The sequence below is a fragment of the Homo sapiens genome, chromosome 20, assembly GCF_000001405.40.
Source record: "Homo sapiens chromosome 20, GRCh38.p14 Primary Assembly".
Classification (NCBI taxonomy): domain Eukaryota; kingdom Metazoa; phylum Chordata; class Mammalia; order Primates; family Hominidae; genus Homo; species Homo sapiens.
Window position 1 is genome coordinate 25,109,520 of NC_000020.11, and position 486,282 is coordinate 25,595,801.

A 486,282-nucleotide genomic window follows, 5' to 3' on the forward strand; every position below is an offset into this window, starting at 1 on the left:
TAAGTTGATAAGCAACATCAGCAAAGTCTCAGGATACAAAATCAATGTGCAAAAATCACAAGCATTCTTATACACCAATAAACAGACAAACAGAGAGCCAAATCATGAGCGAACTCCCATTCACAATTGCTACAAAGATAATAAAATACCTAGGAATCCAACTTACAAGGGATGTGAAGGACCTCTTCAAGGAGAACTACAAACCACTGCTCAATGAAATAAAAGAGGACACAAACAAACAGAAAAACATTTCATGCTCATGGATAGGAAGAATCAATATCGTGAAAATGACCATACTGCCCAAGGTAATTTATAGATTCAATGCTATCCCCATCAAGCTACCAATGACTTTCTTCACAGAATTGGAAAAAAGCTACTTTAAAGTTCATATGGAACCAAAGAAGAGCCCGCATTGACAAGACAATCCTAAGCCAAAAGAACAAAGCTGGAGGCATCACGCTACCTGACTTCAAACTATACTACAAGGCTACAGTAACCAAAACAGCATGGTACTGGTACCAAAACAAAGATATAGACCAATGGAACAGAACAGAGCCCTCAGAAATAATACATACATCCACAACCATCTGATCTTTGACAAACCTGACAAAAACAAGAAATGGGGAAAGGATTCTCTATTTAATAAATGGTGCTGGGAAAACTGGCTAGCCATATGTAAAATCCTGAAACTGGATCCCTTCCTTACACCTTATACAAAAATTAATTCAAGATGGATTAAAGACTTAAATGTTAGACCTAAAACTATAAAAACCCTAGAAGAAAACCTAGGCAATACCATTCAGGACATAAGCATGGGCAAGGACTTCATGTCTAAAACACCAAAAGCAATGGCAACAAAAGCCAAAATTGACAAATGAGATCTAATTAAACTAAAGAGCTTCTGCACAGCAAAAGAAACTACCATCAGAGTGAACAGGCAACCTACAGAATGGGAGAAAATTTTTGTAATCTACCCATCTGACAAAGGGCTAATATCCAGAATCTACAAAGAACTTAAACTAATTTACAAGAAAAAATCAAACAACCCCATCAAAAAGTGGGCAAAGGCTATGAACAGACACTTCTCAAAAGAAGACATTTATGCAGCCAACAGACATGAAAAAATGCTCATCATCACTGGCCATCAGAGAAATGCAAATCAAAACCACAATGAGACACCACCTCACACCAGTTAGAATGGCGATCATTAAAAAGTCAGGAAACAACAGGTGCTGGAGAGGATGTGGAGGAATAGGAACACTTTTACACTATTGGAGGGACTGTAAACTTGTTCAACCATTGTGGAAGACAGTGTAGCCATTCCTCAAGGATCTAGAACTAGAAATACCATTTGACCCAGCCATCCCATTACTGGGTATATACCCAAAGGATTATAAATCATGCTGCTATAAAGACACATGCACACATATGTTTATTGCAGCACTGTTCACAATAGCAAAGACTTGGAACCAACCTAAATGTCCATCAATGATAGACTGGATTAAGAAAATGTGGCACTTGAATGGTAATGCCCAGGTTTTCTTCTAGGGTTTTTATGGTTTTAGGTCTAACGTTTAAGTCTTTAATCCATCTTGAATTAATTTTTGTGTAAGGTGTAAGGAAGGGATCCAGTTTCAGCTTTCTACATATGACTGGCCAGTTTTCCCAGCATCATTTATTAAATAGGAAATCCTTTCCCCATTTCTTGTTTTTCTCAGGTTTGTCAAAGATCAGATAGCTGTAGATATGCGGTGTTATTTCTGAGGGCTCTGTTCTGTTACATTGATCTATATCTCTGTTTTGGTACCAGTACCATGCTGTTTTGGTTACTGTAGCCTTGTAGTATAGTTTGAAGTCAGGTAGCGTGATGCCTCCAGCTTTGTTCTTTTGGCTTAGGATTGACTTGGCGATGCGGGCTCTTTTTTGGTTCCATATGAACTTTAAAGTAGTTTTTTCCAATTCTGTGAAGAAACTCACTGGTAGCTTGATGGGGATTGCATTGAATCTATAAGTTACCTTGGGCAGTATGGCCATTTTCATGATATTGATTCTTCCTACCCATGAGCATGGAATGTTCTTCCATTTGTTTGTACCCTCTTTTATTTCATTGAGCAGTGGTTTGTAGTTCTCCTTGAAGAGGTCCTTCATGTCCCTTGTAAGTTGGATTCCTAGGTATTTTATTCTCTTTGAAGCAATTGTGAATGGGAGTTCACTCATGATTTAGCTCTCTGTTTGTCTGTTATTGGTGTATAAGAATGCTTGTGATTTTTGTACATTGATTTTGTATCCTGAGACTTTGCTGAAGTTGCTTATCAGCTGAAGGAGATTTTGGGCTGAGACAATGGGGTTTTCTAGATATACGATCATGTCATCTGCAAACAAGCATGGGCAAGCACTTCATGTCTAAAACACCAAAAGCAATGGCAACAAAAGCCAAAATTGACAAATGGGATCTAATTAAACTAAAGAGCTTCTGCACAGCAAAAGAAACTACCATCAGAGTGAACAGGCAACCTACAAAATAGGAGATAATTTTTGCAACCTACTCATCTGACAAAGGGCTAATATCCAGAATCTACAATGAACTCAAACAAATTTACAAGAAAAAAACGAACAACCCCATCAAAAAGTGGGCGAAGGACATGAACAGACACTTCTCAAAAGAAGACATTTATGCAGCCAAAAAACACATGAAAAAATGCTCACCATCACTGGCCATCAGAGAAATGCAAATCAAAACCACAATGAGATACCATCTCACACCAGTTACAATGGCAATCATTAAAAAGTCAGGAAACAACAGGTGCTGGAGAGGATGTGGAGAAATAGGAACACTTTTACACTGTTGGTGGGACTGTAAACTAGTTCAACCACTGTGGAAGTCAGTGTGGCAATTCCTCAGGGATCTAGAACTAGAAATACCATTTGACCCAGCCATCCCATTACTGGGTATATACCCAAAGGACTATAAATCATGCTGCTATAAAGACACATGCACATGTATGTTTATTGTGGCACTATTCACAATAGCAAAGACTTGGAACCAATCCAAATGTCCAACAATGATAGACTGGATTAAGAAAATGTGGCACATATACACCATGGAATACTATGCAGCCATAAAAAATGATGAGTTCATGTCCTTTGTAGGGACATGGATGAAATTGGAAATCATCATTCTCAGTAAACTATCTCAAGGACAAAAAACCAAACACCGCATGTTCTCACTCATAGGTGGGAATTGAACAATGAGAACACATGGACACAGGAAGGGGAACATCACACTCTGGGGACTGTTGTCGGGGGAGGGGGGAGGGATAGCATTAGGAGATATAGCTAATGCTAAATGACGAGTTAATGGGTGCAGCGCACCAGCATGGCACATGTATACATATGTAACTAACCTGCACATTGTGCACATGTACCCTAAAACTTAAAGTATAATAATAATAATAAAAAAGAAAATGTGGCACTTACGTACCATGGAATACTATGCAGCCATAAAAGAAGGATGAGTTTATGTCCTTTGTGGGGACATGGATGAAGCTGGAAACCATCATTCTGAGCAACCTATCGCAAGGACAGAAAACCAAACACTGCATGTTCTCACTTACAGGTGGGAATTGAACAATGAGAACACTTGGACACAGGATGGGGAACGTCATACACTGGGGCCTGTCGTGGGGTGGGGAGAGGGGGGAGGAATAGCATTAGGAGATATATCTAATGTAAATGACGAGTTAATGGGTGCAGTGCACCAACATGGCATGTGTATATATATGTAACAAACCTGCACGTTGTGCACATGTACCCTAGAACTTAAAGTATAATAATAAAATTAAAAATAATAATAAAATAAAATAAAATAAAGTGATAGCACTGAAAAAAAAAGAAATGTCATATATCTGAAGTTGATACTCATGTGCAAGATAAACCTATATTGTAAGTTTTATAGTAAAGTTTAAAAAATGTGATACTTAGATTATACCTGGTACTACTTAAAGTTACTCCAATAAAAAATGAAATTTAGATTTCGATACTCAATATTGTTTAATGAAAATTTATTCTGAAATACATTACTTTTGGAAAATAAAAAAAAAATTCCTTTTCAATGAGAAATTTAACACTGTTCCTTTCACACCTTGAATTTTTATTTATTCCAGTTGCCCCAAAGAATTTGACCCTAACATATATGTTTTGTGCTAGAAGATCCTTCATTGAACAATGTCATATGTCTCTGTAACAAAAATATATCATTTTAACTAATTTTAAAAAATTTCTGGCCAGGCGCTGTGGCTCACGCCTGTAATCCCAGCACTTTGGAAGGCTGAGGCGGGTGGATCACAAGGTCAAGAGTTAGAGACCAGTCTGGCCAACATGGTGAAATCCCATCTCTACTAAAACACAAAAATTAGCTGGGCGTGGCAGTGGGCGCCTGTAATCCCAGCTACTTGGGAGGCTGAGGCAGGATATTTGCTTGAATCTGGGAGGTAGAGCTTGCAGTGGGCCAATATCATGCCACTGCACTCCAGCCTGGGCGTCAGAGTGAGACTCAGTCTCAAAAAATTAAAAATAAAAATTTCCTGCAATCATATGTTTCTATGTATTTAAAATGTCATCTGGGTTGAATTATAACAATTATTATTATGCACAGTTGAGCAATAATAAATATACTTAAAATTTAAAGAATGATTAAACATAAAAACTCCTATTTTATTGGAGGAATGTATCTTTTTTGAAATAGAACTTTTTTGATTGGTTCATCATGCATAGCTGGATGCTGTTTATTGCTAGCCTGACAGTTTCATCACCCATTTCATCTCTTTTCTCAGTTTTACAAATGGAGCATCAAGATACCTGCTCACATGAAATCCATGGGACTGGAAGCAGTTTCTCTATAGCAACATCACTCAAATATTTGGTTTTTTGTTTTTTGTTTTTTTAGACAGAGTCTTGTTCTGTCACTCAGGCTGGAATGCAGTGGCACGATCACAGCTCACTCCAGCCTCTGCCTCCCAGTTTCAAGCGATTCTGGTGCCTCAGTCTCCCTAGTAGCTGGGACTACAGGTGGACGCCACCATACCCAGCTAATTTTTGTATTTTTTGTAGAGATGGGGTTTTGTCATGTTTCCCAGGCTGGTCTCGTACTCCTGAGCTCAAGCAATCCACCCTCCTCAGGCTCCCAAAGTTCTGGGATTACAGGTGTGAGCCACTGCACCTGGCCCACTCAAATATTTGAACCCCTTCCCAGTTACATGCTGCAAACTCCATTTTTGCTCCATTATCAGTTGACAACCTAATCAGGTCCTTTTTAGATTTGATAAAACAAATAACGAGAAAACACCTGACATGCAAGGTTATTTCTTTTCCAGTGTTTAGAGCCTTATTTTTGAGGAATTATAACCAAAAAGGCTTTACTTAGACCTATCAAGTGACAATAAATTGTACCTATTTTTCTCTCACTTAGCGGCACCTGGTTTATTGCCATATATTAAGATCTGTTAGTGATACTTTGCTTAAGGAACAAAACAATGAAACTAAAATGAGGTAAAATTGGAAAAATGTACATTTCAGAAATGTTTCTGGCAGCTCTGAACAAAAATGAATATAAGTCAATCTATTTCCATTTTGTGTGTCACCTTAAAGTGCCTTAAAATGCATGACAGATGGACAGAAAGACAGATACAGCTATATACACATATACATAGGAATTGACTTTATAGTTATGCTTCTGACAGATTTAGCACAGCCTCTCCTGATGCAAGTGGGAGGAATTAATCCTGCTCAAATGAAGCCGGTTTTCTCAAATTCAGGGACTTGATTCCTAGATTATGCTTTAGGAAGATGTTGATCCCGCCCATGTATACAGTATGTGTTTGGAACTGCAGTGTAATCCAGGCTTACAGCATGAGCGTTAATGATTGCTAAGTGCTTTATTTACAGTACATTCCACAGGGCACTTCCTGAGAGAAACTGGGTAGAAATGGCTCCTGACTTATAACAGGATGCTTGTGCCCAAGTTTTTTGTGTTTTTTGTTTGTTTTTGAAACAGAGTCTCACTCTGTCGCCCAGGCTAGAATGCTGTGGCACAATCTTGGCTCACTGCAACCTCTGCCTCCCCGGTTCAAGCAATTCTCCTGCCTCAGCCTCCCGAGTAACTGGGATTACAGGCGCCCACCACTATGCCCAGCTAATTCCAAGTTCTAAAATTCTTTTTTACATCTTATGTTTTATGAATTTCCTCCAGTACACTTTATGCAAAAGTCAGTAAAAATATTTCTCCTATAAGTCTAAACAAATGTTTAAAAATATGTAAGTTAGGAAGTTATTTCCAACACGCATATTCTTTTCACATGCAGAAGTAATGGTGAGAATTTTTCATATCCTTTGCAGCAGACTCCCGGCCCCGGGGCTGGGCCCTCAGCAAGCTCATTCCTGTGGCTGGGAAGGCTGGGGAGGCAGAGCTGGCTTCCTAGCAGCCTGGGGTTTCCTCGGGTGGTTTTTGTGCAAGTTAAATATGCTAAGAAAGTTTGGTTGTAGGATCAGTGCCTGACCAGATGCCTTTGCCTTTTACTGGCTGGTGCTGCCACACACACACACACACACACACACACACACACACACACACCCCTGATGCTGTGAGACTTGGCAGCTACAGGCTCACTGGGCATCCTTCCCTGGAGAACTGCCCGAGGCTGGCAGAACCACCTGGCTCCAAAATGCCTGGAGGCCCAGCTTCCTCCACTCACCCTCAGCTGACCCGATGGGTCCTCCGCTGTGCCCCTTCCTCAAGGCAGGACTTGCTGTGGACAATTCATCCCTCACATCCTTGCTCGGTTCCTTCCACTCTCCTATCCAGCTTTGCTCACTCCCTTCTCCTCAATAACACACAAGCACCAAATCCCTGCCTTAGGATCTGCTTCCAGGAGACCACCTAAGCCAAGTGGTCATTTGGCTTAGTCAACCTCCAAGACTGGCATTTATATGGCTGTAACACGTAGAACTGTACATTTAAAAGGGTGAACTTTATTGCTTTTCAATTATACCTCAATAAACCTGCCCTTAGAAACAAGATGAACTTCATGGAAAAATAGTTACTGCTATTTTGGAGAAAATATCCAAACATGTTAACCAATGAAAAACCTCAGAAAAGCAAAAAGGGAGGCAGGGAAAAGCTATCCTGCATTTAAAATATTCTCCTGGCCCACCGGCTTGCAGCTGCCACAGGTGGAGGACAAGACAAGGGGTGGGTCTTTCCAGGGTGCCCCAGGTGCTGACTGAGCAGCCAGTATGTGATAAAATCTCCTTCTTGAGAGAAAAGGAGGAAGCACAAGACAGGGAAGGGAAGCGCAGCTCCAGGAAAGGGGTGGGCGGAGGGGCTATGGTCTCTGCTGTGCCATTCAAACGCGTGTCGCAGGGACCTCTGAGGGCTGTGCTCTCATCTGCCTGGCTGCCCTGTGCTCACAGGGCCAGCATGTGATTATTTGGGATCTGGTGTGGGTTTTCTCTTGGTTGTTTTATTTTTCACTTACCAGCTGCGTGTTAATAGAAAGTCCCCTGACTGAAGGATTTGCCCGGGATTTCTGTAATAAAAATAGAAGGATTTGTCACAAACGCTGGAAGGACCCTCTGCAAAAGTGGTATTTTTCACGTGATCATGAGCCCCAGAACATATTGTCATCCCGGGCTGCAAGCCTGGCCTCCTCACTGAGTGGCAGTGACAGATGTCCCCTGTTAATGTCCAGTGATTGAATGTCACTGCAGAGGCCCGTCCTCACCCACACAACCTGTTCCTTTCTTTCTGCAGCCACTGTGTCACGCTTGTCACAAAATCCACATTTTCTGCACATTGTTGGCCTTCTCCAGCAGTGAGCCCTTGTGCCAACCCTGCCCTGCTCCCTCCTCGGCCCATCCCCGAGGACACTGGGGGACAAATAGTACCATCACTGCTAAGTGATAATAAAGGCTGGCAGGAACACATCCTCAGCTTGGGGCGGCTACAAGGAAGGAAAGAAATAAAGAAAAAAGCTCATGAAGTTGCTGGAGTCATAGTCTCCTCCTGGGAATTCAGCCCAAGAATACAATTTATCAGAAATAAAAAGCTCTATTTAGATGGAGATTTATTGAAGCACTTGCTATCATAACAAAACACTGAGAACAACTTGAAAATCCTTTTACAGGTAAATAAATGATGATAAATTCTCTTGATTGGTTACGGCAGGACCCTTAATAATTATGGGGCACTGGTTAAACGTGGCAAATTGAGCAGCAGTTTTTGTTTTCATTGCTTCCCCAAGTACTACCAAAATAAAAGCAAAAGGGAAAAGTATACAAATGCACAGAGACAAAGAAAACGGGAGGGGAGAAAAAGGCAAAGGAAACAGTAGACAAGGAAGGTCAACAAAGATGGAAAGAGCGTGAACAGAAAAGGCCCAAGTTCCTGAGGAGGGGACACCACTAAAATGTGGGTCATCGTGTGCCACAGAAACCCAGAAAGGCTCAGGAATTGGACTCCCCAAGTACCAGGGAAAGCAGGATGAGGCTGGAGCTAAGAGGGAAAGTCTGCAGGGGAAACAAGCAGATGCCTAGAAGACACTGTCAGGGCTCCAGTGGCCCCAGAACCATCCTCCCCCAGCCGTCGGGAAGTGGGAGTGTCTTCTCTGGAGAAATGACTTAGATACATTTCCAAGGTGGAGACATCCAGCAGTGGGGGCAGGACTAAGGCACCAGACAGAAAGGAGTGATTATGACAGAAAAATGTGAGATCACTCAGGCCTAGGTCACTAGCCTGGTGCCTAATGACCTGCAGGAAAACCCACAGGTCAGCAAGTGCCCCCACCACACTCACGTGCACATCCTCACATGCACTCATACAGACTCTCATGCACACATACACTCTCACGCACACACACTCACATGCACACACACTCTCACATGCACACACACACTCTCACATGCACACACAGTCACATGCACACACAGACTCTCACATGCACACACAGACTCTCACATGCACACACACTCACATGCACACACAGTCACATGCACACACAGACTCACATGCGCACACACACTCACATGCACACACACTCTCACATGCACACACACTCTCACATGCATACACACACTCTCACATGCACACACACTCTCACGTGCACACACAGACTCTCATGCACACACACTCTCACATGCACACAGACTCTCATGTGCACACACAGACTCTCACATGCACACACAGTCACATGTGCGCACACACTCTCACATGCACACACTGTCACGTGCACACACAGACACACTCTCACGTGCACAGACTCTCATGCACACAGACTCTCACACACTCACGTGCACACACAGACTCTCACATGCACACACACAGTCACATGCACACACAGACTCCCACGTGCACACACACAGTCACATGCACACACACACAGAACTTCCACTTGCTTTTTGTTTACTCATTCTTAAATATGAAAATGTAGCCGAGGAAAGCCTGTAATGTTGGACACAAAGACTAAAACAAATAAACAAAAAATAGGAGACCCAGTGGAAATAGAGACAAAGCATAGAAGAGAAGAAAGCTTTAAAAAGAACTGCAATTAATATCCTAGAAGAGATGAGAGGGCTTGTCTCTATGAAAATAATAGAAATCAGAACTGATCTTTTTTAAAAAGTAACAGAAAGTAAGAATAACCAAACAACCTCTTGGAAATTAAAAGTGTAATAGCCAAAACAAAAATTCAGTGGCAAGAGTTTAAGATAAAGTTGAAGACATCTCTCAGAAAGTGGTGGGGAGAGGCAAGGAGATGAACAATAAGAGAAAAAAGGTAAGAAAGTTAAAGATCACTTCAGAGATATACCTCTGAGAATCACTCTGAAGTGATTCTGTAAGTCTTGGAGAGATGTCTTCAGGTCTTTCACATATGGCTGATCAGAGTTCTAGAAAGTACAGGAAACATGGAGGGAATTTTCAAACGAAGCACAAAAGAAAATGTCCCACAAGAGGAGAACTCGTCCCTCTATCCAAAGGCCCACCAGACACCCAGAAACACAAATGACTGCAGGCCAACATCAAGGAACATCATCAGGAAATTACAGAACACTGGGAACAAAGAAGAGATCCTAAAAGTTTCCAGAGAAAAACACAGGTCAAATACCATGAGTGAAGACTCTGAAAGGACTTCTCAACACAACAGCAGAAGCCATGGGAGCAGTGCTTCCACATCCTCAGGGGAGATTATTTTCCATCTAGAATTCTATCCCCAGCCAAACAGTCAATCCATTGTGGAGTGATGTGAAATGTGAAAATAGTGATAATTTTAGACCTATAAGGTCTCAAAAACATTATCCAAAATCATCCTCTTGGAGGAAGCTACTAGAAGGAGGATCCACCAAGATGAAGGCCACAAACCAAGAAGGAGGAAGACATGGGACCCAGGAAATAGGGGTCCCACAAGAGGGAAGCTGAGGGAGCTGCTGGGATGCTCAAGGGGATGTCCCAAGATGGTTCCTGCACAGAGCCTAGGCTGGAGAGAAGACTGGAGGGCTGCAAGAGATATGTTTGTAGGAAAAATAGATCAATGAATCACAAGATGATCTGATATACTTGGCAGCATTAAAAAATTATAATAGCAGGTGAGGGAGGAATTGGTATGAGATTTCTGGAATGCAAAGAAAATGAAAAAGAAGGCAATGATTAACTCTAGAGAAAAACAAAACTTTCTACAAGAAATGAAATGTAATTATGACATGGTATATAGTCATAATAGTGTAAATATTATCAGTTTAACAAATATAAAGAGGATGTGAGAAAGAGAAGTAAGGAAAGATAGCAAAGTCCTCATACAGCATAATTCTAAAATGGCTAAATAAAGAAATGGCTATATAAAATATTATTCAGTAATAAGAATACACAGTCTAGAAACAGGTAAGAGGATTAAAAGTGATCGCCTCAAAAGTGGGAAGTAGCGAGATATCTTATCCCAGGATCCCCCCAAACAGACCCTGAGACAAGCATTTGGCACAAGTCATTTGTAAGATGATTCCAGGAAACACGGGTAGATGACAGGGGGCAGGGGTGGAATGGGGAAGGGAGGGAGCTAACAGAAGATGAGTCAATGATCAGGATGTCCCTGTGAGCAACTGGGAACTTCCAGGAGACAGTGTAGGGCATACCTGAGAACTGTCACAACTCACTTTCCTCACTAGCTCAGGGCTGCTCTGTGGGCACCAGCTCCTTGGAACTGTGTGCCTCCTCCATGCAGGGGCCAAGCCCACTCCATGGTTGGATAATACCCCCAAGCAGAGGTCTGCAGGTGCTCAAGGTAGGAAGTCATTGGTGTACATGGAATTGTCCACTGAGACTTCAGATAACCTCTGAAGCAAGAAAATAAAAAGAAAGTAGATAGCAATAGGGTACCAAAGGAGTTGCTACATGGACCAAGGTCCTTTTATACATTATAAACTATCTGCTGTGTTTGAGTATTTAAACTACAATGAAAGCTCTCTAAAATGACCACTAGTCAACCAACAGACACTCTCTCCTCCCATCGTTCAATGCCTATCGCACAATGAATGTTCATGGCTACTGTCAAAAATGATGTCATACTTCCATTCCTACCAATCCAGTAGTATGCCTACTAATTGTCAGTAGAAATTCTTCCCAAACCTGTTTATGACAGTTGTAGTTGTTTGCATTATACAACTTAGTTAATAACATGTAAACCAATTAAATAGGAATAATATGTAAATCAATAAGATAGAAATGCAAAAATAGAGTTTATTTTACATTAGATGTTGAGGAAACATTTGTAAAAGATTAGGAGGGAAATGTAAAAATCTAGAAGAGCTATCTTGATTTCTGCTTCTGGCAGTATAGTAAACTCTCCATTCTCCGTCCTGGTCTGAGTGGGAAAAAAAAATAGTCTCTCCTGAAAATTGAAAATCAGATGTGGTGTTCTTACACTACCCTAACCATGAGGGTATCCTGACCAGACCCAAGAGATTGAAATAACACAATTGCAGTTAAATTAAAGTAAAGAATTTCTAGATTGGTAGCATTCTCTGGCACCCAGCTTTGGAAAACACCAATCTTCTACAGAGAAAAACATTCTCAATCCAATCTCCTAAGAATTTCCACAGATCAAACTAAGCTAAGTGGGAACTCAAAATAAAAATTTATCGGTCAGTGGAGAAAATAAACATAGGATTTAGATTCCTTCCCCACAAGACTTCAAATATTGTAATTATTAAATACAGTATATAAAATTGGTATGAAAAGTTTGAAGTTATAAACCATGAAGTTAAAAAATCAGCAAGACTGAAAGTACTACCAAAATTGAACAATCAAGAAATGTTTTGTTGATTTATTTATTTTTTATAGAGACAGGGTCTCGCTATGTTACCCAGGTGGTCTTGAACTCCTAGACTCAAGCAATCCTCCTGCCTCAGCCTCTCAAGGTGCTGGGACTATGGGCATGAGCCACCATTCCCAGCCCAATCAAGATTTTTTTTAAGTAACAGTCATGGTTTAAAAATAGAACTCTTGGGCAAAACAAAATAATCACTAAAGTAAAAATCTCATTGTCTAGGTCAACGGCAGCTAAAGATGGAAATCATGAGCAAGAAGACAGAGCTGAAGAAGATGCTCAGACTGCAGCACAGGAGAGCAGTGAGGTGGAAAATATAAGAAGGAGATAACAAGGAAGACTGAAGAAGATCTAACTTGTGTCTAATCAGAGCTCCTAATGGAGATAATAGAGCACACAGAGAAAATGTTTGCTCTGATAATGGTAAGCATTTTTCAGAATTAAGGAAAGGCTTGAATCCCACAGATCAAAAAGTGTAATATTTACCCAGCAGGCTTATAAAAAGACAAAGAAAATATCTTAAACAGCAAGTAGAGACAAAACACAATTACCTACAAAGAAACAAGAGCTAGACTTCTCTAGAGCAACAATGAAAGCCTGAAGACAGTGGAGTAATATCTTCAAAAGCTGAGAAAAAATAACTATCAGCTTAGAATTCTATACAACTGCTATAATATTTCAAGAGTGAGAGCTAGTTTGCAGACGATATATATATGTGTGTGTGTATATATACACACACACTCACACACACACATCCTAAAAGTTTTACACAGAATACTACAAGAAATAATAAATGATTTCGGCAGAGTAGCGTGATACAAAATCAGCACACACAAGAAATTAGCTGACGAGCACAGTGGCTCATGCCTGTAATCCCAGCATTTTGGAAGGCCGGGGCAGGTGGAACTTTTGAGCTCAGGAGATCAAGACCTGCATGGGCAACATGGCAAAACCCCACTTCTACCAAAAGAAATACAAAAATTTGCTAGGCCTGGTGGCATGCATCTATAGTCCTAGCTACTTGGGAGGATCACTTGAGCCCAGGAGGTAGAGGCTGCAGTGAGCCATTGCCCTCCAACCTGGGCAACAGTGTGAGACCCGGCCTCGAAAAAAAATTAGCTGCATTTCTGTTAACTAAAAATGAACACTCTGAAAAGGAAATTAAGAAACAAATCCATTTAAAATAACATCTAACGTCAAAAAGAATAAAATACTTGGAATTAACTTTAGGAAGCTAAGAATTTTACACTAAAAACTACAAAGTATTGCTGAAAGAAAGAAGACATTAATAAATAGAAAGACACCCAGTGTTTATGGCTTGAAAGACTTAATATTGTCAGGATTTCCATACTACCCAAAGTGATTGACAAATTAAATGCAATCCCTATCAAAATTCCAATGACATTTATGGCAGAAATTTTAAAAATTCATCCTAAAATTTATAATGGAATCTCAAGGGACCTGGAATAGCCAAGACAATCTTGAAAAAGAATAAAGTTGGAGGCCACATCCCAATTTCAAACTTACTGCAAAGCTACACTAATCAAAACAATGTGAAACTGGTGTAAAGACAGACATAGAAACCAATGTAATAGAATAGAGAATCCAGAAATAATTTCTTGTACACATGGTGGAATGATTTTTGACAAGTGTGCCAAGAACATTCAATGGGGAAAAGACAAACTTTTCAACAAATGGTGTTGAGAAAACTGAATATCCACAAGCAAAAGATATGCAACATTACCTTACACCATACGTAAAAATTAACTTGAAATGGATCAAAGACCTACATATAAGACCTAAAACATAAAACTCTTAGAAGAAGATAAAGAGAAAGCCTTCATGACATCGGACTTAGCAACAATTTATTGGATATGACATCAAAAGCACAGGGAAAAGAAAAATAGGGAGATTGGATTACATCAAACTGTAAAAATTTTATCCCCAAAGGACTCTGTCTAAACAGAGTGAAAAGATAACCCATTGAATGGGAGAAAATATTTCTAAATTACATATCTGATAAGGGGTTAATGTCAAGATTATATTTTTTAAAACTCCTATATCTCAGCAACAACAACAACAAATGCAAACCAGTTCAAAAGTGACAAAGGACTTGAACAGACATTTCTCCAAAGAGATATACAAATGGTCCATAAGCATCTGAAAAGATGCCAAAAATCACTAATCATTAAGGAAATGCAAATCAAAATTACAATGAAATAGCATTTAATACCCATTTTAAAAATGACCCAAAAAACAGAAAATAACAAGGGTCTTGAGGATGTGGAGAAACTGGAACACTTGCATGCTGCTGGTGGGAATGTAAAATGGTGCAGTCACTATGGAAACCAGTGTGATGGCTCCTCAAAAACCTTTTACCATGGTGACTCTGCATTGAGGAAAAAGAGATCTTCAGGCCTTCAGAGACCAACAGACACTGACTCTGAGGTAACACTAATTCCAGGAGACCAAAACATCACTGTGACCCACAACTCAGAGGTCAGGTGATCAATGCAGCCTTAGCTCAGATTCATCCCACAGTGGGCTCAGTGGGTCCACGAACACATCCTGGGGTTATTTCCCAGTCATGGAACAGACCATTGGAATAGACATACTCAGCACCTGGGTAGAATTCCCACATTGGCTCCCTGACCTGTGGAGCAGAGCTACTATGATGAGAAAGGCCAAGTGGAAGCCACTAGGACTGCCTCTGCCTAAAAAAATAGTAAACTAAAAGCAATGCCGCATTCCTGGAGGGATAGCAGAGATTAGTGCCACCATCAAAAGATAGTTGGGGGCTGGGCAAGGTGGTTCACACCTGTAATCCCAGCACTTTGGGAGACTGAAGCAAAAGGATTGCTTGAGGCCAGTTCAAGACCAGCCTAGGCAAAAGAGTGAGACCCCATTTCAACAAAAAATTAAAAAATTAGCCAGGCAGTGTGGCATTTGCCTGTGGTCCCAGCTACTCGGGAGGCTGAAGTGGGCAGATCCCTTGAGCCCAGCAGTTCAAGGCTGCAGTGAGCTATGATGGCACCACTACACTCCAGCCTGGGTGACAAAAAAATGAGACCTTGTCTCTTAAAAAAAAAAAAAAAGTAGGATGGGGTGAAAGATGCAGGGGTGATGATTCCCACCATATCCTACAACCCCATTCAACTCACCTATTTGACATGCGCTAAAAACAAATAAATATTGGAAAATGACAGTGGCTTATCATAAGATTAACCAGGTGGTGACTGCAATTGCAGCTGTTGGACCAGATGTGGTTTCATTGCTTGAGCGAATCAACACATCTCCTGGTACCTGGTATGCAGCCATTGATCTAGCAAATGTTTTTTCTCCCTCTCTGTTAATAAAGCCCACCAGAAGCAGTTTGCTTTTAAGTGGGAAGGCCAGCAGTACACCTGCACTGTCCTGCCTCAGGGTATATCAGTGCTCCAGCCCCCTGCTACACTTTATTTCACAAGTGAACTGAAGGATCTTGATTGCCTTCCCCTGCCAGAAGATGCCACACTGGTCTGTTACATGGATGGCATGCTGATTGGTCCTTAAGAGCAAGAAGGAGCAACTACTCCAGACTTATTTCTAAGACTCTGTCAGAGGGTGGGAAATAAAGCCAACAAAAATTCAGGAGGCTTCTACCTTAGTGAAATTTCTGTGGCCCTAGTGGCCTTTCTAAAGTGAAGGATGCATTGTTTCTTCTGGCCCCTCCTGTAACAAAAAAAAAAAAGCACAATGCTTCGTGGGTCTCTTTGGATTTAGGGGGTAACATATTCCTGACTTGGGCGGCTACTCCAGCCCAGGTACCAAGCAACTAAAAGAGCTGCTAGTTTTGAGTGGGGCCCAGAACAAGACAAGGCTCTGAAACAGGTCCCAGCTGCTGCGCAAGTTGCTCTGCCAGGTGGGCCATGCAACCCAGCAGATCCGATGCTGCTGGAGGTATCAGTGGCAGATGGGGATGCTGTGTGGAGCCTTTGGCAAGCCCCTCTATGTGAATCACAGGGAAGGCCCTTGGGATTTTGGAGTGAAGTCCTGCCATCTTCCTCAGATGACTACTCTCACTTTGAGGAGCAGCTCTTGGCCTGCCACTGGGCCTTAGTACAGGCTGAACACTTAATTAACCATGGGCCACCAAGTCACCATGTGCCCTGAGCTGCCTATCATGAGCTGGGTGTTATCTGACCCAGAAAGCCATAAACTTGGGCATGCACAGCTGCACTCCATCACAAATGGAAGTGGTCTATACAAGATCAGGCCTCAGCAGGCTCTGAAGACATAAGTAAGTTACATGAAGAAGTGGACCAGATGCCCAAGGTTCCCACTCCTGTTATGCTGCCTTCCTTCTTCCAGACACACTAATGGCCTCATGGGGAATTCCCTGCAATCAAATGACAGAGAAAGAGAAAACTCTGGCCTGGTTTACAGACGGCTCTGCATGATAGGCAGGCACCACCTGAAACTGGAGGCTGCAGCACCACAGCCCCTTTCGGGGACATCCCTGAAGGACAGTGGTGAAGGGAAATCCTCCCTGTGGGCAGAACTCCGGACAGTGCAAGTGGTTGTGCACTCTGCTTGGAAGGAGAAATGGCCAGATGTGTGATTATATACATATTCATGGGCTGTAGCTAATGGCTTGACTGATGGTCAGGGACTTGGAAGTAGCCTAATTGGAAAATTAGTGACAAGGAAATTGGGGAAGAGGCATGTGGATAGACCTCTGAATCAGCAGAAAGCATGAAGATAGTTGTATTCCATATGAATGCTCATCAAAGGATGACCTCAGCACAGGAGGAAGTTAATAATCAACTGGATAGGATGACCCTGTCTGTGGATGCCAGTCAGCTTCTTTCCCAGAACCCCCTGCCATCGCCAATGGATTCATGAACAAGGTGGCCATGGTGGCAGGGATGGAGCTTACACATGGGCTCAGCAACATGGACTTCCACTCACCAAGGCCAAGCTGGCTACAGCCACTGCTGAGTGCCCAATCTGCCAGCAGCAGAGACTGACACTGAGCCCCCAGTATGATACCATGCCCTGGGGTGATCAGCCAGCTACCTGTGGCAGGTTGATTACAGTGAACAGCTTCCATCATGGAAGGGGCAGGGCAGTGCTTTGATCTTATTGGAATAGACACTTACTCTGAATGTGGATTTATCTTTCCTAAATGTAATGTTTCTGCCCAAACTATCATCAGTACTATGGAATGCCTCATCCATCACCATGGTAGTCCACACAGCATTGCTTCTGATCAAGGGACTCATTTCACAGCAATGAAGTGTGGCAAGGGTCCATGCTCATGGAATTTACTAGTCTTATCATGTTCCCTACCATCCTGAAGAGCTGACTTGAGAGAATGGTGCAATGGCCTTTTAAAGACTCAGTTACAATACCAGCTAGGTGGCAATACCTTGCAGGGCTAGGACAAGGTTCTCCATGAGGCTGTATATGTTTTGAATCAGCATTCAATATATAGTGCTGTTTCTCCCATAACCAGGATTCCCAGGTCCAGGAATCTAGGGGTAGAAATGGGAGTGGCACCACTCACTATTATCCCCAATAACCCATTAGCAACATTTTTGTTTCCTGTTCCAGCAACTTATGCTCCACTGGCCTAGAAGTCCTAGTTTCAGAGGGAGGACTGCTTCCACCAGGAGACACAGTGATGATTCCATTGAACTGGAAGTTAAGATTGCAACCCTGCCACCTGGGGCTCCTCATGCCTCTAAATCAACAAGCAAAGAAGGGAGTTACTCTGCTGATTGATCCAGACCACCAAGGAGAAATTAGACTGCTACTTCACAATGGAGTCAAGAAAGAGAATGTCTGGAATACATGCAATCCCTTAGGAAATCTCTTAGTGTTACCGTGTTCTGTGATCAAAGTCATTGGAAAACTACAACAACCCAAGCCAGGCAGGACTACTAATGGCCCAGACCCTCAGAAATAAAGGTTTCAGTCACTGCACCAGATAAAGCGTCACCAGCTGAGATACTTGCTGAGGGCAAAGGGAATACAGAATGGGTAGTGAAAGCAGTTAGCTATGAATACCAGCTATAACCACATGACAGTTACAGAAATAAGGGCTGTAATTGTTGTATTTCTCCCTCATTGTATGTTATGAACAGATCTGTGTGTGTGTGTATACGTGTGTGTGAAGCAAATGTCTGTTTTATTACCCTTCTTATCCCCTTATCATGTAAACAAGCTGTATTGATTTTATATCATAGTGTTTAAGTATTGTTAACTTTTTATCTTAGATTGGGCTGCATAACAAATTATAGCTGAGTGACTTAAATAACATTTTATAAACCATCGGCTGAGTGACTTAAGAAACATTTATTCCTCACAGTTCTGGAGGCTAAGTCCAAGATCCAGGCACCAGCAGATCTGGCATCCGGTGAGGGCCTGCTTCCTGGTTTGCAGCTGACCATCTTCACATTGTATCCTCCCTGGCTGAGAGCAGAGAGGAAGTGAGTTCTCTCATGTCTGTTCTTGTAGGGCACTAATCACATTCACAAGGGCTCCACCCTCATGATCTAATCACCTCCTAATTCCATTACATTGGAGGTTAGGACTTCAACCTATAGATTTTGGGGGGACACATTCAGTCCATAACAACTAAGTTACAGAATATCAAGAAATCCTGCCTTGATCTTTCCATGACCAGCCCCGCTCTGAAGTGCTCAGTCAACGTTAGCATACAAAAAGACATCACTTTGGAGATTCCAAGGATTTTAGGAGTTGTATGCCAGGAAATAGGACAAAGACCAAATATATATATATTTCACAATATCACATGTACACTTATAATAAATTTTATGGTATGTGGATTATACCTCAATTAAGCTGTTTTTTCTTTTAAAGGCCAAAACATGTTTGGATGTAACCCAAAACGTCAGGACTTCAGGTGCCTCCTGACCCTGACCACGGCTGGCACCTTTTCTTCCTCCTGCGTCGTGTCCTGCGCTCTGTGTTGAAACTGGGTTCCCATTAATTATTAATTTTTCTCCAGAGAATACTTGTTAAAGAAGAATTAATGCTATTGTTTTAGAGCAAATGCTGCCCAAATACTGTCTTTAGTAGAATTGTAATCAGCTTTACCCACTTTCCATCTAATCTGATTGAATCAGATTTTCTACAAAATCTTTTTTTTATTTTGTTGCTATTAAAAGGTCACCTATTTGATCTGCCTCAAACTCTAAGTTCTTGGGATTCATTTATAATTACAAGTTCACAGATGACCTAACCAGGGATTGAATTACAATACTTTTAATTAAAATAGAAAAAAGGGAGGGGAGAGAGGTGGACATTCGCCATAGTGGAATTTGGGGGAATGCTGGGTGCTGCTTGGCTGAATCTATTTTAGCCTGTCTTCTCTAGCCCCTGGTTAGAAGTCTGTTCACCATAATGCCTTCTGACCCTCTGCACTTACTCCATCATAATTATCCTTTAATACTCTTATAAATGAACTTTTAGCTTATCTTCCATTAATTCTCCAGAATAAGCAAAGCCATCTAAATAAAGTGTTTAACCCTTTCCTGGCCTTCCCTTTCCCAGGGATCTGTGGAAAGTTGCTAGGAAGGGAAATTCATTACCCTCCTGTGTAGAAGTGAACTTGAATCAGTCACCTGTCTCTTCTCCCGACCACAAGTGAGGCTCACAGGTTGCATGTGGAGTGAAGTGGGTACCCCAAGGCCTCTTGGCATCAGGCATGGGAAGAACACAGCTGCCCCAAGGATGAGAAACACCCAGGGCACCGTAGGAGTCCAGGTGCTTGGCGTGGAGCACTCGTGGCCTTTGCGGCATTGTGTGGTCCCCAGGACGCACTGGCCAGGAATGGTGGTCCACAGAGGACTGGGGCCTGCTCTCATCCTCATACTGTGTGGGGAAGCTCCACCTTGGGAGCCAAGCAGCTCAGTGGGGGCAGGACAAGAGCTCCAGGCCAGGCCGATGTGAGGGTCCAATCTCCACCCTGCCACTTCGTGGCTGTGTCCTTGGGCAACTAACTTGGCCCCCTCAGTCAGTTTCCTTGTCTGTAAAATGGAAATGGGCTTAGTGCATATTCCACAGGGGTGCGGTGAGACCTAAAGGAACAAAGGCAGCTAGAGCTCAGTACAAGACCAGTAAAATCCCCTGCATGGTGCTATCGGGCCGAGCCTTGCCTGCCCTACTCACCTGCACGCCCTGGTGGTGCTTCCTGCAAACGCCTGTAAATGGGATTTTTGGCCTGAGAGCCCACAAGCTCACGTGGCAGCTAGGAGTGCCAGAGAGTGAATGCCTGGCCCTCAGGTGCACATCCCTCATCCCTCAGGTGGACGCCCCTCAGAGGGACAACCTTCAGGTGGGACTCCCCTCAGGTGGATTCCCCTCAGATGGATTCTCCTCAGGTGGATGCCCCTCAGGTGGATTCCCCTCAGGTGGATGCCCCTCAGGTGGATTCCCCTCAGGTGGATTCCCCTCAGGTGGATGCCCCTCAGGTGGATTCCCCTCAGGTGGATGCCCCTCAGGTGGATTCCCCTCAGGTGAATGCTCCTCAGGTGTGTGTCCCTCAGGTGGATGCCCCTCAGGTGGACTCCCCTCAGGTGGACTCCCCTCAGGTGGATTCCCCTCAGGTGGATTCCCCTCAGGTGGACTCCCATCAGGTGGACACCCCTCAGGTGGATTCCCCTCAGGTCTGTGCCCCTCAGGTGGATTCCCCTCAGGTGGAGTCCCCTCAGGTGGAGTCCCCTCAGGTGGACACTCATCAGGTGGATTCCCATCAGGTGTCTGTCCCTCAGGTGGACGCCCCTCAGGTGGACACTCATCAGGTGGACACCCCTCAGGTGAGATTCCCCTTAGGTGGATGCCCCTCACGTGGGATTCCCCTTGGGTTTGTGCTCAGTCTCCAGAGTCCCCAGAGCTCCCTGTTGGGATGAGGCCCTGGTCGCCTACCACAGTCACTTGCAGAATGATGCTGGTATTGGTTCCTCCTCCCCTGCCTGCCTCAGTTTCCAGTCCCTTATTAGAGTTTCCTGCAGTCACCAAGAAATGATTAGCTATGTCCGTTTTGTCCCTACCCCATCCCCACTTAGCACCAAAGCTGGGCTGTGGTCAGCTGCCTCCACTCTGTTTTCCAGCTTCATGTTTGGGTTGCAGCTCCCTTCCCGGCCACCAGTCGACCACCTCTGGTCAAACCATACCAACAGGTGAGCTGCCCTGCACATTGGGAAGACTGCAATCATCACCAACCATCTTATTCAGGTGGGCTTTTCCCAAGTAGATGCAGCCACTGTCTAACCAGTGTCTTCACCACCTCTGAACTCCACGGAGCTCCCACACCGTGCTCAACCTTCAGGAGTTTTTTTAATGCCAGTTCATATTCCCTGCCCCCAGGAAGTTGGAGAAACAAAAATGAGTTGCATCTCTGTAGGGTCAGCCAGAATGGACATCATGGTTTGGAGTCCACAGAAGCAAAGCCAAGTCGGGGATTCATGTGCATGTGGTTTATTGGAGGGTGCTCACCAGAAGAGAGGGAAAGGAGGAGGCAGGGACTTTGTATCCCACCCACGCACCTCTCCACCCACCCCTCCTGGCACTCAGAGGCCACAGGCAGTTGGAGAGGTAGAAATTGCAGCTCTGGGCCAGGCAGTTTCTGCTCCCAGAGGGGTCCAGAAGCAGGTGGCAGGAGTGAGGCCTGAGCCCCCACAGCACCTGGGAAGGACACACCCTTACATGAAAAGGGGATAGCAGGGTGTCAGAGCAGGGACCAAAGGCACGTGCCATAATGGCCTAAAGATTCAGAGTGTGTCTTAGTCTGTTCAGACTGCTATAACAAATACCTTAGCCTGGGTAATTTACAGACAATACGAATTTATTGCTCACAGTTCTGGAGACTGGGAAAGCCAAGATCAAAGCACGAGCAGATTCAATGTTGGGTGACAGCCTGTTCCTCATAAATGGTAACTTCTAAGTGTCCTCACATGGTGGAAGGGGCCAGAGGCTCCTTGGAGCCTCCTTTATAAGGGCACTACTCCCACTCATGGGGGAGGGGGGAATCCTTATAACCTAATCACCTCCTAAAGTTCCACCTTCTATACCATCACATTGAGTATTAGGTTCCAACATATGAATTTGGGGGGTGGGGGTGTATCTGAGTCCAAACTCACTCTGCTCACCACACGACAGCCAATAAGTCACGAGCAAGGAGCTGGGGCAAAGAAAATCACTTATTTCAGAAAGTCAGCAAACCAGGAAGATGGTGACTAGTGTCCTAAAGCACCATCCTAAAAGGCATGAATCCCAAGCTTCTTTTTATATTGGGAAAGGGGGAACAAGAAGGGGTTTGAGATCAGGAGATGACTGATGACCACAGACATCTTGGAAGCAATGAGGATCTGAGGAGGTTGTGAAACATCTGTCCTTGGTGAGGTTACAATCCTCCTATAAATCCTTAACACAAAATTGTTACTTGTGTGTGCACCCTATTTATCTCCTTGGGGGTTAGTTTTGTAAAGAAACTATTGTCATCCTTGCTTTAGTAGTTAGCTTGGCCCATGTGCAAGAATGAGCAAAGACAGTTAATTGGTGAGGGTAGAAGGCAGACGGAGTCAGCTATGTTCCATTTCTCTCACTGTTACGGGGGCACCAACACTCAGACCAGAGCACAAGCAAAGGTGTGTCTAGAACTCCAGGGCCAGAGGTCCCAAAGGATCTAGAAGGTGTAGAAGGACCAATACTCAAGGTCAACACATAATCCAGACAAGGAGAGCTTCTGGTTCAGTCATGTTGGTTAACATAAAAACATTGTGTACAAAGTGTTACGTAGAAATAGAAATGCATCACATTTAGTTATACAGCTGATGAAGCCAATCCTACAGAAAAATGTAAAATGTTATGAAAGTCGGGCTGTTCCAGGAAAGCCAGAGCATCGGTGACTACCCGTGCCCATGAGAGGCTTCCCTAAGAAACCGGAGTGTTCACAAGAGGGCAGGCGCCGCTGGAGGGCTGGGGCTCGGGAGGCCTTTAACGCTTTTGCCTGCTGACCTTGGAAGCAGCCCCCACAGCCAAGGCTCTCCGTCCCCACAGCTGACTCTCATCTGGGCCCTCCCTGGCAGGAAACTCTTGTCTCTGTAGGGTCGGCCAGTTTCCCCCATGTTTCTACTACAGGAGAGCAAAGCAGAAAAGTCCCCATCCTTGGTAAGTAGAGTCCCTCTTGGTCTTGGGTCCCGCCCTGGCCATGCACTTTCCTTCCTTCAGTCTGAACTGCCCTTGCCCCACTCAGTCCCCGGGCTTCAAGCTTCCTGCAGCTGAAGCTGCACGATGAGATCCCAACAGTTGGCACTACCTGAGCCTGCCCTGGGCCTGTTTCTCTCTTGACCCTCTGAACATTCTCTTGGGCATATTCATCCATTCCAAAAGGTTCAGCCAGTCTCACCACACCTGCCAGTGACTCCCAAACCCAGACCAGCAGTCTGGTTTCTGTCCTGAGTCCCGACTGGAATCCAGATGCCTGCTCAGCACAGACAGCTCAGCTCAGTGGTCAAGCCCGCCCGCCACCTCTGCTGGGTCACTTCTCCCCACGTACACCAGGAATGCAGTGCCTACCTGAACTTTCCCTGAACCCCACATGCAATTAGTCCCCACATCCCCTCCTAACCAGCTCTTGGGGCCATGCCTCCTCCCAGACCAGGGTTACCACCCATTGCAGGCCCCGTCCTCTCCCTTGGATTCCATGGTGCCTCCTACAGTCTCCCTGCACTTGGTCATTGCCTGCTGGGACCATCTCAAGACCAGCTGACCCCTTTATTCCCCTACTGAAAACCCTCCATGGCTCCCACTTGTCTTTGGATGAAACACATTTCTTAGCTCCTCTCTTTGTTATTTCCCCCATTCCAGCCTCACCTAACCCCACAGAGGCCACAATCTCTGCCCCCTCCAGCCTGCCCTCCTGGAAGCCCCCTCCTCTTTCCTTCCTTCCCAACTCCTGTGCATGGTTCCAGCCTTGGCCAAGAGTCCTCTCCTCCAGGAAGCCCCTGCATCCCCGCTGAGCCAGGCACCTTCCTTTGAGGTCCTTTGCACTCTGAGAGGCCTCCAGCCAGGTGCGTGGGAAACAGGAAGAGCCTCCGTGCATGCCGGTGGAGCGGCTGAGGCCTTGGCGATCGTGGGCATATGCTGCTTGCACGCTGTGTGTTCCATGAGCAAACCATTCAGCCTTTCTGAGCTTCAGTTTCCCTCTCTGTGAAATAGAGATGGTAAATGTGCTTTAAAAAAATAATAATAAGGTTGTTGTTAGTGTAACTGCACAGTGCCTAGCATATAACAAATGCCTGATAAACATCATGAAATGGAGTAAAAGTCATTACAGATACCTAAACCCTCCATCTTAGAAAAGCTGAAAACACAGACCTGAGAAGAAGGAAGTAGTTAGAAAAGTCTATAAATGGGTCTCTGTAACAATGGCTCAGGTAGCCATGTTACTTACTGTGTTTTTCAGGCCGTGCAGATAATGGCTTCAAAAGAAGGAGGCACCTAGAGGGAGAGACCAGAGGGCCAAGTTGATGCCCAAAGAGATAAAAGCAAGAAATGGTCAGCAAGGGAGACAGCATCTGAATTTATGAAATAGCAGTTACCTCACTGGGTCTGGAAAGAGAATGGAAAGCATGTAAAGCACCACCAGATGGAAATGGCGTGGGCTCCAAAAATGTCCCCACTGCACACAACCCCCGAAACCCCTCTCAGGAGCACAGTCAGGTCTGACCTCTGCAGAGCAAGACTGGCTTTTTGTGTGAGTTCAGGCCTCATGCTTCAGGCCTACCCCTCCTAATGGACTGCCACGCACACATTCATGAAGTCTTAGCAGCCCAAATGGGGAGCTTCAGAGAGCCCCCCTCCCAGCTCAGCTTGTGTGCGCCCCCTCCTCATTCTACCACCCAGGTCATCCCCATGGAACACGGGGTGCAAGGAGCCAGCAGACACCCCAGAAGGTCCTGACAAGTGACGACAAAGAGAGAGGAAGTTGGAAGACCCGGATTCCAGTGCCAACCCCGTGGCTCACCATCGGCCGTCCTCCAGTCTCCATTTCAATCATCAAGAAAATGGGAGGGTACAGTAGATAGATTTATGTATTGCGTGTTTCAACTTTATTCTTGGAAAAGAAATACATGCAGATGGTTCAACTTTAAAATTACAAAAGGATATTCGGCAGCGAGTATCCCTCCCACCCCTGCCCCTGCCTGCATCACCCCTCCTGGAGGCAGCCAGCCTGTGCGCACTTCAGAGGTAGTTCATGCATTTACTAACAAGTGCATCCTTTGCTTTGTTTACACAAATGGCAGTTCCCACACACACCTCCCACACTTTGCATCATTTACTCAACACTGCGCCTTGGAGACTGTCCAGTGCACACACACAAGTGCTATCTCGTTTCCTTTTCTTGAGACTGTCGTCCACTCCCTGGAGGCACTGAAATTCTGGGTAGCTTCTCAGGGTCCCTTCCAGCTCTGAGATTCCACGTTGTCCATTCAAATGTGTCTTTCAGCTGCCCACAGTGGGCTGAGGTGGGCACCCCTGCCACAGAGGAGGCTTCGCCTCTCCTCCCCTAGAGGTGCTCTGGAGAGGAACCCCTCCCATAAACCAGGCCACTCCTCACAGCAGACCTGGGACAGTCACTTTCTAGCCAGGTGGCAGACTGGCAGGCAAACTGAACCTGAACATCTTTGTTTCTAGGCTGTGAGGGACAAGGTTTCCATGACTACATGGGAGATTCCCAGCAAATTCACCCCACAAAATACCCAAACACATTTTAGGAAATGCCTGGCCAGAAAGGACAGCCCTCACCTTTCGCCAGAGCTGGTCTGGTCCCTGTGTCAGGATAACATCCCACTAGCCTGGTTTGTCTCTTAGAAAAGGAAAAGAGAATTAGGACAAAAGAGGCCGCATCCTCATCTGGTGCCGGGGTTCCCTTTTCCAGCTACAAAAAAAGCACTGGGGTCAGCCTACAGAACTGCCGAGAGCCCCACGGAAGTCTCAGGCAGACCACACGCTTGCTGGCGACCCTCGTCATCCAGCAGGGATCCAGGAGGAGAGAGGGGGAGCGAGCACCACAAAGTGTAGAGGAGAGAGGTGGGCAAGCAGGCAGAGACAGAGGGAGCAGACCGAGCCAGGGAAGTGGGCGTCTGAGGCCGAGCAGGAAGATGGGGAGCACAGAGACTGTTAAAGACACCAGAGGCCCCAGACCTGAGAAACAATGGCACAGAAAGGGTATCTGGAGCAGAGAAAGACTGATTAGTAAGCCAGTAATTAGCAGTTACCTAATGCTGCATAGCTAAATATCCATGACTTAGTGGTCTCAAACTGCAATCACAGTTTCTGTGGGCCAAGAATTCACTAATAGTCTGGCCGGGTGGTTCTGGCTTGGAGTCTGCTACAGACTGAATGTGGCCCCTGGAAAGCATGTGCTGGAAACATAATCCCCAGTGCAACAGTGCTGGGAGGGGGCTGCTGAGTGGTGATTAGACTGTGAGGGCTGTGCCCTCTTGAATGGATTAATTCTGTTATCATGAGAATGGGTTTGTTATCTCAGTAGTGGATTCATTATAAAAGAACAAGTTTGATCCTCCCTCTCTCTGTCTCTCTCCCTCCCCCTCCCTCCTTTTGCCCTTCCACCATGGGATGATGCAGCAAGAAGGCCCTTGACAGATGCTGGGACCCTAATCTTGGACTTCCCAGCCTCCAGAACCATGAGCCAATAAATTTCTGTTCATTATAAATTGCCCAGTCTATGGAATTCTGTTATAGCAGCACAAAGCAGACTAACAGGGCTGCAGTCAGATGTCAGCCTGGGCTGCATCATTTGAAGGCTCTGCTGTGGCCAGGGGATCCACTGCCAAGGCAGCCCTCACTGGCTGCCGAGCTGGTGCTGGCTGCTGGCAGGAGGCCTTAGCATCTCTCTGTGTGGGCCTCCCCAGGGCTGCTTGGGCGTCCTTTTGGCATGTGGCTGGCTTCCCCCAGCATGAGTCACCCAAGAGAGCAAGGCGGGAGCTGTAGTGCCTTTTCTGACCCATCAACATTCTGCTGGACACAGAGGCCAGCCCTGATTGAATGTGGAAAGGACTGCATGAGAGTGTGGCTCGAGGAGGCCAGAACCATTGGCAGCCACCTGGGAGACTTGGCGATCACAGAGAGAGGGAGACAAGACATTGTATGGAAACTGTGAGTGGCTGTGTCAAGCTCATAATATTCCATAAACATGGGTGGGGAAGATAAGGATGAATGATTAGCAAGGAAAGGAGAAAAAATAAAAAGCAAACCTTGTGCTTCCACTGGACAGTGGTACCTGAAACTTTTTCTTTTCTCACCTTCCTTGTTATTTTAAATGATTTTAAATAATATCAGTAATGCATGCATGTATCTTCACAATAAGAATGTCCAACAAAGCTCTCCTTAACCAAACCACCTTGAATGCCACCCCTCCCCAGAGGTCATCACTGTAATCATGCTGAGTCACATCCCAGGACTTGCCTTCACAGCTTTCCTTGTATATTGCAGTGTTTGTGTGTGTGTGTGTGTAGGAAATGAATTTCATTTCATGAAAAATGTAATTCCATTTTGTATTTTTTTACATAAATTGTATCATATCATATCATTGCTCTTAGAATTTTTTCCACTTAATTGATACGTCTTGGACATCATTGTGTGCAGATACGTAAGTCGATCTCATTCTTTTTGACCACTGCATGGCATTCCACAGTGTGGCTGCACCATGATCGTAACCATTTCCCTAATGAAAAATATTTAGGTGGTTTGCATTTCTTCTATTACTAGCAGTAAATGTTGTATGTGCATCTTTGTATACTTACTTCTAGACTATTATTTCTGAATATATATGTATCTTCAGTTGTCAATTCTTAATTTTATTATGTTGTAATCAGTAAGTGTGACCTATATCATGATTTCTATTTTTTGGAGTTTGTTGATCATTTCTTTATGGCTTAACACATGACCAATTTCTGTGACTGTGCTGTGTATACTTGAAATAATATACACTCTCTGGTGGGTAAAAAGACCCATTAGCTATTATATGATGTTTTTCTCTGTTATTTAAGAGTTTTGTTTATTTTTATCTTCTTGATCTCTGTCAATTTCAAGAGCTGTGCATTAAAAATCTCACACGATAGTGGATTTTTCAATTTATCTTTGTATTTCCATCAGTTTCAATAAAAGTTGCTAATATTTATTCACCACCTGCTGTGTGTCAGGCCCTGTGATAAGGACTTAGCATATATTATCTCATCTGATCCTTACAACAGCCTATAAGGGAGGCATTATTATTATCCTTGTTTTTCAGATGAAAAACCCAAAACAAAGAGGAACCTGATATCACATACCTAAAAAGTAGCAGAGTTGAGACTTAACCTACTCTTGGCTCTAAGTATGCAGCATGGACCACACATCACAATTGCTTTTCCTGGAGCCCTGCTCTTATTTTATGTAGCCCTGAGAAAGAAAGAAAAAAGCTTTCAATTTCTATGACACGATGTTTTCTTATATATGAGAGTTTTTATACTTATCGAAAAAGTTCTTTTAGACTTTTTTTTGAGACAGGATCTCGCTATGTCGCTCAGGCTGGAATGCAAGTGGTGCAATCACGGCTCACTGCAGCCTCAACCTCCTAGGCTCAAGAAATCCTCCTACCTCAGCCTCCTGAGCAGCTGGCACTACAGGTGCACATCACCATGCCCAGCTAATTTTTTAAATTTTTTTTTGTAGAGAAGAGGTCTCACTACCAGTTTGTCCAAGCTGGTCTCAAACTCCTGGGCTCAAGCAATCCTCCCACCTCAGCCTCCCAAAGTGCTGGGATTACAAGTGTGAGCCAATGAGTCACCACACCTGGCCTTTTAGACTTATTGATAAAACATTTTGTCATAGATTTCTCTTGAGCATATACGAAAAGGACACACATGTGCCTTAAGACTTGCTTCCTCCCAGAACCCAATGCCTTTGTGTCACTTTTGAATTAGAGCCGACTCTGTCCCCTGAAGAGCACTGGGGACACAGGATTTATTTGAACATGCTCCAGTATTGTCTCCGAGGTTTTCTTCCAAGGCATTCACATCCATTCACATTGGCACTGCTGCTTTATTGATGTTACCAAGAAATGTCAACAGAAATTAGGAATCACGGACACATGCTGTTTTGCTCTCGCTCTCAGCTGTGTGTTGAGAACGCAGTCGTAGGACAGCAGGGTGATGCAGGGGAGCTGCTGGCATCGGCAGAGAGAAATGGGAAGACAGCCACATCTTCAACGGAAGGCAAGCTGCCCGATGCATGGAGACCCTGGGGCTGCCTGCACTTACACTAGCTGTTCAGACGCCATGGACACCAAGGGTATTTGAGTGGCTGAAAGGTTGACGAGGATTCCACAGGGTGGCAGCAGAACCAGGACCAGGACCAGGGGAGCACTACCAAGGAAAACCTGGACACAGCCACCTGGGGGCAGGAGCCACACCTACTTCAGTTTATGAGAAACAAGTTCACTCATCCAAACCCAAAGAATGGACTCAGAGACCCGGAGAACTGCAAAAGTGAGACTTTTAACGACAGTCTTGCAAGATAGGGTATCTGATGGACAGGCACACCCAGCACAGTTTCAACAAGCAATTTATCCCCTAGTGCACAGGTCCCTCCCCCAGTTCCTCAAATGCTGAGTACTATGGAGGTCACAGTCTTCCTGGACATCGCCTATGGGTTGGTGGGTAGGGGTTTTAGGCATTTTCTTTACAGTTGTCTTGCTGCATCTTGTTGCAGCCACAATGCATTGCAATCCTAGTTAGCTCAGGGGCTCTTCAAGTATTTCACTTATGACCTAAGTAGCTGGGCAGGCTGATAAGAACAGACAAAGTGAGCTATTTTGCAGGCTAGTAAACTTTCATCTTAGACTAAACTCCTTTGGTTCTGGTAAGGGCAACTAAGGGGGTGAGGGGCAACAAACAGGCATCAGCTCTCCAAGCAGGGGCCTAGTATATCCTGTTTCTTCTGTAGTTTGCTGACCTAAACTGATTCAAGGCACTATGTCTTGGAAATGAACCACCGTACACATTATTTCCTTCAAGTTCATCGTCATGTTCCCAGCACCCAGCACAGTGTGGGAAACAGAAACAAGAGACAGCAATGGATCCCTCAGTGCTCTAATGGCCCCCAGATCGCTGTGTAAACTCCTCCTGCCCGTCTGCCCTGATGTGGAGAGTGCCTCACAGAACTGTGTCGGGACTGGAATTTGGTGAGCAGGTCCATGGCGTCCCCACTCTTTTATGGAAGAAACCGCACCAGGACAACTGTCTTTAGAGCTTCCCAAACCACACTGTTACTCTGCCTTCCGTTTAAAATCTCTTGAAATCCACACTGCAATGGCACAGTCCCTCAATTCTCTCCAAAAAAAAACTGGGGTACTTATCCCCCCGTGATGGCAAGTGAAGAAGAATCCAACGTGTTCATGGGCAAATTATCCAAGCATTCATCAACCCCTAGCTTGGAAATTCTTTGGCTGACTAGTTTCTGCCCCCTAGTCTGTCCACGTTAGGAGAGGACTGGGCGGGGGCTTGGCCAAGGTGAGACAGCTCCAGGAACGCTAGCAGAGACAAATACTTTGTCCTTTTCTGTCCTCTTTCCTGCCAACACCCCATATGGGTATTTTGCTGAGGAATGAGCATGCCTCCACCAACACGGGGATGCCCAGCATCTGTCAGCACATGTTTTCCGAGTGTTCCCAGTCCCACCCTGGTTCCAGAGGGGGTCATACAAAGCACAGAAAACCCTATCTGTCTCAAGACAGTGTAGCAAGCAAGTCAAAACCAGCACCACTCATTAGTTAGTGAGCAATTCGGTGCTAATTGGCAGAAAATAGGTGAAAAAAGGTTCACAATCATATTTTAAAGTAGTTTTATGAAAGTATAATATTCATACAAAGTCATAAATGTACCAGTCATAAATGTACAGCTCATTGAATTTTCACAAAATGTTTACACCCAGATCAAGAAGAGGAAATTACCAGAACCTACCAGCACCATCACCCCCATGCAAGGATCCCACTGTCCTGGCTTCCAGCACCACAGCCTAGCTCTGCCCATATTTAAACATAGTGTAGCTGGAATCACAGAATGTGAATGCCCTTCCTCCTGGCTTCTTCCACCCAATATTACACTGGTGAGCTCACGGGTGCTGGGGCTCACTCATCGCCGTTGCTGTGCAGCATCCATTTATCCATGCTGCCCCATTGGCGGGCGTTTGCCATCTCTCCCATTTGGGACTATTACAAATAGCACTGCCCTGGAGGGCTTGGTGGCCACACATCCCCATGCCTGTTGTGTGACTGCCCAGCCAAGGACTTGCTGGGCACAGGGGGCACCTGTGGTCAGCTCTTGTGGATATCACCAGGCAGGTGCCCAGAGTGGTTGCCTCATGGTTCTATTTAGTGATCCTTTTGACTTCACATTTAAATAAAATTACCTCCCAGGAGGGAAAACATACTACTATAGAGCACCTCATGTATCCTGGCATGAGACACGGCTGTCACCAAAGGACGGCATTGAGTAAAGGAAAGGAAAGCAGCCATGCAGTCACAGGTGCCCTTGAATTTCCCCTGGGAAGCCACTCCAGGGGGCAGGGGGCAGGGGAGACTGAAACTTCAGCTTTCAATAGACACAGCTGTGAAGACGATCCCATGTCCAAGAATCCTGGAGTGCCCCCAGAACATCTCTCATCATTAAGAAGTCAACGACAGGCTTCCATGCGGAGGCTGCCAATAGCCAGGAGGGAAGGCTCTCTGGGCTCACCCTTGCCAGGCTGGGCGTTGGTCTACACCCCACTGTTGTTTAAATTGTTTATCATTCATTCTCTCTCTCTCTCTCTCTCATTTCTCTTTCCCCAACTCTCTCTTCCCATCCCCACAACTTGTGTAATTGTGTAAGTGTATTTATAAAAGTCAAATAAGGTGACTCCATTTTATCATCCTGTTTTTCAAAGCTGATGCAGCTAAGGCTCAGAGAGGCTAAGTAGTTTGCCCAAGTTCACAGAGCATTCACACACACACAACTCCCTGGCCCCACAGGACATGATCTGTCAGCTGTACCATCTCTCTACAAAGCCACCAGGATCATATAATAAAGAATGTAAAGAGACTCTCTTCCTACCAGAAAGTCCCTTATATGTGAGCAAACCCCTAGGACGCCAGAAGGACTCTGTGAGATTTGTGTAGAAATCTCCTGGTATTTCAGTTCTCCCGGTGAGTGGACACGTATTTCTCATCAGGAGGCTTCGATGTCTCTAAATTCATCCCCAGTGTTCTGAAGGGGTAGATTACGCTCAGGAGTGACCAGCCAATTGTTAGAGAAGATTTCAGTCGAGGCTTTGCTTGTGAAGGTGCACTGCTCACAACTTGGCTTCTCCTGTGTGGAACACAAATGTGAAGGACCAAGCGGAGCATTTATGAGCACCAAGGCTGGGGCTTGCTCTCAGGTCAGAGTTCGAATTGTCCACTGTCTGCATCTCAGTTAAGATGCACCCGTCAGTCCTAACATGGAACCCAGAGTAGTCTTTCTCCCCTGAGTAGGTCTTGATCCAGAGATCCAGTTAGGGCCCCCTAGAAACAAGCATGAATGCCCCTGGTCCTTCCTACCTCCCCAGAAGCAGAGAGAGGGCATGCAGCTGGACTGGATTGCCTTAGCTGAGCTGTGGCTCATGGATAGGAGTGCCTGCTGGCTGCCTCAACCAGGAAGGAGGGGCTGCTGTTCCTGAAAATCATGGTCATCTCCTCTGGCAAGTCCACCATCATATTCCAACAGGGTAAGCACAGTGGAACTCGGCAAGGGGAATAACCCAGTATCACAGGCAGCCCCAAAGAAACGGCAGTGGGACGGGTGAGTGTGGTCTCCAGTTTTCTCACTGGAAGCCTACAGGCCTGGGCCACCTGGAAGTAACAGACCTTTTAGTTTACATCACTAAAAACCAATCACACCCTTACATTTCAAAGAACTTGCACTTAAATCAAACTGCCAAAATATAATCAAGTTGCATGACTCTGATTTTAATTTAGGCCTAAATTTCTCCAGTAGTGTAGGGAACACTGAGGTGGCCAGTGCTGGGAGCCATATCACCAAGTGGCATTTGCTTGTGGAGCCAAAGTCCCCCAAAAAGAATTGGGCCTGGAGAACCTTACCGATATGTCATCAGTAACATTAACTGGCCCTTGATCAACCTTTTCCTCTTTGTAATTATTTTTCCTCCAAGACTCCTGTGACATTCTTTCCCATGGTTTTGAAGACAAAGGAAAGTGTGCTGCCAAGCCTTGGGCATAGACAAGCCACACAACATTTACTGCAACTTTAAGAAATTGTTTAATAGGAAAGGAATCTTCCTAAAAGCATTTTCTGATCATCATTAAAGAAGTCAATCCCCTCTTTTAGCTTAGAGATAAATAAAGTCCTGATTACTGGAGCAAAGTACCTTGAGAATTTCCCATTTATTCCCCGATGACATAATCCTCATGCCAATAAATTGACCATGTGATGTACATGCTCCTGTAATGCCGTGTGTTAATGTCAGGGAATAAATTCACAATCTGATTTGATTTTTTCTGGAGTGGGGAGAACCTGAAACAACATAATGCAGACACATAATCAGCAGACACAAAATAAGCTGTTCATCCGATTTCAAACACACTCACAACCAAACCTCACTTCTGAAATCACCATAATTACTTTTTTAAATAATTCATTTTTAATGATTATAAAAGTCTACATTCCTGTGGTGGAAAATATAGGAAATAAGAAAATAACAATCACCGCTAAGCCTATGATCCACAAATAAGCCCTGTCAACATTTTTGGTCTATTGTATTTTAATACTTTTCAAAACATACATAATTTCACAACCCAATATCACATTGTAGGTGCAACTTGAACTGACTTTTTTTTCACTTTGCATGCAACATTGTCAAAGTATGTCAAAATGTGGAAGGACATTTAGTGATAACCTCTGGGTGGCAGAAATATTGTTATTTTCTTATTTTCTTTATGCTTTATTACCTATATTTTCTAATTTTCTACAATGCACATTCATTATTATGAAAAGATTATTTTTAAATTCAGAAAGATTATTTTCCATGGCTGCATACCATTACATCTTATGGATACACCCTGATCTACTTAATCTTTATCAAAATGGTGGACAGCTGCCCTTTCCAAGGTCTTAGGAGGGGCCCTTGGAATGTGTTCATGTGGTCATATGTTTTTGTGAAATTTGCAACAGTAAACTATAAACACAGTTATTTGAGACCATTCTAACTTCCCTCCTGCACATCTTTGCTATCAGGTTGTACTCAGAGGAAGTCGAATTGAGGGCATTTATGGGACTCACCATCATTTCTCATTGTACCTGTTACTGCAGCCACCCTAGCATGGGGACTCTTTCAGGATGCTCCCAATGTCAGCAAATCCATGAGGATTTAAAGGGATTCTAGGAAGATGGCAGCAGTGACACGGGTTTTGAATCTCCTTGAATCCTACACAAAAATAACATGGAAATTAGATAGTAAAACCAAAAACACATGGGCAAATGGCCAAAAACAACAAAACTAGATGATACAGTCCCCACCCTCTAGGCCCTACGTAAAAGCAAGTGGAGGTGACCACCATGGCCACGGCCCTGCGTGATACCAGCGTCTGTGTGGAGGGAGAAGAGAGAAGCAAGGGAAACCTGGAAAAAAGATGACTTGGGAAAGAATTCAGGACAAATGAAAATCATCTCAGAAATGAGGGCTAAACTGGAAGGAACACAAGGGCAAATAACAGGCAGTCAATGCATTGAGAGAAATAGGAGAAATTTGTTTTAGTCATAAAGACATAAAGGAAAAAATAAAAAGAAAAAATAAAAAATGACAAATAGGCAAAAAAGATTCAGCATATAGGTAATAAAGTATCTAGAGAAAAAACCTGAAGTAAAATAGCAGAACAAATACTGAACTCTGCAATGGCAAAAAAAAAAAAAAACTTTCCCATAATTTAGAATTTAGAAAACAAAACAACAACAACAAAAAAAGTTGAAACTACATTCTGAAAGAGCACAGTGAGTACCTGAGAATATCAACCCAAAAGGACCAGCACCAAGACATAGGCTAGGAACATTACTGAACTCTAAAGACAAATAAATAATTCCTTTGCGAATCTGGGTGGAACAAACACGAATGAACATAAAATCAAAGGGAGAGAAAATCTGATTATCATCCACGTGGAGAGCAACACTTACTCCAAAAGGAGATAGAGGAATCGATTCTGCAACCCAAAGAGCTGCTCTCGGTCAGTGCCACAGGGCTACATCTGTGCAGGGGGCACAGGCAGGCCTGGACACCCGTGTATGGCAGAGTGATAAGGCCCAGAAGGGAACATCGCACACAGCCCAGACTGGCATGGAGCCACTAGTTGGACATCTGCAGGGGAGCGTAAGCCGAGAGGGAATCCTCTAGGAGGAGATGGGCCAAGCCACACAAGTGCAGGGAAGAGAGAGGAGGGAGGAGGGAGAGCCACATTGTGTCATGCTGGAGTGAGTAGGTTTGTGGGGACTCAAATGTGCCCTTTTTACCAAAGCACAAGTATTCAGGACAACCATCACCAAGTTCAGCTGCAGTCCTAGCACCCCACTGCTGTCTGTTTTCACAGGAGCACCAGTCCAACAAGAAGTGCATCGAGGCACGTGTACATACAACTGTGACACGCAGTTTGGCTTTGGAAATCTTGAGCACTGCACCATGCCCAGGAAAACCGTAGATGTCCATTCCTGTACCAGAATGACCAAATCATTGCTGTGTCTGCACAGTCCCAGAAATAAAACCACCAACCTAGTTTTCAGCCAACTCAGTTTTTTAGTAAATGTACAGTTGTAAAGTTCAAAGTCATGAAAAACAAGGAAAGACTGAGTGACAAATGAAAGACTAAGGAGAGAGACATGATGACTAAATATGCAGGGCATCCTGGATTCAATTCTGAAATAGAAGAATTACATTCGTGGAAAAACTGGTGAAACCCAACTGAAGTCTGTCATTTAGTAAATGGCATTGCACAACGGTGAATTCTTAGTTTGGATCAATGTCACATAGCTATATAAGTTGCTAACATTTGAGGAAACTAGGTAAAGGGTATTTGGGAACTTTGTACTATGCCTGCAACTCATCTATAAATCTAAAATTATTTCAAAATATGAAGTTTAAAAAATAGTTAACACTTTGCAATAATAGCACAGAAAAAAACAACTAGTTATTTGGCTGAATCTGTTTCCTTTTTACCTTTTCGATGGTACTTAGAACATCACAAGGTACTGTAGGTGGATCCCAAGTGTTCTGCCCCTGTGTTGAGGTCAGAGCCCTCCCTGGAGTTGCCCCCATGATCCCCTTAGCAAGGAACTGCTGGGGATACCCAGGAGCTCTGGCACTGGTCCCTACTGTGGCCATGAACCCCAGCATGGAGAGAAGAAATCAGTGGGTGACACCTTCCTGGACTTTCCCTGTGCCTGTCCAGCCACTGTCCTCGACAGTTTTGCTCTCTGACTACAACTGGATGTGGGGATGTTGTTGATGCACTTGAAGGGTTGGATGCCTCGCCCATCCTTTCTCACCCTGCAGCACAGTGCTGATGCAGCTAAGACCATGGCCCTGCCTTGCATGCCCACAAAGCCACACCCACACTGTTCCAGAAGGTCTCCCTTAGTCTGGCACCAATGCAAACAGCTCAGCACTGTCATCACGGCAGCCCGTCCCCAGAGAGCAGAGCCTGACCCCAGCCAGATGCAGGCTGTCAACCCTGGAGGGACCCCAGGGGGCAGGAGTAAGGCTGGGGAGGCAGAGCTGACAAAGCTGGGGTGGGATATTGAGTCAGCCCCTCTGTGTGCCTTTGGGAGTGTGTCTGAGAATGGTCCCGGGGAGGAAGGGGAGCATTCCCTCATTGGCCCCCATGCATCACTGGTCCAGGCCCCTACGCGCTGGCTCACCACCGGCAATGCACACTCCACGACCAGGGAGCCCCACGCAGGAAGGCAGAGGCCACGCCAGGCCACATTACCCCTGGGCAAAGCTCTCAGAATCCTGCCAGCATGCAAGGAGAAACTGAGAGGATGGGCAGTGGGGGAGGCAGGGTCCAGGGCAGCTGCCCCATCCTCCCAACCGTGCAATTGCGAGTCTCTGAGGCATACTCTGCCCAGGAACCCAACCAAGCCCACATGAGGGCAGGTGGGAGTGCCAAGGGGCTAACACCACCGGGGCAGACTCAGCCGCTTAGTGCTAGTGGATCAAGACCCCAGCTTCCCCACCTGCCAGCCAAGACAATGCTGAGGCGTGATCCGCACAAGGTCCTGGGGGGTCCCCAGCAGGTGTGAGCCCCTGTTGCCCACAGTGGAAACCTGTGTCAATGCACACTCCCGGTCTGGCTTCCCTCCCTCTCACATCCCCTCCCCGCAGCTGCCTCCCAGGACCACATTCACCACTTGCACCCAGTCCTACCCATCGGGACTGCTTTGCAGAGAATCCATTTAAAACTGACCAAGTGGGCGTTGGAACCCTGCACTGTCTGATTCAGGCCCAAAACGTTTAAACACAATGCTAATACCCTCAGTTGTTGGGAATGTTGGGTTACTTGTGGGTTCCATTTGGATACTGGCCCCTGTGACGGCTACAGGACATGGGACGCCACCCATCCACTGATGCCACCTTTCTACCTCCTGCCCCAACAACGCCTCATGGGCACCAGAGACTCCGGGCACATTTCATGCTTCTCCAGATCCAGGGACCACGGAGGAGGGAGACTGTCTTCACCTCTCTGCTCTGCAGCTTTAGATCCTGCATGCTACTCACCGTCCCTGTGGCTCCAGACCCCATCCATGGGTTTATCTCCCCCAAGGAAAAATCATCACGGGGTTCTTCCATTTACACGCACTGGCTGCAGCCACAGCCTGGGGGACCAGGGCTGGACGGCGCCACAGGTAGAAGAGGGCCCGGATTCCCGAGTCACCTCCCAAGTCACCGTGGGAGGCTAATCAGGCCGCGCTGACCTTTGCCTCCAGCAGGGCCTCCGCTTCACTCCCTTCAGGGGTCTGGACATCATCTCTGGGCCTGGGCACACCCTGGGACAGTCAGATGCGGCGGCTTCCATGCGCCTCCCTCCCTCAGGCCTCACCCCCTTCATTCTCTCACTCTAAAACCTCCCGGACAAACCACTAAAAACGATGCGGCTGTCGTGGTGGTGGGTCATTTGGTTTTGGGTCGCGTGACCTCAGTGAGTGTGTCCCCATGGGGAAGCCGAGAGTGCTGACGTCCCCCTGGATGCGGGAGAGTCCACTCCGGGATCGCTGTTCCTGGAAAACCGCGTGCGGGTGCAGCCAAGCCCCTCAGTTGGGGAGGGAAGGCACTGGAGGACGAGGCCCGGAGGTGAGTCCGCAAAGCCAGGCTGCCAGGCTAACCACGCCCAGCTTCCCCCAGCCACCGACCAGGCTGCGGGGACGCTTTCAGAACATCATGCGGGTGCGCCGGCTGGCCCTGGGTGTCTGGGCCGGGGCCCCTCCAAGCCCACCTGGGAGAGCACTCCCGCCTCCCCCCACCCCGGGGCGCCCACCACCCCGGCCTCCGCCGCCGCCCTGCGACAGCGCCCCCAGGGCCCGGCGTCCTGGGCCTCTGACTCTGCCCGGTTTGCTAACCCGGACCCTCGCCGCGTCTTCCGGCTCCAGTATCCTCGGGAACCTCCTCCCTTTCATCACTCGCCTCGACAAGACCTTCTGAGGCCACACATCTCGAGGCAACAGCTCTGTGCCCCGCCTTTGTTTGGCTCTCAAAATTGTGCTGTGCCCTCTCATCTCCAACAGCGTTACGCTGATTTTCGAGCTTTTCCTGGCTCCCCCTGGCTCTTTGCTGTCGTCACTCGGTTCTCCGCCCATCCCCGTGCGCACGTGTTCGCTGTGCTAGCCCCGTGCGAGCTGAGCTGCCGTTAGAGTCGGTAGATTACAGCGAAGCTGCAGTCAGCAGCTCGTCTGCCTGGCCCTGCACACCGTGAGACTCGAGGCAGTGCCCGGGACGGGACCACCTGGGGAAGAGAGGAGGGAAAAGCCAAACCCCGCAGAGGAAGGACGAGAGCTGGCAGCCAGGTCGGCTGCGAAAGGGGAGAGAGGTGGGCAGTCCAGGTCTGGGATGGGCCAGCCTAAGCTCGAATCGCTGTGTCAGTGGGTTGGTCACTTAGCCCTTTTAAGCCTCAGTTTCCTCATCTCTAAAATGTGGATAATGACAGAACCCTCACAGGGCATCCAGAGATGGAGGCTGTGCGATGAGCCGAGCCCAGGCCTGTGGAGTTTTCTGTGCTCAGTGCTGTTGCTGTTGTCATCATTAGCCACCGTTTTTCAAATCTCGGAAGCCTCTTAGAAAACCAGCTGTTCTTGATGGCCACTTGTGAAAGGAGAAGCAGATTTCTTAATCAGAATGATTCAAAGAACTTTCTCCCAGCAACAGTTGTTAAATCAAGGCCTTGGAATTTTCTCTGAAAGAGAATTCTGCTGGGTGCTGTGCCTCACACCTGTAATCCCAGCACTTTGGGAAGCCGAGGTGGGAGGATTACTTGAGGCCAGGAATTCAAGACCTGCCTGGGCAACATAGTGAGACCCGTATCTACAAAAAATAAAAATAAATTAGCTGAGTAAGGGAGAGCACACCTGTAGCCCCAGCTACTCAGGAGGCTAAGGCGAGAGGATTGCTTAAGCCTAGGAGGTCAAGGCTGCAGTGCGCTATGATTGCACCACCGCACTGCAGCTCGGCAACAGAGTGAGACCCCGTCTCTAAAGAAAATAGTAAGTACAAATAAATAAAAGAGGATTCAGTATCATCAGGCTTGAGTGGTTCCTGAGAGAGAAAAGACCTAGATCATTCCTTAAGTTCCCCCTGGAGCCCCAATATCTTGATTCTGTGACTCTTCACATCTCCCTAATTAAATTGTCTGGTTTAATCCTCTCCTTGAGCCCTCTCCTCGGCCTCTGTCCTCCCCAGCCTTGCATCCATTCCATGCCCACCTTCCATGCTGGGGATGACTTACAAACTGCAGGCTTGCAGATTCACAATCACTCAACAATATGCTGCACAGACAGACTGCCCTCCTCCATGGACACCCTCCTTTGTGCGAAGGCCAACTGCTTATGGGCAGTTGGAATGTCTTCTAAGCAGACAAAAGGCCTGCTCAAGTGTGCAACTATTTGGGGGCAGGGGCCACTCCCTCCGCGGGTGGTTAAGGGCTGTGCTGCTTGGAGCCAGCTGCTGAGTCCTGGAGAAGAATAGAGCAGGCATGTGGACGCGACAAAAGCTGCCTGGCCCTGTGCCCCAGGCCAGCCCAGGACGCAGCACATCCTCAACATATGGGTCCCTGGGGGGGTCCCCTCATTTAACAATCATGATTTCCCTCTTCAGGAGACAACAAGGTTTGGAAACCTTAAATGGGCTGTGTGACTAAATTAAGTTCCCAAGGCAGCCAGAACCAAGACGCTAATTGCCTTGGCTTATGGTTCTTACCCTCCACGAGACAGATTGGCTCATTTTTCAGGCTACTAATTATTAATTTGAAGCCATGAATAGAAAGAGATGGGAAGGACCTGTCACCTCCTGCTTGGTGAATGCTAAAGCTTTGTCATTTGCAGGCACAGGAGAGTGCCGACGGGCCTTTGAGTGAGCCAGGCAACAAGTCAGGGGTCCCATATGTACAAACTGCATCTTGGCATTGCTTCTGCTCTGTGCAACGTGGTGGGAGCCCACTTACAATCAACTGCCAACATCAGAGCTCATGGGACACAAGGGCCATGTTATCTGAGGCCTCAAAAAATTCAGACTTCGGAGAGATCTCCAAAGTTTGTATAAAAGTCTCTGCTGGTATAAAACAGTGCAATTCTGAGTTACACTGTCAGAATTTTAAAATGTTAAAGTCCTTTATACAACTTTAAACTTGTGTCTTAGCTGGGTGCGGTGGCTCACACCTGTAATCCCAGCACTTTGGGAGGCCGAGGTGGGTGCATCACCTGAGGTCAGGAGTTCAAGACCAGCCTGGCCAACATGGTGAAATCCCTGCCTCTACTAAAAATACAAAAATTAGCCAGGCGTGGTGGCAGACATCTGTAATCCCAGCTACTCAGGAGGCTGAGGCAGGAGAATTGCTTGAACCCAGGAGGTGGAGGTTGCAATGAGCCGAGATCGCGCCACTGCACTCTAGCTTGGGTGACAGAGTGAGACTGTCTCAAAAAAAAAAAAAAAAAAAAAAAAAAACTTGTGTCCCATGAATAAACCACACCTTTGACACTATTAATATTTTTAATAAACTCAACAATTATCTTGGGAATGGTACAACTTCTTTGCACTGTATTTTGGTATATTAAAGGCATTCATTACTCATTAAATGCAAACAACTAGACCAGACATGGTGGCTCACGCCTGTAATCCCAGTACTTTGGGAGGCTGAGGCGGGTGGATCACCTGAAGTCAGGAGTTCGAGATGGGCCTAGCCAACATGGTGAAACCCCATCTCTACTAAAAATATAAAAAATTATCTGGGCCTGGTGGTGCATGCCTGAGTCAGGAGAATCGCTTGAACCCAGGAGGCAGAGGCTTCAGTAAGCAGAGATCATGCCTTTACATTCCAGCCTGCACAAAAAGAGCAAAAACCCCATCTCAAAAAATAAATAAAATAAATGCAAACTACTAAAATTTACCATAACTTTTGGTAACTCATTTTCTCCCCAGCTTTCTTTTATTTAAAATTTCAAATATATACAATTGATAGTATTTACAATGAATCCCCATAGATCTACCACAAACATTCTACAATTAATGCTATCAATTGTAAATCAAAGAACATGACTGAGGCCAGCCTCAATCTTTTTAGGAAGTTTATTTGCCAAGGTTAAGGACATGCCCAGGAAAGACCACAGATCCATAGGAAAAATTGTGGTCCATACCTTTCCTGAAGAGGGTCTGGGGATCTCAATATTTAAAAGGAAAAGAGTGGGTATTGGAGAAAGAGGAGGAAATTTTTTAAAGGTGTGGGTAGGTAAGAGGCAAATGGTTGTATTCTTCTGAGCCTTTGATCAGCCTTACATGTGAGAGGGGGACAGAGAAACAGGAGAAACAGGCACTTATGCATTCATGTAGCTCAGTGATTCTACACTTTTACATGAAATAAAATAGACATAGGGCAGAGGAAGCAATCAGATATGCATTTGTATCGGTGAGCAGCAAAATGAACTTGAGTTCTGTCCTTTGTACCACACCTGTGAAGATAAGCCATCAATTTACATTGCCAGGGGGAAATTCAACAGAACTGTTTTAGGGTAAAGATCTTGGGGAACACAAGGAATTTCCTAGTGGGCAAATTGTAAGGGAGGCATGTCGCTTTGTTTTATCTTCATTGCTGTCTTATTTAGGAACGAAACGGGAGGCAGGTTTGCATGATCCAGATTCCAGCTTCACTCTTCTCTTTGGCATTGTGAATTTGGGATCTCAAGATTCATTTTCCTTTCACACAGTCTATCACATTTGTGGTGCATTTCACATGAAGTTGCTGGCATCGGGGTGCTTTGCCTCCAAACACCTCAGCGTGCATACCATTACCAGCCACGTTTATGGGGATTTGGGGGTAAAACGTATATAGAATGTCACATCCACTCAAAAGCTCACCTTCTGTGAGTTTGGAAATGCATACCCCTGTCAAGATGCACAGGATTCATGCCCTCAGAAGCCCAGAGGCCCTTCCCAGTCAATCCTGTCCCACCCCCAACTCACCCCCAGTCCAGCCCCACAGGAAACCACAGTTCATTTTTTTCACCATAGTTATAACTCATTTTTGCTATAATATTTATATCCTAATATACCTGGAACCTCAATAAGTAAAAGTGGTCCAGGGCCCTGTCATCTTCCATGAGGTTCAGAGAGCCTCCTTACTATTCTTTTTATTTTTTTTTTTTTATTTTTGAGATGGAGTCTCACTCTGTCGCCCAGGCTGGGGTGCAGTAGCACGATCTCGGCTCACTGTAGGCTCCACCCACTGGGTTCACACCATTCTCCTGCCTCAGCCTCCCGAATAGCTGGGACTACAGGTGCCCGCCACCGCGCCTGGCTAATTTTTTGTATTTTTAGTAGAGACAGGATTTCACCGTGTTAGCCAAGATGGTCTCGATCTCCTGACCTCATGATCCACCCGCCTCGGCCTCCCAAAGTGCTGGGATTACAGGTGTGAGCCACTGCACCCGGCCCTTTTTTATTTTTTAAATCACCAAATCATCAGTGTGCCCCTCCAGGTATAAGAAGGTGAAGGGCAAATTACAAAACACAAGCTGGCTTTAAGCCCATGAGTCTGCAAGATGTGTTTTTCTTTTCTGCAAACAGGGAATATTAAACCTGGCTGCTTTGCCTGTTCTCATGGGACACTTTAAAATAAGCAAAGGCTGCACTGTACACTTTGTTGGAGAACACAGAGCTCTTTGAATCTTTTGAATTGGAAAGACAACCTGAAAAAAAAAAAACAGAATTAGAGATTGATGTAAAAATCCCATTTTTTAGGCAAAAATCAACAATGGATGCGAAAATTAATGGGTGGAAGGTTGAGTAAGAAGATATTTACATAGTCTCAAAGTATCTCCAATGAGATACTTAGCAATTTCAAAAGGAAATATAGTAACATGGCAGTGGAGAGGCCTGGCAGACGCCTTCTAAACCAGGGATGAATTCCAGCATCATCAGTGATCGGACAAACTCAAACCCACGCCTTCTCACAGGATGCGCAGAACAGGTACATCACTGCGGTGATATTCTTGATGAAACCATGTCATCTGAATCTATCAGATGAACCCCAAATTAAGTGCCATTTAATAAAATAATTTACTCTCAAAAACAGTCAAGGTCGTGGGAAAAAAAGACTGAGGAATTGTTTCAGATTAAAGGACATGAGACGTGACGGCTGATTGCTAGACATGATCAAAGACTTTCTTTTGCTATAAAGGACATTAAAGGGAACAACAGCAAAATCTAATGGAGATACATAAATTATAAAGAGTATTATATCAAGGTGTGTTAATTTCCTAATTTTAATAACTGTACTGTTGTTGTGAAGAGAAGATACTTGTCATTTTTGTAACAGCTTTGCTGAGATATAATTTATATACCATAAAATTCATCCTATTAACAATTTATTCCATGGTTTTAGCATATTCATAGTTATGCAATTATCACTTAGATTGTTTTAGAATATTTTCTTTCCTTCAAAAAGAAAACCATTAGCAGCCATTTAGCCACTGTTCCTTCCTTCCTTCCTCCTTCCAGCCTCTGGCAACCACGAATCTACTTTTTATCTCTGTGGATTTGCCTATTTGAACAGTCCATGTAAATGGAAACATCCAATATGTGGCCTTTGTGTCTGACTTCCCTCACTTAGCAGAATGTCTTCAAGGTTCATCTGGGTTGCGGCATGTCAGAACATCACTCTTGTTGTGGCTGAGTAGTATTCCACTGTGTGGGTCTACCGCCTTGTGTTTATCCATTTATCAGTGGATGGACATTCAGGTTGTGAATAGTGCTTCTATGAACGTTTGTGAATAAGTATTTATAAGTATTTGTTAGAATATCTGTCTTCAATCATGTAGGGCATATATATCCAGAAGTTTAACTGCTATATGGTATTTTTATTTTTAACTTTTTTTTTTTTTCTGAGTTAGGGTCTTACTCTGTCACCCAGGCTAGGGTGCAGTGGCATTATCTCAGCTTACTGCAAACTTGATCTCCTGGGCTCAAGCAATCCTCCCATCTCAGCCTCCCAAGTAGCTGGGACTATGGGCATCCACCATCACGCACTGCTGATTTTCGTATTTTTTTTAGAGATGGGGTCTCACTGTGTATCCCAGGCTGGTCTTGAACTCCTGGCCTCAAGCAATCCAACTGCCTTGGCCTCCCAAAGTGTGATTACAATAACGAGCCACTGTACCAGGCCTATTTTTAACTTTTTGAGGAATTCTCAAACTGTTTTCCAGAACAACTGCTCCATTTTACATTCCCACCAGCAATGCATGAGAGTTCTAATTTCTTTCTTTTTTTTTTTTTTTTTTTTTTGAGACAGAGTCTCACTGTCACCCAGGCTGGAGTGCAGTGGCATGATCTCGGCTCACTGCAACCTCTGTTTCCCAGGTTCAAGTGATTCTCCTGCCTCAGCCTCCCGAGTAACTGGAATTACGGGCCTGTACCACCACGCCTGGCTAGTTTTTTTGTATTTTCAATAGAGATAGAGTTTCGCTATGTTGGCCAGGGTGGTCTCGAACACCTGACTTCAAGTGATCTGCCCACATTGGCCTCCCAAAGTGCCAGGATCACAGGCTTGAGCCACTGCACCCAGCTGAGAGTTCTAATTTCTTCACATCCTCACCAACACTTGTTTTCCTCTCCTTTTTTTAAATCATAGACAACCTAATGAAAGTGAAGTGGTATCTCATAGTTCTGATTTTCATTTCCATGATGTCTAATGATGTTGAGCATCTTTTCATATCCTTGTTGGACCTTTGTATGTTTTCTTTGGAGAAAAGTCTATTCAAGGCCTTTCACCATTTTTAATTGGGTTAAGTTCTGAGAGTTATTTCTATGTTCTGGAAAGTAAGCCCTTCTTACATATATAATTTGCAAATATTTTCTCTCATCCTGCAGATTTTCTTTTCGCTTCTTGAAAGTGTTCTTTGATGCACAAAAGTTTTTAATTTTGATGGGTTGCAGTTTATCTAGCTTTTCTTTTGTCATCTATGTCATAGCTAAGATTATATTGCCAAATTCAAAGTTATGAAGATTTATCCCTACATTTTTCTCTTAAAAGTTTTACAGTCTTAGCTCTTGTGTTTAGGTCTTTGATCCACTTTGAGTTAATCTTTGTATACAGTATGCAGCATAGTCATTCTTTTACATGTGGATATACAGTTGCCCCAGAATTATTTGTCGAAGAGACTTTTGTCCAATTAATAAACTTGGCACCCTTGTTGAAAATTAATTGATCATAGATGTATTGGTTTATTTCTGGACTCTCAGTTCCATTTCACTGGTCCATCCTTATGCCACAACCATGATTCTTTGATTACTGTAGCTTTGTAGTCAAGCTTTGAAATTGGAAAGTGTGTGTCTTCAAACTTTATTTTTTTTTCAACATCGTTTTGGCTGTTTGGGGTCTCATAATTCCAGATGAATTTTAGAATCAGCTTTTTCATTTCTGCAAAAAAGACCATTGGTATTTTGAAAGACATTGCCATGCATCTGTAGGTCACTTTCAGGAGCACTGCCATTCTAACAACTCTACGTCTCCCAATCCACAAACACAAAGTGGCTTCCCATTTGGATCTTTATAAGTTTCTTTCTGTAATGTTTTATAATTTTCAGTGCACAAATCTTGCACCTCTTGGTTTAAATTTATTCCTATGTATTTTATTATTTTTTATGCTATTATAAATAGAATTGTTTTCTTTTTTGACTTTTTTTTTTTTTTTTTTTTTTTGAGACGGAGTCTCGCTCTGTCGCCCAGGCTGGAGTGCAGTGGCGCGATCTCGGCTCACTGCAAGCTCCGCCTCCCGGGTTCACGCCATTCTCCTGCCTCAGCCTCCCGAGTAGCTGGGACTACAGGCGCCCGCTACCACGCCCGGCTAATTTTTTGTATTTTTAGTAGAGACGGGGTCTCGATCTCCTGACCTCGTGATCCGCCCGCCTCGGCCTCCCAAAGTGCTGGGATTACAGGCGTGAGCCACCGCGCCCGGCCCTTTTTTGACTTTTTAAATAGAGTCAGGATCTTGCTCTGTTGCTCAGGCTGGAGTACAATGGTGATCCTATCTCTCTGTAGTCTCAAACTCCTGGGCTCAAGTGATCCTCCTACCTCAGCCTGCTGAGTAACTGGGACTACAAGCAACGCCACCACAACTGGCAATTTTTTTTAAAGAGACTGGGTCTTGCTCTGTTGCCTAGGCTGGTTTTGTACTCCTGGCCTCAAGCAATCCTCCCACCTCAGTCTCCAGAAGTGCTGGGATTACAGGCATGAGCCACCACACCCGGACAGGATTGTTTTCTTAATTTCTTTCTCAGATTGTTCATTGCTAGTATATAGAAGTGCAGCTGATTTAATGTATTGACCTTGTACCCTGCAAATTTGCTGAACTTGTTTATTAGTGCTTATGGATTTTTTATGAATTCTTTAAATTTTTTATATGTAAAATTAAGTCATGTGCAATAGAGATAATTTTACTTCTTGCTTTCCAATTTAGATGCCTTTTTTTCTTGTCTAATTTCTTTGGCTAGAACTTCTAGTGCAATATTGAATGGAAATGGCAAAAGTGGGTATCCATTCCTTATTTCTGAGTTTATAAGGAATGATGTCAGTCTTTCACCTTTGATGGTGGGATGTTAGTTGTGGGATTTGCACAAATGTTCTTTTTTTTGTTTTATACTTTAAGTTTTAGGGTACATGTGCACAACCTGCAGGTTAGTTACATATGTATACATGTGCCATGTTGGTGTGCTGCACCCCTTAACTCATCATTGAACATTAGGTATATCTCCTAATGCTATCCTTCCCCCCTCCCCCCGCCCCACAACAGGCCCCGGTGTGTGATATTCCCCTTCCTGTGTCCATGTGTTCTCATTATTCAATTCCCACCAAATGTTCTTTATGATATTGAAGAAGTTTCCTCCTACTACTAGTTTGTCAATTACTTTTATCATAAAAAGGTGTTCAATTTTGTTAAATGCTTTTTCTGCATTGATGGAGGTGATCGTGTTTCTTTCCTTCATTCTATTAACGTAGTATATAAAACAGATTGATTTTCATATACTGAACCACCCTTGCATTCCTGGAATAAGTCCCACTTGGTTATGATGTGTACTCCTCTAAAGGTGTTGAATTAGATTTGCTAGTTTTTTGTATTTATACTGCTATGGACTGAATTGTGTTCCCCAAAAATTTATAGATTAAATTCCTAACGCCTAATGTGGCTGATTTAGAGATAGGGTCTTTAGAAGGTAATTAAGATTATTAAGTTCATAAGGCCTAATTCAACAGGATTGGTGGCCTTATAAGAAGAGGAAGAGAGAAATATCTCTCCCTCTCTCTTTTGTCACATGCACTCAGAGCTAAGGCCATCTGAGGACCGCAGTGACAAGGTGGCCATCTGCAAATCAGGAAAGAGCCCCCTCCAGACAACCTCACTGGGCCTTCATCTGGGACTTCCAGCCTCCAGTACTGTGAGAAATAAATGTCTGTTGTTTAAACCACCCAATCTATAGCATTTTGTTATGGCAACCCAACCTGACTAATATGTGTACTCACAAGGGATATGATCTATATTTTTCTTTTCTTGTGATGTCTGTATCTGGCTTTGGTATCAGGGTAATGCTGGCCTCAGAGAATTAGTTAGAAAGCTTTCCCTCCTCTTCTACTTTTTGGAAGAGTTTGAGAAGGATTGTTGTTAATTCTTGTGTGAGCACTACTTTGTAATCCTTAATGACACACATGCAGATATTCATATAATAAATCTTAAGATATCTACGTGATGACAAAGTATTGAAATACATACATAAACTACCAGGTAAGATTAACAGTCTGAATATAGGGGTTCAGCATTTTATTCTTCCTTAGACAATATCTTCTGTTTGGGAAAATAATTTTAGTGTTAAATTTGCAATAACATATTGTTTTTTAATGCATATGCCCAACAGTGATTTTTATATAGACAGTTTTCAATATTTCATTGTTTCTCCGCATACCCCAACTCATTAAGTCGTTCCCAGTCTTCCTCCTGGGCATGCATATATGTCAACACCAGTTCATTTTCCCATCCAGGGTACACACTGAGCCTTGTGTTTCAGGAACCTTTGACCTGAGCATAACATACCAAGGGCAAAATCTTTGTAACAGGTGACACAAATAAATATCTAAAACTTAAATTCACAGAGAACCACCACAGTTTCAGGTTGGATGTCAAGAAAACTGCCATTAATTTCCTCACCAAGAAGATGTCCTAGAGAAATCAATAAAGCTCTTAATACTAAAAGAAAAAAAATTAAATAATTTCTGCAGTTTTCAAATGCTATGTTTTCAGAAGATACTTTCACAACTCAGCCTCCTGACATAGCTGGGACTCCAGGTGCACACCACCACACTCAGTTGATATTTCTTACTTTCTTTTTTAGTGATGGGGTCTTGCAATGCCCAGGCTGGTCTGAAACTACTCCTGGGATCTAGTAATCCTCCCACCTCGGCCTCCCAAAATGTTGGGATTACAGGTGTGAGCCACCACCCAGCCAGAAGATACTTTTCCTACAAACTTGTGTTCATAGCTTATATGTCTGATATACAACTAAAGTGAAACAGCAATGAACGGAGTAAACACATATTTGATCTGAGGTATAATTCCATGGACCTTCCATGGATCATCAATTTTCAAAAATTTAGAATGCATGGAATCGTACTCAACACTACACTGTGCTGAAAGACTACAATGGCACATTAGGGCCTTGCAGCCATCTCAGGTTGTCATTGTGAACATTGGTCATAGTTTAATAAAACTGGGGAAAAGCTGAAGTCAGCTTAAAAGAATTCTGAAGAATAAGATTTACTATTATTACCTTGGGAAGACTTGAGCTACCTTAGAAACAAGAAACAAAACCTAATAACATTTAAAGTTACAGCAGAAAAAATCCAGTCAACCTGAAATTTTTTTTAATGACAACTTTTCAGTTAGAATTTTTGTTTTGAGAAAAATAAGCTTAGTATAGAAATAAGATAAGAAAAAGACATAAGAGATAAGAAATAAGATAAGAAAAATAAGTTTAGTATAGAAATAAGATAGCCAATTCCTTTTCCATAAAATCAGTAAGTGATAGTAAATCTGTCCATTATGTTAAAGACCACCAAAAATGGAATTGCTGCCATGCATTTGAAATAGGAAATTGTTACGGACATTTTAATGTGCAAAAGGTTTTGTCCTGCAGTAGCCCCTGAGGCATTAATATTTTGTTTTGCAGGAAGTTGACTCTCTATTAGGATATACCTATTTTTAAAGATTAGTAACTAATCATAATTTCCTTAATAAGGGAGGAAGTACCAAATTTCAAGACAGCCGTTAAGATAATTCATTCAGATTTTTCACAAAGAATTTTCTAGCTGTTTCCACACAGTCTATGGAAAACTCACCCTTTAGGGATAAAACACTTGAGAACAATTGAAGTGTACAGTATAATCCTGAAATAACCCAGTGATTATTTTACAAAAAAATCTCTATGTCAACAAGAAAAATAACCTTTGGGATAATAGTAAAATAAAGGAACAAAATGAACATAAGTGACTCCAAAGCTGAATTTACCTGAACTTCTTCAGAAACTTCATTTTATGTCATCCAGGTCTGAGTTAATTAAAGGGACCTGTGAAAACAATAGCATGTGTGTTGTTTTTGTGAAAAGAAAAAAACAGTTTCCTTTATTTGAGGTCTAAAGTATTTTTCTCTTCCTCCATTCTTCCTCTTTAATGGGTAGTAAATTCTTACGATATGTCAGTAAGTTACAATTCATAAGCTCTTCACGGGTGGGTATGTCTTGTGTATTCTAGCCCATTAAGGAATAAATTTCCACAGCAGGCTTGTTTTTCCCTTAAGATAATTAATTAGCTAACCAGTTTAGGAAGAAAGAAGTTGCAGAAGGGAGGACAAAGCACCGGTGATCTCACTTCTCAGTTTCAATAATTTGAAATTATGACTCATCAGAGAAAATGACTGATACTCTGCTTATCAGAACACTGCTAACTTTCTATTGATGAATGTAAGTCATAGCCACCAAGGAAAAAATGAAGAGCCACCTGGCAGAGACAAATATATTGTGGCCAGAAGAAAGAGACTATTCTGAGACACACATAGCTCTTTGACTTCTTTGATCCCTAGGGAATACTTCAAAATTTGCAGAAATGAAAAGCAGCAGACGTCTTCTGGAGGAGAATCAATCTGATTTTCAAATTTAATGGCCAAAAAGATGGCATTCGTACTTGGCCTCACATCTAAATTAGTTAGAACTTCAAAAATGCTAACTTTCCTAGTTCCAAGAAGCAAGCATTCATTTTCCTCTTTGACTGTCTCATACTGGTTAAAATTCAGTGTTTCTAGAGACTTCAATCATCAGTTCTGCTAAACAAGGTAACGTTATCATTGTATCCAGGGCTGAACACTCCAAGTTCTCTAGTAAAACAGGACTGCTCTCATTGCCATTCAGAGAGATGACTTCTTTCTTAGCAGTGGATGTCAGCTTACTCCAGGTAATGTCAGTATTTTTAAAAGCATGTAGAAGAAAGATGCCAAGGATAATAGTGAAGAATCCATTCAGGGTCTCGATGATATCTCCAGTTTTCATGCCATACCACTCTTGGAGTAAGATGGCAGAGCAAGTCACTACCATGGATGTGAAGAACGCAAAATAAATGGGAGTCACAGGAGATGTATTCACGGTGTCTGGTGCCTTGAGATAGTTAATCTGTGTAGTCACCAAAAACACAAGTATAGCCAGCAAAACAATGACCAGGGGATGCTTCTAAACTGGCTTCCATTCTAGTAATTCCTTAATGGCAATACCCAGGCCTTTGGCAGGAGAAATTGAAAATGCTGCAGCCAAAGAACAGATTGAAATATAGACCAATATATTGGTCTGTCCTTTCTTGGGAGCCACAATCAAAATCAGCACCAAGATCACAATTATGATCACAGCAAAGGAAATAAATCCTGGGTCTCTCAATTTCATTTCCATTTCATGCAAAGAAGTGACTTCCTCTTCTTCTGGGGCATGGATAACCATCACAGTTGACCCCAATATGCAGCCTGTTTTCCCATAAATGTTCAAGTGCTCGTTTAAAAAATAGGAAGATAATATTGCACTTATGAGAACACTCAGAGGGCCGGGGGGGTGAGGGTGACCAAGATGGCAGGTGCAAAAGCATAAGCAGCAAAATGTGCAGCCTCTCCTGCTCCCATGGCCAGCACTCCTGTCCCCCAGAGCCATCCTTCAGGTCAGAATGTCCACCTTGTCCAGCTCCAGTGATGCTTTTGTTGGCCAGTTGCAAAAGACCCTTCTTTTTCAATATGAAGCTGGAGCCATATCCTTCTCGGCAGGGCTCTCTGTGCCACAGCCTCACATGTGCCCCCATGTCCCCAGACGGGGCTCCAGGATGCAGACGCTCTTTCCTCAGCCACCTGGGCCTCTCCTCCCCATGGACCTGCCAGATTGTTGTTAATTCTTTTTTTAAAGAAAACCACTCTATTGAGGTAAAATGAACATACAAAAAGCTGTATATATTTAATGTATACATTTCGATAAGTTTGGGGATACGTATGTACCTGTGAAATCATCACCACCATCAAGGCCATAAACACATCCATCACCTCCCAAAGTTTTCTCCCACCCCTTTATTATTATTATTATTATTATTATTATTATTATTATTATTATTGAGACAGTCTTGCTCTGTCACACACGCTGGAGTGCAGTGGCACGATCATGGCTCACTGCAACCTCTGCCTCCCAGGCTCAAGTGATCCTCCCACAGCAGCCTCCTGAGCAGCTGGGATCACAGGCACAGGCCACTATGCCCAGCTAATTTTTGTATTTTTAGTAGAGACACGGTTTCACCATGTTGGCCAGGATGGTCTCAAACTCCTGACCTCAAGTGATCCACCTACCTTGGCCTCCCAAAGTGCTGGGATTACAGCTGTGAACCACTGCACCCAGCCCCTTTATTATTTGTATTTGGATTTTGTTTTCATCACTGTTTTGATAATAACACTTACCATAAGATCAACTTGCCTTAGTAAATTTTAGGTATACAATGCAGTATTGTTACCTATAGGCATCATGCCACACAAATCTCCAGAGCTCATTCATCCTGGATAACTGAAGCTTCGTACCTTCTGATCATCATCTCCTCATTTCCCCCTCCCCACAGCCCATGAAAACCACCATTCTACTCTCTGCTTTTGAGTTTGATTATTTTAGAGTCCACATTGCTATGGTTTGAATGATGGCATCCCCTCCAAAATTTATGTTGAAGCCATCCCCAGTGCAGTAGTATTAAGAGGTATGGTCTTTGGGATGTGATTAAGTCATGAGGGCTCTACTTTTATGGATGGGATTAGCACCCTTATTAAAAGGCTCAAGGTCAAAAGGAGTGCTCTTTCACCCTTCTATCTTCCTCCATGTGAGGACACATGCATCCCTCTGGAGGAAGCAGCAACAAGACACCATCTTGGAAGCAGGGAGCAGCCTTCATCAGACACCAATGCTAGTGTCTTGATCTTGGACTTCCCAGCCTCCAGAAACATAAGAAATAAATTTTTGTTGCTTATAAGTTACCCAGTCCCAGATATTTTGTTATAGCAGCACAAATGGACTAAGATACATCCATAAATGAGATCCTGCCGCATTTGTCTTTCTGTGCCTGGCTTACTTTGCTTAACATAATGTCCTCTGGGTCAATCTATGTTGTCACAAATGGCAGGATTTCCTTCTTTTTAAGGACTAAATAATATTCCTTTGCATGTGTATACTATAATTTCTTTTTATTAAGTGAAATCAAGTCTATTAAGGAAGTAAAGGAATATAAGAATGGCTACTCCATAGGCAGAGCAGCCCTGAGGCTGCTGGTTGGCTGTTTTTATGGTTATTTCCTGATTATAGGCTAAACAAGGGATGGATTATTCATGAGTTTTTGAGGAAAGGGGTGGGCAATTACCAGAACTGAGGGTTCCTCCCGTTTTTAGACCATATAGGGAAACTTCCTGACATTGTCATGGCATTTATAAACTGTTGTGGTGTTGGTGGGATGTCTCTTAGCATGCTAACACATTATAATTAGTGTATAATGAGCCAGAGGTCACTTTCATTGCCCTCTTGGTTTTGGTAGGTTTTGGCCAGCTTCTTTACTGCACTCTTTTATCAGCAAAGTTTTTGTAACCTGTATCTTGTGCCAACCCCCTATCTCATCCTGTGACTTAGAATGCCCCACCTCCTGGGAATGCAGCTCCATGGGTCTCAGCCTTATTTTACCCAACCCCTATTCAAGATTGAGTTGCTCTGGTTCAAACACCTCTGGCATATTTCCCCCCTCCCTTTTACAAGGGAACCTTTAATCCTAAAGGCTGTAAGCAGATGAAGATCTATCTTCTTTAACTTCTTCAGGCTGAATAGGGGCAATGATATTCCTGCCTAACTATTAGGGCATCTCATACCCAGGGTAGAGAGGAGCTGAGTCAGAAAGCATCGGTATGGTGAAAAACAGTTCAAAAACAACTGATAAGACTAGAATCTGATAACAAGTGTACCACAGTTTTTGAAACATAATTTTTCTCTCCCCTGTCTCACATTTTTACTAAAGACAAATCATGGTAGAATGAATTTGTTTGCAAAAATAAGCTTTAGTCTTATACTTGGCCAGATTATTTGTAAAGTGCAGCAAGAATAATTTTCACATAGGCTTTTTTAATTGGCTTTGATGGAACATTGTTCCATAAAATGAATCTCAGATAAGACTTTTTACGAAGCCAAGCGCAGCCTTGAGTTTGTACCCTCAAATACCTATAAGTTGGGAAATTCCTTTTCTCTTGTGGTCACAAGGTAATTTGGGGCTCCTGGGCCTGTTAGAAAGTGACATACTTGGCCAGGCATGGTGGCTCATGCCTGTAATCCCAGCACTTTGGGACGCCAAGGAAGGCACATCATGAGGTCAGGAGTTTGAGACCAGCCTGGCCAATATGGTGAAACCCTATCTCTACTAAAAATACAAAAATTAGTTGGGCATGGTGGTGTGCACCTGTAGTCCCAGCTACTTGGGAGGCTGAAAGAGCAGAATCGCTTGAACCTGGGAGGCAGAGGTTGCAGTGAGCTGATATTGCACCACTGCACTCCAGGCTGGGTGACAGAGTGAGACTCCATCTCAAAAAAAAAAATAGTGACATTCTTTACTTACCACAGGTTGGAAACCCTGTACAGGGACTATGCAGACAATGTATGAGGCCAATTTTCCAAGGGGCTTTTATTGGCTCTATAAGTCAATTTTGATTCTTAAAAGGAAAACATGCCATTCCAGTCAAAGCCTTGGTAAATTAAGTAGTTTCTCCAATTGCATCCTGTTACAAAAGAAAACAGATTATTATTGCACTTATGCAAATAACTATATTGCCACAAGTTAAGAATACTCAGAAATAGTTTTCAAATTCTGGAGAAGTCAGGTAGAGAGAAACAAATATGCTCCAAATTTTGTTCACAGGAGTATACCTTTCTCAATTGTTAAAAGCTGTATATAGCTCAAAAGAAAAGTTTCTTTGACTCTGGAAAACAAAACAAAGGATCCTCAGCATTTCAAGTAAAAATTTTCAAAAAGATTACTTCAGTTTTCTATTAGATCAGTCCATGCAGTTACCTCTTGTTCTGTTTGATATTCATGAACATTTCAGCTCTCCAGGAGAGTTCTAAAAGTTTTTTTCCCCTATTTTAATGTCACAGTCTCCAAAGTTATCAGAAACCTGCATACAGGAACATCTGTCAAAGTCCTATAGCTGATTATAAACCACATTTTAAAGAGGATCAAAACAAGACAATTGTCTGTGAGTGACAAAAAAATCTTAGGACAGTCACTATTAAAGCCAAAATTGACTAAGAAATTTGGTTACTTCTTGCTGGCTGTCAAGATGGCTGAATAGGAATAGCTCCAGTCTGTAGCTCCCAGTGAGATCAATGCAGGAAGTGGGTGATTTCTGCATTTCCAACTGAGGTACCCAGCTCATCTCATTGGGACTGGTTAGACAGTTGGGCGCAGCCCACAGAAGGCAAGCCAAAGCACGATGGGGCATCGCCTCACCTGGGAAGCGCAAGGGGTCAGGGAACTCCCTCCCCTAGCCAAGGGAAGCTGTGAGAGACTATGATGTGAGGAATGGTGCATTCTGGCCCAGATACTATGCTTTTCCCACAGTATTGGCAATGCGCAGACCAGGAGATTCCCTTCGGTGCCTATACCACCAGGGCCCTGGGTTTCAAGCACGAAACTGAGCAGCTGTTTGGGCAGACACTAAACTAGCTGCAGGATTTTTTTTTCATACCCCAGTGGCACCTGGAATGCCAGTGAGACAGAAATGTTCACTACCCTGGAAAGGGGCTGAAGCCAGGGAGCCAAGTGGTCTAGCTCCACGGATCCCACCCCCATGGAGCCCAGCAAGCTAAGATCCACTGGCTTGAAATTCTCACTGCCAGCATAGCAGTCTGAAGTCCACCTGGGATGCTCGAGCTTGGTAGGGGGAGGGGTGTCTGCCATTACTGAGGCCTGAGCAGGTGGTTTTCCCCTCACAGTGTAAACAAAGCCACCAGGAAGTAAACAAAGCCACTGAATTTGGCAGAGCCCACCAGAGCTCAGCAAAGCCACTGTAGCCAGACTGCCTCTCTAGATTCCTCCTCTCTGGGCAGGGCATCTCTGAAAGAAAGGCAGTAGCCCCAGTCAGGGGCTTATAGATAAAACTTCCATCTCCCTGGGACAGAGCACCTGGGAGAAGGGGTGGCTATGGGCTCAGCTTCAGCAGAGAAACCTTCCTGCCTGCCAGCTCTGAAAAGAGCAGCAGATCTCCCAGCACAGTGCTCAAGCTCTGCTAAGGGGCAGACTGCCTCCTAAAGTGGGTCCCTGACCCCCATGCCTCCTGACTGGGAGACACCTCCCAGCAGGGATTGACAGACACCTCATACAAGAGAGCTCCAGCTGGCATCTGGAGGGTGCCCCTCTGGGATGAAGCTTCCAGAAGAAGGAACAGCCAACAATCTTTCCTGTTCTGCAGCCTCCACTAGTGATACCCAGACAGGGTCTGGAGTGGACCTCCAGCAAACTCCAGCAGACCTGCAGCAAAGGGGCCTGACTGTTAGAAGGAAAACTAACAGAATGGAATAGCATCAACATCGACAAAAAGAATGCCCACACAAAAACCCCATCCAAAGGTCACCAACATCAAAGAACAAAGGTAGATAAAGCCATGAAGGTGAGGAAAAACCAGTACAAAAAGGCTGAAAATTCCAAAAACCAGAATGCCTCTTCACCTCCAAAGGATCACAACTCCTCACCAGCAAGGGAACAAAACTGGATGGAGAATGAGTTTGACAGAAGTAGGCTTCAGAAGGTGGGTAATAACAAACTCCTCTGAGCTAAAGGAATGTGTTCTAACCCAATGCAAAGAAGCTAAGAACCTTGAAAAAAGGTTAAAGGAATTGCTAACTAGAATAACCAGTTTGGAGAAGAACATAAATGACCTGATGGAGCTGAAAAACTCATGAAAAACTTCGTGAAGCATATACAAGTATCAATAGCTGAACTGATCAAGTGGAAGAAAGGATGTCAGACATTGAAGATCAACTTAATGAAATAAAGTGTGAAAATGAGATTAGAGAAAAAGAATGAAAAGGAACAAACAAAGACTCCAAGAAATATGGGACTATGTGGAAAGACCAAACTTACGTTTGATTGGTGTGCCTCATAGTGACAGGAAGAATGGAACCAAGTTGGAAAACACTCTTCAGGATACTATCCAGGAGAACTTCCCCAGCCTAGCAAGACAGGCCAACATTCAAATTCAGGAAATACAGAGAACACCACAAAGATACTCCTCGAGAAGAGCAACCCCAAGACATATAATCAGATTCACCAAGGTTGAAATGAAGGAAAAAATGTTAAGGGCATTCAGAAAGGTCGAGTTACCCACAAAGGGAAGCCCATCAGACTAACAGCAGAACTCTCTGCAGAAATCTTACAAACCAGAAGAAAGTGGGGCCAATATTCAACATTCTTAAAGAAAAGAATTTTCAATCCAGAATTGCATATCCAGCCAAACTAAGCTTCACAAGTGAAGGATAAATAAAATCCTTTACAGACAAGAAAATGCTGAAAGATTTTGCCACCACCAGGCCTGCCTTACAAGAGCTCCTGAAGGAAGCACTAAATATGGAAAGGAAAAACCGGTACCAGCCACTGCAAAAACATATCAAATTGTAAAGACCATTGACACTATGAAGAAACTGCATCAACTAATGGGCAAAATAACCAGCTAGCATCATAATGACGGGATCAAATTCACACATAGCAATATTAACCTTAAATGTAAATGGGCTAAATGCCCCAGTTAAAAGACACAGACTGGCAAATTGGATAAAGAGTCCAGACCCATCGGTGTGCTGTATTCAGGAGACCCATCACACATGCAAAGATACACATAGGCTCAAAATAAAGGGATGGAGGACTATTTACCAAGCAAGTGGAAAGCAAAAAAAAAAAAAAAAAAAAAGCAGGGGTTGCAATCCTAGTCTATGATAAAACAGTCTTTAAACCAACAACGATCAAAAAGGACAAAAAGGGCATTACATAATGGTAAAGGAATCAATTTAACAGGAAGAGCTAACTATCCTAAACATACAAGCACCCAATACAGGAGCACTCAAATTCATAAAGCAAGTTGTTAAAGACCTACAAAGAGACTTAGACTCCCACACATTAATAGTCGGAGACCTTAACACCCCACTGTCAATATTAGACAGACCAACGAGACAGAAAATTAACAAGGATATTCAGGACTTGAACTCAGCTCTGGACCAAGCAGACCTAATAGACATCTACAGAATTCTCCACCCCAAATCAAGAGAATATACATTCTTCTCAGCACTGCATCAAACTTATTCTAAAATCGACCACATAATTGGAAGTAAAACACTCCTCAGCCAATGCAAAAGAATGGGAATCATAACAAACAGTCTCTCAGATCACAGTGCAATCAAATTAGAACTGAGGATTCAGAAACTCACTCAAAACCATACAACTACATGGAAACTGAACAACCTGCTCCTGAATGACTACTTGGTAAATAATGAAATTAAGGCAGGGATAAATAAGTTCTTTGAAACCAATGAGAACGAAGACACAACATACCAGAATCTTTGGCACAGCTAAAGCGGTGTTTACAGGGAAATCTATAGCATTAAATGCCCACAGGAGAAAGCAGGAAAGGTCTAAAATCAACACCCTAACATCACAATTAAAAGAACTAGAGAGGCAAGAGCAAATAAATTCAAAAGCTAGCAGAAGACAAGAAATAACTAAGATCAGAGCAGCACTGAAGGAGACAGAGACACAAAAAACCCTCCAAAAAATCCATGAATCCAGAAGCTGGTTTTTTGAAAAGATTAACAAAATAGATAGACCACTAGCAAGACTAATAAAAAAAGAAAAGAGAGAAGAATCAAATAGACACAATAAAAAATAATAAAGGGGATATCACCACTGATCCCACAGAAATACAAACTACCATCAGAGAATACTATAAACACCTATGCAAATAAACTAGAAAATCTAGAAGAAATGGATAAATTCCTGGAGACATACACCCTCCCAAGAGTAAACCAGGAAGAAGTCAAATCCCTGAATAGACCAATAACAAGTTCTGAAATTGAGGCAGTAATTAATATCCTACCAACGAAAAAAAGTCCAGGACCAGACGGATTCCCAGCCAAATTCTACCAGAGGTACAAAGAGGAGCTGGTATACCATTCCTTCTGAAACTATTCCAAATAATAGAAAAAGAGGAACTCCTCCCTAACTCATTTTATGAGGCCAGCATCAGCCTGATACCAAAACCTGGCAGAGACCCAAAAAAGGAAAATTTCAGGCCAATATCCCTGATGAACATCAATGCAAAAATCCTCAATAAAACACTGGCAAACCAAATCCAGCAGCACACCAAAAAGCTTATCCACCATGATGAAGTCAGCTTCATCCCTGGGATGCAAGGCTGGTTTGACATATGCAAATGAATAAATGTAATCCATCACATAAACAGAACCAATGACAAAAACCACTTGATTATCTCAATAGATGCAGAAAGGGCCTTCAATCAAATTCAACACCCATTCATGCTAAAAACTCTCAATAAACTAGGTATTGATGGAATATATCTCAAAATAATAAGAGCTATTTATGACAATAAATATGACAGCCAATATCATACTGAATAGGCAAAACCTGGAAGCATTCCCTTTGAAAACCAGCACAAGACAAGGATGCCCTCTCTCACCACTCTTATTCAACATAGTATTGGAAGTTCTGGCCAGGGCAATCAGGCAAGAGAAAAAAATAAAGTGTATTCAAATAGGAAGAGAGGAAGTCAAATTGTCTCTTTGCAGATGACATGATTGTATATTTAGAAAACCCCATCATCGCCAGGCACGGTGGCTCACACCTGTAATCCCAGCACTTTGGGAGGCCAAGGTGGGCAGATCACCTGAGGTCGGCAGTTTGAGACCAGCCTGACCAACATGGAGAAACCTCATCTCTACTAAAAATAAAAAATTAACCGGGCGTGGTGGCACAAGCCTGTAATCCCAGCTACTCAGGAGGCTGAGGCAGGAGAATTGCTTGAGTCCGGGAGGGAGAGGTTGCAGTGAGCCAAGATCACACCATTGCACTCCAGCCTGGGCAACAAGAGTGAGACTCCATCTCCAAAAAAACAAAAAGGAAGAAAGAAAGAAAAGAAAACCCCATCTTCTCAGCCCAAAATCTCCTTAAGCTGATAAGCAACTTCAGCAAAGTCTCAGGATACAAAATCAATGTGCAAAAATCACAAGCATTCCTATACAACAATAACAGACAAACAGACAGCCAAATTATGAGTGAACTCCCATTCATAATTGCTACAAAGAGAATAAAGTACTTAGGAATACAACTTACAAGGGATGTGAAGGACCTCTTCAAGGAGAACTGCAAACCCCTGCTCAAGGAAATAAGAGAGGACACAAACGAATGGAAGAACATTCCACGCTCATGGATAGGAAGAAACAATATCATGAAAATGGCCATACTGTCTGTCCAAAGTAATTTATAGACTCAATGATATCCCCATCAAACTACCACTGACTTTCTTCACAGAATTAGAAAAAACTACTTTAAATTTCATATGGAACCAAAAAAGAGCCCTTATAGCCAAGAAAATCCTAAGCAAAAAGAGCAAAGCTGGAGGCATCACGCTACCTGACTTCAAACTGTACTACAAGGCTACAGTAACCAAAACAGCATGGTACTGGTACCAAAACAGAGATATAAACCAATGGAACAGAACAGAGGCCTCAGAAATAATGCCACACATCTACAATCATCTGATCTTTGACAAACCTGACAAAAACAAGCAATGGGGAAAGGATTCCCTATTTAATAAATGGTGTTGGGAAAACTGGCTAGCCATATGCAGAAAACTGAAACTGGACCCCTTCCTTATACCATATACAAAAATTAACTCAAGGTAAATTAAAGACTTGAACATAAAACCTAAAACCATAAAAACCATAAAAGAAAACCTAGGTGATACCATTCAGGGCACAGGCATGGGCAAAGACTTCATGACACAAAAAGCATAGCAACAAAAGCCAAAATTGATAAATGGCATCTAATTAAACTAAAGAGCTTCTGCACAGCAAAAGAAACTATCATCAGAATGAACAGGCAACCTACAGAATGGGAGAAAATTTTTGCAATCTATCCATCTGGCAAAGGGCTAATATCCAGAATCTAAAGGAACTTAAATAAATTGACAAGAAAAAAACAAACAACCTCATCAAAAAGTGGGAAAAGGATATGAACAGACACTTCTCAAAAGAAGACATTTATGCAGCCAACAAACATGAAAAAAAGCTCATCATCACTGGTCATTACAGAAATGCAAATCAAAACCACAATGAGATACCATCTGACTCCAGTTAGAATGGTGATCATTAAAAAGTTAGGAAACAACAGATGCTGGAGAGGATGTAGAGAAATAGGAATGTTTTTACACTGTTGGTGGGAATGTATATTAGCTCAACCATTGTGGAAGACAGTGTGGCAATTCCTCAAGGATCTAGAACCAGAAATATCATTTGACCCAGCAATCCCATCACTTGGTATGCACCCAAAAAATTATAAATCATTCTACTATAAAGATACGTGCCCATGTATGTTTATTGCAGCACTATTCATGATAACAAAGACTTGGAACCAACCCAAATGCCCATCAAAGATAGACTGGATAAAGAAAATGTGGCACATATACACCATGTAATACTATGCAGTTATAAAAAAGGATGAGTTCATGTCCTTTGCAAGGACAGGAATTAAGCTGGAAACCATCATTCTCAGCAAACTAACACAGGAACAGAAAACCAAACACCGCATGTTCTCACTCATAAGTGGGAGTTGAACAATGAGAACCCATGGACCCAGAGAGGGGAACATCACACACTGGGGCCTGTCAGGAGGTGGGGGGCTAGAGGAGGGATAGCATTAGGAGAAATACCCAATGTAGATGACAGGTTGATGGGTGCAGCAAACCACCATGCCACATGTATACCTAAGTAACAAACCTGCACATTCTGCACATGTACCCCAGAACTTAAAGTATAATAAATTTTTTTAAAAGGAATTTGGTTACTTCTATGGCATACAACAATTTTACATAACAATTATAACTATTAATAACATACACTAAGTCATATCAGAATTATAGGAGTTTCCCATAATTTTGGAACACATACCAATAATATATTTATACAAATATAGCCCAAAGAAAGCCAAACAGCACTTCATATTTGAGAATAGTTTTTGTATGACTTTTATACCAAATAAGTCAAATTTCACCTTTAGATTAGTGTACTCTTATGTTAAATCCAATTCTTAATAAAACCTTATAGATAAATCTACCTAATTTTAATATTTGACGATAAAGTAAGATTCTCATAAACCTTTTATAATCCATTACAAATTTTTGTGAAAGAACAGATAAGTGCTCTAAGAAAAACCTGTTGTGTTCAATTTATGGAAAAACTAAATAATAACCCTTTTACTTTGGCCAATATGTTCATACAGAGAATTTTTTACAAGATTAATTTTTCACAAGCTTTCCACAACTTGTTCAAACTTTCAGCTTTATACTACCTAACTTAAAACAATCCTTTAGCCATCTAAACTAGGCCCAAGAAAACCCACAGTCCATTGCCTTCTTATAATCTCTTACCAAAAACACATTTCACTTTGCATGTAAAACTGTTTCTTTAGTAACCTACTAAAAGTCATTACAATTTTTATTTGTCTGACAAAATATTTGATTAAAGCACTTATTATTTTTAAGCCAATTAATCAGAGCTCTTTCATATATAAACATCACACACAGCACATATAAATACACAGACAGACAGAAGATCCAGTAGTTGTAGGGTTTTTCATTTTCCAGTTTCTTATTTAGATTACTGGTTTCAGGGTGGAGCCCTTGGAGGAACAGGGCCAGGAAAGCATGCAGTTTCTACAGCCTAATAATTAGGCACAACTGGAAGGCAAAAAAATCCCCAAAATTAAAGGTCCTATTTTTCATATTGGATCCTAGATCCCCAAAAGAGAAACACTACAGAACAACGTGCAAAGATTTTACCATGCATTTCATTGCAAAGCAATCCAAAGACAATCAGCACATTCTATGATTAGCCCATCCCCCTGTGAGTCTTATCTCTCACTGTGGGGGTGGGGAGATTTTCATACCTTCTAGGTAGCCAAGAGCATGCTCCTCTGATCCAAACGTACAAAGAGCTGAGTATCTCCCCATAACTGCAATTAGCCACCCCTAAAAGTATATTTCCTACCTAGTCATTACACACCAAAGCTCTCTCACAATGTGAAGTAATATCTGGTACCCCCAGAAGTCAAAAATGTTGGCTAACACAATGCAAAACAGAACAGAGCTTTAGATTTTGAGAGAGATCTATCCACTTTCAGTTCCTGGGGTTTCATGAGGAAAACAGAGGTTTTTCCCAAAACAGGGTCTGTGGCACCTCCTATTTTTCTCAAGGAGTTCCAGGCTGTTAGAGCTTTAATATGTGGTTTTAATTAAGCTGACTTTTAACCACAGTGCTCTCTTTAGAAATCCTTTTAAACCTCTTATTACCCAACATTAGTCATGCCAAATCACCAGTATTTCTGGCTTTTGAACTTTACCAAACATAACCTCCCAGGTGCTCAGAGAAAGGAAAATTCAAGATGGTTCATGGAGGGGAGGAGAATCAACAAATGGTAAAGGTCATGTAGATATCAAACAAGGAGTGACTCATTCCCTAAGCCAGGAATTGAACCCTGAACCCAGGCTGCCATTGGAAACACACAAAGCCTTAGCCACAAAGATTCAGCATTGGGCAGTTTCCACTGCTATTCCCAGAAGGGGCCTAGAGTAGCCAGTTTTGAGCTTGCAATGACTTTTAACTGCTTAGGATAATTTTTAGAGCCAACTATGACATGAATTCCAAAATTCCTGTTCTCTGGATGGTGGAGAGCAAGAGAAAATACTGCCACGTGGTTACAAGGTCAAGCTCCCAAGGACATGAAACAAGATGAGAGGGAAACTTCATCCAGTATTTTTTTTTTCAGAGACCTGCATCAAGGTTTGTAACTGACCAGTTTGCTGGGCTGGCTTGTACAGCAGTCTTATGGGGTCCTAAGCCTGTGTTCAATCCTAAGTTACTCCTCTTTATGACAGGACAATACAGAAAGACAAATTTATAGCACAAAGTACACCAGATTTGCCACTCCACTTAGCACCCAATATCAAACTGGCAAGGCTCAAACTTGCCCCCAGATGGGCCCTGTCAGGTTTAATCCACTGCACTCCAGTGGTGCTCATATGTGTAGGAAAAGAGCCATGGATCTCTTGGCCACACTTGTCTGTAATAGAGCTTCTGCAACATGGAGCTGGGGAGAGATGTGAGATGCCATCTACTATGGTGAATCCATAGCCCAAAGTCAGGAGCTCAGGTAGGGAGGGAGTCCATCTCGTTGACCACATCCACCTGGAGTCAAACTTCAAGGAGGGAAAGGAAGGAGATCATGGATCAGTGCCACATACCCCACCATTCTTACCAATATTTAGTAATAGTCTTGAATAAATGCTTTTCCATTTGCAGTATGCCCTTAGGAGAATTTCCAGAGATTTTATGTGGCTGTTTCTTTTCAATAATTTTCACCAATGATGGTTGTTTTGCTTGGGAGAGGGTCTACAGAGCCCTTCATGCCACCATTCCAGAAGTGCACCTCCAGGGGGCAATGAGTTGGGGCTGGTATAGCACTGTTTTGGCAATGGCTGACTAGTACAACAAGCCTACTTCCTTCTCCTAAACTACCATCTAGCATTCACTGTTTACTCTTTGCTACTCATGGGGTAGATATTGTTTTTAATCCCCATTTTGCACATGATAAAAGTAAAGCTCAGAGAAATTGAGCTTCATCTCACCATCAAAGAGCTGCTAAAGCACAGTGGTAGAACATGAAGCAGAGCACATTTAAGTACATATCCTACTGAAAGAGCCGTGTTATTCACATGTTAGTGTGTGTGTGTGTGTGTGTGTGTGTACATGCTGATATTTATTACATATGAGGAGAGTCACCTTCTTCCTGAATTTGAAGTATTTTTTAAAACATATTATTTGGGGTCATAATGGAGTATGAGTAAATAGTTAAGATATATTGGCCGGGCATGGCAGCTCACACCTATAATCACTTTGGGAGACTGAGGCAGGAGGATTGCTTGAGTCCAGGAGTTCAAGAGCAGCCTGGGCAACATAGCAAGACCCCTATCTACAAAAAATGAAAAAAATTAGCCAGGCATAGTGGCATGTGCCTGTGGTCCTATCTATTAATACTTGGGAGGCTGAGGTGAGAGGATTCCTTGAGCCCAGGAGTTCAAGGTTGCAGTGAGCTGTGATTCCACCACTATACTCCAGCCTGGGTGACAGAGAAAACCCTATCTCAAAACAAACAAAACAAACAAACAAAAAGATCTATCAATTATAATAATAACTTTTCTGCATTTAATTCATAAACAAGAGGCTTCCAAACTTACCTAATAAAATGCACTTATGTCAGGGTCTCTCCCTCTTGACAGATTTGGAGGGAAAATGGGGGCTGCGGGATGTTCTCCTGTCTGAGCCTCCTCTTCATGATGGGAATGCAGTGCTCAGCAAAGCACATCCTGGCCGATGGGAGAAGGGAGGGAGTAGGATAGAATAGCTCTGAGCTCCCTTTCTGCTCCAAAACTTTAAGATTCCATGAGCTAGGATGTCAGTGACTCTTTGCCCTACGGCCTTCGGACCCTAGTTTTCCAGCACCAACTTCAATCAGCTCCAACCACCAGCATCTCATCTCTGTGCCAGAACCTGCAAATGCAGCAGGTCAGACATGCAGAGGGATTCACACTCAACAATGACTGACAGGACCCCGTGTATAAATACCCCAGCTCCCTCCTGCCTCAGGCTCCACATCCAAACCAAGGCAGTGTGAATCCAGAAGTGTTTATGTGAAGCAGAGGAAATGTGACTGAGCAGAAAGCAGGAGCAGAGTTGTGTGAAGCCAGGAAGAGGAGGGCACAGCCAAGGGCAGCCCCTGTCTGGGCAAACTGTGGGGTCAGCAGTGCAGGAAGAGCAGGGGACTCCAGTCGGAGGCTCAAGGGTCAGCTCTTATTACATGACATTCCGAAATACAGATCATCCCTTTTTGTTCATGATCTAAGGTGTGGCAAAGCTCAAAATTGGGGGCACATCATGACCTTTCAAAAGTTACAAGGAACTTTGACACAAAATGGGACCTCGGAGCTGTAGTAACCTCAAGCCAACCCAGCCCTGGCTCTCCAGAGGGAGAGGGCCAGGCCCAGGTCAGCACCAGCCACATCTCACACCCATCCTCAGCAGAAGTCACCCCTGTGGGAATGCCAGGGTCCAGGGTACACCATGCCCAAGCAGACATGACAGAGGAACTCCAGGCTTAGCAGCTCCGCATTGACATTTCTGCCTACCCACTGTTAACCCTCTTTCAAAGCCAACCTCCTCCAGGCCCAGCCACAGCACTCTCCCTCCTATGCGGTCACTAGGAGTACTTGCCTGGAACCAGGCCCACTGGGTTAGGATCCTGGCTTGTGAGTATGACTTTCAGCAAGTCTTTTTTTTTTTTTTTTTTTTTTTTTGAGACGGTCTCACTTTGTCACCCAGGCTAAAGTATAGTTGTGCGATCTCGGCTCACTGCAGCCTCGACTTCCAAGGCTTAAGCAATCCTCCCACCTCAGCCTCCCAAGTAGCAGGGACCTCAGCCTCCCACGTAGCACCACCACACCTAGCTAATTTTTTATATTTTTGGTAGAGAAAGGGTTTCACCGTGTTGTCCAGACTAGTATCAAACTCCTGAGCTCAGGCGATCTGCTTGCCTCGGCCTCCCAAAGTGCTGGAATTACAGGCATGAGACACCGTGTCCAGCCCTGGCAAGTCTTTTGTGCCTCAGTCTTCTCATCTGTAAAATGAAGATAATAATAATTATCTCAGGAATTGATTTAAATAGTGCAGTTACCAAAGTCAAGAAACCTGGCAGACACTGTCTTAACTAAGTGATCAAAGTTAACATCACCAACAAGGAGACATATTGACATCACAGGCCTCCTGACAAGATGCATTACTTCTGTGGCATTACCACCGAAAATGTATAATCTGAATTTAATCATGAATAAACATCAAACAGACTCAAACTGAGAGGAATTCTACAAAGTAACTGGCTCGTACTCTTCAAAAATGGCAAGGCCGTGACATATACAGAAAACCCGAGGAACTCTTCCACGTTGTAGACAACTAAATGCAGCGTGGGATCCAGAAGGCAGTCCTGGGGCAGAAAGGATGGGGGAAAAGGAAAGAAATTTTTGGTTCTGTTTTGTTTTTGCTCTGAAAGACAGGACTGGTACAGTCAGTGAAACTTTGGATGCATCGATTGGATGGCTGTGTTGTGTCAGTGCTAAATTTCTGGTTTTGATGAGGGGACTGTGGCTGTGTAGGGGAGTGTAGGAGCCTAGGAAGAAGACGGACTCTCCAGAGGGAGAGGGCCAGGCCCAGTTAATAACTGTAGTTATTAAACTCTGGAGCAATTGCTGTCTGCCCCACACAGTCTATGATTATAGATAGTCTTGTTGCTTAACTGCTCAGCAGACAGATGCTTGATTCCTGGGGCCATTGCATATTTGTAACACCTAGGAGGTCTAAAATATTGGCAGGCAAGTTTGTTTATCCAACACTGAATGAGATCTGGATTTGCCAGTCACTGTGCCAAGCACAGGGAAGCAAAGGGACCTGAGGCCCAGACCCAGGCCTTTGTAGAATGTGCCCATTCCAGCAGGAGTGGCTGGAGGGCTCCCCACAGATAAGGACAGGATGGGGTGCTCTGTGCCAACTGGTGAAATGAGAACAACCGCAGGAATGCAGAGGAGGAAAAGGAATGTGTGTGGAAAAAAGACAAATGACACGGAGAAGTAGTAAGAGCAGAAAGACCCTGTTTAACGTGACCTTCAATGCATTTTCTTTGAGATGAGTGTGGGCTTGCCTGAAAAGGTGAGAAGACAAGATATGTTCAAGGCATTCAGCCATGATGGCACCATTACACTCCAACCTGGGCAACAGAGCAAGACCCGATCTCTGAGGGAAAAGAAAAAAAAAGAAAAAAGAAAAAAAAAAAATATATATATATATAATAATGACTTTTCTGTATTTAATTCATAAGTGAGAGGCTTCCAAACTTACCTTAAAAATGCACTATGTCAAGGCACAGTCTCTCACTTTTGACAGAACTTGTGAGGAAAATGCGAGCTGCAAAATGTTTTCCTGTCTGAGCCTCCTCTTCACGATGGGAATGCAGTGCTCAGGGAAACACATCCCAGCTCCATGAGAGAAGGGAGGGAGTAGACTAGTATGCTCTGAGCTCCCTTTCTGCTCCAAAACTCTAAGATTCCATGAGTTAGGGTGTCAGTGACCCTCCCCCAGTGGCCCTCAGACCCTAGCTTTCCAGCACCAACTCCAGTCAGCTCCAACTGCCTGTATCTCATCTCTGGGCCCGAAGGCTCTTTCAAGAACTTGAGTGTGCAGCAGGTCAGATATGCAGAGGGAATAGCACTCAACAATAACTGACAGGACCCAGTGTATAAACACTCCAGCACCCTCCTGCCTCAGGCTCAAAGCATTATGACTTATGACTCAAGGCATTGAGTCATCATTTGTAATAGAAAAACTTGGAAATATATGGCAAGATATGTAATAGCCACACAACACCTCTCTCTTCCTTTGGAGTGCAGTGGTGCAATCACAGCTCATTGCAGCTTCTCCAGCCTCAGCCTCTCCAGTAGCTAGAGGTCTTGCTATGTTGCCCAGCCGGTCTTGAAATCCTAGGCTCATGTGAACCTCCTCCTTGACCTCCCAAACTTCTGGGATTACAGGCGTGAGCCATGGTGCCAGGCCAAAAAAAAAATGTGTAGACAGCCCCAGCCTCCTCCTTGTGATACTATACTGCCGCCTAATGTCCTCTCAACAAATGACACCAAATACATTCTCCACGTGGATTCAGAAATTGTATAAACAAGGTTGAAGTTGAAACATTTTATTGTGATAGGAAAACATTTTGGAAACCAGTCTGCACATATGCACGTATGCTTGTGCATTTATGAAGTATATCTGGAGAACACAAATAAGCTGTTAACAGCAGATGCCTCCAGGAAAGGGAACTGGCAGGCTGAGAAATCTACCAAAATCATGGTGATGACGATGGTGATGACGTTATTTTGTATCTTTTAAATTTTGAGGCATACAATGTCCTGCTAATTGAAAAAAATTTTTAACTTAAAAAAACATTTATTAAATGTTGACGCTATGATGACTAAGGGGCCATCTTTTCTTCATTCATTGATTAGTGTTCTTAACAAATACTTACTGAATGCTTCCTGTGAGGGGGGCACTGTTTGGAGGAAAAACAGTGAGGAAGACACGCTCCCACCCTCCTGGAGCAGAGATGCTCAGAGGACTGCCCGGGACACCGCATGGTGAAGGTGGCCGAGCCCACGGCCTGGGTCTTAGGCTGGCCGGCCACGTGGAGCGGCACCCACCCAGCCCTGCTGCCGTGAGTCAGTGCCGTGGGGAGCAATCGCATGCATGGGCTTCAGACCTGCATTGGGCCTCTTTATTTGGGCACTTCAGCCTTATCCTAATTAATATGACACTTCACAAGCAGCATATAAGGGACATTTTATTCACCCAGCAGGTGCAGCACACACATTCTTCTCCAGTACCATGGAAAACTTGCAAAAAGTTACAAAGAGGGATACAAAGCTCATGTCAACAACCTCCACAGAGTGGATATCAGAGATGACACTCCCTGGCCCACAGCTCAATCAAGTGAGAATTCACTGATTAAAAGGTAAATTTAGAAATTAATTCAAAAATTTAAAAATGTTTCTTTTTTAATCTTTTTTTAAAGTTTATTAGCAATCTAAAAAAATACTGGTTATTTTTTTGACTTAAAGAAACCACTAACTTGCTAATCTCTAGGACATACAAGTTCCATTTATGGTCATGAACTTCATAGTAGGCCAAATGTAGGATTTAAAATCCAAGAAACAAAAAAAAAATTATAGAATTTTAACCTCACAATTATTTGAATGTCATTTTGGAAAAGTGCTACCTGAGACGCAGACACTGAGGACATACCTGTATGTACATGTTGGTCCTGACCTCCACCTCCCTTTGTACTCACACTAAGAAGTACCCCAGTTACTAGAGTAAACAGAATAGAAGGAAAGAAGCTGTGAATAATTACTTATGAGAAAGGGGACACGACCATGGCACAGGTGCTTCCTAACTCGTACTGTGACATACTCTCTCTTCAAAAACTGTCCTTAAATGTTTGAGGTGATGTATATCCTAGTTACCCTGATCTGATCATTACACATTGTACATATGTATCAAAATATCACATGTACCTCAAAAATACATAAAACTATGATATAGCAAGTTTTTTTAATACGTTAAGTTCTAGGGTACATGTGCACAACGTGCAGGTTTGTTACATAGGTATACATGTGTCATGTTGGTTTGCTGCACCCATTAACTTGTCATTTATATTAGGTATTTCTCCTAATGCTATCCCTCTCCCTGCCCCCTTCCCCACAACAGGTCCCAGTGTGTGATGTTCCCCACCCTGTATCCAAGTGTTCTCATTGTTCACTTCCCACCTATGAGTGAGAACATGCGGTGTTTGGTTTTCTGTGCTTGCAATAGTTTGCTCAGAATGATGGTTTCCAGCTTCATCCATGTGCCTGCAAAGGACATGAACTCATCATTTTTTATGGCTGCGTAGTATTCCATGGTGTACATGTGCCACATTTTCTTAATCCAGTCTATCATTGATGGACATTTGGGTTAGATCCAAGTCTTTGCTATTGTGAATAGTGCCTCAATAAACATAAGTGTGCATGTGTCTTTATAGTAGCATGATTTATAATCCTTTGGGTATATACCCAGTAATGGGATCGCTGAGTCAAATGGTATTTCTAGTTCTAGATCCTTGAGGAATTGCCACACTGTCTTCCACAATGGTTGAACTAGCTTACACTCCTACCAACAGTGTAAGTGTTCCTAGTTCTCCACATCCTCTCCAGCATCTGTTGTTTCCTGACTTTTTAATGATCGCCATTCTAACAGGTGTGAGATGTTATCTCATTGTGGTTTTGATTTGCATTTCTCTGATGACCAGTGATGATGAGCATTTTTTCATGTGTCTGTTGGTTGCATAAATGTCTTCTTTTGAGAAGTGTCTGTTCATATCCTTTGCCCACTTTTTGATAAGTTTGTTTTTATTCTTGTAAATTTGTTTAAGTTATTTGTAGATTCTGGATATTAGCCATATGTCAGATGGGTAGATTACAAAAATTTTCTCCCATTTTGTAGGTTGCCTGTTCACTCTGATAATAGTTTCTTTTGCTGTGCAGAAGCTCTTTAGTTTAATTAGATCCCATTTGTCAATTTTGGCTTTTGTTGTCATTGCTTTTGGTGTTTTAGTCATGAAGTCCTTGCCCATGCCTATGTCCTGAATGGTATTGCCTAGGTTTTCTTCTAGGGTTTTTATGGTTTTAGGTCTAACATTTAAGTCTTTAATCCATCTTGAATTAATTTTTTGTATAAGGTGTAAGGAAGGGACCCAGTTTCAGCTTTCTACATATGGCTAGCCAGTTTTCCCAGCACCATTTATTAAATAGAGAATCTTTTCCCCATTTCTTGTTTTTGTCAGGTTTGTCAAAGATCATATGGCTGTAGATGTGTGGTGTTATTTCTGAGGCCTCTGTTCTGTTCCATTGATCTATATCTCTGTTTTGGTACCAGTACCATGCTGTTTTGGTTACTGTAGCCCTGTAGTATAGTTTGAAGTCAGGTAGTGTGATGCCTCCAGCTTTGTTCTTTTTGCTTAGTATTCTCTTGGCTATGCAGGCTCTTTTTTGGTTCCATATGAACTTTAGTTTTTTCCAATTCTGTGAAGAAAGTCATTGGTAGCTTGATGGGGATGGCATTGAATCTATAAATTACCTTGGGCAGTATAGCCATTTTCATTATATTGATTATTTCTATCCATGAGCATGGAAAGTTCTTCCATTTGTCCTCTTTTATTTCTTTGAGCAGTGGTTTGTAGTTCTCCTTGAAGAGGTCCTTCATATCCCTTATAAGTTGGATTCCTAGGTTTTTTATTCTCTTTGTAGTAACTGTCAATGGGACTTCACTCATGATTTGGCTCTCTGTTTGTCTGTTTATTGGTGTATAGGAATGCTTGTGATTTTTGCACATTGATTTTGTATCCTGAGACTTTGCTGAAGTTGCTTATGAGCTTAAGGAGATTTTGGGCTGAGACAATGGGGTTTTCTAAATATACCATCATGTCATCTGCAAACAGGGACAATTTGACTTCCTCTTTTCCTCACTGAATACCCTTTATTTCTTTCTCTTGCCTGATTGCCCTGGCCAGAACTTCCAACACTATGTTGAATAGGAGTGGTGAGAGAGGGCATCCCTGTCTTGTGCCAGTTTTCAAAGGGAATGCTTCCAGTTTTTGCCCACTCAGTATGATATTGGCTGTGGGTTTGTCAAAAATAGCTCTTATTATTTTGAGATACGCTCCATCAATACCTAGTTTACTGAGAGTTTTTGGCATGAAGCACTGTTGAATTTTGTTGAAGGCCTTTTCTGCACCTATTGAGATAATCACGTGGTTTTTGTCATTGGTTCTATTTATGTGATGGATTATGTTTATTGATTTGCATATGTTGAACCAGCCTTGCATTCCAGGTATGAAGCTGACTTTATCATGGAGGATAAGCTTTTTGATGTGCTGCTGGATTTGGTTTGCCAGTATTTTATTGATGATTTTCACATCTACATTCATCAGGGATATTGGTCTAAAATTCTCTGTTTTTTGTTGTGTCTCTGCCAGGCTTTGGTATCAGGATGATGCTGGCCTCATAAAATGAGTTACGGAGGATTCCCTCTTTTTCTATTGATTGGAATAGTTTCAAAAGGAAGGGTAGCAGCTCCTCTTTGTCCCTCTGTTAGAATTCAGCCTTGAATCCATCTGTTCCTGGACTTTTTTTGGTTGGTAGGCTATTAATTAGTGCCTCAATTTCACAGCCTGTTATTGGTCTACTCAGAGATTCAACTTCTTCCTGGTTTAGTCTTGGGATGGTGTATGTATCCAGGAATTTATCCATTTCTTCTAGATTTTCTAGTTTATTTGCATAGAGGTGTTTATAGTATTCTCTGATGATAGTTTGTATTTCTGTGGGATCAGTAGTAATATCCCCTTTATCACTTTTTATTGCGTCTATTTGATTCTTCTCTCTTTTCTTCTTTGTTAATCTTGCTAGTGATCTATCAGTTTTGTTGATCTTTTCAAAAAACCCGCTCCTGGATTCATTGATTTTTTGAAGGGTTTTTTGTGTCTCTATCTCCTTCAGTTCTGCTCTGATCTTAGTTATTTCTTGCTTTCTGCTAGCTTTTGAATTTGTTTGCTCTTGCTTCTCTAGTTCTTTTAATTGTGATGTTAAGGTGTTGATTTTAGTTCTTTCCTGCTTTCTCTTGTGGGCATTTAGTGCTATAAATTTCCCTCTACACATTGCTTTAAATGTGTCCTGGAGATTCTGGTATGTTGTGTCTTTGTTCTCATTGGTTTCAAAGAACATCTTTATTTCTGCCTTCATTTCTTTATTTACCCAGTAGTCACTCAGGAGCAGGTTGTTCAGTTTCCATGTAGTTGTGCGGTTTTGAGTAAGTTTCTTAATCCTGAGTTCTAATTTGATTGCACTGTGGTCTGATAGACAGTTTGTTCTGATTTCTTTTCTTTTACATTTGCTGAGGAGTGCTTTACTTCCAACTGTGTGGTCAATTTTGGAATAAGTGCTATGTGGTGTTGAGAAGAATGTATATTCTGTTGATTTGGGGTGGAGAGTTCTGTAGATGTCTATTAGGTCTGCTTGGTGCAGAGCTGAGTTCAAGTCCTGGATATCCTTGTTAACCTTCTGTCTTGTTAATCTGTCTAATATTGACAGTGGGTGTTAAAGTCTCCCATTATTATTGTGTGGGAGTCCAAGTCTCTTTGTAGGTCTCTAAGGACTTGCTGTATGAATCTGGGTGCTCCTGTATTGTTGCATATATATTTAGGATAGTTAGCTCTTCTTGTTGCATTGATCTCTTTACCATTACGTAATGGCCTTCCTTGTCTCTTTTGATCTTTTGTTGGTTTAAAGTCTGTTTCATCAGAGACTAGGATTACAACCCCTGCTTTTTTTTTTTGCTTTCAATTTGCTTGGTAGATCTCCCTCCATCCCTTTATTTTGAGCCTATGTGTGTCTCTGCACATGAGATGGGTCTCCTGAATACAGCACACTAATGGGTCTTGACTCTTTATCCAATTTGCCAGTCTGTGTCTTTTAATTCGCGCATTTAGCCCATTTACTTTTAAGGTTAATATTATTATATGTGAATTTGATCCTGTCATTATGATGTTAACTGGTTATTTTGCCCGTTAGTTGATATAGTTTCTTCCTAGCATCGATGGTCTTTACAATTTGGCATGATTTTGCAGTGGCTGGTACTGGTTGTTCCTTTCCATGTTTAGTGCTTCTTTCAGGAGCTCTTGTAAGGTAGGCCTGGTGGTGACAAAATCTCTCAGCATTTGCTTGTCTGTAAAGGATTTTATTTCTCCTTCACTTATGAAACTTAGTTTGGCTGGATATGTGATTCTGGGTTGAAAATTCTTTTCTTTAAGAATGTTAAATATCGGCCCCCACTCTCTTCTGGCTTGTAGAGTTTCTGCTGAGAGATCTCCTGTTAATCTGATGGGCTTCCCTTTGTGGGTAACCCGACCTTTCTCTCTGGCTGGCCTTAACATTTTTTCCTTCATTTCAACCTTGGTGAATCTGATGATTATGTGTCTTGAGGCTGCTCTTCTCAAGGAGTATCTTTGTGGTGTTCTCTGTATTTCCTGAATTTGAATGTTGACCTGCCTTGCTAGGTTGGGGAAGTTCTCCTGGATAATATCCTGAAGAGTGTTTTCCAACTTGGTTCCATTCTCCCCATCACTTTCAGGTATACCAATCAAATGTAGATTTGGTCTTTTCACGTAGTCTTGTATTTCTTGGAGGCTTTGTTCATTTCTTTTTACTCTTTTTTCTCTAAACTTCTCTTCACCCTTTATTTCATTAATTTGATCATCAATCACTGATACCCTTTGTTCCACTTGATCGAATTGGCTATTGAAACTTGTGCATGCAACACATAGTTCTCATGCCATGGTTTTCAGCTCCATCACGTCATTTAAGGTCTTCTCTACACTGCTTATTCTAGTTAGCCCTTCGTCTAATCTTTTTTCAAGGTGTTTAGCTTCCTTGTAATGGTTTCAAACATCCTCCTCCTTTAGCTCAGAGAAGTTTGTTATTACCAACCTTCTGAAGCCTTCAGCTCATCAAAATCATTCTCCATCCAGCTTTGTTCCATTGCTGGTGAGGAGCTGCGATCCTTTGAAGGAGAAGAGGTGCTCTGGTTTTTAGAATTTTCAGCTTTTCTGCTCTGGTTTCTCCCCACCTTTGTGGTTTTATCTCTCTTTGGTCTTTGATGTTAGTGACCTACAGATGGGGTTTTGGTGTGGATGTCCTTTCTGTTGATGTTGATGCTATTCCTTTCTGTTTGTTAGTTTTCCTTCTAACAGGTCCCTCAGCTGCAGGTCGGTTGGAGTTTGCTGAAGGTCCATGCCAGACCCTGTTTGCCTGGGTATCACCAGCGGAGGCTGCAAAACAGCAAATATTGCAGAACAGTAAATATTGCTGCCTGATCCTTCCTCTGGAAGCTTCATCCCAGAGGGGCACCCACCTGTATGAGATGTCAGTTGGCCCCTACTGGGAGATGTCTCCCAGTCAGGCTACACGGGGGTGAGAGACCCACTTGAGGAGTCAGTCTGTTCATTCTCAGAGCTCAAACACCATGCTGGGAGAACCACTGCTCTCTTCAGAGCTGTCAGACAGGGATGTTTAAGTCTGCAGAAGTTTCTGCTGCCTTTTGTTCTGCTATGCCCTGCCCCCAGCAGTAGAGACTACAAAGGCAGCAGGCCTTGCTGAGCTGCAGTGGGCTCTGCCCAGTTCAAGCTTCCCCAGCCGCTTTGTTTACCTACTCAAGCTGCAGCAATGGCAGACGCCCCTTCCCCTGCTAGGCTGCTGCCTCACAGGTTGATCTCAGACTGCTGCACTAGCAGTGAGCAAGACTCCATAGGCGTGGGATCCACCGAGCCATGTGCGGGATATAATCTCCTGGTGTGCCATTTGCTAAGACCTTTGGAAAAGCACAGTATTTGGGGGAGAGTGTCCCGTTTTTCCAGGTACAGTCTGTCACGGCTTCCTTTGGCTAGGAAAGGGAAATCCCCCAACCCCTTGTTGTTCCCAGGTGAGGCAATGCCCCACCCTGCTTTGGCTCGCCCTCTGTGGGCTGCACCCACTGTCCAACCAGTCCCAATGAGAAGAACCAGGTACCTCAGTTGGAAATGCAGAAATCACCCATCTTCTGCGTGGATCATGCTGGGAGCTGCAGACTGGAGCTATTCTTATCTGGCCATCTTGGAATGGAGAGAGCAAAAATATTTCTAAATAACACATGGACAGAGAAACACTGTAATAGTGGACTTTAGAAAATGTTCCAAACTGACAATTACAAAAATACAATACAGCCAAATGTGTGGGACAGAGCTACAAGGGTGCTTATAGGAAATGCAAAGCTCTAACTGCATTTCTTATAAGATAGGCTGAAAGTTGACTTCGAGTAAGACAGCAGCACATAGCTCCCACTGGGCAGCCTGGCTTGGGGCTCCCTAGTAGGGATGGTTTTTGAGGGGGACCTTGTCATAGTTCTGGGGTCATGTGGAGGACACTCTGGTGTTACTGTTTCCAGTGCACCAAGGGTGAGTGTCTTCTGGTTACCTAGCTACCTTGGCCCAAGCATTCTGGAGCCTGGGAGACTGGGAGCCAGGAGATAGGTGGGAGGAGGGGCAGGCCCCAGGTAATAGGAGAGCAGGGCTAAGGAACAAAGATAGCCAGCCTGAGGCAGCTCCCTCAGCCTCTGTGCTGAGAAATCTCGTACTCCACTTCTCCGCCCTGAGAAAGCTTGCTGTCTGGAATCCTGTCGCCTGCAGATGCTCAGCCATGCAGGCCACTCCACACAGAGAAGCAGCCTGGAGCTCTCACCTTGGCTCACAGCCTCAGATAAGGGGCTTCCAGATACAACATGGTGCATTTGTCTTGAGCTCGGGCCCCCAAGTCAGCCTCTCAGCCCAGTGTGATGTGTCACCCTGTGACCCACAGCCCTGCTTTCAGCCTGTCAGAAACGGCTTCATTTTAAACTTCACCTGAACTCCTCCCTTCTCCGCAATCCTGTCTATCCCATGCTGAAGGCAGGAGGCCTCTGATGTGGCTTCCTCGCTGCAGTTACTAACCCTCACTTTGTCGTGGACAGCTGTGCCCTGGCGCCATTCACTGAAGGGGCTTTATCAGTCTTCAGAAACACCCTTCCTGAGCGTGAGGTGCTGGGCTGTAAAATATACATACATTCTTTAAAAAGGCAAATGCTTGATGATACAGTGCTATTTGGACTTCATTTTTTTGAACCTTTGCAATGCCCTTTCTCAACAAAACAAAACAAAATTTGACTTGGATTCTTAGATAATGGAATTGGCTGCAGGAAGCATTTGTTTTATCACCCCTTGAATGTTAACAATAACCCTGAGAGAGCTATCTGTACTGAGCATGAAGGAAATAATATATACAGTGGTCCATTTCCAAGACAAAGTGCCTTGAATTGGTTTAGGTCAGCAAACTACAGAAGAAACAGGATACACTAGGCCCCTGCTTGGATAGCCAATGCCTGCTTGTCGCCTCCCCACCCTCCACCCTACCCCACTGCCTTAGTTGCCCTCACCCAAACCAAAGGAGTTTAGTCTAAGATGAAAGTTTACTAGCTTGCAAAATAGCTCACTTTGTCTGTTCTTATCAGCCTGCCCAGATACTTAGGTCATAAGTCAAGTACTTGAAGAGCCCTTGAGCTAACTAGGATTGCAATGTATTATGGCTGCAACAAAATGCAGCAGAACAATCCTAAAGAAAATGCCTAAAACCCCTACCCAACAACCAATAGGCAATGTCCAGGAAGACTGTGACCCCATAGTACTCAGCCTATGAGGAACCAAGGGAGGGACCTGCACACTAGGGGATAAATTGCTTTTGAAACTGTACTGGGTGTGCCTGCCCATCAGACACCCGATCTTGCAAGATTGTCATTAAAGTCTCGCTTCCACTGTTCTCTGGGTCTCTGAGCCCAAACTTTGGGTTTGGACCAGTGAGTTTGTTTCTCACAGCATGACCTACTCTCCACCATGATGTGCAGCATTGCAGTGAGCAGAGAACAGCCTCCCTTCCCACTCACCCACCTGCCTCTTGGTTAGACATAAGTTCTCTTGTAACTTCTTTTGCTTCATTTATTTTAAATAAGAATAATAAAGTTTTAGTCTTTAATTTAAAAAAAGAAGATAGGCTAAAAATTAATATGTGTTCAGCTTAAACTAGAAAATTTTAAAAAACAACACACTCTAAGTACAAAGAAAGAAATAATAAAGATGAAATAAATTTAAAAATATTAAACAAAGATACAGAGGAGTTCCACAAAGCCAAAAGTTAGCTCTTGGGGAAGAGAAGTAATAAAACTTAGGCATTTCTGGAGATGCTGACCAAGAAAAAAAGGAAAATTTACAAATTAATTATTATGAGTGAAATGGAGGCTATCGCTGCAAATGCTAAGAAGATGTGAATAATGTTATACCAGTAACACTGAAAACTTAGGTGAAATGTGATGATTCCTTTAGAAAGATGCCAAAACTGCCTGCGAAAGAAGTAGAAAGCTTGATTAGAAATAGAATCAGCAGTTTAAAATATTTCACACAGAAAACAGAAATATTCCATCAAATATTCAAGAAATAGAAACTTCAAAACTTAAACCCATTTAGAAGATTTAAAGGCAGAAAATCTCCAACTCATTCTGTAAGGCTAATTTAATCTTGATAGTTTCTAAACAAGTACTATATTAGAAAGAACATTAGAAGCCAATCTTTTTGTGAATGTAGGAGCAAAGAACCTAAACACAATGTTAGCAAGTCAAATCCAGCAATGTATTTTAAAAGTATGCTTATTTGGGAATGCGGGAATGATTCAACGTTAGAACTTATCATATTAACAAATTAGTGGGCCGGCGCGGTGGCTCACGCCTGTAATCCCAGCACTTTGGAAGGTTGAGGCAGGTGGATTGCCTGAGGTCAGGAGTTCGAGACCAGTCTGGCCAACATGGTGAAACCCCGTCTCTACTAAAAATACAAAAGAATTAGCTGGGCATGCCAGCGTGTGCCTGTAATCCCAGCTACTTGGGAGGCTGAGGCAGGGGAATTGCTTGAACCAGGGAGGTGGAGGTTGCAGTGAGCCAAGATCATGCCACTGCACTCCAGCCTGGGTGACAGAGCGAAACTCCATCTCAAACAAAAAAGAAAATTAGTGGAGAAAAATAATAATATCATGTATAGATGAAGGAAATGCACAAAATAAAACTGAACATTCATTAATGATTTTTTAAAACTCTTAAACTAGAAATAGAAGAACATTTTCTTAATCTGGTAGACGACAACCTATACAATGTAAAATGCTAAAGGCCCTCATGGAGAGAAGACAGTCCATTAACAGCTACTCTAAATGGGACAATCTGTTCACACCAGTCTCCCCCTACCAGGACAGTCGACCAATTGCCAAGAACAGTATTACCTGTTTTACAGCTGCACTTCATGTGGTCCCAACAAGACTATCACTACAGTGCAAGATGACATCTGTTGGATCATCCATCGGGAAGCTAAAAGAGACCACACAATGGCCCATGTGGCAGGCAGGAATCATAAATGCCAAGTTCTCTTGGGGAAGAGTAGGGTTTCCCTCACATTTTTTCTTGTTTGTAGTAGATTTTGGAAAATGGAAGGCTAGCCATGAGCAGGGAAGATCTGACTTTTTTGGTGAGTTACAGGAAAAATATTTGGTAGAGAAAGCAGTGATTTGTGGTTATAGATTTCAGGGAACCAAAGGAAGAAATCAGAGCAGTGGCTAAGATGTTTTGTTTGATATTATTAACAAATGACCTATGAGTGATGGTATCTTAGGTTGAATTCTTCCAAAACAAATTCTAAAGAATGATTTGAGTGCAAGTAGTTTATTTAGGAGGTGACACCAGGAAAAACCAGTAGAGGAGTGGGGCAGTGAGACAGGGAAGGGAGGAAAGCCAGTGTGGGTTACCGCTCTGGACCACTGTGTTCAATGCCAAGTAGACATGCCGGAGAGTTGTCCTGAGTGGAAAGGGAGCCAGGGTCTTTGCACCTGACATGGGCTGAAACTGCTCTCAGAAGCATTACCTCCTGGCACTTCCTCTGCCAAAAGAAGGCCCTGCTGTGGAGAGTCACGGGAGCACACAGTGGGACAGACACAGGCAGGAGGCCTGGCAGCCTCTGCTACAGAGACACTGCACAGTCCATGTTCTGTTCCTTCACTGAGCAGACAGCTTTGCAGCTGTCCTCCTGGACTTTTGTGAGTAGGTGGACACATGTGAGCAAGCCACACACAATAGAGGGCTTCCTCCACTATTACTCAAGTTAGGTAAATTGAGGCAGCTTGGTAACTCACCAACCTCTTCTAAAACATTCTCACCCCCAAAAAGCAGGGCCAGGCACTCCCCCCTGCTGTCAGAACACTTGCATACATGTTCTGCTGGAGCCCATGTCTCAGTTATCTGCTCCTGCATTCCTAGGGCGGGTGCCAATTGGCTTCCTTCACCTTCTGCCTGCAGGGCTGAGCTGCTTCTGGCTGACAAGTGAAAACATTAGAAGCACCCTCATCAATCCATCCATTTCTTCAAGAAATATTTTATATGTTGACTTCATTTGAGTTTACCCAAAGGCAGTTTGAGTCAAGAGCTTAGATGCAGGTAGTTGACCTGGGAGGTGATTCCCAGAAGCAGGAGAGAGAGAGAGAGAGAGAACCGAGAAAGATCGGAGGACCAACCCAAGGGGGCATTACTGAGCTGATCACCACTAAGGGTCACTGAGGCTCACTTCTACTGAGGACTCAGAATTGGTCCTCTGGGGACAGAAGGCTGAGGTATATATCCCCAGTTAATTAAGGGTTGCTGTGAAGGAGGTTCACTGTGCATTGGTTACCAACATGTCTGTGTCCAGTGAGAGAGAACGCATTCATACTCAATAAGTTATATGAAGCAAATTTATTACTTACAGACAGGCAGCAAGGGACAAGAGGAGCATTCATTGCAAGCTGGTTGCCTGAGGCTCAGGAAATCTGCTCAGGGCAAATGGAGTCTCAACTGGGCATGCCCCACTTGCACCACAGACGAGGAATGCCAGAGAGCAGCCTGCCCTGGGTTTAACATCCCAGGGTAATGTGATTTGCTGGGCAGTGTTGAAGGACATCCTATTTTCAGCAGGAGACTGGAACTGACCTTGGGCTGTTCAGCCAGTTCTCCCTTATCTCAAGATGCTGCAATCCTAGCACATTCTGCAGTTATTCCTGAGAACTACATGGTAAAAAGGGGACTGGGTCTGTCCAAGGCCACCCAAACTGCCCTGCAGTTGCCCCGGGGATGTTAAATTTCCCTGAATTCCAGGCTGCGCCTGCTCCCAAGGCTTCCGGAGAAAGTCGTAAGATAAGCCCTAAAGAGGACAGCAACGAGATGCTTGAGGTGGCAGCATTCAGGGGAACTCTCCACAACAATCAGAGAGCTGACGGCAGAGGCAGGCAAGGGACATTAGCACCAATAATGTATGCTACAGGCACCTACCATGTTCTAGACAGAGTGCCAGACATGCAGCAGTGAGCAGGACAGACCAACTTATTTGTTCTCATGGAGCTTCATTTCAGTAGTGGAACAAAGAATTTACCAATAAACAAGTCAGCAAACAAGTAATGACGGGTGTTGTGTCTTTGCAAAAATTATGACAATAAGAAAAATATGACATAGGAAAATTACAACAGTGAAAGAAAGCTGGCCTAACCGACTCCATCTTCTAACCTCCAATCTGCCTTTGCACATTCCTGGGCATAGGCCAAACAAATCTGTGGAGAAACTTAGTTTATAATTTCACTTTAAACCAAATATAACAGCCCCCCCCTGAAACAAACCTCCTTCTTGCTTGGGGACCAGACCACCTTTGTGAAACTAACAAATTAGCCACAAGATTAAAATTTATGGGCCGGGCGCGATGGCTCACACCTGTAATCCCAGCACTTTGGGAGGCCAGGGTGGGCAGATCACCTGAGGTCAGTAGTTCAAGACCAGCCTGGCCAACATGGTGAAACCCTGTCTCTACTAAAAATATAAAAATTAGCCGGGCGTGGTGGCAGGTGCCTGTAATCCCAGCTACTCAGGAGGCTGAGGCAGGATAATTGCTTGAACCCGGGAGGCAGAGGTTGCAGCGAGCCGAGATCACACCATTGCACTCCAGCCTGGGGGACAAGAGCAAGACTTCATCTCAAAAAAAAAAAAAAAAAAAAATTATGGCTTAGGAGTCATGCAGCCCGAAGCCACAAGATTCCTAACCTCCATAATTGCTCCAATAGATAATATTACTATTATATAACATAAGATTGGTGTTCAAGGTATTTTTCAGACCCCACATTGTGATGGACTAGCCACCCAGACTGGTAAACTGGCTATCTCGTCTTGTGACCCCAACCCAGGAACTAACCCAGAGCAAGACGAAAGCTTCATCTCTTCAGGATTTCATCCCTAACCCAACCAATCAGCACTCACCATTCCCTAGCCCCCTGACTGCTAAACTATCTTTTAAAAACCCTAGCCTCCAGACTGGCACAATCCCAGCACTTTGGGAGGCCAAGGAGGGCAAATCACTTGAGAGCAGGAGTTCGAGACCAGCCTGGCCAACACGGTGAAACCCCGTCTCTACTAAAAATACAAATAATTAGCTGGGCATGGTGGTGTGCGCTTGTAATCCCAGCTACTTGTAAGGCTGAGGCATGAGAATCGCTTGAACAGGAGGTGGAGGTTGCAGTAAGCCTAGACTGCACCACTGCACTCCAGCCTGGACAACAAAGCAAGACACTGTCTCAAAAACAAACCCCCCCCAAAAAATTCCTTAGACTCCGAATTTGAGGAGAGGCTGATTTGAGGAGTAATAAGCCTCTGCTCTCCTGGTTAGCCAGCTCTATGTGTATCGAACTCTTTATTGCAATTCCCATCTTGAAAAATTGGCTCTATCTGGGCGACAGGCAAGAAGAAGCTGTTGGGTGGTTACAGTGTGATGAGTGCTATGAAGGAAATAACATAAAAGGTGACAGAGAATAACTAGAGGAGGCCATTCTAGATAAAATGGTCTGAGGAGGTGACATTTGAGCTGAGTATTAAACATTGAGAAACAATCTACGAAGGGAAGATGTGGTGCAAGACCTTTCCAAGCAGTGTATAATACACACAAAAGCCCATGCCAGCAAAAAGATTTTACTTTCACAAATTCTAGAAACTCTAAGAGTAAAAAGTGGTGAAAAGAAAGGAAGTGATAACACATGTTGCCAAGTGCAGCAGGCAGAAACAGGGCCATCACCACTTCACGACAGGATCTCAAAATACTAGGAAGTGTAAATTAAAACCATGAGATATAGTTTTGTCATTATTGGATTGGGAAAGATCCAAAAGTTTGGAAAGACCCCACTGGTGAAGATGTGTGGAAACCCACAGTCTTACACATTATTTGCCAGAGTGTAAATTAGTACAGTGTCTAAGGGGGGCAATTTAGCCACGTTTGGCTAATATATTATTTTAAAGGACATATCCCACCATAGCCAATTCCACCTCTAAGAATATTTCTGACAGATATACCCACATGCATGCACAAAGACAATCCACGGGATCCAGTCACATTATTCCTAACCCAAAGCAACTGGGAAACACTTCAAGGTCCATCAGTGAAGGCCCGCATAGGCTAACCTCTGTAATAACCAAATCTCAGTGGCAGTGTCCAACCAGGTGCTTGTGGGCGACCTTCCAACAGGCACCGCATTGCCCGGCTGCCAGGCCGGGCCTGTGTACTGTCCCCGCATCCCATACAGCTAGCACTTATTCACCCTCAAAAGCGTCCCATCCTGAAAATAAACTCTTGCCCACTTGGTGCTTCAGGAACCTGGGCTTCTTCCACTAATAGCTCTCCCAGATGCCCCAGTGCGCAGGTGGGGCCGTCCTCTAGGACCAGGCCTGGCTGGGGCGCACCCACACCTCCTTGGCCAGACGCCATGGGCCGGGAAGGGGCTCTGGCCCTTGCGGGAATGAGGGCGCCTAGCATAGGTGTGCAAGTGGGCAGCCCCCACCGTGGGGTCCTTAAGTAAGCTGGAGCCTGTGAGCCAGGACAGTCAGGAGTTGCAACCTTGGTGATTTCTAGGAAGACAGAAAATGGGGTCAAGGGCCGGGTGTGGTGGCTTATGCCTATAGACCCAGCACTTTGGGAGGCCGAGGCAGGCGGATCACCTTAGGTCAGGAGTTCGAGACCAGCCTGACCAACAGGGCGAAACCTCGTCACTACTAAAGGTACAAAAATTAGCCAGGCGTGGTGGCGCACACCTGTAATCCCAGCTACTCAGGAAGCTGAGGCAACAGAATCGCTTGAACCCGGGAGGCAGAGGTTGCAGTGAGCTGAGACCACATCACTGCACTCCAGCCTGGGTGAGAACCTGTTAAAAAAAAAAATAAGAAAATGGGGTCAAGAAACGGTGGGAGGAGGGCAGATTTCATGAACCTGCCTGCTATGATGTGGCTGCATTTCCATCATGCATTGTCCTAAAAAAAGAAAAAGAAAAAAATAAAATGTAGACGTGGAGGGATGGGGGAAATTGCACAGGCCGGTCCAGGCTGTGAGGCTGCCCCCTACCAGGGACGACGAGGGCCAGCTCCGCCGCGCCGTAAGGAAACTGGCCAAGGGAACCCCTTGAATCTGGCGAGGGCCCGCCATGAGACGCTCGGGGAACCAGACTGCCGAGCCCCCCTCTCTGGGCCGACGCCAGCCCGGCTGTGGACTGGAGAAAACCGCAAGGCCACCTGCAGAAAGAAAAGAAGGCCATCGCGCCTACGCAGCTGAGCACCCATACTCCGCCCGCGCCTGCGCAACTGGGTCCCCCGACCCCCACCTCCTCTCCCGCCTGCGCATGCGCGGCTGGGTGCGCCCCCCCGCCCAGCCTGTGACGCCACGTGCATGGGGCGGAGCCCAGGCCCTAGGGAATCGTGGGGTCGTATCCCGCGGGTGGAGGCCGGGGTGGCGCCGGCCGGGGCGGGGGAGCCCAAAAGACCGGCTGCCGCCTGCTCCCCGGAAAAGGGCACTCGTCTCCGTGGGTGTGGCGGAGCGCGCGGTGCATGGTAAGCGGCGGGCCGGGGCGCTGGCGGGGGCGGCCGGGGATCACCGACTGTAGGCGGGCCTCCCCCACGCGGGCGCGCTGCGCTCCGGAGGACGGCCTCGGGGTCACTCGCACCCCGGGTCCCACCTCCTGCTGCCTTCCTGTCCAGGCTCCATTAGGGCTCCCTGGATGTCTGGGCTCCGCTGACCGGTGGGGGGCAAGTCCAGTGTTTTGGGCCACAGGGCGGGCCAAATAGCAGGGGCCTGTAGCCCCAGGGGGCCCCAGCCCTGCTGCGTTCATTCATTCAGCCCGCTTTTGCGGACCCGCCCCCAGTCTGCGTCAGGGACAGACCCCTCCGCCCTGGATGAGCCCGGCGGGGAAGCTTCGCGTAGCAGTTTCTGGGAAACAGGTAGGATCAGGCCGCTCGGACAGGACTGAGGGTGTAAGGACGATTCACCCTGGCATTGGGGTGGTGTCCCGAGGAGCTCATAGGTGGTCAGGGCGGTTCTGCCCGAGCTGACCTGTGAGCCGCGAATGCCCTGGACCGAGGGAGGGAGAGCCCCCTAGGTGGACAGACTAGACTCCTTCAGTGGAAAACATTCAACAGCCAGGAGAGCGTGGAAGAGGAAGGAGAGATGGGAGGGCCCAGGGGAGCGTGGAAGGGAGGGTGTTTTTATTATAAGTGCACCTGTAAGTGCAAAGTGCAAAGGAAGCAGCCGCCGGGAAGTGCCTGGGCAGCTCTGGGTGTCCCTCCAGGCACCTGTATTCCAGCCTTACCTGCGCGAAGCCACACATCCCACGTCACACAGGATACGGGGAAGTCAGCCATAGCCTGCAGGCGGGGAATCTGAAACCTCGCGCAGGAGTTCCTTGGGAGAGGTGGATTACAAGGACTCTTCCTCCCACCCGCTGTGCAAGAGCCATGGGCGGCCGGTAGTCATTTTTGAAGGACCTGGCAAGCACTGTACAAATCTCAAAATTGCTTTTTGTCCCCCTCCCCTTGCCTTGGAGAGAGTGGCTGGCTAGTGTGTGTGTCGTCTGCCTCCTGAAGGTTCGGGTAAAGGACCAGGGAGGTGGGCAGCCCTTTGTGTCAGGAGATCTGGAAGCGCCTCCCCTCCCACCGCCTCCTGTGTAAAGGAAACAGCAGGTGGTGTTGACGGGCGGTTCACGCACCGGTTTTTGCCAAGGAGAGAAAAACCTACTGAAACCCACCAGGAGGATGAGTGGAAGTTTCTAATGTGCTTCATTTTTTGATACAGCGTGCATGGCAGGCATTTGCATTCATGACCCTTCCGTGTACTTGAACTGAAAACCTGAAGAAACTGGCCAACAGATTAGGCAGCCATCAATCCACATCAGATGGCCCCTGTATTTCCAAGAGGTGACCTGCCATCCCCATCTAGAAAGCCAACCAGGGGACAGGGTAGCTCCTACCACCAACAACACTGCTCTACCCTCAGATTCTCTTCTCTGACTCCTGCCTCCACCTGCTGGAGGGTGGCCTCAGCAGGAGCCACACCTCTCTGTTTGCCTGTGTGCACCCTACTTCCTACCCCTGCCTTCCCTCAGTCCCCACCCGCTACCTTCCTTACAGCCTCATCCCACCCTGTCTCTCCTTTAAAGAACAGACTGAGATGGCATTGTTTTCCTCAAAGAGTCTGTCAGGGAGAACCTGATCAACACATTCACGCTGTGGTGTTAGTGGTTCCCACAGAAACCCCATTTCCTCTCCGGCAGGTGTCTCAGCCATGGGCAAACACCTTAACCTAGTGGAATGAAATTGCTGTTTAGATCTGGGACACAGGTACATGGAGATGACCTGTTCCTTGGGGAGAGGGGATGGTGAACATGATTATAAGAACTCTTCTTCCCACCCTTGTGCAAGAGCAAGGCTGTTCCTGGTTCTGTGCTCTCTCAGTACTGTGTTCTAGTTGGACTCTTGCTTTTGTCTTCCTGAACTTGGTGTGTAACTTCAGTAATTATGTCTATGTAAGGTATGTCTATGTATGTGAGTGTTTTTTGGATCTCTAAAGTCGTGATAAAGCACGTTCAATTTGGGGACTGAAGCCAGGGACTCTTGTGTGCTCCACCACACACTGACTGCAATCTCAGACAGTTCCGTTTACACACATTCCCAGGGCCTTGGTGCTGTCTTAGGGAAACCCAGGGCTGTGAGGCAGGCTTTGTGGGGTGCTGGACACAGGGCATGGCACATAAAGGGTTTTTTTAAATGGGTAGACAGTAAATAAGGAGCAACTTTGCCTCTAGATTTAATATACCACCTGTGAATCTGATCATGTAGAATATGGTTCTTAGACTAACATAGGACATGATAAGATTTGATTATGGGCCAGGTGCGGTGTCTCACACCTGTAATTTCAGCACTTTGGGAGGCCGAGGTGGGCAGATCATTTGAGGTCAGGAGTTCGAGACCAGCCTGGCCAACATGGTGAAATACCGTCTGTACTAAAAATACAAAAATTAGCTGGGCGTGGTGGTGCATGCCTGTAATCTCAGGTACTTGGGAGGCTGAGGCAGGAGAATTGCTTAACCTGGGAGGCAGAGGTTGCAGTAAGCTGAGATTGTGCTACTTCACTCCAGCCTAGGTGATAGGTGAGAGAGTGAGACTCTGTCTCAAAAAAAAAAAAGTCTTGATTACATAAAGAGGATTTTATTAAACGTATTCACAGTTGTAGGGTGTTACTATTGCTTTTTGTCCTCATTATTCATCCCTGGAGTGTTTCAGAACTTTCTCTAGAAATATTGTAATTTAATTAAACATTTGATGATTACTTAGAAACCTGAAACTTTGGGTTATAGTCTGCTAAGGAAGGGAGGGCTGTTGTGGTATGGGAGGTGCTACTTTGGAACGGACATTCCTAGTGCCACGTCTCTTCTCCCAGTCTCAGCTGACGTTGCCTTAATGTGCATCATTCCCAGCCCCAAGCCTGTCACCTCTCATAGGGTCCGTCCTATTTCTGGACCAGCCCCAAACCTGTCACCTCTCATAGGGCCTGTCCTGTTTCCCACTGATGTCCCGCTGGCATATCAAACTCAGCATGTCAAAAACCTGATCACTGCTGCCTCCTGCCAAATGGCCCCTTCCCAGATGACCTGTTTCAGTTCATGGCCATCACCCAGTCCTGTGGCATCTATGATGCCTGCATCTTCCTCCTACTGCCCGTTTTCCCCCTCAGTACACTGCTGAGCCATCAGCAGACCCCCTTCAACAGGTGCTGGCTGAGCAGCTGCTGGGATCTGGTTTTGTGTTGGGTGCTGGAGGTTCTGGGATGGGGGCTGGTCCCTACTCCTGGAGTAGGCGTCATCTAACCAGAGCCAGAGGGGCCTAGAAGAACTGCACATGTCATGTGCTGTGGAAATGGCAGAGCAGCCAGCAGCACAAGGGAGGAGCTCCGCCAGCACATTTCAGCAGGAAGAACCTTAGTCAGGCATGATCTGTCTCCTTCGTTGAGAGAGTAGGGCGTGAGTGTGATCAGAATTGTAAAACGTTTTGTATTTGACACAGTGGGTGGGCCCTGCCCTCTTTATCCCCATCCCTCACCCCACAGAGTGCCTTAAGTCCGATACCCACAGAACTTATTTCTGTTACCTGCCTGGCCTAGCCATTGAAGGATTTTAGAAGTTGCCATAAAATACACATAACACAAAAATTAGCAACATAATCCTTTTTAAATGTACAGTTCTGTGGCATTAAGTACATTCACAACCACCATCACCATCCGTCTCCAGAACTTTTTCATGTTCCCTGACTGAAACTCTTTACCCAATAAGTCCTCCTCACCCACTGCCCTCAGCACCTGCCCTTCTACTCTCTGTCTGTGTGATTTGACAGCTCTGTAACTCATGTAAGTGGAATCCTACAATATTTGTCTTTTTGTGACTGGCTTATTTCACTTAGTGAAATGCCTTTAAGGCTCATCCATGTTGTAGCACATGTCAGAATTTACTTCCTTTTTAAAACTGAATAATATTTCATTCAAAATTCAGTTCAGCTCTAAATTGAATTTTGTGTATCCATCTGTCGATGGATGTTTGGATTATTTCTCTCCTGTCTGTTGTGAATAATGCTTCAGTGAATGTGAGTGTGTAGATATCTCTTTAAGATCCTGATTTCAACTCTTTTAGAAGTGGGATTGCTGAACCATATGGTAGTTCCAGCTTTGATTTTCGGAGGAAGCTCCATGCTGTTTTCCAAGGCAGCTGCACCATCTGACTTTCCCACCAGCAGCGCACAAGGGTTCCAGTTTCTCCACATCCTCACTAATACTTGTTATTTTCTGTTTGTTTGATAGTGGCTGTCCTAATATATGATGTGATAGCTCATTGCAATTTTGCATTTTGCTAACGATTCATGATGTTGAGCCTCTTTTTGTATGCTTTTTATCTGTTATTTTTTAAACAGATTGCTATTTTTGTGGTTGACTTTTAAGAGTTCTTTATATATTCTAATTATTAACCCCTTTCAGAGCAGATGTACTATTTACCTGTTTTCTCCTGTTCTGTAGGTTGTGTTTTCATTTTGTTGATTGTTTCTTTTGCTGGGTAGAAGCCATTTAGTTAATGTAATTCCATTTGTTTATTTTTGCTTTTATTGCCTGTGCTTTTGGTGTCGTATCTAAGAAATCATTGCCAAATTCTTTATTATTTATCTTGGTGGATTTTGTGTTCAAGAATTTGTCCATTTCATCTAGGTTATCCAGTTTGTAGGCATACAGTTGTTCGTAGTACTCTCTTATAATCATTTTTATTCTGTAAAATAGGTAGTAATGTCCCCTCTTTCATTCCAGATTACAGCTATTTGAGTCTTCTTTCTTTATTCCTTAGTCAGTCTAGCTAAAGGTTTGACAGTTTTGTTGATTTTTGAAGAATCAAATTTTAGTTTCATTTATTTTCTCTATTTTTCTATTCTCTATCCTCCTGTAATCTTTATTATTTTCCTCCTCCTTTTTTACTTTTTTCCTCCTCCTTTTTTCCTCCTCCTTTTTCTAGCTTTATGTTTAGTTTGTTCTTTTACTAGTTACTTAAGGTGTACAGTTAGGTTGTTTGAGCCCTTTCTTCTTTTCTAAAGCAAGTGTTTACAGCTGTACATTTCCCTATTGGCACTGTTTTTGCTGCATCCCATAAGTTTTGGAAGGTTGTGTTTTTGTTTTCACTTATCTCAAGGTATTTTCTAATTTTCATTATGACTTCTTCTTTGACTCTTCAGTTGTTTAAGATTGGGCTGTGCTGAATTTCCACATAATTGTGAATTATCCAGTTTTCCTTCTGCTGTTGATTTCTGGTGTCACCCCATTGTGACTGGAAAAGATGCTTTGTATGGTTTGGATTGTTTAAAATGCATTAAGGCCTGTTTTGTAGCCCACCGTCTGGCGTTGCATGCAGGGCGCTCCGTTACACTCTTGCTCTGTAGTGTCGTTTGAGTCCTCTGTTTCTATATTGATCTTCTGTCTAATTTTTCTGTCCATTATTCAAAGTGGGACATTTCAGTCTCCTAGTATAATAATATTACTATTATTGATAGTTGTCTATTTCTCTTCAATTTTATCAGTGTCTGGTTCATATATTTAGGGGTTTTGATGTTTACTGTGTATATGTTTATAATTGTTTTATATTCCTGGTGAATTGACTATTTTATCATGATATAATGTACTTCTTTGTCTCTTGTGACAGTTTTTGACTTAAAGTCTCTTTTGTCTGATATTGGTACAGCAACCCCTGCTCTCCTTTGGTCACTCTTTGAATTGACTCTTTTCCATTCTTTTACTTTCAGCCCATATGTGTTCTTAGATCAAAAGTGAGCTTCTTGTAGATAGAATATACAGCTGACCTTTGAACAACATGGGTTAGGGATACCAACCCCTCACCTGCAGTTGAAAATCCAAGTGTAACTTCAGTCTAGAATGCAGTGGTGTAATCATGGCTTACTGCAGCCTTGAACTCCAAGGCTCAAGTGATCCTCCCACCTCAGCCTCCCCAAGGAGCTTGGGACTACAGGCGCACACCACCATGTCCAGCTAATTTTTTTATTTTTTGTAGAGACAGTGTCTCCCTATGCTGCCCAGGCTGGTCTCAAACTCCTGGGCTCAAGATATCCTCTCGCCTCCGCCTCCCAAACTAGTAGCCTACTGTTGAAGAAGCCTTACTGATAACATAAATAGTTGATTAACACATAGTTTGTATGTTATATTACTATAAGGTAAGCTAATGAACAGAAAATGTTATTATAATAAGAAATCATAAGAAAGAGAAAATGTATTTGCTATTTATTAAGTGGAAGTGGATTATCATAAAGGTCTTCATCTTCATTGTCTTCATGTTGAGTAAGCTAAGGAGGAGGTGAAAGAGGAAAGGTTGATCTTGCTGTCTCAGAGGTGGCAGGAGTGGAAGAAAATCTGGATATAAGTAGACCTGTGCAGTTCAAACCCATGTTGTTTGAGGGTCAGCTGTAGTCAGGTCTTGTTTTTTAATCTATTCTGTCAATCTGTGTCTCTTGATTAAGGAGTTAATCCATTTATATTTAAAGTAATTACTCATAGGGAAGGACTTGTTTTTGATGTTTTGTTATTTATATATATTTTATAGCTTTTTTTGTCCTTCATTACTACCTTATTTTGTATTTAGTTGATTATTTGTAGTTTCCGTTTTTGATTCCCTTCTCAGTTCCTTTTGTGTATATGCTACAGACATTTCCATTGTGGTTACAACCATAGGGATTACATACATAACAGCCTGAAGTTATAGCAATCTATTTTAAATTGATATCAACTTAATTTCAGTCAGACACAGTAACCTCTCCTTTACAATTCCATCTACCCCCACTTTGTTATTGATGTCACAGATTACATCTATATATATTGGGTATGTACCCATTAACATAAACCTGTAATTATTTTTATGCATATATCTTTTAAATCCTGAAGAAAATATTAAGTAGTGTTGCAGACCAATTGTACACTAATACTAGTTTCTATATTTGTCCCTCCATTTGCCTTTGCTGGAAATGTTTGTATTTTCTTACAGCTTTTAGCTGCTGTCTAGTGCCCTTTTGTTTTAACTTTCAGGACTCCCTTTAGTAGTCTGGTAGGGCAGATCTAGTGGCAATGAACACGCACATCTTTTATTAATCTGGAAGTGTCTTAATTTCTCCCTCATTTGTGAAGGACAGTTTTGCTGAATGTAGAATTCTCTGTTGACAGATTTTTTTGTTTGTTTGTTTTAGCAGTTTGGGGGTATCTTCCCACTGCCTCTGGCCTCTGAGGTTTCTGCTAAGACATTGGCTAACAGTGTTATTGAGGATTCTTTGTACATCATGAGCCATTCTTTTGCTGCTTTCAATATTCTGCCTTTGTCTTTACACAGTTTGATTATATTGTGTCTTCATGTTGGTCTCTTTGGGTTTATCTTACGTGGGGTTTACTGAGCTTCTTGGATGTTTATATTCATGTCTTTAGTCAAATTTGGGAGGTTTTTAGCTATTCTTTCTTCACATAATTTCTCTGCCCCATTCTCTCTTCTCTTTCTTAGATTTCCATAATGTGCATGGTGCACGTGAGGGAGGCCCCTAAGTCCCTGAGGCTCTGCTCACTTTCCTCATTCTTTTTGTTCCTCTGACTTGATATTTTCAAATGTGCTATGTTGAAGTTTGCTGATTCTTCTACCGACTCAAATCCCTCTGGTCAGAGTTTTCAGTTCAGTTTTGTATTTCTCAGCTCCACAATTTCTGTTTGATTCCTTTTTATAATTTCTCATTTTGTTGTCATATGTTATTTTCTTGATTTCTTTTCATTCTTTATCTGTTTTCCTTCAGCTCTTTTAGCATATTTAAGACAGTCATTTTTAGTCTTGGTCAAGTACATCCAGTGCCTGCATTTCTTCAGGGATGGGTTCTGCCACTTCATTTTCTTCCTCTGAATGAGCTGTGTTTTCCTGTTTCTTTGTATGCCGTGTGATTTTTTTGCTGAACATTGGGCATTTGAAAAACAGCTCCTTGTCCCAGTCTTTGAAGACTAACTCTGTATTGGGAATGGCCCCCACCAAATAGCAGGATCTGCCTAAGTGTGGGGATCAGCTCTGGATGAAGGCCAAAGTTTCCTCTGGTTTCTTCTGAGGATGCATCTTCCCTGGGCCTGTGTATGTGTTTTTTTCAATTTCCCCATATTCGTGGCTGTTTCAAAATCTCTTACTTTCATTATGAATACTTTCAAGCTTCCCTTTGGAATATACCAAGAAATGCATTTGGAGTAACCTTTGTTTTTCTATCATTGTAAATTTAGATTCTGGAATTGGGGTTTGGTGGTGTGATGTGTTGCTCACATGTGGCCAGAACTCCTGCTCCTAAAAGGACTTTGAGATCAAGGAACACATATTTAATCTCCCCTTTATGCCTTGGTTTTAGTTCCTCTTTCCAAGTTGAATAACCAATTTTTCATTGCTGTTTGGTTTAAGTTGGTGCTTTGAAGCTTAATCTCAGTACCCTTAACTCTGAATTATCGAATTTTGATAAAAATGTGTGCCCTTATTTTTTGGTAAGAGAAAGCAGGTCTTAATGTCTGCCGGAACACAATTTATTTGCCTTGTTGGCTCCATTAAACTTTTACAAAGCTTTATATATATATATATATATCTTACTTTCTCAAAGTCTCCCCCAGTCCCTCCTTGGGCCTCAGATGTTCTACTGTATTTCTCACCTGTCATTCTTGCCCCAGGTATGCGTGGGGCTATAGTCATCCTACAGCTTTGCCTAGCAGTGCCCATAACCATTTCCCTGACTTCCTATCTGGGCTCTGAGCTCAGAGTCAGGTGAAACAGAGATCTGTTCCTCAGGCAGCCCAAGACAGATTAGGATGTTGCAGAAAGGTCCGCTCTGCTCCCTCCAGTTCAAGGGAAGGAATTGGGAACCGGGCTGCCGCATTCATCAGGTGGTGCCATGCTGGGGAGGCCTGGGGCAGGGGTGAGTGAAACACCTCAGAGTTCCTGACATCCTGAATGTGGCTGCTTCTGGGCTGGGCATTCTCTTGGTTGCTGTAGATCGTTGCCTGTTTTGCAGAGCTCCTATGCAATATTTTAACCAGTCTCTAGTTGTTTTTAGTGTTTCTCTGTGGGGGAACAAGGGCCTTTGAGCTTCCTCTTTTGCCGTCTTGCTGTGTCCTCTCCCTGTTTATGGATTTTCTACAGGACTCTGTTGTGTGTCTGGTGACGTTATAGAAGGTGCGGGGGTAGAGGAGCAGCCTCTTCCATTCTAGAGAAGGGCTTGGATGCCATGCTGGGCAGCAGCAGCACAAGACAAGCTGAGTCCCTGCCCTGGGGGCTCATGGCCTAGTGGGGAGACACAGACCTACAGGAATCAGGTCTATGAATACTGGTTTCATCACTGCTGGTGGTGGGTAAAGGGAGCTCAGAGAGTGCGTGATGGGGCATGTGCAGGTTGGGGGCATCCGGGAAGGGGGTGGCAGTGACATTTCAGTGGAGGTTTCAGAATGAAGACACGGTGCCAGTGTGGTGGGACAAGTATTCTGGGAATGCGTATCAGTCTGTGCCAGGGGCCTGAGGCAGGGAGAGGCTGAGTTCTAGGGGCAGAAGAAGGCACTGTTCTCAGAGCACTGTGGGCAAGGACGAAAGAGGAGTGCGATGAAGCCACAGGGGCCAGCAGGGACAGGGGCCGGCAGGGACAGGCCCAGGCAGAGGCTGCAACATGATCCTGAGAGCTGTGGGAAGCCCCCGAGTGTGGTGGGACCCAGGCCCAGAATAGGGCTGGGGAGGGGCTGCACGTTGGCACCTGCCAGGAGAGGCTTTTTGCAGCCCTGCCCGTGGCAGATGCTCAGGGAAGGGTGGTTTTTCCTGTCTCCTGCTCCAGTGTGGGTGGCCAGGCCACTGGTGAGGCCTCTCCCCTCGGCACGGGGCACTGTGGCAGTGCTTGTCTTACCTCTCTGGGCCTGAGGATATCCAGCTGTGGCCACAGGCGGGACCTCAGGAAGGAGGGGCCAGGAATGGCCTGCTCCCCGTGCTTTGCCCCGCGGGCCCTGTCCTTCCGTTCTGCTGTGCCCAAACAGCCTCAGGTAGCGCAGGTCGCTGCGGGCTTGCTCCTTTGACTGCTACTGCCCCCTCCTCAGCAGTGCAGCCATGCTGTCCTTGGTTCCACAGAGATGTCACCTCCTGCTGCCCTTCTGTAAAGCCCGCATGTGGCACGTGCTTTCCCTGCAGCCTGTTCTGAGCACATTGAATCCCCACAGTCACGAGGGGCTCTCCAATGAGCAGCCCCACCTTGCAGATGAAACTGGCCCCCTTGAGGGGCATGTTGCCCACTGTCACACGTAGCTGCGGGCAGAGCCGGTGCCACTTCCAGCCCGGCATCCTCCTGATCCCTGCTCCCCTAGGAGTGGCCACTCACCAGGACCGACTGAGAGAGTGAGGGAGGGACAGGCTGATGGACGTTCCCCAAGGTTGGGGGCCCTAGAGTCGGCCCACACTTCTTGTCCTTTGAAGCCTCAGGTTCCCACATGCTGCCTCGCACTGGAGCAGCCAATGAAACTTGAACAAATGCTTTCATTTTGGGTATATCGAACCAAAAACAATGGCACCCAGTGAATTTATTTTGCTACTCTAGTAGAATTTTTGTAGGCTTTGGAAGTACACAGACATTATTTTCTCCTTGGCAGGAATGGGCTATGTGAATGAAAAAAGGTATCCGTTATGAAACTTCCAGAAAAACGAGCTACATTTTTCAGGTTTGTCTGGGGCTCTCAGTAGTTGCCCAAGGGACGGAGTTTAAACCTTTCGAAAAGTAAATTGCCTGAATAGAAGTATAACTGAGGATTGAAAGACTGAATCAGATACGCGCTTCTGTTCCCATGAACAGTTTGGGAACACCATTTACATGTGGCTTCTTTTACATAAATCGCCATGTGTCCCAAGCTGGTGGGACCCTCCCTTAGAGGAGCCAGCCACTGTGGTCTGTGCACCAGGTCAGCAGCTGCAATGTGTGCGACCTTGAGCAGGCTGTCCTGCCTTTATAAACCTCAGTTCCTCTTCTGTAGGATGGGGATCACACCTTCTGGAATAATTATGAGGCTCAAATGAAGCTTCTGATTCCTGGGGGGAACACGGAGCAGTTTCAGGTTGAACATTTTGTCCCTGGGCCTGGGGACGTCTGACTCTCCTTGGATCCTAGCACCCTAACGTGCTTTTCCTGCCTCTCCCCCCTTCCCACCAGCAGCCGCAGCACGGTCCTTGGCAAACAAGGATGAGAAAAATATCCAACCACGGGAGCCTGCGGGTGGCGAAGGTGGCATACCCCCTGGGGCTGTGTGTGGGCGTGTTCATCTATGTTGCCTACATCAAGTGGCACCGGGCCACCGCCACCCAGGCCTTCTTCAGCATCACCAGGGCAGCCCCGGGGGCCCGGTGGGGTCAGCAGGCCCACAGCCCCCTGGGGACAGCTGCAGACGGGCACGAGGTCTTCTACGGGATCATGTTTGATGCAGGAAGCACTGGCACCCGAGTACACGTCTTCCAGTTCACCCGGCCCCCCAGAGGTACCCGCCTCTCATGGCAGGGCTCTCGGGATCTCCTCCCCTGTGCTACAGTGTTGGCCGGGTCCCCTGCCACAGACTCACCTGGGAGCTTGTCTAAATGCAGTTTCCCAGAGATGCTGACGCTGGTATGGGCTGGGGTCCAAGCATCTGAATTTCCCGGGAGTCCCAGATCACTCTTACACTAGTGAGTGGTGACCATGCTGAAGGGCAGCTGAGACCTTGAGGTGTTTGGTGGCCTGTCCCCTCCCCACATTCACCAGCAGGTCAGGTGGCTAGGACCATGATTTAGGCCAGTGGTTGTGTTTGGGGCTTTGTGGGGAGTTCAGGCAGGAAGTATCCCCAGATTCAGTCCCATGGGAGCCAGAAAATCAGGAAAGTCAGATAAATAATAAAGGCTCCTGGGCTTGACCGGGAGCTGCCAGGTGGGCCAAGATGGCCAGGGGCAACAGCCGAGAGGGGTCTCAGCTGGATAAGGGAGCTGGAGCCTGGGCTTCGTTGGCTATGCTTCTAGGGTGGGCCTCAGGCCGGGGTGGGCGGCTTCTCTTGAGGGGTCCCCCTCGCCACCCGGTTCCTCTGCTCTCCAACCACCCTCTTCCCTTGGTTCCCTGATGCCCCTCTCGTGCCCGTGACCCTGAGGTTCGCCCTCCATGTCTCTCTAGCTGTAGCCAGTGAGAGTTTGCAGCCCCTGTCAGGCAGGTCCCCTGGGTGTCCCATGCTCTTCTTGGCTGACCTGGAACCTGTGGGGTAGACACCATCCTGGCATTGCACGGTTCTGCTGGTGCTGGACATTTCTAGCTGCTGTCTCCAAAGCTGAGTGGTGTATTTTATTTACTTTTGACTCCATCTGCGTTATTTTTTAACTTATTACAGTAGTGAAATATTTAGATGCCATATCTGCTTATCTCTAAAAGTGGCTTCGAAGCCTGTAATCCCAGCTATGTGGGAGGCTAAGGCAGGAGAATCGCTTGAACCTGGTAGGCGGAGTTTGCAGTGAGCCAAGATCACACCATTGCACTGCAGCCTGGGCAACAAGAGTGAAACTTGATCTCAAAAAATTTTTTTTTAAGTGGAACTTTTTAAAAATTAATAATTAAAAAGTAAAGCTTCTTCAAAGCTAAGTGTGCAACAGACATCAGCCTGCGATGCTTTTGGAGCCATGTCCCAGGGTTTTCTCTTTGGAGAGAAAAGACTTTGCAAAAAGTTTTGTCCCTGATTTTTTCTGGTCCAGTCTTCGCGTCTGAATTTAGTATGCCTCCTTATTGTAAGCACAAGTTCATACCACTCCTAATAATTTAAAACACTCCATTTTTTAAAATGAAGAAAATACCCTAATCTTGAGAACCCTTTAATAAATTCATTTCAGAATCAAGGAAATGGTGTTCCTATTTTCAGTTTGGAGTCACTTATCCTATTCCGCTGTTTATTGAATTGGCAAGAATTAACTATGTTAAAATTTAACACTGATGCAGTTGTTTTGTGTGTAAATTATCTTCAGTAAAGTTGGATTTTTATTTTTTATTTTATTTTTATTTTTTTTGAGACGGAGTCTCGCTCTGCTGCCCAGGCTGGAGTACAGTGGTGCGATCTTGGCTCACTGCAACCTCCGCCTCCTGGGTTCAAGCGATTCTCCTGCCTCAGCCTCCTGAGTAGCTGGGACTACAGATGCCCATCACCACACCTGGCTACTTTTTTTTTCTTTTTTATTTATTTTTATTTAATTTTTTTTTTTTGAGATGGAGTCTCGCTCTGTCGCCCAGGCTGGAGTGCAGTGGTGCAATCTCCGCTCACTGCAAGCTCCGCCCCCCGGGTTCATGCCATTCTCCTGCCTCAGCCTCCCGAGTAGCTGGGACTACAGGCGCCCGCCACCACGCCCAGCTAGTTTTTTTGTATTTTTAGTAGAGATGGGGTTTCACCATATTCGCCAGGATGGTCTCGAACTCCTGACCTCGTGATCTGCTCACCTTGGCCTCCCAAAGTGCTGGGATTACAGGCGTGAGCCACCGTGCCTGGCCGTAAAGTTGGATTCTTAAAAGGTAAAATGCAGGGCACATAGCTTGCACCTGTAGTCCCAGCTACTCAGGAGGCTGAGATGGGAGGATTGCTTGAGCCCAAAAGTTCAAGACCAGCCTGGGCAACATAGCAAGAGCCCTTCTCTTTAAAAAAAAATAATTATAATAAATATAATCTTTAAAAAATAATTATAATAAATAATAATTTTAAAAAAATAATTAATTAAGAAGTAATGTTCTGGCCAAGACATTAGGTATTATACTCATCTTGTTCTGATGAACAAAGAGTCAGAATTTAGACAAGGAATAGCTGAAGGGCCCCTGCCACTTGGGGATTGGTCTGTGTTAGTGTCTGTCTTTAAAAAGTGTGGCTAGTCATGATTGTATGTGTTCTCCTGTGTGTATTCATAGTTGTACCCTTTTCAACATGTTTTCCCCTTAGAAACTCCCACGTTAACCCACGAAACCTTCAAAGCACTGAAGCCAGGTCTTTCTGCCTATGCTGATGATGTTGAAAAGGTAAGGATCCTCTCCCGTGTCTCCCTGTTCAACTGCAGAATGTGTTCAAGCCAGTTCTTTTCCTTTGAATGTGGTAGGCTGTCTTCACAAAGGAAGGGGGCTTTGACAGTGCTGCCTGGGCATTTCATGCCATTTGGGATGGTCAGAAGAGAGAAGGTGTGCAGCGCGCGAGCCCAGAGGAGAACGCGCCCCCACCCGGCCCCATCCTCTGACTCCACCGTGCCAGCGCTCACTTCTCCAACGTGGGGGTCCCGAGGTCTTGGTACAGGTCAGAAGCACAAATCCTGCAAACTTACAAAAATCATTATTTGATAGTTTGCTTATTCAAATTTTTACGCTAATTTAGTCTTGTGAATTTTGCATAATACATTTTTAATTTTTTGTTGTGGTTTCTGATCGAAGATAGCAAACATTGACTGAAAAAAAAAAATTAGTGTTGGCCAGGCATGGTGGCTCACACTTGCAATCCCAGCACTTTGGGAGGCTGGGGCAAGAGGATCTCTTGAGCCCAGGAGTTGAAGACCAGCCTGGGCAACAGAGTGAGAACCCTATTTCTACAAAATTTAAAAATTAGCTAGGCATGGTGGTACACACCTGTCATCCCAGCTACTTGGGAGACTGAGGTGGGAGGATCACTTGGGCCTGGGAGGTCAAGGCTACAGTGAGCCATGATTGTGCCACAGGTGACAGAGTGAGACCTTATATTTAAAGAAAAAAGTTAAAAACGTATTACAGGCCAGGCACAGTGGCTCACGCCTGTAATCCCAGCACTTTGGGAGGCTGACGCGGGTGGATCACCTGAGGTCAGGAGTTCGAGACCAAGCTGGTCAACATGGTGAAACCTTGTCTCTACTAAAAATACAAAAATTAGCCAGGCATGGTGGCGCACGCCTGAAATTCCAGCTACTCAGGAGGCTGAGGCAGGAGAATCACTTGAACATGGGAAGCAGAGGTTGCAGTAAGCTGAGATTGCGCCACTGTACTCCAGCCTGGGGGACAGAGTGAGACTCTGACCCCATCCAAAAGAAATGTATTATGCAAAATCCACAAAACCAAATAAATCGAAATTTAATTAAAATTGTCAAATAATGATTTATGTAAGTTTGTAGCATTGCTACTTCTATCTAAAGTCCTTAAAGCTTACAGCTGCACTAATACAGGATGCCTGGTTTTCTACCAAGGCACTCACAAAATGGGCTATGGAGAGAGTTGTAACTTCCATTTGGTTCAAGCATTTCTTAAGTCATGAGCTAGTACATTGCTCTTGTCCACAAACGTGTCATGGTCTCAGACAATGTAGTTCAAGCCTTGCTTTCCTGTAGCTTAGTTAAAAAAGAAATTGAAATTAGTGATTCTAGAGTGACCTTACAGTTAAACCTGATTAAATTAGATAAATTTAGAATAAGCTCCTAGGATTTTTAAGGCCTTACTTGTTTGAGTAGGTGACACACATTCAAGTGGGACAAATGTCCACGCTCCCCAGGGTAGTAGCACAGATGTCCCTCCTACTCCAGGCTGCCTCGGAGGCCCACGTCCTGGCTCTCTTAGCATCCTTTGAGGCTGGTTGATGTGTATGTAAACAGAGTCATCTGTATTCTTCTCCCCATTTTTACTTCACACCCACGGTGGTGTCCACACCGAGGCCTTTGGCTTTGCTGCTGAGCAGGATAATTAGAGAGCGTTTATGTCGGCATGTGCAGAGCCTCCTTAGTTTTTTTGGCTGAATGTTATTGCATGGATGCTGCACACTTACCTCATGGAACCAGTCCTCTTCTGAAGGACATTTAGATAATGTCCAATCTTTCTCTCTTGACAGTAGAAAAAGGCTGCACCTGACACATACTTCATTACCCACACATGCAAGGGGCATCGCTCAGATGAAGTCTCTATTTTTTTTCCCCGAGATGAGGTCTCTCTCTATCACCCAGGCTGGAGTGCAGTGGCACAATCACAGCTCACTGCAACCTCTGCCTCCCAGGCTCAAATGATCCTGCCACCTCAGCCTCCCAAGTAACCGGGACCATAGATGCACACCGCAATGCCCAGCTAATGTTTAAATGTTTTGTAGAGATGGACATCTTGCTGTGTTGCCCAGGGTGGTCTTGACCTCCTGGGCTCAAGTAATCCTGCCACCTCGGCCTCCCAAGATGAATTACTGGAGTGGAATTTCTGGATAGGAGGAACGTGTTTTTCCCTTGGACAGATGCAACCCACGTGTCCCCACAGAATCACACCTGTCTACAACAACCAGCCACATTCCCAGACCTTCACTTTCATGCACACACTGACATAGGACCTTATCCAGCCTTGGGTTCTGGATCCAGCACTCTGGCAGGTGAAGTGGCTCCTCGTTGTAGTTATCATGGGGTTTAGTGCCAGGAGGGACCCCAGAATTGCCTAGTGCCACACCTTTGCAATGTCCAGCGGAGCTGAGGCGCACCTGAGATCGCCCGTGAGGATTGGCACAGGTCTGGATGTGGGCTTGGGTCACCAGGCTGCAGTAGAACAGCAGGCTTATTCTCCTGACCTGTCCTCCCCCTGCCATGTTTCACCTGGTCCCTGTGTTCCCACACACCTGCCAGTACCACTTGCATCACTGTTTCCTGCAGATTTTGAAAATCAGAAAAAAAATATTTATAGAAGCAAAGGCCAGGGATGGTGGCTGACACCTCTAATCATAGCACTTTGGGAGGCTGAGGCAGGAAATGGCTTGAGGCCAGGAGTTCAAGACCAACATGGGTAACACAGAGACACAGCGTCTCTATAAGAAGTTTTTTTTTGTTTTGATTTGTTTTTTTGGGATGGAGTCTCACTCTGTCACCCAGGCTGGAGTGCAGTGGTGCCATCTCGGCTCACTGCAAGCTCCACCTCCTGGGTTCATGCCATTCTCCTGCCTCAGCCTCCCGAGTAGCTGGGACTATAGGCTCCCACCACCACGCCCGGCTAATTTTTTGTATTTTTAGTAGAAACGTGGTTTCACCCTGTTAGCCAAGATGGTCTTGATCTCCTGACCTTGTGATCCGCCTGCCTTGGCCTCCCAAAGTGCTGAGATTACAGGCGTAAGCCACCGTGCCCGGCCAGAAGTTTTTAAAAATTAGTCGGGCATGGTGGCTCACGCCCTTGTCCCAGCTACTTGGGAGGCTGAGGAAGGAGGATCACTTGAGCCCAGGAATTCAAGGCTGCAAATGAGCTGTGATCAAGCCACTTCACTCTAGCCTGGGCAACACAGTGAGACTCTGTCTCCAGAAACCAAAAAAACCCAAAAGGGTGGAAGCAGCACGTGTGACCCTGTATGCTGCACTTGACAGACCCTGCTTTGCTCTTACCACGTTCACAGAGCGCTCAGGGAATCCGGGAACTACTGGATGTTGCTAAACAGGACATTCCGTTCGACTTCTGGAAGGCCACCCCTCTGGTCCTCAAGGCCACAGCTGGCTTACGCCTGTTACCTGGAGAAAAGGCCCAGAAGTTACTGCAGAAGGTGAGCCTGGCCATTCCCCAGTGCCATTAGCCAGCCCTCAGGGGCAACTGATGACTGAAAACAACTGCTGTCTCACCAGTGCCGCACCATCAGGCAGGACACAGATGCTTCTGAAGAAAAGTTTGCAGCATCACTTTTAGGTGGAGGGATGGTGGGCAGATGATGCTTTGTTCCTTGTGACATTTAAGGTTATTCATGTTTTCTGGAGTGAATCTGTGTTTTATAATAAGGAAAGCAACTTGATTTTAGAAGTGTACTGTGGGCCGGGCATGGTGGCTCATGCCTGTACTCCCAGTAATCTGGGAGGCCAAGGCGGGCGAATCATTTGAGCCCAGGAGTTCAAGGCCAGCCTGGCCAACATAGCAAGACCCCATCTCTACCAAAAACACAAAAATTAGCTGGGCATTGTGGCGCATGCCTGTCATCCCAGTTACTTAGGAAGCTGAGGCGGGAGGATCGATTGAGCCCAGGAGGTCAAAGCTGCACTGAACTGTGATTATGCCACTGAACTCTAGCCTGGGCAGCAGAACAAGACCTTGTCTCAAAAAAATAAATAAAAGCGCATGGTGCCTTCAAGGGACTTGATCCTGGTCAGAAGTTTGTGTGTGCTGAGCCCCGGTGCTGCAGCTGAAGCCCGTTTGTTCCCCATGGCAGCTGCTCATCCTGCTCCTGGTCCGATGCTCAGACGTGACTGTCGAAGGGACCCTGTGGCCTCTCCCAGTCCCAGCACGTCAGGGCCAATGTGTCTCCAGCTGCCCAGCATTCCGCAGTGGGTCCTCCTCACCCTCCGTGCTGCCTCCACTCATTTACCTGCAGGAGGAGGGCACAGGGCACGCCTGTCAGGGTCCCTCACAGGGTTGGATTGTGCACGCGTGCAGGTGGGGTGTGCAGAGGTGCTGAAGCTTCTGTGGGTAGATCTTGCTGAAAGGTGGGCAAGGAAATACCCCCCGAGGCCAGGGCCCTGGTGAAGGTGGCCGTCTGCCTTAGAGGGCTTCCGGCTCCTTTATCTCACATCCCAAAGCAGGGCAGTGTTTGGAGCCCAGCAGGCCCAGTGTGCCCCAGCTTCCCCCAGTCTATGCAGCCCCCAGAGCCCTTCTAAGCCCCAGCGGGCTTAGGACAGGGTCTCCAGGGCAGCATGGGCCTCAACGAGCCCGGGCGGTGGATTAACTTGCAATGGATTAGAGAGGCCTGAACACACTCACAGAACATGGCAGGTGCCCCTGGGGTTTCGTTACTGCCTGCCAATAGCATGATGCAAAACCCTTAACCATAAATTCTAAAGGATGAAGAAAGCCGGTCTGAGTGCAGTGGTATTTACAACTAATTGATCACAACCAGTTACAGATTTTTTCGTTCTTCTCCACCCACACTGCTTCACTTGACTAGCTAGCTAGCTAAATAAATAAATATATTCATTCATTCATTCTAAAGGATGAAGTAACATCTCTCTTTACATTTAGGTGAAAAAAGTATTTAAAGCATCGCCTTTCCTTGTAGGGGATGACTGTGTTTCCATCATGAACGGAACAGATGAAGGTAAATGGCTGGAAGCACCTCTGTACAGTGGGGCTGTGCAGTGAGGTGGGTGGGAGCAATCCTGCTGCTTCTAACCATCCGCCACCCCTCCCCGCCCCATGTGGGAGCCTCCTCCCCCGTCCGATGCTCAAGTAAAGAATCATGGCTGTTACAGCCCCGTTCTGATTCACAATTGACATGTCACAAAAGGATCTTTTTGGGGTCAGTGTCAGAGACAGATTATCATCTTGACCAACCCCAAACCTGGCATGAATGAAGCTTCTAAAAACATTGTGTTTTTAGTTTTAAGAACATTTGGAGAGAATCTCCAGTTGCCACCACATTTAGAATGTTGTTGCGTTGTTAATTCTAAGAGACATTTAAGGTTCCTCACTAGCTCCTGATAGGTCTTCAGTATGACCTTGAGAGTGAGTGTGTATGGAGGAGGAAGGGGAGCACTGGGTTCTTTTTCTGCTTCTTCCAAAAAGAGGAGGCCAGTAATAACCAGAGGAGAGACGCAGCATTTGGTGAAGTACTTTAGGATTCAGCATGCTGTGTCTCAGGACAGTCGGCCATAGCTGCTGGATTCATTTATGAGAAATGCTCCTCTCTGCCGATGATCTGAAGGCTGGGTGTAGTGCGGAAGTGATCCCTTTATGCTCCCCAGATCTGCAAATAGTCATTTAACGGTCCTGTGTGTTATGCTTTCAGCATCTCAAGTGATTAAAATAATGCCTGTGACACTCTCTTGCAGGCGTTTCGGCGTGGATCACCATCAACTTCCTGACAGGTGTGTGCACACTGCATCACAGAGGCTAGCCGATCACAGACACCTGCGGAGGGCTCGACTGGGCCTTTCGAGAGCAGGAGCCTCATTTCTGCTCTTTAAGATAACCCCTCAGGGTTTGGCAGTGTTGCTGACTGACCATAGGGTGTTGGGGATGGGTGGGGTCACCCACCTGTCTCACAGGTGTAGATGCTAGGAGTGGGGTGCTTCTCTGCAGGTCTGGGGCATTTTTCTCCCAGCACAGCCCCTGCCCTGTCCCCTGCAGAACATCCACCAGGACCCCCATCCTCTCATTTCTAAGAGAAGTAACGAATCAAACCAGTCATATCTTCCAATATTGAATGTGATGTGAATGCTATTCACCTTCTAATTGGATTCCTCTGCTGTAGGTGGAACAGGGAACAGAAACATCTGTTTTTAGAAACAAGTGACAAGGAGTCATTTTTCTTAGTGCATGTGGATTTTTTGTCCCTTTGCTGGAATTATGGGAAAGAGCAGTGTTTCTGATGTACAGACAAAAAAGGAAAGAAGTTTCCTGTCAGGTTTGCCCATTTGCCACTTTGGGGGATAGAAATGTTAGGAGATGGGTTGGGAGCCTCCGCCTGAGATGCTCTGGGGAGTGGAGATGGGCTGATCAGAGCAGGGCCCAGCTCTTCCTGGGAGCTAAGCCAGCGGCCTCCCTCCCAGCTGATACGGCAGTTTCAGTATCTCCCCTGAAGGTTCATGCTGTCCCATCAGGATCCAAATTAAACCACAGCTGGTGGAGCCATTACTCTTGTCCCTTAGATATATAGTGTACCCTTAAATGGAGATTTGTCAATAGCTGAGCTACTTCTCTGTCTTTTCTTTCCCCTGAGGGCCTGGCTTTCACCCTGGCTTTTCTGCTGTTCTCGCGATCTTACTAATGCCCCTGTGCTGTTTTTGCTTGCTGTGCTCCAGGCAGCTTGAAAACTCCAGGAGGGAGCAGCGTGGGCATGCTGGACTTGGGCGGAGGATCCACTCAGATCGCCTTCCTGCCACGCGTGGAGGTAACAAGCCCTGCCGACCACAGCGCTCTTTCCACCCCGAGGCCACACCGCCATGGGGGTGCAGGGTGGGGCCTGCTGAGGTGCTGCGGGGTGGGGTGGGGGGTGGGGTTGGCCAGGTCTCTGGACCCCTGCGGTCATTTCCTCTTCTGAGAGCTGGACTCACTCACAGATGATGCTTCTGGCTTGGAGTTTTAATTCCACCAGGAAAAAAGCCAAAAACAGAAATTTGGTCTTTAGAGGGGTGATAAATTAGGGAATAACTGGAAACGTTTGGGCCAGAGGATATGAAGTGCTGCCTCTCTCCCCTTCAGGGTTCCGAAAGGAACAAGAGCAGAAAGATTTTGTCCAGTTCATAGGTTGGGAGGAAGCTTCCAGCCTTTTCAAGATAAATATCCTAAAGGAGATGAAAACACTTCCCATTGAGGCACCTGCTGCTTTAAAAACAGTTCCCTCCTCACCCACTCATCCTCCTGTTATGGGTAGTTTTCCATGGAAGGGTGGGCTCATAGGTACTGATATGATCGTCGTCATGTCTGGGCCGTGTTTGTCAGCATGGGAGAGGTTGCCTGTGGGAACGAAGCACCGTTCTTCACTGGGATATTGGCTCCTTATTGCCTGCTCCTGTCTCGCAGCCAGCGACCTAGTGAACAGCTCATTTAATTGGCTGCACCTGACCATCCCCTTTCTTTCAAATGAATTCAGTGGGTGGAGGAGAATTTTCTAGAAAGACCAGCAGGAAACATAGTTACCCTCGTTCTTCTCCAGGGCACCCTGCAGGCCTCCCCACCCGGCTACCTGACGGCACTGCGGATGTTTAACAGGACCTACAAGCTCTATTCCTACAGGTCTGCTTTCGGGAACAGGCGTGGGGAGGCGCCATGGGGTGGGTATGCAGCTCCCAGGGCCTCGCATGGCCCTCTTGAGGTCATGGATGGCAGATCTGGGAATCCCTGTGCTGGGAATCCACCCAGACCTCTCTCTCCTCCTCCTCCTTCTCCCGCCTCCTCTGCCCTCCTCCTTCATCCTTTAATGTGTCTACAGTATACGCACATTCACCCAGACCTCTCTCTCCTCCTCCTCCTCCCACCTCCTCTGGTCCTTCTCCTTCATCCTTTATCTATAGTATACGCACATTAACCCAGACCTCTCTCTCCTCCTCCTCCTCCCGCCTCCTCTGTCCTCCTCCTTCATCCTTTAATGTGTCTACAGTATACACACATTAACCCAGACCTCTCTCTCCTCCTCCTCCTCCCACCTCCTCTGTCCTCCTCCTTCATCCTTTAATGTGTCTACAGTATACGCACATTCACCCAGACCTCTCTCTCCTCCTCCTCCTCCCGCCTCCTCTGTCCTTCTCCTTCATCCTTTAATGTGTCTACAGTATACGCACATTCCTCCTTGTGCACATTCCTCCATGTGTGCTTATTCTGCTCTACTTTGGAGAAGGTTTGAGAAGTGGGAGGGACCATGGGCCACACAGGAGTGTTCCGGGCCACCTATTGCCACGTGCAGTCTTCAGTCGATTCTTGTTATAAAGCAGGAGCATCCCAGACTGGTGTCGAGTCGGTCCCACTCACCACAGTGTCTGCAGCTCCTGGATGAGCTCCTGCCATATGATAGGCCCTCGTGTGTTGAATTAATTAGCTAAGTTTCCTCAACTCTACAGAAACAGGCTTTTAGAAGGAGCAGAGAAGCTCACTAACTGCCTTGCTGCAAGCTCCCCCTTCCCCACTCGGGCTGGGTCTCAGAGGTGAGCCTGCCATGACCTGTACCTGCCATGGCAGCTGCCCTCACTGAGGTGTCATTCCCACAGCTACCTCGGGCTCGGGCTGATGTCGGCACGCCTGGCGATCCTGGGCGGCGTGGAGGGGCAGCCTGGTGAGTGGACATGTTGCCCCGGGCCCACTTTCACAGCCTCTGCCCTCCATTCTCAGTGGGAACGAGGAGCCCCTCGGGAGGGCACCAGCTTGGCCCTGCAGGAGAGGTCCCTCTGCCCCTCCCACCCCACTGCTGTCCCGCTGCATGCTGGGCACCCAGCCAGGCCAGGGCATGCGAGTGGAGGGGTGTGCTGCAGATCTTGTTGGTGGCACCCTGATGGGGCAGGAACCCAGGGTGGTGTTGTACCTGTCCACCTTCCAAGGTATTTCTTTCTTTATTTTGAGACAGTGTCTCACTTGCTCTGTCACCCAGGCTGGAGTGCACTAGCATGATCCCAGCTCACTGCAGCCTCTGCCTGCCGGGTTCCAGCAATTTTCATACCTCCGCCTCCCCAGTAGCTGGGACTACAGATGTGTACCACCACGCCCAGCTAATTTTTGTGTTTTTAGTAGAGACGGGGTTTCACCATGTTGGCCAGTATGGTCTCGAAATCCTACCTTCAAATGATTGCCTGCCTTGGCCTTCCAAAGTGCTGGGATTACAGGCATGAGCCATGACACCCAGCCCCAAGTTATTTTTTAAAAGATGCTGATGAAATCCCTTCTGAAGCACTGAGCTGAAACTGAGGGAACCAGGGAACTGCACACTCATCCCCTACATTGGGAGCTGGCTTTAGGGATGTGAAGACAGAACCTTGTACAGACAGCACAGGAGGGCTGTGGGGGGTGCTGGGTTCTTGCCGTCAGGGAAAGGTTTTCTCTCTCGCTCATGATTCCAGCCTTGCAAGAACATCCCTCCTCCCTTGCTCTGCGAAGGGTCATGAAATGTGGGCTTGGCCCTTCCTGAGACATGGAGTTGACCTGGGGACACAGCCTGCATCAGGGCCAGGGCCTCTGCTCCTTATAATGGGCATCACAGCGGGCATGGACTCTTAGGAGATCTCAGGATTGCCATGGTCTGCTTCAGGGGCTGGGGCACGGCCCTGAGGCTGGTGGTGCCTCTCTTCCCTGATGGAACTGGCCAGGCCACAGAGGCCTTCCCAAGGCCTTAGTGTCTGATGTGTGTATGAGGCGCTCACCAGCACCTACGTGTGCTCCAGCCAAATGCCCTTACCTCAGCCCCCAGCGCCCCATTGGCCCAGCACCCCTGCCCACTTCTTCCGAGGGCCTGGTATCTGACAGGGTAGGATGTTCAACTGGAATTTTCATTCTCCTGTGCATGCCCTACTTCAGTTCTTTCTTTCAAATCCTGGTGTTTATCTTCATAATGGTATTCCTTTTGTTGCAAACAAAAACCATGTCTATGTCTCAGAAACAGCTGCAGCCCTTATTCTGGGGCCAAAAAACACCTATTATTTAGCCAATGAGAAAAGGCAGGTACCTCTTTGCCCTTTGTGGTTCCCAGGGAGTCGTGGCTCAGACCCTGAGTCCTCTCACACCCAGCAGAGCAGCAAGAAGGTCTCATGGTCTCCTCGTCAGGCTGTACAAAGTGCCTGTTTTAGACATTTGGGGGCTGTGAGGACCCAGGAGAATGAGTCTCTGTTTTGTTACCGGTTATTGCGTAACAGACCCCCCAAGTAGAGTGAAAGAACAGCAAACAGCAGTCGCGGCTGGAATCTCACAGCAGACCACACAGGCTCATCTGGGCAGCACCTCCGCTGGGGTCCTGGGGATCTGTGCAGCTGCATGTGGCTGTGGCAGCTGTCTAGACCCTCCCGCTGGGGTCCTGGGGTTCTGTGCAGGTGCATGTGGCTGTGGCAGCTGTCTAGACGCCCCCTGCTGGGGTTCTGGGGGTCTGTGCAGGTGCATATGGCTGGGGCAGCTGTCTAGACTCCCTGCTGGGGTCCTGGGGGTCTGTGCACATGCCTGTGGCTGTGGCAGCTGTCTAAATCCCCCGCTGGGGTCCTGAGGGTCTGTGCACGTGCCTGTCGCTGGGCGGCTGTCTAGACCTGGGCGCTCTTCCACATGGCCTCGCCCCAGCAGAGCAGCCTGGGACACTTTTGTGGTGGCTTCAAAAAAGGAAGGCTACCCTGATGCCACCATTTCCTGCCCATTCCATCAAGGAAAGCAGGTCCAGGCCAGAGTCCAGGGATGGGACCAGCACCTTTCGGTGGGACAGCAGCCTGCCATCCTCGAAAGGTGATACTGGGGCCAGCCCTGGGACCAATACGCTTCCTTTGCTGGTTTTGAGCCCCCAGCTTGTGTGTATTGGAGCAGCAGATTCCATTCAAGGCATGGTGGCACCTGGTGGCACTTGTTCTGGCCCTGCCACCAACCTACCAGCTACTCACAGCCTCAGTCACCTATAAAACTGGGTAATGATGGCTCCCCTCCTAAAAGGACTGTCGTCACACTTCACTGAACAGCCCTTGGCCCAGTGCCTGGCACCCGGCGTGCCCAGGGCCGTGAGCTGGGCATGGTCCTGGTAGCGGTGTGCTTCCTGGCCAACGAGGCTTTGCTGCCACTTCCCAGGGAGGTGTTGCCTTCCCAGTGGACCTGGAAGCCACTCAGCTTCCCCCATCCTGTGTCAAGCCAGGGCCTCCGCGACTCCTAGCTCAGCCCTAGTCCATGGCGGTGATATACCTTCCTTTCTCTTTCCTTTTTAATCTCTGTTTCAGCTAAGGATGGAAAGGAGTTGGTCAGCCCTTGCTTGTCTCCCAGTTTCAAAGGAGAGTGGGAACACGCAGAAGTCACGTACAGGGTTTCAGGGCAGAAAGCAGGTACGGGGAGGGTTGCTGCCTGTTGGTTTCTGCGGGTGAGAGTGGTGGCCTCCTCTCCCCCTTGCCTTTCCCACATCCCATGGGACGTTCCACGGGAGGCTCCTGACCTCTCTTTGAAGAGCCTGTACCTGCCCTGGAAGTGAAGGTGGTTTGGCTGCAGGGGCCTGTGTCTGTGCTGAGAGCCAGCTCCTTCCCTCTGCCTCTGTTCAACATTCCCCTGACTGTCACCAGAAGCTTCCTCCTGAGGGCTGATTTCCTAACAGGCCTGCAGGGAGGAAGGACTGGACCAGCTTGGGGCTGAGATGCAGGGCTGGGACTGGGAGCCCAGGCACTCTGTGCTGTGCTGGGCGGGAATAGAGGGAGGGTCTGCTTCCACCCATCCTGCTCGAGGCTATGGAGCCCGCTGGCCCTGGGCAGGCTCTAGTGCTCTGCACCCTTGCAGTTTCTTCTGAGAGAAATGTTCAAACGCCATTCCCAGACTGGGCACTCGGCATGAGGGGTGCATGCCTTCGCGAACCGTTCAGGTCCTTCCAAGTCAATCACCCACTGGTGCGTGTACCGGGGGGCCGCATCAGGCACAGCAGGACTGCACAGCTGTGTCCCACAGGAGGAGCCAGACAGTGAAGCTCATCGGGAAAGCCTTCCAAGAGAAATAACACGGGGCGGGGATCTGAGAGGGCGATCGCAGCTGTAACTAGGACAGCCAAGGACGGCCTCGTGGGGTAACATGGGATCTAAGACAGGAGGAGGTTTCAAGAAACTGCGCAGATCTGAAGCAGCAGCACCCCAGGCCGCACAAGCAGCACACACCGGGGCCCTCTGTCAGCTGCTGTGTTTAATGAACGAGGAGGAGGTGGTGTGGCTTGGTGGGGGACACCAGGAGGAAATGAGATCGAAGGGTTGGAGCATGGGTCTGTGGACCGTGGGAACCCTGGAAGCACTCGGAAGGATGGGGCCTGGTGGAGGAGGACTGGGAAAGCCGGGAAGCTGGGTCAAGGTGTGGGGTGTAGAGGCGCCCTCAGATGTCCACACGGTCCATTGGCCTCCGGGGTCCTCTGTTCCTGTTCTCCCTCAAGCCATGGGAGCTTGGCAAGTGAGCTGGGCCTCCACTTCCTTATCTATGACATAGGGAGGGTGCAGGCCCCCTGAGGAGGTGGGACTCCGGGCTGGCGGAGGGGGAATGTAGGGCAGATGGTCCCAACAGGCCAGAGGCCACTGGTGTCAGGCATCAGCAGCTTCCTCCTCAGAGTCCAGGTCTGCCGCTGCCTTCGTGCCCACGGTCTTCACTCCCTGCGCCGGGACCAACAATGCCCTGGCTCCTGAGGGCTGCTTTTGACCTGTGCGGGGAGCAGCCCCAACTTGGGGTGGGGTCTTACAGGCTTCTGGACCTGCCTTTTCCTGACAATTCAGGTCAGAGTCTCAAGTCCCCTGGGAGGGGCCCCAAGCAGCTGTGAGGCCTGGGTGCTCGGAGCCCACTGACCGCTAGCCTTGTGCTTGTCCCCAGCGGCAAGCCTGCACGAGCTGTGTGCTGCCAGAGTGTCAGAGGTCCTTCAAAACAGAGTGCACAGGACGGAGGAAGTGAAGCATGTGGACTTCTATGCTTTCTCCTACTATTACGACCTTGCAGCTGGTGTGGGCCTCATAGGTAAGGGGGCCCGGATGGGCTGAGCAGGAAGGTCGGGGCGGCAGGGGGCGGGGGTGGAGGGCGTGTGCTCCCCGAGGCAGAGGGCTGGTGGCAGGCAAGCAACCCTGTTGTCACATCCCTGCAGGAGGCCAGAAGCAGATTTGAGAAGGCGTCTCATCCTGAGTAGGAAAAGATCAGTTCTTTGAGCCCTTCAGTAAAACCTCGTGGCTGGTGACTTGCTGTTGATTCCAGTTCCTGCTGGAAGGCAGGTCCTGCCTTGCACTGGCCCACGTTGTCTCAGACTCAGCCACTCTGCCCTACCCTGCAGCCCTGGCTACAGGAGGCCTCCTGTGACCTGCAGGTGGCTGCCCTGTACCCATGGGAGGGATCAGCTCACTGAATGTGGAGTCTCTCTGACTCACCCTGCACAGCCCAGGAAGCCAGATTAGGGCGGAAAAAGGTATTCAGAGTTTGCTGAGGCTAGTGGTGGTCAGGCTGTGTGGGAACTCTGGAGGGGGTTGCAGAGTCACTATCATGGTGAGATCATCAGAATGTATGGCCTGTGGTACGGATAAGAACACTACTGTTTTAAATAAGCTGACACGGTGCCGGCTCTCTGGGCCCTGCAGCCTCCGGCGGGTCTCTGTGCTGACAAAGCTACCACTGACTGGGCCTGGGTGGAAGGTGGGTGGTCAAGGTGGAAGGCCACCAATAAACCACCCCTCAGTGTATTTTTCAAGAACTTTTTTTTTTTTTTTTTTACATTTAGGAAACTGATACCAGAATACTGTTGCTGAGCTCAGTTCTATGGCTTCAGGAAACATTTCAATTTCTCTACTTTTATTTTTCTTAACTTAAAATTTTACTCAATTTGGGGTCCTGGGTTCCTGGTGAGCTTTCTCGGGGGACACTGCAGGGTTGGGTTGTGGGGTGACCCTCTCAGCCCCCAAACCCACCCCACACCACATCACCCAGAAGCCGTCCTCAGAGCACGTGAGTGCCGCCTACAGCTGGAGGGCCTGCCTCAGAAGCCAGTCAGTGCCTTGGGGCTCTTGGGCTGGCGTTCCCCGTGCCAGCCTCACGTCTCAGTGGCATCGCCAACCTCACAGTGCTCCTGCAGACTGGGTGTTGTGTCTCCCACAGATGCGGAGAAGGGAGGCAGCCTGGTGGTGGGGGACTTCGAGATCGCAGCCAAGTACGGTGAGTGATGCTGCAGGGGCCATCTCAGCAGGGGCAGGCGCCCCGTGATGCTCGTGACGCAGGCGCTGGCCCTGACTCTCCTGGGTGTAGCCCCTCCTAAACAATGGCCACAGGCAGGGGCCTCGGCCCCAGCTGAGAAAGGACCACCGTCCTTGTCCCACCCTCATGGGGTCGTGAGGAACTGGGTCCCTCGATTCCACTTCCTCAGATGCCATTTTACTGCTACTAGGGTAACCCCAAGAGTGATTTCCCCTGGGATGTCCCAGTAAGTTCATGATTGTCACACAACCCTTAAGAAGCCAAGGCCCTACAGAATGGAGCCTGGGATGTGGGGTGGAGGGCTGTCCCCGGGGTCGCAGGTGACCAGCCCAGCAGACCCTGTGCCACACACTATGCCTCTCCACTGTCTCCTTCACGCCTGGCCCAGCAGCCAAGCCTTGGTGAACATGTCCTGCTCTTGGTTGCCCTTCCCAATGTGTGGGTCCAAAGAGCTCAAATTTGTACATCTTTCCAGAAAAAGTACTACCCTTCCCCTCCCCCAAAAGTGGCTTTTTTAAAGCTTTTGTGTCATTTTCCCATTTGTGCCCATGGACACTGGGTATCCACAACTACAGCAGGAAAAGGCTTTGAGCAGAATCCCAGGACAGCTCTTGGTGGATTTGTCCTTCCTCAAGAGCAGGAGTGGATTGTTCTGAGCTGGCTTTGGTGTTTTCTTTCCCCAGAAAGCTTAGGTTTTATGCAGCTTGACACCTGGGAGAGGTGTCCAGGGTCTTAGATGTAGAAATGTGGCTTGGGAGACATTGGCCCATGACCCTAACACCAGGCGTGCAAATCCCCTTGGAGCCCAGACCCAGTGGCAGCCGGGGTTGCCGCCCACCTGCCTGTGCTGTGCACTGGGTGCCTTCTGCGCTCAGCTGCGGCCTTGTCTGTGAATCCGGAGTGCGGAGCCAGCGGGTGCCTGTAGTGGGTGGAATTGGGGTCTGCACTTGCCCCTCCGCCCCCAGGTGGGAGTCACCTGGAGCGTGAAGGGACGTGTCTCATCCCCAGTGTGTCGGACCCTGGAGACACAGCCGCAGAGCAGCCCCTTCTCATGCATGGACCTCACCTACGTCAGCCTGCTACTCCAGGAGTTCGGCTTTCCCAGGAGCAAAGTGCTGAAGGTAAGGGTGCCCTCAGGTCACGCCCCAGCCCCTTTATGGAGTGAGGGGCCTAGAACCACTTCTCCAGTTGCTGGGGTCATGTCCCCCAGCCCATCCCTGGCTTCCAAGGAGCCACAGCCTCCTGATGCACAAGGCTTTCCTGTCTGTGTGATGGTCCCCTCTCCCTCTCTGTCTTTTCAAGCTCACTCGGAAAATTGACAATGTTGAGACCAGCTGGGCTCTGGGGGCCATTTTTCATTACATCGACTCCCTGAACAGACAGAAGAGTCCAGCCTCATAGTGGCCGAGCCATCCCTGTCCCCGTCAGCAGTGTCTGTGTGTCTGCATAAACCCTCCTGTCCTGGACGTGACTTCATCCTGAGGAGCCACAGCACAGGCCGTGCTGGCACTTTCTGCACACTGGCTCTGGGACTTGCAGAAGGCCTGGTGCTGCCCTGGCATCAGCCTCTTCCAGTCACATCTGGCCAGAGGGCTGTCTGGACCTGGGCCCTGCTCAATGCCACCTGTCTGCCTGGGCTCCAAGTGGGCAGGACCAGGACAGAACCACAGGCACACACTGAGGGGGCAGTGTGGCTCCCTGCCTGTCCCATCCCCATGCCCCGTCCGCGGGGCTGTGGCTGCTGCTGTGCATGTCCCTGCGATGGGAGTCTTGTCTCCCAGCCTGTCAGTTTCCTCCCCAGGGCAGAGCTCCCCTTCCTGCAAGAGTCTGGGAGGCGGTGCAGGCTGTCCTGGCTGCTCTGGGGAAGCCGAGGGACAGCCATAACACCCCCGGGACAGTAGGTCTGGGCGGCACCACTGGGAACTCTGGACTTGAGTGTGTTTGCCTCTTCCTTGGGTATGAATGTGTGAGTTCACCCAGAGGCCTGCTCTCCTCACACATTGTGTGGTTTGGGGTTAATGATGGAGGGAGACACCTCCTCATAGACGGCAGGTGCCCACCTTTCAGGGAGTCTCCCAGCATGGGCGGATGCCGGGCATGAGCTGCTGTAAACTATTTGTGGCTGTGCTGCTTGAGTGACGTCTCTGTCGTGTGGGTGCCAAGTGCTTGTGTAGAAACTGTGTTCTGAGCCCCCTTTTCTGGACACCAACTGTGTCCTGTGAATGTATCGCTACTGTGAGCTGTTCCCGCCTAGCCAGGGCCATGTCTTAGGTGCAGCTGTGCCACGGGTCAGCTGAGCCACAGTCCCAGAACCAAGCTCTCGGTGTCTCGGGCCACCATCCGCCCACCTCGGGCTGACCCCACCTCCTCCATGGACAGTGTGAGCCCCGGGCCGTGCATCCTGCTCAGTGTGGCGTCAGTGTCGGGGCTGAGCCCCTTGAGCTGCTTCAGTGAATGTACAGTGCCCGGCACGAGCTGAACCTCATGTGTTCCACTCCCAATAAAAGGTTGACAGGGGCTTCTCCTTCTCTGGGATTCCTCTCGTTGAGCGACAGTAGCATTTGCCCACCTGGCACCTGAGATCCCTGTTTACTAAACCTTAGAAAAGCTGCCAAAGGGGGTGGCGTATTTCCAGTCCTGTCGACATCCCTCTCGAGGACACAGCAGTGGAGGGCCCCTGGGGGCTGGGGCTGGTGAAGGGTCTGGCTGGTGGCCCCGGCCCTCCCAGCGTCTGTTGAGCACAGCTCCTCCTGTGCCAGGCCAGCAGCCCACAGCACGGCCAGGTGAGGCCTGGGCACATAACCTCGAGTGAGCTGCAAGTCCCCATGTCATTCTGTTCAGCAAGGATCTGGTTTTGGTCTGGAAGCGTCCCAAAGGTGTCGCATGCCAGGGAAACTGCAGACCAGCCCACATCCCGAGTGCTTGTGCCTGAAGCCCCCCCCAACCAACTGTCACAGGAGGACAGGATCTGGCCCTAGGGCCTCCCAGGGCTGCAGCGAATGCTGATGGAGCCACGTGGTGGAGGCCTGCACAGAGCAGGAAAGGACAAAAGACAAAAAGAGGAACAGTTTCCTCCCTCCCGCCTGGGCTGGGTCCCCACCAGCGCCTTTACTTCCATAATATCCACCAGCTTAAATATTTAAAGAACTCCGGAGGCTGAGAATCAGACGCATGAAGGTAAAGCCAAAATCAATTTGGTCCATTTAAAGAAGGTCGGTGACCTCATGCCTGAAAAAGGCAAACAACTGGAAGTTTTCCAAAAGTGCACCAAATAAGTCATGGAATATTTCTGGGCCCGGCAAAGTATGCAAGTCATTTCTCTCTGAGTGTCTTTTGTGATAATGAAGTAGGCTCTCATTTGTCAAAAATAGCTACACGTGCACATCGTAAAAGAAGCAAACTAGGGTTGCTTGAAAATTCTGTTCCCTCAGGATGTGTGCATTGACAAGCTCAGACAGGTCTCACACGCCCCACATGCCACCCCAGCCCGCGTACCCCACATCACTTAGCACCCATTGCTGCCCACTGAGCTGCCTCAGTCCTGCAGTCCCCGTGTTTGGATGGCAGGATCCCAGGGCAGTGAGTTTCAGGGCATAAGCAGACGTTGCCACGTTGCCTTCAATCCTACTGGACAAGCATCGGTGCTGGCCTCCCCCATGTCCTAACAGCTACAGCCAGTTTAATCTTTGCCATTCTGGCAGATTTAAAAAAATGATAACTGGTAGTTTTAATATGCATGGATCTAATTCATCGGGTATATCTAAGTTGTATTTCCGTGAAACATCTGTTCATATCCCTTGCCGATTTTCTATAAGATTGTCATCATTTTTTTGTTAATTGTAGATCTTTATTTATTAAGGAAATTATCCCATTATGATAGAACGTGTCCAAAAATTTATCTTTTTGTGACTTCTAGGTTTCATGTCATAATTAGGAAGGCTTCTCCACAGAGATAGTTTTAAAAGTTAACCAAAAGGTATTTTTATATTTTAGTTTCTTAACTTTTGTTAAGAAACTAAACGTGCCTGGCCTTGTTTTTTAATTAATTAATTACTTTATTTATTTATTTTTGAGATAGAATCTCCCTTTGTCACCCAGGCTGGAGTGCAGTGGTGCAATCTGGGCTCACTGCAGCCTCCACCTCCCAGGTTCAAGCAGTTGTCCTGCATCATCCTCCTGAGTAGCTGGGATTACAGGCACCCGCTACTGTGCCCGGCTGATTTTTGTATCTTTAGTAGAGATGGGGTTTTGCCATCTTGGCCAGGCTGGTTTTGAACTCCTGACCAGGTGATCTGCCCATCTGGGCCTCCCAAAGTGCTAGGATTACAGGTATGAGCCACCATGCCCTACCTTAACATTTTTAAATACGTTCAGGCACAACAAATCATTGTTGCAGGGTGAATTTTATTTTTAGAACCATTTCAGAGTCATCAGAAGGCAAATGTGGCCAGGCATGGTGGCTCACGCCTGTAATCCCAACACTTTGGAGACCGAGGCAAGTGGATCACTTGAGGTCAGGAGTACGAGACCACCCTGGCCAACATGGCGAAACCCCGTCTCTAATAAACATACCAAAAAAAGAAAGAAAAAAAAAGCCGGGCATAGTGGTAGGCTTCTATAATCCCAGCTACTAGGGAGGCTGAGGTACGAGAGTTGCTTGAACCCAGGAGGCAGAGGTTGCAGTGAGCCGAGATCGCGCCACTGCACTCCAGCCTGGGCAACAGTGAGACTCCATCTCATTAAAAAAAAAAAAGGTAAATGTGATATTCAGACTAGGGTAATACCATTTTTGGATAAAATCAAGGATGATGGCCGGGTGTGGTGGCTCATGCCTGTAATCCCAGCACTTTGGGAGGCTGAGGCGGGTGGATCACGAGGTCAGGAGTTCGAGACCAGCCCTACCAACATGGTGAAACCTCGTCTCTACTAAAAATACAAAAAATTAGCTGGGCCTGGTGGTGCATGCCTGTAGTCCCAGCTACTCCAGAGGCTGAGGCAGGAGAATCACTTGAACCCGGGAGGTGAAGGTTGCAGTGAGCAGAGATCGCACCACTGCACTCCAGCCTGGGTGACAGAGCAAGACTGAGACTCCATCTCAAAAAATCAAGGATGATGAGAGAAATGAGGCAGTTCCAGGAAGGAGCTCTCAGGAGTGTGCAGGTCGCAGCCATCAGTGGCAGAGTCCCCAGGCAAGGTCTTTGAGGAGCCACACTTGGCGTGCAGTCTCTGTTAGAGGTGTTTAATACGACCTGTGTGGAGGCCATGAGATGTGGGGCATGTTTGAAACAACTGGGGCTGTTCATCCTGCAACAAGGAGCTTTTGGCTGGACAGCAATATAACAGGTGTCTTCACTATTACTGAAGGATTGTCAGACGCTGGCTTTTGCCGGGTGGCTCCAGAGGCGGTGGAAGTTATGGGGACACCGCTGTCAGGTTTCTCACTCAAGCATTGCTCACTCGCGCGATGAACGATGTCCAGGGCTGAGGCGGGCTTGTCCTTGGCATGTGCCCCTTCACCTGCGGGCATCGGGGTGCTTGAGAAAGGAGCCTGCGTGATCAGGTTCTTCCAGTGTCTTCACACTCATCAGATTCTTGGATTCGGCTTGAAAATGATTTTGAAAATCATGGTCAGGTAAGCATACTTACCTCTTTCTTCCTTAATTGTAAATGAATAACGGTAGTCGTGTTTATGGAGTGCTTGCTGTGTGTCAGGCATGATGCGGACTGGACTGTGCGTTGTGTGGTCAGAGATTGAATCCTCAGCCTCAAAGTAGGTACCGTGCATCTCCGCCCTGCCGCCGAGAGAGAAGCAGGCCTGCAGGAGCTTGGGGACTTACCTGGACCCACTCAGATGCGGTTCTGCAGGCTTCCTACACCCAAACAGTGGGCTGCCTTACCTCCCAAAGTGGCAAGTGTTTCCAGAGGAATGTTTACTGATCACATCAGGCCGTGTGCTCATTATCAAAGGCAGGTCTCTCCACTGAAGAATCAGCCATCTCCATAACAGTGTGCTTGTAATGCTTACAAAAATAGTTACACAGTTGAGAGAAATAATAATTCCCTCTAGGCCTCACTGCTGCTTTATCATTTTGACAGCCTCTGATTATTTTCCTGTTATTGATTCAGTGGATAAAGGTTTCCGTTTAAGAGCTTAAGTGCAGCCTTGTGAATCTTAGTACCTGCCACATGATTTACATAGTTCAGAAGCAGACATCCCCCTATAAGGCCTCCTGTTTCAAGAAGCCTCTCTAGAGGTCAGAAGAGCCCACAGCCAAGTTTTATGGCACAGCACAGGGTGGTAGGATGGCTCTAAATACGGCTTCCGAGAGGGTCGAGTGCTCAGCTGGCACAGAGCTGTAGTTCCTGCAGACCTACCAGGGAGGACAGCCAGGGATCGCATGGTTTTGTAAATTAAAATGCCCAAGCTCAGAGGCCTGCAAGGACTTACCTTAAAGCAACAGGCAGGCCAGGTGCGGTGGCTCACAACTATAATCCCAGCACTTTGGAAGGCTGAGGTTGGCAGATCACAAGGTCAGGAGTTCGAGACCAGCCTGGCCAATATGGTGAAACCCCATCTCTACTAAAAATACAAATATTAGCCAGGCATGGTGGCAGGCGCCTGTAGTCCCAGCTACCTGGGAGGCTGAGGCAGGAGAATGGCTTGAACCCAGGAGGCGGAGGTTGCAGTGAGCCGAGATCAAGCCACTGCACTCCAGCCTGGGCGACAGAGCGAGACTGCGTCTCAAATAAATAAGGCAACAAGGAGAGTCTGGATGCAGTGGCTCATGCTTGTAATCCCAGCACTTTAGGAGGCCAAGGCAGGCAGATCACAAGGTCAGGAGTTCAAGACCAACCTGGCCAACATAGTGAAACCATGTCTCCATTAAAAATATAAAAATTAGCCAGGCATGATGGCCCATGCCTGTAATCCCAGCTACTTGAGAGGCTGAGGCACAAGAATCACTTGAACCTGGGAGGCGGAGGTTGCAGTAAGCCAAGATTGTGCTGCTGCACTCCAACCTAGGGGGCAAAGCAAGACTCTCAAAAAAACAAAAAAACAGGGAGAGTTTTCCTGTTGATAGTCACCTGGGCTGTTTCCTGTTTGGAGCTTTATGAATAAGGCTTCTGTGAACATTCTTGTGCAAGTCTTTTTATAGGCATAGGTTTTTATTTCATTTGGATGAATATCTAAAGGCAGAATGGCTGGGTCATATGGCATGTGAATGTTTAACTTTATAAGAACCTACTGGGCTCGGCGCGGTGGCTCGCGCCTGTAATCCCAGCACTTTGGGAGGCCGAGGCAGGCAGATCACGAGTGTCAGGCCTCTGAGCCCAAGCCAAGCCATCGCATCCCCTGTGACTTGCACGTATACATCCAGATGGCCTGAAGTAACTGAAGATCCACAAAAGAAGTAAAAATAGCCTTAACTGATGACATTCCACCATTGTGATTTGTTTCTGCCCCACCCTCACTGATCAATGTACTTTGTAATCTCCACCACCCTTAAGAAGATTCTTTATAATTTCCCCCACCCTTAAGAAGGTTCTTTGTAATTCTCCCAACCCTTGAGAATGTACTTTGTGAGATCCACCCCAGCCCGCAAAACATTGCTCTTAACTTCACCGCCTATCCCAAAACCTATAAGAACTAATGATAATCCACCACCCTTTGCTGACTCTCTTTTCGGGCTCAGCCCGCCTGCACCCAGGTGAAATAAACAGCCATGTTGCTCACACAAAGCCTGTTTGGTGATCTCTTCACAGGGACGCGCATGAAAACGAGGTAAAGAGATCAAGACCATCCTGGCCAACATGGTGAAACCCTGTCTCTACTAAAAATACAAAAATTGGCTGGGTGTGGTGACGTGTGCCTGTAGCCCCAGCTACTCAGGAGGCTGAGGCAGGATAATCGCTTGAACCCGGGAGGCGGAGGTTGCAGTGAGCCAAGATTGTGCCACTGCACTCCATCCTGGCAACAGAGTGAGACTCCATCTCAAAAAAAAAAAAAAAAACCTACCAAACCATTTTCCAACACGCCTGTAACATTTTACACTCCCATTAGCAGTGTGTGAGAGTTCCTGTATAATATAAACTAGGGTTTTCAGCTTTCTATAAATTAAGAGATTTCAGAGGACTTTTTTTACTGACTCTCCAGACATTGGCATAGTATTCAGCCTTAAAAAGAACTGAATTTCTAGCCAGGTGCCATGGCTCACACCTGTAATCCCAGCACTTTGGGAGGCTGAGGTGGGTGGATCACAAGGTCAGGAGTTCAAGACCAGCCTGGCCAACATGGTGAAACCACGTCTCTACTAAAAATACAAAAATAAAATTAGCTGGGTATGGTGGTGAGCACCTGTAATCCTAGCTACTCGGGAAACTGAGTCAGCAGAATCACTTGAACCCGGGATGCAGATGTTGCAGTGAGCTGAGATTGCGCCATTGCACTCCAGCCTAGACAACAGGGCGAGACTCCGTCATAAAAAAAAAAAAAAAAAAAAAATTAGCTGGGCGTGGTGGCACACGCCTGTAGTCCCAGCTACTTGGGAGGCTGAGGCAGGAGAATCGCTTGAACCCAGTAGGCGGAGGTAGTGGTGAGCCGAGATTGCGCCACCACACTCCAGCCTGGGCGACAGAGCGAGACTCAGAAAAAAAGAATTGAATTTCTGACCCATGCTGCAACATGGTGAACCTTGGAAACATTATGCTAAGGTGAAAAAAGCTAGACACAAAGGACTCTGTAGTCTATGATTCCATTTATGTGAAATGGCCCGTCCACAGAGACAGATTGGTGGTTGCCAGGAGCTGGGGTTGGGAGAAGGAAGAGTAACTGACTGACTGGTGCGCAGGGCTTTTGAAAAAGTTTAACACTTAGATTATGGTGCTGCTCACACAACTCCATAAATATACTGTAAACCATGGACTTGTGCACTTAAACAGGCAGCTTTCTGGTATAAAAATTACATCTCAGTAAAGCAGTTTGAAAAATGAAGACTCGAACTCTAGAAGGCAACAGTCTGAAAACAATAGGTTTCCTCCAGAAAGTTCCGCTGAGGTAAAGCTCATTCTAGTCTGAGAGCAGATGACCTTCTCTTGTCTTTTCAAACCTTAGACTTCAGTGTTGTCCTTGCCTCACCTTAGACCCTGAGAGGAGCATCAGACCTGCTCGTTCGCTGGTGAACCCAAGTCCAGCAGGTGCTGCCCTGGTGCGGGGGTCCCTCAGCCACCTGTTGAGTGACGGGAGGTTGCCTCTAAAAAGGAGAGGAATTGAAATCCTCACACTGGGGATATTGGTCCTCCTCCACACCCCCACCCCGGCATTTCCTAGTGCAGCCAGCGATCCTCCTGTTTTCTCAGTGGGTGTGCCTGGCCTGGACTCCACCCAAGCCAAACAGCCGAGGTGAAATGGTTGGGCAGAGCAAACAGGCTTTTGCCAGGAGCCTTGCTTTACTTCCCCTTGGACAAATCACACTGGGCTTAAAGCCTCCACTGGAATTCCTCCTGCTGCTGTGAGGCCCAGAGTGGCCACATCCCCTGCCTGATGGGGTCTTGAGTCACTAGCTCTCTCTGGGTTTTACCTTGACCTAGTGAATGTTTTTCTAAGAATATTTTATTATTGAGGTATCATTTTCATATAATAGTGAAGGGGTGGGTTGCCCCTCCACACCTGTGGGTGTTTCTCATTAGGTGGAACAAGAGACTTGGAAAAGAAAGAGACACAGAGACAAAGTAGAGAGAAAGAAAAAAGGGGGCCCAGGGGACCAGCGTTCAGCATACGGAAGATCCCACCAGCCTCTGAGTTCCCTTAGTATTTATTGATCATTCTTGGGTGTTTCTCGGAGAGGGGGATGTGGCAGGGTCATAGGATAATAGTGGAGAGAAGGTCAGCAGGTAAACACGTGAACAATGGTCTCTGCATCATGAACAAGGTAAAGAATTAAGTGCTGTGCTTTAGATATACATACACATAAACATCTCAATGCCTTAAAAAGCAGTATTGCTGCCCTCATGTCCCACCTCCAGCCCTAAGGCGGTTTTCCCCTATCTCAGTAGATGGACTATACAATCGGGTTTTACACCAAGACATTCCATTGCCCAGGGACGAGCAGGAGACAGATGCCTTCCTCTTGTCTCAACTGCAAAGAGGCGTTCTTTCCTCTTTTACTAATCCTCCTCAGCACAGACCCTTTATGGGTGTCGGGCTGGGGGATGGTCAGGTCTTTCCCTTCCCATGAGGCCATATCTCAGGCTATCACATGGGGAGAAACCTTGGACAATACCTGGCTTTCCTAGGCAGAGGTCCCTGCGGCCTTCCCCAGTGTTTTGTGTCCCTGGATACTTGAGATTAGGGAGTGGTGATGACTCTTAAGGAGCATGCTGCCTTCAAGCATCTGTTTAACAAAGCACATCTTGCACAGCCCTTAATCCATTTAACCCTGAGTTGACACAGCACATGTTTCAAGGAGCACAGAGTTGGGGGTAAGGTTACAGATTAACAGAATCTCAAGGCAGAAGAATTTTTCTTAGTACAGAACAAAATGGAGTCTCCTATGTCTACTTCTTTCTACACAGACACAGTAACAATCTGATCTCTCTTTTCCTCACATAATAGGACACACAGATCTTAGGTGTACAGTTCAAATCATTTTGGCAAATGCATGCACCCATGTGGCTCACACCCCCATCAAAATAGAGAACATTGCTATTACCCCAGAAAACTCTGAGAGTACCCTGCCCCTGGACTCTAGCAGCCCCTATCTGATGTCCGTCATGACGTATTACTGTCACCCGTTCTGGAACATTATGTAAATGGCATCATCCAGTGTCTGCTCTTGTGTGTCTGGTCTTCAGCTAAGCATGATGTTTGTGAGATTCATGCAGGTGGATGCATGCAGCTCATTCCTTTTCATTGTTGAATAGTAATCAATTATTTCAACATACCACACTTTGTTTCTTCATTTGCCTGTTGATATTCCCCTGGGCCGTTTCCTCTTTGGAGCTTTAATGAATAAGTCTTCTGTGTCCATTCTTGTGCAAGGCTTTTATAGGCATATATTTTTATTTCTTTTGGATGAATATCTAAAGGCAGAATGGCTGGGTCATATGTCATGTGAATGTTTAACTTTATAAGAACCTACCAACCAGTTATAACCGGTTATAAGAACCTACTAATGGCCGGGCGCGGTGCCTCACGCCTGTAATCCCAGCACTTTGGGAGGCTGAGGTGGGCGGATCACGAGGTCAGCATATCGAGACCATCCTGGCTAACACAGTGAAACCACGTCTCTACTAAAAATACAAAAAAATTAGCTGGGCGTGGTGGCGGGCGCCTGTAGTCCGAGCTGCTCGGGAGGCTGAGGCAGGAGAATGGTGTGAACCTGGTAAGCAGAGCTTGCAGTGAGCTGAGATGGTGCCACTGCACTCCAGCCTGGGCGACAGAGCGAAACTCCGTCTCCAAAAAAAAAAAACCTACCAACATGGCTGTAACATTTTACTCTCCCATTAGCAGTGTGTGAGGATTCCAGTTGCTCCACATCCATGCTAGCACTTGGTACTGTCCGTAATTTTAATATTAACTGTTCTGGGGGGAGTACTGCTGTCCTATTATGCTGTTGTCATTTTTTGAACAGATAGGGTCTCACTAAGTTGCCCAGGCTGGACTCAAACTCCTGAGCTCAAGTGATTCTCCCACCTCAGCTTCGGAGTAGCTGGAACTACAGGTGCATGCCACCACACCTGGCTCCATGGAGTTTTAATGTGCATCACCCTGAGTGAGGCAGTGAATTTTAAAGGAGCCTCCAAGAATCCTCCTGCCCAGGCCAGCCTGCCTCCCCTCCCAAGCACCCTGTTGCCTGGCATGCTGCATAGAGAACCAACGGGACTCCTTCCTGAGGACTCACCTGTGAGCCTGGACGTGCAAGGCAGCGCTACGGATACAGGTTCCTCGCCCAGAGGTCCACACTCCAGGGTAGTGAACGGCCAACTCTTTCTGTAAAGAGCAGCCGGTAAATATTTCAGGCTTTGCAGGCCATGCAGTCTCTGTTTTGGCTGCTCACCTCTGCTGCCGAAGAGTGACAGAAACTTAGACAACTGTAAATGAATGAGAGAAGCTGTGTCCCAACTTGATTTATGGACACTGAAATTCAAATTTCATATCATTTTAACACCATGATTACTTGGATTTTTTTTTCAATCATTTAAAAATGTAAAAGGTATTCCTAGCTTGAGAGCCGTACAAAAACAGGCAGGGGATCAGATCCAGAGGCTCCTGTGCTCAGTGCCCCGTTTTAGGCAGGAAGAGCAGCCAGCTCGGGGCACTTCTGCACTAGGCAGGCTCTCAGGAGCGGCTTCGCAGAGAACCAGGGCCGGCCACACGGAGCTCCAGCATCCTGCCTGCTCCAGGAGGCAGCTTCCTCAGGATGAGTCCAGGTAGGGACCCACACCACTCCCAAGGGAAACACCGAAGGGCCAGAGGAGGGAGACAGCCAGGCTGGGAAGGGCTTGAGAGTGCCCGATTGGTGTCCACAGCTCCTCCCTGCCCAGCAGGCAGCTCCCAAGCTCCCTGATTACGGGCTTCCTCTGTCTCCCTCCGGCCTCCCTGACATCAGTACTGCTCCCTGCTCGCCTGGTCCCTTTGGAATCCACACATCAGGATGCCCACTGGTTTTGGCCCAGTGTTTGCCTTCACCCTGGTTACCTCCTCAAGTCTGTCTTTGCTCTGCCCATGCCCAGCCTGAGGACCTGCCAGGAAGGGGTCTGGGTTGGGGGTGTAGGATTCTTGTCTTTTTTGTGAGGTAGTGGTTTGCAGGAAGGGTGCCGGGCTCAGACCTCCATCTGGGGAGTGGAGTCTGCAGCCTGTGGAGGCTCTGAGGAGGGCCCAGGAGGCAGGAGGACCTGTGTGGAGTCTACTGCAGGGCCCCCAGCAACAGGACCCCAAGAGCAGTAGCCACAGGTTGGAAGAGGGATGTGCATCCCCACAAGGAACAAAACACAATGGCTGGGCGCGGTGGCTCATGCCTGTAATCCCTGCACTTTGGGAGGCTGAGGTGGGTGGATCACCTGAGGTCAGGAGTTTGAGACCAGCCTGGCCAACATGATGAAACCCCGTCTCTACTAAAAATACAAAAAATTAGCCAGGTGCAGTGGTGGGTGCCTGCAATTCCAGCTACTCAGGAAGCTGAGGCAGGAGAACCGCTTGAACCTGGGAGGTGGAGGTCGCAATGAGCCTAGATCATGCCAAAAAAAAAAAAAATGCAAGGCAAGTCCTGAGCCGGTGGCCCCCGGCCTCCTCCTGGGAAGACTGGCTGCTGGGCAGATTCCTTGTAGCTTGTGGAGAAGGCCTGGGTGTCGCTGGTACCACTGGCCTTAACGAAGGACCTAGAGCCCTGTTGGGTGTGGGGAGGGCCAGGAGGCATTAGATAAGGTAGGGAGGAAGATGGTGGACGGCCCATGACCGTGGGATGTGGGACCCCGCAGGCCCATGGCCCAGGTCCAGGGAGGTCTGTCACACCCACAGATGCTGCCCACAGGTGGTGGTTGCCAAGTGTGCCCATAGTACACTGTCACACTTGCATACACCAGACTGCAATGAAGAGCTTCTCCAGACCCCACTCCTCACAGCCCCTCCAGTTGCATGCAGCGGGAGGTTCAGCCACTGTCCTTCCTAACAGGGTAGAGGTCTGACGCCTGAGGGCTTTGGGGAACAGGATGTGCTCTTTTGGGCTGGTCCCTCACACAGCATTACTCATCCATGTGGGAGAGCGAAGTCGTAGGTGACTCATCCTTGTGTTGGTGTGAATATGCCACAGTGTATTTATCCATTCCAGTGATGACAGACGTTTGCATCATTTCCAGTTTGGGACTGTTCTGAATAGGGCTGTTCTGAACGTTCTTGTACTTGCCTTGGGGTGAGCATAAGTATTCATTTCTGTTGGGTGTTTTCTTTGGAGTAGAATTGCTGGGTCATAGGGAGGCATTTGTTCAGTGAACACTGCCAGTTTTTCAAAGGGATTGTACTAACCTATAAGGAGTTGTGTTGATGTGGAAACTGAAGGCGCTGAGAAGCACATTAGGGTTAGTGGGTGACATCAGGGACACCCCCAAACTGATATTGAGGGGGTCCAACTTGAGGTGTTCAGGACCATTTCACAGGTGTCCCAAAGGACAGGGGCTCCAGCTGACACTGTCAGTCCTGACAAGAAAGGACTGAAATAGAATCTCCGGCATTTGCTGTAGGATTTGGATTTGAGGGGCTGTGAAAGGGGAGAATATTGGAAATGCCAGGCTGGGAGTCTGGAGATGGAGAGCAGCATGCTTTGATGCAACTGTGGGCCGTAGTGACACAGGCTGAGGAAGGAGTCAGAGCCCAGGCAGTCTGGCATGCTGGGCAAGTCCCACCGGTTCAGAGAAGGGGCAAGGGTTTGAATGCCTTCCCCTCCAGAACTCGTGTTGAATTTCGATTGCTGGTGTAATGGTATTGGGAGGTGGCGCCTTTAAGAGGCGATTAAGCCATGAGAGCTGCACCCTTATGGTGGGTTTAATGCCTTACTGAGAGGGCTTTGGGAGTGGGTTCTCTCTTGGCTTTTCACCTTCTGCCATGTAAGCATGCAGCCTTCCTCCCCTCCGGAGGACGCACCGTGCAAAAGACACCATGGAAGAAGCAAAGAGCCTCACCAGGCCCCAAACCTGCCGGCATCTTGACTGCACACTGAGAAGGACACTCCATCCTTAGACTTTTCAGCCTCCAGAACCGTGAGGTTGTAGTAGTCCATTTTTGCATTGCTCTAAATACTTGAGACTGGGTAATTTATAAAGAAAAGAGGTTTAATTGGCTCATAGTTCTGCAGGCTGTATAGCAAGCGTAGTACCGATATCTGCTCAGCCTCTGGGGAGGCCTCAGGAATCTTACAATCATGGTGGAAGGCGAAGGGGAAGGCAGGCAGATCACATGGCCAGAGCAGAAGCAAGGGGTGGGGCGCACACTTTTAAACAACCAGATTTCGTGAAAACTCACTATCTTAAGAACAGCATCAAGGAGATGGTGCTAAACCATTCATGAGAAATCCACCCCATCATCGAGTCACTTCTCACCAGGCCCTACCTCCAAAACAACTCAACATAATCACAATTCACCACGAGGTTTAGGTGGGAACACAGACCCAAACCGTATCAGAGGTCTTTGTGTTTTGTGCGGATGTGAAGCTCAGTGCCTGGCTGGCAGTAGGTGCAGTGCAGATGGAGCCAGTGTGTGATGAATGAAGGAAGGGTCCTTTGCTGGTGGGGTCCGGGTCTCACCAACCTGGTGTCCCCTCGGGGCCTAACGGGTGGGAAGTGGCCAGATGGAGGACTCCTCCTGGGTTGTCTGAGAACACTGGGCCGGCGCACTTCGGTGGCCCAGAGGCAGTTCCTAGGTACACTTGCTTTCCAGCGCCATTTCCACAGGTGCTGTGCTCATCCTTCTCACTTTAATTCAGGCTAGCTGGAGAGAGCCAGGCTTTCTCAGTGTGAACTTAACCTGTCCTCTGGAGAGGCCGGACATTTTAACAGCCAGGCCTGTGGGTGCACTGGAACCTTCCACTCAGTGCTATGCTGGCAGGTTTGTGTTGGCCAGATGGGTGGGAGGACCCCTGAGCGTCTAAGTGACGATTTCATCCCGGGCCTGATACAGACTGAGCAGGAAGTGGTGGGGTGCAGACATGCATATCGGTGGCTCAGCCTGGCCTTCTGAGCCCTGCCTCTTGGATGAAACCACCCACCTGGTCACTCTGGGGCAGCGAGGAGTGCAGCCCAGTGCTCAGCTCCACAGTGACCACTACAGCTCCCAGGGTGGGCCCGTTTAACATATACCCTCTCCCCCAAAGTCAGGACATGTTTCTGACTTGTAAGACAGAAGGGTGGTGGCCCTAGGCTGTGACCAGCTTGCTATCTCTTTAGCATGCTAACCTGTCCCTTACTAACTCCTGTCAGGGGAGGGCTGGGGCAGGGTACCAGGCCCACTCTCGTCCCAGCTCTGGGACTCATCTCGCAGTCATTCAGTAGCGGTGGTTAGGCCTAGCTCACAGATGCCTTGAGGCCCCCCCAAGAGTCCCTGTGCCCCCATCCACATACTGGGGAAGTCCTGCTAGAACCGGGCCACTGGGTTAGAAAGGCAGCCCACCCTATGGCAGAGATTCCCACATTGCACAGTAAAAATATGCCCTAGAGATGGCCGAGCGCAGTGGCTCGTGCCTGTAATCCTAGCACTTTGGGAGGCCAAGGTGGGTGGATCACCTGAGGTTGGGAGTTCAAGACCAGCCTGACCAACATGGTGAAACTCCATCTCTACTAAAAATACAAAAATTAGGTGGGTGCCTGTAATCCCAGCTGCTCAGGAGGCTGAGGCACGAGAATCGCTTGAACCTGGGAGGTGGAGGTTGCAGTGAGCCGAGATCCTGCCATTGCACTCCAGCCTGGGCAACAAGAGCAAAACTCCGTCTCAAAAAAAAAAAAAAAAAAAAGTGCTCTGGAGGTGCTCACTAAGCAGGTGGAATTCTGGGTTTGGGGCTTTGGGAATGTGCTAGTCACAAGCCCTGTGGAGAGTTTTTATTTGCAAGTTTGGGAAACTGCCTCAAGTATTATCTGCACTTCTATAAACTGTGTCCTAGAAGCCTGTACTATGTTATTATGTAATGTAATATACTACATATGTTAGTGTATAATATACTGCGTTATGTTATAGCAGAGTAAGTGATGTTTGTCCTTCTTGGTGCACTGAATCAGACTCATAGTGTGGGTTTGTCCCCTGGGTGGCAATGCTAAGTTGTGTCACTTCATGAGGCTGGAGTCTGCCATAACTCTCCATTGCAAATCCCTTTTCCCTTTTATAGCTAATAAAGATAATGTGTAGGGTGAGGCTTTGAGATGGAATGAATCCCCTGTTCCCCTGTGGCCGTTGTCCAGTAGTTCTCAGAATCTCCTCCTGCATTGATTTGGCATCCTGTAGAGAGGAGCGGCTTCCTTCTTCCCTATCTCCATTTCATTTCTTCTCAGTATCACTCTGGTCTCATAGATTGTGGGGAAAAGAAAGAGAGATCAGATTGTTACTGTGTCTGTGTAGAAAGAAGTAGACATAGGAGACTCCATTTTGTTCTGTACTAAGAAAAATTCTTCTGCCTTGAGATGCTGTTAATCTATAACCTTACCCCCAACCCTATGCTCTCTGAAACATGTGCTGTGTCAACTCAGGGTTAAATGGATTAAGGGCTGTGTAAGATGTGCTTTGTTAAACAGATGCTTGAAGGCAGCATGCTCATTAAGAGTCATCACCACTCCCTAATCTCAAGTACCCAGGGACACAAACACTGCGGAAGGCCGCCGCAGGGACGTCCACCTAGGAAAGTCAGGTATTGTCCAAAGTTTCTCCCCATGTGATAGTCTGAAATATGGCCTCGTGGGAAGGGAAAGACCTGACCGTCCCCCAGCCCGACGCCCATAAAGGGTCTGTGCTGAGGAGGATTAGTAAAAGAGGAAGGAATGCTTCTTTGCAGTTGAGACAAGAGGAAGGCATCTGTCTCCTGCCCCTCCCTGGGCAATGGAATGTCTCGGTATAAAACCCGATTGTATGTTCCATCTACTGAGATGGGGTAAACTGCCTTAGGGCTGGAGGTGGGACATGCGGGCAACAATACTGCTCTGTAAGACATTGAGATGTTTATGTGTATGCATATCTAAAGCACAGCACTTAATTCTTTACCTTGTCTATGATGCAGAGACCTTTGTTCATGTGTTTATCTGCTGACCTTCTCTCCACTATTATCCTGTGACCCTGCCACATCCCCCTCTCCGAGAAACACCCAATAATGATCAATAAATACTAAGGGAACTCAGAGGCTGGCAGGATCCTCCATATGCTGAACGCTGGTCCCCTGGGCCCCCTTATTTCTTTCTCTATACTTTGTCTCTGTGTCTTTTTCTTTTCCAAGTCTCTCGTTCCACCTAACGAGAAATACCCACAGGTGTGGAGGGGCAACCCAGCCCTTCAATAGATTCTTTTTCCTTTAATGTCAGTGTGTTAAAATCATTAATGTCACTAAGAATATCTGTTGACACACCCCAGTGGAGGGAGGGCATCAGTTCCACAGTGTCATTCCAGCTGGTGGGCTCTTTATTCCCTCGAGCTTTATAATTACCAGCCTCTCAAAAATAATGCATTTGTTATTTATCTCTGTTTCCTGAAAGCCTGGGTCTGTGTTCATTTGCAAACACGAAATTGACCAGCACAGATCTGCCAGTGGCGTTGCTGGGATCCCAGAGAGATTTTCCCTCCGCACCTGCGGTCTCAAGGGCCGGCGGTGCTTCTGAGTCACTCATTTCACCAGCGATCAATGAGACACTCTTCAGGTCCTCAAGAAGCTTAAGCCTAGCCGACCAAAAATGTCTGTTTTCCACACCCCGCTTCTAAGTCCCACAGCATCTTCTTCCATTCACAAGACATCTTTCATCTCTTTTTCTGAGGCAGATGACAGGGGACTTGCTACAGACAGAATCTTAAATACCTATTTAAAGAACTTCAGGCTGGGCACAGTGGCTCATGCCTGTAATCCCAACACTTTAGGGAGACCGAGTTGGGTGGATGGCTTGAGCCTATGAGTTCAAGACCAGCCTAGGCAACATAGAGAAAGCTCATCTCTATAATAAATACAAAAATTAGCTGGGCGTGGTGGCATGCACCTGTAGTTCCAACTACTTGGGAGGCTGGGGTGGGAGGATAACCTGAGCCTGGGAGATCGAGGCTGCAGTGAGCCGTGATCACACCATGGCATTCCAGCCTGGGCAACACCATGAAACCCTGTCTCAAAAACAAAAAGATAAAAGAACTTTAAAGGTAATGTATTATCTCCAGCAACACAGAATAGCTCCCTACAACAGTAACGAAACCAGAACCAGCATCCATCCCTTCTTAGTGATTTTTTAAAAATTACCTCCCAAAAGGAGAAGACAGAGACGTAGAGGACAGTCTAAAACAGGGATTCCCTGATGCTGAGGTTAGCAGATGCTCTGGCCTGATCACTGCTCTGATCCAGGCTGCCAGAACAATCCTTTCTCTTAGAAGGGCAAAACTGCTTTTCAGCTTTATATAAAATAAAAGCATAGCCCAATTTCTTTCCATTTTGCCTGTTCTGAAGCCTGGCAGTTTTGTTGCTAAAATGGAAGATGAAGCTGAATCCAACTCTTGGTTATTTACAGAAGGAAAAAAATCTTTTCCCCAGCCCATGTTAGGGTCTCCAGCTAGGGGGCCTCTAATTACACCAGCCAAAGACAATTCAATCAGGCAAGAAAAAAACAAGTTTATTGGCATGTGCATTGCACTTACATGTGGCAGTACCTGGCAATGAATAACCCAAAGTGTGGTCAGGACTTGGGTTCATCTATCATCTTAGGCTGACATAAAGGAAAAGGCCTGGAGCTTCTGGGCAGGGGAGGCATGTAGTGGGAAGGTGTCTTGGTCTATTTGTGCTGCTGTAACAGAATGCCACAGACTGTGTAATTTATAAAGAAAAGTGGCTTATCTGGCTCATGGTTCTGAAGACTGGGAAGTCCAAGAGCATGGCATTGGCATCTGGTGAGGGCCTTTATGCTACATTGTCCCATGGAAGGAGGGTGGAAGTACAAGAGAGGGTGAAAGAGACAGAACAAGAGAGGGTCAAACTCATTTTTATAACAACCCACTCCCACAATGGCATTAATCTATCCTTGAGGGTGGAGGCCTCATGGCCTAATCACCTCTGAACAGTCCTACCTCTTATACAATGGCAATTAAATTTCAACATGAGTTTTGGAGGGTATATTCAAACCTCAGCAGAAGGTGCCCAGGAAAAGTATGGTAAACAAGGGTTGTTTAGGAAGGTTTGTTATGCAGACTTAAGTCAGTACTTTCTTCCACTGATAAGAGTTGTTACAAGATATCCTCTTCCTTGCATGGAAGAGGGAGACGTGGAAATTTCCTTTATAATAAATGTGAATTTTTTTTACAAAATGAAAATGGTTTTTAGAGCCTTTCCTGTGGTCTGCTGGTTCTTAATGGCCTTTAATTCAAAATAATCCACATGCGAAGAGGCATATTTTGGGGTGGTGTATCCCAATGCCCCTCAGATGCCTCTTTTGTGAACTGTCCAAGTGGATGCCCACCTCAGGACCTTTGCATTTGCTATTCCCCCAGATTCATTCATGCCTTTTTTTTTTTTTAGATGGAGTCTTGCCCTGTCGCCCAGACTGCAATCTCGGCTCACTGCAACCTCCACCTCCGGGTTCAAGCGATTCTCATACCTCAGACTCCCAAGTGCTGGGATTACAGGCATGCGCCACCACGCCCAGCTAACTTTTGTATTTTTGGTAGAGACGGGGTTTCATCATGTTGGCCAGGCCGGTCTTGAACTCGTGACTTCAAGTGATCCACCCACCCTGGCCTCCCAAAGTGCTGAGATTACAGGTGTGAGCCACTGCACCTGGTCCATTCTTTCATTTTTTTTTTTTAGTCTCAGCTGAGATATCACCTCCTGTAACTAACAGCTCAACCTGCTTTTCTTTACAACACTTAAAACTATCTAAAAATTATTTATTTGAAAATGATGGCCAGGTGCGGTGGCTTACGCCTGTAATCCCAGCACTTTGGGGGGCTGAGGCGGGCGGATCACCTGAGGTCAGGAGTTAAAGACCAGCCCAGAAACATGGTGAAATCCTGTCTCCACTAAAAATACAAAAATTAGCTGGGCATGGTAGTGAGTGCCTATAATCCCAGCTACATGGGAGGCTGAGGCAGGAGAATTGCTTGAACCCAGGAGGCGGAGGTTGCAGTGAGCGGAGATTGCACCACTGCACTCCAGCCTGGGTGACAGAGCAAGACTCCATCTCAAAAACATTAATAATAAATAAATAAATAAATTACCTGAAAATGGCTGAGATAATTAATACTGGGACTCATTTAGCCACTTCAGCAATATTAGCGGCCAGAGGAGGTGAGGAGACATGATGGTGAGAGGGCTCCTTCCTGCGTCAACCATGCGCATTATGAAGAGTCACATCATGAAGATTCAGTATTGGACTAAGTGCTGCAGGAGAGGGGAAGGACCATGGCAGCTCCCAGGAAGAGGAAATGACATCTGGGTAAGATAACTGTTAAAGAAAAAAAATAATCAATAGCATTTGTTAAAGCATGGTACCAGACTTTATTCACAACCATCATGATAGGTACAGGGACCACTGCAACGGGATCTTGCAGCAGGGGAGAGAGATTGGGCTCAACTCCGAAAACAGCATGGGCAAGTGGGCATTTATAGCCAAGGACTGGGGGAGGGGTCAGTGGATGGACAGTTACTAAGAGGACACTTCAGGGGTCCAGGTGATTGTGTCTAAACCACCTCATAGGATTCCTGTTGAAGGCAGGCCAGGGTGATTGGACAGCATGGGGGATGGTGGAGCATGGGGAGCCTGATCAGATGTCACCAAGGGGGATCAGACATCAGGGGCAGGGAATCCTGCTAAATTGACAAAGCAGGGATTGCTAAAACAGATGTCACAGGGAAGTGTATGATGGCCCTACAAGGCTCAGAAGCCTGACTAGAGTTTGGTCAAAGAATTTTTGTCAGGATCATGGAAAATTTAATAAAGTGTAGCTATGAAAGAAAGGACTTAAAATTTATTTAACCAGAGTAACAAAGAATTAAAAGTCAATCCAGTAAGAGAATATATAGGCCTTAAATCAGCATCCATTAGTGAAGTCTGTGGCCTCTAGTTTTTCTTACTAAAACTTACTCCACTTACAAAAGAAATATTGTGGAAAAAACAGGAAATACAAAATGTATGGAGAAAATAAGATAACCCCCCTGATAATTCTTCCATTCAGAAATAACCAGTGTTTAGGTTTGGATATACACCTGTGTTTCTAACACAGTAGTCCCTAGCCACATGTGGTTATTTAATTTAAATTTAAATTGACTAAATGAAAGTAATATTCAAATCATTACTGTCATTTCTGCATTACATCCTTATTTTTGTGTTTCATTTATCAGTATTGTGTCATCAATCACACCTTCCTAGCTAGCTATTAAAACAGTCATTCCTTTTAGCAGCACAATGGTTTATGATATTAACTTTGAGCACAGATACATTTTTCTGGGCTTGTGCAGTGGAGCAGGGCTTGGCTGGGGTGAACCTTGGCTGTTTCCCTTATTAGCTGTGTGGGCTTAGGGAAGAGTTAACTTCTCTGTGGCTCACCTTCTCCATTGTCAAGCGGGGGTAATAGCAGGCTATTTGCAGGGATCAGGAGTTAATACGTGTACACTGCAAGTAATGATCAATAAGTGTCAGCGCCTCCATTCTTTGCCAGGTGTGCACCACAGCTGGGGGATTAAACTTTACCACACCACAGCAGATAACATATTTGCATAACTTGCTTTTTGTCTTCTTAAGCTTTCCTTGAACTCAATTCCCCAGAGTGGTAGAAGTGGTCATAGGGCACTATCATTTTTATGACTTCTGAATTGCCAGATCACCCTCAGAGAGATTGCATCAGTGTTCGGAGCTTGCAGCCAAGCTCGACCCCACAGCCCTGCCATCTGTGCCCGAAGTTCGATCTTGTTGGCTCCAGAATCCCTAGGACATAGTGCAGGAGTGAATCCCGAGCTGGAGCTGGGTGGGCTGTGGGGTCATTCCAGATTGATTAACCTCCGACCTCTGAAGTCTGCAGCTGGAAGGGGCTCCAGGTAAGAAGATAACTTTGAAGCATCACACCAGGAAACCTACTGCACCTGGACTTTCATGACATTTCCTGCGGGCAATTTTTACCTCCACGAAATTCAGTAACCTTTGCAGCCCCTTCAGCCCAAGACCACCAGGAGCAAACCTGTGGTCCACAAAATCGGGTGTACTGACCCACTGCAATGAGGGAGCGCCTCCCAAGAACGAAGGGAAAGGCAGAGTTTGAAGGGGTTGAGGGAAGGCAGAGTTTAGGTGACCTTTACATGAAGCAGGGTTCCCACAGGCTGAGGCCAGCAGGACTGTGTTCCGCGGGGCCAAGTGTGGGAAGCTGTGTGCAGACGCCCCCTATCTGGAGCTGCAGCCTGGATTGGGATGACAGAGGCTAAGTCTCGGTTAGTGGCTGAGCTCCCCGGCCAGACGGGCATGTTTCCTTCTCCCTGCTGTAATCTCAAAGCGGACAGCGTCTGCCAGGTGGTTTCGGGAACAGGGTTTCTCCGAGGGCTAGGGGGCTGCGGTCCCTCCGAGGCGGGGTCGTGGTGGCATTTGGCTGTGGCTGCCTCGCGCCCTCGGGAACGGGCGTCTCCAGCTCGCTGGCAGCTGGTTTTCTCCACGTCTGTCATCGGCCTGGAGTGGCAAGCAAATAGCTGGTATTTTCAGAGCCGCCCTGCCCCGGACAGAGAAGACCGGGCCCAGCAGGCGTTGGTGGATGCCTTTCAAGCTGTAATCAGTTTCCCCGAACGTGTACCAGGTCTCGGCCACAGCCCGAGCCCAGCGCGCTCCCGCGGGGCACCTGGTGACCCGGTGCAGGGCGGGAGGGCCGGTCCCAGGAACCCGAGGGCCGGAGGGCAGGGCCCCCTTCCCGCACCGTCCCCGGGCTGGCAGGAGCGGCCACGACGGCACGCTCCGAGGCCCCGGGTCCCTTGCCCCCTCCAGTCGCTCCCACTTTCTGCCGGGCTTGCCCAACGAGGGGGCAAACACCACGCTCAGGTGGCGTGGACAGGTCGCTGCCGCCTCGGACTACACCAGAGATCTCAGCTATGAGCCTGGACGCCCGCCCCGCCCTCCCGAGGCCCCGCCCCGCCCCCCGAGGCCCCGCCCCGGCGCGGCGCGCAGGCGCGGTCCATCCCGCCCGCAGAGCCGCAGTGCCGGGCGCCAGAGCAGCGGCGCCAGAGCAGCTGCACCATCCCGGCGTTCGCGTGTGCCGCCGCTTTCCTCCTCCATCTCTTTTCCTCCGCCTCCGCCGGCGCGATGGCGAAGCCGCTGACGGACAGCGAGAAGCGGAAGCAGATCAGCGTGCGCGGCCTGGCGGGGCTAGGCGACGTGGCCGAGGTGCGGAAGAGCTTCAACCGGCACTTGCACTTCACGCTGGTCAAGGACCGCAATGTGGCCACGCCCCGCGACTACTTCTTCGCGCTGGCGCACACGGTGCGCGACCACCTCGTGGGCCGCTGGATCCGCACGCAGCAGCACTACTACGAGCGCGACCCCAAGGTGAGGCGCTGCCCCGCCCTGTGCGCCCGTGCCCGCTGAGAGGGCGCCGGTCCCGGAGCCGCGCCAGCGGGGGTCTCTGCGGGGCGGCCCGTCGGGCGTTACCTGCGCCCCTAGCCGGCCGGCGGCCAGGCACAGCCGACTGGGGAGTCGCCTGGAAGCCGCAGTCGGCGGGGCCCGGGCGTCCCCTGCGCAGGGCCGCGGCCACGGGTCCGCCCCACTGGGAGCCCGCGCCTGGCGGGGTCCGCCGTCCCCCGCAGATGATGCTGAGCCCGGGAGCCTGGCGGACGTTCCCGGTCTCTTTCTGGCCGTGCGCTTCCGCGCTGGCTGCAGAGCCGGTGCTCCCCGCCCCTGCCTCCAGCCACTCTTTGTTTTCCTGCAGCAGCCTGTGGGAGAAAATGGGACTGGAACCAGGCCTGGGCAGCCTTGTGGGTTGGAATGGGGTGAGCTCGGTAATCTGCAGGGAATTGTGAGACTTTTTTTTGTGTACGCTGCTTAGAAGAAAATCACTGAAGATGCCTGCTTCACGCAGGGAGGGGTACGAAGCTCAGAGATGGAGATGGAGCCCTCGAAGAAGGCTCTGTCTTAGAGGTTCCCACACCTCCCTTGGAGAAATTTGCTTGGGTTGAAGTTGACAGAGATCATCTTACTAATTGTTACTTTTTATATCTTGCAAAAATTTGTTTGAGTAGTGAAACAAAGTCACTGATTGTCCCCGTTACTCTTAACCATGTTTACTATGGGCCTGTGTTCTTGCTGTGTTTTTGGTATTCCTAAATATACATACACATTTTTAAAAAGTATAATGCACATACAGTTTTTTAGATTTTCTGTTTCATTCGTAAACATTTGTAACTTTTTCACTGATAAACAGCTTTGCAGGTCAATGGATAGGATGGTAGTTTTCAGTTTGATAGGTACATGGTAGTCTTGCACAGCCCCCTGTTGCCAGTTTTTTGTTGTTGTCGTTTGCTTTTAAACTCTTGACCATGGAGAATTGTCTTTCTACTACACTAACGTAGAGGGAGAACTGGTGAGGAAAAGACACACTTCCAGACCTGAAGCCACTTGGCAAAGATTTTACTTGCAGTGTACATCTAGGCAGTGAGCACTTGCTTTATGGATGGTATTTTAGAATATTTTTGTAGGGCATTAAGATATGTTTAATACGGTAATTGCTAAGAGATTGACTGCTTTTCCAAACTTATTCTGGGACATTCTTTTTTCTAAAATGGAGATGGTAAAAGGGACAGATTTGTTAGAATACCAACTGGGGCTCTTCATATTTGGTATGCAAAACATAGAAGTGGCAACGAATGGCCAAAACAGGTTATAACAAGGGCTTGGGATGACTTTGCCAGGAAAAGCAGCCAAGAAGCAGTGGCTCCCCCAGAATTCCCTGCTGTTGGGAGAGTTCTGATGCACAGCACCATTTTTTTTTTTTTTTTAATTCTGAGTCTTGCCCTGTAGCGTGAAGCTAGAGTGCAGTGGCGCGATCTCGGCTCAGTGCAACCTCCGCCTCCCGGGTTCAAGCAATTCTCCTGCCTTAGCCTCCCAAGTAGCTGGGATTACAGGCGCCTACCACCACGCCCGGCTAATTTTTTGTATCTTTAGTAGAGACGGGGTTTCACCATGTTGGCCAGGCTGGTCTCAAACTCCTGACCTCGTGATCCGCCCGCCTCGGCCTCCCAAAGTGCAGGAGTTACAGGCGTGAGCCAACGCACCCGACCCGCAACATCATTTTTATTGTCTAAGTGGCGGATGGCAAGGACATAGCTCTGCCTTCACATTCAAGGGCATTTCCTTGGAGCTGGACCAGGACTCAGCTCTACACCTTAGGGTGCCCATTGGAGTATTTATGTATAATCACATCCTGGAGAGGCCAGCGATGGGCTCAGGGATTACGGAAATGACCTTCATGAACAAGATAGTCCCTGCAACAAAACAGGTTTTTTGATCCTCCGTGAGATCTCTTTTGATTGTCTACGTGTGGTGGCTCTGGGTGGAAACCTTTCTCTTAAACCGCACAGTCTGTAAGTCGTAAAGTTGTAAACTTTTAGATCTCACAGTGTGTAAATAAGCTGTGTGCCTATTCTGAATAGGAAGGACATGGAAAATTGGGATTTAACTGCTTCTTTCGCTAATTCATGATGAAAATAAGCTTGCAATCCTTTCTTTGGAAAAGTTACATGCTTGCTGGTGATGGACCAGCAACCAGTCCCACCAGAGCCAATGAGAGGAGGTGTGCTCCCAAGAAAATAACTGCTGTGCCTCCCCCTCAGCCAGAAATGACCTCAGACATTCACCGGCACACTGCAGACTGTGGTAATGTGACACTCTAGAGCTCCTAAATAGAACGCTTTTATTGTTATTTTTGTCTTTTTTTAAATTATGCAAGTCCTGAAGGAAAAATTATTACTGGAGGAAAAATTAGAAAATATAGATAAGCCAGAAGGAAAAAAATTAACTGTAATCCTGTAACCCACTTCTATCGCCCACTTTGTGCTGTAAATATTTTGTGTTCTACATTGTTTTTTCCGTATTGGCAGAAACTTGTTTTTAATACATAAAATAACATTATACTGAACCTATTGTTTCATAACTCTTAGCACTTTATTTGTGGTACATAGCGAAAGAGTAGAAGTTGGGGTGTTCAGAGGAAGATTTGTCAAGCTTTGCCATGCTTGGCAAATCAGCACGTCAAAACATCTGGCTAACATGGAGAGCTTTGTGCTTGGCAAGAGGTGGCGGTTGGTCATGAAGACATTTAATGGATTCTCTGAAGTGGTGGCAAGGTGGCAAGGAGAGTCCAACCTGAAGCTGCAGAGCCTGGGATTGCGCTGCATGGAGAAGAAAGGGTGTGCGTGATTCCACGCTCCTTTTCATCCTGGCCTTTCCATTCGGTCTGTGCAACTGTGGGCTTGGGCGGATTTCTTTGCCATTATTGGCCTCAGTTTTCTCATCTTTAAAATGAGGGGAATCAAGCTGGTGATGTTTCCGAAGTCTGTTGCCATTCTGAAATGTTAGAGTTAAAATGTTTCTATTTCATATTGAATTGACATTCCATCTCTATCCAGAGAGAATTTGAGGATGCTTATGCTAGATACAGCACAAAAGGTTCACATTAGAAGGCCTCAGAGTGAGGGTTGGGGTGGGACAGTGAGGGTCAGGACACAAAACACAGACCAGGATCCTGGCAGTGAAAGCAGCCCATGCCCAGTTATGAGAGTCACGGGATCCCTTCTATAACATCCTGAAAGGACAGTTGCACGGTTTATTCTGTGGGCCTTTGTGAAGCTGTGTTGTCGATGTGCTGAGCCACTGACCTGCAGCACCCCTGCAGTGGATGTAACAATCAGTTTTTGAGACTCTTCCCATAAGCTCCTGGCATGACTACAACACAGATTAAGGAAAAGCAGCTCTACCTTGGGGCCCACACTGCTGTCCTAAATATTCCTAATGAGATAAACACAATGAAATACGATTAATCTTTTGGTTTGGCTGGACCCAGGAGTTAAAGAAGATGATCTAGAGAAGTGTTTTGCAGACCCTTCTGCTCTGTGATCCCCACTTCTGGGATTTGTTTTAATTAGTCAGTTGTGGTACCAGCCTCCGGAATCCTAACACTCCCAATTTTTCTGATGTATTTCCACTTTTATGTGTGAAGTTGAGCTTGCATCTCCTGGGCAGGCTTCCCTGACAGCAGATCGCTCAAAGTCATTTTCTCTGACCAGTAGCTGATGGTGGGTGCTGTTTTGTGTTGCTGACAGCTAGCCACTTGGAAGGTAGGCCTCAGCTGTCATTTTAGCAGATGGAGAAGCCTACAGTGTGTGCCTTCATTTTCTGCAGAAGACAGCCTGGCCTCTGCCCTTGCAGGCTGTGGTGGCTGGTTTTATGTGTCAACTTGGCTGTTGTGCCTAGATAGTAACGTGGATGTCCCTCTGGGGGGGTCGGGGGGTGGTGTTTCCCACACTGACTGAGCATCTTACAATTCAGTTCCGTTCTGATGCTGTCTACCTAGATGTAGCCTCGGATCCCACAGGCTAAAGGCTCAGTCCCACAAGACTTCTCCACCCCAGATGTCAGTTGCACATCAGGACCTCCCTTCTGACCTCTGACCGACAGCCTCCTCAGGTTTGATGATTTGCCAGAATGGCTCATGAAACTCAGGGAAACACTTCACTTGCGTTTACCAATTACTTACAAGGAATACAACCCAGGAACAGCCAGATAGAAGATATGCAGAGGGCAGGTCTGAGGGAGGGTGCAGGGGCTTCCATTCCCTCTGCAGGTGCCACTGTCCCAGCACCTCCAGGATTCACTGAACTGGAAGGAAGCTCTTCCATCCCCTTCAGTTGGGGATTTTATGGAGGCCGCAGTTACCTAGTGTGATTATTGGCCATTGGTGATGAGCTCAGCCTTTAGCCCCTCTCCCTTCACTGGAGGTTGGGGCTGGCGGGAGGGGTGGGCCTGAAACTTCCAACCCTCTAATTAGAGCTGGTTCCCCTGGCAGCCAGCCTCTGCCCTGAGGGGCTTGCCAAAAGTCACCTTTTGGTGACCACATCAGGCGTGGTTGAAAGGGACTTGTTATGAATAACAAAAGACACTTCTTTCATTTTTATTGCTCTTATCACTTAGGAAATTACAAGGGTGTTAGGAGCACAGGCCAGGAAGAACAAATAAGTATATCTCATTACATCACAGTTTCACAGCCTCCCATGGGGGAAGGCCTTGCAGAACAAACCCTGCCACCAGCTACCTTGCACCAGAGCTGCAGCTTGCCTGGGTCTCCAGCCTGCTGGCCCACCCCACTCTGTAGGTTGTGGCCTTGCACTTCAGAATCACTTGAGCCAATTTCTTAAATCTGTCTCTCTCTACACATACCTTACTGTTCTGTGTCTCTGGAGAACCCTGACTAATCCACAGGGGCCGTGGTGGCTTTATAAAATATGGCCGGGCGTGGTGACTCACACCTGTAATCCCAGCACTTTGGGAGGCTGAGGCAGGTGGATCACCTGAGGTCAAAAGTTCGAGACCAGCCTGACCAATATGGTGAAACCTGGTCTCTATTAAAAATACAAAAATTAGCCGGGCGTGGTGGTGGACATCTGCAGTCCCAGCTATTCGGGAGGCTGAGACAGGAGAATTGCTTGAACCAGGGAGCCAAGACTGCGCCATTGCACTCCAGCCTGGGCAACTCTGCCTAAATAAAATAAAATAAAATAAAATAAAATAAAATAAGGTAACCGACCTCACCTCCACATCTCAGCCATATTTCCTTTTAAACTTTATGTGATTTCAGACCCTTAAAAAGTTGCAAGAATAATACAGAGATTTCTTGTAATTCCTGTTGACGCTTCATCCGGATTCCCCAGATGTTAAACATTGCAACACACTTGTTAGGTCATTTTGTCGCTGTAAGTTCATTTTTCTCCGAATCATTTGAAAGTAAGAACCAGCCTGACCAACAAGGTGAAACCCCTTCTTTACTAAAAATACAAAAATTAGCCAGGCATGGTGGTGGGCGCCTGTAGTCCCAGGTACTTGGGGGACTGAGGCAGGAGGATTGCTTGAACCTGGGAGGAGCAGGTTGCAGTGAGCTGAGATCACGCCACTGCATTCCAGCCTGGGCAACGGAGCGAGACTCTGTCTCAAAAAAAAAAAAAAAAACTGAGTCATAGCCTTGTTGCCCCTTCACCCCCAAAAACGGCAGTGAGTACTCCGGAAAAACAGGGAAGCTCTCCTACACACCCACAGTAGAGCAGTTAAACTCTGGACATTTTAATCAACACAGTGCTGTTGTCTGCAAATCTTTTCAGTGTCACCAGCTGTCCTGCTTAATAAATACAAATAAAATGCAATAATACAATTGTAAAAAATACAAATAAATAATTGGGAGAACTTTAGAAGTCTTTTCAGATTATATCTTTTATTATTATTATTATTAAACGGATCAAAGCTTTAAGCCATTTGGAAATTCAAAGCATCCTAAGACATGCAGCAAATAACCGCAGGAGATAGGAGCTGGCTTTTTCTCACCCATGCAGAATGGCATTCTTAGGATACGGTGAAGGGAAGAGAAGTGAACACAGATTTAGAAAGGTAATTGGACAGTAAGAGAAGTTCGGTTAACAGTGTCTTCAACAGTACCTTGAGTAGGAATGACATGTAATTTTAGGTATAGGTAAGTGGCATTTCTCGGCCTACAAACAGTTAAAATGAAAGATTAAAGTAGTGTTTAAAAACGATGACTGGTAGCTCACTAGGTATAAATATAGTTTGACACGGTCCAGATCACTTAGTGTAAGTTGATTAGGCTCTGTCAGTGATAAGGAGAAGGCTCCCATCGCTTTCTGGCTCTGGATTAGTACTGAATAGACTTTTTGTGGAGCTTAATTGCATAGAAGGCGGGAGACAGTGACTTGTGGCAATGTGTGTCATGGAGTGTAGAAGGAATTTGTTTACTACAGAACCAAGTGATCTCTTAAGATCCCCATAAGTTCTAAAGTTCTATAATTCTTTTACATTTGACATTTTCAAAATTGAGCAAACAGACCTGTGTTTGAGTCGTAGGTACTGGAGTGAGAAGGAAATCCACGATCCACGTTGAGAAGCCTGCCCACTGTTCATGGGAAGCCAAGTTTCCCTGGCAGTTAATTCATTAAGAAAGTACCGTGTGACATCACAGGCTGGGAGCTTGAGAGATGTGCTAGCTAATCCTCACATCCTTACAGCAGATACAGTAGTGGATTATCAGATTGCTCTGTGAGCAACTCCCCAGAAGCCCCCTCAGACACAGTGGAGTGGACACTGTGACACTGTCAAGGAAACCAAAGACCAACCTCAGCGTCTGGCAGGTGGGAGGCCCCTCAACATCTCTCCTCCCACAGGACCTCGGTTCCCCTGGATGGTATCTGAGACTGCTCAGCTCACCAGCAGGAGCCAGCAGGTCCAGCCCAGGGAGGTGGCCCCTTTGTGTCTGGAGGGGCTGGGAGCCCCCGCTCCAAGGCCTGGCTGGTGGAACGTGGTGCCCACTGGCCTCTGGCTGGCTCAGTGGCCTGTGTTCCTGTGTCTTATCAGGGCCAGCTCTGTCCATAGTGCCTGGGTGGCAGGGAGGGACACTCTGCCCTGTGAGTCACTCTGTGCCCATGTAGGAACCAGTAGAGGGCGGCTGGTCTGAGGCATGCTGGCACCGACAGAATCGAATACACAAAAGGAGAGTTGCTGTGCTTTCCTGGGGACAGGAGGGGACCGGTTTCAGACCAGATCTGCCTGTAGAATGAGGCTCTTCATCTTGGTGAAAGCAGCCGCCCAACTCTTTTTTTTTTTTTTGAGGTGGAGTTTTGCTCTTGTTGCCCAGGCTGGAGTGCAGTGGCGCGATCTCTACTCACTGCAACCTCCGCCTCCCGGGTTCAGGCGATTCTCCTGCCTCAGCCTTCCGAATAGGTGGGATTACAGGTGTGCACCACCACGCCCAGCTAGTTTTGTATTTTTAGTAGAGACGGGGTTTCATCATGTTGGCCAGGCTGGTCTTGAGCTCCTGACCTCAAGTGATATACCTGCCTCAGCCTCCCAAAGTGCTGGGATTATAGGCATGAGCCATCACACCTGGCTCCAGCTCTTTCTTTTGTTTCCCTGAATGTTGGGAAAGTTCTTTCTTTTTCCACCAGAGTATTAAGACACTAACGTTAAATGAAGACTCTAGTTAAAAATCCCTTCAGAAAAGGGAGAAAAAATTGGTGGTCTCCACAGGCCCAATTCTGTGAATCTCTGTCTGTAAAGAACAAAATGAGGCTCTGCCAGTTGGTGTTACACTCTCTTTTCAGAGTCTGTTAACTCCTAAGGTGTCTTTAGGTGATTGGTATTTGGTGTACTGTTCGTGTTGATCATATTTTCATCTATTTTTGAGCTTTATGTTTTTCTATTATTTGCCTGGTTGTGTAGGCTTTGCATGTGATAAACTCTGTTAAAAAAAAAAAAGTGGAGGGCCTGGCTTGAACCCAGGAGGTGGAGGTTGCAGTGAGCCAAGATTGCACCATTGCATTCCAGCCTGGGCAACAGAGCGAAACTCTGTCTCAAAAAAAAAAAAACAAAAACAAAAACAAAAAACAGGCTGGCTTTAGGCTACTTAACACTTGTTATGTCATATTGCAAGAAGGGACCATGGTAGAAAGATCAATGGCCCAGTTCAATCCCAGGCGGCAGGGCCTCCTTAGAGCAGAGCTGCTGAGCAGGGAGGTTAAGGGATCGTGTTGGCATTTTCAGGCTGAAGCAGGTGAGTCCAGTTCTCCAACCAGCGCTCCCTGAGCAGGGAAGCCCTGTTCATGGTTGCACAAGAGGAGCCAGAGGGGAGTGAGTGGAAAGAGGCTGTCCTGCAGCAGCAGGATTTGGGGTCATGGAAGAGCTAGGTCCCTAGGCTGTTGCTTGGACAAAGCCTATGCCTTTACATGGTTTTTTTCAGAACTGCCACTTGGCAACTTTCTAGGCTTTGCATTTCTCCTTGAAAAGTCTGGTATGGTGAGGGGAACCAGCCTTGCCTGAGTCCTAGCCTAGCCCTGTGCGAGCCCACAGGTGAATGTGGTCCTCTCAGAGGCTGAGTGACTTGCCCAGGTCACCCAGCTAGCCAGGGCAGGGAGCTGGGATGAGACCCCAGCCTGTACCATTCAAGTCTGCATTTTCTTGGCCAGCTCCTCCAGCAAGCCTCTTTTCAGTTTCATGGTTTTCACTCTGAACCATATTAAGGTAAAAGCAAAATAGACACATCTCAGCAAATGATGAAAGTTCTTAAATTGAAACAAGTTGCAGAAAAACCTCAAAGCAGCAAAACACATTGCAGTCCCCAAGGACAGAGCCTGTGGCCCGGCAGGCCCTGGGCAGTGCCTTGGGGGCTGTGCTTCAGCAGGAGGCTGCAGAACCCTCGATGTCTGCATGCAACCTGGACAATTGGAGACGCACAGGCTTCGAGTCTAGGCCCAGCACTTCCCGTGTCAGTCCTGTCCCTTACAAACAGAGATAATCAAGCTCTTGGGACATAACTGGTAAACTTTTTCCCCACAGTAGAAAAGTTCTAAGTAGAAGTTAGGAACTTTTGCAGAGAGAGCAAACTACAACCTAAAAATCCACATTTTAGCCAGGTGTGGTGGCATGCACCTGTAGTGCCAGCTGCTTGGGAGGCTGAGACGCGAGGATCACTTGAGGCCAGGAGTTTGCAGCCAGCCTGGGCAACATAGTGAGACCGTCATCTCTTAAAAAAAAATATACATTTTTAGTTAAAGGCAAAGTAAAAACATTCTGGTCATGTTCCTGGCCTGTCAGCTTTTTATAAAACCTCTTGTTAATACTTGACCCACAGTATTTTCTCAGATAGCCAGGGTCTAGTTGGGCTCAGTATGATTTCGCACTGGTTAATAAACCCTGCCTGGACAGTGCCTGTGGCTTCCTCTGCCAGAGGGGGGAGGCAGGTGCTATGGAAACCCCATAGAATATTAAGTTCGTTCAAATGTAGTGTAAATAAAATCCAGCATGATGAAAGTCCACAAGAGGCCTGACTGTGAGTGACAGCAGCAGTAGTTGTACTTATAGCGGCTATGAGGACTCATTAATTATGCTGCTGTAATTCCTGTGACGTAAAGGACTTTGGAATTTATACAGTAATGTAGAAGCCTATATTCAAATGATCAAAAAAGTAAAAACAGGCCATTGAAGACAGAGCTATCATTTGTGTGTGTGTGTTCTTTCAATTTGTAGATTTAGGTATTTATAGAGTATTCTTAAGTTATGTATTAAAAACTTTATGGACCTCACCGACGACCCATGTAGAATTCCAGGGAATCACTACATGGTGCCGGTCAGCGTGGTCAGCTATCTCCACTGTCAAGTTGCTGCCGTTTCCTTTCTGTGCTCCTCAGCAGGGTGTCGCTACATCCACCCCACCCTCAAGGTGGCAGACAGGGAAGTAAGCTCCTCCTCCTGGAGTGAAGAATATCAGAAAGTGTTTGGCCCCTGGTTAAAACCACCAAAGCAATTAGTAAATATTTCAGGGGAGATGTTGGCTGTGCACATATCCTGTTAGTCCTTGGAGTTGTGCCCACTGATCTTAGCATTCAGCCCTGGCCGCTGCAGGCCCGTGGATGGCCATGAGAAGTACTCGGTAGAGAAAGTAGGGCACCTAGAACCCCGCTCAGGGCCCAGGAGGCACTGCATGGGTGGCCGTCCTTGATACAGCACCTCACTGGCATAGAGCTGGCTCATGTGGCAACCCCAAGCCAGCCAGCCAGCAGGCATCAGCCAAGAGACTTCTGCTGGGGAACATGGATGCATCCATTCAGCCGTCTGTGCTGCGTTCATTGGTGCTTCACGTGGGTGCTAGAAGTTGTGCTCAGGGCTTTCCATTGAGTACTTGAAGACATGGCCTGTGTTACATCTGTGTTAGAGATGTGAAGTAACTTGCCCAAGGGCACATGGCTGGTAAGAGGCTGAGCTAAGTGCAGACCTGGGTCTGTCCAGTTCTGGGTGCCTTGGCCCCAACCACCAACCTGCCCTGCCTCCCCACACATCATGGAAAGTTAGTGTGTGTTCATCCAGGGACTGGAGGGTCAGGGAAGAGAAGGCCGTGTTGAGGAGGGGTCTCCTGGGTGGGCTGCTTTTGGGGGCTGCGGTCAGCAGGCTGCCTGACAGAGCAAGCCCAGTTTTTGTGCATGGGGTTGACATAAATGAAATCCCGAGTGGGGGCTTGGCTTCATGGGTCGTGTCATCTCTGTAACCTTCCTAAAGTGTAGAATGGAATGAGAAATCTTATTCTTTCTTCTGCTTCCTCAGCGCATTTATTATCTTTCCCTGGAATTCTACATGGGTCGCACGCTGCAGAACACGATGGTGAACCTGGGCCTTCAGAATGCCTGCGATGAAGCCATCTATCAGGTACAGAGCCTCATGGCCGGGCTTCTGGGTGGCCCCTCGTGGTGCTTTGAGGTCTGAATCCATTTTCCCACAGAGGTGAGCCCTGATGTTAAGACTAGCAGCTATCTGGGAATCGGGAGATTTACGGCCTGTTCTCCCCTCCTGGAAGGAATGGGTTGGCGGGGCTGCTCTCTGTTTTTGAGAGTAGAAAGTAAGAATCGAACGGACCGCAAGCGTGGGGTTGAATTGGGATGCGAAGGTGTGGAGGTTCTAGAGGCCATCCCACACCCCACCCCACCTCCGGGGCGGATTTAGAGCACTGCACCAGTGGTTGGTATTATTCCATTTTGACTTCATCAAACTGCTAACCCATGTCTGGTTTCCCTCCCTCCACCCCTGAGATGACCTCCGGAGCTCACCCTAGTTGTCTAGTTGTAAAAGCACTATTTCTCCCCTAAAAACAAAACCTGCCTTTTCTTGAGAGTTCTTCATTAGCACTTGTTCACTTTGAACTTAATCCTTTCACAGTTCCTTTGTGGTTTTAGAGCAGAGCAGCCATTGGCTTTTTGGTCTGTCTTCGCTTCCCTTCCCAGCTGAGTCTCTAGAGTATAACCTTTTACCTGCGCATAGATGGGTGCCTTCATGGTGGGGCCCCTCCACCTCAGCGCCCTGCCACCGCCTTTGCTTTGCTTGGGTTTGGATGTGTGTGGGAGGAGTGGGGGTGTTTTGTTGGGGGCAAATGTCTTGCATGGCTGGGAGGCGGCTCAACATTGCCTGGGGCTCCGTCTCCCCCTGCAGGACCTCATAGCAGTGTCTGTGCTCAACAAAATGCAACAAAAACTTCACTCCGCATGTTCGAAATTAGCTAATGGTGCTAAAGGTTACCCTGGCAGGTGACTTGTCATTTACGTCTGTTTACTGAGTGTTAACATTAGGGCATGTCTGTAAGAAGTACAGAACATGTAATATCTTAGTCTTGTCTTTGGATTTTACCATTATAGAATGCATTTTCTTTTTTGAAACACTTTCTGCAGTTCTTACATATAGTAAAAATTTTAGGGAATAGTTTGCCTCATAAACATGCAATATGTTTCTAATTTTTATTCACAGAAAATGAATGTTAATTATAAAAATTTAGAAATTGCGGGCAAGCATGTATCCTTTTAAACTTTGTATACTTGATGGGAGGTTCCAAGATGGCTGAATAGGAACAGCTCCAGTCTACAGCTCTCAGCGTGAGTGATGCAGAAGATGGGTGATTTCTGCATTTCCAACTGAGGTACTGGGTTCATCTCACTGGGGCTTGTCGGACTGTGGGTGTAGCCCACCGAGCGTGAGAGCATGAGCTAAAGCAGGGCGAGGCATTGCCTCACCCGGGAAGCACAAGGGATCAGGGAATTCCCTTTCCTAGCCAAGGGAAGCTGTGACCAATGGCACCTGGAGAATCAGATCACTCCCACCCTAATATTCCACTTTTCCAACGGTCTTAGCAAACGGCACACGAGGAAATTATATCCCGCACCAGGCTCAGAGGGTCCCACGCCCACGGAGCCTCACTCATTGCTAGCACAACAGTATGAGATTGAACTGCAAGGCGGCAGTGAGGCTTGGGGAGGGGCGTCCGCCATTGCTGAGGCTTGAGTAGGTAAACAGAGCAGCCGGGAAGCTTGAACTGGGTGGAGCCCACCACAGCTCAAGTAGGCCTGCCTGCCTCTGTAGACTCCACCTCTGGGGGCAGGGCATAGCTGAACAAAAGGCAGCAGAAACTTCTGCAGACAAATGTCTCTGTGTGACATCTTTGAAGAGAGTAGTGTTTCTCCCAGTACAGAGTTTGAGATCTGAGAATGGACAGACTGCTTCCACAAGTGGGTCCCTGACCCCCGAGTAGCCTACCTAACTGGGAGGCACCTCCCAGTAGGGGCCGACTGACACCTCACACAGCCGGGTGCCCCTCTGAGACGAAGCTTCCAGAGGAACGATCAGGCAGCAACGTTTGCTGTTCTGCAGTATTCACTGTTCTGCAGCCTCTGCTGGTGATACCCAGGCAAACAGGGTCTGGAGTGGACCTCCAGCAAACTCCAGCAGACCTGCAGCTGAAGGTCCTGACTGTTAGAAGGAAAACTAACAAACAGAAAGGACATCCACACCAAAACCCCGTCTGTACGTCACCATCATCAAAGACCAAAGGTAGATAAAACCACAAAGATGGGGAGAAACCAGAGCAGAAAAGCTGAAAATTCTAAAAATCAGAGTGCCTCTTCTCCTCCAAAGGAACGCAGCTCCTCGCCAGCAATAGAACAAAGCTGGACGGAGGATGACTTTGATGAGTTGAGAGGAGAAGGCTTCAGACGATCAAACTTCTCCGAGCTAAAGGAGGATGATCGAACCCATCACAAAGAAGCTAAAAACCTTGAAAAAAGATTAGACGAATGGCTAACTAGAATAACCAGTGCAGAGAAGTCCTTAAATGACCTGACGGAGCTGAAAACCATGGCACGAGAACTACATGATGCATGCACAAGCTTCAGTAGCCAATTCGATCAACTGGAAAAAAGGGTATCAGTGATTGAAGATCAAATGAATGACATGAAGTGAGAAGAGAAGTTCAGAGAAAACAGAGTAAAAAGAAATGAACAAAGCCTCCAAGAAATATGGGACTATGTGAAGAGACCAATCTACGGCTGATTGATGTATCTGAAAGTGATGGGGAGAATGGCACCAAGTTGGAAAACACTCTTCAGGATATTATCCAGGAGAACTTCCCCAACCTAGCAAGGCAGGCCAACACTCAAATACAGGAAATACAGAAAACGCCACAAAGATACTCCTCGAGAAGAGCAACTCCAAGGCTCATAATTGTCAGATTCACCAAAGTTGAAATGAAGGAGAAAATGTTAAGGGCAACCAGAGAGAAAGGTTGGATTACCCGCAAAGGGAAGCCCATCAGATTAACAGCGGATCTCTTCGCAGAAACTGCAAGCCAGAAGAGAGTGGGGGCCAATGTTCAGCATTCTTAAAGAAAAGAATTTTCAACCCAGAATTTCATATCCAGCCAAACTAAGCTTCATAAGTGAAGGAGAAATAAAATCCTTTACAGACCAGCAAATGCTGAGAGATTTTGTCACCACCAGGCCTGCTCTAAAAGAGCTCCTGAAGGAAGCACTAAACATGGAAAGGAACAGCCGGTACCAGCCACTGCAAAAACATGCCAAATTGTAAAGACCATCAAAGCTAGGAAGAAACTGTATCAGCTACCGGGCAGAATAACCAGCTAACATCATAATGACAGGATCAAATTCACATATAACAATATTAACCTTAAATGTAAATGGGCAAAATGCTCCATTTTGACTTGACTGGATAAAGAGTCAAGACCCATCAGTGTGCTGTATTCAGGAGACCCATCTCACATGCGGAGACACACATAGGCTCAAAATAAAGGGATGGAGGAAGATCTACCAAGCAAATGGAAAACAAAAAAAAGCAGGGGTTGCAATCCTAGTCTCTGATAAAACAGACTTTAAACCAACAAAGATCAAAAGAGACAAAGAAGGCCATTACTTAATGGTAAAGGGATCAATTCAACAAGAAGAGCTAACTATTCTAAATACATATGCACCCAATACAGGAGCACCCAGATTCATAAAGCAAGTCCTTAGAGACCTACAAAGAGACTTAGACTCCCACACAATAATAATGGGAGACTTTAACACCCCACTGTCAACATTAGACAGATCAACGAGACAGAAAGTTAACAAGGATACCCAGGAATTGAACTCAGCTCTGCACCAAGCGGACCTAATAGATATCTACAGAACTCTCCACCCCAAATCAACAAAATATACATTCTTCTCAGCACCACATCGCACTTATTCCAAAATTGACCACATAGTTGGAAGTAAAGCACTCCTCAGCAAATGTAAAAGAACAGAAATTATAACAAACTGTCTCTCAGACCACAGTGCAATCAAACTAGAACTCAGGATTAAGACACTCACTCAAAACCACACAACTACATGGAAACTGAACAACCTGCTCCTGAATAATCACAAAAGAACTAGAGAAGCAAGAGCAAACATTCAAAAGCTAGCAGAAGGCAAGAAATAGTAACTAAGAGCAGAACTGAAGGAGATAGAGACACAAAAAACTCTTAAAAAAATCGAAGACTCCAGGAGCTGGTTTTTTGAAAAGATCAACAAAATTGATAGACCGGTAGCAAGACTAATAAAGAGGAAAAGAGAGAAGAATCAAATAGATGCAATAAAATATGATAAAGGGGATGTCACCACTGATGCCACAGAAATACAAACTACCATCAGAGAATACTATAAACACCTCTATGCAAATAAACTAGAAAATCTAGAGGAAATGGATAAATTCCTGGACACATACACCCTCCCAAGACTAAACCAGGAAGAAGTTGAATTCCTGAATAGACCAATAACAGGCTTTGAAATTGAGGCAATAATTAATAGCCTAGCAACCAAAAAAAGTCCAGGACCAGAGGGATTCACAGCTGAATTCTACCAGAGGTACAAGGAGGAGCTGCTACCATTCCTTCTGAAACTATTCCAATCAATAGAAAAAGAGAGAATCCTCCCTAACTCATTTTATGAGTCCAGCATCATCCTGATACCAAAGCCTGGCAGAGACAACCAAAAAAGAGAATTTTAGACCAATATCCCTGATGAACATTGATGCAAAAATCATAGTAAAATACTGGCAAACCAAATCCAGCAGCACATCAAAAAGCTTATCCACCATGATCAAGTGGGGTTCATCCCTGGGATGCAAGGCTGGTTCAACATATGCAAATCAACAAACGTAATCCATCATATAAACAGAATCAAAGACAAACCATATGATTATCTCAATTGATGCAGAAAAGGCCTTCAACAAAATTCAACAGCACTTCATGCCAAAAACTCTCAATAAACTAGGTATTGATGGAACATATCTCAAAATAATAAGAGCTATTTATGACATACCCACAGCCAATATCATAGTGAATGGGCAAAAACTGCAAGCATCCCCTTTGAAAACTGGCAGAAGACGGATGCCCTCTCTCACTACTCCTATTCAACATAGTGTTGGAAGTTCGGGCCAGGGCATTCAGGCAGGAGAAAGAAATAAAGGGTATTCAGTGAGGAAAAGAGGAAGTCAAATTGTCCCTGTTTGCTGATGACATATTTGTATATTTAGAAAACCCCATCATCTCAGCCCCAAATCTCCTTAAGCTGATAAGCAACTTCAGCAAAGTCTCAGGATACAAAATCAATGTGCAAAAATCACAAGCATTCCTATACACCAATAAACAGACAAACAGAGGGCCAAATCATGAGTGAACTCCCATTCACAATTGCTTCAAAGAGAATAAAATACCTAGGAATCCAACTTACAAGGGATGTGAAGGACCTCTTCAAGGAGAACTACAAACCACTGTTCAGGGAAATAAAGGACGACACAAACAAATGGAAGAACATTCCATGCTCATGGATAGGAAGAATCAATATCTTGAAAATGGTCCTACTGCCCAAGGTAATTTATAGATTCAACGCCATCCCCATCAAGCTACCAATGACTTTCTTCACAGAACTGGAAAAAACTACTTTAAAGTTCATATGGAACCAAAAAAGAGCCCGCATCGCCAAGACAATCCTAAGCCAAAAGAAGAAAGCTGGAGGCATCATGCTACCTGACTTCAAACTATACTACAAGGCTACAGTAACCAAAACAGCATGGTACTGGTACCAAAACAGAGATATAGACCAATGGAACAGAGTAGAGCCCTCAGAAATAATACCACACATCTACAACCATCTGATCTTTGACAAACCTGACAAAAGCAAGCAATGGGGAAAGGAGTCCCTATTTAATAAATGGTGCTGGGAAAACTGGCTAGCCATATGTAGAAAGCTGAGATACCTAGAAATGGAATTGCTGGATCATATGGCAGTTCCATTCTTAATTTTTTTTTTGGAACCACCAAAATGTTTGCCACAGCAGTAGCACCATTTTACATTCCTACCAAAAGGACACAAGAGTTCCAGTTTCTCTACATCCTCACCAATGCTTCTTCTCTGTTTTTTGACAGTAGTCATTCTAAATGGGTGTAAAATGGTATGTTATAGTTTTTATTTGCATGTTCCTGATAACTAATGATGCTGAGCATCTTTTCACGTGCTTGTGGGCCATTTGTATATCTTGTTTGAAGAAAAGCCTATTCAATTCATTTACTCATTTTAAATCAGGTTGTTTGTTTTCTTGTTGTTGAATTTTTTTTTTTTTTTTTTTTGAAATGGAGTCTTGCTCTGTCGCCCAGGCTGGAGGGCAGTGGCGTGATCTCGGCTCACTGCAGGCTTCACCTCCCGGGTTCACACCATTCTCTTACCTCAGTCTCCCGAGTAGCTGGGACTGCAGGCACCTGCCACCACGCCCGGCTAATTTTTTTGTATTTTTAGTAGAGACAGGGTTTCACCATGTTAGCCAGGATGGTCTTGATCTCCTGACCTTGTGATCCACCCGCCTTGGCCTTCCAAAGTGCTGGGATTACAGGCGTGAGCCACCATGCCCGGCCGATTTTTGTTGTTGAATTTTAAGAATTCTCTATTTGTCCTAGATATTAATAGCGTATCAGATATGTGATTTGTGGATATTTTCTCCCATTCTATGGCTTGTCTTTTTACTGTGTTGATAGTATATATTACTCTATATATAAAGATGAGGTTTCACCATGTTGGTCAGGCTGTTCTCAAACTCCTGACCTCAAGTTATCTGCCTGCCTTGGCCTCCCAAAGTGCTGGGATTTCAGGCGTGTGCCACTGCGCCTGGCTGATAGTATCTTTTGATTCACAAAAGTTTTTAATTTTATTAAGTCTAGTTTGTCTATTTTTCCTTTTGTTGCCTGTAAGTTTGGTGTCATATAGATCAATTGATTTTTTTTTTTTTAAAGGAAATAGGTACCAAAACAATTCAGTGGAGAACGATGTCTTTTCAACAAATGGTATTGGGATATTTGGATATCTACATGCAAATAAATGAAATCGAACCCCTACCTCACATTACATACAAAAATTAGCTCAAAATGGCTCAAAGACCTAAATATAAGAGCTAAAAGAATACAACTTTTAGAAAAATATATAGGGATCAATCTTCATGACCTTGGATTAGAATGATTTCTTAGATATGACACCAAAAACCCAAGCAACGAAAGAAAAAATAGATACATTGGACTTCATCAAAATTAAAAACTTTTGTGCATTAAATAAAGACAACCTACAAAATGAGAGAAAATATTTATAAATCCTAAATCTGATAAGAGTCTAGTATCCAGAATATATGTAAAGAACTCTGACAACCACAAAAAGACAACCCAATTGAAAAATGGACAAAAAGACTTGGATGTTTCTCCAAAGATGATATCCACATAGCACAAAAAGATGCTAAATGTGATTAGCTATGAGGGAAATGCAAATCAAAACCACAATGAGACGCCGCTGTATTCCCACAAGAATGGCTATAATCATAAACACAGAGAACAAGTGTTGGTGAGGATATAGAGCAGTTGGTGTGACTGTCAAATCTTGCAGTCACTTTGGAAAATAGTCTGCTAGTTACTAAAAAAGTTAAGCATAGAATTCTCATGTAGCCTAGCAATTCCATTCCACGGTACAGGTCTCAGAGAAATGAAAACATATGTCTACATGAAAAGCTGTATATGAATTTCACAGCAGCATTATTCATAACAGCCAAAAGTGGAAACATCCAAATGTTTATCAATTGATAGGGTAGGTAAACAAAATGTGGGCTAGCCATACAATGGAATAGTACACAGCAGTACAAAGACGGGAAGGGCTGACACATGGCACAACATGGATGAAGCTTGAAAACATGCTTATTGGAAGAAGCCATGAAATATCCAAAATAGGTAGATCCATAGAGATGGAGAGTAGATCAGTGATTGACAGAGGTGGGGGAAATAGGTTATGACTGCTGATGGGCACGGGGCTGCTTTTTGGTATGATGGTTTGGAATTAGTGGTGATGGTTGCACAACTCTGTGAACATACACTTCTAAAAGGCGAATTTTACGGTTAATGAATTATATCTCAATAAAGAGATAAAGGTTATTGGGTGTACTGCAGTGCTCTTTTTCTGTCTTCAGTTCAGAAGCCCACTGCAGCAGAGTTTTGGACTTTGTCAGCTACTTTTTGTGTCATTGTTGTTGTTGTTGAGACAGGGTCTTGCTCTGTCACCCAGGCTGGAGTGCAATGATACGATCACGGCTCACTGTAGCCTCAACCTCCCGGGCTCAAGCCATCCTTCCGCCTCAGCCTCCCGAGTAGCTGGGACTGTAGGCGTGCACCACCGTACCCAGCTAATTTATTTTTTATTTTTAGTAGAGACATCTCATTATGTTGCCCAGGCTGGTCTTGAACTTCTAAGCTCAAACGATCCTCCCACCTTGGCCTCCTAAAGTGTTGGGATGACAGGCTTGAGCCACCGCACCCAGCCTTTTTATGTCTTTCTCGAATGCTCACAAAATCAAGGTGACATTTGCCCTCCTAGGTAGGAAGAGTGTGCTGTAGGCACTCAATTTAAAAACAGGAAGGAACTAAACATCTTTGATTATGTTGACTCGTAGCCTATCTTTAGAAAAATATGTAGAGATTTTTTAAAAATTTAATGGATTTTTGAATTTAATAGATTTTTTATGAACAAGAGGTTTTATGGTTGGTTAAGTTTAGACCATAAACTTAGAAGTTTTCTGGTCGGTTATGTTGTAGTTAAACTTATTTCTTAACTTTGAGCCAGTAATGCATTATTGAGTAAATCCTAGCACCCGCCCCCCCCCCATATCCAAAATATTGTTGGTGGAATGTACCCTTTGAAATTGCTTTACGAATTAAGTTCAAGTCACAGTAATTTGAAATTTTACCCTGAATCAAATTACTGTATGTGTCAATATCATTCAGTTGACTTAGTGTATACTAAATCATTTGTAACTTTGCTGTTGTTATTTAAAACACTACCACTCTTCTCAATGGATATTTTTTTGGTTTCAAAAATGTCCTTTTTTTTTTTAATTAAACTTTGTTGTTTATGTTCATAAACATGTATTGGGTTTATTATTTTTAAATGAATTCATATGTATACTTTAAAAAGGTCTGCATTTTAATTTGTAATTTGATAAATATCAATATATGTAATTCAAATCAACAAAAGCTCTTTGGATCCTTCTGAGACCAAAAAGTTTAAAGTCTACCAGTCCAGGTAATGTGAGCAATTTGTCAAGTTCGTGCACTAAAGCCAGATTAATGGAATATTTATCCATATGCCATAATGAGAGTACTGAGTTTGGCTTCTGGAATGGCTTTAAGTGTCAATCGTGATTTTATTGCTTTTTCTCTAATTTTTAGCATAACGTATCTGTTTCACAACATTGTTTGAATACAATTGGAATCACCACAGGAAAAGTGCTTTTAGGTTTTAGTTTAAAAATATGTCACGTAAATATCGCCCATGTGAAATTAGAGAATGACAGAACCATTAGTTTCATTTTTAGGATACATGTTATAATTTGTTCACTGTTAATAGGTTAACTACCTGGCAATAAATGTTTTTGAAATATTTGGAAACTTTCATTTCCATGCATTGATTTAACATCAAATTTTAACATTGAATTTTCAAGTCTAACAGAACCCAGACTCTAACTTTTAGCATAAGCTCACAAGACTTACACATCTTTCAGCCTGTCATTCAAGGGAAAATATTGAGTAACATTAAAATGCTGCCTGTGTTTTTGTTTGCAGTTGGGGTTAGACTTGGAGGAACTCGAGGAGATAGAAGAAGATGCTGGCCTTGGGAATGGAGGCCTGGGGAGGCTGGCAGGTAAGTTGCCCCATCCAGGAGGAGCTCTCTCGGACCCGTTGGCTTGGTTGGAGGCCACGTGGTGAGGCCAGGGTCAGGTAAATTGGCCTCAGGGTAAATTGGCTTTGAGTGGATGGGCCAGTGTGTTCTTCAGATTGAAATCTTGCCACTAGTGGGGGGAAAGGGGGAAAATGTATGTTTTCTTTCACACAAGGGACGTGTCATCATTATCACGAAGACCAATCTTGCCAGCATGGAGTAAGCTGGTGCTGGGAGGGGCTCCCGATATGCTGACCACTTTCCAGGGCACAAGAGCCAGTGATTGGCAGACAGCCCAAAGGATGGAAAGATGATTTCTGAACGTGGCCCTGCTTGCAGCAGGCAGTTTCAACTCTGATACAGTCAGCAGATTGCCTTGAAATAACAGGGCTTTGAGGGTCTTCAGCCCTCTCCACCTCCCGGCCTTTGTGACATGTGATGGGTCACCACTGTCTTCCTGTGAGGTCCCTTTTCATCAAATGCAAAACTGGGCTTCCTACGCTCAAGGGAAGCTCCAGCCTCTTTTGTCCCCATCTCCTGACAGCCCCAGGGGTGGCCATTCACCGCACATCTCATCTCCAAGCTGGAGACTGTGGACTGCTCCCTCCCCGGCCCCGAGACCTGCTTCCTTTTGGGGTGTTCCAGGTCCTTGGGCTTTCCCAGTCACCTTGCCTGCCCCTTGCCTTCTCCCTCCATCCTTCTCCATGGCCAGATATGAGTAGAGCCTTTGCCTTCTGCCCACAGGGTCCTGTACCCACAGACCCAGGCAGCACTGAGCCCGCCATGGCTTGATGTGCTTCCCTGCTGCAGGCGAGTCCCCAGAACAAGAGTCCGCGAGGCTCCATCATCCCTCTCCCTCAGCAGAGGGCCTGACAGGCATCTGTGTGTTCCCTGGATTGGGCATTTTATTTTAGTTACTAGTGTTCCAGGTGGGTGTTTTTTTGATTTTTTTAATCCTGAAGTTTTTTTTGTTTTGTTTTGTTTTTTTTTTTTTTGAGATGGAGTCTCACTCCGTCGGCCAGGCTGGAGTGCAGTGGGTGATCTCGGCTCACTGCAAGCTCCGCCTCCCGGTTTCACGCCATTCTCCTGCCTCAGCCTCCCCAAGTAGCTGGGACTACAGGTGCCCGCCACCATGCCTGGCTAATTTTTTGTATTTTTAGTAGAGACGGGGTTTCACCGTATTAGCCAGGATGGTCTCAATCTCCTGACCTCGTGATCTGCCCGCCTCAGCCTCCTAAAGTGTTGGGATTACAGGCATGAGCCACCACGCCCAGCCAATCCTGAAGTTTTAATAAGGTTGCATCTCACTGTGCCCAGGCTGGAGTGCACTGGCACAATCTTGGCTCACTGCAGCCTCAACCTCTTGGGCTCAAGCAATCCCCCAACCCCAGCCTCCCGAGTAGCTGGGACCACAGGCATGCGTCACTATGCACAGCTAATTGTATTTTTTATAGAGACAGGGTCTCACTATGTTGCCCAGGCTGGTCTCAAACTCCTGGACTCAAGCGATCCTCCCACCTCGGCTTCCCAAAGTGCTGGGATCACAGGTGTGAGCCACCACTCCTGGCCTCTAAATCTTTATTCAAAACATTGTTTTGTTTTGTTTTTCTTTCAAGACGTTTTGATTGGAACAAGGGCTGGATTTAATGACACGTGCTATAGCGCCTTGGGGCCCCTGGTACTGCGGTGTTTGCACAGGTGGACATTGATTTGTATGCAGCCAGCTGCCACTGCTGTGCCGGCTTCACTCAGGAGTAGGGTGAGGCTTGATGTGTTGATGTGTCCCTGCTGTCAGAACAGCCTGGGTTTCAGTGGAACGTGCAAGGGATTGGCGAGGCCTCAGCCTCAACTGGGATGTCTGAGAGTGGGGCAGTGGGGGGCTTCGTGCTTGGAGAGGTTCCAGGCCTGGCCGAGTTCTCTAGGATTCTTCATCCCCCCCCATCCTCCCACGCCCTTCGAGTAGCCACCACGTTGATGTCTTCTGCCTGTGGCCCCAGGCTCTCATGGAGAGGCTGAGGGCTCCAGTTTTCCTCTCAGTGAAGCCTGAAGTCAGTGTGATCCCCTCTGAATTTCTGCCTTGCGCCCTGTGGGCTGCCTCCGCATGGGACCTTGGTGCCGTGCCTTTGATTCTGACTGATTTGTGATTGATTTTTTCAGCGTGTTTCCTTGACTCAATGGCTACCTTGGGCCTGGCAGCATACGGCTATGGAATCCGCTATGAATTTGGGATTTTTAACCAGAAGATTGTCAATGGCTGGCAGGTGGGTGAGATTTCATTTCTTCACTGGTTTCCAGCTCTCGTTCACACAATAAAATGGCAGCACTTGCAGTTTGTCTTTTTATACTTCCCACGCCCCCGCCAGGGGACTGCAGGCCGGCCAGGGCAATGTGGAGCAGGTCAGGGTAGCATCCTTGCTCCGGCTTCTTGGTCCACATGGCCTGGGAGAGCCTGGGCCCTGTGTGAGCTTTTTGCCAGCTGCCTCTGCCTGGTGACAGGGAAGTTGGGGCGTGCAGGACACAGAATCCTGGGTGAGCCTTACAGCAGCTCCCAGACAGGGCCAGTAGCAGCCGGGCAGTGAGGGTCACTCTGGTGACCCTCTGCACCAAAATGCAGAGTGCAGGGTGGTACTTTCGGGGTCAGCCTCAGTGGGATGTTGGCCCTAAGTAGTTAGAAGAGCAGTTGTAGCTTTTGCTCCCACCTTCTCCCTTCACTCCCTGACCCCAGTGAGGGGACAGTGTCCTTGGGGTTAGAGGCTGGACTCTGCATAGTACAGTGGCCCTTGGAAGGAGTGAGCCTCGATCTTGAAGCCTCACACTACAGCTAAGTGAGATGGTTGAGACCATGGCCGGGAGGAGGGCGTGGTCTTAAAATGCAACCTCCTCCTCCCTGGCGAGCAGCTCCCTTCCCATGTGCCTCAGAATGAAAGTCACCACTATTCCATTCGGTTAGAAAATGGTTTATTTAATATCATTTGGGGCCTAAAAGTCACAAATAAAGCTGGTCTGGGATTAGAATCAAAAGATTTGTAGCATCAGAATGTACAACCCCAATGAATGTGTGCATGACGGGTAGTAGAGATATCCTTGGGGTGGGAGTGGCAAGGGGGGTTGGGCCTCAACGGCAGGTGCAGCCTCCAGGGCTCGTCCATGGCGTCTGTAAGACTCATGTATCTCACCATGGAGAAATTAACCCAAAACATAAACGCAAGGAGCTGCTGTCCATGACACGCACAGCGATGCGTTTAGTGGGAATGTGGACTCATATCTGCAGCTTGCTTTAAATGCACCCCAAAATCAATGGATTGGTGGACGGAGAAACAACAGACCATTTACAGCACCTAGGTGTGGGTGCATAATGTTTCTGCATGTTTGAAAACGCTCATAATAAAATGTTGGTAAAGAAAAGAAATGGCTAAAAGTAACCTAAAACGGACTCGGATCCATTGCTTGATTTGTGGAGATGCCCTCTGCAACCTTAGAAAGGCGCCTTTCTCCACTGCCTCCGGACAGCTCTGCCCCAGCCCTCCGCGTGCCTGAGCTCCAGGGCAGTCCAGTCCATGCACATGTTGATGCTCTGATTCATTCTGGCCCCCAGCAGTCCCCATGTCACGTGTGGGTTTATAAGGCAGAAGCTCAGAGGCTCCCCTTCGCCTAGCTGGTGTTAGGGTTTCCAGCAGGAAGGTATTGGTGGTGGTTTTTGTTTTACCAGGGAGACATTTTTCCTTCTGGTGGTCCTCGTTCCTGTAACTCTTGCAACTTTGTGTGATAGTTTAGGATGATCAGTAAGTGAAGCTCACCCCTCCTCCCATCCCCTTTTCATGGGAACTGTTCAGATTCAGTGGGTTTTTAGTTGGCTTTAGCCATGGAAGAAGTAAATACAGGCAGGGTTGGCCAGCAGCATGTGGCCAGAGGGGCCGCAGGCCAGCCTGCTTGGCACCCTGGCCAAGGGGGCAGGGAGGCCCTGCAAGGGAGACTCAGGCTGCCTTTGTATGTGGGAAGCTGTTGCTTCTGCCGACGACTCCTGGACTAACTCTGCAGATGGCCAGGCCCTGGTGTTGGGGAATCTCACAGCGGACAAGGAGACGCCACCAGAAGGGTCTTGCTGGGAGTACCATGGGGAGGTGCCTGCTGTGCGGAGGGGCCTGCTGTGCGGAGGGGCCTCCGGAAGAGCACAGCCCAGACAGTCTTGCTCGTGACTCTTGGCGTCTGTGTAGGAACCATGAAGAGGAAATCCCTCAGTGTAGCATACTAGGGCTGCCTGTTCATTCTGAAGAGAAGAGACTTGATCTCATTTCAGTTTTAGTAATTGAGACTTCAGAATCCGCCCTTGCTGCTGTACCAGATGGAGTTACTCTGTCACGTGGTGGTAAAGCAGCCCCCTAGTGCTTCTGTGCAAGGGTGGCTCGAATCTGCAGGGCCGCTTTTAGTGTGGGGGTTGGTTTCATGTAGTTACTCGTCTCTAGTGCCACTGGGCACAGATTCTGGGAATAAGCTTCTTCTTGGAAGCCCTCCCGGAACAGCTTGTCTTCCTGGGTGCATCCAGGGCGTCCTCACTGCCAGCTGCCAACTTGGCCCCAGCACTTGCGGATTTGCAGTGTCACTTTCTTTCTTTTTTAATTTTAATTTAATAATTTTTTTTTAGAGATAGGTCCTGCCCTGTCGCCCAGGCTGGAGTGCAGTGGTACAGTCATAGCTCACTGCAGCTTCGACCTTGTGGGCTGAAGCGATCCTCCCACCCTGGCTTCCCAGAGTGCTGGGACTGTAGGCGTGAGCCTCCGCCTGGCCAGTGTGTCCCCGTCAAAGCAATGTCTTCTAGTGATTCTTCTATAACAGCTTTATTGAAATAGAGAGTCGATTTCAGTATATTCAGAGTTGGATAACCGTCCCCACTGTCTATCTTGAGAACATTTTCATCCCTCCAGAAAGAAGCCCTGCACCAATTTGCAGTCACACCCAGCCCCTGACAGCCTCTCACCCGCTTTCTGTCTCTGTGCAGGTGCTTGTTCTGAACATTTTCCTGTAAATAGCCTCGTGTGATGCGTGGTATTTTTGTCTGTCCTCTTTCACTGAGTGTAGGTTTTTCAAGCTCCATCCAGATCGGAGCATGTGTCAGTCAGTGGTTCTTAGTGTCTTTCTTTTTGGGCACGTGTTTCTAAATTTTGAGTTTGTTACTTTAGTGTCCACTGTGTTCATTTTACCCACGTGGGCTTCGCCAGAAGTGGGAATCCCGACCTGGTAAGTGGCTGTAGGTAAATTTCAGTGCCAGGCACTGTGTGATCTCGACCGCACGGTCTGCTGGGTCCAGGACAGGGCGGTGGCCTGGGACATCTGCGCTGAGGGTGCCCTCACAGCTGGCTTCTTTCCAGGTAGAGGAGGCCGATGACTGGCTGCGCTACGGCAACCCCTGGGAGAAAGCGCGGCCTGAGTATATGCTTCCCGTGCACTTCTACGGACGCGTGGAGCACACCCCCGACGGCGTGAAGTGGCTGGACACACAGGTACCTGGGCTGAAATGTCTGCGGGCAAGGCTGGAGCCAGGTGAGGGGGCTGCTGCGGCTCATTTGTAGACAGCTCAGCTTCTTTTGGCTTGGGGGGCTTGCTGCCTCCCTGGAGGACTTAAGGTAAAAGCCGGGGGAGGTTTATTCTCCTCACTCCCCAGTCTCTTACACTTTGATGGGAGCTTCCCAAACAGTGGAAGCGCTGAGCACAGCAGCGAGACTCCATGGGGGAAGCCCCGCTGGGCAGGAGCTGTGTGTTGGGGCTAAGAATGCAGCTGGGCGTCCACTCACAGCCAGATGCTCACGAGAACCCCGCTGCTTAAGGGCAGGCAGGAGGGTGTTCTGATGGGATGGGGGCACGGACCCCCAGGGTGGGCGAAAACAGCTCCCACTATCTCTGTGGAGCACACGACAAGCTCGCTTGGCCTCCTGGCGCCATACGTGGCCCATGGCTCTCAAAGCGTCAACTGTCAGAGCCCCTGGAGTGTGTGCGAGGCCTGGGTGACATCCGGGGATGGGGCCAGGCCCTCCTGCCCAGCAGGGTGCTGATGGGGAATCAGGGCAAGAGCCTAGAGTGCTCGGCAGCGACGGGTGCCAGGCACGCAGAGGCCACGTGAGGGAGCACCCAGTCCAGGCTCCGGGCAGCTGTAAGCCGGGATGACTGGGGCAGGGCAGGGGCTGGCAGGAGAGGCTGCAGGAGAACGTGGGGGCATCGGTGAGACTCAGCCACCTGTGATGGAGAAGGACGGGCAATAACAGGAGAGCCTGGAGGCTGGGTGGTCACTGGTGTGCAGAGGGAGTTGTCTTGACTTTGTAGGACACAGTTTTAAATCAAATACATGGGCTTCGAGTGGCTGGGGCCATGCCATGGAGGCTGAAAATGCCCTGAAAAGTTGTATTTAACTTGCAAGAGCAGGGTAGGGGACCGGCGCTGTAGATGTGTTTGTGGATGAGCATGTCAGTGTGAGTGGGGATGCTGGAGAACCGGGACATTCCAGGCAGGCTGTGAAGATGGGCTTAGCCCCGAGGCCTGGCCAGGATGGAAGGGGCTAGAATGCCTTGGCGGGGACTTGTCGCTCACTTGGGTGTCGCCTTGTGGGGCAGGGGCAAGGGTTGACAGGAGAGAGGAAGGGAAAGGGATACTGGGGTTTTAGTCTTGGTGGCCCCGGTGCGCCGCCTGTGTGGCTGTCAGAGCTGACTGGCAGTGCCACAGGCACGTGTGTGCCGGGATGAACCCAAGCATCCCTGAGTGCGCCTGCCGGGGAGCTGGGACCACAGGTGAGCCTCAGCTTTGTGAGCCCCCTCCTGCCCTTGGTGGTAGCGGAGCTGATGTCTCTGGATGCAGGGGAACCTGGGGGCTTGTCAAGGAGAGAGGGAGCCAGGCTGGGGTGGAGGGAGCGCAGCTGGGCTTGTGCTGGGGGGCTGGGAACATGGAGGGTAGCAGGCAAGGCAGCTGCAGGAGCAACCTTCCCGCAGGTGGAGCTGAGAGAGGTGATCTGCGGGGCAAGCATCTGCGTGTTGGAGTTGCTAGAGCAGAGTTGACTGAGGAGGGGAGGCGCGGAGGGCAGAGGGTAAGGAGGGAGGTGGGGGTTGGTGCTGCAGCACCTCAGGGAGTCGGGATGGGGATGATTCTTCAGTCAAAGCCATTCCTGAGGAAGGTCAAGTGAGAAGATAGGTCTGGTCTGGGGAGGGTGGTGGGACGGGTGGTCCTCTCAGGATGACAATGTGGGCACCACAGGGGAGGGCGTGGACGGAGACTGTGGTGCCGAGCATGGGCTGGGTGGATGTGTTTGGGCAGAAGGGGGAGACGGTGGGGGGCCAGCAGGGCGCCAGGTGCCCAGGAGGAGGCTGGGCCGGGGAGAGGCACAGGGGCCGGCGGGGGCCCTTGCCACTCCGTCCTGAGCAACCCGTTTTGTGGCCAGGTGGTGCTGGCCATGCCCTACGACACCCCAGTGCCCGGCTACAAGAACAACACCGTCAACACCATGCGGCTGTGGTCCGCCAAGGCTCCCAACGACTTCAAGCTGCAGGACTGTACGTTCCGTGGTTCTTGGCACCCTTGTGTCCATGTGGGTGGCTGGTCCCAGACACCCTCGCCCACAGCCTTTACCGCGCCCTGTGGCTCACTGTCCTGGAGGCCGCGCGGCCCTCCTCTAGGGTGTCCCTGCGTCCCAGTGAAGAGCGAGGCTGGTGCAGCTTACCTGTGTGTGGGGCCTGCCCGGGAAGGGCCTACAGGCAGAGCGACCAAGACACCTGGGCCCTGGGCACCCAGGGTCACCTTGTGCAGATCATGTGCCCCTGGGGAGGAGTGAGGGGGATGGAGTTGTGTGCGGTACATAGGGGAGCTGCAGGAGGGATCACGTTTACCTCCAGGGATGGGGGTGAGGGGAAGTAATGCAGCGGCTGGGGGAGTCCTGTGCTCGAGCGAGTTTCCTTGGCCTTTGCAAGTAGGCCCCTGAGCGGTTGCAGTGCTGGTGCCAGGAGGCATGTGTGTGTTGACCCCGCTCCATTTCTTCTTAGTCAACGTGGGAGACTACATCGAGGCGGTCCTGGACCGGAACTTGGCTGAGAACATCTCCAGGGTCCTGTATCCAAATGATAACGTGAGTAGCTGGCCTGGGCACTCTTGCTCAGGCCGTATCGCTTTCTGGCATAGAGAGGTGGGCTGGCTGGCCGGGCTCCCCAGTGGGGCCTGCTGTTGGCCTTGGCAAGCAGCCACCTGGTGGCCCTCTCGCCTTAGGTGCACACACGATGCCCTTGGGGAGGAGAGGGTGCACTGTCCTCCATAAAGCCCAAGCGGCTCTTCGTGTGCCTCTTGGCAGCTCTGTGGTCCTCTCTCCGAGGACACTCTCTGCCACCTTCCCCTCTTATCCACTCCCCTCATAAACACACAGCCGCTCCTTGGGGCCAGCTGGAGCCCGTCAGCCCTCCAGTCTGTGTGCTGTTCTAGCCTGCAGTGCCACTTCCCCAAGCAGGTGATCTGTCTGTCCAGGGGACCGTAGCGCCTACTTGGCATTGATGCCTGGGGACATTTGAAAGGTCCTTGGCACATGCCCTTCCCATACTAGGTGATGGTGTCGCAGCCATGTTCCCCACTGCCACCTGCATTTAGTGCCCAGTGGCTTTCTTTTTGTTGTTGTTGCCTGACAAGTCCTTAGAAGATGCCCTAGTGGGCAGAGCATGTTTAAAAGTGAGCTTTTTGTTTTATGAAAGTAACCTGTGCACACAGGAGCAAAGGCCTGGGTGCCGGAAGGCTCATCAAAGAGTGCACTCCCCTGTCCCCATGAGACTGTTGGCAGACCCCAAGCCCCAGGTACAGAATGTTCCAGAAGGCCTGTGCTTGGACAGTGCAGCTCCTGAGCAGCGCTGGCACTGTACTTCTGACGGATGGACACTGTGTCCCGGGGTGTGTCCCACAGGCGGGGTTACCTTCCTCAGTGACCTGAGGGCACACAGGCAGGCCCCAGTGTCAGGCAGCTGGGCTGGGCTCCTCTCGGCCTTCTGCCTGCACCTTTGAGCCAGGTCGCTGACCTGGGCTTCCTGGGGGAGGAGAATGGCCCAGCCTGCACCCTCCAGCTTGCTCTGCTGTGTGCAGTTCTTTGAGGGGAAGGAGCTGCGGCTGAAGCAGGAGTACTTCGTGGTGGCCGCCACGCTCCAGGACATCATCCGCCGCTTCAAGTCGTCCAAGTTCGGCTGCCGGGACCCTGTGAGAACCTGTTTCGAGACGTTCCCAGACAAGGTGCATGGTGGCCCTGGGAGGGATCTCAGTGCCAGGGGCTGGGCGCCTTCAGGCTCTTGAGGTTGCTTTCTCATGTCCCAAAAGGGGCTAGAGTGGAATGGTACATGCCCCTTGTCTTGGGGTCTCGTCATTCTGGGCCAGGATCCCACCTGGGCCCTCCCTTCCAGAACAAGGGCCACCGGCCTTGTTAGGAGTCAGGTCAGCAAGGGACATGGTGAAAGGCTCCTGTGCAAAGTCAGATGTGCTGGGCAGGCTAAATGGGGTTATTCCAAACAAAGCCCTATAGTTCCAGTGAGAGAGCCCCCAGCCCCGGTGGCCACGGCTCCTCCCCTCCGGCTGCAGCACATACCCGCAGCAGAGCACACAGCTGTAGGGCACTCACCAGCAGGCACATCGGGCACAGCGCACACCTGCCACAGTGCGAGCCCGACTGTCCTCCCTGCTCCCTCCACAGAACCCCTCCCTGTTCTCCAGGCTTCTCGGGGGTGGGGTGGGCTGGGCTGGCTCCTTCACTTGGGGAGCTTCGTATGCCAACAACCGTGGGTGCCCACGTGGGATGAAATGACTGAATGGCACCCCTTGTGCGACCTTCAGGTGGCCATCCAGCTGAACGACACCCACCCCGCCCTCTCCATCCCTGAGCTCATGCGGATCCTGGTGGACGTGGAGAAGGTGGACTGGGACAAGGTGAGCATGGAGGAAAAGGGCGGCACCTCCCCAGAGCCTGGAGCCCGTGCAGACCAGGGCTACAAGGAGCTGAGCTGGGGGGCCTCTTCCCTGGCCTTGGGAGAGCTGTGTGGTCATCATGCCCAGGAGAGACGCGAGCTGTGGGAGGGGTCTGGTTCCAGGAGACGGAGGTTCCGGGGGCCAGAGTATGGGGTCAGGGCGCGGGGGAGATGATAAGGATAGGGCTGTGACACTTCTCAGGGTTTCCCGTTGGTGCATTCTCATCTTGAAATTTGGTGACAGCTCCCCAAAGCGTTAAGTGTTTAGAGGTCTGTGCTCTATTCATGCACCTGCCCTCGCGATTCAGTGTATTTTGGACTTAAATATGTTTGTGTGGTAGGATTTTCTTAATCTAACCGTTACCAAATCAACATGTGGAACCATAAAACAGGCCAATGTGGTGACTCACACCCGTAATCCTAGTGCTTCGGGAAGCCAAGGCAGGAGGGTTGCTTGAGGCCGGAAGTTAGAGACCAGCCTGGGCAATACAGCAAGACCCCACCTCTAAAAAAAAAGCCAGGTGTGGCAGCACACACCCAGAAAAATAAAACCAAAAGAAACCATAAAACGATTTTTTTTAACTCCGTTTTGTAGAAACCCAAGCCCCTCTCTGGTCTTGGGGTGTGTGCACTCCAGGTGAGGCTGTACCTGTTGTGGGTACCCCAGTTCTGGCCAGCATAGGGCAGGTCTGTGTAGTAACCAGTGTCCTCCCCACCATGTCTGGCCACTTTAGTGGAAATAAATAGAAAACTGCTCAATGGTCTGTCCGTTTACCAGTGACGGCAGAGTGTGAAGGTGACTCCAGGTAGCAGGCGATTGTGTCTTATTTGTGTGTGTGTCACGCACTGGACCATAATGTCACACTTCAGTGGGTTGCGTCAGCAGAGTGAGGGCTCTGGGCTGCGTGTCAGGCTTTCAGAGGGCTCCAGATCCACCTTGGAGAGCAGAGGGGACGGTGGCCCTTCCTGGGGTACCCAGCATCTGCCTGGGATCCTGGACGCTCACCCTGCCTAGGCAACTGGCCAGAGAGCTGCTTGTTTCTAAACAAACACATGGGAACATTCTCTAATGGCCTAGGCCTGGGAAATCACGAAGAAGACCTGTGCATACACCAACCACACTGTGCTGCCTGAGGCCTTGGAGCGCTGGCCCGTGTCCATGTTTGAGAAGCTGCTGCCGCGGCACCTGGAGATAATCTATGCCATCAACCAGCGGCACCTGGACGTGAGTGTGGGCCCAGCTGGCCGTGTAGGGTGGCGGCTACACCCATGCCAACGGCCCCCCACCTGGCCTGGGAGAGGAGGTGCTTTGCTCCTTGAACGAGGCACCCTCTGTTCAGCAGAGGATGCTTGGGGCTGGGGGCTGTCCCTTGGCAGAGCTATTGGCTGATCCCCACGCCTGGCCCACAGCCTCAGGTTCCTCTTTGTAAATTAAATTGCACGTCCTCTCCCTCAGACCCATCTTCCTCAGACAGCAGCCCTGTGGGTCCCTGGGCCGGGCTGGGCCCTTTCCTGGGCTGGGGAGTTGGGTGAGCGAGAGCCTCCTCCTCAAGCTGGGCCTGGGCTCTTGTGAGATGCCTTGGAGGTGCCTGCTGGGTCTGGGAGCACTTGAGGGAGGTCTGGCTGTCACAGCCCCAGAACTTCCCTGGAGGCAGCAGAGCTTCCCATGGGTGGTCATGGAGTGTCCCCTGGTCATGGGGAGTGCTGGGTCTCCGTGGGGCCTCCTGTGCCCACCCACCTGCCTCTGTGTTTTGGCACCAGCACGTGGCCGCGCTGTTTCCCGGCGATGTGGACCGCCTGCGCAGGATGTCTGTGATCGAGGAGGGGGACTGCAAGCGGATCAACATGGCCCACCTGTGTGTGATTGGGTCCCATGCTGTCAATGGTGTGGCGAGGATCCACTCGGAGATCGTGAAACAGTCGGTGTGAGTGGGGCGCTTGCCCGAGCGGGGCCAGCTCTGTCTGACACCCAGGCCTGCGTCTAGGACCATCCACCAAACACATGGACCCAGCTATATAGCATACAACCTGTGCCACTAGGCCCCTGCCTCCATAGGAATGACAGAGCTGCCCAGAACACCCTGTCAGGGTCACGCCTTGTTGTGCGTTCACCGACCAGCACACGGGGGCCTCTGGAGGGCTCTGGCTCTGCGGGCAACGGGGAGACGGCTTTGTCTCCTGTTGCTCTCCTGCGCCCCTGCCTTCCTGGGGGTCCAGTCGGAGGCTCTGCACCACTGGTCCACCTGCCGCTGGCAGGGCTTGGACAGGGCTTGAAGGTGGGATTCTTAGGTCAGATCTTGTTCTTGCCCCTCTTAGGTGGGGCGTGATCTAGGAATTACTCCCACTCTTTCACGTAGCATGTGCTGAGCACCTACTGTGAGTACTGAGCAGGCAGCAGCCGGCGGGAGCGGAGGCTGTGCCCGGGGCTGGGCTGCAGGCTCTGTGCGTGGCGCCCGCAGCAAGCTTCGTGTCGGGCCCCTCCCCAGTAGCTATGAGGAAACCGAGCGCAGCTTCTCAAGCCCTGAAGTCCTGCGGTCTCGGCTGTCATGACTTGGACACCTGTTTCCGCACGGACCGCTCTGGAGAATGGCCAGGCTCTAATGCCTGCAAGGTTGTGGTTGGGCAAACCGCACAGCCAGCCACAGATGCCCCGGGGTGCAGGTGCTGCCTTCGTATGGCTCCCAGAGCCTGCAGCTGCCGCGGTCACTCTGTTCTCCTTAGAAAACAGAACAGAACCACTGAGCTTGAGGGCTCCTGGGACCTCCTTAAAAGGACTTTAAGGTCTGTTGCTCACCTGGTGCAGGGCACAGCATTTGTGACAGTTCCCTGTTCTCTGTGTTTGCAGCTTTAAGGATTTTTATGAACTGGAGCCAGAGAAGTTCCAGAATAAGACCAATGGCATCACCCCCCGCCGGTGGCTGCTGCTGTGCAACCCGGGGCTGGCCGATACCATCGTGGAGGTGAGTCCCGGGCCCCACCCGTGCCTGTGGAGATGCCTGGGCTGAGAACCGCGGGCCATGTCATCAGCCCCTGCTGAGCGGTTGCTGAGTAGGCAGGAGTCTGTCCCTCACGTGTTGACCTGCAGGCTTCTGGACATGAGGGCTGAGCCCCTGAACATGGGCGCTGAGCTGGGCAGTCACCCATTGGGCCTGGCGGGTCCTGTGTGCGAGTTCAGAAGCCGAGCTTTAGGGAGGGCTGGGGTGTGGCTGAGTGCAGCCACGGGGCCACTGCAAAAGAGTCAAGAGGCAGCTGACTGCCAGCTAGGCTGGGCACCTATTTCCTGTTTGTATGTTGGCTCCTATGCAAGCTCCCTGAGGAAATGAGTGCTGAGGTGTCAGGCCCTGCGCTACAGGCAAGGACCAGCCGCTGGGAGGGTGGGACCGCCCACCTGGGGCTATGGTCAGGGAAGCCTTCCCAGGAAAGCTGAGGTCTGAAGAGGGAATGAAGAGAGAGTGAGCAGTGCTCTGGGGCAAACTGGTTCAATGCCCTGTGCTGGGGGACGGGCCCCTGGGACCTGGAAAGCAGCGTGGCTCCTGTGCAGTCTGAGATGGGCCTGGGTACAGTGAGGAGAGGTGGCCGAGTGTTTGCAGGCAGCACCTGGGTGAGGTGCTGGCTTTGAGGGGACCGCCTGCTTCAGGCAGGGAAGGTGCTGGTGGAGGGCAGCGGGAGGATGGCTTTGGGTTTTGGGTGGTGATGGGATGTTCAATGTCAGAGAACCCTGGGATCGGTGGCTGAGGGAGGGTCGTGTGTTTCCTGTGGACGTTTGAACTGGTGGGACTGGGCCATCTCGCAGAGCCCTCTCAGAAGAGGAAGGAGGGGCTGCTGGGGTAACCCTGTGGCCTGAGAGGTGGGATGCCCGGAGGGGCCGGACAAGCAGATCCCAGGGGAAAGCAGGGGCGTGGGCAACAATGGGAGGAGGGCAGGTGGCTAGGGGGCCCAGCCTCAGGAGGCTGAGGCCCACAGTGAGCGGAACCTTTACGTTCTCCAGAAAATTGGGGAGGAGTTCCTGACTGACCTGAGCCAGCTGAAGAAGCTGCTGCCGCTGGTCAGTGACGAGGTGTTCATCAGGGACGTGGCCAAGGTCAAACAGGTAGGCATGGCCCTGGCCCCAGCCCCGACCCCAGCCCTCCCACAACCAGGCAGGTAGGCCCTGGCCCTAGCCCTCCTACAGGCCCAGCACAGGTCCTGGGGTACCCACTGGGGCTTTAGTGGGGACTCAGAACAGGACTGAGGGTGAGGCTGTTAGGGTTGCCTGAGGTCTCTCCACCCCACTCAGCCTTTCAGATGAGGGCCCCGAGGAGGACAGGTCACATGGCAGATAGGTGAGTGCAGACCCCAGGCCAGCCCTGCCCGTGCCTCGACCCTCTGCCACAGGTCAGTTCTGTATGGAAGCCTCTAGAAGCCGATTCCAGCGTGGTACCCTCTTTGCCCCTGGAGAGCTGTGCAGGTGCACGAGCTGTCTGCACCGGCAGCAGCCTCTCGGCTAGACCAGGGCCAGTCACGGCAGCCTTCAAACCTCAGCGGGCTGGAGGCCCATCTACACAGCCTGTCGAGCTTGGCCTCCTCATAGAGGCCAGAACTAGTTCTCCTTGTAGTCCTTTCAGCCGTCCCGCTCCCGCGCTGCTCCGCCGCCTGCACGCCTGGCTCTGCAGTGTCTTCTGCTTGGCTCCAGGCGTGCTCCTGGGCCGGCTCCTCACTTATCCCCTACTCTTGGTGTGGACCCACCTTCAGCATCCCCCTCTCCCCTTTTCCCATGAGAAGACCCCTGGTGCAATCTCTGCCCCTCAGCTCCAGCCTGTATACCCCTGCCCCCTCCCTGCGGCACTCTTCACAGGGCACTTGAAGCAGGAAGCCGCAGGGTCAGTGGATGGAGTCCTGGTGAAGTCTCCAGCCATCTTTCCCTTTCACCCTCCCAGGAGAACAAGCTCAAGTTCTCGGCCTTCCTGGAGAAGGAGTACAAGGTGAAGATCAACCCCTCCTCCATGTTCGATGTGCATGTGAAGAGGATCCACGAGTACAAGCGGCAGCTGCTCAACTGCCTGCACGTCGTCACCCTGTACAATCGTGAGTGCCGGCATCACCTGCATGACCGCGCTGTGGGGCCCAAGGCTTGCCCTTGCCCGCCAGCTGTGCACAGACCCTGGGCCTCTGTCATGGTGGGGGCTGTGTGTGTATAGGCGTGTGCATGTGTGATGTGGCACGTTTATTTTAAGCAAAAGCCATGTTTTTCTGTGTGCCCCATGCCAGGCCTCACGTGAGCAGGTGAACAGTTAGACACCCGAAAGGCCCAGGCTGGAGTGCAGTGGTGCCATCACGGCTCACTGCAGTCTTGACCTCCAAGGGCCCAGGAAATCCTCCCACCTCAGTCCCCCAAGTAGCTGGGACTACAGGCGCACGCCACTATGCCCTTGTATTTTTTGTAGAGACAGGGTTTCACTATGTTGCCAAGGCTGGTCTCGAACTCCTGGCCTCAAGTGATCTACCCACTTCTGCCTCCCAAAAGGCTGGGGTTATAGGCATGAGCCACTGTACCGGGCCTTCAGTTTTTATTTTAAATTTAGTTATTATCTTTGTGAGACTAATCTTATTTAGAAAGATTATGCTTATTAGAGGCATTTAAAGTATACTTACAAAAATTAAGATAGTATGTGTTAAATTTACACATGCATCTTATATGTCTAAGGACATTTAATTATGAGACAAACATGAAACAGAGACCCCCAAAGGTCAATGTGAATATTTGCTAGGTTTAATAGATAATGAAACCTTAAGGAAAAACTAGGTTTCTAAAATTTTGTAATTTAATAAAGTAGGTATTTTAAAAACCAAAGGAACCACACATCCTCCTTTCCGATACAAAGCTCCTCCCGGGAATAGATCTCCTATTCCCAATGAGTAAGCCTCGATGGGGTGGAGGATCTGGGTGCGTTTGAGACACACATGGTAGGACAGAGGCTAGAGGCCACCCCCGCTGAGGACCCCTCTGCCGTGTGGGCACCACGGGAGGTGCTTCCCGGGGCTGTGGCTTCCCGGCTCCGAGATGGTGCACGGGAACTTTGCATCATCTTTCCTTGCCCCATTTTCCTCCTGCAGTTGTGATGCTCTGTGTTCCCCTGGTGGTGACCCGGAGTCCTCCGCTTGCACAACGCTTGGTCCTATTGATGAGCGGCAGTGAGACTCGCGGGTCACCCCCTCCCTTCCTCCCGCTCCACCACCCCCACAGTCAGTTGCTGCATCGTCTTTTAGTGTTGGCCTTCAGGCTTTCCTCCTCCCGCTCCGCCACCCCCAGTCGTCAGTTGTTGCATCGTCTTCTATTGTTGGCCTTCAGGCTTTCCAGATGCTCCACTTCTGCTTGGTTGGTTCATTCGTTTTGAACGACACGCTGTGATTTCCAGCCGTTCACAGGAGGCAGCCAACAGGCTGGTGCTCGCTCCCACTGGTCTTCCCCCTTGCTCCATGTCTGTGTGTGCACGCATAAATGTATATGTGTGCATGCCTGTAAACATGTGTGCTTGTGTCTGTGCATGTACCTGTGGTGGACCTGCGTCTCCTTCCCCCACTGTCAGAGCTCACAGCATCAATACTTTGCCCTTCCTCCTGTCCCCAGCTGTATCAGTTTGAGTCTGGTGGTGAGTATGTTCACTGCTTCTCACGGTCCTTCTGCAAAGTGCTGCCCAGCCCTGCTGGCCACTTTGTGTCTAGTTCATGACTGGCTCATGGGAACAACCTTCCCGAGTTCTTGCTTGTTCAAAACGGCCTGGACCCTTCACCATGAAGGTCGGTTTGGCTGAAGATGCCAGTCTTAACTCCACTTCCTTCCCCCAGTGCTTTTTAGGGCCCTACCGGGCACTGTCTGGAGGGTGGGTGTGTGTGCAGAAGTCTGGCGATGTCTGAGTTCTCGATCTCATCAGTGACTCACTGTCATTGCCGTGTCTTGGTGTTGGCCGTTACAGGGCATTTTCGCCAATACTCCGGGTGCTTGTTGAACGTGTTGCTGGACTTCAGGGAAGTTGTCTGTTTGAAACGTGTGTTTGGTTCTGTTTGGTTTTCTGCTTCTGGGCTGCAGTGTGGCGTGAGGTGGCTTTCTCTGGCCTTCTTCCTTGGTGCCTACTTCTCTCAGGACTTGGTTTGTCCTTGTCCTGTGGAGTGGCACTGCTCTCTGGAGTCTCTGCCGGCTGCACTCTCCTCCCGTGCCCTCTGCTCCTCTCCTCTGCTCTCTGCCCCCCTCCCTGAGGACTTGGCATTTGGCTCCATGTCTTTCCAAGTTGGTGGTCACCAAGGGTATGTGATTTGCGAAGGGGTTCACTCCCCTCCTGTGGCCTGTGGCGGGGCTGGGTGCTGACTTCCATTGCTACGTTGGTGTGAGCTGGATCACCTGGGGCTATTCGGAATAGGCTTCTCAGCCCTCCAAGGCAGCTCCTCTGCTGGGCCAAGGCCATGCTTCCCCAGCCTGTGGCTGCGCCTCTGCTGTCTCTCCGGGTCTCACCTGGGCGGGAGGCTCCTCTGGAGGCCAGGACCTGCCTTGTGAGGGTGCCCTTGTGGGAGAGGCGCTTGCCCAAACCTGCTGTTCCCCGGGGGCTCCTTGGTGGCCCCCAGGACTGGAGCTCTCTGCCCAGAGTGCCCCTCCCCAGAGGTTAGGACTCCCATGACCCTGTCCCCTGCCCACTGTGACCTGGGGTTTGCATGGTTTCCTTCTTTCCTAGTTGTGGTGAAATCATCACTTGTGTGTTTCGTTTTTCCTGTTCTCTGCTGATTTCCAGAAGTGACAAGATCCAGCATTTAAGGGGCAGCTGCATTCCTCCTGGAGCCTGGGGCTGGGTGGTACACATCAGCCCGACTCCCTGCTGCCTCACCCAGGCCCGGCTCGCTGGTGAACGCCTGTCCAGGGTGGCCGCTCATCCCCTTTTTGTAGGAACCTCCCGTGAAATCTGCAAACAAATGACCTGGCGAGGACAGCCTGTTTGCTGGGCTGGCAGTGAGCCGGCCGTCATGGCTTGACCCTCCATCCACTTCTGTGAAGAACTTTGGGGGCCCTCACCCGCTGTCCCAGTGAGGCAGAGGGGAGACACAAGGTCTCACCCAGCGCCCCTGCAGGCTGATGGCACCACAGCCACAAGGCTGAGGTTGCCACTTTTTCTTTGTGTCATCCAAACAATGTGTTTAAAACACAATTTAAGGCCAGTGTGGTGGCTCACCCCTGTAATCCCAGTGATTTGGGAGGCTGAGGCCTGATGACTGTTTGATGCCAGGAGTTTGAGACTGGTCTGGGCAAAAAAGTGAAACCCCATCTGTACTAAAAGTGAAAAAATTAGCTGCATGTGGTAACCTGTCGGTGCCTGTAGTCGCATCTACTTGGGAGGCTAAGGAGGGGAAGATCACTTGAGTCCAGGAGTCTGTGGCTGCTGTGAACCCGGATTACACCACAGTACTCCAGCCTGGGTGGCAGAGCTAAACCTTAACTCTTAAAAACAAAAACAAACAACAACAAAAAAAACCCAAGAGTGGTAGAGTGCGAGGCGCGGTAGCTCACGCCTATAATCCCTGCACTTTGGGAGGCTGAGGCGGAAGGGTTGCTTGAGCGTGGGAGTTTGAAACCAGCCTGGGCAATGTAGAGAAACCCTCATCTCTACAAAAAATTAAAAAATTAGCTGGGCGCAGTGGCACGTGCCTAGGATCCCAGCTACTCAGGAGGCTGAGGTGGGAGGATTGCTTGAACCTGGAAGGTAGAGGCTGCAGTGAGCTACGCTTACACCACCGCACTCCAGCCTGGGCGACAGAGTGAGCTGCTGTCTCAAGAAACAAAACCAAACAAAACCCACAAGTGTGCCCTTCATGTACAGGGGCCTTGAACACTGGTGACCAGACCCAAGGAGGCTCCTGTGTTGGGCTTTTCTGGAAACTGAGGTGCAGCTTTTCCTCTGAGCCCCGGGGAATAGCATCTTTGCTCGAGTCAGCTGCTGGGTTCGTCCATGGTCCTGGCTGGCCTTCCTCACCAGCGGGGAACCTAAGTGCAGACCTCAGGGTGGCCTCACTCCCTTGTAAGTGGCAGGTTCCTGGTGGGTGGGCAGGTGGGTGGCCAGTGGCCCTGTGCCACTGTCACCCGTGTCTCTGGGGCTTGAAGTACATGGCGGAGCGTGCCTGTCCTGCCTCAGGGTCGGCCTCTGATGCTGCTGGGCCCCAGCAGGGGCTCGTCCGGCTCGCGGTGCCTTGTGTGAGTCTCTTCCGTGTGTCCTGCAGGAATCAAGAGAGACCCGGCCAAGGCTTTTGTGCCCAGGACTGTTATGATTGGGGGCAAGGTGAGTGACTTCCTCTGCAGTCCTCTCTGTGGTGTTTGGTCTGGGGATAGTGGGTGGGCAGCCTGCACGCTTCTCATGGTGCCACCACATCCATACTCGGGAACCGGATGCCCAGCGGTCACCGGCCCCTCTGGTATGCCTGTGGGGGTGGGGACCCTGTAGAGAGTCAGAATGGGATGGAAGCCTCCTGCCTGCCCAGCTCACTGGAGGGGTCCCCAGCCTAGAGGGCCAGTCCCCAGTGGGCTTGCTGGTGCCCACCTCAGAGAGGGCAGTGTCCTTTCTCTTTGTGCCCAGTGGGCACAGGGCGTTGTGGCTGCTTCATCACCTGCACATGCCCTGAGCATTGCCTGGTTTCAGTTCACTTTATTTACTATGACACATACTTTCAGAGTCCTAGATGTGCTGTCATCGAGTCCCAGGTCACATCGTCACACTCATCAGCCCTCTGCGGCCAGTGTCCCCACCTCCTGCCATGTTTCCCTAGTAGCTTGGTCTTTATCCAGAACTGTGAGGCTGCTGTGGGGTGCAGCGTCCTTAGGAGGGTCCTGCTGGAGCAGTGGCCCTAAGTGAGTCTGGACTGTGTGAGGCACCCCAGCCCTCCACGGCAAGGCCGGGGCCTGGGGGTGCTGGTGCCTGTGTGCAGCCTGAAGGCTGCCCTCTTGCTGCCTTCAGCGAGTGGGAAGCTGGTCAGAGGGGTGGGCACTCCTCTGGGCTCCGCCACCTCCTGGCACACCCCATTTGGTCTCTGTCCACTCCTGTCACCTGCTGTTTTTGAAGCAAATTTTGGAATTGTGTCATTTTATTTGTCAGTATTTCAGTATGTAAAGTCCATAGAGATACGGAGTTCGAAAAAGTTTTAAATGTTATTATGAAAATTTTAGGCTGGGCACGGTGTCTCACGTCTGTAATCCCAGCACTTTGGGAGCCAAGGCGGGTGGATCGCATGAGCCCAGGAGTTCGAGACCAGCCTGAGCAGTGTGGTGAAACCCCATCTCTACAAAAAAGTGCAAAAATTAGCTGGGCGTGGTGGTTCATGTCTGTAGTCCCAGTTACTTGGGAGGCTGAGTAGGAGGATCGATTGTCCTGGGTGATTGAGGCTATAGTGAGCTGTGATTGCACTACTGCACTCCAGTGTGGGCAGCAGAGCCAGACCCTGTCTCAGCAAAAAAAAGAAAAAAAAAAGAAGGAAACATTTGAACCTGGAGAAAAGCAGGAAGAATTGTAGCAAAACCATAAACCTGTCACCCAGACTAGCTGAAGCATTTCACAGTAAACTGCAGACACTCTAGCTCTTCACTCTTACATACGTCAGCATTCCTTTTCATAAAATGATGTTTTCCACCAGAACCACAATGGGAGTAGACTGAAACATCACCACACAGTACCACCATCCGTCACACCTAAAGCATTGGACAGGAGTCCTCCGTGTCCTGAAATGTTCACTCGGGTACTTCATGGGTCCCCTGCCCAGTTGTCTTTGTAAAGTAACAGACATTTCTAAAAGTTGGTCTGAGTGAGGGCCCAGTGAGTCCTCACCTTGGACTGGCCGTGGTGTCTCAGTTCTCTGTAGGTTTTCCCCACAGTCTGTCTGTTACAGACATCGGGTTGTCTGTCCGCCGTAGCCTGGCTCTTTCCGAATGTGTCCCTCCAGTGTGTCCCAGTATGTCCCTAGGGACAGTTCTCTGTTTCCTGTCAGTCGGCAGCTCTAGAAATCCTGGTCTCTTTTACCTTGTAATTTCTGAAAACCTAACAACAACCAGAAAACCAGACTTGAGGCGGACACGTTTCTGGATGTGGCGAGGTGGCCACCATCGTGAGTGCGCAGCAGAGCTGGGGCCTTGGGGCCGGGGAGCCTCCCTAGCTCCTCTACTGACCGTCCCGACGGCAGGTTCCTGTGGCTCTAGCCTCACCCCCCTACAGACCCCAGGAACCAGGAGCGCCTCCAAGGGCCTGAACAAGGCATTTTTGTGCTAAAAACCTTCACCCTCTCCTTCCAGGCAGCGCCCGGTTACCACATGGCCAAGCTGATCATCAAGTTGGTCACCTCCATCGGCGACGTCGTCAATCATGACCCAGTTGTGGGTGACAGGTTGAAAGTGATCTTCCTGGAGAACTACCGTGTGTCCTTGGCTGAGAAAGGTAACCCTGGAAGCCTGTGTTGGACAGAAAACTCACTCCTGCCGGGGAACGGGCGTTGTACTGGCCCCGGGCCTTTCATCCTCAGCCAGTTCAGCTCTGCCTGGACACCCAGACCTAGCCAGCCGGGCTGCAGGCGAGCAGGGAACGGCTTTAGGGAGTGCTCCCCGTGCAGTGCGGAGGACTCACAGTGCGTCCCGGGGCGCCTTGCATGTCACAGGCAGTGTCATCCCCCAACAGGGCACCCTTACTGCCGCGCCTGCCTGGCCTGCCCTCTGTATCCTCCCTCCCCTGCCCTCTCCTCCTGCCCCTCAGCCGTGCCTTCTGCCCTGGGCCCCTCTGCTGGCAGGACCTGCCTGGCCTGCCCTCTGTACCCTCCCTCCCCTGCCCTCTCCTCCTGCCCCTCAGCCGTGTCTTCTGCCCTGGGCCCCTCTGCTGGCAGGACATGCACCAGGCCAGTGGGGTTGTGGGCCCCCAGCTTCCCCCAACTCCACTGCCCCTCCTCCGCCCACATCCTTGCTCCTCACTGCCTGCCTGCTCTTGGGCCCACCAGTGATCTCAGGTGGCAGCACCTGCCTCATCTGTGCTTCCTGAGGGCAGCCTGGGCCAGTCCTGGGGAGACCCTGGGATGTGCTGCCATGTGCCCTGGAGCCCATCAGTTCCCACCCCTGTGGGCTCTACTGGGCAGGAAAGTGATTTGCCCACCAGATGGTGGGAGATCTGAGCCTGGCCTTCTCGTGCTCCCCTCCTGCCGCCGAGGGCCAAGGGCCCCCCCTAGTTCAGGCCGCCTGGGCTTCCCAGGCTGCCGCAGGTGAGAGGGCTGATCTGCTGTTGTTCTGCAAGCTCCGTGGTGCAGGGGGGGATCCCTGGGCACCGTCCCTGTGGCCTGGCTGCTGCCTTGGTGTCCATGTCGCTCCCCCTCTTTAGTGGTGCCTGGCAGGCGAGGTCCCTTGAGGCACTCACGGGCCGGCTTGCCTCCGGCTTGGCCAGGAACTGTGGCTCGTCCTTCCCTGCTCCTCTGACCGAAGCATCTCCTCTCCCCCGTGCTGCCTGAGGCTCCCCTCCTCCTATGTGTTTTGGGGCCAGCTGACTCCTGCTCATCTTTAGAGCAGGCCTTCAGGCACCTGGTCTGGAGTCTCGGTGCTGGCGTCAGGGCCCCGTTCTCCCCGGCAGTGTTGCTGTGGCTGACTGGGCTGCAGCCTGAGGTGAGGGTGGAGAGCAGGTTGTATAGTCAGTGTGTGCACTCACAGCGTGTCTGGGAGCGGTGACCAGTCCTGAGGGACAGGCACAGAGAAAGCGCAGGGCCGTGGCATCTGGCAGCTGCTGGCGCCCAGGAGGTCGCCACCCCTCAGCCGCTCCAGCCTTCTGGCTCTATTCTGGTCTACATTCCTCCTGAAAGGATCCAGGGAGCCGCTGGGGCTGATCAAGGTCGCGGTGATCCAGGGAACGACATTGTCAGCGAGCCAGGACTGGCTCCTTGGCTAGGCCTGGTTTTGGGGAAGGTTTTGGTGCACAGATCCTATGCCACCTGGCTCCTGAGGAGCCCCCATCTTGGACCTTCTGCCTCAAGGATGCCCCAGTCACGAAGGGGAGCCCTGCAGAGGCGGGTGGCCGTGTCCAGCCTGGGCCCCTGTGGGAGCGGGAGTGGGGGCTGGAGCGGGGCCACAGCATTGGTCCCTCCACGACCCAGCCCCGGGTGGATGGGCCGGCTTGTCCTGCAGTGAGCCTTGCGGCTGAGGACATTGGGGTCCTCACAGTGATCCCCTCCACGGGCTCCCCTCCACAGTGATCCCGGCCGCTGATCTGTCGCAGCAGATCTCCACTGCAGGCACCGAGGCCTCAGGCACAGGCAACATGAAGTTCATGCTCAACGGGGCCCTCACCATCGGCACCATGGACGGCGCCAACGTGGAGATGGCCGAGGAGGCCGGGGCCGAGAACCTCTTCATCTTCGGCCTGCGGGTGGAGGATGTCGAGGCCTTGGACCGGAAAGGGTGCGAGCCTGTGCCCCTGGGCACCTGGCACCGTGAGGATGGAGAATGAAGGGTGTTGGGCTGGGGGCATTGGCTGGACTGGGCTCTTGGGGCCAGGCCACTGTGTGCTAGGGTCAGTGCCCACCCAGGGCTGTGTGCCTGCCTGCAGGGGTGACCATTTCCAGGTGCATGGAATGGACGGGGTCCGGGCTGCGGGCGAGGCCCACGTGGGGGTGCTGGGCTGCTCCTGTCTCGGCTCTGAGGCTGAATCTGCGGAGTCCAGACCAGGGGCTCCTCCTCCAGGAAAGGCCTTTTCCCCTGGGGAGGGTCTCCTAGAGGGACACCCCCTGGGCACAGGCAGCCCCACAGAAATGGGCTGGGGCTGGGCAGGACCCCACTGCCAGGGGCGCTCTGCCGGGAGCACTCTGCTGATTTGGGGCTTGCCTGCTGTTGAGGTTCCCTGGTCTAAGTTGTAACTGTTAAAATTGTTTAAAAATAGTATTTTGGAAACATTTTAAATGTGTAGGCCAGGGTCGGGGGGGGTGGGGGAGTGGGGGGGATGGGGGGGTTGGGGGGTGGCAGAGGGGAGGAGGGAATCCTGAAGACAGCACCCAGAGCTTCATCCACCTTATCCCCGCGCCCCTCCGTTGGCTGCACTGAGCTCAGAGCACTGGCCCTCCTGCAGCCCACACTCCATTCCAACTCCACCGGGGTTCTGTTACTGTCTTTCCCATCCCAGGATCCCATCAGGGCACTCCACTGTGTGTGGCCGTCAGGTCTCCCCAGTGTCATTTGGTCTGTGACAGCTTCTCAGTTTTTCCTTGTTCTTCATGATCTGGACGTCATGAGGAATCCAGCACGGGCCTGATTCCAAGCGATAATTACAAAGAAAAGGCAGTGTTGCCTGATTGCCTTGAAGCACTGGGGAGCCTGTGAGGCCTTAAGTAGGGTCAGGTGAAACCACACATGCCATCTGAAGTCAGAGCTGTGCCTTGCTGGCCCGAGCACAGAGGCCTGTGCTCCCTTTCTGCGCCCTCACACAGCTTCTTCTGCCCGGGCCCCGTCCTGGGATGCCCATGTCTGCCCGTCCGTCCCTCTCCCACTTAGCTCTGCCTTGTCCTGTCTGGTCTTGCTTGCGTTTTTCCTTTTCCATCTTCGAGGTCCCAGCCAAGGTGCTCCATTTCACTTCCTGCCCCTCCGGCCGTCTGTTTTTCAAAAGCTCTGCCCAGGATTTCACAGTGAGCCAAGTTCTGAGTGGCCCTCTCCACTAGGAATGTGGCATCAGCCACTATGTCCTAGCAGATCTGCTAGTGATGACATTTCTTTAACAGTCAAAGGAGCAGGTGGGATTGGCTTTAGACTGACTTCACATCTCTGCTCGAGCAGGTCCCTGCTCAAGGGCCTCGTAACCACCCATGGCCACTGGCTGCTGCCCTGGACCGTGCAGGCCTTGAGCTCCCAGGGCCATCCTGGGGCAGGGGCTGTGCCAGGCACCAACATGGCTTGTTCTCCAAGGTGGCCCACCTGGGGCGCTGGCTGCTGACTCCTGGCCCATCGCCTCACAGGTACAATGCCAGGGAGTACTACGACCACCTGCCCGAGCTGAAGCAGGCCGTGGACCAGATCAGCAGTGGCTTTTTTTCTCCCAAGGAGCCAGACTGCTTCAAGGACATCGTGAACATGCTGATGCACCATGACAGGTGGGACCGACTTCCCTGGTTGGGTGGCTGGGAGGGAGGGAGGGAGGGAGGGGTCCTCTTCGTGGGTTGGATATTCCACCTTGTTTGGAGAGCAAAACCCGTGCTTTCAGGACGTCTTCTCCACTGTGCCCATGAGACCTTACTGGGCAGAGCCTTAGACCCCAGCTGGGAGTTTGCGATGGCCTCTGGCAATGCCAGGGGGCCCTGGGCAGCGAGACACAGCAGCACAGTCCAGCCCCCAGGCCTTGTGGACCAATGTGCTGAGCAGGAGGGGGTGTCCTCTGCTGGTTGGAGGTCCCAGGGGCAGCCGTGTCCCAGCAGGCCAGTAGAGGGAGCATGGGCCCAAAACTCCCTGGGGTGGGGTAGGGGGCGCACAAGGGCTGCGGAACCGCGGCAGGCGTCAGTGCCAGTGACAGGCAGTGGTGAAAATGGATTTCACTTGCAACGATGTGACATTATAATGTAGTTAGTGTTTTATTTCAGTGCAGTTAGCACATGGTATGGTTTATCTAGAGTTACAGACTTTGTAAGGTTTGCAGCTCAGGGCAGTTCTTCACCGTTGGCAAAAGTTGAATCCGGCGAGGGCTGGGAATTCACCTGCCCTCCACTTTCAGCTGCCTTTGGGTTAGTTTTAGTTTTGTCTGCTGCTCTTCGATGACCGTGTCACCTGTTGGCTTCAGTCACACCAGCTCTGACCACATGCTGGGATCTGGGCTGGAACCTGGGCCCTGCTGAGGTCTGTGATAAAGGAAGTGCTTTTAAAATTGTGAACTCTGCATTTCGTGAAGTGTGCTTCTGACTCGATAGTGAACAGAAATGCATTTGTAGATTCATAAATCTGGCATTTTTGTTCAGCACATCAGGAACTGCAAGTCAGTATTTCCTGTGTAGGCAAATCCCAGTTAGACTTAAGACGGCAAATGGAGATGCCGTTCCCCAGCAAGTGCCCCCTGCCCTGAGGCGGCGCCATGGGCTCTCCACTGTCTGCCCAGGAGGCCTCTCCCATGTGCAGCTCTAACTGCCCTGCGTGTGGAAGACACGTTTTAAATGCCAGTTTATTTAAAGGAGTGTTGGGTTGAAATAAGGTTTTTCTAAAATATTGTCCCAGGACATAAGTGTTGCTCACAGAGAAGCCCTGTGGCCAAATGGGCCTGGTGCAGCCTGGCTCTGACCAGCTGCGTGGGTGGGCCCCTTCGCTCCAGACAGGACCAGGTGGATGGTGCCTGGCCTCCTGCCCTGGGACTCTCCCCTCGGGACAGTGTGGGCAGGGCTCCCTGCTGCCCTGGCCCAGCCTCCTTTCTCCCATTCCAGGTTCAAGGTGTTTGCAGACTATGAAGCCTACATGCAGTGCCAGGCACAGGTGGACCAGCTGTACCGGGTGAGGCTCCTGGGTCCAGAGGCTAGGGGAGCAGCTGGGTGGGTCCATGTAGACGTGTTGGGTCAGATTGTTTATTTCCCAAGCTGAGTAGATTCTTGGCCTGGGCCAGAGGGGTTTGTGATTCTGATCTGTCATCAGTCGGCTGTGCCTGCCTTTAGGGAAGCTGTCACTGTCAATGTCACTCCCTCCGTTGAAAAAAACAGCTCCTAATGGCCAAGAAAGGAATGTGCGGCCTGGAAACTGAGTGACGGGCAGGGCCCTGGGAGGGACCTTCTCTTCCCTCAGTCAGGGCTGGCCTCGAGGAAAGGCTGGCCTGGTGTGACCTGCAGCTTGTGGCAGCTGTGAGGCTCCCTGGTGGAAGGAGACTGCCTGGGCATGTCCCCTGGCACTGGATCTGCCTGGGCAGTTCTTACCTGGTGCTATCCCTATCGTCGTCCTGGGGGCCATGCCCTAGCAGGAATTTTCGAGGCTGGGACCTTCTCTCCAGCTCCTTGCTCCCTAGATCTAGAATGCGGTAGCTTTCCTGGTCCGTGGGGTCCCCTTTTCAACGAACAAGTGATTGTAATGTCCTCCTCTTCCAGCGGATGGCCCCAAGGCTCGGAGCTCATTTGGAAACAGTCCTAAAGTTCTGGAATCCCATGTTTTTAGCAGCCCCAAGCCCTGTGACGCCAGAGACTAATTTCATCTCCTTCCCTGCAGAACCCCAAGGAGTGGACCAAGAAGGTCATCAGGAACATCGCCTGCTCGGGCAAGTTCTCCAGTGACCGGACCATCACGGAGTATGCACGGGAGATCTGGGGTGTGGAGCCCTCCGACCTGCAGATCCCGCCCCCCAACATCCCCCGGGACTAGGCACACCCTGCCTTGGCGGGACCAGCGGGCATTTGTTTTCTTGCTGACTTTGCACCTCCTTTTTTCCCCAAACACTTTGCCAGCCACTGGTGGTCCCTGCTTTTCTGAGTACCATGTTTCCAGGAGGGGCCATGGGGGTCAGGGTGGTTTTGAGAGAGCAGGGTAAGGAAGGAATGTGCTAGAAGTGCTCCTAGTTTCTTGTAAAGGAAGCCAGAGTTGACAGTACAAAGGGTCGTGGCCAGCCCTGCAGCTTCAGCACCTGCCCCACCCAGAGTGGGAGTCAGGTGGAGCCACCTGCTGGGCTCCCCCAGAACTTTGCACACATCTTGCTATGTATTAGCCGATGTCTTTAGTGTTGAGCCTCTGGATTCTGGGGTCTGGGCCAGTGGCCATAGTGAAGCCTGGGAATGAGTGTTACTGCAGCATCTGGGCTGCCAGCCACAGGGAAGGGCCAAGCCCCATGTAGCCCCAGTCATCCTGCCCAGCCCTGCCTCCTGGCCATGCCGGGAGGGGTCGGATCCTCTAGGCATCGCCTTCACAGCCCCCTGCCCCCTGCCCTCTGTCCTGGCTCTGCACCTGGTATATGGGTCATGGACCCAGATGGGGCTTTCCCTTTGTAGCCATCCAATGGGCATTGTGTGGGTGCTTGGAACCCGGGATGACTGAGGGGGACACTGGAGTGGGTGCTTGTGTCTGCTGTCTCAGAGGCCTTGGTCAGGATGAAGTTGGCTGACACAGCTTAGCTTGGTTTTGCTTATTCAAAAGAGAAAATAACTACACATGGAAATGAAACTAGCTGAAGCCTTTTCTTGTTTTAGCAACTGAAAATTGTACTTGGTCACTTTTGTGCTTGAGGAGGCCCATTTTCTGCCTGGCAGGGGGCAGGTCTGTGCCCTCCCGCTGACTCCTGCTGTGTCCTGAGGTGCATTTCCTGTTGTACACACAAGGGCCAGGCTCCATTCTCCCTCCCTTTCCACCAGTGCCACAGCCTCGTCTGGAAAAAGGACCAGGGGTCCCGGAGGAACCCATTTGTGCTCTGCTTGGACAGCAGGCCTGGCACTGGGAGGTGGGGGTGAGCCCCTCACAGCCTTGCCCCTCCCCAAGGCTGGCAACCTGCCTCCCATTGCCCAAGAGAGAGGGCAGGGAACAGGCTACTGTCCTTCCCTGTGGAATTGCCGAGAAATCTAGCACCTTGCATGCTGGATCTGGGCTGCGGGGAGGCTCTTTTTCTCCCTGGCCTCCAGTGCCCACCAGGAGGATCTGCGCACGGTGCACAGCCCACCAGAGCACTACAGCCTTTTATTGAGTGGGGCAAGTGCTGGGCTGTGGTCGTGCCCTGACAGCATCTTCCCCAGGCAGCGGCTCTGTGGAGGAGGCCATACTCCCCTAGTTGGCCACTGGGGCCACCACCCTGACCACCACTGTGCCCCTCATTGTTACTGCCTTGTGAGATAAAAACTGATTAAACCTTTGTGGCTGTGGTTGGCTGACATGGGGTCTGTGTTTCACTAACTAACTAACTAACTGCAGGTGGTGGTATGAGACTGTGGGAAGCAGAGAACACAGGCCTGAGGCCCAGGGTGGTGCCAGTGCAGGGATGAGACCTGCAAGTGGGCCACAGGTCCCCCGTCTGAAACTAGAGCCGGGGCTGAATTACACCCCATCATTCTGGGATTGAGGGCAGAAAAGTTTGCATCTCCACTAGGTGTGGAACCCGGGGTCATGTGTGCCTGAACGGCTAGTTTTGTTTTTTTGTTTTTGAGATGGAGTTTTGCTTTTGTTGCCCAGGCTGGAGTGCAGTGGCACGGTCTTGGCTCGCTGCAACCTCCGCCTCCTGGGTTCAAGCAATTCTCCTGCCTCAGCCTCCCGAGTAGCTGGCATTACAGGCGCCCACCACCACACCCGGCTAATTTGTGTATTTTTAGTTTTGCCATGTTGGCCAGGCTGGTCTCAAACTCCTGACCTCAGGTGATCCGCCCGCCTCAGCCTCCGAAAGTGCTGAGATTACAGTTGTGAACCACTGTTCCTGGCCAAGCTAGCTATTTTCTAAAAATTCTATCAATCAATCAAATCCAGCCATTACTAAACATGCTATCTGGGGATAAGAAACACACACACCTTTCTGGTGTGACTTGTGCTGGTCCCTTTGCACCTGCAACTTTTGTCTCCCACTCCTGGCCCTGGGGACCAAAGCATCGCCCATCAATTGTACAGTTGCAGATTAAGAAATCAGGAGAAATGAGCCTAGGGCTCTGTGCTACCCTGAAGACCCAAGAACTGGGATGCTGGAGTGCCATGGGCCTCCTTGGCCTCAGACCTGGTCGTGCAGGGGTTGGTGCTGCCAGGTTGTCCTCATCCCCACACCCACCATGCATCTGGGCGGGCGGCACCAAGGTGGTGCCCTGGGAGTCTCTGCCTCCCCAGGTCTGTGGGGTGCCCTCCCAGGGATTAGTTGCTTGGACAACTGAGCTCAGCACCCTGGGTAGGGCACTTGGATGTAATGAGCTGACAGGTGATGGTGGAGCAGCTGCCACACAGTGCACCCTTCTCGCTCTTATCTGCATCATCTCAGTTTTGTAAAAAAGACACTAGTAGCTTGGCTGAGTGCAATGGCTCATGCCTATAATCCCAGCACTTTGAGAGGCCAAGGCAGGAGGATTGCTCAGGAGTTCGAGACCAGCCTGGGCAACATGGCAAAACCCCATCTTTACAAAACATACAAGAATTAGCTGGGCGTGGTGGCACGTGCCTGTAGTCCCACCTACTTGGGAGGCAGGCTGAGGTGGGAGAACTGCTTGAGCCCAGGAGGTGAAGTTGCTGTGAGCTATGATTGTGCCACTGCACTCCAGCCTGGGCAACAGAGTGAGACTGTCTCAAAAAAACAAAAAACCCACCAGGAGCTTGTATTTTTAGTTTGTATCTATCTTGCCTCAGTCCCCCAGCCAAGTATCCCAAGTAGCTTACATAGACCAAAAAAAAAAAAAATGAGGAAAAGATGAAGGCCAGCCCAGGTAGAGTGGGTCACCTCTGCTTCGTGGTCAGGAGCTGAAGTGTGCGACGAGGCCAGGAGACCAGCCTTGGGCTCTGTGCTGGAGTAAACCTATGTCCTAAAGAAGGGGCTGCCTGGCTCCCCTAGGGGTTCCTATAGCCTCACAAAGACATTCTAGGATGCCACGTGGGTCCCCGGCTCAGATGGCCATGCAAGGAGATCCCAACCCTGGGGCAGGTGGTGTCTCTGGGGCCGTGGGTGGGTGGAACAGAAATGACACCCTAATTAGGGACCAGGAGCTGGGGCACACCCTGGCCAGGAGGGGGACCAGTGTTCTCATGAACTGACCTCAGAAGTAATGTCTACTCAGCTGCTCCCCTGCGTAGGAAAAGTGTTTTGTAGATCTGAGAACCGCTATAGGTAGCTCAGGGTACCCCAGTGAAGGAGTGTAACCGCGAGGACCTCTGGGCTCCCTGCCAGCCCACAGCTGCTGATGCTGGGACTGCAACTTGGAGAAAGGGGCGAGCAGGTGAACAAAACTTCCTACTCCTGGCAAATTTCTGAGCTGCTGGGACTAGAAAATTTCATAGTCTGAGGCTGAGTCATGGAGTGGCTCCAAAGCGGCTAGAGGCTAGGCTGTGGGCGGCTCTGGGGCATGGAGGAGGCAACATTGACCCTTCTCGCGCTGCAGAGAGACAAAAGGACCACCACCACGATTTTATTCTTAAATAAAGCTCAGTCTAAGGCCAGGTTAGGTGTACAGGTAGGTGAAAGGGGAGGAAGTGCAGATCCCGGGCACTTCCACTGTGGGTGAGTGGGCCAGCCCAGGGGAGGTGGGGCAGCTGAGAAAGGCAAGCAGGTACACAGGGCAGGAGGGGACGATGGAACCACTGGAGTCATTCTGCATGTGCTGGGAAGGTGCAGAAAGAACCTGGACCCCACGTTCTCTGTGGGTGGTGCCAAAAAGCTCAGCATGGTCCCGAGCCCCAAGAGTCCCCTGCCCGGACTCCCCCTGTCCAGCTCAGTGCAGCATCAAGCAGGCAGTGATGGCTGCCTGCTGCCATTAAGTCTCCCAACAAGATCTCAGGTTGAGGGGCGGCAAGGAGAGCCACATGCCTGCCACCCACGCTTTCCACACAGCCATGCTCAGGCCTCCGGGCACTGCAGGCCTGCAGGGGCCTCCCCGCCTGGGATCTGAGGTGCTCTCCAGGTGCGAGCTGGGCTCCTGAGCATTGCAGGTGCCGGCCCCCCGGGGCTTCAGGATACCGGGCTGCTGACTGGAGGAAAACGGGAGGAGGGCAGAGGTCTTCATGCTTCCTTCCCACGGCCAGGCTCAGTGCTGGTGCTCAGGCTCCGACTTCCCCAGGAATTCCCTAGACCACAGGACAATCAGGAGCCAATCATTTGAGCTCAGACCAAAGATCCTTCTCCACAGTCCTCACACTGCTATCTAAGGAAGCAGAGGCTGTGCAGAGAGGAGGCAGCCAAGAGCCCCATGAGGATGCGCTGTAGCCCAGAGCAGCACTCAGTGAGTTAGGCAGGGAACAAGCAGTGTGGTGCCAAGTCAAAGCCCAACACACAGGCATGGAGACAAGGTCTCTGATTCTTGACCCTCAACTTCAGAGCTATTCTCTGGTCTAAATTTTCTACACATATCTTCCTTTTATAATGGGGAAAATTATAACCGCAAAGCAAACCCATACTCTGAGCCCACTGCCCCCTTAGCAACCCAGGTACCTGTGCTAAAGGGACACAGTTTTGCCTCTGGAACTTCCAAAGGCAACTGGAGAAAAGCAGAAGTTTGCAGTAGAATTACTCACGGGATATACAGCACTGGGAGGCAATTCAGGCCACCAATTTCAGTCCCCTGCAGGGAGAAACTGGCACCTTGACCTACTTTTTGGAGCTGACTGGCACAACACAACAAAAAACTCTATCACCATTAGCAGCAGCCCCTCCGTGGGTCCAGTGCTTAGGGTCGAAGTACCACATGCCCTCCTCGGCTCAGAAGCCTTGTCCCATGCACAGGGAGGGTTAGCATCTTGCCCAAGGCCACACAGCCAGGCAGTGGGGTGGGGGCCTGTGTCCTCTGACAGGCAGGTAGGCGAGTCTGGGCAGCAACCTGCATAGGGCCCAGGGCAGTACAGAGGAGGCCGGGGGTTGGTCCATTCCACACACTGCCCTTGTCACTACTGCCAAGGCCTCACCCTCAGGCTTGGGCTCTGCACTCAGGCCCAGGTGGGTACTCATGGCTCTCTGGGCTGGCGCCCATGTCCTGCCAGTGCAGGGCAGTCAGGAGCACCACGTCCCTTCAAGAAGCAGCTGGGGACAAAGAGGCTTTTGAGGAGCTGTGTACGTCTTGAGAGGTGTGTGGAAGAGATCCGAGGCCTGCAAGTGGCTGGGGTGTCTGTGTCTGAGTGTTCCCAAACATGGCCACCTGTGAGCGTGTGTGCCCCCCCGTGTGGGTCTGTACATCCTTTACAACATGGAGGCGGCTCACCCTGCATGATCATGTGAACAGTCCTGGAGCAGGAGAGAGGCACTCCCTCAAACCCCTCTGCCAAGGAAATGGAAGGCTCCCAAATCACTGTGACTCTTGGCCCCACTGAGGCCCCCTGAGCAGCTTCAGCAGCTGCCACCTGCTGCACGTTAGGTGTGAGCCAGTGCTGCCCAGACGAAGCCCCTGGGTGGGAAGAGAATGTCTCACCTCAGTATCCGTGGCAGCTCAGGGCTCTTGTAAATGTATTTGTGCCTGTAGCCAAGGTCTGAATGAAAGGGCACAAACTGAACTTTGAAATCTCGGAAGCTTCGAGCTGGTGCGGCGATGCTATAGAGCTGGGGAGAGAGGGGTCAGAGCCTGAGGCAGTGGCCTGGCATGGGGGTCCCAGCCTGAGGAACACCAGCTTGGCAGCCTCCCCTTCAATAGAAACCAGTCCAGAGTCCCACATACACTGCTTGTTGCCACAGCCGGTCACGACCAGGAGGCCCGGGGGTGGGCTGGGAGGAGCCAGGCCCCAGGCTTGGCTCCTGGGCACACACCACTCAAGATACTGTCCTCACACCTTATAGACTACCCTTCCTCTGGGGAGTGGCTAGGTGGATGAGCCAGACCAGGTGCCTGGGAGGCTCTGATGGCAGGGATGGCACAGTCTTGGGGAGCTGGGACAAAAGGTATGTGCCTCAGGCTTAGCTAAGATGGGCTTGATGTACCCATCTCAGCCCCCTCCCCCTCTCATTTCGGCAAGGGTAGGTGGGCCTGAGCTGTGCGCTGCTGGGCGGCTCTGCATTCTGCCCCTGCCCTGTGTGGCTCCGTCATCTGTGTGCCTTATGGAGCCTGACTGCATGGGGGCTGTCAGAGCAGGAAGTGCTCCCAGCCCTGGGCTGAATCCGTGGACGAGGCCTGCACACACCCAACTAGTTTGCCCTGCCATTACCAAGACCCAGGCTGCCTTCTCTTACCCTACTCTGAGCCACAAATCCAATCCAACTTGCTGACAGTCAAAGCAAATTCAGCAAAAGCAAACACTGAGGCCCCACAGACAGCATGGTCTGGTTCTGGTATCAGCGCAATTCCAAAGGCAAGGAAACAGGCTAGAAGTTTCTCTATCAATTTTGACTGTGACCCCTGCAATGGGCTTGGGAGATCCTCATCAAGGGGTTCTTTGCCTTCAGCCCATAACTGATGAGCCCTTCCAGCTGAGTTCCCAGGTTGGCCTGGGCTCTGATAACATAGGCAGCCCACTCTGATAACCCCTGTGTGAGGACTGGGAACTATCTGCTTATTTTTCATATTCTTGGAGACAGCATCAGTGGGCCCCTGCCCCAACCTTTACACCAGACCTCCCATGTCCTTCCGAAGCAGCCTGGAGGTGACGCAGGGAGGATGAGGTGGCCTCCTGAGCCTGACGTGGCTGGTGCGCAGCCCGTGATGCAGCATGCAGGGGCTGCCTTCCCGCCTGCCCACTCCCAGCCTGGTCCACCCACACTGGCTGAGTGTGCAAGATGCCAGCTACACCAGAGGCAGAGGCCAGGACCCACCTTTCTGCCAAGCTGGAAGGGCACCACCGGGTCGTCCTCAGCGTGCAGGATGAGCAGGGGACAGGAGATGTGCTTCACGCTGTAGGAGGGAGAAGGGGCTAGACCAAGACCAGGGAAAGGGCAGAGTTGCCCAGACCCTCTGTCCATGGCAGGGATCTGGGTTCAGGGTGTGTTTTGGGAAACAGCCTGATTTCTGCTGGATTTCTTTTTACTAGACAACTGAAAGTTAACTCTTCATTATCTCTATGAACATCTATTACAGCTAGATGACAGGTGTCAATCACAGCTATATAACTGGCCCTCGGAATGTCTTCTGAAAATTGAAAATGATTATTTTTCCACCAGATATATATATTTTTAAGCGGAATAATTCAGGTGGGCCAAGAAACTTAGTGTAAATGAATGTTACTAGGAATCTGTTGGTAAAAAAAGTCAATGTTCTCTAATTTATCTGTGTAAGTGACATTTATGGTCACTCCAACTCTAAACACTTAGAAGTGATTTAGGATTTTCAGTAGGTTTGATAGATCCAAATCCTTCAGCAAACCACATAACAGAAGCATGGGCTGCCAGGACCGGCGGAGCCTGGGCTCTCCTGTGCGGCCCTCACTGAGGTGGTGCCTGACCCAAGTCTCCTTTATCCCCAACAGGGCTGTGTGCTCCGTGAGGGCAGCGCTGGTGCACTCCTGGCACCTGGAGCAGGACCCGGTGGGGAGCCCCCGCCCTGTCTGTGCTGCTGGCAGGAGGCACACACTCTTGCTTCCCAGTAAGGCTTGTCTGATGTGCGAGTCCCTCTCACCAGAGGCTCTGGAGGAAGCGGCAGTACTTGGGATTTCCCAGACCACGGCCCACCTGAGCTCAGGAAAGCCCCTCCTGCCCTCAGAGCTGTGCCCCTGACTTCCAATGAGCTGAGGGTGGGGGTCTCACCCAGGGTCACCTGTACTCCATCTGGCTCAGCTGGGAGGGTCAAGGCCAAAGGCAGCTTCAGGGGCACGGTACTCAAACTTGCTTTTTTTGTTTGTTTTTATTTTTTATTTTGAGATGAGTCTTGCTCTTTCACCAGGCTGGAGTGCAGTGGTGCGATCTCAGCTCACTGCAACCTCTGCCTCCTGGGTTCAAGTGATTCTCCTGCTTCAGCCTCCCGAGTAGCTGGGACTACAGGCGTGCACCACCACGCCTGGCTAATTGTTTTGTATTTTAGTAGAGACAGGGTTTCACCATATTGGCCAGGATGGTCTCAAACTCCTGACCTCGTGATCTGCCTGCCTCAGCCTCCCAAAATGTTGGGATTACAGTGGTGAGCCACCACACCCAGTCACAACCTTGCTTTTTAAGAAGGAATCCAGTTCATTCAGATAATTCTTTTTTTCTTTTCTTTGTTGCCCAGGCTGGAGTGCAATGGCATGATCTTGGCTCACTGCAACCTCCGCCTCCTGCCTCAGCCTCCCGAGTAGCTGGGATTACAGGCATGTGCCACCACACCTGGCTAATTTTGCATTTTCAGTTGAGACGGGGTTCACCATGTTAGGGTGATCTTGAACTCCTGACCTCAGGTAATCCACCTGCCTCAGCCTCTCAAAGTGCTGGGATTACAGGCGTGAGCCACTGCACCCAGCCCAGATAATTCTTTTTCAAGTTCCAAAACAGTAGTATTTACAAACAAGCAGGGTTTGTTGCTTAAAATATTTGTTCAACTTTTAATTTGTTCTATTTTTATTTTTAGAACCAAAACATACTTGATGGGAAAAAATACTCCATTTTTTTTCATATTCTGTTTCAAATTAAATTAAATATTTATAGGGTGTTTTACTTTCCCTCTTTTTTTTTTTTTGAGACGGAGTCTCGCTCTGTCGCCCAGGCTGGAGTGCAGTGGCGCGATCTCGGCCCACTACAACCTCTGCCTCCCGGGTTCAAGCGATTCTCCTGCCTCAGCCTCCTGATTAGCTGGGACTACAGGCACGAGCCACCACACCCGGCTAATTTTTGTATTTTTAGTAGAGACAGGGTTTCACTGTGTTAGCCAGGATGGTCTCGATCTCCTGACCATGTGATCTGCCCACCTCAACTTCCCAAAGTGCTGGGATTACAGGCATGAGCCACCACGCCCAGCCTACTTCCCTCTTTTTTTAAAGAAATCAAAATTCATGATATAAAAATGTCACAAAGACAATATCAATACAATCTGAAAAAGGTTTAAAAAAAGAACCCTTAACTAGAATACTTAACTTTTGGTTTACCTAATAGATTTTTAACAATAAACTTTGTAATATATTTCTATAACCAAACACAAATCAAATGGCTGAGGCAAAGTCATTTTCTGATTAAGTCAGTATCAGCAGGGCTCAGTGGCTCACGCCTGTAATCCCAGCACTTTGGGAGGCCAAGGCGAGCAGATCACCCGAGATCAGGAGTTCGAGACCAGCCCGGCCAACATGGTGAAACCCCGTCTCTACAAAAATACAAAAAAATTAGTGGGGCATGATGGCGGGTACCTGTAATCCCAGGTACTCGGGAGGCTGAGGTGGGATAATCACTTGAATCCAGGAGGCAGAGGTTGCAGTGAGCTGAGATCACGCCACTGCACTACAACCTGGGTGACAGAGCAAGACTCCGTCTCAAAAAAACAAAAACAAAAAAAAAAAAAAGAAGAAAAATCAACCAGTTAATATCACTGTTTTAATATGTGTTTTGGTTTTCACAAACCATTTTGAAATAAAACAACTCTATGGACAAAAACTATGTTATTTTAATATTGCTTTACTTCTATAATCTTTTCAGATTTCTTATTTCTTTCTGTTACAGTTCTTTACTTGCCCCCTGGCCCACAATTTTTTTTGTTTTGTTTTGAGACAAGGTCTCACTCTGTCACCCAGGCTGGAGTGCAGTGGTGCAATCACGGTTCACTGCAGTCTTGACCTCCCCAGGCTCAGGTGATCCTCCTAACTCAGCCTCCCATGTAGCTGGGACCACAGGTACACGATGCCACCATACCTGGTCAATTTTTGGATTTTTTGTAGAGACAGGGCCCTGCTATGTTGCCCAGGCTGGTCTCAAACTCCTAGGATCAAGCGATCTGCCTTCCTCAGCTTCCCAAAGTGCTGGGATTACAGGTGTGAACCACGGTCCCTAGCAGGCTTTCCCTTTTTAAAGACCTGTTTGCTAGAGAATGACCCTAAATACACTGAATTCCATCCTATTTGATTACTGTGACTAAAGAGGCTCATCCAGAGGTTCTCAGAGTTTTTCTAAATAGGAAAATTAGTTCCTGTCCCATAATACTCACTTTTCATCATTTGCAAATTTAATTCCACTACTTGTAATAGGATCAAGGAAGAACCAGTCAAACCCAGGGAAGTATCGATATATCTGGAGACAAGATGGAAACCATTTTCAGAAGCGTTGGTTAAGATATCCAGGCACAGGTCAAGGGTGCAGACAGTTTAAGTTCAGAAATCTATAAGGCGTTGCCCATAACTACCCTACCTAAGGGAGCAGGGGTGACATTGCCAAGGGGCCACCAGAGCTGTGCCCTGGCACCTTCTGCCCTGGCCGTGTCCTGGCTTTGCTGCTAGGAACAGAAGAATCACCCGCCAGGCCCCACAGACTGGCATGGCAGGGGCTGCCCTGCAAATGGGGCTCCCGCACCTCCCAGCCAGGCCAGAATCCACCCCAGAAACCAGTCTTCCCGCAGACACCAGGGCCGCCACCCCTGAGAAAGTGGGGTCTATGGACAGTTTCCTCACACAATTTAAGAAAAGCAGCACCAAAAAGTAAGATAAGATAAAAGGCTCTTCTGGTTGGTAACAGAACAGCATGAGGCCAGCATGGGCTGACACAGGCCCGAGAATCCATGGCCAGTGGGGAGCACAGGGATCACAAACCAGAGTGAGAAGGAGGGGAAAATAACTGGCTAGGTTTTAAGGGAAGGTCCAAGGTTCCATTCCCAGCTGGGGAGGGCACAGGTTGGGTGGGGCCTGGCTTACCCAGAATTCCCACTGGGGTTCACCTGGGCCTTTCCCCAAGATAAAACTGGAAGGCCAGACTCCCTGGTCCACACAGTCCAGCCCCCCAAGCACTGTCTCATACACAGAGAGGGGGGCACCCCCAGCTCCACTCCTGAACAGGAAGGCAGGGCTGTCAATACAATGCAGTCGATGACACCACGTGAGCCCGGCCTCCACTGTGTCCAGCTGCCCTCAAATGACCCAATTATGACCTGTCATTTCACCTGGCTGCAGGTTATACTTCTTGGGCAGCTCTGTGGCCAAAACTAGTATTAATTTTTAATGAAATCTGTATTCATTAGAATATTTAAATAACAATTTTTAATAATTATTATAATGTATCCTGTAATTAGTTATTTCTATAATTTATCTTAATAATGAAAAGTTAATTTTTAATAAAATCTGTACTTGCCACTGAAAATGGATGGCTCTTAGCTTCTTCGCGGATATTAGTGAATGGAGATTCCAATATAAGGGCATCTGGAGGCGTCTCTAGATAAACAAACAGGGAACTGAGAGGTAGGCAGGAAGCCAGCGACATACATGTGGCCTGTGGGGCTCTGAGGGGCCCCCAGAAAGCACAAGGAGACCACAGCGCCTCCCACCAGGCAACCACCTCGGCAGGCCTCAGATAGCACCAGGGGTGCCCGCCAGGGGAACAGAGATGGCTCTGGTCACTCCTAAAAAGCAGACTTGCTGATGCGGCTCTGGGGCCAGACCTGTGTGTGTGAGGCTCCCCAGCTCCTCAGGTGTATCATGGGAAGGGTGGCTGGTCAGCCCCGGGCCCCCCAGAATGTGCAGCTCATGCTGCTCCATGAGGACGCTGAGCACTTGCAGCAGGGCCGGGACTGGGGAGCACCCTGAATGCTCACTGCCACGGCTGGGGCCCAACAAGGCACTCACCTCGCTCACAGAGGCGCCGCACCAGATTTGTCGCCACGCTAGGAAAAAAGAAAAACAGCTTAGTTGAGTTATGATAAAATTGTTTGAGATGATATGGGCCTTATGCTGGAAAGTGCTCAGAGGAGCCATGGGGTCTGTGAAGCTACTGGAGTTTCAGGACAGAGTGGGGGAAATGGAGATCCCTCTAGCACTGGGGGTGACCTGGCTGCCCCACCATCAGCTGACCCCTGCAATGAGGGCTGTACCCACAGCCAGTCAGCTTGTCCCCGAGGTGTGTCCTGCTGCCTCTCACTGCCCGTACACTCCCATTGGCCGGGCCGCCTGTCGGCTGGGGGTGGCCAGCGTCTGCCTGCACCTCTCCTGGAGCCCACCACACCCAGGGCCTCTTGCCATCCCAGGACCACACCTGGTGGACCACGCAGACGGCCAAAGGGATGGCTGGTGCCCCCCACCCACTCCTCTCCTGATGCTTCCCAGCCTACAAGAGGCCATTCAGGTGTTGGGAGAAGGGCTGCCCCGAAGGGAAAGGCAGCAGAAAGGGAATGGCAGTGAAGGTCTGGGGACTGGGGCCCTGAGAGCAGAGGTTCCCGCAGAGACGTGGACCTCGCATCAGCAGAGATGACTCAGGCTGCCCACAAAGGGAGTGTGGAAGTACCTCCTGTCCTGGCCTCTGTGAGAAGCAAACCACCCACTGTGCCCTCCCTCAGCTCTGAAGACGCTTCTTCCTCAGAGCCAAGTCTCCCTAGGGAGACCCCTCGACCTCCACTGCCTATGTCTGTCCTGAGCCACTTCCTGGACGAGGAGCTCAGATCCTTTGGAGTCTCTTTGTAACTTCCCCTCCTGCCTCTGCCATGGGGATGGGAGCGAGGCTGGTCGGGACTAATGGTGCCACAGGGTTTGCAGGGATGGTGGACTCTCTAGATCCAGGCATGGGAGTCACCAGGAATACTGACTCCCACTAAAGGCTGCCTCCTGCTGGGGTCCCTTACCCAGTGCCCAGAGAGTGGCCCCAGATGTACACGGGGTTGTCACCACTTCTTGCTTTGATCCAGTCAAAAACGTGGAGTGCGTCATAGGTCATGCCCCGCTCAGATGGCGTTCCCACTGAGTCACCCCAACCTGGGAGGGAGAAACGGCAGGACGGGGAGGTCAAAGGCAGCTCACAAAACCTGGACAAACACACCTCCCCAAGGGGGCCCAGGGCCAGGAGGAGACAGGGAGGGGCCCGCTTGGCCCACCCTTCCAGAGTCCACAGACCCACCCAGGCCACTGGGCAGAGCAAGCAGTGGGGAGAACGGGCACAACCCCACATCCCCACCAGCCCTGGGGAAGGCAGCCCAGCAGCAACCCTGCCCTGCCCCTGCTGACTGCACAAACCAGACATCCCCTCACAGGGTCACTCTAAGTTGGTGAGCTGCACATTTGAATGGCAACTAACAGCAAGCTGAGTTAACAGAACAGATCACAGAGCTTCAGAGCTGGCACCGGCATCCTCAGGCCAGGGCTGGGACTTGCCCCACCCTCTTGGGCAGGGGAGTGAGCTCACTTCTCCCTCTCTCTTTCTTAACAGGCAAGCTAGTGAGGTCTAAGGCAGTGAAAGCCTCTGCCACCACCATCCTCAGCTCTACACTTCTCCCCCATCCCCCAGCAGCATCCATGTGTCCCACTCCGAGCCCTGACGAGCAGCAGTGCAGATGGCGTGGTCAGATGAGCAGCCCCCGGGGCCGCTGGCTGGACACCAACCTCCTCAACGCCGAAGGCTTGGTCAGGGGCAGGACAGGGAGTGGAGTCCGGAGGCTCCCAGAACAGGGAGGGCATTTCTGGGTTCAAGGCAACCATGACCCAGGAAGGGGAAAGGGGCTGTTTCCCCTTAGGGTCTAATTAGCATCTTGTTTCCATAACAGAAAACACTACCATCTCTGCCCCCCAAAATTACAACCTCCCAAGGGTCCCTCCCCCAGTCTCCAGCAAAGGTGGAGTGCAATTATCTTTCCAGCAGCCCAGCAGTGAGTCATCATCAGATGATCTGAAAGCACCACAAAGGTCAGAAAGAGCAGGTTGTGCAGTGTAAGCAAACAGTTAGTGCAGAACTTGCTGTTTCCCGACTCAGACACTAGAGGAGGGAGGAGGCCATGCAGAGGGCTAGGGCCAGGCTGGGAGGCAGGGGTATGGGGACATGAGACAGAAAGAAAAGAACAGAGACAGGGACAGGAGACAGAGACAGACAGGAAGACTGAGAGACAGGAACAGAGAGGCACAGAGACAGGCAAGAAGACTGACAGGGACAGACAGACAGGCACAGAGACAGGGACAGGAGGCAGAAGGATGCGGACAAAGAGGCAGATGCAGTGAGAGAGACAGAGGGACAGTCGGAGATGGAGCTGGCAGTCTTGGTGCCAATTAGAAACGTAGACTCCACGAGAACTGAAACAGAAAGTGCTGCGTGGGATTTCATTTCCTGACAGAAGTGCGGGGAGATGAATGGGAAGAAGCCACTCATTCTCCCTCTCCTAAGGTCTCTAGCATGCAGCAGAAGAGAACCAGTGTCAACATGGAGAGAAGGAGAGGGCAAACCACTTCCTTGCTCCTCATTCTGGAGTTTTTCCCAGCCCACAACTGTCATCCTGATGGAACTTTCTTCCCTGTGGTTGGCAGCATGGTGGCCCCCAAAAGTGTCCATGACCTAATCCCTGGAACTTGTGAACGCGTTGGGTCACATGGCTGGGGAATGAAAGGTATGGAAGGAATGAAAGCTACTAACTGCTTGCCTTGAGATGGGGGTGATCCTGGACAAGCTGGGTGGGCCCAAAATAACCACAAGGGTCCTCATCAGAGAAAAAGGGAGAGGAGTCAGGGTCAGAGCCAGATGACCTGGGACTCAATCACAGAAGGGCTGTGAGCCAAGGAACACAGGTGGCTGGAAAGGGCAGCCAGGCATTCTCCCTGAGAGCCCTGCTCCCACCCTGATTCCAGCCTGGGGGCTGCAGATTCTGAATTTCTGACCTCCAGAACTGCAAGACGCTACATGTGTGCTGGTTTAAAGCACTGTTTGTGGTAACATGTTATAGCAGCAAGAGAGAATTAACACAACCCCCACATCCAGGTGACAGCCTCTCTCCTTTGTCCCTCCCATATCTCCTCTTGGTCTGAGGATAGACACGCCACCTGCCCCCACAAGAAGGTGAAGGCAGCCAGCCACGTTGCCATCAACTCTTTAATCTCTCCAGCTGAGGACTACATGGTGGAATACACTTTTTGAAATTTTTGAGACAGGGTCTCGCTCTGTCACTCAGGCTGGAGTGCGGTGGCATGATCTTGGCTCACTGCAACCTCCGCCTCCTGGGCTCAAGCTTTCCTCCCACCTCAGCCTCCTGAGTAGCTGGGATTACAGGCACCTGCCACCAGGCTCAGCTACTTTTTTTTGTATTTTTAGTAGAGGCGGGGTTTTGCCACGCTGCCCAGGCTTATCTCGAACTCCTGGTTTCAAGCAATCTGCCCACCTCAGCCTCCCAAAGTGCTGGGATTACAGGCGTGAGCCACCGTGCCCAGCCAGAATACACTTTAAAACAGTCTCGCAGTCAGTTGCAATGGCTCACTCACACCTGTAATCCCAACACTTCGGGAGGCCAAGGTGGGCAGACTGCTTGAACCCAGTAGTTCAAGACCAGCCTGGGCAACATGGCGAAACCCTCTCTTAAAAAAAATAAAATAGCTCTCCCTCTCCCCACGGTCTCCCTCTCCCTCTCTTTCCACGGTCTCTCTCTGATGCCAAGCCGAAGCTGGACTGTACTGCCGCCATCTCGGCTCACTGCAACCTCCCTGCCTGATTCTCCTGCCTCAGCCTGCCGAGTGCCTGTGATTGCAGCAGCGCGCTGCCATGCCTGACTGGTTTTCGTATTTTTTTGGTGGAGACGGGGTTTCGCTGTGTTGGCCAGGCTGGTCTTCAGCTCCTAACCGCGAGTGATCTGCCAGCATCGGCCTCCACAGGTGCCGGGATTGCAGACGGAGTCTCGTTCACTCAGTGCTCAATGTTGCCCAGGCTGGAGTGCAGTGGCGTGATCTCGGCTCACTACAACCTCCACCTCCCAGCCGCCTGCTTTGGCCTCCCAAAGTGCCGAGATTGCAGCCTCTGCCCGGCCGCCACCCCGTCTGGGAAGTGAGGAGCGTCTCCGCCTGGCCGCCCATCGTCTGGGATGTGAGGAGCCCCTCTGCCTGGCTGCCCAGTCTGGGAAGTGAGGAGCGCCTCTTCCCGGCCGCCATCCCATCTAGGAAGTGAGAAGCGTCTCTGCCCGGCCGCCCATCGTCTGAGATGTGGGGAGCGCCTCTGCCCCGCCGCCCCGTCTGGGATGTGAGGAGCGCCTCTGCCCGGCCGCGACCCCGTCTGGGAGGTGAGGAGCGTCTCCGCCCGGCAGCCGCCCCGTCTGAGAAGTGCGGAGCCCCTCCGCCCGGCAGCCGCCCCATCTGGGAAGTGAGGAGCGTCTCCACCCGCCCCATCCGGGAGGGAGGTGGGGGCCAGCCCCCGACCGGCCAGCCACCCCGTCTGGGAGGTGGGGGGCGCCTCTGCCCGGCTGCCCCTTCTGGGAAGTGAGGAGCCCCTCTGCCCGGCTGCCACCCCGTCTGGGAGGTGTACCCAACAGCTCATTGAGAACGGGCCATGATGACGATGGCGGTTTTGTCGAATAGAAAAGGGGGAAATGTGGGGAAAAGATAGAGAAATCAGATTGTTGCTGTGTCTGTGTAGAAAGAAGTAGACATAGGAGACTCCATTTTGTTCTGTACTAAGAAAAATTCTTCTGCCTTGGGATGCTGTTGATCTATGACCTTACCCCCAACCTGGTGCTCTCTGAAACATGTGCTGTGTCCACTCAGGGTTAAATGGATTAAGGGCGGTGCAAGATGTGCTTTGTTAAACAGATGCTTGAAGGCAGCATGCTCATTAAGAGTCATCACCACTCCCTAATCTCAAGTACCCAGGGACACAAACACTGCGGAAGGCCGCAGGGTCCTCTGCCTAGGAAAACCAGAGACCTTTGTTCACTTGTTTATCTGCTGACCTTCCCTCCACTATTGTCCTATGACCCTGCCAAATCCCCCTCAGAGGAACACCCAAGAATGATCAATAAAAATAAAATAAAATAAAATAAAATAAAATAAAATAAAATAAAATAAAATAACATTAGCCAGGTGTAGTGGTGTGTGCCTGTGGTCCCAGCTACTAGGGAGGCTGAGTTGGGAAGATCACTTGAACCCGGGAGGCAGAGGTTGCAGTGAGCTGAGATCACATCACTGCAATCCAGCTGGGTGACAGAGTGAGACCCTGTCTCAAAGCAAAACCAAAACCAAAACCAAAACAAACCAGTCGCTCATTGTTAACACCAAGTATTTCTGTTGCCTATTAAGCCACAGTGTCCTTGGTATATATCAAACTATGGATTCTTGATTTGTTCAGTGGCAAGCCCTGGTTCATTCAAAAAAGCAGAAATGCTGAGGTGCAGAAGAATCTATCTTCTCTCTTAACAGTTCTTTTTTTTTTTTGACATGGAGTCTTGCTTGTCGCCAAGGCTGGAGTACAGTGGTGCAGTCTCGGCTCACTGCAAGCTCTGCCTCCCAGGTTCAAGCGCTTCTCCTGCCTCAGCCTCTCGAATAGCTGGGACTACAGGTGCGAGCCATTACGCCCGGTTAATTTTTGTATTTTCAGTAGAGATGGGGTTTCACCATGTTGGCCAGGCTGGTCACGAACTCCTGACCTCAAGTGATCCGCCTGCCTCAGCCTCCCAAAGTGCTGGGATTACAGGTGTGAACCACCATGCTCAGCCTCTCTTAACACTTCTTACTGTCTTCGTAACTTTAACAAGACAAGCTTTGATGAGCATAAACCATGTCTGACGTCCAGCTCTGCAGTCTAAAAAAGACAGTATCTTCTAATTTAAAATGCTGCAGGTTGGGTGCAGTGACTCCTGCCTGTAATCCCAACACTCTGGAAGGCTGAGGCAGGAGGATCGCTTGAGGCCAGGAGTCTGAGACTAGCCTAGGCAACACAGCGATACCCCATTTCTACTAAAAACAAAAACAAAACAGCGGGTGTGGTGTCGCATTCCTGCAGTCACAGCTACTCGAGAGCCTAAGGCAGAAGGATCCCTTGAGCCAAGGAGTTCAAGGCTGCAGTGAGCTACAATCATGCTACTGTACTCCAGGTTGGGTGACAAAGTGAGATCCTATCTTAAAAAAAAAAAAAAAAAAGTTGCTGACAGGGCATCTGCTGGGGGCTCCAGGTGCTGAGCCTCCCCTACCAGAAGGGGCTCTCCTGACAGCTCCATCAGGGTCTTTGTCAGGACCCAGGACACCATCACAGCACAGGCAAAGCAGGCGCTGGCCTTGCTCCGAGCCTCTTCGAGTGAGGCCTGCCCATGGGATACCGCCAGCAAGCAGTGGAATTGTGCTCAGATGCTCTTGCAAAAGAAATCTCACCTCTGTAGTCAAAGGTGACCACATGGTAACCAAGGGAACTCAGCACCTGTAAAGTGAAAAATAAACATCTTTGGCAACAAATCCAAGCATCTGTATTGAGGGCAGCTTGCCGCTTACTAAACTCATCCAACTTTCTCTCCTCTGCCTTGTACGTAGTGGCAGCTTCATAAAGACTGTGACATGCTGCCTGACTCCTGGCTGGGTTTTATGAAACCAAGATGCCAACTGCCACTGCAGGACTTGCTGACATCCCTGCCTGGGAGCGCAGGAAGGCTCTCCCTTCCTCCTGCTTAGACGCTAGGGGGCCAGGAGCAGTGTCCGGCCGCAGCTCCACTCGTGCTGCAGGGCAGCCTCTGGGGCGGCCTCCTCTGGAGGCAGACAGCTCTCGGTGCTGCAGTGTGATGGTAGACCCCCAGGAGGAGGGCTACACTGTGCAGAGACCCCATCTGGGGACCCTTGCTGCAACCCAGTATTTCTTGGATTTTAAGCTCTTGTCAATTTTTTTTTCTGTTATTTTTTTTTAATCCCTACAGACTAGCTGACCTCTTTCATTTAGCTCACTCCTCAAACACCCACCCCTGTGCCCTTGCTGGGGTGTGCCCAGAGCAACATGGGAGGCTGCCGCACCATCATGTCACCCAGAATCACAGCTCCCTTCTTTGGGGGGGTTGTTGGGTGCTTCCCCAGGGCAGCCTGCACTTCCTTGCCAGCTCCTAGCCACCGCAGAGGCTATAACCAGAGCCAACCTGCTCCAGCCCTGTTGACCTCAGCAGGATGAATCATTTCTTTTAACAGAAAACTGAAAAAAGGACCAATCACTTCTCAAACTCTCCCCACCTTTCCTGACTTAATGCAATGTACTCCACGGGTAAAATCCTCCAATAGCTCAGAGCTGGGTGTGCCCCCGCCTCTGTCTGTGCCCCTGCCTCTGTCTGTGTTCCCTTCTGCCCTGTGGGCCAGTGCAGATGGCCCTCTGAGGGGAGGAGAGTGAGGCTGTTTCAACAGTATCTCTTGGGCTCCAAGACCCAGACAACCAGATGAAGAACAAAACCAAGCAACCAAGCACAAGTGAAGGTCTGCACGCCCTGCCCTAGGCACCCCCTGCATGTGGGGAGACCTGCAGGCGCTCCCACTGTGTGCCTGGAAGCTGATTCAAGTCCCACCTGCAGCCCTTGCTGGGGTGAGCCTACGACCTGGCAGTCAGTGTAGCACCTGGAGCACCTGGTTTCTCTTTTCCTTTTTTTTTGTTTTTTGAGACGGAGTCTTGCTCTGTTGCCCAGGCTAGAGTGCAGTGGTGCCATCTTGGCTCACTGCAACCTCCGCCTCCCAGGTTTAAGCAATTCTCTGCCTCAGCCTCCTGAGTAGCTGGGATTACAGGCGCCCGCCACCACGCCTGGCTAATTTTTTTTGTATTTTTAGTAGAGACGGGGTTTCACCATCCTGGCCGGCTGGTCTTGAACTCCTGACCTTGTGATCCACCCATCTTGGCCTCCCAAAGTGCTGGGATTACAGGCGTGAGCCACCACACCCAGCCGTCTCTTTTCATTTTATACACAAGTAACGTAACATTGAAAAACAATTTCCAGTGCTGCTTATGTAGTCTGCCAATATCTGCACTTGGTCTACAAAGCCCATACATTCTGATGTTGGGGCCCAGGCCTAGAAGCAGTGTGATGGGCAGTCACAGCAGAGGCAGCCAAGGCCCTACCTTCCAGCACGCCCATCCAAAGGCAGTGTTAAAAAGCTCAACACGCCTGTCATCCCAACACTTTGGGAGGCCAAGGTGGGAGGCCCAGGAGTTCGAGACCAGCCTGAGCAACATAGGGAGACCTCATTTCTACAAAAAAACAAACAAAAATTAGCTGGGCGTGGTGGCGGCATGCACCTGCAGTCTCAGGAGGCTGAAGCAGGAGGATAGTTTGAGCCCAGGAGGTCGACGCTGCAGTGCGCTGTGACTGTACCACTGCACTCCAGCCTGGGCAACAGAGGAGGAGGACCCTGTCTCACACACACAAACAGCCCAGCAATAGTTAACTCTCAAGCTGTGAGTCTGGTGACTCCCTTCACTTCCTGCCCTGGAAAGAACAGCCCAGGGAACAGGTGTGGGTGCTGCCTGCACTCACCTTGTAAAGCTCCACGCGGTGGTCGCCTCCTCTGGAGAAGAAAACAGGACATGGTGTGAGCACATCTTCTCAGAGTTGGGCCCCAGGTCAACTTGTCCTCCATACCCCAAACCAGGGGGAGGCCAATGAAAGAGGGCAGAACCTCTTCCTTGGGTCCCCCTAAGTAGCCCCACACTCGCCTCTGGCAGTGCTGTGCCAAGGGGGAGATGGTCTTAGCACTTTGGGGGAGATTTCTTAATGACTGCTTTTATTTTTCAGTAGGTAATGCACACCTACAGCCCCAAACTAGAAAGACACTAAAGGAAACACAGCAAGGCCTCATCCACCACACCCCAGACCCTCCCAGCTTCCCTGTGCCAAGGACACCCTGTGTAGACAGAGGCTGTGCTCCAACAGGACCCGTATGGGCGACTTCTGCCCTCACTTCTTGCTCCGCACGTCTCAGCCGACCTTCAGAACTCTGCTTAGCCACACCACCCTGGCCTCTCATGGTCATCTTGACTGTTTCCCACCTGGCACTAACTTCTGTTTGCTGCTGTGGCCACCCTGCCTTACAGCCCTTCACATGTGTGTGCTCTGCACATGGGATATGCTCCTAGAATCTCCCCAGGGAGGCCCTGAAGTGCCGGAACGGCTGCCTCCCGCCCCTCACAGCCAACTACAGCTTCACCGTGCATGTCGCTACTGAGACTAAGTGGGCTCGGCACACACCCTCCCATTTGTACTTCCTTGTCTGAGGCCTGTCTAGGCTCCCTTCCCTCTTTCTTTCCAGTTGTTGGCCAGCTGTTAACCTGGACCGACCCCACAGCAGGGACATGGGCCACCTGGGAGGAGGGCGGGTCCACACTCTCCACACTCCCTAGCCGTGCTCCTCCTTCCTCAGGAGCGGTCTCAACATTTCAGGTATGGGGGCGGGAGTGTTGCTGGTTGGACACCAGGATGAGATGGAGGAGGAAGCCAATAAAGTACAGAAACAAAAATATAAAGGGTCAGGTGCGGTGGTTCACACCTGTAATCCCAGCACTTTGGGAGGCCGAGGTGAGCAGATCACTTGAGCTCAGGAGTTTGAGACCAGCCTGGTCAAATGGTGAAACCCGTCTCTACTAAAAATACAAAAATTAGCTGGCCATGGTGGTGGGTGACTGTAATCCCAGCTACTCGGGAGACCGAGGCAGGAGAGTCACTTGAACTCAGGAGGCTGAGGTTGCAGTGAGTCAGGATTGTGCCACTGCACTCCAGCCTGGGCAACAGAGTGAGACTCTGTCTCAAAAATTAAAATAAAAAATAAAGGAATGAGTTTCAAGGCAAGGAGGAAACACTGCAAAATATTTTCAGTTATCATTGTAAGAGTTCACAGTGGCTCTAAGTTTCTAAAATTTCCTACATTAAGCAAAAAAGGAACAGTTGCTGGGAATCCAGGGGGTCTGGACCTCAGGGGGACCCGGGTGGTGGATCCCGCAGACCAGCGAAACCCCAGTGGGATGCACAGGACAAAGAAAGCAGGCAACGTGGGGGTGGCGAGGACTGCAGCCAGGCAGTCTCTGCAGGATTGGGAGGGGGCAGCAAACACTGAAAGTCACGGCATCCCTTTCTAACCTAAAGTTATAGGCAGGATCTTTTTTTTTTTTTTTTAACCATGTGATGGGCACTGCAGAACTGAACCTTATTCACAGCCAACCACAGTTCTGTCATTTATAAAAAGATGCTGCAAGAGCTGTTTGTAGCCACTTGCTCTTTGAAAAGCAGAAGAGAAACCCTCTGCAGCTTGTCCCAGACAAAGAAGAAAGGAAACTGTGCAGCACATGCATGATTCTGTAGCTAGACACGCCATCCCTGACACAGAAACCGCTTCACGGGCCATGCCGCCAGGCTCTTTCAGCAATGCTCTCTGCAGGGTTCCACCATGCAGACCCCACCTAGGCCTGCTTTCCCTTCCAGAAGGGCCCAGCACAGCTCTCCTTGCTGGCTCTGCCTATAAAATGTTTGCCCCCAGCCCTGACATACCCTGGTGCCACACGGGACCTCGGCCCTGGCCCCGCAGCAGCCCTGTCTCCGTGCTGGGTCTGCCTCTGTGCTGGCTCCTGGCTGCCTCTCTCACACACGAAGACCTTGGTGGTTTTCAAACAATGCTTTGTTCAGAAAATGTATCCCCTCCGCACCCACCCTGGGTTCTCCCACAGAGGCTCTTCTGAACAGCAATCACATGGTGTGGAAGGAGCACCCTTTTAAGGCAGGGAGGCCAACTCCAGGGCAGCCAGTGGAAAGGACAAGCCATTAGACCCACTCAGGAAAAGCATCTGAGATAAAACTGGGCAGGGCTGATTAACCAAAGAGTGCATGAACTTCAGCAACAGCCCGTTAGGGTGAGCAGAGAGCTCACACTGTAGGGTGGCCTGCAAAGACCCCAGCACCTGGTGCTTTCAGCCTCTCCCTCCTGCCCCTTCTCAGCACCTGCCACTTTTTTCCAGGAAGTGTGCCACCTCCTCCAGGGCTGCCCTGGCTCCGGCTTCACCTGTCTGCCACCTGGAGCTATCTTACAGGTAACAAAGATCTGCCTGCCACTTCAGGCAGCATGACAGATATAGAGAAAACAAGCTGCCAGTGAGCTGAAGCCGCCCATTCCCAAGAGCGCGAGGCACCCACAGCCAAGTGCCACTATGACCCCTCCTCGGAGGGACCCCAAAGCCCTCACTCTCCAAGAAACCCTGCTCCCCAAATCACATACCAGCAGATGCTGTGACCTTTGAGATTACAACAAGGAGAAAAAAACATGCCCCTCTGGCTGGGGAGCTCAGCTCCTGACTGAGACTCAGCCTCCTTCATCCCAATCCAGGCTGCAGCTCCAGATAGGGGACGGTCTGCACACAGCTTCCCACACTTGGTCCCCACGGAACACAGCCGTGCTGGCCTCAGCCTGTGGGAACCCTGCTTCATGTAAACGTCACCTAAACTCCGCCTTCCCTCAACCCCTTCAGAACTCTGCCTTTCCCTTCGTTCTTGGGAGGCTCTCCCTCATTGCAGTGGGTCAGTACACCCAATTTTGTGGGACCGCAGGTTGCTCCTGCTGGTTTCCGGCAGACCGGGCCAGGACATTCCCACCCCAAAAAGGAGCCATGCTCCACAGCAAAGATGATGGGCTCCTCTCCCTCACCTGGTACCTGCGTTCCCATGCAGGTACAGAATGATAGGGTGGCTGGAAGCCAAGGCATCCTCATACCACATCTGGTCTTTGCCTTGGGCGTTCTTCCACCAGACTGCAGGGACGGTGTGCCTGCAGACAGAAGCAGAGGGGAGCGCAGGATCAGATGTCCCTTCTGTCCTCATCCTGGCGACTGCACGTGGTGTTACTTAATCAGCTCAAGTCCAGACAGCAGGGAGCTGCAGACCCCATCTAACTACAGGGGAACAGATGGGGGTGGGTGGTAGAAAACTATCCCCATCACTAGAATCAATAACCACGGAACTGCAGGCTGTGTGGATGGCACTGACAGCTTCAGCAGGAGCGTTCCCTGACTGGCAGGCCAGCCTCCTCTGGGCCACAAAGGCTTGCAATGTGCCAGTTACCACTGGGGCCTGGCAGAGAAGCAGCACTTAGTCCATCTTGAGTAATAGCATTTTCCTCATACGTGCCCCACATCCCAGTTAACCCCATGCTTAAATTGTCCACAGTTTAACTCACAATGGATTTTAAACAGTACATGCTGTCACATTTGCTAATTCAGCAACACCAATGTTTGTGAGCCAGACTAGAAACCGGGCCATCGCTGACGCCATTTCTAATGTCAAGTATGCACCACCTTCCCAGTCTGCTCATGGTCCACACCTGGCTGGGCACTCTGAAGCTGCTGGTCTATCTAGCCAAACCCTCCTTCAGAGAGATACTGAGGTTAATTTTAACTCAGGCCACATCGAATACTGTTAATCACTGGGGAGGGTCCAAATTAATCACTTTTCTGTAAAGCTTATTCAAATTCATTCTGGATACCAGTGACAAGAATCTTTAAAAAAATTTAATGGCCAACTTCTTATTTTCTAGATCTTAAGCTTCAGCATCTCATTTCTAACGTCTCTCTCTGATCCGTTCAAAAGGATCACTTTTGGGATGGTTCTAGTCACTATGATCATCACTCCCATACAGTTATAAATTTGAGGGATAGGACGTCACATTTTGAAGGTGCTGGGAGCAGATGTGCTTCCAGTAGCCAGCCGCCCCAAACCTGGGCTCCTGACAAAGAGCCAGGGAACTCCTAGCCAGCAGAGAAACCCATTCCTGGGCCTCTCCTCTCAGCAGACAGGCGATGGCCAGGCATGGCCAGGAATGGCCCCCAGGCTCCACTCTAGGCCTTGAGGCCCTCCTTTCAGGAAGCTGGTGGGAGGGTCTGATGAAGCGATGGTGGGGGCAGTTGGTGAGCTGGGCCTGCTGCTGCCTGAGGGCCCAATGTCATTGTGACTGCCTAGGGCATGAGAGTGGGCAGCAGCCGCACTCACCAACACGCACCCACCAACACACAGCAACACACAGCGTGGCTGTCACTGCCTTGACACTTGCCACTGACATCACTAAACAAAACCTTTTCTGGTAGCTGATAATGTATGCAGGAGTTGTTAGTACTTCCAGCCTAAGTCTCACCACCATAAACACCCTCCTGCAATAGGACAGACTCATGTTAACCAAGAAGAGGGCTGACCAAGTCCCACTCAGCAGCTCTGTGCAAAACAAGTCATGCTTCAGACAGAAACCTGAGGAGTCCCACAGTCACACATTGGTCAGTAAATGCTAGATTAAATCAAATCAGGAAGTGACAAAAGACTTTAATCCCAGCACCAACTACTAAGAACAAAAATCTCCCTTCTTGTTTTATGTTCTTTACCAAGGACCACTGTTAGAAATGTCTGAATGTTCTCTCATCCACACTGGGAAGCTACTCACAGCATTTCATTTAGAAGCTTCTCACATACACAGTGGTTTTCTGAGACAGTGGAAAGCGACGTTATGGCTACTGAAAAATAAATTCAGCTAGATAAAAGGGCTGTGATTCAGGCTCACTTCTCAGAGAAAAACGGAAATGCTACAGTGAGGTTGGTCAATTTTAATTCAGCTGTTCAGAAGCACCACTTGTGTACAGAAGAAAACATTAAAATGTATTCCAAGGAGACACAGAGAAGTCACAAGGCTTATGTCCAGTGTAAACTTATGGCTTAAAAAAGTAAATACTCAGAAGACAGCCAACACCATCATCATCAGCTGGTGCGAAGCTATATGTGAAAAGAAATCAAGCTGTTTTCAGTATCTAGATGTTCACCTCTTGGAAAAGATATATATATATATATATATTTTTTTTTTTTTTTGAGACAAGAGTCTCGCTCTGTTGCCCAGGCTGGAGTGCAGTGGCATAATCTCAGCTCACTGCAGCCTCTGCCTCCTGCGTTCAAGCAATTCTCTTGCCTCAAACTCCCGGGTAGCTGGGACTACAGGCGCGTGCCACCATGCCCAGCTAATTTTTGTATTTTTTTTTCAGTAGAGACGGGGTTTCACCATGTTGTTTAGGGTGGTCTCGAACTCCTGATCTCAAGTGATCCACCCGTCTCGGCCTCCCAAAGTGCTGGGATTACAGGCGTGAGCCACCGCGCCTGGATGGAAGATATATTCAAACCAGTGTTTGTGATTCTTCCCTTATATTCTCTTTTTTTTGGACACAGAGTCTTGCTCTGTCATCCAGGCTGGAGTGCAGTGGCGTGAACTCAGCTCACTGCAACTTCTGCCTCCTGGAGTCAAGTGATCCTCCTGCCTCAGCCTCCCAAGTAGCTGGGATTACAGGTGTGCACCACCATGCCTGGCTAATTTTTGTATTTTTAGTAGAGATGGGGTTTCACCTTGTCGCCAAGGCTGGTCTCAAACTCCTGGACTCAAGTGATCCACTTGCCTCAGCCTCCCAAAGTGCTGGGATTACAGGTGTGAGCCACTGTGCCGGCCACTTATATCCTGTTTCTAGCTTCTTTGTTTGCTTTTCGTTTTTCCTAGAAACAAGTCTCTCTAAAAATAATAATCTGTTCACAAAGCCTTTGCTGTTTTGAAAGGCTGGGAATAGAGTTTAAAGCCATTGAATCCCTCAACATTAGGATGGATCAAATGTACTGAGATCTTTCCTTTAGGAAAGGAAGAGGTGAAGATAAAAATGAACAACATTTCAGAGGCCAATGTCAAAGACAGCACCAGCTCAGTCATGTAGGGTCCTTTCCTGCTGCTGGAGGGGCTGCAGAGCTCACTGGCACTCACCAGACTCCAATGGTCACGTCTTCCTCTGGCTGCAGGTAGTAGTTACACGTGTGATTCAAACCTTGATCCTGTGGTTTTTTCAAATCAATGAAATAGGGAACTCTTACTGTAGGAAATAAAGAGATGGAAATTAGGATTACTGGTGGATGAATACACACATGTACACACAAACATGCATACTCACACACGTGCACAGATATGCATCCACACGTGCACACACACACATGCACACCCACATGCACACACTGCAGAAGCTCTCAGAAAGCACCAAGTCCTTTTCCTGTGCAATCTTACAATGGTGCCAGACCTGCAGGCCCAGCCTCAGGCAGGGTATGGGCTGAGGCCAGCCAGCATGGGCAGGGACAGAGACTGCAGTGAGGGCAAGGTCTGTGTAGAGACTGGAACGCTAAGGTCTAAGGTCATTCTAGGTGTGAGAAGATGCAAATGAGGGAAGGAAAGATCCCCAACAGGTCTGAAGGATGGGCCAGCCAGGAGGGAGGCTGGGGAGGCTGAGCCTGCGAATAACTCAGGTGCCTGGTGGAGTGGGAAGGACAGCAGGAAAGGGGATGGCGCTGCAGGACCTGATGACCAACGGAACGTTGGGTGGCAAACAAGGTAAAGGGGATTCCAAAGTTTCCAGGACTGCTGCCTAACACAGAAAAGACAGCAGAAGGTGAGGTGTGGGGCAGCGAGGGGGATGAATCCATAGGACCCATGCAGAGCAGAATGAAGTCAGTGCAATGGCCCAGCAGAAGTCCTGCATCTACCAGGTCATCTGCCAGCAGGACAGCGAGTGAATTAACCAGCACCTCACACTGTGGAAGACCATGGGGCCCTTAGACCTGGAGGAACCTCCAGGACCTGCGGGCAGATGAGAGGAGCAAGGTGACTGTGGGTGCGGGTGCGGTAGCCCCACTTTGTTATTGTAAAAACATGCAAATGAAACACGACCTCCACATGTGGCTGGGAGGATATACAGAAAGACAGAAGCCAGGCTGCTCACACAGCTTCAAAGTGTGTGTGTGGGGAGAATGGGGGCAATTTTTTCCTTATATACCATTGTAGTCTTACTGCTTTTGGTGAACACAACTTTAAAATAAGTTTAACTGAAAAACAAAAAATTTAAAATAAACGCATGAACCCTGAGGTGGGATTTGCCTGCTTTATAAAATGGCAACTCCCAAAAGAGGCAATGACAGAGAGCAGTGTGGGCCTGGCTTCCCTCTGGTGGGTCCTGCCCCCGGGGAAGCTCTGCTGCTGACAGCTGTCTCTGGTGAAGACAGGGGTTGCGTGACTCCCATGTCCATGTGGCACATTGCACATCTAGCCTCACTTCCTCAAATGTCACCAGGCTGGACTCACGAGGACATGGGGACATACACACTCCTTCCCAGAAACTCCCTGAGCGTCTGTCCCAGACCATGTGGGGAGACAGTTCCTACCACCAGGGCTGCTGTTCATACCCCACCTTCTTACTCCATCTCTTTCCCAGGAAGCAGATACATCTTCAAAATTTTAGTAAGAAGTTTCTCTCAAAATAAAAAATGGCAAAGGAGATGATCCACATCCCCATTAGCTCCAGCTGAGCCAGGCTGCACAGTCTCTGAGGCAAGCCACCACCATCACCATCTGATGGCTCCTATTAGATTGCCAGCTCACATGACGGAGCTGGATTTTTTGATACCAGCCTGGGCAACACGGCAAAACCCCACCTCTACAAAAAATATAAAAATTACCCAGGTAAGGTGACATGCACCTGTGATCCCAGCCACTTGTGAGGCTGAGGAGGGAGAATCACTTGAGCCCAGGAGGTCAAGGCTGCAGTAAGCCAAGGTTGTACCACTGTACTCCAGCCTGAGTGACAGAGAGACCCTGTTTCAAAAAAAAAAAAAAAAAAAAAAAAAAAGAACTGGCTTTGAACCCGGCAGCCCGGCTGCACAGCCCTGCCTCCTGGCTGGCTGGACAGGAAGTCAGGGAGGTAATGAGCCTGGCCCCTGAGAGGCCTGGGAGGCCCGCCTGCCCTGTTATGGGCTGAGTTGTGCTCCCCAAAAAAGACTATGTTCAAGGCCTCACCCCCAGTACCTAAGAGTGTGACCTTACTTGGAAACAGTGTCTTTATGGAGGTAATCAAGCTCAAATGAGGTCACTGGGTGGATACTAACCCAACATGACTGGTATCCTTATAAAATGGGGACATTTAGACACAGAGACAGAGGGAAGACCATGAGAAGATGACCAAGAAGATGGAGAAGATGGAGGCAGAGATTTGAGGGAAGCTTCTCCAAGCCGGGAATGCTGCCAGACAGACAGGCAAGAAGGGTCCACCTCAGCATCTCAGGAGGAGCTGGGCCCACCCACACCTCGACCTCAGACTCCCAGCCTCCACAACCATGAGAGGATACATTTATTTTAAGCCACTCAGTTTGCAGGTTTGTTTGAGCGGCCCTAAGAAATAAATGCAGCCAGCCAGGCGTGGTGACTCATGCCTGTAAACCTAGCACTTTGGGAGGCCGAGGCAGGTGGATCACCTGAGGTCAGGAGTTCGAGACCAGCCTGGCCAACATGGCAAAACCCCGTCTCTACTAAAAATATAAAAATTAGCCAGGCGTGGTGGTGTGCACCTATAATCCCAGCTACTTGGGAGCCTGAGGCAGGAGAATGGCTTGAACCCGGGAAGAGGAGGTTGCAGTGAGCTGAGATCATGCCACTTCACTCCAGCCTTGATGAAAGAGTGAGACTCTGTCCAAAAAAAAAAAAAGAAAAGAAAAAAGAAAGGAAAGAAGTGAAGGGGAGGGGAGGGGAGGGAAGGGAAGGGAAGAAAGAGAAGAGAGAGGAAGGAAGGAAGGGAGAGAGGTAGGGAGGGAGTGGGGGGAGGGAAAGAAAGGAAAGAAAGGAAAGCAAGGAAGGCTCTTCTGCAACAGGAAACAATTGAAGAAACTGGTTATTTTACCAAGGCTTTGACTGGAATGGCCTGCTTTCCTTTAAGGATTCAAAGGACTTATAGCGCCAATAAAAGCCCCGTGGGTAAAACTGGCCTCATAACTTGTCTATACAGTCCCCATACAGGGCTCCTGACCTGTGGTAAAGAATGTCACTTTCTAATAGGCCCAGGAGGCCCAAGTTATTTTAGGACCTCAAGAGGAGAGGAATTTACCAAACTCATAGGTATTTGAGGATAGAAACCCATGGCTGGACTCAGCTTTTAAAAAGTCTTATCTGAGATTCCTTATGGAACAGAGTTCTATCAAAGCCAATTCTAGAAGCCTATGTAAAAAATAATTACTTGTGTTGCACTTTATGCAAATAATCAGGCCAAGTATATAATAAGACTAAAGTTTATTTTGCAAACAAATCAGTCCTATAATGATTTGTTTTTTAATAAACATGGGGACTGGAGAGAGAAAAATTATGCTTCAAAAAAAAACAACAACAACAACTATGGTATACCTGTTGTTAGCTGTTCTTGTATTTTTCCTGCAGTTTGGAAGGACTAAATCTTAAATTCTTTGTGGGCTACAAGTCACCAAACTAATGCATTCCAATTTTTACTTTTAAAATTGGGAATTGCACTCCTTACCTTAGTCCCCATTATTAACCTTATAGTACACTGTTCCCTTAAATGCAGTGCTAAAACTATAGATGACAATAGTAATGCCTTTGCCATGCAAGCCGTGGATCCCCAGCCATGCCTGTGTGAGTATGCCCAGAATGTTGCAAAGTGGTTCCATTCCTTTCACCTTGGGGTAAACACCTACCCCCACTACACCCCTGGCCAGCAGGAAGAAGTTAGAGCTGTCTTTGCCCTTTCTCCATCTTCATTAGCTAATGCCTTAAGATTAAGGTGTTATGAAACCCAAAGGGGTGCCAGGCGCGGTGGCGCATGCCTATAATCCCAGCACTTTGGGAGGCCGAGGTGGGCAGATCACGAGGTCAGGAGTTTGAGACCAGCCTGGCCAACATAGTGAAACCCTGTCTCTACTAAAAATACAAAAATTAGCCGGGCATGGTGGTGAGTGCCTGTAGTCCCAGCTACTCGGGAGCCTGAGGCAAGAGAATTGCTTGAACCCGGGAGTCAGAGATTGCAGTGAGCTGAGATCACGCCATTGCACTTCAGTCCGGGCGACAGAACAAGACTCCGTCTCAAAAAAAAAAAAAAAGAAAGGGAGGGATTGAAACTACCATTGCAAAACTATAACTGAGACAGTGAAAGAGATCTGACCTAACTGACTCCATCTAGCTTCTAACCTCCATGCTGTCCTTGTTTACTCCTGGGCATAGGCTAAACTAATTTTGGGAGGAACTTAGTTTATAGTTTAAAGCGAAGATGATACCCTTTTCTGGAAACAAACCTCCTTGCCTGGGGACTAGACTGCCTTTATAGGACTAACATTTTGGCCACAAGATTGGAAATTGTTGTGGTTTAGGAGTCATGAAGCTGGAGGCTACAAGATTCTGACCCTCCCCAAATTGCTCCTGGTGATAAAATCACTATTGTAAAACCTAAGACCAGTGCTTGAGATATTTTGCAGACCCTCAACTTGATGGACCAGCTGGCACCATCCAGATTGATAAACTAGCTCATCTGATCTTGTGGCCCCCACCCAAGAACCGACTCAGCGCAAGAAGACAGCTTTGACTCCCTATGATTTCATCTCTGACCTGACCATCAGCACTTCCAGCTCACTGGCTTCCCCACACCCACCAAGTTGTCCTTAAAAACTCTGATCCCTGAATGCTACGGGAGAGTGATTTGAGTAATAACAAAACGCCAGTCTCCTGGAAAAAAAAAAAAAAGAACACAGCCATACAAGAATTTAGATTTTATCCTGGCAATGGGACCCGGAGAAGGCTCCCGACCAGAGGAATGCCTGGAAAGTGGGTCCACTTCAGGATCTGGAGTGGGAAAGTGAGTCCACTTCAGACTCTAGGGCCCACTCCTGCCACCTCATCCTGGGAATTCACCACACACTTTGGGAGCCTGAGAGCTGCAGCCCAGGGTGCAAGTCTATAATCTGACAGCTGGGAGCGGGGGTAGCCTCCTCAATACAACTCTGAATATCCACACCTGGGGCCCAGTGCCCATCCCACATCTAGACCCACTCAGCCAAATCCTGCCTCTGACGCTGGAACCAGCCCTGACTCTGACAGATGGGGAGTGGGCACCACTGAGGGCCGAGGACACTGGGCTTCCACTGGCTCCGCTTCAGGCCTCACTCAGTTCTGTGTCTGCAGAAGAATGCCAAGCTCTTGGAACACAAACTGTCCAAGAGTTCTGAGAGCATTCCCTGGCCACTGAAAAGTATTTTACAAGGATTAGCAGCTAATCCAGAAAACTTCCAAGCCCAAGAAATCTAAGAACTAGGAACCCAAATTCTACTCCAGGATGGCCTCATTCCAGGAAGCCAGTCTTCCAGTTCACTTTTACTCATTTTAGAAACAACCATGAAAAGGAGGCACAGTGACTACTCTCCATGAAAAGCATCCCCCAGATGCTGCCTGGCACCTTCTCTTCCACAGCAGCACCTCCAACCAGCATCAAGTGGCATGGGAGGCATGGAGCTTGGTTGGTCCCAGGGATCACACAGCCCCAGAGCGGGGTGGCTGTAGGAACCCCGTGGCCAGTATTACTCTAAATGAGCAGAAATGCCTCAAAGTGAGATGAGTGGTGAGACGGGTTGGCGTGCGCAGGGTCACAGGATCCACCCAGGGCCAGAAGCACTGCTGGCTCACTCCTGCAGGCCAGTGCCAGGCGAGTGCCAGGACCCTCTGGCCTCCCACGTGGTCAGATCACCCTTGGCCACTGACTCTTTGTGGCCCCCGTGACTCCAGCATGCTGGCTGGAGTCCACCCTGCCCAGGCCCCTGCTTCATCCACAGGCCTGGGGTGGGGACAGAGTGCTAAGCCCTGTGGCAGCCCCACAGGAGTGGCCTGGGCGGTGCGCCCCTTCATGCTCCACCATTGAGGTCCAACTCTCTCATGGCTCCCTCTCGCAGGCTCTTCTGAACCGGGAGCTCCTCATACAGGCCCCCGCACCATGGGCAAACAAGGCCCACAGGGCTGCTGGGACTGAGGCCTCTGGCTGCTCCTGCTTCCCCCAGTTTTCACTGTCCACCCCCCAGTTTTCATTGTCCACCCTCCAGTCACGTCATCATGTACCAGCAACCACAAACATCAACGGGCAGGATGGAGAATGGATCCTGCACACATGGGTGCCGTGGAGGGTGAAGAAGTGAGAATGTGAGTGAATGGAAAACGACCTGCTCTGTCATACTTCTTTTAGCTCACCTGCAAAATATTTGTTGCGGGAAAGGCTGAAACTTACTGAGCTGTGATGGTCTTTGAGTGCTGAGGGTCTGAACAGGGGGCTAAGTCTCATTCCAATCACTGTGAGTAACAGAGCAGCCTTGATACCGGCAGCCATAAGAGGTGTGGTGTCAAGGGAAAGCCTGGGTTGGTTATTTGGGTTTTATCAAATTCCAATTACCTGATGCAGGCTTACAGGACCTTCCGTATGAAAAAAGGGGATAAGAAAAGAAAGGTAACAGGAGTCAACAGGGACTGCTCAGGGGAAGGAAAAAGAGGAAGCTGGCCCTTTGCTTTAAAAACAAATGCATGGAATTGTGTTGAGGGAGGAGCCAAGATGGCCAAATAGGAACAGCTCCAGTCTACAGCTCCCAGCGTGAGCGACACAGAAGACGGGTGATTTCTGCATTTCCATCTGAGGTACCAGGTTCATCTCACTAGGGAGTGCCAGACAGTGGGCGCAGGTCAGTGGGTACGCGCACCGTGCGCAAGCCAAAGCAGGGCAAGGCATTGCCTCACTCGGGAAGCGCAAGGGGTCAGGGAGTTCCCTTTCCTAGTCAAAGAAAGTGGTGACAGACGGCACCTGGAAAATCGGGTCACTCCCACCCGAATACTGTGCTTTTCCGACTGGCTTAAAAAACGGCACAACAGGAGATTATATCCCGCACATGGCTCGGAGGGTCCTACGCCCACGGAGTCTCGCTGATTGCTAGCACAGCAGTCTGAGATCAAACTGCAAGGCAGCAGCGAGGCTTGGGGAGGGGCGCCCGCCATTGCCCAGGCTTGCTTAGGTAAACAAAGCAGCCAGGAAGCTCAAACTGGGTGGAGCCCACCACAGCTCAAGGAGGTCTGCCTGCCTCTGTAGGCTCCACCTCTGGGGGCAGGGCACAGACAAAGAAAAAGACAGCAGTAACCTCTGCAGACTTAAATGTCCCTGTCTGACAGCTCTGAAGAGAGCGGTGGTTCTCCCAGCACGCACCTGGAGATCTGAGAACGGGCAGAATGCCTCCTCAAGCGGGTCCCTGACCCCTGACCCCCGAGCAGCCTAACTGGGAGGCAACCCCCAGCAAGGGCAGACTGACACCTCACACGGCTGGGTACTCCAACAGACCTGCAGCTGAGGGTCCTGTCTGTTAGAAGGAAAACTAACAAACAGAAAGGACATCCACACCAAAAACCCATCTGTACATCACCATCATCAAAGACCAAAAGTAGATAAAACCACAAAGATGGGGAAAAAAAAGAGCAGAAAAACTGGAAACTCTATAAAGCAGAGCGCCTCTCCTCCTCCAAAGGAACGCAGTTCCTCACCAGCAACGGAACAAAGCTGGACGGAGAATGACTTTGACTAGCTGAGAGAAGAAGGCTTCAGACGATCAAATTACTCCAAGCTACGGGAGGACATTCAAACCAAAGGCAAAGAAGTTGAAAACTTGGAAAAAAATTTAGAAGAATGTATAACTAGAATAACCAATACAGAGAAGTGCTTAAAGGAGCTGATGGAGCTGAAAACCAAGGCTCGAGAACTACGTGAAGAATGCAGAAACCTCAGGAGCCAATGCGATCAACTGGAAGAAAGGGTATCAGTGATGGAAGATGAAATGAAGCAAGAAGGGAAGTTTAGAGAAAAAAGAATAAAAAGAAACGAGTAAAGCCTCCAAGAAATATGGGACTATGTGAAAAGACCAAATCTACGTCTGATTGGTGTACCTGAAAGTGACGGGGAGAATGGAACCAAGTTGGAAAACACTCTGCAGGATATTACCCAGGAGAACTTCCCCAATCTAGCAAGGCAGGCCAACATTCAGATTCAGGAAATACAGAGAACGCCACAAAGATACTCCTCGAGAAGAGCAACACCAAGACACATAATTGTCAGATTCACGAAAGTTGAAATGAAGGAAAAAATGTTAAGGGCAGCAAGAGAGAAAGGTCAGGTTACCCTCAAAGGGAAGCCCATCAGACTAAAAGCAGACCTCTCGGCAGAAACTCTACAAGCCAGAAGAGAGTGGGGGCCAATATTCAACATTCTTAAAGAAAAGAATTTTCAACCCAGAATTTCACATCCAGCCAAACTAAGCTTCATAAGTGAAGGAAAAATAAAATACTTTACAGACAAGCAAATGCTGAGAGATTGTGTCACCACCAGGCCTGCCCTAAAAGACCTCCTGAAGGATGCGCTAAACATGGAAAGGAAAAACCGGTACCAGCCACTGCAAAATCATGCCAAAATGTAAAGACCATCGAGACTAGGAAGAAACTGCATCAACTAATGAGCAAAATAACCAGCTAACATCATAATGACAGGATCAAATTCACATATAACAATATTAACTTTGAATGTAAATGGACTAAATGCTCCAATTAAAAGACACAGACTGGCAAATTGGATAAAGAGTCAAGACCCATCAGTGTGCTGTATTCAGGAAACCCATCTCACGTGCAGAGACACACATAGGTTCAAAATAAAAGGATGGAGGAAGATCTACCAAGCAAATGGAAAACAAAAAAAGGCAGGGGTTGCAATCCTAGTCTCTGATAAAACAGACTTTAAACCAACAAAGATCAAAAGAGACAAAGAAGGCCATTACTTAATGGTAAAGGGATCAATTCAACAAGAAGAGCTAACTATCCTAAATATATATGCACCCAATACAGGAGCACCCAGATTCATAAAGCAAGTCCTGAGTGACCTACAAAGAGACTTAGACTCCCACACATTAATAATGGGAGACTTTAACAACCCACTGTCAACATTAGACAGATCAACGAGACAGAAAGTCAACAAGGATACCCAGGAATTGAACTCAGCTCTGCACCAAGAAGACCTAATAGACATCTACAGAACTCTCCACCCCAAATCAACAGAATATACATTTTTTTCAGCACCACACCACACCTATTCCAAAATTGACCACATCCTTGGAAGTAAAGCTCTCCTCAGCAAATGTAAAAGAACAGAAATTATAATAAACTATCTCTCAGACCACAGTGCAATCAAACTAGAACTCAGGATTAAGAAACTCACTCAAAACAGCTCAACTACATGGAAACTGAACAACCTGCTCCTGAATGACTACTGGGTACATAACAAAATGAAGGCAGAAATAAAGATGTTCTTTGAAACCAACGAGAACAAAGACACAACATACCAGAATCTCTGGGACACATTCAAAGCAGTGTGTAGAGGGAAATTTATAGCACTAAATACCCACAAGAGAAAGCAGGAAAGATCCAAAATTGACACCCTAACATCACAATTAAAAGAACTAGAAAAGCAAGAGCAAACACATTCAAAAGCTAGCAGAAGGCAAGAAATAACTAAAATCAGAGCAGAACTGCAGGAAATAGAGACACAAACAACCCTTCAAAAAATTAATGAATCCAGGAGCTGGTTTTTCGAAAGGATCAACAAAATTGATAGACCACTAGCAAGACTAATAAAGAAGAAAAGAGAGAAGAATCAAATAGACGCAATAAAAAACGATAAAGGGGATATCACCACTGATCCCACAGAAATACAAACTACCATCAGAGAACATTACAAACACCTCTATGAAAATAAACTAGAAAATCTAGAAGAAATGGATATATTCCTCGACACATACACCCTCCGAAGACTAAACCAGGAAGAAATTCAATCTCTGAATAGACCAATAACAGGAGCTGAAATTGTGGCAATAATCAATAGCTTACCAACCTAACAGAGTCCAGGACCAGATGGATTCACAGCTGAATTCTACCAGAGGTACAAGGAGGAACTGGTACCATTCCTTCTGAAACTATTCCAATCAACAGAAAAAGAGGGAATCCTCCCTAACTCATTTTATGAGGCCAGCATCATCCTGATACCAAAGCCGGGCAGAGACACAACCAAAAAAGAGAATTTTAGACCAATATCCTTGATGAACATTGATGCAAAAATCCTCAATAAAATACTGGCAAACCTAATCCAGCAGCACATCAAAAAGCATATCCACCATGATCAAGTGGGTTTCATCCCTGGGATGCAAGGTTGGTTCAATATACGCAAATCAATAAATGTAATCCAGCATATAAACAGAACCAAAGACAAAAACCACATGATTATCTCAATAGATGCAGAAAAGGCCTCTGACAAAATTCAACAACCCTTCATGCTAAAAACTCTCAATAAATTCGGTATTGATGGGACACATCTCAAAATAATAAGAGCTATCTATGACAAACCCACAGCCAATATCATACTGAATGGGCAAAAACTGGAAGCATTCCCTTTGAAAACTGGCAGAAGACAGGGATGCCCTCTCTCACCACTCATATTCAACACAGTGTTGGAAGTGCTGGCCGGGGCAATTAGGCAGGAGAAGGAAATAAAGGGTATTCAATTAGGAAAAGAGGAAGTCAAATTGTCCCTGTTTGCAGATGACATGATGGTATATCTAGAAAACCCCATTGTCTCAGCCCAAAATCTCCTTAAGCTGATAAGCAACTTCAGCAAAGTCTCAGGATACAAAATCAATGTACAAAAATCACAAGCATTCTTATACACCAACAACAGACAGAGAGCCAAATCATGAGTGAACTCCCATTCACAATTGCTTCAAAGAGAATAAAATACTTAGGAATCCAACTTACAAGGGATGTGAAGGACCTCTTCAAGGAGAACTACAAACCACTACTCAAGGAAATAAAAGAGGATACAAACAAATGGAAGAACATTCCATGCTCATGGGTAGGAAGAATCAATATCGTGAAAATGGCCATACTGCCCAAGGTAATTTACAGATTCAATGCCATCCCCATCAAGCTACCAATGACTTTCTTCACAGAATTGGAAAAAACTACTTTAAAGTTCATACGGAACCAAAAAAGAGCCTGCATCGCCAAGTCAATCCTAAGCCAAAAGAACAAAGCTGGAGGCATCACACTACCTGGTTTCAAACTATACTACAAGGCTACAGTAACCAAAACAGCATGGTACTGGTACCAAAACAGAGATATAGATCAATGGAACAGAACAGAGCCCTCAGAAATAACACCGCATATCTGCAACTATCTGATCTTTGACAAACCTGAGAAAAACAAGCAATGGGGAAAGGATTCCCTATTTAATAAATGGTGCTGGGAAAACTGGCTAGCCATATGTAGAAAGCTGAAACTGGATCCCTTCCTTACACCTTATACAAAAATCAATTCAAGATGGATTAAAGACTTAAACGTTAGACCTAAAACCATAAAAACCCTAGAAGAAAACCTAGGCATTACCATTCAGGACATAGGCATGGGCAAGGACTTCATGTCTAAAACACCAAAAGCAATGGCAACAAAAGCCAAAATTGACAAATGGGATCTAATTTAACTAAAGAGCTTCTGCACAGCAAAAGAAACTACCATCAGAGTGAATAGGCAACCTACAAAATGGGAGAAAATTTTCACAACCTACTCATCTGACAAAGGGCTAATATCCAGAATCTACAATGAACTCAAACAAATTTACAAGAAAAAAACAAACAACCCCATCAAAAAGTGGGCGAAGGACATGAACAGACACTTCTCAAAAGAAGACAGTTATGTAGCCAAAAAAACACATGAAAAAATGCTCACCATCACTGGCCATTGGAGAAATGCAAATCAAAACCACAATGAGATACCATTTCACACCAGTTAGAATGGCAATCATTAAAAAGTCAGGAAACAACAGGTGCTGGAGAGGATGTGGAGAAATAGGAACACTTTTACACTGTTGGTGGGACTGTAAACTAGTTCAACCATTGTGGAAGTCAGTGTGGGGATTCCTCAGGGATCTAGAACTAGAAATACCATTTGACCCAGCCATCCCATTACTGGGTATATACCCAAAGGACTATAAATCATGCTGCTATAAAGACACATGCACACGTATGTTTATTGCGGCATTATTCACAATAGCAAAGACTTGGAACCAACCCAAATGTCCAACAATGATAGACTGGATTAAGAAAATGTGGCACATATACACCATGGAATACTATGCAGCCATAAAAAATGATGAGTTCATGTCCTTTGTAGGGACATGGATGAAATTGGAAATCATCATTCTCAGTAAACTATTGCAAGATCAAAAAACCAAACACCGCATATTCTCACTCATAGGTGGGAATCGAACAATGAGAACACATGGACACAGGAAGGGGAACATCACACTCTGGGAACTGTTGTGGGGTGGGGGGAGGGGGGAGGGATAGCATTGGGAGATATACCTAATGCTAGATGACGAGTTAGTGGGTGCAGCACACCAGCATGGCACATGTATACATATGTAACTAACCTGCACATTGTGCACATGTACCCTAGAATTTAAAGTATAATAATAATAAATAAAAAAAAAACAAAAAACAAATGCATGATGATAGATCTGACCTATTTCCAAAAAAGCCCTCCCTAGCCTCTGAACCAAGACATGACTTTCACTAAGAGATACCTTCTTGATCTGAAGGCAAATAACGGCTGGGAAGATATTCTAGGCTTCATAAATGCTGAGTCTCATCCAAACATCTTTTGGATGGAATCAGACTGTGCATACAAGTATTGAAAAGCACATATATTTATGTGCATGTAAACAGACACATATAAAAAAGGTCAGTAGGAAATAAACTACGGTGTTAACAAGCATTTTCTCAGAGTAATGTTCATTTTCTTATTTATACTATTCAGGGTTCTTTTTTTTTTTAGCTAATTCTTTGTTTTTAGAATAATCATGATGTTTTGCTTATGAAAATGTATTTAAAGTAGAATAATGCCTTACATTGTAGGTGCTATGTTTCTTTAAAAGCTTATTTATCTAATTTATAAATTTGGTTTCAGATAGATTTGCTGTGAAGAATATTTTAACCACATTCTGGGGCCCAAGAGATTGCTACTTTTCCTGTAATGTTGAATGGATGCCCAGGTCAGGCTTCTTGTCTGGGCACAAGAGCAGAGGCACCTCCCCAACAAAATTCCAAATCACTGCAGGGCCACGCCACAGACCCCACCTCCTCGGCGACGCAGACAGGCACAGACCTGTAAACCTTGGACGCACATTACAACTGGAAAACCAACAAGCTCCATGCTGCTCCTCTGAAGACTGCCTTTCCTCCCAAAGGGGGAGACAGAGAACCACACTTGGAAGGGCCTCATGTGCTGATAAAACACTGTGGCTTCCCGGGGAGGACAGCGGGGCCTGGAGATGAGGGTCGCTCATCATGGAGAGGCAGGAGGAGTGGGGTGTGGGGGCCAGGCAGATGCCCAGGGGGGTGAGGCGAAAGGAATGTCCAATCGCTGCTCCCAGGGACACTGTTTCTTGGTGCTAGACCTTTGGCAACTAAAAATCTCTTTCAGAAACACCACAGGGCTGGGTGCAATGGCTCACGCCTGTAATCCCAGCACGTTGGGAGGCCAAGGCAGGAGGATTGTTTGAGCCCAGGAGTTTGAGGCCAGCCTGGGCAACATGGCAAAACCCCATCTCTACTAAAAATATAAAAAATTAGCCAGACGTTGTGGTGGTGGGTGCCTGGAGTCCCAGCAACTCAGGAGGCTAAGGTGGGAGGATCACCTGAACCTGGGAGGTCGAGGCTGCAGTGAGCCGTGATCATACCCCTGCAGTCCAGCTGGGGCAACAGAGCCACGCCCTGTCTCAGAACAAAACAAAACAACAAAACAAAATGCCACTGTAGGCTCACCTAACTCCAGTGTGGCAAACAGGTGGAAGGAAATCGTTAAGGATGGGCAACACCTTGGGAGGCTCAGCCTCCCCTTGCCCAAGCCCAGCCCTCCTCTCCCATGCCATGGGGCTGGACCAGGAGAACCCAAAGTTCTCCTCCCTCAGAGCAGTCTACCACCTCCTTAGGAAACCCACAGAACAAAATCTGTAGGCTGTGTGTCTACAGTAGCCCAAACAATCAAGCTAAAGAAAATCTATTCAATTCAAACATTTGCTGGGAGCCCACAATGTACCAGGCCACGCAGGGCAATGCACCCCACACCCTCCCTTCAAGAACCAGCTCATGTGCCTGGCAGCAAAGGCACCTGCCCAAGGGGGCCAGCAAAGGTAGAAAAGCCATGAGGGTCAAGTCTGAGGTCTGCTGATGGTGAATCTGCAGCCCTTGTAGCTTCGTGTTTATACCTAAGCCCCAAATGCTTTCTGGGCTGTACTGTGTACATTTAAGGAACATTAAAGTCAGAAAAACAAAACTCCCATCATTTTGGTATACTGTTAGTTTCTTTTTGAGTTTGTGCTTCTCACAAGTGACAAAACTTAGAGATGAAAAATTCCTAGAAGTTCTACTTTTCCATTAGAAAAATCAAATGCCTCTTAGTATACTACATGTGTTTTACAGTTATTTTAAGACACCCAAATAAAAACTCAGATTTACAAAGTATTAAATAGCCTTATAATTTATGTTCTTCTTACCGGCATTAAAAAAAACAAAAACAAAGAAACAGAAATTCCTTTTTTAGCCAGTCATCTCCTAAGTTTCTGTGATTAAGTCTATTATAGACTGAACACCCAAACTCATAAGCCCAGATGCCTGCAGAGGGAGTCCGGCACCTCTCAGTACCTCCTGTGTTCCTCTGCGGCCTCCTCCTTTCCTCCTCCTCCCACTCCACCAGCTTACCTGCTGCCTCAGCAATATCAGGCCCAGCTTTCCAAGCCTCAAACTCCCAAACGCATAAGGCCAGACTCACTATGTGCAAACCAATCTAGCCACAGAGTGACCCCAGAGCCCCTGCCTCATCCTGTTCTAATGCTGTCAGCACCTGCCTCTCAGGCTGTCCTTCACAGAACACCCACCGTGTGCGAGCCCCGTTGTTCTCAAACCTCGAACCCACAGATGCGGCCCTTTCCTTGGAGCCTCGCTTGTAGGACTGTTCCCAGGGCCATGTGCCCAGAGCCTCTGCCTTTGACCTCATGGGCTTGATACTTCTGCACCTTTCTCCTCCCACATCTCCAAAAGTAAATACACAGCGTGAAAAAACACACAAGGTCCAAGTTCACTCAAGGAGACTACAATACCTACAAGGCCAGCACAAAATTCCACAGAAACCAAAGTACTGTGTATCTGGATTTTTTTAAGGGTATAAAAAACTAATTTGTTTTAAAAAAGAAAAAAGGCCTCATTTTTTTTTAAAGGTACTATATTTTTCAGTGGTCATCTTTTCCAAGGGCAGCTAGGCTCCTGGAATGCACAACTGACAAGGCATCTCCAACATGATGGCTTCAGCTGACTTCTCATGTTGTCAACATTTTTACTCACCTCAGCTGAAGACAGATACGCTGGTCCCCCAGGGCAGTGTAGTCTTCTGTGGACAGAAATCCAGTGCTGGGGAGCAACACTAGCACAGAAAGTCCTCCAGCTGGGAAGGGGCACAGGGACCTTTTTGGGTAATAAAAGCATTCTAGTTCTCAATCTGGGTGGTAGCTCTACCTATCTATCTCTAAAGATATAGGTATATAAACTGTACACTTAAGATATGTACCCTTCACTGTATGTAAACTAAATCTCCATTAAAGTAAAAAGACTACCCCTAAAATCAGACATCACCATGAAAATGAACCCTTACTAAAATTAAAGGAAAAATGGACACATACCACTTACCGAAATTCAAGAAAATCAGTTTGGCCTGTATTCCAGGACATAGTTTGATGAGAAATGGAATGGCAATGTACAACCCCAAAACACAGAAAAGTATCTTCCTCAGGCGCAACCACACGCCCTTTCGCCTGCAAGAGAAAAGCAATGAATAGGTCAGAAGGCAGTAGGTGCCATTTTGCTGTAGTTTGTTAATAGTGTTATCAAAATCCCTAAACAAGAGCCACACATATTTTTTTTTCCACAAGGATACTGCCAATAATAAAAGTAGCCTCCCACCTGCCTTCACTCAAGTAATTATTTTACATAGTCTTTTAATTTGGGCTTAGAACTCTACTGGGGGTAAGAGGAACTTTTTTTCTTGAAAGACATAGAAATAGCTAATGATTTCTTACACTCACCCTTGCAGAAGAATACAGCAGAGAAAGCAGACCCCACCATGCCCCCCACCTGACATCAGACCCCAGCTGTAACCTCGTATCAGGAAAGAGCGGCCTCCTCAGGCCTCCCGATCCGTCTTCTGTGAGACAACTGCAGGCAGGCGTAGGTTACTTATTAGCTCCTGGTAGGAAGCACGTAGACCAAGGACATCAACAGAACCTGCCTGACCAGGTCCTCAGAGAGCAGGAGGCTAAGAACTGGCACGGTGTGTCCTTGCATTTACGCGTGGGCGAGCCCCTCTGTACCCACCCAACAGAGGACCCTTTTCCAGGCCCGTCAAGCCAGGTCGCCAGCCCAGGGTCTCATGACCCTCTTCTAATTCCTCTCCAGCTCCAGAGTTCTTATCTTGTTCCCAAACCCCCTTTCAAAACTATCTCTAACCCGGTGATTCTCAAATTCCTTGGTCTCAGGACTTCTCTACAGTACAAAATTGAGGACCCTACAGAGCTTCTGCTCAAAGAGCTTCTTTACTTCTTATTTGACAGACAGTCATAAACAGTTTATATTTATGATGATCTGTCATATGAGAAATCAAAGATATTTAAAAATGTCTATTAATTCATCTAATAATAACAATCCATTACATGTTGCTATAAACAATATTTGTTATGAAAAATAATTTTCCAATACAAAAAATTTTAGTGAGAAGAAAAAAAATTTTAGTGAGGAGTGACATTAACATTTTTATAAATTTCTTTAAGCCAGAGAGTTTAACAGAAAGATTGACTCTCCTATCTGCTTCTGCATGCAATCTGCTGTGAATCCACATATCATGTGTCATCTGGAAAACCTCACTGCACACCCATGAGAGGAGTGTGAAAAAAGGCAAATCACACCTTGGCATTATTATGGAAATCAGTCTGACCTTACTGACCCTCTGCAAGGATCTGGGAACAGAAAGAGTGCCAGGGGCACACCTGCAGGACCACTGCTCTAACTTGCCATATGACTCTAAACCTAGTGGGACAAGCTATCTCTGGACAATTTCCAAACAGTCTTAAAACCACATATTGAACTGCTGATACAAGCAACAATACAGATGAATCTCAAAAGGACTGTTATGTTAAATAAGACATCCACAAAAGACTGTATACTATATAATTCCACGTCTAAAATTCTAGAAAAGGCAGAACTCTAAGGACAGAAAAACAGAACAGAGGTTGCTGAGGCTGGGGGTGGAGCAGGAGATTGACTGCAAGGGCCAGGAGAGGGTCTTGGAGTGATGGAACATACTTTACCTTGATGTGGCTGTGGTCACATGATGGCACACATTTATCAAGACTCACTGAACTGTATACTTAGAATCCATGAACTTTGCTATATGTAAATAATCTCAATAAAACTGATGTAAATAAGTTAATAAAGCTGACAAACACCTCAATAAAGCTGATGACAAATATGCACATCCGATAATGTAACTCATTCACTCATTTTCCTGGTTCATTCAGAGATCATCATCGAGCGCCTGGCACTCTGAAGTGGTGGACAGTCAGGGCAGCAAAGGATGGCGCCCGCACTTGTGCTGTGCTCACAGCCCAGTGGGCGTTAATCAAGCACAAGGGCCATGGCAGGCTTGGTGAGAGGTACCTGCTGCTGGGGATACTGCTGCTGGGGTTACTGCCCAGGGTGATCTGAGCTAGCTGGGCTACCAGGGACAAGGCCATTGGACTGACACAGTAAGTCAGGAATACAAGAGTTAACTAGATGATGGGGAAAACAGTTTAAAATGTCATCTTAAACGCCATACATGATCTAGCTTTTCAATGAGGGTACATTAATCACAATATTGAGGTTCAAAGTGCCACCTCTGAAGTCTGGTTCAACATCTAACCCATCACTTACTAGCTGTGCAATCTTGAATGAGTTATTTAACCTCTCTGAGCCTTGTTCTCCTTAATGCTTGGTGGGGATGATAATGGTACCTCCTTTGTGTAGGTTCCTGGAAGGATTACACACAGTAACACATGTAGACTGCACATGTGAGTCCTTGCACCAAACCTGCAACACATCTTAGCTTCCATCACCAACTCTTTATTCTTGTTAGAGAAAAGAGCAGGGTCTGACACAGCTAACGGCCCTGGCAGGGAGAAACTGGGTATAATGTGAGAGGCGGGAAGAGGACCAGAAAGACTCAGGACGTTATCCTGAGAGAAAACGAAAAGCCCATTAAAAAGAAAAAAGCCTGCAATCAAGTGTGCCACCACTTCAATGCCTGGCGCCTATGCTTGGATCATCTGCTCTGGCACCTGCAGTTACTTCTGTGTCCCTCCCACAATCTACTTACTCATCCTTCAGCACCTGCACAGATCTCTGCCTTACTGTAAGGCATCAAGTGGTTTGCAATTTTGTGCCTCAAGAGAAAGGAAAGCCTATGTCCACAGAAAGACTTGTTCAAAAATGTTCACAGCTTCAGCCTGGGCAACAACAGTGAAACTCTGTCTCAAAAAAAAAAAAAAAAAAAAAAAAGTTCACAGCTTTACTCACAGTAGCCAAAAACAGAAACAACCCAAATGGCCATCAATGAGTGAATGGATAAACAAACCATGGTATGCCCTTAGAATGGAATACAATGCAGCAATAAAATGGAATAAACTATTGATACATGCAACCACGTAGATGAATCTCAAAATAATTCACTAAGCAATAGAAACCACCTGAAAGATGGCCAGGTCACTGGCAGATTTTCACTGATACATGATTTCACCCAAAAGGTATCTCTATTCATTAGCAAAACCAGTACAGACACACCACATTTTATTGCACTTCACTTTACTGCACTTTGCAGATACCACATTTTTTTTTTTTTTTTTTTACAAATTCAAGGTTTGTGGCAACTCTGCACTGAGCAAGTCTGTCAGTGCCATTTTTCCAACATTCCAACAGCATGTGCTCACTTTGTATCTTTGGGTCAGTATTTTTTACCGGTAAAGTTTTTTTGTTGTTGTTGTTTGCTTTGAGATGAGGTCTCGTTCTGTCACCCAAGCTGGAGTGCGGTGGCACAATTATAGCTCACTGCAGCCTCAACCTCCCAGGTCCAAGCCATCCTCCCACCTTGGCCTCCCAAGTAGCTCAGACCACCATACCCAGCCAGGTTTATTTTTTATTTTGTAGATACGAGGTCTCCCTATATTGCCCAGGCTGGTCTTGAACTCCTGGGCTCAAGTGATCCTACCATCTTGGCCTTCCAAAGGGTTGGGGTTATAGGTGTGAGCCACAACCTCCCAGACTCAAGTGATCCTCCCACCTGAGTCCCCTGAGTAGCTGGGGCTGTTATAGGCATGTGCCACTATGCCCAGCTAATTTTTAAATTTTTCGTAGGGACAGTGTCTCCCTATGTTGCCCAGGCTGGTCTCAAACTCCTGGGCTAGGGCAATCCACCTACCTTGGCCTCCCAAAGTGCTGGGATTACAGGCATGAGCCACCACACCTGGCCTAAAGTATTTTTAAATTAAGGTATGTACACTGTTGTCTTAGACAAAACCTGCCAAAACTCACGTAAGAAATAGACAATCTGAACATGCCTGTTTCTATTAAATACATTCAATCAATAATTAACAACCTTCCAAAACAGAAATCACTGGGCCCAGATGGGTTCACTGGGGAATTCTACCAAACATTTAAGGAAGAAATTACACCAATTATCCGCAATCTCTTCCAAAAGATAGAAACAATCTCTTTTTAACTTATCCTATAAGCTCAGCATTACCCTAAATCAGACAAAGACATTACAAAAAAGAAGACTAAGCTGAGCCTAGTGGTATGTGCCTGTGATCACAGCTTCTTGGGAGGCTGAGGCAGCAGGATGGCTCCAGCCTAGGAGTTCAAGGCCAGCCTGGGCAACATCTTCAAAAAAAAGAATGAGGCCAGGCGTGGTGGCTCACGCCTGTAATTCCAGCACTTTGGGAGGCCAAGACGGGTGGATGACCTAAGGTCAGGAGTTCAAGACCACCTGGCCAACATGGGGAAATCCTGTCTCTACTGAAAATACAGCAATTAGCTGGGTGTGGTGGCAGGCATCTGTAATCCCAGCTACTTGGGAAGCTGAAGCAGGAGAACCTGGGAGGCGGAGGTTGCAGTGAGCTGAGATCGCACCACTGCACTCCAGCCTGAGCAACAAAGGAAGACTCTGTGTCAAAAAATAAAATTAATTAAAAAATAAAGAAAACTAAAGACCCATATTCTCATGAACATAAATGCAAAAATCCTCTAAAAAATATTAGCAAAGCAAATCCAACAATGTATAAAAAGAATTATACACTACGGCCAAGTGGGATTTGTCCCAGGTATGCAAGGCTAGTTCAACATATGAAAATCAATTAATGTAATACATCACATCAACAGGCTAAAAAAGAAAAATCACATGATCATATAAATAGATGCACAAAAAGCATGTGACAAAATCAACAACCATTCATGATTAAAAAGCCTCAGCACACTAGGAATAAAGGGGAACTTCCTCAACTTGATAATATCTACAAAAAACAGTTAACATCTTACTTAATGATGAAAAGCTTGAAGCTTTCCTGCTAAGATTAGGAACAAAGCAAGATTACACAATAAGATAAGAAAAGGAGATAACAGGTATAGAGACCCGGGAAGGAAAAATAAAACTTTGCAGATCACATGACTGTCTATGTATGTAGAAGATCTAAAACTTGGAACTAATTAGTGATTATAGCAAGGTTCCAGGATACGAGGTTAATATACATAAGCCAATAGTTTTCATATATACCAGCAATGTGAATCCAAAACATATTGCCATTTACATTAGCAACCCCCAAAATGAACTACTTAGATACAAATCTAACAAAATATGTACAAGATCTAATGAGGAAAACGATAAACTCTGATGAAACGTATAAAGGAAGAACTAAATAGATATTCCATCTTCATGGACAGGAAGGCCCAATATTGTCAATATGTCAGTTCTTCCCAACTTTATAGATTCAATATAATCCCAATCAGATCCCAGCAAGTTATTTCCCGGATATTGACAAACTGATCCTAAAGTTTATATGGAAAGGCAAAAGACTCAGGATAGACAGCATTAAAGGAGAAGAACAAACTTGGAGGACTGACACAAGCTGGCTTGAATACTTACAATAAAGCCACAGTAATCAAGACAGTGGTGTACTGTCAAAAATACCAACAGACCAAAGAGCCTAGAAATAGACCCACATAACTATAGTCGACTCATCTGTGACAAAGGAGCAAGGGCAATACAATGGAGCAAAGATGATCTTTTCCACAAATGGTGCTGTAACAACTGTACATTCGTATGGAAAAAAATGAAAGTAGACCTGATACCCTTCACAAAAATAAAACTCAAAATGAGTCATAGACCTAAATGTAAAAACAGAAAACTATAAAACTCCTAGGAGATAACAGAGAAAAAAATTTAGGTGAACTTGGGTATGACGAAGACTTTTTTTTTTTTTTCTGGAGATGGAGTCTCGCTCTGTCACCCAGGCTGAAGTGCAGTGGTGCCATCTCAGCTCACTGCAACCTTTGCCTCCCAGGTTCAAGCTATTCTCCTGCCTCAGCCTCCTGAGCAGCTGAGACTACAGGTGAGCGCCACCACATCCAGCTGATTTTTTGTATTTTTAGTAGAGACGGGGTTTCACCGTGTTAGCTAGGATGGTCTTGATCTCCTGATCTCATGATCCGCCCACCTCAGCCTCCCAAAGTGCTGGGATTACAGGCTTGAGCCACCGCGCCTGGCCGATGAAGACTTCTTAGATACAAAACCACCAAGGTATGATCCATGAAAGAAATATTAACAAGCTAGGTTTCATTAAAATTGAAATCTTCTGCTCTGTAAAAGACAATGTCAACAGAATGAGAAGATAAGCCACAGACTCGGAAAAACATATTAACAAAAGTATATCTGATGAAAGACAGTTATACAAAATATACAAAGAACTCTTAAAACTTGATAAGAAAATAAATAACTGGATTTTAAAAGGAGCAAAGGACCTGAACAGACACCTCTCCAAAGAAGATACACAGATGGCAAGTAAGCATATGAAAAGGTGTTCACATATGTAATCAGAGAAAGGCAAATTAAAACAATATACCACTACACACTATTAGAATGGCCAAAATGCAAAACACTGATAACACTAAATGCTAGGAGAATGTGGAGCAACAGGAATTCTCATTCATTCCCAGTGGGAATGCAAACATGGTACACAGACACTTGGGAAGACAGTTTGGCAACTCCTCACAAAACTACACATATTCTTACTATATGATCCAGCAGTCAGGCTCCTTGGTACTTACTCAAATAAATGAAAAATATATGTCCACACAAAAACTTGTAAACAGACATTTACAGCAGCTTTATTAATAACTGCCAAGAGTCTGGCAGTTATTAATAAATATAAGATAACCAAGGTAAGATGTCCTTTGATAGGTGAGTGAATAAATAAACTGGTACATCCGGACAATGGAATATTATTCAGTGCTAAACAGAAATCAGCAATCAAGCCATGAAAAGAACATGGCAGAAACTTAATATTATTTAGTGAAGCTTATTACTAAGTGAAAGAAGCTCATCTCAAAAGGCTACATACTATATGACTCCAACTATATGACATTCTGTAAAAGGTCAAACTATGGAGATGGCAAAAAGATTAGTGGTCATCCAGGGATGGGGTAGGGAGGGATGATCAGGAAGAACACAGATTTCTAGGGCAGTGAAACTATTGTGTATGATACTACAATGGTAAATAAGTATTATACATTTGTCGAAATCTCATAAAATGCACAACATCAAGAGTGAACCCTACTTAATGCAAACTATGGATTTGGGGTGATGATGTGTCAATGCAGGTTCACTGATTCTAGCAAATATGCCATTGCAGTGCAGGATGTGGATAGTGTGGCATACCATGTGTGGTAGGGGCGGGGCAGGAGTGTATGGGAAATTCTGTACTTTCCACTCAATTCTGCTGCAGACCTAAAACTGCTCTAAAAAATAAAGTTTATTTATTTATTTTGAGACGGAGCCTTGCTCTGTCGCCCAGGCTAGAGTGCAGTGGCGTGATCTCGGCTCACTGTAAGCTCTGCCTCCTGGGTTCACACCATTCTCCTGCCCTCAGCCTCCCGAGCAGCTGGGACTACAGGCGCCTGCCACCAAGCCCAGCTAATTTTTTGTGTTTTTAGTAGAGACAAGTTTCACTATGTTAGCCAGGATGGTCTCGATCTCCTGACCTTGTGATCCACCCGCCTCGGCCTCCCAAAGTGCTGGGATTACAGGTGTAAGCCACTGCGCCCGGCCAAGTTTATTAATTTTTTAAAAAGTCAACAACAATAAAATGTTACTCATAGCTGTCAAGTGTCTTTGGACTCCACAGAAAACCTGAAGCACAGGATGAGAGATGAGGGTGGTACGAGAATGGCAGTTAGTGTTCAGAGACTTGAGATGGAAACAAAAGTAAATATTACACGAAGAAATCCACAGAACCAGAAAGAGAAAACTACCTAATTTTGAAACCTTCACAGCTTACATATTAGAAGTTTTATATCATTATTTTTACCAGACAGACATATATTCCTGTAAATAATTAAGTTTTGCAAGAGTCTCATAAGGGACAGGAGTTTGTCATCTGGAAATACTGCCAGCATGCTGTTTTCAGCAGGGTACTCCCCAGCACCCTTCTCTCTCCTGGACTGCAACCATTATCTGTCTTTAAAACTGTACCAGGATGTGTGATTGGGGTATGCTTCTTTCTTTCTCTCTCATCCTGTGAGTTTTTTCTTCATTTAATTATGAACTACTAACTATATTATTTTAATACCTAAGAGTATAGTTCCCATAATAAAATTTATTTTTTCTAGATTCCATTTCAGTCAGTGTTATGGTCAAGGATAAATCTTGGCCAGGTGTGGTGGTTCACACCTGTAATCCCAGCACTTTGAGTGGCCAAGGCAGCAGGACGCCTTGAGCACCTTGAGTTTGAAACTGGCCTGGGCAAAACAGGGAGACTCTGTCTCTATAAAAAAAAAAATTAAAAATTAGCTGGGCACAGTGTGCATGCCTGTGGTCCCAGCTACTTAGGAGGCTAAGATTGGAGGATCACTTGAGCCCAGAAGGAAAGATAAATCTCTTCAGCAAGTCTGAAAATCTCTTGGAAAGGCAAATTCTGTAAGTCTATATTATACTTGAAAGGCATATCAGAAAAATAAAAATGTTTTCATGTTTTTAAAAAAAGTTCACATATGATGTTGGCTGTGGGTTTAGAAAAAAAAAAAAAAAGGAAAAAAGCCTGGGCGCAGGGTCTCACGCCTGGAATCCCAGCACTTTGGGAGGCCTAGGTGGGCAGATCACGAGGTCAGGAGATCAAGATCATCCTGGCCAACGTGGTGAAAACCCGTCTCTATCAAAAATACAAAAATTAGCTGGGCGTGGTGGCACACGCCTGTAGTCCCAGCTACTCGGGAGGCTGAGGCAGGAGAATCGCTTGAATCTGGGAGGCAGAGGTTGCAGTAAGCCGAGATGGCGCCACTGCACTCCAGCATGGGCAACAGAGCAAGACTCTGTCTCAAAAAAAAAAAGGAAAAAAGTTCACAGATAAAAACAACAAATACAAGAGCTAGTTCTTCGAGAAAAGGCAAGAAATAGACTAATAAGTTTTGGGCTAGAAAGAGAATATGAATATACAAAATCAGGGATCAAAAAGGTCAGATGGCCATAGAAGAGATTTTTATTTTTAATAAAGAATACTATGTACTTTGCTAAGCCAATACAATTTTGATAATTCAATGACACAAACCATTTGGTAAAAAAAAAAAAAAAAAAAAACAAATGCGCTGGGTGTGCTGACTTGAGCCTGTGGTCCCAGCTACCCGGGAGGCTGAGATGGGAGGATTACTTGAGCCTGGGAGGTTGAGGCTGCAATGAGCTGTGACTGAGCCTGTGACTAGCCATGACACTCCAGTCTGGGCAACAAAGCAAGGCTCCATCTCAATAAATAAGCAAGTAGCGACAACTCACTCAAATTGTGCGGAAAAAAACTAATTAAACCTTTCTCCAAAGGAGGTATTAGACAAAGCTATCAAAGAATTACATCCCTGAAAGCCACTAATCCCAGAAGGACTGACAAGCATTTCCCCCTAAATTCTAACAAATAGATATTGGCGGTTGCGGTGGCTCACGTCTGTAATCCCAGCACTTTGGGAGGCCGAGATGGGCGGATCACGAGGTCAGGAGATTGAGACCACCCTGGCTAACACGGTGAAACCCCGTCTCTACTAAAAATACAAAAAAAATTAGCCGGGCATGGTGGCAGGCGCCTGTAGTCCCAGCCACTCGGGAGGCTGAGGCAGGAGAATGGTGTGATCCTGGGAGGCGGAGCTTGCAGTGAGCCGAGATCGCGCCACTGCACTCCAGCCTGGGCAACAGAGCGAGACTCCGTCTCAAAAAAAAAAAAAAAAGAAAAAAAGAAACAGATATTGTATCATACAATCTGGCAAAACGGGGAAAATAAGAGAGCACATTAAAAATCAAAGCTGGCTTTAGTATAATGTGAAAATGGAATCAATATAGCACCACAAAGCAAACTACCAAGAGTTTCAAATATGAAGAGATACACACATGCTGGGAGTATAAAAACGAATCAGGTAGGAATATAAAATAGTCCAGCTGCTATGGAAAACAGTTTGGCCATTCCTCAAAAAGTTAAGCCTAGAATTACTATATAATCTAGCAATTCCACTCCTCGATATATACTCCAAAGAACTGATATCAAGGACTGAAATAGATACTTGTAGACCAATGTTCATAGCAGCATTATTCATAATAGTCAAAAGGTGGAAGTAACCCAAGTGTCCATCAGCAGATGAATAAATTGACAAATGAACAGATGAATGGATACACATGCAATGGAGTATTATGTAGCCATAAAAAGAATGAAATTTGGATGCATGCTACAACATGGATGAACTTTTAAAACATTATGCTAAGTGAAATAAGCCAGACACAAAGGATAAATATTATATGATTCCATTTATGTGATGTACCTAGAATAGGCAAATTCATACAGACAGAAAGTCTAACAGTGCTTACCAGGAGTTGTGGGAAGGGGAAAATGGGGAGGTATTGCTTAACGGTTTCAGAGTTTCTATTTGGGATGGTGAAAAGTTCTGGAAATGAATGGTGGTGATGTTTGCACAACAATGTGAAAGTATTTAATGCCACTAAATTATACACCTCAAAATGGTTAAAATGGTAAGTTTTATGTTATATATATTTCATCCCAATAAAAAATGAAATCTAGGGAACATAATGAAAGGCTAACATAATATCACCAAATAGGTTTTATTTCAGGAGCAAACATATCAGCTGCATCAATAGTGAGGATAAAAGAGGGGCTTACAAAGTTAGTAAAATTCAACATGTAGTCCCAATAATAAAACCCCTAGTGAAATAGGAATACAGGACATTCCCTTAGGATGATCAAGTTTATACCTGCTTCAAACCAGTAATCAAACCAAAGCAAAACATAGCAGTAAAATACTAGACAGAGATAGGATATTCACTAGCATCACTGTTATTAACACTATTCTGGAAGTGCAAGTTAAAACAATAAGGCAAGAGAAAATACAAAGTATAACCATAAAAACTGGAAGATAAAAAAATAGTTGTCGTGTTATGATTTGGCTGTGTCCCCACCTAAATCTCATCTTGAATTGTAATGATCCCCATGTGTCAAAAGTGGGGCCAGGTACAGATAACTGAATCATGGGGACAGTTTCCCCCATACTGTTTCTCATGGTAGTAAGTCTCACAAGATCTGGTGGTTTTATAAATGGGAGTTCCACTGCACAAGCTCTCCTGTGTGCCGCCATGTAAGATGTGACTTTGCTTCTCCTTTGCCTTCCACCATGATAGTGAGGGCTCCCCAGCCATGTGGAACTGTGAGTCCATTAAATCTTTTTCCTTTATAAATTACCCAGTCTCAGGTATGTGTTTATTAGCAGCGTGAGAACAGACTAATACAGTAAATTAGTACCCCAAGAGTACTAAAAATAAAATCCTAAGCCCCTCAACAGACTCAATGGACCCCCTTTGGGGATCCCAGAGAAACCTGTTAACAGAATTACAGCAAATGCAGAAAGACATCTTATCTGAACTTCCCTTACCTGACTAGAGCAGAACTTTATGACAGTCAGCTGCCACAAACCTCCTGCTCTGGGAAGATCTCCAGTCAGGCTGATGATTGACCTTGGATACCAGAGCATTTAAAAAAAAGCTGTAGAAAAGCCTCATCAGAGGCTTCCATCCTACGAATCCTTCACACACACACACACACACACACACACACACACACACACACACACACACACCCTTATTAAGCTGGTATATAAACCTTCACCTCTTCTTCAGAGAGCTACTCTCTCTTAGAGTATTGCCATATGCATAATAAACATTTCTTCTGTTGATCTGTCTATTGTCATTTAATTCACAGTCCCCCTAACAATTTGGATCTAAGTTGGTGGAAGAAAGGTTTTTTTCTTCCCAACAGTGACATCATTGGATCTGGTTGTCTTTCTTCTCCAATATGATGGATTCCTGCCAGCAAAGACTTTGTCTTTCACCTTTGTCTCCAAGGCACTTAACTCAATGCCAGGCTCATAGTTTGTGCTTGATGAACCCATAATCAAAGAATTACTGTCCCATGATTAGTGCAAAAAAAGGATCAGAACCACCATCACTTTCTTTGGGCTTCCACTGTACTTAAGAGTTTCACACCTTTTTCTGTTTCACAGTGTGTGTCTTGTTCCCATTGAAATAACTGCATTGGAAGTCACTTTGCTTGACAGTCACTTGGCTGTGTACTGCAGCCTCCTATAACATTTACAAAATACTGATGCTTGGGACTTGCCCTGGAAAGTCTAATTTTATTGGCCTCAAGTTGACCCTGGCCCTTAGGCTCTAGACTAGGACTTTTATTATCATTTAAAATAAACTGGACAGCACGGTGGTTCGCCTATAATCCCAGCACTTTGGGAGGCCAGGCGGGTGGATCACCTGAGGTTGGGACCTGACCAACATGGAGAAACCCTGTCTCTACTAAAAATACAAAATTAGCAGGGGGTGGTGGCACATGCCTGTAATCCCACCTACTCGGGAGGCTGAGGCAGGAGAACTGCTTGAACTCAGGGGGTGGAGGTTGAGGTGAGCTGAGATTGCACCGTTGCATCCCAGCCTGGGCAACAAGAGAGAAACTGTGTCTCAAAACAAAAAAACAAAACAAAACAAAAAAACTACACACTGTATCTAACATGGTGCTAGGCACAGTAAACAACCACATTTGATTATTTTTTATTTTATTTTTATTTTTTGAGACAGAGTCTCTCTCTGAAGCCCAGGCTGGAGTGCAATGGCATGATCTCGGCTCACCGCAACCTCCACCTCCTGGGTTCAAGAGATTCTCTAGCCTCAGCCTCCCAAGTAGCTGGGATTACAGGTGCCTGCCACCATTCCTGGCTAATTTTTGTATTTTTAGTAGAGATGAGGTTTCACCACATTGGCCAGGCTGGTCTCAAACTCTTGACCTCATGTGATCCACTCGCCTTGGCCTCCCAAAGTGTTAGGATTACAGACATGAGCCACCGCACCTGGCCTTTTATATTATTTTTGAGACGGAGTCTCGCTCTGTTGCCCAGGCTGGAGTACAGTGGCAGGATCCCAGCTCACTGCAACCCCCACCTCATGGATTCAAGCGATTCTCCTGCCTCAGCCTCCCAAGTAGCTGGGACTACAGGCACGTGCCACCACACCTGGCTAATTTTTGTATTTTTTAGTAGAGACAGGGTTTCACCATGTTGGCCAGGCTGGTCTCGAACTCCTGACCTCAGGTGATCTACCCACCTCGGCCTCCCAAAGTGCTGGGATTACAGGCATGAGTCACCATGCCTGGCACAACCACATTTGTTTATTAAAGTGATAGGCTAAATGAAGGGACTGCTAATTAAGTGACTATCTGTATCTCTCAAGCTCAGGACAGTGTTCTTGAAAAGCGTATCTATTTATTGTACATATCTATCAAAAAGATTTCTCAAAATTAAAATGAATTCTAATTAAAATACATACAGGCCAGGCATGGTAGCTGATGCCTATAATTCCAGCACTTTGGGAGGCCAAAGCAAGAGAATAGCTTGAGGACAGGAGTTCAGGACCAGCCTGGGCAACACAGTGAGACCAGGTGTCTTAATTTAAAAAAAAAATTAACGAGATGTGGTGGTGTGTACCCATAGTCCCAGCTACTCTGAAGGCTGAGTCTGTAGTGAGCTATGATCACGTCACTGCACTCAAGCCTGGGCAAGAGTGAGACTCTGTCTCTATTTTTATAAATAAACAAACAGAGCCTCCAAAATTGGTGATTTTAAATTAGCAGCTCTATCGCCACCACAGTTCTGTCATCTAATTATGAAGGACACATACAAATAATCTGTAAATGAAAATTAGCTAGTTTAAAAATTGAATCTCTAAGTAATACCAAAATAACAGACAAAATAAATCAGAAATCTCATATAATGCTTTTTCCAAATTCTAGAGCTGAGGGCAAGCCATAGGTGTTTTTTTTGTTTGTTTCTGTTTTTTTTTTTCCTGGCAAACATGCCATGTTTAATATACCTTTAAAGTTAATTCCCAAAGTGTGAACAAGTATCTGTAAATGAAAGTAAATAACTCAAACAAAAAATTTAAAGAATAAGCAAATTTATAAGCAGAATATGTAAATATTTAAGCAGAATATGCAGCATTACCTTCTAACTCTTCCAAAAGACAATGCTCTCAAAACATGTGTTTGGGAATATGGTTATTTATGCAGCACTCAGGAGGGCACACAGATAAAGGCCCCAAAGGGAAAAACACAGCTGAACCTAAGCCTGACCCAGCTGTATTCTGTACAGGCTGGGCTGCTGCTGGGTTCACTTTAGAGCAGGACTGAGAATGTTAGCTTCTACCCCCGGCAGGCAGACCCTTGGCTCTTACGGGAGAGTTGCTGTGATCCTTCCAAGGTCCAGGAAATAAGCAAGCACCCGAGGCATAGAGAAATTAAAATTTGTCTTGGGCCTAGAGACCATAGCCTGCCTGGGCCAACGGCTGTCTGCACACCTTGGGACACACTGCTCACTTCGCCTTCCTGGCCTTTCCTTCTGTCCTCTGCAGAACCAAACTCAACGTCAGGCCGTGGTTTCTGCTCATCAAAGAATGACTGCTGCGTGATCACTAACGTGCCACCACCTGCACTTCAGTGTCTCAAGGTCTCCCCTGCCGCTGACATTTGGAACAGGCTGGTCAGGATACTGAGGATGCTGGACTCTCCTTCGCAGTGGTCTTTGTATAAACCCAAGGGGAATGGGAATTTGGAGACAAAGGAAGCCATCCTGGAGCGGCCAAATAAAGCCTTTAATCTTTAAGGACGGGGAGGTTCTTATTTCAAGACCTAAAGCAAATTCCTAAGTGAATAAACAAATGGGTAGGAATTTATAGCCTCAATAAATCAACTAAGTTGAATGTAGCACTAGATCATATTTGGCAGTAAAGCAAAAACCAAAAACCAGAATCTGGCCTGAAGGGCTGTTCCCACCTGTGGTGCCAGTTCACAGGTGTAGCGGCAGAAGACGGACACAGGGTGCACACTGTCCTGGAGGCAGGAAACAGGCAGGCAGGAAGGTCTGGGGAGAACTGGGGGGCAGGGAGGCAGGGAGGGGGTCACCCCACTGACCCCAGCTCTGGTGACAGAATACGTTCTACATTTTTATGGCCCAGTTTTTAAACATTCTGGTTTTTCAGCATCGATTGCCACTGTTTGCTATTCATGCCTCATAGTCTAAAAGGCTGTACATAAGCCACGTGTTACAGATGAAAAGCTGAGGCTTGTGTACAAGATGCACTGTCCATTGGAACTGGACACAGCCCATCTTTCCTGATGGCCATGATGAGGACCCTTTTGGTTCCCCATTTACACAACCACAGGATCCCAAATGGATGGTGAAAGACAGTGACACCAAAAGAAATCTGACAAGCCAAACTATTAAGTGCAATAAAATCCTAAGATAGAATTGTTATAATTAGAAAAAAAAATTACTATTTTAGAAAAAAAAAATTAACTTGTCTGGTTTCCTCAGCTTTTGACTGTCGTATTTTCTTAGAATGACAGTGTTTGGCCTCCCTCCAGCAGTTCAGAATTAGAAACCTACCCCAATCACATCTATCCCTTCTTTTACCTGACTTTGCTTTCTCTTTCCTATCTCTTTCTTCTCTTTCTGTACTTTCTGAACAGATACTCAAGCATAATTAGACTACTTTGAAGAACAAAGACATTATTTCCTAAGAGGTCTGAGCTGTCAATGATTTTGTATTTGGATCAGGAAACAGGAAAAGTAAAGGTACAATCACTCCAGAGGGCCCCCACTCTCAAATAATGCAGCACATTCCTGCTAAGCTACAGTGGGGTGTTCTGGGCACCACTGGATTCACTGGTGCCACATCATGCATGTACACAACTGATGTTTTCCATCCTGACGACCTGCAGGCTGGACGACACTTAATGCAGCCCCTCCAGACTACAAGAAGAGCACTTCCATTCCCTGCTGCTGCCTATCAAAGAGAAATATGCAGAAAACAAAGATTTTAAAAAACAGACCCTGTCCCCAGTTTTAAGGGCAATATAGAAAAAAAAAGCTGAGCTCATCATGCTTAAGAAGAAATGCTGTGTCCCTGAACTCAATCTAGAAAGCTTTCTGTTGCCACTTCCCCCTTTTTGTTTTTACCATTTCCTGCTAAAAGAGTAAAACATTTTCTTTGGGAAATTTAAAGGGTTTTTTTGTTGTTTTGTACTTTGATTTCCCATACTGCATTTGACAAAGTATAAACGGTTTTTTTTTTGTTGTTTGTTTGTTTTTGAGACAGTCTTGCTCTGTCACCAGGCTGGAGTGCAGTGGCACGATCCCAGCTCACTGCAACCTCCGCCTCCCGGGTTCAAGCCATTCTCCTACCTCAGCCTCCCGAGTAGCTGGGATTACAGGCACCCACCACCATGCCCAGGTAATTTTTGTATTTTTAGTAGAGACGGGGTTTCACCATGTTGGCCAGGATGGTCTCAATCTCCTGATCTCGTGATCCACCGGCCTCAGCCTCCCAAAGTGCTGGGATTACAGGCGTGAGCCACTGCGCCCAGCCCATAAAGGGTATTTTTAAGAAAAAAAAGTTTCACTGCATGCCACCAAATAAAAGTTGTCATTTATATTTCAGGAGGCTGACTTCCTTTTGCATGCTTTGAGCTGTGAAACTGGGCCAATAATAGGAGGTACTGATGGACAGACACAGAGTCCTTTCCTGAGAGAACAAAAGCCATTCTAACAACCAGGGGAGCCCACAAGATCATCTGTGTTGATGAAGCCTGTTTCTATTGATGCAGTTTCTGCGCTTGGTGGTGATGAAGAAGGGCATACCCTGAGTGTACTATGTAAAGCCTTCCCATCAAACAGCATCTGTAAAACTGCAAGGGAAAAAACACATCCAGGGTCAGACATTTATGGTAGCTCCTCTAGGTCTCCACTCTTGCACCTGAGACTGCGGAGGTTTTGCTTCCCACGGGGGCACAGGGCTCCTTAGGTTGCCACATATCAATAAACACTCAGTGCCTGCAAGAGGCTTTTCTATCAGCTCAGCCAGGCAGATGGCCACCTGTCTGCTTTCAGAGGTGGCAGATGGCTTTCCCAGGCGCTGCTCTTGCACACTTTCCTTGCAGGGTGCAGGTCCCTCTGTGGATATCCCTTAGATTACAGGACTGGGAGGTGTGGGCCTTCAGGGCCTTGCTGAACAGCAGCTGGGCAGGGAGTGTGGCAGAGGTGCCAGCGTTCCCTCTGCCAGTTTGACAGTGATTTCCTTTTCCTCCTACTGTCCAGGGTAACTGTTTGAACAACCTGCCCTGGTTCCTTTGACGGGGGAGGAAGAGAGGGCTGGGCCCTCAGTCTGAGGACTTTAAAAGCCCTGCGGAGCACCAGGAGCACTGTGGCAGAGTGGCAGGTGGCAGAGTGGTAGGAGAGGGGTCTCCAGAGCCTCTGACTGTGATGGAATCTGCCCTAATGGGCTGCTGTGCATATGAATGAGGCAGGAAGGGAAATGCTTAGCGAGGCAGGCATCTCGAATGAGGACTGGGCAGTGAGCAGCACAATGAGGCCGCACAGTGCACGCACCTGTAATCCCAGCACGTTGGGAGGCCAAAGTAGGAGAACTACCTGGGACAGGAGCTCAAGGCCAGCCTGGGCAATATAACAAGACTCTGCTCTCTACAAATGAACAAAGAAAGACACAGTAAACTGAACTAAATAGGTCTCCTCAGAGGTTGGGGAAATATAACTAGAAGGCCCGATATTTCCTTCCCAGACTCCAGAGACTATGTCTGGGGTCAATGCCCCCTTAATCCTGCCAAGGGCCTCTAAAACTGGTCCAGGACCCTGTGCCCCATGCTGCTGTCCCCTCTCTAGCACTTCCTCACCCAACCCCTGACTCTCCAGCGCCTTTCAGTCTCTCGCAGGGGCCCCAAATCTTCTGCCTCCTCCAAACATATGCTTCACTGCTATTCTCGAAAGTCCCCTGGCCATCCAGCCTAATCAGGCTCTCTCACCATGTTGTGTCAGACTCACTCCTTTCCCTTCTGTCTGCAACAAAACATTTATCTCTAACATGATGGACAGAATCTCTCCCCACGAATAAGTAGCGTAGCTCTTGTTGTCAATACTCTATCACCAGTGCCCAGAATTTGGATGCTCAAGAAGTATTGGTGGGATGAAGCTAATGAATGAGGTCTGCAGTTTCTATCGTGAACCACTTTCTCATTAGGTAGAAAAATTGGTTCTGTAGGATAAGATGAGTTTCTTAAACACAACTTGGACCATTCAAAATATGTTCAAGGGAAAGTAAGAATTTATAAAAAATTTAAGATTCAAGTGATATAAATATTATGCAACATATATATAAAAGGCAAACATCACACAAATTTCAATCTCACCCATCAACTGACAGACATTCATAATAATATCACCTAATGGCCAGGTGCAGTGGCTCACACCTGTAATCCCAGCACTTTGGAAGGACAAGGCAGGAGGATCACTGGAGCCCAAGAGTTCAAGACCAGCCTGGACAACATGGCAAAACCCTGCCTCTACAAACAACACAAAAATTAGCTGGGTGTCATGACACGTGCTTGTAGTTCCAGTTACTCAGGAAGCTGAGGTGGGAGGATTGTTTGAGCCTGGGAGGTCGAGACTACAATGAGCCAAGACCATGCCACTGCAGTCCAGCCTGGGTGACAGAGTGAGACCCTGTCTCAAAAACAGTAATAATAATAATACCATCTAATGACAGCAGGGGTGGGGGAAATGGGCACTGAGGCTCTCTTGGTAGGAAGGCAAACTTTCCTAATCATGTTGGAAGTCACATTGGCAACAGTTTCAAAATTTTAAATATTCATACTCTTTGACCCATCAAATCTCAAATTACGCTAAATAATTGGACACTAACAAAGGAACAAAAGTTAGACATATGAAAGTTGCTAATAATAGCAGGAAGAACTAGGAAGAAGCCAATTGTCCATCAATAGGAAGCTAATTAAATAAACGATGAGCCCATTTAGCACAAGGATGCTGGGTGCACATCATATAGGATCTTTACTGGCAAAGTCAGTGACTATTCTTCTAAAATTTCCCTGAAGTCATGATATGCTGCAGGCAGGAGTTTCTTCCAGCTACCATTCCACCAACTGTTGGTCTATCCTCATGGGCAACAGTGAAGTTTGTGAAGGCCTCCTAACATTACTGCCTGTTTCCTCACTGGTCTGCATTTTATCCCTCTTTCTTTGCTTCTGTACAAGCAAACTAGCACCATCACCTGCACACCCTCTTCAGTATGTGTCAAAACACAGCAAGTACCCAGAAGAGGCAACAAAGGTACAAACTCCACATCTGCAGGCCTCAGGCTAGGAGGTGGCAGGAGACCTATGCAGACCTATGCAGAGTGCATAGGGTGGCACTCCGGGCACACGTGAACTTGGACCCCTTGTCCATATCGGCCACCCCCCAGAACACCTTTCAGGGTCAGACAGCACTGTGCCACACCAGTGCCAAGGGAGGCTGGCATCCATGGGATAAGGAGGTGCTATGTAGTCATTCAAAGCAATGCCATCTCTATGTGAAGACCTGGATGAAAATCCAGAATATAGTGGTTTTACAGCTTATAAAATCATATGTGAAAATGCAAAAATATAGGTGTATGAACAGTGTGAAAAGTTATAACCAAAATGTTAACAATAGTTACTGTTAAATTAATCTGGAATTATTTTAGCATATACGAGATGACAAAACTATTTTCTCCCAAACAAGTATACAATTACCCTAGCATGCATTAATGATGCCTCCTTTGTAAAAAAAAAAAAAAAAAAATTGCATATAACATTTCTATTGGCCGGGCGTGGTGGCTCACGCTTGTAATCCCAGCACTTTGGGAGGCCGAGGCGGGTGGATCACGAGGTCAGGAGATCGAGACCATCCTGGCTAACACGGTGAAACCCCGTCTCTACTAAAAATACAAAAAAAAATTAGCCGGGCGTGATGGCGGGCGCCTGTAGTCCCAGCTACTCGGGAGGCTGAGGCAAGAGAATGGCGTGAACCCGGGAGGCGGAGCTTGCAGTGAGCCGAGATTGCGCCACTGCACTCCCGCCTGGGCCACAGAGCGAGACTCCGTCTCAAAAAAAAAAAAAAAAAAAAAACATTTCTATTTCACTGTTTCTTCTATACATTTTTAAAAATCAGAATAACATGCTGCTCTAATCACTGTGGTTAATGACAAAATATCTCATATTATCTTCTCATTACTGATGTATAATAACTTTGTCTAGGTGGGGGTAAGCAGGGAAAGAATTTTGCTCTGTCGCCCAGACTGGAGTGCAGTGGTGCGATCTCGGCTCACTGCAACCTCCATCTCCCAGGTTCAAGCAATTCTCATGCCATAGCCTCCCAAGTAGCTGGGACTACAAGCATGTACCACCATGCCTGCTGAGTTTTTTTATTTTTAGTAGAAACAGGGTTTCACCATGTTGGCCAGACTGGTCTTGAACTCCTGGCCTCAAGTGATCCTCCCACCTCAGCCTCCAAAAAGTGCTAGGATTATAGGCGTGAGCCACTGTGCCTGGCCAAGAACTTTTTATATTAAGGATGCTAAATCTTTGTCTGACATTATAGAAGTGTACGTTAAAAATATTTCCCTCTATCATTTGTCTCTTTTATTTAGGATTTTTTAAATTAAGGACCATTTTAAATTTTTATGTATTTCTACTCTATTCATCTTTTTCTTTATGGTTTCTTGATGTTCTCCTCTGTCCTTGAGAGTGGGTAAATATTCTTTTTATTTTAGGGCTTTACACTTTACATTCAGTCTCTCTGGAATTTATTTTGGTATATAGTGGGACGTAGGATTCTAAATTTCTGTATCTCTAAATAGTTACCCAAGCAATTCTTCACTGTGTTTAAATTGCCACCTTGAACACGTTACTTTTTTTTTTTTTTTTTTTTTTTTTTTTTTTGAGATGGAGTCTCACTCTGTCACCCAGCCTGGAGTGCAGTGGTGCGATCTCGGCTCACTGCAACTTCCGCCTCCCAGGTTCAGGCAATTCTCCTGCCTCAGCCTCCCAAGTAGCTGGGATTACAGGCATGCACCACCACGCCCGACTAATTTTTGTATTTTTAGTAGAGACAGGGTTTCACCATATTGGCCAGGCTGGTCTTGAACTCCTGACCTCGTGATCTACCCGCCTTGGCCTCCTAAAGTGCTGGGATTACAGGTGTGAGCCACCATGCCCCGGCCACACATGTTACAGTCTTATGTTTGAGGCTAAAGATGGTAGATTTAACTATTTCCTCTTAAAATGCCACTAAAATGACAGTAAAATTTTAAAAGGATATAAAACCATAGTGGTCAGAATGAGAGGAGAGACACCAATACCACATTAGAAGCTGGAAAACAGAAGGACAGGAATTAAGGTGACAGATCCAGAAAAGTCCAAAACCAGCACAGGGGAAGACAAGGCACATGAACCAACAGCACCAGGTACCCGTGGCGGGAGGATCAGGTGGAGGCCAGGATCAGGCGGACAACTGGAAAAACCCGTCTGGGCTTCTACCTCACTGAACAGAGTGGGGCCACTGCCCCAATTCATCAAGAGACTGAAGATTTATTCTCTGCAGAGGGTAAACCATAGAAGGTTTGGACTACGAAGGCCAGATACACTAAAAGCAGAAGTATGTTAAAGTTTAGAAAACAGTGTGGAGAACCCCCAGCCATCTTCCGCAGCTCTCAGAGAGCTGGAAGCTGGACACAGGCCAAGGTGAGCTTAGCAACAAAAGATACAGGGCCCACCGCCCCTGCAATCCCACGCTAAGCGGCTGCTGAACCTCCAGTCCCTGGTCCACACTGAAGCTTGCCGTCTGCAACCACAGAATCCCCATGTTGCCAGACTCACTCAGGCCCCTGCACTCTGACTTCCCTAGACAGGAAGCTGAGTCTGACCAATCCCAGCCAGAACTGCATGAAATCTATTTGAAAAAGGAACAGTATCTTTTCAATATTGTATGTTCTCATCTAAAAACAAACTGTATCTTTCCACTTAAATATTATGTCTCTCAGTAAAGTTTAATGATTTTCTTGATAAACAGTCTATGCGTGTTTTTTGTTTTTTTTTGAGACAGAGTCTCACTTGCTCACCCAGGCTGGAGTGCAGTGGTGCGATCTCAGCTCACTGGAATTACAGACATGCGCCACCTCGCCTAGGTAACATTCTATGTATTTCTTATGTAATTCTTAGATGTGTATTTTGTTGTTGCTATTGCTACTGTGAAATAAAAGTTTATCCTGTTCCATCTTTCCAGCCAGCTGGTTACTGGTATATAAGAAAGCTATCAGTTGGTATATTTATTTTGCATTTGAAAATCTTACACCTGGGACCGGGCGTGGTGGCTCACGCCTGTAATCCTAGCACTTTGGGAGGCCGAGACGGGTGGATCACGAGGTCAGGAGATCGAGACCATTCTGGCTAACACGGTGAAACCTCGTCTCTACTAAAAATACAAAAAAATAGCTGGGCGTGGTGGCGGGCGCCTGTAGTCCCAGCTACTCGGGAGGTTGAGGCAGGAGAAGAGCGTGAACCCAGGAGGCGGAGCTTGCAGTGAGCCAAGATCCCGCCACTGCACTCCAGCCTGGGGGACAGAGCGACACTCCGTCTCAAAACACACACACACAAAAAAAGAAAAGAAAATCTTACACCCGGGCACGGTGGCTCATGCCTGTAATCCCAGCACGTTTGGAGATCGAGGCGGGTGGATCACATGAGGTCAGGATTTTGAGACTAGCCTGGCCAACATGGTGAAAACCCGTCTCTACTAAAAATACACAGAAAAAATTAGCTGGGCGTGGTGGCACATGCCTGTAATTCCAGCTACTCAGGAGGCTAAGGCAGGAGAAGCACTTGAACCCAGCAGGCGGAGGTTGTGGTGAGCCAACATTGTGCCATTGCACTCCAGCCTGGGCAACAGAGCAAGACTCTGTCAAAAAAGAAAGAAAAGGCCGGGCACAGTGGCTTACAATCCCAGCACTTTGGGAGGCCCAGCTGGGTGGATAACGAGGTCAGGAGTTCAAAACCAGTCTGGCCAAGATGGTGAAACCCCGTGTCTACTAAAAATACAAAAATCAGCCGGGCGTGGTGGCGGGTGCCTATAATCCTATCTACTCGGGAGGCTGAGGCAGAGAATTGCTTGAACCCCGGAAATGGAGGTTGCAGTGAGCTGAGATCGCGCCACTGCACTCCAGCCTAGGTCACAGAGCGAGACTCTGTCTCAAAAAGAGACAGAAGGGCAGGGGAGGACAGGGGAGGGGAGGGGAGGGAAGGACAGGGGAGGGGAGGGGAGGGGACTCCATGAGTTTTGAGAATTTTTACTTGTTTTTTTTTTTGTCGTTGTTTTTTGAGACGGAGTTTCGCTCTTGTTGCCCAGGCTAGAGTGCAATGGCGCGATCTTGGCTCACCACAACTTCCAACTCCCGGGTTCAAGCAATTCTCCTGCCTCAGCCTCCCGAGTAGATGGGATTGCAGGCGTGCACCACCACCCCCGGCTAATTTTGTATTTTTACTAGAGACAGGTTTCTCCATGTTGGTCAGGCTACTCTCGAAGTCCCAACCTCAGGTGATCTGCCCACCTCGGCCTCCCAAAGTGCTGGGATTACAGGCGTGAACCACTGTGCCCAGCCTTTTACTTGATTTTTTTTTTGGAGTTTTTCAAGTAGAAAGTCACTGCAATCAATGGCAATTTTGACTCCTCCTTTTTATAAGGGTTATCTATTTCTCATCTTCCAATAATGTCTAGAACATTCAGAGTATTTTATAGTAGAGGTGAGAACAAATAAAAAGTATTATTTATTTGAATTTCCATTCATTTAACAAATATTTATCAAGTGTTCACCAGGTGCCAGCAGTAAATAAAATGATTGACATTTTACTTTTTTTTTTTTTTTTTTGAGACAGTCTCGCTCTGTTGCCAGGCTGGAGTGCAGTGGTGCAATCTTGGCTCACCACAACCTCCGCCTCCCAGGTTCAAATGATTCTCCTGCCTCAGCCTCCCGAGTAGCTGGTATTACAGGTACACGCACCCACGCCCAGCTAATTTTTGTATTTTTAGTAGAGACGGGGTTTCACCATGTTGGCCAGGATGGTGTGCATCTCCTGACCTCGTGATCCACTCGCCTCGGCCTCCCAAAGTGCTGGGAGAGCAGGCGTGAGTCACCGCACCTGGCTGACATTTACTTTTCATTATAATGTTGGTTGATGAGATGGATGCCTTTAATCAATATTTAATTTTAAGGGGGCAGGCACGGTGGCTCATTCCTGTAATCTCAGCGTTTTGGGAGGCCAAGGCAGGTGGATTACCTGAGGTCAGGAGTTTGAGACCAGCCTGACCAACATGGTGAAACCCCATCTCCACTAAAATACAAAATTAGCTGGGCATGGTGGCACATGCCCGTAATCTCAGATACTTGGGAGGCTGAGGCAGCAGAATCGCTTGAACCCAGGAGGCGGAGGTTGCAGTGAGTTGAGATTGCGCCATTGCACTCCAGCCTGGGCAATAAGGGAGAAACTCTGTCTCAAAAAAACAACAAAAAAAAGAAATTAATTTTAAATGCAGTATGTGGGCAACTTATCAATGAAGAATTAGAAATGAAGGTGCAAAAAAAAGCTTTAGAATAAACAAACACAAGCATCTGCATTTTCATCCAGTTGAAAATCTCTAAGCCCTAAGGCTCCTTGTGCTGAGAATGGAGCAGGAAAACCTCCTCCCCACTACTGTATCCCACAGGCCTGATCATCAGGACAGGTCACAGGCCCCAGGACCCTGCCTTTCAGCCTTCCGGGTCAAGGCCATACTAAGACTCTCCTAAACTAGCTCTCAAAATCATTCGCCTTCACTTTTTATTCAAACAAAACAAAAACTCATGATAAGACAATATTCTAGAAATTTATCTTCAGATGACAAAGGTGCCTTAGTCCATTTTTGTGTTGCTATATTAGGAATACCTGAGGCTAGGTAATTTATAAAGAAAAGAGGTTTATTTGGCTCACAGTTCTGCAGGCTAGACAAGAAGCATGGTGCCCACATCCACATCTGGTGATGGCTTCAGGTTGCTTCCACTCAGGGTGGAAAGCAAGGGGATGTGGTGGGCAGAGATCGCAGAGCAGAGGGGAGGGAAGGTGCCAGGCTCCTTTTACAGGAACTCAGAGTCAGAACTCACTCATTCCCATAAGAGTGGACCCAGCCATTCATAAGGAATCTTCCCCCTGGGTGACCCAGACACCTCCTACCTCCTGCCAGATCAAATTTCAACATGAGACTTGGCAGGGCCAAACAAACCATATCTAAACCATACCTAACGGCCTACAGAGCTATTTTGTTATATTTCCTGTTCCCAAAACATACGTCACTAAATTAAGATGACACATAGAAATGCAAATTAAACCATGAGGTTCCATTTTCACCTAAATCACTGGCAAAGAATAAGAATATAAGAATACTGACAATATCAAAAGAGTAACTCTGGGCAAACACTCTCACACCGCCAATGGGAGCTGCTCTCTGGCCCTCTGAAGAGGTGACCATACAGATCAGGGGCCCAAGTCCTGAGGTGGAGATGGCTAGGAGACCACCAAAACCTTGTACTGTCCCTTCCCTACGGAGTGTAGAGTTGGGCATGGGAATGGCTGCCTAGCTGGGGGCTACATTTCCCAGCTCAACATGGAGGCAGGTGTAGCCAGGTAAGTAGTTCTCACCTATGCAACGTGAGTAAGGCCTCATGTGGCTGGCTGCTGGTACAGCACCAAGTGTTATCCTAACTAATTCTTAAAGATTAATACTCTACATGCTCATTTTTGTTTCTAGCTTAACAATAGCTTTTTTGAAAAAGGTCATATGTTTACATAGTTCAAAAATTAAAACAAAGTCTCACTGCCAACTTGTCACCATGTATCCTGTCCCCATCATGCCCACAGATAAGCATTTTTATTTGCTACTTATTTATCCTTCCAGTGTTTCCTTACACAAATACAGGTGCATGTTCTCATTCCTTTTTCTCATAAAAAGGTAGTATTGTAAACTGTTTTACACCTTGATTTTTTTTTCTATCAACAAGATATCCAAGAAATTTCTCCACATCAATGCTTACCTATTTTACAGCTCCTAACTGGGTTGGCATAACATAGGTTATTAAGCCAGTTTCCCACTGCTGGACAATCAGGTGGTTTCCAGCAATCAGTGCTACAATGAATCACTCTGTACATACCTAATTTTGTATGTACAGATAGGACACTCTTAGAATGGAAATTACTGGATCAAAGAGTAAGTGCATCTATATTATTAAAAGATTATCCTCCCAAATCCTTGCTTCCCTCAGCCCTCACTAACAAAGTGGTTGTCAAAGATGCATTTTCTCCAATCTGATAGGTGAGAAATGGCATCTTGGTGTAGTTTTGACTTTCATTAATTAATAAAGTGTTCACCAGGTGCAGGGCCTCACACCTATAATCCCAGCAATTTGAGAGGCTGAGGTGGGAGGATTGCTTGAGGCCAGGAGTTCAAGACCAGCCTGGACAACATAGGTTTCTACAAAAAATTTAAACATTAGCTAAGCATGGTGGTGTGTGCCTATACTCCCAGCTACTCAGGAGGCTGAGTTGGGAGGACTGCTTGAGCCCGGGAGGTCAAGGCTGTAGTGAGCTGAGATCGCACCACTGCACTCCAGCCTGGCTGACATAGTAAGACCCTTAAAAATCAAATAAATATTGTTAATTCTTTCACATATTGAAGGGTTATATTTCCTTTTCAATGAATTATGCTATCTTTCGCATATTTTTCATTGGGCCTTGAACTTTTTTCTTTTCAATTCCTAGAAGTTCTTTATTATTACACCTCTTTACCTATGAGTTGCAAATATTTGTATTTTGTCATTATTTACATCATGCAAATTTTTTTCATATTACAAAGTCAAATTTATTCTAAGTCTTTTCTTTTCTTTTTTTTTTTAAGAAGGAGTTTCACTCTTGTTGCCCAGGCTGGAGTGCAATGGTGTGATCTCGGCTTACCGCAACCTCCACCTCCCAGGTTCTCCTGCCTCAGCCTCCCTAGTAGCTAGGATTACAGGCATGTGCCAACATGCCTGGCTAGTTTTGTATTTTTAGTAGAGATGGGGTTTCTCCATGTTGGTCAGGCTGGTCTCGAACTCCCGACCTCAGTTGATCCGCCTGCCTCAGCTTCCCAAAGTGCTGGGATTACAGGCATGAACCACTGCACCCATTTTTCTTTTCAGCCATCTTAATAGAATTTGGACTCTTGAGTTATAGTTAGAAAGCCCTCCTCCATTTCAAGACTTTAGAATTTCACTCCTGTTTTCTTCTAGTACTTCTTGGTTTCTTGTTTACAGAGTAAGATATGGATCCAGATTTATTTTATTTCAAATGGCTACCCAATTGTCCCAAAAACCTTTATTAACAATCAAAATCAACCTTGACTCCACTCAACTATTATTCCAACTTCACCTAAAACTAAATTCACAAGTGTATTTGGGTCTATTTGGGAATCTCTGTCCTGTCACACTGGCCTGTTATTCCTGAGCTGAGCACTGTAGCATGGACCAGACCCCACACACCTCTCTTCTTTTTCCAGAGGCTCATGGCACTTCTGTAGGTCATTTTTTTTCTTTTTTGAATATACCCTTGGTACGAGATCTCTGTATATTTTTTCATCTGAACTTCAGAATCAGCTTGTATTGAACAAGAGAGAAACGGATGGGCATTTTAAAATTTGGGATTCTGTTAGATGAATAATCTGAGGAATGTTTTTTGAATTTGTCTTCTCTTCCTTTATATCTTACAACCAACTACTGTTGTTTGTATACAAGAAAGCTACAGATTACAGCACACTAATTTTACATCTCTTTAATAGGGGATAGTGTGTCCATACACTGAGATGACATGTAGTCATTAAAAAACAAAGAATGAGTGTTCATACGGTGACATGGAGGGAGGGCTTACAGTTTTGTGGGAGGAGGGACCATTCATATTAAGAAAGGGGAAATGGGGGGCAGAGAATTTGCCACATATACTTCAGCAATTTAAGAAATTTTACACATTTTTCCAATTTTTTTACACGTAACAAAATTTACCATCATAACCATTTTCACGTGTACAGTTCAGTGGTAATATGTTCATATGTTCATACTGTTGTGTAATCACCACTACCATCCATCTCTGTAACTCTTTCCATCTGTAAAGCTGAAACTCTGTACCCATTAAACAGTAACTCCCATTCTCCATCCCCCAGCCCATGGCAACCACCCTTCCACTTTCTGCTACTAGTACCTTGACGACTCTAGTGCCTCACGTAAGTGGAATCATACAGTACTTGTCTTTTTGTGACTGGCTTACTTCATTTAGCATAATGTCTTCAAGGTTCATTCATGTTGTAGCATATTTCAGAAATTCTTTCCATTGTACAGATATACCACATTTTGCTTATCCATTCATCCATGGGTGGACATCTGGGTTGCTTCCATGTTTTAGCTATTGTGAATAGTGCTGCTATGAACATGGGTGTACAAATAAATGGCTCTTAGAGACCCTGTTTTCAATTATTTTTGGTAGATACCCAGAAGCGCAGCTGCTGCATTATACAGTAATTCTATGTTCAATTTTTAAAGAGACAGCCATATTGTTTTCCACAGTTTCTGTACCATTTTTATTCCCACTAACAGTGTGCAAGGGTTCCAATTTCTCATATCATTGCCAACATTTACTATTTTTTGTTATTTTGTTTTTATTCATAATCATAAACTTAACACTGCAATCCAGCTAGGCACGGAAGGGAACAAGGAAAACATGGAACCCAAAGGGAACTGCAGCAAGAGCACAAAGATTCTAGGATACTGAGAGCAAATGGGGTGGAGGGGTGCTCTCCTGAGCTACAGAAGGAATGGTCTGGTGGTTAAGATAAAACACAAGTCAAACTTATTAGAGTTGTTCACAGTCAGCAATGGTGATCTTCTTGCTGGTCTTGCCATTCCTGGAACCACAGCGCTCCATGGCCTCCACAATATTCTTGCCTTCTTTCGCCTTGCCACAGACCACATGCTTGCCATCCAACCACTCAGTCTTGGCAGTGCAGATGAAAAACTGGGAACCGTTTGTGTTGGGTCCAGCATTTGCCATGGACAAGATGCTAGGACCTGTATGCTTTAGGATGAAGTTTTCATCACCAAATTTCTCCCCGTAAATGGACTTGCCACCAGTGCCATTATGGGTGTGAAGTCACCACCCTGATACATAAACCCTGGAATAATTCTGTGAAAGCGGAAACCCTTAAAACCAAATCCTTTCTCGCCAGTGCTCAGAGCATGAAAGTTTTCTGCTGTCTTTGGAATCTTGTCTGCAAACAGGTTGAAGGAGACGCGGCCCAAGGGCTTGCCTTCGTCAGCAATGTTGAAGAACAGTGGGGTTGACCATGGCTGATAGTACAGGGCTCCCAGCGGCGGTGGCATCTGCAAAGCCTACTTTCTTTTAAAAAAATTATTAGCCATCCTCAGACAGGCGCAGTGGCTCATGCCTGTAATTCCAGTGCTTTGGGAGGCTGCGGCAGGATTGCTTAATTCATGAGTTTGGGACCAGCTTGGGCAACATATTTAGACCCTCTTTCTATCAAAAATTAAAAACCTAGCCAGGTGTAGTGGCATGCACCTATAGTCCCAGCTACTCGGGAGGCTGAAGTGGGAAGACCGCTTGAGCCAGGGAGATCAAGGGTAAGCCATGATTGCACCACTGTAGTCCAGCCTGGGTGACAGAGAAGGACCACATTTCAAAAGTAAAAAAAAAAAATTAGCCATCCTAATTGGTGTGAGGTGGTATCTCATTGTGGTTTTGATTTCCATTTCCCCAATGGATTAGTAATGTTGGGCATCTATTCATGTGCTTATAAGTCATCTATCCGTCTTTAGAGAAATGTCTCTTCGAGTTCTAGGCCCATTTTTGAATTGGTGTTTTGTTGCGGAGTTTTAAAATTTCTCTATATATTCTAGATAAAGTTAAAATGCAGCAACAGCTACCAAATCTAAGAGGCCTAAAGAACCACAGCTTATTTCTTCCTCTAGCTGTGGGTCCAGCACAGGTCAGCTGGAGTTCTACTAAACACATTACTCAGGAACCTGTCTTGCAGAAACTCCATCACTTTGCGACACTGCCACCTCCACACAAGGCTTTAGGGTTTGCTGCAGCAGGAGCAGAGGGCACGAAGGATCACGTACCTGCTCTTAACCACTTCTGCCTACCGAAGTGACACGTCACTTCCATTCAGATTGTGAGACCGCGTCTCAGTTCAAGAGGGTAAGATCCCAAACCAGGAGTGCCAGTGAGCACTGATGTTGTGTCCACAGGTTTAAATAGCTACACATGCATGCACAACACATTAAGTAAGCTATTTTATAACTTCACACTGGAAAAACTTGCTCTTTAAAGGAGCTCTGGCCAGGCATGGTGGCTCGCCCCTGTAATGCCAGCACTCTGCTGTAATGCAGCACTCTGTGGGGGCTGAGGCGAGAGGATTGCATAAGGCCAGGAGAATGAGACCAGTGTGGGCAGCACAGCAAGACCCTGTTTCTCTGTCTCTGTTATAAAAAAAAAAAAAAAAAAAAAAGCCCTTTGTAGATTTTTTGTTAACAAAGGACACTTTTAGATATAAGTGGGTCCTTGCCCTTTGTTTTTTCCTATCTGGAAAGACTGGGCTTCCAGGTTATTTTCTTAAAGAAATGCACAAAACCACTGCGGGAATTCCTACTTAAATTGATTACAGTGGACCCAAACACACTCATCCTTCAAAGCTTTCAATGCCTTGGGGCGCTGACTGTGGGGGGTCCCCTTGAGTCACAGTGATGCATCAGATCTCTCATGCATCCCAGTGATTACTGGGGTACACAGGTCTCCCTGGAGGTCTTGCTTCCCTACTCCCTCAGCTGGCACCCAGAGCTTCCCAGTCACAACCAAAGCACTGGAGGTTGAAGGTGCCAAGACAATAAGGGGGCCACAGAGAAGGTCACCAACTCCAAGAGAAGGCTCTGTGGAAGACTCAGAGGCCACCAACTCCAAGAAAAGACTTCTGTGCCCTCAGAAGCCCACCCCTCAGGCACAGCCGCAGAGTCACCAATGCTGTCAGAGAAGGAAAGCAATATGCTGATGAATAAACTATTTCTCTCAAGTGACACTGGCTCAATATTTTCAACCCATAATAATTTCCCCTTGTAATAGTCAGGATGTATAAGAGAGACAGCCCTAAGCAGGGGCAGGAGAGCACAGCGATTAGAGCATGAGTAGTGGAGATGGCAGGTCTGCCACTTGGATGGGTGTGCGACCCTGGGCAAGCTACTTAACCATCCATGCCTTGGCTTCCTCATCTGTGAAGAGGGCGACCCACCAATCTCATGAGGCAGCTGTGAGCATTCCATGAATTCACACACGTAAAGCGCTTAAGGAAACGGTATCTGGTACACAGTTCTCAATCAATGTTATTTTTATTAATTCTTCTTGTGCCTTTATTGACTTTTTTTTTTTTTTTTGGTAGAGACAGGTTTCACCATGTTTCCTAGGCTGGTCTCAAACTCCTGAGCTCAAGCAATCCTCCTTCCTCAGCCTCCCAAAGTACTGGGATTACAGGTGTGAGCCACACACCAGGCCCTTCACCATTTATTTTTAATTGTTCTGCCTCTACTGTTCTACTTCCTCTTCCTTCCCTCCCATCATGAGCAAGCTGCAACTTACCAGAAGCTATTTCTGAAAGACACTGGGGAGTCCAGGAAGAACGAGAGTGATCAGCTAATTAGGAAGATTCCTACTTTAAAGGAGAGACCACAGACTGAGACACTGGACTGGTGGTCACGGTTCCTACACAAAAGGCCCCCAAGGAGTGTCTATGTCCCCTCTCGTCCCCATGGGCAATGCCTACATTGGGGTGTGGGACACTGGTACCAAGCCGCTCTATCAGGATGGTAGCCCTGCACTGGATTTCACTGTGGCTGGCCCTTAGAACACTGTTTACAACCTGGAGGCAGCAGCAGGCTCTAATGCACAGAAATGCCTGATTTTTTAAAAACCAAAACACCTGGTTATAAAACGCTTAGTAACCATCTTGACTGCTTCATCTTCAACCCTATTCATCTCTCTTCAGAAGTGATTCCTCCCAACATAACCCTCCCCGCTTCCTGACACTCCCCAAAGAACTGGTTCCTAGATTTTTGTTTCATGAACTAATAAAATGTTCTATAAAATGGGGACTGACCTAATATTGCCGGGTTTTTATTTTGCCAAGTAAGGATCTCAGAAACTTGATAGAAAGGCCACTGTCTCAGGGTTCAATCATTATACAAAGTTAGCTTCATGCCAGTTCTCTACATTTATTTTCTCATTTCCCTTCCTCACAGTAAAAAAGTAGTCCAAAATACTGTGGATCCCAAGCTGGTCTCGAACTCCTTGGACTCAAGTGACCTGCCTGCCCCAGTCTCCCAAACTGCTGGGCTTGCAGGCATAAGCCACAGTGCCTGGTCCCCTAGATTTTTAATGTGAAAGCTAAAGTCATCAATTGAAGATCTTTCTTTTTTACTATAGGCATTCAGTGCTATATTTTCACTTTCCTCAAGCATGCTTTCGGGGCATACGTGTGTCTTCCTTTTCATTCCATGTGAGCTACTTTGTAATTTCACTTGTTGTTTTTTTAGAGAGGGGATCTTTCTCTGTCACCTAGGCTGGAGTGCAGTGGCATGCTCATAGCTCTCTGAAGCCCCAAATTCCTGGGTTCAAGCGATCCCACCATCTTGATCTCCCAAAGTGCTGGGATTATAGGTATGAGCCAGCACACCTGGGTGTTAACATTTCTTAAAGCATGGGTCTGCTGATGATGAATTATCTCAGCCTCTTCTTTTTTTTTTTTTAAGAAACAAGATCTTACTCTGTCACCTGCGCTTAAGTGCAGTCTCCACCTCCTGGCCTTAAGTGATCCTCCTGCCTCCCAAGTAGCTAGGACCACAGGTGCACACCACCATGCTCAGCTAATCTTTGACTTTTCGTAAAGATGGAGTCTATAAAACATAGCCAGTTTGGCTATGTTTCCCAGGCTGGACTGGAACTCCTGGGCTCAAGTGATCCTTCCATCTTGGCCTCCCAAAGTGTTTGGATTACAGGCGTGAGCCACCACACCTGGCCCTCTTTCAGCTTTTTTATATCTGAAAACTTCACTATTTTGCCTTTGAAGATATTTGGGGTGGGAGGAATGACAACATAAAAAGTTATTTTCACCTGGTCAAGAATTTTGGACGGATAGCTTTTTCTTTCAGTACAGTCATGCAAACTGCATAATAGCATTTCAGCCAACAGTGGACCACTTATACAATGGTTGTCCCATATGATTATAATAGAACTAAAAAATTCCTATTGCCTAATGTCATGGCTGTAGCGTCACAGTGAAAAGCATTACTCACATTTGTGGTGATGTGGTATAAACAAACCACTGCAAGTTGTATAAAAATGTATATTCATGTCCTAAGCCTTCACATTCACTCACCACTCACTCACTGACTCACCCAGAGCAACCTCCAGTCCTGCAGGCTCCAATCATGGTAAGTGCCCTATACTGTACTGTTTTTTATCTTTTATATTGTATTTTCACTGTACCTTTTCTATGTGTAGATACACAAATACTTAACATTGTGTCACAACTGCCTACAGGACTCAGTACAGTATCATGCTGTGCAGGTTTGCAGCCTAGGAGCAATAGGCCTTACCACATAGCCCAGGCGTGTAATAGGCCGTACCATCTATGTTTGTGTAAATACACTCTGATCTTCGCGTGACAATGCACTTGCCTAACACCACATTGCTCAGAAGGTGTACCTGTTATTGAGTGACATTACTATATTGAGTGACATTACTACATGGCATGACAGCGTCAAAGATGTTGCTTCAAGGCCAGGCGCAGTGACTCAAACCTGTAATCCCAGCATTTTGGGAAGCCGGGGCGGGTGGATCACCTGAGGTCAGGAGTTCAAGACCGGCCTGGCCAACATGGTAAAACTCTGTATCTACTAAAAATACAAAAATCAGCCGGGTGTGGTGGCGGGCACCTGTAATCCTGGCTACTTGGGGGGCTGAGGCAGGAGAATTGCTTGAATCCGGAAGATGAAGGTTGCAGTGAGCAGAGATTGTGCCACTGTGCTCCAGCCTGGGATACAGACTGAGACACCGTCTCAAAAAAAAAAATTAAAAAAATAAAGACGTTGCTTCACTGAATTCTTACTTACTTTTCTTTTAAGAAAACTTCTTTGCCCATATCTTTGTTCCTGTGTGCACAGTATGTCTTTTTTCCTCTGGTTGGTTTGAAGGTTTTTTTTTTCTTTATCACTGATTTTGAGCAATTTGATTACGAAGTGCCTTGGTATACTGCTTCATGTTTCTTATGCAGGAGATTAATTAAGCTTCTTAGCAGTGGGTTTACAGTTTTCACCAAGCTTGTAAAGTTTCTGGCCACTATTTCTTCAAATATTTTTTCTCTCCTTTCTCCTCTTCTTTGAGGACTTTAATTATCAGTATAATAGGCTACCTGAAGTTGTCCCATAGCATAGTGATGCATTTATTTATTTATTTATTGACAGGGTCTCACTCTGTTGCCCAGACCAGAGTGTAGTGGCTTGATCATGGCTCATGCAGTCTTGACCTCCCAGGCTCAAGCAATCCTCCCACCTTAGCCTCCCAATTAGTTGTAATCAAAGGCATGCACACCACGCCTGGCTAATTGTTCAATTTTTTTCTTTTTTGATGAGGTCTCCCTTTGTTGCCCAGGCTGGTCTCAGATTCCTGGGCTCAAGTGATCCTCCTTCTTTATCCTCCCAAAGTGCTAGGATTACAGGTGTGCTGGGATTACACACATGGTCGGAGTACAGGTGTGTGCCACCACACCTGGCCTAGTAATGATGCTTTTGAAAATCTGTTTGGTTCTCTTTTCCCCAGGTTTCATGTTGAATAGTTGAGCTCTTTCTTTAGCAGTGTTTAATCTGCCCTTCAATGTAATTCCCTTCAGTGTAAACTTTACCTCACACATTATGGTTTTCATCTTCAGAAATTCAATTTGGGTAATTTTCAGATTTTCCATGACTCTCCACTTAACTTCTAGAACATATGGAATACAATTACAGTAAGTTTGTTTGTTTGTTTTTGAGATGGAATTTCGCTCTTGTTGCCCAGGCTGGAGTGCAGTGGCACGATCTCAGCTCACTGCAACCTCCGCCTCCCAGGTTCAAGTGATTCTCCTGCCTCAGCCTCCCGAGTAGCTGGGATTACAGGCATGTGCCACCACACCCGGCTAATTTTGTAATTTTAGTAGAGACAGGACACAGGGTTTCTCCATGTTGGTCAGGCTGGTCTCAAACTCCTTACCTCAGGTGATCCTCCCGCCTCGGCCTCCCAAAGTGCTGGGATTACAGGTGTGAGCCACCACGCCCAGCCTACAGTGTTTTAATGTGCTTCTCTTCAACACTAACGTGCGTGTCAGTACTCAGTCGGTTTTCATTGATTATTCTCTTCATTATATACACATCATAGTTTCCTCCCACTCTGCATGCCTGTGCTATGGGCTGAATAATGTCCCCTCAAAATTTGTATGTTGAAGTCTTAACCCCTAGCACTTCAGAATATGACTGTATTTAGAGAGAGGGTCTTAAGGAGGTAATTATGCTAAAATGAGGTCATCAGGGTGGACCCTAATCCACTATGACTCAGCTTTGTAAGAAGAAATGCAGAAAGAGCCACACACAGAGGTTAGACCATATGAAGACACATGGAGAAGGTGGTCATCTACAGGCAAAGCAGAGGGGCCTCATGAGAAACCAGCCCTGCTGACACCTCCATCTTGGACTTCTGGCCTCTGGAATCGAGAGAAAATAAACTTCTGCCATTTAAGTCACCTGGTCTGTGTTACTTTGTTATGGTAGCCCTCACAAACCCATACACCTGGAATTTCCCACTACTGAAGCATGCTGTTCCTGAATGTTCTACCAGTAAATTATAATCTTGCTCTAAGTAGCAGGGACTGTATCTTCTGATCTTTTCAGACAGTTCTTTCCCCAGCCACAGAGAGTTTCCTCACACACGTGTGCTGATCAAGGGGACCCTCTGCAGACCCCAGGGTCTCTCTCTGTGTTGCTCTCTCCTCTCTGGTACTCTGTCCTATAAACTCTAGCCACATTGGTCTCTCCAGATTCTCAGCTCCACACCCACAACCCTGGGAGTCCACGTGGCTCCCCTCCCTGTGCCATGGCGTGGAAGCTCTCTCAAGGAGATCAGCTAGGGTACTGTAGGGCTCACTTCCTTTGTCTGTCACTTCTCCGAGTTTACTGTCCTTTGTTGCTTGGTGCCCAGTGTTTTAAAAATTGTTTCGTGTATGTTGTCGTTTTTGTTGTGGCTGCTATTTGGGTTATTTCCGGGTAAATTCAGCCACCTTGGTCAGTAGTGGAAGTTCTATGTTTCTTTTAAAATATGTCTATAATTAGCTGGGTGCAGTGGCTCACACCTGTAATCCCAGCACTTTGGGAGGCCAAGGCAGGTGGATCACGAGGTCAGGAGATCGAGACCATCCTGGCTAACACGGTGAAACCCCGTCTCTACTAAAAATACAAAAATATTAGCTGGGCGTGGTGGTGGGCGCCTGTAGTCCCAGCCACTTGGGAGGCTGAGGCAGGAGAATGGCATGAGCTGGGAGGCGGAGATTGTAGTGAGCCCAGATCGCACCACTGCACTCCAGCCTGGGCGACAGAGTGAGACTCTGTCTCAAAAAATAATAATAATAATAATAATGTCTACAATTAGTTTTCATCAACTCCTTCATTAATGTAACCATCAAAATTGTTGAGGAAAAGTGTTTTATCATTTAATTCCATGGTATTCTCTTAGAAGGAACAAGAGAGTAACGCCAAATCTCATTCCCCAAGACTAACAGATTAAATTCTTCTTAGCTTTTAGGCGGAAATCTTAACAACAATCTCCATAATCATATTCAAAAGCAGTCAGTGTTGAGAGCAATTTCACTCTACTGAATTGAAAACTTTAAGGCCTTAATAAAACACACAAGAGCAGTCCATAAATGTCTCTTTGTTCCCAAAGAAGAAAACAAAAAATCATGAGGATTCAGTCGGCAGAACTGAACAACTGGGTATCCTACTGTGAGAAGGCCTTATTTTCCTGGCAGAAACAAAAATATTTCACCACTGTGGTACGGCATGTTTTCAGGTGCTTTACACACAGCCACATAACCTTACCTTGCTTTATTTTTCTTTATAGCACTTTATCACCCTTTGAAATTTTACTGTATACTTATGTGCTATCTTTGTTGCCGTGTTTCTCCTTCATGAGAACAGAAGTCCCACAAGGACTGGGATTTGTCCCACTCTTGTGCAGCATTTTATCCACTCTAGCCTTCAGTGAAGGCTAGGTCAACGAAAAAGACATACTTGCTAAATGGATGGAAGAACACAGGAGCAATACTCTCAACACAGGCCACACTGTTCACAGCAATTATCCAGAGGGAGTTTCACTTTCTCTGTTTTAAATTTTTATTAAGAACTCTTTATTACTTTGGAATCAGAAAAAAAAATCAAACTGTTTGAGAGAGGAACAGAGTGAGAGAGAGAGGGCCCCTCAGAGGCCGCCCTTCACCACAGCTATGACATCTCCCAGGCGACCTCATACCTGGAGATGCTTCCCTGGGCCCTGGCAGAATCTCCTTCAGCTTTTTCCTGAGGCTCTGGGGCTGCACTGGCAGCCTCCCAGCTGGCCTGTACTGGCCTAACAGTCCCTTCCTCCTGGAACCCTAAGCCAGATATTGAATGTCCTAGAATGGCAGTCTTTTTTGCTTGCCTTCTTGTAGGTTATGCCATGATGTGCCTTGTCAAGGTGTCCTGTGTCCCCAAACTGAGAATTTTTCTCATGTCTTTAGATGGCTCTATTGGCCAGCAATGCATTTTGCATTACATCCTGTCAAGCAAGAGGCTAAGAGACCTATTCTTAGTCAGTTTTTTGTTTCTATAATTAAATAACTGAGGTCAGTAATTTATAAAGAAGGAAATTTATTTCTTAGCATTCTGGAGGCTGGGAAGTCCAAGGTCAAGGGGCCATATCTGGTGAGGACCTTCTTGCTGGTGGGGACTCCGAAGAGTCCCAAGGTGGCTCAGGGCATCACATGGTAATGGGGATCAGAGGAGATGGCCACACTGCCTTTTACAACAGTGATAACTCTCATGATAACTAACCCAAACCCTCAATAAACCATTAATCTATGAATGGATTCATCCACTCATGAGAGCAAAGCCCTCATGACCCAATCACCTCCCAAAGGTCCCACCTCTAGTTTTTTTGTTTGTTTGTTTTGAGATGGAATCTTGCTCTGTCACCCAGGCTGGAGTACAGTGGCGTGATCTCGGCTCACTGCAACTTCTGCCTTCCAGGTTCAAGCGATTCTCCTGCCTCAGCCTCCCAAGTAGCTGGGATTACAGGCGTGTGCCACCACACCCAGCTAATTTTTGTATTTTTAGGATAGACGGGGTTTCACCATGTTGGCCAGGATGGTCTTGATCTCTTGATCTCGTGTTCCGCCCACCTCAGCCTCCCAAAGTGCTGGGATGACAGGCGTGGGCCACCGCGTCCGGCCAGGTCCCACTTCTTATATGTAGTTAGTACTACATTGAGGACCAAGATTCCAATACTTTCCAACACATGAAATTTTCGGGGACACATTTAAACCATTAAACCATCAAGCCATAGCAGATACCCTGAAGATAAATCAGTACATAAAAATGTCAGAGCAACACAGGAGTCTTTAAGAAAGGATAAATGTGAATGAAGGTAGACTAACCTTCTCCAGCCATCCCTGTATTTTCTCTTTGCCAAAGGCATCATCAAAGCCTGAGTATGCAAGAGCTGATGGTTGCCAAGCATAAAACATGACAGACAACTAGCTCCCTGAGGACAGGTACTATCTCCTTGTATCCCCAGGGCCTGGCACAACATCTGGCAAACAGCAGGAATACAGTAGCTACTGAATAAAATGACCTATGGGCACTTGGCATTGACAGGGCCACTTTCAGGTAGGAGCAATGTGGTTATCCAGGACCAGGAGTGGCAAAGGTCAAGGATGAAGGGGTAGGGCATATATGATGTACACATTATGAGGAGAAAAAAATAGTTGAAAGTTAAAAGCCATATCTATTCTAGTGATCTGAACTACCACATCAAAATGACCGGCATTGACCCTGAACATTCTTACCTTCCCATTACGAACAGTTCAGTCAATATACCCCAAGCTTTGTTTGAAGACTCCACCAGCCTGATAAGAACTGAAGATAATTTGAACTTTTTTTTTTTTTTTTTTTTACCATGAAGCTCAGGACAACTTCAGGCTTCAAGAACAAACCCTAAGTTTCAGCACCCCTGAGGTATGCGTGTATTCCCTCACTGACAGCCGTGTCCACGTTCACCTTTACAAACCCAAAAGTCCTGGCTTTCTCAGCCTTTCCCACACCAACACCCATCTGCCCTCTGCTCTCATTATGTCAGGACATTTTCTTATCCGCTAAACTTATCACAAGTGAATGAGGCAACTCAGCCCACAACTACCATATGAAGATTAATTCTATTTAACAATGAAGACACTTAGCAATCTGTGTACCAGCAAGCCCTGGGGGCCGAGAGTTCTGCCTGGTCCCACCTGATCACTCTGTCATGACCTCAGTTCATGTGAACCTTTCGCCCACCTTCGTCTCAAACCCAGCCCTGAGACCCTCCATGCTGGGATGTGTGCAGGGACCCCGTGCAGGCTTCCCAGAGCAGGGGAGCACTCAACTATGCAGAACATGTCAACTCCACAGATACACAGCAGGTCGTGACTGAAATGACTTCCCAAGGGAACTGTCCTTGTCATCCTTTTTAAAAACATTAAATGTCAGAAAGACGATATGAGAGCTCAGACTGCGCCCACGTGGGGAACTGAGAGAGAGAGGCCCAGTACCTCCTTTTCCCTCTGCCCTCCTAGCAGATGGCCTTGCTGCTTATTTCCTAAGGACAGCACAAGCACTCAGAAGAGAACTGGCAGATTCCTTCACCCACAAATAGATCAACTTACCCATGTCTTTCCCCACAGCCTTGGCCTTCCTTCCTATCTGAGGGGAACTCCTCTGCTCAGCCTCAGAACACTGGGTCCCATCCCTTCTCACAGGCCCAGAGACATCACTGCACCTACTCTGTCCCATGCCGTCCATCTTCTCCTCTCCCCTGGATTATTCCCATGCACACTCCAGACTGCTCTAATATTGCACAATTATGATATCATAATTATCAATATAATAGGCTGCTTGAAGTTATCCTATAGCATAGTGATGCTTTTATTTATTTATATATTTTTTTGAGACAGGGTGTCACTCTGTTGCCCAGACCAGAGTGCAGTGGCTTGATCATGGCTCACACAGTCTTGACCTCCCGGGCTCAAGCAATCATGCACGCCATGCCTGGCTAATTCTTTTTTTTTTTGGTCTAGATGAGGTCTCCCTTCATTGCCCAGGCTGGTCTCAGATTCCTGGGCTCAAGTGATCCTCCTTCTTTATCCTCCCAAAGTGCTAGGATTACAGGTATGCTGGGATTACAGGCATGGCAGGAGTACAGGTGTGTGCCACCGCACCTGGCCTTGTAACGATGCTTTTGAAAATTTGTTTGGTTCTCTTTTCCCCAGGTTTCACATTGAATAGTTGAGCCCTTTCTTTAGCAGTGTTTAATCTGCCCTTCAGTGTAATTCCCTTCAGTGTAACCTTTATCTCACACATTGTGGTTTTCATCTTTAGAAATTCCATTTCAGTAATTTTCAGGTTTTCCATAACTCCACTTAACTTCTGGAACACATGGAATACAATTACCATTGAGTGGTTTCTTTTGTTGTTTTTTTGAGATGGAGTTTCGCTCTTGTTGCCCAGGCTGGAATGCAATGGCGCGATTTTGGCTAATATATCACATAACTATCATAATATCATAATTATCAATATAGTGGGCTGCCTGAAGTTGTCCTATGGCATAGTGATGCTTTTATTATTTATTTATTTTTTGATATCTAATATCACTGCTAAGAAAACTCACCCCCTCCAGCCATCCCTCCCTGTCTTTCCCCCTTTACTGCACAGCTCCCTGGAAAAGCTACCTGCATTTCCTCTCTCCACTTCTTCCTTGAGCCCTCACCATTAGGCTTTTGCTCCCACCACTGCAGTAAGCCACTCCTGTCAATACTGATCTCGTGTCACCAAATCCAATTGCAGATCAGGCTTTCTTCTGCAACAGGCCTTCTTTAGGTGGCTGCCTTGACACCTTTTCCCAGCAATCCTTCTAACTCATTGCCCAGGTCCTGACTCCTCTGTCCTGACTTGTCTGCTGGGAGAGTCTGCTGCAAGGGTCTAGGTACCACCTGTCACAGCCATGGTCAGGTACAGGCCCTAACCTCCCCCTTGAACTCTATCCCCTATCCACCTGGATGTTTAACAGGCACCTCAATATGTCCAAAACCAAACATTACTTCTCCTGCCCCAAAGCACTTGCTCTTTCCACATCTGTCCCCATCTCAGTATCTGGCAACTCCATTCTTCCTGTTGCTCAGAAAGTAGTTTGTGAATCCAGAATCACATGCCTCTTCTTATCTCCACAGCTGCTGTCCCGGCCTGAGCCCCTGTCATCTCTTGCCTGGATGACCCTGGCAGCCCCTAGCCGGTCTCCCTGCTTGCCCACCGCAGTCTGTGCTTGTCACACAGTCAGAGTGACATGATGACACACACCATGCCATTTCTCTAGCAGCCAGTGGCATCCATTCACATGTCTCCTTGTCAGAAACATCCCCTGTACACCCAGACTGTGCACACACAGCCACAGGGCCTCATCTGCGGCTATTCCCTCACTGGCACCATTTTCCTCCTTAGTGCCCTAAGCACATGACATCATGTGTTTCTTCATGTTTTATCTGCCTCCCCTACCAGAATGTAAAGGCCAGGAGAACTGCAACGGCCTCAGCATTCACAGGTGTTACTGGGCGTAACAGGTACTCAAACTGTTAAATGAGTGGCTGGAAAAAAGTGTTAAATAAGCAAATAGTATTGCTACAAATGCTCTAATACCAACAGACACATTAACTGATCAGGATGGACCCTATATGCACGACTGGCTGAGAAGCCAGACTCTTAATTGTTTGGGGCAGAAAAGGGTAGAAGAAAATCCTTCTAGACATGAGCTAACAGATCTTTCTCAGTACCCTCTTTTTTTTTTTTTTTCCTTGTTTTGTTTTTGAGACAAAGTCTCGCTCTGTCACCCAAGCTGGAGTGCAGTGGTGCAATCTCGGCTCACTGCAGCCTCCACCTCCTGGGTTCAAGCGATTCTCCTGCCTCAGCCTCCCAGGATTACAGGAGATAATCCCTCACCTGGGATTACAGGTGCTCACAACCTCACCTGGCTAATTTTTGTCTTTTTAGTAGAGATGGTGTTTCACCACGTTGGCCAGGCTGGTCCTGAACTCCTGAACTCAAGTGATCTGCCTGCCTCGGCCTCCCAAAGTGCTGGGATTACAGGCATGAGCCACCACACTGGCCAGTACCCTGAGCTCTTAATATTATAATCATCATGGGGCTAGTCATCTAGAAGATGTCACTGACCAAGCACTCACCATGTGCCAGGAACATTCCACACACCTGGGCCTCACCACAATCCTACAGGGAAGACACTCTTATCCCTACATCACAGATGAAGAAACAAACTCAGAGTGTTACACAACTCACCCAAGCCAGAGAATCTGAAAACTCACCTGAGACCTGGGTCTCTATGAAGGCTATCCTCTGAAGCAGTAAATCACAATACAAAGGGGCTGAGGCCTAAATGAGAAGTCTTGCTGGTAATGGGACAGTTTGGTTCCGGCATCCTGGCTCTTGGCCCCTGTTCACTGACTGACACTCTAGACGCTGGCTCTCGGTGTGGCACGAGATAGATGGCTTACCCACTCTCATGCTGAAAGGGCCCCTGCCAAAGCACAAGCACACTGAGACCAAAGTCCTGTGGCGTCATCTCTGGGTGAAGAGCATTGACTTCATCTGTCAGCTTTTGAGGTTATATTTCAATAAACATTTTCCCTGCAGATTTCACTCTGGAAGGACAAGTGTTCTAATGGAAGAGGAGAGAAAGGAGGGGAACGAAGAGGAGGAGAAGTTGCAGCAGCGGGAGTCTGAAATGAGGTCCTGTCTCCATCGCTGTTAGCACAAACCTGACAAGATGACCCATCTTCCATGCCTCTCTCCAAGGCTTCCTCCATGAAAGTGCCTCAGGTGCTTTCAGCCTGCCCAAAGATACCCCTCACAGTTCAGGCCTGTCTGCCAAAGTCACCATAGAAGGCGGACACTCCCTTGGGAAGGGTCACTGTGGCTGAAAGGAACTAGGAACCAAGCAGAGATACAGGATGCAGAGTCCTAATAAAGCAGAAGGCAGTGGCAAAGCACCAAGTCCCAGTGTGGCCAGTCCCTGGCTGGAGTGCAGCATTGATAAGGTACACTGAGTTAGGAAGAGGAAAACCAGTACCAGTTGAGGGGGGGGGCCAGCTATGGCGCCATAAACAAAGCCAGCCCCATGCCTTGTCACAGTCCTGGCCCAGACTGTACTGAGGGTGGAGCAAAAGGAAAAAGGAGATGGATGAAGCAGACTTTAACCACAAAAGCTAGCTCAGAACTCGCTCCCATCTTCCTAATCTGTAAAGAAAAGATGAAGAGATACCATACAGGGACACTTAGAGGGTGAGGTTGATACTGAACCTCGGGAAGGCTGACACTGAAGAAGACAGATGTTAACCTCAGCCACCCACTCTTCTGGGTTAGGGGGAAGCCATTAGCAACCTTGGATAAAGTATCTTCTTTGGGTAAAGGAAGAAATAGGTGTGATGACTATGTTCTTTGGCATTTACGTATGAGGGTGATCTGGCTATGAAACCTCCCATGCAGCCCACTGATCTCTGTCAATCCAGCAGATCTGGCCTGTCGGTTGGGAGTTGGAGGATAAAGACTAGGTAACACACAGACCGTGTACATCTCATGACTGCCTTCTCAGGGTCCAAATTAGACCAGTCATGCCTTCAATGCACATTCCCAACAATTCCAGGGCTAATGAAAGGCCCACAAAATCCCTCATTTGGGCTGGGCGCGGTGGCTCACGCCTGTAATCCCAGCACTTTGGGAAGCCGAGGCAGGCGGATCACAAGGTCAGGAGTTCAAGACCAGCCTGGCCAATATGGTGAAACCCCGTCTCTACTAAAAATATAAAAATTAAGGCCGGGCACAGTGGCTCACCCCTGTAATCCCAGTACTTTGGGAGGCCAAGGTGGGCGGATCATGAGGTCAGGAGTTCAAGATCAGCCTGACCAACATGGTGAAACCTCGTCCCTACTAAAAATACAAAAAATTAGCCAGGTATGGTGGCGTGCACCTGTAATCCCAGCTACTCGGGAGGTTGAGGCGGGAGAATCACTTGAACCTGGCACACGGAGGTTGCAGTGAGCCGAGATCACGCCACTGCCCTCCAGCCTGGGCAACAGAGGGAGACTCTTTCTCAAAAAAAAAAAAAAAAAAAAGAAAAAAAAGAAAAAAAATTAGCCGGGCATGGTGGCGGGCGCCCATAGTCCCAGCTACTCAGGAGGCTGAGGCAGGAGAATCGCTTGAATCTGGGAGGCAGAGGTTGCAGTGAGCCGAGATCACGCCACTGCACTCCAGCCTGGGTGACAGAGTGAGACTCTGTCTCAAAAAAAAAAAAAAGAAAAAAAAAAATCACTCATTTGCCCAGTACCTCCTCACACCAGATACCATGCAAAGCAAAACTGATCTAGTTCCTCGTCTCAAGGAGTACAGAGTTGACCTATGAATGAGATAAATATTTACCTTTAAAAATTATCTTTTGGCCCAGAATTTAAAAACAAAAAAAACTGGTTTGGGGTTTTTTTTTTAACCTCCAAAATTGTTCTCATCTGAGTTACTTACCAATGTTAAAAAAGTTGGCAATACTACACACACACACACAAGCACACACACTAAGACAAAAAAAAAACTATATAAACAAACAAAAGGCCGGGTGCACTGGCTCATGCCTGTAATCCCAGCACTTTGGGAGGCTTAGGCGGGTGGATCACTTGAGCTCAGGAGTTCAAGTCCAGCCTGGGCAACATGGCAAAACTCTGTCTCTACAAAAAATACAAAAATTAGCTAGGCATGGTGGTGGGTGCCTGTAGTCCCAGCTACTTGTAAGGCTGAGGTGCGAAGACCATTTGACCCTGAGAGGCAGAGGCTGCAGTGAGCCATGACTGCACTGCAGCACTCCAGTCCGGGTGTAGAGCCAAACCCGATCTCAAACACAAAACAAAACAAACTAAAAAAAACACCAGCTAGTCTTTTCCAGAAAGACTGGACAATCTGGCCACTCTGGGACCACATTCCTGCCAGGCAGCAACAGGACAGGGTGTGGTAGCTGCTGTCCCCTTCAGAAAGAACCTGTTCTCTCCACTTCTCAGCATCCCCCAGAACTAAAAAGAGATATTTTCTTTGATGGAGCACAAAACATGTGTGTGTGTGTATGTGTGTGTGTATATATATTTCCCCACTTCAGTGTATGTATGGATATTAGATATATTACTGACTAGCCTAAATCAGGAGGAAAAAGCAGGCCAGGCGCGGTGGCTCACGCCTGTAATCCCAACACTTTGGGAGGCCAAGGCGGGTGGAACATCTGAGGTTGGGAGTTTGAGACCAGCCTGACCAACATGGAGAAACCCTGTCTCTACTAAAAATACAAAATTAGCTGGGTGTGGTGGCACATACCTGTAATCCCAGCTACTCGGGAGGCGGAGGCAGGAAAATCGCTTGAAACTGGGAGGCGGAGGTTGCAATGAGCCAAGATCATGCCATTGCACTCCAACCTGGACAACAAGAGTGAGACTCAAAAAAAAAAAAAAAAAAAAAAAAGAGGAAAACGGAGGAAAAACCCTAATTACAAAAAACAGGGAAGAAAACTAGGGAAATGGCCATAGCTACAGAGGAGAAAAGGTGAATTAAATTGGTAATTTTATAAGAATACATAAACCACCAAAACTGAAACCAGGACATAGCAAATTCTAAACAGACGTAGAAGACACTGTAGTAGTTACCGAAGTGCTATATTCTGAAACAGCACTGGCTAGGGTGGTGGCTCATGCCTATAATCCCAATACTTTGGGGGACAGAGGTGGAAGGACTGCTTGAGAGAGAAGTTCAAGACCAGCCTAGGCAACGTGGCAAGACCTGCCTGTACCAAAAAATTTAAATAAATAAATAAATAAATAAATAGAAAGGCACCAGGCTTAGACAGTTTTACAAGAGAATTTCTACCAAATTTTAAACAAATAATTTAAAAAATTCTTAAGCTGGCTAAAAGTTTAGAATAAAATGGCCGGGTGCGGTGGCTGACACCTGTAATCCCAGCACTTTCGGAGTCCAAGGCAGGCGGATCACGAGGTCAGGAGATTGAGACCATCCTGGCTAACACGGTGAAACCCCGTCTCTACTAAAAAAAATACAAAAAATTAGCCAGGTGTGTTGGTGGGCACCTGTAGTCCCAGCTACTTGGGAGGCTGAGGCAGGAGAATGGCGTGAACCCGGGAGGCAAAGCTTGCAGTGAGCCAAGATCGCGCCACTGCACTCCAGCCTGGGTGATGCAGCGAGACTCCGTCTCAAAAAAATAATAATAATAATAATAAAAATAAAAGTTTAGAATAAAATGTTATGTAAGAAACTTTTTACAAAGCTATAGAAAACACTAAAACAACTTGATAAAGGTTGCATAAGAGAAAATTACAGACTATTCTCACAAATGATGTAAAATTTCTTTTTCTTTCTTTTTTTTTTTTTGAGATGGAGTCTTGCTCTGTCGCCCAGGCTGGAGTGCAGTGGTGCAATCTGGGCTCGCTGCAAGCTCCACCTCCCGGATTCATGCCATTCTCCTACCTCAGCCTCCTGAGTAGCTGGGACTACAGGCGCCCGCCACCACGCCTGGCTAATTTTTTTTGTATTTTTTAGTAGAGACGGGGTTTCACCCGTCAGCCAGGATGGTCTCGATCTCCTGACCTCGTGATCAGCCTGCCTCGGCCTCCCAAAGTGCTGGGATTACAGGCGTGAGCCACCGAGCCCGGCCTCATGATGTAAAATTTCAAAATAAAATATTAATAAATAGGCCAGGTGCGGTGGCTCACGCCTTATAATCCCAGCATTTTGGGAGGCTGAGGCAGGCAGATTATCTGAGGTCAGTAGGTCGAGTCCAGCCTGGTCAACATGGCAAAATCCCGTCTCCATTAAAAATACAAAAATTAGCCGGGCATGGTGGCAGGTGCCTGTAATCCCAGCTACCCGGGAGGCTGAGGCCAGAGAATTGCTTGAACCTGGGAGGCAGAAGTTGCAGTGACCCGAGATCGTGCCACTGCACTCCAGCCTGGGCAACAGAGTGAAACCCCGCCTCAAAAAATAAAAATAAAAAATAAATGAATAAATAGAATCTGGCTATACAATAAGAGAGTTTATCCCAGGAATACAATGATGATTCAATAATATAAATCCATTACTATAACTCATTATGTTAACAGATAAAAGAAGAAAATCTCTATGATCATTCCACAGATGTACACTGGCATTTGAGAAAACTCAATCACCATTTTTTATTTTAAAAACATCAGTGAGGGAGCAGGAACAAAAACAAAAAGCTCCCCACAACATTAGCAACACACCCCAGCATGGCACTTAAATGGCAAAAACACTAACAGCATTCTCATTAAAGTCAGGAATGAAACAAGTTACTCAGTGTCATCCCTATTATTTAACTTTGTTCTAGAAATACAATGCAATCAGAAAAGAAAAAGAGGTCAGACATGGTGGCTCACACCTGTAATCCCAACACTTTGGGAGGCCGTGACAGGGAGATCACTTGAAGTCACGAGTTGGAGACCAGTCTGGCCAACATGGTGAAACCCCATCTCTACAAAAAATACAAAAATTAGCCATGTGTGGTGGCACATGCCTGTAATCCCACCTTCTCGGGAGGCTGAGGCAGGAGAATTTAGGCCTGGCACGGTATTTCATACCTAACACTTTGGGAGGCCAGGAAGAAGGATCGCTTGAAGCCAGAAATTCAAGACCAGCCTGGGGGCAACATAGTGAGACTTCATCTCTATTAAAAAAAAAAAAAAAAAATTAACCAGGAGTGGTGGCATACACCCAGCATCGATATGGGAGGATCGCCTGAGCCCAGGAGGTCTGGGCTGCAGTGGGCCATGATCATGCCACTGTGCTCCAGCCTGGGTGACGGAACTTTCTTAAAAAAAAAATTGTTTAAAAATATTCCAGGCCGGGCGCTGTGGCTCACGCCTGTAATCCCAGCAATTTGGGAGGCCGAGGTGGGTGGATCACGAGGTCACGAGTTCGAGACCAGCCTGGCCAACATGGTGAAACCCCGTCTCTACTAAAACTACAAAAGTTAGCCAGGCACGGTGACGGGCGCCTGTAATCCCAGCTACTCAGGAGGCTGGGGCAGGAGAATTGCTTGAACCTGGGAGGTGGAGGTTGCAGTGAGCCGAGATTGCCACTGCACTCCAGCCTGGGCGACAAAGCGAGACTCCTTCTCAAAAAAAAAAAAAAAAAAAAATCCAATCCTTCATCCTACAAAAAAAAAGAGAAGAGGGATGGATGATTCAAAATTGGCTAAACACTGAAAACTTTTAAGTGATGGACACATGAAGAAGGCTCATTAGATTGTCTTCTCTACTTCCACGTATGTCGACAATAAAGAGTTTAAAAAATGTGCGGAAGGATCCAAAGAAGGATCATAAAAGACACAAACGAGCCGGCTCTGTGGCGCAATGGATATCTGTTCTATGGATATTTGTTCATTCAACAAGTATTTTCTGCTACCTACTACGTGCCAGGTACTGGAGATACTTAAGTGGAGAAAACAAAGCTCCTGTTCTCATGGCGCTTCCATTCTGGTTGCGGGGGAGGCACACGAGCAAAAATTACAATCTCGAGTGATAACAAGGTCGACAGGAGTGGGCTGGTCTAAGAAGGCCTCAGTGAGGAGGAGGTGATGGTGGCGCAGAGCCTGAGCGAGGAAGAGAAGAAAGCTCAAGGATGTCTGAGACAGCCAGCTGGGAAGGAAGACAACCTAACAAATTTGGTCTTCTTTCCCTTTGTTTTGCTTTTTACCCCTAACAGCCTTTTGCTTATCCAAAGGATATGGACACCACTGGAATGTCTCTCTTTGTCCTGACACGAAAATAAAAATTAATCGGGTAATTTTAATACAGTACATTCTTCAAGAAGGTGCCAGGTCGCCGCTGTTTCCCCAAACGTTGTGTAAAACAATTTGATTTTTTCTTTTTTTTTTTTTTTTTTGAGACGGAGTTCCGTTCTTGTTGTCCAGGCTGGAGTGCACTGGTGCGATCTCGGTTCGGCGAGATCTTGGCTCACCGCAACCTCCGCCTCCCAGATTCAAGCGATTCTCCCGCCTCAGCCTCCCGAGTAGCTGGGATTACAGGCATATGCGCCACCACGCCCGGCTAATTTTGTATTTTTAGTACAGACGGGGTTTCTCCATGTTGGTCAAGCTGGTCTCGAACTCCTGACCTCTGATAATCTGCCCGCCTCGGTCTCCCAGAGTGCTGGCATTACAGGCGTGAGCCACCGCGCCCGGCAATTTGATTTTTTCGAAGGAAGAATTTTCCAATTTATCTAAGCGTTATGCCATGTCTGTTAATAAAATTGTATTAAAGTTAAATCATGAGTTTTTAATGCAGATAAATCTTTCCATAGCAAAGAGAACAGATTAGTTTCACAAAAGATATTGATCAGATGCTACATAATTTTACACATAAAGACACAAAACTATCAGTCTCCGCCCTTCTGTCAAACCATCGACTTAGAAGTGTCTATAGTTTAATTTCATGATTTTTTTAAGCAATGAAGTTGAAATTCTACTTTTCCTTAGGAGCGATACGCATATTTTACACTCAAGTGGCCAGCGTCAACTAAGGGCATTCCAGATGGTCAAAAAAGAAGTGCCTCTGCTACAACGCCTGAGATCATCATATAGTAACTTCTTCAAACCACCACGAAGTAGCAAGGCTTCAAAGCTGTCAGGAATGCTACGTTCTACAACAGCCAGATAATTAGGAAACCAGCAGATGGGAGGAGAAATCTGTCCCTATGAAACACGTTCCCATCTCAGTTTTGAAAGTGGCTTTATATAAACGCATTCATCTTCTACCCAATAACCCAAAGGTTATTGAACGCCAATAACCAAACGACTCAGGACTGCGAGATGATTCCCAAGGAGGCGAACTTGTGCGGACAGATTTCAAGTACCACGAACCATCACCAGCAGAGCGAAGGGCAGGTTTCCCTCCGACGGCTGCGATGCTCCGAGTCCCTCCTTCCCCTAGCACCCCGCCGCCCACTGAGCCCTTCCCCAAAGGTCCCCGAGTTCTGAGCGACGCACGCCCCCGACCCTAGTTACCGGGGAGAGCCGCCGAGGGCCCAAGGCGCCAGTAAGGCTCCGCGCACGCAGCCCAGCCCGAGGGGCGCCCGCCCGGGCGCTCGGTGTGGGGCCTGATGCAGAGCAGGAGGAGGAGGTCCGAGTGGGCCCCAGCGCTCTCAGGGTCTGGCGCCGGCCCCTCTGCCTCCCGCCTCTGCTGTGCCTGGCGTCCAGGGATCTTCCAAGGACTCCCCACCCCCTACCCTGCTCTCCCACGCGGGGTCATGACTTCGGGCGGCGCCAAGCCCCCAGCGTAAGGGTCCCCCCGGCTTCCCCGGGAAAGGGTCGGGGTGCAAGGCTAGGCCAGGAGTGCCTGGCGAGAGGGCCGGAGCAGGACACAGGGGGTCAGCGGCAGGGCAGGGCGCTCCCGCCGCGGTGCCTGGGGAAGGGAGCGGGGGTGGGGCTGCCGCGGGCCAAATGCGGGACACAGGCGCGGACGGGGGCGGCCGCGGATCGGGCGGACGGCCACTCTGGGAGGGGCTGGGAGGTACCGCGGCCCCCTGCGGGACGCACCTGCGCAAAGTGAGGGACCGGCCCCCCCCCCCCCCCCGCTCCGCGCGAAGCCTCACCTGCCCAGCGCCCGCTTCATTCCCGCGTCGGCTGCGCAGCGCGGCTCAGCCGCCGCCGGGCCCGTCAGGCGTAGGTTCTGCTTCAGGCGGCAGTCGGCGTCCAGCGCCGCGGCGGCCGAGCCGGAGGAGGACGAGCCCGCGGCGGCGCAGCGCTCATGCTCCAAGGCGACGGGCTCGGTCCGCTTCCTCATCCCGCGGCCGACAGGGCCAGCCGCCGACGGCGCCCGCTGGCCTGCGCCGCAGTGCCGCCGCTCACAGCCGCCGCCACCCAGAGCCCGGAGCCCGGAACCCGCCGCTCCTCACATCCCAGCCCAGGCCGCTGCGCCGGCTACGAACCAGCGGCGGGGGCCCGCCAGCCAGGCCGGCCAATCAGCGCCGGGCTCCCGCCGGCTCTGCCCTACCCCCCTCCCCCGGCCCCGCCCCGGCCACCTCCTCTCTAGTTCCAAGGAGCGCGCGCCCAGCATCCCTGGCGCCACCCGCAGCCATTTTGTGGGAGGGTGGGCGAAGCTGCAGCGGCGCGTCATCTGCAGGGCAGGGCTCTGGGCTCCATCCGCAGGCTGCAGCTGTGCTCGCCCGGGCGCTCGGTGTGAGGAGCACCCGCTCCCGGTCGTGCCCGAAAGGGGTGGCCCAGCGAGGCAGAGCCGCAGCGCTGGGCTCCTCGTGCTTCTGTGAACGGAAAACCAGAGGTAGCAAATAGCAGTTCCGTTCTCGTGATTCTTAATTCTTTTTCCACAAGGACATTACCTTTAAAAGTATGCTTTCCGGTCGTCAGTTTTTAATTTGAAGTAAATGTATATACTCAGTGTTTACTTTTGGGCCGAACATCAGGAAATGAACTGCTTGAAAAATTTACTTTTTAAAAACCTGTGTTAGATTTTAGATTTTTATAAAGCAATTAAGACTACCTGATGGGAGGAAAATCCATTTCAAAGATAAATTCGCCCTTATGAAACCCAAATTTAGTACTAATTCAACCCATCCTAGAAAGAGAAAAGGAAAGAATAAAGGGCTGTTTCACAAATTTAGTTTTATAACTTTGGCTTTCTTCAATATGGCATTAGTTTTACAGATGATCTATAACAAAGAGAGATATTTGCTTATTCCAAAGTAACGTTAGAAATTTCAGCATTTGTCACTTTGAAAACTATTGGCAATTGATAAAGGTCAATTGGAAATGCGTTTAGAAATTCAACAGCTTTTTATATTAGTTTTTTCTTTTTTTTTTTTTTTTTTTTTGAGACGGAGTCTCGCTCTCGCCCAGGCTGGAGTGCAGTGGCGCGATCTCGGCTCACTGCAAACTCCGCCTCCCAGGTTCACGCCAGTCTCCTGCCTCAGCCTCCCAAGTAGCTGGGACTACAGGCGCCGGCTACCATGCCCGGCTAATTTTTTTGTATTTTTAGTAGAGACAGGGTTTCACTGTGTAGCCAGGATGGTCTCGATCTCTCGATCCCGTGATCCGCCCGCCTCGGCCTCCCAAAGTGCTGGGATTACAGGCATGAGCCACCGCGCCCGGCTGCTTTTTAAATTAGTTTTGTAATGATACTTTGAAATTGCAAAATAATTTATTGACCATATTACTAAGTGTTACAGCCTGCATTCATAATTGTGTCAATATCTCCAGATATACTTTTTAAAAACATTATGGGCCGAGCTCAGTGGCTCATGCCTGTAATCTCAGCACTTTGGGAGGCGGAGGTGGGTGGATCATTTAAGCACAGGAGATGGAGGCCAGATCAGCCTGGCCAGCATGGTGAAACTCCGTCTCTACTAAAAATACAAAAATTAGCCGGGTGTGGTGGCACAAGCCTGGGTGACAGAGCAAGACTCTGTTTAAAAAAAAAAAAAAAAAAAAGGCTGGGCGAGGTGTCTCACGCCTGTGAGCCCAGCACTTTGGGAGGCCGAGGCGGGCGGATCACGAGGTCAGGAGATTGAGGCTATCCTGGCCAATGTAGTGAAACCCCGTCTCTACTAAAAACACAAAAATTAGCCAGGTATGGTGGCACAACCCTATAATCCCAGCTAATTGGGAGGCTGAGGCAGGAGAATCGCTTGAACTTGGGAGGCGGAGGTTGCAGTGAGCTGAGATCACACCATTGCACCCCAGTCTTGGGGACAAAAGCAAACTTCTGTCTCAAAAAAAAAAAAAAAAATTAGCTGGGCATGGTGGCGCGTGCCTGTATTCCCAGCTACTTGGGAAGCTGAGGCAGGAGAATCGCTTGAACCAGGGAGTCGGAGGTTGTGGTGAGCCGAAATTGTGCCACTGCACTCCAGCCTGGCGACAGAGGGAGACTCCTCTCAAAAACAAACAAACAAAAAAATTAGCTGGGTGTGGTGGCGCACGCCTGTAATCCCATCTACTTGGGAGGCTGAGGCAGGAGAATTGCTTGAACCCGGGATGCTGGGATTCGGAGGTTGCAGTGAGCCGAGATTGCACCACTGCACTCTAGCCTGGGTGACAGAGCAGGACTCCATCTCAAAATAAACAAACAAACATACTATGGAATGTAAATTATAAATTCTTTATAGTGATGTAGTAACACATCCTGGAGAGATTGGAAATCTAGGAAATAACTAAAACGTAAAAAAAAAAAAAGAGGTTTTGACTCTATCGCTCACTTCAATTAAAAAAACAACAACAACAAAAAAAAAACAGCCAGGCGCGGTGGCTCATGCCTGTAATCCCAGCACATTGGGAGGCCGAGGCGGGCGGATCACAAGGTCAGGAGATCATGACCATCCTGGCTAACACGGTTTCACACCCCGTCTCTCTAATAACAATATAAAAAATTAGCCGGGCATGGTGGCGGGCGCCTGTAGTCCCAGCTACTTGGGAGGCTGAAGCAGGAGAATGGCGTGAACCCGGGAGGCGGAGCTTGCAGTGAGCGGAGATCGCACCACTGCACTCCATCCTGGGCGACAGAGTGAGACTCCGACTCAAAAAAACCAAACAAACAAACCAAAAAAAAAAAAAAAAAAAAACAAGGAAGGAAGAGCTGGAGAGGAAAAATCTGTACCGTGTATTGAATCTTTCTTACAGGCACGAGGCCCTGCCCACACAGTGCTCAACTCTTGGTGGTTGAGCCCATGCTAGTGATGCCCACATTTTTATCATTGGTCCACACCTCTCCTTGACCCTTAGGCTCCTCATCATTTCTGCTCTGATTTCTGACAAGCACCACTTCAATGCTGAGCTCCCAACTCTTCTCCCACCCCCAACTCCATCCATGACCTTCTCTGGTAATTCTATTGCAGTTCCTGGGGCCACAATTCTGGGGTCATCCTTGACTTCTCCTTTCTTGTGCTATAGCATGTCTATCACCAAGCCTTGTCAGCTGTGCTTTCAAAATCTATGAGAATTTAACCATTAAATTTTACCGCCTCCATGGTCCCCACCCTGGGCCAAACTGCTGTTATCTCTCACCTCCATTATTTGAATAGCCTAACTGGTCTCCTGCCTCCACTTTGCCTCACTTCTGTCCACTTAATTCAGCTGCCACATAGGGTTTTCTTGTTGTTACAAGGTCTAATTCTGTCATTTATTTGCTCACAACACCTAAGTGGCTCCCCATCTCACTCAAAACCCAAGGCTTACAAAAGGGTTTAACATGGCCCTCCCTGACTGTAGAGCACCCGATTCTGTCGTTGATCAGGGGTGCCACTTGCAACCTGCATGGACTTAGGGTAACAACAAAGGGTGGTGAACGTGAGAATAAAAGACAAGAGACAAGAGTATGTTTGGAAGAAGGGGTCAGGGGGCACCTTGCCTCTAGTGGACAAGGGCCCTGAGCTTTACACAGCCCTCCATATTTATTAGGCAAAACAGATAGGGATAAATGGGGGGTGATTGTGGGGTAATTGTCAGTCGGCTGGTTGGTTCACAGCAGGCTTGCCAGACTGCATCGTTTGAACAATAGACACTAGATTTCTCAGTAGATAACTTCAAGGAGCCCCGTGCCAGGGAGTGAGGCCCTCAGCCAACCTTTTGGTGGCAGGCGCAGTGTGAGTTTGCTCACATCCTGCATTCGTGATAGTGATAAACAGTTTGCTATTTGATCATATAGCCTCCAGTGGAATGCTGAGTTGATCATGATCCCTTTGGCCTTTTTGGCTCCCAACATCTCTCCCTTTGTGTTTATGTATTAATTGAAAGAATGTAAGGCCAGGCTGGGCATCTCTCATTCTCTGATTGGCAGTCCGTCCGATTTTACAGACTATGAGCAGAAGACAGAGACAAAACAACATTATTCCAAGAACTACATATAAATTGTTAATGTGGTGCTTTAGATAGGTCCAAGGGTTGAGGCTTGCCAGGCGTTGCTGGAATTTGGTCCAGTCTTCTAAAGCAGGTTGAAATTTTTGAGTTTGCTTATTTAAAACAAGAATTTTGTTTTGTAATTCACCAATATCAAAGGTGATGTTGGATGTGAACGCTCCCTGTAAATGGGCTTTCACAAGGTCCCATGGATAGTCACTTTGGTTATATTCTTAGTTGTTTACACAAATATGAGTGTGGTTAAAATGACAATGCAACTGATGCTGCAACTGCAAGCTCTGTACTTTTTCTCCTAACCAAAGGACCGTGGATTTTAACATTGCCACTTCAGTTTGTAACTCAGTGTTAATTTTATTCTGAAGTAGCCACGGTTGGTCAGCTGTGCGCGTCCAGTTCTCCAGGTACTGAGCTGTTTGAATAGAATTATGCAAAGCTACAGAGGACATCACAACAGAAGTTATTAGTGTGACTAAGGAAACAATAGCAAAAATTATGCCTAAGTCTCTACAGACACGATGCGTAAGCTGAGTTAGAAGAAGTTTCACAAAATGCAAAGCAGGCATGGCAGCCCAAGGTTCAGACAGATTAACAGGAATCCATAGCCCAGGGATGTGACCCAGAATCATCAAGGTAGAAATACTATGTGTTTGCAATGTGCTGTGATTAATGCAGTGATAAAACTGGCAAGATTTACAGGTCAATTGGGTATTGTTTACCTGGAGCTGGTTCTTCTTAGCTGCCAAAAAGACATAAGAATTAAAAACAAAAACTGTAAATTGAGTGGTGATATTCTTTACAAATGCAACATTAAGATTGTGTTGCTTACTATTGCTATTATTGGATAGTATTCCAGTCCAGATGTTGCCATTCATACATGGGAGTGCTGCCTTCCATATAGTCTCTTGAATTGGTCCTTTCCTCCCTAGATAATGCCACTGAGGAAGAGGTGGGCTAAAGCCTGCTCCATGCCAAGCAATCTGGGTGGCAGACTGGGATTGGATCCCAGTACTGTATAAAGAAGAAGCATTAAAAGCTTGCCACCAATGCCAATGAAGTTTGTGCCATGATTTCTGATTTTCATCTTTTCGATCTAATTGACCTTTAGGTTCCCAATCCACAATGTCTCCAGTTAACATAGATTGTTTTCTAGCCAGTGGACCAAGACACTGGGTCCACGGAGGGGGGTAGGAACTACTGAATGGAATCCATTCCATATAATCAGCACAATTAGGGCGATTGGGCCGGGAAAGGTTGGTTAATAGAACCAAGACTTAATAAGTACATAATTTTTCCATAATGATTCAACCATGTTTGAGCTTGAATTGTAAGACAGCTATGGCTGAGCGACATCTTTGTGTTGATTCACAAAGGAAGTCCTTCCAGTGGAGCAGTATAATTAATGACATTATTCTGAGAGTCTAACTGTTCTATGTCAGGGGGAGTTAGGGGTCCTGGAGCCTACTCTCCCTGATCATGATAAATCTCAGGAGGAGTGTCGCTCCAAAGTATAGGTCGTACTGCTGGGAGATTGAGAACGTATGCCCAATGTTTTTGCCTCTGCACAGCGAAAACATACCACATGGGACACTATGGCTAACATGGCCAAGAACATGGAATCAGGGGTTTTTGCCTGTCACTGATGCTCCAGTAGTTTCTCAGCTTCCCACGTGGTTTTCTTGAGTTCTCCCCAGGTTGTGGGGATTGATGTCATCATCACTCTGCTTGGCCTTCTCTCCATCTTTGGAGTCAGGCTCAGCTGGCTCATGGCTCGTATCGGAGGGGCCGGGCCCATGGTTGGCCACCCTGGGTTCCTCCAGTCTCCTATTCCATGGTCGCGTGCACCTTGAGGACACCCACACAGTTTGTCCATCTCCTGTAAAAACACAAGTATACCCTCTTCTCCATGTCAGTAAATCCACCGGACCTTTCCATTTTCCTTCTTCCAGGGGTTTCCATAACACTTTCAGATAAACTTTCCTCTTTTCCTCTAACACTTGCCAATGTCTTTCTGCTGGAGTCTTACCATCCGTACCAGGAGTCAAAAAATTTAAATAAGGCTAAATGTAGTTTTGATTGAGGTGGTAGTTGGCCTCCTATACCCCCTTTTTGTATTTTCAACATGCATTGTAATGTTCGATGTGCCCGCTCTACAATGCCTTGTCCTCTAGGATTATAAGGAATTCCCGTTTTATGGATTATAGCCCAAAGCTATAAGAAATTTTGAAAAGCATGACTAGTATAAGTGGGTTCATTGTCAGTTTTTAATAGCTTAGGTATCCCCATGTGAGCAAATGATGACAATGTCACTGTACATGACCAGCTGTCTCACATGTTTGGCATGTAGCATGCAGCATATGAGAATAAGTGTCTATAGTTACATGAACATAGCTAAGCTTACCAAAGGTTGCTATGTGTGTAATATCCATTGGCGAAATATCATTTGGAGCCAAACCTCGTGGGTTACAGCCTTCTACAGGTGTGGCTCTAGGGACATGCTGGCAAGTAGGACGGGCTTGTATTATAGCCCTAGTTTGGCTGCGAGATAAAGGTAACATGCGAGTAAGGGCGGCAGTATTTTGGTGCAGAAGCATGTGAGACACTTGAGCTTGCTGAAACACAGAACCAATCAGCTTGTCTGCTTTCTCATTACCTAGAGATAGTGGCCCAGGAAGTTGTGTGTGAAAGTGAATATGAGAAATATGAAAAAGAGCTTCAGGAGAGCGAATAGCTTGTTGAAGTCTTACAAATAAATTAAGCCGGCTGGGCGTGGTGGTTCACGCCTCTAATCCCAGCATTTTGGGAGGTCGAGGTGGGAGGATCACAAGGTCAGGAGTTGGAGACCAGCCTGGCCAATATGGTGAAACCCGTCTCTACTAAAAATACAAAAAAATTAGCCAGGCGTGGTGGTGGAGGCTGAGGCAGGAGAATTGCTTGAACCCAGAAGGCGGAGGTTGCAGTGAGCCAAGATCATGCCACTGCACTCCAGCCTGGGCAACAGAGCGAGATTCTGTCTCAAAAATGAAAGAAAAAAAAAGTGAAAAGGGAAGGGAAAGGGGAAGGGGGAAGGGGGAGGGGAAGGGAGAGGGAAAGGGGGAGGGGGGAGGGGAAAGGAAGGGAAGGGAAGGGAAGAGAAGCGAAGCAGTTCTGGGTCTAGTGTACTTTTAATTGTAGCAGTTCCTATGCAACTGGCTACATTTACAACATAAGCTGAATCACAGACAATGTTGATGGGATCTGAGCTGTGAGCTGTAAAACCTGAATGACTGCAATTAGCTCTGAGTGTTGAGCTGAAACCCCAGAGGTCATTATTGTTTGAGTATGTTTTGGTCCATAGATAGCAGCACAACCTTTGGAAGAGCCATCACTAAAATAAGTCTGTCCACCTAGAATAGGCTTGTGATGAGTAATCACAGGAAGAATGAAAGAATGGATTTTATAAAACTGTAAAATTTTGTCTGAGAGGTAGTGGTTATCTATAGCACCCACGAAGTCTGCAAAAGCAGTTTGCCAGGCAGTCAACATTTCCCAAGCTTTGGCTTGTTGCTGGGAGTCTAAAGGAACAATAATTTTGTCGGGGTCATATCCCATAAGCATTTTTGACCTATGCCTGCCCATAGTCACAATTTGTGTAATTAAAGAAAAATAAACTTGCAAGGTTTTGACTGTTTGATTAGGTAAAAAGAGCCATTCTATTGTTACAGACTTGTCTATGAACTGTCCCAAAAGTCCTGTTGGAGAGTGGGGGGGTAGGAAGAATAAACAAAAGCAAGGGTTTTTGCAGCTGTAGCCTTGAGGCATGTCTCTGCTGTAACCTTTGCTCTACAAGCCATAATTCAGCTTCTGCCTCTTTAGTTAATTGCTGCAGGGAATTTAAAGAAGAATCTCCTTGCAGGGTTTGGTAAAGATGTGTAAGTTGATAGGTAACAATACCTAACATTGGCCATAGCCAATTAATATCTCCTAATAATTGCTGAACATCCTTTAAAGTTTGTAACCTGTCTTTATGGAGAACTACTTCCTGAGGCCGTAAACTTCTCTCTAACAATAGTTCCTAAGTATTGGAATGGGGAAGTTGTTTGTACCATTTCTGGAGCTATTTGGAGACTCCATTTAGTCAAAGCCTTCTTTGTTTCTCTGAATAACTGTTGTAGGATTTGATCTGTAGGAGCAGCCAAAAGAATATCATCCATAAAATGAATGATGTAAGCAGTAGGAAACGTATTCCGAGGCTCTAATGCCTGCCCTACGAAAGGCTGACATAGCATAGGACTGTTAAGCATGCCTTGGGGTAAAACTCTCCATTGATAATGAGAAACAGATTCTCTTTGATTAATAGAAGGCACAGAGAAGGTAAACCGAGGCTCGTCCTTGCCGTGTAAGGGCATAGTAAAGAAACAATCCTTAAGATCTATTGCTGCAAGAGGCCTGTCTCTTGGAATAGCCACTGGAGATGGTAAACCTTTTTGTAAGGCACCCATCAGTTTTATATGTGCATTAATAGCTCTTAAATCATGTAGCAGTCGCCATCTTCTGGACTTTTTTGTAATAACAAACACTGGAGAATTCCAGGGGCTGACTCCTCTCTGAGTCCGGCATCCCATTGTTCTTTCACTAGCTGCTGAAGTTGTGTCAGCTTCTCCTGAGATAGGGACCATTGATCTACCCATATGGGTTTGTCACTGAGCCATTCTAATGGTAAGGTAGTGGGTGGAGGAGAAATATCAATGACCCCCATCAGAAATCCTGATGTCCTAGCCCTTTTCTGTTTTTCCAGTTACTGATATCGGGTTAGGATTTCCTTGAAATTTTCCTAAACCTTTTCCCCTCTGATATCCCGTGTTCTTCAACATTTTAAATCCTGGGTTATCGAAGTTTTCATTTGTAAGTCTCATATCCCATGCTGTAAGTAAGTCTTGACCCCATAAATTGATAGCTATATTTGCAACATAAGGCTGAAAAGTACATGACTGTCCATCTGGACCAAGACAAGACAAAATCTCAGGGCTCTGTTGAACACTTTGAGCTGTGCCTACTCCCACTAGGGACATAGAAGTTAATTGCAAGGGCCAGGATGGGGGCCAGTTGTCTTTAGAGATTAGTGATACATCAGCTCCTGTATCCATAAGCCCATAAAATTTTTTTCCTTTAATTTGTACTACACAAGCAGGTCTGTTAGAGGCTATGGGTTGGGATACATAGATTTCCCATGTAGTTGTGCTCCCAAACCCTTTATTTCCTTGTTTCTCCTTTCGTGGAGAAGGGTGTAATTTGCAGGGAATAAGCAATAATTAGCAATATATTCTCCCGGTTCAAAAACCCAAAGATCTTGTGACATTAAAACTACTTGAATTTCTCCTTCATAATCAGAGTCAATCCCTCCTGGGACTACAGTGATGCCTTGCAAGTTAAGATGGCTTTTGCCTAAAATTAGTCCCATGTATCCTGTTGGTAAAGGTCCCCAAATACCAGTGGGAACTTTGATAGGTCTGTCTCCCCCTACTAACGTGATTCTTTCTCTGGCGGGTAGATCTAATCCTGCACTTTGTGGTGTTCCTGGGGTGAGGGAATCAAGTGCCTCTGGGAACTCATCCCTGAAACGGGGTTGAAGTCTGGGCTGGGAATGCCCTCATTGTTTGTGGGGCCCGGGTCCAGGCCCCGTCTCGTTTCCTGGCATGGGGGTCCCATTCTGATGAAATTTTGAGCGACACTGATTAGCCCAGTGATTTCCTTTGTTACAGCAAGGACAAAGTCCTGGCGTTTTTTCCGCTCGGTGGGGCACTGTATTGTAAGGTCCTTTCTGTCCTGAGATCTGGCGGCATTCCTTTTTAAAATGTCCAGTTTTTCCACAATCATAACATTTTCCCATTTTAGGGTTTGACCCTTGGCTCCTTTTAGATTTGTCAACTGCTAAATTAGCCATTGCTTGCGCTAACATTTCAGAGTGATGAAGCTCAGTTCCCACGTCCTGACAAGCTCTGAGAAAATTTCCCAAGTTTTTTGTACACCTCACCGGTGCCAGTGCATGTTTATAATCCGTGTTTGCGTTCTCAAAAGCTAGAGTTAAGATTAGCATTTCTGCAGCTGCGGTATGAGGAATTTGGCGCTTCACTGCTTCTCGCAGTCTTGCAAGAAAATGTGCATAGGGTGGCCAGGTGCAGTGGCTCACGCCTGTAATCCCAGCACTTTGGGAGGCCGAGACGGTCAGATCACGAGGTCAGGAGATCGAGACCATCCTGGCTAACACGGTGAAACTCCATCTCTACTAAAAATACAAAAAATTAGCCAATTGTGGTGGTGGGTGCCTGTAGTCCCAGCTACTCCGGAGGCTGAGGCAGGAGAATGGCGTGAACCCGGGAGGTGGAGCTTGCAGTGAGCCGAGATTGCGCCACTGCACTCCAGCCTGGGCAACAGAGCAAGACTCTGTCTCAAAAAAAAAAAAAAGAAAAAGAAAAAAAGAAAAAAGAAAATGTTCATAGGGCTCTTGCAACCCTTGCATGATATGTAAAAAGGATTGTACTGGGACTCCGTCTTCAGGAATTGTGGCCCAGGCACCTTTAGCGGCCTGTGTTCACTGCTGATAAGCAGCGTCTGGGAGTGCCATTTGATGTTCCAGGTCTGAATAAGGGCCATTACTTAATAGCATATCCTCTGTAATGTCTCCATGTCCAGCAACATGATTCTGTCTAGCCTGGTCTGCACACATTTCTTGCTAATTTAAATTCCATGTCAGATATGTGCTAGTGGACAAGCAAGCTCGCACCAAGTGTTTTACATCAAAGGGTAAAAGACTCATAGCACCAAACACGGATTCTAGCAATCCTAAGGTAAATGGGCTCTGTATGCCATCATTTACCACACTTGCTTTTAATTCCTTTAACAACTTAAACTCTAGTGGAGTGTGTTCATGAATAACCTGCTGTGGATTATTTGGATCAGACCTTACAAAAATAGGAAAAGCACAGGGTTCTAAGGGCTCTCCAGCTATGGCAGCAGAGTGTAAAAATCTTTGTATTGGGGTCTCTATTTCTGCTACTGAAGGAGGCAGTACAGATGTTTCTGCAACTGGAGGAGGCAGTATAGGCCAATTTTTATCCTCCTCCGTTTTTTATTTTCAATTGGCGCTGTGGGTGGGACAACAGATTCTTTCAGATTTTTAGATTCAGCCTGCTCCCCCACAGAATAATAAGGAGATAATGGCAGAAGTACAGTACGAATTAAACTCCAAGTGGAAAAAACAGAAGAATCAACTTTAGGACCTTTTTGATGAGTCTGTTTTAATCCTTCTCCTGCTTTAGCCCAATTTTCCACATCAAGAGTGCCTGCCTGGTGGCTGGGCGCGGTGGCTCATGCCTGTAATCCCAGCACTTTGGGAGGCCGAGGCAGGCAGATCATGAGGTCAGGAGATCGAGACCATCCTGGCCAACATGGTGAAACCCCATCTCTACTAAAATACAAAAAATTAGCCAGGTGTGGTGGTGCACGCCTGTAGTCCCAGCTACTGGGAGGCCGAGGCAGTGGAATCACTTGAACCCAGGCAGCAGAGATTGCAGTGAGCCGAGATCACGCCACTGCACTCCAGCCTGGCAACAAAGCAAGATTCTGTCTCAAAAAAAAAAAAAAAAAAAAAGAGTGCCTACCTGTAGAAACCATGGGTTATGTGTAATACCTTTTGTGGCTTCTGCAGGAGGTTAGTTAGTGCCTGCGAATTAACCTGAGCTCCAGACTGTCTCAACCGAACTTTAAGCAACTGCACATAATGTTTTTCTTTAATAGACAAATTCTGCCCCTTGTTACCCTGAATTCAGAAAACTTCCCATTCCCAGTACTTCTTTAAAGCACTGCTCCCAGTACCTCTTTAGGGCACTAACCTTATATCCGCTACCGGCAGACTCACCCTGGGATCCCCGTTCACCTTGTCAATTTCAGTTCCTCTGCTCCAGCAGACCTTCTTCTTCATGTCCTTGAAGTCCCTGTTTGGGCGCCACTTTGTAGAGTACCTGATTCTGTCGCTGATCGGGGGTGCCACCTGTAACCTGCATGAACCTAGGGGGACTGAACAAAGGGGGCGGTGAATGTGAGAATAAAAGACAAGAGACAAAAGAGTATATTTGAAAGAAGGGGTCAAGGGGCACCTTGCCTCTAGTGGACAAGGGCCCTGAGCTTTACACAGCCCTCCATATTTATTAGGCAAAACAGATAGTGATAAATGGGGGGGGTGATTGTCGGGTAATTGTCAGTCAGCTGTTTGGTTCACAGCAGGCTTGCGAGACTGCATCCTTTGAACAATAGGCACTAGATTTCTCCGTAGATAACTTCAAGGAGCCCGGCACCAGGGAGCGCGGCCCTCAGCCAACCTTTTGGTGGCAGGCACAGTGTGAGTTTGCTCACATCCTGCATTCTTGATAAACAGTTTGCTGTTTGATAATATAGCCTCCAGTGGAATGCTGAGTTGGTCACAATCCCTTTGGCCTTTTCAGCTCCCAACATCTGACCTGACTGCTGGCCTCTCCTATCATCAACCTGCTCCAGCATCACTGCCTCTTTGCTCATCCTCAGCCGACCTTCCTGGGGCCTTTGCAGCTTGATTCCTCTGCCTGGAATTTCCTGCCTTCCCTAAGGCCCATAACCACTTGGGTTATTTTCTCCCTGTTCAGGTCTGTGCCTTCTCTGAACACTTGAACTCAAAACCCTGACTCTTTCACCTTCACTCTATTCATCTTCTTTGGGTTATTCTTAGTGCTTTTTCACCAATATATTTCTTATCAGTGTATCTGTGTATTGCGTTTTCCCACACTGGAATGTAGACTCTGTAGAAAGGACTTTGTTTACTGCTTTATTTTCAGTATCTAGGTCAATGCCAGGCTAATACTAGTGTAAACCAAAAATAAAATCCCAAACCCTCCATCCCCTGCTGACTGGATGGACCCCTTCTGGGCCAAGGGGACCCCAGGGAAACCTGAAAAAAAACAAAAATGGAATTATCGGCTATGACAAGAAGCAAGATGGGATGCACCTTGTTGTACCCCCTCCCTTTTGGAGTATAGGTGCAACTGGCCAGCATTAACATTAAAATAAAGATCCTAAGACTCACAAACACACTCTTTGTGGCAATAAGGTCCAAACTCCAACCTGACTGATGTAGCATCACATGACAGATAGCAGACTCTGAAGGAAATCAAGATGTTTTACCCCAAAATATATTTCTTTGAAATATTTTGAAATGGCCCTGGAAAGCCATCTTTTGTGTGGGGAATTTGCATCTGTTAAGAATCTCCGTTAATGCAGCCAGGTCTTTCCTGAATCTAGGAGAGGTTAAACAAGAGTTTAACACACCTTTTAAGATCCAAAAAGAGACATTTACCATCAATTCTTTCAGAAGGCTGCTGCCTATGAGGCTTCATCCACATAACAAGAAACTTGGTCTCCACAACCTCCCCCTTAACTCAATAATTTCCTTCTATTGACAGTCTTTAGACAAAACTTGACTCAACCAATTGCTAATCAGAAAATCTGTAAGCTCCCTGCTTCAAGATATCCCACCTTTTTAGGCTGAACAAAAGTACACCTTCCATGTGTTGATTTATGATTTTACCTATAATTCCTGTCTCCCTAAAATACATAAAACCAACCTGTAACCTGTAACTGCACTGCCTCAGGCACGCTTTCTCAGGACCTCTTGAGGCTGTTCCTGGGCCATGGTCACTCATTGGCTCAGAATAAATCTCTTTAAATATTTTAGAGTTTGGTTTTAACTTCAACACTAGGCATTTCATAAATATTTGCAGAAGGTATGACTGAATCATCTTAACTCCTTAGAGGTGGTTCCACTGTTCTCATTCTACTGTTAAGGAAGTGAGTCTTGGGGTCATTAATGAACTTTGCCTCTGGGCTGAAATTAAAAAGGCCTATGGCTGAGGAGGGTAGTGCATGCTGGTCTTTGATTCAGTCCTGCAGCATAGTCCAGTCTAGAGTTGTGTATTTGGGAAAAACACCTAGATAAACTATTCCTTACTGTAGAGATGAAAATATAATTGCCCAAGGGATTCTCCTTGTCCACTGCCCAGACAGAGCTGATTTATCAAGACAGGGGAGTTGCAATAGAGAAAGAGTTTTTTGGTTTTTTGTTTGTTTGTTTGTTTGTTTGTTTTTTGAGACAGAGTCTTGCTCTGTCGCTCAGGCTGGAGCTCAATGGCACAATCTCAGCTCATTGCAACCTCCGCCTCCAGTGTTCAAGTGATTCTCCTGCCTCAGCCTCCCAAGTAGCTGGGATTACAGGCATGTGCCACCAGGCCCAGCTAATTTTTTTTTTTTTTTTTTTGAGACAGAGTCTCACTCTGTCACCCAGGCTGGAGTGCAGTGGTGAGATCTCGGCCCACTGCAACCTCCACCTCCTGGGTTCAAGCAATTCTCCTTCCTCAGCCTCCTGAGTAGCTGGGATTACAGGCGTGTGCCACCATGTTCAGCTAATTTTTTTGTATTTTTAGTAGAGATGGGGTTTCGCTGTGTTGGCCAGGCTGGTTTTGAACTTCTGACCTCAGGTCATCCACCTTGGCCTCCCAAAGTGCTGGGATTACAGGTGTGAGCCACCATGCCCGGACAGGCTAATTTTTGCATTTTTAGTATAGATGGGGTTTCACCATGTTGGCCAGACTGGTCTCGAACTCCTGACCTCAGGTGATCCACCCGCCTCAGTCTCCCAGTGTGCTGGGATTACAGGCGTGAGCCACTGGGCCTGGCTGAGAAAGAGTTTAATTCACGCAGACCCAGCTGTACAGGAGACTGGAGTTTTATTATCGCTCAAATCAGTCTCCTAGAAAACTCCAAGATAGGGATTTTAAAGGATAATTTAGTGGGTAGGGGGTCACAAAGTGAGGGGTGCTGATTGGTTGGATGAGAGATAAAATCATAGAGAGTCAAAGCTGTCCTCTTGGGCTGAGTCAGTTCTTGGGTGGGGACCACAAGACCAGATGAGCCAGTTTATCGATCTGGGTGGTGCCAGCTGATCCCATCAAGTGCAGGGTCTACAAAATATCTCAAGCACTGGTCTTAGGTTTTATAATAGTGCTGCTATCCCTAGGAGCACTTGGGGAGGTTTTAGAATCTTGTAGCCTCCCGCTGCGAGACTCGTAAATTTCTAGTCTTGTGGCTACTCTGTTACTCCTGCAAAGGCAATCTAGTCCCCAGACAAAAAGGGTTTCGCTTTGGTAAAGGGCTAAGTATTTGTTTCAAAATTAAACTATAAACTAAGTTTCTCCCCAAGTTAATTCGCCCTAAGCCCAGGAATGAACAAGGATGGCTTGGCGGTTAGAAGCAAGATGGAGCCAGTTAGGTCAGATCTCTTTCACTGTAATAATTTTCTCTATTATAATTTTTTCAAAGGCGGTTTCAAAAAGGCAATGTTTGCTGGGTGCGGTGGCTCACGCTGTAATTCCAGCACTTTGGGAGGCCCAGGCGGACGGATCCCTTGAGCTCAAGAGTTGTCGACCAGACTGGCCAACATGGTGAAACCCTGTCTCTACTTAAAATACAAAATAGCCAGGTGTGGTGGCCTGAGCCTGTAGTCCCAGCTACTCAGAGGGCTGAGGGGGGAAAATTACCTCAGCCCGGGAAGTGGAGGCTGCAGTGAGCTGAGATGGCGCCACTGCACTCCACCTGGGTAACGGGAGTTAAGACCCTGTCTCCAAAAAAAAAAGGCAATGTCATTATTCAACATAAGCCTGAGTAGGCCATTCCCATGCCCATTCCTTAGATGACATATCTACTGTATATTTGCAAAAGATCAACATAGTTTCTAGGGTTAGCTAGAATTAATCCAAGATTGCGCCGGTTGCGGTGGCTCATGCCTGTAATCCCAGCACTTTGGGAGGCCGAGGTGGGCGGATCACGAGGTCAGGAAATTGAGACCGTCCTGGCTAACACGGTGAAACCCCGTCTATACTTAAAAAATTCAAAAAATTAGCTGGGCGTGGTGGCGGGCGCCTGTAGTCCCAGCTACTCGGGAGGCTGAGGCAGGAGAATGGCGTGAACCCGGGAGGCGGAGCTTACAGTGAGCCGAGTTCGCGCCACTGCACTCCAGCCTGGGCGACAGAGCGAGACTCCATCTCAAAAAAAAAAAAATCCAAGATTGCTTGTTAGAAATTAACATTGCTTTTTGAAAAATTGCCTAATAAAACAATTCTTTAGCAGTGATTCCCATCTTCCATATGCTTAAGAAATATTCCATAACCATCTAGCCAAGAAAATTCCTAGTGAATTCGTATTAATCTAGGGCAGATATTACAAATATTTTTAAAAGACTATTTTAAAATCAAAGGGTGGTACTGTGGTGTTGGAAATGGAAAGCCTAAATAACAGTCTAATCACTCTGGAGCTGTGTGACCTTGGGCAAGTTACCTAACTTCTGTTTCCTTATTAATCCCGGGTCTTAAAACACTTCAGAGATAATTGTGGGAATGAAATACACACTGCAGTCCCTACCAGCACTAGGTACCCAATAAAAGAGAGTTTCATTTTAATATCAAACAGAAAACCCGCACTGCAAAACTGAAACCCTTGCGTCCTACCAATGCACACCAAGTTTTTGGGCCTTTCCTCTTAACCTCAAAGTGCTCTTTTCTTGAACCTAAACGAGAATGAATGAATCAAAAGGAAAATGACAAGGAAGCTGCGGGGCGTGCATTTATTTCCAGCTCTGCTGCCCGTAGAGTCCCCCGGCCCACTGCCTGAGAACTGGAAAAGCCGTCTCTGCTCAGCCGAGGGGTTCTGCCATCTCCGGGGCGGGGACCTCACCTTGGAAAGACCCCTCCCACTCCGCCCCTCTTGGAATGCGGCTGAGCGGTGGATGTCCCTTTTCGGGCGCCGTAGGCGCGTTCCTATTGGCTAGCTTTGTTCGGCGCCAAAGCGCGGAGCGGAGGCCGAGGCGAGAGCCTGGCGCTGTAGGACTAGAACGAAAGGAGTGAGGCGCCGAGAGCCCAGATACCATTTTGGCGTGAGAGCTGGTGGTTGGCAAGGCCGCGGGAGTGGGAAGCGTCCGCCATGTTCTGCGAAAAAGCCATGGAACTGATCCGCGAGCTGCATCGCGCGCCCGAAGGGCAACTGCCTGCCTTCAACGTGAGGGGCGGGTAGACTTGGACGGGGCATGCCGGCGTTGGGCCCTGGGCTCTGGGGCGGGGCGGCTCCCCGTCAGGGTTCACTTTCGCACCTTGTTCCCTCCGAGCTCCGGAAAACTTGGGAAGCAGCAAAACAAAATTCAGGAGGAAAGAGAAAGCATTCATGCTTACGCTACCCAGCGATTTGGTGAATTTCCTCATCTGAGCAAATTTTGCATTTTAGCAGTTTTCCTTGGACAGATTTGTTCCGGTCCCTTAAAATATTTACAGGTTGCCTGATAATTTAGCATTTCTTGCTCACTCAGGCATCTAATCGTGGTCAGTAAAAGCTAGGCCTCTGGAACCTGGCTGAGATTCTGGTTCTGTAGTGTGACTTTGGGGCAGTTACTCAAGCTTTCTGTGCTCTCAGTTTTCTCATACGCAAAAATGGGGATGGTGACAATAATAGTACCCAACGCATGATGTAGTGGACGCAAAATGAGTGGCATGTGTAAGGGTCTCTGCATATGCCTCACATACAGTAAGGGCTGAGTCAGTGTTAGCTATTAATATTACTTTTCTCCTGCTGCTGCTGTTACTATTAATATTATGATTATTTGTATTTTTCTATCACTGCTACCCCAGGGAGAGTGCTAAGCACTTCATGTACATTATCTTTTGTCTTTCTAATAACCCTTTGAGGGCCCGGTACCATGGCTCCTGCCTGTAATCCCAGCACTTTGGGAGGCTGAGGCGGGAGGATCGCTTGATCCTGCCACTGCATTCCAGCCTGAGTGACAGGGAGACCCTGTCCCAAACAAAACAAAAATAACTTTTTGATGTTTAAACTATTGTTTTCTACTTTTTTCAGCTATATATGCATAGGATTGGGGAGATTTAAGTATATTGCCTAAGGTGACACAGCAAGAAAGCTAGGATTTGAACCCTGGCACTCTGGCTCCAGAGCCTGCACTCTAAATTGTATATTTCACTTACGTCATAGAGCAGGCATTATGTGGATGTCAGGACACATTCTGCTGGAAGATGGGCACAAAAACAGATAATAGAATTCACCACGCTAAGTGATACTAAGGAGGTATAGCAAGGAGCACGAAGGAGAAACACCAGTATGAGCTGGGGTAGAAGAGGTGATATATGAGCCTTTCCATCCTCAAGGATGAGGTTACTGATCTGAGAAGGAAGCGAGGCATCCCAGCCAAAGGATGCTGCAGCACAAAGTCACGTGGTCACACTGGAGAGGGTGACCAATAGGGCCTGTGGGGAGTCTAGGAAGGTGGCTCACAGCCTACATGAATTTGTTGTTCACTTATAAGGCATGCTGGGAGCTGGTAGAGGATTTTAGACAAGGAAGTGATAGGGTAATTTTTGTGTTTTGAAGGTAACTGCGGCAGCAATATGGGGAATGGATTGAAGAGAGGAAAGAATGGGACAGGGAGATGGCTACTGGGTGGCTGATAGAGCAGGTGAGAGGTGTGTGGTCTGAACTGTGTCAGGTCAGTGGCACTGAGATCAGTGTTTGGGTTTTAGAGACATGAAGCAAACATGACTTGTAGCTATTAGAGCAGGGGCAGAGATGGGGTCCATAATGAATAAGAGGGAGGAATTGGGATCTTGGAGGATCCTTAGGAAACTGGGTAAACAACATCAGAGTTCAGGAGATAGAGTGTGTTGGGAAAGGTAATGAGTTTTGTTTTGAACACTAAAGAGCACCTAGCCAGACAATTAGATTGTCTTACAAATGAAGAAACTGAGCTGACACAAATTATGGGTCAAGTTAAGGAACTCGTCTGAATTTACAGCATATTGGAGGTAGAGCTTCAACTTGAACACAGGTTTTCCAGTTTCTAGTCAATTGTTTTTTCAACTTCAGAGCAGTTACCTCATTTAAAAAGTTAGGCAGCAGTCTGCAGCTCAGTAGAGATGCTTGAATGCAGAAGTGTGTAAATGCTAAAATGTGGCCTGAGAACTAGGAACTTTAGAGGTCATTGTACATATCAGGACACAGGCCTAGAGAACAGAGAGACTGTGCAAACAGGTGCGGCCAAGCTGGATTTTGGACCTGACTCTGACACTTAGTTTAGCTCTCTGTTTTACTCAAATTTTAAGTTAAGTGTTGGGTTATCACTTTGTGGGGCTAGGGGCTGGTCTTAGAAGTTGTAGAATCAGGCCAGGAGTGGTGGCTCACGCCTGTAATCCCCCCACTTTGGGAGGCTGAGGCGGGCGGATTACAGGGTCCTGAGATTGAGACCATCCTGGCTAACATGGTGAAACCCCGTATCTACTAAAAATACAAAAAATTAGCCAGGCGTGGTGGGATGTGCCTGTAGTCCCAGCTACTCGGAAGGCTGAGGCAGGAGAATGGCTTGAATCTGGGAGGCGGAGGTTGCAGTGAGCCAAGATCGGGTCACTGCACTACAGCCTGGGCGACAGAGAGAGACTCCGCCTCAAAAAAAAAAAAAAGTTGTAGAATCACTGTCTTGTAGGTCTTAATTTGGTGGAGCACCTTTTGTCTCACTAGTGCCTTCCACTGACAAACCCACCTGATACTCAAGGTGATCCAGCAGCCTGGAACACTTAGTCAGCCTGCAGAGGCTGGCCTCCGACTCAGCGGCACAGAGGAAGGCTGACAGTGGATCTGAGAGGCCCAAGGACCACACAGGCTTTTCTCTTTTTTTTATTGTTTTGAGATGGGAGTTTCGCTCCTGTGGCCCAGGCTGGAGTGCAATGGTGTGATCTCGGCTCACTGCAACCTCCGCCTTCTGGGTTAAGCAATTCTCCTGCCTCAGCTTCCCTAGTAGCTGGGATTACAGGCGCCTGCCACCATGCCCAGATAATTTTATGTATTTTTAGTAGAGATGGGGTTTCACTATTTTGGCCGGGCTGGTCTCGAACTCCTGACCTCAGGCGATCCACCCACCTCAGCCTCCCAAAGTGCTGGGATTATAGGCGTGAGCCACCGTGCCCGGCCCAACACACAGGCTTTTCTTCTGGAATCACTCATGGTTAAGCGCTGTGTTCAGCAAACAGAAAAGTGATTACACCCTTTCTATATGCAGAATTGATACTTTTTTTAAAAAGTACATTTTTAAGAAAGTTAGGCCAAGCATGGTGGCTCATGCCTGTAATCCCAGCCACCACTTTGGGAGGTCAAGGTGGAAGGAACACTTGAGCCCAGGAGTTCGAGACTAGCCTGGGCAACATAGTGAGACCCCATTTTTACAAAAAATAGAATTAGCTGGGTGTGGTGGCACACACCTGTAGTCCCAGCAACTTAGGAGGCTGAAGTGAGAGGATTGCATGGCTCCAGGAAGTTGAAACTGCAGTGAACTGTGGTCACGCTATTACACTCCAGCCTGGGTGACAGACTGAATCCCTGTCTCAAAAAGGAAAAGGTAAGAAAATTACCTTGGGCTCAGGTAGAAGTCATGCTTGCATTTTCCATCAGGAATTACATCTTTTGAGCAGAGTTGAGTAGTTGATTTTGGAATTGTGCCATTTGTATATGCCACAGCATTTTTGCCAACACATATATTTTGGCCCTAAAAATAGACAGTGAAAAAGAGATGGGATTGCTTCTCTTTCGATTGTTGGCAGACCTATTGGGTAACATTTAATCATTTTGGGCTGGACACGGTGGCTCCTGCCTGTACTCGCAGCACTTTGGGAGACCATGGCAGGCGGATCACTTGAGGTCAGGAGTTTGAGAGCAGTGTGGCCAACATGGCGAAACCCTGTCTCTACCAAAAAAAAAAAGATTACAAAAATTAGCCAGACTTGGTGGCTTACACCTGTAATCCTAGCACTTTGGGAGGCTGAGGTGGGTGGATTGCCTGAGGTCAGGAGTTCGAGACCAACCTGGTGAACATGGTGAAACCCTGTCTCTACTAAAAATACAAAAATTAGCTGGACGTGATGGGCACCTGTAATCCCAGCTACTTGAGAGGCTAAGGCAGGAGAATCATTGCTTGGACCCGGGAGACGGAGGTTGCAGTGAGCCAAGATTGCACCATTGTACTCCAGCCTGGGTGACAAGAACAAAACTCCGTCTCAAAAAAAAAAAAAATTAGCTGGGCATTGCTGGTGCACACCTGTAGTCCCAGCTACTCGAGAGGCTGAGGCAAGAGAATCACTTAAACCTGGGAGGCAGAGGTTGCAGTGAGCTGAGATCGCACTACTGCACTCCAACCTGGGCCACAGAGTGAGACTTCATCTCAACAACAACGAAAAAAATCAGAATTCTAATGTTTTATTTTTCCAAGGGAAAATTTGCCCGAAACTGGATACTAGAAAAACTCCTATGGCCGGTTTTTGCAGTGCAAACCAAAAACACTATTCCTTTTTCTTTCTTTTGGTATTAACCTTTTAAGATCACTTTTAAGCTGGGCCCAGTGGCTCATCCCTGTAATCCCAGCACTTTGGGAGGCTGAGGCGGGTGGATCACCCGAGGTCAGGAGTTCAAGACCAGCCTGGCCAATATAGTGAAACCCCGTCTCTACTAAAAATACAAAAAATTAGCCAGGCGTGGTGGTGGGCGCCTGTAATCCCAGCTACTCGGGAGGCTGAGACAGGAGAATTGCTTGAACCCAGGAGGCAGAGGTTGCAGTGAGCCGAGATTGCACCATTGCACTCCAGCCCAGGCGACAGTGTGAGACTCCATCTAAAAAAAAAGACCATTTTTTAGTAAATTATGAATTATTTACATATTTTTCTTTATACCTCATGCTTCAGTAGGACGATTGATATCTTTGTTCGTCAATTTTATTGATGTATAATTTACATACAACATGTGTATTTTAATAGATTTTTGAATTTTGACTAATATGTACATCTTTATAACCAGCACCCTGATCAAGATTTCTGTAATTATCAAAATATCTCATATAACCCATAAATATACATACCTACTGTGTACCCACAAAAATAAAAAAATTAAAAAAGATTTCTGTAACTTTGCCCCCCTTTTGTAGCTACCTCCCACCTATAGCCTTAGGCAACCATGAATTTGCTTTCTCTGACTACAGATGATATTATTCTTTTTGGCAAACTTTTCCTGTGAAGGGCCAGAGGGAATCATTTCATGTAAACTCTTGTGTCAGGCATCTCTTGCTCAGTATAACGTATTTCAGATTATCCTCATTGTTGTGTATGTTGTCAGTAGTTCATTTTTTTTTTTTTTTTCTTTGAGACGAAGTTTCGCTCTTGTTGCTCAGGCTGGAGTGCAATGGCATGATCTTGGCTCATTGCAACCCGGGTTCAAGCGATTTCCCCTGCCTCAGCCTCCTGAATAGCTGGGATTACAGCCTGTCACCACGCCTGGCTAATTTTTGTATATTTAGGAGAGACGGGGTTTCACCATGTTGACCAGGCTGGTTTTGAACTTCTGACCTCAGGTGATCCACCCGCCTCAGCCTTCCAAAGCGCTGGGATTACAGGCATGAGCCACCACCCTTGACCCATTCTTTTTATTATATTAGATTTTTCAGATAAGTGGAAGGTTTATCCATCTATCATTTGATGGACGTTTGGGTTGTTTCTACATTTTTATTGTTATGAATAATGCTGCAAAAAACATGTGTTTTCTGTTTTCTTGAGTATATATATACACCTAGGAGTAAAATTACTGAGTCATATGGTAATTCTGTGTGTAGCTTTTGAGGAACTGTCAAGTTTTTGCCCACAGGGCTATACCGTTTTACATTCCCACCAGCAATGTACGAGGGTTCCAGTTTCTCCGCATCTCACCAACACTTGTTATAACCATGCTAGTGGGGTGTGAAAGGACTATTGCTTTTTGCTAAAGTATATAAATGAAAGATACAGTTCAGTATTGATAGCATATTGCCACAGAATTGGTGGGGAAATCAGTGGATTTCAATATCGGTTTATATGTTCTAGGAGGATGGACTCAGACAAGTTCTGGAGGAGATGAAAGCTTTGTATGAACAAAACCAGTCTGATGTGTAAGTTTCATAAGATGATATTCTAAAACAATTCAATAATTAAGATGTTGAAATTGGCCGGGCGCGGTGGCTCACGCCTGTAATCCCAGCACTTTGGGAGGCTGAGGCGGGCGGATTACGAGGTCAGGAGTTTGAGATCAGCTTGGCCAACATGGTGAAACCTTGTCTCTACTAAAAATACAAAAATTAACCGGGTGTGGTAGTGGGTGCCTGTAATCCCAGCTACTCAGGAGGCTGAGGCAGGAGAACTGTTTGTACCCGGGAGGTGGAGGTTGCAGTGAGCTGAGATTGCACCACTTCACTCCAGCCTGGCGATAGGGCAAGACTCTGTCTCCAAAAAAAAAAAAAAAAAAAAAAAGATGTTGAAATCAGATAACCTTGCATTAGTTTTGGGATGCGATTTTTAAAAATTATCTGTAAAATTATCTGCTCTAGCTGTACAAATTAGCAAAAGTCTGAAGAAATTTGTGCTGATCACTGCTTAATAAATATCTGTTGTTTGGCTGATAAGAGTTGAAAGGAATTAGAGTGGACCTAAAATAAATGACATACCCTAAAATAAAAAATAAAAATAGGCTGGACACGGTGGCTCATGGCTATAAATCCCTGTGCTTTGGGAGGCCAAGGCAAAAGGATCAGTTGAGGCCAGGAGCCTGGACATATAGCAGGACTCTGTCTCTATTAAAAAAATAAAAATTAGCTGGGTGTGGTGGCACACACCTGGAGTCTTAGCTACTCAGCAGGGTAAGGTGAGAGGCTTGCTTGAGTGCAGGGGTTTGAGGCTGCAGTGAGCTATGATCACGTTACTGCACCCTAGCCTGGGTGACAGAAGGAGATCTCCATCTTTAAAAATAATAAATAAAAATAAAAACCTAACAAAGTGAAATACATGGTTCCCACTGTTTATATTTTTATCAACAGTTGCCTTAGTGAGTTTGTTAAAGGAAGAATAGGCAGTTTATTAAATGGATATAAATAGGAGCAGCAGTGATTTCTGATAGTTTGAGTGGAGTTCTCTGAGAACTAGCTATAAAAGGTTTCAGTGTAGTAGGTCCAGAGAGGTGACTAGATTTATTGACTCTTTAGAACTGAGCATGGTAGCTGGCACAGTGGAGAATTTGGGCGTATGACAAACTTCGTATGTTCCTGTGCGACACCAAAGGGAGTCAAGTACTGGATCAAAGTTGAAGTATTCAGGGTCTCAACTGTCTGTGACATGAGGTTTCCTCTTTGGGCTTGTTCGCTACAGTGTTTTTATCAGTTACTTGAATATAGAAATCAGTGTTATGGCTGGTAAGATTTGTGAGGCACATAAAATGATAGGAGCATTTCCAACTCCTGTGTATAAGGAGAGATACAGAAAAATCTTTACAGGTGGACTGAGGAAGTGAACCTCAACAGATTTGCAGTAAATATAAGGCAGATTTAAAGTCCTGAACTCAAGTCCCTAAGCCATTCATTGATTTACTCAAATATGTACTAAACAAATATGTATCAATAAGTGGCTGTGCTATTTCAGTGGTAAACAACAGTCAAGATGGCTTTCCCGGGCTGGGCACAGTGTGGCCCATGCCTGTAGTCCCAGCACTTTGGGAGGCCGAGGCGGGTGGATCATCTGAGGTCAGGAGCTCGAGACCAGCCTGACCAACATGGTGAAACCCTGTCTACGAAAAATACAAAATTAGCCATGCGTGGTGGCGCATGCCTGTAATCCCAGCTACTCCGGAGGTTGAGGCAGGAGAATCGCTTGAACCTGGGAGGCGGAGGTTGTGGTGAGTCGAGATCGCGTCATTGCACTCCAGCTTGGGCAACAATAGCGAAACTCCATCTCAAAAAAAAAAAAAAAAAAAAGATGCCTGTCCCTGGCGCTCACTGTCTAGTGCAGAAGACAGACATGAAATATAGATATGCCAAATTGGGATTCATGCTATGAAGGAAATCAGAAGAGTGCAAGGAGAAAGAAAAATGAATAGAAGGTCTAGCTTAAATTGAGGAATCAGGGAACTTCTCTCCAAAGAGGAGACATTTCAGCTGAGGCCTGCAGGAGATGCAAGTCTTAGGGAGGCAGTGACTGTGGGCATAGAACATTCTAGGTGGAGGGAACAGCATATGCAAAAGCCCCTGAATCATGGAAGAGAATGGGGCACTCAAGAAACTGACACTTAAAGAAGACCTATGTGGCTGGAGTTTGGCAAGTGGCAAAGGATGACACCAGATGAGGTGTAAGTGTGGACAGGTGGTGGTGTGTTTGTGTCTTAAAAGATAATGCTGGTTGCTGTGTGGAGGGGCTGAGAGGTGGGGGAAGCTGGTCACCAGGTTACTAGAGAGGTGACCCAGACTTGGTAGAAAGTGAGAAGGTTATAAATGTTTTGGAGGAGACCCTATAGGCCTTGGTTCAGTAAGGGAATGATTTTCTTGTATTCTCTGTGTTTATGCCATTCGCAAATTCATGATCCAAAATTCTTTATTCCACCTTCCTAGTTTCATCAGACTTTCATAGGGTGGCAGAAGTATATAGAACAGCCCTAGAAGACATGACAGGATGGGACATGTATTTTGCCTGTATTATCAGGGCCTAGCACAGTGCCTGGCATAGAGGCAGGCACTACATGAATGAATTCTTTTTATATGCATATGGTTGCTTAAAAACTCCAAAGTAGATTCTTATTCATTCAAAAGTTACATGTACTTTTTATAGGGTAAAACCAAAATTTTCAGTGTGAGAAATACTGAAGTATAGTACGTACACGTATTTGGAGATCAACAGATATTTGTAAGATGAGTGAAAGACCATTTTGACTCCATTTTACCTCACTTTGTTATAATGAGGATTTGGAAGCTCCACTGGAAGGGAGGTACTATGTAGAATAGCGACATGACGTAAGACCATAACCTCATGTCCATCATGTTAGCTTTGTCTCTTATCTCAGCGTGATAATGGAATCCTGAAAAGTGAATAACACAGTGTCTTTTAGAAAGAATAGAGATTAATCAGTGTGCAAAAATGCAAAGTACCAAATGCCTAAACAAAATGTATCTGGTAGCATGATCTTAGGCAAGTTGTTTAGGTTTTGGCTTTTTAACATATTAATAAAAGCTCTGATGTACAAATAGTTATTATTTGCTTAGGTTAACTGCTAATCACAAATGGATTAAAAACAAGCATGTAACTCAGTTGTTAGTTGGCTTTGAAAATTTTACTTATCCTGAAAAGTACATATTTTTTTTCTTTTTAAATGCTCCTATCAGGAATGAAGCAAAGTCAGGTGGACGAAGTGATTTGATACCAACTATCAAATTTCGACACTGTTCTCTGTTAAGAAATCGACGCTGCACTGTAGCATACCTGTAAGCTTCTCAGTTTTTGCTTGGGGTGGCAGGATTTTCTGTGTGGCTTCCCAGTTGACCATCTCAAATGGGTAACATGAAATCTTAGATCTCTCTCTCTTTGTAAGCATTCTAAATTTTTCCTCTGTGTTTTCATTTTTTTAATTTTTTATTATGAAAAATCACAACACTTTTAAAAGTAGGGAGAATAATACTATAATGAACCCCAGTGGAGCTATCATATGGTTTTAACAATTTTTATTATTTTGCCATATTTTTTTCATCGTGTTTCACTTGTTGGTGCCACACTATTTAAGTGCATCACGGTCTTTCACTACTGAATACGGTAGTGTTCTTACTATTTTTTCTTTGTCTTAGAAATAAGGACCTTTGGCCAGGCACAGTGGCTCATGCCTATAATCCCAGCAATTTTGGAGGCCAAGGCGGGTGGATCATCTGGGATCAGGAGTTCGAGACCAGCCTGGCCAACATGGTGAAACCCTGTCTCTACTAAAAATACAAAAATTAGCTGGGAGTGGTAGCGGGTGCCTAATCTCAGCTACTTGGGAGGCTGAGGCAGGAGAATTGCTTGAATCTGGGAGCCAGAGGTTGTAGTGAACGGAGATCGTGCCATTGCACTCCAGGCTGGGTGACAAGAGCAAAACTCTGTCTCAAACAAAAAAAGGCGGGGGAAAGAAAGAAATAAGGACCTTAGGGACCTTTTTCCCAGGACTACTGTGCTGCTGTCACACGTGGAGGAGTGGACAGTGCCTTCAGGTCGACTCTCAGACTGTGTTCATGTTCTTCTTGTTTTCCCTAAGATGTCTGTTTAGAGCTGGTGTGTTTGCATCAGGGGCCAAATGAAGTCCACACGTGATCCCCCGTTTATTCTTATGCCACCCAATACCTTCTTGATGTCCTAGGTATGACCGCTTGCTTCGGATCAGAGCACTCAGATGGGAATATGGTAGCGTCTTGCCAAATGCATTACGATTTCACATGGCTGCTGAAGAAGTGAGTTAGCATTGTTCAAGTTTATAAATTTTGAAAATGCTAAAGTTCTGGCATTGTTCTATAATAGTGTTTATTGGTATTCCTCTTTTTGTGTTTAATGTCTGTTTTTCCCCAATTTTTGGCTGGTATTTAGTATATAATGTGAGGGGAACTATGTGGTGAGGAGTAATTCTAAATCATATGTGGAAAATTCTATTATTACTTAACAAAATAGAGTCCCATGATGTTACTTATTAGTGATCCATCAGTGGGATTAAAAAACTGGCATTATTATTTGGTGATATTCCATGAAATGTTTACATGTGTATATATACTTTCCTAATCAAAATTCATATTTGCCTAGTCACTGAGGCAAAGAACTAGCCCATTATTTAAGGACATAGGATTGGAGTCAGGTGGGCTTAGGTTCAAATCTCTGCTGTCTAATATTGAGCAAGTCACTTGACCTGTTGCTGTGCCTAAATTTCCTTGTTACAGGATGAAGATCATATTACCTATCTATTACAGGTTGCAATGACTTTTGACACTAACTACCTGCAGTTATTGTCAACTAAGGAAGCTCACACAAGCTTTGATGTCCAGAGTGTTTATTGGGGCTTCATTACATAGACATGACTGATTAAATTGCTGGCCCTGTGATTGAGTTCAATCTTCATCCCTCTTCCCCTCCCTGGAGGTCAGACTGACATCAGGAGGGCCAAAGGCCCAATACTTTAATCACATGGTTGGTCTTTCTGGGGTAGCCAGTCCCAACTCTGAGTCATCTTGTTAGCACAGACTATGTAGGGGTTCACCACGAGTCACCTGAGTAGCACATACTCTCAGGGCACATCATAAATAACAAGACACTCCTATTACTTGAGAAAGTACAAGAATTTAGAAGCTACCTCCCAGGAATGAGGGAGAGAGGCCCACCAAATTCTTTATTCTACAACAGTGTTATTACAAGGCCTATCACAGGGTTACTTCAGGTGGTCCATGTGGAGCACAGCATAGGATGGCACTCAATAAATGTTAACAGTTACTACATTACAGTTGCATAGCACAGAGCTTAAGAAAGAAAATATTCAGTGCAGCAAACCACCATGGCACATGTATACCTATGTAACAAACCTGCACGTTCAGCACATGTATCCCAGAACTTAAAGAAAAAAAAAAAACAAATATTCAATGTGTTTGCCATTAGATTCTGCACATTTTTGAAAGTGATCTATTTGTTGTCATAGCTTCATTTTCATTCTGTTCATTTTCTGCATAAATAAATGAGTAATCTCTACCTCAGATTTACCAGTGACTACGAAATTGGTAACATGTTAGTACCTCACTTTATGCTCTTTGTGTTCAAATCTACTTATATTAATTGAACTTTGGGGTACTTACTGTGTATTATGGTGAGATGAACAGAACATTATGTTTCTCTAACGACAGTAGCTTTAATGATTTTTCTCATACAATATTTTAGATTAATTTTTTTGTGTATTTTTTGAGATGGAATCTCGCTCTGTTGCCCAGGCTGGAGTACAGTGGTGCATTCTCTGCTCACTGCAACTTCCGCCTCCTGGCTTCAAGCAATTCTCCTGCCTCAGCCTGCCAAGTAGCTGTGATTACAGGTGCGTGCCTCCATGCCTGGCTAATTTTTGTATTTTAGTAGAGACAGGGTTTCACTATGTTGGCTAGGCTGGTCTCGAACTCCTGACCTTGTGATCTGCCCCTCTTGGCCTCCCAAAGTGCTGGGATTCCAGGTGTGAGCCACAGCGCCTGGCGATTAATATGTTTCTTACAATTTAGTAAATGATTACAAGCTGCATTTATTCAAGCACATCAATTAGATTTCATATTGGGCATTGTTTCTGTAAGGGTGGCACTTTTCTGTGATTACTGAGTTCCCAAAGTCAGTTTCTATTTTAATGAAATATAACAATGTTAACAGCAAATAAAATATATATATATTTTTTTGAGATGGAGTCTCGCTCTGTTGCTCCAGCTGGAGTGCAGTGGCACGATCTTGGCTCACTGAAACCTCTGCCTCCCGGGTTCAAGCGATTCTCCTGCCTCAGCATCCCGAGTAACTGGGATTACAGGTGCCCACCACTACACCCAGCTAATTTTTGTATTTTTAGTAGAGACGGGGTTTCACTGTATTGGCCAGGCTGGTCCTGAGCTCCTGACCTGATGATCTGCCCACCTCAGCCTCCCAAAGTGCTGGGATTACAAGTGTGAGCCACAGTGCCTGGCCTTATATAAAATAATATTAATGGGTCTAGAGATTAAGTTGTTTGAGAATAGTGAAACCTGAGATAGTTTCTTGGAAGAGTTTGTGAATTACTGCAAAACTGGCAAATGACTTCCTTCTACCCCAGTGACCTCATCTATAAAAAGGAATATACCAGCCTGGCCAACATGGTGAAACCCTGTTTCTACTAAAAATACAAAGATTAGCTGGGTGTGGTGGTGTGCACCTGTAATCCCAGCTGGTCAGGGAGGCTGAGGGCAGGACAATTGCTTGAGCCTGGGAGGTGGAGGTTGCGATGAGCTGAGATCGCACCACTGCACTCTGGTCTGGGAGAGAGAGTGAGACCCTGTCTCAAAAAAAAAAAAAAAGAAAAAAAGAAAAAGAATAAAAGGAATATACATGGTCTCGTTCTCTTAGTAGTGATGTTTTGGAAACACTGAAGGATGAGAAGAGATTAATACAGATAAACTCTGTAGTAGACCACAGACATCTCTGCTTGAGCAATTGCATCGTGGCAACTGCATCAGCCATTTTGGACCAGTAACAAAGAATATTTCCAGGTATCCCTGACAGCTTATAGGAGCCTATGAGGTCTGAATGTCATCATAGGTATCTGTATTACCCAAGGATAGTGCTTCAATGGGTGACTGAAGCACATGGGCTTGAGTCTGCCACCTAAATTCAGATCCCTGCCTTGTTAACTCTGAGCCCTTTGGTAAATTATCTAATCTCTCAAAGCTTCAGTCCTTCATGAATAAAAAGAAAATAATAATAGTAGTTACATCATGGGGCAATGAAAAAGAGAAAATAATGCATATTAAAATTTTAGCAAATTCCTGGTATATAGTAAGCACTTTATTACTGGGAGTGATGATTTCAATATTGTTGACTCAGGCTAGCAATAAAAGTAAAAGCAGAGCTAAAATAAGGTTACTAACATGAAACAGATGATCATGTGTTAATGTTTAGAGAAAACACCATTGAAAGAATATGAAAGCACACTGATGATAAGTAAAAATCTTATTATCTGATTTCAAAGTAGTAACATCTTTTGTTTTCAAAGTAGTAACATCCTTTATGTTTTTAAAATAATAACATCTTTTGTTTTCAAAGTAGTAACATCTTTTATGTTTTTAAAATAGTAACATCTTTTGTTTTTTGATTTCCTAAGTTTCTGTTTAGAATCTTTAAGCCACTAACATGAGAGATAGTGAAAATAGGTATTTTTTTCTTTCCTATTAATATTTTTCCATAAGGAAAACTAAAAAATTTGTGACTATATCAGTATGTTCTTTTGTGGAAGTAACGTGCTTATTCTACATTTCCCTTTTATCTGTGAATGAGACTGAATGAGGGTAACACCCTCATTGTCAAAACAGCTTCTGATTTTTCTTCCACTTCATCTTCTCTTTGGGGTCTGTTACACTCTTCTCAGTGGAGACAAAGTAGAAAAGACCACAGTGGAAACACCCATGTTTGACTCATTTGGCAAGATCTCTCTCAGAGAACTTTTCTTCATACTTATCAATACAAAATATCATTTTTTATCCTTTATATTATAAAAAACAATGCAGTTTTTACCACCTTGGCATACATACCTTTTAAATCTTTTAAAATCACTTAATTTAACCATTTGCATTGTGAAATCTAACATAAAAACAGGCACATGCAAACACATCTGAAAAGGTGCAGAAAACGAAGATGTACAGCCCAATGATGTGTCACTGAGGAATTCCCATGTATCCATCACCCTGTTCAAGAAAGAACATTGCTCCGGAACCTTTGTGTCCCTCCTCCCAGTGATCACTACCCTCCTGACTTTTGTGCAGACTAATCACTTCCTTATTTTTAAAAATCTTATTGCTCTGGATGCAGTGGCTCACACCCGCAACCCCAGCACTTTGAGAGGCCAAGGTGGATGGATTGCCTGAGCTCACGAGTTTGAGACCAGCCTGAGCAACAGGGTGAAACCCTATCTCTACCAAAAAAAGAAAAAAAAAAACAAAAAAAAACTTAGCTAAGTGTGGTGGCATGCGCCTGTGGTCCCAGCTACTCAGAAGGCTGAGGTGGGAGGATCACTTGAGCTTTGGAGGTAGAGGTTGTAGTAAGCTGAGATTGCGCCACTGCACTCCAGCCTGGGTGACAGTGAGACCCTGTCTTAAAACAGCAACAAAAAAACTTGCCATTTACCACCTAAGCATGCATTTCTAAACACTATAATTTAGTGTTGCCCATTTTTTGAACTTTATATAGATTCATGCAGTATCCTTTAATGATTGATGACTTTCACTAAATGTAATATTTTTGAGATTCTAATCTGTTGATATATTAGCAAGAGCTCATTCCTTGTTTTTTATTTTGTTTAGACGGAGTTTTTTGCTCTTGTTGCCCAGGCTGGAGTGCTGTGGCGTGATCTTGGCTGACCGCAACCCCCGCCTCCCGGGTTCAAGCGATTCTCTTGCCTCAGCCTCCCAGCTATCTGGGATTACAGGCATGCACCACCACGCCTGGCTAATTTTTTGTATTTTTAGCAGAGATGGGTTTCTCCATGTTGGTCAGGCTGGTCTTGAACTCCCGACCTCAGGTGGTCCACCTGCCCCAGCCTCCCAAAGTGCTGGGATTACAGGTGTGAGCCACCACACCTGGCCGAGCTTATTCCTTTTTAATGCTGAATAGTATTTCTGGTTTTTTTTTTGTTTTTTTTGAGAGACAGTTTGACTCTGTCGCACAGGCTGGAGTGCAGTGGCATAGCTCGGCTCACTGCAACCTCCGCCTCCCTGGTTCAAGCAATCCTCCTGCTTCAGCCTCTGGAGTAGCTGGGACTACAGGTGTGTGCCACCATGCCCGGCTAATTTTTGTATTATTAGTGGAGGTGGGGTTTCACCATGTTCACCAGGCTGGTCTTGAACTCCTGGCCTCAAGAGATATGCCCACCTTGGTCTCCCAAAGCTGGGATTACAGGAGTGAGCCACCGTGCCTGGCCTACCCAGAGGTTATTAAGGTTATTAAGATATTTTTCTTTTCTTTTTTTTTTTTTTTTTTTTTTTTTTTTTTTTTTGAGACGGCATCTCACTCTGTCGCCCAGGCTGGAGTGCAGTGGCTCAATCTTGGCTCACTGCAAGCTCCACCTCCCGGGTTCAAGCCATTCTCCTACCTCAGCCTCCCAAGATATTTTTCTTCTCTCTTTTTTTTTTTTTTTTTCCGAGACGGAGTCTCTCTGTTGCCCCCAGGCTGGAGTGCAGTGGCATGATCTCAGCTCACTGCAAGCTCTACCTCCCGGGTTCATGCCATTCTTCTTCCTCAGCCTCCCGAGTAGCTGGGACTACTGGCGCCCGCCACCACGCCTGGCTAATTTTTTTGTATTTTTAGTAGAGACGGGGTTTCACCATGTTAGCCAGGATGGTCTCAATCTCCTGACCTCATGATCCACCCGCCTCGGCCTCTCAAAGTTCTGGGATTACAGGCGTGAGCCACCGTGCCCGGCCTTTTTTCTATGTAATCTTTTAGGAGCTATATTTTACCTTTTACAAAGAGATCTACAGTATTGGGATTAAGTTTTGTGTATACTACAGGAGGCATGCTTCATTTTGAATATAGATATTGAGATGACCCAGCACCATGTATTGAACAGATCTGCCTCTCCCATCACTGTGTGCATGGTGCCACCTTTGTCATACATTGAGTGTCAGTATTCCTGTGGATTCTGAATGGGAGGACTTTTTCTTCTGTTATGCTAGTCTATCTGTTCTTATACCAATTCCACTGTTGTAATTACTGTAACTATATAGTATAGTTGGAGCAAGTTCCCATCTTGTTCTTTTTTGAGAGCATTTCAACTATTAGCCCTTTGCACTTCCATGTAAATTTTAGACTCAGTTTGTCAGGTTCCATTTTAAAGAAAGTTAAGATTTTGATTGAGATTGAATTGAATCTATAGATTGTTGACGTTATTACAATATTGAATCATCCAATCTGTGAATATGGTATTATTTAGGTCTTTCATTGTTTTCAACTTTTTTTTTAAAATAGCAGATTTACTGAGATATGATTCATACACTGTGAAGTTTACCATCTTAAATTGTACAGTGCAGTGGTTTTTAGTATATTCAGAGTTGTTGTGCATCCAATACCACATTCTTATTTGAGAATATTTTCATCACCCTACAAAGAAGCCCTGTCCCCTTTATAGTTACTCTATATTTTCTTCCCTCCTCCCAGCTCCTGGAAATCCCGAATCTACTTTCTGTCTCTATAGATTTACCTATTACAGGTTTTTCATATGAGTAGAATCATGCAATATGTGGCCTTCTGTCTTTCATGTGGTAATGGCAATACGTTTCAGAACTTCATTGTTACTTATGGTTAAATAATGTTCCATCATATGGGCACATATCCATTCATCAGCTGGTGGACATTTGGGTTTTCTTAACAATGTTTTATAGTTTTCAGAAATAGCATCAATGCAGAGTTTGAAGATATAATTCTGAAATGGCGTCTTTTTCATGGTTCTGTTTCTGGTCAAAGATTCCTAAGGTTTATTATTAAGTATGCTGAAATGTAAGCTCTCTGAGAACAGAGATTTTTGTTCACTTTATTGAATGATTCATTGTAAGTACCCAGACCAATGCCTATATCATAGGAGGCAATTAATATTTTAGCATTAATGAATGAATGGTCACAACAGTGATTTGTGTTGGGATGTGTACTGTTTTCGAATGGATGATATTCAGTGTGTGCAAGTTTTCTTAGAATTTTGTCAAATGATCATCTCTATGTTTGCAGATGGAGTGGTTTAATAATTATAAAAGATCTCTTGCTACTTATATGAGGTCACTGGGAGGAGATGAAGGTTTGGACATTACACAGGATATGAAACCACCAAAAAGCCTATATATTGAAGTATGTATATCTTTTTAAAATGCATTTTTCTTTAATGTGTAAATTGTGCTACCTTTTAAGAAGAGAGGAGTATATGAATATGTGTTAGCTTCTATTAAAATAGAAAAGAAGCATAGACCAAATCAAACAAGCTACCTGTAGGGGGATGACAGAATACGATGGAACAGCTATAATTTTCTGAATATACCTGTTTTAATAGTTTTGAGTATGGAACCCTATAAATGTTTTAGCTATTACTAAAACAAAGTTAAATCAAAATGGAAAATCAGTCCCTAAATTTTGAAAGTAAAATGAAACAAATGTCAAAACAAAGTTAAATCAAAATGGAAAATCAGTCCCTAAATTTTGAAAGTAAAATGAAACAAATGTCAAAACAAAGTTAAATCAAAATGGAAAATCAATGCTAAATTTTGAAAGTAAAAAAAGCAAATGTCTTTCAAGTTGGTGGATTAGTCAAAACAAGAGGTATTTTTGTTTCATTTTGTTTATTTTTTCTATTTTTTAAATAATAAAATACATATAAAATCTACCATCTTAGCTATTTTTAAATGTACATTTAAGTGGTATTAAATATTGTTTAACATTCCATATTGTTTTGCAACTTTCATATTGTTTTGCAGCTGTCACCACCATTCCATATCCAGATTTTTTTCATCTTATAAAACTGAAACTCTACCCATTAAACAATAACTTCTCAATACCCCTGCCTCCCATCCCCCAGCAACCACCATTCTACTGTCTGTCTCTGATTTTGACTACTGTAACTACCTCATGTGAGTGGAATCATATAGTATTTGTCTTTTTGTTTTCTTTTGTTCTCGTTAGAGAATAATTTCTGAGAAGCTACAAATGACAAGTTATTTGTCTTTTTGTGACTGGCTTATTTCACTTAGCGTAATATCTTCAGGGTTCATTTCTGTGGTATCTGTGGTAAGAATTTGTGTCAGAATTTCCGGCTGGGCACGGTGGCTCATGCTTGTAATCCTAGCGCTTTGGGAGGCTGAGGAAGGAGGATCACCTGAGGTCGGGAGTTCAAGACTAGCCTGACCAACATGGAGAAACCCCGTCTCTACTAAAAATACAAAATTAGCCGGGCACATGCCTGTAATCCCAGCTACTTGGGAGGCTGAGGCAGGATAATCGCTAGAACCGGGGAGAAGGAGGTTGCGGTGAGCTGAGATTGCACCATTGCACAATTTTTTTTTTCTTTTTTTTGAGATGGAGTTTCACTCTTGTTGCCCAGGCTGGAGTCTAGTGGTGCGATCTTGGCTCACCGCAACCTCCGCCTCCTGGGTTCAAGTGATTCTCTGGCCTCAGCCTCCCAAACAGCTGGGATTACAGGCATGTGCCACCACCCCTGGCTAATTTTGTATCTTTAGTAGAGACTGGGTTTCTCCATGTTGGTCAGGCTGGTCTCGAACTCCCGAGCTCAGGTGATCCTCCCTCCTCGGCCTCCCAAAGTGCTGCGATTACAGGTGTGAGCCACTGCGCCTGGCCCAGAATTTCCTTCCTTTTTAAGGATGAGTAATATTCCTTTTTCTGGCTATACCACATTTTGCTTATCCATTTATCCATCTATGGACACTGGGTTGCTTCTTTATTTTAGCTATCATTTTATGATCAATGCTGCTATGAACGTGGATATATAAATCTCTTTGAGACTCTGCTTTTAATTTTGGGGGGCATATATCCAGAGTGGAATTACTAGATCATATGGTAATACTATGTTTGAGGAATTGTCATACTGCTTTCCACAGCAGCCATACCATTTTACATTCCAACATTACGCAAGGGTTCCATTTTCTCCACATCCTCACCAACACTAAATATTTTGGGGTTATTTTGTTTCGTTTTTGAGACAGAGTTTTGCTCTTGTCACCCAGGCTGGATGCAGTGGCGCGATCTCGGCTCAACCTGCAACCTCCACCTCCCAGGTTCACCTCAACTGCAACCTCCACCTCCCAGGTTCAAGTGATTCTCCTGCCTCAGCCTCCCAAGTAGCTGGGATTACAGGTGCCCACCACCACACCTGGCTAATTTTTGTATTTTTAGTAGAGACACGGTTTCACCATTTTGGCCAGGCTGGTCTTGAACTCCTGACCTCAGGTGATCCTCCCGCCTCAGCCTCCCAAAGGCATGAGTCACCATGCCTGGCCTTGTTCTGTTTTTTAATCATAGCCATCCTAAAGGATGTAAAACGTGGTTTTGACTTTTATTTCCCTAATGATTAGTGATGTTGAGCATCTTTTCATATGCTTATTAGCTATTCCTGTGTCTTCTTTGGAGAAATGTTTATTCAAATAATTGGCCCCCTTTATGGGGCCCATTTTCAAATAGGGTTTTGTTGTTGTGGAGATTTAGAAATCCTTTATGTATTCAGTATGTTAATTTGTTATCAGATATATGATTTGCAAATATTTTCTCCCATTCTCTGGGTTGCCTTTTTATGCTGTTGATAGTGTCTTTTTTTTTCTTTTTTTTCTGTTTTCTTCCTTCAGTATCATGTTGATATTTTAAAATTTTCATGCAGCCCAGTTCGTCATTTTTTTTTTTTTTTTTTTGAGATGGAATTTTGCTCTTGTTGCCCAGGCTAGAATGCAGTGGTGTGATCTCGGCTCACTGCAACCCCTGCTTCCTGGGTTCAAGCGATTCTCCTGCCTCAGCCTCCTGAGTAGCTGGGATTACAGGCATGCACCACCACACCCAGCTAATTTTTTGTATTGTTAGCAGAGATAGGGTTTCATCATGTTGGCCAGGCTGGTCTTGAAATCCTGACTTCAGGTGATCCACCCACCTTGGCCTCCCAAAGTGCAGGGATTACAGGCGTGAGCCATCGCACCCGGCCAATTTTTTTTGTTTTGTTGGTTGTGCCTTAGGAGTCATATCCCAGAAATCATTGCTAAATACAATGTCATAAAACTTTTGACCTGTATTTCCTTCTAAGTATTATGTTGTTTTACATTTGCATTTCGGTCTTTGATCCATTTCAAGTTAATTTTTGTATGGTGTTAGGTGATGGTCCAACTTTATTTTTTTGCATGTGGAAATCTAGCTTTCCAAGCATAATTTCTTTTTTTTTTTTTTTTTTTTTTTTGAGACAGAGTCTCTGTCTGTCGCCCAGGCTGGAGTGCAGTGGCACAATCTCGGCTCACTGCAAGCTCTGCCTCCTGGGTTCACGCCATTCTCCTGCCTCAGCCTCCCGAGTAGCTGGGACCACAGGTGCCCACCACGACGCCCAGCTAATTTTTTGTATTTTTTAGTAGAGACGGGGTTTCACCGTGTTAGCCAGGATGGTCTGGATCTCCTAACCTTGTGATCCGCCCACCTCGGCCTCCCAAAGTGCTGGGATTACAGGTGTGAGCCACCGCACCCGGCCTCCAAGCATAATTTCTTAATAAGACTGCCCTTTCCCCATTGTGAATGGTTTTGACACTCTTGTCAAAAATCATTTGACTATGTAGGCAAGGGTTTATTTTTTATCTCTTTATCCTATTCCATTGTTCTGTACATCTGTCGTAAAAAAAGTTTTTTTAATATATATATACATCTGTCTTTATGCCAGAACTGTAGTATTTCGATTGTTGTAGCTTTGCAGTAAGTTTAAATTAGGGATTTTGGGTCCTCCACCTTCATTCCTCTCTCTTTTTTTTTTTTTTTTTTTTTTTTTTTTTTTTTTTTTGAAACGAAGTCTTGCTCTGTCGCCCAGGCTGGAGTACAGTGGTGCACTCTTGGCTCACTGCAACCTCCACCTCCTGGGTTCAAGTGATTCTCCTTTCTCAGCCTCCCAAGTAGCTGAGACTAAAGGCGCCTACCACCATGCCCGGCTAATTTTTTATAGTTTTAGTAGAGATGGGGTTTCACCATGTTGGCTAGGCTGGTCTCGAACTCCTGACCTCAGGTGATCCGCCCACCTCAGCCTCCCAGAGTGCCGGATTACAGGCATGAGCCACCACGCCCGGCCCCATTCCTCTTTTTAAAGGTTGTTTTCACTATTTGAGATTTTATATGGATTGTGGGATGGGTTTTTCTGTTTCTCCAAAAGACACTTTTGGGATTATAGTAGGGATTGTGTAGGTCACTTAGGGTGCATTGACATCTTAATATTAAATCTTCCAATCCATGAACATGGGATGTGTTTCCAATTGTTGATGTCATCTTTAATTTTCTTCAGCAGTGTTTTTTAGTTTTCATTGTTCAAATCTTTCTCCTCTTTCGTTAATTTAATTTCTATATATTTTATTCTTTTCGCACTGATAAACTGAATTATTTTCATAATTTTTATTTTCAGATTGTTCGTTGTTAGTGTATAGAAATGCAACTGATTTTTGTGTGTTGACTTTGCATCCTGTTACTGTGCTGAATTCATTTATTAGTTCTAAAAGTTTTTTGTGGAATCATTAAAATTTTCTACATGTAAGATCATATCATCTGCAAACAGATAATTTTAGTTTTTCCTTTTTAATTTAGAATCCTATTTCTTTTTCTTGTCTAATTACTCTGACTGTAACTCCAGTTTTATGTTGAATAGAAGTGGCAAAAGCAGAAATCTTTTGCCTTCTTAGTGAACTTAGAGGAAAAGCTTTCAGTCTTTCTTTTTCTTTTTGAGACAGAGTCTTGCTCTGTTGCCCAGGTTGGAGTGCAGTGGCACAATCTCAGCTCACTTCAACGTCCGCCTCCTAGGTTCAAGCGATTCTCCTGCCACAGCCTCCTAAGTAGCTAGGACTACAGGCACATGCCATCACGCCCAGCTAATTTTTGTATTTTTATTAGAGACAGGGTTTTACCATAGAGGCCAGGCTGGTTTTGAACTCCTGACCTCATCATCCACCCGCCTTGGCCTCCCAAAGTGCTGGGATTATAGGCGTGAGCCACCGTGCCTGGCCAGCTTTCAGTCTTTCACCATTGAATATGATGTTTGCTGTAGAGTTTCCATATATGGCTTTTATTATGTTGATGTATAGTTATCTTCTGTTCCTAGTTTGTTGAGTATTTTTATGAAAGGAAGTTGAATTTTGTCAAACGCTTTTTCTGTATCAATTGAAATGATCATGTTTTTTTCCCTTCGTTCTGTTAATGACTTATATTGATTGATTTTCATATCTTGAACTGTCCTTGCATTCCAAAAATAAATCTCAATTGATTTATGATGAACTCTTTTACTATGCTGCTGAATTTGATTTGATACTATTGTGGTGATAATTTTTTTAATTTTTATTTTTCAAGACGGAGTTTTGGTCTGGTTGCCCAGGCTGGAGTGCAATGGCACGATCTTGACTCACCGCAACCTCTGCCTCCTGGGTTCAAGCGATTCTCCTGCCTCAGCCTCCCAAGTAGCTGCGATTACAGGCATGTGCCACCACACCCGGCTAATTTTGTGTTTTTAGTAGAGATGGGGTTTCTCCATGTTGGTCAGGCTGGTCTCGAACTCCCGACCTCAGGTGATCCTCCCGCCTTGGCCTCCCAAAGTGCTGGGATTACAGGCGTGAGCCACCATGCCTGGCCTGTGTTGAGAATTTTTGCATCAGTGTTCATAAGGGACATTGGTCTATAGTTTTCTTGGAGTATCTTTTCTGGCTTTGGTATTAGGGTAATGCTGGCCTCATAAAATGAGTTAGGGAGGTGTTCCCTCCTTTTATATTTTTTAGAAAAGTTTGAGAAGGATTGGTGTTCTTGAAATGTTTGATAGAGTTACCCAGTGAAGCCATCAGCTCTAGGGTTTTCTTTATTGAGAGATTTTTGATTAGTGATTGAGTCCCCTTACTAGCTATAGGTCTATTCCAATTTACTAGTTCTTAATCATTCAGTCTTTGTAGGTTTGTGTTTCTGGGAATTTGTCCATTTCATCTAGGTTTTCCAATTTGTTGGTGTACAATTGTTCATAGGACTCTTAGAACTCTTTTTATTTCTGTAGGATTGGTAGTAATGTCCTCACTTTCATTTTTGATTTTAGTAATTTGAGCCTTCTTTTATTCTTAGTCTGTCTAGCTAAAGGTTTGTAAATTTTGTTGACCTTTTAAAATAACCAAATTTTAGTTTTATTGGTTTTCTCTATGAGTGTTTCTGTTCTTCATTTTATTAATGTCTGCTCTAATCATTATTTCCTCCTTCTAGCTTTAGGTTTAGCTTGCTTTTCTTTTTCTGGTTCCTTAAGATGTAAAGTTAGGTGGTTGGCTTGAAATTTGTCTTCTTTCGTTTTTGTTTTTGTTTCTTTTTTCTTTTTCTTTTTCTTTTTCCTTTTTTCTTTTTTCTTTTTTTTTTTTTGAGACAGGATCTCACTCTGTTACCCAGGCTGTAGTGCAGTGTCACAATCTCAGCTCACTTCATCCTCCGCCTCCAGGGTTCAAGTGATTCCCATGCCTCAGCCTCCCGAGTAGCTGGGACTGTAGGGGTGCGCCACCACGCCCGGCTAATTTTTGTATTTTTTGCTAGAGACAGGATTTTACTGTATTGTCCAGGCTGGTCTTGAACTCCTTACCTCAAGTGATCCACCCACCTTGGCCTCACAAAGTACTGGGATTACAGGTGTGAGCCACCATGCCTGGCCTTGTTTTTGTTTTTGAGACAGAGTCTCACTGTATTTTCCAGGCTGGAGTGCAGTGGTGCGATCTCGGCTTACTGCAACCTCCATTTCCCGGGTTCAAGTGATCCTTCCACCACAGCCTCCCAAGTAGAGTACCTGGGACTACAGGCATGTGCCTCCATGCCCAGCTAATTTTTGTATTTTTAGTAGAGACGGGGTTTCACCATGTTGGCCAGGCTGGTCTTGAACTCCTGACCTCAAATGATCTGCTGCCTCAGCCTCCCAAAGTGCTGGAATTGCAGGCGTGAGCCACCGCGCCTGGCCATGAAATCTGTCTTATTTTTTAATGTAGGTGTTTATGTTTGTAACTATAAATTTCTCAGTACTGCTTTTGCTGCATTCCATACATTTTGATGTGTTATGTTTTTGTTTTTTCACCTTTAAGTATTTTCAAAATTTCCTTTCTTTCTTTTTTTTTTTTGAGACGGAGTCTCACTCTGTTGCCCAGGCAGTGGCACAATCTCGGCTCACTGCAACCTCCGCCTCCCGAGTTCAAATGATTCTCCTACCTTAGCCTCCCAAGTGGCTGGGATTATAGGAGTGCACCACCACGCCCGGCTAATTTTCTTCTTTTTTTTAGACAGAGTCTTGCTCTGTTGTCCAGGATGGAGTGCAGTGGTGCGATCTTGGCTCACTACAACCTCCATCTCCCGAGTTCAAGCGATTCTCCTGCCTCAGCCTCCCGAGTAGCTGGGATTACAGGCACGTGCCACCATGCCTGGCTAATTTTTGTATTTTTAGTAGAGATGGGATTTCGCCATGTTGGCCAGGCTGGTCTGGAATTCCTGACCTCAGGTGATCTGCCCACCTCGGCCTCCCAAAGTGCTGGGATTACAGGCGTGAGCCACCACAACTGGCAGATGAATTGTTATTAGATGTGTCTATACTTGTTATATCTTCTTGTATGTATTATATATTTATCATATATTATGTTATATAGTATATGTTTATTATATATTAACTTATATAATAACATTATATATTAATATATATTCTATAATATATAATAGTCTTTTTTGTCTCTGGTAAGCTTTTTAAATTTAAAGTCCATTATAGCTAATATTAGTACAGCCACCCTGGTTCTCTTTTGGCAGGTATTCGCATAGAATATCTTCTTCTACCCTTTCACTTTCAATCTATTAATGTTTGTGTCTTTGGGTCTATAGTGAGTCTCTTGTAGACAACATGTGATTGGATCGTTTTGTTTAATCCATTCTGCTAATCTCTGTCTTTTGCTTAAAGAGTTTAATCCATCCCCTTTAACATAATTACTGATAAGGAAGGACTTCTGTCATTTTGCTGTTTTTCTATATGCCTTATAACTTTTTTTTTCTTGCAATGGACTGGGGAATAATAACTTTTTTGTCTCTCATTTCCTTCATTATTGCCTTCTTCAGTATTTAGTTGATTTTTTGAAACATTTAGATTTCTTTCTCATTTCCTCATTACCCCCCACAGATACCAAGATCCATGGATGCTCAAGTCCCTTATATAAAGTAGTATGGTATTTGAATAGTACCTAGGTACATGCTGTTATATACTTTAAATAATCTCTAGATTACTTACAATACCTTATACAATATAAATGCCATAGATATAGTTGTTATACCATATCATTTTTAGGGAATAACAATAAGGAAAAAAAGTCTGTACATGTTCAGTACAGACACAACCATCCATTTGTTTAAAAAAATTTTTGATTTGCAGATACGGAACCTACAGAGACAGAGGACCAACTATATTCTATAGCTGTTTTCCTTGTGGTTAGTGATAGCTAGTACATTTAATATCTTAAAATTATAACACTTTAATTTCAACTTACAGCAGCTTGACTTCAGTAACATACCAAAATTCTGATCCCTCAAATCAAAAGCTCCATCCTTATTTCTATTGTTGATGTCACAAAACTACATCTTTATATGTTGTGAGCCCCAAAACATAAACTAATAAATCTTTTAAATGCATTAGTTTCTTAAATTGTGTAGAAAACAAAATTTAGGGTTGCAAAGTTACAATAATACTAGCTTTTAGACTAATCAATGTTTTTTTAAATGTGTTAGTCACTGAAATCATGTTAAAAACAAAAAATAGGGGCTGGGGGTGGTGGCTCTTATGCCTGTAATCCTAGCACTTTGGGAGTCCGAGGTGGGTGGATTGCGTGAGCTCAGAAATTTGAGACCAGCCTGGGCAACATGGCAAAACCCCATCTCTACTAAAAATAAAAAAAATTAACTGGTGTGGTGGCACGAGCTTGTAGTTTCAGCTACTCAGGAGGCTGAGGCAGGAGAATCACTTGAACCAGGAGGTGGGGATTGCAGTGAACTGAGATCGCACCATTGCACTCCAGCCTGGGCGACAGAATGAGTCTCCACACCTCCCCGCTGCCCAGAAAAAAAAAACCCAACAAAAAATAGAGTTATAAAATGTTACAATATTGCTAGGTTTTAGAATTTTCCATGTATTCACTGTCTTAGTCCATTTGAGCAGCTAAAACAAAATACCTGAGACTAGGTAATTTCTAACGAACAGTAATTTTTTTTCTTTTTTTTTTAAAGAGACAAGGTCTTGCTCTGTTTGTCATCCAGGCTGGGGTGTGGTGGTACAATCATAGTTCACTACAGCCTTGAACGCCTGGGCTCAATCAATCTCCTGCCTCGGCCTCCTAAGTAGCTATGACTACGGGCATGCACTACTGTGCCTGGCTAATGTTTACATTTTTTGTAGAGATGTGACCTTGCTATGTTGCCAAGGGTAGTCTTGAACTCCTAGCCTCAAGCAGTGCTCCTGCCTCAGCCTCTCAGTGTTGGGATTATAGGCTTGAGCCACTGTGCCCAGCCAGCCTGTCTCAATTAATTCTGGAGGCCTGGATGTCCAAGATCAAAGTGCCAGCAGATTCATTTGTCTTCTGTGGGCTACACTCTGCTTCCAATGTGGCGCCTTGAATGCTGCATCCTCTGGAGGGATGAAATGCAGTGTCCTTGCATAGCAGAAGGTGGAAGGACAAAAAGGACCAAACTCCTTCCATCAAGTCATTTTATAATGGCATAAATCCATTTATGAAGGCAGAGCCCTTATGCCCTGACCACCTCACCAAAGTCCTCACCTCCCAACACTGTTGAATTGAGGATTAAATTTCTACCACATTGATTTTTGGGGATGCATTCAGACATAGCATTTACCTATATTGAGATCTTTATTTCTTCACATGGGTTCAAGTTACTATCTTGTGATAGTTACCATATATAGGATTCTTGGTTGGTGATGTTGTTCTTTTAGTACTTTGAATATATTGGCCCACTGCCTTCTAGCCTCCAAAGTTTGTAATAAGAAATTTGGTGAAAATCTTATTGAGGATCCCAGGTATGTGATGACTTACTTATCTTTTGCTGCTTTCTTTTTGAATTTTTTAGAGACAGGGTCTCACTGTGTCAAGCAGGATAAACCGCAGTGGCACAATCATAGCTCACTGTAATCTCAAACTCCTGGGCTGAAGCAATCCACCTCAGCCTCCCAAGTGGCTAGGACTAGTGGCGCATACCTCCAAGCCTGGCTAATTTTTAAAGTTTTTGGGGCCAGGTGTGGTGGCTCACGCCTGTAATCCCAGCACTTTTGGAGGCCGAGGCAGGCAGATCACAAGGTCAGGAGTTTGAGACCAGCCTGAGCAAAACGATGAAACCCCATCTCTACTAAAAATACAAAAATTAGCCGGGTGTGGTGGTGCACGCCTGTAATCCTAGCTACTCGGAAGGCTGAGGGAGGAGAATTGCGAATTGCTTGAACCTGGGAGGCAGAGGTTGCAGTGAGCCGAGATCACACCACTGCACTCCAGCACGGGCAACAGAGTGAGATTCCGTCTCAAAAAAAAAAAAAAAAAAAAAAAACCAACTTTTTGTAGAGTTACACTTTTTTTTTTTTTTTTTTTTGAGACGGAGTCTCACACTGTCACCCAGGCTGGAGTGCAGTGGCGCAATCTCAGCTCACTGCATCCTCCACCTCCCGGGTTCATGCCATTCTCCTGCCTCAGCCTCTCAAGTAGCTGGGATTACAGGCACCTGCCACCATGCCCAGCTAATTTTTTTTTTTTTTTTGTATTTTTAGTAGAGACGGGGTTTCACCATGTTAGCCAGGATGGTCTCGATCTCCTGACCTTGTGATCTCACCTTGGCCTCCCAAAGTCCTGGGATTACAGGCGTGAGCCACTGTGCCCGGCCGAATTAAACTTTTTCTAGATAACAGGGTCTCCCTATGTTGCCTAGGCTGGTCTCAACCTCTTGGCTTCAAGTGATGCTCCCACCTTGGCCTCCCAAAATGCTGAGATTATAGGTGTGAGCCACCCTGCCCAGCCCTCTCTTGCTGCTTTCAAGATTCTTTGTCTTTTGAAAGTTTGATTATAATGTGTCTCATTGCGAGTCTGAGATCATCTTGTAGTTTGTTGAGCTTCTTTGATGTTTATATTTATGTCTTTTATCAAATTTAAGGAGTTTTCAGTTACTATTTCTTCAAAAATTCTCTCTGCCCCTTTGTCTTTCTCTTCTTGGTTTGCTTGATGGTGCCCTTCAGGTCTCTCAGGCTCTGTCCTTTTCTTCGGTCTTTTTTTATTTTTGTTCTTCAGACTTAGTCATTTCTGTTATCCTGTCTTTAGGTTTGCTTGTTCTTCTGCCTGCTCCAATCTGTCTTTGAATCCCTCAAGTGAATTTTTCATTTCGGTTTTTATAGTTCTCAGCTCCGGAATATCTTTTTGGTCTTTTTAGGTTTTCTATTTCTCTACTATTTCCATTTTGTTCATACATTGTTTCCATAACTTTCTCCCCATCTTCCTGTAGTTCTTAGAGCATCTTTAAAACTCTTGTTGTAAAGTCTTTGTGTAATAGATCTACCATCAAGTCTTTTTCAGGGACCATTTCTTATTTTTCTTTTTCCTTTGAATGGACCATACTTTTATGTTTCTTTGTATGTCTTGTGATTTGATTGTTTTTGCTGAAAACCAGACATTTCAGTCTAATAATGTTATAACTCTATAAATCAGATTCTCCCCTTTCCCCCAGGGTTTGCTGGTTTTGTTACTGTTTTTGTTTTTTTGGTTGTTGTAAGCTGTCGCTGTGCTTAGAATCAACCTGAGGTATAACCTTAAGGTTTTCTCAAATCTTTATTGAACCTGTGCCTTTCCTTGGTCACTTTCTAATTTTTCCTGTATACACAGTTGCTTTTCACTGCCCTAGTCTTTAATGTCTGGCTCCTGAAAGGGGGAAAAAAGAAAAATGAATAGAGGTGGGAAAACGGTGCTAGCCCTTTAAATCCCCTGGAATTCACTTCAGTGGAATGCGGGAGGGGCTTGCAGCCTTTGAGAAGGTGTGACAAAAATGTCTGCCAGCCTCATCATTTGCACCTCTGTGATCAGAAACAGCAATCAGCAGTGAGGAGCAGGGTGCTTTTTGCACACTCTGCACCAGCAACCTGTGTACAAGCTACTCCAAGAACACATGCACTGTGGCCTGCCACAAAGCTAGGAACAGGGGATGGTTAGCTGCTGCTATGCTAAGAGGCAAAATGGACAGTAAATTGCAGTGAATGTTTGTCAAAGCTCCAACCTCAAGCCTTCAGTAGACTCCAGAGTTCCAAAATACTGACGTCAGACAGAGTCTGCCCGTGCAGTTGTTGTGGAGGTAGGCAGACAGATTCCTGATGTTTCCTACTCCACCATTTTACCTGAATCCAGGAGTTATTTACATTACTTTAAAACACATAAATTGTATATTCCTGGTATATATGTTCTGAGGACAAAAGAATTACAAAGAGTTCTTAACCTGTTTTTACTAATCATATTATTAGTAATAATTTTGTTACTGTTATTTTGAAACAGTTTTCATATTGAAGAATAGAGCAAAAGGGTAATTGACATTACCAACAGTTTTCAGAATAAGAGAAAAGGGGCCGGGCACAGTGGCTTACGCTTGTAATCCCAGCACTTTGGGAGGCCGAGGCGGGTGGATCACCTGAGGTCAGGAGTTTGAGACCAGCCTGGCCAACATGGTGAAACCCCATCTCTACTAAAAATACAAAATTTAGCCAGGCGTGGTGGCGGGCACCCGTAATCCCATCTACTCAGGAATTTGAGGCGGGAGAATCGCTTGAACCCATGAGAAGGAGGTTGCAGTGAGCTGAGATTGTGGCATTGCACTCCAGCCTGGGCAACAAGAGCAAAACTCCGTCTCAAAAAAAAAAAAAAAAAAGTATTGATTAGCTCTGCCTACCGAAAAGGCCTAGAAACAATGACCAAGCCAATTAGCCATGAGTGTCCAGAGTCTATACCTAAATGCCATTTCCCACTAAAGTAAACCAGGACTCCTTGCACAAAAATAGCTGATTCCAGGTTCTGAATTAAAAATGTACGAACTGAGCATGAAACATCTTGTCTTCCCAGAAAGGAAGGAAGGTGTCAAGGACTAAGCGGGGACTACTGGAAGGATATGGGGGCCAATTTGAAGGAGCTCTTGCTAACCAAAAAATGGACAATTTTAGCATCAACATGACTAATAACTGCGGTGAATTGGATCACATCAATTACGTTAGAAGTATGAATGCATAATGACACCAAAGAACAACACTTTTTTTTTTTTTTTTTTTTTTTTTTGAGGCAGTATCTGGGTCTGTTGTTCAGGCTGGAGTACAGTGGTACAATCTCGGCTCATTTGTTATTTAGGACCTGGAATCAGCTATTTTAGTGCAAGGAGTCCTGGTTTACTAAAACCTCCACCTCCCAGGCTCAAGCCATCCTCCCACCTCAGCTTCCACAGTAGCTGTAACTACAGGTGCTCACAACCACACCCAGCTAATTTTTGTATTTTTTGTACCGATGGTATTTCACCATGTTGCCCAGGCTCGTCTTGAACTCCTAAGCTCAAGCAATCCTCTTGCCTCTCCCTCCCAAAGTGCTGGGAATACGGGCATGAGCCACTGTGCCTGGCCAACAAAAATTTTAAAAAATAAAACATTTTTGAGGTTTCCTTGGAGAATGTGAGGGATCCAACTCATTTGAAAAGTGGCAAGTTAGAGAATGGAATAAAAGCATCCATTGTCTTTACTATACAAACTCTATCTTAAGGTAGCCCAATAGTTTACAAAGGAAATTTGTTTTTATAGAAGAATTCCAGCTAACAAATGTAGCAGGAATATAAGAATTAGATTAATGCTTGTAACCCTTTATTTACTAAAACCTTTCAGTAGATAATGGAGATCTTTATAATGCATGAGTATGGATGACACTTGGGCCCACTGATTAATCTCAACATCCAAAAAGAGACAGCCAGGCACTTTGTGTTTTATGGGGTCTTGTAACAGAAAGTACATAACACCATTTGCCACAAAATCACCTTATCTGATGTAGACCTAACTTCCATTTTATAGGAAACTCAGGGACAAAGGAACAATGTTAAATGACCCCAAAGAAATCCACAACAAAATCTTGATTGTGAAAAGTTGTACTGACCCTGTGCAGTGACTCACGTCTGTAATCCCAACACTTTGGGAGGCCAAAGCAGGAGTATTGCTTGAGACCAGGTGTTCAAGCCTGCAGTGACAAACTACTCACCCAATTTTTTCAACAAATAAAATACCAAGAGGAAGGAAAAAATAAAGAGGAAGTGAAACCTATAGATTAAAAGAGACTTACAAGACATTTAAAAAAAAAGTAATGTGTGGCTTTGTTGGATTCTGATTTCAACGTGGAAACCTTAAAAAAAATTCATGAGACAAGTGGGAAATTTGGATACTAACTAGATAGTTCATGATACTAAAAATTATTAATTAAGGCTGGGCACGGTGGCTCATGCCTGTAATCCTAGCACTTTGGGAAGCTGCAGGTGGATCATTTGAGGTCAGGATTTGAGAGCAGCCTGGCCAACATGGTGAAACCCCGTCCCTACTAAAAATACAAAAAAATTAGTTGGGCGTGGTGGCTCCCTCCTGTAATCCCAGCTACTAGGGAGGCTGAGGCAGGAGAATTGCTTGAACCTGGGAAGCGGAGGTTCCAGTGAGCCAAGATCACACCACTGCACTCTAGCCTGGGTGACAGAGTGAGACTCTGTCTCAAAAAAAAAAAAAAATGCCAATACTATCTCATCTTAATAATTTTTATTTATTTATTTGAGACGGAGTCTCATTCTGTCACCCAGTCTGGAGTGCACTGGTGTGATCTCGCTCACTGCAACCTCAGCCTCCTGAGTAGCTGGGATTACAGGCACGCACCACCACACCCAGCTAAATTTTGTATTTTTGGTAGAGGCGGGGTTTCACCATGTTGACCAGGCTGGTCTTAAATTCCTGACTTCAGGTGATCCACCTGCCTCAGCCTCCCAAAATGCTGGGATTATAGGCATGAGCTGCCATGTACAGTCAGTATTGGGATTTTTAAAATTATCTGGTTTTATAGAAGTAGACAATAGAATATTTACAGATGAGGTGAAATGATGTCTAAGATTTGCTTCAGAATAACCCACAAATGGGTGAGGGGAATAAACTTGGCCATGTGTTGATGTCAGTTGATGGGGACATGGAGTAGTCTTTTTACTTTTGAATGTGTTTGAGATTTCCCAAAATAAAAGTTTATTTAGAGAAGCAAATGCGGCCAGGCGTGGTGGCTCATGCCTGTAATCCCAGCACTTTGGGAAGCGGGGACAGGCAGATCACTTGAGGTCAGGAGTTCGAAACCAGCCTGGCCAACATGGTGAAACCCCATCTCTACTAAAAATACAAAAATTAGTTGGGTATGGTGGTGAGCGCCTGTAATCCCAGCTACCCAGGAGGCTGAGGCAGGAGAACCGCTTGAGCCTGGGAGGCAGAGGTTGTAGTGCGTGGAGATCACACCACTGCACTCTGGCCTGGGCAACAGAGCAAGACTCTGTCTCAAAAAAAAAAAAAAAAAAAAAAGAAAGAAAAAACAGCAAATGCAAAGGACTCAGGGGATTTTTCTGGAGTGGTATTTCTCATATTTAATTAAAATACTTTGGGTGTCTTGGTAAGGTTCCGGAGGGATGGTAGGACATGATAAAATTATCTGGAAAAGTGGAAGACATAGTCGTTGCTGGCGTTGACTCTCCTGGCAACAACAGCAGTTCATCACTAGTACTCGTGAGAGTAAACTTCAGTCTGAATTCTCCTAGAAGAGGAAAAGTGCCCCCTTACTTCCTGTGGCAGCACTTAGTGCTGTAGCAGGTCTATAACCTGTACCTGGGAACACCTTTGTAGTTGCAGAGGTAGATATCAGAATGCTACCACTCCTGAATCCTGTCACGTGAGGTGGCATCTGCTCCTCCATGGTGTACTTGTAAGTATTCCTGGGAAATTATCTGAATTTTGAATGGGATTGGAAGAATTGCTTCCAAAAACGAATACTGCAGACTTACCTGTGTCCCATTCTCAGATACTGATATTTTATGGGAGGGATCTATAAGAAGCAGGTTGGAGCAGATCTAAAACATTCCTTGTGGATAGATATTTCACCTGCTTAATTTTTCAGGATTTCAGAGGGGAAGGAGGCAACATCGTTGTCTCCCTGCATCGCCTTGCTGTCAGCGCTGACATTTACTAGCAGAGATTTTGCGGTTCTTCTTCCTCCCTGTCAAAACTGGACACTTGGAACTATTAGAATACCACAATAGTAGTACTAGGCCTAAGTACATGGAGAGGAAACAAACAAAGTCCTTATTGTCTGTGTATTTGTATAATGCTGATTTATTTTTTGGTCACTGCATATTAAAAACTAATTTAGATAAAACATCTCTCATTTTTTCTTTCAGGTCCGGTGTCTAAAAGACTATGGAGAATTTGAAGTTGATGATGGCACTTCAGTCCTATTAAAAAAAAATAGCCAGGTATTTCTTATCTTCAGATTCTTTACTTTAAATCTTATGAGTGTTGTATGGTGGAAAAGTTGGAATAGCAAAATAAATATCAACTTTTGATGATCGTTTATATATTAGGCATTATCTTTTAGTATAATATACCCTGTTCTGTACTTTTTCTGAATATTAAGACTGGAAGCAAATGTTGCATATAATAAAAGATTCATTAATTTAGTAGGATATTGCTTATATTTAAAACTAGGTGTTTTCTAGGGGAATTACCATAATCAGCCTTATTCTGGGTAAGTGATAGATTATTATCTGGAGGCTATTGAACTGTTGGATTTAGCTCCTTTGTTCATATAATTTATTCTAAAAGTTCCTAAGCAGTTTTTTTAGCTTACACTTTGCCTTATAAATCCTAGTTCTTTAGCAAGCAAATAGTGATACAGATTTTTCTGTTTTCAAAAGAAGAATTTTCAAGTATTTGGTATATAAACATAACAATTTAATAGAGGAAGATTAAAATTGTAAAGTTGTAACTTAAGCTAAATTTGTCCTTATAAGGAATCTTTATCCATCTATCTATCTATCTGTCTGTCTGTCTGTCTGTCTGTCTGTCTGTCTATCTATCTATCTATCTTTAAAGAAAATAGAGATGGGGCCTTGCTATGTTGACCATGCTAGTCTCAAACTCTCCTGGGCTCAAGCAATCCACCTTCCTTAGTATCCTAAAGTGCGAGGATTACAGGTGTGAACCACCATGCCTTAAGTAATCTCAGTATATTAATTATTTCCCTAGAAATCTTCATATTCACATTAGATGAATTCACGTTAACTATATTATTACTATTATTATTATTATTTTTTTTTTTTTTTGAGACGGAGTCTTGCTCTGTTCCCCAGGCTGGAGTGCAGTGGCGGGATCTCCACTCATTGCAACCTCTGCCTCCTGGGCTCAAGTGATCCCCCACCTCAGCCTCCCCAAGTAGCTGGACCACAGGCACACGCCACTACACCCAGTTAATTTTTGTAATTTTTGTAGAGACGGAGTTTCACCAGTTGGCCAGGCTGGTCTTGAACTCCTGAGCTCAAGCAATCCACCCACCTCAGCCTCCCAAAGTGCTGGGATTACAGGCTTAAGCCACTGTGCCCGGCCACTAAATTTTTTATCCTATCCCAATTTTCTGAAGTCGTGAGGAGGAAAAATGACCTAATAAAAGCTGTTCTCTTTCTTTCCTTGCCTGCTGTCTTGGGGTCAGCCATTTAGGATCTGTTGACCCTAAGGATTTGGTGTTCACTTTGTTCATGCCAGGGAGCAAAAGAATGTTTCAGGTCATGTGGTTCTTGAGCTTATTTTCCTAACAGGGTGAGTTGATCTCTTATTTTACTAATACCCTTGGATCTTTAAAACTATTTTACTAATAGTTGACTAAAATTATTTTACTAATACCCTTGGAGCTTCTAAAACAAAGGTTGAATATTTTTAAAAAAGATTTTGAGGGTTCCCTAAAGTCTTCAGTTGTTAAGGCAACAATTTCTGTCCCAAGTATTCTCTTAGGACACTAATGAATTTAAAGCAGATAATGAATTAATGCTCTGATAAGCAGCTATATTTCTGGAGGGCCCAGGAGGAAGCTCTGGCACAAGAACAAGAAAAAAGCCATCCTCATAAAGCAAGATATGTGAAATGTCCCTTCATCCCAAATGCTGTCCTGTGGTTGAATTTCTTTTTTTTTTTTTTTTTTTGAGACAAAGTCTCGCTCTTGTCCCCCAGGCTGGAGTACAGTGGCATGATCTTGGCTCACTGCAACCTCTGCCTCCCATGTTCAAGCTTTTCTCCTGCCTCAGCCTCTCAAATAGCTGGGATTACAGGCGCCTGCCACCACGCCTGGCTAATTTTTGTATATTTTTTAGTAGAGGCGGCGTTTCACCATGTTGGCCAGGCTGGTTTCAAATTCCTGACCTTAGGTAATCCGCCCACCTCAGCCTCCCAAAGTGCTGGGATTACAGGTGTGAGCCACCGCACCTGGCCTGGTGGTTGAATTTTTTAACTCTGTTTCTCAGCTGTGACCCTACCCTCAATTATAAAAATGGAGGCATGAAAAAGAAACAATATCAGCCACAGTTGATGGTTGGTATTAGGGGCTTCTAATGTTCAACCACATCCAAACTTTCTGTAGAATCTGTGGTGTAGATCATTCACATACTCTAAAATATTAGTAGGAAACATTTATCTATCTATCTATCTATCTATCTATCTATCTATCTATGGTTTTTTTCGAGATGGACTCTCGCTCTGTCACCCAGGCTGTAGTGCAGTGGCGTGATCTTGGCTCACTGCAACCTCTGCCTTCTGGGTTCAAGCAATTCTCCTGCCTCAGCCTCTCGAGTAGCTGGGATTGCAGGCGTGTGTCACCATGCCTGGCTAATTTTTGTATTTTTTTTAGTAGAGGCGGGGTTTCACCATGTTGATCAGGCTGGTCTCAAACTCCTGACCTCGTGATCCACCTGCCTTGGCCTCCCAAAGTGCTGGGATTACAGGCGTGAGCCACTGCGCCTGGCTGGGAAACATTTTCTAATATACATTCTTTTATATTTGTCACTATGGCAAGCACTGTTACTTTTTATCCAGAAATCAATACTCTCCATCTGTTTAATACCAGCATTAGTATGGACATTAAATGAACAACTCAGTTATTTTGTTTTTGTTGTGTTTTTTTACATTTTTCTTGGCTCATGTATCTTCAAGATTGGTTTAGAAGAATTTGGTCATGGGTCTCTTGCCAGGCCTTTGAGTTTGTGAGGCAGGACCTTCAGGTGCACATGGCTACTGAGGTTACATTTTGCTTCCTTGAGATCTTCCTTTGAGATTTCTTTGACCACCTATGAATTGAAAAGCCTTCCTGCCTTGCTTCCTTAACCTCCCTCCTCCAAGGCAGTCAGTGTTTTCTGTAAGTCCTGGTATTTGAGAGGGAAGGAGACATCTTTCCACCTGCCCCTGGTTCCCTCAGAGCAAGAGCGATGTCCTCTTAGGAAGACACAGGACAAGCAATACCTGGGTACCGGCATCTTCCCATGTACCATGTGAATAGCACCCACGCGGTGGGTCATGAATACTTTTCAACCTTGAGACATACAGGAGGAAAGTTGTCACTTGTTATTAGAAGAATGTTCAGACTCTGAAATCCAAGAACAGGTTTTATGGAGAAATGAGCGTTTCATGGGTCTTCTTGATAGGCTGTTGAGCCAGTGATAATCCAAATCGCACCTATCTGGATTTCTCTGTGCATAAATTTTAAAAATATAAACACTAAGTACAATACCTACTAGAATTCAGAAGTCTTAGTTGAATTGAACTTAAGCAAACTGAATTCATTTGTAAAAGTCAGAATTCCATACAGCTCTAAATGGAATCAATTTCAATGGATTAAAACAGCAAATATAGTTTAACTTTTTTTTTTTGAGATGGAGTTTTGCTCTTGTTGCCCAGGCTGGAGTGCAATGGCACAATCTCGGCTCACCCCCAGGTTCAAGTGATTCTCCTGCCTCAGCCTCCTGTGTAGCTGGGATTACAGGCATGCGCCACCACGCCTGGCTAATTTTTTTTTTTTTTTTGTGACAGAGTCTCACTCTGTTGCCCAAGCTGGAGTGCAGTGGCACGGTCTCGGCTCACTGCAAGCTCTGCCTCCCGGGTTCACGCCATTCTCCTGCCTCAGCCTCCTGAGTAGCTGGGACTACAGGTGCCCGCCACCATGCCTGGCTAATTTTTTTGCATTTTTAGTAGAGACGGGGTTTCACCGTGTTAGCCAGGATGGTCTTGATCTCCTGACCTCGTGATCCACCCGCCTCGGCCTCCCAAAGTGCTGGGATTATAGGCGTGATCCACTGCCCCTGGGCCAACTTTGTATTTTTTAGTAGAGACGCGGTTTCTCCATGTTGGTTAGGCTGGTCTTGAACCCCCGACCTCAGGTGATCCGCCTACCTTGGTGTCCTAAAGTGCTGGGATTTCAGGCATGAGCCACCGTACCCAGCCCCTTAAGTTTAACTTTCAACTACTTACTTGTTGGAGTTTGAAAACTAATCAGTGCTACTTTTTAATGATACAAGAAATAATTTCAAATTCTTTCCCAATCATTTATTTTACTCTTTCTCCATCCCTTCTTGTCCCCTCAGCACTTTTTACCTCGATGGAAATGTGAGCAGCTGATCAGACAAGGAGTCCTGGAGCACATCCTGTCATGACCATGCGCCGAGGCACTTCCAGGCTTCACTCAACTCATGGACTCCTCTGTACTCACTCTCTCCACCACTCCCTTCACCTCCCTCTTTGATTTTAGAAGCTATAGACATTGTTTAAGATAACTAAGAATACTTGGCTAAGAAGTATAATTTGCTAACTATTAAGGACTTTCTTTTTTTAATGTTGTACACTATTCTTCCTACTCTTTTTTGGTTTTGGTTTTGTTTTGTAGAGACTGTCTCACTATGTTGCCCAAGCTGGTCTCAAACTCCTGGCCTCAAGCAGTCCTCCCACCTTAGCTTCTCAAAGTGTTGAGATCACAGGCGTGAGCCACTGCACCCGGCCCCTACTCCTTTTTCTAATAAGCTGTATCTGTAATCACAGCATTCCTACAGTTGTTACAGTGTGTTTTTTAAATGAAAGTAAACATGGTTACATTTGAATCTCTTAAATAAGCAGTCACTTGGCTGGACAGGAAGAAGGTAGATCCTGTGTGTCTTGTTTTCTGGTCATGTGTATTGTACAAGCTAGAGAGCTGAATTTCTGAGATACACATTTTCAAATCACATGCAAGTGAAGATGATGGTCTGTAGAAATTTTCAGTATATATAATGTTTAATGACATACTAATTTATCATCTGGCTATTTGGGAAGGAAGGACACACATGGATTTTGCACATTTCCACCATGGTGGCTGGTGTGGCTTGTGGCTATGGGGTGATCACCAGTATCACCACTTTGGAAGGGGACAGTGAAATTGGGGCTAGAGAAGGAACTTTGTACAGTTTTCCCTGAGATTCAGATTGACTGAAAAGTCACATGAAGAGTTGATTGTCTTTTAATGGTATGTTTTAAACAGCTGACATTTTAAATTTTGATGAAATCCAGTTTATTCGTTTGTTCTTTTATGCTTTGGGTGTTGCATCCGAGAAATCTTTTCCCATCCCAAGATCACAATTTTTTTTCCTTTTTACTTCTAGAAGTGTTATAATTTTAAGCTTTATACTTTGGTCTATGACCCGTTTTTTTTTTTGTTTTGTTTTGTTTTTTCGTTTGTTTCTTTGTTTTGAGATGGAGTCTTGTTCTGTCACCCAGGCTGGGGTGCAGTGGCGTGATCTTGGCTCACTGCAATCTCTATCCCCTGGGTTCAAGTGATTCTCTTGTCTCAGCCTCCCAAGTAGCTGGGATTACAGGCACAGGCCGCCACGCCTGGCTAATTTTTGTATTTTTAGTAGAGACAGAGTTTTACCATGTTGGCCAGGCTGGTTTCAAACTCCTGACCTCAAGTGACCCACCTTGGCCTCCCAAAGTTTTGGGATTACAAGTGTGGGCCACCGCGGCCAGCCTATGATCCATTTTGAATGAATTTTTTATATGGTGCAAGGTGTCAATCCACCTTCACTTTTTCTTGGGAATATAGATATCCAGCTGTTTCACTACCATTTTTTGAAAGGACTGCCCTTTGCTCTATCACCTTTGCATTTTTGTTAAAAAGTAGTTGTCAATGTATATGTGGGTTTATTTCAGGACTCTGTTTTGTTCCATTGACCTGTTTTTCTCTCCTGAATGCCAATACCATATTTGTATGTAGTGTATGTAATTTTCTAATAATTCTTGAAACAGATAGTATTAATGTGTCATATTTTTGCTGTTGTTTGTATTTTTTGTAGAGATGGGGTTTCACCGTGTTGGCCAGGCTGTGTTGAACTCCTGAGCTAAAGCAATACACTTGCCTCGTCCTCCCCATGTGCTGGGATTACAGGCGTGAGCCTTGGTGCTGGCCCAGTGTACCACATTTCTTTTTGAGATTTGTTTTGGCTATGTTAAGTCCTTTGCTTTTGATGTGAAATTTGGGAACAGGCAGGGTGTGGTGGCTTATGCCTGTAATCCTAGAACTTTGGGAGGCCTAGATGGGTGGATCACTTGAGCTCAGGAGTTCCAGACCAGCCCGGGCCTATGGCAAAACTCCGTCTCTACAAAAAATAGAAAAAATTAGCCAGGTGTGGTGGTGCATGCCTGTAGTCACAGTTACACGGCAGGCTGAGGTGGGAGGATCACTTGAACCCCAGAGGTCAAGACTGCAGTGAGCTGAGATCACACCACTGTACTCCAGCCTGGGTGACAAAGTGAGACTCTATCTCAAAAAGAAATTAGGATCAATTTGTCAATTTCTACAACAACAACAACAAAAACCCCTGTTGGGCACCTTGATTGAGATTGCATTGAATTTATATAAAACTGTTGGGAGAATTGACATCTTAATAATATTGAGTCTTCTGGCCTATAAACAAGGTCTGTCTTCCTAGGTATTAATGTTTTGTCTTCTATTTCTCTTAATAATCTTTTGTAGTTTTCAGTGTACAGGTCTACCATGTCAGCATTTCATAGTTTTGATGCTAAATGGTATTTTAAAATTTCAAATTCTAACCACTTGTTGCTAGTAAATAGAAATACAATTGATGTTGAACTTGTATCCTTCAGCCTTGCTAAACTGTGAGTTCTCATGGTGTTTTTGTAAATTACATCAACAGTCATGTGTTCTATGAATAAAGAGTTTTACTCCTTCCTTTCTAATCTGAATGCCTTTTATTTCTTTTTCTTGCCTGATGGCATTGGTTAGAACTTCCAGTAGAGTACTAAATATATGTGGTCAAAGACACCCCTATCTTGTTCCTGATCTAAGAAGGAAAACAGTCTTTCACTATTATGATGTTTGTTAGCTCTTAAGTTGTTTGTAGATGCCCTTTATTGGGGTAGGAAGTTCCTTCCTATTCCTAGTGATATGGTTTGGCTGTGTCCCTACCCAAATCTCAACTTGAACTGTAATAATTCCCATGTGTCAAGGGCAGGGCCAGGTGAAATAATTGAATCAAGGGGGTAGTTTTCCCCATACTTTTCTGGTGTTAGTCAATAAGTCTCACGAGATCTGATGGTTTTATAAATGGGAGTTCCCCTGGACATGCTCTTTTGCCTGCCACCATGTAAGACGTGACTTTGGTCCCTATCCATTTGCCTTATGCTGTGATTGTGAGGCCTCCCCAGCCATGTGGAACTGTCAATTAAATCTCTTTCCTTTATAAATTACCCACTCTCCAGTATGTCTTTATTAGCAGCATAAGACGACTAATACACCTAGTTTACTGAGAATTTTTTTAAAAGTCAGAAATGGATGCTGGATTTTGTCATATCTTTTTTCTGCATCTGTTGAGATGGTTTTGTCTTTTAGTTTGTTAGTCTGGTGAATTACAGTGGCTGATTGATCGATTGAGTTTTCAATGTTAAACCTACCCTGGATTCCTGGCATAAACCACACCTGGTCATGATATATTCTCCTTTTTGTAAGATTTTATTTGAAATTTTTTTGTAGAATTTTTGCATCAGTGTGCATGAGAAATACTGGTCTGGTGTTCTTGGGAAAATAATCCCTCCTATTCAGTTTTTTGGAAGAGTTTTCTAAATAGAAAAAAAAAACTGTTCTGTCACTTAACAACAACAACACAGAAGACTGTGACCAAATGCATGGGGGTTTTTCCCACATACCAAGCTCTGCAGTGGAGAGCAGGTGTGTCCTCTACTTCTATTTCAGTTCCGACACTACCTGGAGATAGCGTCAGATCCCACAGGGTCAGGGCTCAGTCCAAGACTGCCCTCCCTTGAGACACCAGCCACAAGTGTGGGCCTCTGAGATTCTGACCAACTAGCTTCAAGTTGGAGTTCCCATGCCCCACTCTTTGGATTCAATTAATTTGCTTGAGCAGCTCACAGAACTCAGAAACACTTAAGCTTACTGGTTTATTGTAAAGGATATGGTAAAATACGCAGATGAAAGGACCCAAATGGAAGCGATGCATAGGGTAAGGTATGGGGAAAGGATATGGAGCTTCGATGCTCACCACCCTCCAGGAGCCTCCATATGTTCAGCAATCCGGAAGCTCTCCACACCCTGTCCTTTTGGGCCTTTTATAGAAATCTCATTAGATAGGCATTATCAACAACCAAGCAGAGAGACGATTGGACTAAGAGGGTATGATCTAATGCTCACAGTCTGAGTGGCGCCATTCAGCCAGGCCCGTCTGCTCTGGTTCTTAGCCTCTGCTGCATTTCTTCTTTCAGAGTATGAGGCAGTGCCCCTTCTGATCACAGAGAATTTCTTTATGGCCAGCTCCAAGACAGAAAGGCGGGAAAAGGAGCAGGTGAAAGGAGGGCAGAAGGGCAGAAAGAGAATGTCTTCTGAGGCCTAAAATGCCCAAGCATTACAAGACTGCAACGAAGGCCATGGGAGTTAGTTACAGACAAGGAGCCATGGATGAAATCAATATATCTATCATACGTTTTATATACTTGGTATTATTTATTTCTTAAATGTTTATAGAGTTCATATTTAAGCCATCTAGGCCCGAAGTTTCTTTGTGGGAAGCTTAACCACAGTTTTGGCTTAATAAATACATGGCTATTTTGGTTATCCATTTTTTTTCTCGAATGAGCTTTGGCAATTTATGTATTCTCCATTTTATCTAAGTTACCAAATTTATTTATATAAAGTTGTTCATGGGCTGGGCACGGTGGCTCACGCCTGCAATCCCAGCACTTTGGGAGGCCAAGTCAGAAGGATCGCTTGAGCTCAGGAGTTTGAGACCAGCCCGGGCAACATAGCGAGACGTCAGGAAAAAAAAAAAATTGCCAGGTGTGGTGCTGTGCACCTGTAGTCTCAGCTACTCGGGAGGCTGAAGCGGGAGTTGGAGGCTGCAGTGAGCTATAATCATGCCACTGCACTCCAGCCTGGGCAACAGTGAGACCCTGTCTCAAAAAATAAAAATGTTCTTCATAATATTGCCTTATGATGCTTGTATATCTGTAGACTATAGTGGTATTACCTGTAGTGATATCACTTCTCATTTTTGGTATTAGTTTTTCTTTTCTTTTATTCTGACTGGACTAGAAGTTTATCAGTTTTACTAATCTTCTGAAAGAACATGTCTTTGGTTTACTTTCTCTATTCTTTGTTTTCTATTTCAAGGGTCAACAAATGTTTTCTGTGTATTAGGCTTTGTGGGCCACATGACCTGTTAACAGCCGCTCCGTGCTGCTGCTGGAGCACGAAGCAGGCGTAGGGAATCTGTGGACGTAGGGAATCTGTAACTGAGTGTGGCCGTGCCAACCAAACTTAACACAGCAGCTCTAGCCTGCAGCATGGCACAGCCAATCTGTTCCGTTCCTTGGTTTCTGCTGTGATCATCATCATTTTCTTTTCTTTTGACTTTAGGTTTAATTTGCTCTTCTTTGTCTAATTATTTAAGGTAGAAGCTCAAGTCGTTGATTTGAGACCTTTCTTCTAACCTGGGTGTTTGGTGCTAAGACTTTTCCCCTAAGTAATGCTTTCACTCTACCCCACAAATTTTGATATATTGTGTTTTCATTTCCATTCAATCCAGGATATTTCCCAACTTCCCCTCTTATCTCTTCTTTGCCTCATGCGTTATTCAGCAGTATGTTGTTCAGTTTCCAAATATTGGGGGATATATATATATTTTTTTTCAGGGCACAGGTAATTATTTATTTATTTCACTTTACCTCATTTTTTATTTTTTTATTATACTTTAAGTTCTAGGGTACATGTGCACAATGTGCAGTTTTGTTACATATGTATCCATGTGCCACGTTGGTGTGCTGCACCCATTAACTCATCATTTACATTAGGTATAGCTCCTAATGCTATCCCTCCCCCCTCCCCCTACCCCAGGACAGGCCCCGGTGTGTGATGTTCCCCTTCCTGTGTCCAAGTGTTCTCATTTTTCAATTCCCACCTATGAGTGAGAACATGCGGTGTTTGGTTTTCTGTCCTTGTGACAGTTTGCTGAGAATGATGGTTTCCAGCTTCGTATTGGGGGACAGATTTCTAATTTAGTTCCATTGTGGTCACAGTACATACATTGTATGGCTTGAATCTTCGTAATTTTTTGAGATTTGTTGGCCCAAGATATGGTCTGTCTTGGTAAGTGTTTGGCTGCATTTGCTTCTACTGGTGTCGTGTGGTGGGTTCTAGATGTCAGTAGATTGATAATGTTGTTCAGGTCTCCTGGTTACTCCAATCTCGTTACTCCAGTCTCAGACAGAAGCCCAAAGTGAATGAAGAAGTGTACTCCTCAATGAGTTTTGACAAATGCATACACCCATGTAACATAAACTGTATTAGGACTTACATATTAATAACTGGTAGAACTAGTCCCCATACATTGCTCTTCTTTCTTCAGAGTTTTCCTAATTGTTTTGTTTGCTTATTTAGTTGTATGTAAAAACTTTAGAATGTCTTGTCCAATTCTGGGGTTGATTGGGGCATGTAACATCTGTATTTATATTGGGATTAATTACATTTATCATCAGTAAACTTTGAAGAACCAGTCAACTTCATGTTGCCGAATCTTCCAAAGAACCGACCTTTCCATCTGTTCCAGGCTTTGTTATCTTTCCACGGTGCTGTGACATTTTTCTCCTGCAGAAAGGAGAAGACATGCCAGCTTTGGGATGGCGGCTGCCCCGGGAAGAGGGAGGAGGCTGAGAACAGAACAGGCTCCCGCCCTCCACAGTGCTGTGGCAGGATATTATTCTTACTAGATATGTTGATGGGCACATGGGTGTTTCTTACATAACTATTTTCCTCTATGTTTGAAATATTTTATAGTTTAAAAAATTAAAAACAAACTTAGAAGTCAATTTTAATAGAAAAGAATTTATTGCAAATACAGTGACTTTTTATATTACAGTAGTACATTCCAATCAGCCATATGGCCATAATTTGCATACATTTCAAATATAAAACTATACTTTTTTTTTTTTTTACATATAGTACAATTTCCAGTGTGATGACATTTCAATGGGAAAAAGATTGTGCATTTGCAATAAACACCATCATTCCTGAGTCCACAGATAAGGTCCCCGGAGAAGGGGCTTCCCCTCCTTTCTCGCTGGGTTGACGTTCCCAGCGAGTGAAGCCTTTTCTGGAATGTGTGTACGCACCCTCCACCAAGAGTTCTAATAAGCTAAGCTTAAAGCAGAACAGTGAAATGGCAAAACTGTACAGAGCCCTGACTTTACATTTCACTCTGACAGCCAGGGTCGGAAGCACCACATGGAAAGTGCTGTCCATAACTGCTCACTTACCTGCTCCTTGCTGACAGCTCCCAGGATCTGGCTCCAGAGAGTGGCAAAACTGGGAATTTTGCCAAGGGAAATTACTCAGGACCGCTAATAAAAACGCCGGCTTCTGCAACATGCATATTCCCCCAGCCCCCACCTCCATCTTGCCCAGGGCAGACCATTCATTAACTATCTGCGGGGTGAACAAAGAATCCCAATCCTCAGATGTCCCAGGACTCATGGCTCATGACCCACGGAATCTAAGGCAGCACAGTGGCTTAATTTAAAAGATGTGCTTTCGAATGAATCCTAGAAAATAATCTGTCTTTACACAGAGAGGGCTGCGGGGGCAATCCTACTGACGAGTTTGTTGAGAGCGCGAACTTTTTCTTCCAAGAGGCGGCTTTGTTTCTCGGCGCCTCGCTGCTTCTCCTCGGTGGCCTGAAGTGCTCTCACCAGGTGGGCGTTCTCCACGTACAGCTCCTTCAGCAGCAGGTCGGACTTCGTGTTCTTTTCAAACTAGAGAGGGGAGGAAGCCATGCTTTGCATGAGGCCGGTGGAGAAACGCTACAGATCAGCCTGCTCTCTTTTATCCTCCCAGGTTTACGCAAACCACAGTTTTGGGCTCTTAGAAATCTGACCCAAGGCCGGGGGCAGTGGTTCACGCCTGTAATCCCAGCACTTTGGGAGGCTGAGGTGGGCAGATCCCAAGGTCAGGAGATCGAGACCATCCTGGCGAACACGGTGAAACCCCATCTCTACTAAAAAATACAAAAAAATTAGCTGGGCGTGGTGGCGGGCGCCTGTAGTCCCAGCTACCCGGGAGGCTGAGGCAGGAGAATGGTGTGAACCCGGGAGGTGGAGCTTGCAGTGAGCAGAGATCGCACCACTGCACTCCATCCAGCCTAGGCGACAGAGCAAGACTCTGTCTCCAAAAAAAAAAGAAATCTGACACAAATACTGGATTATAATGACAAGTTTTGTTACCCTGGCATGAGAGGAAATTGAGAATCTGCTGGGCTATGTGATGGAGAAAACTTGAGGCAGCTTTGTGCCGTGAAACAAGGACTTCAGGCAAAAGTGGCCAGTCCTCAAAAGGCCCTGGGACGGTCAGAGTGTGGAACAGGTTCATCTGCGTATGCGCTACTGGCTGTGATGTCAGCAAGGCCAGGAGCCAAGAGAAGCAGGGGAGGGAGCAGGCGCAGGACAGGCAGTACTGAGGCCCTGGGCTGTGGCCTGTGCTCAGGGCCAGGGCAGGTATGCAGGAGCCACAGGATTGAACCAGAAGTCAGGTGTTGCTGGCGAGACGGGCAACTGAGGACTGTGGGTGTGTGCCAGGGAGAAAGGGTGAGAGGGACCGGGGGCACCAGTAGGGGAGGAAGCTGGGCAAGGACGGGTGGCCCCAGGGAGGGACTGGGAACCTTCCACAAATGCCTTGTCTAGCTTGGGCTGAGCTCAGGATCCCTCATGTAGACCAAACCATACTGGATCACGATGGAGCAAAAATACTTCTCCAGGTTTTCATATTTCTCTTAATCCTAACACTGAATGTGGTCCGTGGCCGGGCCTCTTCTGTGTGTGCACCCCACACCCGTGGGGTCCACCCACACCCTGTGCCATCAGCCCTCAGGGCACAGCACTGCTGCACGTCAGTTCCCACCTGCTGAGTTGGACTTCGAACATCTACAGACCAGGTGAGTTATGGCACCTCATTTTTGGTCTTTGCTCCTTACAGTAGCCCAAGTGACTTTTTCCCTAGTATGGTTTCTTTTAAAAGATAGATCCTGTCATGCTTTTACTTAAAATCTCCCTATGCCTTCTAACTGCCATTATGATAAAACCCAAACCCCTGACCTTGGCTTCTAGGATACACACGACAGGCACTGCCTACCTGAGCCCTACCAGTTCACACCAGCCATGGCGGCCTCCTCCATGGCTGTCCGCTGCCTGGAATGCACCCTCCTCGGAGTCCCCCAGACACGAGGAGATGTGTGCATCTCCCACCCACTGAGCCTTCCAAATGCCACCTGGCCTCTGCTGGGGACACAGCTGGACGTTCCTGTGCTGGTCACTGGGCATCTGACCAAATGCTGGCTCTTCAAAGTGGCCTTGACCACCCCACCGGCTCCTTCCACCTCTATTCTCTCATTTTCAGAGCACTCATCATGGCCCGAGGTCATGTATGCTCTATGGAAGCATCTGCCTCTGTCTCCAGAGGGTCAGGTCTGGGATGCAGGCTCAGCCCTGCTCATCTCAGGTCTACCTGGGAAAGCTTAGACCAGAGGTGCTTGGGGATGCCTGAATGACTACATGAACAAATGAACGGATGAGTCCTTTCTGAGTGTATGTGAACACCCAAAGGACAGATCTTAAAACCATTCCCGGAGGAAAATAAATGAATGTGCACCTGCAGTGTAGGGTATACATTTAGTTCCCTGGAATTCTGTGACAAGACAGCCTTTTCCTGTATTAGCTACCTGCACACCCATAAAAGTGGAGAGCGTTCAGAAGAGGACGTGAACACGAAAGCAGCAGCGCCCATCACTCACCTGCTCCTTCAGCTTATCCACTTTCTCTTGGAGGAGCATTTCCATATTCTTCAGAATCATCTCCGCCTCTTCCACCCGCTCTTCTGTGGCTTTCAGCTGTTTCTCATGTTCTTCCTGCCATAAAAGAAGGTTGCAGGTGGCCGGGCATGGTGGCTCACGCCTCTAATCCCAGCACTTTGGGAGGCCGAGGCGGGCGGATCACCTGAGGTCAGGAGTTTGAGACCAACCTGGCCAACATGGTGAAACCCCATCTCTACTAAAAAAAATAGAAAAATTAGCCGTGTGTGGTGGTGCGTACCTGTAATCCCAGCTACTTGGGAGGCTGAGGCAGGAGAATCACTTGAACCCAGGAGGTGGAGGTTGCAGTGGCACTCCAGCCTAGGTGACAGAGCAAGACTCAGTCTCAAAAAAAAAAGAAAAATTAGCTGGGCGTGGTAGCGTGCACCTGTAGTCCCAGCTACTTGGGAGGCTGAGGCAGGAGAATCACTTGAACCCAAGAGGCAGAGGTTGCTGTGAGCCGAAATAGCACCACTGCATTCCAGCCTGGTGACAGAGTGAGACTCCATCTCAAAAAAAAAAAAAAAAAAAAAAAAAGCCAGGTGCAGTGGTTCACAACTGTAATCCTAGCACTTTGGGAGTCTGAGGCGGGCGGATTACCTGAGCTCAGGAGTTCGAGACCAGCCTGGGCAGCACAGTGAAACCCTATCTCTACTAAAATACAAAAAATCAGCCGGGCATGGTAGCGGGCGCCTGTAGTCCCAGCTACTCGGGAGGCCGAGGCAGAATAATTGCTTGAACCCAGGAGGCGGAGGTTGCAGTGAGCCAAGATTGTGCCATTGCACTCCAGTCTGGGTGACAGAGCAAGACTCCGTCTCAAAAAAAAAACACAAAAAACAAAAACAAAAAGGTTACAGGCAATATTTTACATTTTAAAAAGAATCAGCTCAAGGCTATTTATTTTAAAATGGAAATTAGTGGCCTAGTGAGGTGGTTTACACCTGTAATCCCAGCACTTTGGGAGGCCAAGGCGGGTAGATCACCTGAGGTCAGGAGTTCAGGACCAGCCTGGCCAGCATGGTGAAATCCCGTCTCTACCAAAAATACAAAAAATTAACCAGGCATGGTGGCAGGCACCTGTAGTCCCAGCTACTCAGGAGGCTGAGGCAGGAGAATTGCTTGAACCCAGGAGGTGGAGGCTGCAGTGAGCCGAGATCGCACCATTGCACTCCAGCCTGGGTGACAGAGTAAGACTCTATCTCAAAAATAAATAAATACATAAAATGGAAATCAGCTCAAATGTACACATCTGACAGTGACTGTGGGTAACCTTTCATCTGTCCAGAGCAAGGGTTTAAAAATGTTCTGGCCCAGGGCCGGGCGCAGTGGCTCACACCTATAATCCCAGCACTTTGGGAGACCGAGGCGGGTGGATCACGAGGTCAGGAGATCAAGACCATCCTGGCCAACACGGTGAAACCCCATCTCTACTAAAATACAAAAAATTAGCTGGGCATGGTGATGCGTGCCTGTAGTCCCAGCTACTCAGGAGGCTGAGGGAGGGGAATTGCTTGAACACAGGAGGCGAAGGTTGCAGTAAGCCAAGATTACGCCACTGCACTCCAGCCTGGCAACAGAGTCAGACTCTGTCTCAAAAAACAAAACAAAACAAAACAAAAATATGTTCTGGCCCAAACCACACAGCTTTCCTTTCTCTTTGCAGTTCAGGGAGAATCAGCAGACTCATTTGTCCTCAGAGAACTGGTCCTAAGATTTTAACCATAAATAACTCCAAAGCGAGCTTCCCTCGCTGTGTTAGTGTATTCTTCTAGGGGGATTCTCCTTAACTTTGTCAATAATGTAGCATCACTTAACTTTAGCTTGACCCCTTTGTGTGATGTTACAAGGTTGTTCTTCATTAGAACTTACACTTTACAAACATCAAATGTTACCCACTTTTCAAGTCGTGCGCCAATTCCTTTCTCATGAGGGTGTCCCCTGCCCTCTGGTTCCTGATCTCTCCTGAAGTCTGTCCCTGATGAACTATGAACTATGTTGGGAATTTCAGGAGTGAGTTATTCTCTCAGACTTTTGAATTAAACTCCTGCATAGGGCACAGCTGTGCTGGGGACCCTTCAAGTGCTTTAAAGTCGCCAACCCATTGATGCCTCCCAATAAGCCTTTTAGGTGGACACTACTGCTAGCAGGACTTTACAGATGAGGAAACTGAGGCACAGAGAGGTTCACTTGCCCAAGTTCACTCAGCTGGGAGGTAGTGGGCGGGATCCCACCCTCCACAGTCTGTGCTCCGAGCTACTGTCTCCCATCTCCCACCACCTGCACTGCCCACGGCACCTGCCGGGCCCAATCTGTCACCCTCTGCTCTCTGCCCTCGGCCTCTGGTCCCTGTTCCCCTGGAACATGCCAAATACCCCCTACCCCAGGGCCTCTGCTGCTCCCCTGCCACATGGCGCCACCGCTCCTTCACCCCATTCAGGTCTCACCATCTCAGGGGCCACCTGTGAGGCCTTGTCTGGCCACCCTGTTTAAAACCACACTGCCTCTCTCCCTACAGCCTTCCTTACCATCTGACATGCTACATACGTGACTCATGTATTCACAGTTGTGCAGCTTCTGGGTAACTGAGGACCGGTGGGCCCGCCTCACCCTCCTCCTCATCTCGTCAGCCATCTCTCGCTGCATCCCCACTTACCCGCTGTGCATCCAGGCGCCTCCTGGCCTGCTCTCCCTGAAGGCTGAGCAGGCGATGCAGCTCGGCCACACGGTCCTGGGGCACCAGCCGGACCTCCTGCAAGTGCTGGGCCTGGGCCTGCCTCAGCCTCAGGTGAGCTCCCTGCACCTGCATGGGGAAGGGGAGACAGCTCTGGTGGGGCTGCTGAGACGCGGCACAGAGGAGCACCCTCTCCATCCAAGGACACCCCCACCTGCAAGGGCAAGGAAAGCGTGTGCTCCCGAGTATGCAGCAGCACCTGAATATTTAGAAGGAGCCCATTTCTTTGGAATTCGGACAGCCAGGCTGCTGTCAGCCAGCGCTTCCACACAGTGCTAGAGTGCAGAAAACATGTCCATCACCCTCAAAATGGTGACGCTGACCTCCTGTCAGACCCAGACTCTGCTGCGTCCAGTGTTAGCTTCCAGTGAACCTTGCTGGGGCCTGATTCTTTTCAAACAACGACCACGCCAGTTCTCCTTTCAGCGGAGACCTCACTCTGCAACAGGGCTACACTGGCCACAGACTACCCAGACAACACGGACTGCTGAAGGGAAGGTGGGGCCAGGGCTGGAATTCCTGGCAGCGCCTGGTTTCCTGGATGGCACTGTCTGCTGGAGGTGGGCTGAGCTGTTACAGTAAACTGTGCACCACTATGCCAGCCACTTTAATGAAGCAGCTCGAAGCAAGATCCAAATACAATTTACATCCAGTTGACTGGAGGCTTCACCAGGATTTCTTTGGCACCCTATAAGAACTGGCCACGCCACCCCTTACTCACCTGAGACCCCAAGACGGAGTGGGAATCACGCACGCTCCATCGGGGTCATATTTGGGCTGGGCCTGACATCACCACATGGTGGAGGAAGAGGGAAGGCAACACCCTGCGCCACACTGCCAGGTCCGGCTTCCCTTCAGTAGTCCCTGCACTGACTCAGCCGAGCTGGGGGCCTGTCTTGGGGGGGCCAGGTCATCACTGTAAAGCTCACCCTTCTTCAGGACGGGGGTCACCCCAGAGAGACACACCTGCACCCCACATTTTCCAGGCCCTGGAAGGCAGCTTATGGTTTGAGACAGAAAAGGAGGGAAGAACCAGTTCTAAATAGCATCTCCACCAAACGCAGCCTTCTCCCGAAGGCTCGTCTCAAGACGGTCACTCTGGCTGCCGCCGCCCAGGCCTGCGGGACTCCCACGCATCAAGCACATCTACCCACCCAGGAAGGCTCTGGCCCGGCACCCCAACTCCCTGGGCTCTGATGCTTGCAGGTCCTTGGACTGCACCACCCCCCACAGCCATCCTGGGACCGAACCCCCACTAATTAAGCCGCTCCACAGCATGGCCAGGGTCCAGCCCAAGGGGGATCTCTGCCCATGGTGGGCAGCCTGTAAACATCTACTGAATGGAGAGCCATCCAGTCCTCTTCATCTCCTTCCTTGGCAACGCGAGACGGGCCACATCTACAGACCTTGACAGTCACAGGGACAGGGAAAGACGTCCCCAGGGGAGCACTGGAAACAAGGACATTTGTGTTCTGGGTGCTGGAGTGAGGCAGAGCGGCAGATGGGGCATCATCTCCCATCCTGAGTGCAGCCACCCTTCCTGTCCTTCCCGTGGAGAGGGCCCTGTGAGTCCCCATCCCTTTGCCCTCTGAGCTCCCCTGGGAGACCCTCCGCCCTCTGAGCTCCTCTACGAGGCCCCATCCCTCTTGTCTGCTCTGGCCTCTGGGGCCTTCCTCCTGAACCACACATGGGCATGACAGTGACTGCCCTAGCTTCCCTCCCACATGGAAACGGCAACCACATCAGCTTCAGGCCCAGCCTCTCGTGGCCACTCTTAGGGAGCCCCATCTGCCTTTTCCAGAGTGTCCTGAGCTACCCTGGAAGCCCCCAGCTTCCTGATGCTGACTGGAAGCCACGTGCTTTGGGGGAGCGTCTTCCTCTAAATCACGAGGAAGAAGGGGTGACCCACATGGCTGCAAGGACAGACTTGGTGAGGTGCTTCCCAACTGAGAGGCTGGTGGCAGGCGTGGCCCCAGGGGTGTGGAATGCTCTCCCTTGGCCCCAGCGGTGCCTCCCAGCGCCAGGTGCTGAGGAAGTGCTGGCCTTTTCAGGTGGCCTTACTCCTCACCTCAAAGGACTCGAACTGGCCCAGGCAATTTTCCAGGGTTCCTTTTAGACTCAAAAGTAGAGAAGGGTGCCTCAAATAGGCAGAGCACCTCTGGAAAACTGACAGCCTGTAGCTGCAAGGCCAAGAGCCTATGGGAGCCCCAACAGCGCCTCAGAAAGCTCTGGGGTCCATGCCCAGCTGACCCCTCTGTGCCTCAGGACGTCTAGGGGGAGCCTCTGCACAGGGCGCCAGGGCCAGCGCCGGGGGGGACCAGGTGCAGAGGCTCAGCCGAGCCTCACAGGCAGGTGGGGAGAGACCCTTTCCCACAGCCCCCTTTCCTCTCTGTAGCCAAGCTTCCAAGTGTGCCCCGCACCTGTGTCCACACTGGGCACTCGCCCTCTGGGCACCTTTGGCCGTTACACACCTGCTCTTCTCCTCTCCCTTGAGCCACCCCCTCCACAAGCATCCCCTGAGCCGGCTCCCCTCCCTGAGGCCCCTGCTCGGCTGCCCCTGCACACACCTGTCTGTCCCGGACCACGAGCCCCTGCCACCATAGCCCAGCCTCCTGTGTCTGCACCTCCCGCGCCTCTCACCTGCGGGGCCAGCAGATGTGGCACCCGGAGGCGTGTACAGAGGCCAGTGTCATGCATGCCCATGAGTGCCCATGTCACCCCACTCCCAGGGCTGGAGCCTGCTGCCTTGGTTCTGACGACACAGTCCCCAGGCTTGCCTCTGGCTCCTCCATTCTGTGGAGGGCTCACCCACAGGCATGGTGCCCGCACTCCTTCCCTCGGGAGTAAACAGTCACTACTCTTCACGGGGCTTGCTGACAGTCAAACCAACCCTGCACTGGGAGCAGCTTCGGTCCTGGCCCGGTAAGCACCTGGACAGCTGTGCCCAGCAGCGCAACTACTTCTTTGGGCTGGAGGAGGCCTGGCAACACCGTTGGCACTGCGGTGATGCTGCTCCCAGGTGGGACTGGACCCAGTGCCTCCAGCCATCGCTCACACCCACCTGGTCTTGACTTTCCTCAAGGGTCTGGGTCAGCTCTGACCATGGCAGCTGCAGGCTCTGATGTTCCTGATTCAGGCATTCAAGTTCAACTCTAAGTTTTTGGATTTGGTCACTCTGTTTTTAAAAAATCAATTGCACAAGTCAAGAAGTATCTGAAGAGTCTGGTATGTAATTCGTGCAAAAACCTCAGAAAATTACAGAAAAGAAAAAAAGTACAAAATTTAAATCCCTGTGAACCCACCAACCAAGGCCGGCCCTGTGTCCTGCAGTCACTCCCCGGCCCCTCCTCTACACACACGCATCTCCCTGGTGAGACAGTGTCAGGTGCGCCACGCACTGCAGGAAGTGCCTTCTCCTCACTGCAGTGGGAGCGTTTCCTGGGGCATTAGTTATGATTTGAAAACATGGTTTTCAGTGGCTGTGCTGTGATCCAGTGACTCCCTCAGCTTCTGTTGGTGACTCGGCCGATTTCAGTTCTGCTTTGCTATTATAAACAGCACAGCAAGGAAAATGCTGCAGCTGCATCCTTCCACAAGGCTCTCGGGAACATCCCCATCGGAATCGTGAAGTCAAGGCATGTGGACTTTCTTCAGCCTCTAAGTGTGTATTTTGCCAAACTGCCCTCGGGGAACTTTGTACCAATTCACTCCTCTGTCAGCAGCATATAAAGCTATTCTGCTATTTTCTTTAGATACTGGGATTTGCCAACACAGCACAGTCCACCTACTTCTCCAAGGCATGCTTGGGAAGTCCCTCACTTCCCTCCAGGCTCCTCAGCGCGTGTCCTGACCTATTTGCAGCCGCCTCCCCACCCTGAGCTCCCAGCCTCCAGCTCAGCTCCCTGCGGCTGAGGCCACCCACCTGCTGCTGCCCACTGCGAACCACCTCCTCCAGGCTCTGTGTTAACATCTGAATGGTCACACGATGCTCCTCGTTTTGGGCCTGGTGGGTAGAAGCCTCCTGTCCCAGTTGAAGAACCCTGACATTGAGCTGGGATAATTGATCCTTGTAGTTCTGATTCTGGGGGAAAAAGTTTTTAAATACATAAGAAAAAAATGTTTTTAATTTTCATGTTATATATACATTTGCCCATCATTGGCTATATTTTTATTAAGTAGTCATTTGTTTTGTTTTGTTTTGTTTTGTTTTTCAAGACAGGCTCTCGCTCTGTTGCCCTGGCTGGAGTGCGGTGGCACATTCATGGTTCACTGCAGCCGTGACCTCCTAGGCTCAGGCGATCCTCCCACCTCAGCCTCCCAAGTAGCTGGGACCACAGGCACACGTCACCACTCCCACCTAGTTTTGTTTTTTGGTCGAGACAGGGTCTCTAGCTGTGTTGCCAAAGCTGGTCCCGAACTCCTAGCCTCAAGGGATCTTCCCATCTCAGCCTCCCAAAGTGCTGGGATTATAGGTGTGGGCCACTGAGCCCAGCCCCACCTTGCCCCCTAAAATACTTTTAAGCCAGCAGCTCAATTCATATCATTGTAATTGCTCTCAACCAGGTACAACTTTGCTCCTGAGGAAATGTCTGGCAATGTCTCCAGGTATTTTTGGTAATCACAGCTGGAGATGGAGGCATGGGGGCACTTGACACCCTACAACACAGATGATTTGGCCCCAAACGTCACCAGTGCCGAGGACAGAAAGCCCTGCTCCAGCCCCTAGGAAAAACACACACACATCTAGGCCACCAGAAGGGAGTATATGCCATGACCGTCCAAACCACTGTTTGGAAGACCTTTCACGTTTTTCTCATTTCCTCCACGATTATTTTAATATATTTAAAAATATATGGCAATTTTAACAAAAAAGCAACCTATTTAAACTTGAGGTACATGAATCTCTTAAGTCTCCTCTGATCTCAGTCATTGAACACACAAGCGTAGCTCTTGGCAGGGTACATAGGTTCATCAAATTGTATGTTTTGCTTTTTCTCAATAGCACCTCCCACAGACAAAGGATTTCAGCAAACGTTCATGAGGGGAACCTGTGAGGGCGCAGTGCAGTGACAGCGGCAGGAAAGTGGCCCTGCGGTCTGGACCACGGAGGCTCTGCTGTCTGCAGCCACCTGTCAGGAACATCTTCATGCAACCATATTTCTGCTTACTTGCTTTTTCCCACCGCAGCTCCTGGGGGTTTGGAGTGATGTCCTCTGACCCGCTCTCAGCACAATCGACCACGCACACGTCACCTTCCCAGAGTGACGCCCACAACCACTGCCTTTGCTTCTATAGGTTTTACAGGCATGTAAGAAAACTGGGACGTTTTTCCATTTGGATTTACTCAAGATTAGGGAGTCCACGCATTTTTCTCATGCAATTCCTTGCAAATTAACCTCACCTCATCCCTTCCCTAGAACCTCAAGCCTCAGGTTAAGAGAAGCTTCCACCACGACATAAGCGTGTGGCAGTTGTGTATGGTATAGAGCTCATGTGTTTTATGACATTTTATTGTGAAAATTAGAATTGTTTTAATACTGACACACATTCACCTTGTCCTCTAAAGACAGCCTTGATTTCATGAGTAGAAATGGAATCTTCCTTCAGTTCTTGAGATAAACACAATAGTGGATTTTCTTCTATTCACCTTTAACATTTAAACTCTTCATTTGGTGGCTGGGCGTGGTGGCTCATGCCTGTAATACCAGTGCTTTGGGAGGCCGAAGTGGAAGGATCACCTGAGGTCAGGAGTTTGAGACCAGCCTGGCCAACATGGCGAAACCCCATCTCCACTAAAAATACAAAAATTAGCCGGGCTTGGTGGCACATGCCTGTAGTCCCAGCTACTTGGGAGGCTGAGGCAGGAGAATCGATTGAACCCGGGAGGCAGAGGTTGCAGTGAGCTGATATTGCACCACTGCACTCCAGCCAGAGTGACAGAACAAGACTCCATCTCAAAACAAACAAACAAACAAACAAACAAACACACAACAAACTCTTCATTTGGAAATAATTTCAGACTTGAACAGTTGCAAGACTAGAACATCACCAGGGAAACCAACCTGCCTTCCATCCCAGCTCCTAGCCGACAACACTCCCCCAATCTGCTTTGCCCCCTACACACACAGGCGCACACATGATGTCTTCCCTTCTCCACAGCCGCCTGCCTCCCGGGGACAGCAGCTCTCACGCGGCTGCTGTGCAGCTACTGCTTCAGGACAGTGGCCTTGATGTCCCCACACTTCATTTTGTCAACGAGCCTGGCAGCATCCTTCCCGGCACAGGATCAGCTGGGCCCTGTCCAGCTGTTTCAGCCTCCTCAAATGTGGAATGTCTCCTCAGCTTCTGTGTCTCATGACTTTGACATTTTTTGACAAATACAGTTCCACCCCCTCCCATTTGGGGTTTGTCTGGTGCTTCCTTGTGACTCGAGTGACAAGTTCCTGGGCAGACACTGTGCAGGGAGCTGCATCAGGAGGCAGAGATGCTATCTGTTCCTGGTGGCGTTCACGCTGGCCACCTCTTAATTTTGAACTTGCATTCATCTGGCTTTCACTGCAGAAGCCAACATGAGATGTCAGCAGCTGTCTCCTGGGTGTGTGTTAAAACAAATGACATCTGTGTCAAAATATGTTCACTCTGCATCTGCTCCAGCCTTTAGGCCTAATTTCCAGTTTACAAGGCAGACAAGTGACATACGACCAGAGTAGCCTACACTCTCAGAAAACAACTGGACAGATCCAGAATGTGGGATGGCCCACGGGACCACTACTGGGGCTCTTCCAAAAGCCAGTGTCATGGGGAAAAACAGGTCTTCTAGATCAAAACACCAAAGGGACCATGCAGGGGATGTGTTGTCCAAAGAAGCCTCCAGAAGCCTCTTCCATCCCACATCCTCTTCTGAAATGTGACCTGAACACTTGCCCATCAGAGAAGCCTCCCCCGCGGCTCCAGGGACTCAGTGGGAATAACGTAGAGTGTGACTTCCGAGGAGGGCTTGGGAGCCATGCGCCTCCCACCAGCTGCCCTGGAACACTAGCTCCCTGACACCCCCCACGACACTCCTTCCAGGTCCAGCCCCATGAGGAGAGGCCCCAGACAGACACAAGCAGAAGGGGTCCCCGACGACTCCAACCCTGGCCATTAGGTCACCCCAACTGTCCAGCCTTCCCAGCCGAGACCCCACATCACAGAGCAGGGACGGCCGTCAACGCTGTGTTTGTCTGAATGCCTGACCCACAGGTGCCATGAATGCACTCAAGTGGCTGGTTTATGCCAGCAAGTTGATCTGATAGCTAAACATGGCTGAACAGAGTCATAGTTACACACAATGTGGCACCCCCAGCTGCACCCTACTGCCAGCAACCTTGTTGTGCAGGACACTTTTTAATAACTGAAAAAATGAGAATATGGTCTGAATACTGATATGAGGTAACTACTGCTAAGTTTCTTAAGTGTGACAGCACTCCTTCAGTGTGGCGAGGCGGGAGATGCACTTCCTTTTAAGAGATGCCTGTTGAAATATTGAGAAGTGGAGTATCATGACATCTGGAACTTATTTTCTATTATTATTATTATTATGAGAGACAGGGTCTCACTCTGTCAGGCTGGAGTGCAGTGGTACGATCTCTACTCACTGTAGCCTCAACCTCCCAGGCTCAAGCCATCCTCCCACCTCAACCTCCTGAGTAGCTGGGACTATAGGCACATGGCAGCATACTCAGCTGATTTTTCTTTTTTTTGTAGAGATGGGGTTTTGTCATGTTGCCCAGGCTGGTCTTGAACTCCTGGGCTCAAGTGATCCGCCCACCTTGGCCTCCCAAAATGCAGGGATTATAGGTATGAGGCACTGCACCCGGCCTGTAACTTGTCTTCAAATGGTTCAGAACACACACATACACATGCACACGTGAAATATATAGATATGAACAGAACTAAAGTGCAGGTGGCAATGCGGATAACAGTTGCATTAATGTTGTGGATGTATGTGGATGATCACTCTATATTGTTTCAACTTTCCTGTGTTTAAAGTTTTTCATGGTAAAATTTTTGGGGTAAGCCGGGTACAGTGGCTCACACCTATAATCCCAGCAATTTGGGAGGCCAAGGCCAGCGGATAGCTTGAGGTCAGGAGTTCGAGACCGGCCTGGCCAACATGGTGAAACCCTGTCTCTACTAATAATATAAAAATTAGCCACGCATGGTGGTACACACCTGCAATCCCAGCTACCCTGGAGGCTGAGGCAGAAGAATTGCTTGAACCTGGGAGGTGGAGGTTGCAGTGAGCCAAGATCGCACCACTGCACTCCAGCCTGGGTGACAGAGTGATAATGTGTCTCAAAAAAAACCCCCAAAATTTGGGGAGTGTCCAGGCAGTGTTTGACACCTATAATCCCAGCATTTTGGGAGGCCAAAGCTGGAGGATTGCTTGAGGCCAGGAGTTTGAGAGCAGCCTTGGCAACATAGTGAGACCCTGTCTCTACTAAAAACACAAAAGATGGGCTGAGCATGCTGGCGTGCGGCTCCCCAGGCAGGTCATCTCCACAAGCAGCTGGGCCTCGGGCCAGTGCAGAGCCTCAGGCACTCACAACACAGACAGTGCCTGCCTGCCAGCGTCTATGAGAAGCTGCTCACAGTTTCTAGATCAAAACACCAAAGGGACCCTGCAGGGGATGCCTGTGGTCCCAACTACTGCGTGCCACATGATTCTGAACATCCTTGGGACCACCGGCAGATTTGACTGGGGCAGGGGTCTTCACAGCCGTGTTTAGTGTCTGACTTTGATGGGGCCTGGGGGCCAGTCAGCAACTCACTGTCAAGTCTTTTAGAAGAATATTCTCTACTTCCTTTTGTAAGTTTAAAATGATTTCAAAATAATGAAAAAAAGGAATGGTGGCATGAGCTCCATGCCAGGCGTCGATACGTCACCTGTCTGTTGAGCACCTCCATCTCAGAGCAGGCCTTTTCCTTGTCTTTCTTTAAAACCTCAATTTCCTTCCTGTTGAAGAAGCACAATTAACAGTGATACCACTTGTGACCAACCAGTGCCTTCTTTCCTGGTCAGCACCCAGGGTAAGAGCAGCATGGGGGTTTGTAGCCACAGCAGAGACGCCCACACCTGCCCCTGGCATTCTCCAGCCCCTCTCAGTCCCTGCTGTTGCCACTACTAATGAAGACGACGATCCCGTCTTCCATGGTTTATCCCAAACCACGAAGACTTTAGGAATGTGAAACTGTCGGATTACTAGAGAGCCTCTAGTAATCTACACTGCCAGCACTGTAAGAACGCACACCCTGCATGACATTCCTCAATCAAATACATGAATATTTCTTTTGTAAAACACATAACACTTCACACTCAGCAGAGTGAATAGAGACCGAAACAGCCTGCATCTCCGGAGGTATGCCATCAGCAGGGTCCTCACAGACTCAAGAAAACCAGAGAAAAAATGGTTTCTAAAGGAAAACTAGCTTTGAGATTTCGGAAGTGCTGTCATGGAAGGGCAATCCCTGGGTACCTGCTTGGGACTCGCTACTTTAATCACCATGGCAATTCCATCATTTCAGAATTACTGTCTATGAGAACTAAGCTCACCTTGAGATGCATAATTGGGAAAAAAAAAGGCCAAACAATTGTCCTTGGATATGGCTACAGTAGTGACAGCAGAAAGCCACCCTCCCCAGAACACACATTCTCCCTTCCTCAGTCCCAGCCCTTCCCCAGCTTGCACTGAGGGGACACTCCTGCTCTGTCCCCTGACTCTCGCTGATGGATGCCCCCTGCTCTGTCCCCGCCAACTCTCACTGACAGGCACCCCCCTGCTCAGTCCCTTGACTCTCACTGATGGGTGGCCCCCCGTCTGGTCCCCCAACTCTCACTGGTGGCCTCCCTGTCCCCACTGACTCTCACTGGTGGCCTCCCTGCTCTGTCCCCCGACTCTCACTGGTGGGTGCCCCCCTGTCCTGTCCCCTGACTCTCACTGGTGGGCACCCCCCTGCCCTGTCCCCCGACTGTCACTGGGGGGCACCCCCCTGCCCTGTCCCCCGACTCTCACTGGTTGGCACTGCCCTGCCCTGTCCCCCGACTCTCACTGGTGCGCACCCCCCTGCCCTGTCCCCTGTCACTGGTCTGTGCCCCTCTGTCCTGTCCCCTGACTCTCACTGGTGGGCGCCCCCCTGCCCTGTCCCCCAATTCTCACTGGTGGGTGCCCCTCTGCCCTGTCCCCTGTCACTGGTGGGCGCCTCTCTGCCCTGTCCCCTGACTGTCACTGGTAGGCGCCCCCCTGCCCTGTCCCCCGACTCTCACTGGTGGGCGCCCGCTTGCCCTGTCCCCCTGACTCTCACTGGTGGGCACCCCCCTACCCTGTCCCAACTCTCACTGGTGGGCGCCCCACCGCCCTGTCCCCCGACTCTCACTGGTGGGTGCCCCACTGTCCTGTCCCTTGACTCTCACTGGTGGGTGCCCCACTGTCCTGTCCCTTGACTCTCACTGGTGGGTGCCCCACTGCCCTGTCCCCTGACTCTCACTGGTGAGTCCCCCCTTGCCCTGTCTCCCGACTCTCACTGGTGGGTGCCCCACTGCCCTGTCCCCCAACTCTCACTGGTGGGTGCCCCACTGCCCTGTCCCCTGACTCTCACTGGTGGGTGCCCCACTGCCCTGTCCCCTGACTCTCACTGGTGGGTGCCCCACTGCCCTGTCCCTCGACTCTCACTGGTGAGTGTCCCCTTGCCCTGTCCCCCGACTCTCACTGGTGGGCGCCCGCCTGCCCTGTCCCCCTGACTCTCATTGGTGGGCACCCCCCTACCCTGTCCCAACTCTCACTGGTGGGCGCCCCACTGCCCTGTCCCCCGACTCTCACTGGTGAGTACCCCCTTGCCCTGTCCCCCGACTTTCACTGGTGGCCGCCCTGCCCTGCCCCCCTGACTCTCACTGGTGGCCCCCTGCCCTGTCTTGACTCTCATTGGTGGGCGGCCCACTGCCCTGTCCCCTGACTCTCACTGGTGCCCCCACCCCCATCCTCTCTTGCCTCAGTGCTCAGGTTCCTGACCCTCCCCACGCCCATCCCCTCCCCCAGCTCTTGTTCACTGAAACTGATAAACCAGCAATGACCCTCTGAGGAAGGCAGAGCTGAAGCTGTTATCAGGAGAGGATCCTAGGAGCACCTCTGACCCCTACAGACACTGTTGTGGCCTCCCCCAACCCCTAAGTGCGACGTGCATCATCTCTGTGGGGTGAACGGCGCCTGTGCTAGGGCTCTGCTCGCAGTCCCGACCATGCTGTGGGCACTCTGCCTCACTTCCCACACCAAGGAGCTGGGGCGTTCAGGTGCCGCCCACACGAGGAAGGAGGCCAGAGCCTCCCACATCTGCCGAGTCGTTCAGAAGTTAACAAGGCTCATGGTTTAGGGTTTTCTGGAATGCAGGGCTAATCTGAGAACACTTCCCACTGTCTATATGGAGACTGCATAAGGTCACTCTACGGAGGGCAAAACGCACCCCCAGAAGGTCTGGGTAGGGGCGTGGCCCTTACCTCTGTGCATCGTGAGTACTTTCTGCAGCTTCAAGCTCTTGCCGAACCCTTCCCAGATCGTTTTTCAACAAAGTGTTTTCTTCAGAAAGTCTATGGAACTCCAGTCTGCGTAAAAATTGAGAAAAGACCGGTGAGCACTTGGGGAGCCACATGTGGTCACGGAGGCTGGCTCTGCAGCGGGGAGTCCTGAGAACTGTGCGTCCCCATCTCCCCGTCCCTGGAGGTGGCGCCAGACACCATTCCTTTCCCTCTTCCTGCACCAGGTGTTAACGTCTTACATCTCCCATGAGCCAAGCCACAGAAAACGGAACTTTCTTAGCTTCTACACTGCCACGCCATCAAGTCACAAATGCACTCAGAACCTTGGGTTTTGCTTATGCTGAGTTTATAGCTGAACTGCTCCTGCATCTATGGCCTCTCACCAAACGTGTGTCCTGGTTGCCAGTGCTGGGCGTGAGTCCTCAGGTACTGCAGGGTACTCATGCCCTGGCAGTGAACTCAGTGTGGAGCTAAGAAACACAGGAATCAGAAGGCCAAGATATATGGGAAACCTCTGCTAGGTGAATCTCAAAGTGGGAAAAGGCAGGGATAGACAGCCACTATGTGAACCAAGTCTGCCTGGGCCGTCTTTGTTCTCTGACAACTCAGGGAGTCCCTGCTTGGGTAATGCCATTGATTTGATAGATGAAGATGGCAATTTACCAATGAAGATCACTAATGGGAGCCAGGAGTGGCGGCATGCATCTGTAATCCCAGCTACTGGGGAGGCTGAGGCAGGAAGACTGCTTGAGCCCAGGAGTTTGAGACCCTCCTGGGCAACATAGTGAGACCTTGTCTGTGAAAAAACAAAAAAGATCACCAGTGAAGTAGCTTAAGACCCATACTTGCTACCCAGAGAATGCATTCTTAATACTGACTGGTAAGGCTAACGTGTATTCCCCAAATAGGTCTCCATATGGTACTAGCTTCTTATTTTTTCAGTCTGAAAATACTGAAAGCCACATGATCTCACCATGTTCACTTCATGTATTTTTTTGTTTTTTCTTTGAGATGGGGTCTCATTCTGTCACCCAGGCTGGAGTACTGTGGCACGATCATGGCTCACTGCAGCCTTGAACTCCCAGGCCCAGGAGCTGGGACTACAGTAGGCATGCGCCACCACGCCTGGATAATTTTTGTTGTGGTGGAGATGGGGTCTCGATAGGTTGCCCAGGCTGGTCTCGAATTCCTGGTGATCCTCTCACCTAGGCCTCCCAAAGTGCTGGGATCACAGATGTGAGCCACCACGCCCAGCCCGCTTTATGTATTATACTTATAATAGTAAACATAAGTATCTTCTTCATATGCCTTCATTTTATCTCATGAGGAACTAAAGACAAAAATAAATAGTCACTGGAATTAAAGGCAGCAAAGGGTTTCAAGCAGGAGAGTTCTGTGTTTTTAAACTATCACTCTGGCTCTAGAATGGAGAACAAGTTGATGCAAGGCCGAAAGCTGAGGGGTGCCCTACCCCATCCCCCACATGACCACCAAACAACTAGATCCTGCGCAAAGCTGATCGCAACCTCTGTGACTGTCCTCATGGAAAGAAAAGAAAACCTGCAAGAATCTCCAAACAAAACAAAATCCTGGAAGCTGAAACCAACGCGTGAGCACTATGCAACACAAAGCTGGGGGGACCTTGCAACCAATGCCTATGTGTCAGCACTGCTATTAGCAGAATGGAGAAGCTGCACTGTGGACACCTGCACCAGACAGGGCCCTGGAAGGAGGTTCAGACAGTCCCAGATTAGCACCTTCTCACTTCTCTGCAAAAGCAATAGCATCCCATATAAGGCTCTTTATATTCCCAGAGATTAACATCAAGCAAATATGAGCTCACAATCAAAGATCACCATAACATACATGGAGCAAAGCCACCCATAAATGACAGCAGAAGCCAGAAGCCAGAATTCAATCCTCTAGAAACTGCAGGTATTGGACTTATTAGACACAAACTAAAAATAAGTGTTATGAAATGTTTACATAAATAAAAGACAGCAACAAACAATGAACAAGCAACAAGAAACTATTGACAATGATCAGACAGGACCAAACAGAATTTTTAGAAATGAACAAAAAGTCAATGTCAAAATAAAAACTCATGGGATGGTTTAAATAGCAGATTACACAGAGCTGAAAGAAAGAGATACTGACCTGGAACACATAGGTATGTAAAAAATACCCCAAATGTGATACAGACAGAAGATGGAAAATATAAAAGAGAGGTTGAGACATAAAGTGAAATGCTCTAACAGTCACATATCTAATTGAAGAAAATAGTGGGAGGAGAGGATATATATATATATATATATATATATATATATATATATATATACTTTTTTTTTGTTTTTGAGACGGAGTTTTGCTCTTGTTGCCCTGGCTGGAGTGCAATGGCGCGATCTTGGCTCACTGCAACCTCCGGAGAGGCAATATTTTAATAGTAATGGCTGAGAGATTTTCATGAGACACCAATGCAATCCATACATTCAACAGGGAAAATATTTCTTTTTTTTTTTTTTTTCCCTTTTGCTCTGCCGCCCAGGCTGGAGTGCAGTGGTGCAATCTCAGCTCACTGCAGCCTCAACCTCCCAGGCTCAAGTGATCCTCCCATCTAGCCTCCCAAATAGCTGGGACCAAAGGTGCGTGCCACCATGTGTGACTAATTTTTCTTAAGTTTTTGTAGAAAACAGTCTCCTTATGTTGCCCAGACTGATCTTGAACTCCTGGGCTCCCAGAGTCCTGGGATTATAGGTGTGAGCCACTGTGCCTGGCTGGGACAATGTTTTCTAAGTAGGATGAACAAAAAGAAAACTATGCCTATACCCACAACATAACAATCCCATTTCTAGGTACAGCCCAACATAATGCTCCAAAAGACAAATGCAAGAACGTTCAGTGCAGTTCCATTTGTGAGAGCCAAAAACTAGGAACTACCCAAATGCCCATCAACAGGAGAAAAGAATAAACTGTGGTATGTTCACACAACAGAATACCACACAGCAATGCAAATGTATGAACTACAGCAACAACACAGATCAATCGCACAACCAGGTTGAGCCAAGAAAGTCAGACACAGAAGAGTACACACTGCATGATTCCTCTCCATAAAGTACAAAAACAAGCAAACTGAATCTATGCTGTAAGAAGTGGTTACCCCGGGGACTCTGGTGAATTCCATCTCTTGTTCTGGGCGCTGGTAACACAGACGTGTTCAATTTGTTGACAATTCTCCTAATTGTACAAATATATACATTTTCTTATGTGTATCACACTTTAATAAAAAGTTAAAAAGAGGCTGGGCATGGTGGCTCACACCTGTAATTTCAAGGAGGATCCACTTTGGGAGGCTGAGGCAGAAGGATCGCTTGAGGCCAGGAGTTTGAGACCAGCCTGGGCAAAATAGTGAGAGACTATCTCTACAATGAATAAAATAAAATAAAATATAAAATAAAATAATAAAATAAATAAAATAAAATAAAATAAAATAAAATAAAATAAAACAAAGTGGCCAGGCCTGGTGGCTCAGGCCTTATGTAATCCCAGCACTTTGTGAGGATGAGGCAGGCAAATCACTTGAGGCCAGGAGTTCAAGACCAGCCTGGCCAACATGGTGAAACCCCGTCTGTAGTAAAAATACACACATACACACACACACACACACACACACACACACACACACACACACATCAGCTGGGCATGGTGGTGGGCACATGTAATCCCAGCTACTTGGGAGGCTGATGCAGGACAATTGCTTGAACTTGGGAGGCAAAGGTTGCAGTGAGCTGAGGTTGTACCACTGCACTCCAGTCTGGGCAACAGAGTGAGACTCCGTCTCAAAAAAATAAATAAATAAATAAATAAAAAGTTAAAAAGAAAGAAATGCACACAGCAAATAAAAACCACTAAAGATACAGGTCTCAGAAGTAACCAGAGCACAAAAGTCAGATACCTACTGTGGATGGCACAATACTGGCCTCTAACAGAGACTATGTGACATTACACAGCAGGGGGAATGAAGGCTGCTCGTTCTCTGACTGTAGATTATTCTGGATTCTCCAGAGGAACCCAACGTAATCACAAGTGTCCTTAGAGGTAGAAAGTGGAGGCAGAAGAGTCAGTGTTGGAGTAAGGTGACATGAGGAGGACTCGGCCATCCAGGGCTGGCTTCCAGGATGGAAGGACGCCTCAAGTCAAGGCCACTGGAGAAGGTGAGGCAGGGAGCTCCCCTCGGGGCCTCTGGATGGCCCTGCAGCCCTGCCAGCACCTCATTCCTAGCCCAAGGAGACCCTTTCCTCTTCCAACCTCTAAAACTAAAACATCGCACTTTTGTGCCTTGTTAAGCCACCAAGTCCGTGGAAATGCACACGAAGGAAGAACAGACGGACCAAGGGCCAACCATGCAGTGTCAGCAACCGGGTCTCTGACACGGACAGCAGACATTCCAAGGGTGGAGAGGCGGCCATTTAATGGCTAGATGTGCGTTCCTAAGAATACTGTCTTACAAAAATGAAGGAACATTTAAGATACTTTTCAGATAAGCAAAAACAGGAAATTTACTCTAAACAGAGTTTCACTAAAGGAACTTTTTTTTTTTTTGAGATGGAATCTTGCTCTGTCACCCAGGCTGGAGTGCAGTGAGTGGTGTGATCTCGGCTCACTGAAACCTCTGCCTCTCAGGTTCAAGCGATTCTCCTGCCTCAGCCTCCCAAGTAGCTGGGACTACAAGCGCATGCCACCATGCCCGGCTAATTTTTGTATTTTTTTTTTTTGGAGACAGAGTTTCGCTCTTGTTGCCCAGGCTGAAGTGCAGTGGCGCGATCTCAAAACTCACTGCAACTTCCACCTCCTGGGTTCAAGCGATTCTCCTGCCTTAGCCTCCCGAGTAGCTGGGATTACAGGCGCACGCCACCACACTAATTTTTGTATTTTTAGTAGAGATGGGGTTTCACCACGCTGGCCAGGCTGGTCTTGAACTCCTGACCTCAGGTGATCCACCCACCTTGGCCTCCCAAAGTGCTGAGATTACAGGCATGAACCACCGTGCCCTAGTTGTTACGAGGTTTTAAATTCCTGATTCCTGGTGGTGCACGCCTGTAATCCCAGCTACTCAGGAGGCTGAGGCAGGAGAATCGCTTGAACCTGGGAGGCAGAGGTTGCAGTGAGCCCAGACAGCACCACTGCACTCCAGCCTGGGCCACACAGCGAGACTCTGTCTCAAAAAAAACAAAAAACAAAAAACAAAAAAACCTCCTAACAAAGCCCAGGAGCTGATGGCTTCACTGGTGAATTCTACCACTTAAAAAAGAACTTCCACCACCTCTTCTCAAACTCTTCCAAGAATTGAAGAGAAGGGAACACTTCCAAACTCATTCTATGAGGCATTACTTGATACCAAAGCCAGACAAGGACACTACAGTCCAGAAAAGAAAACTGCAGACCAATCCCTTATGATGCAAAAATTGATGCTAAAATCCTCAACAAAATACTAGCAAAAGTTATTGTTTAATGGGTATACAGCCTCTTCTGGGAACAACAATGAAAAATCTTTGGAAGCGAGGGCCGGGCGCAGTGGCTCACGCCTGTAATCCCAGCACTTTGTGAGGCCAAGGCGGGCAGATCACCTTTGAGGACAGCCTGGCTAACATGGTGAAACCCCGTCTCTACTAAAAATACAAAAATTAGTCAGGCGTGGTGGCAGGTGCCTGTAATCCCAGCTACTTGGGAGGCTGATGCACAAGAATATCTTGAACCCGGAAGGTGGGTTCAGGACCCCGAAAGGCAGTCCTGCCCTCCCTCTGCCCAGTGGTAGAGCACCAGATGACCGTGGCATTCCGGGACGGGGCTGGGCTCACAACCCCTACTCAGGCTGAAGGGCTACACAGCCCCCATCAGGGGCTGCGAGCTTGTCGGCAGGAAGGGCCACATAGCACCATTAGCAACAGGGGTCAGTGGGTTAGTTCTGCATTTTTAGTTTGAAGTGTTTAGTTTTAAGAATGAGTAGAAGGCAAACCTGTCGTTCTCTCTCAAATCTACATGTTTCTCCAGAGCCCGGACGACGTCTTCCAGATGTAGAAGTTTGGTTTCCATGTCATCCTTCTCTCTCTCCAGCGCTATTTTGGTCTCCCCCTCTTCTGGGGCAGCAAGCTGCTCCTGCCAGGAACCCTGCGGGTCTGCGAGCTGGAGGTGGGATGGCAAGGACCCTCTCCTGGCAACCTCCACACTGTGCTTGTGACACCCAGGCTCCAGGGCGCCCTCGGCCCGGGCCTGCTGCTCCGAGGCCTGCTCCTGGGTGCCCCTGCTCCAGCTTCGTGCTCGCTCTTCCTGAATGGCCTGTAGCCTCTCAGCCTGTCCCCTGCACGAAGCGGCCGGCCTCAGGGGTGGCTCCCACATCCGTGGCTGGGTTTGCGAGGCGTCTCTCTCTGTTCCCAGCAGAGGCAGCTCCCGGGCTCCAGGCTGCTCCAGCCCCGCTGCGCTCGCGCCGAAAGGCTCTGGCTCCTTTGGGACAATATCCCCATCCACTCCACAGGGCTGCATGCGTGACCACCTCTCTGAGGGGCCGTGGGATGCCGGGGCAGGGGCGGGGGCCGGGCTCTGCGTAGCTTCTGTGTCCTGGGCTTGCCTGCGGCGAGGCCCGGCTCCTGCCGCCTCCTCAGACTCTCTGCCATCACCTGGGGCCAGCCAGGCCAGTGGCCGCTCCCCACAGCCCGGACGCAGTGGTAGGAGGCCACGTGTGCCCTCCTGGCCACTTCCTGCCACCAGCCCATCTTTCGGCAGGGCCTGCATCTCTGCTTCCAGGGAGGGCCCGTCCACTCGCTTCCCGCGGGCAAGCTCCAACTCCTCCTCCTCGAGGGCCAACGATACGCACATCTGGGCGCGCTTCTCGCTCGCACAGGGCTGCAGCTTCAGTGCCCTCTCCAGCTCCAGCTGCTCCGACCTCTGGCTCCCGCGTGGCAGGGGTCCCTGCGGCGGCTCCTCCAGCTCCAAGGTCAGGTCTCTGCGAGCGGGCAGGGCTCCCAGCCCCGACAGCTCTCCACTCAGCTCCGCCTCAGCCTCTCTCCTGTGGAAGTAGAACCGTCACACACCACAGCCCTGCCGCCCCCAGCCCCTCTCTCGGGTTTGAAGTCTGCCCAGCTGTTGCAACGGCTGCGACCTCCTCTCTGTGGTTGGCTTTCTTTATCCCTCCTCGCCTCCCTCAGCCCTGGCTTCAACCTATACCCTGGGCCCTACTTCAGAGTCCAGACGAGGATCCGCCCCACGGAGCGAGGTTCTGCACATGGAAGCCCAAGCACGAACCCTTTCCATGTGGAGTGTTCACATGGAAGATGGCCGCCACCATGCAGGACCTGGTTGCAGCCCCTCGGCCGTGCAGGCCACGTTCCAAGCCCTCAAGGCTCCCAACTGGACAGGGCAGACATACGACGTGGCCCACACTGCAGTGGGTTCTACACGATAGCGCTGGAGACCCAGAGCCAAAACTGTCCCCTAATTCCCTGAAGCTGCTGGGCCTTGGGACCTCTGGTGGCCCGCAGGAGAGTCCAGTGGAAGTGAAGTGAGAGCTGGCAAGACCACAGCACCAGAAGGGGTATGTGGTCCATGCCTGGCCAGGGCAAGGGGAGCAAGGAAGTGGTTGGAGGGCCTCCACCTCCAAGCATTGGCAGATCGGGAGCCCTGCAGAGCGGGGACAGCAGCTCCCCAGGAGCAGGCTGCTAGAGACAGCTCCGGGTGGGGGCCAGGTGCACAAGGGCCTGGATGCTGAGAGGAGAGGGGCTGCTTGTGCCTGCCCCTCTGTTCCCACTGGGGTCTGCAGGGACTCTGACCCAATCTCTTACCACACGCTCTTGGCTTTAAGGGGAAATAGCTGAAAGCCTGGGGAGGCACAGGATGGACAGACGACTTTTTTTTTTTTTTGAGACGAGTCTCACTTTTTTTTTTTTTTAGACGAGTCTCACTTTGTGGCTCAGGCTGGAGTGCAATGGCGAGATCTCGGCTCACTGCAACCTCCGCCTCCTGAATTCAAGTGATTCTCCTGCCTCAGCTTCCCGAGTAGCTGGGATTACAGGCGCCTGCTACCATGCTCAGCTAATTTTTTGTGTTTTTAGTAGAGACAGGGTTTCACCATGTTGGCCAGGCTGGTCTCGAACTCCTGAGCTCAAGTGATTTACCCGCCTTGGCCTCCCAAAGTGCTGATTACAGGTGTGAGCCACCGCATCCGGCCGGAAAGATGACTTTCTGTCAGGCTGGGGGTGGCCTGGCCAGTGTGGTGGGAGGGCCCGTCCTCTTCTAAGCCGGGGCCAATGCTCTCCACAGGACAGTGGGTGCCAGCTGAGCAGCAGCCTGTCTGCGATGACCAGGCACTTCCTCTCCTACCTCAGATGCCCCCAACAAGAACAGACGTGGTCACTTCACATGTACCTCACACCAGAACACATAAAACACCAGCACAGGCTTTCTGTAAGCCTTCTCTCTCGCTTGCACACTTGAGCCTTTTTGGGAACCTCACTAACCCCAGCTGGCCATCTTTCCCATTGTTCAGGGCTTCAGGCCTTTCTCCATCTCCCCACATGCTACCCTGCCTGGCCCTGGAGAAGCGGGTGTCTCTGAGCGATGGAGGCAATGTTGCTGCCGGGCACGGCTGAGGCAGAGGGTACAGAACACTGGGCTGTTTCTACACAGTGAACAGCTTCATGGCCCATGATCCAATGTATATTTTAAATTCAGAGCCAGAATCCTCATGCCAGGACCTGTTCTTTTGGCACTCACCCATCTGCCCAGAGGAAAACCACCCAGTCGGGAGGCACAGCAATTCTGAGTTGTTTCCTAAGTCTAATTTCAAATTTTGGTTCTTGGCAAGAAACCCCAGACTTGAAATCTCAAAAGAAGCTGGCTGGACCTGATCTGCTGCAGGTGGCTGTGATGCCGCAGGGCCAGGCCACACAGTGCCTGGGTGCAGCAGGGTGCCAGGCCCATCTGCTCAGGCTCGGGGCCGCGGGCTGTGTCCTGCAGCTGCTCCTGCAGGCCCCAGATGACCTCCTGAGACTTCTCGTGGAGCTCCTCCAGGTCGGCCTTCTGACCCTCCAGCACGCTGACCTCGCGCCTGCGAGCCTGCTCCATGTCCTTCCTCTCCTTCTCAAAGTTCCTTTTCAGTGCCGCAATTTCCCTTTCGTAGTAATTTACCTAAAACGAGAAACATGAGCCCCGTGGACCAGGAGACCCTAAGAATGATCTTGCTGCTGACGTAACACAGAAACACGAAGCTGCCTGGCACAACGTGCAAAGACCGGCATCCTGGCCTGCCGAGGTGCCAGGGTGTGCAGAAGGGGACAGTGACATGAATGTTGGTGGTGCTCCCCAGGGCCTAGTGAGGTGTGAGTCACCTATCCCCCCTGAGGCAGGGCGGCAGGCAAGACAGGCAGGAAGCTCGGGGCTCACTGGAGCATTTGGCCAAGCACTGCAAGGGACGCAGAGGGTGGAATCTTTACAGGACCTCGGGGTGGCTCTGAACAGCGTGGAGGCCCTCAGTGGAAGGAATACCATTCAACTATGGGTGGGCAGGGCTCGCCGGAGCTTCCAGTTAATCCTTCAGGGATCCCCAGGGCATGGCCACAGGCAGCTCCACCTAGCTGGTACCCTGACGGAGGAACTGGACACACAACAAGTCATGGACACTGTCCCTCAAAAGCCACCACAGTCTAGGAACAGAACAGGGCTAAGTTCATCCTGACAGTTTCATCCAGGGTGGCCCTGGCCTCAAAGCCACTGAGCTACCCAGGGGGCAAATGCCAGGTCGCTCAGGCTTGGAGCACAGCCAGTAACTGATTCCCACCCACAGACCAGCAAGGAGGGCTGGCCACGGCGCTGCGCTGCCTCAAGTATCCCCTTGTGACACTCCAGAGTATCACACCATTCCCTCCCCATCAGTCATCCTATGTCCTGTGTCCTTCCAAAGAGGGTTTGGGCAGCATGTCAGTTTTATTGCATTTCTCTACAAACTTTCCTCCCCAAAGGGGCTCACAATGAGACAAAGGATTCCAGGGCAGACGCATGTGGAAATGTCAGCGTGCCCAAGTAAAGCTGCCCAACACACAGCAGCTACTCCCCCAGGGCCCCACAGCCCCATAATCCCCTCACCTTGGTCTCCAGCTGGGTCCTGAGGTCTTGGTAATGCTCCTTTACCTGCTCCATCATCAGCTCCGTTTCTATACTCACTGGAGCAGAATTACCCAGGAATGAAATGCCTGCAAACAAGAGGCCACTTCCGTTTGTCACACTGAGGATGCCACGGGGGCCCCTTCCAAACCTTCCAATCTGATATTTTGGCATTGGCATCCATGAGGGGCAGGTGGTGCTGGCTGTGAGGATGACGCTGCGTCCTTAAAGTCAGCACTCGTCAGTACATAGCATTCCGTTATTTATCAGAACACTCAGAGATGAGACTAGGTGGCTCCCCACATGATTCACAGGAGCCCCTTTAGTCCCTAAAATATGCTGTGCTATGGTACATTTACTGCACCCTAAATCCTGTTCCCTGAAGATGCCAGGGTCACGGAGGAAATGGAAGGACATAATGGCCTGTGGCACAGCAGATGCCCGGTGGTGCAGAGCTTTAGATGATGTGCCGATGACCACAGCTGTGTGCACGGAGGTTATCTATCTATTTAGATAACCTTTCCTTGGTGGCCCTACATTATTATTTCATCACATAAACGATGCCAAGTTCTGAGAGGCAGTTCTGGCACACTAACCCCTGCTGGAATTAGCGCTCTGAGACTGACGGGCAGGGAGGTGTGACAGCCAGCGGCATCCAGGTGGGACGTCAATGGGGCTACGGACCCACAGGCACCACCCTGGGTGCAGGCAATCCTGGATATGTGCGTTTCTGGGATGGGTGGCCGGTGGGGTCTTGCACCTCCCTGCAGCTTCCTGAGAGTCTGCCAGCTGTTGGGGTGGCGCCTCAGGAGCCTGACTCCAATCCAGGAGCCAGCAGGGGAGGGGGTGCCTTAGGGGTCCCAGGAGGTCAGTCTCACATGCACAAAAGCCCCGACTAGGCTCCCCTATGAGGTTCCCATATTGGCCTATTTTTTTTTATTTCATTGAGTAAACAGTTTCAGGGCAACAGGAGAACTCTGAAGTTCTCCCGGGGTTACAGATGGCAGCAAAATCTTCTCTGAGGGGCTGAGGTTGCCATGACGGGGGAGCGAGGGGAGCAGGTGGGGCTGCTGGGTCCCCATGGGCCCCTGTCACAGCAGTGGACACGGAGCCATGTGCATTGTATGCTGCTATTGAGTGGGCAGAGGCCACCCCATCCTCCAAAGGGAGCACCACAGACCTCAAGGGCGGCTGCAGCACCTGGACCCCCATTCTCTCTGCAGAGGAGCCAGAGACACTTCGATGTGGGTTCCGGGGACCCTGGGTCCTTGGAGCTTGTCCTAATCCCATTGGCTGCGAGCACAGGGGCAGTTGGCCAGGTGGGGCCGCTCCCTTAGTGCTTGGTGCCTCCCTGCCTCAGTCAGACTTGGGGGGTGGTGCCAGCTACCACATCACCCAGAAGCAGCAAGGGTAAGCCCCGACAGCCTCTGTCTGAACAGGCCTGAGTACTGGGAGGCCCCAATGCATTCTCCGGGATTTAGCTCTTCTCAGTCTCAGCAAGTACCGTGTCACTGAAACAGCTCTGAGATGTGGGAACAGCCTGGGCCAGCCCTGGGGCTGCCCACCTTCAGCGTCCCTTCCTCCTCCCTCTGCAGGTGACCTTCCGTGTTGCAAGGTCACCCTGTGGCATCCCTGGATCCTCCTTGGAAAGTCCCTGCAGAGCAGACCACCTCCCTTCAGGTCACAGCAACATCATCATCTTCATCATCTCCACTCTCTTTTCCTGGCTCTGGGCCTTGTTGTCAACAGCAGGCCTTGGGTCAGCCCCCTCCCAGGGACGGGCTCCTACCTGCTGGGCCGAGTCCAGGGAGCTGCCGTCTGCGCCCATCCGGGCTCCATGAGGGGCTGTGCCGGTTCTTGGGCAGCCGCGCCCACAGGCCTTCCAGCTCAGCTTGCAGCTCATCGTTGCGGTCCTGCAGGTCCTGTGGGGACAGAGCCAGCCACCTCCTCTAGCAGCTGCAGCCATTCAGCCCAGCGAGCTGGCCGAGCTGGCCTCCAGGGGGGTCCCTTGCAGGTGAGGTGCACTGTGAGGTGAGGGCCTGTTGCTTCCCAGCTTCCAGCAGGAAACCATCTGGATTTTAAGTCGCTAACATCATGGTGAGATAAGCCAAAACAAAGGTCCTTTCTTGACTTTCTCACTTTTAAAAACTTTTATTTTTACTGTATTTTATTTATTTAGAGACAGAATCTTGCTCTCTTGCCCAGGCTGGAGTGCACTGGTGCAATCTCAGCTCACTTCAGCCTCCTTCTCCCAGGTTCAAGTGATTCTCCTGCCTCTGCCTCCCAAGTAGCTGGGATTACAGGTGTGCGCCACTACGCCTGGTTAATTAATTTATTTATTTTTCTATTTTTAGTAGAGATGGGGTTTCACCATGTTGGCCAGGCTGGTCTCGAACTCCTGGCCTCAAGTGATATACCCATCTCAGCCTCCCAAAGTGCTGGGGTTACAGGCGTGAGCCACCATGCCTGGCCCTTACATCACTTTCTATCACTGTTATATGGGAGGGGCTCAAAGAAAAAAGTGAGGCAGCTCCTGGGGAGAAATGTAGAAAATGCAGAGTATGGCCGGGCATGGTGGCTCACGCCTGTAATCCCAACATTCTGGGAGGCCCAGATGAGCAGATCACCTGAGGTCAGGAGTTTGAGACCAGCCTGGTCAACATGGTGAAACTCCATCTCTACTAAAAATACAAAAATTAGCCGGGCATGGTGGCATGCGCCTGTAATCTCAGCTACTTGGGAGGCTGAGGCAGGAGAGTCGCTTGAACCCAGGAGGCAGAGATTGCAGTGAGCCAAGATCATGCCATTCATTGCACTCCAGCCTGAGCAAAAAGAGCAAACTCCATCTCAAGAAAAAAATAAATAAAGAAAAGAGGCCAGGTGTGGTGGCTCATGCCTGTAATCCCAGCACTTTGGGAGGCTGAGGTGGGCAGATCACGAGGTCAAGAGATCGAGACCATCCTGGCCAACATGGCGAAACCCCGGTCTCTACTAAAAATACAAAAACTAGCCAGGCGTGGTGGTGGGCACCTGTAATCCCAGCTACTCAGGAGGCTGAGGCAGGAGAATCGCTTGAACCCAGGAGGCAGAGGTTGCAGTGAGCCGAGATTGTGCCACTCCACTCCAGCCTGGTGACAGAACAAGACTCTGTCTCAACAAAAAAAAAAAAAGAAAAGAAAAGAAAAGAAAATGCAGAATACTGTCACCACCAGAAACTACAGTCTTTGTTGGAACTGCAGTGGTGCTGCAATGTGCATGTCAGGCAGTGCCCTGGGTAAGGATAGGATTCCTTCCTCAGCGGCCACTGAATTTGCAAAGGGTTCTGCAGCTTTAACTACCAAAGAGGAAACCATTTGCTTCAGATCATATGCTGCAAAGCAGAGAACATGTCAGAAAGAAAGGATGATGTTGGTAAGGAGACACTGGAGCAGGTGGAGGCCGCGTGGGCGGCGGGAAGGCTAGGACACCATGGCAGGGTGGGTGGAAGCTTCAGGGGAGGCATCTGCATTTGTGGCCAGCTTAATTGTGCTCCCACTTTAATGAACTACGTCCTAACCAGTATGCTCAGTCACTTGCTCTTTAAAGGGACAGGAAGGGCAGAGTTTCTAGCCCACTTTCTTAGACACCTCCCAGGGTCCTGCAGACCTTCAGGAAGCAGACATAAACCAGGCTGTGCATGCTTCCCCATTCACACGTGGCTGGGGCCTCGGTCCCCAGCCCTGCAGCCTGAGTGGGACTTGTGACTGCTTCGACCTAGGAGACAGCAGAAGTGATGCCACGGGACTTCCAGGAACACGACATCCACCCACTTCTGCTGGGACATTTGCTCTGGGGCAGCTGCCGCCACCATGCTGTGATGAAGCCCAAAGTAGCCCTGCAGAGGCCACGTGGAGAGGCCCAGATGGAGAAGGGAGGCCCCAGCCCACACGGCACATCATGCAATATACCCAGGTAACAAACCTGCACAGGTACCCCCAAATCTAAAATAAAAGTTGAAAGAAAAAAAGTTTTTAAAAACACCAATATCCTTGTTACAAAATACAAAGAAACCCCAAAAGTGAGTTTGCAGAGATCAGGTGACATACAGTGGGGAGGGCTCAGGGTGATCCTTCTGGAATCTGGAGACCGACCAGAAAGATGCCCTCAGTCAAGACACAGCGACCCCTAGGAGCGAGCAGCATGCCAGGCACCCAGATCCTGTCTCTAAAACCATTCCCTCAGGAAAGGAACCAAGACTCCTTGGAGAAATGGCAGATTGTGGGCAGGTGCTGGGGCATCTCATTATGCCAGCAAGTGTGGAAACATTTGACAAAACAAGGCAGCAGCCAACACTGCGGGGCATGCCGCGGCACAGCAAGCAGCCGAGGACTCTCACTTGCCAAATCTTGCACAATTTGGGCACGAAAATAATTAAAAACCATAGGGAGGAAATGGGAATTCATGAGTCCATACCAGTGATTGGTACATGTATGGCTAGATCTGGACGGACAGGATTTCTCTAGCTTGAGTAGAATGCCAATGGCATGGACAGATGTGGAGGGGCTGCTAAGCAGGAAAATCATTTTGCAACCATCATAGTAAAGACTGAATCAGGCAAGAATCACCAGTGATGCTAAATCCAGGGAAGATTCTGATGAAGGCAGTATATTTGCATGGTCTTAAAGTGTCTTTCCACTGACTGTGTAATATTAATAGTTGCAGGGGAGAAAAAATGGTGATTACCGAGCAGAGAAACCAGGCGACACCTCGGTTGGGAGATCAGAAGCAACACCAGCGAGCGGGGCACAACATCACCCATGTGCTGTGCCAGCTGAGGATGCACAGCCTCAGTGCTGTGAACAGGAAACATCAGAAACACACAAAACGGGAACGTTGCTATGAAAAAGCGAGGAGGACAACATTCCTCAAAAATATCAATGTCATAAAGACAAAGAAAGGAAATGAGTCAGAATAAAGGATATTAAAGAAACAATCTGGCCCTGGGTAGATGCACTGAGGGAAGCAGAACTCGGCCAGCAGGTAACATGTTGCTTCGATGGCAGTTCATCAAGCATGCCTCAGTCATGAGAAAATATTCTCATTCAGTCAGGTGCTGGGAAACTTACTCTCCAGGAAATAAAAGCCCTCGCTTGTGGCTTTTACAAATTTCTGTGGTTTAAAGCCTGTATCAATTTGAAGCCTATCAAAGGCTTAATAAGCAATCTGCAAATCCTTGAACTCTGCATGATCACCTGCAGGAGCAGGAAGCTGCACAGCACTGCCAGCAGAACGGGAGGAAGTGTTTCTTAGGAAGTGCACACAAGCACTGGGCCGTGAAGGGTCAGGATGTGCATATATGACCCTCGGATGCTAAATCATGTTGTTTAGCATCTTTATGGGTACTTATACACCTTTTTCTTATTAGGTTATGTATTCATATTTGGAGAGAGTTTTTATATATTCTGGATCCAAGTCTTTTATCAGATAAATACATAATCACAAACATTTACTCCCATTTGTGTCTTTTGATCAGTGGGTCTTAATTTTTATTAAATCAAATGTTATTATTGTAAAAATCTATTATGAACTAGGCTTTAGAAGGTATAGTAAATAAAACTTGGATGTCATGAAGATCACAGAATTTTCTCCTTTTCTCAGTGGATTCTACAGTGTTCTGTCCAGGGCCAGGTGCTGCCTTCAGTTGTCCTGTTCCTTTAACATCCTTGACTCTGAAACATTCCCACAGTCTTTCTTTGTCTTTTATGACATTGATAATTTTGAAGAACACTGTTGTTCCTGCCCATTTTTCATAGAAATGGTCTCATGTTGTGGTTTGCTGATGTTTCCTTTGGATTGAGGCTGTGGTTCAGAAATAACAATGTCTACACGTTCACATCCACACCAACACAGCCAGTGAGCAGGTATGCTAAGGCAGAGGCAACAGGGTGAAATGTGAACAGTTGCATGTGGGTAAAGGGTACACAGACACGTGCTCTGTGCACTAGTTTTGTTTGTAACTATGAAAGTTTGAAATTGTTTTCATATAAAAAGTTTTTAAATATTCTAAATGTTAGCTTGAAACAGACAAAAAAATCCAAAAAAAGGAAAGGGGAAATATCTGAATAAATAGGTTAGCATTTAAATATAAAATATCTCTGCTGTTTCAAAAAATAAAATTGAAAGAACCCCAGATGAAAAGAATAGCATGTCTTTAAGTAACAGAATCATGTTAAAGAAAGAAGGGTTTTAAATTTGAAAAATCCAGGGCACTAAAGGAATCTATTAATGGAAGGTTATCTCTAGGTTCTGAGTCTGCTCCAGCAGCTACCAGAGGAGGAAGCCAGCAGCCCACATGCAGCTGCAGTCCTAGCAGCACACCATCTGGACCCCATCCGCATGGCAGGCCCCACCCACCCCACACACACCAGTCGAGGCAGAAGGAAGGCGACACCGCTCATCACACATAGGATTTCAAAAGGAGAATGAGACGTGCAGGGAACAACGGCAGGGTGCCCAGATGGAGGCAAACCACAGACAGGAAGGGGTAATCACAGCCACTGAGAACACAAGCTTGGGCTCACCTCGATCCTCTGGGGTTGCAAAGCAACGTGCGGCAGGGACAAAGTCAGGGTCACTTTACATGGGAGGGAAATCATTCAGAGTGAATCGAGAATAGACCCTTAAAATCGAACAACAATGCTTTATCTGGTTCTCTGGCTATAGGGCAGCCCATGAATTACCAGCTTAACAGACACATATTTTCCCTATAATACCTGCTCAAATTTCAAATCCTGTGAAATTACTTCACATCGATTGCTCACTTAACAATGACCATCACAGTATCCCCAGAAACAATCACAGATTTTCAGCACAGGGTGATGTGGCCTTAAGATTCACACACGGAAAGAATGAGCTGTAACTAAAACCAGTTGTGCTGTGGCATCACCACCCAAGGTAACTAAAGATTATCCACCGGGTAAAATTAAGTCAGTTTCAGATCATCACCCGTTCATATAGCTATAAACTATGGTTGCCCAACTTGAAAATTTTTATTAAAATTATTATTAAAGCTAACTTGCAGGAGAAATGAATGAGTGAACAGTAAGCAAGCTCTACTGATATCTTTAGGTTTTTTTCTCATTTTTGCTGGGTGGGGGGATTATACAGGGTCTTAAATGGCTGTTATTTGTGGATGCATATGACTTATCTGTTCACCTGGCAATGCTGCCTGGAAAGAATTCCATGCCTAAAATCATCCACTTCCATGTTATTTTCAAGCCTATACAGGGTTCTGTTAGAATAACAGTCATAACATGCCCAGCCGTTCCTGATGCTGACAGCTTGGCTGGGTTCAGTGTCTATTGTTACAACTTGTTTGGACCTAACCCTCTGTATGCCAGGATGTAAGAGGGGCAGGTGGGTCAAGGACTGGGGTTTTTGATGGTGAAAAAAATGTTTCTGTACAAGTTTTACATAAATTAACTTTTGGTAAATTAAAACCTAACCAGGAGCTGCCTATGAAAGAACCATGTGGTGAACGACCTTAGAGATAAAGTAACTTTTCTGTATTGTTAATAATCGACCCAACTCAACTCTAGTTTGTTTTCTTCTACACAGAATTTTCTTCCGCACAGAATTTCTTCTGCGGGCCAGAGCAGGGTGGGGTGAGACCATGGGGAGCTGGCTGGGCCAGCCATCAGCTCGTCTGCAAGGCGGCCTTCAAGGCACTGGAACCAGGCTTTCCTCACAGAACCACTCTTGCAGATCTAGAGAAACACCCGAGCTTTAAAACATTCCACGGTCTCTGCGTGCTCAGGTGAGCAGGGAGGGGAAGAAATGGAGGCTTTGCAATGCCCCAGAACCTGGCAGCTTGCATTTAAAATGTGCCAAGGAGGGTGGTGGTCCAACCGCAGGCTCTGAACCTGAACAATCAATCACTCTGTGTCATACAGCACCAGAAACACAGGCTGTGAGGGTGGGCATCCAGGCCTCCCAGCAGCCCACATGTGGCCCAGCGGGGCAGGTGAATGTGTGGCACGCCGAGGTGTGAAGTGACTTCCTTGCGCTCATTCTCTTTTTTTGGGGAGGGATGGAGTCTCGCTCTGTGGCCCAGGCTGGAGTACAGTGGTGCGATCTCGGCTCACTGCAACCTCCGCCGCTTGGGTTCAAGTGATTCTCCTGCCTCAGCTTCCTGAGTAGCTGGGACTACAGGCGTGCAGCACCACACCCAGCTGATTTTTGTATTTTTAGTAGAGATGGGGTTTCACCATCTTGGCCAGGCTGGTCTTGAACTCCTGACCGCATGATCCACCCGCCTCGGCCTCCCAAAGTGCTGGGATTACAGGTGTGAGCCACCGCACCCGGCCTCCTTCACTCATTCTCTTTCGGGGCACGTGGCAGTTCCAGATGCTCTGTGTCATGTGATATCATGATGGACTGACGCAGCAGCAGGTTTGAGCATCCCGTCCTCTGTTTGGCCAGCCAGTGAGGAGGCTGGCGAGAATGCAACACCACGGCACATTCCTGGCTAGTTTTTATTTCTTTTGGAAAACAGCTATGTTCCCCAAAATAGGCTATTTATGTTAACCTGTTATTACATTATTATTCTTAAATAAATTAATAAATTTAAAAAATTTCCACTTTAATTTTTACCATGGTAAATATTAAATTTAATCCATATAACCTACATCAACAAAAGCTCTTTGGGGTCCTTGAGAACATTAAGCGTGTACGGGGGTCCTCCTGGGTTTAAGTTTCATTCACTGCGTCCACTGCGCCCTGCACTCCTATGTCTCCAACTGACAGACGGACACGCATGGCAGGTTTGGCCCAGGAAAGCTAAACATGAACAACAGAAGACAACAATGCCCTGCATGGTCCCTGGACACACAGAGGCGGCCTTCAGGATAGGTGGCAACGAGAGCCAGGGAACCCTAAGTCTAGGAGTGTGGCAAGGCCATGGTCAAGCATGGCCGCAAGCAGAGGCTCTCCCTGGAGCAGACACTCCTGCGTTACTGTGGACCACCTGCGTGTGGAGACCCAGAGCCTGGACATGAGACTAAAAGGCAGACAGAGCAGGCACGTACCCGGCACTTGAGCTCGTATTCCTTCAGGACTGCTGCGAACCGCTCCTCCTGGGCCAGGAGCTCTGCACTCTGTGGCTCCAGCTGAAAGGCAGACACAAAGGAAGTCACGGGTGGGCCTCGGGCCAGAGGGGGACCTGCTTCTCCAGCCCCTGGGCTCCAAGAACCTGCCCAGCTTCTGCCAACACCAGGCGCTGCATCTCCAGGTATAGCCGCCATCCCCCCTCCTTCTCCTTACTCCCCCGTCTAGAAGGTCACAAGACAGAAGGATTTTCCAGACTTAGATCTAAGGTGGCCACACTCATCCCTGGAGCCCAGACCCTGACCCTGGGCAGCCCCTCTCCCCATCCTCCTCCCTAGGTGACACCCAGGGAAGGCCCTGCCCTCCCTCCACGCCCCCCACCACTGAGGGCTGTCACTAGTGAGCAGTTGTGCTGTGTGGGCAGACGGCCCCCCACATTGTCATGCAGAGGAAGCAGAGGGAAGGCCTCATGCTGACTTTCTCTTCATTCTAAATTTTAGGAGAATACCGCATTCTGTGACCTGCCGCATCTCTCCCTGGCCACCCCCGCCACCCCCACTCTGCCCAGCAGGCCCTCCCCTCTGGAGGCAGACTGTCAGCAAAGGGACTCGCCTTGTCCTTCAGCACAAACTCCAGGTCCTTCTGCAGCTTCAGGGCCAGCCTCTCCGAATCCGAAAGCTTTTCCACCACTTCCACAATCTCCTTCTGTAGGCGACTGTTTTCCTAGGAGACACAGGCCAGTGGCTCATCAGGCTCCTGCAGGACGGAGGGGATGTGTGCAGGATGGAGGTGAGAGGCTTGCTTCTCATAGGACTGGGCATCAGGAAAGAACCCCCACCCACCGCAGGCGAGGCACCTGGTGCTGTGCAGGCGGCTGTGCCGGGGATGTCCCCCACCCTCCCAGGACAGACGCCAGAGCCCACCCAGACTGTGGCTACCCCATCGTCTTCACTTCTCTTGTCCCCTCCCTTACCCTGTGCTCAGAAAGGCCATGAGTCATACGAGAAAGGGTGGAGAGCCGGGCACGGTGGCTCACGCCTGTAATCCCAGCACTTTGGGAGGCCGAGGCGGGCGGATCACAAGGTCAGGAGATCAAGACCATCCTGGCTAACATGGTGAAACCCCATCTCTACTAAAAATACAAAAAATTAGCCAGGCGTGGTGGCGGGAGCCTGTAGTTCCAGCTACTCAGGAGGCTGAGGCAGGAGAATGGTGGGAACCTGGGAGGCGGGGCTTGCAGTGAGTGGAGATCATGCCACTGCACTCTAGCCTGGGCGACAGAGCGAGACTCCATCTCAAGGAAAAAAAAAAAAAAAAAAAGAAAGGGTGGGGAATACAAAAGCATTGCAAAAGTATTATAGAAAAGGCATCCTTCCAGAGCCATTCCTGAACCAGGGATCAGATATCGTACCAGGACAGCTCAGACAGCCATTGCCAGGGGAGGAGGCAGCATCTGTAGACGGTGGGGGACTGCAGTGAGAAGGGTGGAGAGCAAGGCTGTTGGGGGGCTCAGGCTGCCCAGCCTCTCCTCCCGGGAGGTGGGGCAGGTGTGGGGAGTTAGGAGAGGAGGACACAGGCAGGAGCAGAGCAGGGACCAGCACAGCAAGGGCCAGCACCTCTGTCCCGCTGCGATGCCTCACTGGAGTCAGTATCAGGGGACAGTTGTGAGACACTCACCAAAGCCCATCAAACCCCATCAGCTCCAGGCCACAAAGCCAGCCTCGGGCAGGCTGGGCTTTAGGTTCTGGTCTCTTTGCTGCCCCCATGGGTGTTCCTGGTTTCTGGGGTTGAAGCAGTGCTGGCTGCGGGTGCTGGCCCTCCCTGACCTCAGGTCCACCTGGCCCAGAGCAGAAAGTGGGAGTGGTGGGGAAGGAGGGGCAATGTCCTGCTGGCAAGCCAGGACCCCTTCTGCTCTGCAGCAAGTGGGACACCTCCTCACTGCAGCAGGTGCTCCCTCGGGCCCTGCCCTGAAACATAAGCTTGAGGGCACTGGCAGGTGTGGATCTGGATCCTCAACCAGGATGACGTGGGTGTGGGGAATGCTCAGGCACCCCCCCAGCTTCCTGGATGCCCTGGGGATGCCCCTACCTTCAGGGCCAGGGTCAGCTTCTCGCGGAGGCCAGCCTCCTCAGCCTGCAGGCGCCCCACGTCCCACTCCAGCGCGGCCCTCTGCCTGTGGGCCTGCTCCCAGAACAGCTCTCGCTCCGCCTCCACCTCAGACCGCAGGAGGCTCAGCCTTTCCCGGTACCCCTGCTCCAGATGCCTGTAACATGTCACACATCACACGTCAGACATGTCATGTCAGGGCTGCCCAGGCCCACGCCACCCCCTTCCTAGCCTCCTCCCTCTTAGAAACGCCCCTGTCCTCAGCACGTGCAGGGCCGCCCTGCCTTGGCTGAGCTGCCCATGCTGGGAGGCAAATCTGAGGGTGGGTGCTCCTCCCTCACAGGCTGCTGGAGGTGACCCCAGACAAGGGGATCTGGTGGGTCACATGGCAAATGCCACCAGCTGCCCCCTCACAGCGAGGAGCACAGCTCCCTGGGGTGAGTCCCAAGGTGGCCCCTCCACCCGGTGTGCATGGCAGGTAACAGCCCTTTGATAAAGACTTTCGATACCAAATGCACATGAAAATCACCTCCCTCCCAAGGAGGGAGGCAGCATGAAACCCATGGACAGTGAATTCCCAAAGCAATCTGAGGAAGAGGTGGGGGATATTTTTTTCTCAGCTGCTACATTCATCTTTTACAATAACTGTTTCCATTAGCAGGAAAAACAGTGTTCAACGCTCAGTCTCATCTCTTTCTGAAACAGCAGCTTCACTGGAATTCTCAAACCACGTCTACCCAGACTGAAGACCAGCGAGGCTCCTACTTCTGCAGAAGCCTGGTGACGCCCATAACCAAGTCCGAGACACCTAAGCCCCAGAGCCCGGGCTTTTAATCTTGGCTTAGAACTTTAAAGAAACAACACTCAAAAGGGAAGAGTATGAAGGAAGTACAATAATCTGACTAATTTAATACTCCATAAATCTTTTGGGGTAGTGTTAAAGCTACATATTTCCTATCAGCCTACTCTTTAAAAACTTTTGAAATATACAAAAATAGGGAAATGGTTAAATAAATTATGGCAGATCCACACAAAGACCCAGGTGAGATGCTCTGTGGCCATCAGAAAAGCATATGCAACATGGTGTCATTTTTTTTTTTGGAGACAGAGTCTTGCTCTGTCGCCCAGGCTGGAGTGCAGTGGCGGGATCTCAGCTCACTGCAAACTCTGCCTCCCAGGTTCACACCATTCTCCTGCCTCAGCCTCCCGAGTAGCTGGGACTACAGGCACCCACCACCATGCCCGGCTAATTTTTTGTATTTTTTAGTAGAGACGGGGTTTCACCATGTTAGCCAGGATGGTCTCAATCTCCTGACCTCGTGATCTGCCTCCCAAAGTGCTGGGATTACAGGTGTGAGCCACCACACCCGGCCACAACATGGTATCATTTTTTTAAGAATTATGTGCATAGAAAAAAAAGGTGAAAGATATATAGGCAATGTAAAGAGTGATACCCCCGGGAAAGTGAGATTTCTGGTTTTATTTTTCCTTTAATTGTACTTTCTAAAATGTGTGCAATAAACATGTATCACTCATTACATTTATAATAAGGAAAACCTAATGCAATAATAAAAGCTACTTACAGAAACCTACTCATAACTCCCATTGCTCATGGGACAAAACCCAAGCTCTCAGGGCCACGTGGGTTCTGAGGCTGCAGCTTAGCACCTCGAATGCATCCCTCCACCAGGTTCCAGGACAGAGTGTTTCCAATCCTCTAACCCTGGGAAAGACAATTCACACAAGTCTTTCCAAATGGCTGGGAGAGAATCAAGGTATACACGTGTGGACAGAAGCAAATCAGTTCTCAGTTACTCAAACTGAGTATGAGTCAACTTACTTCCAGCTTTGAACACAAGTGTCTCACAAGGAGCACTCTTGTCTAGGGGCCCTGCTAACCCCAAGGCTGGGATGAGGCTGTGCTCGGGAGAACGAAGTCGCTGGAGGTCAGAACCCAGCCCCTCAGGTCCTGAGAGGCAGCACCAAGATCCCTGTGGCACCAACAGGGATAGGTGGATCCCGATACTCAGGATGAAAGTGAGAGGTGGACGAACCGAGCTTACAACAGAGCCGTCAGGAGAAAGGAGGGGGCGTCCAGGGAGAGGAAATGAGTTCCTGGAGCTCCCCGTGGGTCTCCCTGACATACTTTCAGCTCCTAAATGTTAGCAATTGTCTCCTCTGGAGATCCAAGCTGGCCTCATGTGCGCTCCGGAAGGCAGGGAGCTATGAGAACGTCTTAAGCAACAAAGTCAAGGTCACCTCCCCCAGGGGCCGGGGGGCATCTTTTGGTCCCTCCTCTAGGAATTCCCCAGCCAGGTGGGAATGATAACGCTACAAGGCTGGCCCAGAATAGTTCAGCTGACGGAGACCACAGAGACCCTCCCTGCCCACAGGAGCAGGGATACCGCTTCCTAACAAAATGCCTTCCAGGCTCAGGGCAGGGAACTCGGGCCTTGAGGCCTGGCCCAGCACCTCCATGTGGAGGGCAAGGGCCCCAGCCACTGCCTGCACCTGTCCCTGTACCTGGCTTTTCGCCTCACCAGACACCTCCTCATGTTTGGTTAAAGGAGACTTGACTTTTAGCTTCCCTGAAAATGACCACAGTCCCACAGGGGCTTCCCACCACCACCACAGCCACAGGAGCCAGTGGCACCAAGAACGTACACTCCAGGGGGCCCACAGGCCGCACAGGCCCCATGCATGTACACAGCACCCCCCACTGCACCCCATGGGTCCCATGCACACAGTACCCCCACTACACCCCACAGGCCCCACACACACTCACAGCACCCACATAGCACCACACAGGCCCCACGCACACTCAGCAACCCCACTCAGCACCCCCAATGCACCCCACAGGCCCCATACATGCACACAGCACTTTCCACTGCACCCCTCTAGTCCCGGAACACTCACAGCACCCCCACTGCACCCTACAGGCCCCAAGCATGCTCAAAGCACTGACATGGCACCACATGAGTCCCACATACACTCACAGCACCCACATGGCACCCCATGGGCCCCATGTACACGTACTGCACCACCGCTGTACCCCACATACCTGAGGTCCCATGAACGCTCACAGCACCCTCATTGCATCCCACATGCCCTTGCACTCCACAGGCCCCATGCACTCACACTAACTCCCCACACCATGTAGAGGCACATGTAGATCTGGACCTGCTGTGTACAGCCGTCCCCAGCCAGCCCTGGAAGGAAAGGGCACTTGGGAGGTGCAGGCGAACAGAGGCGGGGTGAGGCCCCGCCCTGTCCCAGCCACCCCCTATGGACTGAACCATGTGGAGGTGGCGGCTGCAGGAGGTGCAGCGGGGACCCCCTTCTGCCCAGCACAGATCCGTGGAAACCCTGAGGACATGGGTTATGGAGATGGGGGGCGCCCACTGGCCTTAGAGCTGGCCCCGGACTGTGCCTGGCTCTGGAAGGCCTGAAGGAGAGTGGCTGGGCTCTGCCCTCATGCTTCTCCCACCTGAGGCTCTTGCTCCCCAGAAAGCTGACCAGTGGCCTTCGGCTGACCCAGAAACAGTGTAAGGCCAGGAGAAGGGAGACCTGGGTGTCAGCTTCACACACGCACGCTCACTGCTGCGGGACTGGGCCAGTTACTGAGCTGCTCCAGGACTCAGTTTGTTTGGCTGAACAATGGGGATAAATGGCCTATTTGGTCCCAGTGGCTGTTACGTGAGGCGACCCCTGGTGCACACAGGAGACACACCACAGCTGTCTTCACCAACCAAACTCACTTCTCCAGAGGCCACGGACCCATCAGTAGCCCCTCAACCCCTGGAGCCCCAGGTTCACGACAAAGATGCTCAGGGCTTCTTTGGTAAAGGAGCAGCAGCTTCAGGCTTCAGCCCGCAGTGCAGCTGGCACAATTCCAACATGCGATGTGGCCAGCAGCCAGGCTCCCATCTGCAGGCTCACCCTGGGGACTCCGCAGCACCCCAAGCAAACCGCCCGCATCCCTGGAGGGTGCCACACCACGTGGCTCCATCGCGCATAGCTCTTCTTTGCTAGCCACGCTCAGCTGAGCCACCACCACCAGGACCATGGCAGCGAGTGCTGTGTCTGTGTTGTGCAATGCAGAGGGTGGGCCGACCTGCAGACCAAGAACCCAAGGGCGTGGGGACAACAGGGCCAGGACTGCAGCCTCGGGCAGACCTCCCGAGCCAGCAGAGGACCCACTGACAAGGGAGAATGGCAGGGAGGCCAGCCATGTCTTGCTGCCCCTGCCCAAGAGCTGTGACTCAGAGCCAGGAAAGCCTGTCCTGAGCTACCCCGGAGGACCCTCCAGGCATGCGCAAACTTCAGGTGAAAAACAGCAGCTCAGCCCAGGCAGACATGTGCCCCACCAATGACGTAGAGAAGCCCCTCTCCCTGCCTGAGCCTGGGACACCCTCTTGGGCGGAATTTCCTCAGATGTTCTGTTTGTGAACCAGTGCGGTGGTTGTATCCTTAAACAAAACAAATCGGAAATCTAAGGCCAGGCGTGGTGGCTCACACCTGTATTCCCAGCACTTTGGGAGGCTGATGGGGGTGGATTACTTGAAGTCAGGAGTTGGTCATCCTGGCCAAAATGGTGACACCCCATCTCTACTAAAAATACAAAAATTAGCTGGGTGTGGTGGCAGGCGCCTGTTTAATCCCTGCTACTTGGGAGGCTGATGCAGGAGAATTGCTTGAACCTGGGAGGCGGAGGTTGCAGTGAGCCAAGATGGCACCACTGCACTCCAGCCTGGGATACAGAGGGAGACTCCATCTCAAAAACAAAAACAAAAATAAAAACAAATCAGAAATCCTTTTCTCTGGTCTATCCAGCCACTGTTCCACACAACTGTCCCCGCATCGGGGTCACTACAGCTGTGATACCTGGAGTTGGGTTCCTTCTCTGGGCTCCTTCTACCTGCTGGGCCAAAAGGAAACCATTGCCAGTCCTTGCAACATAGCCACCTGCCTCTTGCATCACAGGCACGCAGCTAGGGGCCGAAAGGCTTGGCTTATGTGAGAAGAGCCCAGCAAAGCGAGGGCAGGAGGCAGGACCTCCTCGGCCCATGGGGACGTAGCCAGGGCCAGGCACTGCACCAACCCCAGGAAGAGCAGGGCTCTGCTGCTTTCTCAAGGCTGTGCCCCCTGGATTCCCCCTGACTCAGGTGAAATAGGGGGGTCTCCACTGAGCCACACCCGCAGCTCTGGCCCCTGGCAGCCCTGTGTCCACTACCTGCCCTCAAAGGGGCTGGGGAGGCCCAGGTAAGAATCCACCACCTGGGCCCAGAACCCACTTGATTTTCTTCTCCGTGAGCTGCTCCAGGGTGGAGTGGCAGTCGTCCATCTCTTTCACAAACTCCAGGTTCCTCTTCTCGGCCCTCTCCAGGTCCTGCCTTGCCTTGTCACGCTCCCTTGCCAGCTGCTCCACCTGCCCTCTGCCACAGGAAGGAGACAGGGTCAGATGGGACCCCACTGCTGGCCTGACCCGCCATGCCAGGTGGCTCTGGGCCCCATATCTGCATCAATGATAGAAACTAGCACACCAACTATACAGCGGGCACTGCTCCACCAGCCTGCTCCTAAGGCAGTTTCTACAACTGCTATGCTCATTTTATAGATGTGTACACTGAGAGAGAGGGGCCACGTGACTTGGCAAGGAAAGTTTCTAGGTGGTTTCTAACCCAGGAAGACTGAGCCTGGAGTCCCACAGCATGCCATATCACTTATGCAGCCCCAGGGCATGTGGGAGTTGGTTTGTGAGCCCTCTCATCGGCAGCTGGGCGTGGATCGCAAGTACCTAATTCAGTAACGGGCATGTGGCGGGGAGGATGGCCACCTGTTAGCCCTGCATGGGCATCCCAGCACGCTAGTGAGCACACAGTGAGTCACCAGAGCACAACGCAGTGGTTGTATGTGGTCTCAGCTCTGCCTGGCCACCCTGACCCAGCTGAGGCACTGTGTAAATCATTGGTGGCACCTGCTATTCCAGTGACTGTTTCCCCACGAAAGGAGCTTTTCTCCCTCCCTGTCCCAAGGCCAGGGGAGGGACCTGGGCAAGCCTTTCTCCAGTTCTATCTGCAGAGCTGCCTGAGGCCAGAGGCGGCTCCGCTGTCTGCACCTGGACAGATGCAGTCTTTAGGATTGAGATTGTGGTTTCTGCCAATCTTTTCTGCAGCTTCAGAACATTGACAAAAACACCACGACAATCTTTTTGCAAATCTGCTTAGCAGACGGATGGCCTGAATGGTCAGCCAAACCAAACAGACACAATTAAAAGGGAATGGGTTCTCAGCCCAACGTCACGGGGCATTTTGTGACCACGTTTGAAAAGCGCCTTTCCTTCCTCCTGCTGACAGCCCAGCCTGGGAGCCCCCTGGCGCGAGAGGCAGCGGCAGGACCCCACCTGGCGCTGGCAAGCGCCTGCACCAGCATGAGGGGGGACCTCATGTCTGTCCCTTCGAAACCTCAATGAAAAGGGCTCAGTGGGGGCCCCCAACATACAGATCCCAAGCACCTCAACAAGTGGGAGGAAAGCCAGCGAGCCTTAAATTGTGTAGACTCAGACGGCACAGGTCCTCAGGCCCCACCCAGCCCAGAAACACGGATGAGCGGCTGCCATTCACCTGTCCATGCTCCGTGGCTAGATTCTGCTCCTGTCCCTCTGCGAGCGCCGGCTTGAGGGGCCAGAGAGCACGGGACAGACAGTGTGCAGAGCCCTGCCCCAGGACTGGCCATGTGGGGTGGATAAGAGCTGACTGGTGTCCTTTGTGTCCCAGACCCCCCTCCAGGCCCACCTGGCCAGCCACACTGCCACGTTCCCCAGTCCCCTGTGGCCTCTTACTGCTGGTAGCTCAGCTCCTGGTGGTAGCAGGCCAGGGCTGCCTGCTGGACGGCACTGTCCACTGTCATGAGCTCGTTGTCAAGGGCCCAGGTCAGCTCCAGAAGGTTCACCTTCTCGTCCACGCTGAAGTCCAGGCTCTGGAAGCAGCAAGCCTGGTAAGCAGGAGAGGCTGAGGGACTTCCCCAAGCAGACACCTCTTTGCTCCCTCCCTGATCCAGGGCCTAGCCCAGCATGGCTGTCCCAGGCAGCACCTGCCCCTCCTGTCTGCCAAGGTCTCTGCGTCTTGAGGGGTGCTCCTCCTCCATCCCACGCAACTCTGGTGGGCTGTCAATGGCCTGGTCCTCCTGCCTCTGCCTCAGGGGTGCGTAGGCCCAGGCTAGACAGAACCCCTCTTCCTGGACAAAGTGTCAGACACAGGCAGGGGCAAGTCCCCTGCAGGCCCTTCATGGGGACTGCTGTGGAGGCCAGGGCACAAGGCCCTTTTCCCTCTGAAATAATCTATTTTAAGGATGTGAGCCTTGGGATTCCCTGCGATGAGGCCTGACCTGCAGCTCATGCCACCAAGAAGAGCGTGGAGAGATGGAGGGGGTCCCCACAGCAGCCCTCAGGCTTAAAGCCAAAAAGCTTTCCAGAGCGGGGTGTTCCTCCCCACAGAAATGTGAAGAATACACTAATAAACTTCAAAGCACAGAACAGCCGGCATTTTACTGAAACAACAAAAAATAGAGTCACACACACCCTAAGACCCTCAGCTCAAGGGAGCGGCAGCTAACGTTCTGTCGTGTTTGCTTTTTCCGCCTTGGGTATTCCTGGCTCTGCTTTCCACTTGTGGCTACAAACGCCCTGCTCAGGCCGGCGGCAGGCACCATGGCAGGGCGGCTGAAGCAGGTGCCAGGACGTGCCTGGCCCAGAGTCTCCTGTGAAGTAGGGGCTGACTTTCCACACTGCCCACTTCCCAGCAGCTCCTGAGGAGCAATGGCATCTTGGGAGAGGCTGGGGAGCCGCCTGGAAAGCTGTCCCTACACAAGCACACGCTCCCCACCACGTCACTGGATGGCGTAGAGGGACAGAACCGCCACAGCAGCCTGAGGTCAGAAATGCTGACTGAGTTGCAAGGCAGAATTTGGCAATAATCTATCATGAAGCGAGGGAGAAGCCACCCAGGGCGTCTTTGCAGAGCAGCACCAGCAGCTCTAGCGCAAATGGGAAAGAGAATAAGTTCTGAAAGGGCAGAGGCAACATGCACTCATCAGAGCCAGCGCACAGCAGCAGCCAGGGCACCCCCAGGGCTGTGGAGTCAGGTGTCGGGCATCTTGGAACCGAGAGACTTGTGCTCTCTGCCCTTCCTGCAAGCGATTTTTGGTGATCCTGCCTCCGCCTCTGGCTCTCAGGACAATTGTGAGGCCAGCTGTCCAGGTCTGGCTTTGCCATCTTGGGGGACTCGGTAACAGATGAGGTTGCGCCAATGAGGGTCTTGGTCTGTGGAGTAGGGTGGACTGTTTCAAGGGCTGTCTGGGCTCCTTCCTGTATTGTCTATCTGTGCCAACAGGACATTTTCTGAGGGAATATGACAGAGCCTCCAAGAGTTACAGGGTGCAACTTCAGGAGTCCAGCCTCAGAGAAATGCTGGCACAGCAGCAAGAGGACATCGTTGCATTATAAATGCCCAGATTTATCATAGGAAAAGCGAAGGGTCGCACAAATTAGCAAGACAAACAGTATGACACCAATTTCGCAAAAAAAAAAAAAAAAAAAAAAAAAATTTAGCCAGAATGTATATATACATCTCTCATGTGCCAGGGAAAAGCTCTGCAGTACACCCACTACACCAACAGCTGTCGCCCCCTCCAGGGAATAGGGAGAGGGGGGCAGGTAGGCTTTCTTTCTTATTTAATAGGTTTTTGTTCAGTTGAGTTCACTGCACCTCGTGAGGCTGTCTTCCATCATCCATGCTGGGCCCCTGCACACCTCTGCCCCTGCACAGTTGTTGCCAAATTGTGCCCAGGGCAGAGCTCCTTCCAAATCTCCAGGGCTGGCCTGCATCCCTCTGGGAAGCCTGAGCCTGTAAGGAGCTGTGTCCCATGCAAGGACCACATCTTCCCTCCCAGGCAGCCCCAGCAGAACACGGAGGGAAGGGTGCACCTCCTGACACCTGGCCCATGGTGGGAAGGGCCTGGGGTAAGTGGGCGCCATGGGGGAGAACAGCTCAACCAGCCAGGCAGGGGCTCCAGGAGAGTCCGGGCTCACTCTGAGATCATCAGTAACTGCTGTAACAGTGGTGCCCAACAGAAATCGTCATCATCACAACAGGCAATTTCTTTCCATTCATCTAACCTCCTTGGCCCAACATTCAGGGGAAATGTCTAAGCCACTAAAGGCTACCTTCAAATGGACTTTTTCACACTAACTTTGTGTTTTATTTCTTATCTTTTTAAATTATAATGTCCTATATTTTAGTAACAAAAATTAAAAGAGATAGGTTTCTACCTGGACTTCCTTGCATGGCATTCTCTGCACAGAGCACACACCCCTGCTGGGTCCCCTGGCTTGGGACGCTCCATCCATCCTCCTCTGCAGCAGACGGGCCCCCCAGGTCCCCTGTCCAGCTTAGGCATCACCCAGTTCCAAACCTGCAAGATCTCCCTGCCATTCTGAATCCCCTCCTGGGTCCACATGGCCAGGACCTGATCAGGAAAAGCGAAGCCAGAACCATCGTCAATGCTGGAGAAGAGGCGCAGGCTGGAGCACAGGGACACGAGGGATGAGGTTGTGGTGGTGTGGCAGCCGCTCTCCTCTGGGACCTGCATGTCAGGAAGACTTCCATAGCGCCCAGCGTCCAAAGCCTCACGCCTGTGTGCTGCTGATGTGCTCTCCACCCTCCCCAGCCTGTGCTCAGAGGGCCTCACAGGAACAGCTCATGAGACCATCCTCAGCTCTCAGAGGGGTCAGAGGTGCAGCCCCATCACATGACCTCTCCAAGGTCACATGGCTGTGCAGGTAAGAAAGTCGGGACATGCAACCAAGGCCCCCAACACCCAGGACTCTGAGGCCTTGCACCCACGTGGCCCAACCGGCCAGCCCCAGTCAGCACACTCATCACTTGGAGAGGGACGACAAAGGAGTTTTAACGTTCCACCCTTGAATTCACAAAGGCGGGAGCCTGGCCTCGCAGAGGCAGGGGCCCATAGAGTCCATGCCAGCACCAGGAAAGTCTCAGCTGTGAAAAGAAACCCAAGGCAGGCTGGAAGGGCAGAAGTGCGCTGGCCCAGGCAGAGGCGCACACACCCCCAGACCCTCAGAATGCAGCATGAGTGGCTCATGGCCACTCATGGGGTTCGACAATGAAGGCAAGCCAGCTCAGGAGGCATCTCCCCAACCCACACTAAGCATGACCTGTGGGACCTCATGTTGATCATTCTGGCCTTACATGGCTGCCTGACCCTTCCTCAGTGCTGGCTTCTGAGTTTCTTCTTTGTCGTTCTCACTGATGTTAGCCTCACTGCAGCCTCCACCTCCTGGACTCAAGTGATCCTCCTGCTCAGCCTCCCAAGTAGCTGGGACCATAGGCATGTGCAACCGCACCTAGATAATTTTCAAATCTTTGAGATGGGGTCTCACAATGTTGTCTCATCTTCTCTCAAACTCCTGGGCTCAAGTGATCTGCTTGCCTTGGCCTCCCAGACTGCTGGGACTACAGGCATGAGCACTGTGCCGGGTCCTCATTGATTTTTTTCACCAGGTTTCTAAATTATTTAGGTTTTTAAATTAAATTAAATTTATTTATTTATTTGAGCCAGAGTCTCACTCTGTCACCCACGCTGGAGTGCAGTGATGCGATCTCAGCTCACTGAAACTTCTGCCTCCTAGGTTCAAGTGATTCTCCTGCCTCAGCCTCCTGAGTAGCTGGGATTACACATGTGTACCACCACAAGTGGCTAATTTTTGTAGTTTCACTAGAGACAGGGTTTTACCATGTTAGCCAGGCTGGTCTCCAACTCCTGACCTCAAATGATCCGCCCGCCTTGGCCTCCCAAAGTGCTGGTATTACAGACGTGAGCCACCATGCCCGGCCCTCATTGACTTTAGAGTCAGAAACCTAGATTCTCAGGTGTACCTACCCCCAGTGCAGAACAGCACTACTGGTCCTACAACACCACTCACCAAATTCAGGACCAATTGCAGCAGCAAGGAAGTATCCAGCCCCTGAGCAGCCATGCCCTGGTCTCCTCAAACTGCAGAGAGACCCGGTATTTGTGCAAGAGATAGAGCACAGGTTAAGGGATACTATCAGGACCAATCTTAGACAGACTCGATGGATCCTTTGGCAACTGATATGGCTTAGATCTGTGTTCCTGCTCAAATCTCATATTAAAATGTAATCCCCGATGTTGGAGGTGGGGCCTGGTGGGAGGTGACTGGATCTTGGAGGCAGATTTCTCACAAATGGTTTAGCACCATCCCTCTTAGTACTGACCTCATGATAGTGAGTGAATTCTCATGAGACCTGGTTGTTTAAAAGTGTGTCACACCTCCCCCCTCGCTTTCTTGCTCCTGCTCTGGCCATGTGACCTGCCTGCACCCCTTCACCTTCTGCCATGATTGTAAGCTTCCTGAGGCCTCCCCAGAAGCAGCCGAGCAGACACTGGCACCATGCTTCCTGCACAGCCTGCAGAATCGTGAGTTAATTAAACCTCTTTTCTTTATAAATTGCCCAGTCTCAAGTATTCCTTTAGCAATGCGAGAACAGACTAACACAGAAACATTGCCCTCACCATTCCACAATGGGGAGGACGGGAGGGAGTTTTCTTGCTGGGGCATATCACAGCACAGGCTGAGGAGCTGCCACATTCCTCACCTGAGCACTACCTTCTGTAGCCCTGGGAAGTGGGCACCTGAGCAGCATGTTCCTCACCTTAACACTGCCTCCTGTAATCCCAGCAGGTGGGCACCTGAGCAGCAAGTTCCTCACCTGAGCACTGCCTCCTGTAACCCCAGCAGGTGGGCACCTGAGCAGCACGTTCCTCACCTGAGCACTGCCTCCTGTAACCCCAGCAGGTGGGCACCTGAGCAGCCATGTTCCTCACCTGAGCACTGCCTCCTGTAACCCCAGGAGGTGGGCACCTGAGCAGCCATGTTCCTCACCTGAGCACTGCCTCCTGTAACCCCAGGAGGTGGGCACCTGAGCAGCACGTTCCTCACCTGAGCACTGCCTCCTGTAACCCCAGGAGGTGGGCACCTGAGCAGCACGTTCCTCACCTGAGCACTGCCTCCTGTAACCCCAGGAGGTGGGCACCTGAGCAGCACGTTCCTCACCTGAGCACTGCCTTCTGTAGCCCCAGGAGGTGGGCACCTGAGCAGCACGTTCCTCACCTGAGCACTGCCTTCTGTTGCATCGGGTGGGCACCTGAGCTGCCATGTTCCTCAGCTGAGCATTGCCTTCTGTAGTCCCAGGAGGTGTGCACCCGAACCACCCCCATCTTACACGTGAGCCTGAGGCTTGGAGAAGGTAACTCCCCTAGTGACACACAGCCAGGGAAGAGCAACACTGGACCCACCCCAAATCTATGTGGCTCCAGAATCTACGTCACGTGGCCTCCCATATACATGCGTGTGTGCATGGCCTGTCCAGTTCTTGGACAGCTTGTTGTGTGGTGACACAGGCAGGGAGGGAGTCAGCAGTTTTAGTCACCAGAGAGTGACAGCAGTGGTTGCTGGGTTCAGGATTTAACTGTTGCATTTTACCTGGTAATGAGACCAAGCCTTGCTCGGTTTAACCCGAGTGGAAGACTCTAGAAGTAGCGCGGGCTCATGACTGAAGAGGCCAAGCTGGAATTCCTCAAGACTCACTTTGCCGTCTCCGTCTTGATCCAGTTTGTTAAACAGGTCTTCGAGTTCCTAAACAAAAGCCGTCATATCTCAGGCCCACCCACAAGAGCTCCACCCAACCGCCCTCACCAGGGCCTCCCTCCCTCCCTCCCTCTGGTTCCAAGTACCCAACAAGGGCCGTTTCCTAGTCTTATCCAGCCTTAAAACTGTGTAGACCATGCGGGCTATATTTTCCCAAGCCGACCCCTCCCTCTATCTTGTAAAACCCACAGGCCTTGGTTTCCATTTCACTGTGAGTGGGTGTCACCTGAACTTCCCAGTTCTACAAATGCTTATTCAGTGTCTGCTGGGGCTGGATCCTGCGGGATGCTGAGCAAGGCCAGGCCCTGCAGTGTGAGGCCCAGCAAGGACACAGGGCTGAGAAGAACTCCAGCAAGGCAGACTGGCCTCCCACCCAGGAGGAGAAGGAACATGGCCACTGGAGAGTGAGGACAGGCTTGGGGGCCTTGTCTTGGAGGCCTTGTCTTGGCTGCGCAGTGGAACCCGGCCACACAGAGAAGGGGGAAAGGCATCCAGGCAGAGGAAGGATGTCAGTGAAGGAACAGGAAGTGCCTGCTACACCTGAGCGTGGCAGGGAGTCGGTGAGACTGGGCAACTCCATCAGAGACGGGCTTTCAAAGGTGTCTGGAGATTTTAGCCTTTGGCAGAAATGCCAAGAGCCACCAAAGGATTTTAGATTAGAAAGTGATGCACCTACATGAGTGGCTGAAGGGTAGAGGGGTTTCCAGACCCAACACTAAACCGTGACCATGGCCAGGAATATGTGGCTGGGTGGCCTGCTGTGCCCCTCACCTCTTTCTCGAGTCCCTGGAGCCCGACGCTCTGGCAGACCACAGCCAGCTCCTGCTCGCTCAGGTGTCCGCTGCTGCCCACCCCCAGCTCTTCCCACACGCCCCGGATCTGGCTCTCTGGGGTGTCAAAGGAGGGGCTGCAGGACTTCTGGGGGCTCCCAAAGTCCTCAGAATCCCAGGTCTGCAGCTGTCCTGAAGCAAGGGAGGAGTCACAGTTACACCCTGATACATACACAATGGAGCACGACTCAGCCTTAGAAAGAAGGACGTTCTGCCCTTTCCAACAGCGTGAATGAATGTGGAGGACATTACGCTAAGTGAAATTAGCAGACACAGAAAGACAAACACCGTGAGATCTCACTCACATGTGGGATCTAAGGAAAGGGGAACTCACAGGAGCAGGGTGTAGAAGGGTGGCTACAGAGCTGGGTGGTGGGGGAGATGCTGGTTGGGGGGGGGTCACTTTCAGTTACAAGATGAGTAAGTTCTGGAGTCACCTAATGTACAGCACGGTGACTACAGTTAATAAGATCCGATTGCTTCCTTGAAGTTTGCTAAGAGAGTCTATCTCAAGTGTTCTCAGCACACACACATAACTAGGTGAGATGGACGTGTTAACTGGCTGGACTGTGGTCATCATTTCACAATGTACACATGTCTCAGATCATCACATTGTACACCTTAAATATATACAATTTTTATTTGTCAATCACACCTCAATAAGGCTGGGGAGAAAAACCAGCAACAGTTAAGTCCTGTGCTCCAGGCTGAAGCATTTCGGGGAAGCACAGCAATGCTGGTCAGTGACTCTGAAATCAGATGGATTGATGGATAGAGGGCTGGATGGATGGACAGATAGCAGGATGGATGGACAGACAGAGGGATGGATGGACGGACAAAGGGGAGCTGCAAAGCACCAAAGGTGGAATTAGGTGGTTGGTACATGGGTTTTCATGCCACAGTTGTTTGCACTTCACTCTGTTTACAAATTTTCAAAATAAATCTTGGGGGAAAATATCTGCCTGTAATGGGGAAAATTCTTTCTGAAGAGAACCTTCTATGGTCAGCCATGCAAGCACTTAAAAGAGGCAGAGGGGCTGGGCGCGGTGGCTTACGCCTGTAATCCCAGCACTTTGGGAGACCAAGGCGGGTAGATCACGAGGTCAGGAGTTCAAGACCAGCCTGGCCAAATTGGTGAAACCCCGTCTCTACTAAAAATACAAAAATTAGCCGGGTGTGATGGCAGCCGCCTGGAATCCCAGCTACTCGGGAGGCTGAGGCAGAGAACTGCATGGACCCAAGAGGCGGACATTGCAGTGAGCCGAGGTCACATCACTGCACTCCAGCCTGGGCTACAGAAGAATACTCTGTCTCAGAAAAAAAAGAGGGTGAGGGCTCTATTATTTGTATTTACAATAAAAAGACCAGTCTTTCAATAGCTTAATTTTTGAAAACTTTTCTAACTTACACAGAGCAAAGAGTAAAGTGAAGCCCACAGCACCTGCTGCTCAGACTGCACTATGACAGCAGCCTGCCACAGGCTTCTTCTCTACCCGCTTTTCTTACGGCTGAAGTGTTTAGAAGTACAGATGCTCCCCGACTTATGATGGAGCTACAGCCCAGCAACCCCACCATAAGCTGAAAATGTCAAGTCAAAGATGTGCTGAATATACCTAACCCACCAACATCGTAACTGGGCCTGGCCTACCTTACACATCTCAGAACACATTAACCAACAGTGGGGCAAAATTCTCTAACACAAAGCCTATTTTAGACTAATGTGTTCAATGTCTCATGTAATCTACTGAACACTGTACTGAAAGTGAAGATCACAACGGTCCCATGGACACTGAAGGACGGCTTCTACTGAATGCATATTGACCTCACACCATCAAGAAGTTGAAAAATCGTTGAGTCAAAACATCATGAGTCTGGATCCATCTGGGGTATCTGAAATCGCAGATCTCATGTTACTTCTGCCCCACATATTTGATTCATATCTCTAGAAAAAATATATATATTCTTACATCACCGCAATGCCACTATCATACCTAACAAAATCAACAGGATTTTCCCAAGTGTCTCAAACATATATTCTTACAGTTGATTTGTTTGAACCAGCATCCAAACTGTTCAGGATGCCCTTGGCTGTTATTCCTCTCACATCTTTCAACCACAAACACCTCTCCCAAATCCCCATAGCCCATGCCTTTTTAAAGAAATCAGACCCACTGTTTTGTGGAATGTTCCACATCCGGATCTATCTGCTTGCTTCCCCAGGGTGTCATCTAATGAGCTCCTCCATCCTTAACATTTCCTGAAAACCTGAGTTAGCATCAAAGTCTAGTTTGCTGCAGCCTCAACATTTTTTTTTTTTGCAGGTGGTGCTGTGTCCTCCGCACACCTCACTCAGGAGGCACTGGTGTCTTTAGGACTCATCAGCGGGCTCAGGTGGTGGATGGCCACTTTTCCTAACCTTTGTCTTCAGCCGCTTATCTTCTTGATGTGTTTGAAGCTGTGGAAACAGCTTGAGAATGAGGACAGACACTGGGTGTCCAGCAGAAAGTGTCCATGGTGAGTTATATGTCCAGCCAGACATGTTCCTATGGTGAGCTATGTGTCCAGCCAGACATGTTCCTCTATGCCTCATCCACACCACCTAGCCCAGAGCAGGGACATGGCTGCTTCCACCCAACACAGACTTTAGTGTTGCAGTTCTGCTTCAGCAGTCTGGATCCTTCAGGTAGATGAGCCATGTGGGTGTGAATTACTGATAACCCTGCTGGTAACGGGAAAGCCACCATCCCCCAAAGGAAGCCAGACTGTGTGCTCACAAATGACACTGTGGGTTGGGTTGAGGAAAACAAGAGGAAAGGGATGGGTAAGAAAAGGCCACCTTCGAGGTCCCTTCCGGCCTAAGATGCCTGAAATCTCCAAGGAAAAATGTGAAAGCAATCCTGATACTGGGTTATTTCTTAGGCTGGCAGAAGAGGTCGGGCAAGTCCTCTGAGCTTGACACGAGTGTGTGTGCACTACCGTCTGTCAGCTCTGATCCTGTACAAAGGTTTCTGTAAACTGCTGGAAGGAACCCCAACCTGGTTGGGGCAGAGAACACTGAAATTGCTGGGTGAAAAACAGCCTCCTGCGAGCCCTTCCCTTCGCTGCTCTAGATCTAGACATCAAGTTCAAGGATGTAAGACACGGCAGCTTGGCTGACTTTTCTCAGCACACAGGAATCTGCCTGCTTTGTCCAGCACCACAGCTGGAAGCTCAGGTCAGTTTCCCTGACATTTACTGAGACAAAAGTTGAACAAAAAATGGCCCTGGCATTCAAGGATCATGGTCCAAGGGGTGCTGTTTACTTTGGCAGAAATCCCAGGGCAATGCCCTCTATCCAAGCTATGTTTCTGCACAGTCAGCCCACGTAACCGCCTGTGTGGGGAGGCCTCATTAGGGCATCCACTGACTCACACAGAAAAGCCTGGAAAGACAGTAAAACTGCTCACAGGACTAAGGAATACAGACCAGTGCTACTCCCTGCCCTGCATGGTCAGCGGCCTGCCTGGCCTGCAGCCCAGCCCAGGGCAAAGGGAATGGCGGGGCACCCTGTCTGGAGTTGGGGGTTCCCGGGGTACAGGGCACTGACTGGGAGCCACTGACCCTGCCCACACCTCACCAGTGGGATCCAGTGCAGCCTGATGACTTCCTGGGATGGCTTCATGCCTCCTACAAGGGGACACACGCAATGCTGCCACCCTGGTCCTTCTACAACAGGGGGAGCTGGGGGGCGCTGGCAGCCTGAAGAGGGCTCTCGGCATTCAGCCGGGCTCCAGCCTCTCCTCCCCAGTCACCTGCATCCCTGCACCCTGAAACACTAGCTCCTTTCATCACTGCCTCCTCAAAGGCCATGGCAGCATCCTGCACTCCCTACACCTGCACCGTACATGCCTGGCTGCTAAGGATCCCGCAGTTTGCTCCCTACACGTCCATCAATGCCTCCGGCCTTCCTCTTTCCTGAAGCACATGACACCCCCCTGTTCTAACTTTGCCCCTCTTTGCCTTCCCTCTTCCTTTCAGCCTGCCCATGTGAGGCAGTTTGGAAATGTGGCTTCAAATTTCTTTGACACTCTTCCCTTCAGGTCTGTGTCCCTTCTCCTTGAATCTGGTAGGCTTGTGACAGCTCTGATCAATAGAATGTGGTGGAAGGGATGCTTTGTGACTTTGAGGCTGGCCTGAACTCAGTGAGGAAATCCCAGCCCTGTTTTTGGGACCACATGTCCTTAGTGCCCTAAGCCACCAGGTGAGACAGTTGACTATCTTCAGCCGCCATGCTGTAAGGAAGCCCAGCCACGCTGAGGCCTGCTGCAACCCCTCCGAGACTGTCCTCAGCTGAGCTCCTCCAGCCCAGACGCATCAGTGACGCTTCATATGATTTCAGACCCAGCCTTCAAGTGTCCCAACAGAGGCCCCAGATGCAATGCAGTCCATCCTAAGTCTCTCACCTTCTCCAATCCTTCCTTGAGCACTGCAGCCCTGCTCCTTGGAGAAGCTCTGCAGCAGCAGTGTAAAAGCTTGTGCTGTGATTGTAAGGGCCTGGTGTGAACCTCAGCTCTTGTTCCCAAGCTCGGCAAGACCTCACTCCTGAGCCCCAAGCTGCTCTGAGAGGAGGGATGCTCAGATTATGCCAAGCCTGCTGCAAGGGTTAGCCAGGCTGCCAGCTTCACACCTGGGTAGTTCCTTAGAGCTCAGCGTCTGGCCACCACACTGATCCTCTCACACCCACCTTTCTGTGGGGCCCCTTTCTTCACTCTTGCAGGCATCATGTAAGTCAGCAGTAACTTCCACAGAATCTTCTGTTTTCACATTGTTTGCATAGGTGTTGGTCTTTTCTATCCAAAATACTCTAGGATTCATAATTAATATATTTGTTTGCTTTTTAATGTCAAGGAAGTATTATAGGCAAACACAAGATAATTAAAATTAAAAAGAAGTCCTCCCTTCCCAGAGCCTTTGTTCCTCTCCCCAGGGGGATCCACTGGGAAGTTTTTTTGCCTAGCTTTCTGTCCCCATGACATATGTAATGCATGTCCCTCCAGAAATGCGGTGAGGGAGCTGAAGTCTCAATCATGCTCCTGCATGTAGCTTATCTTCCCAAAATGCCAGATCTTGCAGAGGGCACCACGGCAGCATGGATGGTCAGCCTCCCCTTGCACGCTGCACAGCGCTGTGAGGCTGCATGCTATGATTTGCTTATGTGTACCAGCTGCTGGCCTTCTGGCTGCTATGTAAGGCTCTGAGCTCCAGGACCAGGTATTACACTCCATTTGTGAGACAGATAAAACCCTGGTGGGTGCTGAGACTGCCCCTGCACAGCAAGGGAGAGGCTGTATCTAGCCCAGCGTGCCAGGAAGGAGGTGCAGGGGCAGTCTGAGGTGACAGGGCCAAGCAAGGCCCTCCTGCCTGAAACCACAGGGCCACACCTGCCAGCTGGGGTCACATCAGTACTTGCAGACCATAAAGTGTGACGAACCACGATGCTCCCTCGGCCACGGGCCTCTGCCCCTGGGTCTGACCTTGGGAGGATGAGGACCGAGTGACGGCCTCACTGCTGTGATGATGACATTCTGACCACTCCTGCAGGAGGAAGAATCCAGCGGGACACAACCCACCCCATGCATTTCCCAGGAAATTAAACTTGTGGTTGCACACTGCCCAATGACCCGGCTGTTCAGCTTTCAAAGCTCTGGGCAAAGGCAGAGAGCACTGAATGCGAGGCTGAGGCTTTACCTTGTGCTTCAAATAATTCATTCTGAGCTTCTTTAGTGCTCTCGGCCTCTTCATCTGACTTGGGACTCTGTAGAAAGATGCAGAGAGAAGGCTGTGAGTTCCAGGGGGTGCTGCTGGGGACGGAGCACCGGGAACAAATAGAGCAGGATGTTTGGGGAAGTGGGGGATGGCTGAGTATGGAGTCAATCCCTCAGAGGAAAAGCCCACCCCCACCTTGGGGCTGCCCTGCATGCCAGCTAGCAGACCCAGGTGAGCCCCGCCTAGCAGCAGCAAGGGGCTGGGCCGGGGAGACAGGGGACATGCCTTGTTCTGCACGCTCGGGGCTCCTCAATATAAACCCAGTCATCAACAGTTGACACTGAAAATACAATCAAACACTCGTGTCATAGCAGCACAGAAGCTGTCCCCCTCTGCATGGTGATGGCTTCAGACCCAGCACTTGAAAGAAGCCAGCCCTGCAGCCACAGCCAATCATTCAGTCTCAGGACACGCTCGCCATACAAGGCTTGCAACACGCCTCTCTGCACCTTTCCCTCACCAACCATATCAGTTCAGCAAACAGTCGCAAGGTGAGAGCAGGTTTCTGTATCCCTCCAAGGGCTCCGGGATAGCACAGCGCCTGGTAACCACCTCACACTCCAGCAGCCTTTGCAAATCTGTACCCAAGACAAGAGCCCGGGCCATCAAGAAACACGCGACTTAAGTAAAAACCTCGTGCTGCAGTGACTGCGTCAGCCAACTGGAATCAAAGTCTGATTTGTCCAGGTGTTGTGTGTCCCCACAACTGACTGTGGAATGGATGCCTGGTGACCAAGACTCTGTATGCTTCAAAGCTGGCACTGGCTCTGATCAGGGAGAATCTGTGAGTTGGTGATAAATACGCAACCCCATTTTTTTAATGAGTTCAACTCCACTGACAACCCTAAAGGCGGCTTTCCCCGTGTTCAGGTTTTGAGAATCAAAGATGATTTAAGAAGCAGAATGGCACCAATGAAGATCCACCACAAGGAGGAGATTCACTATCTCTCCATCCCTGAGGTCCAAATTTTTAAAAAAGAACAAAAAAGGAATGTTCTGGATTTACTGGCATCGCCTAGATGTCACATGCCCCTGAGAAAAAAGACTCTAAGATTTAAATATATTTTGGTTGTTTTCCCTCTTTGTCTCCACAAATGTTGAAAACAAATGGTAAACAAGTCCACCTGGGGGCCCGACCTGTCTAAGAAGGATGTGCTCCTGATCGAGACCCACCTGGCAGAAGCTGAGAGCACAGAGAGCAGGAACCAGGAACCTTTTGGAATCCTTGAAAATGGTTCGACCCAATCCATGATTAACTTACAAGCTGTGGACCTGCCCCATGGACATATTTCTTAACGTGAAGCCCCACGAGACTCTGGCAGCCATCTCCTGGGCCCATCCCCCTCTCCTTGGGTGATCCCTGCATCCCAGGCACCTGCAGCAAATGACCCAGGGAGCCTGGGGGACAGGGAAGCAACTTCCAAGGCCCCAGGACGCATTGGCTCATACAGGCCAGTTGTAAGTGCTGGGCCTCAGTATAACTAAGTGTTCAAGATAAGTAGGGCTGGGAGTTGACACACTCACACTCCTAACCTCGAGGCTGTTTCAAAAAGGCTTCTTCCCTTTTCTACTCTTAGCACATTGACGCTTCACTCCCATGAAGCCATAAACATTGCCTCCTAGAGTTGGTGGTAGTATCGGGAAAGAGAGATGTTGTATACAAAGGATTCATGATAGTGAGTTCTCATGAGATCTGGTTGTTTAAAAGTGTGTAGCACCTCTCCCTGCTCTCTATTCCTCCTTCTCCAGTCATGTAAGACATGCCTGCTTCCCCTTTGCCTTCCGCCACGATTGTGAGTTTCCTGAGGCATCCCCAGCCATGCCTCCTGCACAGTCTGAGGAAATTCTCTATTGCACTAATTCAGGAGAGAACCCTGTGTCCAGGACTGTCCTGAAGACAACCAGACCCAATTTAAATGAAATGGCACTCCCCAAAGTGACCAAGCTTCTGGCGACTCAGGGTGCCTGAGACGGTGGCTGCCCTCCCCATATCTTGTGATTATGTGCTACAAAAAGGGATGAAGGGAAGCATTTGTTATTCCCAACACTGGGCAGCTGGGGTGGGAGAGGGGCCTGACCCACCTCCACGCTCTCCAGAGACGCTGAGCGCCAGAGGTGACTTTTCAGGCTGGCCTGGGTTTGCTGCTCCGGCACGCGTCTGGCTTCTGTGGCAGCGTCACATAGCTCAGGCCGGCTCCGACGGCCATACCACTTAGAACCATTCACATACTTTGGAGGGATGGCACTGGAGGCAGCTGGAAAGGAAACAGGAAATTTGGTGGGGGTCCTTTATAGCAGTTCTGGGCCCATGCAGGCCAGCAGGTACCCTCTGAGAAGGTGCACACTCAGCACCGAGTGTGCCCCTCAAACACGTACTGCTCTGCACACAGAAGCATCTGGAAAGACACGAGAAACAGTGAACAATGGCAATTCTATGACCTTGGGTGGGAGACTGAGAAAGCAAGGGTGGGGAGAGGAGGACTTTCCCCTAAACTCTGTATGCTATTTACACTTTTTCAAGCATATTTTGCTTTTATGTAATGAAAAACTAATACGAAACCTAGCTATCTATGCAAAGGAGCAATAAAACCTCCAATAATCCAACAACATATAGCCGATGATCACCTGACTCTCAGTATACTGAGTGAACACGCTAAATGTCAAGTGACATTCCAGGCAGCTGACAATAACACAGGGTGACCAGAATATCTCTCACCCCACTGGGACAGAGTCATCATGAGCCTTATTAACAATCATCCCAAGACAGCAGGCACCATCAAGGACTGGCCTAGCACACTCTCACCAGAAGGGTCTGAGCATATGGGAAGTTAATATAGTTTGACTTTGTGTCCCCACCCAAATCTCATGTCAAATTGTAACCCTCAGTGTTGGAGGAGGGGCCTGGTGGGAGGTGATTGGATCATGCAGGTGGATTTCCCAATTGCTGTTCTCATCATACTGAGTTCTCATGAGATCTGGTTGTTTAAAAGTGTGTAGCACCTCCCTCTGCTCTCTCTTCCTCCTTCTCCAGTCATGTAAGACATGCCTGCTTCCCCTTTGCCTTCCGCCATGATTCTGAGTTTCCTGAGGCATCTCCAGCCATGCCTCCTGTACAGTCTGAGGAACTGTGAGTCAATTAAAACTCTTCTTTAAAAATAAATTACCCAGTCTCAGGTAGTTCCTTATAGCAATGTGAAAACAGACTAATACAGAAAATTGGCACCAGGAGTGGAGCATTGCTACAAAGATACATGAAAATGTGGAAACAGCTTTGGAATTGGATAACAGGCAGAAGTTGGGACGGTTTAGAGGGCTCAGAAGAAGACAGAAAGACGTGGGAAAGTTTGTAACCTTCTAGAGACTTGTTAAACTGATGTGACCAAAATGCTAATAGTGATATGGACAATGAAGTCCAGACTGCAGTGGTCTCAAATGGAGATAAGGAGCATATTGGGAACTGAAAAAAGGTCACACTTGCTACGCTTTAGCAAAGAGCCTGGTGGCTTGCACCCTCTGGAACAAGCCACCTCTACCCTAGAGATCTGTGCAACTTTGAACTTGAGAGAAATGATTTGGAGTATCTGATGGAAGAAATTTTTAAGCAGCAAGGCATTCAAGATGTGCCCTGGCTGCTTCTAACAGCATAAGCTTATATTCATGAGCAAAGAGATGATCTGAAACTAAAACATATTTAAAAGGGAAGCAAAGTGTGAAAGTTTGGAAAATTTGCAGCCTGGCCATGTGGTAGAGAAGAAAAATCCATTTTCAGGGGAGGAAGGAACTCAACTCAACTGCAGAAATTTGTAATAGTAAAGAGGAGCCGGATGTTAATATCTAAGACAATGGAAGAAATGCCTGGAAGGCATTTCAGAGAGCTTCATGGCAGTCCCTCCCATCACCAGCTCACAGGCCAAGGAGGAAAGAATGGTTTCATGGGCTGGAGATAGAGCACCGCTGCCCTGTGCAACCTTGGGACACTGCTCCCTACGTCCCAGCTGCTCCAGCTCCAGCCATGGCTAAAAGGGGCCAAAAATATCTCAGGCTGCTGTTCCAGAGGGTGCAAGCCATAAGCCTTGGTGACTACCATGTTGTGTTGAGCCTGCAGGTGGACGGAGGGCAAGAGTTGAGGCTTGGGAGCTTCCACTTAGATTTCAGAGGATATATGAAGACATCTGATGTCCAGGCAGAAGTCTGCTGCAGGGACGGAGCCCTCATGGAGAACCTCTATTAGGGCTGTGTAGAGGGGAAATATGGGGTTGGGGCCCACCCAGAGTCCCCACTGGGCACTGCCTAGTGGAGCTGTGAGAAAAGGGTCACTGTCCTCCAGACCCTAGAATGGTAGATCCACTGATAGCTTGCACTATGCACCTGGAAAAACCACAGGCACTCAACATCAGCCCATGAAAGCAACCACAGGGCCTGTATCCTGCAGAGACACAGGATGGGAGCCCACCCCTTGCATTGGTGTGGCCTGGATGTAAGACATGGAGTCAAAGGAAATTATTTTAGAGCTTTAATATTTAATGACTGCCCTGCTGGGTTTCAGACTTGCATGGGGCCTGTAGCCCCTTTGTTTTGGCCAATTTCTCCCTTTTGGAACAGGAACATTTACCCAATGCCTGTATCCCCATTGTATCTTGGAAGTACCTATCTAGTTTTTTATTCTACAGGCTCATAGGCGGAAGGGACTTGCCTTGTCTCAGATGAGACTTTGGACTTGGGTTTTTGAGTTAATGCTGGAATGAGTTAAGACTCTGGGAGACTTGTTACAAGGCATGATTGTGTTTTGAAATGTGAGAAGGACATGCATGAGATTTTGCGGGGGGTGTGCAGGGTGAAATGATATGGTTTGGCTGTGTGTCCCCACCCAAATCTCATGTTGAATTTAATTCCCAATGGTGGAGGAAGGGCCTGGTAGGAGGTGATTGAATCATGGAGGCAGAACTTCCCCCTTGCTGTTTTTGTGACAGTGAGTGAGTTCTCATGAGATCTGGTTATTTTTTTATTGTTGTTTGTTTGTTTTTGTTTTGTTTTTTTGAGACAGAGTCTCTCTCTGTCACCCAGGCTGGAATGCAGTGGTGCAATCTCGGCTCACTGCAAGCTCCACGTCCCAGGTTCACACCATTCTCCTGCCTCGGCCTCCCAAGTGTCTGGGACAACAGGCAACTGCCACCATGCCCGGCTAATTTTTTTGTATTTTTTTTTAGTAGAGACGGGGTTTCACCATGTTACCAGGATGGTCTCGATCTCCTGACCTCGTGATCTGCCCGCCTCAGCCTCCCAAAGTGCTGGGATTACAGGTGTAAGCCACCACACCCAGCCCAAGATCTGGTTGTTTAAAAGTGTGTAGCACCTCCCGCTTCACTCTATTCCTCCTGCTCTGCCATGTGAAGACGTGCCTGCTTCCCCTTTGCCTTCCACCATGATTGTTCCTGAGGCCTCCCCAGCCATGGTTTCTGTACAGCCTGCAGAACTGTGAGTCAATTAAACCTCTTTTCTTCATGAATTACCCAGTCTCAGGTAGTTTCTTATAGCAATATGAGAACAAACTAATACAGAAGTGTTGATAAGGAATAGGACCATTTAGTTGAGGAACACTTTAAAATTCTAATTGGAAAAGAAAGAAAAAGAAAAAGAAAGAAAAAATAGAATTGAAACAGGTGAGAAAAAGCACAAGTTCCGAACAGTTTGTTGTTTCTTTGGAAGCACTGACAACATGTCCCACAGGTTGAGACAATTTTAAGCTTAGATGCGCCCACCATGCACCAAGGAGAAGGACCTTCTGTGTTCTCCAGCACAGATGGGAAAATACAACATCAGAGGACCAGGCTGTCACCTCCTTGAGGTGCTTTGATATCTTTGATCATACCTCCAAGCTCCTGTGCCTTAGGGAGAGTAGGGAGCCCTTTCACATCTTAAAGAAGGAAAGTGTGAATTGGAGCAACTTACACCTCACCCAGGTCATGCATATGGCTAGTGGGGGGCTGACTCTGAACCCAAGGCTTCTCCTCCCATCCCAGGGCTCCTTACCAGCACCTCTGCAACCAGCAAGAGGAAGTGGGAAGGGGCAACCACCAGCACACAGCAGAAGGAGCGGGGTCTGGCAACAGTGCACACACAAGGGCCCAGGACTTCAAGCTGGAGAACCGGGACCCAAATCCTGGCCATCGCTTACTAACTGTGGAATGGTGAATGAATCTCTTCTCACCTGGGGCCTCAGTTTCCTCATCTGAATAATGGGTATGGTAAGTAATACCACAGGATTTCTATGAGGGTTAAATGGACTCTTTGTAAACGTACACAAAGCTCAATGCCATACGCTCACACAGAAAACCTCTGTGTGAGCCTGGTCCCTTCCGCTTTCCCGTCCTCTGTCCCAAACCCTGTGACAGCCTTGTCTACTGCCACACACCCCTCCTGACCAGGACATCCTGCTGTGAGACACGAGGGAAGTGCTCCCTATGTGACACACTAAATAATACCACAAACACAACACCCCTGCAAAAGGGAAAGAGCCACCCCCATTTCACACCCTCCTGACACGGGGCCATCTGCAACCAAGAAGCAGGCCACCACTACCTCACCACTCCAGGCCTGGGCAGCCCTCCCTCTGACCTTGCCCACAGCCTGTTACCATCCCAGCACCTTGAGGCTGAAACCAAGGCCAGGTGGCTTTCTCCAAGGATGCCACTTCCACTTAGGGACATAGCCTGTGTCCCAGCAGCCCTGTCCCTGTAACAGGATTCCGATCAGTCACATTAGCACAGTGCAGTGTCATCATCCATGGCGGGCACAGTGCACGTTATTATATGACACTATTTCACAAATAAACCAAGGAAGAGAAAACATCAAGTGTTTTTTCCAAGTCCATATACCTTGGGGGTGACAGAAAGTAAGGTAGAATTCAGTTTTCAGAACTGCTGGATTCTTTCATTAGAATATTACACTCCAAAAGTTAACAAACAAATAATGAAAAGAAAACACAGAGGAAATCCTCTTACCTGATTCCAAAGAACTACTGTCTTCATCTGAGGGGCGAACACCAGCATTTGAAGACAACACAGCCACAAAACCTTCCTTAAATTCCTCAAAGTTAACCTGGGTGAATTGAAGGTGAGAGAGGACAATGTCACTTTCAACAGATCACACAATTCAAAAGTGACTCTTTTGGATTTTCTCTCAGATAGAAATATATTATTACTGCCTTTTAGAATGAGAACATTCACGTTTTCAAATATTTACTTAAGATTTTTAAAAACAGAAGAGCATGATAAGGAAAGTAGAAGTGGACCATAATCCTACCACCAAATAAACACTATCAACAATTTTGTAAATCAAACAACATAATTAGGAAAGAGGGATCTGATGACCACGAAACGTTACACATAAGGTGAACGCCCATGGCATCCCCAACGCCACCAGCACTGCAGAAGGCGTCTCCGCCACGACCCTTCCCCCTACATCTCCTGAACCCTACCCTGACTTTTATGGTGACAGCTTCCTCGCTTTTCTAGACCTCATTTGCATGCATGCCTAAAGCTTGGTTTCATTTGGCTTCTCTGTGTCCTCAGAAGCTTTGCTATAGTACCCACCTGAGGAGGGGATTGCTGGGCCATAGAATGTGCCCTATTGGCACATTCCCTTGGTGAACTGAACCTTTTATTATAACAAAATGCTCACACTCTTTAATACAGTAAAGCTTTTCACCTTAAGGTCCATTTTCTCTTTTAACAAGAAACTACCCCAGCTTTCTTTTGGAAAGTATTTACATGATATTATCTTTTTATTGAATTTTTCATTCCAATTTTTAATATCCTTATGTTTTAGCTATGTCTCTTAAGAATAGTAACAGTTGGATTTTGTCCAATCTGACAAACTTTATCCTTTAACTTAAATATGTAATCTAATTACATTTAATGTGATTACTGATTTACTGGATTTAAACTGACTATTTCGCTTTCTGCTTTCAATTTGACTTGCTTGTTTTTTCTCTCCCCTCCCCCACCCTGCTTTTGGATTTACTATTTTAGGATTTCACTTTTCTCTTATTAATTTAGACGTTATGGCCAGGCATGGTTGCTCATGCCTGTAATCCCAGCACTTTGGGAGGCCGAGGCAGGTGGATCACTTGAGGTCAGGAGTTCAAGACCAGCCTGGCCAATATGGTGAAACCCCATCTCTGCTAAAAATTCAAAAATTAGCCGGGCATGCTGGCGTGTGCCTGTAATCCCACTACTTGGGAGGCTGAGGCAGAAGAATCACTTGAACCCAGGAGGCGGAGGTTGCAGTGAGCCGAGATAGCGCCATTGCACTCCAGCCTAGGCAACAGAGCGAGACTCTGTCTCAAAAAAAAAAAAAAAAAAAGGAAGTTATATAGTCTATTTCCACTTTTGTACTGATTACCCTAAAATTACAACATCCATTCTTAGCTTACCAAAGTTGAGTATTAATAATACTTTTACTGTCTTCTATGACAATACAAAGCCAGTGAAATATATTAGCTCCAGTTACCACACTCCTGACTTCAATGCCTTTGTTATCATGTATTTTATATGTTTTAAACCCTCACAAAATACTATTTTTGGTTTTGTATAATGTTCATTTTAGAATTATCCCATAGTTATTCTGTTTTTCATTTCTTCTTGCAATTCTGACTTTCCATCTGGAATAATTTTCCAACTATTTAAAATACATCTTTAGAACTTTGTTTTTCTTGAATATGCCAGTGCCAAATATTTTGTCTAACATGTTTTTATTTTACATTAATTCTTTTTTTACAAAGAAATAATTTATAACTTATAAATTATCCTTTTAGAATAGTGGAAATGACTCTGCTGTCCATTTAAACAGAATGGATAAACAAATTGATACAGGCATAGTCATACAATGAAATACCTGACAATGAAAAAGAACAAACCACTAATAGACACAGTAACACGAATGTATCTCAGAGACATACTATGGAGTAAAGAAGCCAGAGAATGGCCGGGTGCGGTGGCTCTTGCCTGTAATCCCAGCACTTCGGGAGGCAGAGGCAGGGTGATTGCTTGAGCTCAGGAGTTGGAAACCAGCCTGGGCAACATGGTGAAAAAAAATACAGTAATTAGCCGGGCATGGCGGCATGTGCCTGTAGACCCAGCTACCTGGGGGGCTGAGGCAGGAGGATTGCTTAAGCCCAGGAGGTCGAGGCTACAGTGAGCCAAGATCATGCCTGGGTGACGAAGTGAGACCCCGTCTCAAAAAAAAAAAAAAAAAAAAAAAAAAAAAGGCCAGAGAGTATGTATTGTGTATTAAAATGCAGAATTTAAAATTCAGAAACAGGAAAAAAAAATCTCTGATGTTGGTGTCCAGGCAGTGGTTGACCTTTGGTAGTAGAGGAACCAAAAAGAGACATGATGAGGGATAAGGGTGTGATGGTTACACAGGTGCGCTCAGTTTGGAATATTCACTGACCTGTACACTTGGACACATGGCTCTTTTCTCTAGGTACGCTTCAGTGAAAGTCACACAGAAAGAAATCAACAGAAGGGCTATTAGGCTGGTCAAAATATCACCACTAAGTGTTGGAGAAGAAGGTTTGGGGCCATAGGTCCAAGCATGCTTCCAAAATCTGACCAAGAATTTGCATGAGCACACCTCTGTTGCTGCCATTGAATGCAAAATGTGGCTGTTTCTTTGCAGACACCTCTGCCTGGGACACACATGTATTACTATCTGACATTAAATTATACATGCATTTGCTTATTTTCTGCCCCCCAGTTAAAATGTGAGCTCACTTTTGGCATATAGTAGGGACTCAACAAATATTTATTGGGTGTCTTTGCCTCTGTATCCTTTCACTGCTAACCAGAACTCTCCTTCTCACAGAGGCATTCTTTCACCTTTATTCTTAAAGGATATTTTTACTCGGTATGAAATTCAGGTTGACAGTTATTTTCTTCTAGCATATTGAAGATATCTTTCCACCGTCTTCTGACTTCTACTGTTGCATTACAGAAAGCAACGGTCAATCTAACTATGGCTCACTTTTAGGATATGTCTTTTCTCTAGCTTCCCTTTTAAAATTATTAAACTTTTCATCTTGAGATCATTATAGATCCATATGCAGTTATAAGAAAAATACAAAGAGATCCTGTGTACCCACTTCTGGCTGTTTTTAAGATATTCTCTCTGGCTTTGTTTTCCTTCAGTTTCACATAATACGCCAGGTATAGATGTCTCTTTATCCTGCTTGGAATTCCATGGGCTTTTGGAATCCCAAGAAGTATGTTTCTGTCCTGAAAATGTTTTAGCTATTACTTCTTCACATAATGCCCCTCCAGCATTCACTTGTTTCCTCCCAGGACTCCAGTTAAAGGGATGCTGGACTTTCTCACTCCATCTGTACCACCTCTTTTTATATCTTCATGCTGCATTCTGGATGACTCCAGTTAATGAATGGTCTCTTCAGCTGTGTCTAATCTGCTGTTAAATGCTTCTATTTAGTTTTAAATTTTGGTGATCATACTTTTCAGTTCTAGACATTTTATTTGGTTCATTGTTCAGATTTGTTACTTCACTTTTCAGAGTTCTTTTAGATATTTTTTAAGCTCTAAAAAAATCTCTAATATAGTAACCATAGTTGTTTTATATTTTGTGTCTAACAATTCTAATATCTCACATATTTGCGGGTGTGCTTCCATTGTCAGTTGTTTCTGCTAGTTCTTGCTCATCTGTCTTGTTTGTTTGCCCAGCTTTCCTTTATCATATGCTGGTCATTGTATTTGGCTATTATTTAGGAAAAATTTCAGATTTGGGATGGTGGCACTTTTATTGTTTGCTTTGGCTAGGTGCCTATCCATGCAGTGCCAGTAATCTAAGTGCAGGATTTGAGATTATCTAGTGTACTGAGGGATATAAGACCAGACCACAAAGCAGTATAATGACTGACTGCAATTCATCTTTACCCTACAGGTCTTACCCTTCAGGATTCTTCCTTAAATTTGGGGTTGGTTTGTCAACCCTGGGTTTCTACCTTGAATGACTCCGGGTTTTGACATATGTTTCTGGGGCTCTTTGAGGCCCCCAAGGTCACAGATCAATTTCTCAGTTGCTTACTTAAAATCACAAAATATTCTCAGGGAAAATGGGCTTTTGTGTGCTAAGCTTACCTCTCTGGGTACTTAATTTACTACACTTTTTTTTTGTTTGTTTCTGAGACAAGATCTCACTCAGGCTCAATCACAGCTCACTGCAGCTTCAATCTCCCAAGCTCAAGTGATCCTCCACCTTGGCCTCCTGAGTAGGTGGGTCTACATGTGTGTACCACCACCCCCAGCTAATTGTTTTTTATTTTTAGTAGAGACAAGGTCTGGCTATGTTGCCCAGACTGGTCTTGAACTCCTGAGCTCAAGTGATTCTCCTGCCTTGGCCTACCAAAGTACTGGGATTACAGACCTGAGCCACCATGCCAAGCCTATCGCAGATTTTTTGACTGGCAATTTCTCACTGATTTATTTGCTCTTTACTGTTTTCAAAATATTTGTTTTTATTATTTTGTTCAGTTTTTCTAGTAGTCCTCCTTGAAAGCTTGGCCTGAGTTAGCTCACTTGCCACTATCAGAACATCTGAACTGCTTCTTCCTTTTTTTAGGGCTGCAAAAAGATTTCAACAAATGGAGCTACCAGGATTATTTAACCAATCCCATACTGAAAAAGCTGTTTCCACATTTTTCCTATCTGAATCAATGCTAGAATGCATACCTTGAATGCATGTCCTTTCACATGAAGATAGAAACTGTGAGTCTTTCCTCCTTGCATCCCTAGCATCTGGTGTTGCCTAGCACATAATAAGTCCCTCAAAAATAGTTGTCAAATACTAAACGAATGATGAAATTGCAATTTTGCTCATTCTAATCACAGATTCTTTTGTGTTGTTGGTAATAATTGCCAGCTGACTTTCTTCCATCCATCAAAGAGCAGTGGGATCAGATGGCCCAGTCTGGTGCCATTTCAGTCTGATACCATCTTGACCACACTTGTCTGTTTTCTTGTGTCCTTCTTTACAGTTCACAAAAGGCGAGCGGCAACCCCATATATTCAGGTATTTTACCAATAAGATACACCATCCCATCTCTGCATGATCTTAGACTCATTCATCACAAAGTAAAGAGGCTGCAATGTGTGATCTAGAGGTACTTTCAACTTCAAATTACAATTGTCTCTCAGTATCCCTGGGGGATTGGTTCCGGGACCCTTGGCAGATACCAAACTCCACAGATACTCAAGTCCTTTGTATAAAATGTAGTATTTGCATATAACCTATGCTCATCCTCCTGTATGTTTTAAATTAGCTCTAGATTACTTATAATAGCCAATACAATGTAAATACTATGTAAATAGTTTTAGGCTGCATTGTTTAGGAAATAGTGAGAAGAAAAAGGTCCATACCTGTTCAATAGAGATGTGACCATCCTTTCTTTTTCTGAATATATATATATGAGAGAATATATATATATGAGAGAATATATATATATATATGAGACAAGGTCTCATGCTGTTGCCCAGGCTGGAGTGCAGTGACACAATCACACCTCACTACAGCCTCAAACTCCTGGGCTCAAGCAATCCTCCCAGCTCAGCCTCACAAGTAGCTGGAATTACAGGTGCATGCCACCACATCCAGCTACCTTTAAGATTCTTCTGTAGAGACGAGGTCTCACTCTGTTGCCCAGGCTAATCTTGAACTCCTAGACTTAAGCAATCCTCTCACATTGGCCTCCCAAAGTGCTGGGATTACATGTGTGAGCCACCGCACCTGGCCTGTTTCATTTTTATGAGATTTCTGTATCAGTAACGTTTATATAATATCATATATGATAGTTACTACAAGGACTGGATATGTAGTATTTGTTTGTTTGCTTGTTTTTTTGAGATGGAGTCTTGCTCTGTCGCCCAGGCTGGAGTGCAATGGCGCGATCTTGGCTCACCGCAACCTCCACCTCCCGGGTTCAAGTGATTCTCCTGCCTCAGCCTCCTGAGTAGCTGGGATTACAGGTGCGTGCCACCACGCCGGCTAATTTTGTATTTTTATTAGAGATGGGGTTTCACCACATTGGTCAGGCTGATCTCCACCTCCCGAACTTGTGATCCACCTGCCTTGGCCTCCCAAAGTGCTGGGACTACAGGTGTGAGCCACTGCGCCTGACCCAGATATGTAGTATTTGAACTGAAAAGCCAATCCATTCTCCTGGATAAAGGGTTTATCTTGGTTTTGAGACTCCCTGAAATCTCTACCATTGGGTTTCTTGTAGAAAAACTGGGACACCTATACGGATATTTCTGACTTGATACCGCTTCCCTTAAATCTCTGTATGACGTTCCACCTATAGGGGCTGTGGGAGCTCTGCCCTGTCTGTGGTATGAAGCAGAGAAGCAAGCAGAGCCTGAAAAGAAAAATGGTCCACCATGACCAACCATCTCCGAGGAGACAGGATGAAGGGACAGGCAGGGAGAGGTGAACGCTAGGCATCTGCAGCACCAGCAGGGTGCTCTCGAAATGTTACAGAGAGAAGAGAAAGGATAACGTCAGAGCAGAGTCGAGAGCACTAGTGCAAACAAAGTGACTTCTTAGTTTATCTAACATCTGACTTGCTTTCTGGGAAGCATGGCTGTAGGAGGGGATGGAGCTGGGACAGACGGAAGGACGATGGCTGGACACGCATGGCTATCCCAGGGGGAGCTGAGTCAGAAAGGGCCCGGCTCCTGCCACTGCTTGTGGTACCCAACTTTCTTCTCATCCCCTCCCCACACACATATGAGAAGCCTCAGGCCTCCTGAAAGGAAATTCCATCTCAGATGAGCCGCTTTTCAGGGTGCGTGTGACAGGGTTCCAGTCAGAAATCTCATGTAACCCAAGCGAATTTCTCTCCTTGCTGATGCTCTAATACCAATCATGGTTATTCTATCAGAATTGGATGTTTCTGTCTTGTATCATTCCTGTAAACATAAAGTGAAGAAATCCTTGGGAATGACGTGGCTTATTCAATCAGCAGAGCCTGCAATCTGAACGTGGACCCAAAGTTACTCTTTTGGTTTTGAATTTTCCAAAGTTTGATTTCTAAATTCTTGATTTTTCAAAAATATCAATTCAGCAAGAGACAGACTCAAATTAAAATATATATATATATATATATGTGTGTGTATATATATATATATAAATAAATAAACGGGACCATCTGTCTGTATTGCTTAAATAACCAGAGCGTTGATTTTTCATAAATGTGCCTTTTGCTCATCTATGTCCCAAACACACTTCCAGGTGATATCAAGAGAGGCTAGATCATTATCTATCAATAACACATTTGCCTTCTTAAGCGCATTGAAAAATGCAGGAATAGAAACCAAAGTCAGAGAAAGGGCATGAGTTTGCCTGAGGAGAGTTCCTTATGAGGGAGGCACAGTGCCCTGCTGACAGGGCAGGTGAGGCTTCTTTGAGGAACTAACAAGAAGTCGGATTCAACCAGACTCTCTACTAGGCCAGCAGTGAGTGGTTCTTTTCTTCATTTGTTTTGGCCCAAGGGCCATTTCAGGAAAATTTACTGGCTGGGTTTCTTTTCCCCAATTCAAAATAAAAATACTGGCTGGGTGCAGTGGCTCATACTTGTAATCATAGCACTTTGGGAGGCCAAGGCACGTGGATTGCTAGAGCTCAGGCATTCGAGACCAGCCTGGGTAACATGGCAAAACCCCATCTCTACAAAAAAAATACAAAAATTAGGCCGGTGTGGTGGTGCAGGCCTGTAGTCCCAGCTACTTGGGGGACTGAGGCGGGAGGATTGCTTGAGTCTGGGAGTTGAAGGTTGCAGTGAGCTGAGACGGCTCCACTACACTCCAGCCTGGATGACAAAGTGAGACTGTCTCAAAAAAACAAACGAAAAGAAAATACTGAGTCTTGTGGAAAAAATATTATTCCTTCAAAGTTAAGATGACCAACAAGATAAGGCACTGCTGTTAGCAGTAACATCCAGGCATGTTTAAGAAGTAGGAATGGGGAGGTGCTTTTTAGTGTTTTGATCATGAAAGCAGGTTGCAGTCTAGGACCAAGATCCCCATTCTAGATGATCTTGACCTTCTGATAGAAAAGAACCCTCTAATTTCACGTTTTCTATCTGGCCTAGATGAAATTATGGGATACTTTTGGACATGGGTATCCTTTGTTCTTTCAACAGTAGCTTGCAATTGTTTTGTCCAACTCCTAGATGGACTTCAAACTGTGAAATTGTGTAAGACAATCTGCCTTCAAGGGACTGTGACGCTCTCTCTGATTACCAGTGTGAGCTGCTCACAGGTCCAACCCATGTGGTCTTTGTGAATCACACACCACTGGCCTATACCAAACTCCTTCCCCATTCTGCCCCTGTGACAAACCACTAAAATATCTCTCTGGAAAAACAAAACCAAACCTCTGGAAGTTACCACATTAAAAACAAGTAATCTTAAGAAACCACTTTCTACAATGTAGAATTTCCATAGAGGGAAAAACTAGGACACTGTTCCATTTGCTAATAACTTTCCTTTGACACTTGAATCCTTATTCAGCTGATATTTATCAAATGCCCATAAGAGCCAACTATAGACCCCGTGCTTTCCTTTATGACAATGAAGTCCAACACTCACCCTGGCGAAATGGTCGTTTCCGAGAAGCGTCTGCAGGAGGACGGGCAGCTGCTGCTCCAGGTGAAGCTTAAGGCAGAGCTGGGTCAGCTCCTGGCGGTCCAGAAAGCCAGTCCCCGTGGTGTCGCAGCTGCTGTAGACTTCCCTGAGCTGCGAGACATAGTGGTTCTCTTCTTCATCCATCCCATAGCAGGCTGGCAGTGTGCAAGGGAAGAAGAAAACATCAGGACACTTTCCCACCTCCCCTCCCATTCCCACACTGCCGGTGAGCACCGAGCTACATGGTCCAAGCAGACGCAGGAGCTGGCATGTGGGGAAGGCACCAGGGACCCTTGCAGGGCCAAGCACACAGTGGGAGGACTCAGCTCCACCCTTGCAGGAGAGGCCAGAGCAGGTTAACAGGGAGTGAGGATAAATAGTCCTTCAGTCGTCAGTCACAAGAACCAGAATTTCTTTGTTGTATGAAAAATATCCATTAGGCCAGGTATGGGTGACTCACGCTTGTAATCCCAACACTTTGGGAGAAAAAGGCGGGAGGACTGCTTGAACCCAGGAGTTCAAGGCTGCAGGGGCCTTGACAGTGCCACTGTTCTTCAGCCTGGGCAGCAGAGTGAAACCCTATCTCAAAAAGGAAACTATTCTAGAATAATTAGAAAATAGAGATATGTAGTATAAAGAAAACTAAAACCATCAAAAATTCCACTACCATATAAAAACACTACTATTAATATTTTGACCAGCATACAATCTGATTTTTTTTTTTTTGGGAGACAGGGTCTTGCTCTATTGCCCAGGCTGGAGTGCAGTAGCGTAATCTCAGCTCACTGCAACCTCTGTCTCCTGGGTTCAAGTGATTCTCCTGCCACAGCCTCACAAGTAGCTGGGACTACAGGTGCACGCCACCACTCCCAGCTAATTTTTCTATTTTTACTAGAGACGAGGTTTCACCATGTTGGACAGGCTGGTCTTGAACTCTTGACCTCAAGTGATCGCCTGCCTTGGCCTCTCAAAGTGCTGGGATTACAGGTGTGAACCACCGCACGCAGCCCAGATTAATTTTTCTGTACACACGTACAAATGTAGTTTTTTTCCTTACAAGGGTTTCTGTTTTTTTTTCAAATAATAGGTAGTAAAAATTTTACTGAATTGTACTAAATGAAAGTGCTTACAATAAGGAAAAAAAGGAAACTCCAATAAAAATACACAGAGGATGTTAATAAATCACAAAAGATATATATATATAATTAATAACCATCTAAAAATGCTCAAATTAAAACCAAGATATGCTATTTGTAACTGTCAAATTATCAAGACTAAAAATCCTGGATGCCTCTTGTAAGCAAGGGATCTCGTCCACTGCTGGAGGAAGGAATTGGCAAACATTTCTGGGGGGTACTTTGTCTTTATATCAAGAATACTTAAAATATTAACTGGCCTAGTATCTACTTACATGAAATTCCTTATATTTAAGAAAATAGTTACAGACAAAGATATGAGTTCATCAGAATATTATTTATATAAGGACAGGAAAGAAAATAACCTAAAATATCCAACAGAAGAATAGTTTGTCAAATTACTGTGTATTTATATGACAGAATATTAAACAGTCTTGAAATTCACATTTATTTATTTTTGACTGTTTAGAGACAGGTTCTCACTCTGTCACCCAGACTGGAGTGCAGTGGCACAATCATAGCTCACTGTAACCTTGAACTCTTGGGCTCAAGAGATCCTCTTGCCTCAGCCTCTCAAGTAGCTGGGACTATGGATGCATACCACCGTGCCCAGCTAATTTATTTAAAATTTTTTTACCAAGATAGGAGTCTCACTATGTTACCCAGGCTGGTCTCAAACTTCTGGACTCAAGTGATTTCCTGCTGCGGCCTCCCAAAGTGCTGGGATTACAAGGTGTAAGCCACTGCACCCAGCCAAAATCACATTTCTGAAAAATATTTAATAGAATGGGCAGTGTAGAAGAATAAAAACTTTATAATAATAGTAATAACTAATCTACTTACTGGTCACTTTACATATAATAATTCATTTATGCCTTATAACAATTCTACCAGGAAGCTTCTGCAACTTTCTGGAGGAAAATATATTTAAAAAAAGGGAAAAAAGAAACAAATACATCAAAATGGTAAGAAATGCTTTCATGGTATTACACATTTATATTTCCTATTTTATATATTTTTATATCTCTCAAAAATTTTAGAACAAGTAGAACACTTTTGTAAGTAGAAAATGTTACTAAAACACAAAAAACATTAAAGCCCTAAAGATATTCAGATAAACCACATAAAACCACCAATATTAGGCCATCATTCTGACCCACAAAAACGGCAATTTCATATGGTTCAGCCTATAAGGTAGGCACAAGAACTAAGGAACAATTCTAAAAAAGAGGAAATATAAGGAAACAACAACATGAAAAGTCAATCAAGCTCATTCATAATCAAGTAATTCGTAAACATGAAACAATGAAGCAACATCTCTTTCCAGCAAGGCACAGCACAGTAAATGCCAGTTCTATATAGATGTCGCTTTAATGTGGCGGGAGGCGTTTACTTGCCATCATCCACACAGGGTACGGAAGTTGGAGTCAGAAAAAGAATGTATGAGGAGTTGAAAATCTGTTCAGATCAACTCCCCAATGGAAAATGTGCATGCTCCTCATCTTACTCAGGAAAACAATATAATCAGTGATATAAAAATTAATGTTGGCCAGGTATGGTGGTGTGAGCCTGTAGTCTCAGATTCTCAGGAGGCTGAGGCAGGAGGATAGCTTGAGCCCAGGATTCAAGGCTACAGTGAGCCATGATCACACCATTGCACTCTAGCCTGGGTGACAGAGCAAGATCTTGTCTCTTAAAAAAAAAAATTAAGTAGAATCTTCATGGTGACATTAAACTGATTGTAGAAGGTGAACACATCTGACCTTTTAATTAAACACCTGTTGATAAGCTGTTAAAAACAGCCAGTATCTACACTGAGAATGAACAAACCGGTTCATAGTCTCAGAGGTGCAGGTGAAAATGATAATCTGCTCAGCATCTGCAAGGGCCTGCCCTATTTGCTAATCAAATTACTCAACCCTTCTCAGACAGGAGTAGACAGAGGTTCAGACAGGGCGAAGACGAGTGAACTGTGAACATCTGCCTCCTCTTTCAGACTGTTTTGAGATGGTAACAATGAAAATGGACAGAAAACCATAAACAATAAATCGGAAAGCAAACTAAGCCTGGGCAACATGGTGAGACCCCGTCTCTACAAAAAACAGAAAGAACTAGCTGGGCGTGGTGGTGCATGCCTGTAGTCCCAGCTACTTGGGAGACTTAGGTAGGAGGATCACCTAGAGGCCAGGAAGTCGAGGCTGCAGTGAGCTGTGATAGCGCCACTGCACTCCAGCCTCAGCAACAGAGCCAGACCTCGTCTCAAAATAAATAAATAAATACAAATGAAAAAGAAAGACAAGTGGTAAAATTCAGAATGTGAAAGGCAAGGAATGGGGACAGAGGGCAGAGTGGCTGGTGGAAGGACCCCAGGCAAAGGGGAGCAGGATGCCTCCAGGGCTCACCCAGCCCACCAGGGCCCAATTTCCAGCCCTTTCCCGTGTCTCCAAGAATCATGAAAAAATCTGTTTTGAAAATTCCTCTACTTTTTTTCTCTTTTATGTTTAGTTGTAACCAATTCAACCATTTAAAGCATATAAAATAAAGAACATAAAATAAGCCTGTCCCTTTATCCTCCCTGCTTCCCAGAAGAATCACTGCTTGGAACACAGGCTTTGAGATCATTTCTAAGTCTCTAGAACAGATGGGCGGTGAGGCACACGCACGTACATAACACATAGACACACATGTATTTTCACATAAGTATAATAAGTATAACACTGAACACATTATTTTCCAACTTGTTTTTAAACTTGCACTGAGAGATTGTTCCCTGCCTCCCTCATTTTAAAAAATACAACGTGCTCTTGTGTGCAGGGCTGTAACATCATGTATCTAAGTATTCTCAGAGAGAGACGTTGGGCAAATCCAGGGTTTTCTCTTACATCACCTCCTGCTTGTATGGGCATATGTAATCTGAGGGGCAGGGGAGTATCGGGGAAAATTCAGCCAGATATTGGGCAAAATTCACCCCCGATATTTCACATAGGTTCTTTTCTATTTTCCCTAAGCATCGGCCGGTTTGAGAAATAAAGGGACAGAGTACAAAAGAGAGAAATTTTAAAGCTGGGTGTCTGGGGAGGCATCACATGTTGGTAGGTTCCGTGATGCCCCCCAAGCTGCAAAACCAGCAAGTTTTTATTAGTGATTTTCAAAAGGGGAGGGAGTGAGCGAATAGGTGTGGGTCACAGAGATCACGTGCTTCATAAGGTAATAGAATATCACAAGGCAAATGGAGGCAGGGCAAGATCACAGGACCACAGGACTGGGACGAAATTAAAATTGCTAATGAAGTTTCAGGCACACATTGTCATTGATAACATCTTATCAGGAGACAGGGTTTGAGAGCAGACAACCGGTCTGACGAAAATTTTATTAGGTGGGCATTTCCTCGTCCTAATAAGCCTGGGAGCGCTACGGGAGACTGGAGCTTATTTCATCCCTACAGCTCAGCCACAAAAGACGGCTGCACTCAAGGGGGCCATTTTAGAGGCCCACCCTCAGGGACGCATTCTCTTTCTCAGGGATGTTCCTTGCTGAGAAAAAGAATTCAGCGATATTTCTCCCATTTGCTTTTGAAAGAAGAGAAATATGGCTCTGTTCTGCCCAGCTCACAGGTGGTCAGAGTTTAAGGTTATCTCTCTTGTTCCCTGAACATTGCTGTTATCCTGTTCTTTTTTCACGGTGCCCAGATTTCATATTGTTCAAACACACATGCTCTACAAACAATTTGTGCAGTTAATGCAATCATCACAGGGTCCTGAGGCGACATACACCCTCCTCAGCTTACGAAAATGATGATGAGATTAAGAGATTAAAGTAAAGACAGGCATAGGAAATCACAAGGGTATTGACTGGGGAAGTGATAAGTGTCCATGAAATCTTCACAATTTATGTTCAGAGATTACAGTAAAGACAGGCGTAAGAAATTATAAAAGTATTAATTTGGGGATCTAATAAATGTCCATGAAATCTTCACAATTTATGTTCTTCCACCATGACTTCAGCCGGTCCCTCCGTTTGGGGTCCCTGACTTCCCGCAACAGGGGAGAAGACAAAACCTCCTGCATCGAACATCCCTGCTCCTTCCTCTTCGTGAGCTCTGAAAGGTATGAACCAACCACTGTTTCCTCCTGACCATGCCCCAAAAGCTGTGCCTTTGGGAAGGTCCAGGAGGGCTTCCCAGACAGCGAGGCTTGGAGGAAACGCGGCTGAGCTGTTTTCCCAATGTCAGAGGGTAAAAAAGGGATCTCTTCATCTCCCGGCTGTGGGCAAGTCCTGCACCTAAGCCAGCTGGGGGTGCCTGGCCTTGGCTCTCAGCTCTCCCTACACCACAGCTATTTTTACTACACAGGGGAAGGCACAAAATGGGGACTCAAAGTTCTTTCTCAGGGGCATCTTTCCCTTTCTAAACAAGATGGGGAAAGTCTCTAACTGGGGCCTGCAGAGCCCTGGCTGCCCTTAGAAGGACAGCTCTGTGTGTGGCCAGGCCTGGCCCACGACACTGCAAACCCTCTGTGGAACTAAGAGAGGCACAAAAAAGGAAAGACCCTGCCATGGCTGGGACTGCAGGGGCAGCAAGGCTGGAGAATGAGCTCCTTCCCTGCCACTCACAGCAGCTGGGCCTACCAGTCCCTTCCATGCGTGGGGCTCTCAGGAGGCCCCAGCCACACCGCTTCCCTTCCTCCCAGAGCCCCAGATTCACGTTTTCGAGGCTGGGCTAGGATTTCCAGAAGAGGGAAGGAGCTTCAATTCCCGTATGACTACGAATAAAGCATCCACAGGAGGGCTGGCCAGCAGGGCTGGCGTCTGGCAAACAGCGGTCCCCTCTGGCCCTGTCTTTGCAGGCTCATGGCATAGGCAGTAGGGGGAGCCCACCCATCTGACCAGCCAGCCCCCAAGGGGATCTGCAGCTCTGCTCCACTGTCCCCATGTGAGCAGGGAAATACAGGCAGCCCCCACCACTTCTCAAGGCTGCACTGAGCCTTCTCAAAGCCCATGGCTGAGTTACTGAGCATTCAGAGCCGCTCCTCTCCTCTCCTCTCCCTAACTCCTGCGTCTCAGACTCTGCCCAGAGAGCAGCTGCTTCACCTATTGGTGAGTCAGGTGCGGGCAAGCAGGTGAGTCAGACACAGCAGGTCTACAAGCCAGTCAAAGACCTTTCTGTGACAATTTGCCAGCATATGGCCTAACCCCTATCCAAGACAATATCCAGCCACATTTTCAAAATAAAGGAAACGAGGAGGTACTGTCTCCTCCCATACACCCGATAGAACCTGTCCTCCCCTCACCCCAGGAAGAGGGGCAAAGCGTCTTTCCGTAACCTCTCAAATACCCCATGACCAACCTTAGCAAATGGAGGCAGTTGGAAACCCTGGCCAGGAAGGCTTAGAAAAACTCCAAGGCTCCACAGAAGACTGCATTCACCTGGAAAGCGGCCCGGCTCAGCCACATAGGAACCCCGCTGCAGAGAGGCTGGCCGCTTCAAGTGGCTGCCCTGGGATCCAAGAGCCCCAGAACACAGCCCAGGCAACACGACAGCAGACAAACCATGAACCCCGCAGAACTGTGGAGGGTCTCAGAAGCAGTGGAGCAGCCTGAAGATGGGGCTTAGAATTCCAATGTTCACACACACTCCAATCCCTGGAGTCTGGAGCCGATGATGCCAGGCGGATGTGGGAGAGGAGAATAATGAAGGGGCTGAGCCCAAAACACACACACGCGCACACAGAAAAATTGCACTACCCAGAGAAGGAAAGAGGAAAGCCATTTCAGCCAGGAAACAAAACAGACTGCTGGGCAAAAAGAACGATCCGAGACCAAGGGAAGTTTCCTGGACACTGACATGTTACAGTGGCAAAACAAACGTCAACAGCAGAATCGGAAGACAAGGAAAGCTCCTATAAAGTGTATCTAAACAATAAAGATAAAAAATGAGAGAGAAAAAAAGGGAAATTAAAAATCAATTCCATACAGTAGTCAAATCAGTGTGGTCTCAGCACAGGCAGACATAGACCCATGGAACAGAATACAGACCCCAGAAATCAACCCCCATGCATACAAATGATCTTCAACAAGGGTGTCAAGACCACAAAACGGGAAAAAGACTGTCTCTCCAATAAATGCTGCAGGGAAAACTGCAGATATCCACAAGCAAAAGAACTCAGTTTAACCCTTGCTTTCTACAATATACAAAAATTAACTTTTGTAAAATTTACCAAAAATGGATCAAAGACCTTAAATGTAAGACCTAAAACTATAAAGCTTTTTATAGTTTTAACTAAAATAGTGTAATAGTTTTATAAACAGAGAGAAAGCTTCATGATGTTGGATTTGGCAGTGATTTCTTAGATATGTCACTAAAAGCACAGGCAACAAAAGCAAAGATACACAAAGGGGACTACATCAAACTTGAAAACTTGAAGGCACTGCGGGGCCAGGATGGTGGGAGCAGGGGAAGCCAAAAGAAAAGTAGGTAAACTCTAAGTCTGTCCTTCTTCCTGGCCCAGGATACACAGTCCTCCTGTGCCCAACTTCTCACCAGACACCTGCACGTTAGCTCACTGCAACCTTGGCCTTATCAGTACTGCACAAAGCCCTCTTCAGCATGCAGCATAAACACTATTCTATAAAATCCCCAACAAAGCTTTGTCTCTTTGCAGTCAGCTCCTCTCTTCCTGCTGTGCCTGTTACTCCCTTGCAATGTATTTTTCTCCTTTCTCTCTGCCTTTCTTGGTAAATTCTTCTTACCCCTGCACTGCCAGCCCCAGACAGTTGCCGCTCACTTGTGACAATAACCAAAAGAACTGAAAACAGCATCTCAAAGAGATACAGTCATGTATCACTTAACAATGGTGATAAGTTCTGAAAATGTGTTGTTAGGTGATTTTGTTGTTATGCAAACATCACAGAGTGTACTTACACAAACCAAGATAGCATGGCCTACCACAAACCTAGGCCACAAGCAGGTTCGTGTACTGAACACTGGAGGCAATTGTAACACAATGGTAATCCAAACATATCTAAACATAGAAAAGGTACAGAACTAGAGTATTGTAATCTTATGAGACCACCACTGTATATGCAGTCCATTGCTGACTGAAATATTGTTATGTGGTATATGACTATATGTACTGTCATCCCTCAATATCCATAGGGGGTGGTTCCAGGACCTCTCATGGATACCAAAATCACAGATGCTCAAGTCCCTCTATAAAATGATGTAGTATTTGCCTATAACCTATGCATATCCTCCTGTATACTTTAAATCACCTCTAGATTACGTATAATACCTAAGACAAGGTAAATGCTGTGTAAGTAGTTGTTATACCATATTGTTTAGGGAATAATGACAAGAAAACAAAAAGCCTCTACATGTTCAGTATAGAGGCAACCATCACATGCCTAACTACATTTTTGATTCATGGTTAGTTAAATCCACAGATGTAGAACCCACTGACACAAAAGACTCACTGTACTTCTGTGTACAATGAAATATTATTACACCTCAAAAAGGAGGAAAATCTTTTCATTTGCAACAACATGGATACGCCTAGAGGACATTAACGCTAAGTGAAATAAGGCCGGCATAGAGAGACAAACGCCACAGACCTTACTCAGATGTGGATTCTAGAGCAGCTGGCCGCAGAGAAGCTACGAGTGAACAGAAGTGGCCAGGGGCTGGTGTCGGGGGTTGTGGAGTTGTTGGGTAGGGGTGCAAAGTTTTGGGTAAGACATGAATAAGTTCTGGCGATCTACTGTACAACGTGGTGACTACAGTTAATAATAACATATTGTATACTCAAAAATTGCTATGAGAGTAGATCTTAAATGTCACCACAAAAAGTATTAAGTATGTGAGGGGACAGATATGTTAATTAGCTAGATTTAACAATTTTATAATGTATACATGAATCAAAACATAATTTTGTACACCATAAATATATGCATTTTTGTCAATTATACCTTCATAAACTGGGGTGGGGGAGAAGTTCTAGAGATCTGTTACAAAACTAAGCGAATCTAGTTAACATTACAGAACTGTACACTTAACAATGGTTAAGAGGGTAAATTTCATGTTGTGTTTTTTACCACCATTAAATTTAAGTAAAACATATTTTTTAAAAATAAAGAAAGAAAAGTGTTCAAAATATGGTGACCTGCTTTCTGAAACTGCCCAACTCTGTTCTCCTACAGCACTTTTATCTGGATTTTCTCCTTGCCTCCCTCTCCCGCAAAATAATCAATCCCAAATCTCTCGACATCCTTGAAAAGCCCAGAAAAGGGAGCCAAGGGAAGGGAAAGGGGAAATGATTAGAATAATACAAGACTTTTCCAAGCACACAGATGGAAAAGTCATTCCGCTTGGGACAACAAATGAAAAACACCCGCGCCAAGCACACCCTTGTGAACTTCAGAGCAAACTAACGAGTGAGCCCTACAGATGTCCAGAGAGAAAGAGCAGCCCCACATCACAGCAACAGGGATCAGAATGGCACCATGCCCACAGCAGCAAGGCTGAAAGTTCAGAGCCAACCCAGGGCCTTCCATGTGCTCAGGGTAAATGACTTTCCACCTACCCAAGAGACTATATAACCCACGCTGAATACACACTTCGGCAAAATAAGGGGTGAACCAAGAAAGTCAAAGACACAGGCTCACGATCTGGGCTCCATCCAAGACGAGAGGCTTTGGTGTAGGAGCTCAGCCAGGCCAGGGATGGGAGGTGACCAACCCCAACAGACTGCTGTGTACTGCCCACTGAGCCTTTGAGAAAAATAGGGATAGGCTTTTGACAAGGCTGATGGAGCATTTGGAAAAAATAAGAATAAATTCATTAAAAAGTAAGCCAGGGCTGGGAGCAGTGGCTCACGCCTATAATCCCAGTACTTTGGGAGGCTCAGGCAGGTGGATCACTTGAGGTCAGGAGTTCAAGACCAGCCTGGCCAACATGGTGAAATCCTGTCTCTACAAAAATACAAAAAATACAAACATTAGCTGGGCATGGTGGCAGGCGCCTAAAATCCCAGCTACTCAGGAGGCTGAGGCAAGAGAATTGCTTGAGCCTGGGGGGCAGAGTTTTCAGTAAGCTGAGATCATGCCACTGCACTCCAGCCTGGGCGATAGAGTAAGACTGTCTCCAAAAAAAAAAAAAGGTAAGCCAGTAAAAGCCCAGACAACATCAGCCCATAAAGCCAAACCTGGCAAAAGAGTAGAAGTGTAATCATGACCAACCTATTGGTTCTGCAGTGGACAATGTTATGCAGTGACAACAGCAAAAATGCACAGTGGCCACTGGGGAGCCTAGAGAGTATAAGAAATAACAGCAGAATGAGGTTTAATTACCTTGCTCATACTCTGTAGGCTATAAAACAGTACAATTAGGATATGGACATGAGTATCAGGAGAAATATCTAAGACTGAAATGTGGTTGCCTCTAAGGAGAGAGATGGGGAGATGAAGGCAACAGAGCGGGGTAGTTGATGTCAACATACACTTTTTTTAAACTTTCTGACTTCCTTTGTTTTTGAAACAGGGTCTCCCTCTTGTTGGCTGGGGTGCAGTGGCGTTGATCACGGCTCACTGCATCCTCAACCTCCTGGGCTCAAGTGATCCTCCCACCTCAGCCCCCAAGCAGCTGGGACTACAGGTGTGCACCACCCTGCCTGGCTACTTTTAAACTTTTTTGTACAGATGCAGCTTCCCTATGTTACCCAGGCTGGTCTCAAACTCCTGGGCTCAAGTGATCCTTCTACCGGGGCCTCCCAGAGGGCTGGGATTACAGGTGTGAGCCACCACATCGGCCTGAATGTTTTCATTTTTAAGCCATGTGAGTATGTTATTTGACGAAACAAAAACTGATGTAAATCCAATGGGTCAACGAGCAGCGCACCTGCTGGCTCTGCACATACAACCCAGCAGTGCTCCTGGGGAGGTGTGAAGTTCATTATGGAGCTAGTCATCCCCACACACAAAATTAAAACAGAGTACAGAATACCATAGTAAACACTGAATTTCACGGATGCAGCGCCCCACATGCACAGCAGTGTGGCTTTCAGGTAGCACCACCCTCTGTGGGTGACGGGGATGCGTCATGGGGAGGCCCTCTGGAGGGACAGCCCTGGGCTGCTGCAGGTGGAGGGTGGCTGTGGGGAGGAGGAACCTGTAAACGAGCTTCGTGCCTTCACTGTCCCATTGTGGGGGGCGCAGCTGCCTCAGGACACTGTCTCCTTCAGGCCCATGGTGGCACCACAGGCCACCATTAACGGGGCTCCTGACAAGAGTCGAAATGCACGTCACGTTAACTGCACACCTATACTTGCAGCCACACATCTACACTCGCACTCTTGCTGCTCGGTCTCTCTCCCTCCCGCTTTCTCAGGGACCCAGCCTCTACCCACCCCAGCGGTATCCACGGGACCAACACGGTGCCCTGCCCAGGCTGGGGACTCTCCTGGGGTTGGAGCTTGGCTTATCTGGGTGAAAGACACCAGGGCGTGAGATGCTGGTGGCCGCCCCTGGCCCATCCCAACCCCGCAACGCCACTGGAAGATGAACATGTGTCACCGAGTGAAGGGCAGGGAGGCATAGGCGTGGCCTGTGCACCTCAGGCACTGTCCTGAGAGGGGACTCCTGTGGTCGCCAGGTGAGGGGAGCTCTGTTTCTGTCCAGCTTCTTCCTCTGAAAGCAGGGGCTGAGAGGGGTGGGCTGCCCCACCTCTGCTGTGGCCTGTGGTCCTATGAAAAGGCCTTGCTCCTGGGCAGTGGACCACCACGGAAGGGAGGAGTCTGCCAGGTCCTGTAAAAACACTACATGGTATATTTTTTTTCTTCCACCACAACATAAATTACACCCACATTTGCTTTCCAGAGTTCTTTCAGCTCACCCCAGCCTCCTCTGGGTAAGGAATCCTTTGATGCCCTGGACCTGGTGTAGATGGTGGGCAGCTCTCAGGGGCAAAGCCAGGGCAGACATGGTCCTAGGCTGCCATATGTGGCTGGCCAACCATGGCATGGCCTCTGCTCCCAGGCATGGACATGGCCTGGCCCCAGGGTCACAGTGATGGGTAGGACTGGGGAGCAAAGGGCTGGCGAGCACAGAACTGGGGAGAAAGACAACCGCCCTAACTCTCCCCAGAGCTGGGGAGCACAGAACTAGGAAACACAGGGGTGGGTAGCACAGAACTGAGGAGAGCACAGAACTGGAGAGCACAGAACTGGGGAGCACAGGGGTGGAGAAGCACAGAACTGGGGAGCACAAGGCCGGGGAGCACAGGGCTGGGGAACACAGGGTCAGGGAGCACAGAGCTGGGCTTCAGGCCCTGACCAAGGGTGGCAGCAGAAGACACTTGCCAGCCAGGGCACCTTGGCTGTCAGCTGCTGCTGGAGAGGCCCTGCCCACTGACCTGCAGTGTTTGATCAAATGACATGAGTGCTGCCCTTTAGTGACTGGTGGGCACTTGATAAATGTTACCAAAACGTACACTAACATGGGCAGGGCTGGGGTCAGCTCCCTGGCAAGAGTGCTGATGCCCAGAATCCAGTGTCCAATTTCCCTGCAGCACAGTTGTGTGCACACTCACAGCATCAGCTGGGACAGCAAAGATAAGGAGTCAGCGAACAGCCATGCTCCTGCTGCCAGGGTCAACAGAGAGAGGCCAAGGTCACATGCCAGGGTTCACAGCAGCGGGATCTTCCTGACCCATGCAAAGACAACCCTGGATAAACAGAGGTTGGCAATGCTGACTCCACAGCCACGGAGAACCAGCAACCTGGCCCATACCTCGCTGTGAGGCCGCAGGGCCCCTGAGCGGCCAAGGCAGGCAGCTCAGGTCTGGGCAAGTCCCAGCTCCTGCCACTTGTGGCCTCGCGGTCTATAGGGTGAACTAAACACCTGCTACTAAGGGGGCGATGACTGAAAAGGCCAGGCGCTCCATACGGAGACTGCTGCTTACTCACTACACGCTGTAATACTGCCACCAAGGACACCAGAACTACCGTCCCATGTATGTACAGGTGCCCAGAATCCCAGTTTCATGCTGCTCAAACCCTATTTCCAGAGGCGCCTAGCTGCAAATCGGCCTTCCCCTCCCTCCCTACTTGGAAATACAACCAATGCAAATGACAGAACACTGAGGGGAGAAAGCCGCCCTAACTCTCCCCAGGGAGCCCACAGCGTGTGAGCCGCCCACCCAAAGCCCTCTGTTTAGACTCCCCAAAGCCTCTGTGTGAGGGCAGAGGCAAGGACACCCCTTCTCTATCATCCTTCCACAGACCCACGGGGCGGAGGAAAGAAACGGAGCTTTCCCTGAACTCTCAGGACCAAGACATTCATCCAGCACTGCCACTGCACACCCCTGCGGGTTCCCGGGGGCTCCCAGGCCTGCGCAGGCGCCTCAGTGCAGCCTCACAACAAGCAGCTCACTGTAATAATACACACTGTTTACCTGCGCAGTTCAGAGGCCTCTTCAGTTTCTTCTTCATGCAAACTGAATTATTAATACTCCTTGGTATTCCACATCTGCATAAAATGTTTGCATGTCAAAATCACCAGAAAATCTGGCCAGCATTCAGCAGCTGGCTACAAAATTGAGGGCAATATTCCAGATAAAAAGCAACAGTTTCTCTTAGTTTCATTTTTGGAAACTGGAATGAGTAGGCTCTCAATAATCCTAATGCTATAAAGCTTAATTTAAGATACAAACATAAACTTTGCCACCAAGTGAAAGAAAATCCTGTTTTCATCCAGAGGGGAAAAGCCTGTCCCCAAACAAACTGGATGCTGCCCCAGAGACATATGACGTTGTCATCGCTCTGCAGGACAGTGCAGCCCTCTGGAGGCCGGAGGAGAAGGTGTTGGTTTGCATTTAATTTAGTTAATTTATGCACAGTGACGAGGGAATTTAAGCTATGCCCCCCAGAATCCACCGGGCATTAAGGGCAGAGAAGAGATTCATGACCACTCGGAGGCAGCCTAGGTGTGCCAATCACCTAGGGACCCAGAGTGTCCGTAACGGGAAGCCATTCCCAACAAGGATCTCTGTAAATCCTGCTCGCCCAGAAAGAACAGGGCTGAGGCAGCCCTTTGAGGGTGTTCCTTTTTAATCTGGAAAGATGTTATAACCCCAATAAAACACTGAAGCCAGTGCCTACCTTCCAGCTGAACAGACCTCAGTGCTACTTCCAATGGCCTTGCCAGCAGGAATCAACCTTCACACTCCGGCAGTTCTGAGCTATTAGGATTAACTTCCGCTTTAAGTGTTTTCATGGTTTTCGCTTATTTTTCAAAATTTTTGCTATTTATTTATTTTGCAGGCACAGACCCAAAATATCTCAACAATCAAGTTTGAAAAGCTATCCCTTTTTTTTTTTATCAAATAAGGTTTAAGAAGCTTTTTTATTGTTTCAGTCCCAAAAATCTAAAAATAAGCTTATACCTCATTTAAGTGTTAATACTTACTTTCCCTACAAAGTAGATTTTTAGACTAAAAACTACAAAGATACCAAATGTTAAAACTGTCCTAGAACACCTTTCTGTGGTCTCCTAAAAAAAGACACCTCGGTACCTATCAACGCCAGACTCTGCTTACAAAGTCTCTGGTTTTAATGTGGGTTCTGCCACTTTCTAGCTCTGTGGTCTTGGACACATTACTTCACCTCCCTGAACCTCAGTTTCGTGATCTGAACAACCTGATTAGGACATTCTGAGCATTAAAAGAGCTAATGCTAAGCATGCTAACATGTTAGGTACTGAGACCCGTGCCTGATGGCAAGTACTGAATAAATGTTACCATGCCCCATTATACAGGCAAATGTGTCTGGGACTGTACACATCTCTAACCATCTACAAGCTGGGTGGGCATTTATAGCTTCCAAGATAAATAATCATATACAGCTAATCCTGTAAGTTCCTATTGTATGTCAATGTATGTAAAGACTTTTATATCCACACATACTTATATTCATGCTAGGACTATAGCTATAGATGCAAAATTTATATGTGTATCTATATAATTACAAAATATCCATACAATTAGTTATAGACATGAGATTATCCACATACACTTCTATGTATATAAAATGAGCTCTTTCTATATATATCATTACAAAAATAGGAAACTTTATTCTCAACATCAGTATCAACTTCTAACATAAATCTACTGTAAAGAAAGCAATAGTTCCTCTTTTTTACTGGAAATAGCCAATAACAGAAATAGAAGAAATGAGAGAACTAGAAGAGCACATTTGCAGCTACCACTGTAATAGCTGTAATAAGACAAGAATCATCCGTGTATGATCAAAAACAATGGGAGGAGTGACACTGTGCACACCAGCAGGGCAGGAAGCTCTAGGGGGTCAGACGTTCCCACAGAAACTACTGAGCAACTGCAATCAACTATTTCAAAACTCTGGAATCATTTCAGATCCTTATGGGCCTGCTACCATCCCTGTTCCTCAGCCCTTGTTCCTGCTGCCCTAGAGCTGGATGACAGCAGCCTGCACTCCTGGGGTGTCTGGCTGGTGCCAGAGTGGGCAGTGGGGACCCTGTCCTCCAAAGCATGGGCTCAGGGTTTTGGTTGGTCTAGTGGTTCCTTTAGGGAATGAAGCAGACTTTGCCTTGCATTCAGCCTTCCTGGGCTACAGAAGCTTCCCTCAAAAGCATCTATCAGAATATATAAAGGGATGGGAATACCTTTTGGGAAGGGAGAAACTTTGTCAGGTCACTGGCTGACTGTGAAGAACAGAAACTTCAGTCACTGCACACAGGAAAGATTACACAATTTGAAGAATGAAGAAAAATGAACAGAGTCTAAAGGTCAAGTGTACAATCATACACATCAGAGGAGACCAAGAAGAAGAATGGGGCAGAAAAAACATTCACAGAAAAAATGGCCAAAAACTTCTCAAATCTGATGAAAGACATGCATATTTGGATCCAAAAGGTAAGAAACCCAAAAAGAATATTCTTAAAGAGATCCACACTGAGACTCATTATAGCCATATGGTCAAACCTTAAAGGCAAATAGAGAATTCTGAAAGCAGCCAACCAGCAGCCCTCGAAGATGCTCTATGGAGTAGCCATTCTTTTGTTTCTTCACTTCTCTAATAAACTTGCTTTCACTAAAAAAAAAAAAAAAAAAAAAAAAAAAAAAAAAAAAAAAAAAAAAAAAAAAGCCTGGGCGTGGTGGCTCATGCCTATAATCCCAGCACTTTGGGAGGCTGAGGCGGGCGGATCATTTGAGGTCATGAGTTCGAGACCAACCTGGTCAACATGGTGAAACCCCCCCTCTCTACTAAAAACACAAAAATTAGCCAGGGGTAGTGGAAGGCACTACTCGCCTGTAATCCCAGCTACTTGGGAGGCCAAGGCACGAGAATTGCTTGAACCTGGGAGGTGGAGGCTGCAGTGAGCCAAGATCGCACCACTGCACTCCAGCCTGGGCAACAGAGCAAGACTCCGTCTTCAAAAAAAAAAAAAAGAAAGAAAAGAAAAAGAAATATGGCTTATGGTTTATTAATACGAAAGAAAAAAGTAAAATTATCTGTTTGTAGATGATACAATCTGTGTAGAAAATCCTAAAGATTACACAGACACACACACCCCCCTCCCAAATACCCACCCACCTGTTAGAAACAATAAGTGAATTCAGCAAAATTGCAGGATACAAAATCAGCACTTAAAAATCAGTTGCAGCCGGGTGTGGTGACTCATGCCTGTAATCCCAGCACTTTGGGAGGCTAAGGCACACAGACAGCTTGAGCTCTGGAGGTCCAGACTAGCCTGGGCAACATTGGCAAAACCCCATTTCCACAAAATATACAAAACTTAGCCGGGCTTGGTGCTTTGTGCCTGTAGTCCCAGCTACTCAGGAGACTGAGGTAGGAGTGAGGCAGGAGAATAGGCTCTGGAGGAGGGAACCTATGGCTGTTTCATGCCCAACTAAATTGAAAGGAAAATCCTAACTTTCGACGCCTAAGTAACAAAAGGACCAGAGGCTACTCAGGCTACTCCCTTTGCAAACTCCCAACCTTTTCTGCGTGGTAGATGGGAAATTGGCTGTCCGCAACCAATCAGACTGATTGTGGGTGGAGTCCTCCTTTGCAACTTTGTAACTTTACCTTAGCCTCTGATTGGCTGCAAAATGCAACCAATTAGATGTTGCACAAGAGTGTAACATTTGTAACTCCACTTCAGCCTCTGATTGATGTTGAAAGCAACCAACTGCAGGCCACCACGTCGTTTCCATGAGGTGAGCATGAAGTGGCCAATGGCAAACCTCTAGCCGGAGGTTTCTGGACAGGAGAAGATTCTACATGCAGGCCCTTGAGGCGCTGCCTCCCAAAGTGCTGGGATTACAGGCGTGAGCCACCGCGCCTGGCCTAATTTTTATATATAATGTAAGGTAAGAGTCCATCTTCATTCTTTCCATTACCACAGTGTTTTGATTACTCTGTGGCCTTGTAGTGAGCTTCAAAACTAGAATTTTGAGTGCTCCAACTTGGTTCTTCTTTTTCAAAGGTGTAAGAGAAACCTTGTCCAGCAGTGGTGACAAACCCACACTCACCTAGCCTCACTCACACATATTCTCACTTCTGTTCACTGCCCACAATTTGACGCGTGGAATCTGGACGGGAAAACAGTGACGATGAGTGGCCCCAGGCAACTCCTGGCTCTGGCCTCACCAGCATCCACATAATAGGATAAAAGAGGTGCACAGGACTGATGGGCCCACAGAACCATCTATCTTTAGACCAAAGACAATGAAGGAAGGGATCTTTCATTAGTTCTACTCTGCATCTCCTATTTCTCAACTTGTAGTAAAAGTAATGAATTACTTTCAAGGAATGAGCAGGATGCAGACAGATTAAAGAACACATTTGCACGTGACCTGACTGTGACCTGACTATGCTGAAAGGCCGCTATGGCATAAAATATTTGAGGTGCTTAGGAGAACAGGAAGTGGAATCTTTGGAAACTTCAGAGGCCATGTTCAGTCCCAGGGGCCAAGTCTTTGTTTCAGATGCACGGGTCCTTGTGAGAAGTCTGGCTGTTCTGAGTCCCACAACACTGGAGTCTGTATTTTTCACATTACGATTCCTAAACTCAACTCCCTCCTTTTCTACCCAAAAGCTAACAGCATTGGCATGAAAAAAGCAGCCACAAAAAGGTTTTTCCTCTGGCAGGAACCAAGCTGGGTGCAGGGAAAAGACATTTGCTAAAACAGACTTCTGGTTTCTGAGCACCCCAAACAACTTTTACTTGGTCTAATCATTGCTGGTCAATCTCCCTTGACAGGATGAATGTTTAAATAAACAAATCTGTCTTCAAGCTGCATTTGTTAAAACAGCAGATGGAGATTTAACTGAGCTGAGGAGGAACAGAGCTCTTTATCTCCGTAAGTATGACAAGTGAGATGAGGGACTGAGGCAGAAGTCTCAACCCTCAGGGCCTATTAAGCAGCTTTAGGGAGCATCCAGGAAAACCTGGGATAGCTCCATCTGTGGCTGTTTTCCTGAAGAGGTTTTCTGGAGGTTTAGTATTTACACATTCCTTTAAAGTGCAGAAGGCATGTAGGAAGAGGGTCAGGTAGGCAGTAAGGGAATGGTTCTATTCCCATGGGCCTTGAGCTGGTGCCCAGTAAATCTACATTTTACGTAAGATAAGGTGAACATTTGAAGAGGAGTAGGGACTAAAGGAGGAGTCAGTTCCACAGACATCTCCGGGTAGGTGGAGAAGGGAGTTTGTCTTTCCTCTGCATTTGGGAAAATAAGCTTGTAATCAACATTATCAGTGTGGCGTTTCAGGAGCCAGACTTAGACTGTAGACCTAAAGTCTCCCCTTTTCATACATTGGCATGTCCTCATGTATGGGAGGTGTAAACCAAAAATAAAATTCTGAGCCCCCCCCCATTATCTGAATGGTGCCCTCCTCTCAGCCAAGGGCATTCCAAAGTTATCCTGAAGAACTAGTTCAGGCATGACAGGATGGGGGGTTGGACTGCCCCATTATGCCCTCCTCCCTTTAGAATAATTCAGGCACAACTGACCAGCATTAACATTAAAACAGATCTCAAGACTGACAAGACAGACTCCTGTAGCAATAAGATACCAGCTTGACTCTAGCACAGCATCATAAGACAGATAGCAAGCCCTGGAAGTACTTTACTACAAACTATATTTCTTTGCCATATCTTGAAGTACTCCTGCAAAGTTGTCTCTTGTGGGGAAAATCTACATTCTGAAGAGAATCTCCTTCCTTTTCCAGGCCTTCTTCCTGATCCAGGAGAGAATCAGCTCTGATAAGACACATTTACAATGGATTCTCTCTGAAGCCTGCTATCTGGAGGCTCCCTAAGTATAATGAGAACCCTGGTCTCCACAACCCCTTTTCTTTCTTTGTTGTTTTGTTTTTATTTTTTTTTTTGAGACAGAGTCTCGCTCTGTTGCCCAGGATGGAGTGCAGTGTACTAATGTATGACTTTGCCTGTGACTTCTGCTTCCCTAAAATGCATAAGACAGAGTCGTGCCCTAACTGCCTCAGGACCACTTATCAAGGCTTCCTGGGTTTGTGTTTTCCCCAGGCCACGGTCAATCATACTGGCTCCGCATAAACCTCCTTAAGATATTTTACAGTTTGGGTTTTCCATTAACACCTTCACAGCATACACTTGAGTTTTTAAGGTTGAGCAGGTCCAGCAGGTTTCCCCCAGGTGGATTCTGACTGAACAGTTTATGAGTGATTTCTCCATACCTGTTATTCAATCCAAGCTTTCGTGGGTAAGTGCTTTCTTACCTGCCTGTGCCCCTCAATCAGAGCATAATGTTATAGAACATCAGAGTTAGAAGGTACTCAGAACCAAGAAAAATTTAACCCAAAAAAGATCTAGAATAAAATGCAGCTTTTGCTTCACCCTTAAAAGAGTGGGAAATTTGACTATATAAAAGTCACAATTTCTAAATAGGAAAGAATAAAATCAGAAGATAAATGACAAACAAGAAGGTAATTTTAATGTAAATCACAGGCCAAAGGTTAATTCCCTTAATAAAGAGCTCCTAAAATCAGTACTGAAACAACCTACCCTACCCCCACCCTCCAAAAGCAAAGGATCTAGATTACAAAGATGGAAATACAAATGGCTCTTGAACATGTGGAGAGATGCTCCACTGTGCTCATCGGGAGAGATACAAACCCCACCGAGAGAGAGGACTTTTCGCTTGTCAGACTGTGCCTCAGGTCAGCTGGGCTGCTGTGACAAGGCACCGTGGCCAGACAGCTGAAAACAGAATGTATTTCCCTCTGTTCCAGAGCCATCAAGAGGCGTCTCATCAAGAAGTTGGCGTGGCTTCTTCTTTGGCCTCTCCTCAGCTTGCAGATGTCTCCCCTGCATGTGCCTGTGTCCTCATCTGTTCTCATAAGGACACCAGTCATATAGAACCAGGGCCACCCTTATGGCCTCATGTGATACTGTGGTGTGGCAAAAAGTGTATGTTTAGTCTTGGTCCTAGGTTCCTGACATACAGCTCCCAAAACCCTCAGAATTTCCTGAGTAATAGGGAATTCTGTTATTCATAATAAGCCCCTTTCAACTACACCAGCGTTTATATTACTGAGGTGACTCTAGGAGGAAAGGGGCTGGTTACCAGATGGACCAACCCTGGGATTAGGATAATCCCACCCCCAGCCTCCAGGGTGGGCGGGGCTGCAGCTAAACCCCATCCACCTCTTCATCTGCTGTTCATCCACATTCTTGGTCACAGCTTCATAATAAACCGGTAAACATTTGTAAATGTTTCCTTGAGCTTTGCAAGCCACACTATCAGATGATCAACCCCCAGAGATGGTCTTGGGGACTCCTGATTTAAAGTCAGTCGTTCAGATGCACAGGTCACAACGTGGGACTCATGACTGCCTTCTGAACTGGGGGAAGCCAAATGGAACTGAGCCCTTAACCTATGGGGTCTGCACTAACTCCAGGTAGTGTAGAACTGGGTTAAATTCTAGGACATCCAGGGGCCTCTGAAGAGAATTGGAGAATTACGTGGTGTGGAAAGACCACGTTTGGTGTTAGAAGTGTTCTGCTGAGTAGAGAAACCATGTTTTCCATTTTACTTTTCACTTGATTACCTCTTTAAAGAACCTGTCTCCAAATACAATCACATTCTGAGGTACTGGAGGTTAGGGCTTCAACATCCGAATTCTGGGGAACACAACTTGGCCCACAGCAGACTGGCACTCTGTTGATGAAGCCATAGGAAAGCAGGCTTCATACACGCTGATGGGAAATAAACCGGGGCAACCTCTACGGACAGCAACTTGTCAGCATCAAAGTTTTAACGTGCATTTCCCAAAAGAAGATTCATTAATGGGCAAAAAGTGCACAGAAAGATGCTCAACAGTATAAGTAATTAGGGAAATGCAAATCAAACTAATGAGGTAACACTGCACACTGCCTGGGACAGCTATACTCCTGGGATCCACTGGGCAGATGCACTGCAATGCTGGTCTTCCCCAAGGTTCCTGCCCTGTCCCTCCTTGCCATGGGGGCACATTTAAGGATGGCCACCTCCACACAAGCCGGTCCAGTGCAGCTTGGTCGGGGGGGTTCTGCTGCACTCCTGGGCAGCTGTGTGGCCGAGTCAAGCTGCTTATGCTCTCTGGGCCTGAGCTGAGCTATCAAATGAGGAAGCCAAACCTGATCCCAGGCACCTTTGTGCTCCAAAATTCTCATTCTCTTGGGCCCAGCACAATGCCTTCTGGGCTCCCCTCACCACTGAGCTCCACAAGAGTCCTGAGGGGGAAATCAGAGGACACCAAGCAGCCTGGTCTTGGACAGGGTGTTCTGCAGATGGCCATTACCTGAGCGTGCTGGCCTATGGGCTGGCCCTGAGCACCCACAGCCACAGCTCCCACACCCAACCTTACACAGGGCTGACCTCGGCACCCATGGCCACAGCTCCCACACCCAGCCTCACCCACGGCTGACCCCGGCACCCGTGGCCACAGCTCCCACACCCAGCCTCAGTCAGGCCTGACCCCGAGCACCTACGGCCACACGTCCCACACCCAGCCTCACCTAGGGCTGACCCCGGCACCCACGACCACACCTCCCACACCCAGCCCCACCCGGGGCTGACCCCAGTACCCACGGCCACATCTCCCACACCCGGCCTCACCCAGGGCTGACCCCAGCACCCACGGCCACAGCTCCCACACAGAGACTCACCCAAGGCTGGCCCCAGCACCCATGGCCACACCTCCCACATCCAGCTTCATCCAGGGCTGACCCCAGCACCCACGGCCACAGGTCCCACACCCAGCCTCACCCAAGGCTGACCCCAGCACCCACGGCCACACCTCCCACACCCAGCCTCACCCAGGCCTGACCCCAGCACCCACGGCCAAACCTCCTACGCCCAGCCTCACCCAGGGCTGACCCCAGTACCCACAGCCACACCTCCCACACCCAGCCTCACCCAGGCCTGACCCCGGCACCCACGGCCACACCTCCCACACCCAGCCTCACCCAGGCCTGACCCCGGCACCCACGGCCACACCTCCCACACCCAGCCTCACCCAGGCCTGACCCCGGCACCCACGGCCACACCTCCCACACCCAGCCTCACCCAGGCCTGACCCCGGCACCCACGGCCAAACCTCCCACACCCAGCCTCACCCAGGGCTGACCCCGGGACCCACAGCCACACCTCCCACACCCAGCCTCACCCAGGGCTGACCCCAGCACACATGGCCACAGCTCCCATACCCAGCTTCATCCAGGGCTGACCCCGGCACCCATGGCCACAGCTCCCACACCCAGCCTCACCCAGGGCTGGCCCCGGCACCCATGGCCACAGCTCCCACACCCAGCCTCATCCAGAATCCAAGCTCGTCCCAGACACTGTCTCTCTGGCCGTTGCTCAGCATGGACCTGGCTCTTAATGGACCCTCCATCAATGTCTGCTGAGTCTCACTTCCCCTCTCCCTCTCCTGCTCTGTGCTAGGAAAAAGGCAATGTGAGTTTTTATTTTACATCCAAACAAAAGCTGGCAGCTCATCATGCACGAGTGGAACTAAATCAATGTCGTGGCCTGAGGTCGTGCAGCACAATGCACTCAGCTGAGCAGTGTCAGCACGGAAAGCCCACTCGGACCTTGGATCTCCAGACACGCCCATTCAGCCCGGTTTGAGCCACTCTTTCCAACCAACTCCACAATGTCCCTAACATGTTTTTTAAAAAATGTTTCCACACAGGAAAAGTCAAAAGTCAGGAAAATCTCAGAACTCCAGGTAGAATATTTACAAGGTTCTAGCTAAACCTGCCATACACACGTCTGCAAACATCCTTCTAAAAGGGGAAAACTTTTAGAGCCACAAGAATGAAATAAAGTGGATCAGAAGTAAATTCAACACTGAGAGGACAGTGAAAAGAACACATGAAACACTTGGCATCTGTGTATCAAAAGGAATTTGTCTCTCTTTCCAAACACTTTGGCTCACATTACGTTTACTTAAAGAAAAAAGGGGGTGGATACAGTGGCTCATGCCTGTAATCCCAGGACTTTGGGAAGCTGCTGTAGGAAGACCACCTGAGGCCAGGAGTTCGGGAACAGCCTGAGCAACATAGCGAGACTGTCTAGAAAACAGAAAAATTAGCCGGGCATGGTGGCATGTGCCTGTATTCCCACCTACTTGGGAGGCTGAGGTGGGAGGACCACTTGAGCCGAGAGGTTAAGGCTGTGGTGACCCGTGACTGTGCCCCTGCATGATGAAGGGGGCCTGCCCCTCCACACCTGTGGGTATTTCTCACAAGGTGGAGACAAGAGACTGAGAAAAGAAATAAGACACAGAGACAAAGTATAGATGAGGAAAAGTGGGCCCAGGGGACCGGCGCTCCGCAAGCAAGGACCTGCACCGGCACTGGTCTCTGAGTTCCCTCAGTATTTATTGATCACTATCTATACTATCTCGGTGAGGGGGATGTGGCAGGACTATAGGGTAATGGCAGGGAGAGGGTCAGCAGGAAAACATGTGAGCAAAGGACTGTGTGTCATAAATAAGTTTAAGGAAAGGTGCTGTGCCTGGATGTGCACATAGGCCAGATTTATGTTTGACTTTACAAAACATCTCAGTGCAGTAAAGAGCAGTATTGCTGCCAGCATGTCTCACCTCCAGCCATAAGGCGGTTTTTTCCTATCTCAGTAAATAGAATGTACGATCAGGTTTTACACTGAGACATTCCATTCCCAGGGACCAGCAGGAGACAGATGCCTTCCTCTTATCTCAACTGCAGAGAGGCCTTCCTCTTTCACTAATCCTCCTCAGCACAGACCCTTTACAGGTGTCGGGCTGGGGGACGGTAAGGTCTTTCCTTTCCCACGAGGCCATATCTCAGGCTGTCTCAGTGGGGGGAAACCTTGGACAATACCCAGGCTTTCTTGGGCAGAGGTCCCTGCGGCCTTCCGCAGTGCATTGTGTCCCTGGGTACTTGAGAATGGAGAATGGCAATGACTTTTACCAAGCATACTGCCTGCAAACACATTTTTAACAAAGCACATCTTGCACAGCCCTAAATCCATTAAACCTTGAGTCAATACAGCACATGTTTTCTGGGAGCACAGGGTTGAGGCTAGGGTTACAGATTAACAGCATCTCAAGGCAGAAGAATTTTTCTTAGTACAGAACAAAATGGAGTTTCTTGTGTCTTCCATTTTCTACATAGACACAGTAACAGTCTGATCTCTCTTTCTTTCCCCCACACATTCCAGCCTGGGCAACAAGGGCGAGACTCCGTCTCAAATAAATAAATAAAAAAAAAAAGAAAAGAAAAGATAGAAAAGAAAATATGAACCTGCCCCTAACAGATGTAGAAAAAAGAAGGTAGGGTGTTCAACAAAAATGGTCACTGAGGCAAGTGTCTCTATCAGCAGAGGTTTATTGAGCCAAGTCTGAGGACGCACCCAGGGAAAACACAAGCCACTGAAGCATCTGTGACCTCTGCTTTTCCAAAGAGGATGTGGGAACTTAGTGTGTGTGTGAGGTGGGGGCAGGCAGGAGGGAAACAAGGGTGGGGGCAGGGAGGCAAACGGTTATTCTTATGAGGCTCTAATAACTGCTCAGCACCCGTATGTTTTATATCAGATAAGGTAAATCTTTGAAAACAGGGAATGGAGGAGAGTCAAGCAGGAAGAGTGATTGATCCTGTCTTGAGCGTGTTCTGCACTTGGGAAGGTAAGCTTGTCATCAACATTGTCAGTGTGAGATTTAACAGGATTCAGTTTGAGGAGTTAAACTTGGCTTGCAGATCCAAGGTTACAATTGGCATGTACTGGTTTTACAGCAGATATGTATCCTGAAAGGTTTAGGGGCTAGCAAGGGATGTCCCTGTGAGCAATTTGTGAGGGAGGCCATCGGGAGGTATACAGCCTTTTACCATCCTGGGACCTGGCTTATGTCTAACACTATGACACATTGTTGTGAAGTTACAGCTCTGTTTGGGGAAAAAGAACAGCAGTTGCATGACTCCATTCCCAGGCTTAACTCTCCCTTTGGCATAACCAGTTGGCGGGGTGGGGATGGGGAGGTACCAAAATTTCATTTTCTTTTACAGAAGCTATTTCCCTCAAGCCTTTTATCATTTTTTTTTTCTTCCAACTCAAGTTAAAAATCTACTAAAAGAGCTGGGCATGGTGGTGTGTGCCTGTAATCCCAGCTACATGGGAGGCAAAGGTGGGAGGACCACTTGAGCCCAGGAGTTCAAGACTAGCCTGAGCAGCATAGCCAGACCCTCCCCACCTCAAAAAGAACGCTGACAAACTAACCATATACATAGGTTAAACCACTTTTCTAAAAGAGCTGTGAAAGAAAAAAATAAATCTACTAAAAAAAATAAAAGGTAACATAATCCTCTGGATTTGTAAGGCCAATTGCATGTTTATCCTATTAATCAAACAGTGATGCCAGAGCTTTTGTTCCAAGCCATGCTGGCACTATACAGACAGAGGCATGCTTGCTCGCCCTTCTGTCTAAATCACGGAGGGGCCACAAGCCTCCAGCATTTGGTCAAGCCCTGAAGTTTGAAGTCAACTCAGTCAGGTCTAGACACACCCCCCTGCAAGGCTGAGAGGTCCTGGAAAGAACCACATCCCAGGCTATGTCCAGGAGAGAAAAATAGAGGTGCTGAACAGGGATGGGAAAAGAAAGGAGACACAGAAAGTAATTCAGAGTAGCTCCAGGTGGCTCTTACAGCTTGGAGGACAAGTTTGCGAAGAGCCGAGCCTATCTGCGAAGGTCAGTAAACACACCGGGTTACTCAGGCCTTCCTGGAGAATCAGGGTCTGGCTAGAATCAAAGAAAGGCTGAGCTGAGACACCCAGGGAAAGTGCTGGTGCAGGTGAGGCACTCATGGAGTGGGGGTCTCAGCTCACCTTTTGCTTCCCCACGCAAGGGCACTGGTGCAGCGGCCTTGCTCACTGTGGCCCTCCACTTCAGACCCCACTATGCCTGGAAGTTACTTCTCACCCTTGTTGGGTTTTTTTTTTTTTTTTTGGAGATGGGGTCTTGCTATGTGGCCCAGGCTGTTATTCACAGGTGTGATCACAGCTCAATGCAGCCTCACATTCCTGGGCTCGTGATCCTCCCACCTCAGCTGCCCAAGTGGGTGGGACTACAGGTACCTGCCACCACATGCAGCTTATTGGAATCGTAATTGGCTTCAGACATACTGTTACAAAAAAAACCGAAAACAAAAACAAAAATCCAAAGGTTGGGGAAATGGCATTTTAAACAGAGCCACTCACTGGTCCCCGCCAGTACTGAGGATGCACACAGTACAGGCCCCAGTGTCTCCACTTCTCTAACCAATGGCTTGTGGGCCACATTGGGAAAGGTACTTTCTGATTTTCTTTAACATTAAAAACAATTTTAAGAAAAATAATTATCATTCCCATGGCAAAGATATTTTCCTCCAATGTGTAACACAGATGCATATTAGGCTGAAATAAATACAGCTAGGTTAGCATGAACACGTGTCACAAGTAAAGCCCATATAAAATCTCATTCCTTTAAACAAAAATGCACAGACTTGCACGCCATTATGTGAACCTGGGTCGAAAAAGAGTGTCCTTCACTTATCTTTCTCCCCAGGGAAGCTAAAGAGGAAGGAAAGAGCATCTCAGTTCAACAGGCACGATGGGAAGAGGTTCTGAAACAGTGGCCCATGGAGGTGACTCCGTTTCCTGCTCCCTGCTCACTCTGCCCAACTTGGGCAGCAGGAGGATATTCTGTACTTGCTGCCTCCAGGAGGGAGACAGAGCAGAACACCACAAACTGGGAGGCTCTTCTTGTTGTCTGAGGTTCAGATGCTCAGTCCCTGGACAGCAGCCAACAGCTGCAAATAATAAACATGCAAGCCTTCCAGGCAGCTATGGCTGGACCTGGCAGGCAGGGCACGGGTCAGGGCAGAAGGACCAGGCCTTCTAACCTAACCTGCAGGTAGGTGTGGGGGAAGTGAGAGTGAATTCACTCTTTCAGGCAACGTTCAGGAAGGGGCAGGAGCCCAGGCAAGGAAGGGCAGCGAGGTGTGTCGAGGCAACAAGGAGCAGAAGCTAAACAAGGAGCCACACAGCGGGAGGGCTGCACTCTGCGGAGCATGGGGTCAGGAGAAAGGTCTGTGTGCAGGGGACCCATGGGAACCAAGGCCCAAAGACAGACAGAAGGACAGCCCCCTGAGTGCCAGAGTGGACAGAACATGAAACCCCTGCCAGGTAGAGACATAGCCCTGGGTGACTTCTGGATGGATAAAAATGAACTTTCTGCCACCTGGAAGGGTATGGGCTCATGGAAGAGAACACAGTGCATCTCAGACAACAGAATGGCAATCTGCATACTGGAGTTTAAGGATCACAATTTATACAAAACCTATGGCTGTAGCCAGGTGCAGTGGTTCATGCCTGTAATCCCAGCACTTTGGGAGGCCGGGGTGGGTGGATCGCTTGAGACCAGGAGTTCAAGACCAGCATGAGCAACATAGTAAGAACCCTGTTCTTTACCAAAAAAAAAAACAAAAAAAAAAAAAAAAAAAAATTAGCTAGGTGTGGTGATGGGGGTCTGTAGTCCTAGCTATTCAGGAAGCTGAGGCAGGAGGATCACTTGGGCCCAGGAGGTCAAGGCTGAAGTAAGCTGTGACTGCACCTTTGCACTCCAGCTTGAGTGACAGAGCAAAACCATCTTAAAAACAAACAAACAAACAAACAAAAAACCTGTGTCTGGTAACTGCAGCATCAGGGACCCTGGGGAGCCCGCTTTGGCAGTATGTGCCACTCAGGTCTTTCATTCAGATTATCATAGCTCCACGGGCCTGAATATCTTGATTGTGTGCCAATATATTTAAAACTAGAAAAAATATGTGCCCTGGGATGATTTTTTTTTCCTCTACAGAGAAATAGCCATCAGCACCCCGGTAACAACCTGAGTCGAGATCACAGGCTGAGATGAATACAAACAGCGTTTGGTTTCTGAGAAGGCCAGTTTCCTTCCAGTTCACTCCTGTTCCTAGGGAATAATCTTCCTCATGGTCCTGACCCAAAATGTAGGCAGTCTATCAGGCGTCTAGCTTGGTGGAGCCTGGACATCAACTTGTGTCCACCTAACCCTGTGACACTGTCAGACATGGCTCTCAGGCACCTCTTCCGTAACGTACAGACAGGCCCCACAACAAAGCAGCCCATGCCACACACACCTGCCGAGGCTCCTACATCTTCCTACTGACAATTTTGATGGATATAGCCAAATTGCTCTCCATAGAGGCTATATCTATTTACACAATATACCATGGATAATGTTCCAGGTAGATAAATGAGAATTTTAACACATTTACTCTACGTAAAATTTGTACTGAAAAATAAATATTCAAAGGTAAATGTATACAAATCATGAGCATATGGCTCAAGGAATATTTACAAAGATAACACACTCATGTAACTACCATTCAGAACACGAAAGACACATCAGGCCAGACGTGGTGGCTTCTGCCTGTAATCCCAGCACTTTGGGAGGCCAAGGTAGGAGGATCGCTTGAGTCCAGGAGTTTGAGACTAGCCTGGGCAACACAGTGAGGCCTCCGTGTCTATCTTCCCTATTGCCCAGGCTGGTGTGCAATGGCACAATCTGGGCTCACTGCAACTTCCACCTCCCGGGTTCAAGCGATTCTCGTGCCTCAGCCTCCCAAGTACGTAGGATTACAGGCATGCACCACCACGCTTGGGTAATTTTTGTATTTTTAGTAGAGACAGGGTTTCACCACATTGGCCAGGCTGGTCTCGAACTCCTGACCTCAGGTGATACGCCCGCCTCGGCCTCCCAAAGTGCTGGGATTATAAGCGTGAGCCACCATGCCCGGCTTATTTTCAATAAAAAAAAAAAACAGGCCGGACACGGTGCCTCATGCCTATAATCCCAACACTTTGGGAGGCCAAGGCAGGAGGATTGCTTGAGCCCAGAAGTTCAAGACCACCCTGGGCAAACATAGTGAGACTTCATTTCTACCAAAAAGCAAAAAATTAGCCAAGAGAGGTGGCAGATGCTTGTAGTTCCAGATATTCAGCAGACTGAGGTGGGAGAGGACTGCTTGAGCTTAGCAGGTCAAGGCTACAGTAAGCCATGATTATGCCACTGCACTCTAGCCTGGGTGACAGAGCAAGACCCTGTCTCAAACAAACAAACAAAAAGTTTTATGTAACACAAAAAACTTTTATCTATTTAAAATCAAGGATGGGTACAGTGGCTCATGCCTGTAATCCCAGCACTTTGTGAAGTCAAAGTGGGAGGATCACTTGAGCCTAGGAGTTTGAGACTAGCCTGGGTAACATAATGAAACCCTGTCTCTAAAGAAAAATACAAAAATTAGCTGGGCATGGTCATGTGCAACTGTATTCCCAGCTACTTGGGAGACTGAGGTGGGAGGATCACTTGAGTCTGGGAGGTCAAGGTTGCAGTGAGCCATGATCATGCCACTGTACTCCAACCTAGGCAACAGGGTGAGATTCTGTGTCTAAATAAATTAATTAGTAATTAAATAAACAAAATTAGCCAGGCATGGTGGTATATGCCTATGATCCCAACTACGCGGGAGGCTGAGGTGGGAGGATCACTTGGGCCCAGGAGATCGAGGCTGCAGGGAGCTGAGATCGCACTTCAGCCTGGGTGATGGTGAGACTCTGTATCATGCATGGATACATATATAAGGGCCAATAATCCTACCAAACTGATCTTTCCCCAAATAAAAATGATAAACTTTGGATAGAATACAGAACACAACTACTAAGGGCAGATACCTGAGAGCAACCAAAAACAGGAGGATTCTGGAAGGGAGCTATGGGCACCAGGGGAGTTTCCCACCTCCACAGCTCCCACTCCCAGCTGGAAGGAAATGAGGAGTGATTGCTAACAGGTACAGGGTTTCTTTTGGGTGTGATGAAACTGCATTGCACAACTCTGCATGTATTTTATTTTATACTGAACTGCACACTTTAAACAGGTGAATTATATGGTATTTGAATTATATCTCACTTAAAGCCATTATTTTTGAAAAGTAAGTGGCTGTAACCTCTACCATGCATACTGTAAACAAGAATGCTGGAGAGACCATATTAATAGACTTCAAGAGGTACAGTATTGGTCAGGTGTGGTGGCTCACACCTGTAATCCTAGCACTTTGGAAGGCCAAGGAGGGTGAATCACTTGAGGTCAAGAGTTCCAGACCAGCCTGGCCAACATGACAAAACCCTGTCTCTACTAAAAATGCCCAAATTAGATAGGTGTGATGGTGCATGCCTGTAATTCCAGCTACTCGGGAAGCCAAGGGAGGTGAATTTCTTGAACCCAGGAGGCGGAGGCTTCAGTGAGCCGAGATCACACCACTGCACTCCACCCTGGGCAACAGAGCGAAACTCCATCTCAAGAAAAAGAAAAGGAAAAAAAAAAGAGTACAGTATTAATTACCAAAGATAGAAGGACTTTTTATAGTGATAATTCAACACAAAGATATATCATAAATGTATAAGCATCTAACACTAGAGCCTCAAAATAAAGCGAAACTCAACAGAATAAAAGAGAGAAATGGACAATTCCACAAGCATATTTGGATATTTAAACTCTAACTTCTTGACAATTGATAGAACTAGATATATAAAAAGAATTATCTAGATGTATAAAAAGTAAAGAGGTAGATGATCTTAACAACATTATCCACTTTGTTCAAAGATAAATATACTGGGCTGGGCGCAGTGGCTCACGCTTGTAATCCCAGCACTTTGGAAGGCCGAGGCGGGCAGATCACTTGAGGCCAAGAGTTTCAGACCAACCTGGCCGACATGGTGAAACCCCGTCTCTACTAAAAATACAAAAAAAAAAAAAAAAATGAGCCAGGTATGGTGGCATGCGCCTGTAATCACAGCTACTCGGGAGGCTGAAGCAGAAGAATCACCTGAAGACAAGAGGTGGAGGCTGCAGTGAGCCGAGATCATGCCATTACACTATAGCCTGGGTGAAAGAGCAAGACTCCATCTCAAAAACAAACGAAAAACAAAGATAAACATGCTGAGTAGAATAGGCAGTAATTAAGTCTTCATTTATTTATTTCTTTATTTATTTTGAGATGGAGTCTTGCTCTGTCGCCTAGGCTAGAGTGCAGTGTTGTGATCTCAGCTCACTGAAACCTCCGTCGCCTGGATTCAAGCGATTCTCCTGCCTCAGCCTCCCAAGTAGCTGGGAGGACACACACCCACCACCACACTGGCTAATTTTTTGTATTTTTAGTAGAGATGGGGTTTCGCCATGTTGGCCAGGCCAGTCTCAAACCCCTGACCTTAGGTGATCCACCCACCTCAGCCTCCCAAAGTGCAGGCATGAGCCTGCCCAACCCTTCATTTAATAATAATTTATTTTACCCCCTTGGAACTTATAATGATTTTTCAAATGGTCATGTCTTCCCAAGGAAGCTGACTAAGGTAATTTGCAATGATGCCTTTTTCCTTCTTGACCAACTTTTCTGAGTATGAAGACTCATTCAAATACATTCCATTGTCCTCAACATGCAGTCAGGTTGTTCTTTGCTCTTACATTTTAAAATAGTTACTTCCCACACCAAGGGACAAGAGGTCCTTGTTCCCTTCAGACTGTGTTTAGGCCAAGAGCAAGTAGGCAGGCAGAGGCACAGAGTACCTGATAATAGGTGTATTCTGAGAACTGCAAATGCAGAGCAGTAAAAAGCGGAGACGGCCTGTCCCATTCCATACTCACAGCAACAGACACTTGCAGATTCAACTGTTCATTTCTCAATATCAAGCCGCAGAAGCGAGACACACGCTTGCACCTTCTGCTTTTCCCAGCCAGGTTGCTTTGCTTCCAAGATCTTATGATATTCTCCAGCGTTTCACATGTTCTGTAACACTTTTAGTTTTCAGCAATTACCTGTGAGCTTCAGTCTCAAGAGACTTGCACAACTTTGCTCAACCTAAGTGATTATCACGTGATGACCTGCACAGAGCCTAAAAATAGGGCCACGTAAGGCAAGGTATCTGCTCACCCAGAAAGTCTCCTTCCTGTAAATGAAGCCAAGTCATTGGCTTGGGATAAGGCAGTGTGCTCAGCTCGGGGAGCAGAGGAAGGCCTTTTTCTTTTTTCTTTGAGATGGAGTCTCACTCTGTCGCCAGGCTGGAGTGCAGTGGCGCGATCTCGGCTCACTGCAACCTCCACCTCCCAGGTTCAAGTGATTCTCCTGCCTCAGCCTCCCAAATAGTTGGGACTACAGGTGCGTGCCGCCACACCCAACTAATTTTTGTATTTTTATTAGAGACGGGGTTTCACCATGTTGGCCAGGATGGTCTGGATCTCTTGACCTCGTAATCTGCCTGCCCCAGCCTCCCAAAGTGCTGGGATTACAGGCATCAGCCACCTCACCCAGCTGGGAGGGCCTTTTTCATTTTCCGTCTGCTTGGTCGTCACCAATCCATTCTCTATCTTGCCAGGTGTTTTGTTTTGGTTTTGAGACAGAATCTTAGTCTGTCATCCAGGCTGGAGTGCAATGGCCCCATCAGAGCTAATTGCAGCCTTGAACTCCTGGGCTCAAGTGATCCTCCTGATGCAGCCTCCGAAGTAGCTGTGACAACAGGCACACACCACCACACCCGACTATTTTTTTTTTTCTCGTTTTTTGTAAAGATGGGATCTCACTGTGTTGCCCATGCTGGTCTCAAACTCCTGGCCTCACACAATCTTCCCCCTTCAGCCTCCCAAACTGTTGGGATTACAGGCGTGAGCCAGCATGCCCCGCCTTGCATGATGCCTACGGTTTACATTGATTGTCGATTGATTGATTGAGACAGGGTCTTGCTCTGTCAGCCAGGCTGGAGTGTAGTGGTGTGAACATGACTCACCTCAGCCTTAACCTCCTGGGTTCAAGCGATCTTCCTCAAGCGATCTTCCACCCCAGACTCCCAAGTAGCTGGGACTACAGCCATGTGTCACAATACTCAGCTAATTTTTAAAATTTTTATAGACAGGGTCTTGCCTTGTTGCCCAGGCTGGTCTCCAACTCTTGGCCTTGGCCTCAGGCAATTCTTCACCTTAGCCTCCCAAAGTGCTGGGATTACAGATATAAGCCACCATGCCTGGCCTATTAAATACTGTTTAATGCCTATATGTGTAATTGACAGAAGTTGGTCTGAGACTCCCTTTCATTATAACCAGAGAGCAAGGTTATAATGAGGGGGAGTAACTACCTTTCATTCATTTCCAACTTCCTACGTGGCCAATCTCCTCTAGCAAAAGGAACCTAAAATTTGTAAATGACCAAACTGGCTAAGGTCAGTAGGCACTCATTATCCTAGAAGTCAGGTGGCCCTAATATATCTGTGCCACGATGGGCACAGGCATCCTGACTGAGCCAAGGCCTGGAGCCCAGCAGCCCTGAGTGCTGCAACAGCCAGTAATCTGCTCACTCTGGTTTCTGTCACTTCCCCAGGATCTTCAAGGAGTGGGCTGAAGATCTCTTTTTCTCCAGGAATCTATAGCCCCCTGTACCTCTGCTGGTTTTGGGGGGATCTCTCTCATGGAGTTTAATGTCTCCTTGCAAGGTATTCACTGTCTCCTCTTTCTAACCACAACCCCTCAAAGGAACCTAAGAGCCCTACAACGAAAGACAAGGAAGGAGGCAGCATCTGAGGGCTCTGAGAAGTAAATGACAGCCACAACAACAACAACAAAGATAGTAAAAATATCTTTCACGAATTAAGGTGAAAGAAAGACATTCTCAGATGAAAAAAAACAAGAAAATTTGCCACCAACAGACCTGCTCTAAAAGAAATGCTAAACAAAGTTCTTCAGCTCTCCCTCTCCCTCTCCCTCTCTCTCTCCCTCCTCTCCCTCTCCCTCTCTTTCCACGGTCTCCCTCTCCCTCTCCCCTCCTCTCCCTCTCCCTCTCTCTCTCTTTCCACGGTCTCCCTCTCATGCCGAGCCGAAGCTGGACTGTGCTGCTGCCATCTCGGCTCACTGCAACCTCCCTGCCTGATTCTCCTGCCTCAGCCTGCCGAGTGCCTGCGATTGCAGGCGCGCGCCGCCACGCCTGACGGGTTTTCCTATTTTTTTGGTGGAGAGGGGGTTTCGCTGTGTTGGCCGGGCTGGTCTCCAGCTCCTAAGCGCGAGTGATCCGCCAGCCTCGGCCTCCCGAGGTGCCGGGATTGCAGACGGAGTCTCGTTAACTCAGTGCTCAATGGTGCCCAGGCTGGAGTGCAGTGGTGTGATCTCGGCTACAACCTCCACCTCCCAGCCGTCTGCCTTGGCCCCCCAAAGTGCCGAGATTGCAGCCTCTGCCCGGCCGCTACCCCGTCTGGGAAATGAGGAGCGTCTCTGCCTGGCCGCCCATCGTCTGGGATGTGAGGAGCCCCTCTGCCTGGCTGCCCAGTCTGGAAAGTGAGAAGCGTCTCTGCCCGGCCGCCATCCCACCTAGGAAGTGAGGAGCACCTCTTCCCGGCCACCATCCCATCTAGGAAGTGAGGAGCGTCTCTGCCCAGCCGCCCATCGTCTGAGATGTGGGGAGCGCCTCTGCCCCGCCGCCCCGTCTGGGATGTGAGGAGCGCCTCGGCCCGGCCGCGACCCCGTCTGGGAGGTTAGGAGCGTCTCTGCCCAGCCGCCCCGTCTGAGAAGTGAGGAGACCCTCCGCCTGGCAACCGCCCCATCTGAGAAGTGAGGAGCCCCTCCGCCCGGCTGCCACCCCGTCTGGGAAGTGAGGAGCGTCTCCGCCCAGCAGCCACCCCGTCCGGAAGGGAGGTGGGGGTCAGCCCCCGCCAGGCCAGCCGCCCCGTCCGGGAGGGAGGTGGGGGGTCAGCCCCCCACCCGGCCAGCCACCCCATCCGGGAGGTGAGAGGCGCCTCTGCCCGGCCGCCCCTACTGGGAAGTGAGGAGCCCCTCTGCCCGGCCAGCCGCCCCGTCCGGGAGGCAGGTGGGGGGGTCAGCCCCCCGCCCAGCCAGCCGCCCCGTCCGGGAGGGAGGTGGGGGTGTCAGCCCCCCGCCAGGCGAGACGCCCCGTCCGGGAGGGAGGTGGGGGGTCAGCCCCCTGCCCGGCCAGCCGCCCCGTCCGGGAGGTGAGGGGCGCCTCTGCCCGGCCGCCCCTACTGGGAAGTGAGGAGCCCCTCTGCCCGGCCACCACCCCGTCTGGGAGGTGTACCCAACAGCTCATTGAGAACGGGCCATGATGACAATGGCGGTTTTGTGGAATAGAAAAGGGGGAAAGGTGGGGAAAAGATTGAGAAATCGGATGGTTGCTGTGTCTGTGTAGAAAGAAGTAGACATGGGAGACTTTTCATTTTGTTCTGTACTAAGAAAAATTCTTCTGCCTTGGGATCCTGTTGATCTGTGACCTTACCCCCAACCCTGTGCTCTCTGAAACATGTGCTGTGTCCACTCAGGGTTAAATGGATTAAGGGCGGTGCTAGATGTGCTTTGTTAAACAGATGCTTGAAGGCAGCATGCTCCTTAAGAGTCATCACCACTCCCTAATCTCAAGTACCCAGGGACACACACACTCTGCCTAGGAAAACCAGAGACCTTTGTTCACTTGTTTATCTGCTGACCTTCCCTCCACTATTGTCCTATGACCCTGCCAAATCCCCCTCTGCGAGAAACACCCAAGAATGATCAATAAAAAAAAAAAAACAAAAACAAAAACAAAGTTCTTCAGACAGAAGGGAAGTAATACCAGAGGGAAAACTGGAGTTTCAGGAATAAAGGAAGAGCAACAGAAATGACAAAGAGCAGGCTGGGCATGATGGCTCACACCTGTAATCCCAGCACTTTGGGAGGCTAAGGCGGGCAGATCACGAGGTCAGGAGATGAGACCATCCTGGCTAACACGGTGAAATCCCATCTCTACTAAAAATACAAAAAATTAGCTGGGCGTGGTGGCGGGCGCCTGTAGTCCCAGCTACTTAGGAGGCTGAGGCAGGAGAATGGCGTGAACCTGGGAGGTGGAGCTTGGAGTGAGCCAAGATGGCGCCACTGCACTCCAGCCTGGGCGACAGAGCAAGATTCCATCTCAAAATGACTAAGAGCTACATAAATAGACTATTTTCCTCTTCTTATGCTAGCTGAAGGCAAAATTTGTAACACTGTCTGAAGCAATTCTCAACATACCTAGATCTACAGCATAATGTGGTGGGTAAAGGAACTTGCATGGCAATATGGTTTCTACATTCCACTTCAAGTGGCACAATATTATTTCTAAGTAAACAAAGTTAAATATGAATACCATAATCCCTGCAGTAACCACTAAAATACCTATACAAAGATATATAGTCTAAACCTCAATAAATTGATTAAATGGAATACTGAGAAACATTCAAGAAATCCCAGAAAGAGAAATAAAACCTAATGAACAAAAAGAAAATAACAAAATGATACATCTATATCCAAACATATTAATAGTTACATTAAGTATAAATGGTCTAAACACACCAATTAAAGAGAAGGACTATCAGACTGAATGTTCTTTAAAACAGACCCAAACATATGCTACCTACAAGAAATCTTCTTCAAATATAAGTAGAAGGATGGAGAAAATACACCATGCAAATAATATTTTTTAATGTGAGACAGCCATATTAATATGAAAAGAGAGAGACTATGGAGTAAAGAAAATTACCAGAAATAAAGCAGGACATTAAATAATGATTTTTACAAGTCCATTTGCCAAGAAGACACAGAAATCCTAAATGTATACTTGTCCTTAGTGTCAAGAGATGAAAAAGAGAAGAAGAAGAAACAAATCATTAGATCAACAAAATACATAAAGCCAAAATGGATAGAACTGGCTGGGCGTGGTGGGTCATGCCTGTAATTCCAGCTCTTTGGGAGACCACGGCAAGAGGATTGCTTTAGCCCAGGAGACCAACCCGAGCAACAAAGCAAGACCTCATCTCTACAAAAAAATCAAAATATTAGCCCGGCATGGTAGCTGGGTGTGGTGGCACATACCTGTGGTCTCAGCTACTTGGGAGGCTGAGGTGGCTTTTTTTTTTTTCTTTTTTCTTTTTTTTTTTTGAGATGGAGTCTTGCTCTGTCACCCAGGCTGGAGTGCAGTGGTGCAATATCAGCTCACCGCAATCTCTGCCTCCCAGATTCAAGCAATTCTTCTGCCTCGGCCTCCCAAGTAGCTGAGATTACAGGCCTACTCTACCACACCCAGCTAATTAACTTTTTGTTTTTTTGAGACAGAGTTTTGCTCTTTTTGCCCAGGCTGGAATGCAATGGCACAATCTCAGCTCACTGCAACCTCCACCTCTTGGGTTCAACCCATTCTCCTGCCTCAGCCTCCTGTGTAGCTAAGATCACAGGCGCATGCCACCAGGCCCAACTAATTTTCATATTTTTAGTAGAGACAGAGTTTCACCATGTTGGTCAGGCTGGTCTTGAACTCCTGACTTCAGGTGATCTTTCTGCCTTGGCCTCCCAAAGTGTAGGGATTACAAGCGTGAGCCACCGCGCCCGGCCAATTTTTGTATTTTTAGTAGACACGGGGTTTCACCATGTTGGCCAGGCTGGTCTTGAACTCCTGACCTCAAGTGATCCACCTGCCTCAGCCTCCCAAAGTGCTGGGATTACAGGTGTGAGCCATTGCCCCATTTCTGTTCTAACATGTAAAGAGCCTGAAAGGTGCCATTTAAGTCCTCCCCACAATTAAAAAAAAAAAAAAGCTGAATAAAATAAAACTTCTTATATCCATCAGAGAACGAGGTCACAAGACAAACTCCTACCTAAAAACTGAAGAGACAGCGGGCAAATACAGAGATCACAGTTTTACCGAAGCAAAAGCCGAGTAAGCCAATAACTGGTAAAAACACATGGCAACTGATGATTGCTGGAAGCTGATTATAGACAAGTATAAGAGAAAATCCTGAGGCCCAATCTTTCAGGGTAGGGGCAGGAAGTGACATACTTTCATAAGTTTTGTTACATCTCCAAAAGCCTCACCAGATTCTCATGATGAAGACTGGAGAATAAAATAAATCCCCCACTCTTCGGACAGGTGGAGAGAGAGAAAAAAATAACCATTTTGAAATTCACTCAAAGAAAAGTAACCATTTTGAAAAATGCCCAGAACATTCTGTTTTCCATAACAAAGGCCTTCCATCCAGGAAAACTACTTTATCAGAACCTTATCTGGCCAAGGGAAAAGGAAAACTTGAAAAATGAAGCCTCCAGTAGCTTTCTGGATAACTTAATGGGGTGGGTGGGTCAGGGGAGGAAGAGAGAAAGAAAGGAGGGAAGAGGAGGAGGAGGGAGAGGGAAGAGAGGCAGGGAGGGAGGGAGGAAGACAGGCAGGCAGGCAAAGAAACTTCTGAAGTTCACAGTCCAGGAACTCAGACTTACTAAAAAACTGAGACTCACAGGATTACAGGACATTTTCCTTCCCTAATACCTTACCACCACATCAACAGGGCTGTAGTATAATCACAGTGAATTACAATGGAGGGGCAAGATAAAAACTTCACTTGTAATGGTTAATTTTTGGTGTCATCTTGACTGAATAAAGAAATACGTAGAAACCCGCTAGGGCATTATGTTTGGGTGAGTCTGTGATGGTGTTTCCAGGGCAGATTAGCATGGGAGTCTGAGTGGACTAGGTGGGGAAGATTTACCCTCAATGTGGGCAGGTACCATCTAATCTGCTGGGGGCCTGGAGAGAACAAAAACAGAGAAAAGGCAAATCTATCTGCTGAGCTGCCATGCACTCTTCCTCTCCTGTCCTGGAACAACAACTCCAGACTCCCAGCATTTGGACTCCAGGACTTACACTGGCGACCCCCGCAGGCTCTCTGAGCTTTGGCTTCAAATTGAGAGTTACATCATTGGTTTCCCTGGCTCTGAGGCCTTCAGACCTGGCCTCAGCCATGCTATTAGCATCCTAGGACCTCCAGTTGGCAGCCAGCCGGGCACTGGACTTTTCGGCCTCCACAGTCACATGAGTCAGTTCTCCTAACACATCCCCTCTCACATACCTATTATCCATAAATACACAGACAGATACCCTGTTGGTCTCTCTGGAGAACCCTCATACACCACTTAAGGAGTATCTAGAAAAATCCAAAAATAGTTGGGAAACAAAAATGGACACGGGAGGAATATGAAGCCTCTGCCATCTACAGCTACAATAAACATTAAACCCAGACTAACTGCCAGGCAGAGAAACACAAAACCTCACACTAAAGATCCATTTACTTAAGTTCCTATAGCCCAATCAATACATCATGTCCAGCTTTCAACAAACGATTATAAGATAAATTAAAGTCAAGAAAAAAAAAAAGTCTGAATACACAAAGCAAGCATCAGAACCCACCTCAGATCTGACAAAGATTTTGCAATGATCAGACTGAGACTTTCAGATAACTATGATTAACATGTGAGGGGCTGTAATGGGAAAAAGTGGACAACATACAAAAAGATGAGTAAGGTTCATAAAAATATGCAAACTCTAAGAAAGAATCAGAAGAAAATGCTAGAGATCAAAAACATTGTAACAGACCCGGCATGGTAACTCATGCCTGTAATCCCAGTGCTTTGGGAGGCCAAGGCAGGAGGCTTGCTGGAGCCCAGGAGTTTGAGGCTGCAGTGAGCTATTATTACACCACTGCACTCCAACCTAGGTGACACAGCAAGACCCATCTCTAAAACAAACAAACAACAACAACAACAACAACAAAAATGAAAACAAAGCAACACCATTGTAACAGAAATGAAGAATGCTGGCTGGGTGCAGTGGCTCACACCTGTAATCCTACCACTTCGGGAGGTTGAGGCAAGAGGGTCACTAGAGGCCAGGAGTTTGAGACCAGCCTGGGCAACACAGTGAGACAAAAAAAAATCTAAAAATTAGCCAGGCATGGTGGTGCATACCTATAGTCCCAGGAGTTTGAGGCTGCAGTGAACTATGATCTCACCACTACACTCCAACCTGGGCAGCAGAGTGAGACCCTGTCTCAAAAAAAAAATTTTCTTTTAAAACAATACCTTTGATGGGCTCATCAGTAGACTGCTCATGGTAGAGGAAAGAATCAACGAGCTTGAAAATATTTCAATAGAAACTTCACAAACTGAAAAGCAAAGAGAACAAAGAATAGGGGTGGTAGAGTGGAGGAAGAACAGAATCTTCAACAGCTATGAGACAATTATCAAAGGTGTAACACATGCATAATGGGAACATTAGAAGTAGAAAGAGAGGAAGAAATGTTTGAAGTAATAATGGCTGAGAATTTCCCCATACCACAGACTCAGGAAGCTCAGAGAGCACCACACAGGATAATACCAAAAAATCGAGGCCGAGGCCTATCATATTCAAATTGGAGAAAACCAAAAGAAAGACCTAGACCTATCATATTCAAATTGGAGAAAACCAAAAGAAAGACCTAGACCTATCATATTCAAACTGCAGGAACCCAAAACAAAGAGAAACCTGAAAGAAGCCAGAAGAAAAAAAACCCTTAGGAGCAAAGTTAAGTATTACATCAGACTTCTCATATACCATGAAGCCAAGAAAAAGATATTCTATATTTTGGGCCATAAAACATATATCAATACATTTAAAAGAATAGAAATAATACAAAATATGCTATCAGACCATAATAAAATTAAATTAGAATTCAGTAATAGAAAGATGCAACCGAAAATCTCCATGCACTTGAAAATTAAACAACACATCATTTCTCAATAATCCACTGGTCAAAGAGGACATTGCAAGAAAAAAATTAAATATATTAAACTGAATGAAATGAAATGCAACATACAAAAATCTGTGGGATACAGCTAAAGCAGTTCTCAGAGGAAAATTTATTATTAAATGCTTATAATAGAAAAGAAGGGCTTGAATCAATAATTTCAGCTTCCAGCTCAAGTAACTAGAAAAAAAGAGCAAAATAAACTGAAGCAAGCAGAAGAATGAAAATAACAAAGAGGGGAAATCAATAAAACTGAACGCAGAAAAGTAATAGAAAAAAAATCAGTAAAACCCAAAGCTGATTTTTGAAGTTCAATAAAATTGATAAACCTCTAGCAAAACTAACGAAGGGAAAAAAAGAGAAAGAATTTACAAATTTTCATTTGTCAGATCTCAAAAAAAAAAAGACAAACTGCCATTATTGGCAATAAAAGAGAGAATTGTATCTTTACAGATTCTGCAGGCATAATAGGATAATAAACTCCTATTATTTAGGAGTACTAAATAATAGGATACTATAAACTCCACACACATAAATTCAACAGTTTAGATTAAAAGGACCAATTTCTTTCTTACTTTTTTTTTTTAAAGACAGACTCTCACTCTGTCACCTAGTCGGGAAGAGTAGTGGCCTGATCATGGCTCATAGCAGCCTCAACCTCCTCCGCTCAAGCAATCCTCCTACCTCAGCCTCCTGAGTAGCTGTGACTACAGGCACGTGCCACCATGCCTGGCTTATTTTTTAAATTTTTTTGTAGAGACAGTGTCTCACTATGTTTCCCAGACTGGTCTCAAACTCCTGTGCTCGAGTGATCCTGCCACCTCAGCCTTCCAAAGTTCTGGGATTACAGGAGTAAGCCACCACACCCTGCCACCAATTTCTTAAAAACCACAATCAGAACTTTTCCAAGATGAAAGAGATGATCTGAATAGCAGCCCTGAAATTGAAGAAAGAAATTGAATTTGGAATTGAGTGTGGTGGCTCATCCCTATAATCCCAGTGCTTTGGGAGGCTGAGGCAGGAGGATCACTTGAGGCCAGGAGTTTGAGACCAGCCTGGGCAACACATTGAGACCCCTCCCTGTCTCTACAAAATATTTTTTTTTTTCCTGCTGGGTGTGGTGGCTCACACCTGTAATCCCAGCACTTTGGAAGGCCCAGGTGGGTAGATCACTTGAGGTCAGGAGTTTCTGAGACCAGCCTGGCCAACATGGTAAAACCCCGTTTCTACCAAAAAAATATTAGCCGGGCATGGTGATGCATGCCTGTAATCCCAGTTACTAGCAGGACTGAGACAGGAGAATCACTTGAACCCAGGAGGTGGAGGTTGCAGTGAGCCAGGATAGCGCCACTACACTCCAGCCTGGGTGACAGAGCGAGACTCTGTCTCAAAAAAAAAAAAAAAAATTAAATTAGAAATAAATTATATAAATTAAATTAGTAATAGAAAGATACAACAGGAAAATCTACAAACACTTGAAAACCAAACAGCAAGTTTGAATAACTTATCCTGCTGCAGGTGCATACATGCCAAGGAGTTTATACGTGTTTTTATTAAACAAGATAATTTACATTTACCTGGGAGCGTCTGTGATAATGCTTCCCAAGGGAGCGCCACAGTGCTGGGTTGGAGCAGCAGTAGGGTGGGATGCTGGTGCAGAAGCCACTGCATGCCTGCAGCTCTTCCACAGCAGCCAGCGGCCCATGTCTCAGAGCCTGGAGGGCAAGACAGCGATGAATGGAAGTGGGCAGGTCACCTCCTCCTGGGAGGCCCTGCAGGAGGCAGGAGAGATGTGGGTGCAGATATGTTCTGAGCGACACCTGAGAGGCCGACGACTGGTAACCCAGATTCCCTCAGAGGCAGAAGGCATGGCCTGGTGTGGAGCAAGCACGGAGGCGGAGGAAGCAGCCACAGGAAGAGCAGTCCTTCCTGAATGCAGCAGGGCCACAACTGAGCCCCACTACCCTTGTCACTATGGAAATGTCACGACTGTCAAGGAACCACCCAGAGCTTTCTCAGGAGCCTCGCTGGCACATCTGATTCTCTGTCAAAGCTAGGTACTGCAGCCGGGCGTGGTGGCTCACACTTGTAATCCCAGCACTTTGGGAGGCCAAGGTAGGAGGATCACTCAGAAGATGGAGGCCAGCCTGGCCAACATGGCAAAACCCTGTCTCCACTAAAAAAAAAAAAAAATTTTAGCTGGGCATGGTGGGCACCTGTAGTCCCAGCTACTTGGGAGGCTGAGGCAGGAGAATCGTTTTAACACAGGAGGCAGAGGGTGCAGTGAGCTGAGATTGGGCCATTGCACTCCAGCCTGGGCGACAGAGCAAAACTCTGTCTCAAAACAAAACAAAAGCTAGAAATTGCAGAGAAGAATTCATATAGACACCAATATGGTTTGGATCTGTGTCCTTGCCCAAACCTCATGTTCAACTATAATACTCAATGCCGGAGGTGGGGCCTGGTGGGAGGCAACTGGATTGTGGGGGCGGTTTCTCATGGGTAAGCACCATCCCCTTGGTGCTGTTGTCAGGATAGTGAGTTCTCATGAGATTTGGTTGTTTAAAGGCATGTGGCACCTCCTCGCTTGCTCTCTCATGCTCCTGCTCCCACTGTGTGAGCCACCTCACTCCCCACTCGCCTTCCGCCATGATTGGAAGCTCCCTGAGGCCTCCCCAGCAGCAGAAGCCGCTATGCTTCCTATACAGTTTGCAGAACCCTGAGCCAATTAAACCTCTCTTCTTTATAAATTACCCAGTCTAAGGTATTTCTTTATAGCAGTGCGAGAACGAACTAATACAGATACTTTTTTTTTTTTAGCTTTTCCAAAATGTCAGAGATCCTGGGCAAGTAGACTTTTTTTTTTTTTTTTTTTTTTTTGAGAAGGAGTTGCTCACTCTGTCACACAGGCTGGAGTGCAGTGGCGCAATCTCAGCTCACTGCAACCTCCACCTCCCAGGCTCATGCGATTCTCCTGCCTCAGCCTCTCGAGTAGCTGGGACTGCAGGCACACGCCACCATGCCTGGCTAATTTTTGTATTTTTTGTAAAGACGGGGTTTCACCATGTTGGCCAGGCTGGTCTCAAACTCCTGGCCTCAAGTGATCCATCCATCTCAGCCTTCCAAAGTGCTGGGCGTGAACCACCGCGCCCAGCCAAATCCTGGGCAAGTAGATGTTATTATTCTGAAAAAAACTGATGACTGCTCTATAAGTAGGTGTTGTCACCATGAAAGCTCCCCTTTCTCACTCATTAATAAGTAAGCCCCGATGGCTGGCTGGGTGAGGATGCCACAGCTTGCTACGACTATGATGTCTTTACTCCTGTAAGAACCACGTCAAAATATCCAGAAAAAGGAAGGCTGATCACGTAAGGGGATAATCTTGCCTTTCATTATAATAAGCAGGTTTCATAGCCACAGTACTGCTCATCATTAAGGAAACACAAATTAAAACAACTTAAGAAAGGGTTTCCCTCCCTGTCTCACCAGGGGCAAGGTGTCTGGCACGCCAGGGTCAAGGAGTGGGCCTGTGTGAGCCTGGCCAGCCCAGACCCTCCAGCACTCCTCGAAGGAGCCTGCTGGGAGGTTGTGATAAGAGAACTCAGTGCACACCTGCCCCAGCAGCAGCCTGAGTACACAGTGACAGGGCTGCAGGGAGGAAGGAAGGTGGAGACATTTTAGTCCAGAGAGAAGGAAAACAGGAAGACTTGGAAACTCTTCATGGAATGCTATTTAAAAGTTGCTTTAGGCTGGACACAGTGGCTCACACCTGGAATCCCAGTACTTTGGGAGGCTGAGGCAGGTGGATCACTTGAAGTCAGGAATTTCAGACCAGTGTGGCCAGCATGGTGAAACTCTGTCTCTACTAAAAATACAAAATTAGCTGGGCATAGTGGCACACGCCTGTAATCCCAGTTACTCAGGAGGCTGAGGCAGGAGAATTGCTTGAATCCTGGGAGGCAAAGGTTGCAGTGAACCAAGATCACACCACTGCACTCCAGCCTGGTCAAGAGAGTGAGACTCTGTCTGAAAAAAAAAAAAAAAAAAAAAAAAAAGGTTGCTTTAGCTCAGCAAAAAATCAAAATCCTAACAAAAGGGAAACACATCACGGTATATATTTTCAACAGCACTGAAGCTAACAGGCCATGTACTGTGTCAACATGCAGACACCTGTCTATAAAAACACTAACCAAGAGAACTCAGCAGAAGCCTAGCACACACAGCTTTCAACTCTGCAGAACGCATGTGCAGACACAGGAGGACATGAGGACAGACCCTGCAGGGTCACCACAGCATCTTAGTAATACAGTCTGTTCCTTTAAGTTGCCTAAGTTTATACTTTTTTGAAGTGTTTGCACATTTTGCCATTCTGAGTAGTTTTTTTTTTTTAATGAGACAATTGTTGCAATTTATTTTTGTTTCAGTCAAGTGACCTTAAAGGTTGAGGGGAAAAAAAACGGCCCCAGGAGATTTTCTTAACACTCCCTCCCTGGGAGTGCAGTGCTGGGGCCCACTCTCTGAGCTGTCAGAGCCACTGGAGAGGTGTCTCTACCACTGACCCCTCACTACGGTGCTTGCTTTTGTAATTATCTTTTGGTGATATAAAACTTGTATTTCTTGAGTGCTCATCATGTACTGGACACATTCCTAGGCACTTTGGAATTTATCCTTCTGAAGAAGGCACTATTATTACCCATTTTACAGGTGAGGAAATTGAGCCACAGAAGAGGCTAAGCAATTTGCCCAAGGTCACAGATCTGCTAAGTGAACTCACAGTGAGTGATAACGCCAGAGTTGGAACACAAACCTTTACATACTGCCCCATACCTACTAACAGCACACAAGCATATAAGGTAGTTTTGATAGTTTTCTAAAAGTTTTTCCATGAAATAAGTACAGGAATTTGATATCCAAAATACACGGAAAATGTCTCTTCCAGCTCTAAATCAACCTGAAAAGCCCTAGTGTCATGTAAGAATCTGTATTAGTAAACTGAATTATAAGGAAAGAATATTAACTTGCTTCCTCCCCAGAACAAAAAAGCAATACTTCAACCAAACATTCCACGTCCCGGTCCATTCTATCCATCTGTTATAAAACTGAGACACTTTCTCTTCCCCAGAACCTGGGTGTAACCTTTCTAGTTTCATGTTGACTATAAAGAAATAAAAGAATAGGCCAGGCGTGGTGGCTCACACCTGTAATCTCAGCACTTTGGGAGGCCGAGGCGGGCGGATCACCTGAGGTCTGAAGTTCCAGACCAGCCTGGCCAACATGGTGAAACCCTGTCTCTACTAAAAATACAAAAATTAGCTGGGCATGGTGGCACATGCCTGTAGTGCCAGCTACTCGGGAGGCTGAGGCAGGAGAATTGCTTGAACCTGGGAGGCGGAGGCTGCAGTGAGCCGAGATCACACCACTGCACTCCAGCCTGGGCGCCAAGAGCAAAACTCCATCTCAAAAAAAAAAAAAAATTAAAGAATAAAATAACATAGCCTATAAAATCTATGCTGAAAAATCCTAAGAACAGTCTACCCCTTTTCTCATGATTATTCCAACTTTCATATCTGAAATTCCAGCCATGCGATTAGGAGCCTAGAGGCATAACACACAACACTGATGCTCTTCTACGCTCTCTACACGTATCCTAAAGTGCACAGACTCTGACAGAGGCCTGAACATTTGGGGTTTCTATTTCTAAAGAATGAGCCTGCTGTGAAGGTCAGTGTCAACACCAACAATTCAAAGGCCCTAAAAGAGGATTCAGAATTGCCTGTCAACCTAAATGTAGATAAAACACAGCAATCTGAGGAGCCCATTGATGGGAAAATTACCATATTTTGCTATTGCAACTACTTGAAGTCCATGCCAAACAAAATAAACTAAAATAAAATGTTACAATCCTGGGCTGATGCAGTTTCCCCTGAGTCAACTAAAAAGACTTTGCATGGAACCATTTCTAAGTCTGACACACATAGAGTTCAAGGTCTGAGGAGACCTGAAAAGTTTCCAACATGGCGGTGACTAGGGACCCTGGAGCAGACAAGAGCCTGGAGCATCAGGCCATAGCCTGTTCCATACAGCACACCTGTTCCTGGTGGTCAGGAATGAATTCCCTGCAAGCATCCAGTGTAAAAATCACCCAGAAACAGGAACCAATAAGGGAAAGAAACCTGGGAAGGAGTGTGGGGAGTCAGGAAGCAGAGAAACCAGCCACACCCCTGCCCTTCACTGACGTCTGCGCTCAGAGCTGTTTGCCTAAAGTGTATCTGTTATTTGAATGATTCTAGTATAAATGACTGTTTCAAAAGTCCCCTATTTTAAATCACAGAATTTTAGAGCTTTATGGCACCTTAAATTCCCTTGTCCATTATCTCAACTGACTCAGGAAAACTATTCTCACTTGACAATGGAGAAAATGAAGCACAGACATCTGGATCCCAAAGTCATTTCAAGAAACAAAGCTAGTGTCTGTGCCATGGCATGGCTGGGCAAGGGCCTTGTGCCCACCACCGTCTTTTTTTTTTTTCTAGGAGAATGCTTTATTAGGCATAAAAATGCCATTGAAATGCTTTAAAATGCAACAGGAGGAGATGTGAAGACCCAAAGAACAAGTACACAGTGACACATGGCTATCAGAACACACGAAGTAAAGAATCCACACCGCTTCCACCCTTTACCCAGAAAGGGAAGGATCCAGGCCACCTCCTCCTCATGCATGCCCCACTTTACAGGAAGTGTCCACATCTCCCCTCCTAGACAGGTCCTGGAGCTCCTCCTGTTGGACCTTCTGGGGCCATCGGTGGCTAAATATCAGGTTTCTGTTCCTTGAGGGAGGAAACAGAGGAAGCACAGATTGGCATGGTAGATAGAGGTGCAGACAGAAATCCAGTCTGGAATATGTTGAGTTTAATGTAGCTACATGGTATGGGGGTGGAATCCTTGAGTGTAGATGTGGGCATGAGGGGCTGAAAAAATGTCACATGCAAAGCTCCTAGGAGTCTTCTTTTTTCCCACCTCCTCACATAACAGAGCCAGAGAAAAATACAGTATTTCATCAAATTTGAGATGCCACTAATTCTAAGACAAATGATGACGAAAAACTGCTGTCAAAATGTGACCCAGTGCTAAGATGGCATCAGTTTTTAAATGTACCCCCAAGTCAAAAATACTATCAAGCAAAGAAAAAAAAAGGTTTATCTTAGAATAGATGAAATATAGTAAACTTTTTATTGGTTGGAGGTCTTTAGATGGCAGTGAATATAGGACTAGCTTTTTAACTTGTTATTCTGAAAAACTTTCAAATGTATAGAAAATTTAAAAGAATAGGCCAGGTGCGGTGGCTCACACCTGTAATCCCAGCACTTTGGGAGGCCGAGGCGGGCGGATCATGAGGTCAGGAGATCGAGACCATCCTGGCTAACATGGTGAAACCCCGTCTCTACTAAAAATACAAAAATTAGCTGGGCGTGGTGGCAGGCGCCTGTAGTCCCAGCTACTCCAGAGGTTGAGGCAGGAGAATGGCATGAACCCAGAAGGCGGAGCTTGCAGTGAGCCGAGATTGCGCCACTACACTCCAGCCTGGGCAACAGAGCGAGACTCCGTCTCAAAAAAAAAAAAAAAAAAAGAATAGGCCAGGTGTGGTGGCTTGCGCCTGTAATCCCAGCACTTTGGGAGGGCAAGGTGGATGGATCATGAGGTCAGGAATTCGAGACCAGCTCGGCCAACATGGTGAAACCCCGTCTCTACTAAAAAGTAAAAAATTAGCTGGGCATGGTGGCGTGGGCCTGTAATCCCAGTTACTCAGGAGGCTGAGGCAGGAGAATTGTTGGAACCCAGGAGGCAAAGGTTGCAGTGAGCCGAGATCGCGCCATCCAGCCTGGGCGACAGAGCAAGTACTCAGTCTCAAAAAAAACACAAAACAACAAAAAAAAAAACTTGTAAGAATAGTACAAAAAATTCTCCAATACTCCCTCACTCGGCTGGCTTCACCACCTGTTTCCACTTTTCCCCTTTACCACAACCATTTTGTCATTTTCTCTCCCTCACTTCCTCCCTCCCTCCATATCATCTATCTACCCCTGCTCCTCTCCTTCTCCATTTGAAATCGGGTATCAGACTTTGTGCCCCTGTATCCCTAAATAGTTCAAAATGTATTCACTAAGCTCAAGGAGACAGTCACAGTACAACAAACTAGGGAAATTTGACATTTATACAATCCACCATTCAGATCAAATTCTGTCCATGGTGCCAACAATGTCCTTTACAGCTATCTTTTTCACCCCAGTCCAGTTTCCAATTCAGAGACAAGCACTGTACACGGTTTTCCTGTCCCTTTAAACCAGACCATTTTCTCAGTCTCTGTTTCTGAACTTTGAAGTCTTTGGAGTAGACACAGGCAGGGCGTTATGTAGAATGTCCCAGAGTCTGTCTGGTGTCTGCACAATTAGATTCAAGGGTGGCAGGAACACCTGGGTCAGGTGTGTCCTTGGCACATCTCATGGGGGGCACAGATGTCTCATAACTGGTGACAGTAACTGCAATCGCTTGGTTAGCATGGTGACTGCAGCAGGGTAGTCACCTTTATGTGAGTTTGAATTATGAGAAGTTTATTCATTTTTATTTTATTTTACTTTTTTGAGACAAGATCTTGCTCTGTTACCCAGGCTGGAGTGCGGTGGTGCATCCCCACTCACTGTAGCCTCCACTTCCCGTGCTCAAGTGATCCTCCTACCTCAGCTTCTCAAGTAGCTTGAACCACAGGCACATGCCACTGTGCCTAGCTAATTTTTCATTTTTTTTTGGTAGAGATGGGGTTTCAGTACATTGCCCAGGTTGGTCTCGAACTCCTGAACTCAAGAGATCCTCTCACCTCAGCCTCCCAAAGTTCTGGGATTACATGCATGTGCCACCGTGCCAGCCTGAGAATTTTAAGTGGTGAAAGTCTACAATGATAAGAGTCTTACTTTATGTGCACAGTTGGAAATAATAAAAATTCAGTAAGAATTTAAAATGTATCAAGAATTGCTTCGCTTTAAAGCTGTGCAACAGTGTACACTATCAAGTACAGTTTAAAACTTTTGCCACAGAGCAAGGCCTGGCTGGTCTTGAACTATGCAGGCTGTGGACTGTGTCCACTTCAGACCTGCCCCTGCAAACATCCTGCTTGACACAGTTTCCTGAGGAACCGTACCAGAAATCAGTACAGGCCATTAATGTAGATTGTGGGGTTCCGAAATTGGGCATCCACGTTTCTGTCCCTACCCAGAGTTGGGGAAAATCTCAGCCTGTCACTTACCTTCATTTGGGGCCTTGGAGAGCAGTGACAACGTTGCCTGAAGCAGGGAGCTAACTGGCCGGGCTGCAGCCCGCCCTCTGGAGTCCCTGCTGGTCATCCCAGGACCGTGGGTACTCAGTTTTACTCACTGGTCCACATGGAGACACGCGTCCCCAAGTCTGTTCAAGGCCCTGCCGCCTCTCCTGTGTTGGAGACCTGGCACGCTACCCACTTCTGCCTGCCTGGTTTTGTCCTCCTCCCGAGCATGGCTGGAAGTCCCAAGGCCACGTGGCCGGACAGTCCAGCACATCCCTCCTCAGGTCACTTGAGTACAGGACAGGCAGAGGCCTTCCAGATACAAGGAGCTCTCCCTGGGGTTGGGACAACCTACTCAAAATCTGCACCGAGCAGACTCTCCCTGTTGATTTTTAAATAATTAATAGCTGTTTACTACATTCCTATGCCCTTGAAACGAAAACTCCAAGTTAGTGAATATTGCACTATATTGACTGATGCTGGTTCTCATGTTTAGGGTCTGACACCACCCATGACTCTAAGGGGAACCTGGAGGTCCTCTTTGTGAATAGAGCTCCTGTGAGGTCCATCCTGGCGGGGGAGCCCACCACCCCTCTTTGTGTGGGGCCAGCAGAAGCTCGGGGCTTACTACTGTCCTAGTCCCAGGAACAGACTCATTTTTCTGAAATATTTTCTTTTCTTTTCTTTTTTTTTTTTTTGAGATGGAGTTTCACTCTCGTTGCCCAGGCTGGAATGCAATGGCGCGATCTCGGCTCACTGCAATCTCCACCTCGCAGGTTCAAGAGATTCTCCTGCCTCAGCCTATGGAGTAGCTGGGATTACAGGCATGTACCACCACACCTGGCTAATTTTGTATTTTTAGTAGAGATGGGGTTTTTCCACGTTGGTCAGGCTGGTCTTGAACTCTCAACCTCAGGTGATCTGCCTGCCTCGGCCTCCCAAAGTGCTGGGATTACAGGCGTGATTTTTTTTTTTTTTAGACGGAATCTCACTCTGGCGCCCATGGAGTGCAGTAGCGCAATCTTGGCTCACTGCAACCTCCGCCTCCCAGGATCAAGCGATTCTTCCATGTCAGCCTCTGGCGTAGCTGGGATTACAGGTGTGCCCCACCACACCTGGCTAATTTTTCTATTTTTGGTAGAGACGGGGATTCACCATGTTGGTCAGGCTGGTCTCAAATTCCTGACCTCAAGTGATCTGCCCGCCTCAATCTCCCAAAGTGCTGCGATTACAGGTATAAGCCACCTCGCCCGGCCCTGAAATGTTATTTCCATGGGCGCACACACGCACACAAAGCCACAAAAAGCAAAGCACAATTCATTAAGTCCTTAATACTCTTGCTTAAAAATGGAATTTGATTAGCTGGGCGCAGTGGTTCATACCTGTAATCCCAGCACTTTGGGAGGCTGAGGCAGGTGGATCATGAGGTCAGGAGACCGAGACCATCCTGGCTAACACGGTGAAACCCCGTCTCTACTAAAAATAGAAAAAATTAGCCGGGCATGGTGGCGGGCGCATGTAGTCCCAGCTACTCAGGAGGCTGAGGCAGGAGAATGGCGTGAACCTGGGAGGTGGAGCTTGCAGTGAGCGGAGATCGCCCACTACCACTCTAGCCTGGGTGACAGAGCGAGACTCCATCTCCAAAAAAAAAAAAAAAAAAAGGAATTTGATCAAGCAGTAAAGCTCAAGCAAAATTAAATTAAATTAAATTAAATGGAGTCATGCACATGCCTGTAGTCCCAGCTACTTGGGAGGCTGAGGTGGGAGAATGCTTGAACCCAGGAGTTCAAGTCAAGCCAGGCAACACAGTGAAACCCTGTCTCTAAAACATAAATAAATAAAATAAAAATGGGACTTTGAGCTAACAGTCCTCATACTGCTTCTCAACCAGCATGTGTAGACAGGATCACATAAGTCACAGCTTTTCTCTAGCACTGAAAATACCTCATCTTCTTGTTAAGGTAAAGAAATGATATAGTCCCTCGGAGGCAGTAAGGGATGTTGGAAACCCCACTGTGTTGGGAGGCACAGCAGGGGACATGGAATTTGCAGAGCCTCTCCAGACCGGAGCACCCCTGACCTCCATGTGACCCTGAGTATGTTATTATCCTCTCTGACCCTCGCACTCTCTGTGTGTGAGATGGGGGCAACAGTACACCCCGGCTCAGCCTCCTGCTATGAGTACTCCGTGAAAGAATTTAACAAAAACACTGAGAACAGTGCCTGGCACCTACTGAATGCTCATTCAAAATTTAAAAACAAAACACCAGGAGACCTGAGCTCCATTTCTGGCAGCCACAACCAGTGCACAAGTCATGCACGGGGACTGGGCACAGGTGACACGCTACCTTATGGTGAGGCTCACACAGCCCCCACGGACCAGGCACCCAAAAGCCTGTCCTTCCTGTCCCCACACCCCCACGCCACCCTGCCTCTGGAGACAGCCGGGGGAGGCCTCCTGGTGACTGGTTCAAATGGCCCAGGACTCCACTACCCTGGCTGGGGGCACCAGCTGTCACTCCTCATTCTTCAGAGAGGCACAGAAGCCACAGAAGCCAAGCTCCCTCTCTCCATGGATGTGAGAGGCTGTGTGCAGAAGAGAAGCCACCTGCGTCCCTCAGGGCCACTTCAACAATGGAGCAGCCCATCCTGAGGTCTTCGGTGAACTCCCTGTTTATTTAAGCCAGACTGAGTTGGGTTTTCCAACACTAGTGGCTAAAATATCCTAACTGATATACTCTACAAATGTAAAATTCTTTACCAGAGGCTTAAAAACTGAGAGATTTTGAAGAGTGATTGCCCCTCAGGTCTCTGACCACTCTTAGAAACTCCAACAAACCAAAATTGTTACTTTACTCAACAAAGCAGATCCAAAAATAAGGTTATAAGAAGATGTGTGGGCTGGGCATGGTGGCTCAAGCCTGTAATCCCAGCACTTTGGGAGGCCGAGGCGGGTGGATCACCTGAGGTCAGGAGTTCGAGACCAGCGTAGACAACGTGGTGAAACCCCGTCTCTACTAAAAAATACAAAAATTAGTTGGGCGTGGAGGTGGACACCTATAATCCCAGCTACTCAGGAGGCTAAGACAGGAGAATTGCTTGAACCCAGCAGGCAGAGGTTGCCGTGAGCCAAGATTGCGCCATGGCACTCCAGCCTGGGCAACAGAGTGAGACTCCACCTAAAAAAAAAAAAAAAATGTAATGATTGCCCCTTATGAGATACAAAGTAACAATCAATGCACAAAAATTGGTATATCCTAGAGGTTCTCAAACTTGATTGCTTCAGAGGTACCTAGAGAGCTCTCCTGTTTCAGAAACTAACAAATGACTTCGACTCCAGGGAGACTATACAGCAGTCTTGAGGGAAACGGGTCACCTCGCTTGGAGGATGATGGAAGGCTCCATTATCTTTCTGAAGTCCAAGGAAAGACAATCGGGTTCAGAAAGGGAAGTACAACCAGGCAGCGCCAGATGCATGCTTGAACCTAGGTCAAAAAAGGATGAAAATACAAGCCATGCTCTAAAAGACTCCTCTGTCCCAGAAAATTGTCTGTCCATTCACAAACAACAATAATCAGAATCCAGGAGGCTCAAAGTTGCCCCAAGGTGGGAGAAGGAAAGCCTGCCTCCAAATAGCTCCAGGTAGAGTATGACCCAAACTTTTGGCCTCAGCTTGTGAGTAACCAAATGTCTTGGCCTTGGGCCTGAATTCCTAATCTGCACTTGAAGCCAAGGACTAAGCTAAACTCAAACCTAGATTCCAGTTACAGCCACCGCGGCTTAACTACTTACACAATAACCAAGGAATGGAACAGCAAAGTGGCCACAGCGCTGGAAATGCCTTCCAGGGCAGAGGACGCTATTACCTGCAGCTAGGAAGCCATGCCAGTTCAGGTGTGAGGCCAAGACACTGCTCCTGTTTTTGCTTCCTGCTTCCAAATCTGTCTTGTGCCAGGAAAGAGGAAAGCTATCTAGTAGCTACCTGCTCATGGCAAGATCCAAAAGTAGGCTGGGTGCAGTGGCTCACGCCCGCAATCCCATCATCGCTTTGGGAAGCCAAGGCAGGTGGATCATTTGAGGTCAGGAGTTTGAGACCAGCCTGGCCAACATGGCGAAACTCTGTCTCTACTAAAAATACAAAAATTAGCTGAGCGTGGTCAGGCACATATAATCCCAGCTACTCAGGAAGCTGAGACAAGAGAATCGCTTGAACCCGGGAGGCAGAGATTGCAGTGAGCCAAGATTGTGCCACTGCACTCCAACCTGGGTGACAGAGCGAGACTCCTTCTCAGTTTAAAAAAAAAAAAAATCCAAAGGTAAATGTCCACCATAGAAAGAATGTGCTCACAGAGCCCCGCTCACATGCTCTAAGTCTCAAATGCCACATGTGCCATCTTCTAAAAAACTTAAAAAGAGTCATTAGTGGTTTAAATGATGACAGATTGAATTGATCTGTATTGGCAAATAAAAGTGGGATATGTGTGTTTATGTAAAGTTCAGGTGCAATAAAAATTAGCGGATAACTCTTTTTTGTAGAATGAGAAAATAGCAAGCCTTCTCCAAGGAACTTGAACTCACTGTAAAAGGGGAAGCTACAGACACTGTTGGAACTTTGCCATTCTTGTTATTCTATTTTCCATCACCAAATGTTCAAAGGATACCCAAACATTAAAAGACTTACAACATGCTCTTAGCAAATGACCATATCAATTCACCCACCTTAGAGCAGTCCTATAAATCACAACATATGGGATAAGTATGAGTTAGCGAAAAAGTTTCCATTGAAGTTAATATAAACTGCTCAATTAAATTTTGCTCAAGTCCGGCCAGGCGTGGTGGCTCACGCCTGTAATCCCAGCACCTTGGGAGGCCGAGCGGGGTGGATCACGAGGTCAGGAGATGGAGACCATCCTGGCCAACATGGTGAAACCCCGTCTCTACTAAAATAAAAAAATTAGCTGGGCATGGTGGTGTACTCCTATAATCCCAGCTACTCAGGAGGCTGAGGCAGGGGAATCACTTGAACCTGGGAGGTGGAGGTAGCAGTGAGCCGAGATCGCGCCACTGCACTCCAGCCTGGCGACAGAGCGAGACTCCATATCAAAAACAAACAAACAAACAAACAAAAAACAAAACTTTTTGCTTAAGTCCTAACTATTCCTCTATAAAGTGCTTTCTTTCCAATTTGATGGAGTTAAATGTTATCTGAGGTCAGGTGTGGTGGCTCATACCTGTAATCCCAGCATTTTGGGAGGCTGAGGCAGGTGGATCACTTCAGCCCAGGAGTTGGAGACCACCCTGGGCAAGACTCCCGGCTCTACATTAAAAAGAAAAAATCTGAAGTCCAAGTTCCTTGGAGAAGGCTTGCTATTTTCTCATTCTACAAAAAAGAGTTATCCTCTAATTTTTATTGCACCTGAACTTTACATAAACACACATCCCACTTTTATTTGCCAATACAGATCAATTCAATCTGTCATCATTTAAACCACTAATGGATGATGTATAAGTCAAACAAAAGGGACAAGCATGAAAGTAGACTGCTTCTCTAACACCTGAACATTTTCCTTTTAATATACAAGCATTCTTGCACACAGTTCATAAAACTGCTAGGCTGCTGATTCAGTGTTCTGTTTAACAGATGAGTTTTAACTACTTAAAAAAAAAACAAACTCTGCTTTCTACAACTATCTGATCTTCGACAAACCTGACAAAAACAAGCAATGGGGAAAGGATTTCCTATTTAATAAATTGTGCTGGGAAAACTGGCTAGCCATATGCAGTAAACAGAAACTGGACTCCTTCCTTACACCTTATGCAAAAATTAACTCAAGATGGATTAAAGACTTAAATGTAAAACCCAAAACCATAAAAAACCTAAAAGAAAACCTAGGCAATACTATTCAGGACATAGGCATGGGCAAAGTCTTCATGACTAAACACCAAAAGCAATGGCAACAAAAGCCAAAACTGACAAATGGGATCTAACCTAAGAGCTTCTCCACAGCAAAAGAAACTCTTCAGAGTGAACAGGCAACCTACAGAACGGGGTAAAATTTTTGCAATCTACCCTTCTGACAAAGGTCTAATATCCAGAATATAGAAGGAACTTAAACAAATTTACAAGAAAAAAACAACCCCATCAAAAAGTGGCCAAAGGAAATGAACAGACACTTCTCAAAAGAAGACATTTATGCAGCCAACAACATATATTAAAAAAAAAGCTCATCATCACTGGTCATTAGAGAAATGCAAATCAAAACCACAATGAGATACCATCTCACATCAGTTAGAATGGTAATTATTAAAAAGCAAGGAAACAACAGATGCTGGAGAGGCTGTGGAGGAATAGGAACGCTTTTACACTGTTGGTGGGAGTGTAAATTAGTTCAACCATTGTGGAAGACAGTGTGGCGATTCCTCAAGGATCTAGAACCAGAAATAACATTTGACCCGGTGATCCCATTACTGGGTATATACCCAAAGGACTATAAATCATTCTACTATAAAGACACATAAACGTGTATGTTTATTGCAGCACTATTTACAATAGCAAAGACTTGGAACCAACCCAAATGCCCATCACGGATAGACTGAATAAAGAAAATGTGGTACAGATACACCATGGAATACTACGTAGCCATAAAAAAGAATGAGTTCATGTCCTTTGCAGGGACATGCATAAAGTGGGAAGCCATCATTCTCAGCAAACTAACACAAGAACAGAAAACCAAACACCGCATGTTCTCACTCATAAGTGGGAGTTGACAATGAGAACACATGGACACAGGGAGGGGAACATCACACACCTCACACATCGGGACCTGTCGGGGCGGGTGGGGGGCAAGAGGAGGGAGAGCATTAGGACAAATACCTAATGTATGTGGGGCTTAAAATCTAGATGACGGGTTGATAGGTGCAGCAAACCATCATGGCACATGTATACCCATGTAACAAACCAGAACGTTCTGCACATGTATCCCAGAACTTAAAGTAAAATAAAATTAAAAAACAAAAACAAAACAAAACAAAAACTTGGCCGGGTGCAGTGGCTCACGCCTGTAATCCCAGAACTTTGGGAGGCCGAGGCAGCTGGATCACCTGAAGGTCAGAAGTTCGAGACCAGCCTGGCCAACATGGTGAAACCCCCATCTCCACTAAAAACACAAAAAATTAGCTGGGCGTGTAATCCCAGCTACTCGGGAGGCTGAGGCAGGAGAATCGCTTGAATCCGGGAGGCAGAGGTTGCAGTGAGCCGAGATGGCGCCATTGCACTCCAGCCTGGGCAACAAGAGTGAAACTTCGTTTCAAAAACAGCAACAACAACAAGAACAACAACAAGAAGAACAAAAACTCTGCTTTTAAAAGTATTTTAAGTCCAGTGTGAAAAACCTAGAAGTCACAGCAAAGGCCGCTAAGAAACTTACCATTACTCATGACCCCTCTTACTACTGACCTTGAAAATCACTTGCCCTTCTCCAAGGCCCCGCCAGCTTCATGGGTCTCTTCCTGAACCTCCTCCCTAGTTCCAGGGCTTGGCCTAAGTCTCACAGAGCAGAAAGAAACGTGGCCACCCTTCCTCACGTGAGTCCTGTGCAAACATACAGCCCCACACAGAGCTCCTAACAATGGGGCATCAGTACCCAGGCACGATCGATGATTATGAACCCAACGCGATCAGAGACTCCCACATGGTGTGTGTGACTGCGCGCACAGGCGGGAGGAAAGGGGCGAATCTGCAAAACGAGTACAACAGATAAAATTCGCAACAGACTTCTACACCCTTTCAATCAACCGTCCCAAGCGCCACGAACGCGGGTCCCGCTCCGTGGGGGGCCGCAGCCACACTGGCAGGAGGGAATCCTGGGCCTCGACCAGACGCCGGCGGCGTCAGGAGAAACGGCCCGCGCTGGGCAGGCGGCGGGCACCGCGTAGCTCATTACCACGGGGGGCCCCGGCCAAGGCCGCCCGCCTCAGGCCGAGCCTTGGGGCTGTGCTGGACCCGGGCCCTCGTTCGCACGGCGCCCGCGCCGCCGCCGTCGGGAAACCGGGTTTTCAAGCGTTCGGCCCAGCGGGCGCTGTATTTTAGGGCGTGACCCCCGCCCCGCCCTCGAGGGCGACCGGAAGAGCAGGCACCACAGCAGATGCGCCGAGTCTGCGCCCCGCACCGCGAGGAGCACCCGAGGCCGCGCTCCCGGAGCCGGGTCTGGTGACTAAGGCGCGGGTCGCGACGCAGGGGCGGCCCCGGACTCTCGACCCCACCAGCCGCCTGAATGTCCCGCCGGACGCCCGGGCCGGCTCACCTGGGAGGCGCCTCCGCCGTCCGCCCGCGCGGGGCCAGGAGCGCGGCACCACCCCCGTACCGCCGGCCGCTCTTTGTGTCTGGAGGCCGCGACGCAACACTCCTCCCGGCCTCGAGGCACCGCCCCCTCGGTGTCCCGGCGCAGTGGGCGAACAGGGGGCGGGGCGAGCGAACGGGAGAGGGGGCGGGTCGGGTCCGGGATTGCGGGGCGGGGTGGGGGCAAGGCGGCCTCCGCAAATCTCAGGGCGGCTCTGGCCAGTTTGGAGCCTGGGGTGACCCTTGGAGCTGACCTCGCTGGTCCCTGTCGGAGCCCTGCGCGCTGCGGAGCTTGGCGGTTCGCAGCTCTCGGGGTAGCATCTTCTGGAAACAAGCCCGGAGGCCGGCCAGGCAGGGGTAATACCCCAAACCCACCACTGAGGAAACCGCGACTTAAAACCTAGGTCGTCACGTTTCCACCGCATATTAAATCAATACGGGTTGAGCATCCCTAATCCAAACATCTGAAATCCGAAATGCTTCAAAATCTGAAAGTTTTTGAGCGCTGACCTGATGCTCAAAGGAAATGCACATTGGAGCACTTCTTTTTTCTTCTTTTAACTTTCTTTTCTTTTGAGAAAGGCTGTCACTTCTGCTGCCCAGCCTGGGATGCAGTGGCGCGGTCATGGCTCACTACAGCCTCGACTTTCCCGGCTATGGCGATCCTCCCGCCTCAGCGTCCCAACCCCCAGTAGCTGGGACTGCAGGCATCTGCCACCATGTCCGCTAATTTTTGTATTTTTAGCACAGAGTCTCACTGTGTTGCCCAGGCTGGTCTCGAACTCCTAGGCTCAAGGGATGGATCCACCGCCTCGGCCTCCCAAAGTGCTGGGATTACAGGCGTGAGCCACCGCGCCCGGCCTGTATTTTTTTAAGAGAGGAGGCTTCACCATGTTGCCCAGGCTGGTCTGGAATTTCTGGCCTCAAGTGATCCTCCCACCTTGGCCTCCCATAGTGCTGGGATTACTGGCATGAGCCACCGCACCTGGCCTCATTGGAGCATTTCTAATTTTGGATTTTCAGATTAGGGGTGTTCAATTGGTATAATGCAAATATTCCAAAATCTGAAATCCTAAATGCTTCTGGTGCCAAGCATCTCGGTTAAGGGATATTCAACCTGTATATATTTATCGAACACCTACTAGGGCCAGGCATTGTCCTAGGGGCTGCCAACAGCGGTGCAAAAAATCCCTGGCCCTTATAGAGTTTACACAGAAAACAATTTAAAAACGTAAATACCCGGCCGGGCATAGTGGCTCATGCCTGTCATCCCAGCACTTTGGGGGGCTGAGGCAGGCGGATCACCTGAGGTCGGGAGTTCAAGACCAGCCTGACCAACATGGAGAAACCCCGTCTCTACTAAAAATACAAAATTAGCCGGGCGTGATGGCATATGCCTGTAATCCCAGCTACTCAGGAGGCTGAGACAGGAGAATCGCTTGAATCTGGGAGGCGGAGGTTGTGGTTATCAAGCCACTGCACTCCAGCTTGGGCGACAGAGTGAGACTCCATTTCAAAAAAAGAAAAAAAAAAGTAAATACAGCCAGGCACGGTGACTCATGCCTGTAATCCCAGTAGTTTGGGAGGCCACTGTGGGCAGATTGCCTGAGGACAGGAGTTCGAGACCAGCGTGGCCAACATGGTGAAACCCAGTGTCTACTGAAACACAAAAAAATTAGCCAGTTGTGGTTAACGCGCGCCTGTAGTCCCAGCTACTCGTGAGGCTGAGGCACAAGAATTGCATGAACCCAGGAGTCGGAGGTTGCAGTGAGCTGAGATCTTGCCACTAGACTCCAGCTTGGGCGACAGAGCAAGACTCTGTCTCCAAAAAATAAAAATAAAAACATAAATATACAAAAATGTCAGAGAGTTATATCAGAATTACAAAATGAGCTACAGTACACTGTAGCATGAGAAAGGTGCATATACTTTGTAGGAACTCCACTTTAGAGGATGTGAGGATCAGAGGCAAAATGGGGTGAGAAGGAAGCAGGATGAAAGACAGGCTATGGGGGAACGGAGTTTCCAAGGGCGAGTGAAATTTCCAAGTGCCTGCAAGTGCTAAACCCCATGCAGAGCAAAAGGCAAACACAGGGAGTGGTTCAGAGACGCTCATAGTGTGTTCTAGGCTGGGAGGTTTCTCTGACCTGCTGAATGTGCCCAGATACCTTTTGCTATGCCCATGACCTGTCCCAACCAGTGTGGGGCACAATGGCAGGACACACCGTGCAAAGGTGGTCCCTGTGGGATGCGCAGCCAAGACCCCGATGACTCCAGTTTATAACCCTGGATTCCCAGGGGTGCTCAGAGCCATGGGGGCTGCCATTGTGAAGAATGTCTTCTCTTCAGTGCTCCTGATGCTCTGCACGGGCTCCCACTCACTGGCTGGAGAATGAATTTGGAGTCAGAAGATGTGAATCATGCCACTTACTAGCTGTTTGACTGTGGATCACCCAGTCATGTAACATCTGTGATCTCAGTTTCATTTGCAAAATAGAAATGTAAAAATTACCCATTGCACAGGAGTGTACTGAATTTATTTGTTATTTTATTTCTTGAGACAGGATCTCAGTCTGTTACCCAGGCTGGAGTGTGGTGGTGTGATCACAGCTCACTGCAGCCTTGATCTCCTGGGCTCAAGTGATCCTCCCACCTCAGCCTCCCAAATAGCTGCATTACAGATGCACCCCCACACCTGGCTAACTTACTAATTTTTTGTAGAGATGGGGTCTATGTTGCCCAGGCTGGTCTTGAACTCCTGGGCTAAAATGATCCTCCCACTTTGGCCCCCCAAAGTACTGAGATTGCAGGCATGAGGCACCGTGCCCAGTTGAGCATACCGAATTTAAATGAGTTAATGTAGTGGTTCTTCATCAGAGAGAAGTGGGAAGACTAGGAGTTCTCCACTTTGACTACTTAAAAATTAAAAACACCAGTGCCTGCATCCTACCTCCAGACATTCCAATTTTATTGTCGTGTAGAGAAAACTCTCCACTCTCACACCGCACAACAGTCAACACAGAAGACCTATGACTAAATGTGTGTGGGGTTTTCTCCACACACTGAGCAGCAGACACCAGCTGGGCATCCTCTAATTCAGTTCTGTCACTACCTGGAGAGAGTGTCAGATCCCACAAGTTGAGGACTCAGTCCCCAAGACTCCTCACATACATCAGTTGCAAGGCCGGGCCTCTGCAGAACTTCTGACAGATCAGCTTCAAGTTGGGGTTCCCATGACCCCCTGACCCCCTGTTTGGTTTCGATTAATTTGCTACCTGTGAGTGGCTCACAGAACTCAGAGAAACGCTTATGTTCACTGGTTTATTTTTATTTATTTATTTTTGAGACGGAGTGTTGCTCTGTCGCCCAGGCTAGAGTGCAGTGGTGCGATCCCAGCTCACTGCAACCTCCGCCTACCAGGTTCAAGTGATTGTCATGCCTCAGCCTCCCAAGAAGCTGGCACTACAGGCATGCGCCACCACACCTGGCTAGATTTTTATATTTTTAGTAGAGACAGGGTTTCGTCCTGTTGGCCAAGCTGGTCTCGAACTCCTGACCGCAGGTGATCTGCCTGCTTTGGCCTCCCAAAGTGCTGGGATTACAGGCGTGAGCCACCATGCCTGGCCCACTGGTTTATTATAATGGATATTGTAAAGGACACAGGTGAAGAGACACATAGGGCAAGGTTTGGAGGAAGGGGCAGAGCTTCCATACCTCCCTGGGCACCACCCTCCAGGAACCTCCACTGTTCACCTACCCAGAAGTTCACTGAACCCTGTCCTCTTGGGGTTTTATGAAAGCTTCATGATATCAGCATTCCTTCTCCCAGGGAATAGGGTGAGACCCTCTCATGGGAGAGTCTTAAGACCTGCAATCGACGGCAGGGCGCGGTGGCTCACTCCTGTAATCCCAGCACTTTGGGAGGCCGAGGTGGGCGGATCACAAGGTCAGGAGATCGAGACCATCCTGGCCAACATGATGAAACACCATATTTACTAAAAATACAAAAATTAGCTGGGCGTGGTGGCACACACTTATAGTCCCAGCTACTTGGGAAGCTGAGGCAGGAGAACCGCTTGAACCCGGGATGCGAAGAAGTTACAGTGAGCCAAGGTCGCACCACTGCACTCCAGCCTGGGCAACAGAATGAGACTCCATCTAAAAATAAAATAAAAAAAAAAAAGACCCACAATCAGAAAGCCAGGAGGAGGTCAGGGGCCTGCCCATGAGGCCCAACACAACAATATAACAAAGGACTGTAGCAAGGGCTATGGGAGTCATGTGCCAGTAACTGTGGATGAAAACCAATGGATATCCTGACACCACAATTGTTCAGGAAAGAACCTTTGAGTCAATCTTGACTCTCTCTCTCATACCTTACAGCGACGTCATCACATCCTGATCGCTCTTCTTTTTAAAAACATTTTCTTGGCCAGGCGCAGGAGAGGCCGAGGTGGGTGGGTCACCTGAGGTCAGGAGTTCATGACCAGCCTGACTAACTTGGTGAAACCCCATCTGTACTAAATACAAAAGAAAAACAGCCGGGCATGGTGGCGCGTGCCTGTAATCCGAGCTACTTGGGAGGCTGAGACAGGAGAATTGCTTGTACCTGGGAGGTGGAGGTTGCAGTGAGCAGAGATCGCGCCATTGCACTCCAGCCTGGGCAACAAGAGCGAAAATCTGTCTCACAAAAAAAGAAACAACAACAAAAAAAACTTTTTCTTTTGAATTAATGTTATCTTTACAGAAAACTTGGAAACGTAGAAAAGAGAGGTTCCATATTCTTCTCACTCAGGTCCTGTAAATATCAGCATCTTACATATCCCTGTTTTTTTTTTTTAAAGTTTAAAAAACTTTATTAAGTATAATGTACACAAGAAAAGTATACATATCATAAGTGTACAGTTTGATAAATTTTCACACACTGATGTAACTAGCATAGGAACATTACCAGTGCCCCTGAAACCCTTCTTCCCTCCCATTCCAATATTACTGCCCCAAAGGGATTATCTTTTCATTTTAATGGAATATTTATATATATTTCTTTCAATGCCTAGAGTTAATCATTATCTATATTAATCTTCAAAACTGGACAAAGGGCAGAATGTTTTTAATTCTCTATCTCTTCTTCATCTCCCATAAAATATTATCTGAGAATTCAATTCTCTATTGTTACTACTTTTAAAACATTAAGAACAGCTTATTTAGATTAACCACTTTCCTGGCTCACCTGCTTCCTATATCTCCTGTCTTTTTGTAGGGGTCTATAGTCATGTTTGATATTCTTTTCAGTTGTCTCCTTTCTCATCCCCCTTTCTATAGTTTGGAAATTTTCTACCTCATAATCTAAACCTTGCTTGCCATGAGAGAATTTGGAAGTAACAGAGATTTGCTTTCCCCGGCTGCCTTGCAGCATGGCCAGGTCTGCCGGTCAGATACACTCTCCCTAAGGAAGCCACAGTCTGTCTTGATGATGGGAGGTGCCAGAGCTGGCAGCTGCTTCTGGTCTCCAGAGGCAACAGGGGTGGTTGTTCTAGTGGGAGTAGCCACTCAATATGTTTCTGAGATATTTCCATGGTTATGTGTTCAGAACTTGCATCCATAGTCCATTTTACTGCTGTAGAAAATTTCCATTGTATAAATGTTACCGGGGGTCCTTGCTCACAGAGCTCCCAAGATGGCGGTGGGCCACTTCCAAGATGGTGGCAAGCCTCGTGTTCTCTGACCTGTGGTTCTTGGCCTCACGGATTCCAAGGAATGGAATCTTGGGCCATGGGTGAGTGTTATAGCTCTATTAGAAGCCGTGGGTCACGGAAGAGAATCGTGGAACCCAGCGACTAGTGTTCAGCTCGATTAGGATGAACCCGGGCACTTAGTCCTGCAGGAACAATGGCAAGCCTTTAGCCCAATCAGGAATGGCAATGGGTGCCTCTCTGGATCAGGAGCACAGTGAACACCCTGCCAGATCCGGAGGGATGGAAGTCAGCGGCAGGTCTCCGATGGCGGCAAACAGCAGTGGTGGACGGCGAGCGAAAGCTCAGCTCAAACCGTAACAAACACAGACCAGAAGAGTGCAGTTGCAAGATTTAATAGAGTGAAAACAGAGCTCCCATACAAAGGGACGGGACCCAAAGGGGGTTGCCCAGCCATGTTTTTTGTAATGGTATAATGGTGTAGTTATCGAAACCAGGAATTTAACATCAGTACATTACTATTAACTAAAGACTTTATTCAGATTTTACCAGTTTCCCACTAATGTCCCTCCCCTTTTCTTGTCAGTGCCGGATCCTTCTAGCATCCAATCACGGCCATTCCAACCCACTCACCCCCACCTTTAGTCTGTGTAATAGTCTCCTGGCCCTCCTCTTGCTTCTACTTTTGCCTCTCTACTTTCCATTTAAGCATTGCTGTTTTTAATTACTGACTCCTCTTGTAATAATCTAGCTTTGGTCTTCAGTTTCTTTCCTCAGGTCCACAGCTTTCCTTTAATCCCATGCTGTTGTTTTGTCTGTCCTGGAGCTCCTGTTCACAAACTAATATTATATTCTTAAGATATTGTAGGCCGGGTACAGTGGCTCACGCCTATAATCCCAGCACTTTAGGAGGCTGAGGATGGAGGATCGCTTGAGCCCAAGAGTCTGAGGCTACAGTGAGCTATGATCGTGCCACTACCCTCCAGCCTGGGCGATACCCTGTCTCAAAAAACAATACCGTGTCTCAAAAAAAAGAAAAAAAAAAGAATACTCTGTCTTTGTTGATTGTGGTATCTGATCTTAACTAGATAGGCTGAAGGCACATGGTTCCCTCCAAAAACCACTATTGGTTCCACTGCCAAAACAAGCCAGCAAAACGACAGTGTAGAGAGGTTGGCTTGCTTCCCTCTCTTCCTAACTGCATGTTGAAAAATAAGCCTTTATTGATCTTAAACATCTGTCAGATGAGTCATACATTGGGTTATTTTTTATATACATGTATACACAAAATATTTCAAATTGAAAGCAACATCTTAATGGATTCAAAACTATTACAAGCTGTTGTCTGAAACATGAGAAAGTTTATAACTGTAAAAGCAAATGCACATATTGATATTTAAAATGCGTAATTAAGGAAAAAAAGAATACTCTGTCTCTTATTTTATTTTAAGCCTCACAGTAATAAACGCCTTTTCCTCAGGTGGTTTAAAGTAGGTTGCCAAGGAGGCCGATCTTGCTCCTTGCCTGCTGCTGTCCTGGGGGAACTGCACAGTTCTAACTGCCTGCAAAACTGAGCCTCCTCCCCGAATGTGAGAACCAGCACTGTTCACTTTTCAGATGTGGGGCATTGTTCTAAACGCTTCAGAAGGTCTTAGAGGCCAGAGAGAAGTGGGAGCTGTGTGGCTGGGGCCAGACACATCAAATAATGAAGACAGAGAAGGCAATGGCAGGTTAAGATGCGTGCAGGAAACTCAGCTGGAAAGACAGGCAGGAAGGCACCAGAGCTAGTGGGAAAAGTGGCCCACGGAGCAGATACAGCTGGCATGTAAAAGGAAGTAGTAGAATTTAGCTACAAACTAAATGGTGAAGTAAGAGGCAAAGAGAAATGAACATCAGAAATGCCTCCCGCCGGATGCAGTGTCTCACGCCTGTAATCCCAGCACTTTGGGAGGCCGAGGTGCGTGGATCACCTGAGGTCGGGAGTTTGAGACCAGCCTGACCAATATGGAGAAACCCCATCTCTACTAAAAATACAAAACTAGCCCGGCATGGTGGTGTATGCCCGTAATCCCAGCTACTTGGGAGGCTGAGGCAGGAGAATCGCTTAAACCTGGGACCGGAGTTTGCAGTGAGCCGGGATCGTGCCACTACACTCTAGCCTGGGCAACAAGAGTAAAACTCCATCGCAAAAAAAAAAAAAAATGCCTCCCAAGGGCTGGGCACAGTGGCACATGCCTATAATTCCAGCGCTTTGGGAGGCCGAGGTGGGCAAATCACTTGAAGCCAGGAGTTTGAGTCCAGCCTGTGTAATGTGGCAAAACCCTGTTTCTATGAAAAATACAAAAATTAGCTGGGCATGGTGGCGACCACCTGCAGTCCCAACTACTTGGGAGGCTGAGGAGGGAGGATCACATGAGCATGGGACATCCAGGCTTCAGTGAGCCGAGATTGCACTACTGCACTCCCAGCCTGGGCAACAGGAGTGCTGTGCCTTACCAGGGTAGAGCCTTGCTGCCTCCCAAATGTTTCTCCTCTAGTCTCTCTATCTGTTGTGATAAAATGAGCTTCATCTTCCTAAAAACCTGCTTTGATCACTCCTCCTTTCCCCAGGGCCTTTGGTGACTCCACACTAACTAGACGGAGAAATCCAGATTCACAAACCTTCACCCAGCCTCCTTCACAGAAATCCCAGACCCTGTTTCCAGCTTCTCCCATCACATCCCATGAGCCCTGCCTCCAGGAAAACCAGGTACTTGCTGACTCTGGGGAGTGCCCCTGGCACTCTTGCCTTAGTGTTTTAAACACACCATGCCTCCTTTCCATCAACTCGAATCTGTCCATTCATCAGGGCTGTGCTCAAATCTGTCTTTTTCTGAGAAGACCTCCAGAGCAACTGCAGTCCTCCACCCCATCCGTTGAATAAGGAGTCCTGCTCTGCCTTGGACCATTCATTCTGGTGTCCTGGTCTGTTAAGTACTATGACACTAAGGTTCCACCGGTAGGTCCTACTTGTTTGAGTCCCAACAAGATTGTAAATTGCCACAGTCAAGAATGATGAGATTTTTGTCTTTACATCCCCGACAACACCTAGTATTATAGAAAGCCCGATAAACAGTAAGGGTTCCTTATTTTATTGAATTCTAGTGTTGATTTTATGTTTCTGGCAATGGTTTCAATTAATGGGGATATAGCTTTTTTTTTTTTTTTTTTTTGAAATGAAGTTTCGCTCTTGTTGCCCAGGCTAGAGTGCAGTGGCACGATCCCGGCTCACCGCAACCTCCACCTCCAGGGTTCAAGTGGTTCTCCTGCCTCAGCCTCCCAAGTAGCTGGGATTACAGGCATACACCACCATGCCTGGCTAGTTTTGTATTTTTAGTAGAGACAGGGTTTCTCCATGGTGGTCAGGCTGGTCTCGAACTCCTGACCTCAGGTGATCCACCCACCTCGGCCTCCCAAAGTGCTGGGATTACAGGCGTGAGCCACCGTGCCCAGCCCATATAGCTTTTCCTCTGTGATATAGACATCTTAATTTTTCTTAAATAACCCATCATGAAATTGCCATCTGTGAATTCCAATGTGATGCTGGAAGTTGAGAAATGCCAGCAGCCCTCAGACGGCTGTGTTTTGATGAGTGGCCACAAGATCCTGCATTTGTTTTACAGTGTTGTTAGTTCACATTCATCTCCCACAGTTTAATCAGAATAACCCACAATCAGGTGACTTAACAGAGAACATCAGCCTTTAGAGGAAAGATGTGCCACATTCAAGTTCTTATAACTTCCTTAGGAGTCATTGCTAAGTGCTCATTTCAGAACATTTGGAAAATATATTCATCTGTGGATATTGTTGCTTCATTAGCCTTTAAAAAGCTTTGATAACTCAGATATACCCAGTTTAACTCAGTCTGAGTATATCTGATTCTTCTTTTTTTGAGACAGCGTCTCACTCTGTTGCCCAGGCTGGAGTGCAGTGGCGCGATCTCAGGAGAATCAAGCGATTCTCCTGCCTCAGCCTCCTAAGTAGCTGGGACTACAGACAAGTGTCACCATGCCTGGCTAATTTTTGTATTTTCAGAAGCGATGGGGTTTCGTCATGTTGGCCAGGCTGGTCTCAAACTCTTGACCTCAAGTGATCCGCCCACCTCGGCCTCCCAAAGTGCTGGGATTACAGGCATGAGCCACCATGCCCAGCTGGGCATATCTGATTCTTTCAGTAAATTCCATGTTCTTTTCCTCATAATAAGTTTTACTTGAACATTTTTAGATGCATAGAGTAGGTGCCAAGATAGTACAGAAAGCTCCATGTACCCCCCCTTGCCCACTCTCCCTTAATGCTAAAATCCTACATAACAATGGTACGATGACCAGAACCAGGGAATTAACCACTAATGACACAACCTATCAGCTAAGCTCCAGACTTCCGCTGGATTTCACCGGTGTTCCCGGATCCCATGTGGCATTTACTCAGTGTATCCCTTAGTTTCCTCTGGTCTGTGACAGTTTCGACTTTTCCTGTTTTTCATGACCTTAACAGTTGTGAGGAGCATTGGTCAGGCATTTCTTAGGATGTCCCTTACTTTAGGTTTGTCTGATGTTTTCTCATGAGTAGACTGGTGTTAG

The 486,282-nt window shown here is 47.3% G+C and overlaps 5 protein-coding genes, 4 long non-coding RNA genes and 2 pseudogenes across 95 annotated transcripts, besides 59 other annotated features; 3 read left to right on the plus strand and 8 right to left on the minus strand.

Annotated features, from left to right (window-relative positions):
- Window positions 1-31,278: 31,278 nt before the first annotated feature.
- LOC284798 (uncharacterized) lies at window positions 31,279-39,271 on the minus strand. 3 transcript variants are annotated; one of them, NR_027091.1, is made up of 4 exons: window positions 38,438-39,271; window positions 34,760-34,904; window positions 33,849-33,994; window positions 31,279-33,312 (listed from the first exon to the last, which is right to left on the minus strand). It is a non-coding gene; the product is annotated as an uncharacterized LOC284798 (long non-coding RNA). The 3 variants fall into 3 exon arrangements; NR_027092.1 differs by having other exon boundaries at window positions 39,080-39,206; NR_027093.1 differs by having other exon boundaries at window positions 38,241-38,474.
- NIPAL1P1 (NIPAL1 pseudogene 1) lies at window positions 51,386-52,666 on the minus strand (annotated as a pseudogene).
- Window positions 64,454-64,748: an enhancer, noted in NCBI's record as "tiled region #10160; HepG2 Activating DNase matched - State 5:Enh". NCBI's record gives its function as "activates a minimal TATA promoter and a strong SV40 promoter by Sharpr-MPRA in HepG2 cells {active_cell/tissue: HepG2}" and the evidence as "EXISTENCE:reporter gene assay evidence [ECO:0000049][PMID:27701403]".
- Window positions 75,153-87,373, minus strand: LOC101926889 (uncharacterized). The gene is made up of 6 exons (NR_109994.1): window positions 87,104-87,373; window positions 80,699-80,783; window positions 78,334-78,428; window positions 77,378-77,460; window positions 77,023-77,180; window positions 75,153-76,641 (listed from the first exon to the last, which is right to left on the minus strand). It is a non-coding gene; the product is annotated as an uncharacterized LOC101926889 (long non-coding RNA).
- Window positions 85,649-85,888: an enhancer, noted in NCBI's record as "active region_17660". NCBI's record gives its function as "activates an Ori minimal core promoter by ATAC-STARR-seq in GM12878 lymphoblastoid cells {active_cell/tissue: GM12878}" and the evidence as "EXISTENCE:reporter gene assay evidence [ECO:0000049][PMID:35858748]".
- Window positions 86,029-86,448: a silencer, noted in NCBI's record as "silent region_12741". NCBI's record gives its function as "represses an Ori minimal core promoter by ATAC-STARR-seq in GM12878 lymphoblastoid cells {active_cell/tissue: GM12878}" and the evidence as "EXISTENCE:reporter gene assay evidence [ECO:0000049][PMID:35858748]".
- On the plus strand, window positions 86,193-118,556 carry ENTPD6 (ectonucleoside triphosphate diphosphohydrolase 6). 36 transcript variants are annotated; one of them, NM_001322383.2, is made up of 16 exons: window positions 86,193-86,348; window positions 97,003-97,071; window positions 97,560-97,878; window positions 100,330-100,406; window positions 100,484-100,674; window positions 103,744-103,887; window positions 105,348-105,423; window positions 106,157-106,192; window positions 107,129-107,217; window positions 107,983-108,062; window positions 109,031-109,095; window positions 111,713-111,814; window positions 113,319-113,459; window positions 114,582-114,638; window positions 115,686-115,798; window positions 115,980-118,556. In NM_001322383.2, the coding sequence occupies exons 7-16, from the start codon at window positions 105,405-105,407 to the stop codon at window positions 116,076-116,078; spliced, it is 801 nt and encodes a 266-aa protein (NP_001309312.1). In that variant the 5' UTR covers window positions 86,193-86,348; window positions 97,003-97,071; window positions 97,560-97,878; window positions 100,330-100,406; window positions 100,484-100,674; window positions 103,744-103,887; window positions 105,348-105,404; the 3' UTR covers window positions 116,079-118,556. The 36 variants fall into 36 exon arrangements, with proteins under 36 accessions (NP_001309312.1, XP_047296551.1, XP_047296550.1 ...); XM_047440591.1 differs by lacking the exons at window positions 86,193-86,348; window positions 100,484-100,674 and adding exons at window positions 86,635-86,735; window positions 87,586-87,707 and having other exon boundaries at window positions 97,557-97,878; XM_047440592.1 differs by lacking the exons at window positions 86,193-86,348; window positions 100,484-100,674 and adding exons at window positions 86,635-86,735; window positions 87,586-87,707.
- Window positions 86,739-86,808: an enhancer, noted in NCBI's record as "active region_17661". NCBI's record gives its function as "activates an Ori minimal core promoter by ATAC-STARR-seq in GM12878 lymphoblastoid cells {active_cell/tissue: GM12878}" and the evidence as "EXISTENCE:reporter gene assay evidence [ECO:0000049][PMID:35858748]".
- Window positions 87,189-87,338: an enhancer, noted in NCBI's record as "active region_17662". NCBI's record gives its function as "activates an Ori minimal core promoter by ATAC-STARR-seq in GM12878 lymphoblastoid cells {active_cell/tissue: GM12878}" and the evidence as "EXISTENCE:reporter gene assay evidence [ECO:0000049][PMID:35858748]".
- Window positions 87,869-87,918: an enhancer, noted in NCBI's record as "active region_17663". NCBI's record gives its function as "activates an Ori minimal core promoter by ATAC-STARR-seq in GM12878 lymphoblastoid cells {active_cell/tissue: GM12878}" and the evidence as "EXISTENCE:reporter gene assay evidence [ECO:0000049][PMID:35858748]".
- Window positions 104,270-104,771: an enhancer, noted in NCBI's record as "H3K4me1 hESC enhancer chr20:25194425-25194926 (GRCh37/hg19 assembly coordinates)". NCBI's record gives its function as "activates a minimal SCP1, AML or CMV promoter by ChIP-STARR-seq in primed H9 embryonic stem cells {active_cell/tissue: H9 hESC(primed)}" and the evidence as "EXISTENCE:reporter gene assay evidence [ECO:0000049][PMID:30033119]".
- Window positions 112,050-112,811: an enhancer, noted in NCBI's record as "H3K27ac-H3K4me1 hESC enhancer chr20:25202205-25202966 (GRCh37/hg19 assembly coordinates)". NCBI's record gives its function as "activates a minimal SCP1, AML or CMV promoter by ChIP-STARR-seq in primed H9 embryonic stem cells {active_cell/tissue: H9 hESC(primed)}" and the evidence as "EXISTENCE:reporter gene assay evidence [ECO:0000049][PMID:30033119]".
- Window positions 112,812-113,571: an enhancer, noted in NCBI's record as "H3K27ac-H3K4me1 hESC enhancer chr20:25202967-25203726 (GRCh37/hg19 assembly coordinates)". NCBI's record gives its function as "activates a minimal SCP1, AML or CMV promoter by ChIP-STARR-seq in primed H9 embryonic stem cells {active_cell/tissue: H9 hESC(primed)}" and the evidence as "EXISTENCE:reporter gene assay evidence [ECO:0000049][PMID:30033119]".
- Window positions 113,572-114,333: an enhancer, noted in NCBI's record as "H3K27ac-H3K4me1 hESC enhancer chr20:25203727-25204488 (GRCh37/hg19 assembly coordinates)". NCBI's record gives its function as "activates a minimal SCP1, AML or CMV promoter by ChIP-STARR-seq in naive H9 embryonic stem cells {active_cell/tissue: H9 hESC(naive)}" and the evidence as "EXISTENCE:reporter gene assay evidence [ECO:0000049][PMID:30033119]".
- Window positions 114,384-114,565: a silencer, noted in NCBI's record as "fragment chr20:25204539-25204720 (GRCh37/hg19 assembly coordinates)". NCBI's record gives its function as "represses an EF-1alpha promoter that drives an FKBP-Casp9 reporter gene in an ReSE screen in HepG2 liver carcinoma cells {active_cell/tissue: HepG2}" and the evidence as "EXISTENCE:reporter gene assay evidence [ECO:0000049][PMID:32094911]".
- Window positions 118,557-119,765: 1,209 nt separating the features above from the next.
- LOC105372579 (uncharacterized) lies at window positions 119,766-134,947 on the minus strand. The gene is made up of 3 exons (XR_001754564.3): window positions 125,619-134,947; window positions 123,814-123,928; window positions 119,766-120,279 (listed from the first exon to the last, which is right to left on the minus strand). It is a non-coding gene; the product is annotated as an uncharacterized LOC105372579 (long non-coding RNA).
- Window positions 120,755-120,834: an enhancer, noted in NCBI's record as "active region_17664". NCBI's record gives its function as "activates an Ori minimal core promoter by ATAC-STARR-seq in GM12878 lymphoblastoid cells {active_cell/tissue: GM12878}" and the evidence as "EXISTENCE:reporter gene assay evidence [ECO:0000049][PMID:35858748]".
- Window positions 121,015-121,064: a silencer, noted in NCBI's record as "silent region_12742". NCBI's record gives its function as "represses an Ori minimal core promoter by ATAC-STARR-seq in GM12878 lymphoblastoid cells {active_cell/tissue: GM12878}" and the evidence as "EXISTENCE:reporter gene assay evidence [ECO:0000049][PMID:35858748]".
- Window positions 127,808-128,584: an enhancer, noted in NCBI's record as "H3K27ac-H3K4me1 hESC enhancer chr20:25217963-25218739 (GRCh37/hg19 assembly coordinates)". NCBI's record gives its function as "activates a minimal SCP1, AML or CMV promoter by ChIP-STARR-seq in primed H9 embryonic stem cells {active_cell/tissue: H9 hESC(primed)}" and the evidence as "EXISTENCE:reporter gene assay evidence [ECO:0000049][PMID:30033119]".
- Window positions 127,808-129,108: a biological region, named in NCBI's record as "BRD4-independent group 4 enhancer GRCh37_chr20:25218064-25219263".
- Window positions 127,909-129,108: an enhancer, noted in NCBI's record as "BRD4-independent group 4 enhancer chr20:25218064-25219263 (GRCh37/hg19 assembly coordinates)". NCBI's record gives its function as "activates an origin of replication core promoter dependent on BRD2, P300/CBP, MED14 and CDK7 cofactors, and independent of BRD4, by STARR-seq in HCT116 cells {active_cell/tissue: HCT116}" and the evidence as "EXISTENCE:reporter gene assay evidence [ECO:0000049][PMID:35650434]".
- Window positions 128,314-128,608: an enhancer, noted in NCBI's record as "tiled region #4288; HepG2 Activating DNase unmatched - State 4:PromP, and K562 Activating DNase matched - State 5:Enh". NCBI's record gives its function as "activates a minimal TATA promoter and a strong SV40 promoter by Sharpr-MPRA in HepG2 and K562 cells {active_cell/tissue: HepG2 | K562}" and the evidence as "EXISTENCE:reporter gene assay evidence [ECO:0000049][PMID:27701403]".
- Window positions 132,300-132,917: an enhancer, noted in NCBI's record as "NANOG-H3K27ac hESC enhancer chr20:25222455-25223072 (GRCh37/hg19 assembly coordinates)". NCBI's record gives its function as "activates a minimal SCP1, AML or CMV promoter by ChIP-STARR-seq in naive H9 embryonic stem cells {active_cell/tissue: H9 hESC(naive)}" and the evidence as "EXISTENCE:reporter gene assay evidence [ECO:0000049][PMID:30033119]".
- Window positions 137,598-137,851: a silencer, noted in NCBI's record as "fragment chr20:25227753-25228006 (GRCh37/hg19 assembly coordinates)". NCBI's record gives its function as "represses an EF-1alpha promoter that drives an FKBP-Casp9 reporter gene in an ReSE screen in HepG2 liver carcinoma cells {active_cell/tissue: HepG2}" and the evidence as "EXISTENCE:reporter gene assay evidence [ECO:0000049][PMID:32094911]".
- Window positions 137,870-137,949: a silencer, noted in NCBI's record as "silent region_12743". NCBI's record gives its function as "represses an Ori minimal core promoter by ATAC-STARR-seq in GM12878 lymphoblastoid cells {active_cell/tissue: GM12878}" and the evidence as "EXISTENCE:reporter gene assay evidence [ECO:0000049][PMID:35858748]".
- Window positions 138,130-138,319: a silencer, noted in NCBI's record as "silent region_12744". NCBI's record gives its function as "represses an Ori minimal core promoter by ATAC-STARR-seq in GM12878 lymphoblastoid cells {active_cell/tissue: GM12878}" and the evidence as "EXISTENCE:reporter gene assay evidence [ECO:0000049][PMID:35858748]".
- Window positions 138,330-138,519: a silencer, noted in NCBI's record as "silent region_12745". NCBI's record gives its function as "represses an Ori minimal core promoter by ATAC-STARR-seq in GM12878 lymphoblastoid cells {active_cell/tissue: GM12878}" and the evidence as "EXISTENCE:reporter gene assay evidence [ECO:0000049][PMID:35858748]".
- PYGB (glycogen phosphorylase B) lies at window positions 138,566-188,493 on the plus strand. 2 transcript variants are annotated; one of them, NM_002862.4, is made up of 20 exons: window positions 138,566-138,902; window positions 149,718-149,819; window positions 159,610-159,688; window positions 161,864-161,967; window positions 165,073-165,204; window positions 167,127-167,238; window positions 167,725-167,807; window positions 168,800-168,943; window positions 169,538-169,630; window positions 170,747-170,893; window positions 171,430-171,593; window positions 172,514-172,628; window positions 173,657-173,758; window positions 174,585-174,732; window positions 178,906-178,964; window positions 180,962-181,103; window positions 182,887-183,094; window positions 184,639-184,773; window positions 186,085-186,151; window positions 186,851-188,493. In NM_002862.4, the coding sequence occupies exons 1-20, from the start codon at window positions 138,660-138,662 to the stop codon at window positions 187,001-187,003; spliced, it is 2,532 nt and encodes an 843-aa protein (NP_002853.2). In that variant the 5' UTR covers window positions 138,566-138,659; the 3' UTR covers window positions 187,004-188,493. The 2 variants fall into 2 exon arrangements, with proteins under 2 accessions (NP_002853.2, XP_047296298.1); XM_047440342.1 differs by lacking the exons at window positions 182,887-183,094; window positions 184,639-184,773; window positions 186,085-186,151; window positions 186,851-188,493 and having other exon boundaries at window positions 178,509-178,964.
- Window positions 138,600-138,679: an enhancer, noted in NCBI's record as "active region_17665". NCBI's record gives its function as "activates an Ori minimal core promoter by ATAC-STARR-seq in GM12878 lymphoblastoid cells {active_cell/tissue: GM12878}" and the evidence as "EXISTENCE:reporter gene assay evidence [ECO:0000049][PMID:35858748]".
- Window positions 138,830-139,209: a silencer, noted in NCBI's record as "silent region_12746". NCBI's record gives its function as "represses an Ori minimal core promoter by ATAC-STARR-seq in GM12878 lymphoblastoid cells {active_cell/tissue: GM12878}" and the evidence as "EXISTENCE:reporter gene assay evidence [ECO:0000049][PMID:35858748]".
- Window positions 184,561-185,083: an enhancer, noted in NCBI's record as "H3K4me1 hESC enhancer chr20:25274716-25275238 (GRCh37/hg19 assembly coordinates)". NCBI's record gives its function as "activates a minimal SCP1, AML or CMV promoter by ChIP-STARR-seq in primed H9 embryonic stem cells {active_cell/tissue: H9 hESC(primed)}" and the evidence as "EXISTENCE:reporter gene assay evidence [ECO:0000049][PMID:30033119]".
- Window positions 185,224-281,316, minus strand: ABHD12 (abhydrolase domain containing 12, lysophospholipase). 12 transcript variants are annotated; one of them, XM_011529214.3, is made up of 14 exons: window positions 280,994-281,316; window positions 229,708-229,832; window positions 213,806-213,911; window positions 210,680-210,799; window positions 207,529-207,559; window positions 205,406-205,451; window positions 199,927-200,056; window positions 198,938-198,975; window positions 198,447-198,526; window positions 197,314-197,396; window positions 194,031-194,109; window positions 192,700-192,827; window positions 191,813-191,859; window positions 190,695-191,365 (listed from the first exon to the last, which is right to left on the minus strand). In XM_011529214.3, exons 1-13 carry the CDS (start codon window positions 281,182-281,184, stop codon window positions 191,838-191,840), a joined length of 1,179 nt encoding a protein of 392 aa, XP_011527516.1. In that variant the 5' UTR covers window positions 281,185-281,316; the 3' UTR covers window positions 190,695-191,365; window positions 191,813-191,837. The 12 variants fall into 12 exon arrangements, with proteins under 12 accessions (NP_056415.1, XP_011527516.1, NP_001035937.1 ...); NM_015600.5 differs by lacking the exons at window positions 190,695-191,365; window positions 191,813-191,859 and adding an exon at window positions 185,224-185,511; NM_001042472.3 differs by lacking the exon at window positions 191,813-191,859.
- Window positions 186,129-186,650: an enhancer, noted in NCBI's record as "H3K4me1 hESC enhancer chr20:25276284-25276805 (GRCh37/hg19 assembly coordinates)". NCBI's record gives its function as "activates a minimal SCP1, AML or CMV promoter by ChIP-STARR-seq in primed H9 embryonic stem cells {active_cell/tissue: H9 hESC(primed)}" and the evidence as "EXISTENCE:reporter gene assay evidence [ECO:0000049][PMID:30033119]".
- Window positions 190,548-191,099: an enhancer, noted in NCBI's record as "H3K4me1 hESC enhancer chr20:25280703-25281254 (GRCh37/hg19 assembly coordinates)". NCBI's record gives its function as "activates a minimal SCP1, AML or CMV promoter by ChIP-STARR-seq in naive H9 embryonic stem cells {active_cell/tissue: H9 hESC(naive)}" and the evidence as "EXISTENCE:reporter gene assay evidence [ECO:0000049][PMID:30033119]".
- Window positions 191,100-191,650: an enhancer, noted in NCBI's record as "H3K4me1 hESC enhancer chr20:25281255-25281805 (GRCh37/hg19 assembly coordinates)". NCBI's record gives its function as "activates a minimal SCP1, AML or CMV promoter by ChIP-STARR-seq in naive H9 embryonic stem cells {active_cell/tissue: H9 hESC(naive)}" and the evidence as "EXISTENCE:reporter gene assay evidence [ECO:0000049][PMID:30033119]".
- Window positions 199,671-200,870: an enhancer, noted in NCBI's record as "CDK7 strongly-dependent group 2 enhancer chr20:25289826-25291025 (GRCh37/hg19 assembly coordinates)". NCBI's record gives its function as "activates an origin of replication core promoter dependent on BRD2, BRD4, P300/CBP, MED14 and CDK7 cofactors, with strong dependence on CDK7, by STARR-seq in HCT116 cells {active_cell/tissue: HCT116}" and the evidence as "EXISTENCE:reporter gene assay evidence [ECO:0000049][PMID:35650434]".
- Window positions 200,715-200,834: an enhancer, noted in NCBI's record as "active region_17666". NCBI's record gives its function as "activates an Ori minimal core promoter by ATAC-STARR-seq in GM12878 lymphoblastoid cells {active_cell/tissue: GM12878}" and the evidence as "EXISTENCE:reporter gene assay evidence [ECO:0000049][PMID:35858748]".
- Window positions 207,458-208,067: an enhancer, noted in NCBI's record as "H3K4me1 hESC enhancer chr20:25297613-25298222 (GRCh37/hg19 assembly coordinates)". NCBI's record gives its function as "activates a minimal SCP1, AML or CMV promoter by ChIP-STARR-seq in naive H9 embryonic stem cells {active_cell/tissue: H9 hESC(naive)}" and the evidence as "EXISTENCE:reporter gene assay evidence [ECO:0000049][PMID:30033119]".
- Window positions 209,181-209,240: an enhancer, noted in NCBI's record as "active region_17667". NCBI's record gives its function as "activates an Ori minimal core promoter by ATAC-STARR-seq in GM12878 lymphoblastoid cells {active_cell/tissue: GM12878}" and the evidence as "EXISTENCE:reporter gene assay evidence [ECO:0000049][PMID:35858748]".
- Window positions 209,271-209,510: an enhancer, noted in NCBI's record as "active region_17668". NCBI's record gives its function as "activates an Ori minimal core promoter by ATAC-STARR-seq in GM12878 lymphoblastoid cells {active_cell/tissue: GM12878}" and the evidence as "EXISTENCE:reporter gene assay evidence [ECO:0000049][PMID:35858748]".
- Window positions 209,861-209,940: a silencer, noted in NCBI's record as "silent region_12747". NCBI's record gives its function as "represses an Ori minimal core promoter by ATAC-STARR-seq in GM12878 lymphoblastoid cells {active_cell/tissue: GM12878}" and the evidence as "EXISTENCE:reporter gene assay evidence [ECO:0000049][PMID:35858748]".
- Window positions 220,751-221,272: an enhancer, noted in NCBI's record as "H3K4me1 hESC enhancer chr20:25310906-25311427 (GRCh37/hg19 assembly coordinates)". NCBI's record gives its function as "activates a minimal SCP1, AML or CMV promoter by ChIP-STARR-seq in primed H9 embryonic stem cells {active_cell/tissue: H9 hESC(primed)}" and the evidence as "EXISTENCE:reporter gene assay evidence [ECO:0000049][PMID:30033119]".
- Window positions 246,976-247,576: an enhancer, noted in NCBI's record as "OCT4-NANOG-H3K27ac-H3K4me1 hESC enhancer chr20:25337131-25337731 (GRCh37/hg19 assembly coordinates)". NCBI's record gives its function as "activates a minimal SCP1, AML or CMV promoter by ChIP-STARR-seq in primed H9 embryonic stem cells {active_cell/tissue: H9 hESC(primed)}" and the evidence as "EXISTENCE:reporter gene assay evidence [ECO:0000049][PMID:30033119]".
- Window positions 247,577-248,176: an enhancer, noted in NCBI's record as "H3K27ac-H3K4me1 hESC enhancer chr20:25337732-25338331 (GRCh37/hg19 assembly coordinates)". NCBI's record gives its function as "activates a minimal SCP1, AML or CMV promoter by ChIP-STARR-seq in primed H9 embryonic stem cells {active_cell/tissue: H9 hESC(primed)}" and the evidence as "EXISTENCE:reporter gene assay evidence [ECO:0000049][PMID:30033119]".
- Window positions 251,712-251,771: a silencer, noted in NCBI's record as "silent region_12748". NCBI's record gives its function as "represses an Ori minimal core promoter by ATAC-STARR-seq in GM12878 lymphoblastoid cells {active_cell/tissue: GM12878}" and the evidence as "EXISTENCE:reporter gene assay evidence [ECO:0000049][PMID:35858748]".
- Window positions 258,548-259,289, minus strand: PPIAP2 (peptidylprolyl isomerase A pseudogene 2; annotated as a pseudogene).
- Window positions 280,406-280,565: a silencer, noted in NCBI's record as "silent region_12749". NCBI's record gives its function as "represses an Ori minimal core promoter by ATAC-STARR-seq in GM12878 lymphoblastoid cells {active_cell/tissue: GM12878}" and the evidence as "EXISTENCE:reporter gene assay evidence [ECO:0000049][PMID:35858748]".
- Window positions 280,736-280,895: a silencer, noted in NCBI's record as "silent region_12750". NCBI's record gives its function as "represses an Ori minimal core promoter by ATAC-STARR-seq in GM12878 lymphoblastoid cells {active_cell/tissue: GM12878}" and the evidence as "EXISTENCE:reporter gene assay evidence [ECO:0000049][PMID:35858748]".
- Window positions 280,936-280,985: a silencer, noted in NCBI's record as "silent region_12751". NCBI's record gives its function as "represses an Ori minimal core promoter by ATAC-STARR-seq in GM12878 lymphoblastoid cells {active_cell/tissue: GM12878}" and the evidence as "EXISTENCE:reporter gene assay evidence [ECO:0000049][PMID:35858748]".
- Window positions 281,026-281,445: a silencer, noted in NCBI's record as "silent region_12752". NCBI's record gives its function as "represses an Ori minimal core promoter by ATAC-STARR-seq in GM12878 lymphoblastoid cells {active_cell/tissue: GM12878}" and the evidence as "EXISTENCE:reporter gene assay evidence [ECO:0000049][PMID:35858748]".
- Window positions 285,131-298,776, minus strand: LOC105372581 (uncharacterized). The gene is made up of 3 exons (XR_937403.3): window positions 298,552-298,776; window positions 293,161-293,318; window positions 285,131-285,204 (listed from the first exon to the last, which is right to left on the minus strand). It is a non-coding gene; the product is annotated as an uncharacterized LOC105372581 (long non-coding RNA).
- Window positions 288,401-288,601: a silencer, noted in NCBI's record as "peak4176 fragment used in MPRA reporter construct". NCBI's record gives its function as "represses an SCP1 promoter by STARR-seq MPRAs in K562 erythroleukemia cells {active_cell/tissue: K562}" and the evidence as "EXISTENCE:reporter gene assay evidence [ECO:0000049][PMID:32103011]".
- Window positions 298,154-339,044, plus strand: GINS1 (GINS complex subunit 1). Of its 8 annotated transcripts, NR_134574.2 has the most exons (8): window positions 298,154-298,376; window positions 304,271-304,335; window positions 307,585-307,683; window positions 308,586-308,676; window positions 310,165-310,286; window positions 315,692-315,808; window positions 332,183-332,257; window positions 336,404-339,044. NR_134574.2 is itself a non-coding variant. In NM_021067.5 (7 exons), the coding sequence occupies exons 1-7, from the start codon at window positions 298,302-298,304 to the stop codon at window positions 336,470-336,472; spliced, it is 591 nt and encodes a 196-aa protein (NP_066545.3). In that variant the 5' UTR covers window positions 298,154-298,301; the 3' UTR covers window positions 336,473-339,044. The 8 variants fall into 8 exon arrangements, 5 of the variants coding, with proteins under 5 accessions (NP_066545.3, XP_047296581.1, NP_001397759.1 ...); NM_021067.5 differs by lacking the exon at window positions 310,165-310,286; XM_047440625.1 differs by lacking the exons at window positions 332,183-332,257; window positions 336,404-339,044 and adding an exon at window positions 311,327-311,469 and having other exon boundaries at window positions 315,692-315,772.
- Window positions 298,196-298,445: an enhancer, noted in NCBI's record as "active region_17669". NCBI's record gives its function as "activates an Ori minimal core promoter by ATAC-STARR-seq in GM12878 lymphoblastoid cells {active_cell/tissue: GM12878}" and the evidence as "EXISTENCE:reporter gene assay evidence [ECO:0000049][PMID:35858748]".
- Window positions 298,543-299,300: an enhancer, noted in NCBI's record as "NANOG-H3K27ac hESC enhancer chr20:25388698-25389455 (GRCh37/hg19 assembly coordinates)". NCBI's record gives its function as "activates a minimal SCP1, AML or CMV promoter by ChIP-STARR-seq in naive H9 embryonic stem cells {active_cell/tissue: H9 hESC(naive)}" and the evidence as "EXISTENCE:reporter gene assay evidence [ECO:0000049][PMID:30033119]".
- Window positions 327,862-328,533: an enhancer, noted in NCBI's record as "H3K27ac-H3K4me1 hESC enhancer chr20:25418017-25418688 (GRCh37/hg19 assembly coordinates)". NCBI's record gives its function as "activates a minimal SCP1, AML or CMV promoter by ChIP-STARR-seq in primed H9 embryonic stem cells {active_cell/tissue: H9 hESC(primed)}" and the evidence as "EXISTENCE:reporter gene assay evidence [ECO:0000049][PMID:30033119]".
- Window positions 328,534-329,205: an enhancer, noted in NCBI's record as "H3K27ac-H3K4me1 hESC enhancer chr20:25418689-25419360 (GRCh37/hg19 assembly coordinates)". NCBI's record gives its function as "activates a minimal SCP1, AML or CMV promoter by ChIP-STARR-seq in primed H9 embryonic stem cells {active_cell/tissue: H9 hESC(primed)}" and the evidence as "EXISTENCE:reporter gene assay evidence [ECO:0000049][PMID:30033119]".
- Window positions 339,045-343,177: 4,133 nt separating the features above from the next.
- On the minus strand, window positions 343,178-476,012 carry NINL (ninein like). Of its 31 annotated transcripts, none has more exons than XM_047440021.1 (25): window positions 475,936-476,012; window positions 416,889-417,079; window positions 408,234-408,330; window positions 403,315-403,487; window positions 401,155-401,221; window positions 395,369-395,559; window positions 394,433-394,585; window positions 391,321-391,491; window positions 388,691-388,827; window positions 387,144-387,284; window positions 381,832-382,006; window positions 380,356-380,466; window positions 379,725-379,805; window positions 372,449-372,581; window positions 370,642-370,748; window positions 369,404-369,687; window positions 368,676-368,876; window positions 366,524-367,570; window positions 360,472-360,576; window positions 357,870-357,939; window positions 352,864-353,022; window positions 352,003-352,116; window positions 348,864-349,010; window positions 346,154-346,267; window positions 343,178-344,123 (listed from the first exon to the last, which is right to left on the minus strand). In XM_047440021.1, exons 2-25 carry the CDS (start codon window positions 417,066-417,068, stop codon window positions 343,932-343,934), a joined length of 4,350 nt encoding a protein of 1,449 aa, XP_047295977.1. In that variant the 5' UTR covers window positions 417,069-417,079; window positions 475,936-476,012; the 3' UTR covers window positions 343,178-343,931. The 31 variants fall into 31 exon arrangements, 29 of the variants coding, with proteins under 29 accessions (XP_047295977.1, XP_011527490.1, XP_047295976.1 ...); XM_011529188.1 differs by having other exon boundaries at window positions 388,691-388,842; XM_047440020.1 differs by having other exon boundaries at window positions 475,060-476,012.
- Window positions 360,795-360,844: an enhancer, noted in NCBI's record as "active region_17670". NCBI's record gives its function as "activates an Ori minimal core promoter by ATAC-STARR-seq in GM12878 lymphoblastoid cells {active_cell/tissue: GM12878}" and the evidence as "EXISTENCE:reporter gene assay evidence [ECO:0000049][PMID:35858748]".
- Window positions 367,306-367,806: an enhancer, noted in NCBI's record as "H3K27ac-H3K4me1 hESC enhancer chr20:25457461-25457961 (GRCh37/hg19 assembly coordinates)". NCBI's record gives its function as "activates a minimal SCP1, AML or CMV promoter by ChIP-STARR-seq in primed H9 embryonic stem cells {active_cell/tissue: H9 hESC(primed)}" and the evidence as "EXISTENCE:reporter gene assay evidence [ECO:0000049][PMID:30033119]".
- Window positions 393,834-394,345: an enhancer, noted in NCBI's record as "H3K27ac-H3K4me1 hESC enhancer chr20:25483989-25484500 (GRCh37/hg19 assembly coordinates)". NCBI's record gives its function as "activates a minimal SCP1, AML or CMV promoter by ChIP-STARR-seq in primed H9 embryonic stem cells {active_cell/tissue: H9 hESC(primed)}" and the evidence as "EXISTENCE:reporter gene assay evidence [ECO:0000049][PMID:30033119]".
- Window positions 398,574-398,868: an enhancer, noted in NCBI's record as "tiled region #10548; HepG2 Activating DNase matched - State 5:Enh". NCBI's record gives its function as "activates a minimal TATA promoter and a strong SV40 promoter by Sharpr-MPRA in HepG2 cells {active_cell/tissue: HepG2}" and the evidence as "EXISTENCE:reporter gene assay evidence [ECO:0000049][PMID:27701403]".
- Window positions 416,514-417,069: an enhancer, noted in NCBI's record as "H3K27ac-H3K4me1 hESC enhancer chr20:25506669-25507224 (GRCh37/hg19 assembly coordinates)". NCBI's record gives its function as "activates a minimal SCP1, AML or CMV promoter by ChIP-STARR-seq in naive H9 embryonic stem cells {active_cell/tissue: H9 hESC(naive)}" and the evidence as "EXISTENCE:reporter gene assay evidence [ECO:0000049][PMID:30033119]".
- Window positions 417,070-417,624: an enhancer, noted in NCBI's record as "H3K27ac-H3K4me1 hESC enhancer chr20:25507225-25507779 (GRCh37/hg19 assembly coordinates)". NCBI's record gives its function as "activates a minimal SCP1, AML or CMV promoter by ChIP-STARR-seq in naive H9 embryonic stem cells {active_cell/tissue: H9 hESC(naive)}" and the evidence as "EXISTENCE:reporter gene assay evidence [ECO:0000049][PMID:30033119]".
- Window positions 423,044-424,044: an enhancer, noted in NCBI's record as "NANOG-H3K27ac-H3K4me1 hESC enhancer chr20:25513199-25514199 (GRCh37/hg19 assembly coordinates)". NCBI's record gives its function as "activates a minimal SCP1, AML or CMV promoter by ChIP-STARR-seq in naive H9 embryonic stem cells {active_cell/tissue: H9 hESC(naive)}" and the evidence as "EXISTENCE:reporter gene assay evidence [ECO:0000049][PMID:30033119]".
- Window positions 439,340-440,163: an enhancer, noted in NCBI's record as "H3K27ac-H3K4me1 hESC enhancer chr20:25529495-25530318 (GRCh37/hg19 assembly coordinates)". NCBI's record gives its function as "activates a minimal SCP1, AML or CMV promoter by ChIP-STARR-seq in naive H9 embryonic stem cells {active_cell/tissue: H9 hESC(naive)}" and the evidence as "EXISTENCE:reporter gene assay evidence [ECO:0000049][PMID:30033119]".
- Window positions 451,230-451,759: an enhancer, noted in NCBI's record as "H3K27ac-H3K4me1 hESC enhancer chr20:25541385-25541914 (GRCh37/hg19 assembly coordinates)". NCBI's record gives its function as "activates a minimal SCP1, AML or CMV promoter by ChIP-STARR-seq in primed H9 embryonic stem cells {active_cell/tissue: H9 hESC(primed)}" and the evidence as "EXISTENCE:reporter gene assay evidence [ECO:0000049][PMID:30033119]".
- Window positions 454,866-455,365: an enhancer, noted in NCBI's record as "H3K27ac hESC enhancer chr20:25545021-25545520 (GRCh37/hg19 assembly coordinates)". NCBI's record gives its function as "activates a minimal SCP1, AML or CMV promoter by ChIP-STARR-seq in primed H9 embryonic stem cells {active_cell/tissue: H9 hESC(primed)}" and the evidence as "EXISTENCE:reporter gene assay evidence [ECO:0000049][PMID:30033119]".
- Window positions 469,594-469,888: a silencer, noted in NCBI's record as "tiled region #10614; K562 Repressive non-DNase unmatched - State 22:ReprW". NCBI's record gives its function as "represses a minimal TATA promoter and a strong SV40 promoter by Sharpr-MPRA in K562 cells {active_cell/tissue: K562}" and the evidence as "EXISTENCE:reporter gene assay evidence [ECO:0000049][PMID:27701403]".
- Window positions 475,947-476,076: a silencer, noted in NCBI's record as "silent region_12753". NCBI's record gives its function as "represses an Ori minimal core promoter by ATAC-STARR-seq in GM12878 lymphoblastoid cells {active_cell/tissue: GM12878}" and the evidence as "EXISTENCE:reporter gene assay evidence [ECO:0000049][PMID:35858748]".

Excerpts from the sequence above, each read along its gene's own strand:
- ENTPD6 (NM_001247.5), top strand. The coding sequence starts at position 97,018 with ATGAAAAAAGGTATCCGTTATGAAACTTCCAGAAAAACGAGCTACATT. Across the intron at positions 103,888-105,347 it reads CCCAGAAGTTACTGCAGAAG|GTGAAAAAAGTATTTAAAGC; the intron begins GTGAGCCTGGCC and ends CTTTACATTTAG. Across the intron at positions 114,639-115,685 it reads CGAGATCGCAGCCAAGTACG|TGTGTCGGACCCTGGAGACA; the intron begins GTGAGTGATGCT and ends TCTCATCCCCAG.
- PYGB (NM_002862.4), top strand. The coding sequence starts at position 138,660 with ATGGCGAAGCCGCTGACGGACAGCGAGAAGCGGAAGCAGATCAGCGTG. Across the intron at positions 169,631-170,746 it reads AGAAGGTGGACTGGGACAAG|GCCTGGGAAATCACGAAGAA; the intron begins GTGAGCATGGAG and ends CTAATGGCCTAG. Across the intron at positions 181,104-182,886 it reads TGTGTCCTTGGCTGAGAAAG|TGATCCCGGCCGCTGATCTG; the intron begins GTAACCCTGGAA and ends TCCCCTCCACAG.
- ABHD12 (XM_047440087.1), bottom strand. The coding sequence starts at position 281,184 with ATGAGGAAGCGGACCGAGCCCGTCGCCTTGGAGCATGAGCGCTGCGCC. Across the intron at positions 229,833-280,993 it reads ATGAAGCGGGCGCTGGGCAG|GCGAAAGGGCGTGTGGTTGC; the intron begins GTGAGGCTTCGC and ends TTTCTCTTGCAG. Across the intron at positions 198,976-199,926 it reads GGCCACTCTCTGGGCACTGG|CGTGGCGACAAATCTGGTGC; the intron begins GTAAGGGACCCC and ends CTTTTTTCCTAG.
- GINS1 (NM_021067.5), top strand. The coding sequence starts at position 298,302 with ATGTTCTGCGAAAAAGCCATGGAACTGATCCGCGAGCTGCATCGCGCG. Across the intron at positions 304,336-307,584 it reads GAACAAAACCAGTCTGATGT|GAATGAAGCAAAGTCAGGTG; the intron begins GTAAGTTTCATA and ends TGCTCCTATCAG. Across the intron at positions 308,677-315,691 it reads TTCACATGGCTGCTGAAGAA|ATGGAGTGGTTTAATAATTA; the intron begins GTGAGTTAGCAT and ends CTATGTTTGCAG.
- NINL (XM_011529186.3), bottom strand. The coding sequence starts at position 430,539 with ATGAAGAAGAAACTGAAGAGGCCTCTGAACTGCGCAG. Across the intron at positions 394,586-395,368 it reads TCCAGGGACTCGAGAAAGAG|GAACTCGAAGACCTGTTTAA; the intron begins GTGAGGGGCACA and ends GCTTTTGTTTAG. Across the intron at positions 353,023-357,869 it reads TGGAGGTGCTCAACAGACAG|AATCAGAACTACAAGGATCA; the intron begins GTGACGTATCGA and ends TTTTTCCCCCAG.